Raw genomic sequence first — 576,716 nt, 5'->3', positions numbered from 1 at the left:
CTGCCATAGCCCTTTCAGAACTTAAACACATACCTTGCCTGGCTCACACCTTGAACCTGGTGGTGCAGTGTTTCCTCAAAAATTATCCGGAGTTACCAGCCCTGCTCCTGAAGGTGCGAAGACTTTGCTCACACATCCGCTGGTCGCCCATACACTCCAGGCGTATGCAGAACCATCAGCGATCGCTGAATCTTCCCCAGCACCGCCTAATAATCGACGTTGCAACAAGGTGGAACTCAACACTGCACATGCTTCAGAGACTGTGCGAACAGAGGCGAGCTGTAATTAATTTGTGGGAAGATACACATACACGGGCAGGCAGTTGGATGGTAGACATGGAGTTGTCTGGTGTGCAGTGGTCGAAGCTACAAGACCTCTGTCAAGTCCTTCAGTGTTTTGAGGAATACACACGGCTGGTCAGTGCAGACAACGCCATAATAAGCATGAGCATCCCACTAATGCGTCTGCTGATGCAAAGTTTGATGCACATCAAGGAGCAGGCGTCTGCAGCTGAGGAAGAGGAAAGCCTTGATGACAGTCAGCCATTGTCTGGTCAGGGAACTCTCCTGGACGAGGTGGCGGATGAAGAGGATGATGGAGATGAATATTTATGGGAGGAGGATGCTTCTCAGGGGTCAATAGAAACTGGTGGCATTGCAAGGTCAGGTACAGGGTTTTATGTGTGAGACAAGTGATGTTGATTTGCAAGAAAGTGCTCCTCAACCCAGCACAAGCAGTGAATTGACACCTGGAACATTGGCCCACATGGCTGAGTATGTCTTGCGTATCCTAAAAAGGGACCCCCGCATTATCAAAATGATGACCGATGACGATTACTGGTTGGCCTGCCTCCTGGATCCACGATATAAAGGAAGATTACAAAATATCATGCCACATGAGAACCTTGAGCAAATATTGGCTACCAAACAAGCAACTCTTGTAGACCATTTGGTTCAGGCATTCCCAGCACACAGCGGCGGTGATGGTTCTCACACGAGCTGCAGGGGGCAACATGGCAGAGGTGTTAGAAGTGCACAAATCAGAAGTGGCGTTGGACAGAGGGGTTTTATGACCAGGTTGTGGAGTGATTTCGCAATGACCGCAGACACGACAGGTTCTGCTGCATCGATTCAAAGTGACAGGAGACAGCATTTGTCCAGTATGGTTACAAACTACTTTTCTTCCCTTATCGATGTTCTCCCTCACAGGTTATTCCCATTTGATTACTGGGCATCTAAAATAGACACCTGGCCTGAATTGGCAGAATATGCATTACAGGAGCTCGCTTGCCCAGCAGCTAGTGTCCTATCAGAAAGAGTATTCAGTGCTGCTGGTTCAATAATGACCGAAAAAAAGGACTCGTCTGGCTACCCGAAATGTTGATGATCTAACCTTCATTACATAGTAACATATTAACATAGTTAGTAAGGCCGAAAAAAGACATTTGTCCATCCAGTTCAGCCTATATTCCATCATAATAAATCCCCAGATCTACGTCCTTCTACAGAACCTAATAATTGTATGATACAATATTGTTCTGCTCCAGGAAGACATCCAGGCCTCTCTTGAACCCCTCGACTGAGTTCTCCATCACCACCTCCTCAGGCAAGCAATTCCAGATTCTCACCGCCCTAACAGTAAACAATCCTCTTCTATGTTGGTGGAAAAACCTTCTCTCCTCCAGACGCAAAGAATGCCCCCTTGTGCCCGTCATCATCCTTGGTACAAACAGATCCTCAGCGAGATATTTGTATTGTCCCCTCATATACTTATACATGGTTATTAGATCGCCCCTCAGTCGTCTTTTTTCTAGACTAAATAATCCTAATTTCGCTAATCTATCTGGGTATTGTAGTTCGCCCATCCCCTTTATTAATTTGCGAACAACTGGCTAAGACGATGGTGCAGACAACAAGGATTCGGATTCCTGGACCACGGTGTGAATTACTTGTACGATGGACTCCTCGCCAGAGACGAACTACACCGCAACAAACCTGGGAAACACACATTCGCCAGAAGACTCGCTACACTCATCAGGAGGGCGTTAAACTAGAAGAAGAGGGGACGGGAAAGAAAAACATTAGACTCGAACAAAGAAGACCCAGGAAGACATACTCAGAAGGGAGGTAAGAACATTTCTAAAACAATCCACAGCAAGGAGATTGGAACAAAACAAAATCCTCTAAACTGCATGCTCGCAAACGCCAGAAGCCTGACAAACAAGATGGAAGAACTAGAAGCAGAAATATCTACAGGTAACTTTGACATAGTGGGAATAACCGAGACATGGTTAGATGAAAGCTATGACTGGGCAGTTAACTTACAGGGTTACAGTCTGTTTAGAAAGGATCGTAAAAATCGGAGAGGAGGAGGGGTTTGTCTCTATGTAAAGTCTTGTCTAAAGTCCACTTTAAGGGAGGATATTAGCGAAGGGAATGAGGATGTCGAGTCCATATGGGTCGAAATTCATGGAGGGAAAAATGGTAACAAAATTCTCATTGGGGTTTGTTACAAACCCCCAAATATAATAAAAACCATGGAAAGTCTACTTCTAAAGCAGATAGATGAAGCTGCAACCCATAATGAGGTCCTGGTTATGGGGGATTTTAACTACCCGGATATTAACTGGGAAACAGAGACCTGTGAAACCCATAAAGGCAACAGGTTTCTGCTAATAACCAAGAAAAATTATCTTTCACAATTGGTGCAGAATCCAACCAGAGGAGCAGCACTTTTAGACCTAATACTATCTAATAGACCTGACAGAATAACAAATCTGCAGGTGGTCGGGCATCTAGGAAATAGCGACCACAAAATTGTACAGTTTCACCTGTCTTTCACTAGGGGGACTTGTCAGGGAGTCACAAAAACACTGAACTTTAGGAAGGCAAAGTTTGACCAGCTTAGAGATGCCCTTAATCTGGTAGACTGGGACAATATCCTCAGAAATAAGAATACAGATAATAATTGGGAAATGTTTAAGAACATCCTAAATAGGCAGTGTAAGCGGTTTATACCTTGTGGGAATAAAAGGACTAGAAATAGGAAAAACCCAATGTGGCTAAACAAAGAAGTAAGACAGGCAATTAACAGTAAAAAGAAAGCATTTGCACTACTAAAGCAGGATGGCACCATTGAAGCTCTAAAAAACTATAGGGAGAAAAATACTTTATCTAAAAAACTAATTAAAGCTGCCAAAAAGGAAACAGAGAAGCACATTGCTAAGGAGAGTAAAACTAATCCCAAACTGTTCTTCAACTATATCAATAGTAAAAGAATAAAAACTGAAAATGTAGGCCCCTTAAAAAATAGTGAGGAAAGAATGGTTGTAGATGACGAGGAAAAAGCTAACATATTAAACACCTTCTTCTCCACGGTATTCACGGTGGAAAATGAAATGCTAGGTGAAATCCCAAGAAACAATGAAAACCCTATATTAAGGGTCACCAATCTAACCCAAGAAGAGGTGCGAAACCGGCTAAATAAGATCAAAATAGATAAATCTCCGGGGCCGGATGGCATACACCCACGAGTACTAAGAGAACTAAGTAATGTAATAGATAAACCATTATTTCTTATTTTTAGGGACTCTATAGCGACAGGGTCTGTTCCGCAGGATTGGCGCATAGCAAATGTGGTGCCAATATTCAAAAAGGGCTCTAAAAGTGAACCTGTAAATTATAGGCCAGTAAGTCTAACCTCTATTGTTGGTAAAATATTTGAAGGGTTTCTGAGGGATGTTATTCTGGATTATCTCAATGAGAATAACTGTTTAACTCCATATCAGCATGGGTTTATGAGAAATCGCTCCTGTCAAACCAATCTAATCAGTTTTTATGAAGAGGTAAGCTATAGGCTGGACCACGGTGAGTCATTGGACGTGGTATATCTCGATTTTTCCAAAGCGTTTGATACCGTGCCGCACAAGAGGTTGGTACACAAAATGAGAATGCTTGGTCTGGGGGAAAATGTGTGTAAATGGGTTAGTAACTGGCTTAGTGATAGAAAGCAGAGGGTGGTTATAAATGGTATAGTCTCTAACTGGGTCGCTGTGGCCAGTGGGGTACCGCAGGGGTCAGTATTGGGACCTGTTCTCTTCAACATATTCATTAATGATCTGGTAGAAGGTTTACACAGTAAAATATCGATATTTGCAGATGATACAAAACTATGTAAAGCAGTTAATACAAGAGAAGATAGTATTCTGCTACATATGGATCTGGAGAAGTTGGAAACTTGGGCTGAAAGGTGGCAGATGAGGTTTAACAATGATAAATGTAAGGTTATACACATGGGAAGAAGGAATCAATATCACCATTACACACTGAATGGGAAACCACTGGGTAAATCTGACAGGGAGAAGGACTTGGGGATCCTAGTTAATGATAAACTTACCTGGAGCAGCCAGTGCCAGGCAGCAGCTGCCAAGGCAAACAGGATCATGGGGTGCATTAAAAGAGGTCTGGTGCCCAAAACTGGGCACAGTACTCCATGTGCGGTCTAACTAGGGATTTGTACAGAGGCAGTATAATGCTCTCATCATGTGTATCCAGACCTCTTTTAATCATTGTTAAACCTCATCTGCCACCTTTCAGCCCAAGTTTCCAACCTATCCAGATCCATCTGTAGCAGAATACTATCTTCTCTTGTATTAACTGCTTTACATAGTTTTGTATCATCTGCAAATATCGATATTTTACTATGTAAACCTTCTACCAGATCATTAATGAATATGTTGAAGAGAACAGGTCCCAATACCGACCCCTGCGGTCCCCACTTGTCACAGCGACCCAGTTAGAGACTATACCATTTATAACCACCTTCTGCTTTCTATCACTAAGCCAGTTACTAACCCATTTACACACATTTTCCCCCCGACCAAGCATTCTCATATTGTGTACCAACCTCTTGTGCGGCACGGTATCAAACGCTTTGGAAAAATCGAGATATACCACGTCCAATGACTCACCGTGGTCCAGCCTATAGCTTACCTCTTCATAAAAACTGATTAGATTGGTTTGACAGGAGCGATTTCTCATAAACCCATGCTGATATGGAGTTAAACAGTTATTCTCATGGAGATAATCCAGAATAACATCCCTCAGAAACCCTTCACATATTTTACCAACAATAGAGGTTAGACTTACTGGCCTATAATTTCCAGGGTCACTTTTAGAGCCCATTTTGAATATTGGCACCACATTTGCTATGCGCCAGTCCTGCGGAACAGACCCCGTCGCTATAGAGTCCCTAAAAATAAGAAATAATGGTTTATCTATTACATTACTTAGTTCTCTTAGTACTCGTGGGTGTATGCCATCCGGACCCGGAGATTTATCTATTTTAATCTTATTTAGCCGGTTTCGCACCTCTTCTTGGGTTAGATTGGTGACCCTTAATATAGGGTTTTCATTGTTTCTTGGGATTTCACCTAGCATTTCATTTTCCACCGTGAATACCGTGGAGAAGAAGGTGTTTAATATGTTAGCTTTTTCCTTGTCATCTACAACCATTCTTTCCTCACTATTTTTTAAGGGGCCTACATTTTCAGTTTTTATTCTTTTACTATTGATATAGTTGAAGAACAGTTTGGGATTAGTTTTACTCTCCTTAGCAATGTGCTTCTCTGTTTCCTTTTTGGCAGCTTTAATTTGTTTTTTTAGATAAAGTATTTTTCTCCCTATAGTTTTTTAGAGCTTCAATGGTGCCATCCTGCTTTAGTAGTGCAAATGCTTTCTTTTTACTGTTAATTGCCTGTCTTACTTCTAATTATTTCTAATTATTTTGCCCCACCTTCCCCTGCTGACACGTAGCTTGCCTGAAAAATGTCTTGCTTTTGGCCTCCTCTTACTGACTTTTCCAATTCCTCCATTTGCAGCTGCTGAATGTCCACCATAGGCCATTTTTATACCTCCCTAAATGGGCTGACTCCCCCCACAGGGCCGTGGTCACCACCTGGTGCAAGCACCCGTGCAAGTGCCGTTTGCCTGGACAGGTGGGTGCAGGGCTGCCACTAGAAATTTCAGGGCCCCATACTGGCAAAATTTCCGGGGCCCCCTTGAGACTCCGCCCAGGTTCCACCCCAGCCCCGCCTCCACGCTCCACCCCTCAAACTATCCACAGTCCCACCACTTTTTCTTGGAAAAACTCCACTTCTCACCTAACACACATTAACAGTTCCCATCACCAGATCACACATATAGCCGGCAGCTTTTGTTTGGCCAAAAGATTTTTTAAGCCACCAAAATGACAAGGTAGACACTTTTGGCCAGGCCCTACTCTACTGTAACCTATTAAATATTTGTTAAAATATGCAATACAATTTAGGTATATTTTTATTTATTTTTCAGTTTTTAAAATGACCTATAATACCACATACAAGGAACAAATACCACAGCACCATGACCAGACACCATATCACCACAGTGACCTATAATACTATCTACAAGGCACAAGTACCGCCACACCATGACCAGATGACATATTACCACCACAGTGATCAAATAATATCAAATACAAGGAACAGATACCACAACATCATGACCAGACCACATATTACCACCACATAGTGACTGAATACTACAATACTGATCAATAATAAAAAAAAACCCACAATACTATCACCATCAGTGCCATTATACACAGGAGATCTGTACTTAGTATGCAGTGTCTGTGTACAGGTAATACAGTTATTACCAGTGACATTATACACAGGAGCTCTGTATATAGTGTATAGGTAATCCAGTGATCACTGGTGACATTATACACAGGACCTCTGTATATAGTATACAGTGTATAGTGTCAGTGTATAGGTAACACACTGACTCACCAGTGACGTCTCTAGGTGAAGTCCTTCATCTTCCATCCAGCACAGACCGCCATCACTTCATCCAGCCAGGACTCGTCTCTGCAGGAAATAACACAGTTATTTCGAGTTCCACTTGTAGAACACATTACTTAATTTTCCCAACTACATTACACCACATGAAGAAGGCGACATAGTATCACTCTACACAGTAATAGGACCGCCCCCCCCCATTTAGAACAGTATACTCAAAAAATAAAATAAATACATCACTGCAGTAATAATATCCCTTAATTAGCCCCTATGGGAATAATATTCACCATCCTGGCCCCCGTGTGTCTCATTCCTGGCGTCAGCCATATGTTCTCCCATCCTGCCCTAATGAGTATCCATCCTGCCCCATATGATCTCCCCATCCTGCCCCATCTGTCTCCATCGTATCCATCCTGCCCCATGATCCTGTCCCATCTGTCTCCAATCCTGCCTCCAGTGTCTCCAATCATGCCCGTATCACCATTCTGCCCCGTCTCCAATCATGCCCCCTGTGTCTCAATTCTGCCTCATCTGTCTCCAGTCATGCCCCAGTGTCTCCAGTCATGCCGCCATGTCTGTCATCCTGCCTCCTGTGTCTCCAATCATGCCCCGTTTCTCCATTCTGCCCCTGTGTCCAGCAATCTGCCCCTGTGTCCAGCAATCTGCCTCTGTGTCCAGCAATCTGCCTCTGTGTCCAGCAATCTGCCCCTGTGTCAAGCTTTCTGCCCCTGTGTCCAGCTTTCTGCCCCCCCCCCCCGTGTCCAGCTTTCTGCCCCCCCCGTGTCCAGCTTTCTGCTCCCCCCGTGTCCAGCTTTCTGCCCCCCCTGTATCCAGCTTTCTGCCCTCCCTGTGTCCAGCTGTCTGCCCTCCCTGTGTCCAGCTTTCTGCACCCGTGTCCAGCGTTCTGCCCCTGTGTCCAGCGTTCTGCCCCTGTGTCCAGCTTTCTGCCCTCCCTGTGTTATGAAAGGCAATTCAGTACTACAATGGACATAGCGGTCAGAGCACATACAGTGATCTGACAATAACCCAAAATCATAGAATGAGCTCTGAGACGTGGGAACTCTGCAGACCGCAATCCCTAATCCTCTCCAAACAACACTAGAGGCAGCCGTGGATTGCGCCTAACTCTGCCTATGCAACTTGGCACAGCCTGAGAAACTAACTAGCCTGAAGATAGAAAATAAGCCTACCTTGCCTCAGAGAAATACCCCAAAGGAAAAGGAAACCCCCCACATATAATGACTGTGAGTTAAGATGAAAAGACAAACGTAGAGATGAAATAGATTCAGCAAAGTGAGGCCCGACTTTCTTAACAGATCGAGGATAGAAAAGGTAACTTTGCGGTCTACACAAAACCCTAAAGAAAACCACGCAAAGGGGACAAAAAGACCCTCCGTACCGAACTAACGGCACGGAGGTACACCCTTTGCGTCCCAGAGCTTCCAGCAACAAATTAGACAAGCTAGACAGAAAAAATAGCAAACAAATAGCAAAGAAGAACTTAGCTATGCAGAGCAGCAGGCCACAGGAATGATCAAGGGAAAAGCAAGTCCAACACTGGAACATTGACAGGAAGCCAGGATCAAAGCATTAGGTGGAGTTAAGTAGAGAAGCACCTGACGACCTCACCAGATCACCTGAGGGAGGAAACTCAGAAGCCGCAGTACCACTTCCCTCCACCAACAGAAGCTCACAGAGAGAATCAGCCGAAGTACCACTTGTGACCACAGGAGGGAGCTCTGCCACAGAATTCACAACAGTACCCCCCCCTTGAGGAGGGGTCACCGAACCCTCACCAGAGCCCCCAGGCCGACCAGGATGAGCCACATGAAAGGCACGAACAAGATCGGGAGCATGGACATCAGAGGCAAAAACCCAGGAATTATCTTCCTGAGCATAACCCTTCCATTTAACCAGATACTGGAGTTTCCGTCTAGAAACACGAGAATCCAAAATCTTCTCCACAATATACTCCAATTCCCCCTCCACCAAAACCGGGGCAGGAGGATCAAGAGATGGAACCATAGGTGCCACGTATCTCCGCAACAATGACCTATGGAATACGTTATGTATGGAAAAAGAATCTGGAAGGGTCAGACGAAAAGACACAGGATTAAGAACCTCAGAAATCCTATACGGACCAATAAAACGAGGTTTAAACTTAGGAGAGGAAACCTTCATAGGAATATGACGAGAAGATAACCAAACCAGATCCCCAACACGAAGTCGGGGACCCACACGGCGTCTGCGATTAGCGAAACGTTGAGCCTTCTCCTGGGACAAGGTCAAATTGTCCACTACATGAGTCCAAATCTGCTGCAACCTGTCCACCACAGTATCCACACCAGGACAGTCCGAAGACTCAACCTGTCCTGAAGAGAAACGAGGATGGAACCCAGAATTGCAGAAAAATGGCGAGACCAAGGTAGCCGAGCTGGCCCGATTATTAAGGGCGAACTCAGCCAAAGGCAAAAAGGACACCCAGTCATCCTGATCGGCAGAAACAAAGCATCTCAGATATGTTTCCAAGGTCTGATTGGTTCGTTCGGTCTGGCCATTAGTCTGAGGATGGAAAGCCGAGGAAAAAGACAAGTCAATGCCCATCCTACCACAAAAAGCTCGCCAAAACCTTGAAACAAACTGGGAACCTCTGTCAGAAACGATATTCTCTGGAATGCCATGTAAACGAACCACATGCTGGAAGAACAATGGCACCAAATCAGAGGAGGAAGGCAATTTAGACAAGGGTACCAGATGGACCATCTTAGAAAAGCGATCACAGACCACCCAAATGACTGACATCTTTTGGGAAACGGGAAGATCAGAAATAAAATCCATAGAGATATGTGTCCAAGGCCTCTTCGGGACCGGCAAGGGCAAAAGCAACCCACTGGCACGAGAACAACAGGGCTTAGCCCGAGCACAAATCCCACAGGACTGCACAAAAACACGCACATCCCGCGACAGAGTCGGCCACCAAAAGATCTAGCCACCAACTCTCTGGTACCAAAGATTCCAGGATGACCAGCCAACACCGAACAATGAACCTCAGAGATAACTTTATTGGTCCACCTATCAGGGACAAACAGTCTCTCCGCTGGACAACGATCAGGTTTATTAGCCTGAAATTTTCGCAGCACCCGCCGCAAATCAGGGGAGATGGCAGACACAATTACTCCTTCCTTGAGGATACCCGCCGGCTCAGACAAACCCGGAGAGTCGGGCACAAAACTCCTAGACAGAGCATCCGCCTTCACATTTTTAGAGCCCGGAAGGTACGAAATCACAAAGTCAAAACGGGCAAAAAACAGCGACCAACGAGCCTGTCTAGGATTCAACCGCTTAGCAGACTCAAGATAAGTCAAGTTCTTATGATCAGTCAATACCACCACGCGATGCTTAGCTCCTTCAAGCCAATGACGCCACTCCTCGAATGCCCACTTCATGGCCAGCAACTCTCGGTTGCCCACATCATAATTTCGCTCAGCAGGCGAAAACTTCCTGGAAAAAAAGCGCATGGTTTCATCACTGAGCAATCAGAACCTCTCTGCGACAAAACAGCCCCTGCTCCAATCTCAGAAGCATCAACCTCGACCTGGAACGGAAGAGAAACATCTGGTTGACACAACACAGGGGCAGAAGAAAAACGACGCTTCAAGTCTTGAAAAGCTTCCACAGCAGCAGAAGACCAATTGACCAAATCAGCACCCTTCTTGGTCAAATCGGTCAATGGTTTGGCAATACTAGAAAAATTGCAGATGAAGCGACGATAAAAATTAGCAAAGCCCAGGAACTTTTGCAGACTTTTCAGAGATGTCGGCTGAGTCCAATCATGGATGGCTTGGACCTTAACAGGATCCATCTCGATAGTAGAAGGGGAAAAGATGAACCCCAAAAATGAAACCTTCTGCACACCAAAGAGACACTTTGATCCCTTCACAAACAAAGAATTAGCACGCAGGACCTGAAAAACCGTTCTGACCTGCTTCACATGAGACTCCCAATCATCCGAGAAGATCAAAATGTCATCCAAGTACACAATCAGGAATTTATCAAGGTACTCTCGGAAGATGTCATGCATAAAGGACTGAAACACTGATGGAGCATTGGCAAGTCCGAATGGCATCACTAGATAATCAAAATGACCCTCGGGCGTATTAAATGCAGTTTTCCATTCATCTCCTCACCTGATTCGCACCAGATTATACGCACCACGAAGATCTATCTTGGTGAACCAACTAGCCCCCTTAATCCGAGCAAACAAATCAGATAACAATGGCAAGGGGTACTGAAATTTAACCGTGATCTTATTTAGAAGGCAGTAATCTATACAAGGTCTCAGCGAACCATCCTTCTTGGCTACAAAAAAGAACCCTGCTCCTAATGGTGACGATGACGGGCGAATATGCCCCTTCTCCAGGGATTCCTTCACATAACTGCGCATAGCGGCGTGCTCAGGCACGGATAAATTAAACAGTCGACCTTTTGGGAATTTACTACCAGGAATCAAATTGATAGCACAATCACAATCCCTATGCGGAGGTAGGGCATCGGACTTGGGCTCATCAAATACATCCCGGTAATCAGACAAGAACTCTGGAACCTCAGAAGGGGTGGATAACGAAATTGACAGAAATGGAACATCACCATGTACCCCCTGACAACCCCAGCTGGACACCGACATGGATTTCCAATCTAATACTGGATTATGGGCTTGTAGCCATGGCAACCCCAACACGACCACATCATGCAGATTATGCAACACCAGAAAGCGAATAACCTCCTGATGTGCAGGAGCCATGCACATGGTCAGCTGGGTCCAGTTTTGAGGCTTATTCTTGGCCAAAGGCGTGGCATCAATTCCTCTCAATGGAATAGGACACTGCAAGGGCTCTAAGAGAAACCCACAACGCTTAGCATACTCCAAGTCCATCATATTCAGGGCAGCGCCTGAATCCACAAATGCCATGACAGAATACGATGACAAAGAGCAGATCAAGGTAACGGACAGAAGAAATTTTGACTGTACCGTACCAATGGTGGCAGACCTAGCGAACCGCTTAGTGCGCTTAGGACAATCAGAGATAGCATGAGTGGAATCACCACAGTAGAAACACAGCCCATTCAGACGTCTGTGTTCTTGCCGTTTAACTCTGGTCAAAGTCCTATTGCACTGCATAGGCTCAGGTTTAAGCTCAGGTAATACCGCAAAATGGTGCACAGATTTACGTTCACGCAAGCATCGACCGATCTGAATGGCCAAAGACATAGACTCATTCAAACCAGCAGGCATAGGAAATCCCACCATGACATCCTTAAGGGCTTCAGAGAGACCCTTTCTGAACATAGCTGCCAGCACAGATTCATTCCATTGAGTGAGCACGGACCACTTTCTAAATTTCTGACAATATACCTCTATCTCATCCTGACCCTGACAAAGAGCCAGCAAATTTTTCTCTGCCTGATCCACTGAATTAGGTTCATCGTACAGCAATCCGAGCGCCAGGAAAAATGCATCGATATTACTCAATGCAGGATCTCCTGGCGCAAGAGAAAATGCCCCGTCCTGAGGGTCGCCGCGCAAAAAAGAAATAACAATCAAAACCTGTTGAACTGGATCACCAGAGGAGCGAGGTTTCAAGGCCAGAAATAATTTACAATTATTTTTGAAACTCAGAAACTTAGTTCTATCTCCAAAAAACAAATCAGGAATAGGAATTCTTGGTTCCAACATAGCTTTCTGATCAATAGTGTCTTGAATCTTTTGTACTCTTGCCGAGAGCTGATCCACAAATGAAGACAGACTTCTAATGTCCATCGCTACACCTGTGTACTGAACCACCCAAATGTCTAGGGAAAAAAAAAGGCAAAACACAGTGCAAAGAAAAAAAAAATGGTCTCAGAACTTCTTTTTTCCCTCTATTGAGAATCATTAGTACTTTGGGCTTCCTGTACTGTTATGAAAGGCAATTCAGTACCACAATGGACATAGCGGTCAGAGCACATACAGTGATCTGACAATAACCCAAAATCATAGAACGAGCTCTGAGATGTGGGAACTCTGCAGACCGCAATCCCTAATCCTCTCCAAACAACACTAGAGGCAGCCGTGGATTGCGCCTAACTCTGCCTATGCAACTCGGCACAGCCTGAGAAACTAACTAGCCTGAAGATAGAAAATAAGCCTACCTTGCCTCAGAGAAATACCCCAAAGGAAAAGGCAGCCCCCCACATATAATGACTGTGAGTTAAGATGAAAAGACAAACGTAGGGATGAAATAGATTCAGCAAAGTGAGGCCCGACTTTCTTAACAGATCGAGGATAGAAAAGGTAACTTTGCGGTCAACACAAAACCCTAAAGAAAACCACGCAAAGGGGGCAAAAAGACCCTCCGTACCGAACTAACGGCACGGAGGTACACCCTTTGCGTCCCAGAGCTTCCAGCAACAAATTAGACAAGCTAGACAGAAAAAATAGCAAACAAATAGCAAAGAAGAACTTAGCTATGCAGAGCAGCAGGCCACAGGAATGATCCAGGGAAAAGCAAGTCCAACACTGGAACATTGACAGGAAGCCAGGATCAAAGCATTAGGTGGAGTTAAGTAGAGAAGCACCTAACGACCTCACCAGATCACCTGAGGGAGGAAACTCAGAAGCCGCAGTACCACTTCCCTCCACCAACAGAAGCTCACAGAGAGAATCAGCCGAAGTACCACTTGTGACCACAGGAGGGAGCTCTGCCACAGAATTCACAACATCCCTGTGTCCAGCTGTCTGCCCTCCCTGTGTCCAGCTTTCTGCCCTCGTGTCCAGTATTCTGCCCATGTCCAGCGTTCTGCCCCTGTGCACAGCTTTCTGCCCGTGTCCAGCTTTCTGCCCCCCTGTGTCCAGCTTTCTGCCCCCCCGTGTCCAGCTTTCTGCCCCCCGTGTCCAGCTTTCTGCCCCCCCGTGTCCTGCTTTCTGCCCCCCCGTGTCCAGCTTTCTGCCCCCCCCGTGTCCAGCTTTCTGCCCCCCCCCCGTATCTAGCTTTCTGCCCCCCCTGTGTCCAGCATTCTGCCCAACCTGTGTCCAGCTTTCTGCCCTCCCTGTGTCCAGCTTTCTGCCCTCCCTGTGTCCAGCTTTCTGCCCTCCCTGTGTCCAGCTTTCTGCCCTCCCTGTGTCCAGCTTTCTGCCCTCCCTGTGTCCAGCTTTACTCCCTACCCCCCCCCCCCCCCCCGGATCGCCGCTCTCAATGAAAAAAAAAACAAGTTCTCCTTACCTGCCGCCTCCTGCTCTCTCCACGCAGCTGCAGCGACAGACGCCGGCGACCTGCACGCTGCGGCTGACATCAGCTGCCAGCCTCAGATTGGCTGGCGGCTGTTAACTATTGACGTGTGGGCGCGGGCCCGCACGTCAATAGCGTTAAACAGCTGCAGCGCCGGCTGCCGCTAAGGGCCCGGTTCAGCCTGCGGCTGCCGGTAGGGGCCCGGTGAGCAGATAAGACGGGGCCCGATGCGGGCCCCCTCTGCCCACCGGGCCCCATACGCCAGTCACGGCTGTAATGCCCTGATGGTGGCCCTGGGTGGGTGCGCCCACTCTTGGGTGACGGCACTGGCACAGGGTCCTTCATAGTACAATGAAGTGTCTCTGACGGTGGTGGTGCACAACCAACATCAGACACACCGTCGTAATATGAGGGGCCCTGTGCCAGTACCGCCGCCCACGAGAGAATGTTCCCCCCAGCTCGAAGTGTGTGTGCTCTACCACTTGCAATACTTACCTCTCCCTGCTCCACCACTGTGTAGTCTGTGCTGTTAAATCCTTCAATGGCACTGCCAATACAAATTTGTTGAAATGATAGATGATAGTAAAAATATACAGGGGCCCTGGCCTCCATTTAGACCAGTTAATACTTTGCACCAACTACCACTGTCTGCTACTCAGCAGAGGAGCCCACCCCTGTACCTAGCTATGCCACCTGTTTATTTATGAACTATTTTTTGGCAGACATTTAGCCCACTTTATTATTTGGGCCTACTAACTGTGTCTGCCTCTCATTACAGTTGTCCTCCACTGAACAAAGCAATGCCCCCTGGTTAGTCCTGTGTTACCAATTTTGAACTGCATTTAGCCCACTTTATTATTTGGGCCTATATCTGTGTTTCCTCCTCATCCTGCCCATTGCCCAGCCAGTGATAGATGAGTCTGCTGGTACATTGACCCAGACCACTACATTCCCCTTGCACTCTACACAGCCAGAATCTGACCCTGCTGAAAGTCAGGTCCCCCTTCCCGCATACTATACCACCTTACACGGGGACAAAGAGGAAGGTGCAGATGAAAGTGCAGGTTCCTTCATCAGGTGGGGGGGGGGGCATGCTCGTTGGCAATGTCACTGGCACAGGGCCCCTCATAGTACGCAAAAGTGTCTCTGCCAGTGGGAGGCGCCACCCACCGTCAAACACACCGCCGTACTATGAGGGGCCCTGTGCCAGTGCCAACGAGTGCCCCCCCTGCTTGCTCAGGATCACAGCACTTGCAAAGTTGAAATACTTACCTCTCCCTGCTCCACCGCCATGACGTATTCCGCGTTTCCTTTTCCCATGAAAATCTTGAGCCAGCCCTACCCCCCCACAACTTTAGCCAAATGACCCCCAGCTTTCAATGCCTAACTATTATTATAAAGTAAATTAAGATTGACAAGCTTAAGTAATAAGAATTGATGTTTTTGGCATAAAATGGGCACTGTAGGTGTTTTCCTGGCCTCCACTCACTGCCGACTTTGATTCCCCATTGACTTGCATTGGGTTTCGTGCTTCAGTCGGCCCCCGACTTTTCGCAATAATCGGCCGATTTCACCCAACCCGACTTTTGACAAAGTCGGGTTTCGCGAAACCCGACTCGATCCGAAAAAAGTAAAAGTCGTTCAACTCTACGCTACCGTGGTGTCAGGAGTAAACTAAACTTAAAATAGATTTAGCGCACTTGGTGTGCTCAGCGTCGCTCTGGCGAACACCACTAACTGCTCTATCTAGGGACAGGTAAGCGCACTGGTTGCGCACGGTGCCGCACTGGCTAACGCTGCTGTTAGACGCTATAGATTGTGCCTGGTGCTGGATGGCACTAACTGGCACTAGACAGCTCCAACATTCGCGAGCATTCATCAACACTAGTGATGGGAATGATTCGGAGCTTTCACCAGAACAGGCATACATCCACACACAATAACTGATTTATACTAGCACATGGCCGTGCGGCCATGCGAACCTTTTATAGCTGTAGCTGTCCAGGACCTTCCTAGTGATCCAATAGCAGCTGCTACAGGTCCTGAGCATGTTACCCCCGACCGCCAATGAGAGGTCAACCCGTGGGCATGTAGGGGAAAAGCAGGACATAGTCTCTGGAACGTCTGGTTGCTACTGATCAGTGCTGGCTACAAGAGCTGAGCCTGGAAAGGCAGCAGTAACCAAGCGCACAGTTTCAGCTTGAGCCAGACGCTGGGACCGACATCTCTGCTGGGCAGGCTCCACTGCTCCTGGAGGAGAATGGGAAACCGCAGCGGACATGGTTCGAGATTCCCCCTGTGCAGCAGCGGGAACTCGACACCTAACACACACTGTACTAATTGTATTGATCTCACACATCTATTTACTGTATGTAAACCATGTCAGCTCCTGCATTGATTGTGCAGAAGCCGACAAATTAATTACCGGCTAATCTTCTAGCTATATCTCTATGCAATGTAAAGATATATACATACAGTATATATATGTGTGTCACATATACAGTGTCGGACTGGGGTGCATAGGGCCCACCAGTAACATTAACTTTGGGGGGGGGGACACTTTTCACCTGCATACAAATATTACACTACCCTCGTTCACACATTTACCTATATGTGTATAGAACAATAAATTAGGTAGTTTGGTTACTGAATGATGAGATGCTGCTATTTTCTGTACAGAGTTAATCGGGTGAATTATGCCAAGTACTGCCCATACAGTTGGGTTGGGGACCCACCGGAGGATTCCCCTGTTCCCCTATGGGCCAGTCCAAGCCTGTATATATACACCTATTCTATGTGTATATATGTATTCTTTCTATTCTACGCTAACCTGTCAGTGTGACTTTACTGTAGCTGCATATGAATTGCCAGCGGACAGCGCTCGCATGGTGTGAGTGCTGTGTGATTTTTTTTCTTGCACCTATTGACTTGCATTGGACTCGAGTATTAGGACCTACTCGATACGAGTATAGCGAGTCCAAATATTTCACTACTCGCTCACACCCTACAGATGATGCCTTCTTCTCCTTTGACACCACATATAATTTGTGCTTGTAGCTTCTGCCTGACACTGGCATAATCCAGGTAACGTAGGGCGTGGGCAAGTGCACGGTGTCCTGGAAACAGTCAATGTGTGGCAGCTTGCCATGCCTCACTGCTCCCTGCTTGTGGCGAGATCGTGCACATTGACTGGGGTCTACAGTAGCCCTGCATAGTCATGGCACCATTATAAAGGGCCAATGTCAGACCTGGGATTGGGGTACAGGCTCAGACTGAGGGTTCGAGAGCTCCTCACATCTACATTATCAAGTCACTTCTAGGGTAATTATCTGCTGCTTTCATGTTAATTATTCTCTGATTTTACCACGTTGATGACGTCTGTCAGGACGGATACGGCTGATTGCATCATGTTTAAAGGGTGTGAAGACTTATTAATAGCATGTTTATCTATAAATATATTTATCCACATGTGGGGGAGGGGACACAGCGAGCTCTGCACAGGGTGGATGTCCTCACGCCCATGTGTGTCCTGTCATCCCGGCCATTACACAATAGTGCACCCATTATTGTCACACAGCAGAGTCTAGGATCAAGAGTGTCCTTGAAGAAGTTGTTCGGCATTAGGGTGCCATCTTCGATTTACACATTTGTTTGATAAGAAACCCTATTGTCCGCAAAAAAAAAAAATAAAAAAAAGAATGGTCAGGACTAGAGATGAGCAAATTTGATTGGAAAACGAATGCCAAACATAAATTTGGCAAAATTTTATAAAATCGGTAAAAATCTGTAACATCTGTAACATTCGGAAAAAAGTGCGGGAAAATATTTGCGTTGCCACAGAAGTATTTTCAGCACTATAGCCATGATGATGGTGGTGTATCATGAGTAGGGTTTTGGCGAAGTCGAGTTTCATGAAACCCGATCCGACCCCTGTGCGTTGTCGGCCATGCGGTACGCGACTTTCGCGCCAAAGTCGCGTTTCAATGACGCGAAAAGCGCCATTTCTCAGCCAATGAAGGTGAACGCAGAGTGTGGGCAGCGTGATGATATAGGTCCTGGTCCCCACCATCTTAGAGAAGGGCATTGCAGTGATTGGCTTGCTGTCTGCGGCGTCACAGGGGCTATAAAGGGGCGTTCCCGCCGACCGCCATCTTACTGCTGCTGACCTGAGCTTAGGGAGAGGTTGCTGCCGCTTCGTCAGAAGCAGGGATAGCGTTAGGCAGGGTCCATTAACCACCAAACCGCTTGTGCTGTAGCGATTTCCACTGCCCAACACCACCTTCGGTGTGCAGGGACAGTGGAAGCTACATTTTTTTTTTTTTTCCTCAGCGCTGTAGCTCATTGGGCTGCCCTAGAAGGCTCCCTGATAGCTGCATTGCTGTGTGTACGCCGCTGTGCAAACCAACTGCTTTTTTCAAAGCACAAATCCTCTTGTTCCTTCCTTTCTGCACAGCTATCTTTTTGGTTTGTACACACTTTTTATTTCATTTGTGCATCAGTCCACTCCTTATTGCTGCCTGCCATACCTGGCTGAGATTACTGCAGGGAGATAGTAATTGAAGGACAGTCCCTGTTTGTTTTTTGTTTTTTTTGTGGGAGATTAAGATTGGCATTTCTGCTAGAGTGCCATCCCTGTCTGTGCCATCTCTGAGTCAGTGGGCCATAGAAAGCCTATTTATTTTTTTGCTTGATTTGGGTTCCAAAATCTACCTGAAAAAATCACTACATCAATCAGTGGGAGAAAAATATTGGCCTCTGGGCTTGTGTGCCACTCCTGACTCCTGTGTGTGCCATCTCTCACTCAGTGGGCCATAGAAAGCCTTTTTTTTATTTTTTTTTATTTGGTTTCTAAATTGTCATTGAAAAAATCATTTTATTTTATTTGGTTTCTAAATTATTCCTGAAAAAATCATTTTATTTTATTTTGTTTATAAAGTCTCCCTGAAAAATAAAAAAAAAGGTGGGAGATTAATATTGCCCTTTCTGCTTGTGTGCCAGTCTTGACTCCTGTGTGTGCCATCTCTCTCTCTCTCTCTCTCAAATTGTGGGCCATAGAAAGCCTATTAATTTTTTGGCTGTATTTGGGTTCCAAAATCTACCTGAAAAAATCACAACATCAATCAGTGGGAGAAAAATATTGGCCTCAGGGCTTGTGTGCCACTCCTGACTCCTGTGTGTGCCATCTCTCACTCAGTGGGGCATAGAAAGCCTTTTTTTTTTATTTTATTTTTTTGGTTTCTAAATTGTCATTGAAAAAATCATTTTATTTTATTTGGTTTCTAAATTATTCCTGAAAAAATCATTTTATTTTATTTTGTTTATAAAGTCTCCCTGAAAAAAAAAAAAAAAAAAAAACAGTGGGAGATTTATATTGACATTTGTGCTTGAGTGACAGTCCTGCGTGTGTGGCATCTCTGTGATTTGGTTCCACAGAAAACAGAGTGTGTAACATTGTGCCTGATTTTCCTTGTGGTCTCACCAACCTGTAGAGGGATATTGAAATCAAACAGAAGTTATAGCTCACCGTGTAAGTTGTTTGACAGCAACAAATACCGTTACTTTGGTTAAGTTTTTAAAACAATGAGGAAGTCTGGTGGAAGAGGTCGTGGCCGGGGGCGTTCATTGTCAGCTGGTAATGATGGTAGTGGTAGTGGAGCATCAGGTGGTCGTGGGAAAAAAAATATTCCACCTAAGTCTGGAGCTGTGGAGCCAGGTTCGTCATCTGGCTACACAAGGCCTCGAACGCTCTCTTTTCTGGGAGTAGGAAAACCGCTTTTAAAGCCGGAGCAGCAACAGCAAGTTTTGGCTTACCTTGCAGACTCAGCCTCTAGCTCTTTCGCCTCCTCTTCTGAAACTGGTAAATGTAAAAGCAGCGCGTCGTTTGTGGATGTTCACGGTCAGGGACAAGTCGCTTCCTTGTCCTCTTCAGCAAAAACAACAACAAGAGAGAAGGATGCAGCAGGCGACACAACGGGTTACTCCATGGAGCTCTTTACACATACCGTCCCTGGCTTAGAAAGTGAAACAGTTAACAGGCCATGCCCATTACAAGTAGATTCTGACATGGAGTGCACTGATGCACAGCCACAGCCAGACTACTATGCTGGTCCTTTGACTCAGACCACAACATTGCCCTCTCAGGGTACTGATCCACAATCAGACCCTGATGAGACTACAGTATGTTGCCCCATCACGAACGCTATACCACCGACCGACACAGTAACATAGTAACATAGTAACATAGTTAGTAAGGCCGAAAAAAGACATTTGTCCATCCAGTTCAGCCTATATTCCATCATAATAAATCCCCAGATCTACGTCCTTCTACAGAACCTGTTATGTTTGCTAATGACAGGTGTTATGAAGGCAATCCAGAAACACAGTGTGCTTAGCGATCAGAGCGCACACAGTGATCTGACAAATACCCAAAAATACAAGAACGAGCTCTGAGACGTGGAAACTCTGTAGACTGCACACCTGATCCTATCCTAAACACAACTAAAAGCGGCTGTGGATTGCGCCTAACAACTACCTAGGCAACTCGGCACAGCCTAAGAAACTAGCTAGCCTGAAGATAGAAAAATAGGCCTGACTTGCCCCAGAGAAATTCCCCAAAGGAAAAGGCAGCCCCCCACATATAATGACTGTGAGTAAGATGAAAAGACAAAACGTAGGGATGAAATAGATTCAGCAAAGTGGGGCCCGATATTCTAGGACAGAGCGAGGACAGTAAAGCGAACTTTGCCGTCTACAAAAAACCCTAAAGCAAAACCACGCAAAGGGGGCAAAAAAAACCCACCGTGCCGAACTAACGGCACGGCGGTACACCCTTTGCGTCTCAGAGCTTCCAGCAAAACAAAAGACAAGCTGGACAGAAAAAAAGCAACAAAAAAGCAAAAAGCACTTAGCTATACAGAGCAGCAGGTCACAGGAACAATCAGGAGAAGCTCAGATCCAACACTGAAACATTGACAAGGAGCAAGGATAGCAGCATCAGGCGGAGTTAAGTAATGAAGCAGTTAACGAGCTCACCAGAACACCTGAGGGAGGAAGCTCAGAAGCTGCAGTACCACTTGTGACCACAGGAGTGAATTCAGCCACAGAATTCACAACAAGAACCTAATTGTATGATACAATATTGTTCTGCTCCAGGAAGACATCCAGGCCTCTCTTGTACCCCTCGACTGAGTTCGCCATCACCACCTCCTCAGGCAAGCAATTCCAGATTCTCACTGCCCTAACAGTAAAGAATCCTCTTCTATGTTGGTGGAAAAACCTTCTCTCCTCCAGATGCAAAGAATGCCCCCTTGTGCCCGTCACCTTCCTTGGTATAAACAGATCCTCAGCGAGATATTTGTATTGTCCCCTTATATACTTATACATGGTTATTAGATCGCCCCTCAGTCGTCTTTTTTCTAGACTAAATAATCCTAATTTCGCTAATCTATCTGGGTATTGTAGTTCTCCCATCCCCTTTATTAATTTTGTTGCCCTCCTTTGTACTCTCTCTAGTTCCATTATATCCTTCCTGAGCACCGGTGCCCAAAACTGGACACAGTACTCCATGTGCGGTCTAACTAGGGATTTGTACAGAGGCAGTATAATGCTCTCATCATGTGTATCCAGACGAAGTTGCACACGAGGTAGAAGAGGAGGTAATAGATGACCCTGTTGTTGACCCCGATTGGCAGCCATTGGGGGAACAGGGTGCAGGCGGCAGTAGTTCTGAAGCGGAGGAGGAGGGGCCGCAGCAGGCATCAACATCGCAACAGGTTCCATCTGCCGGGCCCATATTTGGCCCAAAACGCGTGGCAAAGCAAAAAACTGTTGGAGGACAGCGTGTCCATCCGGTTAAAGCTCAGTCTGCAATTCCTGAAAAGGGATCCGATGCTAGGAAGAGTGCAGTCTGGCATTTTTTTTAAACAACATCCAATTGATCAGCGCAAAGTCATCTGTCAAAAATGTTCAACTAGCTTAAGCAGAGGTCAGAATCTGAAAAGTCTCAATACAAGTTGCATGCATAGACATTTAACCACCATGCATTTGCAAGCCTGGACTAACTACCAAACGTCCCTTAAGGTTGTAGCACCCACGGCCAATGAAGCTAGTCAGCAACGCAACATCCCTTCCGTCATTGTAAGGCCACCATTTTCCGCACCACCGGCAGTATCTGTGCAGGTTTCTTTGCCAGCCCAAAGCAGTCAGGGTCAGAGAATCACCAGTTTTGTAGGAGGAAATACTGCATCTAGGGCACCGGCGGAAACAATACCGTCTCCAACAGTCTCTCAGTCTGCCATGGCCACCGGCACACCCGCTAGTTCCACGATCTCCAGCTCTCCAGTCCAGCTCACCCTACATGAGACTCTCATTAGAAAAAGGAAGTACTCATCCTCGCATCCGCGTACACAGGGTTTGAACGCCCACATAGCTAGACTAATCTCGTTAGAGATGATGCCCTACCGGTTAGTTGAAAGCGAAGCTTTCAAAGCCCTGATGGAGTACGCTGAACCACGCTATGAGCTACCCAGTCGTATGCAAACCTATCAGCGGTCTTTGAACCTTCCCCAGCATCGCCTAATCATAGACGTTGCAACAAGGTGGAACTCAACACTGCACATGCTTCAGAGACTGTGCGAACAGAGGCGGGCTGTTATGTTTTTGTGGGAGGATACACATACACGGGCAGGCAGTAGGATGGCAGACATGGAGTTGTCGGGTGTGCAGTGGTCGAAGATACAAGACATGTGTCAAGTCCTTCAGTGTTTTGAGGAATGCACACGGCTGGTTAGTGCAGACAACGCCATAATAAGCATGAGCATCCCCCTAATGCGTCTGCTGATGCAAAGTTTGACGCATATAAAGGATCAGGCGTCTGCACCAGAGGAAGAGGAAAGCCTTGATGACAGTCAGCCATTGTCTGGCCAGGGCAGTGTACAGGATGAGGTAGCGGGCGAAGAGGAGGTGGAGGACGAGGAGGATGATGGGGATGAGTATATTTTTAATGATGAAGCTTTCCCGGGGGCACTGGAAATTGGTGGCGTGGCAAGACCGGGTTCTGGTTTTTTGAGGGACACAAGTGACGTAGATTTGCCTGCAACTGCACCTCAACCAAGCACAACCGCAGATTTGAGAACTGGAACTTTGGCCCACATGGCGGATTATGCCTTGCGTATCCTCAAAAGGGACACACGCATTACTAAAATGATGAACGATGACGATTACTGGTTGGCCTGCCTCCTTGATCCTCGCTATAAAGGCAAATTGCAAAATATTATGCCACATGAGAACTTGGAACAAATATTAACAACAAAACAAACAACTCTTGTTGACCGTTTGCTTCAGGCATTCCCAGCACACAGCGCCCGTGATCGTTCTCACACGAGCTCCAGGGGGCAGCAGACCAGGAGTGTTAGAGGTGCACACATCAGAAGTGGCGTTGGACAGAGGGGTTTTCTGACCAGGTTGTGGAGTGATTTTGCTATGACCGCAGACAGGACAGGTACTGCTGCATCAATTGAAAGTGACAGGAGACAGCATTTGTCCAGTATGGTTACAAACTATTTTTCATCCCTTATCGATGTTCTCCCTCAACCGTCATTCCCATTTGATTACTGGGCATCAAAATTAGACACCTGGCCAGAATTGGCTGAATATGCATTGCAGGAGCTTGCTTGCCCGGCAGCTAGTGTCCTATCAGAAAGAGTTTTCAGTGCTGCAGGTTCAATATTAACCGAAAAAAGGACTCGTCTGGCTACACAAAATGTTGATGATCTAACATTCATTAAAATGAACCACAACTGGATTTCGAATTCTTTTGCCCCACTTTGCCCGGGCGACACCTAGCTTTCCTATGAAAAGCTCTTGCGTGTGGACTACTGTGAATGACTTTTCAAATGTATTAATTTGCAGCAGCTGATTGTCCAGCATACGACATGTTTACACCTCCCTAAATGGCCAAACTCCCCACACGGGGCCGTGGTATCGCGACTTGGCGCAAGCACCCGTGAGAGTGCTGTTTGTCTGAAGAGGTGGGTGTGCCCGCTTTTGGTCGACAGCACTGCCACTGGGTCCCTCATAGTACAATAAACTGTCTCTGGCGGTGGTGGTGCGCACCCAACGTCAGACACACTGTTGTAACATGAGGGGCCCTGGGCCTGTACCGCCGTCCACAAGAGAGTTCACCCAACCCCAGGTCAAACATTGCTCTGCCACTTCCACAATTATCTCTCACACTTCCACCAATGTTTAGACTATGCGCTGACATCCTTCCATTCCTGCCACTGACAATACCATTGTGTTGACATGTATAATGGTATTTAACATAGTCAGGGGCAGTGTCCTCTATTTACCAAAGTAAAAACTTTGTGCCAAATTAGTAGGTCAGAAACAACGCAGAGGATCCCACCCCTGTACCTAAAAATTGCACCCTTTAGTGTTTTCGCTGGATTTTAATGTGAGACATTCACATTTAGGTATTGTTTTGGACTACTAACTGGCAGACACTCATTACAATCATCCTCCGCTGACCAGGCCACTGCTGGCCATGTTCACCTGGAACCAATTTAAAATTGCCTACAGCCATCTGTTATTATGTTAGGCCTTCGATGCCTGTCTGCGGTCACTCCTTCCACTAGGCCTCCACTGACCACACCACTGCTGCCCGTGTTCCCCTGGAACCAATTTAAAATTGCCTACAGCCAGCCCAATTTTTTTATGTTAGGCCTTCGAAGCCTGTCTGCGGTCCGTTCTTTCTACTACTACTACACTGACCAGGCCACTGCTGCCCGTGTTCCCCTGGAACCAATTTAAAATTGCCTACAGCCAGCCCAATTTTTTTATGTTAGGCCTTCGAAGCCTGTCTGCGGTCCGTTCTTTCTACTACTACTACACTGACCAGGCCACTGCTGCCCGTGTTCCCCTGGAACCAATTTAAAATTGCCTACAGCCATCTGTTATTATGTTAGGCCTTCGATGCCTGTCTGCGGTCACTCCTTCCACTAGGCCTCCACTGACCAGACCACTGCTGCCCGTGTACCCCTGGAACCAATTTAAAATTGCCTACAGCCAGCCCAATTTTTTTATGTTAGGCCTTCGAAGCCTGTCTGCGGTCCGTTCTTTCTACTACTACTACACTGACCAGGCCACTGCTGCCCGTGTTCCCCTGGAACCAATTATAAAGTGCCTACAGCCCAATTTCTTTATGTTAGGCCTTCGAAGCCTGTCTGCGGTCCTTCCTTCCAATAGTTCTCCACTGACCAGACCAATGCTGGCCGTGTACCCCTGGAACCCAGCTGAAAGTGCATGGAGCCTCCTTTTTTTCTTTGTTTTATAATTAGAAAGCCCAGATGAACTACGCTGTACCACGGTTCAAGCTACCCAGTCGACATTTCTTTTGCGAGAAAAGCCATCCCAGCCCTCCAGCGGCATGAAAAAGTCTGCATTGTCATAGCACTCAGGCAATCAAACAGTAGAAAGGTGCACCTGACAAGAGACGCATGGACCAGTAGGCATGTCCACAAAAAGTTACGTGTCCATTACGGCGCACTGGGTTAATGTGTTGGATGCATGGTCCACAGGGGACAGCCTACAAAGTCTGTCTGCATTCCCTAATTCAAATTTTCCTCCGCTGACCACACCACTGCTGCCCGTGTACCCCTGGAACCAATTTTAAAGTGTCTACAGCCTAATTTTGCCTGTCTGCGGTCCCTCCTTCCAATACTCGTCCACTGACCAGACCACTGCTGCCCGTGGACCCCTGGAACCTATTTTTAATTGCATAGAGCATCCTTATTTTAATAGTAGGCGTACAAAGTCTGTCTGCGGTCCACTATTGAAATTGTCCTCCACTGCCCAGAGCAATGCTGCCTGTGTACCCCTGTAACTTTTTTAAGCTGCAGTGAGCCACATTTTTGGTTTAAAGCCTACTACCTGTGCCTGTCTGCGCCACTCAATTCAGCTGTGTTCCTTTGAAAAAAGCTGAGCGTCAATAGTCTTGTTTTCAGCCTCTAGGAATTTTAAAACTGCATTGGGGGTACAACTTTGGTAGGGCCTACTAACGGTGTCTGCCGCCCCAAGGTGTGCCCTAGGTTTCGTCCACATTGCTTCGGTCTTCCGACTCTCGTTTAGTAGTTGTAGAAAACTACACTGCATTAGGCCTACAAATTGGGTATGGGGTGTAGAGAGATGGTGTGTTCCACTCCAAGGTGTTCCCCAGGTTTCCTCTCCATTGCTTCAATCTTCATGCTCTCGTTTAGTAGTTGTTGGAAACTACACTGCATTAGGCCTACGAATTGGGTATGGGGTGTAGAGAGATGGTGTGTTGCACTCCAAGGTGTTCCCCAGGTTTCCTCTCCATTGCTTCGATCTTCATGCTCTCGTTTAGTAGTTGTTGGAAACTACGCTGCATTAGGCCTACAAATTGGGTATGGGGTGTAGAGAGATGGTGTTTTACACTCCAAGGTGTTCCCCAGGTTTCGTCCACATTGCTTCGGTCTTCCGACTCTCGTTTAGTAGTTGTAGAAAACTACACTGCATTAGGCCTACAAATTGGGTATGGGGTGTAGAGAGATGGTGTGTTACACTCCAAGGTGTTCTCCAGGTTGCCTTTCCTGAGCTTCTATCTTCAGGCTCTCGTTTAGTAGTTGTTGGAAACTACGCTGCATTAGGCCTACAAATTGGGTATGGGGTGTAGAGAGATGGTGTGTTGCACTCCACGGTGTTCCCAAGGTTTCCTCTCCATTGCTTCGATCTTCATGCTCTCGTTTAGTAGTTGTTGGAAACTACGCTGCATTAGGCCTACAAATTGGGTATGGGGTGTAGAGAGATGGTGTGTTGCACTCCAAGGTGTTCCCCAGGTTTCCTCTCCATTGCTTCGATCTTCATGCTCTCGTTTAGTAGTTGTTGGAAACTACGCTGCATTAGGCCTACAAATTGGGTATGGGGTGTAGAGAGATGGTGTGTTGCACTCCAAGGTGTTCCCCAGGTTTCCTCTCCATTGCTTCGATCTACATGCTCTCGTTTAGTAGTTGTTGGAAACTACACTGCATTAGGCCTACAAAATGGGTATGGGGTGTAGAGAGATGGTGTGTTCCACTCCAAGGTGTTCCCAAGGTTTCCTCTCCATTGCTTCGATCTTCATGCTCTCGTTTAGTAGTTGTTGGAAACTACACTGCATTAGGCCTACAAAATGGGTATGGGTGCAGAGAGATGGTGTGTTCCACTCCAAGGTGTTCCCCAGGTTTCCTCTCCATTGCTTCGATCTTCATGCTCTCGTTTAGTAGTTGTTGGAAACTACGCTGCATTAGGCCTACAAATTGGGTATGGGGTGTAGAGAGATGGTGTGTTGCACTCCAAGGTGTTCCCCAGGTTTCCTCTCTATTGCTTCGATCTTCATGCTCTCGTTTAGTAGTTGTAGAAAACTACGCTGCATTAGGCCTACAAATTGGGTATGGGGTGTAGAGAGATGGTGTGTTGCACTCCAAGGTGTTCCCCAGGTTTCCTCTCCATTGCTTCGATCTTCATGCTCTCGTTTAGTAGTTGTTGGAAACTACACTGCATTAGGCCTACAAATTGGGTATGGGGTGTAGAGAGATGGTGTGTTGCACTCCAAGGTGTTCCCCAGGTTTCCTCTCCATTGCTTCGATCTTCATGCTCTCGTTTAGTAGTTGTTGGAAACTACACTGCATTAGGCCTTGTAGCATGGCTAAAGGGTGTGTAGTCGATGGGAGGTATGTGCCACATAAGTGCCTTGTTGCTGTAATGTAGCCCGGAATATTGCGTTGTTTTATATAACCATATGTTTGTGTTTCAGGACCTGTGGTGATGTCAGACCACATGGCTAATCATGTGATAGATTACTGGGTGTGGTTAGTCCTATATAAGACTGGCTAATCCTTTACACAAGAGATATGTGTGGAGGTGAAACCCTCCTGGGTGTGTTCGGCTTCAGGATTGAGCCAGATGAACTGGACACTTGTTTTCCTTTGCCTGAACCAAAGGCTATTTTGCTTTCTGTTGTTTTGCCACATGGTTTATGAAGCAATAAACCCAGTGAACTTTAAAGGAACACGTCTCCTGAGTGTCAGCCGTCGCAGCTGAGTGAGTGAAATCGCTACAATTGGTGGAGACCTGCGAGCAGCGTTCCCAGCGGAGACGTGAGTTTATTTTGAATGTCCTGGGTCAAGGCTGTTGCAAGCCAGCAAGCATTCCCGGAGAAAATGGAGGACCTGCTGAAACACTTGGTCCAGCAGGAGCAAAGGCAGCAAGAGACCAACAGGCTGTTGATGCAGCAGATACAACAGAGCCAGCAGCAGATACAACAGAGCCAGCAGGAGCAACGGCAGCAGTTACAACAGAGCCAGCAGCAGATGCAGCAAAGCCAGCAGGAGCAATGGCAGCAGTTACAACAGAGCCAGCAGGAGCATCAGCAGCAGATGCAGCTTCTGGCAACCGCCATCCAGGGCAAGGCGAGCGCCCCAACCCCAGGTTTGGCTGATGACACCCACGTCCGGAAGACGGTAAGACGTGCATTGCAGAAAATGACTCCCGGGGATGATGTTGAGGCCTTCCTGACGGTGTTTGAGAGGGTCGCTGAGAGGGAAAAACTTCCGCCAGAGCAGTGGGCAGAGGTACTTGCGCCATACCTGACGGGAGAACCCCAGAAGGCGTACTATGATTTGACCTTGCAGGATGCCAAAGAGTATCACAAATTGAAAGCCGAGATTCTCGCACGTCTGGGGGTGACACTGACTGTCAGGGCACAGCGAGTTCACTCCTGGGGCTATCACCGGGACAAACCACCTCGTTCCCAAATGTTTGATCTGTTGCACCTGGTCCAGAAATGGCTGCAGCCAGAATCCTCTGCGCCTACACAGATGGTAGAACGGGTGATGATGGATCGGTTTGTCCATTCCCTCCCGAGGCCTATACAGTCTTGGGTTGCCCAGGGTGATCCCCAGAATGCCGACGAGCTGATCGGACTGGTTGAGAGATACCAAGGGTTGGAAGGCTCCTTCGGGAGGCAGCCCATGCCGTACTGGGGGTCCCAGAGGGCAGCTGAGTCCCAAAAAGGGGTGGTGCGTCCAAGGTCACAAAGGGCGGGGGAGGTGGTGCCCAAGGTCCCCACGGGTGATGTTATTTGTTGGAGGTGCCACAAGCCAGGACATATAGCTGCCCGTTGTTCCCAAGCCACTGAGCAGATGGACTGCAGCATGGGACGCCGTTGTTCATACTATGCGTATCCAGTCTGTAGTGTGAACTCTCCATCCAACGAGGGACCTCAAGCGTGTCCCGTAAAGGTGAACGGTCGAGCAGTAACGGCACTGTTAGACTCGGGGAGCCTAGTGACCCTGGTGAGGGCCACTTTTCCTCTTCATCTGCTCCCAGGAAAGAAGGTCGGAGTGCGGTGCATACATGGTGATGCAAAGGACTACCCTATGGCCAGGGTGGACATTGAAACGGCATGTGGCACTGAATCCCACATAGTCGGCGTAGTTCAGGACTTGTTGTACCCTATAATTATTGGCCGGGATTTCTGTTTGTTTTGGGATTTGTGGGGAAAGGGTTCTGAGCTCCCTGGCAGGGAACCAGTGAACCCTGGAACGGTATCGCCACACCCAGAGGCAGACAGCTTTCCTTTTTGTGTTCTGGTTGGGGATGAGGAGGAAGTATCCCCTACATCTGACATTCTGGAGTTAGAGGTTACCGGTGAAAATTTTGGGACTGCCCAACATAGGGACCTGTTAAATATTAATTATTCTTATTTTTATTCTGTACTGAGCACATTGCTTCTTGCTGACACTATCAAAAGCTATTTCTGTGTATGTAGCTCAGAGTATAAGTTAACTCCATATACAGAAGACACGTGATCTGTAGAAACCATATATAAACGTCTCTTAGGAGGGGGTGGGGGGCTTTTTGTCACGTGGGACGGTCACCTCCCTTCCTTCACCATCATTCTCCATGGACATGGGACAAGACACGAGGAACAACAGCTGTTAGCTACTCCATGCCGTGATGACTTCAGACTTCACACAGACAGATGACTTTTCAGGACTTTGGGAAAGATGAGTATCAAGACGAGCGCTGATATTTACACATGGACACTCTGTTTGTAATTGTTTCATCTACCTTTTATGTTTTTGTTGCGATGGTGGATAACTCAATAAACCACTATACTTTCGTCAGAATATCATGACATTTTTCTTGTAAGAATAACGCACCTGGTTAAGTCTTGATTAGATATTTTTGCGCAATAACGATTTTTAACAGGACCCCACTCTGAGGGAAGCCTTTAATAATGTCACAGTTATTGACGGGGTGGTACAGGAGCCGGGGGCAGACACAAGATTTCCCCATTTTCTGTTGAGGGGGGAATTGTTGTACCGGGTCACGAAAATAAGGGAGGAGTTGGTAGAGCAGTTGATAGTGCCGGGTCCGTATAGACGGAAAGTGTTGGACATGGCCCATTCACACATCTTGGGTGGACACCTAGGGGTGGAAAAAACACAGGAACGGGTTGTGCAGAGGTTCTATTGGCCTGGGTGTCACCGGGAAATAGTGAACTATTGCAGGTCCTGCCCTACATGTCAGCTAACTGCTCCTACTCCTCATTTCCGGAACCCCCTTGTGCCACTGCCCATTATTGAGGTACCGTTCGAGAGAATTGCCATGGACTTGGTCGGTCCCTTAGTTAAATCAGCTCGGGGCCATCAGTATATATTAGTCATCCTGGACTATGCCACACGCTATCCTGAGGCAATTCCCTTGAAGAATTCTTCCTCAAAGAGCATAGCCCGCGAGTTGGTCCATGTCTTTTCCCGGACAGGTCTGCCAAAGGAGATCCTGACTGACCAGGGTACACCTTTCATGAGCAAGGTGATGAGGGAGTTATGCAAAGCCCTGAAGATCTCCCAGTTGAGGACCTCGGTGTACCATCCCCAGTCAGATGGTCTTGTTGAGAGGTTTAACAAGACTCTAAAGAGCATGCTGAGAAAAGCTATAGAGAAAGACGGTAGAGACTGGGATTGTCTCTTACCCTATCTGATGTTTTCCATTCGTGAAGTTCCACAGGCCTCCACAGGGTTCTCACCATTTGAGCTTCTATATGGCCGACATCCACGAGGACTCCTGGATATAGCCAAGGAAACCTGGGAAGCCGAAGTCACGCCCCACAGAAGCGTCATTGAGCATGTGGCCCTGATGCAGCAGAGGATTGCAAAGGTGATGCCTATCGTGAAAGAACACCTTCTCCAAGCACAAGAAGCTCAAGCCAGGGTCTACAACCGGTCTGCAAGAGTGAGGCAGTTCAATTCGGGAGACCGAGTTCTGGTGTTAGTTCCAACGGTGGAAAGCAAGTTCTTGGCCAAATGGCAAGGGCCATATGAGGTTGTCGAGAAACTTGGTGAGGTAAATTATAAAATTCACCAACCAGGAAGACGGAAACCATTCCAAGTTTACCATGTCAACCTCATCAAGCCATGGCAAGATAGAGAGCCGACAGTTACTCCGTCATTGTTAAGCAACCCAGAAGGTGAGGTTGGAGCGGTTACTATAGCAGAGACGCTATCGAAAACCCAGAAACAGCAGTGCCGGGAGTTACTCCAGAAAAACAGGGACCTGTTTTCAGAATTGCCAGGATACACGAAGGTCATAGAGCACGAGGTCCTAACAGAGCCCCATGTGCGGGTGAATGTGAAACCTTATCGTATTCCTGAGGCTCGTCGAGAAGTTATCTCCAAGGAAGTGGAGCGTATGTTGAGGCTTGGAGTCATTGAGGAATTCAAGAGCGGTTGGTCAAGCCCAATTGTCCTGGTCCCAAAACCTGATGGAGAGTGGAGGTTTTGCAACGACTATCGGAAGTTGAATGAGGTCTCCAAGTTCGACGCTTATCCCATGCCCCGTATTGATGAGCTCATCGAAAGGCTTGGGCACGCCAGATATATATCCACCTTGGATCTGACAAAGGGGTATTGGCAGATCCCCATGGCGCAGGAAGCCAAGGAGAAGACAGCCTTTTCGACACCTGATGGATGCTTCCAGTATGCCCGGATGCCGTTTGGCCTACAGGGAGCTCCGGCGACCTTCCAGAGGGCTATGGATAGAGTTCTTGCACCCCATAAGGCCTACGCTGCTGCGTACCTAGATGATATCGTCATCTTTAGCCCGGACTGGGAGAGTCATCTGGAGAAAGTCCAAGCGGTGTTGGATGCTATAAGAGAGGCCAGATTTACTATAAACCCAAAGAAGTGTGCCTTGGGTAAAGAAGAAGCTAAGTACCTTGGATACATAGTGGGTCACGGAGAAATAAAACCCCAAATCAGTAAAGTGGAGGCAATTCAAACGTGGCCAAAACCAGTTTCCAAGAAGCAAGTTAAAGCCTTCCTGGGAATCGTGGGATATTACAGGAGGTTCATCCCAAACTTCGCCACGATGGCTGCGCCTCTGACTGACCTGCTAAAAGGGACAAAACCAGTAATGGTTAAGTGGTCCGAAGAAACAGAGTCAGCCTTCCAAGAAATGAAAAACGCTTTGTGTAAGCAACCCGTTCTGATGGCCCCAAACTTCAAGAAAGAGTTTATTCTTCAGACAGATGCCTCAGATGTTGGGGTGGGAGCAGTCCTTTCCCAAGAACTACATGGGGAGGAGCATCCTGTTCTCTATCTGAGTAGGAAGCTGTCCTCATCTGAAAAGAACTACTCAGTCGTTGAGAAGGAGTGCTTGGCCATAAAATGGGCAGTGGACACATTACGGTACTATCTGCTGGGACGTAAATTTAGACTGATATCCGACCATGCCCCACTTAGGTGGATGAGGGAAACGAAGGGTAGAAATGCTAGGGTCACCCGTTGGTTCTTATCCCTGCAGGACTTCAGTTTCCATGTGGAACATCGGGCCGGAAAGCTGCACGGTAATGCGGATGCCCTATCAAGAATCCCTTGTTTAGTGGGAGAAAGTGCCAAGCCCCACGGCTTTAGGCAGAGGGGGGAGGTATGTAGCATGGCTAAAGGGTGTGTAGTCGATGGGAGGTATGTGCCACATAAGTGCCTTGTTGCTGTAATGTAGCCCGGAATATTGCGTTGTTTTATATAACCATATGTTTGTGTTTCAGGACCTGTGGTGATGTCAGACCACATGGCTAATCATGTGATAGATTACTGGGTGTGGTTAGTCCTATATAAGACTGGCTAATCCTTTACACAAGAGATATGTGTGGAGGTGAAACCTGTTATGGCTGGCAATCAGGCAACACAGCGTGCAGTAATCAGCGCACATACAGAGATCTGGCAATAACCAAAAACAATAGGACGAGCTCTGAGACGTGGAATCTCTGTAGACTGCAGTACCTGATCTATCCTCACACAACTATAAGCAGCAGTGGATTGCGCCTAACAACTACCTATGCAACTCGGCACTGCCTGAGGAGCTGACTAGCCTGAAGATAGAAATACAAGCCTGACTTACCTCAGAGAAATCCCCCAAAGGAATAGGCAGCCCCCCACATATAATGACTGTTAGCAAGATGAAAAGACAAACGTAGGAATGAAATAGATTCAGCAAAGTGAGGCCCGATATTCTAGACAGAGCGAGGATAGCAAAGAGGACTATGCAGTCTACAAAAAACCCTAAAACGAAAACCACACAAAGGGGCAAAAAGACCCACCGTGCCGAACTAACAGCACGGCGGTGCACCCCTTTGCTTCTCAGAGCTACCAGCAAAAGTTAATAGCAAGCTGGACAGAAAAAACAGAAAACAAACTAGAAGCACTTATCTAGCAGAGCAGCAGGCCCAAGGAAAGATGCAGTAGCTCAGATCCAACACTGGGACATTGACAAGGAGCAAGGAAGACAGACTCAGGTGGAGCTAAATAGCAAGGCAGCCAACGAGCTCACCAAAACACCTGAGGGAGGAAGCCCAGAGACTGCAATACCACTTGTGACCACAGAAGTGAACTCAGCCACAGAATTCACAACAGTACCCCCCCTTGAGGAGGGGTCACCGAACCCTCACCAGAACCCCCAGGCCGACCAGGATGAGCCACATGAAAGGCACGAACAAGATCTGGGGCATGGACATCAGAGGCAAAAACCCAGGAATTATCTTCCTGAGCATAACCCTTCCATTTGACCAGATACTGGAGTTTCCGTCTAGAGACACGAGAATCCAAAATCTTCTCCACAATATACTCCAATTCCCCCTCCACCAAAACAGGGGCAGGAGGCTCCACAGATGGAACCATAGGTGCCACGTATCTCCTCAACAACGACCTATGGAATACATTATGTATGGAAAAGGAGTCTGGGAGGGTCAGACGAAAAGACACCGGATTGAGAATCTCAGAAATCCTATACGGACCAATAAAACGAGGTTTAAATTTAGGAGAGGAAACCTTCATAGGAATATGACGAGAAGATAACCAAACCAGATCCCCAAAACGAAGTCGGGGTCCCACACGGCGTCTGCGATTAGCGAAAAGCTGAGCCTTCTCCTGGGACAAGGTCAAATTGTCCACCACCTGAGTCCAGATCTGCTGCAACCTGTCCACCACAGAATCCACACCAGGACAGTCCGAAGACTCAACCTGTCCTGAAGAGAAACGAGGATGGAACCCAGAATTGCAGAAAAATGGAGAGACCAAGGTAGCCGAGCTGGCGCGATTATTAAGGGCGAACTCAGCCAACGGCAAAAATGACACCCAATCATCCTGGTCAGCGGAAACAAAACATCTCAGATATGTTTCCAAGGTCTGATTGGTTCGTTCGGTCTGGCCATTAGTCTGAGGATGGAAGGCCGAGGAGAAAGATAGGTCAATGCCCATCCTACCACAAAAGGCTCGCCAGAACCTCGAGACAAACTGGGAACCTCTGTCAGAAACAATATTCTCAGGAATGCCATGTAAACGAACCACATGCTGGAAGAACAAAGGCACCAAATCAGAGGAGGAAGGCAATTTAACCAAGGGCACCAGATGGACCATTTTAGAAAAGCGATCACAGACCACCCAAATGACCGACATTTTTTGAGAAACGGGAAGGTCAGAAATGAAATCCATCGAAATATGTGTCCAAGGCCTCTTCGGGACCGGCAAGGGCAAAAGCAACCCACTGGCACGTGAACAGCAGGGCTTAGCCCTAGCACAAATTCCACAGGACTGCACAAAAGCACGCACATCCCGTGACAGAGATGGCCACCAGAAGGATCTAGCAACCAACTCCCTGGTACCAAAGATTCCTGGATGACCGGCCAGCACCGAACAATGAAGTTCAGAGATAACTTTACTAGTCCACCTATCAGGGACGAACAGTTTCTCGGCCGGACAACGATCAGGTTTATTAGCCTGAAATTTCTGCAACACTCTCCGCAAATCAGGGGAGATGGCAGACACAATGACTCCTTCCTTGAGGATACTCGCCGGCTCAGATAACCCCGGAGAGTCGGGCACAAAACTCCTAGACAGAGCATCCGCCTTCACATTTTTAGAGCCCGGAAGGTATGAAACCACAAAATCAAAACGAGCAAAAAATAACGACCAACGGGCCTGTCTAGGATTCAAGCGCTTGGCAGACTCAAGATAAGTAAGGTTCTTATGATCAGTCAAAACCACCACGCGATGCTTAGCACCCTCAAGCCAATGACGCCACTCCTCGAATGCCCACTTCATGGCCAGCAACTCTCGGTTGCCCACATCATAATTACGCTCAGCAGCAGAAAATTTCCTGGAAAAGAAAGCACATGGTTTGAACACTGAGCAACCAGAACCTCTCTGTGACAAAACCGCCCCTGCACCAATCTCAGAAGCATCAACCTCGACCTGGAACGGAAGAGAAACATCAGGTTGACACAACACAGGGGCACAGCAAAAACGACGCTTCAACTCCTGAAAAGCTTCCACGGCAGCAGAAGACCAATTAACCAAATCAGCACCCTTCTTGGTCAAATCGGTCAATGGTCTGGCAATGCTAGAAAAATTACAGATGAAGCGACGATAAAAATTAGCAAAGCCCAGGAATTTTTGCAGACTCTTTAGAGATGTCGGCTGAGTCCAATCCTGGATGGCCTGAACCTTAACCGGATCTATCTCGATAGTAGAAGGGGAAAAGATGAACCCCAAAAATGAAACTTTCTGCACACCGAAGAGACACTTTGATCCCTTCACGAACAAGGAATTAGCACGCAGTACCTGGAAAACCATTCTGACTTGCTTCACATGAGACTCCCAATCATCAGAGAAGATCAAAATGTCATCCAAGTAAACAATCAAGAATTTATCCAGATACTCACGGAAAATGTCATGCATAAAAGACTGAAAAACAGATGGAGCATTGGCAAGTCCAAACGGCATCACCAGATACTCAAAATGACCCTCGGGCGTATTAAATGCCGTTTTCCATTCATCTCCTTGCCTGATTCTCACCAGATTATACGCACCACGAAGATCTATCTTGGTGAACCAACTAGCCCCCTTAATCTGAGCAAACAAGTCAGAAATCAATGGCAAGGGATACTGAAACTTAACAGTGATCTTATTAAGAAGGCGGTAATCAATACACGGTCTTAGCGAACCATCCTTCTTGGCTACAAAAAAGAACCCTGCTCCCAATGGTGACGACGATGGGCGAATATGTCCCTTCTCCAGGGACTCCTTCACATAACTGCGCATAGCGGTGTGTTCAGGTACGGACAAATTAAATAAACGACCCTTAGGGAATTTACTACCAGGAATCAAATCGATAGCACAATCACAATTCCTATGCGGAGGTAGGGCATCAGACTTGGACTCTTCAAATACATCCTGAAAGTCCGACAAGAACTCTGGGATGTCAGAAGGAATGGATGACGAAATAGACAAAAATGGAACATCACCATGTACTCCCTGACAACCCCAGCTGGTTACCGACATAGAGTTCCAATCCAATACTGGATTATGGGTTTGTAGCCATGGCAACCCCAACACGACCACATCATGCAAATTATGCAGTACCAGAAAGCGAATAACTTCCTGATGTGCAGGAGCCATGCACATGGTCAGCTGGGCCCAGTACTGAGGCTTATTCTTGGCCAAAGGTGTAGCATCAATTCCTCTCAACGGAATAGGACACCGCAAAGGCTCCAAGAAAAATCCACAACGTTTAGCATAATCCAAATCCATCAGATTCAGGGCAGCGCCTGAATCCACAAACGCCATGACAGAATACGATGACAAAGAGCACATTAAGGTAATGGACAAAAGGAATTTGGACTGTACAGTACCAATAACGGCAGAGCTATCGAACCGCCTAGTGCGTTTAGGACAATTAGAAATAGCATGAGTAGAATCACCACAATAGAAACACAGTCTGTTCAGACGTCTGTATTCTTGCCGTTCTACTTTAGTCATAGTCCTGTCGCACTGCATAGGCTCAGGTTTACTCTCAGACAATACCGCCAGATGGTGCACAGATTTACGCTCGCGCAAGCGACGACCGATCTGAATGGCCAAGGACATGGACTCATTCAAACCAGCAGGCATAGGAAATCCCACCATTACATCCTTAAGAGCTTCAGAGAGACCCTTTCTGAACAAAGCCGCTAGTGCAGATTCATTCCACAGAGTGAGTACTGACCACTTTCTAAATTTCTGACAATATACTTCTATATCATCCTGACCCTGGCATAAAGCCAGCAGATTTTTCTCAGCCTGATCCACTGAATTAGGCTCATCGTAAAGCAATCCGAGCGCCAGGAAAAACGCATCAACATTACTCAATGCAGGGTCTCCTGGCGCAAGAGAAAACACCCAGTCCTGTGGGTCGCCGCGCAAAAAAGAAATAATAATCAAAACCTGTTGAATAGGATTACCAGAAGAATGAGGTTTCAAGGCCAAAAATAGCTTACAATTATTTCTGAAGCTCAGGAACTTAGTTCTGTCACCAAAAAACAAATCAGGAATCGGAATTCTTGGTTCTAGCATCGATTTCTGATCAATAGTATCTTGAATCTTTTGTACATTTACAACGAGGTTATCCATTGAGGAGCACAGAGCCTGAATATCCATGTCCACAGCTGTGTCCTGAAGCACTCTAATGTCTAGGGGAAAAAAATGACTGAAGACAGAGCTAAGAAAAAAAAATGATGTCAGGATTTCTTTTTTCCCTCTATTGGGAATCATTGGTGCGGCTCCTTGTACTGTTATGGCTGGCAATCAGGCAACACAGCGTGCAGTAATCAGCGCACATACAGTGATCTGGCAATAACCAAAAACAATAGGACGAGCTCTGAGACGTGGAATCTCTGTAGACTGCAGTACCTGATCTATCCTCACACAACTGGAAGCAGCAGTGGATTGCGCCTATCAACTACCTATGCAACTCGGCACTGCCTGAGGAGCTGACTAGCCTGAAGATAGAAATACAAGCCTGACTTACCTCAGAGAAATCCCCCAAAGGAATAGGCAGCCCCCCACATATAATGACTGTTAGCAAGATGAAAAGACAAACATAGGAATGAAATAGATTCAGCAAAGTGAGGCCCGATATTCTAGACAGAGCGAGGATAGCAAAGAGGACTATGCAGTCTACAAAAAACCCTAAAACGAAAACCACGCAAAGGGGCAAAAAGACCCACCGTGCCGAACTAACAGCACGGCGGTGCACCCCTTTGCTTCTCAGAGCTACCAGCAAAAGTTAATAGCAAGCTGGACAGAAAAAACAGAAAACAAACTAGAAGCACTTATCTAGCAGAGCAGCAGGCCCAAGGAAAGATGCAGTAGCTCAGATCCAACACTGGGACATTGACAAGGAGCAAGGAAGACAGACTCAGGTGGAGCTAAATAGCAAGGCAGCCAACGATTTCACCAAAACACCTGAGGGAGGAAGCCCAGAGACTGCAATACCACTTGTGACCACAGAAGTGAACTCAGCCACAGAATTCACAACAGAAACCCTCCTGGGTGTGTTCGGCTTCAGGACTGAGCCGGATGAACTGGACACTTGTTTTCCTTTGCCTGAACCAAAGGCTATTTTGCTTTCTGTTGTTTTGCCACATGGTTTATGAAGCAATAAACCCAGTGAACTTTAAAGGAACACGTCTCCTGAGTGTCAGCCGTCGCAGCTGAGTGAGTGAAATCGCTACAGCCTACAAAATGGGTATGGGGTGTAGAGAGATGGTGTGTTCCACTCCAAGGTGTTCCCAAGGTTTCCTCTCCATTGCTTCGATCTTCATGCTCTCGTTTAGTAGTTGTTGGAAACTACGCTGCATTAGGCCTACAAATTGGGTATGGGGTGTAGAGAGATGGTGTGTTGCACTCCAAGGTGTTCCTCAGGTTTCCTCGCCATTGCTTAGATCTTAATGCTCTCGTTTAGTAGTTGTTGGAAACTACACTGCATTAGGCCTACAAATTGGGTATGGGGTGTAGAGACGGTGTGTTCTACTCCAAGGTGTTCTCCAGGTTGCCTTTCCTGAGCTTCTATCTTCAGGCTCTCGTTTAGTAGTTGTTGGAAACTACACTGCATTAGGCCTCAAAATTGGGTATGGGGTGTAGAGATGGTGTGTTCCACTCCAAGGTGTTCTCCAGGTTGCCTTTCCTGAGCTTCTATCTTCAGGCTCTTGTTAAATAGTGGTTAAATGCAACAACTGCATTTGGCGTACTGGTTGGTTTGGGGCCTACTAACAGTGTCTGCCGCTTCTTGCTGTTCTCCTGGTTTCCTGTCCTGAAATTCCATTTTCAGGCTCTTGTTAAGTAGTTGTTAATGTTAGACTGCATTTGGCCTACTAGTTGGGTTGGGGCCTACTATCGGTGTCTGCCACTCCTTGCTGTTCTCCTACAGTGAACAAAGCTGTGCCGCCTGTTTACTACGGTTGCCAATTTTGAACTGCATTTCGACTACTTACTGATTTGTAAAAAAGAAAGTAAAAAGCACTGGCGCTCCCGATAGTCCCTAGTGGGGAAACAAAATTGCTGAATGTAGCGTGCTGCTGGTGATTGTGACAGGTTCTGTGTAGACCTGTAAAGTATATAAAATGAAAAAGAGTGGTATTCACCTGCGCTGTCTACAAAAACGAACAATAAAATGAAAAATAGATGAATAAATGAATAAGAGAGCACTTACTTAATGAGTAATCATTGGTTATGCAGTGGATGTTGCAATGGGTCCTTAAAGTACTACCAGAATCTTAGGGGAATGAGGAGAGAAAAAAAAAAAAAGGGGGTAAATGTTTGTATTGGTGAATATAGTGAGACTAAATAGATTTATAATATATACTCACTCAGATATTAAATGGAAATGTGCAATGAAGAGACGTGATCCCTGTGTATCTGCAATTGATGCGGGTATTGTGATGACCACGGTTGCTTAATCTTCAGAGGTTTATAGTAGATGCCCCTGCTTAGATAAATGTACAACCTTTATAGGTAATGGTGGTTTTAAATAAATGTGGTCTAGTTTTCCCAGTACACAATAAACTTACTGCTGGTGGGAGTAGCACAGGATTCCGTTAGGTTAAGGTAGTAAGATGACCATCAGATGCTGGCTGACAAGGATTACTGTGATTAGAATTGATTGCCCATATGTTGAGATGAGGAGAAATGCTCCCCTAGTATGTTGGAGCACTAATATGCCGGATGCAGCGCTGAGGTAGCGGGTTAACCCTGATGAAGAGGGCCTGAGCCCTTGAAATGCATTGGTTTGCTGACTAGCTATACTAGCACACCTGTCCTCTTTAGCCCCGTAGCGTGGTGACGTCACCAGCAGCTCTGCCCACCCTCTTCGACCGCTACCTCAGCGCTGCATCCGGCCGGGGCACGCAAGGTTTCGCGGTCGCACGGCTTCTGCCGCCACTCTCTCCTTAACCCACCGCTCTGTCATAGTGGTACACCTAGCGGTGGCTCAGACTTTCCGGAACCGCTTCCCTCCGCACTCAGCAACACAGTGAGTATAGCATATTTTATGTGCACATAGCAATTGTGGCATATTAGTGCTCCAACATACTAGGGGAGCATTTCTCCTCATCTCAACATATGGGCAATCAATTCTAATCACAGTAATCCTTGTCAGCCAGTATCTGACGGTCATCTTACTACCTTAACCTAACGGAATCCTGTGCTACTCCCACCAGCAGTAAGTTTATTGTGTACTGGGAAAACTAGACCACATTTATTTAAAACCACCATTACCTATAAAGGTTGTACATTTATCTAAGCAGGGGCATCTACTATAAACCTCTGGAGATTAAGCAACCGTGGTCATCACAATACCCGCATCAATTGCAGATACACAGGGATCACGTCTCTTCATTGCACATTTCCATTTAATATCTGAGTGAGTATATATTATAAATCTATTTAGTCTCACTATATTCACCAATACAAACATTTACCCCCTTTTTTTTTTTTTCTCTCCTCATTCCCCTAAGATTCTGGTAGTACTTTAAGGACCCATTGCAACATCCACTGCATAACCAATGATTACTCATTAAGTAAGTGCTCTCTTATTCATTTATTCATCTATTTTTCATTTTATTGTTCGTTTTTGTAGACAGCGCAGGTGAATACCACTCTTTTTTATTTTACTTACTGATTTGGGCCTACTCTCTGTGTCAGCCTCTCATTCCAGTTGTCCTCCACTGCAATGCCCTCTGGTTAGTCCTGTGTTACCAATTTTGAACTGCATTTAGCCCACTTTATTCTTTGGGCCTATATCTGTGTTTCCTCCTCATCCTGCCCATTGCCCAGCCAGTGATAGATGAGTCTGCTGGTACATTGACCCATAACGCAAAATTCCCCGTGCACGCTACACAGCAAGATTGTGACCCTGCTGAAAGTCAGGTTCCTCTTCCCGCATACCATACCACCTTACACGGGGACAAAGAGGAAGGTGCAGATGAAAGTGCAGGTTCCTTCATCAGGTGGGGGGAGGAATACTAGTTGGCGACGTCACTGGCACAGGGCCTCTCATAGTATGCAAAAGTGTTGCTGCCGGTGGGAGGCGCCCCCGCCGTGCAAACACACCGCTGTACTTTGAGGGGCCCTGTGCCAGTGCCAATGCCAACTAGTGGGCCCCCCCTGCTTGCTCAGGATCACAGCACTTGCAAAGTTTAAATACTTACCTCTCCCTGCTCCACTGCCGTGACGTGTTCCAGATTTCCTGGGCCCACTAATTACTTGAACCAGCCCTACCCCCCACAACTGGATGGATCTGGATAAGTTGGAAACTTGGGCTGAAAGGTGGCAGATGAGGTTTAACAATGATAAATGTAAGGTTATACACATGGGAAGAAGGAATCAATATCACCATTACACACTGAACGGGAAACCACTGGGTAAATCTGACAGGGAGAAGGACTTGGGGATCCTAGTTAATGATAAACTTACCTGGAGCAGCCAGTGCCAGGCAGCAGCTGCCAAGGCAAACAGGATCATGGGGTGCATTAAAAGAGGTCTGGATACACATGATGAGAGCATTATACTGCCTCTGTACAAATCCCTAGTAAGACCGCACATGGAGTACTGTGTCCAGTTTTGGGCACCGGTGCTCAGGAAGGATATAATGGAACTAGAGAGAGTACAAAGGAGGGCAACAAAATTAATAAAGGGGATGGGAGAACTACAATAGTAACATAGTAACATAGTAACATAGTTAGTAAGGCCGAAAAAAGACATTTGTCCATCCAGTTCAGCCTATATTCCATCATAATAAATACCCAGATCTACGTCCTTCTACAGAACCTAATAATTGTATGATACAATATTGTTCTGCTCCAGGAAGACATCCAGGCCTCTCTTGAACCCCTCGACTGAGTTCGCCATCACCACCTCCTCAGGCAAGCAATTCCAGATTCTCACTGCCCTAACAGTAAAGAATCCTCTTCTATGTTGGTGGAAAAACCTTCTCTCCTCCAGACGCAAAGAATGCCCCCTTGTGCCCGTCACCTTCCTTGGTATAAACAGATCCTCAGCGAGATATTTGTATTGTCCCCTTATATACTTATACATGGTTATTAGATCGCCCCTCAGTCGTCTTTTTTCTAGACTAAATAATCCTAATTTCGCTAATCTATCTGGGTATTGTAGTTCTCCCATCCCCTTTATTAATTTTGTTGCCCTCCTTTGTACTCTCTCTAGTTCCATTATATCCTTCCTGAGCACCGGTGCCCAAAACTGGACACAGTACTCCATGTGCGGTCTAACTAGGGATTTGTACAGAGGCAGTATAATGCTCTCATCATGTGTATCCAGACCTCTTTTAATGCACCCCATGATCCTGTTTGCCTTGGCAGCTGCTGCCTGGCACTGGCTGCTCCAGGTAAGTTTATCATTAACTAGGATCCCCAATTCATTATTTCTGACACCTGACTTGATGAGTGTAGATCTGCTTTGTATTATACCTCCATCATCTCTTCAGTCTACGTCCAATAGATACTGCAGAACAGAATCTGGACGTAATGACGTCAACTACCTTTCCACTGACAGCATAAGTGGTTTTTACAGGAAATGTATAGGAGAATCGGTCAAGATAGCAAAACACTAATTTTATTAACAAAAAATATTATTAAAATTTAAAACATAACTGGTACAGAAATTTTACACAATATTGTCTTGCCATGCCACACGTCCAATATCTGAATCAAAATAGGCAGCAAATTGGTTCCACATATGGCCAACTTCAACAGTAGACCGCAGCGGGTGATGGTGGTAATCTGGCAATGGGTTTGCAACTGGTTCATCCAGTTCAATGTTGGGTCGCTCCTTAGCCATTATGTAATTGTGGAGAACCACACAGGCTTTGACCACCTCATCGACTGTCTCCATTTTTAGTTTAATGGCTGTCGCAAGAATGCGCCATTTTGAGACTAGAATCCCAAAGGTACACTCCACTGTTCTTCGGGCCCTGGTCAGTCTGTACTTATAAATCCTTTTAGTGTGGTTCAAGTCCCGACTGGAATATGGCTTCAGTAGGTTTTCACACATCTGAAAGGCCTCATCCCCAACCATAACAAATGGCATCGGTGGACCTTGAGTGTTGGGGAGGGGTCATGGCCGTGGAAAATAAAATTTCTTCCATACACACATCGGCCCATATCCGAGTTATTATCTGTGAGTTATTCCCATAGCCAAAAGCTCCAATGTCCACGGTGATGAAGCGACAGTCAGCATCTGCTATTGCCATGAGCACAACTGAAAAATATTTTTTGTAGTTGAAGTACTCCGATTCCATAAAGGAAAATACAAATAATACATGGCAGACCAATAATAATTGACTGGCATTTGTTTAGAATTATTATGCACCTTAATGTAACCAGCAGACGTTCCTCTGGTGGAATCGCTCTACGGAGCAGGGTGTCCTGTCTCCGGATGCCTCCTTGGACATGACCAAGCAATTCCCGGAAAGAGTCTTGAGACATCCTGGTATATTCCTGGAATTTGTCCGGGTTGGCATTGAGCTCGCTATATAGCGTGTGATAGGCTCCACGGCTCTCCCGAAGTTCAATAATGGGGTGTCTCCAAAAACGCTGACACCGTGTCCTTCTCTGTCGTTGTCTATTTCTTTGTTGCTCCCAAGCAAACGCACAGGCAAGAAACAGCTTGATGCTTAAATCCAGGTTGAAATAAAATCTCTCCATGTGAAGATCCATCATGACACAGGATACAGGAGCAAACTGTGAAGATTTCAGCAGTCCTAGGGTCTATATATAGATATCCCATAATACACGCCCACTGTAGTCCCATTGGCGGTGTCTGGTTATCTAGATTTTGTTCCTGTTAAATTTTTCACCATGCGTACAGAAAACGCAAAGGCATGCAAAATGCATGGAAAAGCGTGAAAACGCCGTGGTTTTTAAACGCATGCGTTAACGTATGCATCTAAAAAACGCTGCGCTTGTACGCGTTTCAATGCGGTTTTTCCTGCATTTGCGGTTGCGGATTGAACGCTGCGGATTCTAACGCAAATGTGAAACTAGCCTTAGGCGTTTGTATATCAGTCAGATACGGTAGGTAGCTAGTGTCCAGTGTAGCTGTTAAATTTACCTTCCAGCGCATTTTTTTTTCTTTTTTTCGGCCATACTGAGGTGCACAAACAAATCCAGCAGGGCACGTGTTGTGCACTGCTTCTATTGTGATCGATGCACGAGTATAGCATTCTAATTCACATGTAGCTAGTGAAAAAATATCCCACCTTGTAATTTAGTGCTGTGGTGAAATAAAACTGTCTGCAGACCTAAGGTACATAAAAAAAAAAAAAAGTTATAATTTTTCAGTTGCAAAAAGTTAGACAAACGGCTGTATCACACATTGTCATTTGTTTGGGTTGAACTTAAGCTGTAGAGGCCTGATACATAGGCCACAAACAAATTCTACTGTTCTTAACATCATACATTATGGGACCTGACTGTAAAATTTGTAGCATCTAGTGTGTTATAGAGGCCTGATCCAGAGGCCACAAACAAATTCTTCTGTTCTTAACATCATACAGTAAGGGACCTGACTGTAAAATAGTTTGTAGCATCTAGTGTGTTATAGCGGCCTGATCCAGAGGCCACAAACAAATTCTTCTGTTATTAACATCATACAGTAAGGGACCTGACTGTAAAATAGTTTGTAGCATCTAGTGTGTTATAGAGGCCTGATCCAGAGGCCACAAACAAATTCTTCTGTTATTAACATCATACAGTAAGGGACCTGACTGTAAAATAGTTTGTAGCATCTAGTGTGTTATAGAGGCCTGATCCAGAGGCCACAAACAAATTCTGTTATTAGCATCATACAGTAAGGGACCTGACTGTAAAATAGTTTGTAGCATCTAGTGTGTTATAGCGGCCTGATCCAGAGGCCACAAACAAATTCTTCTGTTATTAACATCATACAGTAAGGGACCTGACTGTAAAATAGTTTGTAGCATCTAGTGTGTTATAGAGGCCTGATCCAGAGGCCACAAACAAATTCTGTTATTAGCATCATACAGTAAGGGACCTGACTGTAAAATAGTTTGTAGCATCTAGTGTGTTATAGCGGCCTGATCCAGAGGCCACAAACAAATTCTTCTGTTCTTAACATCATACAGTAAGGGACCTGACTGTAAAATAGTTTGTAGCATCTAGTGTGTTATAGAGGCCTGATCCAGAGGCCACAAACAAATTCTGTTATTAGCATCATACAGTAAGGGACCTGACTGTAAAATAGTTTGTAGCATCTAGTGTGTTATAGCGGCCTGATCCAGAGGCCACAAACAAATTCTTCTGTTATTAACATCATACAGTAAGGGACCTGACTGTAAAATAGTTTGTAGCATCTAGTGTGTTATAGAGGCCTGATCCAGAGGCCACAAACAAATTCTGTTATTAGCATCATACAGTAAGGGACCTGACTGTAAAATAGTTTGTAGCATCTAGTGTGTTATAGCGGCCTGATCCAGAGGCCACAAACAAATTCTTCTGTTCTTAACATCATACAGTAAGGGACCTGACTGTAAAATAGTTTGTAGCATCTAGTGTGTTATAGCGGCCTGATCCAGAGGCCACAAACAAATTCTTCTGTTATTAACATCATACAGTAAGGGACCTGACTGTAAAATAGTTTGTAGCATCTAGTGTGTTATAGAGGCCTGATCCAGAGGCCACAAACAAATTCTGTTATTAGCATCATACAGTAAGGGACCTGACTGTAAAATAGTTTGTAGCATCTAGTGTGTTATAGCGGCCTGATCCAGAGGCCACAAACAAATTCTTCTGTTGTTAACCCCTTAATCCCCGAGGGTGGTTTGCACGTTAATGACCGGGCCAATTTTTACAATTCTGACCACTGTCCCTTTATGAGGTTATAACTCTGGAACGCTTCAACGGATCTTGGCGATTCTGACAATGTTTTCTCGTGACATATTGTACTTCATTTTAGTGGTAACATTTATTCGATATAACTTGCGTTTATTTGTGAAAAAAATGGAAATTTGGCGAAAATTTAGAAAATTTCGCAATTTTCCAACTTTAAATTTTTATGCCCTTAAATGACAGAGATATGTCACGCAAAATACTTAATAAGTAACATTTCCCACATGTCTACTTTACATCAGCACAATTTTGGAACCAAAATTTTTTTTTGTTAGGGAGTTATAAGGGTGAAAAGTTGACCAGCAATTTCTCATTTTTACAACACCATTTTTTTTTAGGGACCACATCTCATTTGAAGTCATTTTGAGGGGTCTATATGATAGAAAATACCCAAGTGTGACCCCATTCTACAAACTGCACCCCTCAAGGTGCTCAAAACCACATTCAAGAAGTTTATTAACCCTTCAGGGGTTTCACAGGAATAAAAATGAATATTTAACTTTTTTTCACACAAAATTTATTTCAGCTCCAATTTGTTTTATTTTACCAAGGGTAATAGGATAAAATGGATGCCAAACTTTGTTGTACAATCTGTACTGAGTACGCTGATACCCCATATGTGGGGGTAAACCACTGTTTGGGCGCATGGCAGAGCTCGGAAGGAAAGGAGCGCCATTTGACTTTTCAATGCAAAATTGACAGGAATTGAGATGGGACGCCATGTTGCGTTTGGAGAGCCCCTCATGTGCCTAAACATTGAAACCCCCCACAAGTGACACCATTTTGGAAAGTAGACACCCTAAGGAACTTATCTAGATGTGTGGTGACCACTTTGACCCACCAATTGCTTCACAGAAGTTTATAATGCAGAGCCGTAAAAATAAAAAATCATATTTTTTCACAAAAATGATCTTTTCGCCCCCAATTTTTTATTTTCCCAAAAGTAAGAGAAGAAATTGGACCTCAAAAATTGTTGTCCAATTTGTCCTGAGTACGCTGATACCCCATATATGGGTGTAAACCATTGTTTGGGCGTATGGCAGAGCTCGGAAGGGAAGGAGCGCCATTTTACTTTTCAATGCAAAATTGACTGGAATTGAGATGAGATGCCATGTTGCGTTTGGAGAGCCCCTGATGTGCCTAAACATTGAAATCCCCACAAGTGACACCATTTTGGAAAGTAGACCCCTTAAGGAACTTATCTAGAGGTGTGGTGAGCACTTTGACCCAACAAGTGCTTCACAGAAGTTTATAATGCAGAGCCGTAAAAATAAAAAATCATATTTTTTCACAAAAATGATCTTTTCGCCACCAATTTTTTATTTTCCCAAGGGTAAGAGAAGAAATTAGACCACAAAAGTTGTTGTGCAATTTGTCCTGAGTACGCTGATACCCCATATGTGGGGTTAAACACTGTTTGGGCGCATGACAGAGCTCGGAAGGAAAGGAGCGCCATTTGACTTTTCAGTGCAAAATTGACTGGAATTGAGATGGGACACCATGTTGCGTTTGGAGAGCCCCTGATGTGCCTAAACATTGGAACCCCTCACAAGTGACACCATTTTGAAAAGTAGATCCCTTAAGGAACTTATCTAGAGGTGTGGTGAGCACTTTGACCCAACAAGTGCTTCACAGAAGTTTATAATGCAGAGCCGTAAAAATAAAAAATCATATTTTTTCACAAAAATGATCTTTTCGCCACCAATTTTTTATTTTCCCAAGGGTAAGAGAAGAAATTAGACCACAAAAGTTGTTGTGCAATTTGTCCTGAGTACGCTGATACCCCATATGTGGGGTTAAACACTGTTTGGGCGCATAGCAGAGCTCGGAAGGGAAGGAGCGCCATTTGACTTTTCAATGCAAAATTGACTGGAATTAAGATGGGACACCATGTTGGTTTGGAGAGCCCCTGATGTGCCTAAACATTAAAACCCCCCACAAGTGACACCATTTTGGAAACTAGACCCCCTAAGGAACTTATCTAGATGTGTTTTGAGAGCTTTGAACCTCCAAGTGTTTCACTACAGTTTATAATGCAGAGCCGTTAAAATAAAAAAAAATTTTTTCGCAAAAATTATTTTTTAGCCCCCAGTTTTGTATTTTCACAAGGGTAACAGAATAAATTGGACCCCAAAAGTTGTTGTCCAATTTGTCCTGAGTACGCTGATACCCAATATGTGGGGGGGAACCACTGTTTGGGCGCATGGCAGAGCTCGGAAGGGAAGGAGCGCCATTTGGAATGCAGACTTAGATGGATTGGTCTGCAGGAGTCACGTTGCATTTGCAGAGCCCCTGATGTACCCAAACAGTACAAACCCCCCACAAGTGACCCCATATTAGAAACTAGACCTCCCAAGGAACTTATCTAGATGTGTTGTGAGAACTTTGAACCCCTAAGTGTTTCACTACAGTTTATAACGCAGAGCCGTGAAAATAAAAATTCTTTTTTTTTTTTCACAAAAATGATTTTTTGGCCCCCAGCTTTGTATTTTTACAAGGGTAACAGAATAAATTGGACTCCAAAAGTTGTTGTCCAATTTGTCCTGAGTACGCTGATACCCAATATGTGGGGGGGAACCACTGTTTGGGCGCATGGCAGAGCTCGGAAGGGAAGGCGCGCCATTTGGAATGCAGACTTAGATGGAATGGTCTGCAGGAGTCACGTTGCATTTGCAGAGCCCCTGATGTACCCAAACAGTACAAACCCCCCACAAGTGACCTCATATTGGAAACTAGACCTCCCACGGAACTTATCTAGATGTGTTGTGAAAACTTTGAACCCCCTAGTGTTTCACTACAGTTTACAACGCAGAGCCGTGAAAATAAAAAATCCTTTTTTTTCCCACAAAAATGATTTTTAGCCCCCCAAATTTTTATTTTCCCAAGGATAACAAGAGAACTTGGACCCAAAAAGTTGTTGTCCAATTTGTCTCGAGTACGATGATACCCCATATGTTGGGGTAAACCCCTGTTTGGGCGCACGGGAGAGCTCGGAAGTGAAGGAGCACTGTTTTACTTTTTCAATGCAGAATTGGCTGGAATTGAGATCGGACACCATGTCGCGTTTGGAGAGCCCCTGATGTGCCGAAACAGTGGAAACCCCCCAATTATAAATGAAACCCTAATCCAAACGCACCCCTAACCCTAATCCCAACTGTAACCCTAACCACACCTCTAACCCAGACACACCGCTAACCCTAATCCCAACTGTAACCCTAACCACACACCTAACCCTGACACACCCCTAATTCTAATCCCAACCCTAATCCCAACCGTAAATGTAATCCAAACCCTAACCCTAGCCCTAACCCCAACCCTAGCCCTAACCCTAATGGGAAAATGGAAATAAATACATTTTTTTTAATTTTATTATTTTTCCCTAAGGCTAGGTTCACATTGCGTTAGGGAAATCCGTTTAGCGCTAGCGGATTGCGCTAACGCAATGTCTTTTTAGGTGTCGTGTTTAGTGGTCGCGTTAACGTCCCCGCTCTGGAAGATCGGGGATCGGACCTCGGGCGCGCCGCGGACGCTGCAAGCAGCGTCCGAGGCGCGCCACAAAAGAACGGCACCTTGCTAGCGCGAGCCGAAAATGGCACGCTCTAGCGATGCGCTACACCCGAAAATCACATTGCTGTCAATGGGTGTGCTAACGGACCCGTTGCACGGCGTTAATTGTGACATTTTCGCCATGCAACGCTGTCCGTTAGCGTTAACCCATTAACGCAATGTGAACCTAGCCTAACTAAGGGGGTGATGAAGGGGGGTTTGATTTACTTTTATAGCGTTTTTTATATCGGATTTTTATGATTGGCAGCCGTCACACACTAAAAGACGCTTTTTATAGCAAAAAAGTTTTTGCATCTCCACATTTTGAGACCTATAATTTTTCCATGTTTTGGTCCACAGAGTCATGTGAGGTCTTGTTTTTTGCGGGACGAGTTGACGTTTTTATCGGTTACATTTTCGGACACGTGACAGTTTTTGATCGCTTTTTATTCCGATTTTTTGTGAGGCAGAATGACCAAAAACCAGCTATTCATGAATTTCTTTTGGGGGAGGCGTTTATACCGTTCCGCGTTTGGTAAAATTGATGAAGCAGTTTTATTTTTCGGGTCAGTACGATTACAGCGATACCTCATTTATATATTTTTTTTAATGTTTTGGCGCTTTTATACGATAAAAGCTATTTTATAGAAAAAAAAATTATTTTGGCATCGCTTTATTCTGAGGACTATAACTTTTTTACTTTTTTGGTTATGATGCTATATTGTGGCTCATTTTTTGCGGGACAAGATGACGTTTTCAGAGATACCATGGTTATTTATATCCGTCTTTTTGATCGCGTGTTATTCCACTTTTTGTTCAGCGTTATGATAATAAAGCGTTGTTTTTTGGCTCGTTTTTTTTTTTTTTTTCTTACGGTGTTCACTGAAGGGGTTAACTAGTGGGCCAGTTTTATAGGTCGGGTCGTTACGGACGCGGCGATACTAAATATGTGTACTTTTATTGTTTTTTTGTTTTTTTTTTAGATAAAGAAATGTATTTATGGGAATAATATATATATTTTTTCTTCTTTATTTAGGATTTTTTTTTTTTTTTTTTTACACGTGTGAAAATTTTTTTTTTTACTTTTTCACTTTGTCCCAGGGGGGGGACATCACAGATCACCGATCTGACAGTGTGCACAGCACTCTATCAGATCGGTGATCTGACATACAGCCGGGCAGGATTAGAGCTGCAGCTGCAGCCTGATCCTGACCCGGAAGTGCTCCCTGCAGGACCCGGATGCAGCCCGGCGGCCATTTTGGATCCGGGGACTGCAGGGAGAAGACGTTCGGTACACGGTGAGCACATCACCGTGTACCGATCGTCTCAGGGAAGCCCGCAGGGAGCCCCCTCCCTGCGCGATGCTTCCCTGCACCGCCGGCACACCGCGATCATCTTTGATCGCGGTGTGCCGGGGGTTAATGTGCCGGGAGCGGTCCGTGACCGCTCCTGGCACATAGTGCCGGACGTCAGCTGCGATAGGCAGCTGACACCCGGCCGCGATCGGCCGCGCTCCCCCCGTGAGCGCGGCCGATCGCATATGACGTACTATCCCGTCACTGGGAATTAAGTCCCAGGTCACCTGGACGGGATAGTATGTCTTATGGGATTAAGGGGTTAACATCATACAGTAAGGGACCTGACTGTAAAATAGTTTGTAGCATCTAGTGTGTTATAGCGGCCTGATCCAGAGGCCACAAACAAATTCTTCTGTTATTAACATCATACAGTAAGGGACCTGACTGTAAAATAGTTTGTAGCATCTAGTGTGTTATAGCGGCCTGATCCAGAGGCCACAAACAAAATTCTTCTGTTATTAACATCATACAGTAAGGAACCTGACTGTAAAATAGTTTGTAGCATCTAGTGTGTTATAGCGGCCTGATCCAGAGGCCACAAACAAATTCTTCTGTTTTTAACATCATACAGTAAGGGACCTGACTGTAAAATAGTTTGTAGCATCTAGTGTGTTATAGCGGCCTGATCCAGAGGCCACAAACAAATTCTTCTGTTATTAACATCATACAGTAAGGGACCTGACTGTAAAATAGTTTGTAGCATCTAGTGTGTTATAGCGGCCTGATCCAGAGGCCACAAGCAAATTCTTCTGTTCTTAACATCATACAGTAAGGGACCTGACTGTAAAATAGTTTGTAGCATCTAGTGTGTTATAGCGGCCTGATCCAGAGGCCACAAACAAATTCTTCTGTTATTAACATCATACAGTAAAGGACCTAACTGTAAAATAGTTTGTAGCATCTAGTGTGTTATAGTGGCCTGATCCAGAGGCCACAAACAAATTCTTCTGTTTTTAACATCATACAGTAAGGGACCGGACTGTAAAATAGTTTGTAGCATCTAGTGTGTTATAGCAGCCTGATCCAGAGGCCACAAACAAATTCTTCTGTTATTAACATCATACAGTAAAGGACCTGACTGTAAAATAGTTTGTAGCATCTAGTGTGTTATAGCGGCCTGATCCAGAGGCCACAAACAAATTCTTCTGTTTTTAACATCATACAGTAAGGGACCGGACTGTAAAATAGTTTGTAGCATCTAGTGTGTTATAGCGGCCTGATCCAGAGGCCACAAACAAATTCTTCTGTTTTTAACATCATACAGTAAGGGACGGGACTGTAAAATAGTTTGTAGCATCTAGTGTGTTATAGCGGCCTGATCCAGAGGCCACAAACAAATTCTTCTGTTCTTAACATCATACAGTAAGGGACCGGACTGTAAAATAGTTTGTAGCATCTAGTTTGTTATAGCGGCCTGATCCAGAGGCCACAAACAAATTCTTCTGTTCTTAACATCATACAGTAAGGGACCTGACTGTAAAATAGATTGAGACATAAACCAGGCAACATGATGGTTTGACGGGAAGCATTAAATTGTGGAAACAGGACCCAAAACCAGAAAATATACCAACTCCATAATAAGAATGAAATACGGAGAAAAAGGCGTATATAGGTAAAAAGATACTTTATTAATAGGTATACAAAAGTAAATAATAGATATAGACAATAAAAAGACAAAGGGATGTAAATGATAAGTTGAGTTCTAATGTTTCTAGATGGCGTGGCCCTGGGGATAGGTCACACCCTAGATACAGGAATTTGTCCTATTCACAATCAAAATCTACATCTATGAGATCCAACACACCCTATGACATCTCTACCTCGCGGCAATCCAACAATCCCTCTGGAGAGTCTACAGCTTCTGCCTCCCCTGCCCAAAAGGTGGTCACATGACAAACTACTACACTGCTTGCAGAATTATTAGGCAAGTTGTATTTTAGAGGATTATTTTTATTATTGATAAACAACTATGTTCTCAATCGACCTGAAAGACTCATAAATATCAAAGCTTAATATTATTGGAAGTTGGAGTTTTTTTTTTTTTTAGATTTGGCTCTTAGGAGGATATCTGTTTGTGCAGGTAACTATTACTGTGCAGAATTATTAGGCAACTTAATAAAAACCAAATATATTCCCACCTCACTTGTTTATTTTCACCACGTAAACCAATATAACTGCACAAAGAAATAAACATTTCTGACATGCAAAAACAAAACCCCCAAAAATGAGTGACCAATATAGCCCCCTTTCTTTATGATGACACTCAACAGCCTCCATCCATTGATTGTCAGTTGCTTGATCTGTTTATTATTATTATTATTATTTATTTATTTCTATAGCACCATTAATTCCATGGTGCTGTACATGAGAAGGGGTTACATACAAAATATAAATCTCACTTACAGTAAACAAACTAACAATGATAGACTGGTACAGAGGGGCGAGGACCCTGCCCTTGCGGGCTTACATTCTACAGGATTATGGGGAAGGAGACAGGAGGTCGGGGGTTGCAGTAGCTCCGATGGTGTTGGGGTGGCCGTGTGGTCTTTACAGGCTGTAAGCTTCTTTGAAGAGACGGGTTTTCAGGTTTCTTTTTAAGGATCCAAAAGTAGTGGAACCAGATGTGTTGGGGCACTGAATTCCAGAGGATGGGGGATATTCGGGAGAAGTCTTGGAGGCGATTGAGTGAGGAGCGAATAAACGTGGAGGAGAGGAGGAGGTCTTGGGAGGACCGGAGATTACGTGAGGGAAGATATTGGGAGATTAGTTCAGAGATGTATGGAGGAGACAGGTTATGGATGGCTTTGTAGGTCAGTGTTAGTAATTTGAACTGGATACGCTGGGAAATTGGGAGCCAGTGAAGAGATCTGCAAAGAGGTGAAGCAGGAGTGTAGTGAGGAGAGAGATTAATTAGTCGGGCAGCAGAGTTAAGGACGGACTGGAGGGGTGCAAGAGTATTAGAAGGTAGGCCACAGAGGAGGATGTTGCAGTAGTCCAGGCGGGAGATGATGAGGGCATGCACGAGCATTTTGGTAGAGTGTGGGTTGAGGAAAGGATGGATTCTGGAAATATTTTTGAGCTGGAGGCGACAGGAGGTGGCGAGAGCTTGGATGTGCGGTTTAAAGGACAGGGCAGAGTCAAGGGTTACTCCGAGGCAGCGGATTTTGGGGACAGGGGAAAGTGTGATTTCATTTATTTTGATAGATAGATCAGGTAGGGAAGATATGCGTGATGGAGGAAAGATAATGAGTTCAGATTTGTCCACATTGAGTTTGAGGAAGCGAGAGGAGAAGGAGGAGGATATGGCTGATAGACACTCTGGGATTCTGGAGAGCAGAGAGGTGACATCTGGGCCAGAGAGGTAGATCTGAGTGTCATCGGCATATAGATGGTACTGGAAGCCATAAGTCCTTATGAGTTGTCCCAGGCCGAGTGTATAGATTGAGAAGAGTAAGGGTCCTAGGACAGAGCCTTGATGGACTCCAAGAGAGAAGGGGTGAGATGAAGAGGTGGTATGGGAGTAGGAAACGCTAAATGTGCGGTTGGCAAGGTATGAGGAGATCCAGGATAGGGCGAGGTCTTTGACCCCAAAGGAAGAGAGGATCTATAGTAGGAGGCAGTGGTCAACTGTGTCGAAGGCAGAGGACAGGTCTAGGAGGAGGAGTATAGAGAATTGTCTGTTAGCTTTGGCTGTAAGTAAGTCGTTAATAATTTTGGTCAGGGCAGTCTCAGTGGAATGGTGGGGATGGAAGCCAGATTGTAGGTTGTCAAAGAAAGAGTTAGATGCAAAGTGAGAGGAAAGTTCAGCATGGACATGCTGCTCAAAGAGTTTGGAAGCAAATGGGAGCAAAGATATGGGGCGATAGCTGGACATAGCGTTCGGGTCAAAGGATGGCTTTTTGAGGATAGGTGTGATTGTGGCATGTTTGAAGGCAGAGGGGAAGGTACCAGAAGTTAGTGAAAGGTTGAAGAGAGAGGTTAGGGATGGGATTAGTGTGGTGGTGAGGTTGGGGAGGAGGTGGGATGGGATGGGGTCAAGTGCACAAGTGGTGAGGTGTGATTTGGAGAGAAGATGAGCAAGCTCCCCTTCAGTGATTTTGGAGAGTGAAGTTATGGGATTTGGGCACTGGTCTCTCATACAAAGGGGTTGTGGTGGTTGGACAACAAAGATTTGCCTTGTTTGGTCTATCTTATTTTTGAAGTGCGCAGCAAAGTCCTCGGCAACTATTAGGGAACTCGGAGGGGGCAGTGGTGGGCGGAGGAGGGAGTTAAAAGTGTTGAACAACTGTTTGGGGTTGTGGGAAAAGGAAGATACGAGGGTTGTGAAGTAGGCCTGTTTAGCGGAGGTGAGAGCTGATTTGAATGCCAGTGTTGCTTGTTTGAGTGCAGGGAAATCATCTTGTGAATGTGTTTTCTTCCAACGCCATTCTGCAATTCTGGATACTTTCCAAAGCTTTTTAGTGATGTTATTGTGCCAGGGTTGTCTATTCTTTCGTCGCACTCTGCTATGCATGACAGGGGCGACTGTGTCAATAGCTGATGCAAGCGTGGCATTGTAGAAAGCAGTGTCTGTGTCATGGAGTGAGGATATAGAGGACAGTGGTAGGATAGAGTCAGAGAGTGTGTTGGTGTCTACGTGTGCGAGGTTCCTGCGTGGATGCGCATGGTGCTGGACATGGGTGACAGGTGAGGAGGACAGGGATGAGAAAGTGAGTAGATGGTGGTCAGAGGGAGAGGGGAGGTTGCAAAGTTAGATAGGGAGCATAAACGGGTGAAGACCAGGTCTAATGTGTGTCCGTCTGTGTGGGCGGCTGAGGAGGACCACTGAGTAAGTCCAAAGGATGAAGTAAGGGACAGGAGTTTGGAGGCTGCTGACTGGTGGGTTTATGATCAACATTGCGTGCAGCAGCCAAAACAGCCTCCAGACACTGTTCCGAGAGGTGGGCTGTTTTCCCTCCCTGTAGATCTCACATTTTATGATGGTTCAGATCAGGTGAACAAGGGGGCCATGTCATTATTTTTACTTCTTTGAGACCTTTACTGGCCAGCCACGCTGTGGAGTAGTTGGAGGCATGTGATGGAGCATTGTCCTGCATGAAAATCATGTTTTTCTTGAACGATACCGACTTCTTCCTGTACCACTGCTTGATGAAGTCTTCCAGAAACTGGCAGTAGGTCTGGGAGTTGAGCTTCACTCCATCCTCAACCCAAAAAGGTCCCACAAGTTCATCTTTGATGATCCCAGCCCATACCAGTCCCCACCTCCACCTTGCTGGTGTCAGTCGGAGTGGAGCTCTCTGCCCTTTACTGATCCAGGCTCTGGCCCATCTATCCGGCCCATCAAGAGTCACTTTCATTTCATCAGTCCATAAAACCTATGAAAAGTCAGTCTTCAGATATTTCTTGGCCCTGTCTTGACGTTTTATCTTATATTTCTTGTTCACAGGTGGTGGTTTTTCAGCCTTCCTTACCTTTGCCATGTTCCTGAGTATCGCACACCTTGTGCTTTTGTTACTCCAGTAACGTTGCAGCTCTGAAATATGGCGAAACTGGTGGCAAATGGCATCTTGGCAGCTTCACGCTTGATGTTCCTCAATTCATGGGCAGTTATTTTGAGCCTTTTTTGCCCAACACGCTTCTTGCGACCCTGTTGGCTATGTAAGGAGGTGGAACACAAGAAGAGTCCGGGGGCGGTTACCTTCTCTGCTCCATGTCTTGAACCATTGAGCTGTGCTACAGGTTCCCCGGGGGTTCAAAACACCCCATGAAAGAAAACATCACAGTAATTATAACATTGAGTCTAATATAGAAACACTGCGATGTTAATGGACATAACTGGAAATGTCGCAAAAACCGAAATATAACGAAGACCAAACAACGACAGAAAACTTCCAAAGTAGTTTACATAATAAACATTCAATTTTATTAGAAAGACCAGATACAGATGACAAAAGGAAGGAGAGGGGGATACATCCACTCGCACATGTCAAGAATAGGATGCCCATGCAAGATTGCCTTGCGCATGCGTGTACTACGGAGGACAGAGAATGAACTTCAATCCAATATTTCAGCCAGTGGCAATTAGAGGAGACGGCAGCTGTATTGTGGGAACAGCGGGAGCCAGTGTGGCGGGTGCATGTGCCCTATACTGTCCAATGTGGAAGGTCTGGCTGGGCAGGCACTTGTGCTGAGAAGCTGACACAAAGGAACGGAAGTGTCAGCAGAGGCACCTGGAGGGAGGGGGGCAGGGGAAGCCATGTAAACAGAGCAAGAGAATGGAAAAGGCCCTGGGGGGAAGGATAGTGTGTCAATGGAGAAGCTGTATAGACTAGATCAGTAGAAAATGAGACAAAAACCGAGAAAAAGTGGAAGGGATGAATATAGAAGGAAGAGTGTCTAAGAGTTGAAATAAAAATAGAATAAAAATGAAAATAAAAGCGAAGATGAAAAGTAATAATACTGGAAAAATAATGGGGGGAAAAAAAAGAAAGGAATAGGCATGAACTGAACTGTTCATGGATAGGGATGGATAGAAAAAAATTAGATAGATAAAACTAGTAACATAGTAACATAGTAACATAGTTAGTAAGGCCGAAAAAAGACATTTGTCCATCCAGTTCAGCCTATATTCCATCATAATAAATACCCAGATCTACGTCCTTCTACAGAACCTAATAATTGTATGATACAATATTGTTCTGCTCCAGGAAGACATCCAGGCCTCTCTTGAACCCCTCGACTGAGTTCGCCATCACCACCTCCTCAGGCAAGCAATTCCAGATTCTCACTGCCCTAACAGTAAAGAATCCTCTTCTATGTTGGTGGAAAAACCTTCTCTCCTCCAGACGCAAAGAATGCCCCCTTGTGCCCGTCACCTTCCTTGGTATAAACAGATCCTCAGCGAGATATTTGTATTGTCCCCTTATATACTTATACATGGTTATTAGATCGCCCCTCAGTCGTCTTTTTTCTAGACTAAATAATCCTAATTTCGCTAATCTATCTGGGTATTGTAGTTCTCCCATCCCCTTTATTAATTTTGTTGCCCTCCTTTGTACTCTCTCTAGTTCCATTATATCCTTCCTGAGCACCGGTGCCCAAAACTGGACACAGTACTCCATGTGCGGTCTAACTAGGGATTTGTACAGAGGCAGTATAATGCTCTCATCATGTGTATCCAGACCTCTTTTAATGCACCCCATGATCCTGTTTGCCTTGGCAGCTGCTGCCTGGCACTGGCTGCTCCAGGTAAGTTTATCATTAACTAGGATCCCCAAGTCCTTCTCCCTGTCAGATTTACCCAGTGGTTTCCCGTTCAGTGTGTAATGGTGATATTGATTCCCTCTTCCCATGTGTATAACCTTACATTTATCATTGTTAAACCTCATCTGCCACCTTTCAGCCCAAGTTTCCAACTTATCCAGATCCATCTGTAGCAGAATACTATCTTCTCTTGTAAAAAGAGGAATTGAAAAAATAGATGTTTGCAGTTCAAAAGATGTAAATCAATGAAGATAAAAAATAAGTAACAAATAAGAGATGAAAAATATTAAGAAAAACAAAGATCGGTGTAAAAATGAAATAAAAAATAAAGATAAGAAAATCAAAGATGAAAAATAAAATGAGGAAAATAAAAAATAAAAATAAAATAAAGAATAAAAATGAGAAAAATGGATACTTACTCCTGGAGGGTATAGTAGGTAATGCAAGTCAGAGTGCCTGCAAGTACAGAGACAAATTAGTACATGCAAGACAAAGAAGGTCAGAATGTTGTACACAAGTCCGCCAATATAAGAATATGTGCATCATAGATTACATAATAGGCAATGTATTGAATATTCCTGCAAATGAAGATATGTTAGCAAAAGCATGTAAAAAGAGGCAAATCACAGGGTAACAGGAGAACAGGAGATCCGGGTCCCCAGGAACCATCAGTGCAACACCAGGTCAAGTTCCCTGTTTAGGCCCTTAGGTGTAAGGGTCTGTAAAGTATAGATCCAAAATGATTCCCTTTCTTTTAGGCGATTGACAAAGTTCCCGCCATGTCTTGGTTTGTCAATCTGCTCAAGGACCTGGAATCGTAGTTGAGACATCGAATGGTTTGCAGATGCAAAATGATGAGGGAGAGGGAGCCAAGTTTTCTTACAACGTATCGTAGATTTGTGACTTGATATTCGGTCACGAATATGTTGAGTTGTTTTGCCAACATAAAGTAGGCCACAAGGGCATTTGATGACACAGATAACGTTATTTGAGTCACATGTTAAAAACCCTCTAATTGGATACTGTTTGCCAGAGTGTGGAAGGGTGATCACTAGTGTTGAGCATTCTGATACTGCAAATATCGGGTATCGGCCGATATTCGCGGTATCAGAATTCCGATACTGAGTTCCGATACTTTTGCAATATCGAATACCGGAATCGGAAGTTCCCATAATACTTTGAGCCAGTTTGATTTAATTCAGCCAATATGGAATCCTAAGAAGTGTGGGCACATCCTGTTCTGCATGGTAGGCATGTAACTACTGGCTGTTATGAAGGCAATCCAGTAACACAGTGTGCCAGTAATCAGAGCACATACAGTGATCTGACAAAAACCCAAAAACAATAGAACGAGCTCTGAGACGTGGAATCTCTGTAGACCGCAATACCTGAACCTATCCTAAACACAACTAAAGGCAGCTGTGGATTGCGCCTGACACTACCTATGCAACTCGGCACAGCCTGAGGAACTGACTAGCCTGAAGATAGAAATACAAGCCTGACTTGCCTCAGAGAAATACCCCAAAGGAAAAGGCAGCCCCCCACATATAATGACTGTTAGCAAGATGAAAAGACAAAACGTAGGGATGAAATAGATTCAGCAAAGTGAGGCCCGATATTCTAGATAGAGCGAGGATAGCAAAGAGAACTATGCAGTCTACAAAAAACCCTAAAGCAAAAAACCACGCAAAGGGGGCAAAAAGACCCACCGTGCCGAACTAACGGCACGGCGGTACACCCTTTGCGTCTCAGAGCTTCCAGCAAAAACGAATAGACAAGCTGGACAGAAAAAAACAGCAACAAAAGCAAAGAAGCACTTATCTAAGCAGAGCAGCAGGCCACAGGAAAGATCCAGAAGCTCAGATCCAACACTGGAACATTGACAAGGAGCAAGGAAGACAGAATCAGGTGGAGTTAAATAACAAGGCAGCCAACGAGCTCACCAGAACACCTGAGGGAGGAAGCCCAGAGACTGCAATACCACTTGTGACCACAGGAGTGAATTCAGCCACAGAATTCACAACAACTGGCATGGCTATGATTGGCTGCTGAAATGATGTCATGATGCACTATAAAAGCCGCCGCCGCCATTTTGGGTTCACTCTGCTGTGAATTCAGTTAGGGACAGGACGCTGTGTTCTGACTGAGGGCCAGTTTGAGATATCGATATGCTTCATTGTGCTTTACCCAGGCTACTGTAGCAACCGCTGTGTGAGAACCTTTTTTTTGCCTTGCAGCGCTGTTCACAGCTGTCCGCAAGGTCTCTCTGTGTGTGAGTGCAGCTCACTCTGTAATCTGTTCTGCAGCCACATCTGGTTGTAGTTCCCTCAGCATGCATCACTGCCTCATACTGTTACATAGTCCTTTTTTTGCATTTGTGCTGCTGCACATTTTTGCTGATTTCTCCTATTGTGTTTCCATCTGTATCCAGCTAGATTGCGTGCAAACACTATATAGGAGTAGATAGAGGAGCTTTTCTGCAGCCTTGCAGCGTCGTTCACGGCTGTCTGCAAGGTCTGTGTGTGTGAGTGCAGCTCTCGCTGCAGTGTGTTCTGCAGCCACATCTGGTTGTAGTCCGCTCAGCGTGCGTCACTGCCTCATACATTGTCCTTTTTTTCATTAGTGCAGCCCATTTTTCCTGATTTCTCCTGTTAGTGGTGTGTTTCCATCCGTATCCAGCTAGATTGCGTGCACTATATAGGAGTAGATGGAGGAGCCTTTCTGCAGCCTTGTGCCCTGCAGCCCCATCCAGATTAGTATTAGCCTATTTTTTGGAGCCTCATCTATTGCATTGTAGGTTACCTTCCTGCATTGTAATAGCTACAAAAAGTTTGTGATACTATCAGTTTTACATCTTTGGGCACATCCATTTTTTTGTCCAAAAATAAACCTAAATAAAGTTCTCCAAACACTCCACTTTACAGTTGTGTAGGCCACATTAGCTCATATTAAAGTCTAGTCCACACTTTATAAAATTAGTGTTTCTTATACCTGTTAGCAGCTGTTCAGGAATAAGCACACTAAGCCCTTAGTACTTTTCTGCCTATCTTTATCAGTCTACCAAGATGAAGAAGGCAGGGAGTAAGGCACATGGTCGTGGAGTTTCTGCAGGGAGAGGACGTGGGGATTCTGTGCCTGCTGCGGGCACCAGTGACTCAGCATCCCCCAGTTTTACCAGGGAACAGTCCTTTATGCGCAGCTTTGTAGGAGCTCGCCGTACCCCACTGCTGTGGGATGAACAAATTGAAGCCATTGTCAGACGGATGGCAGCTAACGCATCGAATTCAATTAGTGCCACATCCTCTCAGGTCAAGAGCACTGAAGAGCACCCATCTGTCTCTTCACCACCTGCCAAATTGCCCAGGCAGTCAGAGAGCCCTGGACAGGAGCCATCTCTACTTCTGTTCTCTGAATCTCTTGGCTTGGAAAGAGGGGGTCAGCCAAGCAGCATTCGAGAAATGGAAGAAGAGGCAGTATGCAGTGATGCGCAACTGGTTTGTCTCTCTGAATCTGAAGAGGCGGGTGGGCCAGTGCCTACAGTCAGCACACCTCAGTACACATCTGATGATGAGACTCAGGTGCCACTTTCTGGTGCGTACTGTGCTGCCGAGACTACCCAGGAGAAGTAGTTGTTGGAAGAGGGTAGTGTAGATGATGAGGTCCTTGACCCATCATGGCGTGAGGTACAGGAAGGTGGTGGGAGCCGCTCTGAGGAAGAGATTCCCCGAATGACCCAAAAAGGAAGGAGAGGGAGGGGGCAGACTGTGTGACCTGTAGCCTCCACTTCGGCACCCATTAGGAGTATGCCTCTTCCAAAACCCAAAATGGGCGCTTCCAAGACTTGCAGTGCCTGGTCCTTTTTTGACACAGTTGCAGATGACAGTGTGAGGATGACAGATGACACCACGTTCCCTGTCATCCTCACACTCCCAGCCCAGTCTACAGCCATTGGTAGCACAGGCATGGGAGAAAAGGCGGCCATTCTCGGCAAACCACCCACGAGCACAGGCTCTGAATGCTGGCATTGCAAAACTACTGTCCCTTAAAATGCTGTCATTCAGGCTGGTGGAGACTGACACTTTCCGTAACTTCATGGCATTGGCAGTCCCACAATACAACGGGCCCAACCACTTTTATTTCAGCAGGCAAGCCGTCCTTGCCCTGCAAAAGCATGTGGAGGGACACATAAAACACGCGCTACTGAATGCCGCCAGTAGAAAGGTCCACCTGACCAGCGATGCATGGACCAGTAACCATGGACAGGGACGATACCTTTCCCTCACTGCCCATTGGGTAAATGTTGTGGAGCCGGGTACAGATCTCGCAAGTAGTGCTGTACGTGTTCTGCCAACTCCAAGGATTGCAGGAATCCAGTCTGTACACATTGACTCCTCCTCATACTCCAGTTCCTCTGAATCAGCGCTGCAGGAGCCGTCACGGTCTACCTCCACATGGACACGTGAACGCTTACCTGTTACGACCGATATAAGCACAGCCGTGGCCAAACGTCAACAGGCCATATTGAAATTAATTTCTTTGGGGAATCAAAGCCACACAGAGCAGGAGCTCTGGAATGCCATCAAGCAGGAGAGCGACGTGTGGTTTGTGCCAGCGAATCTCCAGCCAGGCATGGTAGTGTTTGACAATGGCCGAAATCTGGTGGCAGCGTTCCAGCATGGCAAGTGTAATGGGGAAAACCGTGCTGGGGTGGACGCTGGCTGGAACTGCTTGGTTACATGGGCGCATGTAAAATCTCACGGCTTCTCCACGTATTTTCAGTCTGACAACACTTTATTCACAGGACACAGAATATATCACACAGATACAGAGGGCAGGCCAATAGAAAAGCAGCAGGCCAGACATACATTACAATAGCCGCAGGGGGTCAGAGCCTGCCGATATTTACTGTGGGAATTACAAAGGTGGGGGGAGGACAGAAGGGGGATATCTTGTCCCCTCTGCCCTGGGGCGCAGCCTCTGGGCTGATGCATCTCACATGGAACCTATTATATACTGTATACATATAACTCAACATATTCTGGGTGCTGTGGGGTTCCGTAACACGTAACACAGCTCCCATTTTCAGCGACGCGATCGGCATACACAGTCTGATCTGTTATGATCAGGTGGCCTTGGAGCAGCATGAAATGACCTTCGCTGGAGCAGTGGCAACTTTACTGACCGCAAACCCTGATCCTATCAACGCAACTAGAAGTAGCCGTGGGGTGTGCCTAACCAGACCTAGACACCTCGACACAGCCTAAGGACTAAATATCCCTAAAGATGGAAATAGGAAAAACTCTCTTGCCTCAGAGTAGACCCCCAAAGGTTAGGTAGCCCCCCACAAATAATGACTGTGAGTAGGAGAGGAAACGACACACGCAGACAGAAAACAGAGATAAGCAAAGGAGGCACTTCTACCTAGATAGGAAAGGATAGTACAGGATACTATGTGGTCAGCATAAAACACTACAAAATATCCACAGCAGAAAAATACAAAAACTCCACGACCTAACTAAAGGTGTGGAGAGTATATCTGCGACTCCAGCGAGTCCAACTAGACTGAGAAAAACATCAGGCACAGTTTAGCAGGAACAAAATAGAAACAAGATAAGCACAGAAAATAAACACACAGCAGTGTGTCTAAAAAAATGAAGAAAACACTTATCTTAGCTGAATTGGCAGCAAGCAGGAAGGGCCAGGCAGAGGACCAACACTTCCAAAGGAACATTGACTACTGGCAAGGACTAATGAGTCCTGCACAGCTAAATACCCCAGTCCGAATTGCAATTAGCAGAAACACCTGTCCAAGACTTCTGCTCAGGTATAACTGCATTACCATCAACAACCACCGGAGGGAGCCCAAGAGCAGAATTCACAACAGTACCCCCCCCCTTGAGGAGGGGTCACTGAACCCTCACCAGAGCCCCCAGGCCGGTCAGGACGAGCAAGATGAAAGGCACGAACCAAATCAGCGGCATGGACATCAGAGGCCGAAACCCAAGAATTATCCTCCTGGCCATAACCCTTCCATTTGACAAGGTACTGAAGCTTCCGCCTCGAAAAACGAGAATCCAAAATCTTCTCAACCACATATTCCAACTCCCCATCGACCAACACAGGGGCCGGAGGATCAACAAAGGGAACAACGGGCTCCACATATTTCCGCAACAAAGATCTATGGAAGACATTATGGATAGCAAAAGAAGCCAGAAGCGCCAGACGAAAAGACACCGGATTAATAATCTCAGAAATCCTATAAGGACCAATAAACCGAGGCTTAAACTTAGGAGAAGAAACCTTCATAGGAACATGACGGGAAGACAACCAGACCAGATCCCCAACCCGAAGCCGGGAACCAACACACCGACATTGGTTAGCAAAATGTTGAGCCTCCTCCTGAGACAACACCAAATTGTCCACCACCTGAGCCCAAATCTGCTGCAACCTGTCAAACACAGAATCCACACCAGGAAAGTCAGAAGACTCAACCTGCCCAGAAGAAAAACGAGGATGAAAACCAAAATTACAAAAAAAAAGTGAAACAAAAGTAGCCGAACTAGCCCGATTATTAAGGGCAAACTCGGCCAATGGCAAAAAAGCCACCCAATCATCCTGATCAGCAGACACAAAGCATCTCAAATAAGTCTCCAAAGTCTGATTAATACGCTCGGTCTGGCCATTTGTCTGAGGATGAAATGCAGAAGTAAAAAAGACAAATCAATGCCCAGCCTAGCACAAAAGGCCCCCCAAAACCTAGAAACAAACTGGGAACCTCTGTCGGACACAATATTCTCAGGAATACCATGCAAACGGACCACATGCTGAAAAAACAACGGAACCAAATCAGAAGAAGAAGGCAATTTAGGCAAAGGCACCAAATGAACCATCTTAGAGAATCGGTCACAAACAACCCAGATAACCGACATCCTCTGGGAAACAGGAAGATCGGAAATAAAATCCATAGAAATATGCGTCCAGGGCCTCTCAGGGACCGGCAATGGCAAAAGCAACCCACTAGCACGGGAGCAACAAGGCTTGGCCCGCGCACAAGTCCCACAGGACTGCACAAAAGACGGCACATCACGCGATAAAGAAGGCCACCAAAATGACCTACCAACCAAGTCTCTGGTACCAAAAATGCCAGGATGACCAGCCAACACAGAACAGTGAACCTCAGAAATCACTCTACTAGTCCATCTGTCAGGAACAAACAGCTTCCCCACAGGACAACGATCAGGTTTGTCAGCCTGAAATTTCTGAAGAACCCGTCGTAAATCAGGAGAAATGGCAGAATGGACCACCCCTTCCTGCGAAATACCGACTGGTTCCAAGACCTCAGGAGAATCAGGCAAAAAACTCCTAGAGAGGGCATCAGCCTTAATATTCTTAGAACCCGGAAGGTACGAGACCACGAAATCAAAACGAGAAAAAAACAAGGACCATCGAGCCTGTCTAGGATTCAACCGTTTGGCAGACTCGAGGTAAATCAGATTCTTATGATCGGTCAAGACCACAATACGGTGCTTAGCTCCCTCAAGCCAATGTCGCCACTCCTCAAACGCCCACTTCATAGCCAACAACTCCCGATTGCCGACATCATAATTGCGTTCAGCAGGCGAAAACTTACGGGAAAAGAAGGCACACGGTTTCATTAAGGAACCAACAGGATCCCTCTGAGACAAAACAGCCCCTGCCCCAATCTCAGAAGCGTCAACCTCAACCTGAAACGGAAGAGAAACATCCGCTTGACGCAACACAGGAGCAGAAGTAAAACGATGTTTAAGTTCCCGAAAGGCAGAGACAGCCGCAGGGGACCAATTCGCCACATCAGCGCCCTTCTTTGTCAAATCAGTCAAGGGTTTAACCACGCTGGAAAAATTAGCAATGAAACGGCGATAAAAATTAGCAAAACCCAAAAATTTCTGAAGGCTCTTCACGGATGTGGGCTGAATCCAATCATGAATGGCCTGAACCTTAACCGGATCCATCTCTATAGACGAGGGAGAAAAAATAAAGCCCAAAAAGGAAACCTTCTGCACCCCAAAAAGACACTTAGACCCTTTCACAAACAAGGCATTGTCACGAAGGATCTGAAATACCATCCTGACGTGTTCCACATGAGACTCCCAATCATCGGAAAAAATCAAAATATCGTCCAAATATACAATCAAGAACTTATCAATATAAGTCCGGAAAATATCATGCATGAAGGACTGAAAAACAGATGGAGCATTAGTGAGCCCGAATGGCATCACAAGGTATTCAAAATGGCCCTCGGGCGTGTTAAACGCAGTTTTCCATTCATCACCCTGCTTAATACGAACAAGATTATAAGCCCCCCGAATGTCAATCTTAGTAAACCAACTAGCTCCCTTAATCCTAGCAAACAAATCGGAAAGCAAAGGTAAAGGATATTGAAACTTGACCGTGATCTTATTCAAGAGTAGTGTTGAGCATTCCGATACCGCAAGTATCGGGTATCGGCCGATATTTGCGGTATCGGAATTCCGATACCGAATTCCGATACTACCCGCGTATCGGATACCGGAATCGGAAGTTCCCAGAATTCAAACAGAGCGCAGCAGCCAATGAGGAATGATTGGAAGTGTGGGCACATCCTGTTTAGCATGGTGGGCATGTAAGTACTGGCAAGGCTGTGATTGGCTGCTGAAATGATGTCACTCTGCACTATAAAAAACGCTGCCGCCATTTTGCGCTCACTCTGCTGTGATTTCAGTTAGGGACAGGACGCTGTGTTCTAACTGAGGGCCAGTTGAGCTAGCTAATTGCTTTATTTTCCTTTCCAAAGGCTAATTTAGCAAAACGCTGTGTGTTCTTCACTGTTCACCTTGCTCTTGCCTTGCAGTGCTGTTTTCACAGCGTTCTGCAAGGTCTCTGTGTGTGTGTGTGTGTGTGCAGCTCACTCTGTAGTCTGTGTGCAGCCATATACCCGGTTGTATTCAGCTCAGGGGGGGTTCACACTGCCTCACACAGTTGTCCTTTTTTGCTCATAGTGCAGCCTGCTGCACATTTTTTCTCAAATTTCCTATTAGTGTTTTTCCACCCGTCTCCAGCTAAATTGTGGAAAAACACTACATAGGATAACCTAGAGGGGGGTTTTTGGGCCTTGCAGCGCCGTTTACGGCTGTCTGCACGGTCTCCGTGTGAGCCCAGCTCGCCCTGTAGTCTGTGTGCAGCCATAGCTGGTTGGATTCAGCTCAGGGTTCGTTACTGGCTCATACCTTGAGAAAAATTTTCCTTTCTTTCAAATAGTGCAGCCTGTTTAAAAATTTAAAAAAAAATTCCCTATTAGTGTTTTTCCACCCGTCTCCAGCTAAATTGTGGAAAAACACTACATAGGATAACCTAGAGGGGGGTTTTTGGGCCTTGCAGCGCCGTTTACGGCTGTCTGCACGGTCTCCGTGTGAGCCCAGCTCGCCCTGTAGTCTGTGTGCAGCCATAGCCGGTTGGATTCAGCTCAGGGTTCGTTACTGGCTCATACCTTGAGAAAAAATTTCCTTTTTTTCAAATAGTGCAGCCTGTTTAAAAATTTTAAAAAAATTCCCTATTAGTGTTTTTCCACCCGTCTCCAGCTAAATTGTGGAAAAACACTATATAGGATAACCTAGAGGAGGGTTTTTTGGCCTTGCAGCGCCGTTTACGGCTGTCTGCACGGTCTCTGTGTGAGCGCAGCTCGCCCTGTAGTCTGTGTGCAGCTATAGCCGGTTGGATTCAGCTCGGGGTGCGTTACTGCCTCATACCTTGAAAAACAATTTCCTTTTTTTCAAATAGCGCAGCCTGTTTAAAATTTAAAAAAAAAAATTCCTATTAGTGTCTTTCCACCCGTCTCCAGCTAAATAGTGGAAAAACACTACATAGGATAACCTAGAGGAGGATTTTTTGGCCTTGCAGCGCCGTTTACGGCTGTCTGCACGGTCTCCGTGTGATTTAAACTAGCTCTGTAGCCCGATCTGCACAAAAAAAAAGTAAAAGTTCACCAAACACAACTTAACACTTGTGTAGGCCACATTTGAAAAATAATAAAGTTTAGTCCACACTTTACAACATTAGTGTTTCTTACACCTGTTAGGAGGAGCATTTCAGGAATAAGCACGCTAAGGCCTTAGTACTTTTCTGCTTATCTTTATCTGTCAACCAAGATGAAGAGGGCGTGGGCGCGGAGCAGGGAGAGGAGCAGGGAGAGGACGTGGTGATTCTGTGCCTGCTGCGGGCGCCGGTGACTCGTCGTCACTCAGTTTCAGCAGGGAACAGTCCTTCATGCGCAGCTTTGTCGGAGAGCGCCGTGCACCGCTGCTGCGTGAAGACCAAATTGAAGCCGTTGTCGGGTGGATGGCAGCTAACGCCTCGGCATCGACTTCAGTTAGTGCCACATCCTCTCAGGCACAGAGCACTGGAGAGCAGCCATCTGTCTCTTCACCACCTGCCAAATTGGCCAGGCAGTCAGAGAGCCCAGGACAGGAGTCGTCTCTACTTCTGTTCTCTGAATCTCTTGGCTTGGAAACAGGGGGCCAGCCAAGCAGCATTGGAGAAATGGAAGAAGAGGCAGTGTGCAGTGATGCCCAACAGCTTTGTCTCTCTGACTCTGAAGAGGCGGGTGGGCCAGTGCCTCCGGTGACCACAGCGCAGTACGCATCTGATGATGAAACTCAGGTGCCGCTTTCTGATGCGTACTGTCCTGCCGAGACTACCCAGGAGGAGCAGTTGGTGGCAGAGGGTAGTGGAGATGATGAGGTCCTTGACCCATCGTGGCGTGAGGAACAGGAAGGTGGTGGGAGCAGCTCTGAGGAAGAGCTTCCCCTTACGGGCCAAAGAGGGAGAGGGAGGGGGAAGACTGCGGAGCCTGTAGCCTCCACTTTGGCACCCGTTAGGAGCCTGTCTCTTTCCAAAGCCAAAAAGGGCGCTCCCAAGACTTGCAGTGCCTGGTCCTTTTTTGACACAGTTGCAGATGACATTTGTTTTGTCAAATGCAAGCTGTGTCATCAGAAAGTAAAAAGAGGTAAAAGTGTCAGCAACCTCAATACCACAAATATGTGGAAACATGTGCGGACCAGGCACGCGGTGGAGTTACAGAAACACAGTGAAGACGTAGGCCAACCAACAGCGGCAGCTACCACCTCTTCATCTCGTGTTGCCTCTTCCTCCACTGTTGTCCAGAGACCTAGTGTAATTCCACCCACAGCACCACCTTCCCAGTCATCCTCACACTCCCAGTCTACTCTACAGCCATCGGTAGTACAGGCATGGGAGAAAAGGCGGGCATTCTCGGCCAACCACCCCCGAGCACAGGCTCTGAATGCAGGCATTGCCAAACTGTTGTCCCTGGAAATGCTCTCGTTCAGGCTGGTGGAGACTGACAGCTTCCGTGACTTGATGGCATTGGCAGTCCCACAGTACAAGGTGCCCAGCCGCTTTTACTTCAGCAGGCAGGCTGTCCCTGCCCTGCACAGGCATGTTGAGGCAAGCATAAAACATGCGCTACTGAACGCCGTCAGTAGCAAGGTCCACCTCACCACCGATGCGTGGACCAGTCAGCATGGACAGGGGCGATATGTTTCCCTCACTGCCCATTGGGTTAATGTTGTTGAGCCAGGTACAGATCGTGCGAGTGGCGCAGGACGTGTCCTGCCCACTCCAAGGATTGCAGGAATCCAGTCTGTACGCATCGACTCCTCCTCTTACACCAGTTCCTCAGATTCCTCTCTGCAGGATCCGTCACAGTCCACCTCCACATGGACCCGTGAACGTTTACCTATGACCGACATGAGCACAGCCGTGGCCAAACGTCAGCAGGCCGTCTTGAAACTAGTTTCATTGGGGCATCGAAGCCACACAGCGCAGGAGCTCTGGAATGCCATCAAGCAGGAGAGCGATGTGTGGTTACTGCCAGCGAATCTCCAGCCAGGCATGGTAGTGTGTGACAATGGCCGAAATCTGGTGGCAGCTTTGGCCCTTGGCAACCTCACTCACATCCCATGTCTGGCACATGTGCTCAATTTGGTTGTGCAGAGTTTTCTGAGGGACTATCCGGATCTTGATGCCCTGCTGCACAAGGTCCGCCTAGAGTGTGCTCACTTGCGGCGTTCCAGCTTGGCCAGATCCCGCATTGCTGCTCTGCAGCGCCGATTCCGCCTTCCGGAACACCGCATCATATGTGACCTACCTACCCGGTGGAATTCCACGTTACATATGTTGGAGCGGTTGTGTGAGCAACAGCAAGCAGTTATGGAGTACCAGCTGCATCAGGCGCAAAGAAGTCGCAGTCAGCGCCGATCAGACTTCACAACCACAGAGTGGGCCACTATGAAGGACGTCTGCCAGGTTTTGCGTCCTTTTGATTATTCCACGCGGATGGCAAGTGCAGATGATGCACTAGTCAGCATGACTGTCCCCCTTATCTGCCTGCTTCAGCAAACTTTGCAAGGGTTAAGGGATGATGTTGTGGAAGAGGTGGAGGATGAGGAGTCACCTTTTCCATCAGCTTCTGGAGAGTCAGCGCCACGTGGTTCCTCACAAAGGGGTACGCAGGGGCCAATTTGTGAGGAGGATGAGGAGGAGTCAATGGAGGAGGAAGAGCTCCGTCCAGAGGAGGGAGCGAAACAATTGTCCAGTGGTCAGTGTGTACAGCGAGGGTGGGGTGATGACGAGCGGGCAGAGATCATGTCTCAAGCAGGGGACAGCGTTTCTGGGCCAGTTGGCACTCTGCAGCACATGGTGGATTTCATGCTGCAGTGCCTGAGAAACGACCGCCGCATCGACCACATTCTCAACATGCCTGATTATTGGGTGTTCACCCTCCTCGATCCTCGCTACCGGGACAACGTCCAAAACCTCATCCCTGCGTTGACCCGGGAGCGTAAATTGCGGGAGTACCACGACACACTGGTGAATTCCATCATCTTCTCCTGTCCAACTGAGAGGAGTGCTGCTAGTGCTTTACAAAGCAGCTCAGTGCGTCGAGGCAGTGGGGGAGGCTCTGCCCAAAGAGGGAGCAGAAGCAGTGCCTCTGCCCAAGGCAAGCCCAGTATGGCACAACTCTGGCACACTTTTGTGTGCCCGCCCCAAATGTCTACACCATCACCGGCGGCTCCAGTCAGCAGGAGGCAACGGTTCCGTCAGATGGTGACAGACTACATGGCTTGCCCTCTTACTGTACTCCCAGACGGCTCTTCCCCGTTCAAGTTTTGGGTCTCTAAGCTGGATACATGGCCAGAGCTAAGCCAGTATGCATTGGAGGTGCTGGCTTGCCCTGCGGCTAGTGTCTTATCGGAACGTGTCTTTAGTGTCGCAGGTGGTGTACTAACAGACCGTCGCATGCGACTATCCTCCGATAACGTTGACCGGCTTACTTTCCTGAAAATGAACCAGGCCTGGATCTCGCAGGAATTTGCCACTCCTCTGCCTGATTAAGTAATTGGGTGTCATCCAGGTCTCCTGCTGTGTTCATCTTTCTACCACCTGAACTGCTATTCCTGGGCTCCAACACCGCCAGTTGCGGCTCAGAAGTGCAGGCTGCACAGTAAAAACATACGACCCAGTGTTATTGGGTTTCAGTAACGTCAGCTGATCCCCAGCTGTGTAGCCGGCAATGTGTCCTGCGACCGCCACGCTGGCACAACAACCTAAATGTAAGGGAACCTGTTCCCCCCCCCCCCCCCGTCGTTTGTTACTGAAAGAGCCATCTTGTGCAGCAGTAATGCTGCACAAGGAAAAGGTAGCTCTTTTTTTTTAGCTCCTTGCACACGCAGAACTTAACACTTATAAAATGTGTTCACTGATACCGTTATACTGTCCCGGAGCTGGGACTTTCCTTCGCAATGTGACGCAGCACAGCCGTCATTCCTACCCCCTTGGTGCCATGCGCTGCCTCCTCAGCGTTGTTTTAAGCTGTCACGGAGCCTGCGCTGTTCTGTTATCCCTTGGGCATGCCCTATTTGCGCTGCCTGTCTTCTGACATAATTTGGTGTCAGGCTGGCTGCGCCTGTGCAGCCGCGCTGCCCGAGATCCCGCCTCGCTGTGTCTTCTGATTGAGTCACACTGCGGGCCTGGGATCCATGGGCATGCGCAGTGCATATCTTCCCCTCGGGCTCTCGCTCATTTCCCTCCGCCTTCTTTAGACTGTGCGCCGTCAGCTGATCCCTAATAGCATGCCACGGCCGTGACACCGCACAGTCTGAAGAATAGGGAAGGAGGGGAGTGAGAGTCGAGGATATGCACTGTGCATGTCCATGGTTCCAAGGCCCGCAGTGGGATTACGTTGGACGAGACTGCGAGGTGGGATCTGGAGCAGCGTGGACGCACAGGCAGTGACAGCCTGACACCAAATTATGTCAGAAGACAGGTAGCAATAATTGGGCATGGCCAAGGGCTAACAGAACAGCGCAGGCTCCGTGACAGCTTAAAACAACGCTGAGGAGGCAGCGCACGGCACCAAGGGGATAGGAATGACAGCTGTGCTGTGTCCCATTACGAAGGAAATTCGCACCTCCGGGACGGTTTAACGGTATAAGGGGACACATTTTTAGTGTTTACTTCGGTGTTTGCAAGGAGCATAATTAAAAGAACCACCTTTTCCTTTTGCATCGTTAGTGCTGCACAAGATGGCTCTTTCAGCTACAAATGTCTTGGGGGGGTTAAAGGTTCCCTTTCAACTTGCTCCAATCAGGCTTCGGCCTACACTCTGTTCCTCTGCTCCTCCTGCTGTCCCTGGGCTCTAACACCGCCAGTTGGTGCCTGGAAGTGCTGTGTGCACAGTCAACAGTCGCTCCTCTGTTATTGGGGTTCAGTAACGTCAGCTGATCCCCAGCTGTGTGTGCGGCAATACCTCCAATCTGCTCCTCCTGCTGTCCCTGGGCTCTAACACCGCCAGTTGGTGCCTGGAAGCACTGTGTGCACAGTCAACAGTCGCTCCTCTGTTATTGGGGTTCAGTAACGTCAGCTGATCCCCAGCTGTGTGTGCGGCAATACCTCCAATCTGCTCCTCCTGCTGTCCCTGGGCTCTAACACCGCCAGTTGGTGCCTGGAAGTGCTGTGTGCACAGTCAACAGTCGCTCCTCTGTTATTGGGGTTCAGTAACGTCAGCTGATCCCCAGCTGTGTGTGCGGCAATACCTCCAATCTGCTCCTCCTGCTGTCCCTGGGCTCTAACACCGCCAGTTGGTGCCTGGAAGTGCTGTGTGCACAGTCAACAGTCGCTCCTCTGTTATTGGGGTTCAGTAACGTCAGCTGATCCCCAGCTGTGTGTGCGGCAATACCTCCAATCTGCTCCTCCTGCTGTCCCTGGGCTCTAACACCGCCAGTTGGTGCCTGGAAGTGCTGTGTGCACAGTCAACAGTCGCTCCTCTGTTATTGGGGTTCAGTAACGTCAGCTGATCCCCAGCTGTGTATCCGGCAACGTGTCATGCGACCGCCACGCTGGCACAACTAAAATGCAAGGGGACCTGTCCCCCCCCCCCCCTAGGCGTTTGTTACTGAAAGAGCCACCATGTGCAGCACTAATACTGCACAAGGGAAAGGTCGCTCTTGAAATTATGCTCCTTGCAAACGCTGAACTACACACTCATGTAATGTGTCCCCTCACACCGTCCAACCGTCCCGGAGGTGGGACTTTCCTTTGTAATGTGACGCAGCACAGCCGTCATTGCTACCCCCTTGGCACCGTGCGCTGCCTCCTTAGCGTTGTTTGATTCCGTCATGGACCCTGCGCTGTTATGTTATCCCTTGGCCATGCACAGTTTGCGCTGCCCGTCCTCTGACATCATTTGTTGTCGTCCTGGCTGCGCCTGTGCGTCCACGCTGCCCGAAATCACACCTCGCAGTGTCGTCTAATGTGATCCCACAGTGGGCCTGGTATCCATGGCCATGCGCAGTGCATCTACTAGCCTCTCACTCCCCTTCTTCACGCTTCTTCAGACTAGGCGGCGTCAGCTGATCCCTAATAGCATGCCACGGCCGTGACGCCGCACAGTCTGAAGAAGCAGGAAGGAGGTGAGTGAGAGGCGATGATATGCACTGCGCATGCCCATGGATCCCTGGCCCGCAGTGGGACTACATTAGATGACACTGCAAGGTCGGATCTCGGGCAGCTTGGACGCACAGGCACTGCCAGCCTGACACCTACATGATGTCAGAAGACGGGCACCGCTAACTGTGCATGGCCAAGGGATAACATTACAGCGCGGGCTCCGTGACAGAACCAAACAACGTTGAGGAGGTGGCGCCCGGCACCAAGGGGGTTGGAATGACGGCTGTGCTGTGTCACATTACAAAGGAAAGTCCCACTTCCGGGATGGTTTGACGGTGTGAGGGGACACATTATATGAGTGTGTACTTCAGCGTTTGCAAGGAGCATAATTTTCGGAGCCACCATTTTCCATGTGCAGTATTACTGCTGTACAAGATGGCTCTTTCAGCAGCAAATGCCTGGGGGGGGGGGGGGGGGTTAAAGGTTCCCTTTCAACTTGCTCCACTGCAGGCTTCGGCCTACACTCTGCTCCTCTTTGATTCCCTGGGTTTCAACACTGTCAGTTGCCACCTGGAAGTGTTGTCTACACAGAAAAAACAGTAGGTGATGTGTCAGTGGGGTTCAGCACCGCCAGCTGTTCCCCTGCTGTGTAGTCGGCAACGTGTCCAGCACAAGCCACGCTGGCACAACAGAACAAAAGCTGCCACCAGTGCAGGCTTCGGCCTACACATTGCTCCTCTCCTCCTCCTGCTGACCCTGGGCTCAAACACCGCTAGTTTTTGCCCGGAAGTGCTAGCTGCACAGAGAAAAACACCAGCCAATGTGTTAGTGGGGATCAGCAACGCCAGCTGTTCCCCTGCTGTGTAGCCGGCAACGTGACCTGCAAACGCCACGCAGGCACATGAACTGAAATTAAAGGGAACCTGGCCCCACCCCCCCAGGTGTTTCTATGTATAACAGCCACCTAGTACAGCAGTACTGCTGCATTTGTACAAGGTGGCTGACTTTTTCTCCTTGCCCACGTGGAACTCAACACGTACAAAATGTGTCTCATTGAGACCATTCCACTGTCCCTGAGGTGTGACTTTCCTTTCTAATGATACGCAGCACCCCCCTTGGTAGCGTTTCCCGTCTTTTGTCATCATGGTTAGCTGGCTGCGCCTGTGCATCCGCCCTGCTAGAAACAACGCCCCTCGTTGTCATATTTATTTTGTCAGCGAGGGTGTGGTTTATGGGCACGAGCAGTGCATATGTTCGCCTGTCTTAACTCATCTCCTTCCGCCTTCTTCAGACTGTGCGGCCTCCTGGCCGTGGTAGGCGATAAGGGATCAGCTGAGGCCGCCCAGTCTGAAGCAGGTGTAAGGACATGTGTGAGCGGCAAACCTATTTACTGCACAAGGCCACGAATCCCAGCCACGCAGTGTGATTTTTTGAAAAAAAATACTGTTTGACAGTATAATGGGCTAAATAGTGTACGTGTTTTATTCAGCGTGTGCAAGGAGCAAACTAAATAGAGCAACCTTTTACTTGTGCAGCATTAATGCTGCACAAGGTGTGGCTCTTGTACCTTGCAACACCTGAGAGGGGGTTAAAGGTAACCTTTGAAATTGGTTCAACTAGGCTTCGGCCTACACTCTGCTCCTTTCCTGCTCCTGCTGACCCTGGGCTCTAACACCGCCAGTTTTTGCCCGGACATGCGATCTGCACAGAGAAAAACACCAGTCAATGTGTCAGTGGGGTTCAGCAACGCCAGCTGTTCCCCTGCTGTGTAGCTTGCATCGTGTCCAGCACAAGCCACGCTGGCACAACCGACCAAAAGCTGCCACCAGTGCAGGCTTTGGCCTACACATTGCTCCTCTCCTCCTCCTGCTGACCCTGGGCTCTAACACCGCCAGTTTTTGCCCGGACATGCGAGCTGCACAGAGAAAAACACCAGTCAATGTGTCAGTGGGGTTCAGCTGAGGCCGCCCAGTCTGAAGCTGGTGTAAGGACATGTGTGAGTGTCAAACATATTTACTGCACAAGGCCACGAATCCCAGCCACGCAGTGTGATTTTTTGAAAACACACTGTGGGTCTGGGATTCATGTCCATCGCTAACCGCAACGGCCGACATGAAATGAGGTCAGAAGACAGGAAGCGCTCACAGCGCATGACCAAGGGATCACAATAGCGCAGACTCCTGTACAGCAAATAACAACGCTCAGGAATCTGCGCCCAGCAGCTAGGTGTAAATTTTGACACCTGTGCTGCATCTCCTTAAAAAGACAAGTCACGCCTCCACTACTGTTTGACAGTATAGTGGGCTAAATAGTGTACGTGTTTTATTCAGCGTGTGCAAGGAGCAAATTAAATAGAGCAACCTTTTACTTGTGCAGCATTAATGCTGCACAAGGTGTGGCTCTTGTACCTTGCAACACCTGAGGGGGGGTTAAAGGTAACCTTTGAAATTGGTTCAACTAGGCTTCGGCCTACACTCTGCTCCTCTCCTCCTCCTGCTGACCCTGGGCTATAACACCGCCAGTTGTAGCCTGGAAGTGCTAGCTGCACAGAGAAAAACACCAGCCAATGTGTTAGTGGGGTTCAGCACCGCCAGCTGTTCCCCTGCTGTGTAGCCGGCATCGTGTCCAGCACAAGCCACGCTGGCACAACCGACCAAAAGCTGCCACCAGTGCAGGCTTCGGCCTACACTCTGCTCCTCTCCTCCTCCTGCTGACCCTGGGCTCAAACACCGCCAGTTTCTGCCCGGACATGCTAGCTGCACAGAGAAAAACACCCACCATTGTGTCAGTGGGGTTCAGCACCGCCAGCTGTTCCTCTGCTGTGTAGCCGGCATCGTGTCCAGCACAAGCCACGCTGGCACAACTGACCAAAAGCTGCCACCAGTGCAGGCTTCGGCCTACACTCTGCTCCTCTCCTCCTCCTGCTGACCCTGGGCTCAAACACCTCCAGTTTCTGCCCGGAAGTGCTAGCTGCACAGAGAAAAACACCAGCCAATGTGTTAGTGGGGTTCAGCACCGCCAGCTGTTCCCCTGCTGTGTAGCCGGCAACGTGAACTGCAAACGCCACGCAGGCACATGAACTGAAATTAAAGGGAACCTGGCCCCACCCCCCCAGGTGTTTCTATGTATAACAGCCACCTTGTACAGCAGTACTGCTGCATTTGTACAAGGTGGCAGACTTTTTCTCCTTGCCCACGTGGAACTCAACACGTACAAAATGTGTCTCATTAGAGACCATTCCACTGTCCCTGAGGTGTGACTTTCCTTTCTAATGACACGCAGCACCCCCATTGTTAGCGCTGCCCGTCTTCTGACATCATTGGTTGGCTGGCTGTGCCTGTGCGTCCGCCCTGCCCGACACAACGCCCCTCGTTGTCTCATATATTTTGACTGCGAGGGTGTGATTGATGGGCACGAGCAGTGCATATGTTCCCCTGTCTTCACTCCCCTCCTTCCGCCTTCTTCTGACTGTGCGGCCTCATGGCCGCGGCATGCGATAAGGGATCAGCTGAGGCCGCCCAGTCTGAAGCAGGTGTAAGGACATGTGTGAGCGGCGAACATATTTACTGCACAAGGCCACGAATCCCAGCACCGCAGTGTGACTTTAGGAACAGGCACTGTGGGTCTGGGATTTATGGCCATCGTTAACCGCACCGGCCAACATGAAATGAGGTCATGAGACGGCCTGCACTAACAGGGTATTGCCAAGGGATAACACAAGAGCGCAGTTTCCTGTACTGCAAATAACAACGGTAAGGAATCTGCGCCCAGCACCTAGGTGTAAATTTGTACACCTGTGCTGCGTCTCCTTAAAAAGACAAGTCACGCCTCCACTACTGTTTGACAGTATAATGGGCTAAATAGTGTACGTGTTTTATTCAGCGTGTGCAAGGAGCAAAATTAAGAGAGCAACCTTTGACTTGTGCATCATTAATGCAGTTCAAGGTGTGGCTCTTGTACCTTGCAACACCTGAGGGGGGGTTAAAGGTTACCTTTGAAATTGGTTCAACTAGGCTTCGGCCTACACTCTGCTCCTCTCCTCCTCCTGCTGACCCTGGGCTATAACACCACCAGTTGTAGCCTGGAAGTGCTAGCTGCACAGAGAAAAACACCAGCCAATGTGTTAGTGGGGTTCAGCACCGCCAGCTGTTCCCCTGCTGTGTAGCCGGCATCGTGTCCAGCACAAGCCACGCTGGCACAACCGACCAAAAGCTGCCACCAGTGCAGGCTTCGGCCTACACTCTGCTCCTCTCCTCCTCCTGCTGACCCTGGGCTCAAACACCGCCAGTTTCTGCCCGGACATGCTAGCTGCACAGAGAAAAACACCCACCATTGTGTCAGTGGGGTTCAGCACCGCCAGCTGTTCCCCCGCTGTGTAGCCGGCATCGTGTCCAGCACAAGCCACGCTGGCACAACTGACCAAAAGCTGCCACCAGTGCAGGCTTCGGCCTACACTCTGCTCCTCTCCTCCTCCTGCTGACTCTGGGCTCAAACACCTCCAGTTTCTGCCCGGAAGTGCTAGCTGCACAGAGAAAAACACCAGCCAATGTGTTAGTGGGGTTCAGCACCGCCAGCTGTTCCCCTGCTGTGTAGCCGGCAACGTGACCTGCAAACGCCACGCAGGCACATGAACTGAAATTAAAGGGAACCTGGCCCCACCCCCCCCAGGTGTTTCTATGTATAACAGCCACCTTGTACAGCAGTACTGCTGCATTTGTACAAGGTGGCTGACTTTTTCTCCTTGCCCACGTGGAACTCAACACGTACAAAATGTGTCTCATTAGAGACCATTCCACTGTCCCTGAGGTGTGACTTTCCTTTCTAATGACACGCAGCACCCCCATTGTTAGCGCTGCCCGTCTTCTGACATCATTGGTTGGCTTGTTGCGCCTGTGCGTCCGCCCTGCCTGAAACAATGCTCCTCGTTGTCTTACTTATTTTGACTGCGAGGGTGTGATTGATGGGCACGAGCAGTGCATATCTTCGCCTGTCTTAACTCATCTCTTCCGCCTTCTTCAGACTGTGCAGCCTCATGGCCGCGGCATGCGAGAAGGGATCAGCAGAGGCCGCCCAGTCTGAAGCAGGTGTAAGGACGTGTGTGAGCGGCCAAAATATTTACTGCTCAAGGCCACGAATCCCAGCACCGCAGTGTGACTTTATGAAAAGGCACTGTGGGTCTGGGATTTATGGCCATCGTTAACCGCACCGGCCAACATGAAATGAGGTCATAAGACGGGCAGCTCTAACAGGGCATTGCCAAGGGATAACACAAGAGTGCAGACTCCTGTACAGCAAATAACAACGCTCAGGAAGCTGCGCCAAGCACCAAGGCGTTATTTGGGACACCTGTGCTGCGTCTCCTTAAAAAGCCAAGTCACGCATCCACTACAGTTTGACTGTAGAATGGGCTAAATTGTGTACGTCTTTCATTCAGCGTGTGCAAGTAGACAAATTAATAGAGCAACCTTTCACTTGTGCAGCATTAATACTGCACAAGGTGTGTCTCTTGTACTTTGTAACACCTGAGGGGGGGTTAAAGGTTTCCTTTGAAATTGGTTCAACTAGGCTTCGGCCTACACTCTGCTCCTCTCCTCCTCCTCCTGCTTCACCACGGGCTCTAACATCGCTAGTTTTTGCCCGCAAGTGCTAGCTGCACAGAGAAAAACACCCGCCATTGTGTTAGTGGGGTTCAGCAACGCCAGCTGTTCCCACACTGTATAGCCGGCAAAGTGTCCTGCAAACGCAACGCTGACACAAAGCTGCCTCCAGTGCAGGCTTCGGCCTACACTCTGCTCCCCCTGCTTACCCTTTGCTCCAGCACCGCTAGTTGGGGCTCTAGGAAGACAATCTTTAATAGGCAACGCATCTGGGTTCCAGCACCGCCAGCTGGTTCTCGGCAGTGTTTTTGTCACTGGTACTCCCTCGTGCCAAACCTGGTTCCAGCACCGTCAGCTGTTTCCGGGTAGTGTCAAGCTCACTGAGACGCCTATGCTTGCCCCGTCGTGGTGCGGTCGGGTTAGCCAACTCCAGGGTGCCTCCAGTTTAGGAGCTTCCTATGTGGGCTGCGTGAACTGGTAGTCAAGGCTGGTTCTGTAGTGCCAGTAGGCCCAGCTCCCCCTGTAGGACTGTTGGGGTTCGGTAACTGCGGCTGCCTCGCGGCCTAGCTGTTCTCTCCTCTCCTGTGGGCCTTGGGGTCCACCACCTGGTTCCAGCACCGTCAGCTGGTTCCGGGCCGAGCCTTTGGCTTAGGTGCCTCCTCCTGGGTATCCGAGTTCCGCCAACGTCAGGCGGTCCTTGGTAGTGCTTTTAAGCGCGGGCACCTACAGCTTAGTAACCGGGTTCCAGCACCGCCAGCTGGTCCTCGGTCGTGCCATTGGCTCTTGCACACTGGGGCAACGCATCTGGGTTCCAGCACCGCCAGCTGGTTCTCGGCAGTGTTCTTGACACAGGTACTCCCTCGTGCCAAGCCTGGTTTCAGCACCGTCAGCTGTTTCCGGGTTGTGTCAAGCTCACTGAGACGCCTATGCTTGCCCCGTCGTGGTGCGGTCGGGTTAGCCAACTCCAGGGTGCCTCCAGTTTAGGAGCTTCCTATGTGGGCTGCGTGAATTGGTAGTCAAGGCTGGTTCTGTAGTGCCAGTAGGCCCAGCTCCCCCTGTAGGACTGTTGGGGTTCGGTAACTGCGGCTGCCTCGCGGCCTAGCTGTTCTCTCCTCTCCTGTGGGCCTTCGGGTCCACCACCTGGTTCCAGCACCGTCAGCTGGTTCCGTTCCGAGCCTTTGGCTTAGGTGCCTCCTCCTGGGTATCCGAGTTCCGCCAACGTCAGGCGGTCCTTGGTAGTGCTTTTAAGCGCGGGCACCTACAGCTTAGTAACCGGGTTCCAGCACCATCAGCTGGTCCTCGGTCATGCCATTGGCTCTTGCACACTGGGGCAACGCATCTGGGTTCCAGCACCGCCAGCTGGTTCTCGGCAGTGTTTTTGTCACAGGTACTCCCTCGTGCCAAACCTGGTTTCAGCACCGTCAGCTGTTTCCGGGTTGTGTCAAACTCGCTGAGACGCCTATGCTTGCCCCGTCGTGTTGCGGTCGGGTTAGCCAACTCCAGGGTGCCTCCAGTTTAGGAGCTTCCTATGTGGGCTGCGTGAACTGGTAGTCAAGGCTGGTTCTGTAGTGCCAGTAGGCCCAGCTCCCCCTGTAAGACTGTTGGGGTTCGGTAACTGCGGCTGCCTCGCGGCCTAGCTTTTCTCTCCTCTCCTGTGGACCTTCAGGTCCACCACCTGGTTCCAGCACCGTCAGCTGGTTCTCGGCAGTGTCTTTTGCTCTTGTACCTTCTGCTCCCCATCCTGGTTCCAGTACCGTCAGCTGGTTCCGGGCAGAGCCTTTGGCTTAGGTGCCTCCTTCTGGGTATCCAAGTTCCACCAACGTCAGGTGGTCCTTGGTAGTGCTTTCGGGCACGGGTACCTCCTGCTTAGTAACCGGGTTCCAGTAACGTCAGCTGGTCCTCGGTAGTTCCATTGGCTCTTGGACCTTCGGCTACCCATCCGGGTTCCAGTACCGTCAGCTGGTTCTCGGCAGTGTCTTTTGCTCTTGTACCTTCTGCTCCCCATCCTGGTTCCAGTACCGTCAGCTGGTTCCGGGCAGAGCCTTTGGCTTAGGTGCCTCCTTCTGGGTATCCGAGTTCTGCCAACGTCAGGCGGTCCTTGGTAGTGCTTTTTAGCACGGGTACCTCCTGCTTAGTAACCGGGTTCCAGTAACGTCAGCTGGTCCTCGGTAGTTCCATAGGCTCTTGAACCTTCGGGTAGCCATCCGAGTTCCAGTTCCATCAGCTGGTTCTTGGCATTTTCTCAGCCTTCTTGTACCTTCTGCTACATTTCCAAGTTGAAGACCCTAAAGTCGACGACCCGGAAGACCACCCCGATGACGACGACGACGACCCGGAAGACCACCCCGATGACGACGATGACGGCGGAGACGACGACGGCGGAGACGACGACGGCTGAGACGACGACGGCGGAGATGACGACACTGGAGACGACGACCCTGGAGACGACGACATGGAAGACCGAGAAGCAGAAGAACAAGAGGCTGCAGAACAAAGAGCAGAAGAACATTAAGCATAAGACTTAATATCAGAGCAAAAGATATTATCTAAATTATAAGCAGAAGAAGACTAAGCAGTGTATGGGGGTGAGTCCGTTCCTCCTCGTGGTGCCCCTGGATAAAGCCTGATGCTGCAGGCCAAACTGAACGCGGACAAATATAACTTTTGTGACTGGCAGAACTGAAAGAGCAGGCCGGAGCGAGCCGTCCCATTCCCCCGCAGACGGCGTACGTGCAGGCCGTCATGACAGGGGTTTGGGAGGGAGAATTAGGAGAGGAAGGGGTTAATTTGGGGAGGAGGGAGTATATGCATGAGGCAGGGGTTATAAGGAGGGGGTGGGGTGGGGCTTACCAGTTCCCGCTCTGGAGCAGCAAGAAGATAGCAGACTGCCATGTCCGGAATAGATGGGATCCTGCAGCAGCTGCGGGCGGCAGCGGAGAGCCAGCCTCCAGGCTGGTTAGAGGCCCAGGTCTCCGGTATACTGGGCGGCGGCAGCGGCGGTGGTAGCGGCAGCGGAGGAGCGCAGACGGCGGCCACCAGTGAGCGGCGCTCCCGGCGCGTGCGGCCCCCACAACGGCTGTCCCCGGATCCGATTAGGCCGCAGCGACGGCGAAGGAGCCCCTCCATCGACCCTCCGGACCGTGTGCCTGCCGGTAAGCGTCCCAGCAGGGCCCGGTCCGGGAGGTGTGCACAAGCGGCGAGGGGGCCTGCGGCGGTAGTGAGGCCCGCTTCATCAGCTCAGGGGGCGGGGCCTTCTCGCGCTAGAGCGCCGATTACCAGCGATGTCACGGGGGGGCGCTGCAGCGTGGCGGCGGCCGGGCGTCCTGCTCCTGCTGCTACAGTGAGTCGGCGAGGGAGAGCCGGTCATACAGCGGTCGGCAGCACCGCTTCGTCCCCGGTGCGGCCGGGCCCGTCCAGGACGCCAAGTACATCAGCCGGATCACAAGGGGGAGCCAGAGGGAGTACGGGCCGGGCGTCCCCGGGGCATGGATCGGGCGGTGGGCCAGTACCGGGCAGTCCTTCTTATCGGGCCGCATCGGGATCTTCAGCGTCGGGCCGAGACGGGGCCGCATCCTCTCGTTCATCATCTCGGGGTGAGACGCAGCCTCGCGGGCAGAGTGGACCAGGAGCCGAGGACAACAGGACACGGACGACGCCTGCGGCTGGGGGGACTGCAGTTCCTCTGCAGCCTGGTGAGCAAGATTCTATGTCTGTTTTGTCTCCAACACGATTATATTTCCCGGGGGTAGGGGCTAGTCAGACAAGTGGGGTAGGGGCTATGGGGGAGCAGGGGGGGACTCGGTCGGTTTCGGGGAACGAAGGGGTTGGCGAATTATTGTTGAGCGTTCGGGAGTTGCTCGCGAGGTTGGGTGAGGTTAGGTCGGTGCCGTCCCCGTTGGCCGCGTGGGTTGGTTCTACAGATGTGTGTGCCGGGGCATCTGGGGAGGGTGCATTGGCACCCAGCAGTTCAAGTGTCCCGGTGTCGGTGTCGGTACAAACTGAGAAGGAGAAGGAAGGCGGGATCCGTTTAGACGACAAAGCTCGGGGGGAGGTTTACGTCTGTTTTGAGGGGCCGCTGGGGGCCCATTTGAAGAAGGAAGTAAGGGAGAAGATATGGAAAGATGAGTATGTGGAAATTTTTTCGCTTCTTCCTTTGGAAAAGTTCAATTTAGATAAGAACAAAAAGGAGGACAGTAAGAAGGAGGACGAGGAAAAAAGGAGGTGGCGCCTTATCCCGCAGACGTTTGTGAACTGGTTGCAAGCGTTTGCAATTTTAGCGAGTGTAGTTGGTGAAAAGGCGCCAGAAAATTGTTCGGCGCTTTTTTGTTATATGGATTCGATAGGGGAGGCGCACAGAGCGTACGGGGGCCAGGCCTGGCTCCGGTACGATGAGCAATTTAGGCAGCGGAAGGCAGTTCGTCCGTCGATCCGGTGGGATCAGAAGGACATTGGTTTATGGTTGCGGGTGATGGCGCCCACAAAGTTTGGCCACTCCTTTCAGGGGGGGGCCGGAAATGCCGGCCAGACCGCAGCACAAGGTAGTGCGGGAACAGGTAGTCAGTCTGGCCAAGCGAGTCAGAAGCACGGCTTGTGCTGGCAGTTTAATGACGGCCAGTGCAAATTTGGGGCCACCTGTAAATTCAAGCACGTGTGCTCGCATTGCAGTGGATCCTCCCATGGGGCAGCAAAGTGCTTCAAAAAGAAGGTTAAGCCAGACGGTAATTCAAAAGGGGGCGACGCCAGTGAGGCTGGACGTGATGGCCCCCTTTCTAGATAGGTTTCCAGATAGGCCGAAAGCGGAGTTGTTGTTTTTGGGCTTTCGGGATGGTTTTCAAATACCTGCACCTACTTTTAGTATTCCGCAAGTTGTAAGGAATCTGAAGTCGGCAATGTTACACACGGCGGTCGTGTCGGAAAAGTTGAGCAAGGAAGTGGCGTTGGGCAGGATGTCTGGCCCTTTCCCCGCGCCACCCATTGAAGATTTGGTTATTTCTCCGTTGGGTGTGGTTCCTAAGAAGGAGCCTAACAAGTTTAGGCTAATTCATCATTTGTCTTACCCTAAAGGGTGGTCTGTGAATGATGGTATAGATCCGGAGCTTTGTTCTGTGGTTTATACGTCTTTTGATGAGGCTACTCGTTTGGTGCGCAGATGCGGCAGGGGTGCGTTATTGGCCAAGACAGATATCGAGTCGGCGTTTCGGTTACTGCCTGTCCATCCGGACAGTGTTAGACTGTTGGGTTGTTATTGGGACCAAGGGTTTTATGTTGACAGATGTTTGCCGATGGGTTGTTCGTTGTCTTGCGCATATTTTGAGGCTTTTAGTTCGTTTTTGGAGTGGGTCGTGCGGGATGTGTCTGGTTTGGATGACATCATCCACTATTTGGATGACTTTTTGTGCATCGGGCCGGCTCAGTCTGGTTGTTGTGAAATGGCGTTACGAACAATGATTTGGGTGGCCGGGCGGTTCGGTGTTCCGCTGGCGCCAGGTAAAACTGAGGGGCCCAGTACGTGTATTTCATTTCTGGGCATCGTCATTGATTCAGTCACATGGGAGTTTCGGTTACCCGAGGATAAGGTGCTCGGTTTGAGAAGCGAGGTGGCTCGAGCGCGTCGCTTGAAGAAGTTGCCGTTGCGGGAAGTTCAGTCTCTTCTTGGCAAGTTGAACTTTGCGTGCAGAATTATCCCAATGGGGAGAGTGTTTTCTCGGAGGCTGGCAGGTGCTACAGCAGGGGTGAAGTCCCCCCATCATTTTGTGCGCTTGTCTAGTGAGCACAAAGCTGATCTGGAGGTGTGGGACAGCTTTTTGTCGCGGTACAACGGCCGATCGCTTCTGATGGAGGAAGTGGTTGGTAACCATGACTTGGATTTGTTTACGGACGCGTCAGGTGGGATCGGTTTTGGCGCCTTTTTTGGAGGGCGGTGGTGTGCCTCAAGGTGGCCAGACGACTGGTTCGGTTCCGGGCTGGTAAAAAATGTGACCTTATTGGAGATTTTTCCTATTTTGGTGGCTGTTCATTTGTGGAAAGAAGATTTGCGCAATCGCAGGGTACGGTTCAATTGTGATAACATGGCAGTCGTTTGTGTGATCAACAGTTTGACGGCGTCGTCCCCCCCAGTCATTCGGGTGTTGCGTCAGTTAGTGTTGTTCTGCATGTCTATCAATGCGCATGTTTCGGCAATTCATGTGCCCGGTGTTGAGAACTCCATCGCTGACTCTTTGTCTCGGTTTCAGTGGGAGCGTTTCCGTGCTTTGGCTCCGGAGGCGGAGGAGACGGATCGGGACTGCCCTCAGGAACTCTGGAACGTGGTATCCGGGCTGCAGGACCTTTGATTCAGGCGTCTTTGGCACCCAGCACTTGGGCAGCATACCGGACGGTGTGGTGTGATTGGGAGACCTGGTTGGTGTCTTGTGGGGTGGATAACATGGGTGAGGATTATGTTGGGGCCCTGTTATTGTGGTTGAGACGGGGTGCTGATGACGGATGGTCGGCATCAAAAGTGGAGAGGATTCGGTCGGCATTGGCGTTTGGTTTTCAGCTTAGAGGTTTACGGGATATAACAAAGTTGTTTGTAGTGAGACAGGCGATGAAGGGCGTCAGAAGGAAGGTGGGAAAGGGCGATCTAAGGCGCCCGATTTCCTTTAGCTTGTTGGAACGAGTAGGTGCGAAACTCAGTGAGATTTGCACATCGGACTTTGAGGTGGCTCTGTTTCGTTTGGCATTTTCTTTGGCATTTTTTGGCGCGCTGCGGGTGAGCGAGATCGTGTCGCCTAGCACCTATGCGCAGGGGGGGCTTTGGGCCAGGGATGTGGTGCTTACCGAAAGGGGGTTACAATTTTGGTTGCGTAGATCGAAGACTGATCAGGAGGGTAGAGGAAAACGTGTGGTTTTGGGCGCTGTTGTGGGTTCGCTTATGTGTCCCGTTAGTTGTTGGGAGGCTTTTAGTTGTTTTCAGCCCCCAAAAGAGGGTCCTTTGTTGTGTCACGAAAATGGGTCCTTTTTGTCCAAGTTTCAGTTTGTGGCAGTGCTTAGACGAGCCCTGGGGGAGTTGGGTTTGGATGCTTCCCGTTTTGCCTCTCACTCCTTCCGAATTGGGGCTGCGACTGAGGCGGCGTTGGGTGGTTTAGCACCGGACGTGGTGCAACGGATTGGGAGATGGGAGTCGAAGCGTTACAGGAGTTACGTGAGACCTTAAGTAAGGATGAAAGGGAGGATTGGGGTGTTTTGTTATGTTGTTTGTTTTTGTAGTACGGTTGTGGATTTTAGTTGTTATGTATTTTCAGGTTCCAATCCCCTGTTGATCTGGATCGTCGGTCACTCGTACGTGTACTGGGGCGCGAGACGGGCGGACGTTCGGAGGGACGGTCGGCAGCTCGGGTTCTCCAAAGAGGTGGCCGTGGTCAGATGGCTGGGTTTTCGGGGATTGGGCTGGAACGCGGTTTTGAAGGAAGTGCATAACAATGCTCGTTTAGACAAATTCCCGGACATTCTGGTCTTGCACGTTGGAGGGAACGATTTGGGGATTCGCCCTTGTAGGGAACTGATCCGAGATATAAAGCATGACCTTCGCAGATTATGGGCGTCCTTTGGGAATGTGTTGGTTGTATGGTCGGACATTGTTCCGAGGAGGTGTTGGAGGCACGCCAGATCGGCGGACAAGGTCAACAAGGCCAGGATCAAGGTTAATCGGACGGTCGCCAAGTTTGTGGTGAAGAATGGAGGTCTGTTTGTCCGTCATCTGGAGCTGGAACAGGGTGGGGGGGATTTCCTCCTGGGTGATGGTGTTCACTTGAACGCTGTGGGCACTGACTTGTGGGCTTTGGGTCTACAGACCGGTATTGAAAGGGCAATAGCGGTGAAGTGTGGTGGGGTCTCGGGTATTTAAGGTTTTCAAATACCCTCGTTGTGGCGGTGGGAGGGGTCCTTGGAGTTGGTGATAAATTGGCCTGGGGGATCCGTCGGGGTACGGATCCTTCAGTGGGTGTAAACTTGGTTTTCGGGTCTGGTGGTTCGGGGGGGGGGATCTTGGCAACGGTGGGCCGGATCCCCAGGTTAAAAGTGGACATGGTTAACCCTTCGGGGTATTTTGGTGCTTCCGAGCCTGGATGGTTACGGCTGGGAGTAAATACATGGTTTGTTTCTGTCCACTCCCTGTTATGGTTGACCACCAGTTTGGAGCTTCAAGGACTCCTCCCTACGTTATTATTCTTGTTGTATGTTTATAATAAAGGCCACTGTGGCCATTTATAATCCAAGCTCAGAGTCTGTCGTTATTTGGGGGAGTTAGAATACCTAAAGTTAAGGTATAGAAAAGGGGTGTCATCCCTTCGAAGGATCGACCAATAGCAATGTCAAGAGCAGGCCGGAGCGAGCCGTCCCATCCCCCCACAGACGGCGTACGTGCAGGCCGTCATGACAGGGGTTTGGGAGGGAGAATTAGGAGAGGAAGGGGTTAATTTGGGGAGGAGGGAGTATATGCATGAGGCAGGGGTTATAAGGAGGGGGTGGGGTGGGGCTTACCAGTTCCCGCTCTGGAGCAGCAAGAAGATCCCGCCCGCCCGCTCTAATTTTTCGTGTTTTGCTTTGTTGCGTTTTTGGGTAATTGCTGGGTCGTGGTGGCCTGAGGCGGTGGGAGGGGTCCTTGGAGTTGGTGATAAATTGGCCTGGGGGATCCGTCGGGGTACGGATCCTTCAGTGGGTGTAAACTTGGTTTTCGGGTCTGGTGGTTCGGGGGGGGATCTTGGCAACGGTGGGCCGGATCCCCAGGTTAAAAGTGGACATGGTTAACCCTTCGGGGTATTTTGGTGCTTCCGAGCCTGGATGGTTACGGCTGGGAGTAAATACATGGTTTGTTTCTGTCCACTCCCTGTTATGGTTGACCACCAGTTTGGAGCTTCAAGGACTCCTCCCTACGTTATTATTCTTGTTGTATGTTTATAATAAAGGCCACTGTGGCCATTTATAATCCAAGCTCAGAGTCTGTCGTTATTTGGGGGAGTTAGAATACCTAAAGTTAAGGTATAGAAAAGGGGTGTCATCCCTTCGAAGGATCGACCAATAGCATTGTCAGGTGTAATCTTCCAACTTTTATAGATAACAACTACGGGAATGCCTGTCACAAATGAGAATATGATGAAGAAGTAGAATAGGAAGAATAATAACAGTGGAATAAAAAGAATATGTAGAATAGGAAGAATAATAATAGTTGAATAAAATGAATATGAAGAATGTAATAAAAAAAAAAAAAAGGTAAAGGATGAAGAAGAAGATGAATAAGGTGAAGAAGAAGTTGATGTCAAAGATGCTGATGATGATGAAGATGAAAGTGTGGGAAAAGAAAAAAAAAAAAGAAAAAAAAGAAGGGGAAGGGCGTGGAATAGTGAAACATCAATATCTGACAAAATAAAAAAAAAATTTACATAGTCAATATCTTTGTCACTCCGAACGTCTTAAAAAAAAACAAAAAACATGCTATTCTATTTGATTGGGATAAACCTCTATGACTTTAATGTCTCCGCCACCTCCCCAAATACATCCGGCATTATTCTTAGTTGTTTTCCTTCATGTAGAATGAACCTACAAGGCAAAAAAGGGTTTATTTTAATTCCGATATTTTGGTCCCATTGACTTGCATTGGGATCGGGTATCGGTATCGGCGATATCCGATATTTTTTGAATATCGGCCGATCCTATCCGATACCGATACTTTCCGATATCGGAAGGTATCGCTCAACACTATTCAAGAGGCGATAATCAATACAGGGTCTTAAGGAACCATCTTTTTTAGCAACAAAAAAGAACCCCGCTCCCAACGGTGAAGAAGAGGGCCGAATATGCCATTTTTCCAAAGACTCCTTAATATAGCTCCGCATGGCGGTATGTTGAGGCACAGACAGGTTGAAAAGTCGACCCTTAGGAAACTTACAGCCTGGAATCAAGTCAATAGCACAATCGCAGTCCCTGTGCTGTGGAAGGAAACTGGACTTGGGCTCATCGAATACATCCTGAAAATCAGACAAAAACCCTGGAATTTCAGAAGAGGAAGAAGTGGAGATTGACATCAAAGGAACATCATTATGAACCCCCTGACAACCCCAACTAGTCACAGACATGGACTTCCAATCCAACACAGGATTATGTACCTGCAACCACGGAAAACCCAGCACGACAACATCATGCAAATTATGCAACACCAGAAAAAGACAATCTTCCTGATGGGCTGGCGCCATGCGCATGGTCACCTGTGTCCAAAACTGGGGCTTATTTTTAGCCAAGAGTGTAGCATCAATGCCCCTTAAAGGAATAGGGTTCTGCAAAGGCTGCAAGGGAAAACCACAACGCCTGGCAAACTCAAAGTCCATTAAGTTCAAGGCGGCGCCTGAATCCACAAACGCCATGACATAAAATGATGACAATGAGCAGATCAAGGACACCGATAACAGAAATTTAGGTTGTACAGTACTGATGGTAAATGAACTGGCGATCCTCTTGGTCCGCTTAGGGCAGACAGAATTGACATGGGATGCGTCGCCACAATAATAACACAACCTACTCTGACGTCTGAAACCTTGTCATTCCGTTCTAGACAGAATTCTATCACATTGCATAGGCTCAGGAATTTGCTCTGAGGATAACGCCATAGCGCACACAGTTCTGCGCTCCCGCAAGCGCCGATCAATCTGAATGGCCAGAGACATAGAATCACTCAGATTGGAGGGTGTGGGAAATCCCACCATAACATCTTTAACGGATTCAGAAAGACCTTTTCTGAAAATTGACGCCAAAGCATCATTATTCCATTTAGTCAATACAGACCATTTTCTGAATTTCTGACAATACAATTCTGCCGCCTCTTGACCCTGAGAGAGGGCCAACAAGGTCTTCTCAGCTTGATCCACTGAATTAGGTTCATCATACAGTAATCCTAACGCCTGAAAGAAGGAGTCTACATTAAGCAAAGCAGGATCCCCAGATTCCAGGGAAAATGCCCAATCCTGTGGATCACCACGCAGCAGGGAAATGATTATTTTAACTTGTTGAATGGAATCACCGGATGATCGAGGTTTCAATGCAAAAAACAGTTTACAGTTGTTTTTAAAACTCAAAAATTTGGACCTGTCACCAAAAAAACAAATCAGGAGTAGGTATTTTCGGTTCTAAAGTAGGAGTCTGAACAATGTAATCAGAAATATCCTGTACTCTAGCAGCAAGCTGGTCAACACGAGAAGCCAATTCCTGAACACTCATGCTAGCACTAGGCTCTTCAGCCACCCAGAGATAAAGAGGGAGGATAAGACAAAACAGACTGAAGAAAAATAAATGGCTCAAGATCTTTCCTCCCTTCTTCTGAGATGCAATTAACTCATTGTTGGCCAGTAGTACTGTTATCAGGTGGCCTTGGAGCAGCATGAAATGACCTTCGCTGGAGCAGTGGCAACTTTACTGACCGCAAACCCTGATCCTATCACCGCAACTAGAAGTAGCCGTGGGGTGTGCCTAACCAGACCTAGACACCTCGACACAGCCTAAGGACTAAATATCCCTAAAGATAGAAATAGGAAAAACTCTCTTGCCTCAGAGTAGACCCCCAAAGGATAGGTAGCCCCCCACAAATAATGACTGTGAGTAGGAGAGGAAAAGACACACGCAGACAGAAAACAGGGATAAGCAAAGGAGGCAATTCTACCTAGATAGGAAAGGATAGTACAGGATACTATGCGGTCAGCATAAAACACTACAAAATATCCACAGCAGAAAAATACAAAAACTCCACCACCTAACTAAAGGTGTGGAGAGTATATCTACGACTCCAGTGAGTCCAACTAGACTGAGAAAAACATCAGGCACAGTCTAGCAGGAACAAAACAGAAACAAGATAAGCACAGAAAATAAACACACAGCAGTGTGTCTAAAAAAATGAAGAAAACACTTATCTTAGCTGAATTGGCAGCAGCAGGAGAGGCCAGGCAGAGGACCAACACTTCCAAAGGAACATTGACTACTGGCAAGGACTAATGAGTCCTGCACAGCTAAATACCCCAGTCCGAATTGCAATTAGCAGAAACACCTGTCCAAGACTGCTGCTCAGGAATAACTGCATTACCATCAACAACCACCGGAGGGAGCCCAAGAGCAGAATTCACAACACTGATCCTTAACGGATCGGTTTGGGGATGTCTGAAGTTTGTGGGGTTGGTACAAGTTCTGTTTGTTGACTTAGTCCATCGGCGTTATCGTTTTGTTTGCCGGGTCTGTAGTGGATGGTGAAGTCCAGAGGTTGTAGGGCTAAACTCCACCTCAGTAATCTGGCATTGTCTCCGGAGACCCGATTAAGCCAGACTAGGGGATTATGGTCCGTTAGGAGGGAAAACTGTCGTCCATACAAATATGGTTGCAACTTTTTGAGTGCCCATACTACCGCCAGGCACTCCTTCTCGATGGCCGCATAGCTTACTTCACGGGGCAGTAGTTTCCGACTCAGGTAAGCTACCAGGTGTTCTTGGCTGTCCGGCCCGACTTGGCTCAGTACTGCTCCCAATCCAAACATAGAAGCGTCGGTGTGAACAAGGAAACGTTTAGTTGGATCGGGTGTGGCCAATACAGGGGTATTGGTGAGGGCATCCTTTAGCTGGCGGAAGGTTTCCTCACACTCTAGGGTCCAGGTTACCTGGCGGGTTTGGTTTTCACGGGTCAGTTCAGTGCTTGGCTATGCTGCTGTAATTGGGAACGAATTTCCTGTAATACCCCGCTGTCCCTAGAAACGCCACGACCTGGGTTTTAGTGCGTGGGGTGGGCCATTTGGCTATGGCCTCAATCTTGGCTGGTTCTGGTCTGTTTCCCACTTCCCACCCAATGCCCTAAATACTGAACCTCTGCTTTGCCCACGTGACACTTGTTTGGGTCCAGGGTGATTACGGCCTTGTGGATCCTGTCCAATACTGTCTCTATGTGATTTAGATGCTCTTCCCATGTCACGCTGTAGATGGCGATGTCATCCAGGTAGGCACAAGCATAGTCCTGGAGACCATCCAGAAGCCGGTCAGCCGGGGCATTCTTCATCCCGAATGGCATAACTCGAAACTGGAATAAGCCGAACGGGGTGACAAATGCCGACTTGGGAATAGCGTCAGGACTAAGGGGAATCTGCCAGTAGCCTTTGCATAGATCGATGGTGGTCAAATACTTTGCCCCTGCCAGCCGGTCTAACAATTCATCCACACGTGGCATGGGATACGCATCCGTCACTGTTATCTCATTGAGCTTACGATAGTCTACACAAAACCGTGTAGTCCCATCCTTCTTGGGCACTAACACTACGGGGGATGCCCAGGGACTATCTGACTCTTCAATGACCCCTAAATGCAACATCTCTTGTATCTCTTGTCACATCCCGTCTCGTACAGACTCAGGGACGCGGAAGGGGGGTTGTCGCAGGGGGGTCTGATCCTGGGTCTCAACCTTGTGTTGTGCCAGGTGAGTGTACCCTGGTCTCCCCGAAAACATCCTCTGTAGCTGCCTCAACAACTCCTCCGCCTGCTGTCTCTCCGGGGGACCTAGGTCTTCACCCAAGTGTACCTGGTCCCATGTTTTAGACTGAGTCCTTTCCCCTAAGACATCAGGCAAGGGAAGTCCGGCTAAATCCTCTGCTTCAGGTGCACAGATGGCCACTACCTCTTCAGGGCGCTCCCGATAGGGCTTCAGCATATTCACGTGGAACATGCGGATAACCCTGGGGTCGTCACAATCGGCAACATTATAGGTGGTGTCAGCTATTTTCCCCACTACCTGGTAGGGCCCCTGCCATGCAGCTTGGAACTTGTTCTGCCTAGTGGGCTCTAACACCAGGACCTTCTGCCCTATTTCCAAGGTGCGCTCTCTGGCCCTCCTATCGTACCATACGCGCTGGCGCCGCTGGGCCACCTGCATGTTCCCACGTACAGCCTGGGTCAGCTCCTGTAGGCGGTCCCGGAATTCCAGCACGTAGGGTACAATAGGTACCCTTTCTATGATGCCCTCCCCTTCCCAGTGTTCTAGCACTAAGTCTAGGGGTCCCCTTTCCCGTCTACCGTATGCCAGTTCGAACGGGGAGAACCCCGTGGATTCTTGGGGCACCTCCCGATAGGCAAACAGGATGTGAGGCAAGAATTTCTCCCAGTCCCTGTAGGTCCTGGTAAAAGTCCCAATGAGTTGTTTTAACTTCCCGTTAAAGCGTTCACACAACCCATTGGTTTGCGGGTGGTACGGGGCACTTCTAATGGACTTTACGCCGCACAGCTTCCACAGTTGGTCACCTCTGCTGTAAACTGGGTACCCTGGTCCGAGATAATCTCCCAGGGAATTCCAACCCGTGAGAGAACCTGGAGCAGGGCAGCCGCCACCGTCTCTGCCAGTATGTTAGGTAACGCAACCGCCTCTGGATACCGTGTGGCATAATCTACCACTGTCAATATATACCTTTTCCCTGATGGGCTGGGTTTGGCTAACGGCCCTATCAGATCGACCGCTACTCGGCTAAATGGTTCCTCCACAATGGGGAGGGGGCGTAATTTGGCCGTGGATCGATCTCCCCTCTTGCCAATGCGCTGGCAACTGTCACAAGTCTGGCAGTAGAGACGAACATCATAGGTTACCCCCGGCCAAAAGAAGTTTTGTGTCAGACGATGCCTGGTGCGACTGACGCCGAAGTGCCAGGCCAAGGGTATGTCATGAGAGATTCGCAGTAACTCCTGCCTATACTTCTTGGGAACTACCAGCTGTCGTTTTATAGTGGGGCTCGTCTCTGTGTGGTGCTGCTCTGTGATCCGGTAGAGGAGTCCCTGCTTCCATATAAACTGTTCCCCTTCCAGTACCCCTCTCCCCTCCTGTGCCTTCCCACGATATCCCTCCAATGAAGGATCCTCAAGTAACTCCCTCTTAAATTCATCTGGGGTGGCCCAAGAAATGTGTCTGGCTATGGGAATACGTGTAGGGCTGGGATGTCTTACCTGGGACTCCTCTGAGTGTGATTCCGCCTCCGCAGCTCGAGCTTGTCTCCGGGTGGTCACAGGATATGTCTCAGCCAGAGGGGCAACCGAGAAGGCAAACAACATGGGCCCCAAGTCATTTCCCAGCAAAACGTCTGCAGGCAAATCCTCCATCAAGCCGACCTCAACAAGGCCATCCCCAACTCCCCAGTTCAGGTGAATCCTGGCAGTGGGCAGTCGATGTATGGCTCCCCCTAGAGTTGAGCGACCTTGACCTTTTTAGAGTCGAGCCGGGTTTTGCGAAACCCGACTATGTCCAAAGTCGGGTCGAGTGAAATCGGCCGATTATGACGTAAAGTCGGGATCGACCGAAACACGAAACCCAATGCAAGTCAATGGGGCAGCATAGTCGGCAGTGAGTGGGGGCCAGGAAAACACCTAGAGTGCCCATTTTAATGTCAAAACCATCCATTCTTCTTAATGAAGCTTGTCAAGCGTAATTTACCTTATAATAATTGGAAGGCATTTGAAATTGGGGGTCATTTGGCTAAAGTTGTGGGGGGTAGGGCTGGTTCAAGTAATTAGTGGGCCCAGGAAATCTGGACCACGTCACGGCAGTGGAGCAGGGAGAGGTAAGTATTTCAACTTTGCAAGTGCTGTGAACCTGAGCAAGCAGGGGGGGCCCACTCGTTGGCATTGGCACTGGCACAGGGCCCCTCAAAGTACAGCGGTGTGTTTGCACGGCGGGGGCGCCTCCCACCGGCAGCAACACTTTTGCGTACTATGAGAGGCCCTGTGCCAGTGACGTCGCCAACTAGTATTCCTCCCCCCACCTGATGAAGGAACCTGCACTTTCATCTGCACCTTCCTCTTTGTCCCCGTGTAAGGTGGTATGGTATGCGGGAAGAGCAACCTGACTTTCAGCAGGGTCACAATGTTGTTGTGTAGCGTGCACGGGGAATGTTGCGTTATGGGTCAATGTACCAGCAGACTCATCTATCACTGGCTGGGCAATGGGCACGATGAAGTGGAAACACAGATATAGGCCCAAAGAAGAAAGTGGGCTAAATGCAGTTCAAAATTGGTAACACAGGAATAACCAGGGGGCATTGCAGTGGAGGACAACTGGAATGAGAGGCTGACACAGAGAGTAGGGCCAAATCAGTAAGTAGTCGAAATGCAGTTCAAAATTGGCAACCGTAGTAAACAGGCGGCACAGCTTTGTTCAGTGGAGGAGAACAGCAAGGAGTGGCAGACACCGATAGTAGGCCCCAACCCAACTAGTAGGCCAAATGCAGTTTAACATTAACAACTACTTAACGAGAGGCTGAAAATGGAATTTCAGGACAGGAAACCAGGAGAACAGCAAGGAGCGGCAGACACCGATAGTAGGCCCCAAACCAACTAGTACGCCAAATGCAGTTGTTCCATTTAACCACAATTTAATGAGAGCCTGAAGATAGAAGCTCAGGAAAGGCAACCTGGTGAAAACCTTGGAGTGTAACACAACCTGTCTCTACACCCCATACCAAATTTGTAGGCCTAATGCAGCGTAATTTCCACCAACTACTAAACGAGAGCCGGAAGATCGAAGCTCATGAAAGGCAACCCGGGGAACACCTTGGAGTGTAACACAACCTCTCTCTACACCACGAAAGGGCTGATTCTTAGGAAGGAAGGCTGTTGTAAATAAGCATTGCGCGTCCGAGGGTGATTATATTCTTATTCGGTATCTACTCACCCTCGGACGCGCCATGCTTCTTGATTTGTAATTAATGTTTATTTGCAATGTGCTTTTGACTTACTCAATTATTTTTTTAATTATTGATTTTATTAAATTAATAGTTTAACATCTTATTGGAAATAATTTAAAGGAGACGCGACAGGACAACACTCGGTGGATGCCATATCTGTGTTAACAACTCCAAAAAACTTTCAGTTAACTTCTTGCAGGAGAAAGAAATTGTAGCTGTTGGACCTTTGTAGTACAGTTCCAGATATTTGTTGTGTGTTTGTTTTGATTGTTAAAATGTCTGCATTTGAGATCTCAACACGATCTTATTTTTTATAATCAAATTAATTTTTTTTATATTTAATGATGTTGGTTCAAGGGGTACACGGGCAGCAGTAGACAGGTCAGTGGAGGCCTAGTGGAAGGAGTGACGGCAGACAGGCATCAAAGGCCTAACATTGGGCTGGCTGTAGGCAAGTTAAAATTGGTTCCAGGGGAACACGGCCATCAGTGGCCTGGTCAGTGTAGTTGTAGTTGAAAGAACGGGACGCAGACAGGCTTCGAAGGCCTAACATAATAACATAGGGCTGGCTGTAGGCAAGTTAAAATTGGTTCCAGGGGAACACGGCCATCAGTGGCCTGGTCAGTGTAGTTGTAGTTGAAAGAACGGGACGCAGACAGGCTTCGAAGGCCTAACATAACAAACTTGGGCTGGCTGTAGGCACTTTTAAATTTGTTCCAGGGGTACATGGGCAGCAGTGTATGGTCAGTGGAAGTCTAGTGGAAGGAGTGACCGCAGACAGGCTTCCAAGGCCTAACATAACAAACTTGGGCTGGCTGTAGGCACTTTTAAATTGGTTCCAGGGGTACACGGGCAGCAGTGGTCTGGTCAGTGGAAGTCTAGTGGAAGGAGTGACCGCAGACAGGCTTCCAAGGCCTAACATAACAAACTTGGGTTGGCTGTAGGCACTTTTAAATTGGTTCCAGGGGTACACGGGCAGCAGTGGTCTGGTCTGTGGAAGTCTAGTGGAAGGAGTGACCGCAGACAGGCTTCGAAGGCCTAACATAACAAACTTGGGCTGGCTGTAGGCACTTTTAAATTGGTTCCAGGGGTACACGGGCAGCAGTGGTCTGGTCAGTGGAAGTCTAGTGGAAGGAGTGACCGCAGACAGGCTTCCAAGGCCTAACATAACAAACTTGGGCTGGCTGTAGGCACTTTTAAATTGGTTCCAGGGGTACACGGGCAGCAGTGGTCTGGTCAGTGGAAGTCTAGTGGAAGGAGTGACCGCAGACAGGCTTCCAAGGCCTAACATAACAAACTTGGGCTGGCTGTAGGCACTTTTAAATTGGTTCCAGGGGTACACGGGCAGCAGTGGTCTGGTCTGTGGAAGTCTAGTGGAAGGAGTGACCGCAGACAGGCTTCGAAGGCCTAACATAACAAACTTGGGCTGGCTGTAGGCACTTTTAAATTGGTTCCAGGGGTACACGGGCAGCAGTGGTCTGGTCAGTGGAAGTTTAGTGGAAGGAGTGACTGCAGACAGGCTTCCAAGGCCTAACATAACAAACTTGGGCTGGCTGTAGGCACTTTTAAATTGGTTCCAGGGGTACACGGGCAGCAGTGGTCTGGTCTGTGGAAGTCTAGTGGAAGGAGTGACCGCAGACAGGCTTCGAAGGCCTAACATAACAAACTTGGGCTGGCTGTAGGCACTTTTAAATTGGTTCCAGGGGTACACGGGCAGCAGTGGTCTGGTCAGTGGAAGTCTAGTGGAAGGAGTGACCGCAGACAGGTTTCGAAGGCCTAACATAACAAACTTGGGCTGGCTGTAGGCACTTTTAAATTGGTTGCAGGGGTACACGGGCAGCAGTGGTCTGGTCAGTGGAAGTCTAGTGGAAGGAGTGACCGCAGACAGGCTTCGAAGGCCTAACATAACAAAATTGGGCTGGCTGTAGGCACTTTTAAATTGGTTCCAGGGGTACATGGGCAGCAGTGTATGGTCAGTGGAAGTCTAGTGGAAGGAGTGACGGCAGACAGTCTTCGAAGGCCTAACATAACAAAATTGGGCTGACTGTAGGCACTTTTAAATTGGTTCCAGGGTAACACGGCCAGCAGTGGCCTGGTCAGTGTAGTAGTTGTAGAAAGAAGGGTCCGCAGACAGGCTTCGAAGGCCTAACATAACAAAAATGTCAAAACAATGGTATTGTCAGTGCCAGGCATTGAAGGATGTCAGCGCCTAGACTAAACATTGGTGGAGCTGTGAGAGATAATTTTGCTAGTGGTAGAGCACTGTTTGAGCTGGGGGGGAGAACTGTCTTGTGGCCGGCGGTACAGGCCCAGGGCCCCTCATATTACAACGGTGTGTCTGACGTTGGGTGCGCACCACCACCGCCAGAGACACTTTATTGTACTATGAGGGACCCAGTGGCAGTGCCGTCGACCAAAAGCGGCCACACCCACCTCTTCAGACAAACAGCACTCTCAAGGGTCCAAGCGCAAAGTGGCGATAGCACGGCCCCGTGTGGGGAGTTTGGCCATTTCGTGAGGTGGAAACATGTCGTATGCTGGACAATCAGGTGAAGAAAATTACGAGATTGGAAAAGTCATTCAGAATAGTCCACAGGCAAGACCTTTTCATAGGAAAGCTAGGTGTCAGCCGGGCAGGGTGGGGCAAAAGATTTTGAAATCCAGTTGTGGTTCATTTTAATGAAGGTTAGATCATCTACATTTTGGGTAGCCAGACGAGTCCTTTTTTCTGTTAGTATTGAACCTGCAGCACTGAATACTCTTTCTGATAGGACACTAGCTGCCGGGCAAGCAAGCTCCTGCAATGCATATTCTGCCAATTCTGGCCAGGTGTCTAATTTGGATGCCCAGTAATCAAATGGGAATGACGGTTGAGGGAGAACGTCGATAAGGGATGAAAAATAGTTTGTAACCATACTGGACAAATGTTGTCTCCTGTCACTTTGAATTGATGCTGCAGTACCTGTCCTGTCTGCGGTCATAGAAAAATCACTCCACAACCTGGTCAGAAAACCCCTCTGGCCAACGCCACTTCTGATTTCTGCCCCTCTAACACCTCTGGTCTGCTGGCCCCTGGAGCTCGTGTGAGAACGATCACGGGCGCTGTGTGCAGGGAATGCCAGAAGCAAACGGTCAACAAGAGTTGATTGTTTTGTTGCTAATATTAGTTCCAAGTTCTCATGTGGCATAATATTTTGCAATTTGCCTTTATAGCGAGGATCAAGGAGGCAGGCCAACCAGTAATCGTCATCGTTCATCATTTTTGTAATGCGTGTGTCCCTTTTGAGGATACGCAAGGCATAATCCGCCATGTGGGCCAAAGTTCCCGTTGTCAAATCTGCGGTTGTGCTTGGTTGAGGGGCAGTTGCAGGCAAATCTACGTCACTTGTGTCCCTCAAAAAACCAGAACCCGGCCTTGCCACGCCACCAATTTCCCGTGCCCCCGGGAAAGCTTCCTCATTAAAAATATACTCATCCCCATCATCCTCCTCATCCTCCACCTCCTCTTCGCCCGGTACCTCGTCATGTACACTGCCCTGACCAGACAATCGCTGACTGTCATCAAGGCTTTCCTCTTCCTCTGGTGCAGACGCCTGATCCTTTATGTGCGTCAAACTTTGCATCAGCAGACGCATTAGGGGGATGCTCATGCTTATTATGGCGTTGTCTGCACTAACCAGCCGTGTGCATTCCTCAAAACACTGAAGGACTTGACACATGTCTTGAATCTTCGACCACTGCACACCTGACAACTCCATGTCTGCCATCCTACTGCCTGCCCGTGTATGTGTATCCTCCCACAAAAACATAACAGCCCGCCTCTGTTCGCACAGTCTCTGAAGCATGTGCAGTGTTGAGTTCCACCTTGTTGCAACGTCTATGATTAGGCGATGCTGGGGAAGGTTCAAAGAACGCTGATAGGTCTGCATACGGCTGGAGTGTACAGGCGAACGGCGGATATGTGCGCAAAGTCCACGCACTTTGAGGAGCAGGTCGGATAACCCCGGATAACTTTTCAGGAAGCACTGCACCACCAGGTTTAAGGTGTGAGCCAGGCAAGGAATGTGTTTCAGTTGGGAAAGGGAGATGGCAGCCATGAAATTCCTTCCGTTATCACTCACTACCTTGCCTGCCTCAAGATCTACAGTGCCCAGCCACAACTGCGTTTCTTTCTGCAAGAACTCGGACAGAACTTCCGCGGTGTGTCTATTGTCGCCCAAACACTTCATAGCCAATACAGCCTGCTGACGTTTGCCAGTAGCTGCCCCATAATGGGAGACCTGGTGTGCAACAGTGGCAGGTGCGGATGGAGTGTTTGTGCGACTGCGGTCTGTGGACGAGCTCTTGCTTCTGCAGGAGGACGAGGAGGAGGAGGAGGAGGAGGGGGTGCGAACGGCTACAGACAACTGTTTACTAGACCGTGGGCTAGGCAGAACTGTCCCAAACTTGCTGTCCCCTGTGGACCCTGAATCCACCACATTTACCCAGTGTGCCGTGATGGACACGTAACGTCCCTGGCCATGCCTACTGGTCCATGCATCTGTTGTCAGGTGCACCTTTGTGCTCACAGATTGCCTGAGTGCATGGACGATGCGCTCTTTAACATGCTGGTGGAGGGCTGGGATGGCTTTTCTGGAAAAAAAGTGTCGACTGGGTAGCTCGTAGCGTGGTACAGCGTAGTCCATCAGGTCTTTGAAAGCTTCGCTTTCAACTAACCGGTAGGGCATCATCTCTAACGAGATTAGTCTAGCTATGTGGGCGTTCAAACCCTGTGTACGCGGATGCGAGGCTAAGTATTTCCTTTTTCTAACCATAGTCTCATGTAGGGAGAGCTGGACTGGAGAGCTGGAGATCGTGGAACTAGCGGGGGTGCCGGTGGACATGGCAGACTGAGAGACGGTGGGAGATGGTATTGTTGCCGCCGGTGCCCTAGATGCAGTGTTTCCTACTACGAAACTGGTGATTCCCTGACCCTGACTGCTTTGGCCTGGCAAAGATACCTGCACAGATACAGCAGGTGGTGCGCTAAATGGTGGTCCTACACTGCCGGAAGGGATGTTGCGTTGATGACTAGCTTCATTGGCCGAGGGTGCAACAACCTTAAGGGACGTTTGGTAGTTAGTCCAAGCTTTCAAATGCATGGTGGTTAAATGTCTATGCATGCAACTAGTATTGAGACTTTTCAGATTCTGACCTCTGCTTAAGGAAGTAGAACATTTTTGACAGATGACTTTGCGCTGATCAATTGGATGTTGTTTAAAAAAATGCCAGACTGCACTCTTTCTAGCATCGGATACCTTTTCAGGCATTGCAGACTGAGCTTTAACCGGATGGCCACGCTGTCCTCCACCAGGTTTTGGCTTTGCCACGCGTTTTGGGCAAGATACGGGCCCGGCAGATGGAACCTGTGGCGATGTTGATGCCTGCTGCGGCTCCTCCTCCTCCTCTGCTTCAGAACTGCTGCCGCCTGCACCCTGTTCCCCCAATGGCTGCCAATCGGGGTCAAGAACTGGGTCATCTAATAACTCTTCTTGTACCTCCTGCGCAACTTCGTCTGTGTCACCGTGTCGTTTGGTGGTATAGCGTTCGTGATGGGGCAACATAGTCTCATCAGGGTCTGATTCTTGATCAGCACCCTGCGAGGGCAATGTTGTGGTCTGAGTCAAAGGACCAGCATAGTAGTCTGGCTGTGGCTGTGCGTCAGTGCACTCCATGTCAGATTCAACTTGTAATGGGCATGGACTGTTAACTGCTTCACTTTCTAAGCCAGGGACGGTATGTGTAAAGAGCTCCATGGAGTAACCCGTTGTGTCGCCTGCTGCATTCTTCTCTGTTGTTGTTTTTGCTGAAGAGGACAAGGAAGTGACTTGTCCCTGACCGTGAACATCCACTAACGACGCGCTGCTTTTACTTTTACCAGTTTCACGAGAGGAGGCAAAAGAGCTAGAGGCTGAGTCAGCAAGATAAGCCAAAACTTGCTCTTGCTGCTCCGGCTTTAAAAGCGGTTTTCCTAATCCCAGAAAAGGGAGCGTTCGAGGCCTTGTGTAGCCGGACGACGAACCTGGCTCCACAGCTCCAGACTTAGGTGCAATATTTTTTTCCCCACGACCACCTGATGCTCCACCACTACCACTACCCTCATTACCAGCTGACAATGAACGCCCCCGGCCACGACCTCTTCCACTAGACTTCCTCATTGTTTTAAAAACGTAACCAAACTAACGTTATTTGTTGCAGTCACACAACTTACACGGTGAGCTATAACTTCAGTATGATTTAGCTACCCCTTTACAGGTTGGTGAGACCACAGCGAAAATCAGGCCCAATGTTACACACTCTGTTTTTGGTGGCTGCAAATTAGAGAGATGCCCCACACGCAGGACTGTCACTGAAGCACAAATGTTAATATTAATGTCACACTATTATTTTTTTTTTATTTTTATTTTTTTCAGGAACACTTTAGAAACCCCAAAAAAAAAAAAAAATAGATTTTTGCAGGGAGAATTTAGAAAACAAATGTAACAAACTATATGCTTTCTATGGGCCACTGAGTGAGAGATGACGCACACAGGAATCAGGAGTGGCACACAAGCCCAGAGGCCAATATTTTTCTACCAATGATTGATGGAGTTATTTTCTCTGGTAGATTTTGGAACCCAAATCAAGGAAAAAAAATATAGGCTTTCTATGGACCACAATTGGAGAGAGAGAGAGAGAGAGAGAGAGAGAGAGAGAGAGAGAGAGAGAGATGGCACACCCAGGAGTCAAGACTGGCACACAAGCAGAAAGGCCAATATTAATCTCCCATTTTTTGGGGGGGTTTGTTTTTTTTTTTTTTTTTTTTTTTCAGGGAGACTTTAGAAAAAAAAATAATAAAAAAAATATGATTTTATCAGGAAGAATTTAGAAACCAAATAAAATAAAATGATTTTTTCAGGGAGAATTTATAAAACAAATAAAAACAAAAATAGGCGTTCTATGGCCCACTGACTGAGAGATGACGCACACAGGAGTCAGGAGTGGCACACAAGCCCAGAGGCCAATATTTTTCTACCAATGATTGATGTAGTTATTTTCTCTGGTAGATTTTGGAACCCAAATCAAGGAAAAAAAATATAGGCTTTCTATGGACCACAATTGGAGAGAGAGAGAGAGAGAGAGATGGCACACCCAGGAGTCAAGACTGGCACACAAGCAGAAAGGCCAATATTAATCTCCCACTGTTTTTTTTGGTTGTTTTTTTTTTTTTTTTTCAGGGAGACTTTAGAAAAAAAAATAATAAAAAAAATATGATTTTATCAGGAAGAATTTAGAAACCAAATAAAATAAAATGATTTTTTCAGGAAGAATTTATAAAACAAATAAAACCAAAAATAGGCGTTCTATGGCCCACTGACTGAGAGATGACGCACACAGGAGTCAAGACTGGCACACAAGCAGAAAGGCCAATATTAATCTCCCACTGTTTTTTTTTTTTTTTTTCAGGGAGACTTTAGAAAAAAAAATAATAAAAAAAATATGATTTTATCAGGAAGAATTTAGAAACCAAATAAAATAAAATGATTTTTTCAGGGAGAATTTATAAAACTAATAAAACAAAAAATAGGCGTTCTATGGCCCACTGAGTGAGAGATGACGCACACAGGAGTCAAGACTGGCACACAAGCAGAAAGGCCAATATTAATCCCCCACTGTTTTTTTTGTTTGTTTTTTTTTTTGTTTTGTTTTTTTCAGGGAGACTTTAGAAAAAAAAATAATAAAAAAAATATGATTTTATCAGGAAGAATTTAGAAACCAAATAAAATAAAATGATTTTTTCAGGGAGAATTTAGAAAACAAATAAAACCAAAAATAGGCGTTCTATGGCCCACTGACTGAGAGAGAGAGAGAGAGAGAGAGATGGCACGCTTAGTACTGGCACACAAGCCCAAAGGGCAATATTAATCTCCCTTTTTTTTTCAGGGAGAATTTCTAAAACCCCAAAAAAAAAAAAAATAGGCTTTCTATGGCCCACTATTTGTGAGAGAGATGGGACGCTCAGGACTGGCACAGATGGCACGCTCAGGACTGGCACAGAAGCCCAGAGGCCAATATTAATCTCCCTTTTTTTCTGGGAGAATTTATAAAACCAAAAAAATATTTAAATAGGCTTTCTATGGCCCACTATTTGTGAGAGAGATGGCACGCTCAGGACTGGCACAGATGGCACGCTCACAACTGGCACACAAGCCCAGAGGCCAATATTAATCTCCCTTTTTTTCAGGGAGAATTTATAAAACCAAAAAAAAAATTAAATAGGCTTTCTATGGCCCACTATTTGTGAGAGAGATGGCACGCTCAGGACTGGCACAGATGGCACGCTCACAACTGGCACACAAGCCCAGAGGCCAATATTAATCTCCCTTTTTTCAGGGAAAATTTATAAAACCAAAAAAAAAATTAAATAGGCTTTCTATGGCCCACTATTTGTGAGAGAGATGGCACGCTCACAACTGGCACAGATGGCACGCTCACAACTGGCACACAAGCCCAGAGGCCAATATTAATCTCCCTTTTTTCAGGGAAAATTTATAAAACCAAAAAAAAAATTAAATAGGCTTTCTATGGCCCACTATTTGTGAGAGAGATGGCACGCTCAGGACTGGCACAGATGGCACGCTCACAACTGGCACACAACCCCAGAGGCCAATATTAATCTCCCTTTTTTTCAGGGAGAATTTATAAAACCAAAAAAAAAAATTAAATAGGCTTTCTATGGCCCACTATTTGTGAGAGAGATGGCACGCTCAGGGCTGGCACAGATGGCACGCTCACAACTGGCACACAAGCCCAGAGGCCAATATTAATCTCCCTTTTTTCAGGGAAAATTTATAAAACCAAAAAAAAAATTAAATAGGCTTTCTATGGCCCACTATTTGTGAGAGAGATGGCACGCTCAGGACTGGCACAGATGGCACGCTCACAACTGGCACACAAGCCCAGAGGCCAATATTAATCTCCCTTTTTTTCAGGGAGAATTTATAAAACCAAAAAAAAAATTAAATAGGCTTTCTATGGCCCACTATTTGTGAGAGAGATGGCACGCTCAGGGCTGGCACAGATGGCACGCTCACAACTGGCACACAAGCCCAGAGGCCAATATTAATCTCCCTTTTTTTCAGGGAGAATTTATAAAACCCAAAAAAAAATAAAATAGGCTTTCTATGGCCCACTATTTGTGAGAGAGATGGCACACTCAGGACTGGCACACAAGCCCAAAGGCTAATATTAATCTCCCACTGTATTTTTATCAGGGAGAATTTATACACCCCACAAAAAAAAATACAGAAAAATGAAAAGGCTTTCTATGGCCCACTATGTGAGAGAGATGGCACACACAGGGATGGCACTCTAGCAGAAATGCCAAATTGCCAATCTTAATCTCCCACCAAAAAAAAAAAAAAACAGGGAATGTCCTACAATTACTATCTCCCTGCCTGCAGTAATCTCAGCCAGGTATGGCAGGCAGCAATAAGGAGTGGACTGATGCACAAATCAAATAAAAAGTGTGGACAAACAAAAAAGATAGCTGTGCAGAAAGGAAGGAACAAGAGGATTTGTGCTTTGAAAAAAGCAGTTGGTTTGCACAGCGGCGTACACACAGCAATGCAGCTATCAGGGAGCCTTCTAGGGCAGCCCAATGAGCTACAGCGCTGAGGGGGAAAAAAAAAAAAAAAACTTCCACTGTCCCTGCACACCGAGGGTGGTGTTGGACAGTGCAAATCGCTGCAGCACAAGCGGTTTTGTGGTTAATGGACCCTGCCTAACGCTATCCCTGCTTCTGACAAAGCGGCAGCAACCTCTCCCTAAGCTCAGATCAGCAGCAGTAAGATGGCGGTCGGCGGGAACGCCTCTTTATAGCCCCTGTGACGTCGCAGACAGCAAGCCAATCACTGCAATGCCCTTCTCAAAGATGGTGGGGACCAGGACCTATGTCATCACGCTGCCCACACTCTGCGTTTACCTTCATTGGCTGAGAAATGGCGCTTTTCGCGTCATTGAAACGCGACTTTGGCGCGAAAGTCGCGTACCGCATGGCCGACCCCGCACAGGGGTCGGATCGGGTTTCATGAAACCCCGACTTAGCCAAAAGTCGGCGACTTTTGAAAATGTTCGACCCGTTTCGCTCAACCCTAGCTCCCCCTGCTACATGGACTGCCACTGTCCGGTCCGTCTTTTCTTGGTCCCAGACGAGATGAGGCTTCACAAGGGTCAAAGTTGCTCCGGAATCTCTTAGTCCCTGCATGCGTTTCCCATTAACCCACACGACCTGTCGATGCGGTTGTCGATTATGTGCCCGGGCTGCCTGCACGGGGTCTACTTCATGCAGCACTTCCTCCATGTCTTCCACCCCTTGGTTAATTGTAGCCCCAAATGCAGGGTCAGCTTCACCTTGGTATCAGTGTACAGCGGCCCGGCGGAAGGTAGCTGTTCCCGCCTTTGGCCACTGGGTATGCTGAGTCCGGTTGGGACATTGTCTTTCCAGGTGGCCCAGCTGACGGCAGGTGTGGCAACGTGCCCCAGGGGAACTGTGGTAGGCCGGGTTTCTAGCTGGTCCCCCTACAATCTTTGGTGGTTTGGGCCTCTCCAGGTCCATGAGCGGACCCCTTGTGACCATCTTTGATCCGGACAACTGAGGCCCTCCCAAAAATAAATTACAGCACGCCTCTGTTCGCACAGCCTCTGAAGCATGTGCAGTCTAGAGTTCCACCTTGTTGCAACGTCGATTATTAGGCGGTGGTGGGGAAGATTCAGCGATCGCTGATGGTTCAGCATACGGCTGGAGTGTACGGGCGACCGGCGGATGTGCGAGCAAAGTCTTTGCACCTTCAGGAGCAGGGCTGGTAACCCCGGATTTTTCAGGAAGCACTGCACCACCAGGTTCAAGGTGTGAGCCAGGCAAGGTATGTGTTTCAGTTCTGAAAGGGCTATGGCAGCCATAAAATTCCTTCCGTTATCACTGACTACCTTGCCTGCCTCAAGATGTACACTGCCCAGCCATGACTGAGTTTCTTGCTGCAAGTACTTGGCCAGTACTTCCGCAGTGTGTCTGTTGTTGCCCAAACACTTCATTTCCAACACAGCCTGCTGACGCTTCCCACTAGCTGTTCCATAATGGGACACCTTGTGTGCAACACTGGCAGCTGCGGATGGAGTGGTCGTGCGACTGCGGTCTGTGGACGACCTTTCGCTTCTGGATGAGGAGGGATGGCGAACGCCTACAGCCAACTGTTTCCTAGACCGTGGGCTAGGCAGAACTGTCCCACTATGGCTGTCCCCTGTGGACCCTGCATCCACCACATTAACCCAGTGTGCCGTGATGGACACGTAACATCCCTGGACATGCCTACTGGTCCATGCATCTGTTGTGAGGTGCACCATTCTACTGACTGATTGCCTCAGTGCATGGACAATGCGGTCTTTGATATGCTGGTGGAGGGCTGGGATGCCTTTTCTCGCAAAGAAGTGTCGACTGGGTAGGTCATAGCGTGGTACTGCGTAGGCCATCAGGGCTTTGAAAGCTTCGCTTTCAACCAACCGGTAGGGCATCATCTCTAACGAGATTAGTCTAGCAATGTGGGCGTTCAAACCCTGTGTACGCGGATGAGAGTATGAGTACTTTCTTTTCCTAACGAGAGTCTCTTGTAGGGTGAGCTGCACTGGAGAGCTGCATGTGGTGGAACTAGCGGGGGTGGTGGTGGACATGGTAGATTGAGAGAGGGTTGATGATTGTATTCTTAATGATGGCCTACATACAGTGTTTCCTACCAAGAACCTTGTGATTCTCTGACTGCTTTGGCCTTGCGACGATACCTCCACATTTGCTGCTGGTGGTGTCCTAACCAGTGGGCTTACTGTGAGGGAAGTAATGTAGCGTTGCTGACTACATTCTGAGCAGGTGCACCAACGGTACGGGACGTTTGGTAGTTAGTCCAGGCTTGCAAGTGCATGCTGGTTAAATGTCTAAGCATGTACGTTGTATTTAAATTTTGAAGATTCTTCCCTCTTCTAAAGGTCTTTGAGCATTTTTTACAGATAACTTTGCACTGATACATAGTAACATAGTAACATAGTTAGTAAGGCCGAAAAAAGACATTTGTCCATCCAGTTCAGCCTATATTCCATCATAATAAATCCCCAGATCTACGTCCTTCTACAGAACCTAATAATTGTATGATACAATATTGTTCTGCTCCAGGAAGACATCCAGGCCTCTCTTGAACCCCTCGACTGAGTTCGCCATCACCACCTCCTCAGGCAAGCAATTCCAGATTCTCACTGCCCTAACAGTAAAGAATCCTCTTCTATGTTGGTGGAAAAACCTTCTCTCCTCCAGACGCAAAGAATGCCCCCTTGTGCCCGTCACCTTCCTTGGTATAAACAGATCCTCAGCGAGATATTTGTATTGTCCCCTTATATACTTATACATGGTTATTAGATCGCCCCTCAGTCGTCTTTTTTCTAGACTAAATAATCCTAATTTCGCTAATCTATCTGGGTATTGTAGTTCTCCCATCCCCTTTATTAATTTTGTTGCCCTCCTTTGTACTCTCTCTAGTTCCATTATATCCTTCCTGAGCACCGGTGCCCAAAACTGGACACAGTACTCCATGTGCGGTCTAACTAGGGATTTGTACAGAGGCAGTATAATGCTCTCATCATGTGTATCCAGACCTCTTTTAATGCACCCCATGATCCTGTTTGCCTTGGCAGCTGCTGCCTGGCACTGGCTGCTCCAGGTAAGTTTATCATTAACTAGGATCCCCAAGTCCTTCTCCCTGTCAGATTTACCCAGTGGTTTCCCATTCAGTGTGTAATGGTGATATTGATTCCTTCTTCCCATGTGTATAACCTTACATTTATCATTGTTAAACCTCATCTGCCACCTTTCAGCCCAAGTTTCCAACTTATCCAGATCCATCTGTAGCAGAATACTATCTTCTCTTGTATTAACTGCTTTACATAGTTTTGTATCATCTGCAAATATCGATATTTTACTGTGTAAACCTTCTACCAGATCATTAATGAATATGTTGAAGAGAACAGGTCCCAATACTGACCCCTGCGGTACCCCACTGGTCACAGCGACCCAGTTAGAGACTATACCATTTATAACCACCCTCTGCTTTCTATCACTAAGCCAGTTACTAACCCATTTACACACATTTTCCCCCAGACCAAGCATTCTCATTTTGTGTACCAACCTCTTGTGCGGCACGGTATCAAACGCTTTGGAAAAATCGAGATATACCACGTCCAATGACTCACCGTGGTCCAGTCTATAGCTTACCTCTTCATAAAAACTGATTAGATTGGTTTGACAGGAGCGATTTCTCATAAACCCATGCTGATATGGAGTTAAACAGTTATTCTCATTGAGATAATCCAGAATAACATCCCTCAGAAACCCTTCAAATATTTTACCAACAATAGAGGTTAGACTTACTGGCCTATAATTTACAGGTTCACTTTTAGAGCCCTTTTTGAATATTGGCACCACATTTGCTATGCGCCAGTCCTGCGGAACAGACCCTGTCGCTATAGAGTCACTAAAAATAAGAAATAATGGTTTATCTATTACATTACTTAGTTCTCTTAGTACTCGTGGGTGTATGCCATCCGGACCCGGAGATTTATCTATTTTAATCTTATTTAGCCGGTTTCGCACCTCTTCTTGGGTTAGATTGGTGACCCTTAATATAGGGTTTTCATTGTTTCTTGGGATTTCACCTAGCATTTCATTTTCCACCGTGAATACCGTGGAGAAGAAGGTGTTTAATATGTTAGCTTTTTCCTCGTCATTTACAACCATTCTTTCCTCACTATTTTTTAAGGGGCCTACATTTTCAGTTTTTATTCTTTTACTATTGATATAGTTGAAGAACAGTTTGGGATTAGTTTTACTCTCCTTAGCAATGTGCTTCTCTGTTTCCTTTTTGGCAGCTTTAATTAGTTTTTTAGATAAAGTATTTTTCTCCCTATAGTTTTTTAGAGCTTCAATGGTGCCATCCTGCTTTAGTAGTGCAAATGCTTTCTTTTTACTGTTAATTGCCTGTCTTACTTCTTTGTTTAGCCACATTGGGTTTTTCCTATTTCTAGTCCTTTTATTCCCACAAGGTATAAACCGCTTACACTGCCTATTTAGGATGTTCTTAAACATTTCCCATTTATTATCTGTATTCTTATTTCTGAGGATATTGTCCCAGTCTACCAGATTAAGGGCATCTCTAAGCTGGCCAAACTTTGCCTTCCTAGGCAGATCATTCGGATCTTGGTTAAAAAATGTCCACACTGCACTCTTCCTACTATGGAATACCTTTTCAGGCATTGCACGCTGTGCTACTTTCACCGGATGGCCACGCTGTCCTAAAACTGTTTTTGTTTTTGACAAATGTTTTTGGCCTGATACGGGCCTGCCAGATGAAAGCTGTTGCGATGTAGATGGCTGCTGCGGATCATCCTCCTCCGCTTCTGAGCTACTGGCTGCGGCACCCTCTTCCCCCAGTGGCTGCCAATCTGGGTCATCTATCACCTCCTCTTCAATGTCATGTGCACCTTCCTCTGTGTCACCGTGTAAGGTGCTATAGCGTTCGTGATGGGGCACTATAGTCTCAGCAGGGTCAGATTCTGGCTCGGTACACTGTGAGGGCAATGTAGTGATCTGTGTCAATGGAACAGCATAATAATCTAGCTGTGGCTGTGCATCAGTGCACTCCATGTCCGATTCATCTTGTAATGGGCTGTTAACAATTTCCCTTTCTAACCCAGGCACGGTATGTGTAAAGAGCTCCATGGAGTAAACTGTAGTGTCGCCTGACGCATCCTTCACTTTTGGTTTGGGTGAAGGACACAAGGAAGCGACTTGTTCCTGACCGGGAGCAGCCACTAACGACGCGCTGCTTTTCTGGAACTTTCTGAAGAGGAGGCGAAAGAGCTAGAGGCTGAGTCAGCAAGGAAAGCCAAAACTTTTTCCTGCTGCTCTGGCTTTAAAAGCTGTTTTCCTACTCCCAGATAAGGGAGCCTTCAAGGCCTTGTGTAGCCAGACGATGACGCTGGCTCAACACCTCGAGCCTTTGGTGCTATTTTGCTTTTCCCACTGCCACCAGATGCTCCACCACCACCACCACCATCAGTACCAGCTGGCAACGACCACCTACAACCTCTTCCACCAGACTTCCTCATTTTTGGGAAAATCTAACCAAAACAACAACCGTTATATGAAACTGTGAAACAAGGTAGAAGGTGTATATTAACTTGTTGAGAATTTAAATCTCCCTTTTTTGGGGGGGGGGGGGGAGACTGAACCAAAACTCAGGCCCAGTGTATATAACAACACAATCTAAGTGGCAGAACGTGGCTGGAAGATATATGAAAAAATACAAGGACTATAGTACAATTTCAATCTCCCTACAATGATCTCAGGACAAGTATGGCAGCAATAAAAAGGACTGCTGCACACAAAAGTGTGGACAAATAAACAAGAGAACTGTGCAGAAAGGAGCAACAGGATTTTTGCTTTTAAAAAAGCAGTTGGTTTGCACAGCGGCGTACAAACAGCAATGCAGCTATCAGGGAGCCTTATAAGGCAGCCTAATAAGCTACAGAGCTGATGCACAAAAATATAAACTCCACTGTCCCTGCAAAGAAAAGGTGGTGTTGGACAGTGGAAATCGCTACAGCACAAGCGGTTTGGGGGTTAATCTTCCCTCCCTGTTGTGAATTCTGTGGCAGAGTTCACTCCTGTGGTCACAAGTGGTACTTCGGCTGATTCTCTCTGGGATCTTCCGTTTGTGGAGGAAAGTGGTACTGCAGCTTCTGAGTTTCCTCCCTCAGGTGATCTGGGGAGCTCGTTAGCTTCTTCTCTACTTAACTCCACCTGATGCTTTGATCTATGCTTCCTGTCAATGTTTCAGTTTGGGACTTGTTTTTTCCCTGGATCATTCCTGTGGCCTGCTGCTCTGCAAAGCTAAGTTTTGCTTATGTTATTTTGTTGCTATTTTTCTGTCCAGCTTGCTTTATTGGTTTTTCTCGCCTGCTGGAAGCTCTGAGACGCAGAGGGACCACCTCCGTACCGTTAGTCGGTGCGGAGGGTCTTTTTGTCCCCTCTGCGTGGTTTTTTATAGGTTTTTGTGCTGACCGCAAAGTTATCTTCCCTATCCTCGTTCTGTTCAGCTAGTCGGGCCTCACTTTGCTAAATCTGTTTCATCTCTATGTTTGTGTTTTCATCTTACTCACAGTCATTATATGTGGGGGGCTGCCTTTTCCTTTGGGGAATTTCTCTGAGGCAAGGTAGGCTTATTTTTCTATCTTCAGGATTAGCTAGTTTCTCAGGCTGTGACGAGGCGCCTAGGTTCTGGTCAGGAGCGCTCCACGGCTACCTTTAGTGTGGTTTGATAGGCTTAGGGATTGCGGTCTGCAGAGTTCCCACGTCTCAGAGCTCGTTCTATTATTTTGGGTTATTGTCAGTTCACTGTATGTGCTCTGACCTCCAAGTCCATTGTGATTCTGAATTGCCTTTCATAACAGTACAGGAAGCCAAAAGTGCTAATGATTCTCAATAGAGGGAAAAAAGAAGTTCTGAGACCATTTTTTTTTCTTTGCACTGTGTTTTGTCCTTTTTTTCCCCTAGACATTTGGGTGGTTCAGGACACAGGTGTAGCGATGGACATTAAAGGTCTGTCTTCATGTGTGGATCAGCTCACGGCAAGAGTTCAAAATATTCAAGATTTTGTGGTCCAGAATTCTTTGCTTGAACCGAGAATTCCTATTCCAGATTTGTTTTTTGGAGATAGAACTAAATTTCTGAGTTTCAAAAATAATTGTAAACTATTTCTGGCTTTGAAACCTCGCTCTTCTGGTGACCCAATTCAACAGGTTAGGATCGTCATTTCTTTTTTCCGCGGCGACCCTCAGGACTGGGCGTTTTCTCTTGCGTCAGGAGATCCTGCATTGAGTAATATCGATGCGTTTTTCCTGGCGCTTGGGTTGCTGTACGATGAGCCTAATTCAGTGGATAAGGAGAAAAAAATTTGCTGGCTCTTTGTCAGGCTCAGGATGAGATAGAGGTATATTGTCAGAAATTTAGAAAGTGGTCAGTGCTCACTCAATGGAGTGAATGCGCTGGCAGCAATATTCAGAAAGGGTCTCTCTGAAGCCCTTAAGGATGTCATGGTGGGATTTCCTATGCCTGCTGGTTTGAATGAGTCTATGTCTTTGGCCATTCAGATCGGTCGACGCTTGCGTGAGCGTAAATCTGTGCACCATTTGGCGGTATTACCTGAGCTTAAACCTGAGCCTATGCAGTGTGATAGGACCTTGACCAGAGTTGAACGGCAAGAACATAGACGTCTGAATGGTCTGTGTTTCTACTGTGGTGATTCCACTCATGCTATCTCTGATTGTCCTAAGCGCACTAAGCGGTTCGCTAGGTCTGCCACCATTGGTACTGTACAGTCAAAATTTCTTCTGTCCGTTACCTTGATCTGCTCTTTGTCATCATATTCTGTCATGGCATTTGTGGATTCAGGCGCTGCCCTGAATTTGATGGACTTGGAATATGCTAAGCGTTGACAGGGAGAAGGACTTGGGGATCCTAGTTAATGATAAACTTACCTGGAGCAGCCAGTGCCAGGCAGCAGCTGCCAAGGCAAACAGGATCATGGGGTGCATTAAAAGAGGTCTGGATACACGTGATGAGAGCATTATACTGCCTCTGTACAAATCCCTAGTTAGACCGCACATGGAGTACTGTGTCCAGTTTTGGGCACCGGTGCTCAGGAAGGATATAATGGAACTAGAGAGAGTACAAAGGAGGGCAACAAAATTAATAAAGGGGATGGGAGAACTACAATACCCAGATAGATTAGCGAAATTAGGATTATTTAGTCTAGAAAAAAGACGAATGAGGGGCGATCTAATAACCATGTATAAGTATATAAGGGGACAATACAAATATCTCGCTGAGGATCTGTTTATACCAAGGAAGGTGACGGGCACAAGGGGGCATTCTTTGCGTCTGGAGGAGAGAAGGTTTTTCCACCAACATAGAAGAGGATTCTTTACTGTTAGGGCAGTGAGAATCTGGAATTGCTTGCCTGAGGAGGTGGTGATGGCGAACTCAGTCGAGGGGTTCAAGAGAGGCCTGGATGTCTTCCTGGAGCAGAACAATATTGTATCATACAATTATTAGGTTCTGTAGAAGTACGTAGATCTGGGGATTTATTATGATGGAATATAGGCTGAACTGGATGGACAAATGTCTTTTTTCGGCCTTACTAACTATGTTACTATGTTACTATGTTACTATGTTGTGGGTTTTTCTTGGAGCCCTTGCAGTGTCCTATTCCATTGAGAGGAATTGATGCTACGCCTTTGGCCAAGAATAAGCCTCAATACTGGACCCAGCTGACCATGTGCATGGCTCCTGCACATCAGGAGGTTATTCGCTTTCTGGTGTTGCATAATCTGCATGATGTGGTCGTGTTGGGGTTGCAATGGCTACAAGTCCATAATCCAGTATTAGATTGGAAATCAATGTCTGTGTCCAGCTGGGGTTGTCAGGGGGTACATGGTGATGTTCCATTTCTGTCAATTTCGTCATCCACCCCTTCTGAGGTTCCAGAGTTCTTGTCTGATTACCGGGATGTATTTGATGAGCCCAAGTCCGATACCCTACCTCCGCATAGGGATTGTGATTGTGCTATCAATTTGATTCCTGGTAGTAGGTTCCCAAAAGGTCGATTGTTTAATTTGTCCGTGCCTGAGCACACCGCTATGCGCAGTTATGTGAAGGAATCCCTGGAGAAGGGGCATATTCGCCCGTCATCGTCGCCATTAGGAGCAGGGTTCTTTTTTGTAGCCAAGAAGGATGGTTCGCTGAGACCTTGTATAGATTACCGCCTTCTTAATAAGATCACGGTTAAATTTCAGTACCCCTTGCCATTGTTATCTGATCTGTTTGCTCGGATTAAGGGGGCTAGTTGGTTCACAAAGATAGATCTTCGTGGTGCGTATAATCTGGTGCGAATTAAGCAAGGCGATGAATGGAAAACTGCATTTAATACGCCCGAGGGTTATTTTGAGTATCTCGTGATGCCGTTCGGACTTGCCAATGCTCCATCAGTGTTTCAGTCCTTTATGCATGACATCTTCCGAGAGTACCTGGATAAATTCCTGATTGTGTACTTGGATGACATTTTGATCTTCTCGGATGATTGGGAGTCTCATGTGAAGCAGGTCAGAACGGTTTTTCAGGTCCTGCGTGCTAATTCTTTGTTTGTGAAGGGATCAAAGTGTCTCTTTGGTGTGCAGAAGGTTTCATTTTTGGGGTTCATCTTTTCCCCTTCTACTATCGAGATGGATCCTGTTAAGGTCAAAGCCATCCATGATTGGACTCAGCCGACATCTCTGAAAAGTCTGCAAAAGTTCCTGGGCTTTGCTAATTTTTATCGTCGCTTCATCTGCAATTTTTCTAGTATTGCTAAACCATTGACCGATTTGACCAAGAAGGGTGCTGATGTGGTCAATTGGTCTTCTGCTGCTGTGGAAGCTTTTCAAGAGTTGAAGCGTCGTTTTTCTTCTGCCCCTGTGTTGTGTCAGCCAGATGTTTCTCTTCCGTTCCAGGTCGAGGTTGATGCTTTTGAGATTGGAGCAGGGGCTGTTTTGTCGCAGAGAGGTTCTGGTTGCTCAGTGATGAAACCATGCGCTTTCTTTTCCAGGAAGTTTTCACCTGCTGAGCGTAATTATGATGTGGGCAACCCGAGAGTTGCTGGCCATGAAGTGGGCATTCGAGGAGTGGCGTCATTGGCTTGAAGGAGCTAAGCAGTGGTCTTGACTGATCACAAGAACTTGACTTATCTCGAGTCTGCCAAGCGCTTGAATCCTAGACAAGCTCGTTGGTCGTTGTTTTTTGCCCGTTTTGACTTTGTGATTTCGTACCTTCCGGGCTCTAAAAATGTGAAGGCGGATGCTCTGTCTAGGAGTTTTGTACCCAACTCTCCGGGTTTATCTGAGCCGGCGGGTATCCTCAAGGAAGGAGTAATTGTGTCTGCCATCTCCCCTGATTTGCGGTGGGTGCTGCAAAAATTTCAGGCTAATAAACCTGACCGTTGCCCAGCGGAGAAACTGTTTGTCCCTGATAGGTGGACGAATAGAGTTATCTCTGAACTTCATTGTTCGGTGTTGGCTGGTCATCCTGGAATCTTTGGTACCAGAGAGTTAGTGGCTAGATCCTTTTGGTGGCCCTCTCTGTCGCGGGATGTGCGTGCTTTTGTGCAGTCCTGTGGGATTTGTGCTCGGGCTAAGCCCTGCTGTTCTCGTGCCAGTGGGTTGCTTTTGCCCTTGCCGGTCCCGAAGAGGCCTTGGACACATATCTCTATGGATTTTATTTCTGACCTTCCCGTTTCTCAAAAGATGTCAGTCATTTGGGTGGTCTGTGATCGCTTTTCTAAGATGGTCCATCTGGTACCCTTGTCTAAATTGCCTTCCTCCTCTGATTTGGTGCCTTTGTTCTTCCAGCATGTGGTTCGTTTGCATGGCATTCCAGAGAATATTGTTTCTGACAAAGGTTCCCAGTTTGTTTCGAGGTTTTGGCGAGCCTTTTGTGGTAGGATGGGCATTGACTTGTCTTTTTCCTCGGCTTTCCATCCTCAGACTAATGGCCAGACCGAGCGAACCAATCAGACCTTGGAAACATATCTGAGGTGCTTTGTTTCTGCTGATCAGGATGACTGGGTGTCCTTTTTGCCTTTGGCTGAGTTCGCCCTTAATAATCGGGCCAGCTCGGCTACCTTGGTTTCACCATTTTTCTGCAATTCTGGGTTCCATCCTCGTTTCTCTTCTGGACAGGTTGAGTCTTCGGACTGTCCTGGTGTGGATACTGTGGTGGACAGGTTGCAGCAGATTTGGACTCAGGTAGTGGACAATTTGACCTTGTCCCAGGAGAAGGCTCAACTTTTCGCTAATCGCAGACGCCGTGTGGGTCCCCGACTTCGTGTTGGGGATCTGGTTTGGTTATCTTCTCGTCATATTCCTATGAAGGTTTCCTCTCCTAAATTTAAACCTCGTTTTATTGGTCCGTATAGGATTTCTGAGGTTCTTAATCCTGTGTCTTTTCGTCTGACCCTTCCAGATTCTTTTTCCATACATAACGTATTCCATATGTCATTGTTGCGGAGATACGTGGCACCTATGGTTCCATCTGTTGAGCCTCCTGCCCCGGTTTTGGTGGAGGGGGAATTGGAGTATATTGTGGAGAAGATTTTGGATTCTCGTGTTTCAAGACGGAAACTCCAGTATCTGGTTAAATGGAAGGGTTATGCTCAGGAGGATAATTCCTGGGTTTTTGCCTCTGATGTCCATGCTCCCGATCTTGTTCGTGCCTTTCATGTGGCTCATCCTGGTCGGCCTGGGGGCTCTGGTGAGGGTTCGGTGACCCCTCCTCAAGGGGGGGGTACTGTTGTGAATTCTGTGGCAGAGTTCACTCCTGTGGTCACAAGTGGTACTTCGGCTGATTCTCTCTGGGATCTTCCGTTTGTGGAGGAAAGTGGTACTGCAGCTTCTGAGTTTCCTCCCTCAGGTGATCTGGTGAGCTCGTTAGCTTCTTCTCTACTTAACTCCACCTGATGCTTTGATCTATGCTTCCTGTCAATGTTTCAGTTTGGGACTTGTTTTTTTCCCTGGATCATTCCTGTGGCCTGCTGCTCTGCAAAGCTAAGTTTTGCTTATGTTATTTTGTTGCTATTTTTCTGTCCAGCTTGCTTTATTGGTTTTTCTCGCCTGCTGGAAGCTCTGAGACGCAGAGGGACCACCTCCGTACCGTTAGTCGGTGCGGAGGGTCTTTTTGTCCCCTCTGCGTGGTTTTTTATAGGTTTTTGTGCTGACCGCAAAGTTATCTTCCCTATCCTCGTTCTGTTCAGCTAGTCGGGCCTCACTTTGCTAAATCTGTTTCATCTCTATGTTTGTGTTTTCATCTTACTCACAGTCATTATATGTGGGGGGCTGCCTTTTCCTTTGGGGAATTTCTCTGAAGCAAGGTAGGCTTATTTTTCTATCTTCAGGATTAGCTAGTTTCTCAGGCTGTGACGAGGCGCCTAGGTTCTGGTCAGGAGCGCTCCACGGCTACCTTTAGTGTGGTTTGATAGGCTTAGGGATTGCGGTCTGCAGAGTTCCCACGTCTCAGAGCTCGTTCTATTATTTTGGGTTATTGTCAGTTCACTGTATGTGCTCTGACCTCCATGTCCATTGTGATTCTGAATTGCCTTTCATAACACCTCCCTAACTATATCCCTTCTTCTGATGTAGCTGCAGCAACCTCTCCCTATGATAAGATCGGCAGAAGTAAGATGGCGGTCGGCGTGCACGCCCCTTCATAGCCCCTGTGACGCCGCAGAAAGCAAGCCAATCACTGTCATGCCCTTCTCAAAGATGGTGGGGACCGAGACCTATGTCATCACACTGCCCACACTCTGCGTCCTCCTTCATTGGATTAGAAATGGAGCTGAAAGCTTCATACGAAACGCGACTTTGGTGCGAAGATCGCCGACCTCATGGCCGATCCCACACTAGGATCGGGTCGGGTTTCATGAAACCCGACTTTGCAGAAAGTCGGCGATTTTTGAATTTGTCCGATCCGTTTCGCTCAACCCTAACTGCAGCAGCAGCATCAGGACCAATTCAGACAACAGCAGCAGATCGAGTTGCTTGCTGAGGCAGTTTGGGGAAGGCCAGAAACCCAGCCCAGAAGGGCAGGTGATGGCACGCACGTCCGGAAGGCGGTAAGATAAGGGATGCAGAAAATGACCCCGGTTGATGATGTAGAGGCATTTCTGCTGTTTTTAAGCTGCTGTCGGAGCGAAAGAGACTGCCGCCAGACCAGTGGGCGGAGGTGCTGATCCCATATCTAACCGGCGAGCCCCAGAAGGCTTATTATGACCTGGCCTTTCAAGATGCCCGGGAATATGTGAAACTGAAAACTGTGATACTCGCTCGCTCATTGGTGACTATATCTGTCTGGGCCCAAAGGGTTCATCATTGGGCGTTTTGCAGTGATAAGCCACCTCACTCTCAGATGTTCAACTTACTCCACCTGGTGCAGAAATTGTTACAGCCGGAGTCCTCCACCCCAGCCCAGATGTTGGAGCGGGTTGTAATGGACAGGTTTATCCATTTTCTTCCTAGGTCGGTACAGACATGGGTGGCCCAAAGGGATCCTCGGAGTGCGGATGACCTGGTCTGCCTAGTAGAAAGATACCAGGTGGTTGAGAGGTCCCTAAAAGAAGCTGGGGGGTGGTGCATCCCCATACTGGGGTACCCAGCAGGAGCCTGAGTCCCAAAAAAGGGGTAGAGCCACCACTGGGGGAGGTCTGAGGTTGCATAATCCTGTTGAAGGGGTGCATGAGACTGCTGGTAAGGACTTGATCTGTTGGCAGTGCCACGGTCCTGGACACATCGCTGACCCGTTGTCCTTTGTCTTCTGAGCAGATGGACTGCAGTCTAGGCCGGCGCTGCTCAGAATTTGCTTACCCCGCTTGCAGTGTGGACCATCAACACAGGGATGGGCCTCAGTCATGTCCTATGACCATAAACGGTGCGCTGGTATTAGGACTATTGGACTTGGGGAGTTTGGTGACTCTGTTAAGGTCTACACTTCCCCACCAGCTGATTCCAGGGAAGCACGTGGGCATTTACTGTATCCATGGCAATGCCAAGGACAACACCATTGCCAGCGTTTGTATAAAAACTAACTATGGAACTGAATCCCATGAGGTCGGGGTTGAGAAAAACCTGCTACACCCTGTGATAAAATGTCGGGACTTCAGTCTGTTTTGGGACTTGTGGGGGAAGGCTGCGATAAATGACTCAGACAGAGGCCAGTCCAACCCTGCTTAATCCCCATCACAGCCCGAGATAGAAGAGTTTGCAGCGCCCCAGGGTCCTGTTCATTGCAGTAATATCATTCTCCTCTAGGGGGAGTGATGTTACGTTTGGAGGCAAAGAAAGACAACTGAATCCAGGTATCACAAACATGCAACACATTTCACACTCCAGGCCACCAAGCGGAGCTATGCTCCTATTTATTAGGGCACTCTTCACACTTAGGTAAAAACTGGTTACCTGGAGAGGAAGTGAGTCAGTTGGTGGCTGAGCTTCGCTCAGGTAGTTGGTCCCTGACAGGGGTGGGATCCTGTCAAAGGCCGGGACAGAAGGACACGGAGCTGCGCCTGCCCTGAGTGCGGCAGCTTCCAAAAAGAGACATTGAAAGAGAACTGTATTGTAGAGAGGGTAAAGAAGTCGTAGCAAAGGAGTGGATATCAGAGGAGTTCTGCCCTGCACAGGCTGCCTCCTTCTGAGGCGCAAGATCCCGGTAGCCGGAACACCGAGGGAGCAACAGTCCTTTATGCCTTGCTCCAGAGACCAGCAGGACAGCTAATTTCACGTTACCTGCCAGCCCTATACCCAGTAGGCAAGGTGGCACCCACGAGAGGCCGGGGCATGATAGAGTCCCTGTAAAAAGCCTCAAGCCACTGGTCATACGGGTTTGTCCTATCCGGGGGACAGAGAGAGACATAACATCTGAACATCTTCAACAGTTGTGAGGACCTTATGAAGCTTAGAAGTAAGGTTCTACAACAAACGGCGCTAGAGGAAGGCTACTGATTTCTACCTGGACAAGGGGATTCTGGATTTGCCTCCAAACCGGCCGGACTCTGCCTGCCCTGTGGTCTGTGCTCTGGACTGTAGATGCTGAAGCCTTCAGTAAAGGTAAAGAGACTGCAACCTTGTGTCCTCATTCTTCACTGCGCCTCACACCATCCACCATCTAGACACTGGGAAGCCCTGGGGACATACTTCACCTGTATGAATAGCCTTCCCTTGCGCTGTAGTGGTGTAGTCCCTTACTGCATAAGCTTCAAATAAGGTCCTCACAGATGTGGTGTCTCTCTCTGTCCCCAGTTTAGCATAGGACAAAACCCATATGACTGGTGACTTGAGCCCGTTTATAGGATCTCTTAGATGACCCGGCTCTGTGGGGTATCACCATGCCTCCTGGGTATTAGTTCGGGCAGGGAACGTGGAATTCAGCTGTCCTGCGGTCTCTGAAATAAGGTGTAGAGGTCTTTACTCCCTCGGTTGTCCGGCTACCGGTTATCTGCGCCTGCTTGGGGCTGGTCCCCTTCTGGTATCCTCTCCCATGCTTTGCTTTCCTGCAGACTCACTGCAATGTATTCTGCTTTCTGAAATTTCTCTTTCTGGGAGCTGCAGCTCTTAGGGCATGCACAGCTCCGTGGACCCTCTGTCCTCCTCAGGCGGATGTCTGGAACTTTCTGAGCTGATGTTCTTTCCTTCTCAGTTTCGTCTTGCTGCCAGGAACTGCCGACTTCCACGTCTGCTCAGCTATTGTCCTATCGTACCAGCTCCGCCTCAGCTGATGTTCCACGACAAGCTCCCTTCTGGCAATCTCTCGCTCTAGCACATCTTTCTGTTTCCTTCCTCTCTGTTTCTCTGACAGGAACTGAACTGACTTTCCCTCCAAACTACCTTATACAGTGGGGCAAAAAAGTATTTAGTCAGTCAGCAATAGTGCAAGTTCCACCACTTAAAAAGATGAGAGGCGTCTGTAATTTACATCATAGGTAGACCTCAACTATGGGAGACAAACTGAGAAGAAAAAATCTAGAAAATCACATTGTCTGTTTTTTTAACAATTTATTTGCATATTATGGTGGAAAATAAGTATTTGGTCAGAAACAAAATTTCATCTCAATACTTTGTAATATATCCTTTGTTGGCAATGACAGAGGTCAAACGTTTTCTGTAAGTCTTCACAAGGTTGCCACACACTGTTGTTGGTATGTTGGCCCATTCCTCCATGCAGATCTCCTCTAGAGCAGTGATGTTTTTGGCTTTTCGCTTGGCAACACGGACTTTCAACTCCCTCCAAAGGTTTTCTATAGGGTTGAGATCTGGAGACTGGCTAGGCCACTCCAGGACCTTGAAATGCTTCTTACGAAGCCACTCCTTCGTTGCCCTGGCGGTGTGCTTTGGATCATTGTCATGTTGAAAGACTCAGCTACGTTTCATCTTCAATGCCCTTGCTGATGGAAGGAGGTTTGCACTCAAAATCTCACGATACATGGCCCCATTCATTCTTTCATGTACCCGGATCAGTCGTCCTGGCCCCTTTGCAGAGAAACAGCGCCAAAGCATGATGTTTCCACCACCATGCTTTACAGTAGGTATGGTGTTTGATGGATGCAACTCAGTATTCTTTTTCCTCCAAACACGACAAGTTGTGTTTCTACCAAACAGTTCCAGTTTGGTTTCATCAGACCATAGGACATTCTCCCAAAACTCCTCTGGATCATCCAAATGCTCTCTAGCAAACTTCAGATGGGCCCGGACATGTACTGGCTTAAGCAGTGGGACACGTCTGGCACTGCAGGATCTGAGTCCATGGTGGCGTAGTGTGTTACTTATGGTAGGCCTTGTTACATTGGTCCCAGCTCTCTGCAGTTCATTCACTAGGTCCCCCCGCGTGGTTCTGGGATTTTTTCTCACCGTTCTTGTGGTCATTCTGACCCCACGGGGTGGGATTTTGCGTGGAGCCCCAGATCGAGGGAGATTATCAGTGGTCTTGTATGTCTTCCATTTTCTAATTATTGCTCCCACTGTTGATTTCTTCACTCCAAGCTGGTTGGCTATTGCAGATTCAGTCTTCCCAGCTTGGTGCAGGGCTACAATTTTGTTTCTGGTGTCCTTTGACAGCTCTTTGGTCTTCACCATAGTGGAGTTTGGAGTCAGACTGTTTGAGGGTGTGCACAGGTGTCTTTTTATACTGATAACAAGTTTAACCCCTTAGCGACCGCCGATACGCCTTTTAACGGCGGCCGCTAAGGGTACTTAAACCACAGCGCCGTTAATTAACGGCGCTGTGGAAAAAGTCCATAGCGCCCCCCAGAGGCCGATTTTCTCCGGGGTCTCGGCTGCCGAGGGTAGCCGAGACCCCAGAGAACATGATTCGGGGGGTTTTTAACCCACCCCGCATTTGCGATCGCCGGTAATTAACCGTTTACCGGCGATCGCAAAAAAAAAAAACGCGATCTCTTTTTAATTTCTCTGTCCTCCGATGTGATCGCACATCGGAGGACAGAGAAAAGGGGTCCCAGGTGGCCCCCCAATACTCACCTAGCTCCCCCGATGCTCCTCGTGTCTCCCGGTGGGCGCCGCCATCTTCAAAATGGCGGGCGCATGCGCAGTGCGCCCGCCGGCCGGCACCGGGAGAATCTTTGGGGTCCCGGCTGCCGGGGGGTAGCCGAGACCCCAAAGAGCATGATCGGGGTCGGTATTACCGACCCCTGTTTTGCGATCGCCGGTAATTAACTGTTTACCGGCGACCGCAAAAAAAAAAAGTAAAGTGTAATTCTCTGTCCTCTGATGTGATCGCACATCAGAGGACAGAGAAATAGGGGGATTCGGGGACCCTAGCATACTCACCTAGGTCCCTGGATCCTCTTGCTGCTCCTCCTGGCCGCCGGCAGCAGAACATGGCGGACGCATGCCCAGTGCGCCCGCCATCTGTCTCCATCTGCCGGCCGGCAGGAGAACAGCAGTTGGGGCTAAAGTTAGGGTTAGGGTTAGGGGTAGGGTTAGGGGTAGGGTTAGGGGTAGGGGTAGGGGTAGGGTTAGGGTTAGGGGTAGGGTTAGGGTTAGGGGTAGGGTTAGGGGTAGGGTTAGGGCTAGGGTTGGGGCTAAATTTAGGGTTAGGGTTGGGGCTAAATTTAGGGTTAGGCTTCTTTCACACTTACGTCGGTACGGGGCCGTCGCAATGCGTCAGCCCGACATACCGACGCACGTTGTGAAAATTGTGCACAACGTGGGCAGCAGCTGTAGTTTTTCAACGCATCCGCTGCCCAATCTATGTCCTGGGGAGGAGGGGGCGGAGTTACGGCCACGCATGCGCGGTCAGAAATGGCGGATGCGACGTACAAAAAAACGTTTCATTGAACGTTTTTTTGTGCCGACGCTCCGCCAAAACACAACTGATCCAGTGCACGACAGACGCGACGTGTGGCCATCCGTCACGATCCGTCGGCAATACAAGTCTATGGGCAAAAAACGCATCCTGCGGGCACATTTGCAGGATCCGTTTCTTGTCCAAAACGACAGATTGCGACGGAATGCCAAACGACGCAAGTGTGAAAGTAGCCTTAGGGCTAGGGTTAGGGTTGGGGCTAAAGTTAGGGCTAGGGTTGGGGCTAAAGTTAGGGTTAGAGCTGGGATTAGGGTTAGGGTTTGGATTAGGGTTGGTATTAGGGTTAGGGTTGGCATTAGGGTTACGCTTGGGATTAGGGTTAGGTTTGGGATTAGGGTTGAGATTAGGATTAGGGGTGTGTTGGATTTAGGGTTTTGATTAGGGTTATGGTTAGGGTTGACATTAGGGTTGTTTTGGGGTAAGGGTTGTGATTATGGTTAGGGTTAGTGATTAGGATTATGGATCAGGTTGGGATTAGGGTTAGGGGTGTGTTGGGGTTATGGTTGGAGCTAGAATTGGGGGTTTTTCACTGTTTAGGTACATCAGGGGGTCTCCAAACACGACAGCCAATTTTGCGCTCAAAAAGTCAAATGGTGCTCCCTCCCTTCTGAGCTCTGCCGTGCGCCCAAACAGTGGGTTACCCCCACATATAGGGCATCAGCGTACTCGGGATAAATTGGACAACAACTTCTGGGGTCCAATTTCTCTTGTTACCCTTGTGAAAATAAAAACTTGGGGGCTACAAAATCTTTTTTGTGAAAAAAAAAATATTTTTTATTTTCACGACTCTGCATTCTAAACTTCTGTGAAGCACTTGGGCATTTAAAGTTCTCACCACACATCTAGATAAGTTCCTTGGGGGGTCTAGTTTCCAAAATGGGGTCACTTGTGGGGGGTTACTACAGTTTAGGTACATCAGGGGCTCTGCAATCGCAACATAATGCCCACAGACCATTCTATCAAAGTCTGCATTCCAAAAAGGCGCTCCTTCCCTTCCGAGCTCTGCCGTGCGCCCAAACAGTGGTTTACCCCCACATATGCCGCATCAGCGTACTCAGGATAAATTGGACAACAACTATTGCAGTCCAATTTCTCCTGTTACCCTTGTGAAAATAAAAACTTGGGGGCTACAATATCTTTTTTGTGGAAAAAAAAAATATTTTTTATTTTCACGACTCTGCATTCTAAACTTCTGTGAAGCACTTGGGCATTCAAAGTTCTCACCACACATCTAGATAAGTTCCTTGGGGGGTCTAGTTTCCAAAATGGGGTCACTTGTGGAGGTTTTCTACTGGTTAGGTACATCAGGGGCTCTGCAAACGCAACATAATACCCGCAGACCATTCTATCAAAGTCTGCATTCCAAAACGGCGCTCCTTCCTTCCGAGCTCTGCCGTGTGCCCAAACAGTGGTTTACCCCCACATAAGGGGTACCAGCATACTCAGGACAAATTGGACAACAACTTTTGGGGTGCAATTTCTCTTGTTACCCTTGTGAAAATAAAAACTTGGGGGCTAAAAAATCTTTTTTGTGGAAAAAAAAATATTTTTTATTTTCACGGCTCTGCATTATAAACTTCTGTGAAGCACTTGGGCATTCAAGGTTCTCACCACACATCTAGATAAGTTCCATGGGAGGTCTAGTTTCCAAAATGGGGTCACTTGTGGGGGATTTCTACTGTTTAGGCACATCAGGGGCTCTCCAAACGCGACATGGCGTCCGATCTCAATTCCAGCCAATTCTACATTGAAAAAGTAAAACGGCACTCTTTCTCTTCCAAGCTCTGCGGTGCGCCCAAACAGTGGTTTACCCCCACATATTGGGTATCGACGTACTCAGGAGAAACTGCACAACAACTTTAGTGGTCTAATTTCTCCTGTTACCCTTGTGAAAATAAAAATTTGGGGGCAAAAAGATCATTTTTGTAGAAAAAATGCAATTTTTTTTTTCACGGCTCTACGTTATAAACTTCTGTGAAGCACATGGGGGTTCAAAGTGCTCGCCACACATCTAGATAAGTTCCTTAAGGGGTCTAGTTTCCAAAATGGTGTCACTTGTGGGGGGTTTCCACTGTTTAGGCACATCAGGAGCTCTCCAAACGCGACATGGCGTCCAATCTCAATTCCAGCCAATTCTACATTGAAAAAGTAAAACGGCACTGCTTCTCTTCCAAGCTCTGCGGTGCGCCCTAACAGTTGTTTACCCCCACATATTGGGTATCAGCGTACTCAGGAGAAATTGCACAACAACTTTTGTGGTCTAATTTCTCCTGTTACCCTTGTGAAAATAAGAATTTGTGGGCGAAAAGATCATTTTTGTGTAAACAAAAGCGATTTTTTATTTTCACGGCTCTACGTTATAAACTTCTGTGAAGCACATGGGGGTTCAAAGTGCTCACCACACATCTAGATATGTTCCTTAAGGGGTCTAGTTTCCAATGTGGGGTCACTTGTGGGGGGTTTCTACTGTTTAGGCACATCAGGGGCTCTCCAAACGCGACATGGCGTCCAATCTCAATTCCAGCCAATTCAACATTGAAAAAGTAAAACGGCGCTCCTTCACTTCCAAGCTCTGCGGTGCGCCCAAACAGTGGTTTACCCTCACATATGGGGTATCGACGTATTCAGGAGAAATCGCACAACAACTTTTGTGGTCTAATTTCTCCTGTTACCCTTGTGAAAATAAGAATTTGTGGGCGAAAAGATCATTTTTGTGTAAACAAAAGCGATTTTTTATTTTCAGGGCTCTACGTTATAAACTTCTGTGAAGCACTTGGGGGTTCAAAGTGCTCACCACACATCTAGATAAGTTCCTTAAGGGGTCTAGTTTCCAAAATGGTGTCACTTGTGGGGAGTTTCCACTGTTTAGGCACATCAGGGGCTCTCCAAACGCGACATGGCGTCCAATCTCAATTCCAGCCAATTCTGCATTGAAAAAGTCAAACGGCGCTCCTTCACTTCTAAGTTCTGCGGTGCGCCCAAACAGTGGTTTACCCCCACATATGGGGTATTGGCGTATTCAGGAGAAATTGCATAACAAAATTTATGGTTACATTTCTGTTTTTACACTTGTGAAAATAAAAAAAATGGTTCTGAATTAAGATGTTTGCAAAAAAAAGTTAAATGTTCATTTTTTCCTTCCACATTGTTTCAGTTCCTGTGAAGCACGTAAAGGGTTAATAAACTTCTTGAATGTGGTTTTGAGAACCTTGAGGGGTGTAGTTTTTAGAATGGTGTCACACTTCATTATTTTCTATCATATAGACCCCTCAAAATGACTTTAAATGTGATGTGGTCCCTAAAAAAAAATGGTGTTGTAAAAATGAGAAATTGCTGGTCAACTTTTAACCCTTATAACTCCCTAACAAAAAAAATTTTGTTTCCAAAATTGTGCTGATGTAAAGTAGACATGTGGGAAATGTTATTTATTAACTATTTTTCGTGACATATCTCTCTGATTTAAGGGCATAAAAATACAAAGTTTGAAAATTGCAAAATTTTAAAAATTTTCGCCATATTTCTGTTTTTTTCATAAATAATCGCAAGTAATATCGAAGAAATGTTACCACTAACATGAAGTACAATATGTCACGAAAAAACAATCTCAGAATCAGCGGGATCCGTTGAAGCGTTCCAGAGTTATAACCTCATAAAGTGACAGTGGTCAGAATTGCAAAAATTGGCCCGGTCATTAAGTACCAAATTGGCTCTGTCACTAAGGGGTTAAACAGGTGCCATTACTACAGGTAATGAGTGGAGGAAAGAGGAGACTCTTAAAGAAGAAGTTACAGGTCTGTGAGAGCCAGAAATCTTGATTGTTTGTTTCTGACCAAATACTTATTTTCCATCATAAAATGCATAAAAAATGATAAAAAAACAGACAATGTGATTTTCTGGATTTTTTTTTCTCAGTTTGTCTCCCATAGTTGAGGTCTACCTATGATGTAAATTACAGACGCCTCTCATCTTTTTAAGTGGTGGAACTTGCACTATTGCTGACTGACTAAATACTTTTTTTGCCCCACTGTATATGGGGAGTCACCTAGTAAATAGGAGCAGAAGCTCCCCCTGGTGTCCTGGAGTGTGAAGTGTTTCATGCTTATGGTACCTGGATGCAGTTATCCTTCCTTGGACAAATTTATTTGTGAGGGCACCACAGCAGGTATAGAGGGATACACCCAGGATCAATAGAAAAATTACAGAAATTATACAAAGAGAAAGCTGCAGACCAAAAACTGGGGATCACCAAAAACAGGTACAAAGATAATAATTTTATTGAGTACAAAGCCAACACACATGATAAAAACATGCTCTTAAATATATCATCAGATATTGAAAAATAAACAGCAGCTGCGGTAATTACATCAAATCCTAAAGCTTGCTTAGAGCACACTTCCAGGACGCTGAGAGGAGGCGTGCTAAACTAGTCTCCAGCTACGTACGAAGTGCTTCCTGGGCCGAGTATGGAGGCCACCGCGCATGGTCACCCAGGTCAGAAAGGTGCATCTGCGCAGTGAAGCCCTGCCCTCACCATAGTAACGTGCATCGCTCCCAACCAAGTTGTGTCTGCGCACTGAGGCCCAGCACTCCCCAAGGAAGCACTGATAAAAACATGGAGGCAGTGAATTCTATGGCAGCGTACATAGCTAATGTAAGAGGGCCTTTAAAGATTTTATTATTATTATTATTATTTATTGTTATAGCGCCATTTATTCCATGGCGCTTTACATGTGAGGAGGGGTGTACATAATAAAAACAAGTACAATAATCTTAAACAATACAAGTCACAACTGGTACAGGAGGAGTGAGGACCCTGCCCGTGAGGGCTCACAATCTACAAGGGATGGGTGAGGATACAGGAGGAGAGAGGACTCTGCCCGCGAGGGCTCACAATCTACAAGGGATGTGTGAGGATACAGGAGGAGAGAGGACCCTGCCCGCGAAGGCTCACAATCTACAAGGGATGGGTGAGGATACAGGAGGAGAGAGGACCCTGCCCGCGAGGGCTCACAGTCTACAAGGGATGGGTGAGGATACAGGAGGAGAGAGGACCCTGCCCGCGAGGGCTCACAATCTACAAGGGATGGGTGAGGATACAGGAGGAGAGAGGACTCTGCCCGCGAGGGCTCACAATCTACAAGGGATGGGTGAGGATACAGGAGGAGAGAGGACCCTGCCAGCGAGGGCTCACAATCTACAAGGGATGGGTGAGGATACAGTAGGTGAGAGGACCCTGCCCGCGAGGGCTCACAGTCTACAAGGGATGGGTGAGGATACAGGAGGAGAGAGGACCCTGCCCGCGAGGGCTCACAGTCTACAAGGGATGGCTGAGGATACAGGAGGAGAGAGGACCCTGCCCGCGAGGGCTCACAATCTACAAGGGATGGGTGAGTATACAGGAGGAGAGAGGACCCTGCCCGCGAGGGCTCACAGTCTACAAGGGATGGGTGAGGATACAGTAGGTGAGAGGACCCTGCCCGCGAAGGCTCACAATCTACAAGGGATGGGTGAGGATACAGTAGGAGAGAGCACCCTGCCAGCGAGGGCTCACAGTCTACAAGGGATGGGTGAGGATACAGGAGGAGAGAGGACCCTGCCCGCGAGGGCTCACAATCTACAAGGGATGGGTGAGAATACAGTAGGTGAGAGGACCCTGCCTGTGAGGGCTCACAATCTACAAGGGATGGGTGAGGATACAGGAGGAGAGAGGACCCTGCCCACGAGGGCTCACAATCTACAAGGGATGGGTGAGTATACAGGAGGAGAGAGGACCCTGCCCACGAGGGCTCACAATCTACAAGGGATGGGTGAGGATACAGTAGGTGAGAGGACCCTGCCCGCGAAGGCTCACAGTCTACAAGGGATGGCTGAGGATACAGGAGGAGAGAGGACCCTGCCCCCGAGGGCTCACAGTCTACAAGGGATGGGTGAGGATACAGTAGGAGAGAGCACCCTGCCAGCGAGGGCTCACAGTCTACAAGGGATGGGTGAGGATACAGGAGGAGAGAGGACCCTGCCCGCGAGGGCTCACAATCTACAAGGGATGGGTGAGTATACAGGAGGAGAGAGGACCCTGCCCGCGAGGGCTCACAATCTACAAGGGATGGGTGAGAATACAGTAGGTGAGAGGACCCTGCCCGTGAGGGCTCACAGTCTACAAGGGATGGGTGAGGATACAGTAGGTGAGAGGACCCTGCCCGCGAGGGCTCACAATCTACAAGGGATGGGTGAGTATACAGGAGGAGAGAGGACCCTGCCCGCGAGGGCTCACAGTCTACAAGGGATGGGTGAGGATACAGTAGGTGAGAGGACCCTGCCCGCGAGGGCTCACAATATACAAGGGATGGGTGAGGATACAGTAGGTGAGAGGACCCTGCCCGCGAGGGCTCACAATCTACAAGGGATGGGTGAGAATACAGTAGGCGAGGATAGAGCTGGTCATGCAGCGGTTTGGTCATTATTTTACCAAATAAACAAGATTTCATGAATAAAAGCGTACATAAGCATACCCTCTTGAACCCCTCTAATTATTTTGCGGTACTAAAAGTCTAAGTGATGATATGCTGGCCATTCCAGTCTTAAAGACAATGCGGAAATTACGCACCAATAGTTACCGCGATAGATATAATGAGTAAGTAGTATTTTACAAGTAGTTTTTTTTATATACATACACTGACCCACATAAGGCCAATCAATAATGTTAACCAGGCCAACAGAGGTAAAGATTAGAAAGTTATTATACTCATAGACGAATCGAACAGACAAATGCATAATTGCTAAGTCCTTAACAGAGCATATGGCCCCAGTGCAAAATGTTCATGTCATGCCATTCTGTCTGTATCTGGTTTTTCGGCATGACAATGCATATGTTTGCTTTAACCCTTTACTCTTTTCCCCCTAATTTGAGCTGGGATACTGTTGGCTGTTACCTGGATGGAGCCTTCTCAGTTCCCTGCTCTGCTGCGCAGTCGTACATGGGTGTTTAGGTATTTGCCCTGCTGCATACCTTCCTCATGTGCGGTCCCTGGTTGCTACTCTGAAGCTGTCTGCGGGTTGTGAGGTCATTTGCAGCTGGTGCATGACTTTCCACGTGGGTCAGTTCATGCAGTTTCAGTCAGGTGCCCTGAGCCTCAGATCCTGCACTGTTTGTGCTTTAATGGTTTCTGTGTGTGCTTAGGGCGTGCGTGGCCACACCTTCCCTGCTTTTATCAGGGTTAGGGTGTGTACTTCAAATGCTGTCCCCAGCCAATTGCTGAGGGGCAGCTTATATATAAAGTTCCCCTGCCCTATGGGCAGGGCCTGAGCTACATTCACAAAGCTCCTGAACTTTGCTATGTGTGTTTGTGTTTCTGCACCTCTCCTGTTGTGAATTCTGCGGTCAAGCTCCCTCCTGTGGTCATGAGTGGTACTTCGGCTGGTTCGGTCTATGAGCTTCCTCTGGTGGATGTGAGTGGGGCTGCGGTTTCTGAGTTTCCTTCCTCAGGTGACGAGGTTAAGTCGTTAGGTGCTGCTCTATTTAACTCCACCTAGTTCTTTGTTCCTGGCCTCCAGTCAATGTTCCAGTATTGGTCTTGCTTTCTCCTGGATCGTTCTTGTGGCCTGTCTGCCCTGCATAAGCTAAGTTTTGCTTGTGTTACTTTTGTTTGCTATATTTTCTGTCCAGCTTGCTATATTGGTTTTTCTTGCTTGCTGGAAGCTCTGAGACGCAGAGGGAGCACCTCCGTACCGTTAGTCGGTGCGGAGGGTCTTTTTGCCCCACTGCGTGGTTGTTTGTAGGTTTTTGTGCTGACCGCAAAGCTATCTTTCCTATCCTCGGTCTATTCAGTAAGTCGGGCCTCACTTTGCTAAAATCTATTTCATCTCTGTGTTTGTATTTTCATCTTAACTCACAGTCATTATATGTGGGGGGCTGCCTTTTCCTTTGGGGAATTTCTCTGAGGCAAGGCAGGCTTATTTTTCTATCTTCAGGGCTAGTTAGTTTCTCAGGCTGTGCCGAGTTGCATAGGGAGCGTTAGGCGCAATCCACGGCTACCTCTAGTGTGGTATGATAGGATTAGGGATTGCGGTCAGCAGAGTTCCCACGTCTCAGAGCTCGTTCTATGTTAGTAACTATCAGGTCACTTTGTGTGCTCTTAACCACTAGGTCCATTGTGGTTCTGAATCACCTGTTCATAACACTCTCCTGTCTATGTTTTGGTATCAAAATCCTTGCCTTGATTCCTGTTTTGTCCTGTCCTGGAGGCGGTATATCCAGGCCCAAATCCTTGATCCTGTACCTGTCCTGTACCTGAACCTGTCTGAACTGTGTCTGCTGTGATTATGTTCCTGGAATCCCTCTGCATCTGGAGCCTCACTCCCAGAGACTTTGAGTCTCTTGAAACCAGTGTTTCTGCTAAGCATCTACTACTCTTGTGAAGGAACAAATTATGAAAGATTCTCCATTTTCTGCTTTGACTCCATTTTCTTGTTGGTTAAAGATAAATTCTGTTATTCCATGAAGTAACTCTGTCCTGTTTCTCACAAAGATAACATTTTGTTATTCAACTAGGCTATGGTTTATAATTGGTATAAAGACCTTGAGTGTTCTAACTCGAACCAGGGAGGGGACTCGGGAGTGTATCGCTAGATAAGACTTTGAGGCATCTGTTAATACATTTTTTATGCCAAAAAGACACGACCATATATGTAGTTTCCATTTTTTCTGTATTCTTATTGGTTAAGTTTTTCCTGCATTTTTATAGGTTAAGTGCTGAAAGTGTGTTTTTATACTATTGGTTGAAGTAGAATTTGCTAACATGATAAAAGCGCAACACAATAAACATAGGGTAGGAATCTCCTTTGATTCTCACAAACAGAGCTACGTCTCCGTCTGGTCATTCTCAGTTGCCGGCAACGCCGTTAATTAATTTGAAAATCACTAAGGTCAACCGTGAAGGGTCACTTTAGATCCTCCCTCAACACTCTGTGCTCTGACTACCATGCGGTGTTAACCCCATCTGGCTCATGTCCAGTATAGCGGTGCTTGCACCATCACGCTTGAGTTCCTTCCTAGGTCCGATGCCCGGAGCCTGACGGCCGCAGTCTGGAACCTGATGACCGCTGTCTGGAGCTTGGAGTAAATCCTACAGAAAAATTACGGAGTATCAAAAAACCCAAAAAGCGTAATAAGCTAAAAGGCGTAACTAATTTTATTAGATATATTCATATCATAAAAATAACAGACATAACATACAAGGGACACGTATAGTTCATGTACGGCAGACAACAGACACTGCAAGTAACACCTAGGACATAGAGAGGACAAGAGCCAATGGCTGTTAGGAGCATATCAGTCCATCATAAATATGATAGTAAAGTGCATAGTGCTTTTAGGGGACGTGCATGTACCCAGTACCGCCATATATGTTATTGCTAATCAGACCTAAAATAGGTGGAAATAATAATAAAGCTCTGCCAATCTTACCCAAAAACCATTGGTGCCAGTGTATGTCCGGCGGCCCCGACGCGCGTTTCGGGGGGTCGTCCGTAGTTTTTCTGTAAGATTTACTTAATAGTGGAGTTTTACCCTGTTATTTCTCATGTCCATTGTAGGGTGTATCCCTATGAGTAGTTTGCATTGATATGCATCAGTGGTATCTGTATTTGTCTGGAGCTTGGAGCCTGATGTCTCTGGTGGTGCCTGTAGGTTGTGTCGGATGTCCGGAACCGAACGACTCCTGTCTGATGTCTGCCGGTGACCCTGGGTCCAGATGTCCTGATGTCCTGTCTGTACCCTGATGTCCTGCCTGTGTCTTGATGACCTCATGGACCCTCATGTCCTGATATCCTGTCTGTTTCCTTATGTCCTGATGTCCTCCCTGTGTCTTATATCCTGATGTAACTGATGCCCTGGGCTGCCACGCCAGTGTCCCAGCCAACGACCTGGGCTGCCACGTCAGTGTCACAGATGTCTATCTGGTATTTCTGATGTCCTGATGTAACCTGATTACCTGGGCTGCCACGCCAATGTCCCAGCTGATGACCTGGGTTGCCACGCCAGTGTCCCAGATGTCAGTCCAGTATTCCTGTGTCCTGATGCCCTGCCTGTGTCCTGAGGTCTTTCCTGAGTCCAGATGTCCTGATGTCTTGCCTGCACCCTGATGTCCTCGTGTTCCCTAATGTCCTGCTTGGGCCCTGATGTCCTGCCTATGTGTGCCTCGGTGATCCATTGGTGCCTTGGGGTCCACTGGGTGGTACCCTTCTGAGGTGTGGAATCGGGAGCCTAACATCATCATGTTTTGTTTATGTACTGTGTGACTTTACTTTGGTAAACTTTACTTTCTCCATACCTGAAGTTGCGGTGTAATCAAGTCCTACGTGTCTCGTTCCTTGTCCATATGCTCAGCTGTCGCAGAACCCCGGTCTCTGCCCTTCCCTAGTTCAGGTAGGCCCGGGTCCCCCTCTGCGGTTTAAAGGGTCCGTATTGTGTCCCCGAGGGACGCGCGCCCCATGCCTTCTGAGGTTGGTTGGCTTGGGGGCATCTATGGGCTGGGCCGCATCTGTCGCCGCAGCTGACCGTGACAGTTCAATGCACATCTATAGATATACTCACACCATGAGCATCTGCATCAGTTATCCTTCCTTGCCTCCTGTTAGGGTTTGGTGGAACGCAACAAATATTTATTTATAAAGTAATAGGTGCGTTCACAACCCGGGGTCCACCGTGCAGGAGTAAAATCCGCTGCTAGTAAGTAACGGTACTATAGGTGGTATAAGTGAACTCTGTTACTTCACAGAGACACTTAAGACAAGAGAACGCTGTGCCCTGTTAACCTCTCAGAGAAACACAGCTACCAAATGGAGCGAACAGTGGTCATGCAGTCAGAATAGAACACGCAAAACTCCTCACCGGAGGTGCCGTATTCTAGGGGCTTATTTCAGCCGAACCCTGAAACCAAATACATTAGACCACACTGGCGCTGAACACACAACTTAGTTGATACTAGCGGATGGACATGCGGCCATGCGAACCTTTTATAGCTGCAGCAACTTCAGGACCTTCCTAGAGGACCAATGGGAGCTGCTGCAGTAACTGAGCATGTGACCCCTGACCTCCAATGAGAGGTCTTACCCTGGGCATGCTCAGAAGGGGAAAAGCAGGACTTAGTCCCAGAGACGTCTGCTCGCCCCTGAACCATACAGGGGGATTACACTCAAACCAGCCTCATGTCTTCCCAGTGTGGATTGGTAGGCAATGAGGAGGAGGAGGAAGAACAGGAGCTACTTTCATGCACTATAGACGGTACTACAAGCACAGCTGTCACACCGTCTGTTCAGCGGGCATGGACTGAGGACAGGGAGGAGGAGGATGAGGAGGACAGCATGGTCTGTTGTCCTGTTGGTGAGGACACGGAAGTCTTGCCTGTTAGCAGTCTGGCATGCATGGCTGACTTTATGTTGCGCTGCGTTTCACGTGACCCTCGCATTATAAACATTTTTGGTGATACTCATTACTGGTTTGTGACACTTCTAGACCCACGCTACAAGGAAAACTTTCAATCTCTTCTGCCAGAGGCAGGGAGGTGAAGTAAAATGTTGCAATACCAGAGGGCCCTTGTAGCGGAATTACTTAGATAATTCCCATGTGACAACACTGGCAGCAGACGTCAGCGTTTGTTGTACAACCAAGGAGTCCAAGCGAGAGAAACAGAAGTACAATCCAGCTCAGAGGGGAACAATGGCCAAGTTCTGGGACAGAACTCCCATCGTGCTGGCACAGAAGCAAGGGGTGCTGTCACAAGAAGTGCAATGTTTGGGAAGATGCTGAGGGAGTACCTTGCAGATCGTACAAACATCCTCCGGGATTCCTCTGTGCCTTTTAATTGTTGGGTATCCAAGCTGGACACGTGGCATGAACTGGCTCTCTACACCTTGGAGGTCCTGGCCTGCCCTGCTGCTAGCGTTCTGTCTGAGCAGGTTTTTAGTGCCGCTGATGGAATTATAACAGATAAGCACATCCGCCTGTCCACTGAAAATGCTGACAGGCTGACTCTTAGAAAAATGAACAAGGGCTGGATTGGGCAAGACTTCTGTACACCACCAAGTGAAAAAAGCGAAACATAACCTGTAATACATTCTGTTTTTTGGGGAGGTGTATTCTCATGCACCTCTTCACAACCACACATGGGTATACGCTTCCAGATTTGGTCGGTTTGGTGTTAGCCTCCTCCTTATCCTCATCCTCATCATCCACAACCAGTAGAACACCAGGGTAAATGGATTCCTTGATGCCTAAGTCAGATTTTTATTGTACAAGGGTGTTTTTATGATGCCTGTTAATAATTGGAAACCAAAACAAATGTTACTACCACAGGGGAAAAGTCATAAAAAAGAGATGTACATCTATTATTCCCATTTGTTCTTATATTTTCTATTTTACCTATCTCTGGACAGTCTTCTAATGAGGTAGTGTAATACCTCTAGAACAGAAAATTATTCAAAGACTTTTATATTATATTTTTACTCATAGCCCTATCTCTGAGCTGTTGCTAGGGACAAACAGATCTCGTTGGACACATTCTGGCTTCAAATATATGAACCTGTGTTCGCCCCTCCCTTTTGTTATTTACTTTTGTGGTGAAGTGTGTATGTGTATATATATATGTGTGTGTGTAGTGAACTATGTATGGGTTTATTGTGTGTTTAGTGATAATGTTGTTAGGTCTCGAGTTCCCGCTTCTGCACAGGGGGAATCTCGAGCCATCTCCGCTGCGGTCTCCCATTCTTATCCAGCCACAGTGGAGTCTGCTCAGCAGGGACGTCGGTCCCAGCGTCTTGCTCAGTCTCACGCTGTACAGAGAGTTACTGCTGCTTCTTCTGCTTCTGCCATTAAAGTCAGTGCTGGTCAGCAGCGAGCGGACTTCTCTGGGACTAAGTCCTTGTCTGCACACACTGAGCATGCCCAGGGCAGGATCTCCCGTTGGAGATCGAGGGTCATGTGCTCAGGCTCTGCAGCACATTCCATTGGTCCTCTTGGCAGGTCTTGGAAGGGCAAAGTTTCTGTGGCCACTTCCTGTGCTGCAACTATATAAACTGCGCATGACCGCACGGCCATGCGCTAGTGTACAATTGTTAATGTGTGTATGTTGTGAGTGCAAGTCGTCCTCGGATACCCCTACCCTATTGAATGTCTGTTCGCGGAAGGTGTATGGTTGCTATCTAGCGCCCGACTTAGCCTACAGCACAAATCACACATTACAGCGTCCAGTTGCTGTGACCGCCAGTACGGCGCCGTGCACTTCCTCTGTGCTTTCCTTACCCAAGCCTGGGTGGTTAGTGGCGTTCGTCAGTGCGGCACCGCATGCACTCTTGTGCCCTAATATTGTTATTTAGCTTCCTTACACACCCAGTTGCGGTGTTATGCCAGCAAGGGTCTAATCGGACTTCAATCCTAGTTGGGGTTGAGTTCGCTGACTACTTGCTCGCGCTCTATGTGCGGTACCGCGGTCCTGTGACGCAATAGGATCGCTTCCTTCACGTTGGGTGAAGTTTAACCCACGTGTGTATACTTATGAGTACCGCCATAAAGTCCGTCATTACTTGGCAGCAGGTTCCATCTCTGCACGGTGGACCCCGGGCTGCGAACGCACCATACTTTATCTGTCTTAATATTTGGTGCGTTCCGCTAGCCCTAACAAATGTAACATCTGTCCTGAAGGCAGGTCTCACCCAGGTGTTAATGTGTATTTTCCTGAGACAGCAGACTTCTGCCTCCAAATCTCACCAGGGGGGTTGTGCTGTGATCCAAGAAGATAGGGAACATTTGACACCCCCTAGCTCTTTGGAAGAAAGATGTCACTTACAGTCTGACACTATCTGTGGGAAGCTTTACAGGAAGAATCTCAGAGAAATAAGATATTCATTGGGGGTGCAGCCGTGGTCCAATCAAAAACAAGCAATTAGAATATCAACTTGAGGGTCTGGTCTAGAAATCTGACCTCCAGGTTGACTCTATAAATTTGGCTTGTATACATGCAAAAATTGTTCACATGTGAGGGCAGCCAAAGCTGATGTGTTCCACCAACTCCATATTCACCCCCTCAGGGAGCAGAAGCAGACTACAAGTTAGCTATTTCTGTAAGTTTTTCTCCTGTTGTTTTGTACTGTTTTGCATAGTTGTATGTGTTTTTATTACCATATTTGTATACCTTTTTCTTACTGTAAGCACTAAACCTCTTTGTATTAAAGCATCAAACTTTAACAAGTTGAACCATGTTCTAATAGAATCCATAGCTTTAAACTGTATGATCCGTATGAGTGGTAGACAGTATTAGTACTATTTCTGGGACTCATCGCCCGTGTATTCGGTGAGCGTGTATGAGCGGGTGTGTGGCCTGGGTCGGTGTGTGATTTATGCTCCCATTACAGCATAGGACAGAGGTTGAATGCTGGACTGAGAGAGGGGAGATAGATTAACCCTTGCAGGCACAACCCCAAGTCACGTGCTGAGAGCGGATACATGACAAATTAGTGACACTACGAAGAGGGATCCGTGACAACTTTCATCTGTGGATTCACATCCTTTATTTATTTTTTTATTTCATTATGATTTATCTTTGTCTCCTCATTCTCTACCACTAGATCACCAGGCTTAACGTCTTCTGTTCCGCTACAGGCAGTCCAAGTGTTTGCAAGGGTGTCCATGATGCTCATATTATATTTTTTAAAAATGTACCCCCATAGGGAAATGTTTGTTAGCCCATACACTTAGTGTTAGTGTATGGGCATTACAAGTCTAGGAGATCTGCTCCTTTAAATTGGGACTAGTTTTTAATGAGGCCTTCAAGAAATGTCTCCTCATTCTCCATCACTAGATCACCAGGCTTAACGCCAACTGTTTGCAAGGGTGTCCATGATACCCATATTATATTTTTTTTAAATGTACCCTGCATAGGGGAAATGTTTGTTTGCCCATGCACTTAGTATATGGGCATTACAAGTCTAGGAGACCTGCTCCTTTAAATTTGGACTAGTTTTTAGTGAGGCCTTCCTCCACCTCTCATCATTTTCCACCACTAGATCACCAGGGTTCATGTGTTCCGTGCTGCAACAGTCAATTTTTTGGCAAGGGTGTCTCTGATCCTCACAAAATATTTTTTAAAAATTTACCCCCCATTTGGGAATTGTTTGTCAGCTCATGCACTCCATTACAAGTCTCAGAGACCCACACCCCTACATTGGGCCTACTTTTTGACTTGCTTTCCTGTAATATCTCTTCCTCATCTCCGAGTACATGACCTGGGTGAATGTGTTCTTTACTGTTATAGGCCACTGAATTTGGGGTAAGGGGGCTGTGATGGGGTCACAGATCCTTTCTCCGTGGTGTCACTTATTCGTCACGTGCCTGCTCTCACGTGTGACCTGGGGTTGTGCCTGCAAGGGTTAATCTATCTCCCCACTCTCAGTCCAGCATTCAACCTCTGTCCTATGCTGTAATGGGAGCATAAATCACACACCGACCCAGGCCACACATCCGCTCATACATGCTGCTGCCACCACTCATCGAATACACGGGCGATGAGTCCCAGACTATTAATACTATTAATGTCTATCACTCATAAGGCTCACACACCTTAGGCTATGGATTCTTTTAGAACATTCAAGGTTCAACTTGTTAAAGTTTTACACTAGATCACCAGGGTTCATGTGTTCCGTGCTGCAACAGTCAATTTTTTGGCAAGGGTGTCTCTGATCCTCACAAAATATTTTTAAAAAATTTACCCCCCATTTGGGAATTGTTTGTCAGCTCATGCACTGCATTACAAGTCTCAGAGACCCACACCCCTACATTGGGCCTACTTTTTGATTTGCTTTCCTGTAATATCTCTTCCTCATCTCCGACTACATGACCTGGGTGAATGTGTTCTTTACTGTTATAGGCCACTGAATTTGGGGTAAGGGGGCTGTGATGGGGTCACAGATCCTTTCTCCGTGGTGTCACTTATTCGTCACGTGCCTGCTCTCACGTGTGACCTGGGGTTGTGCCTGCAAGGGTTAATCTATCTCCCCACTCTCAGTCCAGCATCCAACCTCTGTCCTATGCTGTAATGGGAGCATAAATCACACACCGACCCAGACCACACACCTGCTCATACATGCTGCTGCCACCACTCATCGAATACACGGGCGATGAGTCCCAGACTATTAATACTATTAATGTCTATCACTCATAAGGCTCACACACCTTAGGCTATGGATTCTTTTAGAACATTCAAGGTTCAACTTGTTAAAGTTTTATACTTTAATAACAAAAGGGTCAGTGCTTACAATAAGAAAAAGGTATAAAAATATGATAATAAAAAGACATACAACTTATGCAAAACAGTATAAAATAAAGAGGAGAAACTTACAGAAATTATCTAACTGGTATTTGCTTCTGCTCCCTGAGGGTAGGACGAATGTAGATTGGATCACACCAGCTTCTCAGGCTGCCCCCATCATGTGAACACAATTCTCTGTCTGCAGCCTACATTTATAACTGTGGTCAGGAGGTCAGGTTTCTAGACTGGCCCCCCAGGTTAATATCATAATTGCGGCCTGTTTGATTGGGCCACGGCCGCTCTACTAATGAATATATATTATTTTCCTCTGGAGATACTTGTGAGATGGTTCCCAGGAATAGCTAACCTCAGGCCACAATTAGTATCTCCCCTGCAAGCACTAGAAGGTGTCAAGTGTTCCTTTCTTCTTGGCCCTAGCCAGACCTCCTAGTGAGATATGGAGACACAATTTCTACTAGTCCCAAGGAAGTACCTATTAACACCTAGGTGCGACTTGCCTTCAGGGCACATATAACCCTAGACATATGTCACTACACACATATAGATACATATACACATATTTCACCACAGATGGCAATAGTATATTTTTAAAAAAAGGTACCCCCCATTGTTGAAACCACATCCTTGGTGGCAAATTTTTCATAACATTTGCATACCTTAAAGTGCTCACTTGAAAAGCTCCTTTTTGTGTTGCCTGGTTGCTCACAATGGACACACTACACTTCATATAAATGTGATAAAGCAATGCTGTTAGTTTGGCTCAGTAGTTCATTACAAATATTTTTGTCCACTATATTAGTTTCTCTCCTTGAGAGCCATAACTTTGGTTGCATCAAATGGTAAGAGTTCAATACAAAAATGAGATGGCTGAATGCTTGTAGATGCAGAGGACTTAATCAATTTTGGGTGAGATAACTTGTATGAGGGAGACTGCATTTTCCTTCTTTCTTTCTAGGATAATAAACAGGAATAATAATAAATGCTCTTTTTATCTGTAAAGTAATTATTTGAAATGATGTCAGATCATCTATTGTGTCTCCAATATTTATTACACAGCCGAATGGAACAGTTATGGAAAATTGAGCATGGTCACAGTTATGTTTTAGAACATCTTAACATTCTTGCAGTTCTCACTTTTATTTCCGGAATACATAGTAGCAGCTAGTTTTAACATTACTTACATATAGATACTGGTCAACAATAACTTATGAAAAGCATTGGTTAGATATAAAATGTAAATATTCAAATGAATTCAAAGAGTAACCAACCTAATAATATGGACCCAATACGGACAAATCGTCACTTAGACAAGCAAAACAAAATGAACAGAAACTCGCAATCAAAAAGTCTAGGATTTTGTAAAAGGATTATATATTTTATTATTGAATGCATAGTGAAGGGAATGTTACAACAACTGTGAACAACATACATAGAAAGTATTAAAAAACACTCAAGGGCAGGCAGAACCACAAAGGCCCTTTATATATACTGGTGCCTGCATGTTAGCATATGATCTGTGTGGGTCTGTTTCGGTCTTTAGATACAAATATTTATTATTTAATTGGATTTACCTGGAATATTGGCCCATTTTTGGTTCTGCCTGCCCTTGAGCGTTTTAGATAATGGTCAAGAAGATTGTCATGATTATCCAGAGTACTCAATGGGTTAAGCTTAAGTTTTTCTAGAAAGGCTGAATATAGATATTATTGCTGTTAATAGTGTAGTGTGCATATACAAATGGCGATTTGGAATCCAGATTGAAATATACCGAATGCATTCAGAAAATTACATAGCTGCATTTCTTGTAAAACATTTACAGATGTGACAGACAATGCTCATAGTGACACAATGTTTGTTTATTCACTTCACAAACAGTTCTAAGCCTCTATATGTTTGTTGTTTGTCATTGTAAAATATTAAGGTTTACTGAACCTCTGCCTGTGGTGGTTTTATCTAAATCCTTATGACTTTTATATTCTAGGGGTTTATGGCCCCTCGTCTGATGACTCCATGATATCTCAGTTTCATCTGACCTTGAAAGTTGGCCACTTGAAGGGATGGGTGAAACTAGAGTTAGTACATAGTGTAAATCAATGTATAAGACCAGAGAAACATGACTAAGACAGATGCAAAAACTGGGGTACCTGTACATGTACAGTGTGCTGATACCTACATAATTGGGGACACCCATGCAGTGTAGGTAATCTCCCAGGGGTTCTCTGTGTTGGTGTTGCTTCTCTGATATTCCAGACAGATGATGTTTAAAAGCCTATTGGTGATGATGTAAGTATACTGTATGTAGTTAATCTTTATATATACGTAATCATTATATGTATTTAATCCTTATATGTACTTAACCTTTGTATGTTAACATACAGTATGCAAAAGTGTACGCACCAACACTATTCAATCATACTAATCCTTGAATTCTGTACTTTGAAATAATATTGCGTTGTATTGCAAGTATTAGCCTTCTTTAAAGCCGTATCTGAAACTTAGTGTTAAAAATTTGGCAAATAAAATTGCCAAATTCTCCTGTTAATAATTCTGCAAAAAGGGAACCATCACACCATTAAAAAATGCAAAAAGTTGATCGTCCTTCAATGTAGTAGATCCTGCTCTCAACATATTGTCGGGATTCCATTACCATTTGAAAACTAAGAAAGGGTTTGACAGCTTGAGGTTTCATGGTACACTATTTATTTTTCTTTCAAACTAACAGTCTCCTGTCTCCAATCACGTCATTCAGACTGCATTGTTGGGGATTCTCAAAAGCTTAACTGAAAACAGACATCATTTTGTGTCACGTTAGTAAACTTCATAGTCTTGCAAGGATTTAAAGTAATCTGTTTCACCCACTTTTGGACTGATTGGTGATATTTTTATCAGCCACAACTCTGAATTGTTAGCAAGTTTTGGTGGAAGAGAAACAGATTCTTTCCTTTTTTTTCCCCTGCAGGCAGTTCTCCTTAACTCTGTGTGATTTTTATATGTGATTTTTTTTTATTATTTGAACTTACTTTTCTGACATTTGAAAATAATCTTTTGGGACCATGCCTTGTTTAACGCTCACCATCTTGCAATGTACGATCTTTGCCTACAATTTAACAGTTCACTGAATGCTTTTCTTTTCCATCAGAAGATGATTTCAGGGAAGCAGCATTATTTTCTCCATCTGATATAATAACAGTCAAAAAAAAAAAAGATCTTCAAGTGTTTCTGTGGAGAAAACGCACACTTTGCATGGAGGTGTAATTAATTTTTTTAGCGTGAAAATGCCATTTACTTTGATATGTTGGGAATCTTGCACTGAAGCCCCATTAATAATCACTTGGGTAGATTAACTTAGACCTTTTATGTCTATCATTGGCGACTTCTGGATGTACAAAATGCATATTGTGAAGTGGATTTTCCTGGGCCCATCCAGTATGTGGGTTCAAAGGCCTAATGGGGTGCATATGAATTGGTAGCAGGGCAGGCCTTGCATTCAATGCAACATTTTTTCAGGAGGCCCTCCTGGACATCTTATGACAGGGGTATTGAGGTGCGTCGTAATTCTTGGCAGCCCATCCACTCACTGCATAGGCTACAACAGCTTAGGAGACCCACTGATTAGTAATGGCCCTTTAAGAAGATTAATGCCGCCTGATGCACCAGTAAAAATAGGTTCTGTGACTATAAGGCTACTTTCACACATCAGGTTTTCTCATTCTGGCTGGTTATGGCTCTTCTGAGAAAAACCGTAACCGGCGAAAATAAAAACCGGAACCGTTTTTTTCCCGTTGACTTGTATTAGCGCCGGATTGCACCGCATGGCCCAGCGTTCCTTCCTGTTTTTTCCGGATCCGGCGAAAATTTAGATTCCGGCGTCTGGAAAAAACATCTGCAGTAACGTTGCTCGTCTGCGGTGAAAAAGCCAGAAGGGACGGATCCGGCTCTTACATCTTTTCAGTACAATGCATGTCTATGGACGCCGGAAAGCGCCGGATCCGGAAAAAGGTGGATCTGGCGGCCTGATCTGTTATTTTAATCTGAGCATGCTCAGAACCTATTGGCCTGCCCCCAGGACACATATACACACTGTGTGCCGAATTATTAGGCAAGTTGTATTTTGATCACATGTGTTATGATCTGGTGGCCTTGGAGCAGCATGAGACGTACTCTGGAGAAGGTGGTCCCTGTACTGACCGCAAACCCTGAACCTAGCAGCGCAACTAAAAGTAGCCGTGGGGGGTACCTAACTCTCCCTAGACCCCTCGGCACAGCCTAAGATCTAACTACCCCTAAAGACAGAAACAGGAAACCTATCTTGCCTCAGAGAAAATCCCCAAAGGATAGATAGCCCCCCACAAATATTGACTGTGAGAGGAGAGGGAAATAACATACGCAGATATGAAATCAGATTTTAGCATAGGAGGCCATACTAGCTAAAAAGAAAGGATAGAACAGAGTACTATGCGGTCAGTATAAAAACACTAGAAAATATCCACCGCAGAAAATACGGATCACCACATCTGACTAAAGACATGGGGGGTATATCTGCATCTCCAGAGAAATAGCTAGGCTGCAAAAAATCCTTCACAGACCAAGCTGGACAAGACAAAAACATGAAAATGCACAGAACTATAAGGTCCACTGCAGGTGGACAGCAAAAACAAAGCCAGGACTTATCTTTGTAGAAAAACACAGCAAACTGGAGAGACCAGCAGGGAAGTGAATCATTCAAGAACAATGGACAACTGGCACTGACCAAAGGATCCAGCAAAGCTATATACCCCAGTCAGTTTTGCAATTAGTAGATACACCTGTCCACTCCTGCAGTCCAGGCACAACTGCATTACCCTCTACAACCACCGGAGGGAGCCCAAAAGCTGAATTCACAACAGTACCCCCCCCTTGAGGAGGGGTCACCGAACCCTCACCAGAGCCCCCAGGCCGATCAGGATGAGCCCGATGAAAGGCACGAACCAAATCAACGGCATGGACATCAGAGGCAAAAACCCAAGAATTATCCTCCTGGCCATATCCCTTCCACTTGACAAGGTACTGAAGCTTCCGCCTCAAAAAACGGGAATCCAAAATCTTCTCAACAACATATTCCAACTCCCCATCGACCAATACAGGGGCTGGAGGATCAACAGAGGGAACAACGGGCTCCACATATTTACGCAACAAAGATGTATGGAAGACATTATGAATAGCAAAAGAGGCCGGAAGCGCCAGGCGAAAGGACACCGGATTAATAATCTCAGAAATCCTATAAGGACCAATAAATCGAGGCTTAAACTTCGGGGAAGAAACCTACATAGGAACATGACGGGAAGATAACCAAACCAGATCACCAACCCGAAGCCGGGAACCAACACACCGACGACGGTTAGCAAAACGCTGAGCCTCCTCCTGAGACAGCATCAAATTGTCCACCACATAAGCCCAAATCTGCTGCAACCTGTCGACCACAGAATCCACACCAGGAAGGTCAGAAGGCTCAACCTGCCCAGAAGAAAAACGAGGATGAAAACCAAAATTACAAAAAAAAGGCGAAACCAAAGTAGCCGAACTAGCCCGATTATTAAAGGCAAACTCGGCCAATGGCAAAAAAGCCACCCAATCATCCTGATCAGCAGACACAAAGCATCTCAAATAGGTCTCCAAGGTCTGATTAGTTCGCTCAGTCTGGCCATTTGTCTGAGGATGAAATGCAGAAGAAAAAGACAAATCAATGCCCAGCTTGGCACAAAAGGCCCGCCAAAACCTAGAAACAAACTGGGAACCTCTGTCGGACACAATATTCTCAGGAATACCATGCAAACGTACCACATGCTGAAAAAACAACGGAACCAAATCAGAAGAAGGCAATTTAGGCAAAGGCACCAAATGAACCATCTTAGAAAATCGGTCACAAACAACCCAGATAACCGACATTCTTTGGGAAACAGGAAGATCGGAAATTAAATCCATAGAAATATGCGTCCAGGGCCTCTCGGGGACCGGTAAAGGCAAAAGCAACCCACTAGCGTGGGAACAGCAAGGCTTAGGCCGCGCACAAATCCCACAGGACTGCACAAAAGAACGCACATCCCGTGACAAAGAAGGCCACCAAAAGGACCTACCAACCAAATCTCTGGTACCAAAAATCCCAGGATGGCCAGCCAACACAGAACAATGAACCTCAGAGATCACTTTACTAGACCATCTATCAGGAACAAAAAGTTTCCCCACAGGACAGCGATCAGGCTTATCAGCCTGAAATTCCTGAAGAACCCGTCGCAAATCAGGGGAGATGGCAGAAAGAATCACCCCTTCCTTCAAAATGCCGACCGGCTCAAGAACCCCAGGGGAATCAGGAAAAAAACTCCTAGAGAGGGCATCCGCCTTAACATTCTTAGTACCAGGAATGTACAAGACCACAAAATCAAAACGGGAGAAAAACAGGGACCATCGAGCCTGTTTAGGATTCAGCCGTTTGGCAGACTCGAGGTAAATCAGATTCTTATGATCGGTCAGGACCACAATACGGTGCTTGGCCCCCTCAAGCCAATGTCGCCACTCCTCAAATGCCCACTTCATAGCCAACAACTCCCAATTGCCGACATCATAATTGCGTTCCGCAGGCGAAAACTTCCGAGAAAAGAAGGCACACGGTTTCATCAAGGAACCATCAGAATTCCTCTGAGACAAAACGGCCCCTGCCCCAATCTCAGACGCGTCAACCTCAACCTGAAATGGAAGAGAAACATCCGGCTGACGCAACACAGGGGCAGAAGTAAATCGGCGTTTAAGCTCCTGAAAGGCAGAAACAGCCGCGGAGGACCAATTCGTCACATCAGCGCCTTTCCTGGTCAAATCGGTTAGAGGTTTAACCACACTGGAGAAGTTGGCAATGAAACGACGATAAAAATTAGCAAAGCCCAAGAATTTCTGAAGGCTCTTCACACATGTGGGCTGAATCCAATCATGAATGGCCTGAACCTTAACCGGATCCATTTCTATAGATGAGGGAGAAAAAATGAAACACAAAAAAGAAACCTTCTGCACTCCAAAGAGACACTTAGACCCTTTCACAAACAAAGCATTATTACGGAGGATCTGAAATACCATCCTGACCTGTTTCACATGAGACTCCCAATCATTGGAAAAAATCCAAATATACAACCATGAATTTATCAAGATAACTCCGAAAGATATCATGCATGAAGGATTGGAACACAGATGGGACATTAGAGAGTCTGAATGGCATCACAAGGTATTCAAAATGGCCTTCGGGTGTATTAAATGCAGTTTTCTATTCGTCACCCTGCTTGATACGAATAAGATTATATGCCCCTCGAAGGTCAATCTTAGTAAACCAGCTAGACCCCTTAATCCTAGCAAACAAATCAGTAAGCAAAGGCAAGGGGTATTGAAATTTAACCATGATCTTATTCAAGAGGCGATAATCAATACAGGGTCTCAAGGAGCCATCCTTCTTGGCAACAAAAAAGAACCCCGCTCCCAACGGTGAAGAAGAGGGCCGAATATGCCCTTTCTCCAAAGACTCCTTAATATAGCTCCGCATGGCGGTATGTTCAGACACAGACAGGTTGAAAAGTCGGCCCTTAGGGAACTTACAACCTGGAATAAAATCAATAGCACAATCACAGTCCCTATGCGGTGGAAGGGAACTGGGTTTGGGCTCATCGAATACATCCTGGAAGTCAGACAAAAACTCAGGAACTTCAGAAGAGGGGGAAGAGGAAATTGACATCAAAGGAACCTGATCATGAACCCCCTGACAACCCCAACTAGTCACAGACATGGATTTCCAATCTAACACCTGCAACCATGGAAAACCCAGCACAATATCATCATGCAAATTATGCAACACCAGAAAATGACAATCTTCCTGATGGGCTGGCGCCATGCGCATGGTCAGCTGTGTCCAAAACTGAGGTTTATTTTTAGCCAACGGTGTAGCATCAATGCCCCTCAAAGGAATAGGGCTCTGCAAAGGCTGCAAGGGAAAACCACAACGTCTGGCAAATTCTAAGTCCATTAAGTTCAGAGCGGCGCCTGAATCCACAAATGCCATGACAGAAAATGATGATAATGAGCAGATCAAGGTCACAGATAACAGAAATTTAGGTTGTATAGTACTGATGGCAACAGAACTAGCGATTCTCTTAGTACGCTTAGGGCAATCAGAAATAACATGAGCAGAATCGCCGCAGTAAAAACACAACCTATTCTGACGCCTGAATGTTTGACGTTCAGTTCTAGACAATATCCTATCACACTGCATAGGCTCAGGGCTCCGCTCAGAGGACAACGCCACAGTGTGCACAGTTCTGCGCTTGCGCAAGCGCCGATCAATCTGAATGGCCAGAGACATAGAATCACTCAGACCAGCAGGCGTGGGGAACCCCACCATAACATCTTTGACGGATTCAGGAAGACCCTTTCTGAAAATTGCCGCCAAGGCATCCTCATTCCATTTAGTCAGTACAGACCATTTTCTAAATTCCTGGCAATACAATTCTGCCGCTTCTTGACCTTGACACAGGGCTAACAAGATTTTCTCAGCCTGATCCACAGAATTAGGCTCATCCTACAACAACCCCAATGCCTGAAAGAACGAATCAACATTAAGCAAAGCAGGATTGCCAGATTCCAGGGAAAATGCCCAATCCTGTGGGTCACCACGCAGCAGAGATATGATGATTTTAACCTGCTGAATAGGATCACCAGAAGACCGGGGTCTTAATGCAAAAAACAGTTTACAGTTATTTTTGAAACTCAAAAATTTGGATCTGTCACCAAAGAATAAATCAGGAGTGGGAATCTTAGGTTCTAAGGCAGGAGTCTGAACAATATAATCTGAAATACCCTTTACCCTAGCAGCAAGCTGATCCACCCGAGAAACTAACTCCTGAACATTCATGTTAATACAAGACTCCGTAGCCACCCAGAGGTAAAGAGGGAGGAACAGACCAAACAGGCTAAGGAAAAAAAATGGCTCAAAATCTTTCCACCCTTCTTCTGAGATGCAATTAACTCATTGTTGGCCAGTTGTACTGTTATGATCTGGTGGCCTTGGAGCAGCATGAGACGTACTCTGGAGAAGGTGGTCCCTGTACTGACCGCAAACCCTGAACCTAGCAGCGCAACTAAAAGTAGCCGTGGGGGGTACCTAACTCTCCCTAGACCCCTCGGCACAGCCTAAGATCTAACTACCCCTAAAGACAGAAACAGGAAACCTATCTTGCCTCAGAGAAAATCCCCAAAGGATAGATAGCCCCCCACAAATATTGACGGTGAGAGGAGAGGGAAATAACGTACGCAGATATGAAATCAGATTTTAGCATAGGAGGCCATACTAGCTAAAAAGAAAGGATAGAACAGAGTACTATGCGGTCAGTATAAAAACACTAGAAAATATCCACCGCAGAAAGTACGGATCACCACATCTGACTAAAGACATGGGGGGTATATCTGCATCTCCAGAGAAATAGCTAGGCTGCAAAAAATCCTTCACAGACCAAGCTGGACAAGACAAAAACATGAAAATGCACAGAACTATAAGGTCCACTGCAGGTGGACAGCAAAAACAAAGCCAGGACTTATCTTTGTAGAAAAACACAGCAAACTGGAGAGACCAGCAGGGAAGTGAATCCTTCAAGAACAATGGACAACTGGCACTGACCAAAGGATCCAGCAAAGCTACTGTATATACCCCAGTCAGTTTTGCAATTAGTAGATACACCTGTCCACTCCTGCAGTCCAGACACAACTGCATTACCCTCTACAACCACCGGAGGGAGCCCAAAAGCTGAATTCACAACACACATGATACTTTTTATACATGTTGTCCTACTCCAAGCTATTCAGGCATGAGACCCAACTACCAGTTAAGTAAATCAGGTGATTTCATCTCTGTAATGAGGAGGGGAGTTGTCTAATGACATCAACACCCTATAAGGTGTGCTTAATTATTAGGCAACTTCCTTTCCTTTGGCAAAATGGGTCAGAAGAGAGCTGTGACGGCTCTGAAAAGTCCAAAATTGTGAGATGTCTTGCAGAGGTATGCAGCCGTCTTGAAATTGCCAAACTTTTGAAGCGTGATCACCGAACAATCAAGCTTTTATTGGCAAATAGCCAACAGGGTCGCAAGAAGCGTGTTGGGCAAAAAAAGGCGCAAAATAACTGCCCATGAATTGAGGAAAATCAAGCGTGAAGCTGCCAAGATGCCATTTGCCACCAGTTTTGCCATATTTCAGAGCTGCAACATTACTGGAGTAACAAAAAGCACAAGGTGTGCGATACTCAGGGACATGGCCAAGGTAAGGAAGGCTGAAAAACGACCACCTCTGAACAAGAAACATAAGATAAAACGTCAAGACTGGGCCAAGAAATATCTGAAGACTGACTTTTCAAAGGTTTTATGGACTGTTGAAATGAGTGACTCTTGATGGGCCAGATGGATGGACCAGAGGCCGGATCAGTAAAGGGCAGAGAGCTCCACTCCGACTCAGACGCCAGCAAGGTGGAGGTGGAGGACTGGTATGGGCTGGGATCACCAAATATGAACTAGTGGGACCTTTTCAGGTTGAGGATGGAGTGAAGCTCAACTCCCAGACCTACTGCCAGTTTCTTGAAGACAACTTCTTCAAGCAGTGGTCCAGGAAGAAGTCGGTATCTGTTATGAACTGGTGGTTTAGGAGCAACATGGGACGAGCTCTGAAGGAAGTGGTACCTGTACTGACCGCAGTCCCTAAGCTCAACACCACACTAGAAGTAGCCGTGGGATGCTCCTGTCACTCCCTAGGCACCTCGTCACAGCCTGAGAAATAACTACCCCTAAAGATAGAAACAGGAAAACTATCTTGCCTCAGAGAAAATCCCCAAAGGATAGATTAGCCCCCCACAAGTAATGACTGTGAGTGGAGAGGGAAAAGACATACACAGAATGAAACCAGGATGTAGCACAGGAGGCCAGTCTAGCTAGATAGATAGTGTCGGGGTCGTCACGACAATACCCTTCCTTCACCAGTCATTCCAAATCAGAATAAAAGCATGTTGGTACCGGATAAGAATGAGTCAGACACAATGCTGGTTCAAACTCATTGCATGCTCGTGTGTAACGTCACAGCAACAACTGAACTTTATTTCCTGATACACAATATTACATGATCTATTGGGGGAAGGTGTGCAGAGGGCGGGGATAGGCGGGGGTTAAGCAATGTATCTAGTATTCAGTCCTTCTGGTTGGCTCTGACGTCATCTGATGAATCTTCCTTTGTCCACATCTTGTCCACATCGCTTTAAGTATCATTTCAAGAGAAATGATACTTGTCCTTCTGGAATGTGTAACTTGTTCCTTCAGCCGAGTGAAAGTGGGGCAAAGGTGAATACTGGCAGCCATCTTAAATACAATTACATATGCATTAGCAAGCGAAGGGGAAAAACTTATTGTTTCACAGCATAAGAATACATAAAGTACAAAAGAGTATAAAGACATATATTTTTACCTTGACAATCCCCCCTAAACACTAAGTTTTTCCCTAAAAAGAAAGATCCTTCGAGACTGTCCATGTGATGGGGAAAGGGGAGGTGGATTTCTTCATCCAGACACCTCAGAAGCTCTCCCCTTGCGAGAGGCCACCAGGCAGCTGAACCCTTCACTAGGTTCACATGGAGTTCTCCTGCTGTCCCTAAACTAAATCTCTTAGCAACATCTGAAAATTGGGGGTTTTGTCTAACATCTTGAGGGGGACGTACTTGGGGATTTCCCCTGGATCAGTGCCATTGTACTCTAGTGGGTCTACTTCTTGGTTGAGGAAGGTGCCAGTCAGAGTTGCCTCAGTGATAACCTTTTTATACAGGGGAATAACACAACAGAGAATTATCGATCCAACTACAAGAAGGGCAATCAGTACTAGACAAGCTCGTTGAAAGAATCCTTTGAGCCCACCCAACCAACCGGAAAAGAAAGATGTGTCTACTCCAGCATTAGATTTTAATTCTGCTGCTAACCCATTTATCTTCTTAAGGGCTATCATGGTCTTTCCATTTACCCCAGAGTTCTGAGGGATATAGGTACAACATTCCTCTCCCACCATCCCACAGACTCCTCCTTTCTCAGCTAAGATCATATCAAGGGCTAGTCGGTTTTGGAGGGTCATTCTAGTGTTAGGGCTCAATTCCTCAACTATACCTTGGAAGGCATCACAGGTAAAATTGACAAACCTTTGTTCACTGTAATATATGTAATTGATCCAATCAACATTTTTATTAATCTGCACTTGTGGATTAAAGAAGCAAAGCTAGCATAGATCTGGTTCTGGGCTTTAAATTGGTCAGGCACCCCCCTTGGCACTCCAATGCCATCGACATATACCAATGGATCTTCTTCATAACTCATATGGAGCTGATCGAGACTTCTCCTCTTTCTGGTATATTCATCAGGTATCTCCGGATCCCAAGGTAAAATCTTGAACTGCACAGCTAGTTTAACAAGGGTACATTGACCTGTCCATGCATTAGGCAACCTAGGACGGAGCTTACCATCTCCACATAACCAATAAATGTCGTACATGTACTGTGTATGATTAGCTAGCAAATCAGTATCTAGGGAACTGTTCTCTTTGCAGAAACCTGTCTCGAAGACCCCTACTGGTGTACCTGTAGTGTCGTGGGAATTATAGCATGTATAATTATCAGCTAACACAGTTATCCCTCCTGGGACCTTTAGTTTAGGTGCTTCATGAATTAGTGGGACACAATCTGAGCAATCAGTGGGCTTTAGACCCTTCAACAGATTCATAACACAGGCAGTGGTATTGTCATCAGGAAAAAAACAATGCATGTGTGTATAGATATATATTCGCTGCAGCACAAGCAATACATCCTACAGAGATATTCTGGACTCTTACATTGTATCTTACCCATTCTAACCATAAATTTGTCCTTGGGGCTGTTTGTGTTTCTATGGAGAAGACTTCTTGCCAACTAAGACCTGGAATGGGGATTACTTTGTTAACTATATTTTGCAAACGTTCACCTGGGCCTGTTTTAGCTGTACTGGTAACGGGGGCCTTGGTTGGTCTGAGGCTAATATCCTGGAGCTGTATATGGCCTAAATTCCCATAGTATCCACTATTAAACACATTATGAAAATATCTTCTCAGTACAATTGTTATCTCTGGTAACACATATATAATACTGGATAATTCCCTCTACCACCCGCTGAGTCTCGGGGCACTTGACTACATCGCAGAAATCAAATCACCAGATATTTACCGGGGCCATTAGGTTTATCCAGAGAATAGTAGCACCGGAATTCTTATTTACAATAGGGGCCGAGGAGGTAGGGATGAGGATGACCCCTGGCCCTAGGACCAAAAACAACAACAACATTTTTCTTTAATCACTGCTGCGACTAGGCGCTGTTCCGGTCTCTTTTACAGTGTGAAGCGTGGATCCAGGTGCTCTTTCCTTCAAGTTTTACTGACATAGCTTTTCACGACCATAAGACCACCAGACTTCAAGTTGTGACCAATATCGGTTTCTACTGAATCTGGAAGGAAAGAAGAAACTAAAACATGGGTGTTAGCAACATTTCTACTAAACTGAATAACATTTTGAACAGCACGGTCAGTTTCCTCTATAACTACTGAGACTTGAAAATTTGCAACTGAGAACCTAGCACCAAACAATATCTCATATGGGGACAGGCCATGTTTTGCAATAGGGGTAGCACGAATATATATAAGAGCCCTGGCCATGGAGCCATAGTCTCCTGCATCATTTTGGTCAATTGTCCCTTCAGTGTGCCGTTCAGCCTCTTAACTTTCCTACTAGATTGTGGATGGTACGGAGTATGGAGGGCTACAGTGGATCCAAGCATTGTCAGAACCTCCTGATACACGAGAAGAAAAGGCCGGGCCTTGGTCACTTTCATCGACTTCTGGAACACCATATCTGCATATAACTTCCATCACCAGTTTCTTTGCTGTGGTCTTTGCAGTCACGTTGGTAACGGGGAATGCTTCTGGCCAACTGTAGAACATGTCGACAACCACCAGACAATATTCATACCTTCCAGACTTCGGCAACGTGATGAGGTCCACCTGGAGCCTTTGGAAAGGATAGTCGGGCTTAGCAAGATACTTCGGGGGTACACGTTGAAGTTGACCGGGATTGCAGATCTGACAGATACCTCGATATGTGGGCCCATGCGCCCACGTGGCAATAGCAGGGTACATCCGCTTAGGAAGACACACAAGTTGGTCCTTTTTCCAGCGACCATTGTCCATACGTGCTCCATCAGCTTTCCACTGCTTCACTTCTTCCTTTGGAGACATTCTCTGCATCGTCATTAAGCGGTCTTGCGGGGTCCGGCAGAAAACCTCAGTCTGTCGTAGATCATCAGGTTCCTGTAAAGTCAGTGTTTCTTGTAACTGTTTACGCAGAGAGCGTGTGGTAACCATAGCTGGTATGGTCAGTTCAACGGGTAGGAGAGCAGCAGCTTTTGCTTGCATATCCGCAAAGGTGTTACCAACAGTCTGTGGACTGTTCCATAGTACCATGCTCCTTAACTTTGATAATGGCCACCTGGGTAGGTAATTTGATTGAGTCCATAAGGGCTTTAACAGCTTCAACATTCTTCACTGAGTCCCGGCGGTAGTAACAAACCCTCGATTGGCCCATAGGGCTCCGAAATCATGAGCAATACCAAATGCATACTGTGAGTCCGTGTATATATTAGCCCGCCTGTCTTTGGCCAGAACACATGCAGTAGACAGATCCCGAAATTCTGCTTCTTGTGCTGACAGGGAGGGAGGGAGTGCAGCTGCGTGCACTACAGTATCTTCCGTAGTAACAGCGTATCCAGTGTGAAATCTGCCAAAATCATCAGCATATCTTGAACAGTCTTTCAGGGCTTTGTAGAGAGGTAGCATTATGCGGGATGCATCCGGTATCCACTAACAACAATAAGTACATAGTCCAAGGAAACGCTGGAGCTCAGTCTCATCCTTTATAGCTGACGGCTATTTTTCTTTCTTCTGTGAGGTGTCTGGCACCCTGAAGGAGATAGTGACCCAAAAATATCACTTGACCAAGGCAGAACCGAAGTTTCGAGGCCGAAACCTGACAGTTCAGATCTGCCAGATACTTGCGAAAACTAACAGTGGCAACAATGGCTTCCTGCTCTGTCTGTGCACACAACAAAAAACAAAAAATTACCCACATACTGAAGCAGCGTGACATAAGGATATTCTAACTGCCAGGGTTAGAGACACTATCCCCCCTATTTTTTTTTTTTTTTACAAACTGATTGGGAAAGGGCATGTAAGATACACATCTCATTATGTTCATCTGCATAGGGGTTATATAACATAAATACCATCTGACCATCATCTTGGCTCACCAACTCTCTAGGTCTGCTCAGGTGCACTTATACGTCCATCATATTGTCTTTGTCTGTAAAATGGGAAAGGTTTGTTCTCAGGGTCAGCCAATTATTTTAGCGTAGCTAGCTAGTCAGAGGGCTTCCAGGGATAATACTCCTGTATCTGTCTTACACTACCTGATATAGTTGGTTCTCTGGTGGTGGGGGTGACTAGATGACCGGTTGGGGGTGACATGACATGCTGGTCTACAGCTCCTTCCCAAAAGGATTACTGTCAGCTTACTCCCAAAAGTTAATGTCCCCACTAACCACAATCCTGTGTCAGCTTCTTATGTCACTACATGTGATCTTATCTGGACAGGAATCAGTGTAATTCACTTAGGTTGGGTTGCAGCACAGTTTATACAAGTATTTCTCCAGTCTGGGTTTGTCTGACCGCAATATTTACAAGTCCATCTATCTTGTCTTGGTCTGAGAATTAACATAGCGAGGGAGATTTCCAGACACAGGGTTAAAATGAATATTGGAATATGAGACTAGATTTGTGTAAGGGAGGGGGAGCTGGAGCTGAAGTCTTCTGCTTCTTGGGCCACTGATAAGGAAGCGAGCTGCGAGCTGTGTCCTTGAAGCTGCACGCTGCGGTGGTGGGGGCTGAGAGTAGTGGGGCTAGAGAGCGAGTGAGGATCGCTGCAGCTGCTGATACAGACTGGGTTAAGTTCTTCTGGAAACTTTGGCCCCCCTTTCTCTGGCCCGCAGCACAAAGAGGAAAAAATCACAAACAATTCGCGCAGGGTTCGTAGCCCTCCCATCAGCTACGAACACAGAAATAAGAATTTACAGCATTCCTCAACACAAAAGAAAACAATAACGCAGCGGTTTGACCCCTCCCATTGGGTGTCTCGGAAAACCACACAGAGCAACGAAATACAGCAGTTCTCAGACTTAATTAATTTCTACAAAACTTTCACACAATTCATATACCAAAACACCTTAGAAAAACCAATGATTGAGATATTTTATAACCAAACACGGGCTCTGCATCCTTTCATCTTTCCTCTCCATCAACCTTTTTCCATTCCTCGTTCTTTAAACCTCGCGCAACTCGCAGATGAGCTTGCGCTTGTTCTAACAGTCCTTTATCTTTCAACATTCTTGACTGCCTTCTTGCCCTCCCGTGACTCTACTATTGTCTTGACTTCCACAGCATCCTCACTTAACTCGTGGGGCACGGACTTCTTCTGCCATAAGAGACGCAACATGACTCACAGAATACTACGCCCTTCTGCAGTAGGCCGCTGACATCGATAACAACACTGGTTTCCCATCGAAAAAAAAACACGGAGCCTTGCGTTCGACGTGTTGTCCCTAACCCCATGAACACCAGTGATTATGTGATGTGCTGCTGCAGTGCAGTATAGAGCAATCTCCACCAGGGGGTGCTGGCTAAGGAAAAGAGGTTGCACACACAGCACAGCAACACTGAACAACAACACAGGTGTCACAGGTAATGAAAGGGACATGAAACAAGCCAAGGTCATACACGGAGATAGCAGCGCGGTACAGAAGGGGCGAGCAGAGAATCGTCGGGGACAAGCAAGATGTCAGAACCTACCGGGAACGTGGTAACCAAAACGTGAGACAGCGACGGAGTCGGGGTACAGGCCAAAGGTCAGAACAAGTCATAAACGGGTGTAGCAGGCAGAGGCAAACAGGAACACATTAACAGGGATCAGGTCAGGAGCTCAAACCTTGCAGCATGAACTATAGCTGACACTGGCCCAATGGCTACAGAGGACTTAAATAGTTCAGCCAGCTCCAGGGTGAGGCAGAGAGGATTAACTCCCACATGACCAGTCCAGAGACAAGAGCTGAACATAATCTCAGAACTGGATCATGACAGTACCCTCCTCTCAATGGGGGGCCACTGGACCCCCAGGCTTCTCTGGATAACGAGCATGAAAGGCCCGGACCAGCCGATCTGCATGGACCAAACGTGCTGGCACCCACGACCGCTCCTCAGGACCGTAACCCCTCCAATGGACCAAGTACTGTAGTGAACGGCGGAGCATACGAGAATCCACCACCCGTTCCACCTCATACTCGGTCTGGCCATCAACCACAACAGGCGGAGGGTGCGCTGGAGAATCACCTGAGGAAGGCACTGACGGTTTCAGAAGCGCCTTATGGAATACATTGGGGATCCGCAACGACGGAGGCAAGCATAGACGGAAGGACACAGGATTAACCACCTCCAAAATTTCATAAGGGCCAATAAACTTGGGACCCAGCTTAGCAGAGGGAATCCTCAATCTAATATTCTTAGTGGATAACCATACCTTATCCCCCAGCTGGTAAGTCGGCCCCACAGAACGTCGTTTATCGGCAAAAAATTTATACTTGCCCTGAGCCTCCCCAATGTTTCTCTGAACCTCCCTCCAGATCTCTCCTAACCGCAGAAAGGCTGAATCAGACCCTGGACACCCCGAATCCAGCCGGGAAAACTCACCAAAGTGAGGGTGAAACCCATAGTTGCAAAAGAACGGGGACGTACCAGTGGACTGATTGACACGATTATTAAAAGCAAATTCCGCCATGGGTAACGCAGAGCACCAATCATCCTGTCTGGACATAGCAAGACATCGCAATATCTGCTCCAAAGACTGATTGGTCCTCTCAGTCTGACCGTTGGTCTCGGGATGGTAGGCCGAAGAAAAGGACAGACTGATACCCAGCCTTTTACAAAAAGCCCTCCAAAATTTTGCCACAAATTGCACTCCTCTATCAGACACCACACTGACAGGCACACCATGCAATCGGACCACATGCTCCATGAATAGTTTTGATAGTGTCTCAGCATTAGGGAGACCCGCTAAAGGTACAAAATGTGCCTGCTTACTGAACCTATCAACAACTACCCAGATAACGGTTTTGCCATGAGAGTTGGGAAGATCAGTGATAAAATCCATGGACAGGTGAGTCCACGGTCTATCTGGAATTGGCAGTGGTACCAATTCCCCGGCTGGCCGGTTACGGGAGGTTTTAGCGCGAGCACAAGTTTCACAGGAAGACACAAACCCAATGACGTCAGAAGTCAACGAAGGCCACCAAAACAGCCTAGTGATGGCTTTACGTGTGGCCGAGATTCCAGGATGCCCACTAAGAGCCGAGTCATGGAACTCCCGAAGCACCCTTAACCGATACTGGACAGGTACAAAGAGCTTATCATTAGGTACGGACGAGGGAGCAAGAGATTGGGCTTCACGAATCTCTCGCTCCAATACTGATGACACCGCAGCCACCACCACTCCACGCTGGAGAATGGAGGAAGGAGGTTCAGGTGGTGAAACTGGGTCCAAACTACGAGATAAGGCATCAGCCTTCACATTCTTGGACCCTGGTCTGAAAGTAATAGAAAACTGAAATCGGGAAAAGAAAAGTGACCACCTAGCTTGTCTCGCGGTCAACCGTTTAGCAGATTCGATGTAAGACAGATTCTTGTGATCAGTAATGACAGTAATATGATGGGCAGCTCCCTCCAAAAAATGCATCCATTCTTCAAATGCTAATTTAATGGCCAACAGCTCCCGATTACCCACATCATAATTCCTCTCAGCAGAGGAAAATTTTCTCGAAAAGAAGGCACAAGGTCTTAAGTTAGTCAACGTGGTGGGCCCTTGGGATAACACAGCCCCTACTCCTACCTCCGAGGCGTCCACCTCTACGATAAATGGTTTAGACAAATCTGGTTGAACCAGTACAGGAGCAGTCATGAAACAATTCTTCAAAGAAGAAAATTCCCCCAAAGCTGCAGTTGACCAGTTTTTGAGATCTGCCCCCTTCCGAGTTAAATCTGTGAGGGGTTTGACCACCTGAGAAACCCCCTTGATGAATTTTCTATAATAATTAGCAAAACCCAGAAAACGCTGAAGACCCTTGAGATCTCTGGGTTGCACCCAATCCACAATAGCCTGTACCTTCCTAGGGTCCATACGAAACCCCTTAGCTGACAAAATGACCCCTAGAAAGGATAATTCCTGAGCAAAAAATGTACATTTCTCTGGTTTAGCAAATAGTGAGTTCTCCCTAAGCCTCAGAAGAACTGCACGGAGGTGGTCCATGTGACTCTGTTTGTCGGAAGAATATATGAGGATGTCATCCAAATAAATTACCATAAAACGCCCAATAAAATCTGAGAAAACATGATTCATGAAATTCTGAAACACAGCTGGTGCGTTAGTCAGGCCAAAGGGCATAACCAAATTTTCAAACAAACCTTCAGAGGTGAGAAAAGCAGTTTTCCATTCATCCCCCTCCCGCATACGGATGAGATTGTATGCCCCCCTGAGGTCCAACTTAGAGAACCACCTGGCCCCCGACAATTGGTTATACAAATCGGGGATAAGTGGGAGAGGATAAGTATTTCTTATGGTGATTTTATTAAGTTCTCGAAAATCGAGGCATGGGCGTAAACCACCATCCTTTTTCTTCACGAAAAAGAACCCTGCAGCCACAGGAGAGACAGACGGCCGAATGTGCCCTTTGCGGAGACTATCGGAGATATACTCCTTCATGGCAGCCCGCTCAGGGGCAGAGAGATTGTACAGACAGGCTTTGGGCAATTTGGCACCAGGAACAAGATCAACAGCACAATCGAATGGGCGGTGTGGTGGCAGAACCTCAGCCTCCTTTTCGGAGAACACATCCTCAAAGTCCTTCAGGTACTCCGGAATACCCTCCAGACTGACGGATGACACAGATACAGAAGCAAGACATTTCTTAGAACAATTGGGACCCCATTTAACAATGTCCCGGGATTCCCAGTTTATAACAGGATTATGTGATTGCAACCAGGGAAGCCCCAACACCAGTCCCGCAGGCAGATTGTCCATAACAAAACATGAAATACGTTCTTGGTGTATAGCACTCACTTTAAGGAGAAACTCTTCAGAAATCATTTTGATGACATTCATAGCCAGTGGTGTTTTGTCAATGGCAACAACATGAATAGGAGTCTCCAGTCTAACTGTCCCTAACTTACACCTGGATACCAAGTCAGAGTTAATAAAGTTCATGGACGACCCGCTATCCACGAAGGCAGAAGTGGACACGGAGCCACTCCCACAACAAAGTTCCACTTCCAACAAAATTTTTGAAAATGCCAAAAAAGGTACCTGAGAGTCGGGGTGACTACCACGACAATCACCCAGACTCAGCCGCTTGTAGGTTGGTGGACAGGAGGAGCAGTCTTTTTTCCAATGTCCAGGATCTCCACAGTAGAAACACAACTTTGCTTCAAACCGTCGTCTCCTCTCCTTCTCCTTGAGATTGGCAACTCCCACCTCCATAGGTTCAGATGGGGATGAAACAGGACCAGCAGGAAAAAACGGACCCTTTCGCTGTGCAATACCTCTCTCCCTCAACCTCCGATCCATGCGGATAGCCTGAGTCATGGTCTCCTCCAATGAGCTGGGAGGTGGATGAAAGGCCAGAGCGTCCTTCAGGTAATCCGCCAGTCCACTCCTGAACAGACCACTAAGCGCAGAGTCATCCCAGGACACCTCAGTGGACCATCGGCGGAACTCGGAGCTGTACCACTCAGCTGAGCGCTCCCCCTGAACAAGACCCATAATAGTGTCCTCTGCCAACCTGACACGGTCCGGTTCGTCATAGATAAGTCCTAGGGCCTCAAAGAACCTATCTACTGACATACGTTCAGGAGCAGTGAGGGGCAGTGAGAAAGCCCAAGATTGAGGACCCTGCCTAAGTAAGGAAATAATAACCCCTACCCGCTGAGTCTCATTCCCAGACGATAGAGGTCTAAGGGAAAACAATAACTTACAGCTTTCCCTGAACAGGTGAAATTTATCTTTTTCGCCAGAAAAAGTGTCAGGAAGCTGAACCAAGGGTTCGGCAGAATGCAAAGCAACCTCTACAGACTCACCAGGTTGACTAACAGCAAGGGGGGTGGTTCCCTGCATGGTCAGAACAGTCTCTGTCAGTTCTTTTTGTAAGAGAGCATGAGACGTGACAAGGGCCCGATGTTCCACCAAAAAATCCCGCACCATCTGTGTCAAACTGGACACTTGATCCACCAGGTTACAAAGCGGATCCATGACCAGAGAAAGAAAAAAAAAAAAATGACAAAATCCCCTTTAAATGTCTGGTCAGCTATAATGTGAAGTGCTGCTGCAGTGCAGTATGGAGCAATCTCCACCAGGGGGTGCTGGATAAGGAAAGGAGGCTGCACACACAGCGCAGCAACACTGAGCAACAACACAGGTGTCACAGGTAATAAAAGGGACATGAAACAAGCCAAGGTCATACACGGAGATAGCAGCGCGGTACAGAAGGGGCGAGCAGAGAATCGTCGGGGACAAGCAAGATGTCAGAACCTACCGGGAACGTGGTAACCAAAACGTGAGACAGCGACGGAGTCGGGGTACAGGCCAAAGGTCAGAACAAGTCATAAACGGGTGTAGGCAGGCAGAGGCAAACAGGAACACATTAACAGGGATCAGGTCAGGAGCTCAAACCTTGCAGCATGAACTATAGCTGACACTGGCCCAATGGCTACAGAGGACTTAAATAGTTCAGCCAGCTCCAGGGTGAGGCAACAGTGGTTTACCCCCACATATGGGGTATCGGCGTATTCAGGAGAAATTACATAACAAAATTTATGGTTACATTTCTGTTTTTACACTTGTGAAAATAAAAAAAATGGTTCTGAATTAAGATGTTTGCAAAAAAAAGTTAAATGTTCATTTTTTCCTTCCACATTGTTTCAGTTCCTGTGAAGCACGTAAAGGGTTAATAAACTTCTTGAATGTGGTTTTGAGAACCTTGAGGGGTGTAGTTTTTAGAATGGTGTCACACTTCGTTATTTTCTATCATGTAGACCCCTCAAAATGACTTCAAATGTGATGTGGTCCCTAAAAAAAATGGTGTTGTAAAAATGAGAAATTGCTGGTCAACTTTTAACCCTTATAACTCCCTAACAAAAAAAAATTTTGTTTCCAAAATTGTGCTGATGTAAAGTAGACATGTGGGAAATGTTATTTATTAACTATTTTTCGTGGCATATCTCTCTGATTTAAGGGCATAAAAATACAAAGTTTGAAAATTGCAAAATTTTAAAAATTTTCGCCATATTTCCGTTTTTTTCATAAATAATCGCAAGTAATATCAAAGAAATGTTACCACTAACATGACGTACAATATGTCGCGAAAAAACAATCTCAGAATCAGTGGGATCCGTTGAAGCGTTCCAGAGTTATAACCTCATAAAGTGACAGTGGTCAGAATTGCAAAAATTGGCTCGGTCATTAAGTACCAAATTGGCTCTGTCACTAAGGGGTTAAAGATATCAAAATGTACACAACACATAAAAAGGCAAACTACAAGCACATCATTTTTATGTTATTTTTCTTCTAGAGTTCGGATTCTGGTGCTCGATCCAGAGGTCCTCCGAGTGGCTCCCAGGGTGGTCAGCGTGAGAGTGCGGGCGGCCGTCTTCGTGTAAGCAGCTTTTTTTTTTTAATTATGCCGTTTTGAATCTAATTTTATTTTTCTGCCTTTTTTTTATAACAGGCTTCACAGCGTGCTCCTGATTCGGACGGTGAGGTCGGCCTCAATATTGACCTCCTCATCGATCTGATCCGAGACAGGGAGCCGCTGTGGAACATAGGTGACCACCGCCATGCTGATGTCATAGTGACCCGTCGACTCTGGGAGCAAGTCTGCCAACAGCTGGTAGACAACTGGGAGGACCTCGATGTTCGGGCCCAGAATCAAGCACGTAAGTATGAACAGTTCAGTTAAGTTGATGGATTCAAAGTAGGTTATCTTAACCAATTTGCGTTTCTCCTTTTTTAACAGGTGAGAGGATTGTCATGCGGTGGCGGTCTATCAGGGATCGCTTTAAGAAGGAGTTCAACAAAGAGATGCGGGCCCCGAGTGGTTCTAGAGGATGCAGGAGCAAATACAAATAAGCCCAAGCCCTGTTGTTCCTCAGGACAACGATGGTGACCCGAAGGTAAATATTACTCACTACATGTAATAACCAATGTTTTACATGTCTAACCCTCTTTTGCTGTTTCAGCAAGGGCCATGTAATATCAGTATATTAATTATTTATTTTTTCTCTTTGTTCCACAGCCCAGTCGGGAGCACTCGGGAGCCTGCAGCTGAGTTGAACCCTTCTGGGGCGATCCCTCAGGAGTCCGCCACCGAGGGACACTTCGACAGTCCCGGCCCCTCTGCATCTTCCCACTTTGCACCTTCCCAGCCTTCCCACACATCTGATCCCTCTGTCCCATCCACCAGCGCTGCAGCATCCTGGCCAGTTCCATTGCATGTAGCTGCTGGTGAGGATATAGCGTTTCCTGTACCCCACCCCTCTGCTGCTGCCACCTCTAGTGGCTTTGGGGCGGCAGCATCAGGGGGGTCAGGTACAGAGCTATGCGCCCGAGTTCTTGCACCTGAATGCATCCTTCCAGAACTGACTCAAAGTTTTGTCTGAACAAATGGCTGCAGGTTTTAATTTAATAACTAAAAGCATTCTCGAGTTGCATACACTTCTGCTACGGATGCATTCAGAGGCAAGTCAGTCACCGAACCACATTTTTTTCTGGTCGGTATTCGAGCTCATGGATAAGCTATCAACTGAGCAGCAGATGCAAGTACTGGAAGCCTGCCAGTCTACTCTAGCGCTCGCTGCTTCCCAAGCCACCACACCTGCCCCCCTTCCTGCACCTGCCCCCTTCAGCCACTGTCCCTCACTACAGCCACTACCATCCTACCAGCATCCTGCCCGTGCCCCGTCCCAGCAACCTCACCATTACCAACATGGTGCCCGTGCCCCGTCCCACCATCCAGACCACTACCAGCATTCCACCCGTACCCCGTCCCACCATCCAGACCACTACCAGCATTCCGCCCATACCCGTCCCACCATCCAGACCACTACCAGCATCGTGCCCGTGCCCCATTCCACCATCCAGACCACTACCTGCATTCCGCCCATACCCGTCCCACCATCCAGACCAGTATGAACATCCCACCCCATACCAGTTCCCAACAACATCTTCTGCGCCTCCTCTCCCTGCCCACTACCACCAGCCACCTTCACCCGCCATGTCACTATCCCAACCCTCTTCTCCACCTGTCACGATATGGTATGAAATATCATAAGTAGTTCTCTTGCTAGCCTGCGTGGGCTAAGCCCCCCTTCTTGGAGTGATGCTGCAACAGTTTGTAGCTTCAAATTCCTGACTTTCAACTCCCAAGCCCCCTTCCCTTTCATTCAGCCAAGAGCTGCTTTGCCAATGTACTGGGGGAGTTTTATGGCCGAAAGGTATTTACGACGGCATTTCCTGCCGTGTAAGCTCTTGTCCAGCTATACGTGAACTAGAAACTTCTAAAATACATGAAAGTCCTTTGTTTAGTTTTTGTACGATTTTATGCGGTTTGACGTTACGAATACGAAAATATATATTGTTAGAGTCCATCGGAGGTTCTATACATCGCTCGAAACACGGGCTTCTAACTCCATCTGGTAAAGAAGCAGGGTTTTCTCTGTAAATATGTATCCCAGATAGGACATATTTGATCTCATTAGAATGCTCACGTTAATCCGAGATGAATGATGGGTTTGTTATGACTATGACATGTTTTGTAGCGGAGTTATCGAAAGTAGATATAGATTAGGATAAAATTAGTTAACTGAAGAGGTAGGAGGGACGAGGTGATCCAACCCCTTTCTGGGATGTTACAGGCTGTGCTATAACTGTCTGCCCACATCCCCAGCTCATCCTTCTTGTCCTATTTTCCTGGAAGAGCTGAGCACATCCCATGAACTGGGACATATGGAAAACTGCACTAGCCTGGGTGCCTGCCATGCTTTGAACATGTGAGTGTTAGCTTTTCTCCTTTATTCCCTTTATGTTCTAATTACCGTGTACATATTTGCAATTGTCTCATTTGTAACATCTTTGCAAAATATTTTGATAAAACACTGCCTGAAACTTTTGATGGGGTATATTATTTAATACTAGTTCTTTCTCCTGTTCTAAACCGTACCCTAAGTCTCTTGAAGGGAAAATACGCTACTGTTGTGTTGGGTTAGCTTCGGACCCGTTTAATCGAAGCTGGTGGCAGCATACATTTTGTACTGGGTAGTTGGGTGGCGTTATAGCGACTGCGGCGTTGATAATTATTGATCCTGCCTAAGTGGGAGTAGTTTATCGCGTCGCTGCAGCGTGCCCAATAGCCAGTACATAGCAGGCAGCTTTTCGGGCGACCAATTACCCAGGGTGCAGTACCTAATCTGACCTGAGAGTAAGGGGGGCGCCAGAGAGCTGCAAGTGTTAAGTGGAACTGTAAGCGGGATATACATAAATCCCTGCAGTTTGTGGTATATTGAAAAGCAGTGGGATACCTAAAATAAGCCCCTGCTGTAAACTAAGAGGTCAATAGCCTTGTGTGTGGTTTTTCATCACATCGTGGAGTGGAGGGATAACTAAGATAAGCCCCCCTGCACATGTGATAGCCGTCTGTTGGCCTAAAGTCACCTCGATCCGTGACGTAGGGGTGACGGTCACGGTGGGAATCCTGACAAATTGGTGGCAGCGGTCAGGGGAATCCTGACACCACCGATCACCGCTTCTGCCTCCCAATCCATCAGCTACACCCCTCCATCATACCAAATTCCTAACCCAACTCCCAGTTTCCTGTCCACCCGTTCACTTGTTTTCTCCACCCCTTCACCGCTACCTACTGATCCTTCCCCACCACCACCACATTCCTCTCTCCACACTCCCACTGTCAAAGTGTCCCTATCGGATAGCCCCTCCAGCAATATCTCCACCCCAACTTATTCAAACTTATAAAAGTTTTTTTGTTCAGCCAAATACAAGTTTATTTTTGTTTTGTAAAAAAAAAATGTGTAATAAAACTGTTGTTTAAAGCAAATTTGTATTTTCTTTATAAGGTTAACACTTGGGTTAAACAAGGTTTATTGGTTAGAGGTAAAATACTTTGGGTACAACCCAAACAAGTACACAAATTGGGTAATTAAAGGTTTAATACTTTGGTGTGAACACAAACAGGTACACAACTTGAGTACAATATGGTAAAATACGGTTACAAGGTCCAAGACAAATTGTTCAGACTCTCTCATCCTGCCAGTGTATTCTTCCTTCAGGTGAAATAAAGTATTCTGCGAATTGGTCCCTCATTCGGGAAACTGCCGCAGAACTTCCATACATAATGTTGTTATAATCAGCCAAGGTGGTTTCTTCAGAGTGGTCTTGAATGGAAATCTGTTCCTTGCATATCACATAACTGTGCAGGACAACACACGTCTTCACCACCTCGTCAACAGTCTCAGTCTTCAAGTTTATAGCTGTCAGTAGAACTCTCCATTTGGCGGTCAAAATCCCAAAAGCGCACTCCACCATTCTCCGTGCGCGTGTGAGGCGGTAGTTAAAAATTCTTTCAGTTTTCGTTAATCCTCTGCTGGAGTATTGTTTCAACAGGTGTTCTGATAGTTGGATGGCTTCATCCTCAACACAAACAAAAGGCATTGGTGGCCCAGAGGTTTGAGGCAGTGGTGTGGGGGGGGGAATTGAAAGGTGTTTTCATACAGATGATGCCCCATTTCAGACAGTTTGAATACTTGGGAATCATTTGAGCGGCCATACGCCCCAATATCCACCGCTACAAATTTGTACTCTGCATCGGCGATGGCCATCAGCACAATGGAAAAGTATTTTCGGCGAGACACCAGAATTTCACCAGACACCAGAATTTCGGCATTGCGGCGAGACACCAGAATCGGCATGGCGCGAAAAACCTGATGTTTGAAAGTAGCCTAAGAGTCCCTCCTTCATAAATGAAACAAGATGGGTCTGCTTATGTGTCACACACCACATTGCCAGCTAGGGGGGTTACATGTTACAGTGACATTTCCCAGTGAATGCATTTGTAGTGGTTGAAAGCAATGTAAAAGTTGAAAAACGCTTCAAAAACGCTGCGTCTGAACTAAGCCTAATTGGGGAGGAACATTTCGGTCTGGGGTTAAATATTTGGCCTTACAAGCAAGTCATTAACCTGCAAAGGATGGACCTTACCTACATATTTCCCAGCAAAATCTGTTTTGGTTTTGTTTTAGGCTGTGTTCACACGTTGCGGTTTTTTCGCGTTTTTTTCGCGGTTTTTCCCGATAACGCTATAAAACCACAAAAAAAACGCATACAATAAGCATCCCATCATTTAGAATGAATTCCGCATGTTTTGTGCACATGATGCGTTTTTTTCCGCGAAAAAAAACGCATCGCGGCAAAAAACAGCATGTTCATTAATTTTCCGTTTTTTTTTTGCGGATTTCCCACTCCAAAATGCATTGGGAATTGTCCGGAAAAAACCGCGTCAAAACCGCGGCAAAAATGCGTCAAAACCGCGGCAAAATCACGGCAAAAACGCATGCGGTTTTCTTGCGGATTTCTTGCAGAAAATGTCCGGAATTCTCAGGAATTTTCTGCAAGAAATCCTGAACGTGTGCACATAGCCTTAGTGTGTTTGTGGCACCAGGAAAAATGGCATGAATCTCGGAAAAAAACGATTACAGCTGTGAACTAGGAGTCAGGAATGCTTCCAGGGGCGATCCCCATGATGTTCCTGTGTCATTTGAGCAGTGTTTCCATCATTTTCAGATGTTTTTAGACCTTAAAAGGACCCCCGGGGGGATCGCGGTAAAAATACTCGGGCCTCCCATAGACTTACATTGGGCTCAGGGCCGGACTGGCCATCGGGCACTTCTGGCAAATGCCAGAAGGGCCGGTACCAGTCGTGGGCCACTCGATCCGCCTCCCCCCGCCACCGCTGACTCACCCCCCTGCTGTCACATTCAACTATACCGGCGTCTATGACGCCGGTACAGTTGAATGCAATGATGGAGGAGAGAGCGTTTACAGACACTCCCTCTCCCATCATTCCCCGCTCTGCCTCTGACACTGCGGGTGCGCGATGATGTCATATCATCGCGCACCTGCTGTGTCCCGAGCAGACTACAGCTGCTGAGACAGGAGCAGGAAGCAACGCGGGGCACGAGGAAAGGTGAGGAGAATGTTTTTGTTTTTTTGCTGGACTGTGGGGACATTCTCGGGGGGAGGAGGAGAGATGTGGGCTGTGCTGGATATACCACTGTGCGGGCTGTGCTGGATATACCACTGTGCGGGCTGTGCTGGATATACCACTGTGCGGGCTGTGCTGGATATACCACTGTGCGGGCTGTGCTGGATATACCACTGTGCGGGCTGTGCTGGATATACCACTGTGCGGGATGTGCTGGATGTACCACTGTGCAGGCTGTGCTGGATATACCACTGTGTGGGCTGTGCTGCCTATACCACTGTGCGGGCTGTGCTGGATATACCACTGTGCGGGCTGTGCTGGATATACCACTGTGCGGGCTGTGCTGGATATACCACTGTGCGGGCTGTGCTGGATATACCACTGTGCGGGCTGTGCTGGATATACCACTGTGCGGGCTGTGCTGGATATACCACTGTGCGGGCTGTGCTGGATATACCACTGTGCGGGCTGTTATGACCTGGTGGTTAGGAGCACCCAGAATGACCTGATAGTTAAACCACATACAGGACGAACTCTGGGATGTGGGAACTCTGCTGACCGCAAGCCCTAATCCTATCACACACACTAGAAATAGCCGTGGAGCGCTCCTGACCAGACCTACGCGCCTCGTCACAGCCTAAGGGCTATCTAGCCCTAGAGAAGGAAAATAAAGCCTACCTTGCCTCAGAGAAATTCCCCAAAGGTAAAGGAAGCCCCCCACATATATTGACTGTGAGTAAAGATGAAAGTCACAAACGCAGAAATGAAACAGGTTTCAGCACAGGGAGGCCAGACTAACTAAATAGACAGAGGATAGGAAAGGTAACTTTGCGATCAGCACAAAAACCTACAAAAGACCACGCAGAGTGTGCAAAAAAAAACTCCGCACCGACTCACGATGCGGAAGGGGCCACTCTGCATCCCAGAGCTTCCAGCTAGCAAGACAAAATCATGATAACCAGCTGGACAAGAAAACAGTGAACAAATAAAGACTATCAGGAACTTAGCTTCTGCAGGAGAAGGCAGGTCACCAGAGAGATCCAGGAGCAAACTGAACAAATGCAAAAACATTGACAGCTGGCATGGAGTAACGATCTGAGAGGAGTTAAATAGAACAGCCAACCAAAGGATAAACCACGTCACCTGTGTAAGGAACCTCAGAAGCCGCAGCTTCACTCATAGCCACCAGAGGGAGCCCATAGACGGAACTCGCCGAAGTACCATTCACGACCACAGGAGGGAGCTTGACAACAGAATTCACAACAGTACCCCCCCTTGAGGAGGGGTCACCGAACCCTCACCAGAGCCCCCAGGCCGACCAGGATGAACCAAATGAAAGGCACGAACAAGATCGGCAGCATGAACATCAGAGGCAAAAACCCAGGAATTATCTTCCTGACCATAACCCTTCCACTTGACCAGGTACTGGAGTTTCGTCTCGAAACACGAGAATCCAAAATCTTCTCCACCACATACTCCAACTCCCCCTCGACCAACACCGGGGCAGGAGGATCAACGGAGGGAACCATAGGCGCCACGTATCTCCGCAACAACGACCTATGGAACACATTATGGATGGCAAAAGAAGCTGGAAGGTCCAAACGAAATGACACAGGATTAAGAACTTCAGAAATCTTATATGGCCCAATGAAACGAGGCTTAAACTTAGGAGAGGAAACCTTCATAGGAATATAACGAGACAACCAAACCAAATCCCCAACACGAAGTCGGGGACCAACACAACGCCGGCGGTTAGCGAAACGTTGAGCCTTCTCCTGGGACAATGTCAAATTGTCCACCACATGAGTCCAAATCTGCTGCAACCTGTCTACCACCGCATCCACACCAGGACAGTCCGAAGGCTCAACCTGCCCTGAAGAGAAACGAGGATGGAAACCAGAATTACAGAAAAAAGGAGAAACTAAAGTAGCCGAGCTGGCTCGATTATTAAGGGCGAACTCAGCCAAAGGCAAGAAGGACACCCAATCATCCTGATCAGCAGAAACAAAGCATCTCAGATATGTCTCCAAAGTCTGATTAGTTCGTTCGGTTTGGCCATTAGTCTGAGGATGGAAAGCCGAAGAAAAAGACAAATCAATGCCCATCTTAGCGCAAAAGGACCGCCAAAACCTCGAAACAAACTGGGAACCTCTGTCCGAGACGATGTTCTCTGGAATGCCATGCAAACGAACCACATGCTGGAAAAACAATGGCACCAAATCAGAGGAGGAAGGCAATTTAGGTAAGGGTACCAAATGGACTATCTTAGAGAAGCGATCACAAACCACCCAAATGACCGACATCCTTTGAGAAACAGGGAGATCAGAAATAAAATCCATGGAAATATGCGTCCAGGGCCTCTTCGGGATCGGCAAGGGTAAAAGCAACCCACTGGCACGAGAACAACAGGGCTTAGCCCGAGCACAAGTCCCACAGGACTGCAAAAAAGAACGCACATCCCGTGACAAAGAAGGCCACCAAAAGGATCTAGCCACCAAATCTCTGGTACCAAAGATTCCAGGATGACCAGCCAACACTGAACAATGAATCTCAGAGATAACTCTACTAGTCCATCTATCAGGGACAAACAGTTTCTCCGTAGGACAACGGTCAGGTCTATCAGCCTGAAACTTTTGCAGCACACGCCGCAAATCAGGGGAAATGGCAGACAAAATTACCCCTTCTTTAAGAATACCCGCCGGCTCCGGAACACCCGGAGAGTCAGGCACAAAACTCCTTGACAGGGCGTCAGCCTTCACATTCTTAGATCCCGGAAGGTATGAAACCACAAAATCAAAACGGGAGAAAAAGAGCGACCATCGAGCCTGTCTAGGATTCAACCGTTTGGCAGACTCGAGATAAGTTAAATTCTTGTGATCAGTCAAGACCACCACGCGATGTTTAGCTCCTTCACACCAATGTCGCCACTCCTCGAATGCCCACTTCATGGCCAACAACTCCCAATTGCCCACATCATAATTGCGCTCAGCAGGCGAGAATTTTCTAGAAAAGAAGGCACAGGGTTTCATCACCGAGCCATCAGAACTTCTTTGCGACAACACAGCCCCTGCTCCAATTTCAGAAGCATCAACCTCAACCTGAAAAGGGAGCGAAACATCTGGCTGGCACAACACAGGGGCAGAAGCAAAACATCGCTTCAACTCCTGAAAAGCCTCTACAGCCGCAGAGGACCAATTGACCACATCAGCACCTTTCTTGGTCAAATCAGTCAACGGTTTAGCAATACTGGAAAAATTAGCGATGAAGCGACGATAAAAATTAGCAAAGCCCAGAAACTTCTGCAAGCTCTTCACAGATGTCGGCTGAGTCCAATCGTAAATGGCCTGAACTTTAACAGGGTCCATCTCGATAGTAGAAGGGGAAAAAATGAAACCCAAAAATGAAATCTTCTGAACTCCAATGAGACACTTTGACCCCTTCACAAACAAGGAATTCGCACGAAGGACCTGGAACACCATTCTGACCTGCTTCACATGAGACTCCCAATCATCCGAAAAGACCAAAATGTCATCCAAATATACAATCATGAATCTATCCAGGTACTCTCGGAAGATGTCATGCATAAAGGACTGAAACACAGATGGAGCATTAGAAAGCCCGAATGGCATAACCAGGTACTCAAAATGGCCCTCGGGCGTATTAAATGCCGTTTTCCATTCATCACCCTGTTTAATTCGCACGAGATTATTTTTGAAATTCAAGAACCTAGATCTATCCCCAGAAAATAAGTCAGGAATAGGAATTCTAGGCTCTAACATAGGATTCTGAACCACAAAATCTTGAATGTTTTGTACTCTTGCAGTGAGATGATCCACACAAGAGGACAAACCTTGAATGTCCATAACTACACCTGTGTCCTGAACCACCCAAAGGTCTATGTGAAAATCAAGACAAAACACAGTGCAAGAAAAAAAATGGTCTCAGAAGTTCTCTTATCCCTCTATTGAGATGCATTAATACTTTGGGCCAGCTGTACTGTTATAACCTGGTGGTTAGTAGCACCCAGAATGACCTGATAGTTAAACCACATACAGGACGAACTCTGGGATGTGGGAACTCTGCTGACCGCAAGCCCTAATCCTATCACACACACTAGAAATAGCCGTGGAGCGCTCCTGACCAGACCTAGGCGCCTCGTCACAGCCTAAGGGCTATCTAGCCCTAGAGAAGGAAAATAAAGCCTACCTTGCCTCAGAGAAATTCCCCAAAGGTAAAGGAAGCCCCCCACATATATTGACTGTGAGTAAAGATGAAAGTCACAAACGCAGAAATGAAACAGGTTTCAGCACAGGGAGGCCAGACTAACTAAATAGACAGAGGATAGGAAAGGTAACTTTGCGATCAGCACAAAAACCTACAAAAGACCACGCAGAGTGTGCAAAAAAAAACTCCGCACCGACTCGCGGTGCGGAGGTGCCACTCTGCATCCCAAAGCTTCCAGCTAGCAAGACAAAATCATGATAACCAGCTGGACAAGAAAACAGTGAACAAATAAAGACTATCAGGAACTTAGCTTCTGCAGGAGAAGGCAGGTCACCAGAGAGATCCAGGAGCAAACTGAACAAATGCAAAAACATTGACAGCTGGCATGGAGTAATGATCTGAGAGGAGTTAAATAGAACAGCCAACCAAAGGATAAACCACGTCACCTGTGTAAGGAACCTCAGAAGCCGCAGCTTCACTCATAGCCACCAGAGGGAGCCCATAGACGGAACTCGCCGAAGTACCATTCACGACCACAGGAGGGAGCTTGACAACAGAATTCACAACAGCGGGCTGTGCTGGATATATCACTGTGCGGGCTGTGCTGGATATACCACTGTGCGGGATGTGCTGGATATACCACTGTGCGGGATGTGCTGGATATACCACTGTGCGGGATGTGCTGGATATACCACTGTGCGGGATGTGCTGGATATACCACTGTGCGGGATGTGCTGGATATACCACTGTGTGGGATGTGCTGGATATACCACTGTGCGGGCTGTGCTGGATATACCACTGTGCGGGATGTGCTGGATATACCACTGTGCGGGATGTGCTGGATATACCACTGTGTGGGATGTGCTGGATATACCACTGTGCGGGATGTGCTGGATATACCACTGTGCGGGATGTGCTGGATATACCACTGTGCGGGATGTGCTGGATATACCACTGTGCGGGCTGTGCTGGATATACTACTGTGTGGGATGTGCTGTATATACTACTGTTTGGGCTGTGCTGTATATACTACTGTGTGGGCTGTGCTGTATACTGCTGTGTGGGCTGTGTTATATACTATGGGGAGTATATTATCTTCTATGGGGAGGCCATGTTATGTACTATGTGGCTGTGGTATATACTGTTGTGGGGGTATATTATATTCTATGGGGGAGGTTGGGTTATATACTATATTATGGGGAGGTGGGCTGTATTATATTCTATGGGGTTACATTATACTCTGTGGGGTGGCTGCATTATACTCTGTGGGGTGGCTGCATTATACTCTGTGGGGTGGCTGCATTATACTCTGTGGGATGGCTGCAGTATACTCTGTGTGGTGGCTGCATTATATTCTGTAGGGTGGTGGCTGCATTATACTATATGTGGGCTGCATTATACTGTATCGAGGACTATGGGGAATACGTTATACTATAAGAAGAACTATGGTTTGCATTATACTATGGGAAGTGAATTGTACTACATGGATGACTATGGCGGTGCATTATACTATATGGAGCACTGTGAGGAGTGTAATATGCTATATGAAGCACTATGAGGAGTGTATTATACTATGTGGAGGACTGAGCAGTGTATTTTAATATATGGAGGACTATAGGGAGTGTATTATACTATATGGAGGACTGTGGTGCACATTATAATATATGGAGGACTATGGGGTGTATTTTACTAAACAAGTAAAATGCTGCATATTCAGATTGTTTTTGCCGGAACAAAAATCAGCAGCACATCGCCTGTGTAAACTGTAGATGTGCTGCTGATAACATGATACTGTATGGTGATCTGCTAGTGATCTGTTAGTGATGGTTCTGTCCCATCATTATTCCTCATCTGGTGGAAAGAGGCCGGGAAACAAGCGTCCAACAACTTCAGTATTGTCGATCAAACTCATTTAGCGGCCTGAGATCAGCGCTTGTAAATACAACCAAAATGCTTCTGTGTGATGTGCAGTATGTTAGCATTTTGGGCCCCATTTTAAACTTTGCCTAGGGCCCCACTTTGCCTAAAACCGGCCCTGCCTACAAGTGTACAAAGATTATACAGTCACCATGTGACAAGTGGGCCTGTGTAACTTCAAATGCCAGGGCTGAATTTTAGTCCCAGTCCGGCCCTGATTGGGCTCGTTGCATTTTAGTGCTCGCTCATCACTAATTGCCACCACAGTGACCAAATAATATCACATACAAGGGACAAATACCATCACACCATGTCCAGACATCTGTCCCATGATCCTGCCTCATCGTATCAATCCTGTCCCATGATTTTGTGCCCCCTGTGTCTCCATTCTTGCCCCCTGTGTCTCCATTCTTGCCCCATGTCTCTATTCTTCCCCCCGTGTCTCCATTCTTGCCCCGTGTCTCCCATCCTGCCCCCCATACCGCTTTCAATAAAAATAAAAAATAAAAACTTTCTCCTTACCTTGCTGTGCTCCTGCGGCAAAGTTTCGTCCTTGCATTTCCAGCGCGCACTCGCTGGCGAATGACAATGGGGTCATACGCCGGCGACGTGTGTAGACGACAGCTGCCAGCCTCCGATTGGCTGGCAGCTTTTAACTATTGCTGTGTGGGCCCGGTTTAACTGAACCTGCATCTCGGATGTAGGTTCAGTTACTGAAGTGTCATGTGTCATGATATGTACAGTTTGGGCCAGAAATATTTGGACAGTGACACAAGTTTTGTTATTTTAGCTGTTTACAAAAACATGTTCAGAAATACAATTATATATATAATATGGGCTGAAAGTGCACACTCCCAGCTGCAATATGATAGTTTCCACATCCAAATCGGAGAAAGGGTTTAGGAATCATAGCTCTGTAATGCATAGCGTCCTCTTTTTCAAGGGACCAAAAGTAATTGGACAATGGACTCTAAGGGCTGCAATTAACTCTGAAGGCGTCTCCCTCGTTAACCTGTAATCAATGAAGTAGTTAAAAGGTCAGGGGTGGATTCCAGGTGTGTGGTTTTGCATTTGGAAGCTGTTGCTGTGAGCAGACAACATGCGGTCAAAGGAACTCTCAATTGAGGTGAAGCAGAACATCCTGAGGCTGAAAAAAAAGAAAAAATCCATCAGAGAGATAGCAGACATGCTTGGAGTAGCAAAATCAACAGTTGGGTACATTCTGAGAAAAAAGGAATTGACTGGTGAGCTTGGGAACTCAAAAAGGCCTGGGCGTCCACGGATGACAACAGTGGTGGATGATCGCCGCATACTTAATTTGGTGAAGAAGAACCCGTTCACAACATCAACTGAAGTCCAGAACACTCTCAGTGAAGTAGGTGTATCTGTCTCTAAGTCAACAGGAAAGAGAAGACTCCATGACAGTAAATACAAAGGGTTCACATCTAGATGCAAACCATTCATCAATACCAAAAATAGACAGAAAAACACCTCAAGAAGCCAGCTCAGTTCTGGAAAAGTATTCTATGGACAGATGAGACAAAGATCAACCTGTACCAGAATGATGGGAAGAAGAAAGGGAACGGCACATGATCCAAGGCACACCACATCCTCTGTAAAACATGGTGGAGGCAACGTGATGGCATGGGCATGCATGGCTTTCAATGGCACTGGGTCACTTGTGTTTATTGATGACATAAGAGCAGACAAGAGTAGCCGGATGAATTCTGAAGTGTACCGGGATATACTTTCAGCCCAGATTCAGCCAAATGCTGCAAAGTTGATTGGACGGCGCTTCATAGTACAGATGGACAATGACCCCAAGCATACAGCCAAAGCTACCCAGGAGTTCATGAGTGCCAAAAAGTGGAACATTCTGCAATGGCCAAGTCAATCTCCAGATCTAAACCCAATTGAGCATGCATTTCACTTGCTCAAATCCAGACTTAAGACGGAAAGACCCACAAACAAGCAAGACCTGAAGGCTGCGGCTGTAAAGGCCTGGCAAAGCATTAAGAAGGAGGAAACCCAGCGTTTGGTGATGTCCATGGGTTCCAGACTTAAGGCAGTGATTGCCTCCAAAGGATTTGCAACAACTTTTGACCTCCTAAAATGTGGAGTGTTTGTAAAGAAATGTGTACAATTCCTACATTTTCTATCAGATATTTTTGTTCAACCCTTCAAATTAAACGTTACAATCTGCACTTGAATTCTGTTGTAGAGGTTTCATTTCAAATCCAATGTGGTGGCATGCAGAGCCCAAATCGCTAAAATTGTGTCACTGTCCAAATATTTCTGGCCCTAACTGTACTTTTGCCCTGTCCTGTATTTGAATAATATGCCATTTGATGTATGTAACTGTTCTCTGGTTTCTATTAGCTGTAATTTATGTATTTTCTTGTGCTGGGAGTTCACCTGTAACAATATGTTTCCTTCCCCCAATACTTGCAGCCCTAAGCTATAATGTAATTAAGCTTTGTCAACATCACTAGTGGAGGAATAGCCATTCTTCCTCACAGCAGGTGGCTAGTCAAATGTACATATTACATAGACTGCCTGGAGCCCACCAGTCTAGAATCTTCTGGTGGACCCAACCATTGAATAGAAGGTGTGACCCCTACCCCCCTTCATGGGCGGATCCCAGGAGCTCAGACAATCCATTCTTATTTTGAGATCAGATGTGAGTTGATCCTTGAAGGAGAAGGAGTGAGGATTCTTAGCTGAGGCAAGACCCCACGTCCAGCTGTGACTGCGAAAGCGAACGGGGCGAGACTTGAGCTGAGGACATATCTCGTTGTTCGTGAGATTGTTTTGGGATCCATTGGACTAATTGTGGACTATTGCTTTGTTACCTGGCACAAGGATTATCGGGAGGTGCCCCCGAACCTGTTCCGTTGGACTAATTGTGGACTCTGTAGATCTACCTGCATGTGTTGTTCCAGCGTTCTTGATAATAAATCTGTGGAATCATCCCTTGGCCTGTTGTCCCTTCTTGCTCTGCCGTACACCCCGTCACAAACTGGTGGCAGCAGTGGGATCAGAGCAGAAGGAATGGAGGACAAAGGCCCATCAACATCGGGAACCAGCACCGCAGAGTACAAGAACTGGACTTTGGGGAGCCTACAATCAAAGGCCCGTGAAGTAGGAGTCCGTTTTAAGGGACTCTCCAAGGAGCAGCTTATTGAGGCTTTGGAAGGAGTTCGCCTGCAAGATGACACTGAGGAAGGATCCTCACAGCAAATGGAGGAAAGACTGCAGCCGGAGGTAAATACTCAAAAAAGTCAGTGGGTTGTGTGGTACGAGGAGGAGTTGGCATTGCTGGGAGAAGAGGCCACCATAGACTATAAGAAAGAGGCCATTCACAGAGCTCAGGAGAGGGAGAGGGAGGCCATTCACAGAGCCGAGGAGAGGGAGAGGGAGGCCATTCACAGAGCCGAGGAGAGGGAGGCCATTCACAGAGCCGAGGACAGAGCTCAGGAGATGGCATTGCTGGAGAGGCAGATCGCTTTGGAAGCAGCTAGAAGCTCCAGGCAGACTCTAACCCCAGCACCCACCATGAGGGAACTCCCCAGAGTGGCCCCCAAAGACTTCAAGCCCTTTAATGAGGCTGCAGGCGACATTGAGGGCTTCTTCCAGGACTTTGAGCATCAGTGTCGATTAATGGAAGTCCCGGAAAGGGACCGAGTCCGACATCTGGTGGGGCTCTTAGAGGGTGGAGCTGCCGCAGCCTATAGAGCTATGGACCCTCAGGGGAACTGTGAGTATGCGGAGATTAAACGGACTATTCTAGAACATTATGCTGTTACCCCAGACACTTACAGGACTCAGTTCCGTACTTTAGCCTATGATGAGGAAGTGTCTTTCAAGATGTATGCCCACAGACTCAAACAAATATGTCATCGCTGGCTGGAGGCAGAGGAGGCCTTAACCTCCTCTTAAACAAAGAAGTAAGACAGGCAATTAACAGTAAAAAGAAAGCATTTGCACTACTAAAGCTGGATGGCACCATTGAAGCTCTAAAAAACTATAGGGAGAAAAATACTTTATCTAAAAAACTAATTAAAGCTGCCAAAAAGGAAACAGAGAAGCACATTGCTAAGGAGAGTAAAACTAATCCCAAACTGTTCTTCAACTATATCAATAGTAAAAGAATAAAAACTGAAAATGTAGGCCCCTTAAAAAATAGTGAGGAAAGAATGGTTGTAGATGACGAGGAAAAAGCTAACATATTAAACACCTTCTTCTCCACGGTATTCACGGTGGAAAATGAAATGCTAGGTGAAATCCCAAGAAACAATGAAAACCCTATATTAAGGGTCACCAATCTAACCCAAGAAGAGGTGCGAAATCGGCTAAATAAGATTAAAATAGATAAATCTCCGGGTCCGGATGGCATACACCCACGAGTACTAAGGGAACTAAGTAATGTAATAGATAAACCATTATTTCTTATTTTTAGGGACTCTATAGCGACAGGATCTGTTCCGCAGGACTGGCGCATAGCAAATGTGGTGCCAATATTCAAAAAGGGCTCTAAAAGTGAACCTGGAAATTATAGGCCAGTAAGTCTAACCTCTATTGTTGGTAAAATATTTGAAGGGTTTCTGAGGGATGTTATTCTGGATTATCTCAATGAGAATAACTGTTTAACTCCATATCAGCATGGGTTTATGAGAAATCGCTCCTGTCAAACCAATCTAATCAGTTTTTATGAAGAGGTAAGCTATAGGCTGGACCACGGTGAGTCATTGGACGTGGTATATCTCGATTTTTCCAAAGCGTTTGATACCGTGCCGCACAAGAGGTTGGTACACAAAATGAGAATGCTTGGTCTGGGGGAAAATGTGTGTAAATGGGTTAGTAACTGGCTTAGTGATAGAAAGCAGAGGGTGGTTATAAATGGTATAGTCTCTAACTGGGTCGCTGTGACCAGTGGGGTACCGCAGGGGTCAGTATTGGGACCTGTTCTCTTCAACATATTCATTAATGATCTGGTAGAAGGTTTACACAGTATAATATCGATATTTGCAGATGATACAAAACTATGTAAAGCAGTTAATACAAGAGAAGATAGTATTCTGCTACAGATGGATCTGGATAAGTTGGAAACTTGGGCTGAAAGGTGGCAGATGAGGTTTAACAATGATAAATGTAAGGTTATACACATGGGAAGAAGGAATCAATATCACCATTACACACTGAATGGGAAACCACTGGGTAAATCTGACAGGGAGAAGGACTTGGGGATCCTAGTTAATGATAAACTTACCTGGAGCAGCCAGTGCCAGGCAGCAGCTGCCAAGGCAAACAGGATCATGGGGTGCATTAAAAGAGGTCTGGATACACATGATGAGAGCATTATACTGCCTCTGTACAAATCCCTAGTTAGACCGCACATGGAGTACTGTGTCCAGTTTTGGGCACCGGTGCTCAGGAAGGATATAATGGAACTAGAGAGAGTACAAAGGAGGGCAACAAAATTAATAAAGGGGATGGGAGAACTACAATACCCAGATAGATTAGCGAAATTAGGATTATTTAGTCTAGAAAAAAGACGACTGAGGGGCGATCTAATAACCATGTATAAGTATATAAGGGGACAATACAAATATCTCGCTGAGGATCTGTTTATACCAAGGAAGGTGACGGGCACAAGGGGGCATTCTTTGCGTCTGGAGGAGAGAAGGTTTTTCCACCAACATAGAAGAGGATTCTTTACTGTTAGGGCAGTGAGAATCTGGAATTGCTTGCCTGAGGAGGTGGTGATGGCGAACTCAGTCGAGGGGTTCAAGAGAGGCCTGGATGTCTTCCTGGAGCAGAACAATATTGTATCATACAATTATTAGGTTCTGTAGAAGGACGTAGATCTGGGGATTTATTATGATGGAATATAGGCTGAACTGGATGGACAAATGTCTTTTTTCGGCCTTACTAACTATGTTACTATGTTACTATGTTACTATGTAACCTGGGAGACCTTCCTCCAGGTTATCCTAAAAGAGAAGTTTTACTTCAAGTGCCCTGCTGAGATCCGGGAATGGGTGCGTGAGAGGAGACCAGCCACTGTGGAGGAAGCTGCAGCTCTAGCTGATGAGGCTCTCACCATCAAGCCTCAGTGGAGGGTTCTGTTGGAGGATGGAGAGAGGCCTACCAGCTCCACAACACCGGTGGCCCCCTGTTCTTCTGTCCCTATTGTTCCCCGTTCCTCTAAGCCACCACCTCATGCTGATACCCATGTAAATGTGCCTCCAGTTGCTTCTACTGTGTTTTCTGGAATACGACCAGGAGAGGAAGTAGCAGAGCGCAGGTGTTATGGTTGCGGGCATCCGGGGCATCTGCAGGCCTCATGCCCAGCCAGCCCATGGAGGAGTCGTCCTCAAAACCCTACAGCACCTTCAGGTGGGGGCCGGCCTCCAGGTTCCCTTACCCCTCGCCCAAGAGGGTTAGGGTTAGGGTTGGATGGAGTGAGACCCAGCACAGATGCTATCGATGTGGACAGCCGGGGCATCTGCAAGCCTCCTGCCCAGCTGTTCAAATGAGGATTAATCCTGTACCCGGTCGTATTATTAATTATGTACAGCCAAGTGCCATGGAGGACGACGTGTCACCACTACATGAGGACTGGCCTTGTGCCTCACCCACCCATGTTGCACCACTAGGAGTTTATGGTGTGCGACCTGCAGCTATGACGACTTCTGCTCATCGAGGTAAGCACTTGCAGGAGGTCGTGCTGGATGGACAGAGACTTATTGGATTTTGTGACTCAGGGGCTTTCCTCACACTGGCTGATCCCCGAGTGGTTCGGCCTGAGGCAATCCATCGAGGACCTGGGATTGTCATTGAACTGGCTGGTGGACAATGGAGGACTATTCCCACAGCCACTGTGGATCTGAACTTTGGTTTTGGGGTCAGGCGATGTGTGGTTGGGGTGATGGGTGGTCTGCCTGCAGATGTTCTCCTGGGCAATGATGTGGGAGAGCTACGATGCCAATTCGTGGCTGCATGAAGCCACATGTAAGTTACGCTCTGCCTGTGTGTACTTAACCAGCGACCTGTAGAGGTCCCTGGTACGTACACAAATTGGGAGGGGAAGGGATTGTCATGATCTGTACTTTTATCCCTGTCCTGTATTTGAATAATACGCCATTTGATGTATGTAACTGTTCTCTGGTTTCTATTAGCTGTAATTTATGTATTTTCTTGGCTGGGAGTTCACCTGTAACAATATGTCTCCTTCCCCCAATACTTGCAGCCCTAAGCTCTAATGTAATTAAGCTTTGTCAACACCACTAGTGAAGAATAGCCATTCTTCCTCACAGCAGGTGGCTAGTCAAATGTACATACTACATAGATTAAGTGGAGCCCACCAGTCTAGAATCTTCTGGTGGACCCAACCATTGAATAGAAGGTGTGACCCCTACCCCCCTTCATGGGCGGATCCCAGGAGCTCAGACAATCCATTCTTATTTTGAGATCAGATGTGAGTTGATCCTGGAAGGAGAAGAAGTGGGGATTCTTAGCTGAGGCAAGACCCCACGTCCATCTGGGACTGCGGAAGCGAACGGGGCGAGACTTGAGCTGAGGACATATCTCGTTGTTCATGAGATTGTTTTGGGATCCATTGGACTAATTGTGGACTATTGCTTTGTTACCTGGCACAAGGATTATCGGGAGGTGCCCCCGAACCTGTTCCGTTGGACTAATTGTGGACTCTGTAGATCTACCTGCATGTGTTGTTCTTGATAATAAATCTGTGGAATCATCCATTGGCCTGTTGTCCCTTCTTCCTCTGCCGTACATCCCGTCACATCATGGTCCTACCGCTTGGGCCCGATGACCGGAAGAGAGGGGGCCCGATGCGGACCCCCTCTGGTCATCGGGCCCCATATGCCAGTCAGGGGAGTAATGCTAATGGTGGCCCTGCTGGTAGCCATCACACTGGTATCTGCTCCTTCTTGTACAATAATCTCTGGAGATGAAGTTGTCTTCTGGGCGGCGGCCCACCCATAGCCTGGTAGAAGTAATTTACATAAAGTGACAAAAGATCATTTCTCCACCACTAGTAATCTGATGAGTCAGACAGGTAGGACTCTCCTCCACAGTCTATAACATGTGTGCCCATAATTAATAGTTTAGCTAGGTCAAATGTGGTGAGTTTCCTTGGGACTACAGAACAAAAGAAGAACGGGGTATTCTGGTTTCAAGAAAGCTGAGCAGCAGCACTCAATGTCAAGCAGCAGCTGCAAATGTATTGTTACACCTCTACAAGTCACTTGTAAGACCGTATCAAGAATATTGGATCCAGATTTATCTTAGAAAAAAGGCATCTTAAAGGAGAGCTAACTTATATGTATAAATACATGGGTGGTGAATGCAAAGGACTGCACGCGACTTATTCCTTCCAAAGACCATACTAAGGACCAGGGGGCACTCATTACGGGTGGAGTAAAGGTGATTTCGGCAGCTAAATAGAAATATGTTCAGATTGTAGACTGCCGACCACAAGATGCAGTAATGGCTGACACTATATCAGTATTTATAGGAAGGTAAAGGTTTTTCTTACAACATATGGCATTGTGACTTATATATGAATATATATGTATCAGTCCGTCATTGTTAGTTTGTTTACTGTATGTGATATTTGTAACTTGTATGTAACCCTTTCTCATGTACAGCACCATGGAATCAATGGTGCTATATAAATAAATAATAATAATAATAATAATATAGAAGCTAGCAAAAGCTAACGTAGAACTGGAGGACAAAGGTTCAACTTGATGAACCGGAATCTATTTTTCAACCTATATAAATATTAGACAAAAAATAAAAGTGACTTAAAAGATAAACGTAAATGGTGAATTGGGGTCAGTGTTCACATTTGGAAAGTTTGAACACTGCGTTACATGCGCAAGGTATGAGAGCAGAAAGGACCAATATCAAGGGAAAGAGACCTGACAACCTATCTAGGTACAGAACATGGCTGGTCACCAACATGGATGAAGTGCTGACCTGATGCCAAAACTTAGACCTCACACTTCATACAAGGAAGTCTCTAAACCAGAAGGGGTTAAGGTACCGTCACACTAGACGATATCGCTAGTGATCCGTGACGTTGCAGCGTCCTCGCTAGCGATATCGTCCAGTGTGACAGGCAGCAGCGATCAGGCCCCTGCTGTGCTGTCGCTGGTCGGGGAAGAAAGTCCAGAACTTTATTTCGTCACTGGACTCCCGCTGACATCGCTGGATCGGCGTGTGTGACACCGATCCAGCGATGTCTTCACTGCTAACCAGGGTAAACATCGGGTAACTAAGCGCAGGGCCGCGCATAGTAACCCGATGTTTACCCTGGTTACCATCCTAAAAGTAAAAAAACAAACACTACATACTTACCTACAGCCGTCTGTCCTCCAGCGCTGTGCTCTGCACTCCTCCTGTACTGGCTGTGAGCGTCGGTCAGCCGGAAAGCAGAGCGGTGACGTCACCGCTCTGCTTTCCGGCCGCTGTGCTCACACAGACAGTACAGGAGGAGTGCAGAGCACAGCGCTGGAGGACAGACGGCTGTAGGTAAGTATGTAGTGTTTTTTTTTTTTTTACTTTTAGGATGGTAACCAGGGTAAACATCGGGTTACTAAGCGCGGCCCTGCGCTTAGTTACCCGATGTTTACCCTGGTTACCGGCATCGTTGGTCGCTGGAGGGCGGTCTGTGTGACAGCTCTCCAGCGACCAAACAGCGACGCTGCAGCGATCCGGATCGTTGTCGGTATCGCTGCAGCGTCGCTAAGTGTGACGGTACCTTTAATCCAAAGAACTAATACCACTGCAGAAGGTTATGAGATTACTCTGCAGGATTAAACTGGGATTAGTGTCACTGTCTGTCAGCACCAGCTGATTACCCTGAATTTATAGTGGAGAGGGGAGGGAGTAACAAATTAGAGGTCAAATCTGAACATGATTGAACAAGCAATGTTCCATAATAATACAGTGGAGCAAAACTGGAGCTGGACTCCCTCCATCCAGTGACAGGAGCTGGGGTTCATCCTGTACCTCCCTCCATCCAGTGACAGGAGCTGGGGTTCATCCTGTACCTCCCTCCATCCCGTGACAGGAGCTGGGGTTCATCCTGTACCTCCCTCCATCCAGTGACAGGAGCTGGGGTTCATCCTGTGCCTCTCTCCATCCAGTGACAGGAGCTGGGGTTCATCCTGTACCTCCCTCCATCCCGTGACAGGAGCTGGGGTTCATCCTGTACCTCCCTCCATCCAGTGACAGGAGCTGGGGTTCATCCTGTACCTCCCTCCATCCCGTGACAGGAGCTGGGGTTCATCCTGTACCTCCCTCCATCCAGTGACAGGAGCTGGGGTTCATCCTGTGCCTCTCTCCATCCAGTGACAGGAGCTGGGGTTCATCCTGTACCTCCCTCCATCCCGTGACAGGAGCTGGGGTTCATCCTGTACCTCTCTCCATCCAGTGACAGGAGCTGGGGTTCATCCTGTATCTTCCTGAATCCAGTGACAGGAGCTGGGGTTCATCCTGTGCCTCCCTCCATCCAGTGACAGGAGCTGGGGTTCATCCTGTACCTCTCTCCATCCAGTGACAGGAGCTGGGGTTCATCCTGTATCTTCCTGAATCCAGTGACAGGAGCTGGGGTTCATCCTGTGCCTCCCTCCATCCAGTGACAGGAGCTGGGGTTCATCCTGTACCTCCCTCCATCCAGTGACAGGAGCTGGGGTTCATCCTGTGCCTCCCTCCATCCAGTGACAGGAGCTGGGGTTCATCCTGTACCTCCCTCCATCCAGTGACAGGAGCTGGGGTTCATCCTGTACCTCTCTCCATCCAGTGACAGGAGCTGGGGTTCATCCTGTACCTCTCTCCATCCAGTGACAGGAGCTGGGGTTCATCCTGTATCTTCCTGAATCCAGTGACAGGAGCTGGGGTTCATCCTGTACCTCCCTCCATCCAGTGGCAGGAGCTGGGGTTCATCCTGTACCTCCCTCCATCCAGTGACAGGAGCTGGGGTTCATCCTGTACCTCCCTCCATCCAGTGACAGGAGCTGGGGTTCATCCCGTACCTCCCTCCATCCAGTGACAGGAGCTGGGGTTCATCCTGTACCTCCCTCCATCCAGTGACAGGAGCTGGGGTTCATCCTGTATCTTCATGAATCCAGTGACAGGAGCTGGGGTTCATCCTGTATCTTCCTGAATCCAGTGACAGGAGTTGGGGGTTCATCCTGTACCTCTCTCTATCCAGTGACAGGAGCTGGGGTTCATCCTGTATCTTCCTGAATCCAGTGACAGGAGCTGGGGTTCATCCTGTACCTCCCTCCATCCAGTGGCAGGAGCTGGGGTTCATCCTGTACCTCCCTCCATCCAGTGACAGGAGCTGGGGTTCATCCTGTATCTTCCTGAATCCAGTGACAGGAGCTGGGGTTCATCCTGTACCTCCCTCAATCCAGTGACAGGAGCTGGGGTCCATCCTGCACCTCCATCCAGTGACAGGAGCTGGGGTTCATCCTGTATCTTCCTGAATCCAGTGGCAGGAGCTGGGGTTCATCCTGTACCTCCCTCCATCCAGTGGCAGGAGCTGGGGTTCATCCTGTACCTCCCTCCATCCAGTGACAGGAGCTGAGGTTCATCCTGTACCTCCCTCCATCCAGTGACAGGAGCTGGGGTTCATCCCGTACCTCCCTCCATCCAGTGACAGGAGCTGGGGTTCATCCCGTACCTCCCTCCATCCAGTGACAGGAGCTGGGGTTCATCCTGTACCTCCCTCCATCCAGTGACAGGAGCTGGGGTTCATCCTGTACATCCCTCCATCCAGTGACAGGAGCTGGGGTTCATCCTGTACATCCCTCCATCCCGTGACAGGAGCTGGGGTCCATCCTGCACCTCCATCCAGTGACAGGAGCTGGGGTTCATCCTGTACCTCCCTCCATCCAGTAACAGGAGCTGGGGTTCATCCTGTACCTCCCTCCATCCAGTGACAGGAGCTGGGGTTCATTCTGTACCTCCCTCCATCCAGTGACAGGAGCTGGGGTTCATCCTGTACCTCCCTCCTTCCAGTGACAGGAGCTGGGGTTCATCCTGTACCTCCCTCCATCCAGTGACAGGAGCTGGGGTTCATCCTGTACCTCCTTCCATCCAGTGACAGGAGCTGGGATTCATCCTGTACCTCCCTCCATCCAGTGGCAGGAGCTGGGGTTCATCCTGTACCTCCCTCCATCCAGTGACAGGAGCTGGGGTTCATCCTGTACCTCCCTCCATCCAGTGACAGGAGCTGGGGTTCATCCTGTACCTCTCTCCATCCAGTGACAGGAGGTGGGGTTCATCCTGTACCTCCTTCCATCCAGTGACAGGAGCTGGGGTTCATCCTGTACCTTCCTCCATCCAGTGACAGCAGCTGGGCTTCATCCTGTACCTCCCTCCATCCAGTGACAGGAGCTGGGGTTTATCCTGTACCTCCCTCCATCCAGTGACAGGAGCTGGGGTTCATCCTGTACCTCCCTCCTTCCAGTGACAGGAGCTAGGATTCATCCTGTACCTCCCTCCATCCAGTGACAGGAGCTGGGGTTCATCCTGTACCTCCCTCCATCCAGTGGCAGGAGCTGGGGTTCATCCTGTACCTCCCTCCATCCAGTGACAGGAGCTGGGGTTCATCCTGTACCTCCCTCCATCCAGTGACAGGAGCTGGGGTTCATCCTGTACCTCCCTCCATCCAGTGACAGGAGCTGAAGTTCATCCTGTACCTCCCTCCATCCAGTGACAGGAGCTGGGGTTAATCCTGTACCTCCCTCCATCCAGTGACAGGAGCTGGGGTTCATCCTGTATCTCCCTCCATCCAGTGACAGGAGCTGGGGTTCATCCTGTACCTCCCTCCATCCCGTGACAGGAGCTGGGGTCCATCCTGCACCTCCATCCAGTGACAGGAGCTGGGGTTCATCCTGTGCCTCCCTCCATCCAATGAAAGGAGCTGGGGTTCATCCTGTATCTTCCTGAATCCAGTGACAGGAGCTGGGGTTCATCCTGTACCTTCCTCCATCCAGTGGCAGGAGCTGGGGTTCATCCTGTACCTCTCTCCATCCAGTGACAGGAGCTGGGGTTCATCCTGTATCTTCCTGAATCCAGTGACAGGAGCTGGGGTTCATCCTGTACCTTCCTCCATCCAGTGGCAGGAGCTGGGGTTCATCCTGTACCTCTCTCCATCCAGTGGCAGGCGCTGGGGTTCATCCTGTACCTCTCTCCATCCAGTGACAGGAGCTGGGGTTCATCCTGTACCTCCCTCGATCCAGTGACAGGAGCTGGGGTTCATCCTGTACCTCCCTTCATCCAGTGACAGGAGCTGGGGTTCATCCTGTACCTCCCTCCATCCAGTGGCAGGAGCTGGGGTTCATCCTGTACCTCTCTCCATCCAGTGACAGGAGCTGGGGTTCATCCTGTACCTCCCTCCATCCAGTGACAGGAGCTGGGGTCCATCCTGCACCTCCATCCAGTGACAGGAGCTGGGGTTCATCCTGTACCTCCCTCCATCCAGTGGCAGGAGCTAGGGTTCATCCTGTACCTCCCTCCATCCAGTGACAGGAGCTGGGGTCCATCCTGCACCTCCATCCAGTGACAGGAGCTGGAGTTCATCCTGTACCTCCCTCCTTCCAGTGACAGGAGCTGGGGTTCATCCTGTACCTCCCTCCATCCAGTGACAGGAGCTGGGATTCATCCTGTACCTCCCTCCATCCAGTGACAGGAGCTGGGGTTCATCCTGTACCTCCCTCCATCCAGTGACAGGAGCTGGGGTTGATCCTGTACCTCTCTCCATCCAGTGACAGGAGCTGGGGTTCATCCTGTACCTCCTTCCATCCAGTGACAGGAGCTGGGGTTCATCCTGTACCTCCCTCCATCCAGTGACAGGAGCTGGGGTTCATCCTGTACCTCCCTCCATCCAGTGACAGGAGCTGGGGTTTATCCTGTACCTCCCTCCATCCAGTGACAGGAGCTGGGGTTCATCCTGTACCTCCCTCCATCCAGTGACGGGAGCTGGGGTTCATCCTGTACCTCCCTCCATCCAGTGACAGGAGCTGAAGTTCATCCAGTACCTCCCTCCATCTAGTGACAGGAGCTGGGGTTCATCCTGTACCTCCCTCCATCCAGTGACAGGAGCTGGGGTTCATCCTGTATCTCCCTCCATCCAGTGACAGGAGCTGGGGTTCATCCTGTACCTCCCTCCATCCCGTGACAGGAGCTGGGCTCCATCCTGCACCTCCATCCAGTGACAGGAGCTGGGGTTCATCCTGTGCCTCCCTCCATCCAATGAAAGGAGCTGGGGCTCATCCTGTATCTTCCTGAATCCAGTGACAGGAGCTGGGGTTCATCCTGTACCTTCCTCCATCCAGTGGCAGGAGCTGGGGTTCATCCTGTACCTCTCTCCATCCAGTGACAGGAGCTGGGGTTCATCCTGTACCTCCCTCCATCCAGTGACAGGAGCTGGGGTTCATCCTGTACCTCCCTTCATCCAGTGACAGGAGCTGGGGTTCATCCTGTACCTCCCTCCATCCAGTGGCAGGAGCTGGGGTTCATCCTGTACCTCTCTCCATCCAGTGACAGGAGCTGGGGTTCATCCTGTACCTCCCTCCATCCCGTGACAGGAGCTGGGGTCCATCCTGCACCTCCATCCAGTGACAGGAGCTGGGGTTCATCCTGTACCTCCCTCCATCCAGTGGCAGGGGCTAGGGTTCATCCTGTACCTCCCTCCATCCAGTGACAGGAGCTGGGGTCCATCCTGCACCTCCATCCAGTGACAGGAGCTGGAGTTCATCCTGTACCTCCCTCCTTCCAGTGACAGGAGCTGGGGTTCATCCTGTACCTCCCTCCATCCAGTGACAGGAGCTGGGATTCATCCTGTACCTCCCTCCATCCAGTGACAGGAGCTGAGGTTCATCCTGTACCTCCCTCCATCCAGTGACAGGAGCTGGGGTTCATCCTGTACCTCTCTCCATCCAGTGACAGGAGCTGGGGTTCATCCTGTACCTCCTTCCATCCAGTGACAGGAGCTGGGGTTCATCCTGTACCTCCCTCCATCCAGTGACAGGAGCTGGGGTTCATCCTGTACCTCCCTCCATCCAGTGACAGGAGCTGGGATTCATCCTGTACCTCCCTCCATCCAGTGACAGGAGCTGGGGTTTATCCTGTACCTCCCTCCATCCAGTGACAGGAGCTGGGGTTCATCCTGTACCTCCCTCCATCCAGTGACAGGAGCTGGGGTTCATCCCGTACCTCCGTCCATCTAGTGACAGGAGCTGGGGTTCATCCCGTACCTCCTTCCATCCAGTGACAGGAGCTGGGGTTCATCCTGTACCTCCTTCCATCCAGTGACAGGAGCTGGGGTTCATCCTGTACCTCCTTCCATCCAGTGACAGGAGCTGGGGTTCATCCTGTACCTCCTTCCATCCAGTGACAGGAGCTGGGGTTCATCCTGTACCTCCTTCCATCCAGTGACAGGAGCTGGGGTTCATCCTGTACCTCCCTCCATCCAGTGACAGGAGCTGGGGTTCATCCTGTACCTCCTTCCATCCAGTGACAGGAGCTGGGGTTCATCCTGTACCTCCCTCCATCCAGTGACAGGAGCTGGGGTTTATCCTGTACCTCCCTCCATCCAGTGACAGGAGCTGGGGTTCATCCTGTACCTCCCTCCTTCCAGTGAAAGGAGCTAGGATTCATCCTGTACCTCCCTCCATCCAGTGACAGGAGCTGGGGTTCATCCTGTACCTCCCTCCATCCAGTGGCAGGAGCTGGGGTTCATCCTGTACCTCCCTCCATCCAGTGACAGGAGCTGGGGTTCATCCTGTACCTCCCTCCATCCAGTGACAGGAGCTGGGGTTCATCCTGTACCTCCCTCCATCCAGTGATAGGAGCTGGAGTTCATCCTGTACCTCCCTCCATTCAGTGACAGGAGCTGGGGTTCATCCTGTACCTCCCTCCATCCAGTGACAGGAGCTTGGGTTCATCCGGTATCTCCCTCCATCCAGTGACAGGAGCTGGGGTTCATCCTGTACCTCCCTCCATCCCGTGACAGGAGCTGGGGTTCATCCTGTGCCTCCCTCCATCCAATGAAAGGAGCTGGGGTTCATCCTGTATCTTCCTGAATCCAGTGACAGGAGCTGCGGTTCATCCTGTACCTCCCTCCATCCAGTGACAGGAGCTGGGGTTCATCCTGTACCTCTCTCCATCCAGTGACAGGAGCTGGGGTTCATCCTGTACCTCCCTCCATCCAGTGGCAGGAGCTGGGGCTCATCCTGTACCTCTCTCCATCCAGTGACAGGACCTGGGGTTCATCCTGTACCTCCCTCCATCCCGTGACAGGAGCTGGGGTCCATCCTGCACCTCCATCCAGTGACAGGAGCTGGGGTTCATCCTGTACCTCCCTCCATCCAGTGGCAGGAGCTAGGGTTTATCCTGTACCTCCCTCCATCCAGTGACAGGAGCTGGGGTCCATCCTGCACCTCCATCCAGTGACAGGAGCTGGGGTTCATCCTGTACCTCCCTCCATCCAGTGGCAGGAGCTGGGGTTCATCCTGTACCTCCCTCCATCCAGTGACAGGAGCTGGGGTTCATCCTGTACCTCCCTCCATCCAGTGGCAGGAGCTGGGGTTCATCCTGTACCTCCCTCCATCCAGTGACAGGAGCTGGGGTTCATCCTGTACCTCCCTCCATCCAGTGACAGGAGCTGGGGTTCATCCTGTACCTCCCTCCATCCAGTGACAGAAGCTCGAATTCATCCTGTACCTCCCTCCATCCAGTGACAGGAGCTGGAGTTCATCCTGTACCTCCCTCCATCCAGTGGCAAGAGCTGGGGTCCATCCTGCACCTCCATCCAGTGACAGGAGCTGGGGTTCATCCTGTACCACCCTCCATCCAGTGACAGGAGCTGGGGTTCATCCTGTACCTCCCTCCATCCAGTGACAGGAGCTGGGGTTAATCCTGTACCTCCCTCCATCCAGTGACAGGAGCTGGGGTTCATCCTGTACCTCACTCCATCCAGTGACAGGAGCTGGGGTTCATCCTGTACCTCCCTCCATCCAGTGACAGGAGCTGGGGTTCATCCTGTACCTCCCTCCATCCCGTGACAGGAGCTGGGGTCCATCCTGCACCTCCATCCAGTGACAGGAGCTGGGGTTCATCCTGTGCCTCCCTCCATCCAATGAAAGGAGCTGGGGTTCATCCTGTATCTTCCTGAATCCAGTGACAGGAGCTGGGGTTCATCCTGTACCTCCCTCCATCCAGTGGCAGGAGCTTGGGTTCATCCTTTACCTCTCTCCATCCAGTGACAGGAGCTGGGGTTCATCCTGTACCTCCCTCCATCCAGTGACAGGAGCTGGGGTTCATCCTGTACCTCCCTCCATCCAGTGACAGGAGCTGGGGTTCATCCTGTACCTCCCTCCATCCAGTGGCAGGAGCAGGGGTTCACCCTGTACCTCCCTCCATCCAGTGGCAGGAGCTGGGGTTCATCCTGTACCTCCCTCCATCCAGTGACAGGAGCTGGGGTTCATCCTGTACCTCCCTCCATCCCGTGACAGGAGCTGGGGTCCATCCTGCACCTCCATCCAGTGACAGGAGCTGGGTTTCATCCTGTACCTCCCTCCATCCCGTGAGAGGAGCTGGGGTCCATCTTGCACCTCCATCCAGTGACAGGAGCTGGGGTTCATCCTGTACCTCCCTCCATCCAGTGGCAGGAGCTGGGGTTCATCCTGTACCTCCCTCCATCCAGTGACAGGAGCTGGGGTCCATCCTGCACCTCCATCCAGTAACAGGAGCTGGGATTCATCCTGTACCTCCCTCCATCCAGTGACAGGAGCTGGGGTTCATCCTGTACCTCCCTCCATCCAGTGACAGGAGCTGGGGTTCATCCTGTACCTCCCTCCATCCAGTGGCAGGAGCTCGAATTCATCCTGTACCTCCCTCCATCCAGTGACAGGAGCTGGGGTCCATCCTGTACCTCCCTCCATCCAGTGACAGGAGCTGGGGTTCATCCTGTACCTCCCTCCATCCAGTGACAGGAGCTGGGGTTCATCCTGTACCTCCCTCCATCCAGTGACAGGAGCTGGGGTTCATCCTGTACCTCCCTCCATCCAGTGACAGGAGCTGGGGTTCATCCTGTACCTCCCTCCATCCAGTGACAGGAGCTGGGATTCATCCTGTACCTCCCTCCATCCAGTGACAGGAGCTCGAATTCATCCTGTACCTCCCTCCATCCAGTGACAGGAGCTGGGGTCCATCCTGCACCTCCATCCAGTGACAGGAGCTGGGGTTCATCCTGTACCTCCCTCCATCCAGTGACAGGAGCTGGGGTTCATCCTGTACCTCCCTCCATCCAGTGACAGGAGCTGGGGTTCATCCTGTACCTCCCTCCATCCAGTGGCAGGAGCTGGGGTTCATCCTGTACCTCCCTCCATCCAGTGACAGGAGCTGGGGTTCATCCTGTACCTCCCTCCATCCAGTGACAGGAGCTGGGGTTCATCCTGTACCTCCCTCCTTCCAGTGACAGGAGCTGGGGTTCATCCTGTACCTCCCTCCATCCAGTGACAGGAGCTGGGGTTCATCCTGGATCTACCCCCATCCAGTGACATAAGCTGGAGTATATCCTGTGCCTCCCTCCATCCAATGAAAGGAGCTGGGGTTCATCCTGTATCTTCCTGAATCCAGTGTCAGGAGCTGTGGTACATCTTGCAGCTTCCTCCATCCAGTGACAGGAGCTGGGGTTCATCCTGTATCTCCCACTGACATGATCCACAGGGAAGATGTATTTGTATATTCTACCGCTCTACCATTATGTCATGAATCGGGGGTGTTTGGTTGCCCCCAGTACTTCATCAGGGATTTATTTTTATCCCACTTCTCGGTTCGGAACCTGCAGCTCTCTAGCACCCCCATTACCCTCAGGTCAGTCAGGGAACTGCACCTAGGGTAATTAATCGCCAGAAAGTCTGCCTTGCTATGTACTGGCTATTGTGAACACTGCAGTGAGGGCAATATAACTACTTAGGGCAGCACGGTGGCGCAGTGGTTAGCACAGCAGCCTTGCAGCGCTGGAGTCCTGGGTTCAAGCCCCACTAAGGACAACATCTGCAAAGAGTTTGTATGTTCTCTCCGTGTTTGTGTGGGTTTCCTCCCACATTCCAAAGACATACTGACAGGGAATTTAGATTGTGAGCCCCAATGGGGACAGCAATGATAATGTGTGTAAAGCGCTGCGGAATATGTTAGCGCTATATAAAAGTAAAGATTATTATTATTATTACTCCAGCTTATGCGGGAAATATAATTATCAACGCCGTCTGTCGTTTCCTGTTTCCCCAAAAGCTCAGGACACTTCGCTGCCACCAGCTCCTATTACTATGACTAATAGCGGGTCAGGAGCCAACCCAATCAGTAGAGTAATTTACTTCAGAGGACGATGGAGGTAAGTTTTAGAGCAAGGAATACGAAACTAGTGAATATTATAACTTTTACTCCAAAAAGAAATAGGCAGTGTTTACAAGTCTAAAAAGATATTACAAAAATTAGACAAATACACTATGCACACAATGATTGCAAAATAAAAGGGATTAAACATGAAAAGCACTTACACTTCTCTCAGACAATGATAAGCTATGTGGTGGTGTGGGGGAGGGGCGCCTTCCCCAATGGACACTGGAACATCAGCACAGCCTCTTGTAGCTGACACCCTGGGCAGAAGACCCTTCCTAAAATGAGGTTCCATATTTTATACCCTCTGCTCGTGACATCACTGAGTGGGCTGTGTTATGAAATGCACTCTTCTCAGAGGGACTCAAACTCACTGAAAACTCATAACCGTCGTCGCTCTGGGATGGAACCTCATATAGCGATGACGGAACTACCATTCTTCCGAGCGTGAGCTGGGTGTTAATTTGATCCCAAACATGAAGTATCTGTATGACCCGGTTATGTAGTAATCCATTTCTCAGATTCTGCTGGTGCAGGAAATTAGAAAACGCACTGGTGTGTAGCTCTACTGATGCACATTCCAAAAATGTAATATTCCCCCTATCTCACTTAATCGATGTCAGTATAATAGAATTATGGAATGGTAGAGTTGGAAGGGACCTCCTGGGTCATCTGGTCCAACCCCCTGCTCAAAGCAGGATTCTCTAAATCATCCTAGACCAGGGGTGTCAAACTGCATTCCTCGAGGGCTGCAAACAGGTCATGTTTTCAGGATTTCCTTGCATTGCACAGGTGATAATTTAATCACCTGCAGAGAATGATTCCAGCACCTTGTGCAATGCTAAGGAAATCTCGAAAACATGCATGGTTTGAGGTCCTCGAGGAACGCAGTTTGACACCCCTGTGCTAGACAGATGTCTGTCAGCCTCTGTTTAAAGACTTCCATGGAAGGAGAACTCACCACCTCTCGTGGCAGCCTGTTCCACTCATTGATCACCCTATCAAAAAGTTTTTTTTCTAGTATCTAATCTGAGTCTCCTCCCATTCAGTTTCATCCCATTGCTTCTAGTCTTTCTTTGTGCAAATGAGAATAAAGATGATCCTTCTACAATGTGACAGCCCTTGAGATATTTGCAGACAGCTATTAAGTCTCCTCTCAGTCTTCTTTTTTGCAATCTAAACATTCCCAAATCCTGTAACCGTTAGGACATGGTTTGCAGACCGGTCACCATTCTAGTCGCTCTTCTCTGAACTGGCTAGAGTTTGTTGATGTCTTTTTTTAAATGTGGTGCCCAAAACTGGACACAGTATTCCAGATGAGGTCAGATCAAAGAGGAGTAGAGGGCAATAATGACTTCATGTGATCTAGACTCTATGCTTCTGTTAATACTTCCCAGAATTGCATTTGCCTTTTTTGCTGCTGCATCACACTGTTCAGTTTATGATCTATTAGTATACCCAAGTCTTTTTCACATGTGCTGTTGCTTAGCCCTATTCCTCCCATTCAGTATATGCTTTTTTCATTTTTATTGCCCAGATGTAGTACTTTGCATTTTTCCCTGTTAGAAACCATTCGGTTAGTTGCTGCCCACTGCTCCAGTTTATTTATATCCTTTTGAATCCTTTCTCTTCTCTAGTATTAGCTATCCCTCCTAGCTTTGTGTCATCAGCAAATTTAATCAACATACCCTCAATTCCTTCAAAAAAATCATTGATAAAGATGCTGAACAATACAGAGCCCAGGACGAAACCCTGTGGTACCCCACTTGAGAGATTCTTCCAACTAGATGTGCAGCCATTAACGATCACTCTTTGAGTCCGATCACTAAGCCAGCTATGAATCCACCTAACAGTTGCCTTGTATATTCCATACTTTTTTTCAATTTGGATGGTGTGAGATACTTTGTCAAATGCTTTGGCTGAAGTCAAGATGTACTATATCTACGGCATTTCCCTGATCCACCCAGTCAGTGATTCTGTCATAGAAGGAAATTAAGTTAGTCTGACATGACTTATTAGTTAGAAACCCATGCTGACTCTGGTTAATTGCTTCACTCCTATCCAGGTACTTACATACATGTTGTTTAATAATTTGTTCAAAGATCTTTCCTGGTATAGAAGTCAGACTCACCGGCCTATAGTTCCCTGGGTCCACCTTCTTCCCCTTTTTGAAGACAGGAACAACATTTACTCTTCTCCAATCTTCTGGGACTTCTCCTGTTCTCCAAGAATTTTCAAGATTATGAAGAGTGGTTAAAAAATTTCTTCTGCTATCTCCTTCTGTACTCTGGGGTGTAATTCATCTGGACCTGGAGACTTGAATTCATTTATGTTAGCTAAGTGTTTCCTCACTATCTTTCTGTTTATTGTGATGCAGCGAGGTCCTTGCTGTGCAGTGAGAAGGCAGTGACCCATATGAAGTTCAAAAATAAAGTCTTGTTTATTTTATAGCATACTCACAAACGAGAAAAATAAGCAAACAAGTCCTTCAGTATGCAGCCGGGAAAATAAAGATAGTCCACAATCCGTTGCTGTGAACATAAACACCCCCGTGTCCGGCTTTTTAGGCTCTGCCTGACCCGTGTTGCTCCACACGGAAAAGAGCTCCTCATAAGCCTCCTGCTAGGTCTGACTCCCAGACCAGACTGAGACAACCCAAACTCTCTTGCAGGGTTTTTTTTTTCTTTCCTCCGGATTCTCTGGCCATGGGCCACTTTAAGATCTGGGCTGGATGAAACGGACCGGCCCCACTACCTTCCTGCAGTCCGTTTCAAAATAAAAGCCCATACCGGGTTCTCCTGAATAATTTCTGGGACAAATAACTTGACCCAGTTCACACTCACTTTTATTCTTCCCTGTGTCTCACAGACAACCTGCTGTGAGCACAGGGCACTCCAGCGGATCTAATATGCTTCTAAGCACATCCTGGGGGATACATGGCGGCCGTAGTTTCTTCGGTGACCAAACATTCTCGGTCCTTCCAGGCCTTTAGCAGGTTTACATGGTACAGTTGCTCGGGCTTTCTTTTCCCGGGTTGGTACACTTTGTAATTCACTTCCCCCACCTTCCCCCGTATCTCATAAGGCCCTTGCCACTTGGTCATGAGTTTACTCTCTGGGGTGGGTACTAGTACCAACACCCGATCTCCTACTTTAAAGGTCCTGACCGTGGCCCTTTTATTATATAAGAAGCAGTCAAAAAACGTCCAATAATAAATAGTAGAAACAAACTTTATTAGATTAAAAACACAGGTGCACAGCATGGCGGGCAAACAAATCACCTACACAGGCCCGCATACCCATCTCACATAGAGGGACCAGGCTGTAGTGCAACAATGTTCACAATACAAGAGTCCATTAATAACATATGCGACCCTATGGACAATTGTCCAAAACATAGTACATGGTACATACCACAATGGTGAGTCACCGAACTCGGAACTTCCCCCCTGAGGAAGGCTACCCGCCGAAACGCGCGTCGGGGAGGACGGGGCTGTCGTGCACGAGTTCGGTGACTCACCATTGTGGTATGTACCATGTACTATGTTTTGGACAATTGTCCATAGGGTCGCATATGTTATTAATGGACTCTTGTATTGTGAACATTGTTGCACTACAGCCTGGTCCCTCTATGTGAGATGGGTATGCGGGCCTGTGTAGGTGATTTGTTTGCCCGCCATGCTGTGCACCTGTGTTTTTAATCTAATAAAGTTTGTTTCTACTATTTATTATGTGACGTTTTTTGACTGCTTCTTTGGTGCTTTTTGGTATTATCTATATATGTGCAGTTGTCCATGTATGGTCCTAGGCCTGTCTTGATTCACATGGTCAGCATTATTAATAAATGATATAATCAAGACAGACTATGTATGCCAGTAAATTGTGTCTTTTATTATATGTATGGCTCTGAGCGGCCTGGGCATCCAACAGATGCTCCTTTACTATAGGTTGCACGACCGCAATCCGATCCTGCATACTTGCCACATAGTAACATAGTAACATAGTAACATAGTTAGTAAGGCCGAAAAAAGACATTTGTCCATCCAGTTCAGCCTATATTCCATCATAATAAATACCCAGATCTACGTCCTTCTACAGAACCTAATAATTGTATGATACAATATTGTTCTGCTCCAGGAAGACATCCAGGCCTCTCTTGAACCCCTCGACTGAGTTCGCCATCACCACCTCCTGAGGCAAGCAATTCCAGATTCTCACTGCCCTAACAGTAAAGAATCCTCTTCTATGTTGGTGGAAAAACCTTCTCTCCTCCAGACGCAAAGAATGCCCCCTTGTGCCCGTCACCTTCCTTGGTATAAACAGATCCTCAGCGAGATATTTGTATTGTCCCCTTATATACTTATACATGGTTATTAGATCGCCCCTCATTCGTCTTTTTTCTAGACTAAATAATCCTAATTTCGCTAATCTATCTGGGTATTGTAGTTCTCCCATCCCCTTTATTAATTTTGTTGCCCTCCTTTGTACTCTCTCCAGTTCCATTATATCCTTCCTGAGCACCGGTGCCCAAAACTGGACACAGTACTCCATGTGCGGTCTAACTAGGGATTTGTACAGAGGCAGTATAATGCTCTCATCATGTGTATCCAGACCTCTTTTAATGCACCCCATGATCCTGTTTGCCTTGGCAGCTGCTGCCTGGCACTGGCTGCTCCAGGTAAGTTTATCATTAACTAGGATCCCCAAGTCCTTCTCCCTGTCAGATTTACCCAGTGGTTTCCCGTTCAGTGTGTAATGGTGATATTGATTCCCTCTTCCCATGTGTATAACCTTACATTTATCATTGTTAAACCTCATCTGCCACCTTTCAGCCCAAGTTTCCAACTTATCCAGATCCATCTGTAGCAGAATACTATCTTCTCTTGTATTAACTGCTTTACATAGTTTTGTATCATCTGCAAATATCGATATTTTACTGTGTAAACCTTCTACCAGATCATTAATGAATATGTTGAAGAGAACAGGTCCCAATACCGACCCCTGCGGTACCCCACTGGTCACAGCGACCCAGTTAGAGACTATACCATTTATAACCACCCTCTGCTTTCTATCACTAAGCCAGTTACTAACCCATTTACACACATTTTCCCCCAGACCAAGCATTCTCATTTTGTGTACCAACCTCTTGTGCGGCACGGTATCAAACGCTTTGGAAAAATCGAGATATACCACGTCCAATGACTCACCGTGGTCCAGCCTATAGCTTACCTCTTCATAAAAACTGATTAGATTGGTTTGACAGGAGCGATTTCTCATAAACCCATGCTGATATGGAGTTAAACAGTTATTCTCATTGAGATAATCCAGAATAACATCCCTCAGAAACCCTTCAAATATTTTACCAACAATAGAGGTTAGACTTACTGGCCTATAATTTCCAGGTTCACTTTTAGAGCCCTTTTTGAATATTGGCACCACATTTGCTATGCGCCAGTCCTGCGGAACAGACCCTGTCGCTATAGAGTCACTAAAAATAAGAAATAATGGTTTATCTATTACATTACTTAGTTCCCTTAGTACTCGTGGGTGTATGCCATCCGGACCCGGAGATTTATCTATTTTAATCTTATTAAATACTCGATAACACTCTTATGTGGAGTGGGCTCCTGTTCCCACGTCTCTTTGGCTACATCCAGCAGCCCCCTCGGGTGCCTGCCATACAATAACTCAACGCCTGCGGTACCTCGCGTATGGCGAACATTAGATATGGCAATAACATATCCCAATCCTTCCCATCCTTGGCGACCACCTTTTTGAGTATGGCCTTGAGGGTCTTATTAAACCTCTCGACCAACCCGTCGGTTTGTGGATGCAGGGGTGGATTAAGGGTAGCCAGGGCCCCGGGCTGTTCACACACTGTGGGCCCCCCCCGGTCATGTGACGGGGGTCATGTGACGGGGGTCATGTGACGGGGGTCATGTGACGGGGGTCATGTGACGGGGGTCATGTGACGGGGGTCATGATATACCCGAACCAGATTATACCAGAAAAATGGCCGGGCCCTACTCTACTGTAACCTATTAAATATTTGTTAAAATCTGCAATACAATTTAGGTATAGCTTGACCAATAATATCACATACAAGGAACAAATACAACCGCACCGTGACCAGACCACAAATTACAACCACAGTGATCAAATAATATCACATACAAGGAACAAATACCACCGCACCATGTCAAGACCACATATTACCACTTGGTGACCAAATAGCACATACAAGGGACAAATACCACAACACCATTTCCAGACCACATATTACCACCACATAGTGACTGAATACTACAATACTGATCAGTAATAAAAAAAACAACACAATACTATCACCATAAGTGCCAGTATTCACAGGAGATCTGTACTTAGTATGCAGTGTCTGTGTAGAGGTAATACTGAGATCACTGGTGACATTATACACAGGACCTCTATATAGTATACAGTGTATAGTGTCAGTGTATAGGTAACACTGACTCACCAGTGACGTCTCTAGGTGAAGTCCTTCATCTTTCATCCAGCACAGACCGCCATCATTCCTTCCAGCCAGGACTCGTTTCTGCAGGAAATAACAGTTATCTCGAGCTCCACTTGCAGAACACATTACTTAATTTTTCACAACTTCTACATTACACCACATGAAGAAGAAAAGGCGATATAGTGTCACTCTGCATAATAACAGGACCGCCCCCCCATTTAAAACAGTATACTCAAAAAATAAAATAAATACATCACTGCAGTAACAATATCCCTTAATTAGCCCCTATGGTAATAATATTCCCCACCCTGGCTCCGTTTATCTCATTCCTGGCTCCAGCCATATGTTCTCCCATCCTGCACTCATGAGTATCCATTCTACCCCATATGATCTCCACATCCTGCCCCATCTGTCTCCATCGTATCCATCCTGCCCCATGATCCAATCCTGCCCCATGTCTCCAATCATGCCCCGTGCCTACATTCTGCCCATGCCTCCAGTCCTGCCCCCAGTGTGTCCAGCATATTACCCCCAGTGTGTCCAGCAATCTGGCCCAGTGTCTCCAGCATTGCCCCAGTGTGTCCAGCAATCATCTGCCCCAGTGTATCCAGCATTGCCCCAGTGTGTCCAGCAATCATCTGCCCCAGTGTCTCCAGCAATCATCTGCCCCAGTGTCTCCAGCAATCATCTGCCCCAGTGTGTCCTCCAGCAATCTGCCCCCAGTGTGTCCTCCAGCAATCTGCCCCCAGTGTGTCCTCCAGCAATCTGCCCCCAGTGTGTCCTCCAGCAATCTGCCCCCAGTGTGTCCTCCAGCAATCTGCCCCACTGTCTCCAGCATTGCCCCACTGTCTCCAGCAATCTGCCCCCAGTGTGTCCTCCAGCAATCTGCCCCAATGTCTCCAGCATTGCCCCACTGTCTCCAGCAATCTGCCCCACTGTCTCCAGCAATCCGCCCCACTGTCTCCAGCAATCTGCCCCACTGTCTCCAGCAATCTGCCCCCAGTGTGTCCTCCAGCAATCTGCCCCCAGTGTCCGTCCTCCAGCCATCTGCCCCCAGTGTCCGTCCTCCAGCCATCTGCCCCCAGTGTCCGTCCTTCAGCCATCTGCCCCCAGTCTCCGTCCTTCAGCCATCTGCCCCCAGTGTCCGTCCTCCAGCCATCTGCCCCCAGTGTCCGTCCTCCAGCCATCTGCCCCCAGTGTGCGTCCTCCAGCCATCTGCCCCCAGTGTGCGTCCTCCAGCCATCTGCCCTCAGTGTCCGTCCTCCAGCCATCTGCCCTCAGTGTCCGTCCTCCAGCCATCTGCCCTCAGTGTCCGTCCTCCAGCCATCTGCCCCCAGTGTGCGTCCTCCAGCCATCTGCCCCCAGTGTGCGTCCTCCAGCCATCTGCCCTCAGTGTCCGTCCTCCAGCCATCTGCCCTCAGTGTCCGTCCTCCAGCCATCTGCCCTCAGTGTCCATCCTCCAGCCATCTGCCCTCAGTGTCCGTCCTCCAGCCATCTGCCCCCAGTGTCCGTCCTCCAGCCATCTGCCCTCAGTGTCCGTCCTCCAGCCATCTGCCCTCAGTGTCCGTCCTCCAGCCATCTGCCCTCAGTGTCCGTCCTCCAGCCATCTGCCCTCAGTGTCCGTCCTCCAGCCATCTGCCCTCAGTGTCCGTCCTCCAGCCATCTGCCCTCAGTGTCCGTCCTCCAGCCATCTGCCCTCAGTGTCCGTCCTCCAGCCATCTGCCCTCAGTGTCCGTCCTCCAGCCATCTGCCCTCAGTGTCCGTCCTCCAGCCATCTGCCCTCAGTGTCCGTCCTCCAGCCATCTGCCCCCAGTGTGCGTCCTCCAGCCATCTGCCCCCAGTGTGCGTCCTCCAGCCATCTGCCCTCAGTGTCCGTCCTCCAGCCATCTGCCCTCAGTGTCCGTCCTCCAGCCATCTGCCCTCAGTGTCCGTCCTCCAGCCATCTGCCCTCAGTGTCCGTCCTCCAGCCATCTGCCCTCAGTGTGTGTCCGCCGTTATAAAAAAAAAAAAAAAAACTCCTCACCTGTCCTCGCTCCAGCGCCGCGGTGAGCTCCCTCCAACAGAGCACACTCGCCGGCGACTGACAATGACGTCAGACGCCGGCGACGTGTGCGCGCGGCCGACATCAGCCGCCAGCCTCCAATTGGCTGGCGGCTGGTGTTAACTATTGACGTGCGGGCGCGCGCCCGCACGTCAATAGGAAACCGCCGCAGCGCCGGAAGGGGCCCGGTGAGCAGATGAGAAGGGGCCCGATGCGGGCCCCCTCTCTCTGCCCACCGGTTACGGCAGGAGCACATAAATGCCGGCGACGGCATTCACAGATGATTAGCAGAGGGTCGATCTCTGCGGTAGCCCAGGGCCCCCCCAGACCACAGGGCCCTGGGCTACCGCCCATATTGACCCTCTGATAATCCGCCCCTGTGTGGATGGTACACTGACGTACGTAATTGTTTAACTTGGAGCAATTTACATAGCTCCCTCGTCACTTTCGACATGAAAGGGGTTCCCTGATCTGTAAGAATCTCCTTGGGTAGCTCAAGGTGACAAAATATGGCAAACAGTTCACGGGCTATTAGTTTAGCCGAAGTGTGCCGGAGCGGTATCGCCTCTGGGTATCGGGTGGCGTAGTCTACGACTACTAATATGTGCTGGTGGCCCTGGGCAGATTTTACTATTGGTCCTACCAGATCCATCTCTATCTGCTCAAAAGGTACTTCTATGACAGGCAGAGGCACTAATGGACTCCGGTAGTTCGTGGTGGGTGAGGTTAGTTGACACTCAGGACATGTGTCACAGTACTTTTTAACCTCAGTGCAGACACCAGGCCAAAAAAACCTCTGTAATATGCGCTCCAGCGTATTTTTGGCCCCCAAGTGCCTCCCCAACATGTGAGTGTGAGCCATGTCGAGCACCGCCCGACTATAGGGTTGGGGCACTACCAGTTGTTCCACCACCTCATCCCAGATTTTATCAACCCTGTACAGTAAGTCCTGGTTGATCATCATCCGGGGAAACTCCTTTTCTGCACCAGGTTGTTGTGCCACCCCATTCACCTCGACTACTCTTTCCCTTGCCCGGGTCAGAGTGGGATCCTGGAGCTGGGCAGTCCCGAACTTACCAGGTGACACCTCAAGCTCAGGAATTGGTGGATTCTCCTCCACTTCTGCCAATACCTCTAGGGGAAACCTATCGGGATTACACACTGGTCCCTATGGCAGGTATCCCTGACTCGGGATCTTCAGGTTCTGCACCCGGAATGCTTTTTACCCAAAGAGGGTAAAGTCTCTACCCAACACAGTTCCATATGGAAGAGTCTTTACTACTCCCATCACATGTTTTACCTCTCCACATGGGGTGGAGAACATGACCTCCGCAGTCGGGTACTCTCGGAGGTCCCCATGTATGCCCACTATCCCCACCTTCTGTCCATTAGGACTGTTCCCAGCAACCAGGGACCCGTGTACTAGGGTCACCAAGCTCCCTGAATCCAAGAGAGCATCCGTCTGGTACCCGTTAACGAGTACTCTGCACAGCTGAGGTTCGGTATCGGCAGGGTCTGTAGTAGCAATGCAGACTGGCTGGGCATACATAGACATGCGGCGGGTATACCCGCAGTCCATGGGTTCTATTGTTAGGGGGCAATTAGCAACCACATGTCCAGGTTCTTGGCATCGCCAACACGTAATGACTGTGGCATGAGGTAACCTTGGGGTCAGTTTAGGGGACATAGGTCTGTGGTCACTCTCTTTTCGAGATATCCCCTCAGCACGGGCTCAGTCTGGTTTTGTCCCAGTGGAGGGCCATGGACTTTTCTCAGACTCCTGAGCTGGCGGAGCCTTACGTGACAGCCAAAGCGGAGCAGTGTCCAATATAAAGTCCTGGGTGGCCTTATATCGCTCTATCAGGCCTACAACCTGGTCTAGGGTACTCGGGTCCCCTTGACCCACCCAACGCTGTATGGCTGCTGGCAGAGCCCTCACCAGTCGGTCGACCACCACCCCCTCCACTATCTGACCTGTGGTTAAAGTCAGGTTGGAGCCACCGTTTCACAAGCTGCAGTAAGTAAAAAATCTGAGACCGGGCAGGCTGGGTTTCCACAAAAGTCCATGAAAACACCCGTTGGGCTCTCACATAAATATTAACCCCTAGTCGGGCAAGGATCTCACCTTTTAGCTTGGAATAGTCCTGGGCATCCTCCCGACTGAGGTCAAAGTAGGCCTTTAGAGCATCACCCCTCAAGAACAGAGCCAAAACTTCAGCCCACTGTGCTGCTGGCAGATTCTTTCGCTCTGCCGTGCGCTCATAGACGGTGAGGAAAGCTTCCACGTCATCTTCCGGACTCAATTTCCTCAAAGCCTTGTCTCGGGCATCGCGACGTTCCGGGGTCGGTGCTGGAGGTGCCTCACGCAGGGCTGTAATTTGCTGCAGCAAGAGGTTATTAGTTTGTTGCTGTTGTTGCTGTGTGAGGACCAGCTGCCTCAGGATCTCCTCCATTGTGTCTATAGGCCTCAGTTGCAATGTAGCAGGCTTAATAACAGACATGTGTTGGGGTATGCCTTAATTCACACTACTCCGCATTCTCCAACCATAAGTGATGCAGCGAGGTCCTTGATTTGCAGTGAGAAGGCAGTGACCCATATAAAGTTCAAAAATAAAGTCTTGTTTATTTTATAGCATACTCACAAATGGGAAAAATAAGCAAACAAGTCCTTTGGTATGCTGCCGGGAAAATAAATATAGTCCACAATCCGTTGCTGTGAACATAAACACCCCCGTGTACGCTGGGGTGTCCGGCTTTTTAGGCTCTGCCTGACCCGTGTTGCTCCACACGGAAGGAGCTCCTCATAAGCCTCCTGCTAGGTCTGACTCCCAGACCAACACTGACACACACTAACTCTCTTGCAGGGTTTTTTTTTCTTTCCTCCGGATTCTCTGGCCATGGGCCACTATAAGATCTGGGCTGGAGGAAACGGACTGGCCCCACTACCTTCCTGCAGTCCGTTTCAAAATAAAAGCCCATACCGGGTTTTCCTGAATAATTTCTGGGACAAATAACTTGACCCAGTTCACACTCACTTTTACTCTTCCCTGCTGTGAGCACAGGGCACTCCAGCAGATCTAATATGCTTCTACGCACATCCTGGGGGACACATAGCGACCCTCGCATATGACACCGGTCACTGCCTCACATTATAGATATCCTGGATTCTTCCAGGGCCGTATTTAGAGTTTCTGCTGCCCTAGGCACTTTTAGTGCTGCCTCCCCCATTGGTGAGTATGACACTATCGGCAGTGACTTTGCCATAAATCGCTGATGTGAAAGTCGCCTTTTGCAGCAGATCCGGCAGTTTTTCCGCATCTGCCGCGTAACGGATCACTTACGGCAACACTGCGTTCAGCCTCATTCATTTCCTATGGGACTTGCGGACATGTGCGGCACTTGCGGTTTTGCCACGATCCGGTAAATGCGGTACTTACAGCAATGGGAAAAAACACTGCTAGCAGTGTGTCTCACCGCAAGTGCAAAACCACAAGTGGCGCACATGTCCGCAAGTAGCCATCACTACCTGTCCCTGCACCTTCCTAGCTCATCCCTCCCTGATCTAAAACTACACTATAAAGCTTTAGGAAAACAATGTATTACCTGCCATATTCCTCTGATAATAAGGCTCCAGGCTACGGCGTACACTGGGACGGGCTGTCTCCGGGTCTCCATTGTCTCTGTGCACACCCTCAGTCCCGGCCTCACTGCCTGTGTACAGACCTCCCTCCACCGGACCCGGTAATCATCGCTCGCAGTAGCACACCGGCAGAGGTGTATGTCGGTTTTCTGGCGCCCGGGGCAAGAATTCATTTTGGCGCCCCCTCCCAGCACACATGCGATTTGCACACAGTCATGTACCCACGAGCTCCTCTCCCTAATGCTCTCAATGTTCAGTGAAAAACAGAAGCAGAAGAGAAGCTCGATGTCACAGGACCACAAGTATGAAAGTCGCAGGTGAGTGACGTGTCCATGTGACGACTACTGGAACCTGCAGAGCTGAATCCTGACATCGCAGCTTCTGAATTCTCACAACTGCACACTGTTAGGATTCTCTCTGGCCGGTGGACGGTCATGTCAGCACAAGTATGTGATTTGTATACTTCTGACCACATTCTGACTAGACGTGCCCGGCCTCGCTCAGTTCATTTTCATTGACGGAGGCCACACAAGATGGGGGCTGGAATGGGCGCAGCTCGATGGAAGCCCCCATGACTGCGTGGCCATGGGAGGGTTTTCCTATATTATTTTTAAAAAAGGCTGTGGATCCGATTGGCTGGAAGGGGGATGGGGGAGGAGTTTGGGAACTTGGGGACGGGTGACAAAAGGGGTGGAAAAGTGCAGGAAAGCCATTCGCACAGGAACCTTGCGTGGAAAGACCACCCACCCTCCCTCGTTTTCTGGGATGTGTGGTACAGATTTTCATGATATTTCCATTGTCACAGTGGCGAGTGGGGCGGGGTTCTTGGAGTTGGTGATGTTTATTGGAGGAAGGTCTATTTGATGGGGGTGGATCTGGCTTGTGGTTACAGGCTCTGGACGGGGATTGTCCTCGGGAGCTTTGGGGTTTTTTGGTCTGCCCTGAAAAGGGTTACATGGTGCCCTTGAGCTAGTGGTCACGGCTGAAGGTAAAAAAGTGTGGTTTTGAAATTTTGGGGGCATTTTTTGCCAATATACATGATGCCAGATTTTTAGCTCCAAGAACCCTCCCCCTCAGGTTCTTCAGATGGTTTTTGTTATAATTATTATGTTTTGTTTGTTAATAAAACTGGCTGCTGTGGCCAAAATTATCCAAAAGAATTTAACGTGTTATGTTTTTATTGCATAATTAGCGTTAAGTGGGGGAATTCTGGTTTGGTCACAAGTGGCGGGTTTGTGGGGTGGTGTTAGGAAAGGATCCCAAATGGGCTATACGCGGTCATGTCTAGTCAGCACGTGACCGCATTAATGTAAATCGCCAGCTTGAGAGAATCCTGACAGTGTGCAGTGCGCACCGTGAGAAGTCAGAAGTCTGCAGTCACAAAGAATGACTGCAGACTCATCACAAACCTGGACATCCCCTTTAATGCTCCTAACATAAATAAAACATGAGAGTTAGTCAGTATCACACATAACATTTACATCCAGGTACCTTATAGATGACGTCTTCTCTGGAGCCATTCTCCTTCTTTTCTTCATCTTGTCCAGATCCCATGATGAGTTTTCTCAGCCACAGCCGTCTCTGCAGACTTCCATCTTCTCCGCTCTTTTGCAGAAAATCTCCACATGATGCCCTTAAAGATACAAGTGTCATTATAATGCTCCTGAATAAAAAATTGCCCCTCACTATATTGTCTGCACAAAATATGACCCCTATATTGTCCCTCTTATGGTACATGCCCTTCACACTGACCTCTCCTTTCCATACCGACCCCCCTCTTCACATTGTCCTCTCACACTATGTCCCCCTATAGGACTCAGTATTTATACTATACTCTCTCATCACACTCGCCCTCCTTGGTATACTGTCCCCTCCTGGCTGTGCCCTTACACTGTCCCTCCATGCTACGCCCCCACTACTCAGATTCTATTCTGTGCCCACTCACTTTTCTGCCCCATACTGTCTCCTCACACTATTCCCTCCCTCCTCATCCTGTCTCCTCTCACATCCCCCCTGTTCACCATCCTGTCTCCTCATATATTTACCCCCTCACTTTCTATACTGCCTGCTCACCTGACTCCCCATACTGTGTCTGCACACATCCCATCACCCTCACTCCCCGTACTCTGTCCACATACATTTTTCACATGGCTACTCATACTGTGTTCACACACGTTCCCTCATTCGCTCTCCATACTGTCTGCACCCATCCCCCATATTGTTTTCTCATATATGCCCCCCATTCCCCAGTACTGTTTCCTCATACATGTCCCCCATTCTCCCATCCTGTATGCATGGCTCGGCTCAACCATCTTGTATGCATGGCTAGGCTCTCCCATCTTGTATGCATGGCACGGCTCCCCCATCCTCCCATGTTGTATGCATGGCTCAGCTCCTCCATCCTCACATCTTGTATGCATGGCTCAGCTCCCCCATCCTCCCATGTTGTATGCATGGCTCGGCTCCCCCATCCTCCCATCTTGTATGCATGGCTCGGCTCCCCCATCCTCCCATCTTGTATGCATGGCTTGGCTCTCCCATCCTCCCATCCTGTATGCATGATTCCCCCACCCTGTATGCATGGCTCCCTCATCCTACCTGTAATGTGCTGCTGCAGTGCAGTATAAAGCAACCTCCACCAGGGGGTGCTGGTTAAGGAAAGGAGGTTGTACACACAGTGCAGCAACACTGAACAACAACACAGGTGTCACAGGTAAAGAAAGAGACGTAAGACAAGCCAAGGTCATACACGGAGATAGCAGCGCGGTACAGAAGGGGCGAGCAGAGAATAGTCGGGGAAAAGCAAGACGTCAGAGCCTGCCGGGAACATGGTTACCAAAACATGAGACGAAAGATGAGTCGGGGTACAGGCCAAAGGTCAGAACAAGTCATAAACGGGTGCAGGCAGTCAGAGGCAAAGAGGAACACTAGTACAGGGATCCAGGTCAGGTGCTCAAACCGTGCAGCATGAGCTATAGCTGATACTGGCCCACAGGCTGCAGAGGACTTAAATAGCTCAGCCAGCTTCAAAGTGAGGCAGAGGGGATTAACTCCCACATGACCAGTCCAGAGAAAAAACAGCTGAACATAAACTCAGAACTGGATCATGACACTACCATCTTGTATGCATGGCTCGGCTCCTCCATCCTCCTATCCTGTATGCATGGCTCCCCCATCCTCCCATCCTGTATGCATGGCTCAGCTCCCCTATCCTCCCACCCTGTATGCATGGCTCCCCATTCTCCCATCCTGTATGCATGGCTCCCCACCCTATATGCATGGCTCGGCTCCCCCATCCTCCCACCCTGTGTGCACGGCTCCCCCATCCTCCCACCCTGTGTGCACGGCTCCCCCATCCTCCCACCCTGTGTTCACAGCTCTTCCATCCTCCCACCCTGTGTGCACGGCTCCTCCATCCTCCCACCCTGTGTGCACGGCTCCCCCATCCTCCCACCCTGTGTGCACGGCTCCCCCATCCTCCCACCCTGTGTTCACAGCTCCTCCATCCTCCCACCCTGTGTGCACAGCTCCTCCATCCTCACACCCTGTGTGCACGGCTCCCCCATCCTCCCACCCTATGTGCACGGCTCCCCCATCTTCCCACTCTGTGTGCACGGCTCCCCCATCCTCCCACCCTGTGTCACGATCCATGTTTGGATCTGTGGCAGATCTGGTTTCTCTCTGATTTAAACCTTTTTTCCTTTCTGGTCATTGGGGGTTAATGCAGTCCCACCCCCCCACCCCCACCCCCCCCGTGGCTACTGGTGTTATTGCATTGCTGCTGGGTCAGCTGATGTTTGTGACCACTCCCACACTCCCACCATCCTTTATAAGGTCACCTGGTGCATCAGCTGACTGTTGGTTATACAGTTCCTTTCAGGAGACCAACCTCGCAGTAGCAGCTCCCTGGTGTCAGCCAAGTCTGCTGTTTGGAACTCAGTTGCTCTTCTATCTGTGTTGTGGAGTCTGCAGCGGCGTGTTATTTTGTAGTTTGTGCATTCACCTTTTGGTATCGTGTTCCCCTCACTCTCATATTGTTTATTCCTGTTTATTTGCTTTGAGGTGCTGTTTACACTGTTCACCCCCTGGGGTGGGGGTTGGGGGTTTAGTTCAGGGTTTAACAGGAGACAGGGACAAGGGTACCCCCAAGTTAAGGAAAGACAGGGCTTCCCCTAGCCTGAGGGGCAGTTCAGGGGCCCAGATTCCTCATCTCGTGTTTTCCTATTTCTGCTCCTTGACATTATAACCAACCCTTCTGTTTTTTCTGGTGAGCCATGGCCCAGATGCAGGCCTTTGCCCAATTGCTACAGACTCTCACCGACGAGTGTAAGGTGCTGCGTGGTGAGGTGGTGCAGCAGCTGCAGCAATTGTTGGGGTTTTGGGCCTCGGCTCAGGTACAAGCTCAACCAGAACCCAAGATATCTCTCTGGAGGGAGAGATAAATTTTTGGTTTTTAAGGAAGCCTGCAAGTTGTACTTCAGGCTCCGCCCTCGTTCATCACGGAGTGAGGAACAACGGGTGGGAATCATCGTTTCCCTTCTTAAGGGTGATCCTCAATCCTGGGCCTTCTCCCTGCCGACCGGTTCACCATTCCTACGGTCAGTGGACGAGTTTTTTACAGCTCTAGTGCTGGTGTATGGTGATCCAGATGGCGTTTCCCTGGTGGAATCCCGACTCCGTAAGATCAAGCAGGGGTTCGGCCAGCGGAGGAGTACTGTTCAGAGTTCAGGAGGTGGGCCACTGACACACAGTGGAATGACCCGGCCCTTGGGAGCCATTTTGTGCAGGGTCTGTCCCCTAGGTTGCAAGATACTCTGGTGCAGTACGCAGCCCCCAGGTCGTTGGAGGCCGCCATGTCCCTTACCATCCGGGTGGATAGATGTTTGAGGGAGAGGCATACACCAAATGTGCCCCCTATAGTCCTTGCTAGGGAGGAGGACATACCTGGGCAGACGGACGAACCCATGCAGGTGGGAGGAGTTGGTTCCCAAACTGGGTTGCCTGTGGTTCGCCGTAGAAACCCTTAAGCGTCCAGGCCATTGACTCTGCTCCGCTCAGCCAGGGGAGCATTACCCAAGTCGTAGACAATATACATCTACGTATAGGGGCTTGTCTCGAAGAGTCTTTATCATGCTACGTCTTGGAGGGTATACCAACTCCCATGTTTTAGGACTCCCTTGGTTGAAAAGACATAACCCGGTCATAGACTGGCGGTCCAGGGAAGTAGTCAGCTGGGGTAAGCTGGGTATCAGTGTACTCAGGACAAATTGTACAACAACTTTTGGGGTCCAATTTCTTCTGTTACCCTTGGGAAAATAAAAAATTGGGGGCAAAAAGATAATTTTTGTGAAAAAATATGATTTTTTATTTTTACGGTTCTGCATTATAAACTTCTGTGAAGCACTTGGTGAATCAAAGTGGTCACCACACCTCTTGATAAGTTCCTTAGGGGGTCTACTTTCCAAAATGGTGTCACTTGTGGGGGGTTTCCACTGTTTAGGCACATCAGGGGCTCTCCAAACACAACATGGCGTCCAATCTTGATTCCAGTCAATTTTGCATTGAAAAGTCAAACGGCGCTCCTTCGCTTCCGAGCTCTCCCATGCGCCCAAACTACCCCCACATATGGGGTATCGGCGTACTCAGGACAAATTGTACAACTTTTGAAGTCCATTTTCTCCTGTTACCCTCGGGAAAATAAAACAAATTGGAGCTGAAGTAAATTTTTTGTGAAAAAAAGTTAAATGTTCATTTTTATTTAAACATTCCAAAAATTCCTGTGAAACACCTGAAGGGTTAATAAACTTCTTGAATGTGGTTTTGAGCACCTTGAGGGGTGCAGTTTGTAGAATGGGGTCACACTTGGGTATTTTCTATCATATAGACCCCTCAAAATGACTTCAAATGAGACGTGGTCCCTAAAAAAAATGGTGTTGTAAAAATGAGAAATTGCTGGTCAACTTTTAACCCTTATAACTCCCTAACAAAAAAAAATGTTGGTTCCAAAATTGTGCTGCTGTAAAGTAGAGATGTGGGAAATGTTACTTATTAAGTATTTTGTGTGACATATCTCTGTGATTTAAGGGCATAAAAATTCAAAGTTGGAAAATTGCGAAATTTTCTAAATTTTCGCCAAATTTCTGTTTGTTTCACAAATAAACGCAGGTAATATCGAAGAAATGTTACCACTATCATGAAGTACAATATGTCACGAGAAAACAGTGTAAGAATCACTGGGATCCGTTGAAGCGTTCCAGAGTTATAACCTCATAAAGGGACAGTGGTCAGAATTGTAAAAATTGGCCCGGTCATTAACGTGCAAACCACCCTTGGGGGTAAAGGGGTTAATAAAATGTTCACTCCAGTTGCCTACTCCTGGCCTAATGGATATTGATCAGGTGCGCACTAAAGAAATAAACATGACACACACAGTCAGATGTAAACTCTCCATGATCAATCTATGGCCCAGCTCCAAGGGGCTTTATTCAGTCAGGACACAGATTTATATATCCCCTGTAAGGGGGGCTCGGTTAGCTCTGAGATGGGAGTGATCGGATGTATTCCACTGGTTAGTGGGTTGGGCAATGAGCAAGTCCATGGGCGGATCCATGAGGTCATCAGGGTGGGCATCACTGTGGGTGGATCCATGAGGTCATCAGGGTGGGCACTATATTGGATATCAGCACATGGTCTGCTGATACAGGAAATGGCAGCCATCTTTAGGGTCTCACTTTGATCTGAGAAAGCTTAAGTAAGGTTAAACAATACACGTTATGGGTCACTTGTCTCAACCTCTTATGTCTTGAGGTTAATTAAGTATTTGCTCTTATGGCTCTCCTCAACAATATCCCCCCCCCTCCTGTATGCATGGCTCAGATCCCCCTCCTGTATGCATGGCTCATCTCCCTCCCATCCCATATGCATGGCTCATATCCCCCCCCCCTCCTGTATGCATGGCTCATCTCCCTCCCATCCCATCCCATATGCATGGCTCATATCCCCCCTCTCCTGTATGCATGGCTCATCTCCCTCCCATCCCATCCCATATGCATGGCTCATATCCCCCCTCTCCTGTATGCATGGCTCATCTCCCTCCCATCCCATATGCATGGCTCATATCCCCCCCCCTCCTGTATGCATGGCTCATCTCCCTCCCATCCCATATGAATGGCTCATATCCCCCCCCCTCCTGTATGCATGGCTCATCTCCCTCCCATCCCATCCCATATGCATGGCTCATATCCCCCCTCTCCTGTATGCATGGCTCATCTCCCTCCCATCCCATATGAATGGCTCATATCCCCCCCCTCCTGTATGCATGGCTCATCTCCCTCCCATCCCATCCCATATGCATGGCTCAGATCCCCCCCCCTCCTGTATGCATGGCTCATCTCCCTCCCATCCCATATGAATGGCTCATATCCCCCCCCCTCCTGTATGCATGGCTCATCTCCCTCCCATCCCATATGCATGGCTCATATCCCCCCCCCTCCTGTATGCATGGCTCATCTCCCTCCCATCCCATCCCATATGCATGGCTCAGATCCCCCCTCTCCTGTATGCATGGCTCATCTCCCTCCCATCCCATCCCATATGCATGGCTCATATCCCCCCTCCTGTATGCATGGCTCATCTCCCTCCCATCCCATATGAATGGCTCACATCCCCCCCCCCCTCCTGTATGTATGGCTCATCTCCCTCCCATCCCATATGCATGGCTCATATCCCCCCCCCCCTCCTGTATGCATGGCTCATCTCCCTCCCATCCCATCCCATATGCATGGCTCATATCCCCCCTCCTGTATGCATGGCTCATCTCCCTCCCATCCCATCCCATATGCATGGCTCAGATCCCCCCCCCCCCTCCTGTATGCATGGCTCATCTCCCTCCCATCCCATATGCATGGCTCATATCCCCCCTCTCCTGTATGCATGGCTCATCTCCCTCCCATCCCATATGAATGGCTCATATCCCCCCCCCCTCCTGTATGCATGGCTCATCTCCCTCCCATCCCATATGCATGGCTCAGATCCCCCCCCTCTCCTGTATGCATGGCTCATCTCCCTCCCATCCCATATGAATGGCTCATATCCCCCCCCTCTCCTGTATGCATGGCTCATCTCCCTCCCATCCCATATGCATGGCTCATATTCCCCCCTCCTATATGTATGGCTCATCTCCCTCCCATCCCATATGAATGGCTCATATCCCCCCCCCCTCCTGTATGTATGGCTCATCTCCCTCCCATCCCATATGCATGGCTCATATCCCCCCTCTCCTGTATGCATGGCTCATCTCCCTCCCATCCCATATGAATGGCTCATATCCCCCCCCCTCCTGTATGCATGGCTCATCTCCCTCCCATCCCATCCCATATGCATGGCTCATATCCCCCCTCCTGTATGCATGGCTCATCTCCCTCCCATCCCATATGAATGGCTCATATCCCCCCTCTCCTGTATGCATGGCTCATCTCCCTCCCATCCCATATGCATGGCTCATATCCCCCCCCCCTCCTGTATGCATGGCTCATCTCCCTCCCATCCCATATGCATGGCTCATATCCCCCCCCCCTCCTGTATGCATGGCTCATCTCCCTCCCATCCCATATGAATGGCTCATATCCCCCCCCCCTCCTGTATGCATGGCTCATCTCCCTCCCATCCCATATGCATGGCTCATATCCCCCCCCCCTCCTGTATGCATGGCTCATCTCCCTCCCATCCCATATGCATGGCTCATATCCCCCCCCCCTCCTGTATGCATGGCTCATCTCCCTCCCATCCCATATGAATGGCTCATATCCCCCCCCCCTCCTGTATGTATGGCTCATCTCCCTCCCATCCCATATGCATGGCTCATATCCCCCCCCCCTCCTGTATGCATGGCTCATCTCCCTCCCATCCCATATGAATGGCTCATATCCCCCCCCCCTCCTGTATGTATGGCTCATCTCCCTCCCATCCCATATGCATGGCTCATATCCCCCCTCTCCTGTATGCATGGCTCATCTCCCTCCCATCCCATATGCATGGCTCATATCCCCCCCCCCCTCCTGTATGCATGGCTCATCTCCCTCCCATCCCATCCCATATGCATGGCTCATATCCCCCCCCCCTCCTATATGTATGGCTCATCTCCCTCCCATCCCATATGCATGGCTCATATCCCCCCTCTCCTGTATGCATGGCTCATCTCCCTCCCATCCCATATGAATGGCTCATATCCCCCCCCCCCCTCCTGTATGCATGGCTCATCTCCCTCCCATCCCATCCCATATGCATGGCTCAGATCCCCCCCCCTCCTGTATGCATGGCTCATCTCCCTCCCATCCCATCCCATATGAATGGCTCATATCCCCCTCTCCTGTATGCATGGCTCATCTCCCTCCCATCCCATATGAATGGCTCATATCCCCCCTCCTGTATGCATGGCTCATCTCCCTCCCATCCCATATGCATGGCTCAGATCCCCCCCCCCTCCTGTATGCATGGCTCATCTCCCTCCCATCCCATATGCATGGCTCACATCCCCCCCTCCTGTATGCATGGCTCATCTCCCTCCCATCCCATATGCATGGCTCATATCCCCCCCCCTCCTGTATGCATGGCTCATCTCCCTCCCATCCCATCCCATATGAATGGCTCATATCCCCCCCCCCCTCCTGTATGCATGGCTCATCTCCCTCCCATCCCATATGAATGGCTCATCTCCCTCCCATCCCATATGAATGGCTCATATTCCCCCCCCCCCCTCCTGTATGTATGGCTCATCTCCCTCCCATCCCATCCCATATGCATGGCTCATATCCCCCCTCTCCTGTATGCATGGCTCATCTCCCTCCCATCCCATATGCATGGCTCATATCCCCCCTCTCCTGTATACATGGCTCATCTCCCTCCCATCCCATCCCATATGAATGGCTCATATCCCCCCTCTCCTGTATGCATGGCTCATCTCCCTCCCATCCCATATGCATGGCTCATATCCCCCCTCCTGTATGCATGGCTCATATTCCCCCCTCCTATATGTATGGCTCATCTCCCTCCCATCCCATATGAATGGCTCATCTCCCTCCCATCCCATATGAATGGCTCATATTCCCCCCCCTCCTGTATGCATGGCTCATCTCCCTCCCATCCCATATGCATGGCTCATATCCCCCCTCCTGTATGCATGGCTCATATTCCCCCCTCCTATATGTATGGCTCATCTCCCTCCCATCCCATATGAATGGCTCATCTCCCTCCCATCCCATATGAATGGCTCATATTCCCCCCCCTCCTGTATGTATGGCTCATCTCCCTCCCATCCCATATGCATGGCTCATATCCCCCCTCCTGTATGCATGGCTCATATTCCCCCCTCCTATATGTATGGCTCATCTCCCTCCCATCCCATATGAATGGCTCATCTCCCTCCCATCCCATATGAATGGCTCATATTCCCCCCCCTCCTGTATGTATGGCTCATCTCCCTCCCATCCCATATGCATGGCTCATATCCCCCCTCCTGTATGCATGGCTCATATTCCCCCCTCCTATATGTATGGCTCATCTCCCTCCCATCCCATATGAATGGCTCATCTCCCTCCCATCCCATATGAATGGCTCATATTCCCCCCCCTCCTGTATGTATGGCTCATCTCCCTCCCATCCCATCCCATATGCATGGCTCATATCCCCCCCTCCTGTATGCATGGCTCATCTCCCTCCCATCCCATATGCATGTGCAGTGCCCCAGAGATCTGGTCATTGCAGTAATGTCGCTCTGCCACTAAGGGAGTGATGGTACGTCTGATGGCACTAAAGGAGTTCTTCTGACCAGGTATCACCAGCACACATTACACTTCACACTCCGGCCACTAGGGGGAGAAAAAGGTTTTATTTACTGGGCCACACTGGTAAAATTAGGGGTTGGATAGGAAGTTAGATCAGAAGCTGACTGGGTTGGATTCAGGCAACATCCTGTGGCAGGGGGTGTTGCAGGGAGAAGATTCAAGGGGGTCCCTGTCAGGAGTGGGAACCTGACAGGTACCTAGCGACCAGAACAGAACGTTACGGAACCGCGCCTGCACTACCTTGCAGCGGTATCCTAAGAAAGAGACACGAAGCGAAGGGTATTGTGGAACAGTGAGAAACGAGATCAAGCACAAAGGAGAGCCAGTAGGATTCGTGCCCGGAGAACGGCAACATCCTACTGAGGCGCGTAGCCGGTGGCCAGAACACCGAGGAAGTAACTGACTCTATGCCTTACTTCAAACTCTGCAGGACAGTTAATTATAGGTTGGCTGTCTACCTTACATCACCTACGCAGACATAGGGGGCAAAGCGTGGAGAGGGGCATCTCTAGGGTCCCGGAAGAACTCCGAGCCTACCCGTCAAATGGGTGCATCCTAGCCATAACATACCTGGGGACAGAGAACTAGAAAGAACTGGAACGAATTAGAATGAACGAATGAGAATAGAAGTTGTGAGGACTATCCCGAATGCTCAGCAGGGAAGCACTACAACACACAGGCGCTAGTGGTAGGCAACGATTTCCACCTGCAAAGAGAACTCTGGATGTGCCATCGGACCAGCCGGTCTCAGACAGCCCTGTTGACTGTGCTCTGGATTGCGGATCCTGAAGTGTTCAGTAAAGAGGTAAAGAGACTGCAACCCTGTGTCCTCGTTATTGACTGCACCTCACACCATCACCATCCACCTTACTGGGAAGCCCTGGGGACACACTTCACCTGTGGGAAGGTTTACCATCTAGCTGCCATCACATCACCCCAGTGGACCCCAAGCAGCGTCAGTCACCCTGACCGAATACCACAGGTGGCGTCACTAAACCTTGACAGACTCATATCACCTTTCATTGGACGCCCCTTAGCAGGGTCACGGACCGGGTCCAGCCACCGTGACATCCCCAGAACTGAGCCAGCAGAGGACCGGTACCGAGTAACCCGCGGCCCTGTGTCTGGGGGCGCTCCACATGGCTCATATCCCCCCTCCTATATGCATGGCTCATATCCCTCCCTTCTGTATGCATTGCCCATCTCCCTCCCATCCCATATGCATGGCTCATATCCCCCCTCCTGTATGTGGATCGCCCCCAGGGTAAGAGCAATGGGGTACTCGGTACCGGACCCCTTTCTGCAGTCGATGCGGATGTCACGGTGGCTGGACCCGGTCCGTGGCCCTTTGAGGGGGGGCGTCCAATAAAAGGTTGACAGTGTTCGTAACGCCACCTGTGGTATTCGGTCAGGATGACCGACGCTGCTTAGGGGTCCGCTGGGGTGATGGAATGGCAGCTAGATGGTATACCTTCCCACAGGTGAAGTATATCCCCAGGGATTCCCAGAGTGTAGATGGTGGATGGTGCAAGGCGCAGTGAATAACGAGGACACAGCGGTGCAGTCTCTTTACCTTTTACTGAAGGCTTCAGCATCCACAGTCCAGGATAGGGACCACAGGGTAGACAGAGTCTGGCCGGTCTGAAGGCAAATCCAGAGTCCCCTTGTCCAGGAGGAATTCAATAGCCTTCCTCTAGCGCACAGTAATGCAGTAGGTCCCTACTTGCATAAGCTACCATAAGGTCCTCAGTGTTGTTACTCCTCTCTGTCCCCCAGATGGTATGGATAGGACTAAACCCGTATGACTGATGGCCTGAGGCTTGTTTATAGGGACCCTAGAGACGCCCCGACTGCCACAAGTTGCCACTGTGTCTTCATAGGTATAAAGGTCGGACAGCAAACTTGGAATTAACTGTCCTGCCAGTCTCTGAGGTAACGGCATAGAGCTCTTTACTCCCTCGGTATTCTGGCCACCGGATCTGCGCTCAGATGGAGGCAGCCTGCTTCTAGCTGGTCTCCCACCGATGTTTCACTCCTGTTGCTATGACTTCTTTTCTCACTCACTACAGCACAATTCCTTTCGTGTCCTTTCTTAGGATGCTGCCGCATGGGTTGCAGGCGCAGCTCCGTGTCCTTCTCCCTCCTCTGACTTCAGTCTGGATCTGACCAGAGATCACCCTAGCCAGCTCGACCGGGAGACCTTTCCTCGTCGGTCCCCAGCCAGGAACCCTCCTCAGACTTCTCGTCCTGATTCTGACTGACTAACTTCCTCACCAACTCCCCAGTTTTACCCTAATGTGAGGAGTGGCCGAATAGATAGAACCCTTAACTCCCCCTGGTGGACTGGCGTGTGAAGTGTGTGTGTGTGGCTGTGATACCTGAACAGAAGATCTCCTTCATTGTCTTCAGACGTAACATCACTCCCCATGGTGGAAGAATAACATTACTGCAACGAACCAGGACTCTGGGGCGCTGCACATGCATGGCTCATCTCCCTCCCATCCCATCTGCGTAGCTCACATCCCCCCCTCCTGTATGCATGGCTCATCTCCCTCCCATCCCATATGCATGGCTCATATTCCCCCTGTTGTGAATTCTGTGGCTGAATTCACTCCTGTGGTCACAAGAGGTACTGCAGCTTCTGAGCTTCCTCCCTCAGGTGTTCTGGTGAGCTTGTTAACTGCTTCATTACTTAACTCCGCCTGATGCTGCTATCCTTGCTCCTTGTCAATGTTTCAGTGTTGGATCTGAGCTTCTCCTGATTGTTCCTGTGACCTGCTGCTCTGTATAGCTAAGTGCTTTTTGCTTTTTTTGTTGCTTTTTTTTCTGTCCAGCTTGTCTTTTGTTTTGCTGGAAGCTCTGAGATGCAAAGGGTGTACCGCCGTGCCGTTAGTTCGGCACGGTGGGTTTTTTTTGCCCCCTTTGCGTGTTTTTGCTTTAGGGTTTTTTGTAGACTGCAAAGTTCGCTTTACTGTCCTCGCTCTGTCCTAGAATATCGGGCCCCACTTTGCTGAATCTATTTCATCCCTACGTTTTGTCTTTTCATCTTACTCACAGTCATTATATGTGGGGGGCTGCCTTTTCCTTTGGGGAATTTCTCTGGGGCAAGTCAGGCCTATTTTTCTATCTTCAGGCTAGCTAGTTTCTTAGGCTGTGCCGAGTTGCCTAGGTAGTTGTTAGGCGCAATCCACAGCCGCTTTTAGTTGTGTTTAGGATAGGATCAGGTGTGCAGTCTACAGAGTTTCCACGTCTCAGAGCTCGTTCTTGTATTTTTGGGTATTTGTCAGATCACTGTGTGCGCTCTGATCGCTAAGCACACTGTGTTTCTGGATTGCCTTCATAACACCTGTCATTAGCAAACATAACAGTACAAGGAGCCAAGCTAATGATTCTCAATAGAGGGAAAGAAAAAGTTCTGACATCATTTTTTTTTTTTTTCTGCTCTGTGTTCACTTTTTTTTTTTCTTCCCCTAGACATTTGGGTGATTCTGGACACAGGTGTGGACATGGATATTCAGGGTCTGTGATCTTCAATGGATAATCTCGTTATAAATGTACAAAAAATTCAAGATACTATTGATCAGAAATCTATGTTAGAACCAAGAATTCCTATTCCTGATTTGTTTTTTGGAGATAGAACTAAGTTTCTAAGTTTCAAAAATAATTGTAAGCTATTTCTGGCCTTGAAACCTCATTCTTCTGGTAATCCTATTCAACAGGTTTTGATTATTATTTCTTTTTTGCGCGGCGACCCTCAAGACTGGGCATTTTCTCTTGCGCCAGGAGACCCTGCATTGAGTAATGTTGATGCGTTTTTCCTGGCGCTCGGATTACTTTACGATGAGCCTAATTCAGTGGATCAGGCTGAGAAAAATTTGCTGGCTTTGTGCCAGGGTCAGGATGATATAGAAGTATATTGTCAGAAATTTAGGAAATGGTCAGTACTCACTCAGTGGAATGAATCTGCGCTGGCAGCTTTGTTCAGAAAGGGTCTCTCTGAGGCTCTTAAGGATGTCATGGTGGGATTTCCTATGCCTGCTGGTTTGAATGAGTCTTTTTCTTTGGCCATTCAGATCGGTCGACCTTGCGCGAGCGTAAATCTGTGCACCATTTGGCGGTACTGCCTGAGGTTAAACCTGAGCTTATGCAGTGCGATAGGACTATGACTAGAGTTGAACGGCAGGAATACAGACGTCTGAATGGTCTGTGTTTCTACTGTGGTGATTCCACTCATGCTATTTCTGATTGTCCTAAGCGCACTAAGCGGTCCGCTAGGTCTGCCGTCATTGGTACTGTACAGTCCAAATTCCTTCTGTCCATTACCTTGATATGCTCTTTGTCGTCGTTTTCTGTCATGGCGTTTGTGGATTCGGGCGCTGCCCTGAATCTGATGGATTTGGATTATGCTAAACGTTGTGGGTTTTTCTTGGAGCCTTTGCGGTGTCCTATTCCATTGAGAGGAATTGATGCTACACCTTTGGCCAAGAATAAACCTCAATACTGGGCCCAGCTGACCATGTGCATGGCTCCTGCACATCAGGAAGTTATTCGCTTTCTGGTGTTGCATAATCTGCATGATGTGGTCGTGTTGGGGTTGCCATGGCTACAAACCCATAATCCAGTATTGGATTGGAATTCCATGTCGGTATCCAGCTGGGGTTGTCAGGGGGTACATGGTGATGTTCCATTTTTGTCGATTTCGTCATCCACCCCTTCTGAGGTCCCAGAGTTCTTGTCTGATTATCAGGATGTATTTGAAGAGCCCAAGTCCGATGCTCTACCTCCGCATAGGGATTGTGATTGTGCTATCAATTTGATTCCTGGTAGTAAATTCCCTAAAGGTCGATTATTTAATTTATCCGTGCCCGAACACGCCGCTATGCGCAGTTATGTGAAGGAATCCCTGGAGAAGGGACATATTCGCCCATCGTCTTCACCACTGGGAGCAGGGTTCTTCTTTGTAGCCAAGAAGGATGGTTCGCTGAGACCGTGTATTGATTACCGCCTTCTTAATAAGATCACTGTTAAATTTCAGTATCCCTTGCCATTGTTATCTGACTTGTTTGCTCGGATTAAGGGGGCTAGTTGGTTCACTAAGATAGATCTTCGTGGTGCGTATAATCTGGTGAGAATCAGGCAAGGAGATGAATGGAAAACTGCATTCAATACGCCCGAGGGTCATTTTGAGTATCTAGTGATGCCGTTCGGACTTGCCAATGCTCCATCTGTGTTTCAGTCTTTTATGCATGACATCTTCCGTGAGTATCTGGATAAATTCCTGATTGTTTACTTGGATGACATTTTGATCTTCTCAGATGATTGGGAGTCTCATGTGAAGCAGGTCAGAATGGTTTTTCAGGTCCTGCGTGCTAACTCTTTGTTTGTGAAGGGATCAAAGTGTCTCTTCGGTGTGCAGAAAGTTTCATTTTTGGGGTTCATCTTTACCCCTTCTACTATCGAGATGGATCCAGTTAAGGTCCAAGCCATCCAGGATTGGATTCAGCCGACATCTCTGAAAAGTCTGCAAAAGTTCCTGGGCTTTGCTAATTTTTATCGTCGCTTCATCTGTAATTTTTCTAGCATTGCCAAACCATTGACCGATTTGACCAAGAAGGGTGCTGATGTGGTTAATTGGTCTTCTGCTGCTGTGGAAGCTTTTCAGGAGTTGAAGCGTCGTTTTTGTTCTGCCCCTGTGTTGTGTCAGCCAGATGTTTCTCTTCCGTTCCAGGTCGAGGTTGATGCTTCTGAGATTGGAGCAGGGGCGGTTTTGTCACAGAGAGGTTCTGATTGCTCAGTGATGAAACCATGTGCTTTCTTTTCCAGGAAGTTTTCGCCCGCTGAGCGTAATTATGATGTGGGCAATCGAGAGTTGCTGGCCATGAAGTGGGCATTCGAGGAGTGGCGTCATTGGCTTGAAGGAGCTAAGCATCGCGTGGTGGTATTGACTGATCAGAAGAACTTGACTTATCTCGAGTCTGCCAAGCGCTTGAATCCTAGACAGGCCCGTTGGTCGTTATTTTTTGCCCGCTTCGACTTTGTGATTTCGTACCTTCCGGGCTCTAAAAATGTGAAGGCGGATGCTCTGTCTAGGAGTTTTGTGGCCGACTCTCCGGGTTTATCTGAGCCAGCGGGGATCCTCAAGGAAGGAGTCATTGTGTCTGCCATCTCCCCTGATTTGCGGCGGGTGCTGCAAAAATTTCAGGCGAATAAACCTGATCGTTGTCCAGCAGAGAAACTGTTCGTCCCTGATAGGTGGACTAATAAACTTATCTCTGAACTTCATTGTTCGGTGTTGGCTGGTCGTCCTGGAATCTTTGGTACCAGAGAGTTAGTGGCTAGATCCTTCTGGTGGCCATCTCTGTCACGGGATGTACGTACTTTTGTGCAGTCCTGTGGGATTTGTGCTAGGGCTAAGCCCTGCTGTTCTCGTGCCAGTGGGTTGCTTTTGCCCTTGCCGGTCCCAAAGAGGCCTTGGACACATATTTCGATGGATTTCATTTCTGACCTTCCCGTTTCTCAAAAGATGTCAGTCATTTGGGTGGTCTGTGATCGCTTTTCTAAAATGGTCCATCTGGTGCCCTTGGCTAAATTGCCTTCCTCCTCTGATTTGGTACCTTTGTTCTTTCAGCATGTAGTTCGGTTGCATGGCATTCCTGAGAATATTGTTTCTGACAGAGGTTCCCAGTTTGTTTCAAGGTTTTGGCGAGCCTTTTGTGGTAGGATGGGCATTGACCTATCCTTTTCCTCGGCTTTGCATCCTCAGACTAATGGCCAGACCGAACGAACCAATCAGACCTTGGAAACATATCTGAGATGTTTTGTTTCTGCAGACCAGGATGATTGGGTGTCCTTTTTGCCGTTGGCTGAGTTCGCCCTTAATAATCGGGCCAGCTCGGCTACCTTGGTTTCTCCATTTTTTTGCAATTCTGGGTTCCATCCTCGTTTCTCTTCAGGACAGGTTGAGTCTTCGGACTGTCCTGGTGTGGATTCTGTGGTGGATAGGTTGCAGCAGATCTGGACTCAGGTAGTGGACAATTTGATCTTGTCCCAGGAGAAAGCTCAACTTTTCGCTAATCGCAGACGCCGTGTGGGTCCCCGACTTCGTGTTGGGGATCTGGTTTGGTTATCTTCTCGTCATATTCCTATGAAGGTTTCCTCTCCTAAATTTAAACCTCGTTTTATTGGTCCGTATAGGATTTCTGAGGTTCTCAATCCTGTGTCTTTTCGTTTGACCCTCCCAGACTCCTTTTCCATACATAATGTATTCCATAGGTCGTTGTTGCGGAGATACGTGGCACCTATGGTTCCATCTGTTGAGCCTCCTGCCCCGCTTTTTGTGGAGGGGGAATTGGAGTATATTGTGGAGAAGATTTTGGATTCTCGTGTTTCTAGACGGAAACTCCAGTATCTGGTTAAATGGAAGGGTTATGCTCAGGAAGATAATTCCTGGGTTTTTGCCTCTGATGTTCATGCTTCCGATCTTGTTCGTGCCTTTCATGCGGCTCATCCTGGTCGGCCTGGGGGCTCTGGTGAGGGTTCGGTGACCCCTCCTCAAGGGGGGGGGGGTACTGTTGTGAATTCTGTGGCTGAATTCACTCCTGTGGTCACAAGAGGTACTGCAGCTTCTGAGCTTCCTCCCTCAGGTGTTCTGGTGAGCTTGTTAACTGCTTCATTACTTAACTCCGCCTGATGCTGCTATCCTTGCTCCTTGTCAATGTTTCAGTGTTGGATCTGAGCTTCTCCTGATTGTTCCTGTGACCTGCTGCTCTGTATAGCTAAGTGCTTTTTGCTTTTTTTGTTGCTTTTTTTTCTGTCCAGCTTGTCTTTTGTTTTGCTGGAAGCTCTGAGACGCAAAGGGTGTACCGCCGTGCCGTTAGTTCGGCACGGTGGGTTTTTTTTGCCCCCTTTGCGTGGTTTTGCTTTAGGGTTTTTTGTAGACTGCAAAGTTCGCTTTACTGTCCTCGCTCTGTCCTAGAATATCGGGCCCCACTTTGCTGAATCTATTTCATCCCTACGTTTTGTCTTTTCATCTTACTCACAGTCATTATATGTGTGGGGCTGCCTTTTCCTTTGGGGAATTTCTCTGGGGCAAGTCAGGCCTATTTTTCTATCTTCAGGCTAGCTAGTTTCTTAGGTTGTGCCGAGTTGCCTAGGTAGTTGTTAGGCGCAATCCACAGCCGCTTTTAGTTGTGTTTAGGATAGGATCAGGTGTGCAGTCTACAGAGTTTCCACGTCTCAGAGCTCGTTCTTGTATTTTTGGGTATTTGTCAGATCACTGTGTGCGCTCTGATCGCTAAGCACACTGTGTTTCTGGATTGCCTTCATAACACCTGTCATTAGCAAACATAACATCCCCCCTCCCATATGCATGGCTCATCTCCCTCCCATCCCATATGCATGGCTCATATTCCCCCCTCCCACATGCATGGCTCATCTCCCTCCCATCCCATCTGCGTAGCTCACATCCCCCCCTCCTGTATGCATGGCTCATCTCCCTCCCATCCCATATGCATGGCTCATATTCCCCCCTCCCATATGCATGGCTCATATTCCCCCCCTCCTGTATGCATGGCTCATCTCTTAACCCCCCGCTCCTACTCCTGCGCTCACTCCCATCTTGCATGGCTCGGCTCCCTGTCCTCCTTCATCCCCCCGTCCCCTGTCCCCCGTCGCCCCATCCCTCATTCCTTTCCCACACCACGTGGCCGCGCCGAACATCCCTCTAGCTCTGTCCCGACTCCCGGCGCAGCACCTTCTTCCTGCGTGAGCGGTCATGTGGTACCGCTCATTAAAGTCATGAATATGCCTATATTCATGACCTTAATGAGCGGTACCACGTGACCGCTCACTCAGGACGAGCTGCAGGTGCTGAGACCAGGCATCGCTGGAGCAGGGTGAGTATGACGTCTTCAAGGAGGGTGGGAGGCAGGCAGGCGGGAATGCGGGCGGCCGGGGGGAGGGCTGGGTGTTGTGAGTTCTGTTTTTGGGCTCCCTCTGGTGGTTACTGATGGTACTGGGTGACTTGTGTTCTCTGCGGTCTCTGGTGTCCACCTGTTTCATCAGGTTATGGGAGTTTCCTATTTAACCTGGCTTTTTTGTCATTTCCTCGCCGGCTATCAATGTAATCAGCGTGTCTTTTTACCTCTGCTCCCTGCGTCTGTTATCTTCAGGACAATCTAAGTTTTGATTTTCCTGTTCCACGTTTTGTTTTATTTTTGTCTTAGTCCAGCTTGCAGATATGTGATTCCTTGCTGCTGGTTGCTCTAGTGGGCTGAAATTACTCCTCATGTTCCATGAGTTGGCACATGAGTTCAAGTAATTTCAGGATGGTTTTTTGAAGGGTTTTTCGCTGACCGCGCAGTTCACTTTTGTATCCTCTGCTATCTAGCTTTAGCGGGCCTCATTTTTGCTGATTCTATTTTCATAACTACGTGTGTGCTTTCCTCTCATTTCACCGTTATTACATGTGGGGGGCTGCTATTTCTGTGGGGTGTTTCTCTGGAGGCAAGTGAGGTCTGTGTTTCTTCTGATAGGGGAAGTTAATCCTTCGGCTGGCGCGAGACGTCTAGGAATCATCGTAGGCACGTTCCCCGGCTACTGCTAGTTGTGTGTTTAGGTTCAGGATCGCGGTCAGCTCAGGTTCCATCACCCTAGAGCTTGTTTTGTTTTTGTGCTTGTCCTTTTGCGATCCCCTGCCATTGGGATCATGACAGCTGGGGGGCGGTCGGTTGGGAGGAAACCCAGGACTTAAATAAAAAAAAACTTGTTCAGGTGCCGCGCCCCGCATCGTCCCGCCCTAGGCACGTGCCCTCAAGTGCCTAGTGGCAAATACGGCCCTGCCTCAAAGTCTCAGATTGGATAGTTGAGCTGTCAATCAACAGACTGACAACTCAGTATACTCCTGTACCAGATTGGATGGCCAAGCTGTCAAAGTACTGGCAGCTTTAGCACACCCCTATACCAGAATGGACATCTGAACTGTCAGTAACTGCATCCCAAATAATACAAAACCCGGCACTCAACTTTGTGGTGTGAAGAAACGAAAGATTTATTATCCCAAATCAGAAAACGTTTCGGTCCCACAGCTGGACCTTCATCAGTAACGTTTACTGGGACAATGTATAGATTCAAGTGGCTATATGGCCTGCCCGCTAATCAGCGGTGGATGCCGCGATGACAGCACCCATATAGGCTGTAACTAGTGTTGAGCGATACCGTCCGATACTTGAAAGTATCGGTATCGGATAGTATCGGCCGATACCCGAAAAGTATCGGATATCGCCGATACTGATACCCGATACCAATACAAGTCAATGGGACACCAAGTATCGGAAGGTATCCTGATGGTTCCCAGGGTCTGAAGGAGAGGAAACTCTCCTTCAGGCCCTGGGATCCATATTAATGTGTAAAATAAAGAATTAAAATAAAAAATATTGATATACTTACCTCTCCGGAGGCCCCTGGACATCACCGCTGGTAACCGGCAGCCTTCTTTGCTTAAAATGAGCGTGTTTAGGGCCTTCCATGACATCACGGCTTCTGATTGGTCGTGTGCCGCTCATGTGACCGCCACGCGACCAATCACAAGCCGTGACGTCATTCTCAGGTCCTAAATTCCTAGAATGAGGAGTTTAGGGCCTGAGAATGACGTCGCGGCTTGTGATTGGTCGCGTGGCGGTCACATGAGCGGCACGCGACCAATCAGAAACCGTGATGTCATGGAAGGCCCTAAACGCGCTCATTTTAAGCAAAGAAGGCTGCCGGTTACCAGCGGTGATGTCCAGGAGCCTCCGGAGAGGTAAGTATATCAATATTTTTTATTTTAATTCTTTATTTTACACATTAATATGGATCCGATACCGATTCCCGATACCACAAAAGTATCGGAACTCGGTATCGGAATTCCGATACCGCAAGTATCGGCCGATACCCGATACTTGCGGTATCGGAATGCTCAACACTAGCTGTAACTTTTCTCTCTGGATATCCAATACTATATTGGTAGCAACCTCCGGGCAGGCCATATAGCCACTTGAATCTATACATTGTCCCAGTAAACGTTACTGATGAAGGTCCAGCTGTGGGACCGAAACGTTTTCTGATTTGGGATAATAAATCTTTCATTTCTTCACACCACAAAGTTGAGTGCTGGGTTTTGTATTATTTGCTGATTACGGTTTGGGAACCTACCCGTGCACCTCATACGGTTGTGCACACGTGTTTCTAACTACAGTAACTGCATCCCAGACACCCTGAGGGGTGGAACCGTGATACTTCTCTACAGTAATCACCTCCCTCAGTCCAGGTGTCTTTCTACATTGTCTTCTCATCCTGTACAGTAATGACCTCCCCAGTTCCAGGTCACTATCTACACCATCTTCTCCTCTTCTACAGTAATGACCTCCCGGAGTCCCAGGTCACTATCTACACTATCTTCTCCTCTTCTACAGTAATTACCTCCCCCAGTCTCAGGTCACTATCTACACTATCTTCTCCTCTTCTACAGTAATTACCTCCCCCAGTCTCAGGTCACTATCTACACCATCTTCTCCTCCTATACAGTCATTATCTCCCCCAGTCTCAGGTCACTATCTACACCATCTTCTCCTCCTGTACAGTCATTACCTCCCCCAGTCCCAGGTCACTATCTTTTCCTCTTCTACAGTAATTACCTCCCCCAGTCTCAGGTCACTATCTACACTATCTTCTCCTCTATTACAGTAATTACCTCCCCCAGTCTCAGGTCACTATCTACACCATCTTCTCCTCCTGTACAGTCATTATCTCCCCCAGTCTCAGGTCACTATCTACACCATCTTCTCCTCCTGTACAGTCATTACCTCCCCCAGTCCCAGGTCACTATCTTCTCCTCTTCTACAGTAATTACCTCCCCCAGTCTCAGGTCACTATCTACACCATCTTCTCCTCCTGTACAGTCATTACGTCCCCCAGTCCCAGGTCACTATATACACTATCTTCTCCTCCTGTACAGTCATTACCTCCCCCAGTCCCAGGTCACTATCTACACCATCTTCTTCTCCTGTACAGTAATTACCTCCCCCAGTCCCAGGTCACTATCTACACTATCTCCTTCTCCTGTACAGTAATTACCTCCCCAGTCCCAGGTCACTATCTACACCATCTTCTCCTCTTCTACAGTAATTACCTCCCCCAGTCTCAGGTCACTATCTACACCATCTTCTCCTCTTCTACAGTAATTACCTCCCCAGTCTCAGGTCACTATCTACACCATCTTCTCCTCCTGTACAGTCATTATCTCCCCCAGTCTCAGGTCACTATCTACACCATCTTCTTCTCCTGTACAGTCATTACGTCCCCCAGTCCCAGGTCACTATCTACACTATCTTCTCCTCCTGTACAGTCATTACCTCCCCCAGTCTCAGGTCGCTATCTACACTATCTTCTCCTCCTGTACAGTCATTACCTCCCCCAGTCCCAGGTCACTATCTACACTATCTTCTTCTCCTGTACAGTAATTACCTCCCCCAGTCCCAGGTCACTATCTACACCATCTTCTCCTCTTCTACAGTAATTACCTCCCCCAGTCCCAGGTCACTATCTACACTATCTTCTTCTCCTGTACAGTAATTACCTCCCCCAGTTCCAGGTCACTATCTACACAATCCTCTCCTCTTCTACAGTAATTACCTCCCCCAGTCCCAGGTCACTATCTACACCATCTTCTCCTCCTGTACAGTAATTACTTCCCCCAGTCCCAGGTCACTATCTACACTATCTTCTCCTGTACAGTAATCACCTCTCCCAGTCCCAGGTCACTATCTACACCATCTTCTCCTCCTGTACAGTAATTACTTCCCCCAGTCCCAGGTCATTATCTACACTATATTCTTCTCCTGTACAGTAATTATCTCCCCCAGTCCCAGGTCACTATCTACACTATATTCTCCTCCTGTACAGTAATTACCTCCCCCAGTCCCAGGTCACTATCTACACTATCTTCTTCTCCTGTACAGTAATTACCTCCCCCAGTCCCAGGTCACTATCTACACCATCTTCTCCTCTTCTACAGTAATTACCTCCCCCAGTCCCAGGTCACTATCTACACTATCTTCTTCTCCTGTACAGTAATTACCTCCCCCAGTCCCAGGTCACTATCTACACCATCTTCTCCTCCTGTACAGTAATAACCTCCCCCAGTCCCAGGTCACTATCTACACCATCTTCTCCTGTACAGTAATTACCTCCCCCAGTCCCAGGTCACTATCTACACCATCTTCTCCTCCTGTACAGTAATTATCTCCCCCAGTCCCAGGTCACTATCTAAACTATCTTTTCCTCCTGTACAGTAATCACCTCCCCCAGTCCCAGGTCACTATCTACACTATCTTCTCATGTACAGTAATTATCTCCCCCAGTTCCAGGTCACTATCTACACCATCTTCTCCTCCTGTACAGTCATTACCCCCCTAGTCCCAGGTCACTATCTACACTATCTTCTCCTCCTGTACAGTAATTACCTCCCCCAGTCCCAGGTCACTATCTACACCATCTTCTCCTCCTGTACAGTCATTACGTCCCCCAGTCCCAGGTCACTATCTACACTATATTCTCCTCCTGTACAGTAATAATCTCCCCCAGTCCCAGGTTACTATCCAAACCATCTTCTCCTCCAGTTCAGTAATTACCTCCCCCAGTCCCAGGTCACTATCTACACTATCTTCTCTTCCTGTACAGTCATTACCTCCCCCAGTCCCAGGTCACTATCTACACCATCTTCTCCTCCTGTACAGTAATTACCTCCCCCAGTCCCAGTTCACTATCTACACTATCTTCTCCTCCTGTACAGTGATTATCTCCCCCAGTCCCAGGTCACTATCTACACCATCTTCTCCTCCTGTACAGTAATTACCTCCCCCAGTCCCAGTTCACTATCTACACTATCTTCTCCTCCTGTACAGTAATCACCTCCCCCAGTCCCAGGTCACTATCTACACCATCTTCTCCTCCTGTACAGTCATTACCTCCCCCAGTCCCAGGTCACTATCTACACCATCTTCTCCTCCTGTACAGTAATTACCTCCCCCAGTCCCAGGTCACTATCTACACCATCTTCTCCTCCTGTACAGTAATTACCTCTCCCAGTCCCAGGTCACTATCTACACCATCTTCTCCTCCTGTACAGTAATTACTTCCCCCAGTCCCAGGTCACTATCTACACCATCTTCTCCTCCTGTATAGTCATTAACTCCCCCAGTCCCAGGTCACTATCTACACCATCTTCTCCTCCTGTACAGTAATTATCTCCCCCAGTCCCAGTTCACTATCTACACTATCTTCTCCTCCTGTACAGTAATTATCTCCCCCAGTCCCAGGTCACTATCTACACCATCTTCTCCTGTACAGTAATTACCTCCCCCAGTCCCAGGTCACTATCTACACCATCTTCTCCTCCTGTACAGTAATTATCTCCCCCAGTCCCAGGTCACTATCTAAACTATCTTCTCCTCCTGTACAGTAATCACCTCCCCCAGTCCCAGGTCACTATCTACACTATCTTCTCCTGTACAGTAATTATCTCCCCCAGTTCCAGGTCACTATCTACACCATCTTCTCCTCCTGTACAGTCATTACCCCCCTAGTCCCAGGTCACTATCTACACTATCTTCTCCTCCTGTACAGTAATTACCTCCCCCAGTCCCAGGTCACTATCTACACCATCTTCTCCTCCTGTACAGTCATTACGTCCCCCAGTCCCAGGTCACTATCTACACTTTCTTCTCTTCCTGTACAGTCATTACCTCCCCCAGTCCCAGGTCACTATCTACACCATCTTCTCCTCCTGTACAGTAATTACCTCTCCCAGTCCCAGGTCACTATCTACACCATCTTCTCCTCCTGTACAGTAATTACCTCCCCCAGTCCCAGTTCACTATCTACACTATCTTCTCCTCCTGTACAGTAATTATCTCCCCCAGTCCCAGGTCACTATCTACACCATCTTCTCCTCCTGTACAGTAATTACCTCCCCCAGTCCCAGTTCACTATCTACACTATCTTCTCCTCCTGTACAGTAATCACCTCCCCCATTCCCAGGTCACTATCTACACCATCTTCTCCTCCTGTACAGTCATTATCTCCCCCAGTCCCAGGTCACTATCTACACCATCTTCTCCTCCTGTACAGTAATTACCTCCCCCAGTCCCAGGTCACTATCTACACCATCTTCTCCTCCTGTACAGTAATTACCTCTCCCAGTCCCAGGTCACTATCTACACCATCTTCTCCTCCTGTACAGTAATTACTTCCCCCAGTCCCAGGTCACTATCTACACCATCTTCTCCTCCTGTACAGTAATTATCTCCCCCAGTCCCAGGTCACTATCTACACCATCTTCTCCTCCTGTACAGTAATTATCTCCCCCAGTCCCAGTTCACTATCTACACTATCTTCTCCTCCTGTACAGTAATTATCTCCCCCAGTCCCAGGTCACTATCTACACCATCTTCTCCTCCTGTACAGTCATTATCTCCCGCAGTCTCAGGTCACTATCTACACTATCTTCTCCTCCTATACAGTCATTACCTCCCCCAGTCCCAGGTCACAATCTACACCATCTTCTCCTCCTGTACAGTAATTATCTCCCCCAGTCCCAGGTCACTATCTACACCATCTTCTCCTCCTGTACAGTAATTACCTCCCCCAGTCCCAGGTCACTATCTACACCATCTTCTCCTCCTGTACAGTCATTACCTCCCCCAGTCCCAGGTTACTATCTACACCATCTTCTCCTCCTGTACAGTAATCACCTTCCCCAGTCCCAGGTCACTATCTACACCATCTTCTCCTCCTGTACAGTCATTATCTCCCCCAGTCCCAGGTCACTATCTACACCATCTTCTCCTCCTGTACAGTAATTACCTCCCCCAGTCCCAGGTCACTATCTACACCATCTTCTCCTCCTGTACAGTCATTACCTCCCCCAGTCCCAGGTCACTATCTACACCATCTTCTCCTGTACAGTCATTACCTCCCCCAGTCCCAGGTCACTATCTACACCATCTTCCCTCCTGTACAGTAATTATCTCCCCCAGTCCCAGGTCACTATCTACACCATCTTCTCCTCCTGTACAGTCATTACGTCCACCAGTCCCAGGTCACTATCTACACTTTCTTCTCTTCCTGTACAGTCATTACCTCCCCCAGTCCCAGGTCACTATCTACACCATCTTCTCCTCCTGTACAGTAATTACCTCTCCCAGTCCCAGGTCACTATCTACACCATCTTCTCCTCCTGTACAGTAATTACCTCCCCCAGTCCCAGTTCACTATCTACACTATCTTCTCCTCCTGTACAGTAATTATCTCCCCCAGTCCCAGGTCACTATCTACACCATCTTCTCCTCCTGTACAGTAATTACCTCCCCCAGTCCCAGTTCACTATCTACACTATCTTCTCCTCCTGTACAGTAATCACCTCCCCCATTCCCAGGTCACTATCTACACCATCTTCTCCTCCTGTACAGTCATTATCTCCCCCAGTCCCAGGTCACTATCTACACCATCTTCTCCTCCTGTACAGTAATTACCTCCCCCAGTCCCAGGTCACTATCTACACCATCTTCTCCTCCTGTACAGTAATTACCTCTCCCAGTCCCAGGTCACTATCTACACCATCTTCTCCTCCTGTACAGTAATTACTTCCCCCAGTCCCAGGTCACTATCTACACCATCTTCTCCTCCTGTACAGTAATTATCTCCCCCAGTCCCAGGTCACTATCTACACCATCTTCTCCTCCTGTACAGTAATTATCTCCCCCAGTCCCAGGTCACTATCTACACCATCTTCTCCTCCTGTACAGTCATTATCTCCCGCAGTCTCAGGTCACTATCTACACTATCTTCTCCTCCTATACAGTCATTACCTCCCCCAGTCCCAGGTCACAATCTACACCATCTTCTCCTCCTGTACAGTAATTATCTCCCCCAGTCCCAGGTCACAATCTACACCATCTTCTCCTCCTGTACAGTAATTACCTCCCCCAGTCCCAGGTCACTATCTACACCATCTTCTCCTCCTGTACAGTCATTACCTCCCCCAGTCCCAGGTTACTATCTACACCATCTTCTCCTCCTGTACAGTAATCACCTTCCCCAGTCCCAGGTCACTATCTACACCATCTTCTCCTCCTGTACAGTCATTATCTCCCCCAGTCCCAGGTCACTATCTACACCATCTTCTCCTCCTGTACAGTAATTACCTCCCCCAGTCCCAGGTCACTATCTACACCATCTTCTCCTCCTGTACAGTCATTACCTCCCCCAGTCCCAGGTCACTATCTACACCATCTTCTCCTCCTGTACAGTAATTACCTCTCCCAGTCCCAGGTCACTATCTACACCATCTTCTCCTCCTGTACAGTAATTACTTCCCCCAGTCCCAGGTCACTATCTACACCATCTTCTCCTCCTGTACAGTAATTATCTCCCCCAGTCCCAGGTCACTATCTACACCATCTTCTCCTCCTGTACAGTAATTATCTCCCCCAGTCCCAGTTCACTATCTACACTATCTTCTCCTCCTGTACAGTAATTATCTCCCCCAGTCCCAGGTCACTATCTACACCATCTTCTCCTCCTGTACAGTCATTATCTCCCGCAGTCTCAGGTCACTATCTACACTATCTTCTCCTCCTATACAGTCATTACCTCCCCCAGTCCCAGGTCACAATCTACACCATCTTCTCCTCCTGTACAGTAATTATCTCCCCCAGTCCCAGGTCACTATCTACACCATCTTCTCCTCCTGTACAGTAATTACCTCCCCCAGTCCCAGGTCACTATCTACACCATCTTCTCCTCCTGTACAGTCATTACCTCCCCCAGTCCCAGGTTACTATCTACACCATCTTCTCCTCCTGTACAGTAATCACCTTCCCCAGTCCCAGGTCACTATCTACACCATCTTCTCCTCCTGTACAGTCATTATCTCCCCCAGTCCCAGGTCACTATCTACACCATCTTCTCCTCCTGTACAGTAATTACCTCCCCCAGTCCCAGGTCACTATCTACACCATCTTCTCCTCCTGTACAGTCATTACCTCCCCCAGTCCCAGGTCACTATCTACACCATCTTCTCCTGTACAGTCATTACCTCCCCCAGTCCCAGGTCACTATCTACACCATCTTCCCTCCTGTACAGTAATTATCTCCCCCAGTCCCAGGTCACTATCTACACCATCTTCTCCTCCTGTACAGTCATTACGTCCACCAGTCCCAGGTCACTATCTACACTATATTCTTCTCCTGTACAGTAATTACCTCCCCCAGTCCCAGGTCACTATCTACACCATCTTCCCTCCTGTACAGTAATTATCTCCCCCAGTCCCAGGTCACTATCTACACCATCTTCTATTCCTGTACAGTAATTACCTCCCCCAGTCCCAGGTCACTATCTACACCATCTTCTCCTCCTGTACAGTAATTATCTCCCCCAGTCCCAGGTCACTATCTACACCATCTTCTCCTCCTGTACAGTAATTACCTCTCCCAGTCCCAGGTCACTATCTACACCATCTTCTCCTCCTGTACAGTAATTACTTCCCCCAGTCCCAGGTCACTATCTACACCATCTTCTCCTCCTGTACAGTAATTATCTCCCCCAGTCCCAGGTCACTATCTACACCATCTTCTCCTCCTGTACAGTAATTATCTCCCCCAGTCCCAGTTCACTATCTACACTATCTTCTCCTCCTGTACAGTAATTATCTCCCCCAGTCCCAGGTCACTATCTACACCATCTTCTCCTCCTGTACAGTCATTATCTCCCGCAGTCTCAGGTCACTATCTACACTATCTTCTCCTCCTATACAGTCATTACCTCCCCCAGTCCCAGGTCACAATCTACACCATCTTCTCCTCCTGTACAGTAATTATCTCCCCCAGTCCCAGGTCACTATCTACACCATCTTCTCCTCCTGTACAGTAATTACCTCCCCCAGTCCCAGGTCACTATCTACACCATCTTCTCCTCCTGTACAGTCATTACCTCCCCCAGTCCCAGGTTACTATCTACACCATCTTCTCCTCCTGTACAGTAATCACCTTCCCCAGTCCCAGGTCACTATCTACACCATCTTCTCCTCCTGTACAGTCATTATCTCCCCCAGTCCCAGGTCACTATCTACACCATCTTCTCCTCCTGTACAGTAATTACCTCCCCCAGTCCCAGGTCACTATCTACACCATCTTCTCCTCCTGTACAGTCATTACCTCCCCCAGTCCCAGGTCACTATCTACACCATCTTCTCCTCCTGTACAGTAATTACCTCTCCCAGTCCCAGGTCACTATCTACACCATCTTCTCCTCCTGTACAGTAATTACTTCCCCCAGTCCCAGGTCACTATCTACACCATCTTCTCCTCCTGTACAGTAATTATCTCCCCCAGTCCCAGGTCACTATCTACACCATCTTCTCCTCCTGTACAGTAATTATCTCCCCCAGTCCCAGTTCACTATCTACACTATCTTCTCCTCCTGTACAGTAATTATCTCCCCCAGTCCCAGGTCACTATCTACACCATCTTCTCCTCCTGTACAGTCATTATCTCCCGCAGTCTCAGGTCACTATCTACACTATCTTCTCCTCCTATACAGTCATTACCTCCCCCAGTCCCAGGTCACAATCTACACCATCTTCTCCTCCTGTACAGTAATTATCTCCCCCAGTCCCAGGTCACTATCTACACCATCTTCTCCTCCTGTACAGTAATTACCTCCCCCAGTCCCAGGTCACTATCTACACCATCTTCTCCTCCTGTACAGTCATTACCTCCCCCAGTCCCAGGTTACTATCTACACCATCTTCTCCTCCTGTACAGTAATCACCTTCCCCAGTCCCAGGTCACTATCTACACCATCTTCTCCTCCTGTACAGTCATTATCTCCCCCAGTCCCAGGTCACTATCTACACCATCTTCTCCTCCTGTACAGTAATTACCTCCCCCAGTCCCAGGTCACTATCTACACCATCTTCTCCTCCTGTACAGTCATTACCTCCCCCAGTCCCAGGTCACTATCTACACCATCTTCTCCTGTACAGTCATTACCTCCCCCAGTCCCAGGTCACTATCTACACCATCTTCCCTCCTGTACAGTAATTATCTCCCCCAGTCCCAGGTCACTATCTACACCATCTTCTCCTCCTGTACAGTCATTACGTCCACCAGTCCCAGGTCACTATCTACACTATATTCTTCTCATGTACAGTAATTACCTCCCCCAGTCCCAGGTCACTATCTACACCATCTTCCCTCCTGTACAGTAATTATCTCCCCCAGTCCCAGGTCACTATCTACACCATCTTCTATTCCTGTACAGTAATTACCTCCCCCAGTCCCAGGTCACTATCTACACCATCTTCTCCTCCTGTACAGTAATTATCTCCCCCAGTCCCAGGTCACTATCTACACCATCTTCTCCTCCTGTACAGTCATTACTTCCCCCAGTCCCAGGTCACTATCTACACCATCTTCTCCTCCTGTACAGTAATTATCTCCCCCAGTCCCAGGTCACTATCTACACCATCTTCTCCTCCTGTACAGTAATTATCTCCCCCAGTCCCAGGTCACTATCTACACCATCTTCTCCTCCTGTACAGTAATTATCTCCCCCAGTCCCAGTTCACTATCTACACTATCTTCTCCTGTACAGTAATTACCTCCCCCAGTCCCAGGTCACTATCTACACCATCTTCTCCTCCTGTACAGTAATTACCTCCCCCAGTCCCAGGTCACTATCTACACCATCTTCTCCTCCTGTACAGTCATTACCTCCCCCAGTCCCAGGTCACTATCTACACCATCTTCTCCTGTACAGTCATTACCTCCCCCAGTCCCAGGTCACTATCTACACCATCTTCCCTCCTGTACAGTAATTATCTCCCCCAGTCCCAGGTCACTATCTACACCATCTTCTCCTCCTGTACAGTCATTACGTCCACCAGTCCCAGGTCACTATCTACACTATATTCTTCTCCTGTACAGTAATTACCTCCCCCAGTCCCAGGTCACTATCTACACCATCTTCCCTCCTGTACAGTAATTATCTCCCCCAGTCCCAGGTCACTATCTACACCATCTTCTATTCCTGTACAGTAATTACCTCCCCCAGTCCCAGGTCACTATCTACACCATCTTCTCCTCCTGTACAGTAATTATCTCCCCCAGTCCCAGGTCACTATCTACACCATCTTCTCCTCCTGTACAGTCATTACTTCCCCCAGTCCCAGGTCACTATCTACACCATCTTCTCCTCCTGTACAGTAATTATCTCCCCCAGTCCCAGGTCACTATCTACACCATCTTCTCCTCCTGTACAGTAATTATCTCCCCCAGTCCCAGTTCACTATCTACACTATCTTCTCCTCCTGTACAGTAATTATCTCCCCCAGTCCCAGGTCACTATCTACACCATCTTCTCCTCCTGTACAGTCATTATCTCCCGCAGTCTCAGGTCACTATCTACACTATCTTCTCCTCCTATACAGTCATTACCTCCCCCAGTCCCAGGTCACAATCTACACCATCTTCTCCTCCTGTACAGTAATTATCTCCCCCAGTCCCAGGTCACTATCTACACCATCTTCTCCTCCTGTACAGTCATTATCTCCCGCAGTCTCAGGTCACTATCTACACTATCTTCTCCTCCTATACAGTCATTACCTCCCCCAGTCCCAGGTCACAATCTACACCATCTTCTCCTCCTGTACAGTAATTATCTCCCCCAGTCCCAGGTCACTATCTACACCATCTTCTCCTCCTGTACAGTAATTACCTCTCCCAGTCCCAGGTCACTATCTACACCATCTTCTCCTCCTGTACAGTAATTACTTCCCCCAGTCCCAGGTCACTATCTACACCATCTTCTCCTCCTGTACAGTAATTATCTCCCCCAGTCCCAGGTCACTATCTACACCATCTTCTCCTCCTGTACAGTAATTATCTCCCCCAGTCCCAGTTCACTATCTACACTATCTTCTCCTCCTGTACAGTAATTATCTCCCCCAGTCCCAGGTCACTATCTACACCATCTTCTCCTCCTGTACAGTCATTATCTCCCGCAGTCTCAGGTCACTATCTACACTATCTTCTCCTCCTATACAGTCATTACCTCCCCCAGTCCCAGGTCACAATCTACACCATCTTCTCCTCCTGTACAGTAATTATCTCCCCCAGTCCCAGGTCACTATCTACACCATCTTCTCCTCCTGTACAGTAATTACCTCCCCCAGTCCCAGGTCACTATCTACACCATCTTCTCCTCCTGTACAGTCATTACCTCCCCCAGTCCCAGGTTACTATCTACACCATCTTCTCCTCCTGTACAGTAATCACCTTCCCCAGTCCCAGGTCACTATCTACACCATCTTCTCCTCCTGTACAGTCATTATCTCCCCCAGTCCCAGGTCACTATCTACACCATCTTCTCCTCCTGTACAGTAATTACCTCCCCCAGTCCCAGGTCACTATCTACACCATCTTCTCCTCCTGTACAGTCATTACCTCCCCCAGTCCCAGGTCACTATCTACACCATCTTCTCCTGTACAGTCATTACCTCCCCCAGTCCCAGGTCACTATCTACACCATCTTCCCTCCTGTACAGTAATTATCTCCCCCAGTCCCAGGTCACTATCTACACCATCTTCTCCTCCTGTACAGTCATTACGTCCACCAGTCCCAGGTCACTATCTACACTATATTCTTCTCCTGTACAGTAATTACCTCCCCCAGTCCCAGGTCACTATCTACACCATCTTCCCTCCTGTACAGTAATTATCTCCCCCAGTCCCAGGTCACTATCTACACCATCTTCTATTCCTGTACAGTAATTACCTCCCCCAGTCCCAGGTCACTATCTACACCATCTTCTCCTCCTGTACAGTAATTATCTCCCCCAGTCCCAGGTCACTATCTACACCATCTTCTCCTCCTGTACAGTCATTACTTCCCCCAGTCCCAGGTCACTATCTACACCATCTTCTCCTCCTGTACAGTAATTATCTCCCCCAGTCCCAGGTCACTATCTACACCATCTTCTCCTCCTGTACAGTAATTATCTCCCCCAGTCCCAGGTCACTATCTACACCATCTTCTCCTCCTGTACAGTAATTATCTCCCCCAGTCCCAGTTCACTATCTACACTATCTTCTCCTGTACAGTAATTACCTCCCCCAGTCCCAGGTCACTATCTACACCATCTTCTCCTCCTGTACAGTAATTACCTCCCCCAGTCCCAGGTCACTATCTACACCATCTTCTCCTCCTGTACAGTCATTACCTCCCCCAGTCCCAGGTCACTATCTACACCATCTTCTCCTGTACAGTCATTACCTCCCCCAGTCCCAGGTCACTATCTACACCATCTTCCCTCCTGTACAGTAATTATCTCCCCCAGTCCCAGGTCACTATCTACACCATCTTCTCCTCCTGTACAGTCATTACGTCCACCAGTCCCAGGTCACTATCTACACTATATTCTTCTCCTGTACAGTAATTACCTCCCCCAGTCCCAGGTCACTATCTACACCATCTTCCCTCCTGTACAGTAATTATCTCCCCCAGTCCCAGGTCACTATCTACACCATCTTCTATTCCTGTACAGTAATTACCTCCCCCAGTCCCAGGTCACTATCTACACCATCTTCTCCTCCTGTACAGTAATTATCTCCCCCAGTCCCAGGTCACTATCTACACCATCTTCTCCTCCTGTACAGTCATTACTTCCCCCAGTCCCAGGTCACTATCTACACCATCTTCTCCTCCTGTACAGTAATTATCTCCCCCAGTCCCAGGTCACTATCTACACCATCTTCTCCTCCTGTACAGTAATTATCTCCCCCAGTCCCAGTTCACTATCTACACTATCTTCTCCTCCTGTACAGTAATTATCTCCCCCAGTCCCAGGTCACTATCTACACCATCTTCTCCTCCTGTACAGTCATTATCTCCCGCAGTCTCAGGTCACTATCTACACTATCTTCTCCTCCTATACAGTCATTACCTCCCCCAGTCCCAGGTCACAATCTACACCATCTTCTCCTCCTGTACAGTAATTATCTCCCCCAGTCCCAGGTCACTATCTACACCATCTTCTCCTCCTGTACAGTAATTACCTCCCCCAGTCCCAGGTCACTATCTACACCATCTTCTCCTCCTGTACAGTCATTACCTCCCCCAGTCCCAGGTCACTATCTACACCATCTTCTCCTCCTGTACAGTAATCACCTTCCCCAGTCCCAGGTCACTATCTACACCATCTTCTCCTCCTGTACAGTCATTACCTCCCCCAGTCCCAGGTCACTATCTACACCATCTTCTCCTCCTGTACAGTAATTACCTCCCCCAGTCCCAGGTCACTATCTACACCATCTTCTCCTCCTGTACAGTCATTACCTCCCCCAGTCCCAGGTCACTATCTACACCATCTTCTCCTGTACAGTCATTACCTCCCCCAGTCCCAGGTCACTATCTACACCATCTTCCCTCCTGTACAGTAATTATCTCCCCCAGTCCCAGGTCACTATCTACACCATCTTCTCCTCCTGTACAGTCATTACGTCCACCAGTCCCAGGTCACTATCTACACTATATTCTTCTCCTGTACAGTAATTACCTCCCCCAGTCCCAGGTCACTATCTACACCATCTTCCCTCCTGTACAGTAATTATCTCCCCCAGTCCCAGGTCACTATCTACACCATCTTCTATTCCTGTACAGTAATTACCTCCCCCAGTCCCAGGTCACTATCTACACTATCTTCTCCTCCTGTACAGTAATTACCTCCCCCAGTCCCAGGTCACTATCTACACTATCTTCTCCTCCTGTACATTAATTACCTCCCCCAGTCCCAGGTCACTAACTACACTATCTTCTCCTCCTGTACAGTAATTACTTCCCCCAGTCCCAGGTCACTATCTACACTATCTTCTCCTCCTGTACAGTCATTATCTCCCCCAGTCCCAGGTCACTATCTACACTATCTTCTCCTCCTGTACAGTAATTACCTCCCCCAGTCCCAGGTCACTATCTACACTATCTTCTCCTCCTGTACATTAATTACCTCCCCCAGTCCCAGGTCACTAACTACACTATCTTCTCCTCCTGTACAGTAATTACTTCCCCCAGTCCCAGGTCACTATCTACACTATCTTCTACTCCTGTACAGTCATTATCTCCCCCAGTCCCAGGTCACTATCTACACTATTTTCTCCTCCTGTACAGTAATTACCTCCCCCAGTCCCAGGTCACTATCTACACTATCTTCTCCTCTTCTACAGTAATTACCTCCCCCAGTCCCAGGTCACTATCTACACTATCTTCTTCTCCTGTACAGTAATTACCTCCCGCAGTCCCAGGTCACTATCTACACCATCTTCTCCTCCTGTACAGTAATTACCTCCCCCAGTCCCAGGTCACTATCTACACCATTTTCTCCTCCTGTACAGTAATTATCTCCCCCAGTCCCAGGTCACTATCTACACCATCTTCTCCTCCTGTACAGTAATTACCTCCCCCAGTCCCAGGTCACTATCTACACCATCTTCTCTTCCTGTACAGTAATCACCTCCCGCAGTCCCAGGTCACTATCTACACCATCTTCTCCTCCTGTACAGTAATTACCTCCCCCAGTCCCAGGTCACTATCTACACTATCTTCTCCTCCTGTACAGTAATTACCTCCCCCAGTCCCAGGTCACTATCTACACTATCTTCTCCTCCTGTACAGTAATTACTTCCCCCAGTCCCAGGTCAGTATCTACACCATCTTCTCCTCCTGTACAGTAATTACCTCCCCCAGTCCCAGGTCACTATCTACACTATATTCTTCTCCTCTTCTACAGTAATTACCTCCACCAGTCCCAGGTCACTATCTACACCATCTTCTCCTCCTGTACATAGTAACATAGTAACATAGTAACATAGTTAGTAAGGCCGAAAAAAGACATTTGTCCATCCAGTTCAGCCTATATTCCATCATAATAAATCCCCAGATCTACGTCCTTCTACAGAACCTAATAATTGTATGATACAATATTGTTCTGCTCCAGGAAGACATCCAGGCCTCTCTTGAACCCCTCGACTGAGTTCGCCATCACCACCTCCTCAGGCAAGCAATTCCAGATTCTCACTGCCCTAACAGTAAACAATCCTCTTCTATGTTGGTGGAAAAACCTTCTCTCCTCCAGACGCAAAGAATGCCCCCTTGTGCCCGTCACCTTCCTTGGTATAAACAGATCCTCAGCGAGATATTTGTATTGTCCCCTTATATACTTATACATGGTTATTAGATCGCCCCTCAGTCGTCTTTTTTCTAGACTAAATAATCCTAATTTCGCTAATCTATCTGGGTATTGTAGTTCTCCCATCCCCTTTATTAATTTTGTTGCCCTCCTTTGTACTCTCTCTAGTTCCATTATATCCTTCCTGAGCACCGGTGCCCAAAACTGGACACAGTACTCCATGTGCGGTCTAACTAGGGATTTGTACAGAGGCAGTATAATGCTCTCATCATGTGTATCCAGACCTCTTTTAATGAACCCCATGATCCTGTTTGCCTTGGCAGCTGCTGCCTGGCACTGGCTGCTCCAGGTAAGTTTATCATTAACTAGGATCCCCAAGTCCTTCTCCCTGTCAGATTTACCCAGTGGTTTCCCGTTCAGTGTGTAATGATGATATTGATTCCTTCTTCCCATGTGTATAACCTTACATTTATCATTGTTAAACCTCATCTGCCACCTTTCAGCCCAAGTTTCCAACTTATCCAACTACAGTACAGTACAGTACTTACCTCCCCCAGTCCCAGGTCACTATCTACACCATCTTCTCCTCTTCTACAGTAATTACCTCCCCCAGTCCCAGGTCACTATCTACACCATCTTCTCCTCCTGTACAGTAATTACCTCCCCCAGTCCCAGTTCACTATCTACACTATCTTCTCCTCCTGTACAGTAATCACCTCCCCCATTCCCAGGTCACTATCTACACCATCTTCTCCTCCTGTACAGTCATTATCTCCCCCAGTCCCAGGTCACTATCTACACCATCTTCTCCTCCTGTACAGTAATTACCTCCCCCAGTCCCAGGTCACTATCTACACCATCTTCTCCTCCTGTACAGTAATTACCTCTCCCAGTCCCAGGTCACTATCTACACCATCTTCTCCTCCTGTACAGTAATTACTTCCCCCAGTCCCAGGTCACTATCTACACCATCTTCTCCTCCTGTACAGTAATTATCTCCCCCAGTCCCAGGTCACTATCTACACCATCTTCTCCTCCTGTACAGTAATTATCTCCCCCAGTCCCAGTTCACTATCTACACTATCTTCTCCTCCTGTACAGTAATTATCTCCCCCAGTCCCAGGTCACTATCTACACCATCTTCTCCTCCTGTACAGTCATTATCTCCCGCAGTCTCAGGTCACTATCTACACTATCTTCTCCTCCTATACAGTCATTACCTCCCCCAGTCCCAGGTCACAATCTACACCATCTTCTCCTCCTGTACAGTAATTATCTCCCCCAGTCCCAGGTCACTATCTACACCATCTTCTCCTCCTGTACAGTAATTACCTCCCCCAGTCCCAGGTCACTATCTACACCATCTTCTCCTCCTGTACAGTCATTACCTCCCCCAGTCCCAGGTTACTATCTACACCATCTTCTCCTCCTGTACAGTAATCACCTTCCCCAGTCCCAGGTCACTATCTACACCATCTTCTCCTCCTGTACAGTCATTATCTCCCCCAGTCCCAGGTCACTATCTACACCATCTTCTCCTCCTGTACAGTAATTACCTCCCCCAGTCCCAGGTCACTATCTACACCATCTTCTCCTCCTGTACAGTCATTACCTCCCCCAGTCCCAGGTCACTATCTACACCATCTTCTCCTGTACAGTCATTACCTCCCCCAGTCCCAGGTCACTATCTACACCATCTTCCCTCCTGTACAGTAATTATCTCCCCCAGTCCCAGGTCACTATCTACACCATCTTCTCCTCCTGTACAGTCATTACGTCCACCAGTCCCAGGTCACTATCTACACTATATTCTTCTCCTGTACAGTAATTACCTCCCCCAGTCCCAGGTCACTATCTACACCATCTTCCCTCCTGTACAGTAATTATCTCCCCCAGTCCCAGGTCACTATCTACACCATCTTCTATTCCTGTACAGTAATTACCTCCCCCAGTCCCAGGTCACTATCTACACCATCTTCTCCTCCTGTACAGTAATTATCTCCCCCAGTCCCAGGTCACTATCTACACCATCTTCTCCTCCTGTACAGTCATTACTTCCCCCAGTCCCAGGTCACTATCTACACCATCTTCTCCTCCTGTACAGTAATTATCTCCCCCAGTCCCAGGTCACTATCTACACCATCTTCTCCTCCTGTACAGTAATTATCTCCCCCAGTCCCAGTTCACTATCTACACTATCTTCTCCTGTACAGTAATTACCTCCCCCAGTCCCAGGTCACTATCTACACCATCTTCTCCTCCTGTACAGTAATTACCTCCCCCAGTCCCAGGTCACTATCTACACCATCTTCTCCTCCTGTACAGTCATTACCTCCCCCAGTCCCAGGTCACTATCTACACCATCTTCTCCTGTACAGTCATTACCTCCCCCAGTCCCAGGTCACTATCTACACCATCTTCCCTCCTGTACAGTAATTATCTCCCCCAGTCCCAGGTCACTATCTACACCATCTTCTATTCCTGTACAGTAATTACCTCCCCCAGTCCCAGGTCACTATCTACACCATCTTCTCCTCCTGTACAGTAATTATCTCCCCCAGTCCCAGGTCACTATCTACACCATCTTCTCCTCCTGTACAGTCATTACTTCCCCCAGTCCCAGGTCACTATCTACACCATCTTCTCCTCCTGTACAGTAATTATCTCCCCCAGTCCCAGGTCACTATCTACACCATCTTCTCCTCCTGTACAGTAATTATCTCCCCCAGTCCCAGTTCACTATCTACACTATCTTCTCCTCCTGTACAGTAATTATCTCCCCCAGTCCCAGGTCACTATCTACACCATCTTCTCCTCCTGTACAGTCATTATCTCCCGCAGTCTCAGGTCACTATCTACACTATCTTCTCCTCCTATACAGTCATTACCTCCCCCAGTCCCAGGTCACAATCTACACCATCTTCTCCTCCTGTACAGTAATTATCTCCCCCAGTCCCAGGTCACTATCTACACCATCTTCTCCTCCTGTACAGTAATCACCTTCCCCAGTCCCAGGTCACTATCTACACCATCTTCTCCTCCTGTACAGTCATTACCTCCCCCAGTCCCAGGTCACTATCTACACCATCTTCTCCTCCTGTACAGTAATTACCTCCCCCAGTCCCAGGTCACTATCTACACCATCTTCTCCTCCTGTACAGTCATTACCTCCCCCAGTCCCAGGTCACTATCTACACCATCTTCTCCTGTACAGTCATTACCTCCCCCAGTCCCAGGTCACTATCTACACCATCTTCCCTCCTGTACAGTAATTATCTCCCCCAGTCCCAGGTCACTATCTACACCATCTTCTCCTCCTGTACAGTCATTACGTCCACCAGTCCCAGGTCACTATCTACACTATATTCTTCTCCTGTACAGTAATTACCTCCCCCAGTCCCAGGTCACTATCTACACCATCTTCCCTCCTGTACAGTAATTATCTCCCCCAGTCCCAGGTCACTATCTACACCATCTTCTATTCCTGTACAGTAATTACCTCCCCCAGTCCCAGGTCACTATCTACACTATCTTCTCCTCCTGTACAGTAATTACCTCCCCCAGTCCCAGGTCACTATCTACACTATCTTCTCCTCCTGTACATTAATTACCTCCCCCAGTCCCAGGTCACTAACTACACTATCTTCTCCTCCTGTACAGTAATTACTTCCCCCAGTCCCAGGTCACTATCTACACTATCTTCTCCTCCTGTACAGTCATTATCTCCCCCAGTCCCAGGTCACTATCTACACTATTTTCTCCTCCTGTACAGTAATTACCTCCCCCAGTCCCAGGTCACTATCTACACTATCTTCTCCTCTTCTACAGTAATTACCTCCCCCAGTCCCAGGTCACTATCTACACTATCTTCTTCTCCTGTACAGTAATTACCTCCCGCAGTCCCAGGTCACTATCTACACCATCTTCTCCTCCTGTACAGTAATTACCTCCCCCAGTCCCAGGTCACTATCTACACCATTTTCTCCTCCTGTACAGTAATTATCTCCCCCAGTCCCAGGTCACTATCTACACCATCTTCTCCTCCTGTACAGTAATTACCTCCCCCAGTCCCAGGTCACTATCTACACCATCTTCTCTTCCTGTACAGTAATCACCTCCCGCAGTCCCAGGTCACTATCTACACCATCTTCTCCTCCTGTACAGTAATTACCTCCCCCAGTCCCAGGTCACTATCTACACTATCTTCTCCTCCTGTACAGTAATTACCTCCCCCAGTCCCAGGTCACTATCTACACTATCTTCTCCTCCTGTACAGTAATTACTTCCCCCAGTCCCAGGTCACTATCTACACCATCTTCTCCTCCTGTACAGTAATTACCTCCCCCAGTCCCAGGTCACTATCTACACTATATTCTTCTCCTCTTCTACAGTAATTACCTCCACCAGTCCCAGGTCACTATCTACACCATCTTCTCCTCCTGTACATAGTAACATAGTAACATAGTAACATAGTTAGTAAGGCCGAAAAAAGACATTTGTCCATCCAGTTCAGCCTATATTCCATCATAATAAATCCCCAGATCTACGTCCTTCTACAGAACCTAATAATTGTATGATACAATATTGTTCTGCTCCAGGAAGACATCCAGGCCTCTCTTGAACCCCTCGACTGAGTTCGCCATCACCACCTCCTCAGGCAAGCAATTCCAGATTCTCACTGCCCTAACAGTAAACAATCCTCTTCTATGTTGGTGGAAAAACCTTCTCTCCTCCAGACGCAAAGAATGCCCCCTTGTGCCCGTCACCTTCCTTGGTATAAACAGATCCTCAGCGAGATATTTGTATTGTCCCCTTATATACTTATACATGGTTATTAGATCGCCCCTCAGTCGTCTTTTTTCTAGACTAAATAATCCTAATTTCGCTAATCTATCTGGGTATTGTAGTTCTCCCATCCCCTTTATTAATTTTGTTGCCCTCCTTTGTACTCTCTCTAGTTCCATTATATCCTTCCTGAGCACCGGTGCCCAAAACTGGACACAGTACTCCATGTGCGGTCTAACTAGGGATTTGTACAGAGGCAGTATAATGCTCTCATCATGTGTATCCAGACCTCTTTTAATGAACCCCATGATCCTGTTTGCCTTGGCAGCTGCTGCCTGGCACTGGCTGCTCCAGGTAAGTTTATCATTAACTAGGATCCCCAAGTCCTTCTCCCTGTCAGATTTACCCAGTGGTTTCCCGTTCAGTGTGTAATGATGATATTGATTCCTTCTTCCCATGTGTATAACCTTACATTTATCATTGTTAAACCTCATCTGCCACCTTTCAGCCCAAGTTTCCAACTTATCCAACTACAGTACAGTACAGTACTTACCTCCCCCAGTCCCAGGTCACTATCTACACCATCTTCTCCTCTTCTACAGTAATTACCTCCCCCAGTCCCAGGTCACTATCTACACCATCTTCTCCTCCTGTACAGTAATTACCTCCCCCAGTCCCAGGTCACTATCTACACTATCTTCTTCTTCTGTACAGTAATTACCTCCCGCAGTCCCAGGTCACTATCTACACCATCTTCTCCTCCTGTACAGTAATTACCTCCCCCAGTCCCAGGTCACTATCTACACCATCTTCTCCTCCTGTACAGTCATTACCTCCCCCAGTCCCAGGTCACTATCTACACCATCTTCTCCTGTACAGTCATTACCTCCCCCAGTCCCAGGTCACTATCTACACCATCTTCCCTCCTGTACAGTAATTATCTCCCCCAGTCCCAGGTCACTATCTACACCATCTTCTCCTCCTGTACAGTCATTACGTCCACCAGTCCCAGGTCACTATCTACACTATATTCTTCTCCTGTACAGTAATTACCTCCCCCAGTCCCAGGTCACTATCTACACCATCTTCCCTCCTGTACAGTAATTATCTCCCCCAGTCCCAGGTCACTATCTACACCATCTTCTATTCCTGTACAGTAATTACCTCCCCCAGTCCCAGGTCACTATCTACACCATCTTCTCCTCCTGTACAGTAATTATCTCCCCCAGTCCCAGGTCACTATCTACACCATCTTCTCCTCCTGTACAGTCATTACTTCCCCCAGTCCCAGGTCACTATCTACACCATCTTCTCCTCCTGTACAGTAATTATCTCCCCCAGTCCCAGGTCACTATCTACACCATCTTCTCCTCCTGTACAGTAATTATCTCCCCCAGTCCCAGTTCACTATCTACACTATCTTCTCCTGTACAGTAATTACCTCCCCCAGTCCCAGGTCACTATCTACACCATCTTCTCCTCCTGTACAGTAATTACCTCCCCCAGTCCCAGGTCACTATCTACACCATCTTCTCCTCCTGTACAGTCATTACCTCCCCCAGTCCCAGGTCACTATCTACACCATCTTCTCCTGTACAGTCATTACCTCCCCCAGTCCCAGGTCACTATCTACACCATCTTCCCTCCTGTACAGTAATTATCTCCCCCAGTCCCAGGTCACTATCTACACCATCTTCTCCTCCTGTACAGTCATTACGTCCACCAGTCCCAGGTCACTATCTACACTATATTCTTCTCCTGTACAGTAATTACCTCCCCCAGTCCCAGGTCACTATCTACACCATCTTCTCCTCCTGTACAGTAATTATCTCCCCCAGTCCCAGGTCACTATCTACACCATCTTCTATTCCTGTACAGTAATTACCTCCCCCAGTCCCAGGTCACTATCTACACCATCTTCTCCTCCTGTACAGTAATTATCTCCCCCAGTCCCAGGTCACTATCTACACCATCTTCTCCTCCTGTACAGTAATTACTTCCCCCAGTCCCAGGTCACTATCTACACCATCTTCTCCTCCTGTACAGTAATTATCTCCCCCAGTCCCAGGTCACTATCTACACCATCTTCTCCTCCTGTACAGTAATTATCTCCCCCAGTCCCAGTTCACTATCTACACTATCTTCTCCTCCTGTACAGTAATTATCTCCCCCAGTCCCAGGTCACTATCTACACCATCTTCTCCTCCTGTACAGTCATTATCTCCCGCAGTCTCAGGTCACTATCTACACTATCTTCTCCTCCTATACAGTCATTACCTCCCCCAGTCCCAGGTCACAATCTACACCATCTTCTCCTCCTGTACAGTAATTATCTCCCCCAGTCCCAGGTCACTATCTACACCATCTTCTCCTCCTGTACAGTAATTACCTCCCCCAGTCCCAGGTCACTATCTACACCATCTTCTCCTCCTGTACAGTCATTACCTCCCCCAGTCCCAGGTCACTATCTACACCATTTTCTCCTCCTGTACAGTAATCACCTTCCCCAGTCCCAGGTCACTATCTACACCATCTTCTCCTCCTGTACAGTCATTACCTCCCCCAGTCCCAGGTCACTATCTACACCATCTTCTCCTCCTGTACAGTAATTACCTCCCCCAGTCCCAGGTCACTATCTACACCATCTTCTCCTCCTGTACAGTCATTACCTCCCCCAGTCCCAGGTCACTATCTACACCATCTTCTCCTGTACAGTCATTACCTCCCCCAGTCCCAGGTCACTATCTACACCATCTTCCCTCCTGTACAGTAATTACCTCCCCCAGTCCCAGGTCACTATCTACACCATCTTCTCCTCCTGTACAGTAATTATCTCCCCCAGTCCCAGGTCACTATCTACACCATCTTCTCCTCCTGTACAGTCATTACGTCCACCAGTCCCAGGTCACTATCTACACTATATTCTCCTCCTGTACAGTAATTACCTCCCCCAGTCCCAGGTCACTATCTACACCATCTTCCCTCCTGTACAGTAATTATCTCCCCCAGTCCCAGGTCACTATCTACACCATCTTCTATTCCTGTACAGTAATTACCTCCCCCAGTCCCAGGTCACTATCTACACTATCTTCTCCTCCTGTACAGTAATTACCTCCCCCAGTCCCAGGTCACTATCTACACTATCTTCTCCTCCTGTACAGTAATTACCTCCCCCAGTCCCAGGTCACTAACTACACTATCTTCTCCTCCTGTACAGTAATTACTTCCCCCAGTCCCAGGTCACTATCTACACTATCTTCTCCTCCTGTACAGTCATTATCTCCCCCAGTCCCAGGTCACTATCTACACTATCTTCTCCTCCTGTACAGTAATTACCTCCCCCAGTCCCAGGTCACTATCTACACTATCTTCTCCTCTTCTACAGTAATTACCTCCCCCAGTCCCAGGTCACTATCTACACTATCTTCTTCTCCTGTACAGTAATTACCTCCCGCAGTCCCAGGTCACTATCTACACCATCTTCTCCTCCTGTACAGTAATTACCTCCCCCAGTCCCAGGTCACTATCTACACCATTTTCTCCTCCTGTACAGTAATTATCTCCCCCAGTCCCAGGTCACTATCTACACCATCTTCTCCTCCTGTACAGTAATTACCTCCCCCAGTCCCAGGTCACTATCTACACCATCTTCTCTTCCTGTACAGTAATCACCTCCCGCAGTCCCAGGTCACTATCTACACCATCTTCTCCTCCTGTACAGTAATTACCTCCCCCAGTCCCAGGTCACTATCTACACTATCTTCTCCTCCTGTACAGTAATTACCTCCCCCAGTCCCAGGTCACTATCTACACTATCTTCTCCTCCTGTACAGTAATTACTTCCCCCAGTCCCAGGTCACTATCTACACCATCTTCTCCTCCTGTACAGTAATTACCTCCCCCAGTCCCAGGTCACTATCTACACTATATTCTTCTCCTCTTCTACAGTAATTACCTCCACCAGTCCCAGGTCACTATCTACACCATCTTCTCCTCCTGTACATAGTAACATAGTAACATAGTAACATAGTAACATAGTTAGTAAGGCCGAAAAAAGACATTTGTCCATCCAGTTCAGCCTATATTCCATCATAATAAATCCCCAGATCTACGTCCTTCTACAGAACCTAATAATTGTATGATACAATATTGTTCTGCTCCAGGAAGACATCCAGGCCTCTCTTGAACCCCTCGACTGAGTTCGCCATCACCACCTCCTCAGGCAAGCAATTCCAGATTCTCACTGCCCTAACAGTAAACAATCCTCTTCTATGTTGGTGGAAAAACCTTCTCTCCTCCAGACGCAAAGAATGCCCCCTTGTGCCCGTCACCTTCCTTGGTATAAACAGATCCTCAGCGAGATATTTGTATTGTCCCCTTATATACTTATACATGGTTATTAGATCGCCCCTCAGTCGTCTTTTTTCTAGACTAAATAATCCTAATTTCGCTAATCTATCTGGGTATTGTAGTTCTCCCATCCCCTTTATTAGTTTTGTTGCCCTCCTTTGTACTCTCTCTAGTTCCATTATATCCTTCCTGAGCACCGGTGCCCAAAACTGGACACAGTACTCCATGTGCGGTCTAACTAGGGATTTGTACAGAGGCAGTATAATGCTCTCATCATGTGTATCCAGACCTCTTTTAATGAACCCCATGATCCTGTTTGCCTTGGCAGCTGCTGCCTGGCACTGGCTGCTCCAGGTAAGTTTATCATTAACTAGGATCCCCAAGTCCTTCTCCCTGTCAGATTTACCCAGTGGTTTCCCGTTCAGTGTGTAATGATGATATTGATTCCTTCTTCCCATGTGTATAACCTTACATTTATCATTGTTAAACCTCATCTGCCACCTTTCAGCCCAAGTTTCCAACTTATCCAACTACAATACAGTACAGTACTTACCTCCCCCAGTCCCAGGTCACTATCTACACCATCTTCTCCTCTTCTACAGTAATTACCTCCCCCAGTCCCAGGTCACTATCTACACCATCTTCTCCTCCTGTACAGTAATTACCTCCCCCAGTCCCAGGTCACTATCTACACTATCTTCTTCTTCTGTACAGTAATTACCTCTCCCAGTCCCAGGTCACTATCTACACCATCTTCTCCTCCTGTACAGTAATTACTTCCCCCAGTCCCAGGTCACTATCTACACCATCTTCTCCTCTTCTACAGTAATTACCTCCCCCAGTCCCAGGTCACTATCTACACTATCTTCTTCTCCTGTACAGGAATTACCTCCCGCAGTCCCAGGTCACTATCTACACTATCTTCTTCTCCTGTACAGTAATTACCTCCCGCAGTCCCAGGTCACTATCTACACCATCTTCTCCTCCTGTAAAGTCATTACCTCCCCCAGTCCCAGGTCACTATCTACACTATCTTCTCCTCCTGTACAGTAATTACCTCCCCCAGTCCCAGGTCACTATCTACACCATCTTCTCCTCCTGTACAGTAATTACTGGCCCCAGTCCCAGGTCACTATCTACACCATCTTCTCCTCCTGTACAGTAATTACTTCCCCCAGTCCCAGGTCACTATCTACACTATCTTCTTCTCCTGTACAGTAATTACTTCCCCCAGTCCCAGGTCACTATCTACACCATCTTCTCCTCTTCTACAGTAATTACCTCCCCCAGTCCCAGGTCACTATCTACACTATCTTCTTCTCCTGTACAGTAATTACCTCCCGCAGTCCCAGGTCACTATCTACACTATCTTCTTCTCCTGTACAGTAATTACCTCCCCCAGTCCCAGGTCACTATCTACACTATCTTCTTCTCCTGTACAGTAATTACCTCCCGCAGTCCAAGGTCACTATCTACACTATCTTCTTCTCCTGTACAGTAATTACCTCCCGCAGTCCCAGGTCACTATCTACACCATCTTCTCCTCCTGTACAGTAATTATCTCCCCCCGTCCCAGGTCACTATCTACACCATCTTCTCCTCCTGTACAGTAATTACCTCCCCCAGTCCCAGGTCACTATCTACACCATCTTCTCCTCCTGTACAGAAATTATCTCCCCCAGTCCCAGGTCACTATCTACACCATCTTCTCCTCCTGTACAGTAATCACCTCCCGCAGTCCCAGGTCACTATCTACACCATCTTCTCCTCCTGTACAGTAATTACCTCCCCCAGTCCCAGGTCACTATCTACACCATCTTCTCCTCCTGTACAGTAATTACCTCCCGCAGTCCCAGGTCACTACCTACACCATCTTCTCCTCCTGTACAGTAATTACCTCCCGCAGTCCCAGGTCACTATCTACACCATCTTCTCCTCCTGTACAGTCATTACCTCCCCCAGTCCCAGGTCACTATCTACACTATCTTCTCCTCCTGTACATTAATCACCTCCCCCAGTCCCAGGTCACTATCTACACCATCTTCTCCTCCTGTACAGTAATTACTGGCCCCAGTCCCAGGTCACTATCTACACCATCTTCTCCTCCTGTACAGTAATTACTTCCCCCAGTCCCAGGTCACTATCTACACTATCTTCTTCTCCTGTACAGTAATTACTTCCCCCAGTCCCAGGTCACTATCTACACTATCTTCTCCTCCTGTACAGTGTCACGATATGGTATGAAATATCATATAAGTTTAGTTGCTCGTCAGCTCATGAGGTGGGCCAAACCCCCCCTTCACTAGCTGACTTTACTTGTTTCTCTCTGGGCTACGGACTGTATGCTAGAAGGGGGTTTTATTGCCCTGGGGTCGTAAATTCCAGGCTCAGAGGAAAGTCCCTCACCCCTCCCACCTTCACTAGTCAGAACTGGTAAAGTGGCTCCAAAATTCATGAAAGATCCTTTGTTTGGTTTTGGTACGATATTATGCACCATGTTTACGGTAAGAACACGAAAATATATATTCGTATTCCCACTCGGTGTAGGTACCCATCCCTTTAAACTCGGGCTTCTAACTCCGTCTGGTAAAGAAGTAGGGTTTTCTCTGTAAATATGTATCCCAGATAGGACATATTTGATCTCATTAGAATGCTCACTTTAACCCGAGATGATTGATGGGTTTGTTAGAACTATGACGTGTTTTGTAGTGAAGTTATAGAAATTAGAGAGAATAGTTTAAAGTTTAGGCAGAATGTAGAGAGAGGAGGGTCTGGATAAGCCAGCCTTTCTGTGATGTCACAGCCTTAATGTTTTAAGTGTCTGGCAGGCTCTGAGGAGTCACTTGCTGCTTGATTTCTTGTCTTGTCCTGGAAGAGCCCTGCTTACGTCCAAATGAGCTGGGACGTATGGGAAAAACTGCCCTAGCCTGGTTGCCTGTCATGCTTTGAACATGTAAGTGTTGCTTTTTCTCATTTATTCCCTTTATGTTATAATTACCCTTGTACATATTTGCAATTGTCTCATTTGTAACTTCTTTATAAAATATTTTTGATAAAGCACTGCCTAATTAATTTCAATGGAATATACTATTATATATTAGTTCGTTCATCCATGCTCTAAACTTACCCTGTCTTCTGAAGGGAAATACGCTACTGTTACTGTTGTGTTGGGTTAGCTTCGGACCCGTTTAATCGAAGCTGGTGGCAGCGAAAGTGCGCTGACTGTTGGATTATGCTGAAGCAACTGCGGCGTTAATAATTATTGTTCCTGCCTGAGTGGGAGTAGTTATCGCGTCGCTACAGCATGCCCAATAGCCAGTACATAGCAGGCAGTCTGTCTGGCGACTAATTACCCAGGGTGCAGTACCTAATCTGACCTGAGAATAAGGGGGGCGCCAGAGAGCTGCGAGTGTTAAGGAGAACTGTAAGCGGGATATACATAAATCCCTGCAGTTCGTGGTATATAGAAAAGCAGTGGGATACCTAGAATAAGCCCCTGCTGTAAACTAAGAGGTCAATAGCCTTGTGTGTGGTTTTTCATCACATTGTGGAGTGGTGGGATAACTAAGATAAGCCCCCCTGCACATGTGATAGCCGTCTGTTGGCCTAAAGTCACCTCAATCCGTGACGTAGGGGTGATGGTCACGGTGTGAATCCTGACCCATTGGTGACAGCGGTCAGGGGAATCGTGACATACAGTCATTATCTCCCCCAGTCCCAGGTCACTATCTACACCATCTTCTCCTCCTGTACAGTAATTATCTCCCCCAGTCCCAGGTCACTATCTACACTATATTCTTCTCCTGTACAGTAATTACCTCCCCCAGTCCCAGGTCACTATCTACACTATCTTCTCCTCCTGTACAGTAATTACCTCCCCCAGTCCCAGGTCACTATCTACACCATCTTCTCCTCCTGTACAGTAATTACCTCTCCCAGTCCCAGGTCACTATCTACACCATCTTCTCCTCCTGTACAGTAATTACTTCCCCCAGTCCCAGGTCACTATCTACACCATCTTCCCTCCTGTACAGTAATTATCTCCCCCAGTCCCAGGTCACTATCTACACTAGATAGCTAGAGAGAGAGTACAAAGGAGGGCAACAAAATTAATAAAGGGGATGGGAGAACTACAATACCCAGATAGATTAGCGAAATTAGGATTATTTAGTCTAGAAAAAAGACGACTGAGGGGCGATCTAATAACCATGTATAAGTATATAAGGGGACAATACAAATATCTCGCTGAGGATCTGTTTATACCAAGGAAGGTGACGGGCACAAGGGGGCATTCTTTGCGTCTGGAGGAGAGAAGGTTTTTCCACCAACATAGAAGAGGATTCTTTACTGTTAGGGCAGTGAGAATCTGGAATTGCTTGCCTGAGGAGGTGGTGATGGCGAACTCAGTCGAGGGGTTCAAGAGAGGCCTGGATGTCTTCCTGGAGCAGAACAATATTGTATCATACAATTATTAGGTTCTGTAGAAGGACGTAGATCTGGGTATTTATTATGATGGAACATAGGCTGAACTGGATGGACAAATGTCTTTTTTCGGCCTTACTAACTATGTTACTATGTTACTATGTTACTATGTTACACCATCTTCTCCTCCTGTACAGTAATCACCTCCCGCAGTCCCAGGTCACTATCTACACCATCTTCTCCTCCTGTACAGTAATTACCTCCCCCAGTACCAGGTCACTATCTACACCATCTTCTCCTCCTGTACAGTAATTACCTCCCGCAGTCCCAGGTCACTATCTACACCATCTTCTCCTCCTGTACAGTCATTATCTCCCCCAGTCCCAGGTCACTATCTACACCATCTTCTTCTCCTGTACAGTCATTATCTCCCCCAGTCCCAGGTCACTATCTACACCATCTACTTCTCCTGTACAGTCATTACCTCCCCCAGTCCCAGGTCACTATCTACACCATCTTATCCTCCTGTACAGTCATTACCTCCCCCAGTCCCAGGTCACTATCTACACTATCTTCTCCTGTACAGTAATTACTTCCCCCAGTCCCAGGTCACTATCTACACCATCTTCTCCTCCTGTACAGTCATTACTTCCCCCAGTCCCAGGTCACTATCTACACCATCTTCTCCACCTGTATAGTCATTACCTCCCCCAGTCCCAGGTCACTATCTACACTATCTTCTCCTCCTGTACAGTAATAATCTCCCCCAGTCCCAGGTCACTATCTACACTATCTTCTCCTGTACAGTAATTATCTCCCCCAGTCCCAGGTCACTATCTACACTATCTTCCCCTTTACAGTAATTATCTTCCCCAGTCCCAGGTCACTATCTACACTATCTTCTCCTGTACAGTAATTATCTCCCCCAGTCCCAGGTCACTATCTACACTATCTTCCCCTTTACAGTAATTATCTTCCCCAGTCCCAGGTCACTATCTACACTATCTTCTCCTGTACAGTAATTATCTCCCCCAGTCCCAGGTCACTATCTACACTATCTTCTCCTGTACCGTCATTACCTCCCCCAGTCCCAGGTCACTATCTACACTATCTTCTTCTCCTGTACAGTCATTACCTCCCCCAGTCCCAGGTCACTATCTACACCATCTTCTCCTCCTGTACAGTCATTATCTCCCCCAGTCCCAGGTCACTATCTACACCATCTTCTCCTCCTGTACATTAATCACCTCCCGCAGTCCCAGGTCACTATCTACACCATCTTCTCCTCCTGTACAGTAATTACCTCCCCCAGTCCCAGGTCACTATCTACACCATCTTCTCCTCCTGTACAGTAATTACCTCCCGCAGTCCCAGGTCACTATCTACACCATCTTCTCCTCCTGTACAGTCATTATCTCCCCCAGTCCCAGGTCACTATCTACACCATCTTCTTCTCCTGTACAGTCATTATCTCCCCCAGTCCCAGGTCACTATCTACACCATCTTCTCCTCCTGTACAGTCATTACCTACCCCAGTCCCAGGTCACTATCTACACCATCTTATCCTCCTGTACAGTCATTACCTCCCCCAGTCCCAGGTCACTATCTACACTATCTTCTCCTGTACAGTAATTACTTCCCCCAGTCCCAGGTCACTATCTACACCATCTTCTCCACCTGTATAGTCATTACCTCCCCCAGTCCCAGGTCACTATCTACACTATCTTCCCCTTTACAGTAATTATCTTCCCCAGTCCCAGGTCACTATCTACACTATCTTCTCCTGTACAGTAATTATCTCCCCCAGTCCCAGGTCACTATCTACATAATCTTCTCCTGTACCGTCATTACCTCCCCCAGTCCCAGGTCACTATCTACACTATCTTCTTCTCCTGTACAGTCATTACCTCCCCCAGTCCCAGGTCACTATCTACACTATCTTCTTCTCCTGTACAGTAATTACTTCCCCCAGTCCCAGGTCACTATCTACACCATCTTCTCCTCTTCTACAGTAATTACCTCCCCCAGTCCCAGGTCACTATCTACACTATCTTCTTCTCCTGTACAGTAATTACCTCCCGCAGTCCCAGGTCACTATCTACACTATCTTCTTCTCCTGTACAGTAATTACCTCCCGCAGTCCCAGGTCACTATCTACACCATCTTCTCCTCCTGTACAGTAATTACCTCCCGCAGTCCCAGGTCACTATCTACACCATCTTCTCCTCCTGTACAGTAATTACCTCCCGCAGTCCCAGGTCACTATCTACACCATCTTCTCCTCCTGTACAGTCATTACCTCCCCCAGTCCCAGGTCACTATCAACACTATCTTCTCCTCCTGTACAGTAATTACCTCCCCCAGTCCCAGGTCACTATCTACACCATCTTCTCCTCCTGTACAGTAATTACTGGCCCCAGTCCCAGGTCACTATCTACACCATCTTCTCCTCCTGTACAGTAATTACTTTCCCCAGTCCCAGGTCACTAGCTACACTATCTTCTTCTCCTGTACAGTAATTACTTCCCCCAGTCCCAGGTCACTATCTACACTATCTTCTCCTCCTGTACAGTGTCACGATATGGTATGAAATATCATATAAGTTTAGTTGCTCGTCAGCTCATGAGGTGGGCTAAACCCCCCCTTCACTATCTGACTCTACTTGTTTCTCTCTGGGCTACGGACTGTATGCTAGAAGGGGGATTTATTGCCCTGGGGTCGTAAATTCCAGGCTCAGAGGAAAGTCCCTCACCCCTCCCACCTTCACTAGTCAGATCTGGTAAAGTGGCTCCAAAATTCATGAAAGATCCTTTGTTTGGTTTTGGTACGATATTATGCACCATGTTTACGGTAAGAACACGAAAATATATATTCGTATTCCCACTCGGTGTAGGTACCCATCCCTTTAAACTCGGGCTTCTAACTCCGTCTGGTAAAGAAGTAGGGTTTTCTCTGTAAATATGTATCCCAGATAGGACATATTTGATCTCATTAGAATGCTCACGTTAACCCGAGATGATTGATGGGTTTGTTAGAACTATGACGTGTTTTGTAGTGAAGTTATAGAAATTAGAGAGAATAGTTTAAAGTTTAGGCAGAATGTAGAGAGAGGAGGGTCTGGATAAGCCAGCCTTTCTGTGATGTCACAGCCTTAATGTTTTAAGTGTCTGGCAGGCTCTGAGGAGTCACTTGCTGCTTGATTTCTTGTCTTGTCCTGGAAGAGCCCTGCTTACGTCCAAATGAGCTGGGACGTATGGGAAAAACTGCCCTAGCCTGGTTGCCTGTCATGCTTTGAACATGTAAGTGTTGCTTTTTCTCATTTATTCCCTTTATGTTATAATTACCCTTGTACATATTTGCAATTGTCTCATTTGTAACTTCTTTATAAAATATTTTTGATAAAGCACTGCCTAATTAATTTCAATGGAATATACTATTATATATTAGTTCGTTCATCCATGCTCTAAACTTACCCTGTCTTCTGAAGGGAAATACGCTACTGTTACTGTTGTGTTGGGTTAGCTTCGGACCCGTTTAATCGAAGCTGGTGGCAGCGAAAGTGCGCTGACTGTTGGATTATGCTGAAGCAACTGCGGCGTTAATAATTATTGTTCCTGCCTGAGTGGGAGTAGTTATCGCGTCGCTACAGCATGCCCAATAGCCAGTACATAGCAGGCAGTCTGTCTGGCGACTAATTACCCAGGGTGCAGTACCTAATCTGACCTGAGAGTAAGGGGGGCGCCAGAGAGCTGCGAGTGTTAAGGGGAACTGTAAGCGGGATATACATAAATCCCTGCAGTTCGTGGTATATAGAAAAGCAGTGGGATACCTAGAATAAGCCCCTGCTGTAAACTAAGAGGTCAATAGCCTTGTGTGTGGTTTTTCATCACATCGTGGAGTGGTGGGATAACTAAGATAAGCCCCCCTGCACATGTGATAGCCGTCTGTTGGCCTAAAGTCACCTCAATCCGTGACGTAGGGGTGACGGTCACGGTGTGAATCCTGACCCATTGGTGACAGCGGTCAGGGGAATCGTGACATACAGTCATTATCTCCCCCAGTCCCAGGTCACTATCTACACCATCTTCTCCTCCTGTACAGTAATTACCTCCCCCAGTCCCAGGTCACTATCTACACTATATTCTCCTCCTGTACAGTAATTACCTCCCCCAGTCCCAGGTCACTATCTACACTATCTTCTCCTCCTGTACAGTAATTACCTCCCCCAGTCCCAGGTCACTATCTACACCATCTTCTCCTCCTGTACAGTAATCACCTCCCGCAGTCCCAGGTCACTATCTACACCAACTTCTCCTCCTGTACAGTAATTACTTCCCCCAGTCCCAGGTCACTATCTACACCATCTTCCCTCCTGTACAGTAATTATCTCCCCCAGTCCCAGGTCACTATCTACACCATCTTCTCTTCCTGTACAGTAATTACTTCCCCCAGTCCCAGGTCACTATCTACACCATCTTCTCCTCCTGTACAGTCATTATCTCCCCCAGTCCCAGGTCACTATCTACACCATCTTCTCCTCCTGTACAGTAATCACCTCCCGCAGTCCCAGGTCACTATCTACACCAACTTCTCCTCCTGTACAGTAATTACCTCCCCCAGTCCCAGGTCACTATCTACTCCATCTTCTCCTCCTGTACAGTAATTACCTCCCGTAGTCCCAGGTCACTATCTACACCATCTTCTCTTCCTGTACAGTCATTATCTCCCCCAGTCCCAGGTCACTATCTACACCATCTTCTTCTCCTGTACAGTCATTACCTCCCCCAGTCCCAGGTCACTATCTACACCATCTTTTCCTTCTGTACAGTCATTACCTCCCCCAGTCCCAGGTCACTATCTACACTATCTTCTCCTGTACAGTAATTACTTCCCCCAGTCCCAGGTCACTATCTACACCATCTTCTCCACCTGTATAGTCATTACCTCCCCCAGTCCCAGGTCACTATCTACACTATCTTCCCCTTTACAGTAATTATCTTCCCCAGTCCCAGGTCACTATCTACACCATCTTCTCCTCCTGTACAGTCATTATCTCCCCCAGTCCCAGGTCACTATCTACACTATCTTCTCCTGTACGGTAATTATCTTCCCCAGTCCCAGGTCACTATCTACACTATCTTCTCCTGTACAGTAATTATCTCCCCCAGTCCCAGGTCACTATCTACACTATCTTCTCCTGTACCGTCATTACCTCCCCCAGTCCCAGGTCACTATCTACACTATCTTCTTCTCCTGTACAGTCATTACCTCCCCCAGTCCCAGGTCACTATCTACACCATCTTCTTCTCCTGTACAGTCATTATCTCCCCCAGTCCCAGGTCACTATCTACACTATCTTCTCCTGTACAGTAATTATCTCCCCCAGTCCTAATCTACACTTTCTTCTCCTTTTGTACAGTAATTACCAAACAACTTTGATGCAATCGTAATAATAACCTGTACTATAAAATGCCTTTATTACATACTTTTTCACTTTGTTTAATCTCATCTTGCCAAAATGTCATAAAAATGCATCAAAATGTAATTATGGACGCATGCCGTTCCAATGAAAAGTATAACTTGTTGAGAAAAAAAAAGTTGTCAGAATTCTATTTTTGCGCTAACTGAAATGTAAAAGTAGCAAATAAAAACACCTACATTAGCCGCTGGTAGGTATGTCAGAGTTTTCTGGTAGCTTCTAATTTCTTTCTCTGGGGTCAGTGTGAATGTGTATGTGAGAGATTGGAGAGATACAAATGGGTGGAACAAGGATGAGGCTGACTAGAGTGTAAAGGGCCCTTGTAGCCTAATGGGAGGTGTGATTACGCTCCATGCTTAGTCCCGATCACATGACCCCTGGTTTCAGCGGCCACATACATTGGCTGAGGTCACGTCAACATCCGTACTACTGTAACGGGGAGGCAGGTCCACTCAGTTGCACCCTCTCCTCCTTCCATATCACCCTTGTGCCTCTTGTGCGTTAACTGCCTTGATTGTAATATGTTTCCCTTTATCTGCTGCAATCTGCTCTGCTCTTATGTAAGGAGAAAGACCGGGCTGTGGGTGCCTGCGTCATGCTGGGTCTGGAACTGCTGAAGCTGTGGCCCATGTTGCCAGGGGGAAATAACGGGGGACGGGACAGGTCCCATGACCTGGGAAGAGGGGGTGTTACTGTAGGAGGGTGGTGCTGTTATGGACAGTAAGGAACACGCTGTTACTTTAAGAGACTGCACCCCCTTGTCTGGCAGGATGGAATTTTCTGCTTCTCCCCTGCAATAGACTGTGTGAATGAACTGGACTGTGCAGATGGCAGAAGTGGAGCCTGAACAGTGTGTGTGAGCTGAGGCTGCTGCAGAGAGAACTTTGTGCTAATAGCTGCAAGAGAGGAGAACTGTGTCCTGATATAGCTGCAAGAGAGGACCCCCAGCCTGTAACAGAGTGGACTTGTGAGATTTGACAGACTTTTCCCGATGCAGCGAGGGTGGCTGTCCTTTGTTAGTTCGAGGAGCCACAAAGATACTGAGAAAGGGATTTACAGTTTCCAGGAGCACCTCCAGTACCCAGAAGCAAGGGGAAGACCACGTTTCACGGAGCTGATAGAAAGCCGTGCGCACCACCGTACTAGACTGTTGGGGGTCCCCCGAGACTGGATCTGAGTCCCCAACATCACCGTGACTTTGTTCCTGTATTGTGCACATGTCAGGGCCTAGTGTAGGCTTCAATAGTCAGAACACGGCAGCCATGAGGCCTGCTTAGTAAAGGCCAGGGAGGTTATACGTAGAGTAGCATTATTCTTTGTTTATTGTTTGCATTTATTTGTGTGACATATATTGAGTCTGTAATAGTTGGAGCACCGTGCTGTTTTACGGACAAGCTAAAGAATATAACTCTAGTAAATTATCTTTTGCCATTGCATACCCCTGTTTGCATCTTTCTCATCCACTTCATTCCTTGCCTTCTAATAAATCAACCCTTTGTTGTTTGCACCTCATCTTGTGTACAGTAGTCTTCCTGCACCGTGGTGGTCCCCCGGCTATCGCTTCATTACTAAGCCAGGCAGTGAGGAGAAATCGCATGAAGAGAGGGTTTCCCACCGGCAGCGCGAGCAGAAGCAGGCGTGCGGCGCACTCCGCAGGGTGACAGACAGTGCGGAGACGTACTATGGCCGAGTTCTCCTGAGCGCTCGAGCGGGACAGAGTGAGGATCTGCGCCACGAGCAGTGACAGGCCGCGCAGCATAGATAAGGACCACAGAGCAGAGATCCAGGACGGCTGCATGAAAGATTTACTGCGTGAAAGACTTTCTGGGATCGGGGGTCACACAGAGCAGCACGTGCCGGGCAGTTTGGTGCAAATCAGCAGCAGCTCGCAGCCGAGTGAGCAGCGTGCTCCGTCCTCTGAGCCTCGGCACTGCGACGGGCTGCATTGTTTGGTCCCCGCCGCCTCCAGTGGGACTGCTGCAGAGCGAAGTTCCGTGACTGTGAGTACCGTGCAGAGGAGAGAAGGTTGAGTTCCGGACAGACTTTTGGGGCCTAACTTGCTACTTGCTTCCCACCCGTTTACGTTTGACTCTGAGAGTGCCGCACCCTTGTTTGTTTGGGCTGCGCCAACTTATGGATTAGGGGCTCAGCGGAAGGTACCGGAGACCGACTGCTGCCGCCAGAAGATGGACCGCTGTTTGCAGGACCCCAGTGAAACAGCACCGTGCTGGCCGCTGTTGGCGCCGCCGCCCTCCAAGCTTTAGCAGAAGACTCGGAAGCCTTTGACACGATAAGTGATTGAAGGAACTGCCGTTATCTTGTTTATTGCTCATTAACTCAACCTTTTACCTACCCTCATTTAACTGTTTATCTCCCTGTGTGGAGTATCCCCTGTCAAATGAAAACTGTTGGCCCTTGCTCTGTCTCTCTTGGGTCACTGCATCCCGCAACCTGCTTACAGTTATTCACTGTGGTAGGTCAGGGACAGCAAGAGTTAAGAGTGTGGGCTGTGCTTGCAGCTGCCCGGATCGGATCGTTGAACAGGGCACTGCCAGGCCTCCGGACAGGATTGTGAAGGACTACAAAATAAGGACTAAAGGACTGCATCACGAGTCTTCAGGATTTCAGGAGGGTCCCACGCTGAAGGGGTCTCAGGATGTGGATTTTTGTGATCTCCGTCTTCTGCAGCCGTTGTGGGTACGGATGTAGCCGGCATCAGGGAGGGATCAGGAATCCAGTGATGTATTTTTGTTGCTTTATTCTTTATATCCTGTCACATTAAATAAGTTGTGTTCCCCGTTGGACAATGGTTGCCTTTTCTGCCTCTCTTTTGCCCGGACTGGAGCAAGAACAAGGCACGTCGTGAGGAAGGTTGTGTTGGCCCCAACTGTCTATGTGGAAGGTGCCAAGGGAGAGATCGCTGACAGTCTGCTCAGTGGACTCTATTCAAGTACTGTGCCTTTAAGAACCTGGCTCTGACTACAAACTTCCCCCGTTCGCTCTTGTTGCACTACCTTCCCAGTCACATGCACTCTCCCGAATTCACTGGGCTGTGTGCGGCGTTAGCCCGATATCCAGCTCGCGCTTGCGGCCAATGAAAGCAGAGGAGTGAGGGAACGCGTCCGCTGAATAATGGGCGGTGGCATGTGGTGAAACACCGCCCACATTCCAGTCAGGGGGAGTGTGTGTGACACGACATCGGTGGCGGCTGCAGCCGGGGGTCATGTGAGCGGGACTGAGCGAGCAGCGATAGCGCCGCTCACAGGCGAATATTGGAGCATAAGTGATTTACAAAAATACCTTCAATTGGATGGGCGCACTATACAATTTAGTGGTCCACCTCTCTAACATGAAGCCCTGAATGCCGCAAGGCGGTTTCTACAAATGTTATTTCCGCTCTCTCGTAGGTCAGGTAGATAACAGCCACACCAGCTGGAGCCACGCAGTGCGGGCGACCTCCACTGCACAGAACACCCACATCATATGAAGGTTTCACTTTATAAACTTTATTTCTATAGTTTCATGGTTTATGATCTCTGAGGAGTCCAGACGTCATCACGAAGAAGCCGGACTGTGCATTTCCACTCAACGTAGAGGTAACGGTGGCCAAACTCAGGAGGACATGGACCAGTCATCATTCTGAAAGTGAAACAGATCATCATCCAACATCCCCCTCCTCATCAACCTCATCCACCACTTCTCCTCATCCTTACCCTCCAGCACTCTGCCTCTCTTCTTCATCCTCACCCACCACCCCCCTCCTCACCCACCACCCCCTCTCCTCATCATCCTTACCCTCCAGCACCCTGCCTCTCTTCTTCATCCTATCCCACCACCCCCCTCCTCACCCACCACCCCCTCTCCTCATCATTCTTACCCTCCAGCACCCTGCCTCTCTTCTTCATCCTCACGCACCACCCCCCTCCTCACTCACCATCCCCTCTCCTCATCATCCTCATCCACCACCCACCACCCTTCTCCTCACCCACCACCCCCTCCCTTCATCAACCTAATCCGCCGCCACCACCATACTCCCCTCCTCTTCATCGTTACCCACCAGCACCCTGCCTCTTCTTCATCCTCACCCACTACCCCCTCTCCTCATCAACCTCATCCACCATTACCACATCCTCCTCATCATCCTCACACACCACCCCCTCTTCATCCACCACCCCCTCCTCAATCTCACTCACCACCACCACACTCCTCCTCAACCTCACCCACCACACCCCCTCATCCTCATCATCCATACCCACCAGCACCTTTCCTCTCTTCTTCATCCTCACCCACCCCCCCCTCATCCACCACCCACCTCCTCATCAAACTCACCACCATGCTCCTGCTCCTCAACCTTATCCACCACAGCCCTTCCTCATTCTTACCTACCAACACCCTGCCTCTCTCCTTCATCCTCACCCCCCACCCCCACCTCATCAACCTCATCCTTACCTAACAGCACCCTGCCTGTCTTCTTCATCCTCACCCACCACCCTGCTCCTCATCCACCCCCTCTCATTAACCTCACCCACCACCCCCACCTCATCAACCTCATCCTTACCCTCCAACACCCTGCTTGTCTTCTTCATCCTCACCCACCACGCCCCTCCTCATCATCCTCTGCCACCACCATCATGCCCCCTCCTCATAATCCTCACCCACCATATCTTCACGAACCACCATCATGCTCCTCCATGTCCTCTTCACCTACCACCATACCACTCCTACACATCATGACTAACAACCTCATCATCTGCACTCACTACCATCATACTCCCTCACCACCCATAAACAATAACTTACTATCTCATGCTGATGATGACAGTATGCGCTGTGTGATCAGATATGAGATGTACATGTACAGTTATGGATGAAAGTATTGGTACCCTGGAAATTATTTCAGAAATTTTAGTATTTCTACCAGCATATTATTGCAATTATACATGGTTTGTAATAAACATGTTCATTTTTTTGTGTGTATTAGAACAACAACAAAAAAACATAGAAAAAAAGGCTAATTTGACATAATTTCACACTAATCTCCCAGAATGGGCCTGACAAAATTGTTGGCATCTTTCAACAAATATCGCTTAACAACTTTGTTTCAAGCATGTGAAGCTTGTTCGGACTTGTGGGTGGCAAGTAACAGGTGGTTGGCAATATGAAAATCACACCTGAAACCAGGGGAGAAGTTGACTCAGTGTTTGCATTGTGTGTCTGTGTGTGCCACACTAAGCATGGAGAACAGAAAGAGGTGAAGAGAATTGTCTGAGGACATGAAAACCAAAATTGTTAAACAATATCAGCAATTTCAAGGTTACAAGTCCAGATATATTGATGTTGCTTTGTTCACGGTGCACAAATCAAGAACTTCAAAACTCATGGCACTGTAGCTAACCTTCCCCCTGGCAGAAAAAAAAATTGATGAAAGGTTGCAACACAGCATAGTCTGGATGGTGGATAAGCAGCCCCAATCAAGTGCCAAAGAATTTCAAGCTGTCCTACAGGCTCAGGGTGCATCAGTGTTCCTGCAAACTATCTGTCGACATTTCAATGAAATTAAAAGCCATGACAAGAGAGACCCAGGAGAACCCCACTGCTGACACAGACATAAAAGCTAGACTGCAGTTTGACAAAATGTAGGTGAGTAGCTCATTATCCTTCTGGGAAAGCATCATGTGGACAGATGAGACCAAGAGCTTTTTGGTAAAGCCCATCATTCTACTGTTCACCAAAACAGAATGAGGCCTACAAAGAAGAGAACACAGTACCTATAGTCAAATATGGTGGAGGTTCAAAGATGTTTTGGGGTTGTTTTGCTGCCTCTGGCACTGGCTGAATTGACTGTGTGCAAGGCATTATGGCATCTGAAGATTACCAAAGGATTTTGGAATGCAATGTAGTGTTCAAGATCAGAAAGCTGGGTTTGCATCCTAGGTCATGTGTTTCCAGTAAAACCATGGCTTTAAACATACAAACATACTCAAGAAGCACCTATAACTGGATGGAAACAAAGTGCTGGAGAGTTCTTATGTGGCAGCTATGAGTCCAGATCTAAATCCCTTTGATCGCCTTCAAGTATGCGAGACCTGGAGTAATCAACTAATCCACCTGTCCCCCCGCTATTCCCCGGCCTCTCCCCTCTGTAAATCCCTTCACTGGCTCCCCATTACCCAAAGACTCCAGTACAAAACCCTAACCATGACATACAAAGCCATCCAGAACCTGTCTCCTCCATACATCTGTGACCTCGTCTCCCGGTACTTACCTACACGCAACCTCCGATCCTCACAAGATCTCCTTCTCTACTCCCCTCTTATCTCCTCTTCCCACAATCGCATACAAGATTTCTCCCGTGCATCCCCCCTACTCTGGAACCCTCTACCACAACACATCAGACTCTCGCCTACCATCGAAACCTTCAAAAAGAACCTGAAGACCCACCTCTTCCGACAAGCCTACAACCTGCAGTAACCACCGATCGACCAAACCACTGCACGACCAGCTCTATCCTCACCTACTGTATCCTCACCCATCTCTTGTAGATTGTGAGCCTTCGCAGGCAGGGTCTTCTCTCCTCCTGTATCCTCACCCATCCCTTGTAGATTGTGAGCCTTCGCGGGCAGGGTCCTCTCTCCTCCTGTATCCTCACCCATCCCTTGTAGATTGTGAGCCATCGCGGGCAGGATCCTCTCTCCTCCTGTATCCTCACCCATCCCTTGTAGATTGTGAGCCTTCGCGGGTAGGGTCTTCTCTCCTCCTGTATTCTCACCCATCCCTTGTAGATTGTGAGCCTTCGCGGGCAGGGTCCTCTCTCCTCCTGTATGCTCACCCATCCCTTGTAGATTGTGAGCCCTCGCGGGCAGGATCCTCTCTCCTCCTGTATTCTCACCCATCTCTTGTAGATTGTGAGCCTTCGCGAGCAGGGTCCTCTCTCCTCCTGTATCCTCACCCATCCCTTGTAGATTGTGAGCCCTCGCGGGCAGGATCCTCTCTCCTCCTGTATCCTCACCCATCTCTTGTAGATTGTGAGCCTTCGCGGGCAGGGTCTTCTCTCCTCCTGTATCCTCACCCATCCCTTGTAGATTGTGAGCCTTTGCGGGCAGGGTCCTCTCTCCTCCTGTATCCTCACCCATCCCTTGTAGATTGTGAGCCCTCGCGGGCAGGATCCTCTCTCCTCCTGTATCCTCACCCATCCCTTGTAGATTGTGAGCCTTCGCGGGTAGGGTCTTCTCTCCTCCTGTATTCTCACCCATCCCTTGTAGATTGTGAGCCTTCGCGGGCAGGGTCCTCTCTCCTCCTGTATCCTCACCCATCCCTTGTAGATTGTGAGCCCTCGCGGGCAGGATCCTCTCTCCTCCTGTATTCTCACCCATCCCTTGTAGATTGTGAGCCCTCACGGGCAGGGTCTTCTCTCCTCCTGTATCCTCACCCATCCCTTGTAGATTGTGAGCCTTCGCGGGCAGGGTCCTCTCTCCTACTGTATCCTCACCCATCCCTTGTAGATTGTGAGCCCTCGCGGGCAGGATCCTCTCTCCTACTGTATCCTCACCCATCCCTTGTAGATTGTGAGCCCTCGCGGGCAGTGTCCTCTCTCCTCCTGTATCCTCACCCATCCCTTGTAGATTGTGAGCCCTCGCGGGCAGGGTCCTCTCTCCTCCTGTATCCTCACCCATCCCTTGTAGATTGTGAGCCTTCGCGGGCAGTGTCCTCTCTCCTCCTGTATGCTCACCCATCCCTTGTAGATTGTGAGCCCTCGCGGGCAGGGTCCTCTCTCCTCCTGTATCCTCACCCATCCCTTGTAGATTGTGAGCCCTCGTGGGCAGAGTCCTCTCTCCTACTGTATCCTCACCCATCCCTTGTAGATTGTGAGCCCTCGTGGGCAGGGTCCTCTCTCCTCCTGTATCCTCACCCATCCCTTGTAGATTGTGAGCCCTCGCAGGCAGGGTCCTCTCTCCTCCTGTATGCTCACCCATCCCTTGTAGATTGTGAGCCCTCGCGGGCAGGGTCCTCTCTCCTCCTGTATCCTCACCCATCCCTTGTAGATTGTGAGCCCTCGCAGGCAGGGTCCTCTCTCCTCCTGTATTCTCACCCATCCCTTGTAGACTGTGAGCCCTCGCAGGCAGGGTCCTCTCTCCTCCTGTATCCTCACCCATCCCTTGTAGATTGTGAGCCCTCGCAGGCACTGTCCTCTCTCCTCCTGTATGCTCACCCATCCCTTGTAGATTGTGAGCCCTCGCGGGCAGGGTCCTCTCTCCTCCTGTATCCTCACCCATCCCTTGTAGACTGTGAGCCCTCGCGGGCAGGGTCCTCTCTCCTCCTGTATCCTCACCCATCCCTTGTAGATTGTGAGCCCTCGTGGGCAGGGTCCTCACTCCTCCTGTATCCTCACCCATCCCTTGTAGATTGTGAGCCCTCGCGGGCAGGGTCCTCTCTCCTCCTGTATTCTCACCCATCCCTTGTAGATTGTGAGCCCTCGCGGGCAGGGTCCTCTCTCCTCCTGTATTCTCACCCATCCCTTGTAGATTGTGAGCCCTCGCGGGCAGGGTCCTCTCTCCTGTATCCTCACCCATCCCTTGTAGATTGTGAGCCCTCGCGGGCAGGGTCCTCTCTCCTCCTGTATCCTCACCCATCCCTTGTAGATTGTGAGCCCTCACGGGCAGGGTCTTCTCTCCTCCTGTATCCTCACCCATCCCTTGTAGATTGTGAGCCCTCGCGGGCAGGGTCCTCTCTCCTCCTGTATCCTCACCCATCCCTTTTAGATTGTGAGCCCTCGCGGGCAGGGTCCTCTCTCCTCCTATATCCTCACCCATCCCTTGTAGATTGTGAGCCCTCGCGGGCAGGATCCTCTCTCCTCCTATATCCTCACCCATCCCTTGTAGATTGTGAGCCCTCGCGGGCAGGATCCTCTCTCCTCCTGTATCCTCACCCATCCCTTGTAGATTGTGAGCCCTCGCGGGCAGGGTCCTCTCTCCTCCTGTATCCTCACCCATCCCTTGTAGATTGTGAGCCCTCGCGGGCAGGGTCCTCTCTCCTCCTGTATCCTCACCCATCCCTTGTAGATTGTGAGCCCTCGCGGGCAGGGTCCTCTCTCCTCCTGTATCCTCACCCATCCCTTGTAGATTGTGAGCCCTCGCGGGCAGGATCCTCTCTCGTACTGTATCCTCACCCATCCCTTGTAGATTGTGAGCCCTCGCGGGCAGGGTCCTCTCTCCTCCTGTATCCTCACCCATCCCCTGTAGATTGTGAGCCCTCGCGGGCAGGGTCATCTCTCCTCCTGTATCCTTACCCATCCCTTGTAGATTGTGAGCCCTCGCGGGCAGGGTCCTCTCTCGTACTGTATCCTCACCCATCCCTTGTAGCTTGTGAGCGCTCGCGGGCAGGGTCCTCTCTCCTCCTGTATTCTCACCCATCCCTTGTAGATTGTGAGCCCTCGCGGGCAGGGTCCTCTCTCGTACTGTATCCTCACCCATCCCTTGTAGATTGTGAGCCCTCGCGGGCAGTGTCCTCTCTCCTCCTGTATCCTCACCCATCCCTTGTAGATTGTGAGCCCTCGCGGGCAGGGTCCTCTCTCCTCCTGTATCCTCACCCATCCCTTGTAGCTTGTGAGCCCTCGTGGGCAGGGTCCTCTCTCGTACTGTATCCTCACCCATCCCTTGTAGATTGTGAGCCCTCGCGGGCAGGGTCCTCTCTCCTCCTGTATTCTCACCTATCCCTTGTAGATTGTGAGCCCTCGCGGGCAGGGTCCTCTCTCCTCCTGTACCAGTTGTGACTTGTATTGTTTAAGATTATTGTACTTGTTTTTATTATGTATACCCCTCCTCACATGTAATGCGCCATGGAATAAATGGCGCTATAAGGGTACTGTATGTGCACACGCTGCGGATTTTGCTGCGGATCCACAGCGGATTGGCAGCTGCAGATTCGCAGCAGTTTTCCATTTGTTTACATTAACATATAAACCTATGGAAAACAAAATCCGCAGTGCACATGTTGCCGAAAAAAAATGTGCGGAAAAGTAGCATAATTTAATCCGTAGCATGTCAATTCTTTGTCCGGAATCCGCAGCGGTTTACACCTGCTCCATAATAGGAATCCGCAGGTGTAAAACCGCAGGTGGAATCCGCGCAAAAAACGCATAAAATCCGCAGTAAATCCGCAGGTAAAATGCAGTGCATTTCACCTGCGGATTTGTCAAAACAGGTTCCATCTATGTGTGCACATACCCTAATAATAAATAATAATAATTTGCAAAAGAAGAGTCGTCCAAAACTCCGGCTGAGAGGTGTAAGACGCTTGTGATGGTTATAGGAAGCGATTGATTGCAGTTATTTATTCCAAAGGGGGTGACCAAATATTTAGTTGATTGTGCCAACAATTTTTTCCAGTCAATTGTAGGGGTTTTGTGTGAAATTATGTCCAAATTGCCATTTTTTTCTGTTTTTTTTATTTTTTGCATTGTTCCAATACACACATAGGAAACAGACGTGTATAACAAAACATGTGGAACTGCAATCATTTTCTGGAGCAACATCAAGGGTGCCAACACTTTTCAGCCATGACTGTATTTACAGGTGCATGGCCATACGTTCGGTTTCTACGTGCATGTACTCACCTCCATAGCACATGAAGGGTAGGGTCTCCCCACAGCACGCAGAGCTCCAGGTGAAGTTTTTACTGGGGTCTCCTGAGATGAGTCCGCATGGTTTAGATATTGGGTCGCTGGGTTCGGATTCTCCCCAGTCGGCATATTGTCCCCATGTCTGGCCACCGCTCCAGCGCCAATCTCCCCAAAAACGATTCCTTTTTAACCCAAACCAAAATCCTTTGCTGGGAATGTAGTTAGACAAGAGGGCGGCAATACCGGATTGCTCCTCAGTGGAAGTTATGGAGGCCAGGTCTGTGTAGTGGGTCCGGCAGAAGGTCCGAGATTTTCCCCAAGTCATGGGTGTCTGCACCAAGTGTAGGATGCCTGAAGGGAGAAGTCACAATAAGTGCCCTTTACTAATTACTGCTCTGAGCTAACCCCCTCACAGTCACACTGCAGAAAGACCACCATGCCATGTGATGAAAGGAAGATAAGCTGAAATTATAGTAGTGTTACTGCTCTGATCTAACCCCCTCATAGTCACACTGCAGAAAGACCACCATGCCATGTGATGAATGGAAGATAAGCTGAAATTATAGTAGTGTTACTGGTCTGATCTAACCCCCTCATAGTCACACTGCAGAAAGACCACCATGCCATGCGATGAAAGGAAGATAAGCTGAAATTATAGTAGTGTTACTGGTCTGATCTAACCCCCTCACAGTCACACTGCAGAAAGACCACCATGCCATGTGATGAAAGGAAGATAAGCTGAAAATATAGTAGTGTTACTGGTCTGAGCTAACCCCCTCATAGTCACACTGCAGAAAGACCACCATGCCATGTGATGAAAGGAAGATAAGCTGAAAATATAGTAGTGTTACTGCTCTGAGCTAACCCCCTCATAGTCACACTGCAGAAAGACCACCATGCCATGCGATGAATGGAAGATAAGCTGAAATTATAGTAGTGTTACTGCTCTGAGCTAACCCCCTCACAGTCACACTGCAGAAAGACCACCATGCCATGTGATGAAAGGAAGATAAGCTGAAAATATAGTAGTGTTACTGCTCTGAGCTAACCCCCTCACAGTCACACTGCAGAAAGACCACCATGCCATGTGATGAAAGGAAGATAAGCTGAAAATATAGTAGTGTTACTGGTCTGATCTAACCCCCTCACAGTCACACTGCAGAAAGACCACCATGCCATGTGATGAAAGGAAGATAAGCTGAAATTATAGTAGTGTTACTGGTCTGAGCTAACCCCCTCACAGTCACACTGCAGAAAGACCACCATGCCATGTGATGAAAGGAAGATAAGCTGAAAATATAGTAGTGTTACTGCTCTGAGCTAACCCCCTCACAGTCACACTGCAGAAAGACCACCATGCCATGCGATGAATGGAAGATAAGCTGAAAATATAGTAGTGTTACTGGTCTGAGCTAACCCCCTCACAGTCACACTGCAGAAAGACCACCATGTCATGTGATGAATGGAAGATAAGCTGAAAATATAGTAGTGTTACTGCTCTGATCTAACCCCCTCATAGTCACACTGCAGAAAGACCACCATGCCATGCGATGAATGGAAGATAAGCTGAAATTATAGTAGTGTTACTGCTCTGATCTAACCCCCTCACAGTCACACTGCAGAAAGACCACCATGCCATGTGATGAATGGAAGATAAGCTGAAATTATAGTAGTGTTACTGCTCTGATCTAACCCCCTCATAGTCACACTGCAGAAAGACCACCATGCCATGTGATGAATGGAAGATAAGCTGAAAATATAGTAGTGTTACTAGTCTGAGCTAACCCCCTCACAGTCACACTGCAGAAAGACCACCATGCCATGTGATGAAAGGAAGATAAGCTGAAAATATAGTAGTGTTACTGGTCTGAGCTAACCCCCTCATAGTCACACTGCAGAAAGACCACCATGCCATGTGATGAATGGAAGATAAGCTGAAAATATAGTAGTGTTACTGGTCTGAGCTAACCCCCTCATAGTCACACTGCAGAAAGACCACCATGCCATGCGATGAAAGGAAGATAAGCTGAAATTATAGTAGTGTTACTGGTCTGAGCTAACCCCCTCATAGTCACACTGCAGAAAGACCACCATGCCATGTGATGAATGGAAGATAAGCTGAAATTATAGTAGTGTTACTGCTCTGATCTAACCCCCTCATAGTCACACTGCAGAAAGACCACCATGCCATGTGATGAAAGGAAGATAAGCTGAAATTATAGTAGTGTTACTGCTCTGATCTAACCCCCTCATAGTCATACTGCAGAAAGACCACCATGCCATGTGATGAATGGAAGATAAGCTGAAAATATAGTAGTGTTACTGGTCTGAGCTAACCCCCTCATAGTCACACTGCAGAAAGACCACCATGCCATGTGATGAATGGAAGATAAGCTGAAATTATAGTAGTGTTACTGCTCTGATCTAACCCCCTCATAGTCACACTGCAGAAAGACCACCATGCCATGTGATGAAAGGAAGATAAGCTGAAATTATAGTAGTGTTACTGCTCTGAGCTAACCCCCTCATAGTCACACTGCAGAAAGACCACCATGCCATGTGATGAAAGGAAGATAAGCTGAAAATATAGTAGTGTTACTGCTCTGATCTAACCCCCTCACAGTCACACTGCAGAAAGACCACCATGCCATGTGATGAATGGAAGATAAGCTGAAAATATAGTAGTGTTACTGGTCTGAGCTAACCCCCTCATAGTCATACTGCAGAAAGACCACCATGCCATGTGATGAAAGGAAGATAAGCTGAAAATATAGTAGTGTTACTGGTCTGATCTAACCCCCTCATAGTCACACTGCAGAAAGACCACCATGCCATGCGATGAATGGAAGATAAGCTGAAATTATAGTAGTGTTACTGCTCTGAGCTAACCCCCTCATAGTCACACTGCAGAAAGACCACCATGCCATGTGATGAAAGGAAGATAAGCTGAAAATATAGTAGTGTTACTGGTCTGATCTAACCCCCTCATAGTCACACTGCAGAAAGACCACCATGCCATGCGATGAATGGAAGATAAGCTGAAATTATAGTAGTGTTACTGCTCTGAGCTAACCCCCTCATAGTCACACTGCAGAAAGACCACCATGCCATGTGATGAATGGAAGATAAGCTGAAATTATAGTAGTGTTACTGCTCTGAGCTAACCCCCTCATAGTCATACTGCAGAAAGACCACCATGCCATGTGATGAAAGGAAGATAAGCTGAAATTATAGTAGTGTTACTGGTCTGAGCTAACCCCCTCACAGTCACACTGCAGAAAGACCACCATGCCATGTGATGAAAGGAAGATAAGCTGAAATTATAGTAGTGTTACTGGTCTGAGCTAACCCCCTCATAGTCATACTGCAGAAAGACCACCATGCCATGTGATGAAAGGAAGATAAGCTGAAATTATAGTAGTGTTACTGGTCTGAGCTAACCCCCTCATAGTCATACTGCAGAAAGACCACCATGCCATGTGATGAAAGGAAGATAAGCTGAAATTATAGTAGTGTTACTGCTCTGAGCTAACCCCCTCATAGTCACACTGCAGAAAGACCACCATGCCATGTGATGAAAGGAAGATAAGCTGAAATTAAAGTAGTGTTACTGGTCTGAGCTAACCCCCTCATAGTCATACTGCAGAAAGACCACCATGCCATGTGATGAAAGGAAGATAAGCTGAAATTATAGTAGTGTTACTGCTCTGAGCTAACCCCCTCATAGTCATACTGCAGAAAGACCACCATGCCATGTGATGAATGGAAGATAAGCTGAAAATATAGTAGTGTTACTGGTCTGAGCTAACCCCCTCACAGTCACACTGCAGAAAGACCACCATGCCATGTGATGAATGGAAGATAAGCTGAAAATATAGTAGTGTTACTGGTCTGAGCTAACCCCCTCACAGTCACACTGCAGAAAGACCACCATGCCATGTGATGAAAGGAAGATAAGCTGAAATTAAAGTAGTGTTACTGGTCTGAGCTAACCCCCTCATAGTCATACTGCAGAAAGACCACCATGCCATGTGATGAATGGAAGATAAGCTGAAATTATAGTAGTGTTACTGCTCTGATCTAACCCCCTCATAGTCACACTGCAGAAAGACCACCATGCCATGTGATGAAAGGAAGATAAGCTGAAATTATAGTAGTGTTACTGGTCTGAGCTAACCCCCTCATAGTCACACTGCAGAAAGACCACCATGCCATGTGATGAAAGGAAGATAAGCTGAAAATATAGTAGTGTTACTGCTCTGATCTAACCCCCTCATAGTCATACTGCAGAAAGACCACCATGCCATGTGATGAATGGAAGATAAGCTGAAAATATAGTAGTGTTACTGGTCTGAGCTAACCCCCTCACAGTCACACTGCAGAAAGACCACCATGCCATGTGATGAATGGAAGATAAGCTGAAATTAAAGTAGTGTTACTGGTCTGAGCTAACCCCCTCATAGTCATACTGCAGAAAGACCACCATGCCATGTGATGAATGGAAGATAAGCTGAAATTATAGTAGTGTTACTGCTCTGATCTAACCCCCTCATAGTCACACTGCAGAAAGACCACCATGCCATGTGATGAAAGGAAGATAAGCTGAAATTATAGTAGTGTTACTGGTCTGAGCTAACCCCCTCATAGTCACACTGCAGAAAGACCACCATGCCATGTGATGAAAGGAAGATAAGCTGAAAATATAGTAGTGTTACTGCTCTGATCTAACCCCCTCACAGTCACACTGCAGAAAGACCACCATGTCATGTGATGAATGGAAGATAAGCTGAAAATATAGTAGTGTTACTAGTCTGAGCTAACCCCCTCATAGTCATACTGCAGAAAGACCACCATGCCATGTGATGAAAGGAAGATAAGCTGAAATTATAGTAGTGTTACTGCTCTGAGCTAACCCCCTCATAGTCATACTGCAGAAAGACCACCATGCCATGTGATGAATGGAAGATAAGCTGAAATTATAGTAGTGTTACTGGTCTGATCTAACCCCCTCATAGTCACACTGCAGAAAGACCACCATGCCATGTGATGAAAGGAAGATAAGCTGAAATTATAGTAGTGTTACTGGTCTGAGCTAACCCCCTCATAGTCACACTGCAGAAAGACCACCATGCCATGTGATGAAAGGAAGATAAGCTGAAAATATAGTAGTGTTACTGGTCTGAGCTAACCCCCTCACAGTCACACTGCAGAAAGACCACCATGCCATGCGATGAATGGAAGATAAGCTGAAATTATAGTAGTGTTACTGGTCTGATCTAACCCCCTCATAGTCATACTGCAGAAAGACCACCATGCCATGTGATGAATGGAAGATAAGCTGAAAATATAGTAGTGTTACTGGTCTGAGCTAACCCCCTCATAGTCACACTGCAGAAAGACCACCATGCCATGTGATGAAAGGAAGATAAGCTGAAAATATAGTAGTGTTACTGGTCTGAGCTAACCCCCTCACAGTCACACTGCAGAAAGACCACCATGCCATGCGATGAATGGAAGATAAGCTGAAATTATAGTAGTGTTACTGGTCTGATCTAACCCCCTCATAGTCACACTGCAGAAAGACCACCATGCCATGTGATGAAAGGAAGATAAGCTGAAATTATAGTAGTGTTACTGGTCTGAGCTAACCCCCTCATAGTCACACTGCAGAAAGACCACCATGCCATGTGATGAAAGGAAGATAAGCTGAAAATATAGTAGTGTTACTGGTCTGAGCTAACCCCCTCACAGTCACACTGCAGAAAGACCACCATGCCATGCGATGAATGGAAGATAAGCTGAAATTATAGTAGTGTTACTGGTCTGAGCTAACCCCCTCATAGTCACACTGCAGAAAGACCACCATGCCATGTGATGAATGGAAGATAAGCTGAAAATATAGTAGTGTTACTGGTCTGAGCTAACCCCCTCATAGTCATACTGCAGAAAGACCACCATGCCATGTGATGAATGGAAGATAAGCTGAAATTATAGTAGTGTTACTGGTCTGAGCTAACCCCCTCATAGTCATACTGCAGAAAGACCACCATGTCATGTGATGAATGGAAGATAAGCTGAAAATATAGTAGTGTTACTGCTCTGAGGTAACCCCCTCATAGTCACACTGCAGAAAGACCACCATGCCATGTGATGAATGGAAGATAAGCTGAAATTATAGTAGTGTTACTGCTCTGATCTAACCCCCTCACAGTCACACTGCAGAAAGACCACCATGCCATGTGATGAATGGAAGATAAGCTGAAATTATAGTAGTGTTACTGCTCTGAGCTAACCCCCTCATAGTCATACTGCAGAAAGACCACCATGCCATGTGATGAAAGGAAGATAAGCTGAAATTATAGTAGTGTTACTGGTCTGAGCTAACCCCCTCATAGTCACACTGCAGAAAGACCACCATGCCATGTGATGAATGGAAGATAAGCTGAAATTATAGTAGTGTTACTGCTCTGAGCTAACCCCCTCATAGTCACTGCAGAAAGACCACCATGCCATGTGATGAAAGGAAGATAAGCTGAAATTATAGTAGTGTTACTGCTCTGAGCTAACCCCCTCATAGTCATACTGCAGAAAGACCACCATGCCATGTGATGAAAGGAAGATAAGCTGAAATTATAGTAGTGTTACTGCTCTGAGCTAACCCCCTCATAGTCATACTGCAGAAAGACCACCATGCCATGCGATGAATGGAAGATAAGCTGAAACTATAGTAGTGTTACTGGTCTGAGCTAACCCCCTCATAGTCATACTGCAGAAAGACCACCATGCCATGCGATGAATGGAAGATAAGCTGAAATTATAGTAGTGTTACTGCTCTGAGCTAACCCCCTCATAGTCACACTGCAGAAAGACCACCATGCCATGCGATGAATGGAAGATAAGCTGAAATTATAGTAGTGTTACTGCTCTGAGCTAACCCCCTCATAGTCATACTGCAGAAAGACCACCATGCCATGTGATGAAAGGAAGATAAGCTGAAATTATAGTAGTGTTACTGGTCTGAGCTAACCCCCTCATAGTCACACTGCAGAAAGACCACCATGCCATGCGATGAATGGAAGATAAGCTGAAACTATAGTAGTGTTACTGGTCTGAGCTAACCCCCTCATAGTCATACTGCAGAAAGACCACCATGCCATGCGATGAATGGAAGATAAGCTGAAATTATAGTAGTGTTACTGCTCTGAGCTAACCCCCTCATAGTCACACTGCAGAAAGACCACCATGCCATGTGATGAAAGGAAGATAAGCTGAAATTATAGTAGTGTTACTGCTCTGATCTAACCCCCTCACAGTCACACTGCAGAAAGACCACCATGTCATGCGATGAATGGAAGATAAGCTAAAATTATAGTAGTGTTACTGGTCTGAGCTAACCCCCTCATTGTCATACTGCAGAAAGACCACCATGCCATGTGATGAATGGAAGATAAGCTGAAAATATAGTAGTGTTACTGGTCTGAGCTAACCCCCTCATAGTCACACTGCAGAAAGACCACCATGCCATGTGATGAATGGAAGATAAGCTGAAATTATAGTAGTGTTACTGCTCTGATCTAACCCCCTCACAGTCATACTGCAGAAAGACCACCATGCCATGTGATGAATGGAAGATAAGCTGAAATTATAGTAGTGTTAATGGTCTGAGCTAACCCCCTCATAGTCACACTGCAGAAAGACCACCATGCCATGCGATGAATGGAAGATAAGCTGAAAATATAGTAGTGTTACTGGTCTGAGCTAACCCCCTCATAGTCACACTGCAGAAAGACCACCATGCCATGCGATGAAAGGAAGATAAGCTGAAATTATAGTAGTGTTACTGCTCTGAGCTAACCCCCTCACAGTCATACTGCAGAAAGACCACCATGTCATGTGATGAATGGAAGATAAGCTGAAAATATAGTAGTGTTACTGGTCTGAGCTAACCCCCTCATAGTCATACTGCAGAAAGACCACCATGCCATGTGATGAAAGGAAGATAAGCTGAAATTATAGTAGTGTTACTGGTCTGAGCTAACCCCCTCATAGTCACTGCAGAAAGACCACCATGCCATGTGATGAAAGGAAGATAAGCTGAAAATATAGTAGTGTTACTGGTCTGATCTAACCCCCTCATAGTCACACTGCAGAAAGACCACCATGCCATGCGATGAATGGAAGATAAGCTGAAATTATAGTAGTGTTACTGCTCTGAGCTAACCCCCTCACAGTCACACTGCAGAAAGACCACCATGCCATGTGATGAATGGAAGATAAGCTGAAATTATAGTAGTGTTACTGCTCTGAGCTAACCCCCTCATAGTCACTGCAGAAAGACCACCATGCCATGTGATGAATGGAAGATAAGCTGAAATTATAGTAGTGTTACTGGTCTGAGCTAACCCCCTCATAGTCACACTGCAGAAAGACCACCATGCCATGTGATGAAAGGAAGATAAGCTGAAATTATAGTAGTGTTACTGGTCTGAGCTAACCCCCTCATAGTCACTGCAGAAAGACCACCATGCCATGTGATGAAAGGAAGATAAGCTGAAATTATAGTAGTGTTACTGGTCTGAGCTAACCCCCTCATAGTCACACTGCAGAAAGACCACCATGCCATGCGATGAATGGAAGATAAGCTGAAACTATAGTAGTGTTACTGGTCTGATCTAACCCCCTCATAGTCACACTGCAGAAAGACCACCATGCCATGTGATGAAAGGAAGATAAGCTGAAATTATAGTAGTGTTACTGCTCTGATCTAACCCCCTCACAGTCACACTGCAGAAAGACCACCATGCCATGTGATGAATGGAAGATAAGCTGAAATTATAGTAGTGTTACTGGTCTGAGCTAACCCCCTCATAGTCACACTGCAGAAAGACCACCATGCCATGCGATGAAAGGAAGATAAGCTGAAATTATAGTAGTGTTACTGGTCTGAGCTAACCCCCTCATAGTCATACTGCAGAAAGACCACCATGCCATGTGATGAAAGGAAGATAAGCTGAAATTATAGTAGTGTTACTGGTCTGAGCTAACCCCCTCATAGTCACTGCAGAAAGACCACCATGCCATGTGATGAAAGGAAGATAAGCTGAAAATATAGTAGTGTTACTGGTCTGATCTAACCCCCTCATAGTCACACTGCAGAAAGACCACCATGCCATGCGATGAATGGAAGATAAGCTGAAATTATAGTAGTGTTACTGCTCTGAGCTAACCCCCTCATAGTCACACTGCAGAAAGACCACCATGCCATGTGATGAAAGGAAGATAAGCTGAAATTATAGTAGTGTTACTGGTCTGAGCTAACCCCCTCATAGTCACTGCAGAAAGACCACCATGCCATGTGATGAAAGGAAGATAAGCTGAAATTATAGTAGTGTTACTGGTCTGAGCTAACCCCCTCATAGTCACACTGCAGAAAGACCACCATGCCATGCGATGAATGGAAGATAAGCTGAAACTATAGTAGTGTTACTGGTCTGAGCTAACCCCCTCATAGTCATACTGCAGAAAGACCACCATGCCATGCGATGAATGGAAGATAAGCTGAAATTATAGTAGTGTTACTGCTCTGAGCTAACCCCCTCATAGTCACACTGCAGAAAGACCACCATGCCATGTGATGAATGGAAGATAAGCTGAAAATATAGTAGTGTTACTGGTCTGAGCTAACCCCCTCACAGTCACACTGCAGAAAGACCACCATGCCATGTGATGAATGGAAGATAAGCTGAAATTATAGTAGTGTTACTGGTCTGAGCTAACCCCCTCACAGTCACACTGCAGAAAGACCACCATGCCATGTGATGAAAGGAAGATAAGCTGAAATTATAGTAGTGTTACTGGTCTGAGCTAACCCCCTCATAGTCACACTGCAGAAAGACCACCATGCCATGCGATGAATGGAAGATAAGCTGAAACTATAGTAGTGTTACTGGTCTGAGCTAACCCCCTCATAGTCATACTGCAGAAAGACCACCATGCCATGCGATGAATGGAAGATAAGCTGAAATTATAGTAGTGTTACTGCTCTGAGCTAACCCCCTCACAGTCACACTGCAGAAAGACCACCATGCCATGTGATGAAAGGAAGATAAGCTGAAATTATAGTAGTGTTACTGCTCTGATCTAACCCCCTCACAGTCACACTGCAGAAAGACCACCATGCCATGTGATGAATGGAAGATAAGCTGAAATTATAGTAGTGTTACTGGTCTGAGCTAACCCCCTCATAGTCACACTGCAGAAAGACCACCATGCCATGTGATGAAAGGAAGATAAGCTGAAATTATAGTAGTGTTACTGGTCTGAGCTAACCCCCTCATAGTCACACTGCAGAAAGACCACCATGCCATGTGATGAATGGAAGATAAGCTGAAATTATAGTAGTGTTACTGGTCTGAGCTAACCCCCTCACAGTCACACTGCAGAAAGACCACCATGCCATGTGATGAAAGGAAGATAAGCTGAAATTATAGTAGTGTTACTGGTCTGAGCTAACCCCCTCATAGTCACACTGCAGAAAGACCACCATGCCATGTGATGAAAGGAAGATAAGCTGAAATTATAGTAGTGTTACTGGTCTGAGCTAACCCCCTCACAGTCACACTGCAGAAAGACCACCATGCCATGTGATGAAAGGAAGATAAGCTGAAATTATAGTAGTGTTACTGGTCTGAGCTAACCCCCTCACAGTCACACTGCAGAAAGACCACCATGCCATGCGATGAAAGGAAGATAAGCTGAAATTATAGTAGTGTTACTGGTCTGAGCTAACCCCCTCACAGTCACACTGCAGAAAGACCACCATGCCATGTGATGAAAGGAAGATAAGCTGAAAATATAGTAGTGTTACTGGTCTGAGCTAACCCCCTCATAGTCATACTGCAGAAAGACCACCATGTCATGTGATGAAAGGAAGATAAGCTGAAAATATAGTAGTGTTACTGGTCTGAGCTAACCCCCTCATAGTCATACTGCAGAAAGACCACCATGTCATGTGATGAAAGGAAGATAAGCTGAAAATATAGTAGTGTTACTGGTCTGAGCTAACCCCCTCATAGTCATACTGCAGAAAGACCACCATGTCATGTGATGAAAGGAAGATAAGCTGAAAATATAGTAGTGTTACTGGTCTGAGCTAACCCCCTCATAGTCATACTGCAGAAAGACCACCATGCCATGTGATGAAAGGAAGATAAGCTGAAAATATAGTAGTGTTACTGGTCTGAGCTAACCCCCTCATAGTCACACTGCAGAAAGACCACCATGCCATGTGATGAAAGGAAGATAAGCTGAAAATATAGTAGTGTTACTGGTCTGAGCTAACCCCCTCATAGTCACACTGCAGAAAGACCACCATGCCATGTGATGAATGGAAGATAAGCTGAAATTATAGTAGTGTTACTGCTCTGAGCTAACCCCCTCATAGTCACACTGCAGAAAGACCACCATGCCATGCGATGAAAGGAAGATAAGCTGAAATTATAGTAGTGTTACTGGTCTGAGCTAACCCCCTCACAGTCACACTGCAGAAAGACCACCATGCCATGTGATGAAAGGAAGATAAGCTGAAAATATAGTAGTGTTACTGCTCTGAGCTAACCCCCTCACAGTCATACTGCAGAAAGACCACCATGCCATGTGATGAAAGGAAGATAAGCTGAAAATATAGTAGTGTTACTGCTCTGAGCTAACCCCCTCACAGTCACACTGCAGAAAGACCACCATGCCATGTGATGAAAGGAAGATAAGCTGAAAATATAGTAGTGTTACTGGTCTGATCTAACCCCCTCACAGTCACACTGCAGAAAGACCACCATGCCATGTGATGAAAGGAAGATAAGCTGAAATTATAGTAGTGTTACTGGTCTGAGCTAACCCCCTCACAGTCACACTGCAGAAAGACCACCATGGCATGTGATGAAAGGAAGATAAGCTGAAAATATAGTAGTGTTACTGCTCTGAGCTAACCCCCTCACAGTCACACTGCAGAAAGACCACCATGCCATGCGATGAATGGAAGATAAGCTGAAAATATAGTAGTGTTACTGGTCTGAGCTAACCCCCTCACAGTCACACTGCAGAAAGACCACCATGCCATGTGATGAAAGGAAGATAAGCTGAAAATATAGTAGTGTTACTGCTCTGATCTAACCCCCTCATAGTCACACTGCAGAAAGACCACCATGCCATGTGATGAATGGAAGATAAGCTGAAATTATAGTAGTGTTACTGCTCTGAGCTAACCCCCTCATAGTCACACTGCAGAAAGACCACCATGCCATGCGATGAATGGAAGATAAGCTGAAATTATAGTAGTGTTACTGCTCTGATCTAACCCCCTCACAGTCACACTGCAGAAAGACCACCATGTCATGTGATGAATGGAAGATAAGCTGAAATTATAGTAGTGTTACTGGTCTGAGCTAACCCCCTCATAGTCACACTGCAGAAAGACCACCATGCCATGTGATGAATGGAAGATAAGCTGAAATTATAGTAGTGTTACTAGTCTGAGCTAACCCCCTCATAGTCATACTGCAGAAAGACCACCATGCCATGTGATGAATGGAAGATAAGCTGAAAATATAGTAGTGTTACTAGTCTGAGCTAACCCCCTCATAGTCATACTGCAGAAAGACCACCATGCCATGCGATGAATGGAAGATAAGCTGAAAATATAGTAGTGTTACTGGTCTGAGCTAACCCCCTCACAGTCACACTGCAGAAAGACCACCATGCCATGTGATGAAAGGAAGATAAGCTGAAAATATAGTAGTGTTACTGGTCTGAGCTAACCCCCTCATAGTCACACTGCAGAAAGACCACCATGCCATGCGATGAAAGGAAGATAAGCTGAAATTATAGTAGTGTTACTGGTCTGAGCTAACCCCCTCATAGTCACACTGCAGAAAGACCACCATGCCATGTGATGAATGGAAGATAAGCTGAAATTATAGTAGTGTTACTGCTCTGATCTAACCCCCTCATAGTCACACTGCAGAAAGACCACCATGCCATGTGATGAAAGGAAGATAAGCTGAAATTATAGTAGTGTTACTGCTCTGATCTAACCCCCTCATAGTCATACTGCAGAAAGACCACCATGCCATGTGATGAATGGAAGATAAGCTGAAAATATAGTAGTGTTACTGGTCTGAGCTAACCCCCTCATAGTCACACTGCAGAAAGACCACCATGCCATGCGATGAAAGGAAGATAAGCTGAAATTATAGTAGTGTTACTGGTCTGAGCTAACCCCCTCATAGTCACACTGCAGAAAGACCACCATGCCATGTGATGAATGGAAGATAAGCTGAAATTATAGTAGTGTTACTGCTCTGATCTAACCCCCTCATAGTCACACTGCAGAAAGACCACCATGCCATGTGATGAAAGGAAGATAAGCTGAAATTATAGTAGTGTTACTGCTCTGAGCTAACCCCCTCATAGTCACACTGCAGAAAGACCACCATGCCATGTGATGAAAGGAAGATAAGCTGAAAATATAGTAGTGTTACTGGTCTGAGCTAACCCCCTCATAGTCATACTGCAGAAAGACCACCATGCCATGTGATGAAAGGAAGATAAGCTGAAAATATAGTAGTGTTACTGCTCTGATCTAACCCCCTCATAGTCACACTGCAGAAAGACCACCATGCCATGTGATGAAAGGAAGATAAGCTGAAAATATAGTAGTGTTACTGGTCTGAGCTAACCCCCTCATAGTCATACTGCAGAAAGACCACCATGCCATGTGATGAATGGAAGATAAGCTGAAAATATAGTAGTGTTACTGGTCTGAGCTAACCCCCTCATAGTCACACTGCAGAAAGACCACCATGCCATGTGATGAATGGAAGATAAGCTGAAAATATAGTAGTGTTACTGCTCTGATCTAACCCCCTCACAGTCACACTGCAGAAAGACCACCATGCCATGTGATGAATGGAAGATAAGCTGAAAATATAGTAGTGTTACTGGTCTGAGCTAACCCCCTCATAGTCACACTGCAGAAAGACCACCATGCCATGTGATGAAAGGAAGATAAGCTGAAATTATAGTAGTGTTACTGCTCTGAGCTAACCCCCTCACAGTCATACTGCAGAAAGACCACCATGCCATGCGATGAATGGAAGATAAGCTGAAATTATAGTAGTGTTACTGCTCTGATCTAACCCCCTCATAGTCATACTGCAGAAAGACCACCATGTCATGTGATGAATGGAAGATAAGCTGAAATTATAGTAGTGTTACTGGTCTGAGCTAACCCCCTCATAGTCATACTGCAGAAAGACCACCATGCCATGTGATGAATGGAAGATAAGCTGAAAATATAGTAGTGTTACTGGTCTGAGCTAACCCCCTCATAGTCACACTGCAGAAAGACCACCATGTCATGTGATGAAAGGAAGATAAGCTGAAATTATAGTAGTGTTACTGGTCTGAGCTAACCCCCTCATAGTCACACTGCAGAAAGACCACCATGCCATGTGATGAAAGGAAGATAAGCTGAAATTATAGTAGTGTTACTGCTCTGAGCTAACCCCCTCATAGTCATACTGCAGAAAGACCACCATGCCATGTGATGAATGGAAGATAAGCTGAAATTATAGTAGTGTTACTGCTCTGAGCTAACCCCCTCACAGTCATACTGCAGAAAGACCACCATGCCATGTGATGAAAGGAAGATAAGCTGAAATTATAGTAGTGTTACTGCTCTGATCTAACCCCCTCATAGTCATACTGCAGAAAGACCACCATGTCATGTGATGAATGGAAGATAAGCTGAAATTATAGTAGTGTTACTGGTCTGAGCTAACCCCCTCATAGTCACACTGCAGAAAGACCACCATGCCATGTGATGAATGGAAGATAAGCTGAAATTATAGTAGTGTTACTGGTCTGAGCTAACCCCCTCATAGTCACACTGCAGAAAGACCACCATGTCATGTGATGAAAGGAAGATAAGCTGAAATTATAGTAGTGTTACTGGTCTGAGCTAACCCCCTCATAGTCACACTGCAGAAAGACCACCATGCCATGTGATGAATGGAAGATAAGCTGAAATTATAGTAGTGTTACTGGTCTGAGCTAACCCCCTCATAGTCATACTGCAGAAAGACCACCATGTCATGTGATGAATGGAAGATAAGCTGAAAATATAGTAGTGTTACTGCTCTGAGGTAACCCCCTCATAGTCACACTGCAGAAAGACCACCATGCCATGTGATGAATGGAAGATAAGCTGAAATTATAGTAGTGTTACTGGTCTGAGCTAACCCCCTCATAGTCACACTGCAGAAAGACCACCATGCCATGTGATGAATGGAAGATAAGCTGAAAATATAGTAGTGTTACTGCTCTGAGCTAACCCCCTCATAGTCATACTGCAGAAAGACCACCATGCCATGTGATGAATGGAAGATAAGCTGAAATTATAGTAGTGTTACTGGTCTGAGCTAACCCCCTCATAGTCATACTGCAGAAAGACCACCATGCCATGCGATGAAAGGAAGATAAGCTGAAAATATAGTAGTGTTACTGGTCTGAGCTAACCCCCTCACAGTCACACTGCAGAAAGACCACCATGTCATGCGATGAATGGAAGATAAGCTGAAATTATAGTAGTGTTACTGGTCTGATCTAACCCCCTCATAGTCATACTGCAGAAAGACCACCATGCCATGTGATGAAAGGAAGATAAGCTGAAATTATAGTAGTGTTACTGGTCTGAGCTAACCCCCTCATAGTCACACTGCAGAAAGACCACCATGTCATGTGATGAATGGAAGATAAGCTGAAATTATAGTAGTGTTACTGGTCTGAGCTAACCCCCTCACAGTCACACTGCAGAAAGACCACCATGTCATGCGATGAATGGAAGATAAGCTAAAATTATAGTAGTGTTACTGGTCTGAGCTAACCCCCTCATAGTCACACTGCAGAAAGACCACCATGCCATGTGATGAATGGAAGATAAGCTGAAATTATAGTAGTGTTACTGGTCTGAGCTAACCCCCTCATAGTCACACTGCAGAAAGACCACCATGCCATGTGATGAATGGAAGATAAGCTGAAATTATAGTAGTGTTACTGGTCTGAGCTAACCCCCTCATAGTCATACTGCAGAAAGACCACCATGCCATGTGATGAATGGAAGATAAGCTGAAATTATAGTAGTGTTACTGGTCTGAGCTAACCCCCTCATAGTCATACTGCAGAAAGACCACCATGCCATGCGATGAAAGGAAGATAAGCTGAAAATATAGTAGTGTTACTGGTCTGAGCTAACCCCCTCACAGTCACACTGCAGAAAGACCACCATGTCATGCGATGAATGGAAGATAAGCTGAAATTATAGTAGTGTTACTGGTCTGATCTAACCCCCTCATAGTCATACTGCAGAAAGACCACCATGCCATGTGATGAAAGGAAGATAAGCTGAAATTATAGTAGTGTTACTGCTCTGAGCTAACCCCCTCATAGTCACACTGCAGAAAGACCACCATGTCATGTGATGAATGGAAGATAAGCTGAAATTATAGTAGTGTTACTGGTCTGAGCTAACCCCCTCACAGTCACACTGCAGAAAGACCACCATGCCATGTGATGAATGGAAGATAAGCTGAAATTATAGTAGTGTTACTGGTCTGAGCTAACCCCCTCATAGTCACACTGCAGAAAGACCACCATGCCATGTGATGAATGGAAGATAAGCTGAAATTATAGTAGTGTTACTGCTCTGAGCTAACCCCCTCATAGTCACACTGCAGAAAGACCACCATGCCATGTGATGAATGGAAGATAAGCTGAAAATATAGTAGTGTTACTGGTCTGAGCTAACCCCCTCACAGTCACACTGCAGAAAGACCACCATGCCATGTGATGAATGGAAGATAAGCTGAAATTATAGTAGTGTTACTGCTCTGATCTAACCCCCTCACAGTCATACTGCAGAAAGACCACCATGCCATGTGATGAATGGAAGATAAGCTGAAATTATAGTAGTGTTAATGGTCTGAGCTAACCCCCTCATAGTCACACTGCAGAAAGACCACCATGCCATGCGATGAAAGGAAGATAAGCTGAAATTATAGTAGTGTTACTGGTCTGAGCTAACCCCCTCATAGTCACTGCAGAAAGACCACCATGCCATGTGATGAAAGGAAGATAAGCTGAAAATATAGTAGTGTTACTGGTCTGATCTAACCCCCTCATAGTCACACTGCAGAAAGACCACCATGCCATGCGATGAATGGAAGATAAGCTGAAATTATAGTAGTGTTACTGGTCTGAGCTAACCCCCTCATAGTCACACTGCAGAAAGACCACCATGCCATGTGATGAATGGAAGATAAGCTGAAATTATAGTAGTGTTACTGCTCTGAGCTAACCCCCTCATAGTCATACTGCAGAAAGACCACCATGTCATGTGATGAAAGGAAGATAAGCTGAAATTATAGTAGTGTTACTGGTCTGAGCTAACCCCCTCACAGTCACACTGCAGAAAGACCACCATGCCATGTGATGAAAGGAAGATAAGCTGAAATTATAGTAGTGTTACTGGTCTGAGCTAACCCCCTCATAGTCATACTGCAGAAAGACCACCATGCCATGTGATGAAAGGAAGATAAGCTGAAATTATAGTAGTGTTACTGGTCTGAGCTAACCCCCTCATAGTCATACTGCAGAAAGACCACCATGCCATGTGATGAAAGGAAGATAAGCTGAAATTATAGTAGTGTTACTGGTCTGAGCTAACCCCCTCATAGTCACACTGCAGAAAGACCACCATGCCATGTGATGAAAGGAAGATAAGCTGAAATTATAGTAGTGTTACTGCTCTGAGCTAACCCCCTCATAGTCACACTGCAGAAAGACCACCATGCCATGTGATGAAAGGAAGATAAGCTGAAATTAAAGTAGTGTTACTGGTCTGAGCTAACCCCCTCATAGTCATACTGCAGAAAGACCACCATGCCATGTGATGAAAGGAAGATAAGCTGAAATTATAGTAGTGTTACTGGTCTGAGCTAACCCCCTCACAGTCACACTGCAGAAAGACCACCATGCCATGTGATGAAAGGAAGATAAGCTGAAATTAAAGTAGTGTTACTGGTCTGAGCTAACCCCCTCATAGTCATACTGCAGAAAGACCACCATGCCATGTGATGAATGGAAGATAAGCTGAAATTATAGTAGTGTTACTGGTCTGAGCTAACCCCCTCACAGTCACACTGCAGAAAGACCACCATGTCATGTGATGAATGGAAGATAAGCTGAAAATATAGTAGTGTTACTAGTCTGAGCTAACCCCCTCATAGTCATACTGCAGAAAGACCACCATGCCATGCGATGAATGGAAGATAAGCTGAAAATATAGTAGTGTTACTAGTCTGAGCTAACCCCCTCATAGTCATACTGCAGAAAGACCACCATGCCATGCGATGAATGGAAGATAAGCTGAAATTATAGTAGTGTTACTGCTCTGAGCTAACCCCCTCATAGTCATACTGCAGAAAGACCACCATGCCATGTGATGAAAGGAAGATAAGCTGAAATTATAGTAGTGTTACTGCTCTGAGCTAACCCCCTCACAGTCATACTGCAGAAAGACCACCATGCCATGCGATGAATGGAAGATAAGCTGAAATTATAGTAGTGTTACTGCTCTGATCTAACCCCCTCATAGTCATACTGCAGAAAGACCACCATGTCATGTGATGAATGGAAGATAAGCTGAAATTATAGTAGTGTTACTGCTCTGAGCTAACCCCCTCATAGTCATACTGCAGAAAGACCACCATGCCATGTGATGAAAGGAAGATAAGCTGAAATTATAGTAGTGTTACTGGTCTGAGCTAACCCCCTCATAGTCATACTGCAGAAAGACCACCATGTCATGTGATGAATGGAAGATAAGCTGAAATTATAGTAGTGTTACTGCTCTGAGCTAACCCCCTCATAGTCATACTGCAGAAAGACCACCATGCCATGTGATGAATGGAAGATAAGCTGAAATTATAGTAGTGTTACTGGTCTGAGCTAACCCCCTCATAGTCACACTGCAGAAAGACCACCATGCCATGCGATGAATGGAAAATAAGCTGAAATTATAGTAGTGTTACTGCTCTGAGCTAACCCCCTCATAGTCATACTGCAGAAAGACCACCATGCCATGTGATGAAAGGAAGATAAGCTGAAATTATAGTAGTGTTACTGCTCTGATCTAACCCCCTCACAGTCACACTGCAGAAAGACCACCATGCCATGTGATGAATGGAAGATAAGCTGAAATTATAGTAGTGTTACTGCTCTGAGCTAACCCCCTCATAGTCATACTGCAGAAAGACCACCATGCCATGTGATGAAAGGAAGATAAGCTGAAATTATAGTAGTGTTACTGGTCTGAGCTAACCCCCTCATAGTCACACTGCAGAAAGACCACCATGCCATGCGATGAATGGAAGATAAGCTGAAATTATAGTAGTGTTACTGCTCTGATCTAACCCCCTCATAGTCATACTGCAGAAAGACCACCATGTCATGTGATGAATGGAAGATAAGCTGAAATTATAGTAGTGTTACTGCTCTGAGCTAACCCCCTCATAGTCATACTGCAGAAAGACCACCATGCCATGTGATGAAAGGAAGATAAGCTGAAATTATAGTAGTGTTACTGGTCTGAGCTAACCCCCTCATAGTCACACTGCAGAAAGACCACCATGCCATGCGATGAATGGAAAATAAGCTGAAATTATAGTAGTGTTACTGCTCTGAGCTAACCCCCTCATAGTCATACTGCAGAAAGACCACCATGCCATGTGATGAAAGGAAGATAAGCTGAAATTATAGTAGTGTTACTGCTCTGATCTAACCCCCTCACAGTCACACTGCAGAAAGACCACCATGCCATGTGATGAATGGAAGATAAGCTGAAATTATAGTAGTGTTACTGCTCTGAGCTAACCCCCTCATAGTCATACTGCAGAAAGACCACCATGCCATGTGATGAAAGGAAGATAAGCTGAAATTATAGTAGTGTTACTGGTCTGAGCTAACCCCCTCATAGTCATACTGCAGAAAGACCACCATGCCATGTGATGAATGGAAGATAAGCTGAAATTATAGTAGTGTTACTGCTCTGAGCTAACCCCCTCACAGTCATACTGCAGAAAGACCACCATGCCATGTGATGAATGGAAGATAAGCTGAAATTATAGTAGTGTTACTGGTCTGAGCTAACCCCCTCATAGTCACACTGCAGAAAGACCACCATGCCATGTGATGAATGGAAGATAAGCTGAAATTATAGTAGTGTTACTGGTCTGAGCTAACCCCCTCATAGTCATACTGCAGAAAGACCACCATGCCATGTGATGAATGGAAGATAAGCTGAAATTATAGTAGTGTTACTGGTCTGAGCTAACCCCCTCATAGTCATACTGCAGAAAGACCACCATGCCATGCGATGAAAGGAAGATAAGCTGAAAATATAGTAGTGTTACTGGTCTGAGCTAACCCCCTCACAGTCACACTGCAGAAAGACCACCATGCCATGTGATGAAAGGAAGATAAGCTGAAATTATAGTAGTGTTACTGGTCTGAGCTAACCCCCTCATAGTCACACTGCAGAAAGACCACCATGCCATGTGATGAAAGGAAGATAAGCTGAAATTATAGTAGTGTTACTGGTCTGAGCTAACCCCCTCATAGTCATACTGCAGAAAGACCACCATGCCATGCGATGAAAGGAAGATAAGCTGAAAATATAGTAGTGTTACTGGTCTGATCTAACCCCCTCATAGTCATACTGCAGAAAGACCACCATGCCATGTGATGAAAGGAAGATAAGCTGAAATTATAGTAGTGTTACTGGTCTGAGCTAACCCCCTCATAGTCACACTGCAGAAAGACCACCATGTCATGTGATGAATGGAAGATAAGCTGAAATTATAGTAGTGTTACTGGTCTGAGCTAACCCCCTCACAGTCACACTGCAGAAAGACCACCATGTCATGCGATGAATGGAAGATAAGCTAAAATTATAGTAGTGTTACTGGTCTGAGCTAACCCCCTCATAGTCACACTGCAGAAAGACCACCATGCCATGTGATGAATGGAAGATAAGCTGAAATTATAGTAGTGTTACTGCTCTGAGCTAACCCCCTCATAGTCACACTGCAGAAAGACCACCATGCCATGTGATGAATGGAAGATAAGCTGAAAATATAGTAGTGTTACTGCTCTGAGCTAACCCCCTCATAGTCACACTGCAGAAAGACCACCATGCCATGTGATGAATGGAAGATAAGCTGAAAATATAGTAGTGTTACTGGTCTGAGCTAACCCCCTCACAGTCACACTGCAGAAAGACCACCATGCCATGTGATGAATGGAAGATAAGCTGAAATTATAGTAGTGTTACTGCTCTGATCTAACCCCCTCACAGTCATACTGCAGAAAGACCACCATGCCATGTGATGAATGGAAGATAAGCTGAAATTATAGTAGTGTTAATGGTCTGAGCTAACCCCCTCATAGTCACACTGCAGAAAGACCACCATGCCATGCGATGAATGGAAGATAAGCTGAAAATATAGTAGTGTTACTGGTCTGAGCTAACCCCCTCATAGTCACACTGCAGAAAGACCACCATGCCATGCGATGAAAGGAAGATAAGCTGAAAATATAGTAGTGTTACTGGTCTGAGCTAACCCCCTCATAGTCACACTGCAGAAAGACCACCATGCCATGTGATGAATGGAAGATAAGCTGAAATTATAGTAGTGTTACTGGTCTGAGCTAACCCCCTCATAGTCACACTGCAGAAAGACCACCATGCCATGTGATGAATGGAAGATAAGCTGAAATTATAGTAGTGTTACTGGTCTGAGCTAACCCCCTCATAGTCATACTGCAGAAAGACCACCATGTCATGTGATGAATGGAAGATAAGCTGAAAATATAGTAGTGTTACTGGTCTGAGCTAACCCCCTCATAGTCACACTGCAGAAAGACCACCATGCCATGCGATGAAAGGAAGATAAGCTGAAATTATAGTAGTGTTACTGGTCTGAGCTAACCCCCTCATAGTCACTGCAGAAAGACCACCATGCCATGCGATGAATGGAAGATAAGCTGAAATTATAGTAGTGTTACTGCTCTGAGCTAACCCCCTCATAGTCACACTGCAGAAAGACCACCATGCCATGTGATGAAAGGAAGATAAGATGAAATTATAGTAGTGTTACTGGTCTGAGCTAACCCCCTCATAGTCACTGCAGAAAGACCACCATGTCATGTGATGAAAGGAAGATAAGCTGAAAATATAGTAGTGTTACTGGTCTGATCTAACCCCCTCATAGTCACACTGCAGAAAGACCACCATGCCATGCGATGAATGGAAGATAAGCTGAAATTATAGTAGTGTTACTGCTCTGAGCTAACCCCCTCATAGTCACACTGCAGAAAGACCACCATGCCATGTGATGAAAGGAAGATAAGCTGAAAATATAGTAGTGTTACTGGTCTGATCTAACCCCCTCATAGTCACACTGCAGAAAGACCACCATGCCATGCGATGAATGGAAGATAAGCTGAAATTATAGTAGTGTTACTGCTCTGAGCTAACCCCCTCATAGTCACACTGCAGAAAGACCACCATGCCATGTGATGAATGGAAGATAAGCTGAAATTATAGTAGTGTTACTGCTCTGAGCTAACCCCCTCATAGTCATACTGCAGAAAGACCACCATGCCATGTGATGAAAGGAAGATAAGCTGAAATTATAGTAGTGTTACTGGTCTGAGCTAACCCCCTCACAGTCACACTGCAGAAAGACCACCATGCCATGTGATGAAAGGAAGATAAGCTGAAATTATAGTAGTGTTACTGGTCTGAGCTAACCCCCTCATAGTCATACTGCAGAAAGACCACCATGCCATGTGATGAAAGGAAGATAAGCTGAAATTATAGTAGTGTTACTGGTCTGAGCTAACCCCCTCATAGTCATACTGCAGAAAGACCACCATGCCATGTGATGAAAGGAAGATAAGCTGAAATTATAGTAGTGTTACTGGTCTGAGCTAACCCCCTCACAGTCACACTGCAGAAAGACCACCATGTCATGTGATGAAAGGAAGATAAGCTGAAATTATAGTAGTGTTACTGCTCTGAGCTAACCCCCTCATAGTCATACTGCAGAAAGACCACCATGCCATGTGATGAATGGAAGATAAGCTGAAAATATAGTAGTGTTACTGGTCTGAGCTAACCCCCTCACAGTCACACTGCAGAAAGACCACCATGCCATGTGATGAATGGAAGATAAGCTGAAAATATAGTAGTGTTACTGGTCTGAGCTAACCCCCTCACAGTCACACTGCAGAAAGACCACCATGCCATGTGATGAAAGGAAGATAAGCTGAAATTAAAGTAGTGTTACTGGTCTGAGCTAACCCCCTCATAGTCATACTGCAGAAAGACCACCATGCCATGTGATGAATGGAAGATAAGCTGAAATTATAGTAGTGTTACTGCTCTGATCTAACCCCCTCATAGTCACACTGCAGAAAGACCACCATGCCATGTGATGAAAGGAAGATAAGCTGAAATTATAGTAGTGTTACTGGTCTGAGCTAACCCCCTCATAGTCACACTGCAGAAAGACCACCATGCCATGTGATGAAAGGAAGATAAGCTGAAAATATAGTAGTGTTACTGCTCTGATCTAACCCCCTCATAGTCATACTGCAGAAAGACCACCATGCCATGTGATGAATGGAAGATAAGCTGAAAATATAGTAGTGTTACTGGTCTGAGCTAACCCCCTCACAGTCACACTGCAGAAAGACCACCATGCCATGTGATGAATGGAAGATAAGCTGAAATTAAAGTAGTGTTACTGGTCTGAGCTAACCCCCTCATAGTCACACTGCAGAAAGACCACCATGCCATGTGATGAAAGGAAGATAAGCTGAAATTATAGTAGTGTTACTGGTCTGAGCTAACCCCCTCATAGTCACACTGCAGAAAGACCACCATGCCATGTGATGAAAGGAAGATAAGCTGAAAATATAGTAGTGTTACTGCTCTGATCTAACCCCCTCACAGTCACACTGCAGAAAGACCACCATGTCATGTGATGAATGGAAGATAAGCTGAAAATATAGTAGTGTTACTAGTCTGAGCTAACCCCCTCATAGTCATACTGCAGAAAGACCACCATGCCATGTGATGAAAGGAAGATAAGCTGAAATTATAGTAGTGTTACTGCTCTGAGCTAACCCCCTCATAGTCATACTGCAGAAAGACCACCATGCCATGTGATGAAAGGAAGATAAGCTGAAAATATAGTAGTGTTACTGGTCTGAGCTAACCCCCTCACAGTCACACTGCAGAAAGACCACCATGCCATGCGATGAATGGAAGATAAGCTGAAATTATAGTAGTGTTACTGCTCTGATCTAACCCCCTCATAGTCATACTGCAGAAAGACCACCATGTCATGTGATGAATGGAAGATAAGCTGAAATTATAGTAGTGTTACTGGTCTGAGCTAACCCCCTCATAGTCACACTGCAGAAAGACCACCATGCCATGTGATGAATGGAAGATAAGCTGAAAATATAGTAGTGTTACTGGTCTGAGCTAACCCCCTCATAGTCATACTGCAGAAAGACCACCATGCCATGTGATGAATGGAAGATAAGCTGAAATTATAGTAGTGTTACTGGTCTGAGCTAACCCCCTCATAGTCATACTGCAGAAAGACCACCATGTCATGTGATGAATGGAAGATAAGCTGAAAATATAGTAGTGTTACTGCTCTGAGGTAACCCCCTCATAGTCACACTGCAGAAAGACCACCATGCCATGTGATGAATGGAAGATAAGCTGAAATTATAGTAGTGTTACTGCTCTGATCTAACCCCCTCACAGTCACACTGCAGAAAGACCACCATGCCATGTGATGAATGGAAGATAAGCTGAAATTATAGTAGTGTTACTGCTCTGAGCTAACCCCCTCATAGTCATACTGCAGAAAGACCACCATGCCATGTGATGAAAGGAAGATAAGCTGAAATTATAGTAGTGTTACTGGTCTGAGCTAACCCCCTCATAGTCACACTGCAGAAAGACCACCATGCCATGTGATGAATGGAAGATAAGCTGAAATTATAGTAGTGTTACTGCTCTGAGCTAACCCCCTCATAGTCACTGCAGAAAGACCACCATGCCATGTGATGAAAGGAAGATAAGCTGAAATTATAGTAGTGTTACTGCTCTGAGCTAACCCCCTCATAGTCATACTGCAGAAAGACCACCATGCCATGTGATGAAAGGAAGATAAGCTGAAATTATAGTAGTGTTACTGCTCTGAGCTAACCCCCTCATAGTCATACTGCAGAAAGACCACCATGCCATGCGATGAATGGAAGATAAGCTGAAACTATAGTAGTGTTACTGGTCTGAGCTAACCCCCTCATAGTCACACTGCAGAAAGACCACCATGCCATGTGATGAAAGGAAGATAAGCTGAAATTATAGTAGTGTTACTGGTCTGAGCTAACCCCCTCATAGTCACACTGCAGAAAGACCACCATGCCATGCGATGAATGGAAGATAAGCTGAAATTATAGTAGTGTTACTGCTCTGAGCTAACCCCCTCATAGTCACACTGCAGAAAGACCACCATGCCATGTGATGAATGGAAGATAAGCTGAAATTATAGTAGTGTTACTGGTCTGAGCTAACCCCCTCATTGTCATACTGCAGAAAGACCACCATGCCATGTGATGAATGGAAGATAAGCTGAAAATATAGTAGTGTTACTGGTCTGAGCTAACCCCCTCATAGTCACACTGCAGAAAGACCACCATGCCATGTGATGAATGGAAGATAAGCTGAAATTATAGTAGTGTTACTGCTCTGAGCTAACCCCCTCATTGTCATACTGCAGAAAGACCACCATGCCATGTGATGAATGGAAGATAAGCTGAAAATATAGTAGTGTTACTGGTCTGAGCTAACCCCCTCATAGTCACACTGCAGAAAGACCACCATGCCATGTGATGAATGGAAGATAAGCTGAAATTATAGTAGTGTTACTGCTCTGATCTAACCCCCTCACAGTCATACTGCAGAAAGACCACCATGCCATGTGATGAATGGAAGATAAGCTGAAATTATAGTAGTGTTAATGGTCTGAGCTAACCCCCTCATAGTCACACTGCAGAAAGACCACCATGCCATGCGATGAATGGAAGATAAGCTGAAATTATAGTAGTGTTACTGGTCTGAGCTAACCCCCTCACAGTCACACTGCAGAAAGACCACCATGCCATGCGATGAATGGAAGATAAGCTGAAATTATAGTAGTGTTACTGCTCTGAGCTAACCCCCTCACAGTCATACTGCAGAAAGACCACCATGTCATGCGATGAAAGGAAGATAAGCTGAAATTATAGTAGTGTTACTGCTCTGAGCTAACCCCCTCACAGTCATACTGCAGAAAGACCACCATGTCATGTGATGAATGGAAGATAAGCTGAAATTATAGTAGTGTTACTGGTCTGAGCTAACCCCCTCATAGTCACACTGCAGAAAGACCACCATGTCATGTGATGAATGGAAGATAAGCTGAAAATATAGTAGTGTTACTGGTCTGAGCTAACCCCCTCATAGTCACACTGCAGAAAGACCACCATGCCATGCGATGAAAGGAAGATAAGCTGAAATTATAGTAGTGTTACTGCTCTGAGCTAACCCCCTCATAGTCACACTGCAGAAAGACCACCATGCCATGTGATGAATGGAAGATAAGCTGAAAATATAGTAGTGTTACTGGTCTGAGCTAACCCCCTCATAGTCACACTGCAGAAAGACCACCATGCCATGTGATGAATGGAAGATAAGCTGAAATTATAGTAGTGTTACTGCTCTGAGCTAACCCCCTCATAGTCACACTGCAGAAAGACCACCATGCCATGCGATGAATGGAAGATAAGCTGAAATTATAGTAGTGTTACTGGTCTGAGCTAACCCCCTCATAGTCACACTGCAGAAAGACCACCATGCCATGTGATGAATGGAAGATAAGCTGAAAATATAGTAGTGTTACTGGTCTGAGCTAACCCCCTCACAGTCATACTGCAGAAAGACCACCATGTCATGTGATGAATGGAAGATAAGCTGAAAATATAGTAGTGTTACTGGTCTGAGCTAACCCCCTCATAGTCATACTGCAGAAAGACCACCATGCCATGTGATGAAAGGAAGATAAGCTGAAATTATAGTAGTGTTACTGGTCTGAGCTAACCCCCTCATAGTCACTGCAGAAAGACCACCATGCCATGTGATGAAAGGAAGATAAGCTGAAAATATAGTAGTGTTACTGGTCTGATCTAACCCCCTCATAGTCACACTGCAGAAAGACCACCATGCCATGCGATGAATGGAAGATAAGCTGAAATTATAGTAGTGTTACTGCTCTGAGCTAACCCCCTCATAGTCACACTGCAGAAAGACCACCATGCCATGTGATGAAAGGAAGATAAGCTGAAATTATAGTAGTGTTACTGGTCTGAGCTAACCCCCTCATAGTCACTGCAGAAAGACCACCATGCCATGTGATGAAAGGAAGATAAGCTGAAATTATAGTAGTGTTACTGGTCTGAGCTAACCCCCTCATAGTCACACTGCAGAAAGACCACCATGCCATGCGATGAATGGAAGATAAGCTGAAACTATAGTAGTGTTACTGCTCTGAGCTAACCCCCTCATAGTCACACTGCAGAAAGACCACCATGCCATGTGATGAAAGGAAGATAAGCTGAAATTATAGTAGTGTTACTGCTCTGATCTAACCCCCTCACAGTCATACTGCAGAAAGACCACCATGTCATGTGATGAATGGAAGATAAGCTGAAATTATAGTAGTGTTACTGCTCTGATCTAACCCCCTCATAGTCACACTGCAGAAAGACCACCATGCCATGTGATGAATGGAAGATAAGCTGAAAATATAGTAGTGTTACTGCTCTGAGCTAACCCCCTCATAGTCACACTGCAGAAAGACCACCATGCCATGTGATGAAAGGAAGATAAGCTGAAATTATAGTAGTGTTACTGCTCTGATCTAACCCCCTCACAGTCATACTGCAGAAAGACCACCATGCCATGTGATGAATGGAAGATAAGCTGAAATTATAGTAGTGTTACTGGTCTGAGCTAACCCCCTCATAGTCACACTGCAGAAAGACCACCATGCCATGCGATGAAAGGAAGATAAGCTGAAATTATAGTAGTGTTACTGCTCTGAGCTAACCCCCTCACAGTCATACTGCAGAAAGACCACCATGTCATGTGATGAATGGAAGATAAGCTGAAAATATAGTAGTGTTACTGGTCTGAGCTAACCCCCTCATAGTCATACTGCAGAAAGACCACCATGCCATGTGATGAAAGGAAGATAAGCTGAAATTATAGTAGTGTTACTGGTCTGAGCTAACCCCCTCATAGTCACTGCAGAAAGACCACCATGCCATGTGATGAATGGAAGATAAGCTGAAAATATAGTAGTGTTACTGGTCTGATCTAACCCCCTCATAGTCACACTGCAGAAAGACCACCATGCCATGTGATGAATGGAAGATAAGCTGAAAATATAGTAGTGTTACTGGTCTGAGCTAACCCCCTCATAGTCATACTGCAGAAAGACCACCATGCCATGTGATGAAAGGAAGATAAGCTGAAATTATAGTAGTGTTACTGGTCTGAGCTAACCCCCTCATAGTCACTGCAGAAAGACCACCATGTCATGTGATGAATGGAAGATAAGCTGAAAATATAGTAGTGTTACTGGTCTGATCTAACCCCCTCATAGTCACACTGCAGAAAGACCACCATGCCATGCGATGAATGGAAGATAAGCTGAAATTATAGTAGTGTTACTGCTCTGAGCTAACCCCCTCATAGTCACACTGCAGAAAGACCACCATGCCATGTGATGAAAGGAAGATAAGCTGAAATTATAGTAGTGTTACTGGTCTGAGCTAACCCCCTCATAGTCACTGCAGAAAGACCACCATGCCATGTGATGAAAGGAAGATAAGCTGAAATTATAGTAGTGTTACTGGTCTGAGCTAACCCCCTCATAGTCACACTGCAGAAAGACCACCATGCCATGCGATGAATGGAAGATAAGCTGAAACTATAGTAGTGTTACTGGTCTGAGCTAACCCCCTCATAGTCATACTGCAGAAAGACCACCATGCCATGCGATGAATGGAAGATAAGCTGAAATTATAGTAGTGTTACTGCTCTGAGCTAACCCCCTCATAGTCACACTGCAGAAAGACCACCATGTCATGTGATGAATGGAAGATAAGCTGAAATTATAGTAGTGTTACTGGTCTGAGCTAACCCCCTCACAGTCACACTGCAGAAAGACCACCATGCCATGTGATGAATGGAAGATAAGCTGAAATTATAGTAGTGTTACTAGTCTGAGCTAACCCCCTCACAGTCACACTGCAGAAAGACCACCATGCCATGTGATGAATGGAAGATAAGCTGAAAATATAGTAGTGTTACTGATCTGAGCTAACCCCCTCATAGTCACACTGCAGAAAGACCACCATGTCATGTGATGAATGGAAGATAAGCTGAAATTATAGTAGTGTTACTGGTCTGAGCTAACCCCCTCACAGTCACACTGCAGAAAGACCACCATGCCATGTGATGAAAGGAAGATAAGCTGAAATTATAGTAGTGTTACTAGTCTGAGCTAACCCCCTCACAGTCACACTGCAGAAAGACCACCATGCCATGTGATGAATGGAAGATAAGCTGAAAATATAGTAGTGTTACTGGTCTGAGCTAACCCCCTCACAGTCACACTGCAGAAAGACCACCATGCCATGTGATGAATGGAAGATAAGCTGAAAATATAGTAGTGTTACTGATCTGAGCTAACCCCCTCACAGTCACACTGCAGAAAGACCACCATGCCATGCGATGAATGGAAGATAAGCTGAAAATATAGTAGTGTTACTGGTCTGAGCTAACCCCCTCACAGTCACACTGCAGAAAGACCACCATGCCATGTGATGAAAGGAAGATAAGCTGAAATTATAGTAGTGTTACTAGTCTGAGCTAACCCCCTCACAGTCACACTGCAGAAAGACCACCATGCCATGTGATGAATGGAAGATAAGCTGAAAATATAGTAGTGTTACTGATCTGAGCTAACCCCCTCATAGTCACACTGCAGAAAGACCACCATGTCATGTGATGAATGGAAGATAAGCTGAAATTATAGTAGTGTTACTGGTCTGAGCTAACCCCCTCACAGTCACACTGCAGAAAGACCACCATGCCATGTGATGAAAGGAAGATAAGCTGAAATTATAGTAGTGTTACTAGTCTGAGCTAACCCCCTCACAGTCACACTGCAGAAAGACCACCATGCCATGTGATGAATGGAAGATAAGCTGAAAATATAGTAGTGTTACTGGTCTGAGCTAACCCCCTCACAGTCACACTGCAGAAAGACCACCATGCCATGTGATGAATGGAAGATAAGCTGAAAATATAGTAGTGTTACTGATCTGAGCTAACCCCCTCACAGTCACACTGCAGAAAGACCACCATGCCATGCGATGAATGGAAGATAAGCTGAAAATATAGTAGTGTTACTGGTCTGAGCTAACCCCCTCACAGTCACACTGCAGAAAGACCACCATGCCATGTGATGAATGGAAGATAAGCTGAAATTATAGTAGTGTTACTGGTCTGAGCTAACCCCCTCATAGTCACACTGCAGAAAGACCACCATGCCATGCGATGAATGGAAGATAAGCTGAAAATATAGTAGTGTTACTGGTCTGAGCTAACCCCCTCACAGTCACACTGCAGAAAGACCACCATGCCATGTGATGAAAGGAAGATAAGCTGAAAATATAGTAGTGTTACTGGTCTGAGCTAACCCCCTCATAGTCACACTGCAGAAAGACCACCATGCCATGTGATGAATGGAAGATAAGCTGAAAATATAGTAGTGTTACTGGTCTGAGCTAACCCCCTCATAGTCACACTGCAGAAAGACCACCATGCCATGTGATGAAAGGAAGATAAGCTGAAATTATAGTAGTGTTACTGGTCTGAGCTAACCCCCTCATAGTCACACTGCAGAAAGACCACCATGCCATGTGATGAAAGGAAGATAAGCTGAAATTATAGTAGTGTTACTGGTCTGAGCTAACCCCCTCACAGTCACACTGCAGAAAGACCACCATGCCATGTGATGAATGGAAGATAAGCTGAAAATATAGTAGTGTTACTGCTCTGAGCTAACCCCCTCATAGTCACACTGCAGAAAGACCACCATGCCATGTGATGAATGGAAGATAAGCTGAAAATATAGTAGTGTTACTGCTCTGAGCTAACCCCCTCATAGTCACACTGCAGAAAGACCACCATGCCATGCGATGAAAGGAAGATAAGCTGAAAATATAGTAGTGTTACTGATCTGAGCTAACCCCCTCACAGTCACACTGCAGAAAGACCACCATGCCATGTGATGAAAGGAAGATAAGCTGAAATTATAGTAGTGTTACTGGTCTGAGCTAACCCCCTCACAGTCACACTGCAGAAAGACCACCATGCCATGTGATGAAAGGAAGATAAGCTGAAATTATAGTAGTGTTACTGGTCTGAGCTAACCCCCTCACAGTCACACTGCAGAAAGACCACCATGCCATGTGATGAAAGGAAGATAAGCTGAAAATATAGTAGTGTTACTGGTCTGAGCTAACCCCCTCATAGTCACACTGCAGAAAGACCACCATGCCATGTGATGAATGGAAGATAAGCTGAAAATATAGTAGTGTTACTGGTCTGAGCTAACCCCCTCATAGTCACACTGCAGAAAGACCACCATGCCATGCGATGAATGGAAGATAAGCTGAAAATATAGTAGTGTTACTGGTCTGAGCTAACCCCCTCATAGTCACACTGCAGAAAGACCACCATGCCATGTGATGAATGGAAGATAAGCTGAAAATATAGTAGTGTTACTGGTCTGAGCTAACCCCCTCATAGTCACACTGCAGAAAGACCACCATGCCATGTGATGAAAGGAAGATAAGCTGAAATTATAGTAGTGTTACTGGTCTGAGCTAACCCCCTCACAGTCACACTGCAGAAAGACCACCATGTCATGTGATGAAAGGAAGATAAGCTGAAAATATAGTAGTGTTACTGGTCTGAGCTAACCCCCTCATAGTCACACTGCAGAAAGACCACCATGCCATGTGATGAAAGGAAGATAAGCTGAAAATATAGTAGTGTTACTGGTCTGAGCTAACCCCCTCATAGTCACTGCAGAAAGACCACCATGCCATGTGATGAATGGAAGATAAGCTGAAATTATAGTAGTGTTACTGGTCTGATCTAACCCCCTCATAGTCATACCGCAGAAAGACCACCATGCCATGTGATGAAAGGAAGATAAGCTGAAATTATAGTAGTGTTACTGCTCTGAGCTAACCCCCTCATAGTCACACTGCAGAAAGACCACCATGTCATGTGATGAAAGGAAGATAAGCTGAAATTATAGTAGTGTTACTGGTCTGAGCTAACCCCCTCACAGTCACACTGCAGAAAGACCACCATGCCATGTGATGAATGGAAGATAAGCTGAAATTATAGTAGTGTTACTGGTCTGATCTAACCCCCTCATAGTCACACTGCAGAAAGACCACCATGTCATGTGATGAAAGGAAGATAAGCTGAAATTATAGTAGTGTTACTGGTCTGAGCTAACCCCCTCACAGTCATACTGCAGAAAGACCACCATGCCATGTGATGAATGGAAGATAAGCTGAAATTATAGTAGTGTTACTGGTCTGAGCTAACCCCCTCACAGTCATACTGCAGAAAGACCACCATGCCATGTGATGAATGGAAGATAAGCTGAAATTATAGTAGTGTTACTGGTCTGAGCTAACCCCCTCATAGTCATACTGCAGAAAGACCACCATGCCATGTGATGAATGGAAGATAAGCTGAAATTATAGTAGTGTTACTGGTCTGAGCTAACCCCCTCATAGTCACACTGCAGAAAGACCACCATGCCATGTGATGAATGGAAGATAAGCTGAAATTATAGTAGTGTTACTGGTCTGAGCTAACCCCCTCATAGTCATACTGCAGAAAGACCACCATGCCATGTGATGAATGGAAGATAAGCTGAAATTATAGTAGTGTTACTGCTCTGATCTAACCCCCTCATAGTCATACTGCAGAAAGACCACCATGCCATGTGATGAATGGAAGATAAGCTGAAAATATAGTAGTGTTACTGGTCTGAGCTAACCCCCTCACAGTCATACTGCAGAAAGACCACCATGCCATGTGATGAAAGGAAGATAAGCTGAAATTATAGTAGTGTTACTGGTCTGAGCTAACCCCCTCACAGTCATACTGCAGAAAGACCACCATGCCATGTGATGAATGGAAGATAAGCTGAAATTATAGTAGTGTTACTGGTCTGAGCTAACCCCCTCATAGTCATACTGCAGAAAGACCACCATGCCATGTGATGAATGGAAGATAAGCTGAAATTATAGTAGTGTTACTGGTCTGAGCTAACCCCCTCATAGTCACACTGCAGAAAGACCACCATGCCATGTGATGAATGGAAGATAAGCTGAAATTATAGTAGTGTTACTGCTCTGAGCTAACCCCCTCACAGTCACACTGCAGAAAGACCACCATGTCATGTGATGAATGGAAGATAAGCTGAAAATATAGTAGTGTTACTGGTCTGAGCTAACCCCCTCATAGTCATACTGCAGAAAGACCACCATGCCATGTGATGAATGGAAGATAAGCTGAAATTATAGTAGTGTTACTGCTCTGATCTAACCCCCTCATAGTCATACTGCAGAAAGACCACCATGCCATGTGATGAATGGAAGATAAGCTGAAAATATAGTAGTGTTACTGGTCTGAGCTAACCCCCTCACAGTCACACTGCAGAAAGACCACCATGCCATGTGATGAATGGAAGATAAGCTGAAATTATAGTAGTGTTACTGGTCTGAGCTAACCCCCTCACAGTCATACTGCAGAAAGACCACCATGCCATGTGATGAAAGGAAGATAAGCTGAAATTATAGTAGTGTTACTGCTCTGAGCTAACCCCCTCATAGTCACACTGCAGAAAGACCACCATGCCATGTGATGAATGGAAGATAAGCTGAAATTATAGTAGTGTTACTGGTCTGAGCTAACCCCCTCACAGTCACACTGCAGAAAGACCACCATGCCATGTGATGAAAGGAAGATAAGCTGAAATTATAGTAGTGTTACTGCTCTGATCTAACCCCCTCATAGTCATACTGCAGAAAGACCACCATGCCATGTGATGAAAGGAAGATAAGCTGAAAATATAGTAGTGTTACTGATCTGAGCTAACCCCCTCATAGTCACACTGCAGAAAGACCACCATGCCATGTGATGAAAGGAAGATAAGCTGAAAATATAGTAGTGTTACTGATCTGAGCTAACCCCCTCATAGTCACACTGCAGAAAGACCACCATGTCATGTGATGAATGGAAGATAAGCTGAAATTATAGTAGTGTTACTGCTCTGATCTAACCCCCTCATAGTCATACTGCAGAAAGACCACCATGCCATGTGATGAAAGGAAGATAAGCTGAAATTATAGTAGTGTTACTGGTCTGAGCTAACCCCCTCATAGTCATACTGCAGAAAGACCACCATGCCATGTGATGAATGGAAGATAAGCTGAAAATATAGTAGTGTTACTGGTCTGAGCTAACCCCCTCACAGTCACACTGCAGAAAGACCACCATGCCATGTGATGAATGGAAGATAAGCTGAAATTATAGTAGTGTTACTGGTCTGAGCTAACCCCCTCACAGTCACACTGCAGAAAGACCACCATGCCATGTGATGAAAGGAAGATAAGCTGAAATTATAGTAGTGTTACTGGTCTGAGCTAACCCCCTCATAGTCATACTGCAGAAAGACCACCATGCCATGTGATGAAAGGAAGATAAGCTGAAAATATAGTAGTGTTACTGGTCTGAGCTAACCCCCTCATAGTCATACTGCAGAAAGACCACCATGCCATGTGATGAAAGGAAGATAAGCTGAAATTATAGTAGTGTTACTGGTCTGAGCTAACCCCCTCATAGTCATACTGCAGAAAGACCACCATGCCATGTGATGAAAGGAAGATAAGCTGAAATTATAGTAGTGTTACTGCTCTGAGCTAACCCCCTCACAGTCATACTGCAGAAAGACCACCATGCCATGTGATGAATGGAAGATAAGCTGAAAATATAGTAGTGTTACTGATCTGAGCTAACCCCCTCACAGTCATACTGCAGAAAGACCACCATGCCATGTGATGAATGGAAGATAAGCTGAAAATATAGTAGTGTTACTGGTCTGAGCTAACCCCCTCACAGTCACACTGCAGAAAGACCACCATGCCATGTGATGAAAGGAAGATAAGCTGAAAATATAGTAGTGTTACTGATCTGAGCTAACCCCCTCACAGTCATACTGCAGAAAGACCACCATGCCATGCGATGAAAGGAAGATAAGCTGAAAATATAGTAGTGTTACTGATCTGAGCTAACCCCCTCATAGTCACACTGCAGAAAGACCACCATGCCATGTGATGAAAGGAAGATAAGCTGAAAATATAGTAGTGTTACTGATCTGAGCTAACCCCCTCATAGTCACACTGCAGAAAGACCACCATGTCATGTGATGAATGGAAGATAAGCTGAAATTATAGTAGTGTAACTGGTCTGAGCTAACCCCCTCATAGTCATACTGCAGAAAGACCACCATGCCATGTGATGAAAGGAAGATAAGCTGAAATTATAGTAGTGTTACTGCTCTGAGCTAACCCCCTCACAGTCACACTGCAGAAAGACCACCATGCCATGTGATGAAAGGAAGATAAGCTGAAAATATAGTAGTGTTACTGGTCTGATCTAACCCCCTCACAGTCACACTGCAGAAAGACCACCATGTCATGTGATGAAAGGAAGATAAGCTGAAATTATAGTAGTGTTACTGGTCTGAGCTAACCCCCTCACAGTCACACTGCAGAAAGACCACCATGCCATGTGATGAATGGAAGATAAGCTGAAATTATAGTAGTGTTACTGCTCTGAGCTAACCCCCTCACAGTCACACTGCAGAAAGACCACCATGTCATGTGATGAATGGAAGATAAGCTGAAATTATAGTAGTGTTACTGCTCTGATCTAACCCCCTCATAGTCACACTGCAGAAAGACCACCATGCCATGTGATGAAAGGAAGATAAGCTGAAATTATAGTAGTGTTACTGCTCTGATCTAACCCCCTCACAGTCACACTGCAGAAAGACCACCATGCCATGTGATGAAAGGAAGATAAGCTGAAATTATAGTAGTGTTACTGGTCTGAGCTAACCCCCTCACAGTCACACTGCAGAAAGACCACCATGCCATGTGATGAAAGGAAGATAAGCTGAAATTATAGTAGTGCTACTGGTCTGAGCTAACCCCCTCATAGTCATACTGCAGAAAGACCACCATGCCATGCAATGAATGGAAGATAAGCTGAAATTATAGTAGTGTTACTGGTCTGAGCTAACCCCCTCATAGTCATACTGCAGAAAGACCACCATGCCATGTGATGAAAGGAAGATAAGCTGAAATTATAGTAGTGCTACTGGTCTGAGCTAACCCCCTCATAGTCATACTGCAGAAAGACCACCATGCCATGCAATGAATGGAAGATAAGCTGAAATTATAGTAGTGTTACTGGTCTGAGCTAACCCCCTCACAGTCACACTGCAGAAAGACCACCATGCCATGTGATGAATGGAAGATAAGCTGAAATTATAGTAGTGTTACTGGTCTGAGCTAACCCCCTCACAGTCATACTGCAGAAAGACCACCATGCCATGTGATGAATGGAAGATAAGCTGAAATTATAGTAGTGTTACTGGTCTGAGCTAACCCCCTCACAGTCACACTGCAGAAAGACCACCATGTCATGCGATGAAAGGAAGATAAGCTGAAATTATAGTAGTGTTACTGGTCTGAGCTAACCCCCTCATAGTCACACTGCAGAAAGACCACCATGCCATGTGATGAAAGGAAGATAAGCTGAAAATATAGTAGTGTTACTGCTCTGAGCTAACCCCCTCATAGTCACACTGCAGAAAGACCACCATGTCATGCGATGAAAGGAAGATAAGCTGAAATTATAGTAGTGTTACTGGTCTGAGCTAACCCCCTCACAGTCACACTGCAGAAAGACCACCATGCCATGTGATGAATGGAAGATAAGCTGAAATTATAGTAGTGTTACTGCTCTGAGCTAACCCCCTCACAGTCACACTGCAGAAAGACCACCATGTCATGTGATGAATGGAAGATAAGCTGAAATTATAGTAGTGTTACTGCTCTGATCTAACCCCCTCATAGTCACACTGCAGAAAGACCACCATGCCATGTGATGAAAGGAAGATAAGCTGAAATTATAGTAGTGTTACTGCTCTGATCTAACCCCCTCACAGTCACACTGCAGAAAGACCACCATGCCATGTGATGAAAGGAAGATAAGCTGAAATTATAGTAGTGTTACTGGTCTGAGCTAACCCCCTCACAGTCACACTGCAGAAAGACCACCATGTCATGTGATGAATGGAAGATAAGCTGAAATTATAGTAGTGTTACTGCTCTGATCTAACCCCCTCATAGTCACACTGCAGAAAGACCACCATGTCATGTGATGAATGGAAGATAAGCTGAAATTATAGTAGTGTTACTGGTCTGAGCTAACCCCCTCACAGTCACACTGCAGAAAGACCACCATGTCATGTGATGAATGGAAGATAAGCTGAAATTATAGTAGTGCTACTGGTCTGAGCTAACCCCCTCATAGTCATACTGCAGAAAGACCACCATGCCATGCGATGAAAGGAAGATAAGCTGAAATTATAGTAGTGCTACTGGTCTGAGCTAACCCCCTCATAGTCATACTGCAGAAAGACCACCATGCCATGCAATGAATGGAAGATAAGCTGAAATTATAGTAGTGTTACTGGTCTGAGCTAACCCCCTCACAGTCACACTGCAGAAAGACCACCATGCCATGCGATGAAAGGAAGATAAGCTGAAATTATAGTAGTGCTACTGGTCTGAGCTAACCCCCTCACAGTCATACTGCAGAAAGACCACCATGCCATGTGATGAATGGAAGATAAGCTGAAATTATAGTAGTGTTACTGGTCTGAGCTAACCCCCTCACAGTCACACTGCAGAAAGACCACCATGTCATGCGATGAAAGGAAGATAAGCTGAAATTATAGTAGTGTTACTGGTCTGAGCTAACCCCCTCATAGTCACACTGCAGAAAGACCACCATGCCATGTGATGAAAGGAAGATAAGCTGAAAATATAGTAGTGTTACTGCTCTGAGCTAACCCCCTCATAGTCACACTGCAGAAAGACCACCATGTCATGCGATGAAAGGAAGATAAGCTGAAATTATAGTAGTGTTACTGGTCTGAGCTAACCCCCTCACAGTCACACTGCAGAAAGACCACCATGCCATGTGATGAAAGGAAGATAAGCTGAAATTATAGTAGTGTTACTGGTCTGAGCTAACCCCCTCACAGTCACACTGCAGAAAGACCACCATGCCATGTGATGAAAGGAAGATAAGCTGAAATTATAGTAGTGTTACTGGTCTGAGCTAACCCCCTCACAGTCACACTGCAGAAAGACCACCATGCCATGTGATGAAAGGAAGATAAGCTGAAAATATAGTAGTGTTACTGCTCTGAGCTAACCCCCTCACAGTCACACTGCAGAAAGACCACCATGTCATGTGATGAATGGAAGATAAGCTGAAATTATAGTAGTGTTACTGCTCTGATCTAACCCCCTCATAGTCACACTGCAGAAAGACCACCATGTCATGTGATGAATGGAAGATAAGCTGAAATTATAGTAGTGTTACTGGTCTGAGCTAACCCCCTCACAGTCACACTGCAGAAAGACCACCATGCCATGCAATGAATGGAAGATAAGCTGAAATTATAGTAGTGTTACTGGTCTGAGCTAACCCCCTCATAGTCATACTGCAGAAAGACCACCATGCCATGCGATGAAAGGAAGATAAGCTGAAATTATAGTAGTGCTACTGGTCTGAGCTAACCCCCTCATAGTCATACTGCAGAAAGACCACCATGCCATGCGATGAAAGGAAGATAAGCTGAAATTATAGTAGTGCTACTGATCTGAGCTAACCCCCTCACAGTCACACTGCAGAAAGACCACCATGCCATGCGATGAAAGGAAGATAAGCTGAAATTATAGTAGTGCTACTGGTCTGAGCTAACCCCCTCACAGTCATACTGCAGAAAGACCACCATGCCATGTGATGAATGGAAGATAAGCTGAAAATATAGTAGTGTTACTGCTCTGAGCTAACCCCCTCATAGTCATACTGCAGAAAGACCACCATGCCATGTGATGAAAGGAAGATAAGCTGAAATTATAGTAGTGTTACTGCTCTGATCTAACCCCCTCATAGTCACACTGCAGAAAGACCACCATGCCATGTGATGAATGGAAGATAAGCTGAAAATATAGTAGTGTTACTGCTCTGATCTAACCCCCTCACAGTCATACTGCAGAAAGACCACCATGTCATGTGATGAAAGGAAGATAAGCTGAAAATATAGTAGTGTTACTGGTCTGAGCTAACCCCCTCATAGTCATACTGCAGAAAGACCACCATGCCATGTGATGAATGGAAGATAAGCTGAAAATATAGTAGTGTTACTGGTCTGAGCTAACCCCCTCATAGTCATACTGCAGAAAGACCACCATGCCATGTGATGAATGGAAGATAAGCTGAAATTATAGTAGTGTTACTGGTCTGAGCTAACCCCCTCATAGTCACACTGCAGAAAGACCACCATGCCATGTGATGAATGGAAGATAAGCTGAAATTATAGTAGTGTTACTGGTCTGAGCTAACCCCCTCATAGTCATACTGCAGAAAGACCACCATGCCATGCGATGAATGGAAGATAAGCTGAAAATATAGTAGTGTTACTGATCTGAGCTAACCCCCTCACAGTCACACTGCAGAAAGACCACCATGCCATGTGATGAAAGGAAGATAAGCTGAAATTATAGTAGTGTTACTGGTCTGAGCTAACCCCCTCACAGTCATACTGCAGAAAGACCACCATGCCATGTGATGAATGGAAGATAAGCTGAAAATATAGTAGTGTTACTGGTCTGAGCTAACCCCCTCATAGTCACACTGCAGAAAGACCACCATGCCATGTGATGAATGGAAGATAAGCTGAAATTATAGTAGTGTTACTGGTCTGAGCTAACCCCCTCACAGTCACACTGCAGAAAGACCACCATGCCATGTGATGAATGGAAGATAAGCTGAAAATATAGTAGTGTTACTGGTCTGAGCTAACCCCCTCACAGTCATACTGCAGAAAGACCACCATGCCATGTGATGAATGGAAGATAAGCTGAAAATATAGTAGTGTTACTGGTCTGAGCTAACCCCCTCATAGTCACACTGCAGAAAGACCACCATGCCATGTGATGAAAGGAAGATAAGCTGAAATTATAGTAGTGTTACTGGTCTGAGCTAACCCCCTCACAGTCATACTGCAGAAAGACCACCATGCCATGTGATGAATGGAAGATAAGCTGAAAATATAGTAGTGTTACTGGTCTGAGCTAACCCCCTCATAGTCACACTGCAGAAAGACCACCATGCCATGTGATGAATGGAAGATAAGCTGAAATTATAGTAGTGTTACTGGTCTGAGCTAACCCCCTCACAGTCACACTGCAGAAAGACCACCATGCCATGTGATGAATGGAAGATAAGCTGAAAATATAGTAGTGTTACTGGTCTGAGCTAACCCCCTCACAGTCATACTGCAGAAAGACCACCATGCCATGTGATGAATGGAAGATAAGCTGAAAATATAGTAGTGTTACTGGTCTGAGCTAACCCCCTCATAGTCACACTGCAGAAAGACCACCATGTCATGTGATGAATGGAAGATAAGCTGAAATTATAGTAGTGTTACTGGTCTGAGCTAACCCCCTCATAGTCATACTGCAGAAAGACCACCATGCCATGTGATGAATGGAAGATAAGCTGAAAATATAGTAGTGTTACTGGTCTGAGCTAACCCCCTCACAGTCATACTGCAGAAAGACCACCATGCCATGTGATGAATGGAAGATAAGCTGAAAATATAGTAGTGTTACTGGTCTGAGCTAACCCCCTCATAGTCACACTGCAGAAAGACCACCATGTCATGTGATGAATGGAAGATAAGCTGAAATTATAGTAGTGTTACTGGTCTGAGCTAACCCCCTCACAGTCACACTGCAGAAAGACCACCATGCCATGTGATGAATGGAAGATAAGCTGAAAATATAGTAGTGTTACTGGTCTGAGCTAACCCCCTCATAGTCACACTGCAGAAAGACCACCATGTCATGTGATGAATGGAAGATAAGCTGAAATTATAGTAGTGTTACTGATCTGAGCTAACCCCCTCATAGTCACACTGCAGAAAGACCACCATGCCATGTGATGAAAGGAAGATAAGCTGAAATTATAGTAGTGTTACTGGTCTGAGCTAACCCCCTCACAGTCACACTGCAGAAAGACCACCATGCCATGTGATGAAAGGAAGATAAGCTGAAATTATAGTAGTGTTACTGGTCTGAGCTAACCCCCTCATAGTCACACTGCAGAAAGACCACCATGCCATGTGATGAAAGGAAGATAAGCTGAAATTATAGTAGTGTTACTGATCTGAGCTAACCCCCTCATAGTCATACTGCAGAAAGACCACCATGCCATGTGATGAATGGAAGATAAGCTGAAATTATAGTAGTGTTACTGGTCTGAGCTAACCCCCTCACAGTCATACTGCAGAAAGACCACCATGTCATGTGATGAATGGAAGATAAGCTGAAAATATAGTAGTGTTACTGATCTGAGCTAACCCCCTCATAGTCATACTGCAGAAAGACCACCATGCCATGTGATGAATGGAAGATAAGCTGAAAATATAGTAGTGTTACTGCTCTGAGCTAACCCCCTCATAGTCACACTGCAGAAAGACCACCATGCCATGTGATGAAAGGAAGATAAGCTGAAATTATAGTAGTGTTACTGGTCTGAGCTAACCCCCTCACAGTCACACTGCAGAAAGACCACCATGCCATGTGATGAAAGGAAGATAAGCTGAAATTATAGTAGTGTTACTGGTCTGAGCTAACCCCCTCACAGTCACACTGCAGAAAGACCACCATGCCATGTGATGAATGGAAGATAAGCTGAAATTATAGTAGTGTTACTGCTCTGAGCTAACCCCCTCACAGTCACACTGCAGAAAGACCACCATGCCATGTGATGAAAGGAAGATAAGCTGAAATTATAGTAGTGTTACTGGTCTGAGCTAACCCCCTCACAGTCACACTGCAGAAAGACCACCATGCCATGTGATGAAAGGAAGATAAGCTGAAATTATAGTAGTGTTACTGATCTGAGCTAACCCCCTCATAGTCATACTGCAGAAAGACCACCATGCCATGTGATGAATGGAAGATAAGCTGAAATTATAGTAGTGTTACTGGTCTGAGCTAACCCCCTCACAGTCATACTGCAGAAAGACCACCATGTCATGTGATGAATGGAAGATAAGCTGAAAATATAGTAGTGTTACTGATCTGAGCTAACCCCCTCATAGTCATACTGCAGAAAGACCACCATGCCATGTGATGAATGGAAGATAAGCTGAAAATATAGTAGTGTTACTGGTCTGAGCTAACCCCCTCACAGTCATACTGCAGAAAGACCACCATGCCATGCGATGAATGGAAGATAAGCTGAAAATATAGTAGTGTTACTGCTCTGAGCTAACCCCCTCACAGTCACACTGCAGAAAGACCACCATGTCATGTGATGAAAGGAAGATAAGCTGAAATTATAGTAGTGTTACTGGTCTGAGCTAACCCCCTCACAGTCATACTGCAGAAAGACCACCATGCCATGTGATGAATGGAAGATAAGCTGAAATTATAGTAGTGTTACTGGTCTGAGCTAACCCCCTCATAGTCACACTGCAGAAAGACCACCATGCCATGTGATGAATGGAAGATAAGCTGAAATTATAGTAGTGTTACTGGTCTGAGCTAACCCCCTCATAGTCATACTGCAGAAAGACCACCATGCCATGTGATGAATGGAAGATAAGCTGAAATTATAGTAGTGTTACTGCTCTGAGCTAACCCCCTCATAGTCACACTGCAGAAAGACCACCATGCCATGTGATGAATGGAAGATAAGCTGAAATTATAGTAGTGTTACTGGTCTGAGCTAACCCCCTCATAGTCATACTGCAGAAAGACCACCATGCCATGTGATGAATGGAAGATAAGCTGAAATTATAGTAGTGTTACTGATCTGAGCTAACCCCCTCATAGTCATACTGCAGAAAGACCACCATGCCATGTGATGAATGGAAGATAAGCTGAAATTATAGTAGTGTTACTGGTCTGAGCTAACCCCCTCACAGTCAAACTGCAGAAAGACCACCATGCCATGTGATGAATGGAAGATAAGCTGAAATTATAGTAGTGTTACTGCTCTGAGCTAACCCCCTCATAGTCACACTGCAGAAAGACCACCATGCCATGTGATGAATGGAAGATAAGCTGAAATTATAGTAGTGTTACTGGTCTGAGCTAACCCCCTCACAGTCAAACTGCAGAAAGACCACCATGCCATGTGATGAATGGAAGATAAGCTGAAATTATAGTAGTGTTACTGCTCTGAGCTAACCCCCTCATAGTCACACTGCAGAAAGACCACCATGCCATGTGATGAATGGAAGATAAGCTGAAAATATAGTAGTGTTACTGCTCTGAGCTAACCCCCTCATAGTCACACTGCAGAAAGACCACCATGTCATGTGATGAATGGAAGATAAGCTGAAATTATAGTAGTGTTACTGGTCTGAGCTAACCCCCTCATAGTCACACTGCAGAAAGACCACCATGTCATGTGATGAATGGAAGATAAGCTGAAATTATAGTAGTGTTACTGCTCTGAGCTAACCCCCTCATAGTCACACTGCAGAAAGACCACCATGCCATGTGATGAATGGAAGATAAGCTGAAATTATAGTAGTGTTACTGGTCTGAGCTAACCCCCTCACAGTCAAACTGCAGAAAGACCACCATGCCATGTGATGAATGGAAGATAAGCTGAAATTATAGTAGTGTTACTGCTCTGAGCTAACCCCCTCATAGTCACACTGCAGAAAGACCACCATGCCATGTGATGAAAGGAAGATAAGCTGAAATTATAGTAGTGTTACTGGTCTGAGCTAACCCCCTCACAGTCACACTGCAGAAAGACCACCATGTCATGTGATGAATGGAAGATAAGCTGAAATTATAGTAGTGTTACTGGTCTGAGCTAACCCCCTCATAGTCATACTGCAGAAAGACCACCATGCCATGCGATGAATGGAAGATAAGCTGAAATTATAGTAGTGTTACTGGTCTGAGCTAACCCCCTCATAGTCACACTGCAGAAAGACCACCATGTCATGTGATAAATGGAAGATAAGCTGAAATTATAGTAGTGTTACTGGTCTGAGCTAACCCCCTCATAGTCATACTGCAGAAAGACCACCATGCCATGTGATGAATGGAAGATAAGCTGAAATTATAGTAGTGTTACTGCTCTGAGCTAACCCCCTCATAGTCATACTGCAGAAAGACCACCATGCCATGTGATGAATGGAAGATAAGCTGAAATTATAGTAGTGTTACTGGTCTGAGCTAACCCCCTCACAGTCACACTGCAGAAAGACCACCATGCCATGTGATGAATGGAAGATAAGCTGAAATTATAGTAGTGTTACTGCTCTGAGCTAACCCCCTCATAGTCACACTGCAGAAAGACCACCATGTCATGTGATGAATGGAAGATAAGCTGAAATTATAGTAGTGTTACTGGTCTGAGCTAACCCCCTCACAGTCATACTGCAGAAAGACCACCATGCCATGTGATGAAAGGAAGATAAGCTGAAATTATAGTAGTGTTACTGCTCTGAGCTAACCCCCTCATAGTCACACTGCAGAAAGACCACCATGCCATGTGATGAATGGAAGATAAGCTGAAATTATAGTAGTGTTACTGGTCTGATCTAACCCCCTCACAGTCACACTGCAGAAAGACCACCATGCCATGTGATGAATGGAAGATAAGCTGAAATTATAGTAGTGTTACTGGTCTGAGCTAACCCCCTCATAGTCACACTGCAGAAAGACCACCATGCCATGTGATGAAAGGAAGATAAGCTGAAAATATAGTAGTGTTACTGGTCTGAGCTAACCCCCTCATAGTCACACTGCAGAAAGACCACCATGCCATGTGATGAATGGAAGATAAGCTGAAATTATAGTAGTGTTACTGGTCTGAGCTAACCCCCTCATAGTCACACTGCAGAAAGACCACCATGCCATGTGATGAAAGGAAGATAAGCTGAAAATATAGTAGTGTTACTGATCTGAGCTAACCCCCTCATAGTCACACTGCAGAAAGACCACCATGTCATGTGATGAATGGAAGATAAGCTGAAATTATAGTAGTGTTACTGCTCTGAGCTAACCCCCTCATAGTCACACTGCAGAAAGACCACCATGCCATGTGATGAATGGAAGATAAGCTGAAATTATAGTAGTGTTACTGGTCTGAGCTAACCCCCTCATAGTCACACTGCAGAAAGACCACCATGCCATGTGATGAAAGGAAGATAAGCTGAAATTATAGTAGTGTTACTGGTCTGAGCTAACCCCCTCATAGTCATACTGCAGAAAGACCACCATGTCATGTGATGAAAGGAAGATAAGCTGAAATTATAGTAGTGTTACTGGTCTGAGCTAACCCCCTCATAGTCACACTGCAGAAAGACCACCATGCCATGTGATGAATGGAAGATAAGCTGAAATTATAGTAGTGTTACTGGTCTGAGCTAACCCCCTCACAGTCATACTGCAGAAAGACCACCATGCCATGTGATGAATGGAAGATAAGCTGAAATTATAGTAGTGTTACTGGTCTGAGCTAACCCCCTCATAGTCACACTGCAGAAAGACCACCATGTCATGTGATGAAAGGAAGATAAGCTGAAATTATAGTAGTGTTACTGGTCTGAGCTAACCCCCTCACAGTCATACTGCAGAAAGACCACCATGTCATGTGATGAATGGAAGATAAGCTGAAATTATAGTAGTGTTAGTGGTCTGAGCTAACCCCCTCACAGTCATACTGCAGAAAGACCACCATGCCATGTGATGAATGGAAGATAAGCTGAAATTATAGTAGTGTTACTGATCTGAGCTAACCCCCTCACAGTCACACTGCAGAAAGACCACCATGTCATGTGATGAATGGAAGATAAGCTGAAATTATAGTAGTGTTACTGATCTGAGCTAACCCCCTCACAGTCACACTGCAGAAAGACCACCATGTCATGTGATGAATGGAAGATAAGCTGAAATTATAGTAGTGTTACTGGTCTGAGCTAACCCCCTCACAGTCACACTGCAGAAAGACCACCATGCCATGTGATGAAAGGAAGATAAGCTGAAAATATAGTAGTGTTACTGATCTGAGCTAACCCCCTCACAGTCACACTGCAGAAAGACCACCATGCCATGTGATGAATGGAAGATAAGCTGAAATTATAGTAGTGTTACTGGTCTGAGCTAACCCCCTCACAGTCACACTGCAGAAAGACCACCATGCCATGTGATGAAAGGAAGATAAGCTGAAAATATAGTAGTGTTACTGCTCTGAGCTAACCCCCTCATAGTCATACTGCAGAAAGACCACCATGCCATGTGATGAATGGAAGATAAGCTGAAATTATAGTAGTGTTACTGGTCTGAGCTAACCCCCTCATAGTCACACTGCAGAAAGACCACCATGCCATGTGATGAAAGGAAGATAAGCTGAAAATATAGTAGTGTTACTGCTCTGAGCTAACCCCCTCATAGTCATACTGCAGAAAGACCACCATGCCATGTGATGAATGGAAGATAAGCTGAAATTATAGTAGTGTTACTGGTCTGAGCTAACCCCCTCATAGTCATACTGCAGAAAGACCACCATGCCATGTGATGAATGGAAGATAAGCTGAAAATATAGTAGTGTTACTGGTCTGAGCTAACCCCCTCACAGTCACACTGCAGAAAGACCACCATGCCATGTGATGAAAGGAAGATAAGCTGAAATTATAGTAGTGTTACTGCTCTGATCTAACCCCCTCATAGTCACACTGCAGAAAGACCACCATGCCATGTGATGAAAGGAAGATAAGCTGAAAATATAGTAGTGTTACTGATCTGAGCTAACCCCCTCATAGTCACACTGCAGAAAGACCACCATGCCATGTGATGAAAGGAAGATAAGCTGAAATTATAGTAGTGTTACTGGTCTGAGCTAACCCCCTCATAGTCACACTGCAGAAAGACCACCATGTCATGTGATGAATGGAAGATAAGCTGAAATTATAGTAGTGTTACTGGTCTGAGCTAACCCCCTCATAGTCACACTGCAGAAAGACCACCATGTCATGTGATGAAAGGAAGATAAGCTGAAATTATAGTAGTGTTACTGGTCTGAGCTAACCCCCTCATAGTCATACTGCAGAAAGACCACCATGCCATGCGATGAAAGGAAGATAAGCTGAAATTATAGTAGTGTTACTGGTCTGAGCTAACCCCCTCACAGTCATACTGCAGAAAGACCACCATGCCATGTGATGAAAGGAAGATAAGCTGAAATTATAGTAGTGTTACTGGTCTGATCTAACCCCCTCACAGTCATACTGCAGAAAGACCACCATGCCATGTGATGAATGGAAGATAAGCTGAAATTATAGTAGTGTTACTGCTCTGAGCTAACCCCCTCATAGTCACACTGCAGAAAGACCACCATGTCATGTGATGAATGGAAGATAAGCTGAAATTATAGTAGTGTTACTGGTCTGAGCTAACCCCCTCATAGTCACACTGCAGAAAGACCACCATGCCATGTGATGAAAGGAAGATAAGCTGAAAATATAGTAGTGTTACTGGTCTGAGCTAACCCCCTCATAGTCACACTGCAGAAAGACCACCATGTCATGTGATGAATGGAAGATAAGCTGAAATTATAGTAGTGTTACTGGTCTGAGCTAACCCCCTCATAGTCATACTGCAGAAAGACCACCATGTCATGTGATGAATGGAAGATAAGCTGAAATTATAGTAGTGTTACTGCTCTGATCTAACCCCCTCATAGTCACACTGCAGAAAGACCACCATGCCATGTGATGAATGGAAGATAAGCTGAAAATATAGTAGTGTTACTGCTCTGATCTAACCCCCTCATAGTCATACTGCAGAAAGACCACCATGCCATGTGATGAATGGAAGATAAGCTGAAATTATAGTAGTGTTACTGATCTGAGCTAACCCCCTCATAGTCATACTGCAGAAAGACCACCATGTCATGTGATGAATGGAAGATAAGCTGAAATTATAGTAGTGTTACTGGTCTGAGCTAACCCCCTCATAGTCACACTGCAGAAAGACCACCATGCCATGTGATGAATGGAAGATAAGCTGAAATTATAGTAGTGTTACTGGTCTGAGCTAACCCCCTCACAGTCACACTGCAGAAAGACCACCATGCCATGTGATGAATGGAAGATAAGCTGAAATTATAGTAGTGTTACTGGTCTGAGCTAACCCCCTCACAGTCATACTGCAGAAAGACCACCATGTCATGTGATGAATGGAAGATAAGCTGAAATTATAGTAGTGTTACTGGTCTGAGCTAACCCCCTCATAGTCACACTGCAGAAAGACCACCATGCCATGTGATGAATGGAAGATAAGCTGAAATTATAGTAGTGTTACTGGTCTGAGCTAACCCCCTCATAGTCATACTGCAGAAAGACCACCATGTCATGTGATGAATGGAAGATAAGCTGAAATTATAGTAGTGTTACTGGTCTGAGCTAACCCCCTCATAGTCATACTGCAGAAAGACCACCATGCCATGTGATGAAAGGAAGATAAGCTGAAATTATAGTAGTGTTACTGGTCTGAGCTAACCCCCTCACAGTCACACTGTAGAAAGACCACCATGCCATGTGATGAAAGGAAGATAAGCTGAAATTATAGTAGTGTTACTGGTCTGAGCTAACCCCCTCATAGTCATACTGCAGAAAGACCACCATGCCATGTGATGAATGGAAGATAAGCTGAAATTATAGTAGTGTTACTGGTCTGAGCTAACCCCCTCATAGTCACACTGCAGAAAGACCACCATGCCATGTGATGAAAGGAAGATAAGCTGAAATTATAGTAGTGTTACTGGTCTGAGCTAACCCCCTCATAGTCATACTGCAGAAAGACCACCATGCCATGTGATGAATGGAAGATAAGCTGAAATTATAGTAGTGTTACTGATCTGAGCTAACCCCCTCATAGTCATACTGCAGAAAGACCACCATGTCATGTGATGAATGGAAGATAAGCTGAACATATAGTAGTGTTACTGGTCTGAGCTAACCCCCTCATAGTCACACTGCAGAAAGACCACCATGCCATGTGATGAATGGAAGATAAGCTGAAATTATAGTAGTGTTACTGGTCTGAGCTAACCCCCTCATAGTCACACTGCAGAAAGACCACCATGCCATGTGATGAATGGAAGATAAGCTGAAATTATAGTAGTGTTACTGGTCTGAGCTAACCCCCTCATAGTCACACTGCAGAAAGACCACCATGTCATGTGATGAATGGAAGATAAGCTGAAAATATAGTAGTGTTACTGGTCTGAGCTAACCCCCTCATAGTCACACTGCAGAAAGACCACCATGCCATGTGATGAATGGAAGATAAGCTGAAATTATAGTAGTGTTACTGGTCTGAGCTAACCCCCTCATAGTCATACTGCAGAAAGACCACCATGCCATGTGATGAATGGAAGATAAGCTGAAATTATAGTAGTGTTACTGGTCTGAGCTAACCCCCTCATAGTCACACTGCAGAAAGACCACCATGCCATGTGATGAATGGAAGATAAGCTGAAATTATAGTAGTGTTACTGGTCTGAGCTAACCCCCTCATAGTCATACTGCAGAAAGACCACCATGTCATGTGATGAATGGAAGATAAGCTGAAATTATAGTAGTGTTACTGGTCTGAGCTAACCCCCTCATAGTCATACTGCAGAAAGACCACCATGCCATGTGATGAAAGGAAGATAAGCTGAAATTATAGTAGTGTTACTGGTCTGAGCTAACCCCCTCATAGTCACACTGCAGAAAGACCACCATGCCATGTGATGAATGGAAGATAAGCTGAAATTATAGTAGTGTTACTGGTCTGAGCTAACCCCCTCATAGTCACACTGCAGAAAGACCACCATGCCATGTGATGAATGGAAGATAAGCTGAAATTATAGTAGTGTTACTGGTCTGAGCTAACCCCCTCATAGTCACACTGCAGAAAGACCACCATGCCATGTGATGAAAGGAAGATAAGCTGAAATTATAGTAGTGTTACTGGTCTGAGCTAACCCCCTCATAGCCATACTGCAGAAAGACCACCATGCCATGTGATGAATGGAAGATAAGCTGAAATTATAGTAGTGTTACTGGTCTGAGCTAACCCCCTCATAGTCATACTGCAGAAAGACCACCATGCCATGTGATGAAAGGAAGATAAGCTGAAAATATAGTAGTGTTACTGGTCTGAGCTAACCCCCTCATAGTCACACTGCAGAAAGACCACCATGCCATGTGATGAATGGAAGATAAGCTGAAATTATAGTAGTGTTACTGGTCTGAGCTAACCCCCTCATAGTCATACTGCAGAAAGACCACCATGTCATGTGATGAATGGAAGATAAGCTGAAATTATAGTAGTGTTACTGGTCTGAGCTAACCCCCTCATAGTCATACTGCAGAAAGACCACCATGCCATGTGATGAATGGAAGATAAGCTGAAATTATAGTAGTGTTACTGGTCTGAGCTAACCCCCTCATAGTCACACTGCAGAAAGACCACCATGTCATGTGATGAATGGAAGATAAGCTGAAATTATAGTAGTGTTACTGGTCTGAGCTAACCCCCTCATAGTCACACTGCAGAAAGACCACCATGCCATGTGATGAATGGAAGATAAGCTGAAATTATAGTAGTGTTACTGGTCTGAGCTAACCCCCTCATAGTCACACTGCAGAAAGACCACCATGCCATGTGATGAAAGGAAGATAAGCTGAAATTATAGTAGTGTTACTGGTCTGAGCTAACCCCCTCACAGTCACACTGCAGAAAGACCACCATGCCATGTGATGAAAGGAAGATAAGCTGAAAATATAGTAGTGTTACTGATCTGAGCTAACCCCCTCATAGTCACACTGCAGAAAGACCACCATGCCATGTGATGAATGGAAGATAAGCTGAAATTATAGTAGTGTTACTGGTCTGAGCTAACCCCCTCATAGTCACACTGCAGAAAGACCACCATGCCATGTGATGAAAGGAAGATAAGCTGAAAATATAGTAGTGTTACTGGTCTGAGCTAACCCCCTCATAGTCATACTGCAGAAAGACCACCATGCCATGTGATGAATGGAAGATAAGCTGAAAATATAGTAGTGTTACTGGTCTGAGCTAACCCCCTCATAGTCATACTGCAGAAAGACCACCATGCCATGTGATGAATGGAAGATAAGCTGAAATTATAGTAGTGTTACTGCTCTGAGCTAACCCCCTCATAGTCATACTGCAGAAAGACCACCATGCCATGTGATGAATGGAAGATAAGCTGAAAATATAGTAGTGTTACTGGTCTGAGCTAACCCCCTCATAGTCATACTGCAGAAAGACCACCATGCCATGTGATGAATGGAAGATAAGCTGAAAATATAGTAGTGTTACTGATCTGAGCTAACCCCCTCACAGTCATACTGCAGAAAGACCACCATGTCATGTGATGAATGGAAGATAAGCTGAAAATATAGTAGTGTTACTGATCTGAGCTAACCCCCTCATAGTCATACTGCAGAAAGACCACCATGTCATGTGATGAATGGAAGATAAGCTGAAATTATAGTAGTGTTACTGGTCTGAGCTAACCCCCTCATAGTCACTGCAGAAAGACCACCATGCCATGCGATGAAAGGAAGATAAGCTGAAATTATAGTAGTGTTACTGGTCTGAGCTAACCCCCTCACAGTCACACTGCAGAAAGACCACCATGTCATGTGATGAATGGAAGATAAGCTGAAATTATAGTAGTGTTACTGGTCTGAGCTAACCCCCTCATAGTCATACTGCAGAAAGACCACCATGTCATGTGATGAAAGGAAGATAAGCTGAAATTATAGTAGTGTTACTGCTCTGAGCTAACCCCCTCATAGTCATACTGCAGAAAGACCACCATGTCATGTGATGAAAGGAAGATAAGCTGAAATTATAGTAGTGTTACTGGTCTGAGCTAACCCCCTCATAGTCACACTGCAGAAAGACCACCATGCCATGCGATGAAAGGAAGATAAGCTGAAAATATAGTAGTGTTACTGGTCTGAGCTAACCCCCTCATAGTCACACTGCAGAAAGACCACCATGCCATGCGATGAAAGGAAGATAAGCTGAAAATATAGTAGTGTTACTGCTCTGATCTAACCCCCTCATAGTCATACTGCAGAAAGACCACCATGCCATGCGATGAATGGAAGATAAGCTGAAAATATAGTAGTGTTACTGGTCTGAGCTAACCCCCTCATAGTCATACTGCAGAAAGACCACCATGCCATGCGATGAATGGAAGATAAGCTGAAATTATAGTAGTGTTACTGGTCTGAGGTAACCCCCTCATAGTCACACTGCAGAAAGACCACCATGCCATGTGATGAAAGGAAGATAAGCTGAAAATATAGTAGTGTTACTGGTCTGAGCTAACCCCCTCATAGTCACACTGCAGAAAGACCACCATGCCATGCGATGAAAGGAAGATAAGCTGAAAATATAGTAGTGTTACTGGTCTGAGCTAACCCCCTCATAGTCACACTGCAGAAAGACCACCATCCCATGCGATGAATGGAAGATAAGCTGAAAATATAGTAGTGTTACTGGTCTGAGCTAACCCCCTCATAGTCACACTGCAGAAAGACCACCATGCCATGCGATGAATGGAAGATAAGCTGAAATTATAGTAGTGTTACTGGTCTGAGCTAACCCCCTCATAGTCATACTGCAGAAAGACCACCATGCCATGTGATGAATGGAAGATAAGCTGAAAATATAGTAGTGTTACTGGTCTGAGCTAACCCCCTCACAGTCAAACTGCAGAAAGACCACCATGCCATGCGATGAATGGAAGATAAGCTGAAAATATAGTAGTGTTACTGGTCTGAGCTAACCCCCTCATAGTCACACTGCAGAAAGACCACCATGTCATGTGATGAATGGAAGATAAGCTGAAAATATAGTAGTGTTACTGGTCTGAGCTAACCCCCTCATAGTCACACTGCAGAAAGACCACCATGCCATGCGATGAATGGAAGATAAGCTGAAAATATAGTAGTGTTACTGGTCTGAGCTAACCCCCTCATAGTCACACTGCAGAAAGACCACCATGTCATGTGATGAATGGAAGATAAGCTGAAAATATAGTAGTGTTACTGGTCTGAGCTAACCCCCTCATAGTCACACTGCAGAAAGACCACCATGTCATGTGATGAATGGAAGATAAGCTGAAAATATAGTAGTGTTACTGGTCTGAGCTAACCCCCTCATAGTCACACTGCAGAAAGACCACCATGTCATGTGATGAATGGAAGATAAGCTGAAAATATAGTAGTGTTACTGGTCTGAGCTAACCCCCTCATAGTCACACTGCAGAAAGACCACCATGCCATGTGATGAAAGGAAGATAAGCTGAAAATATAGTAGTGTTACTGGTCTGAGCTAACCCCCTCATAGTCACACTGCAGAAAGACCACCATGTCATGTGATGAATGGAAGATAAGCTGAAAATATAGTAGTGTTACTGGTCTGAGCTAACCCCCTCATAGTCACACTGCAGAAAGACCACCATGCCATGTGATGAATGGAAGATAAGCTGAAAATATAGTAGTGTTACTGGTCTGAGCTAACCCCCTCATAGTCACACTGCAGAAAGACCACCATGCCATGTGATGAAAGGAAGATAAGCTGAAAATATAGTAGTGTTACTGGTCTGAGCTAACCCCCTCATAGTCACACTGCAGAAAGACCACCATGCCATGTGATGAATGGAAGATAAGCTGAAAATATAGTAGTGTTACTGGTCTGAGCTAACCCCCTCATAGTCATACTGCAGAAAGACCACCATGCCATGTGATGAATGGAAGATAAGCTGAAAATATAGTAGTGTTACTGGTCTGAGCTAACCCCCTCATAGTCACACTGCAGAAAGACCACCATGCCATGTGATGAAAGGAAGATAAGCTGAAAATATAGTAGTGTTACTGGTCTGAGCTAACCCCCTCATAGTCACACTGCAGAAAGACCACCATGCCATGTGATGAATGGAAGATAAGCTGAAAATATAGTAGTGTTACTGGTCTGAGCTAACCCCCTCATAGTCATACTGCAGAAAGACCACCATGCCATGTGATGAATGGAAGATAAGCTGAAAATATAGTAGTGTTACTGGTCTGAGCTAACCCCCTCATAGTCACACTGCAGAAAGACCACCATGCCATGTGATGAATGGAAGATAAGCTGAAAATATAGTAGTGTTACTGGTCTGAGCTAACCCCCTCATAGTCACACTGCAGAAAGACCACCATGCCATGTGATGAATGGAAGATAAGCTGAAAATATAGTAGTGTTACTGGTCTGAGCTAACCCCCTCATAGTCACACTGCAGAAAGACCACCATGCCATGTGATGAAAGGAAGATAAGCTGAAATTATAGTAGTGTTACTGGTCTGAGCTAACCCCCTCATAGTCACACTGCAGAAAGACCACCATGTCATGTGATGAATGGAAGATAAGCTGAAATTATAGTAGTGTTACTGGTCTGAGCTAACCCCCTCATAGTCACACTGCAGAAAGACCACCATGCCATGTGATGAAAGGAAGATAAGCTGAAATTATAGTAGTGTTACTGGTCTGAGCTAACCCCCTCACAGTCACACTGCAGAAAGACCACCATGCCATGTGATGAATGGAAGATAAGCTGAAAATATAGTAGTGTTACTGGTCTGAGCTAACCCCCTCATAGTCACACTGCAGAAAGACCACCATGTCATGTGATGAATGGAAGATAAGCTGAAATTATAGTAGTGTTACTGGTCTGAGCTAACCCCCTCATAGTCACACTGCAGAAAGACCACCATGCCATGTGATGAAAGGAAGATAAGCTGAAATTATAGTAGTGTTACTGGTCTGAGCTAACCCCCTCACAGTCACACTGCAGAAAGACCACCATGCCATGTGATGAAAGGAAGATAAGCTGAAATTATAGTAGTGTTACTGGTCTGAGCTAACCCCCTCACAGTCACACTGCAGAAAGACCACCATGCCATGTGATGAATGGAAGATAAGCTGAAAATATAGTAGTGTTACTGGTCTGAGCTAACCCCCTCATAGTCACACTGCAGAAAGACCACCATGCCATGTGATGAATGGAAGATAAGCTGAAATTATAGTAGTGTTACTGGTCTGAGCTAACCCCCTCATAGTCACACTGCAGAAAGACCACCATGCCATGTGATGAAAGGAAGATAAGCTGAAATTATAGTAGTGTTACTGGTCTGAGCTAACCCCCTCACAGTCACACTGCAGAAAGACCACCATGTCATGTGATGAATGGAAGATAAGCTGAAATTATAGTAGTGTTACTGGTCTGAGCTAACCCCCTCATAGTCACACTGCAGAAAGACCACCATGCCATGTGATGAAAGGAAGATAAGCTGAAATTATAGTAGTGTTACTGGTCTGAGCTAACCCCCTCACAGTCACACTGCAGAAAGACCACCATGCCATGTGATGAATGGAAGATAAGCTGAAATTATAGTAGTGTTACTGGTCTGAGCTAACCCCCTCATAGTCACACTGCAGAAAGACCACCATGCCATGTGATGAAAGGAAGATAAGCTGAAATTATAGTAGTGTTACTGGTCTGAGCTAACCCCCTCACAGTCACACTGCAGAAAGACCACCATGCCATGTGATGAATGGAAGATAAGCTGAAAATATAGTAGTGTTACTGGTCTGAGCTAACCCCCTCATAGTCACACTGCAGAAAGACCACCATGCCATGTGATGAAAGGAAGATAAGCTGAAATTATAGTAGTGTTACTGGTCTGAGCTAACCCCCTCACAGTCACACTGCAGAAAGACCACCATGCCATGTGATGAAAGGAAGATAAGCTGAAATTATAGTAGTGTTACTGGTCTGAGCTAACCCCCTCATAGTCACACTGCAGAAAGACCACCATGCCATGTGATGAATGGAAGATAAGCTGAAATTATAGTAGTGTTACTGGTCTGAGCTAACCCCCTCATAGTCACACTGCAGAAAGACCACCATGCCATGTGATGAAAGGAAGATAAGCTGAAATTATAGTAGTGTTACTGGTCTGAGCTAACCCCCTCACAGTCACACTGCAGAAAGACCACCATGCCATGTGATGAATGGAAGATAAGCTGAAAATATAGTAGTGTTACTGGTCTGAGCTAACCCCCTCATAGTCACACTGCAGAAAGACCACCATGTCATGTGATGAATGGAAGATAAGCTGAAATTATAGTAGTGTTACTGCTCTGAGCTAACCCCCTCATAGTCACACTGCAGAAAGACCACCATGCCATGTGATGAAAGGAAGATAAGCTGAAATTATAGTAGTGTTACTGGTCTGAGCTAACCCCCTCACAGTCACACTGCAGAAAGACCACCATGCCATGTGATGAATGGAAGATAAGCTGAAAATATAGTAGTGTTACTGGTCTGAGCTAACCCCCTCATAGTCACACTGCAGAAAGACCACCATGCCATGTGATGAATGGAAGATAAGCTGAAAATATAGTAGTGTTACTGGTCTGAGCTAACCCCCTCATAGTCACACTGCAGAAAGACCACCATGTCATGTGATGAATGGAAGATAAGCTGAAATTATAGTAGTGTTACTGGTCTGAGCTAACCCCCTCATAGTCATACTGCAGAAAGACCACCATGCCATGTGATGAATGGAAGATAAGCTGAAATTATAGTAGTGTTACTGGTCTGAGCTAACCCCCTCACAGTCACACTGCAGAAAGACCACCATGCCATGTGATGAATGGAAGATAAGCTGAAAATATAGTAGTGTTACTGGTCTGAGCTAACCCCCTCATAGTCACACTGCAGAAAGACCACCATGTCATGTGATGAATGGAAGATAAGCTGAAAATATAGTAGTGTTACTGGTCTGAGCTAACCCCCTCATAGTCACACTGCAGAAAGACCACCATGCCATGCGATGAAAGGAAGATAAGCTGAAATTATAGTAGTGTTACTGGTCTGAGCTAACCCCCTCATAGTCATACTGCAGAAAGACCACCATGCCATGTGATGAATGGAAGATAAGCTGAAATTATAGTAGTGTTACTGGTCTGAGCTAACCCCCTCACAGTCATACTGCAGAAAGACCACCATGCCATGTGATGAAAGGAAGATAAGCTGAAAATATAGTAGTGTTACTGGTCTGAGCTAACCCCCTCACAGTCACACTGCAGAAAGACCACCATGTCATGTGATGAATGGAAGATAAGCTGAAAATATAGTAGTGTTACTGGTCTGAGCTAACCCCCTCATAGTCACACTGCAGAAAGACCACCATGCCATGCGATGAAAGGAAGATAAGCTGAAATTATAGTAGTGTTACTGGTCTGAGCTAACCCCCTCATAGTCATACTGCAGAAAGACCACCATGCCATGTGATGAATGGAAGATAAGCTGAAATTATAGTAGTGTTACTGGTCTGAGCTAACCCCCTCACAGTCATACTGCAGAAAGACCACCATGCCATGTGATGAAAGGAAGATAAGCTGAAAATATAGTAGTGTTACTGGTCTGAGCTAACCCCCTCACAGTCACACTGCAGAAAGACCACCATGTCATGTGATGAATGGAAGATAATCTGAAAATATAGTAGTGTTACTGCTCTGAGCTAACCCCCTCACAGTCATACTGCAGAAAGACCACCATGCCATGTGATGAATGGAAGATAAGCTGAAAATATAGTAGTGTTACTGCTCTGAGCTAACCCCCTCACAGTCACACTGCAGAAAGACCACCATGTCATGTGATGAATGGAAGATAAGCTGAAAATATAGTAGTGTTACTGCTCTGAGCTAACCCCCTCATAGTCACACTGCAGAAAGACCACCATGTCATGTGATGAAAGGAAGATAAACTGAAAATATAGTAGTGTTACTGGTCTGAGCTAACCCCCTCATAGTCACACTGCAGAAAGACCACCATGCCATGTGATGAATGGAAGATAAGCTGAAATTATAGTAGTGTTACTGCTCTGAGCTAACCCCCTCATAGTCATACTGCAGAAAGACCACCATGCCATGCGATGAATGGAAGATAAGCTGAAATTATAGTAGTGTTACTGGTCTGAGCTAACCCCCTCATAGTCATACTGCAGAAAGACCACCATGTCATGTGATGAAAGGAAGATAAGCTGAAAATATAGTAGTGTTACTGGTCTGAGCTAACCCCCTCATAGTCATACTGCAGAAAGACCACCATGCCATGTGATGAAAGGAAGATAAGCTGAAAATATAGTAGTGTTACTGGTCTGAGCTAACCCCCTCACAGTCACACTGCAGAAAGACCACCATGCCATGTGATGAAAGGAAGATAAGCTGAAATTATAGTAGTGTTACTGGTCTGAGCTAACCCCCTCATAGTCATACTGCAGAAAGACCACCATGCCATGCGATGAAAGGAAGATAAGCTGAAATTATAGTAGTGTTACTGGTCTGAGCTAACCCCCTCATAGTCACACTGCAGAAAGACCACCATGCCATGTGATGAATGGAAGATAAGCTGAAATTATAGTAGTGTTACTGGTCTGAGCTAACCCCCTCATAGTCACACTGCAGAAAGACCACCATGCCATGTGATGAAAGGAAGATAAGCTGAAATTATAGTAGTGTTACTGCTCTGAGCTAACCCCCTCATAGTCACACTGCAGAAAGACCACCATGTCATGTGATGAAAGGAAGATAAGCTGAAATTATAGTAGTGTTACTGGTCTGAGCTAACCCCCTCATAGTCACACTGCAGAAAGACCACCATGTCATGTGATGAATGGAAGATAAGCTGAAATTATAGTAGTGTTACTGGTCTGAGCTAACCCCCTCATAGTCATACTGCAGAAAGAGCACCATGCCATGTGATGAAAGGAAGATAAGCTGAAAATATAGTAGTGTTACTGGTCTGAGCTAACCCCCTCATAGTCACACTGCAGAAAGACCACCATGCCATGTGATGAAAGGAAGATAAGCTGAAAATATAGTAGTGTTACTGGTCTGAGCTAACCCCCTCATAGTCATACTGCAGAAAGACCACCATGCCATGTGATGAATGGAAGATAAGCTGAAAATATAGTAGTGTTACTGGTCTGAGCTAACCCCCTCATAGTCACTGCAGAAAGACCACCATGCCATGCGATGAATGGAAGATAAGCTGAAATTATAGTAGTGTTACTGGTCTGAGCTAACCCCCTCATAGTCACACTGCAGAAAGACCACCATGCCATGTGATGAAAGGAAGATAAGCTGAAATTATAGTAGTGTTACTGGTCTGAGCTAACCCCCTCATAGTCACACTGCAGAAAGACCACCATGCCATGTGATGAATGGAAGATAAGCTGAAATTATAGTAGTGTTACTGGTCTGAGCTAACCCCCTCATAGTCACACTGCAGAAAGACCACCATGCCATGTGATGAAAGGAAGATAAGCTGAAATTATAGTAGTGTTACTGCTCTGAGCTAACCCCCTCATAGTCACACTGCAGAAAGACCACCATGTCATGTGATGAAAGGAAGATAAGCTGAAATTATAGTAGTGTTACTGGTCTGAGCTAACCCCCTCATAGTCACACTGCAGAAAGACCACCATGTCATGTGATGAATGGAAGATAAGCTGAAATTATAGTAGTGTTACTGGTCTGAGCTAACCCCCTCATAGTCATACTGCAGAAAGAGCACCATGCCATGTGATGAAAGGAAGATAAGCTGAAAATATAGTAGTGTTACTAGTCTGAGCTAACCCCCTCACAGTCACACTGCAGAAAGACCACCATGTCATGTGATGAAAGGAAGATAAGCTGAAATTATAGTAGTGTTACTGGTCTGAGCTAACCCCCTCATAGTCACACTGCAGAAAGACCACCATGTCATGTGATGAATGGAAGATAAGCTGAAATTATAGTAGTGTTACTGGTCTGAGCTAACCCCCTCATAGTCACACTGCAGAAAGACCACCATGCCATGTGATGAAAGGAAGATAAGCTGAAAATATAGTAGTGTTACTGGTCTGAGCTAACCCCCTCATAGTCACACTGCAGAAAGACCACCATGCCATGTGATGAAAGGAAGATAAGCTGAAATTATAGTAGTGTTACTGGTCTGAGCTAACCCCCTCATAGTCACACTGCAGAAAGACCACCATGCCATGTGATGAATGGAAGATAAGCTGAAATTATAGTAGTGTTACTGGTCTGAGCTAACCCCCTCATAGTCATACTGCAGAAAGACCACCATGCCATGTGATGAATGGAAGATAAGCTGAAATTATAGTAGTGTTACTGCTCTGATCTAACCCCCTCACAGTCACTGCAGAAAGACCACCATGTCATGTGATGAAAGGAAGATAAGCTGAAATTATAGTAGTGTTACTGGTCTGAGCTAACCCCCTCATAGTCATACTGCAGAAAGACCACCATGCCATGTGATGAATGGAAGATAAGCTGAAATTATAGTAGTGTTACTGGTCTGAGCTAACCCCCTCATAGTCACACTGCAGAAAGACCACCATGCCATGTGATGAAAGGAAGATAAGCTGAAATTATAGTAGTGTTACTGGTCTGAGCTAACCCCCTCATAGTCATACTGCAGAAAGACCACCATGCCATGTGATGAATGGAAGATAAGCTGAAATTATAGTAGTGTTACTGCTCTGAGCTAACCCCCTCATAGTCACACTGCAGAAAGACCACCATGCCATGCGATGAAAGGAAGATAAGCTGAAATTATAGTAGTGTTACTGGTCTGATCTAACCCCCTCATAGTCACTGCAGAAAGACCACCATGCCATGTGATGAAAGGAAGATAAGCTGAAATTATAGTAGTGTTACTGATCTGATCTAACCCCCTCACAGTCACACTGCAGAAAGACCACCATGCCATGTGATGAATGGAAGATAAGCTGAAATTATAGTAGTGTTACTGCTCTGAGCTAACCCCCTCATAGTCACACTGCAGAAAGACCACCATGCCATGCGATGAAAGGAAGATAAGCTGAAATTATAGTAGTGTTACTGGTCTGATCTAACCCCCTCATAGTCACTGCAGAAAGACCACCATGCCATGTGATGAATGGAAGATAAGCTGAAAATATAGTAGTGTTACTGGTCTGATCTAACCCCCTCATAGTCATACTGCAGAAAGACCACCATGCCATGTGATGAATGGAAGATAAGCTGAAAATATAGTAGTGTTACTGGTCTGAGCTAACCCCCTCACAGTCACACTGCAGAAAGACCACCATGCCATGTGATGAAAGGAAGATAAGCTGAAAATATAGTAGTGTTACTGATCTGAGCTAACCCCCTCATAGTCACACTGCAGAAAGACCACCATGCCATGTGATGAAAGGAAGATAAGCTGAAAATATAGTAGTGTTACTGATCTGAGCTACCCCCTCATAGTCACACTGCAGAAAGACCACCATGCCATGTGATGAAAGGAAGATAAGCTGAAATTATAGTAGTGTTACTGGTCTGAGCTAACCCCCTCATAGTCACACTGCAGAAAGACCACCATGCCATGTGATGAAAGGAAGATAAGCTGAAATTATAGTAGTGTTACTGGTCTGATCTAACCCCCTCACAGTCATACTGCAGAAAGACCACCATGCCATGTGATGAAAGGAAGATAAGCTGAAAATATAGTAGTGTTACTGGTCTGATCTAACCCCCTCACAGTCATACTGCAGAAAGACCACCATGCCATGTGATGAATGGAAGATAAGCTGAAAATATAGTAGTGTTACTGGTCTGATCTAACCCCCTCACAGTCATACTGCAGAAAGACCACCATGCCATGTGATGAATGGAAGATAAGCTGAAATTATAGTAGTGTTACTGGTCTGAACTAACCCCCTCATAGTCACACTGCAGAAAGACCACCATGCCATGTGATGAATGGAAGATAAGCTGAAAATATAGTAGTGTTACTGCTCTGAGCTAACCCCCTCATAGTCACTGCAGAAAGACCACCATGTCATGTGATGAATGGAAGATAAGCTGAAAATATAGTAGTGTTACTGCTCTGAGCTAACCCCCTCACAGTCATACTGCAGAAAGACCACCATGCCATGTGATGAAAGGAAGATAAGCTGAAATATAGTAGTGTTACTGCTCTGAGCTAACCCCCTCATAGTCACTGCAGAAAGACCACCATGTCATGTGATGAATGGAAGATAAGCTGAAATTATAGTAGTGTTACTGCTCTGAGCTAACCCCCTCACAGTCACACTGCAGAAAGACCACCATGCCATGTGATGAATGGAAGATAAGCTGAAATTATAGTAGTGTTACTGGTCTGAGCTAACCCCCTCATAGTCACACTGCAGAAAGACCACCATGCCATGCGATGAAAGGAAGATAAGCTGAAAATATAGTAGTGTTACTGCTCTGAGCTAACCCCCTCACAGTCACACTGCAGAAAGACCACCATGCCATGTGATGAATGGAAGATAAGCTGAAATTATAGTAGTGTTACTGGTCTGAGCTAACCCCCTCATAGTCATACTGCAGAAAGACCACCATGCCATGTGATGAAAGGAAGATAAGCTGAAATTATAGTAGTGTTACTGGTCTGAGCTAACCCCCTCATAGTCACACTGCAGAAAGACCACCATGCCATGTGATGAATGGAAGATAAGCTGAAAATATAGTAGTGTTATTGCTCTGATCTAACCCCCTCATAGTCATACTGCAGAAAGACCACCATGCCATGCGATGAATGGAAGATAAGCTGAAATTATAGTAGTGTTACTGATCTGAGCTAACCCCCTCATAGTCATACTGCAGAAAGACCACCATGCCATGTGATGAATGGAAGATAAGCTGAAATTATAGTAGTGTTACTGGTCTGAGCTAACCCCCTCATAGTCATACTGCAGAAAGACCACCATGTCATGTGATGAATGGAAGATAAGCTGAAATTATAGTAGTGTTACTGGTCTGAGCTAACCCCCTCATAGTCATACTGCAGAAAGACCACCATGCCATGTGATGAAAGGAAGATAAGCTGAAATTATAGTAGTGTTACTGGTCTGAGCTAACCCCCTCATAGTCATACTGCAGAAAGACCACCATGCCATGCGATGAAAGGAAGATAAGCTGAAAATATAGTAGTGTTACTGCTCTGAGCTAACCCCCTCACAGTCACACTGCAGAAAGACCACCATGCCATGTGATGAATGGAAGATAAGCTGAAATTATAGTAGTGTTACTGGTCTGAGCTAACCCCCTCATAGTCATACTGCAGAAAGACCACCATGCCATGTGATGAAAGGAAGATAAGCTGAAATTATAGTAGTGTTACTGGTCTGAGCTAACCCCCTCATAGTCACACTGCAGAAAGACCACCATGCCATGTGATGAATGGAAGATAAGCTGAAAATATAGTAGTGTTATTGCTCTGATCTAACCCCCTCATAGTCATACTGCAGAAAGACCACCATGCCATGCGATGAATGGAAGATAAGCTGAAATTATAGTAGTGTTACTGATCTGAGCTAACCCCCTCATAGTCATACTGCAGAAAGACCACCATGCCATGTGATGAATGGAAGATAAGCTGAAATTATAGTAGTGTTACTGGTCTGAGCTAACCCCCTCATAGTCATACTGCAGAAAGACCACCATGTCATGTGATGAATGGAAGATAAGCTGAAATTATAGTAGTGTTACTGGTCTGAGCTAACCCCCTCATAGTCATACTGCAGAAAGACCACCATGCCATGTGATGAATGGAAGATAAGCTGAAATTATAGTAGTGTTACTGGTCTGAGCTAACCCCCTCATAGTCATACTGCAGAAAGACCACCATGTCATGTGATGAATGGAAGATAAGCTGAAATTATAGTAGTGTTACTGGTCTGAGCTAACCCCCTCATAGTCATACTGCAGAAAGACCACCATGTCATGTGATGAATGGAAGATAAGCTGAAAATATAGTAGTGTTACTGGTCTGAGCTAACCCCCTCATAGTCACACTGCAGAAAGACCACCATGCCATGTGATGAATGGAAGATAAGCTGAAAATATAGTAGTGTTACTGATCTGAGCTAACCCCCTCATAGTCATACTGCAGAAAGACCACCATGCCATGCGATGAATGGAAGATAAGCTGAAATTATAGTAGTGTTACTGGTCTGAGCTAACCCCCTCACAGTCATACTGCAGAAAGACCACCATGCCATGTGATGAATGGAAGATAAGCTGAAATTATAGTAGTGTTACTGGTCTGAGCTAACCCCCTCATAGTCATACTGCAGAAAGACCACCATGTCATGTGATGAATGGAAGATAAGCTGAAAATATAGTAGTGTTACTGATCTGAGCTAACCCCCTCATAGTCATACTGCAGAAAGACCACCATGTCATGTGATGAAAGGAAGATAAGCTGAAATTATAGTAGTGTTACTGGTCTGAGCTAACCCCCTCATAGTCACACTGCAGAAAGACCACCATGCCATGTGATGAATGGAAGATAAGCTGAAATTATAGTAGTGTTACTGGTCTGAGCTAACCCCCTCATAGTCACACTGCAGAAAGACCACCATGTCATGTGATGAATGGAAGATAAGCTGAAATTATAGTAGTGTTACTGGTCTGAGCTAACCCCCTCATAGTCACACTGCAGAAAGACCACCATGCCATGTGATGAAAGGAAGATAAGCTGAAATTATAGTAGTGTTACTGGTCTGAGCTAACCCCCTCATAGTCACACTGCAGAAAGACCACCATGCCATGTGATGAATGGAAGATAAGCTGAAATTATAGTAGTGTTACTGGTCTGAGCTAACCCCCTCATAGTCACACTGCAGAAAGACCACCATGCCATGTGATGAATGGAAGATAAGCTGAAATTATAGTAGTGTTACTGATCTGAGCTAACCCCCTCATAGTCATACTGCAGAAAGACCACCATGTCATGTGATGAATGGAAGATAAGCTGAAATTATAGTAGTGTTACTGATCTGAGCTAACCCCCTCATAGTCATACTGCAGAAAGACCACCATGTCATGTGATGAATGGAAGATAAGCTGAAATTATAGTAGTGTTACTGATCTGAGCTAACCCCCTCATAGTCATACTGCAGAAAGACCACCATGTTATGTGATGAATGGAAGATAAGCTGAAAATATAGTAGTGTTACTGGTCTGAGCTAACCCCCTCATAGTCACACTGCAGAAAGACCACCATGCCATGTGATGAATGGAAGATAAGCTGAAATTATAGTAGTGTTACTGGTCTGAGCTAACCCCCTCATAGTCATACTGCAGAAAGACCACCATGTCATGTGATGAATGGAAGATAAGCTGAAATTATAGTAGTGTTACTGGTCTGAGCTAACCCCCTCATAGTCACACTGCAGAAAGACCACCATGTCATGTGATGAATGGAAGATAAGCTGAAAATATAGTAGTGTTACTGGTCTGAGCTAACCCCCTCATAGTCACACTGCAGAAAGACCACCATGCCATGTGATGAATGGAAGATAAGCTGAAAATATAGTAGTGTTACTGGTCTGAGCTAACCCCCTCATAGTCACACTGCAGAAAGACCACCATGCCATGTGATGAAAGGAAGATAAGCTGAAATTATAGTAGTGTTACTGGTCTGAGCTAACCCCCTCATAGTCACACTGCAGAAAGACCACCATGCCATGTGATGAAAGGAAGATAAGCTGAAAATATAGTAGTGTTACTGATCTGAGCTAACCCCCTCACAGTCACACTGCAGAAAGACCACCATGTCATGTGATGAATGGAAGATAAGCTGAAAATATAGTAGTGTTACTGATCTGAGCTAACCCCCTCACAGTCATACTGCAGAAAGACCACCATGTCATGTGATGAATGGAAGATAAGCTGAAAATATAGTAGTGTTACTGATCTGAGCTAACCCCCTCATAGTCATACTGCAGAAAGACCACCATGCCATGTGATGAAAGGAAGATAAGCTGAAATTATAGTAGTGTTACTGGTCTGAGCTAACCCCCTCATAGTCACTGCAGAAAGACCACCATGCCATGTGATGAATGGAAGATAAGCTGAAATTATAGTAGTGTTACTGGTCTGAGCTAACCCCCTCATAGTCACTGCAGAAAGACCACCATGCCATGCGATGAAAGGAAGATAAGCTGAAATTATAGTAGTGTTACTGGTCTGAGCTAACCCCCTCACAGTCACACTGCAGAAAGACCACCATGCCATGCGATGAAAGGAAGATAAGCTGAAAATATAGTAGTGTTACTGGTCTGAGCTAACCCCCTCATAGTCACTGCAGAAAGACCACCATGCCATGTGATGAAAGGAAGATAAGCTGAAAATATAGTAGTGTTACTGGTCTGAGCTAACCCCCTCATAGTCACACTGCAGAAAGACCACCATGTCATGTGATGAATGGAAGATAAGCTGAAAATATAGTAGTGTTACTGGTCTGAGCTAACCCCCTCATAGTCATACTGCAGAAAGACCACCATGCCATGCGATGAAAGGAAGATAAGCTGAAAATATAGTAGTGTTACTGGTCTGAGCTAACCCCCTCATAGTCACTGCAGAAAGACCACCATGCCATGTGATGAAAGGAAGATAAGCTGAAAATATAGTAGTGTTACTGGTCTGAGCTAACCCCCTCATAGTCACTGCAGAAAGACCACCATGCCATGCGATGAATGGAAGATAAGCTGAAATTATAGTAGTGTTACTGCTCTGAGCTAACCCCCTCATAGTCACACTGCAGAAAGACCACCATGCCATGCGATGAAAGGAAGATAAGCTGAAAATATAGTAGTGTTACTGGTCTGAGCTAACCCCCTCATAGTCACTGCAGAAAGACCACCATGCCATGTGATGAATGGAAGATAAGCTGAAAATATAGTAGTGTTACTGGTCTGAGGTAACCCCCTCATAGTCACACTGCAGAAAGACCACCATGCCATGTGATGAATGGAAGATAAGCTGAAAATATAGTAGTGTTACTGGTCTGAGCTAACCCCCTCATAGTCACACTGCAGAAAGACCACCATGCCATGCGATGAAAGGAAGATAAGCTGAAAATATAGTAGTGTTACTGGTCTGAGCTAACCCCCTCATAGTCACTGCAGAAAGACCACCATGCCATGTGATGAAAGGAAGATAAGCTGAAAATATAGTAGTGTTACTGGTCTGAGCTAACCCCCTCATAGTCACTGCAGAAAGACCACCATGCCATGTGATGAATGGAAGATAAGCTGAAAATATAGTAGTGTTACTGGTCTGAGCTAACCCCCTCACAGTCACACTGCAGAAAGACCACCATGCCATGCGATGAAAGGAAGATAAGCTGAAAATATAGTAGTGTTACTGGTCTGAGCTAACCCCCTCATAGTCACACTGCAGAAAGACCACCATGCCATGTGATGAAAGGAAGATAAGCTGAAAATATAGTAGTGTTACTGGTCTGAGCTAACCCCCTCATAGTCACTGCAGAAAGACCACCATGCCATGTGATGAATGGAAGATAAGCTGAAAATATAGTAGTGTTACTGGTCTGAGCTAACCCCCTCACAGTCACACTGCAGAAAGACCACCATGCCATGTGATGAATGGAAGATAAGCTGAAAATATAGTAGTGTTACTGGTCTGAGCTAACCCCCTCATAGTCACACTGCAGAAAGACCACCATGCCATGCGATGAATGGAAGATAAGCTGAAAATATAGTAGTGTTACTGATCTGAGCTAACCCCCTCATAGTCATACTGCAGAAAGACCACCATGTCATGTGATGAATGGAAGATAAGCTGAAAATATAGTAGTGTTACTGGTCTGAGCTAACCCCCTCATAGTCATACTGCAGAAAGACCACCATGCCATGTGATGAATGGAAGATAAGCTGAAAATATAGTAGTGTTACTGGTCTGAGCTAACCCCCTCATAGTCACTGCAGAAAGACCACCATGCCATGCGATGAATGGAAGATAAGCTGAAATTATAGTAGTGTTACTGGTCTGAGCTAACCCCCTCACAGTCATACTGCAGAAAGACCACCATGCCATGCGATGAATGGAAGATAAGCTGAAAATATAGTAGTGTTACTGGTCTGAGCTAACCCCCTCATAGTCACACTGCAGAAAGACCACCATGCCATGTGATGAAAGGAAGATAAGCTGAAAATATAGTAGTGTTACTGGTCTGAGCTAACCCCCTCACAGTCATACTGCAGAAAGACCACCATGCCATGCGATGAATGGAAGATAAGCTGAAAATATAGTAGTGTTACTGCTCTGAGCTAACCCCCTCACAGTCAAACTGCAGAAAGACCACCATGCCATGTGATGAAAGGAAGATAAGCTGAAAATATAGTAGTGTTACTGGTCTGAGCTAACCCCCTCACAGTCATACTGCAGAAAGACCACCATGCCATGCGATGAATGGAAGATAAGCTGAAAATATAGTAGTGTTACTGCTCTGAGCTAACCCCCTCACAGTCAAACTGCAGAAAGACCACCATGCCATGTGATGAAAGGAAGATAAGCTGAAAATATAGTAGTGTTACTGGTCTGAGCTAACCCCCTCATAGTCATACTGCAGAAAGACCACCATGCCATGTGATGAATGGAAGATAAGCTGAAAATATAGTAGTGTTACTGGTCTGAGCTAACCCCCTCATAGTCACTGCAGAAAGACCACCATGCCATGCGATGAATGGAAGATAAGCTGAAATTATAGTAGTGTTACTGGTCTGAGCTAACCCCCTCACAGTCATACTGCAGAAAGACCACCATGCCATGCGATGAATGGAAGATAAGCTGAAAATATAGTAGTGTTACTGGTCTGAGCTAACCCCCTCATAGTCACACTGCAGAAAGACCACCATGCCATGTGATGAAAGGAAGATAAGCTGAAAATATAGTAGTGTTACTGGTCTGAGCTAACCCCCTCACAGTCATACTGCAGAAAGACCACCATGCCATGCGATGAATGGAAGATAAGCTGAAAATATAGTAGTGTTACTGCTCTGAGCTAACCCCCTCACAGTCAAACTGCAGAAAGACCACCATGCCATGTGATGAAAGGAAGATAAGCTGAAAATATAGTAGTGTTACTGGTCTGAGCTAACCCCCTCACAGTCATACTGCAGAAAGACCACCATGTCATGTGATGAATGGAAGATAAGCTGAAATTATAGTAGTGTTACTGGTCTGAGCTAACCCCCTCACAGTCATACTGCAGAAAGACCACCATGCCATGCGATGAATGGAAGATAAGCTGAAAATATAGTAGTGTTACTGGTCTGAGCTAACCCCCTCACAGTCACACTGCAGAAAGACCACCATGCCATGTGATGAAAGGAAGATAAGCTGAAAATATAGTAGTGTTACTGGTCTGAGCTAACCCCCTCACAGTCATACTGCAGAAAGACCACCATGTCATGTGATGAAAGGAAGATAAGCTGAAAATATAGTAGTGTTACTGCTCTGAGCTAACCCCCTCACAGTCAAACTGCAGAAAGACCACCATGCCATGTGATGAAAGGAAGATAAGCTGAAAATATAGTAGTGTTACTGGTCTGAGCTAACCCCCTCACAGTCATACTGCAGAAAGACCACCATGCCATGTGATGAATGGAAGATAAGCTGAAAATATAGTAGTGTTACTGGTCTGAGCTAACCCCCTCACAGTCAAACTGCAGAAAGACCACCATGCCATGTGATGAATGGAAGATAAGCTGAAAATATAGTAGTGTTACTGATCTGATCTAACCCCCTCACAGTCACACTGCAGAAAGACCACCATGCCATGTGATGAATGGAAGATAAGCTGAAATTATAGTAGTGTTACTGGTCTGAGCTAACCCCCTCATAGTCACACTGCAGAAAGACCACCATGCCATGTGATGAAAGGAAGATAAGCTGAAAATATAGTAGTGTTACTGCTCTGATCTAACCCCCTCATAGTCACACTGCAGAAAGACCACCATGTCATGTGATGAATGGAAGATAAGCTGAAAATATAGTAGTGTTACTGGTCTGAGCTAACCCCCTCACAGTCACACTGCAGAAAGACCACCATGCCATGCGATGAATGGAAGATAAGCTGAAAATATAGTAGTGTTACTGGTCTGAGCTAACCCCCTCATAGTCACACTGCAGAAAGACCACCATGCCATGTGATGAATGGAAGATAAGCTGAAAATATAGTAGTGTTACTGGTCTGAGCTAACCCCCTCACAGTCACACTGCAGAAAGACCACCATGTCATGTGATGAATGGAAGATAAGCTGAAAATATAGTAGTGTTACTGGTCTGAGCTAACCCCCTCACAGTCACACTGCAGAAAGACCACCATGTCATGTGATGAATGGAAGATAAGCTGAAAATATAGTAGTGTTACTGGTCTGAGCTAACCCCCTCATAGTCATACTGCAGAAAGACCACCATGCCATGTGATGAATGGAAGATAAGCTGAAAATATAGTAGTGTTACTGGTCTGAGCTAACCCCCTCATAGTCACACTGCAGAAAGACCACCATGCCATGCGATGAAAGGAAGATAAGCTGAAATTATAGTAGTGTTACTGCTCTGAGCTAACCCCCTCACAGTCACACTGCAGAAAGACCACCATGCCATGTGATGAATGGAAGATAAGCTGAAAATATAGTAGTGTTACTGGTCTGAGCTAACCCCCTCATAGTCATACTGCAGAAAGACCACCATGTCATGTGATGAAAGGAAGATAAGCTGAAATTATAGTAGTGTTACTGGTCTGAGCTAACCCCCTCATAGTCATACTGCAGAAAGACCACCATGTCATGTGATGAAAGGAAGATAAGCTGAAAATATAGTAGTGTTACTGGTCTGAGCTAACCCCCTCATAGTCATACTGCAGAAAGACCACCATGCCATGTGATGAAAGGAAGATAAGCTGAAAATATAGTAGTGTTACTGGTCTGAGCTAACCCCCTCATAGTCATACTGCAGAAAGACCACCATGCCATGTGATGAAAGGAAGATAAGCTGAAATTATAGTAGTGTTACTGATCTGAGCTAACCCCCTCATAGTCATACTGCAGAAAGACCACCATGCCATGTGATGAAAGGAAGATAAGCTGAAATTATAGTAGTGTTACTGGTCTGAGCTAACCCCCTCACAGTCACTGCAGAAAGACCACCATGCCATGTGATGAATGGAAGATAAGCTGAAATTATAGTAGTGTTACTGGTCTGAGCTAACCCCCTCACAGTCATACTGCAGAAAGACCACCATGCCATGTGATGAATGGAAGATAAGCTGAAAATATAGTAGTGTTACTGGTCTGAGCTAACCCCCTCATAGTCACACTGCAGAAAGACCACCATGCCATGCGATGAATGGAAGATAAGCTGAAATTATAGTAGTGTTACTGGTCTGATCTAACCCCCTCATAGTCACTGCAGAAAGACCACCATGCCATGCAATGAATGGAAGATAAGCTGAAAATATAGTAGTGTTACTGGTCTGAGCTAACCCCCTCATAGTCATACTGCAGAAAGACCACCATGCCATGTGATGAATGGAAGATAAGCTGAAAATATAGTAGTGTTACTGGTCTGAGCTAACCCCCTCATAGTCATACTGCAGAAAGACCACCATGCCATGTGATGAATGGAAGATAAGCTGAAATTATAGTAGTGTTACTGGTCTGAGCTAACCCCCTCACAGTCACACTGCAGAAAGACCACCATGCCATGTGATGAATGGAAGATAAGCTGAAATTATAGTAGTGTTACTGGTCTGAGCTAACCCCCTCATAGTCACACTGCAGAAAGACCACCATGCCATGTGATGAAAGGAAGATAAGCTGAAAATATAGTAGTGTTACTGGTCTGAGCTAACCCCCTCATAGTCACACTGCAGAAAGACCACCATGCCATGTGATGAATGGAAGATAAGCTGAAATTATAGTAGTGTTACTGCTCTGAGCTAACCCCCTCATAGTCACACTGCAGAAAGACCACCATGTCATGTGATGAAAGGAAGATAAGCTGAAATTATAGTAGTGTTACTGGTCTGAGCTAACCCCCTCATAGTCACACTGCAGAAAGACCACCATGCCATGTGATGAAAGGAAGATAAGCTGAAAATATAGTAGTGTTACTGGTCTGAGCTAACCCCCTCACAGTCACACTGCAGAAAGACCACCATGTCATGTGATGAAAGGAAGATAAGCTGAAATTATAGTAGTGTTACTGCTCTGAGCTAACCCCCTCATAGTCATACTGCAGAAAGACCACCATGCCATGTGATGAAAGGAAGATAAGCTGAAATTATAGTAGTGTTACTGGTCTGAGCTAACCCCCTCACAGTCACACTGCAGAAAGACCACCATGCCATGTGATGAATGGAAGATAAGCTGAAATTATAGTAGTGTTACTGCTCTGAGCTAACCCCCTCATAGTCACACTGCAGAAAGACCACCATGCCATGTGATGAATGGAAGATAAGCTGAAATTATAGTAGTGTTACTGCTCTGAGCTAACCCCCTCATAGTCATACTGCAGAAAGACCACCATGCCATGTGATGAAAGGAAGATAAGCTGAAATTATAGTAGTGTTACTGCTCTGAGCTAACCCCCTCATAGTCATACTGCAGAAAGACCACCATGCCATGTGATGAATGGAAGATAAGCTGAAATTATAGTAGTGTTACTGCTCTGATCTAACCCCCTCACAGTCACTGCAGAAAGACCACCATGTCATGTGATGAAAGGAAGATAAGCTGAAATTATAGTAGTGTTACTGGTCTGAGCTAACCCCCTCATAGTCACACTGCAGAAAGACCACCATGCCATGTGATGAAAGGAAGATAAGCTGAAATTATAGTAGTGTTACTGGTCTGAGCTAACCCCCTCATAGTCACACTGCAGAAAGACCACCATGCCATGTGATGAATGGAAGATAAGCTGAAATTATAGTAGTGTTACTGGTCTGATCTAACCCCCTCACAGTCACTGCAGAAAGACCACCATGTCATGTGATGAATGGAAGATAAGCTGAAATTATAGTAGTGTTACTGGTCTGATCTAACCCCCTCACAGTCACTGCAGAAAGACCACCATGCCATGTGATGAATGGAAGATAAGCTGAAATTATAGTAGTGTTACTGCTCTGAGCTAACCCCCTCATAGTCATACTGCAGAAAGACCACCATGCCATGTGATGAAAGGAAGATAAGCTGAAATTATAGTAGTGTTACTGGTCTGAGCTAACCCCCTCATAGTCATACTGCAGAAAGACCACCATGCCATGTGATGAAAGGAAGATAAGCTGAAATTATAGTAGTGTTACTGCTCTGAGCTAACCCCCTCATAGTCATACTGCAGAAAGACCACCATGCCATGTGATGAATGGAAGATAAGCTGAAATTATAGTAGTGTTACTGCTCTGATCTAACCCCCTCACAGTCACTGCAGAAAGACCACCATGTCATGTGATGAAAGGAAGATAAGCTGAAATTATAGTAGTGTTACTGGTCTGAGCTAACCCCCTCATAGTCACACTGCAGAAAGACCACCATGCCATGTGATGAAAGGAAGATAAGCTGAAATTATAGTAGTGTTACTGGTCTGAGCTAACCCCCTCATAGTCACACTGCAGAAAGACCACCATGCCATGCGATGAAAGGAAGATAAGCTGAAAATATAGTAGTGTTACTGCTCTGAGCTAACCCCCTCATAGTCACACTGCAGAAAGACCACCATGCCATGTGATGAAAGGAAGATAAGCTGAAATTATAGTAGTGTTACTGCTCTGAGCTAACCCCCTCATAGTCACACTGCAGAAAGACCACCATGCCATGTGATGAAAGGAAGATAAGCTGAAATTATAGTAGTGTTACTGCTCTGATCTAACCCCCTCACAGTCACACTGCAGAAAGACCACCATGCCATGTGATGAATGGAAGATAAGCTGAAAATATAGTAGTGTTACTGGTCTGATCTAACCCCCTCATAGTCACACTGCAGAAAGACCACCATGCCATGTGATGAATGGAAGATAAGCTGAAAATATAGTAGTGTTACTGGTCTGATCTAACCCCCTCATAGTCATACTGCAGAAAGACCACCATGCCATGTGATGAAAGGAAGATAAGCTGAAATTATAGTAGTGTTACTGCTCTGAGCTAACCCCCTCATAGTCACACTGCAGAAAGACCACCATGCCATGTGATGAAAGGAAGATAAGCTGAAATTATAGTAGTGTTACTGGTCTGAGCTAACCCCCTCATAGTCACACTGCAGAAAGACCACCATGCCATGTGATGAAAGGAAGATAAGCTGAAATTATAGTAGTGTTACTGGTCTGAGCTAACCCCCTCATAGTCACACTGCAGAAAGACCACCATGCCATGTGATGAAAGGAAGATAAGCTGAAATTATAGTAGTGTTACTGCTCTGAGCTAACCCCCTCATAGTCATACTGCAGAAAGACCACCACGCCATGTGATGAAAGGAAGATAAGCTGAAATTATAGTAGTGTTACTGCTCTGAGCTAACCCCCTCATAGTCATACTGCAGAAAGACCACCATGTCATGTGATGAATGGAAGATAAGCTGAAATTATAGTAGTGTTACTGGTCTGAGCTAACCCCCTCATAGTCACACTGCAGAAAGACCACCATGTCATGTGATGAAAGGAAGATAAGCTGAAAATATAGTAGTGTTACTGATCTGAGCTAACCCCCTCATAGTCACACTGCAGAAAGACCACCATGCCATGTGATGAAAGGAAGATAAGCTGAAATTATAGTAGTGTTACTGATCTGATCTAACCCCCTCACAGTCATACTGCAGAAAGACCACCATGTCATGTGATGAATGGAAGATAAGCTGAAATTATAGTAGTGTTACTGGTCTGATCTAACCCCCTCACAGTCATACTGCAGAAAGACCACCATGCCATGTGATGAATGGAAGATAAGCTGAAAATATAGTAGTGTTACTGGTCTGATCTAACCCCCTCACAGTCATACTGCAGAAAGACCACCATGCCATGTGATGAATGGAAGATAAGCTGAAAATATAGTAGTGTTACTGCTCTGAGCTAACCCCCTCATAGTCACACTGCAGAAAGACCACCATGCCATGTGATGAAAGGAAGATAAGCTGAAATTATAGTAGTGTTACTGGTCTGATCTAACCCCCTCACAGTCATACTGCAGAAAGACCACCATGCCATGTGATGAATGGAAGATAAGCTGAAATTATAGTAGTGTTACTGGTCTGAGCTAACCCCCTCATAGTCACACTGCAGAAAGACCACCATGCCATGTGATGAATGGAAGATAAGCTGAAATTATAGTAGTGTTACTGGTCTGAGCTAACCCCCTCATAGTCACACTGCAGAAAGACCACCATGTCATGTGATGAATGGAAGATAAGCTGAAATTATAGTAGTGTTACTGGTCTGAGCTAACCCCCTCATAGTCATACTGCAGAAAGACCACCATGTCATGTGATGAAAGGAAGATAAGCTGAAATTATAGTAGTGTTACTGGTCTGAGCTAACCCCCTCATAGTCACACTGCAGAAAGACCACCATGCCATGTGATGAAAGGAAGATAAGCTGAAATTATAGTAGTGTTACTGGTCTGAGCTAACCCCCTCATAGTCATACTGCAGAAAGACCACCATGCCATGTGATGAAAGGAAGATAAGCTGAAATTATAGTAGTGTTACTGGTCTGAGCTAACCCCCTCACAGTCACACTGCAGAAAGACCACCATGCCATGTGATGAAAGGAAGATAAGCTGAAATTATAGTAGTGTTACTGGTCTGAGCTAACCCCCTCATAGTCACACTGCAGAAAGACCACCATGCCATGTGATGAAAGGAAGATAAGCTGAAATTATAGTAGTGTTACTGGTCTGAGCTAACCCCCTCATAGTCACTGCAGAAAGACCACCATGCCATGCGATGAATGGAAGATAAGCTGAAATTATAGTAGTGTTACTGGTCTGAGCTAACCCCCTCATAGTCACTGCAGAAAAACCACCATGCCATGTGATGAAAGGAAGATAAGCTGAAATTATAGTAGTGTTACTGGTCTGAGCTAACCCCCTCATAGTCACTGCAGAAAGACCACCATGCCATGTGATGAATGGAAGATAAGCTGAAATTATAGTAGTGTTACTGGTCTGAGCTAACCCCCTCATAGTCATACTGCAGAAAGACCACCATGCCATGTGATGAATGGAAGATAAGCTGAAAATATAGTAGTGTTACTGGTCTGAGCTAACCCCCTCACAGTCACACTGCAGAAAGACCACCATGTCATGTGATGAATGGAAGATAAGCTGAAAATATAGTAGTGTTACTGGTCTGAGCTAACCCCCTCATAGTCACACTGCAGAAAGACCACCATGTCATGTGATGAATGGAAGATAAGCTGAAATTATAGTAGTGTTACTGGTCTGAGCTAACCCCTCATAGTCACTGCAGAAAAACCACCATGCCATGTGATGAAAGGAAGATAAGCTGAAATTATAGTAGTGTTACTGGTCTGAGCTAACCCCCTCATAGTCATACTGCAGAAAGACCACCATGCCATGTGATGAATGGAAGATAAGCTGAAAATATAGTAGTGTTACTGGTCTGAGCTAACCCCCTCATAGTCACTGCAGAAAGACCACCATGCCATGTGATGAATGGAAGATAAGCTGAAATTATAGTAGTGTTACTGGTCTGAGCTAACCCCCTCATAGTCACACTGCAGAAAGACCACCATGTCATGTGATGAAAGGAAGATAAGCTGAAATTATAGTAGTGTTACTGGTCTGAGCTAACCCCCTCACAGTCACACTGCAGAAAGACCACCATGCCATGTGATGAAAGGAAGATAAGCTGAAAATATAGTAGTGTTACTGGTCTGAGCTAACCCCCTCATAGTCACACTGCAGAAAGACCACCATGCCATGTGATGAATGGAAGATAAGCTGAAATTATAGTAGTGTTACTGGTCTGAGCTAACCCCCTCATAGTCACACTGCAGAAAGACCACCATGTCATGTGATGAAAGGAAGATAAGCTGAAATTATAGTAGTGTTACTGCTCTGAGCTAACCCCCTCATAGTCATACTGCAGAAAGACCACCATGTCATGTGATGAATGGAAGATAAGCTGAAAATATAGTAGTGTTACTGGTCTGAGCTAACCCCCTCATAGTCACACTGCAGAAAGACCACCATGCCATGTGATGAATGGAAGATAAGCTGAAATTATAGTAGTGTTACTGGTCTGAGCTAACCCCCTCATAGTCACACTGCAGAAAGACCACCATGTCATGTGATGAAAGGAAGATAAGCTGAAAATATAGTAGTGTTACTGGTCTGAGCTAACCCCCTCATAGTCACACTGCAGAAAGACCACCATGCCATGTGATGAATGGAAGATAAGCTGAAATTATAGTAGTGTTACTGGTCTGAGCTAACCCCCTCATAGTCACACTGCAGAAAGACCACCATGTCATGTGATGAAAGGAAGATAAGCTGAAATTATAGTAGTGTTACTGCTCTGAGCTAACCCCCTCACAGTCACACTGCAGAAAGACCACCATGCCATGTGATGAATGGAAGATAAGCTGAAATTATAGTAGTGTTACTGGTCTGAGCTAACCCCCTCACAGTCACACTGCAGAAAGACCACCATGCCATGCAATGAATGGAAGATAAGCTGAAAATATAGTAGTGTTACTGGTCTGAACTAACCCCCTCATAGTCACACTGCAGAAAGACCACCATGCCATGCGATGAAAGGAAGATAAGCTGAAATTATAGTAGTGTTACTGCTCTGATCTAACCCCCTCATAGTCACTGCAGAAAGACCACCATGCCATGTGATGAAAGGAAGATAAGCTGAAATTATAGTAGTGTTATTGCTCTGATCTAACCCCCTCATAGTCATACTGCAGAAAGACCACCATGCCATGTGATGAATGGAAGATAAGCTGAAATTATAGTAGTGTTACTGGTCTGAGCTAACCCCCTCACAGTCACACTGCAGAAAGACCACCATGCCATGCGATGAAAGGAAGATAAGCTGAAATTATAGTAGTGTTACTGGTCTGATCTAACCCCCTCATAGTCACTGCAGAAAGACCACCATGCCATGTGATGAATGGAAGATAAGCTGAAATTATAGTAGTGTTACTGGTCTGAGCTAACCCCCTCATAGTCACACTGCAGAAAGACCACCATGCCATGTGATGAAAGGAAGATAAGCTGAAATTATAGTAGTGTTACTGCTCTGAGCTAACCCCCTCATAGTCACACTGCAGAAAGACCACCATGCCATGTGATGAATGGAAGATAAGCTGAAATTATAGTAGTGTTACTGGTCTGAGCTAACCCCCTCACAGTCACACTGCAGAAAGACCACCATGCCATGCGATGAAAGGAAGATAAGCTGAAATTATAGTAGTGTTACTGGTCTGATCTAACCCCCTCATAGTCACTGCAGAAAGACCACCATGCCATGTGATGAATGGAAGATAAGCTGAAATTATAGTAGTGTTACTGGTCTGATCTAACCCCCTCATAGTCACTGCAGAAAGACCACCATGCCATGTGATGAATGGAAGATAAGCTGAAAATATAGTAGTGTTACTGGTCTGAGCTAACCCCCTCATAGTCACACTGCAGAAAGACCACCATGCCATGTGATGAAAGGAAGATAAGCTGAAAATATAGTAGTGTTACTGGTCTGAGCTAACCCCCTCACAGTCACACTGCAGAAAGACCACCATGCCATGTGATGAAAGGAAGATAAGCTGAAATTATAGTAGTGTTACTGGTCTGAGCTAACCCCCTCATAGTCACTGCAGAAAGACCACCATGCCATGTGATGAAAGGAAGATAAGCTGAAATTATAGTAGTGTTACTGCTCTGAGCTAACCCCCTCATAGTCACACTGCAGAAAGACCACCATGTCATGTGATGAATGGAAGATAAGCTGAAATTATAGTAGTGTTACTGGTCTGATCTAACCCCCTCACAGTCACACTGCAGAAAGACCACCATGCCATGTGATGAATGGAAGATAAGCTGAAATTATAGTAGTGTTACTGGTCTGAGCTAACCCCCTCACAGTCACACTGCAGAAACACCACCATGCCATGTGATGAATGGAAGATAAGCTGAAATTATAGTAGTGTTACTGCTCTGAGCTAACCCCCTCATAGTCATACTGCAGAAAGACCACCATGCCATGTGATGAAAGGAAGATAAGCTGAAATTATAGTAGTGTTACTGCTCTGAGCTAACCCCCTCATAGTCATACTGCAGAAAGACCACCATGCCATGTGATGAATGGAAGATAAGCTGAAATTATAGTAGTGTTACTGGTCTGAGATAACCCCCTCATAGTCACACTGCAGAAAGACCACCATGCCATGCGATGAATGGAAGATAAGCTGAAATTATAGTAGTGTTACTGGTCTGAGCTAACCCCCTCATAGTCACTGCAGAAAGACCACCATGCCATGCGATGAATGGAAGATAAGCTGAAATTATAGTAGTGTTACTGGTCTGAGCTAACCCCCTCATAGTCACTGCAGAAAGACCACCATGCCATGTGATGAAAGGAAGATAAGCTGAAATTATAGTAGTGTTACTGGTCTGAGCTAACCCCCTCATAGTCACACTGCAGAAAGACCACCATGCCATGTGATGAAAGGAAGATAAGCTGAAATTATAGTAGTGTTACTGGTCTGATCTAACCCCCTCATAGTCATACTGCAGAAAGACCACCATGCCATGTGATGAATGGAAGATAAGCTGAAATTATAGTAGTGTTACTGGTGTGATCTAACCCCCTCATAGTCATACTGCAGAAAGACCACCATGCCATGTGATGAATGGAAGATAAGCTGAAATTATAGTAGTGTTACTAGTCTGATCTAACCCCCTCACAGTCACACTGCAGAAAGACCACCATGCCATGTGATGAATGGAAGATAAGCTGAAATTATAGTAGTGTTACTGGTCTGAACTAACCCCCTCACAGTCACACTGCAGAAAGACCACCATGCCATGTGATGAATGGAAGATAAGCTGAAATTATAGTAGTGTTACTGGTCTGAACTAACCCCCTCACAGTCACACTGCAGAAAGACCACCATGCCATGTGATGAAAGGAAGATAAGCTGAAATTATAGTAGTGTTACTGGTCTGAGCTAACCCCCTCATAGTCACACTGCAGAAAGACCACCATGCCATGTGATGAATGGAAGATAAGCTGAAATTATAGTAGTGTTACTGGTCTGAGCTAACCCCCTCACAGTCATACTGCAGAAAGACCACCATGTCATGTGATGAATGGAAGATAAGCTGAAATTATAGTAGTGTTACTAGTCTGATCTAACCCCCTCACAGTCACACTGCAGAAAGACCACCATGCCATGTGATGAAAGGAAGATAAGCTGAAATTATAGTAGTGTTACTGGTCTGAGCTAACCCCCTCATAGTCACACTGCAGAAAGACCACCATGTCATGTGATGAATGGAAGATAAGCTGAAATTATAGTAGTGTTACTGGTCTGAGCTAACCCCCTCACAGTCACACTGCAGAAAGACCACCATGCCATGTGATGAAAGGAAGATAAGCTGAAATTATAGTAGTGTTACTGGTCTGAGCTAACCCCCTCACAGTCACTGCAGAAAGACCACCATGCCATGTGATGAAAGGAAGATAAGCTGAAATTATAGTAGTGTTACTAGTCTGATCTAACCCCCTCACAGTCACACTGCAGAAAGACCACCATGCCATGTGATGAAAGGAAGATAAGCTGAAATTATAGTAGTGTTACTAGTCTGATCTAACCCCCTCACAGTCACACTGCAGAAAGACCACCATGCCATGTGATGAAAGGAAGATAAGCTGAAATTATAGTAGTGTTACTGGTCTGAGCTAACCCCCTCATAGTCACACTGCAGAAAGACCACCATGCCATGTGATGAAAGGAAGATAAGCTGAAATTATAGTAGTGTTACTGGTCTGATCTAACCCCCTCACAGTCATACTGCAGAAAGACCACCATGTCATGTGATGAATGGAAGATAAGCTGAAATTATAGTAGTGTTACTGGTCTGAGCTAACCCCCTCACAGTCATACTGCAGAAAGACCACCATGCCATGTGATGAAAGGAAGATAAGCTGAAATTATAGTAGTGTTACTGGTCTGATCTAACCCCCTCACAGTCATACTGCAGAAAGACCACCATGTCATGTGATGAATGGAAGATAAGCTGAAATTATAGTAGTGTTACTAGTCTGATCTAACCCCCTCATAGTCATACTGCAGAAAGACCACCATGCCATGTGATGAAAGGAAGATAAGCTGAAATTATAGTAGTGTTACTGCTCTGAGCTAACCCCCTCATAGTCACACTGCAGAAAGACCACCATGCCATGCGATGAATGGAAGATAAGCTGAAATTATAGTAGTGTTACTGGTCTGAGCTAACCCCCTCACAGTCATACTGCAGAAAGACCACCATGCCATGTGATGAAAGGAAGATAAGCTGAAATTATAGTAGTGTTACTGGTCTGATCTAACCCCCTCACAGTCATACTGCAGAAAGACCACCATGTCATGTGATGAATGGAAGATAAGCTGAAATTATAGTAGTGTTACTAGTCTGATCTAACCCCCTCATAGTCATACTGCAGAAAGACCACCATGCCATGTGATGAAAGGAAGATAAGCTGAAATTATAGTAGTGTTACTGCTCTGAGCTAACCCCCTCATAGTCATACTGCAGAAAGACCACCATGTCATGTGATGAATGGAAGATAAGCTGAAACTATAGTAGTGTTACTGGTCTGAGCTAACCCCCTCATAGTCATACTGCAGAAAGACCACCATGCCATGCGATGAATGGAAGATAAGCTGAAATTATAGTAGTGTTACTGGTCTGAGCTAACCCCCTCATAGTCATACTGCAGAAAGACCACCATGCCATGCGATGAATGGAAGATAAGCTGAAATTATAGTAGTGTTACTGCTCTGAGCTAACCCCCTCATAGTCATACTGCAGAAAGACCACCATGCCATGCGATGAATGGAAGATAAGCTGAAATTATAGTAGTGTTACTGGTCTGAGCTAACCCCCTCATAGTCATACTGCAGAAAGACCACCATGCCATGCGATGAATGGAAGATAAGCTGAAATTATAGTAGTGTTACTGGTCTGAGCTAACCCCCTCACAGTCATACTGCAGAAAGACCACCATGCCATGTGATGAAAGGAAGATAAGCTGAAATTATAGTAGTGTTACTGGTCTGAGCTAACCCCCTCATAGTCACACTGCAGAAAGACCACCATGCCATGTGATGAATGGAAGATAAGCTGAAATTATAGTAGTGTTACTGGTCTGAGCTAACCCCCTCATAGTCACACTGCAGAAAGACCACCATGCCATGTGATGAATGGAAGATAAGCTGAAAATATAGTAGTGTTACTGGTCTGAGCTAACCCCCTCATAGTCATACTGCAGAAAGACCACCATGCCATGCGATGAATGGAAGATAAGCTGAAATTATAGTAGTGTTACTGGTCTGATCTAACCCCCTCATAGTCATACTGCAGAAAGACCACCATGTCATGTGATGAATGGAAGATAAGCTGAAATTATAGTAGTGTTACTGCTCTGATCTAACCCCCTCATAGTCACACTGCAGAAAGACCACCATGCCATGTGATGAATGGAAGATAAGCTGAAATTATAGTAGTGTTACTGGTCTGAGCTACCCCCTCATAGTCATACTGCAGAAAGACCACCATGCCATGTGATGAATGGAAGATAAGCTGAAATTATAGTAGTGTTACTGGTCTGAGCTAACCCCCTCACAGTCATACTGCAGAAAGACCACCATGCCATGCGATGAATGGAAGATAAGCTGAAATTATAGTAGTGTTACTGGTCTGAGCTAACCCCCTCATAGTCATACTGCAGAAAGACCACCATGCCATGCGATGAATGGAAGATAAGCTGAAAATATAGTAGTGTTACTGGTCTGAGCTAACCCCCTCATAGTCACACTGCAGAAAGACCACCATGCCATGTGATGAATGGAAGATAAGCTGAAATTATAGTAGTGTTACTGGTCTGAGCTACCCCCTCATAGTCATACTGCAGAAAGACCACCATGCCATGTGATGAATGGAAGATAAGCTGAAATTATAGTAGTGTTACTGGTCTGAGCTAACCCCCTCACAGTCATACTGCAGAAAGACCACCATGCCATGCGATGAATGGAAGATAAGCTGAAATTATAGTAGTGTTACTGGTCTGAGCTAACCCCCTCATAGTCATACTGCAGAAAGACCACCATGCCATGTGATGAATGGAAGATAAGCTGAAATTATAGTAGTGTTACTGGTCTGAGCTAACCCCCTCATAGTCACACTGCAGAAAGACCACCATGCCATGCGATGAAAGGAAGATAAGCTGAAATTATAGTAGTGTTACTGGTCTGAGCTAACCCCCTCATAGTCACACTGCAGAAAGACCACCATGCCATGTGATGAATGGAAGATAAGCTGAAATTATAGTAGTGTTACTGGTCTGAGCTAACCCCCTCATAGTCACACTGCAGAAAGACCACCATGCCATGTGATGAAAGGAAGATAAGCTGAAATTATAGTAGTGTTACTGCTCTGAGCTAACCCCCTCACAGTCACACTGCAGAAAGACCACCATGCCATGTGATGAATGGAAGATAAGCTGAAATTATAGTAGTGTTACTGGTCTGAGCTAACCCCCTCACAGTCATACTGCAGAAAGACCACCATGCCATGTGATGAATGGAAGATAAGCTGAAAATATAGTAGTGTTACTGGTCTGAGCTAACCCCCTCATAGTCACACTGCAGAAAGACCACCATGCCATGTGATGAAAGGAAGATAAGCTGAAAATATAGTAGTGTTACTGGTCTGAGCTAACCCCCTCACAGTCATACTGCAGAAAGACCACCATGTCATGTGATGAATGGAAGATAAGCTGAAATTATAGTAGTGTTACTGGTCTGAGCTAACCCCCTCATAGTCATACTGCAGAAAGACCACCATGCCATGTGATGAATGGAAGATAAGCTGAAAATATAGTAGTGTTACTGGTCTGAGCTAACCCCCTCACAGTCATACTGCAGAAAGACCACCATGCCATGTGATGAAAGGAAGATAAGCTGAAATTATAGTAGTGTTACTGGTCTGAGCTAACCCCCTCATAGTCATACTGCAGAAAGACCACCATGCCATGTGATGAAAGGAAGATAAGCTGAAATTATAGTAGTGTTACTGGTCTGAGCTAACCCCCTCACAGTCACACTGCAGAAAGACCACCATGCCATGTGATGAAAGGAAGATAAGCTGAAATTATAGTAGTGTTACTGCTCTGAGCTAACCCCCTCATAGTCATACTGCAGAAAGACCACCATGCCATGTGATGAATGGAAGATAAGCTGAAAATATAGTAGTGTTACTGGTCTGAGCTAACCCCCTCATAGTCACACTGCAGAAAGACCACCATGCCATGCGATGAATGGAAGATAAGTTGAAATTATAGTAGTGTTACTGGTCTGAGCTAACCCCCTCATAGTCACACTGCAGAAAGACCACCATGCCATGTGATGAAAGGAAGATAAGCTGAAATTATAGTAGTGTTACTGGTCTGAGCTAACCCCCTCATAGTCACACTGCAGAAAGACCACCATGCCATGTGATGAAAGGAAGATAAGCTGAAATTATAGTAGTGTTACTGGTCTGAGCTAACCCCCTCATAGTCACACTGCAGAAAGACCACCATGTCATGTGATGAAAGGAAGATAAGCTGAAATTATAGTAGTGTTACTGGTCTGAGCTAACCCCCTCATAGTCATACTGCAGAAAGACCACCATGCCATGCGATGAATGGAAGATAAGCTGAAATTATAGTAGTGTTACTGGTCTGAGCTAACCCCCTCATAGTCACACTGCAGAAAGACCACCATGCCATGCGATGAATGGAAGATAAGTTGAAATTATAGTAGTGTTACTGGTCTGAGCTAACCCCCTCATAGTCATACTGCAGAAAGACCACCATGCCATGCGATGAATGGAAGATAAGCTGAAATTATAGTAGTGTTACTGCTCTGAGCTAACCCCCTCATAGTCATACTGCAGAAAGACCACCATGTCATGTGATGAATGGAAGATAAGCTGAAATTATAGTAGTGTTACTAGTCTGATCTAACCCCCTCATAGTCATACTGCAGAAAGACCACCATGCCATGTGATGAATGGAAGATAAGCTGAAATTATAGTAGTGTTACTGCTCTGATCTAACCCCCTCATAGTCACACTGCAGAAAGACCACCATGTCATGCGATGAATGGAAGATAAGCTGAAATTATAGTAGTGTTACTGGTCTGAGCTAACCCCCTCACAGTCACACTGCAGAAAGACCACCATGCCATGTGATGAATGGAAGATAAGCTGAAATTATAGTAGTGTTACTGGTCTGAGCTAACCCCCTCATAGTCACACTGCAGAAAGACCACCATGCCATGCGATGAAAGGAAGATAAGCTGAAAATATAGTAGTGTTACTAGTCTGATCTAACCCCCTCATAGTCATACTGCAGAAAGACCACCATGCCATGCGATGAATGGAAGATAAGCTGAAATTATAGTAGTGTTACTGGTCTGAGCTAACCCCCTCACAGTCACACTGCAGAAAGACCACCATGTCATGTGATGAATGGAAGATAAGCTGAAATTATAGTAGTGTTACTGCTCTGAGCTAACCCCCTCACAGTCACACTGCAGAAAGACCACCATGCCATGCGATGAATGGAAGATAAGCTGAAATTATAGTAGTGTTACTGGTCTGAGCTAACCCCCTCATAGTCACACTGCAGAAAGACCACCATGCCATGTGATGAAAGGAAGATAAGCTGAAATTATAGTAGTGTTACTGGTCTGAGCTAACCCCCTCACAGTCACACTGCAGAAAGACCACCATGTCATGTGATGAATGGAAGATAAGCTGAAAATATAGTAGTGTTACTGGTCTGAGCTAACCCCCTCATAGTCACACTGCAGAAAGACCACCATGTCATGTGATGAATGGAAGATAAGCTGAAATTATAGTAGTGTTACTGGTCTGATCTAACCCCCTCACAGTCACACTGCAGAAAGACCACCATGCCATGTGATGAATGGAAGATAAGCTGAAATTATAGTAGTGTTACTGCTCTGATCTAACCCCTTCATAGTCACACTGCAGAAAGACCACCATGCCATGTGATGAAAGGAAGATAAGCTGAAATTATAGTAGTGTTACTGCTCTGATCTAACCCCCTCACAGTCACACTGCAGAAAGACCACCATGCCATGTGATGAAAGGAAGATAAGCTGAAATTATAGTAGTGTTACTGCTCTGAGCTAACCCCCTCACAGTCACACTGCAGAAAGACCACCATGCCATGTGATGAAAGGAAGATAAGCTGAAATTATAGTAGTGTTACTGCTCTGAGCTAACCCCCTCATAGTCATACTGCAGAAAGACCACCATGCCATGTGATGAATGGAAGATAAGCTGAAATTATAGTAGTGTTACTGGTCTGAGCTAACCCCCTCATAGTCATACTGCAGAAAGACCACCATGCCATGCGATGAATGGAAGATAAGCTGAAATTATAGTAGTGTTACTGGTCTGATCTAACCCCCTCATAGTCACACTGCAGAAAGACCACCATGCCATGTGATGAATGGAAGATAAGCTGAAATTATAGTAGTGTTACTGGTCTGAGCTAACCCCCTCATAGTCACACTGCAGAAAGACCACCATGCCATGTGATGAAAGGAAGATAAGCTGAAATTATAGTAGTGTTACTGCTCTGAGCTAACCCCCTCACAGTCACACTGCAGAAAGACCACCATGCCATGTGATGAAAGGAAGATAAGCTGAAATTATAGTAGTGTTACTGCTCTGAGCTAACCCCCTCATAGTCATACTGCAGAAAGACCACCATGCCATGTGATGAATGGAAGATAAGCTGAAATTATAGTAGTGTTACTGGTCTGAGCTAACCCCCTCATAGTCATACTGCAGAAAGACCACCATGCCATGCGATGAATGGAAGATAAGCTGAAATTATAGTAGTGTTACTGGTCTGATCTAACCCCCTCATAGTCACACTGCAGAAAGACCACCATGCCATGTGATGAATGGAAGATAAGCTGAAATTATAGTAGTGTTACTGGTCTGAGCTAACCCCCTCATAGTCACACTGCAGAAAGACCACCATGCCATGCGATGAATGGAAGATAAGCTGAAATTATAGTAGTGTTACTGGTCTGAGCTAACCCCCTCATAGTCACACTGCAGAAAGACCACCATGCCATGCGATGAAAGGAAGATAAGCTGAAATTATAGTAGTGTTACTGGTCTGAGCTAACCCCCTCATAGTCATACTGCAGAAAGACCACCATGCCATGTGATGAATGGAAGATAAGCTGAAATTATAGTAGTGTTACTGGTCTGAGCTAACCCCCTCATAGTCATACTGCAGAAAGACCACCATGCCATGTGATGAATGGAAGATAAGCTGAAATTATAGTAGTGTTACTGCTCTGAGCTAACCCCCTCATAGTCACACTGCAGAAAGACCACCATGCCATGCGATGAATGGAAGATAAGCTGAAATTATAGTAGTGTTACTGGTCTGAGCTAACCCCCTCACAGTCATACTGCAGAAAGACCACCATGCCATGTGATGAATGGAAGATAAGCTGAAATTATAGTAGTGTTACTGGTCTGAGCTAACCCCCTCACAGTCATACTGCAGAAAGACCACCATGTCATGTGATGAAAGGAAGATAAGCTGAAATTATAGTAGTGTTACTGCTCTGAGCTAACCCCCTCATAGTCATACTGCAGAAAGACCACCATGCCATGTGATGAAAGGAAGATAAGCTGAAATTATAGTAGTGTTACTGGTCTGAGCTAACCCCCTCACAGTCATACTGCAGAAAGACCACCATGCCATGTGATGAATGGAAGATAAGCTGAAATTATAGTAGTGTTACTGCTCTGAGCTAACCCCCTCACAGTCACACTGCAGAAAGACCACCATGCCATGTGATGAAAGGAAGATAAGCTGAAATTATAGTAGTGTTACTGGTCTGAGCTAACCCCCTCACAGTCATACTGCAGAAAGACCACCATGCCATGTGATGAATGGAAGATAAGCTGAAATTATAGTAGTGTTACTGCTCTGAGCTAACCCCCTCACAGTCACACTGCAGAAAGACCACCATGCCATGCGATGAATGGAAGATAAGCTGAAATTATAGTAGTGTTACTGGTCTGAGCTAACCCCCTCACAGTCATACTGCAGAAAGACCACCATGCCATGTGATGAATGGAAGATAAGCTGAAATTATAGTAGTGTTACTGCTCTGAGCTAACCCCCTCACAGTCACACTGCAGAAAGACCACCATGCCATGCGATGAATGGAAGATAAGCTGAAATTATAGTAGTGTTACTGCTCTGAGCTAACCCCCTCATAGTCATACTGCAGAAAGACCACCATGCCATGTGATGAATGGAAGATAAGCTGAAATTATAGTAGTGTTACTAGTCTGAGCTAACCCCCTCACAGTCACACTGCAGAAAGACCACCATGCCATGTGATGAATGGAAGATAAGCTGAAAATATAGTAGTGTTACTGGTGTGAGCTAACCCCCTCACAGTCACACTGCAGAAAGACCACCATGCCATGTGATGAATGGAAGATAAGCTGAAATTATAGTAGTGTTACTGCTCTGAGCTAACCCCCTCACAGTCACACTGCAGAAAGACCACCATGTCATGTGATGAATGGAAGATAAGCTGAAATTATAGTAGTGTTACTGGTCTGAGCTAACCCCCTCACAGTCATACTGCAGAAAGACCACCATGCCATGTGATGAATGGAAGATAAGCTGAAATTATAGTAGTGTTACTGCTCTGAGCTAACCCCCTCACAGTCACACTGCAGAAAGACCACCATGCCATGCGATGAATGGAAGATAAGCTGAAATTATAGTAGTGTTACTGGTCTGAGCTAACCCCCTCATAGTCACTGCAGAAAGACCACCATGTCATGTGATGAATGGAAGATAAGCTGAAATTATAGTAGTGTTACTGGTCTGAGCTAACCCCCTCATAGTCATACTGCAGAAAGACCACCATGCCATGTGATGAAAGGAAGATAAGCTGAAATTATAGTAGTGTTACTGCTCTGAGCTAACCCCCTCATAGTCACACTGCAGAAAGACCACCATGCCATGCGATGAATGGAAGATAAGCTGAAATTATAGTAGTGTTACTGCTCTGAGCTAACCCCCTCATAGTCATACTGCAGAAAGACCACCATGCCATGCGATGAATGGAAGATAAGCTGAAATTATAGTAGTGTTACTGCTCTGAGCTAACCCCCTCACAGTCACACTGCAGAAAGACCACCATGCCATGTGATGAATGGAAGATAAGCTGAAAATATAGTAGTGTTACTGGTCTGAGCTAACCCCCTCATAGTCACTGCAGAAAGACCACCATGTCATGTGATGAATGGAAGATAAGCTGAAATTATAGTAGTGTTACTGGTCTGAGCTAACCCCCTCATAGTCATACTGCAGAAAGACCACCATGCCATGTGATGAAAGGAAGATAAGCTGAAATTATAGTAGTGTTACTGGTCTGAGCTAACCCCCTCATAGTCACACTGCAGAAAGACCACCATGTCATGTGATGAATGGAAGATAAGCTGAAAATATAGTAGTGTTACTGGTCTGAGCTAACCCCCTCATAGTCACACTGCAGAAAGACCACCATGTCATGTGATGAATGGAAGATAAGCTGAAATTATAGTAGTGTTACTGGTCTGAGCTAACCCCCTCATAGTCACACTGCAGAAAGACCACCATGCCATGTGATGAAAGGAAGATAAGCTGAAATTATAGTAGTGTTACTGGTCTGAGCTAACCCCCTCATAGTCACACTGCAGAAAGACCACCATGCCATGTGATGAAAGGAAGATAAGCTGAAAATATAGTAGTGTTACTGCTCTGAGCTAACCCCCTCATAGTCACACTGCAGAAAGACCACCATGCCATGCGATGAAAGGAAGATAAGCTGAAAATATAGTAGTGTTACTGGTCTGAGCTAACCCCCTCATAGTCACACTGCAGAAAGACCACCATGCCATGTGATGAAAGGAAGATAAGCTGAAAATATAGTAGTGTTACTGGTCTGATCTAACCCCCTCACAGTCACACTGCAGAAAGACCACCATGCCATGTGATGAATGGAAGATAAGCTGAAATTATAGTAGTGTTACTGCTCTGATCTAACCCCCTCATAGTCATACTGCAGAAAGACCACCATGCCATGTGATGAAAGGAAGATAAGCTGAAATTATAGTAGTGTTACTGGTCTGAGCTAACCCCCTCATAGTCACACTGCAGAAAGACCACCATGCCATGTGATGAAAGGAAGATAAGCTGAAATTATAGTAGTGTTACTGCTCTGAGCTAACCCCCTCACAGTCACACTGCAGAAAGACCACCATGCCATGTGATGAATGGAAGATAAGCTGAAAATATAGTAGTGTTACTGGTCTGAGCTAACCCCCTCATAGTCACTGCAGAAAGACCACCATGTCATGTGATGAATGGAAGATAAGCTGAAATTATAGTAGTGTTACTGGTCTGAGCTAACCCCCTCATAGTCATACTGCAGAAAGACCACCATGCCATGTGATGAATGGAAGATAAGCTGAAATTATAGTAGTGTTACTGGTCTGAGCTAACCCCCTCATAGTCACACTGCAGAAAGACCACCATGTCATGTGATGAAAGGAAGATAAGCTGAAAATATAGTAGTGTTACTGGTCTGATCTAACCCCCTCATAGTCACACTGCAGAAAGACCACCATGCCATGCGATGAAAGGAAGATAAGCTGAAAATATAGTAGTGTTACTGCTCTGAGCTAACCCCCTCATAGTCACACTGCAGAAAGACCACCATGTCATGTGATGAATGGAAGATAAGCTGAAAATATAGTAGTGTTACTGGTCTGAGCTAACCCCCTCATAGTCACACTGCAGAAAGACCACCATGCCATGTGATGAAAGGAAGATAAGCTGAAAATATAGTAGTGTTACTGGTCTGATCTAACCCCCTCACAGTCACACTGCAGAAAGACCACCATGCCATGTGATGAATGGAAGATAAGCTGAAATTATAGTAGTGTTACTGCTCTGATCTAACCCCCTCATAGTCATACTGCAGAAAGACCACCATGCCATGTGATGAAAGGAAGATAAGCTGAAATTATAGTAGTGTTACTGGTCTGAGCTAACCCCCTCACAGTCATACTGCAGAAAGACCACCATGCCATGCGATGAAAGGAAGATAAGCTGAAAATATAGTAGTGTTACTGGTCTGAGCTAACCCCCTCATAGTCACACTGCAGAAAGACCACCATGCCATGCGATGAATGGAAGATAAGCTGAAATTATAGTAGTGTTACTGCTCTGATCTAACCCCCTCACAGTCATACTGCAGAAAGACCACCATGCCATGTGATGAAAGGAAGATAAGCTGAAATTATAGTAGTGTTACTGGTCTGAGCTAACCCCCTCATAGTCATACTGCAGAAAGACCACCATGCCATGTGATGAATGGAAGATAAGCTGAAAATATAGTAGTGTTACTGGTCTGAGCTAACCCCCTCATAGTCACACTGCAGAAAGACCACCATGCCATGTGATGAATGGAAGATAAGCTGAAATTATAGTAGTGTTACTGGTCTGAGCTAACCCCCTCATAGTCACACTGCAGAAAGACCACCATGCCATGTGATGAATGGAAGATAAGCTGAAATTATAGTAGTGTTACTGGTCTGAGCTAACCCCCTCATAGTCATACTGCAGAAAGACCACCATGCCATGCGATGAATGGAAGATAAGCTGAAATTATAGTAGTGTTACTGGTCTGATCTAACCCCCTCATAGTCACACTGCAGAAAGACCACCATGCCATGCGATGAAAGGAAGATAAGCTGAAATTATAGTAGTGTTACTGGTCTGAGCTAACCCCCTCACAGTCACACTGCAGAAAGACCACCATGCCATGCGATGAAAGGAAGATAAGCTGAAATTATAGTAGTGTTACTGGTCTGAGCTAACCCCCTCATAGTCACACTGCAGAAAGACCACCATGCCATGTGATGAATGGAAGATAAGCTGAAATTATAGTAGTGTTACTGGTCTGAGCTAACCCCCTCATAGTCACACTGCAGAAAGACCACCATGTCATGTGATGAAAGGAAGATAAGCTGAAATTATAGTAGTGTTACTGGTCTGAGCTAACCCCCTCATAGTCACACTGCAGAAAGACCACCATGCCATGTGATGAATGGAAGATAAGCTGAAATTATAGTAGTGTTACTGCTCTGAGCTAACCCCCTCATAGTCACACTGCAGAAAGACCACCATGCCATGTGATGAATGGAAGATAAGCTGAAATTATAGTAGTGTTACTGGTCTGAGCTAACCCCCTCATAGTCATACTGCAGAAAGACCACCATGCCATGTGATGAAAGGAAGATAAGCTGAAATTATAGTAGTGTTACTGGTCTGAGCTAACCCCCTCATAGTCACACTGCAGAAAGACCACCATGCCATGTGATGAATGGAAGATAAGCTGAAATTATAGTAGTGTTACTGGTCTGAGCTAACCCCCTCATAGTCACACTGCAGAAAGACCACCATGCCATGTGATGAATGGAAGATAAGCTGAAATTATAGTAGTGTTACTGGTCTGAGCTAACCCCCTCATAGTCATACTGCAGAAAGACCACCATGCCATGTGATGAATGGAAGATAAGCTGAAAATATAGTAGTGTTACTGGTCTGAGCTAACCCCCTCATAGTCACACTGCAGAAAGACCACCATGCCATGTGATGAATGGAAGATAAGCTGAAATTATAGTAGTGTTACTGGTCTGAGCTAACCCCCTCATAGTCACACTGCAGAAAGACCACCATGCCATGTGATGAATGGAAGATAAGCTGAAATTATAGTAGTGTTACTGGTCTGAGCTAACCCCCTCATAGTCATACTGCAGAAAGACCACCATGCCATGCGATGAATGGAAGATAAGCTGAAATTATAGTAGTGTTACTGGTCTGATCTAACCCCCTCATAGTCACACTGCAGAAAGACCACCATGCCATGCGATGAAAGGAAGATAAGCTGAAATTATAGTAGTGTTACTGGTCTGAGCTAACCCCCTCATAGTCATACTGCAGAAAGACCACCATGCCATGTGATGAAAGGAAGATAAGCTGAAATTATAGTAGTGTTACTGGTCTGAGCTAACCCCCTCACAGTCACACTGCAGAAAGACCACCATGCCATGTGATGAAAGGAAGATAAGCTGAAATTATAGTAGTGTTACTGGTCTGAGCTAAGCCCCTCATAGTCATACTGCAGAAAGACCACCATGCCATGTGATGAATGGAAGATAAGCTGAAATTATAGTAGTGTTACTGGTGTGAGCTAACCCCCTCACAGTCATACTGCAGAAAGACCACCATGCCATGTGATGAAAGGAAGATAAGCTGAAATTATAGTAGTGTTACTGGTCTGAGCTAACCCCCTCATAGTCATACTGCAGAAAGACCACCATGCCATGTGATGAAAGGAAGATAAGCTGAAATTATAGTAGTGTTACTGGTCTGAGCTAACCCCCTCACAGTCACACTGCAGAAAGACCACCATGCCATGTGATGAAAGGAAGATAAGCTGAAATTATAGTAGTGTTACTGGTCTGAGCTAAGCCCCTCATAGTCATACTGCAGAAAGACCACCATGCCATGTGATGAATGGAAGATAAGCTGAAATTATAGTAGTGTTACTGGTGTGAGCTAACCCCCTCACAGTTATACTGCAGAAAGACCACCATGCCATGTGATGAAAGGAAGATAAGCTGAAATTATAGTAGTGTTACTGGTCTGAGCTAACCCCCTCACAGTCACACTGCAGAAAGACCACCATGCCATGTGATGAATGGAAGATAAGCTGAAAATATAGTAGTGTTACTGCTCTGATCTAACCCCCTCATAGTCATACTGCAGAAAGACCACCATGCCATGTGATGAATGGAAGATAAGCTGAAAATATAGTAGTGTTACTGCTCTGATCTAACCCCCTCATAGTCATACTGCAGAAAGACCACCATGCCATGTGATGAATGGAAGATAAGCTGAAATTATAGTAGTGTTACTGGTGTGAGCTAACCCCCTCATAGTCACACTGCAGAAAGACCACCATGCCATGTGATGAATGGAAGATAAGCTGAAATTATAGTAGTGTTACTGGTGTGAGCTAACCCCCTCATAGTCACACTGCAGAAAGACCACCATGTCATGTGATGAATGGAAGATAAGCTGAAAATATAGTAGTGTTACTGCTCTGATCTAACCCCCTCATAGTCATACTGCAGAAAGACCACCATGCCATGTGATGAATGGAAGATAAGCTGAAATTATAGTAGTGTTACTGCTCTGAGCTAACCCCCTCACAGTCACACTGCAGAAAGACCACCATGCCATGTGATGAATGGAAGATAAGCTGAAAATATAGTAGTGTTACTGGTCTGAGCTAACCCCCTCACAGTCACACTGCAGAAAGACCACCATGTCATGCGATGAATGGAAGATAAGCTGAAATTATAGTAGTGTTACTGGTCTGAGCTAACCCCCTCATAGTCACACTGCAGAAAGACCACCATGCCATGTGATGAAAGGAAGATAAGCTGAAATTATAGTAGTGTTACTGGTCTGAGCTAACCCCCTCATAGTCACACTGCAGAAAGACCACCATGCCATGTGATGAAAGGAAGATAAGCTGAAATTATAGTAGTGTTACTGGTGTGAGCTAACCCCCTCATAGTCACACTGCAGAAAGACCACCATGTCATGTGATGAATGGAAGATAAGCTGAAAATATAGTAGTGTTACTGGTCTGAGCTAACCCCCTCACAGTCACACTGCAGAAAGACCACCATGTCATGCGATGAATGGAAGATAAGCTGAAATTATAGTAGTGTTACTGGTCTGAGCTAACCCCCTCATAGTCACACTGCAGAAAGACCACCATGCCATGTGATGAAAGGAAGATAAGCTGAAATTATAGTAGTGTTACTGGTCTGAGCTAACCCCCTCATAGTCACACTGCAGAAAGACCACCATGCCATGCGATGAATGGAAGATAAGCTGAAAATATAGTAGTGTTACTGGTCTGAGCTAACCCCCTCATAGTCATACTGCAGAAAGACCACCATGTCATGTGATGAATGGAAGATAAGCTGAAATTATAGTAGTGTTACTAGTCTGAGCTAACCCCCTCACAGTCATACTGCAGAAAGACCACCATGCCATGCGATGAATGGAAGATAAGCTGAAATTATAGTAGTGTTACTGGTCTGAGCTAACCCCCTCATAGTCACACTGCAGAAAGACCACCATGCCATGCGATGAATGGAAGATAAGCTGAAAATATAGTAGTGTTACTGGTCTGAGCTAACCCCCTCATAGTCATACTGCAGAAAGACCACCATGTCATGTGATGAATGGAAGATAAGCTGAAATTATAGTAGTGTTACTGGTCTGAGCTAACCCCCTCACAGTCATACTGCAGAAAGACCACCATGCCATGCGATGAAAGGAAGATAAGCTGAAATTATAGTAGTGTTACTGGTCTGAGCTAACCCCCTCACAGTCATACTGCAGAAAGACCACCATGCCATGCGATGAATGGAAGATAAGCTGAAATTATAGTAGTGTTACTGGTCTGAGCTAAGCCCCTCATAGTCACACTGCAGAAAGACCACCATGCCATGTGATGAAAGGAAGATAAGCTGAAATTATAGTAGTGTTACTGGTCTGAGCTAACCCCCTCACAGTCATACTGCAGAAAGACCACCATGCCATGCGATGAATGGAAGATAAGCTGAAAATATAGTAGTGTTACTGGTCTGAGCTAACCCCCTCATAGTCATACTGCAGAAAGACCACCATGCCATGCGATGAATGGAAGATAAGCTGAAAATATAGTAGTGTTACTGGTCTGAGCTAACCCCCTCACAGTCATACTGCAGAAAGACCACCATGCCATGCGATGAATGGAAGATAAGCTGAAAATATAGTAGTGTTACTGGTCTGAGCTAACCCCCTCACAGTCATACTGCAGAAAGACCACCATGCCATGCGATGAATGGAAGATAAGCTGAAATTATAGTAGTGTTACTGCTCTGAGCTAACCCCCTCATAGTCATACTGCAGAAAGACCACCATGCCATGTGATGAAAGGAAGATAAGCTGAAATTATAGTAGTGTTACTGGTCTGAGCTAAGCCCCTCATAGTCACACTGCAGAAAGACCACCATGCCATGTGATGAAAGGAAGATAAGCTGAAATTATAGTAGTGTTACTGGTCTGAGCTAACCCCCTCATAGTCACACTGCAGAAAGACCACCATGCCATGTGATGAAAGGAAGATAAGCTGAAATTATAGTAGTGTTACTGGTCTGAGCTAACCCCCTCATAGTCACTGCAGAAAGACCACCATGCCATGCGATGAATGGAAGATAAGCTGAAAATATAGTAGTGTTACTGGTCTGAGCTAACCCCCTCACAGTCACACTGCAGAAAGACCACCATGCCATGCGATGAATGGAAGATAAGCTGAAATTATAGTAGTGTTACTGGTCTGAGCTAACCCCCTCACAGTCATACTGCAGAAAGACCACCATGCCATGTGATGAATGGAAGATAAGCTGAAAATATAGTAGTGTTACTGGTCTGAGCTACCCCCTCACAGTCATACTGCAGAAAGACCACCATGCCATGCGATGAATGGAAGATAAGCTGAAATTATAGTAGTGTTACTGGTCTGAGCTAACCCCCTCATAGTCACACTGCAGAAAGACCACCATGCCATGTGATGAATGGAAGATAAGCTGAAATTATAGTAGTGTTACTGGTCTGATCTAACCCCCTCATAGTCATACTGCAGAAAGACCACCATGCCATGTGATGAATGGAAGATAAGCTGAAATTATAGTAGTGTTACTGCTCTGATCTAACCCCCTCACAGTCACACTGCAGAAAGACCACCATGCCATGTGATGAATGGAAGATAAGCTGAAAATATAGTAGTGTTACTGCTCTGATCTAACCCCCTCACAGTCACACTGCAGAAAGACCACCATGCCATGTGATGAAAGGAAGATAAGCTGAAATTATAGTAGTGTTACTGGTCTGAGCTAAGCCCCTCATAGTCACACTGCAGAAAGACCACCATGCCATGTGATGAAAGGAAGATAAGCTGAAATTATAGTAGTGTTACTGGTCTGAGCTAACCCCCTCATAGTCACACTGCAGAAAGACCACCATGCCATGTGATGAAAGGAAGATAAGCTGAAATTATAGTAGTGTTACTGGTCTGAGCTAACCCCCTCATAGTCACTGCAGAAAGACCACCATGCCATGCGATGAATGGAAGATAAGCTGAAAATATAGTAGTGTTACTGGTCTGAGCTAACCCCCTCACAGTCACACTGCAGAAAGACCACCATGCCATGCGATGAATGGAAGATAAGCTGAAATTATAGTAGTGTTACTGGTCTGAGCTAACCCCCTCACAGTCATACTGCAGAAAGACCACCATGCCATGTGATGAATGGAAGATAAGCTGAAAATATAGTAGTGTTACTGGTCTGAGCTACCCCCTCACAGTCATACTGCAGAAAGACCACCATGCCATGCGATGAATGGAAGATAAGCTGAAATTATAGTAGTGTTACTGGTCTGAGCTAACCCCCTCATAGTCACACTGCAGAAAGACCACCATGCCATGTGATGAATGGAAGATAAGCTGAAATTATAGTAGTGTTACTGGTCTGATCTAACCCCCTCATAGTCATACTGCAGAAAGACCACCATGCCATGTGATGAAAGGAAGATAAGCTGAAATTATAGTAGTGTTACTGGTCTGAGCTAACCCCCTCACAGTCATACTGCAGAAAGACCACCATGCCATGTGATGAAAGGAAGATAAGCTGAAAATATAGTAGTGTTACTGGTCTGAGCTAACCCCCTCACAGTCATACTGCAGAAAGACCACCATGCCATGTGATGAAAGGAAGATAAGCTGAAATTATAGTAGTGTTACTGGTCTGATCTAACCCCCTCATAGTCATACTGCAGAAAGACCACCATGCCATGTGATGAATGGAAGATAAGCTGAAATTATAGTAGTGTTACTGCTCTGATCTAACCCCCTCACAGTCACACTGCAGAAAGACCACCATGCCATGTGATGAATGGAAGATAAGCTGAAAATATAGTAGTGTTACTGGTCTGAGCTAACCCCCTCACAGTCATACTGCAGAAAGACCACCATGCCATGTGATGAAAGGAAGATAAGCTGAAATTATAGTAGTGTTACTGGTCTGAGCTAACCCCCTCACAGTCATACTGCAGAAAGACCACCATGTCATGTGATGAAAGGAAGATAAGCTGAAATTATAGTAGTGTTACTGGTCTGAGCTAACCCCCTCACAGTCACACTGCAGAAAGACCACCATGCCATGTGATGAAAGGAAGATAAGCTGAAATTATAGTAGTGTTACTGGTCTGAGCTAACCCCCTCATAGTCACACTGCAGAAAGACCACCATGCCATGTGATGAATGGAAGATAAGCTGAAATTATAGTAGTGTTACTGGTCTGAGCTAACCCCCTCATAGTCACACTGCAGAAAGACCACCATGCCATGTGATGAAAGGAAGATAAGCTGAAATTATAGTAGTGTTACTGGTCTGAGCTAACCCCCTCATAGTCACACTGCAGAAAGACCACCATGCCATGTGATGAAAGGAAGATAAGCTGAAATTATAGTAGTGTTACTGGTCTGAGCTAACCCCCTCATAGTCACACTGCAGAAAGACCACCATGCCATGTGATGAAAGGAAGATAAGCTGAAATTATAGTAGTGTTACTGGTCTGAGCTAACCCCCTCACAGTCACACTGCAGAAAGACCACCATGCCATGTGATGAAAGGAAGATAAGCTGAAATTATAGTAGTGTTACTGGTCTGAGCTAACCCCCTCATAGTCACACTGCAGAAAGACCACCATGCCATGTGATGAAAGGAAGATAAGCTGAAATTATAGTAGTGTTACTGGTCTGAGCTAACCCCCTCATAGTCATACTGCAGAAAGACCACCATGCCATGTGATGAATGGAAGATAAGCTGAAAATATAGTAGTGTTACTGGTCTGAGCTAACCCCCTCATAGTCACACTGCAGAAAGACCACCATGCCATGCGATGAATGGAAGATAAGCTGAAAATATAGTAGTGTTACTGGTCTGAGCTAACCCCCTCACAGTCACACTGCAGAAAGACCACCATGCCATGTGATGAATGGAAGATAAGCTAAAATTATAGTAGTGTTACTGGTCTGAGCTAACCCCCTCATAGTCACACTGCAGAAAGACCACCATGCCATGTGATGAATGGAAGATAAGCTGAAATTATAGTAGTGTTACTGGTCTGAGCTAACCCCCTCACAGTCACACTGCAGAAAGACCACCATGCCATGCGATGAAAGGAAGATAAGCTGAAAATATAGTAGTGTTACTGGTCTGAGCTAACCCCCTCATAGTCATACTGCAGAAAGACCACCATGCCATGTGATGAATGGAAGATAAGCTGAAATTATAGTAGTGTTACTGGTCTGAGCTAACCCCCTCATAGTCACACTGCAGAAAGACCACCATGCCATGTGATGAATGGAAGATAAGCTGAAATTATAGTAGTGTTACTGGTCTGAGCTAACCCCCTCACAGTCATACTGCAGAAAGACCACCATGCCATGTGATGAATGGAAGATAAGCTGAAATTATAGTAGTGTTACTGGTCTGAGCTAACCCCCTCATAGTCATACTGCAGAAAGACCACCATGCCATGCGATGAATGGAAGATAAGCTGAAATTATAGTAGTGTTACTGCTCTGATCTAACCCCCTCATAGTCATACTGCAGAAAGACCACCATGCCATGTGATGAAAGGAAGATAAGCTGAAATTATAGTAGTGTTACTGGTCTGAGCTAACCCCCTCACAGTCACACTGCAGAAAGACCACCATGCCATGTGATGAAAGGAAGATAAGCTGAAAATATAGTAGTGTTACTGGTCTGAGCTAACCCCCTCACAGTCACACTGCAGAAAGACCACCATGCCATGTGATGAATGGAAGATAAGCTGAAATTATAGTAGTGTTACTGGTCTGAGCTAACCCCCTCACAGTCATACTGCAGAAAGACCACCATGCCATGTGATGAATGGAAGATAAGCTGAAATTATAGTAGTGTTACTGGTCTGAGCTAACCCCCTCATAGTCATACTGCAGAAAGACCACCATGCCATGTGATGAATGGAAGATAAGCTGAAATTATAGTAGTGTTACTGGTCTGAGCTAACCCCCTCATAGTCATACTGCAGAAAGACCACCATGCCATGCGATGAATGGAAGATAAGCTGAAATTATAGTAGTGTTACTGGTCTGAGCTAACCCCCTCACAGTCATACTGCAGAAAGACCACCATGCCATGTGATGAATGGAAGATAAGCTGAAATTATAGTAGTGTTACTGGTCTGAGCTAACCCCCTCATAGTCACACTGCAGAAAGACCACCATGCCATGTGATGAATGGAAGATAAGCTGAAATTATAGTAGTGTTACTGGTCTGAGCTAACCCCCTCATAGTCACACTGCAGAAAGACCACCATGCCATGCGATGAATGGAAGATAAGCTGAAAATATAGTAGTGTTACTGGTCTGATCTAACCCCCTCACAGTCATACTGCAGAAAGACCACCATGCCATGTGATGAATGGAAGATAAGCTGAAATTATAGTAGTGTTACTGGTCTGAGCTAACCCCCTCATAGTCACACTGCAGAAAGACCACCATGCCATGTGATGAAAGGAAGATAAGCTGAAAATATAGTAGTGTTACTGGTCTGATCTAACCCCCTCACAGTCATACTGCAGAAAGACCACCATGCCATGTGATGAATGGAAGATAAGCTGAAATTATAGTAGTGTTACTGGTCTGAGCTAACCCCCTCATAGTCACACTGCAGAAAGACCACCATGCCATGTGATGAATGGAAGATAAGCTGAAATTATAGTAGTGTTACTGCTCTGAGCTAACCCCCTCATAGTCACACTGCAGAAAGACCACCATGCCATGCGATGAATGGAAGATAAGCTGAAAATATAGTAGTGTTACTGCTCTGAGCTAACCCCCTCATAGTCACACTGCAGAAAGACCACCATGTCATGTGATGAATGGAAGATAAGCTGAAAATATAGTAGTGTTACTGGTCTGAGCTAACCCCCTCACAGTCACACTGCAGAAAGACCACCATGCCATGCGATGAATGGAAGATAAGCTGAAAATATAGTAGTGTTACTGCTCTGAGCTAACCCCCTCATAGTCACACTGCAGAAAGACCACCATGCCATGCGATGAATGGAAGATAAGCTGAAAATATAGTAGTGTTACTGGTCTGAGCTAACCCCCTCACAGTCACACTGCAGAAAGACCACCATGCCATGCGATGAAAGGAAGATAAGCTGAAATTATAGTAGTGTTACTGGTCTGAGCTAACCCCCTCACAGTCACACTGCAGAAAGACCACCATGCCATGTGATGAATGGAAGATAAGCTGAAATTATAGTAGTGTTACTGGTCTGAGCTAACCCCCTCATAGTCACACTGCAGAAAGACCACCATGCCATGTGATGAAAGGAAGATAAGCTGAAAATATAGTAGTGTTACTGGTCTGATCTAACCCCCTCACAGTCATACTGCAGAAAGACCACCATGCCATGTGATGAATGGAAGATAAGCTGAAATTATAGTAGTGTTACTGGTCTGAGCTAACCCCCTCATAGTCACACTGCAGAAAGACCACCATGCCATGTGATGAATGGAAGATAAGCTGAAATTATAGTAGTGTTACTGCTCTGAGCTAACCCCCTCACAGTCACACTGCAGAAAGACCACCATGCCATGTGATGAATGGAAGATAAGCTGAAATTATAGTAGTGTTACTGCTCTGAGCTAACCCCCTCATAGTCACACTGCAGAAAGACCACCATGCCATGCGATGAATGGAAGATAAGCTGAAAATATAGTAGTGTTACTGCTCTGAGCTAACCCCCTCATAGTCACACTGCAGAAAGACCACCATGTCATGTGATGAATGGAAGATAAGCTGAAAATATAGTAGTGTTACTGGTCTGAGCTAACCCCCTCACAGTCACACTGCAGAAAGACCACCATGCCATGCGATGAATGGAAGATAAGCTGAAAATATAGTAGTGTTACTGCTCTGAGCTAACCCCCTCATAGTCACACTGCAGAAAGACCACCATGCCATGCGATGAATGGAAGATAAGCTGAAAATATAGTAGTGTTACTGGTCTGAGCTAACCCCCTCACAGTCACACTGCAGAAAGACCACCATGCCATGCGATGAATGGAAGATAAGCTGAAAATATAGTAGTGTTACTGCTCTGAGCTAACCCCCTCATAGTCACACTGCAGAAAGACCACCATGCCATGCGATGAATGGAAGATAAGCTGAAAATATAGTAGTGTTACTGGTCTGAGCTAACCCCCTCACAGTCACACTGCAGAAAGACCACCATGCCATGCGATGAAAGGAAGATAAGCTGAAATTATAGTAGTGTTACTGGTCTGAGCTAACCCCCTCACAGTCACACTGCAGAAAGACCACCATGCCATGTGATGAATGGAAGATAAGCTGAAATTATAGTAGTGTTACTGGTCTGATCTAACCCCCTCACAGTCACACTGCAGAAAGACCACCATGCCATGTGATGAATGGAAGATAAGCTGAAATTATAGTAGTGTTACTGGTCTGAGCTAACCCCCTCATAGTCACACTGCAGAAAGACCACCATGCCATGTGATGAAAGGAAGATAAGCTGAAAATATAGTAGTGTTACTGGTCTGAGCTAACCCCCTCATAGTCATACTGCAGAAAGACCACCATGCCATGTGATGAATGGAAGATAAGCTGAAAATATAGTAGTGTTACTGGTCTGAGCTAACCCCCTCATAGTCATACTGCAGAAAGACCACCATGCCATGTGATGAAAGGAAGATAAGCTGAAATTATAGTAGTGTTACTGGTCTGAGCTAACCCCCTCACAGTCACACTGCAGAAAGACCACCATGTCATGTGATGAATGGAAGATAAGATGAAATTATAGTAGTGTTACTGGTCTGATCTAACCCCCTCACAGTCACACTGCAGAAAGACCACCATGCCATGTGATGAAAGGAAGATAAGCTGAAATTATAGTAGTGTTACTGGTCTGAGCTAACCCCCTCATAGTCACACTGCAGAAAGACCACCATGCCATGTGATGAAAGGAAGATAAGCTGAAAATATAGTAGTGTTACTGGTCTGAGCTAACCCCCTCATAGTCACACTGCAGAAAGACCACCATGCCATGTGATGAATGGAAGATAAGCTGAAAATATAGTAGTGTTACTGGTCTGAGCTAACCCCCTCACAGTCACACTGCAGAAAGACCACCATGCCATGTGATGAATGGAAGATAAGATGAAATTATAGTAGTGTTACTGGTCTGAGCTAACCCCCTCATAGTCACACTGCAGAAAGACCACCATGCCATGTGATGAATGGAAGATAAGATGAAATTATAGTAGTGTTACTGGTCTGAGCTAACCCCCTCATAGTCACACTGCAGAAAGACCACCATGCCATGTGATGAATGGAAGATAAGCTGAAATTATAGTAGTGTTACTGGTCTGAGCTAACCCCCTCATAGTCATACTGCAGAAAGACCACCATGCCATGTGATGAAAGGAAGATAAGCTGAAATTATAGTAGTGTTACTGCTCTGAGCTAACCCCCTCATAGTCACACTGCAGAAAGACCACCATGCCATGCGATGAATGGAAGATAAGCTGAAAATATAGTAGTGTTACTGCTCTGAGCTAACCCCCTCATAGTCACACTGCAGAAAGACCACCATGCCATGTGATGAAAGGAAGATAAGCTGAAATTATAGTAGTGTTACTGGTCTGAGCTAACCCCCTCACAGTCACACTGCAGAAAGACCACCATGCCATGTGATGAAAGGAAGATAAGCTGAAATTATAGTAGTGTTACTGGTCTGAGCTAACCCCCTCATAGTCACACTGCAGAAAGACCACCATGCCATGTGATGAAAGGAAGATAAGCTGAAATTATAGTAGTGTTACTGCTCTGAGCTAACCCCCTCATAGTCACACTGCAGAAAGACCACCATGCCATGCGATGAATGGAAGATAAGCTGAAATTATAGTAGTGTTACTGCTCTGAGCTAACCCCCTCATAGTCACACTGCAGAAAGACCACCATGCCATGTGATGAAAGGAAGATAAGCTGAAATTATAGTAGTGTTACTGCTCTGAGCTAACCCCCTCATAGTCACACTGCAGAAAGACCACCATGCCATGCGATGAATGGAAGATAAGCTGAAAATATAGTAGTGTTACTGCTCTGAGCTAACCCCCTCATAGTCACACTGCAGAAAGACCACCATGCCATGCGATGAAAGGAAGATAAGCTGAAATTATAGTAGTGTTACTGGTCTGAGCTAACCCCCTCACAGTCACACTGTAGAAAGACCACCATGCCATGTGATGAATGGAAGATAAGCTGAAAATATAGTAGTGTTACTGGTCTGAGCTAACCCCCTCATAGTCACACTGCAGAAAGACCACCATGCCATGTGATGAATGGAAGATAAGCTGAAAATATAGTAGTGTTACTGGTCTGAGCTAACCCCCTCATAGTCATACTGCAGAAAGACCACCATGCCATGTGATGAATGGAAGATAAGCTGAAAATATAGTAGTGTTACTGGTCTGAGCTAACCCCCTCATAGTCATACTGCAGAAAGACCACCATGCCATGTGATGAAAGGAAGATAAGCTGAAATTATAGTAGTGTTACTGGTCTGAGCTAACCCCCTCATAGTCACACTGCAGAAAGACCACCATGCCATGTGATGAATGGAAGATAAGATGAAATTATAGTAGTGTTACTGGTCTGAGCTAACCCCCTCATAGTCACACTGCAGAAAGACCACCATGCCATGTGATGAATGGAAGATAAGCTGAAATTATAGTAGTGTTACTGGTCTGAGCTAACCCCCTCACAGTCACACTGCAGAAAGACCACCATGCCATGCGATGAATGGAAGATAAGCTGAAAATATAGTAGTGTTACTGGTCTGAGCTAACCCCCTCATAGTCACACTGCAGAAAGACCACCATGCCATGTGATGAAAGGAAGATAAGCTGAAATTATAGTAGTGTTACTGGTCTGAGCTAACCCCCTCATAGTCACACTGCAGAAAGACCACCATGCCATGTGATGAATGGAAGATAAGATGAAATTATAGTAGTGTTACTGGTCTGAGCTAACCCCCTCATAGTCACACTGCAGAAAGACCACCATGCCATGTGATGAATGGAAGATAAGCTGAAATTATAGTAGTGTTACTGGTCTGAGCTAACCCCCTCACAGTCACACTGCAGAAAGACCACCATGCCATGCGATGAATGGAAGATAAGCTGAAAATATAGTAGTGTTACTGGTCTGATCTAACCCCCTCATAGTCACACTGCAGAAAGACCACCATGCCATGTGATGAATGGAAGATAAGCTGAAATTATAGTAGTGTTACTGGTCTGAGCTAACCCCCTCATAGTCATACTGCAGAAAGACCACCATGCCATGTGATGAATGGAAGATAAGCTGAAAATATAGTAGTGTTACTGGTCTGAGCTAACCCCCTCACAGTCACACTGCAGAAAGACCACCATGCCATGCGATGAATGGAAGATAAGCTGAAAATATAGTAGTGTTACTGGTCTGATCTAACCCCCTCATAGTCACACTGCAGAAAGACCACCATGCCATGTGATGAATGGAAGATAAGCTGAAATTATAGTAGTGTTACTGGTCTGAGCTAACCCCCTCATAGTCACACTGCAGAAAGACCACCATGCCATGTGATGAAAGGAAGATAAGCTGAAAATATAGTAGTGTTACTGGTCTGAGCTAACCCCCTCATAGTCATACTGCAGAAAGACCACCATGTCATGTGATGAATGGAAGATAAGCTGAAAATATAGTAGTGTTACTGGTCTGAGCTAACCCCCTCATAGTCACACTGCAGAAAGACCACCATGCCATGTGATGAAAGGAAGATAAGCTGAAATTATAGTAGTGTTACTGGTCTGAGCTAACCCCCTCACAGTCATACTGCAGAAAGACCACCATGCCATGCGATGAAAGGAAGATAAGCTGAAAATATAGTAGTGTTACTGGTCTGAGCTAACCCCCTCATAGTCATACTGCAGAAAGACCACCATGTCATGTGATGAAAGGAAGATAAGCTGAAATTATAGTAGTGTTACTGGTCTGAGCTAACCCCCTCACAGTCACACTGCAGAAAGACCACCATGCCATGTGATGAAAGGAAGATAAGCTGAAAATATAGTAGTGTTACTGGTCTGAGCTAACCCCCTCATAGTCACACTGCAGAAAGACCACCATGCCATGTGATGAATGGAAGATAAGCTGAAATTATAGTAGTGTTACTGGTCTGAGCTAACCCCCTCACAGTCACACTGCAGAAAGACCACCATGCCATGCGATGAATGGAAGATAAGCTGAAAATATAGTAGTGTTACTGGTCTGATCTAACCCCCTCATAGTCACACTGCAGAAAGACCACCATGCCATGTGATGAATGGAAGATAAGCTGAAATTATAGTAGTGTTACTGGTCTGAGCTAACCCCCTCATAGTCACACTGCAGAAAGACCACCATGCCATGTGATGAAAGGAAGATAAGCTGAAAATATAGTAGTGTTACTGGTCTGAGCTAACCCCCTCATAGTCACACTGCAGAAAGACCACCATGCCATGTGATGAATGGAAGATAAGCTGAAAATATAGTAGTGTTACTGGTCTGAGCTAACCCCCTCATAGTCATACTGCAGAAAGACCACCATGCCATGTGATGAATGGAAGATAAGCTGAAAATATAGTAGTGTTACTGGTCTGAGCTAACCCCCTCATAGTCACACTGCAGAAAGACCACCATGCCATGTGATGAATGGAAGATAAGCTGAAAATATAGTAGTGTTACTGGTCTGAGCTAACCCCCTCATAGTCACACTGCAGAAAGACCACCATGCCATGTGATGAAAGGAAGATAAGCTGAAATTATAGTAGTGTTACTGGTCTGAGCTAACCCCCTCATAGTCACACTGCAGAAAGACCACCATGCCATGTGATGAATGGAAGATAAGCTGAAATTATAGTAGTGTTACTGGTCTGAGCTAACCCCCTCACAGTCACACTGCAGAAAGACCACCATGCCATGTGATGAATGGAAGATAAGCTGAAATTATAGTAGTGTTACTGGTCTGAGCTAACCCCCTCACAGTCACACTGCAGAAAGACCACCATGCCATGTGATGAAAGGAAGATAAGCTGAAATTATAGTAGTGTTACTGGTCTGAGCTAACCCCCTCATAGTCACACTGCAGAAAGACCACCATGCCATGTGATGAATGGAAGATAAGCTGAAATTATAGTAGTGTTACTGGTCTGAGCTAACCCCCTCATAGTCACACTGCAGAAAGACCACCATGTCATGCGATGAAAGGAAGATAAGCTGAAAATTATAGTAGTGTTACTGGTCTGATCTAACCCCCTCACAGTCACACTGCAGAAAGACCACCATGCCATGTGATGAAAGGAAGATAAGCTGAAATTATAGTAGTGTTACTGGTCTGAGCTAACCCCCTCATAGTCATACTGCAGAAAGACCACCATGCCATGCGATGAAAGGAAGATAAGCTGAAATTATAGTAGTGTTACTGGTCTGAGCTAACCCCCTCATAGTCACACTGCAGAAAGACCACCATGCCATGTGATGAAAGGAAGATAAGCTGAAATTATAGTAGTGTTACTAGTCTGAGCTAACCCCCTCATAGTCACACTGCAGAAAGACCACCATGTCATGTGATGAAAGGAAGATAAGCTGAAATTATAGTAGTGTTACTGGTCTGAGCTAACCCCCTCATAGTCATACTGCAGAAAGACCACCATGTCATGTGATGAATGGAAGATAAGCTGAAATTATAGTAGTGTTACTGGTCTGAGCTAACCCCCTCATAGTCACACTGCAGAAAGACCACCATGCCATGTGATGAATGGAAGATAAGCTGAAAATATAGTAGTGTTACTGATTTGAGCTAACCCCCTCATAGTCACACTGCAGAAAGACCACCATGCCATGTGATGAAAGGAAGATAAGCTGAAATTATAGTAGTGTTACTGGTCTGAGCTAACCCCCTCATAGTCATACTGCAGAAAGACCACCATGCCATGTGATGAAAGGAAGATAAGCTGAAAATATAGTAGTGTTACTGATCTGAGCTAACCCCCTCATAGTCACACTGCAGAAAGACCACCATGCCATGTGATGAATGGAAGATAAGCTGAAATTATAGTAGTGTTACTGGTCTGAGCTAACCCCCTCATAGTCACACTGCAGAAAGACCACCATGCCATGCGATGAAAGGAAGATAAGCTGAAATTATAGTAGTGTTACTGCTCTGATCTAACCCCCTCATAGTCACACTGCAGAAAGACCACCATGCCATGTGATGAAAGGAAGATAAGCTGAAATTATAGTAGTGTTACTGGTCTGATCTAACCCCCTCATAGTCACACTGCAGAAAGACCACCATGCCATGTGATGAAAGGAAGATAAGCTGAAAATATAGTAGTGTTACTGGTCTGAGCTAACCCCCTCATAGTCACACTGCAGAAAGACCACCATGCCATGTGATGAATGGAAGATAAGCTGAAATTATAGTAGTGTTACTGGTCTGAGCTAACCCCCTCATAGTCACACTGCAGAAAGACCACCATGCCATGCGATGAAAGGAAGATAAGCTGAAATTATAGTAGTGTTACTGGTCTGATCTAACCCCCTCATAGTCACACTGCAGAAAGACCACCATGCCATGTGATGAATGGAAGATAAGCTGAAATTATAGTAGTGTTACTGGTCTGAGCTAACCCCCTCATAGTCACACTGCAGAAAGACCACCATGCCATGTGATGAAAGGAAGATAAGCTGAAAATATAGTAGTGTTACTGGTCTGAGCTAACCCCCTCATAGTCACACTGCAGAAAGACCACCATGCCATGTGATGAAAGGAAGATAAGCTGAAATTATAGTAGTGTTACTGGTCTGATCTAACCCCCTCATAGTCACACTGCAGAAAGACCACCATGCCATGTGATGAATGGAAGATAAGCTGAAAATAAAGTAGTGTTACTGGTCTGAGCTAACCCCCTCATAGTCACACTGCAGAAAGACCACCATGCCATGTGATGAAAGGAAGATAAGCTGAAATTATAGTAGTGTTACTGGTCTGAGCTAACCCCCTCACAGTCACTGCAGAAAGACCACCATGTCATGTGATGAATGGAAGATAAGCTGAAATTATAGTAGTGTTACTGGTCTGAGCTAACCCCCTCATAGTCACACTGCAGAAAGACCACCATGCCATGTGATGAATGGAAGATAAGCTGAAAATATAGTAGTGTTACTGATTTGAGCTAACCCCCTCATAGTCACACTGCAGAAAGACCACCATGCCATGTGATGAAAGGAAGATAAGCTGAAATTATAGTAGTGTTACTGGTCTGAGCTAACCCCCTCATAGTCATACTGCAGAAAGACCACCATGCCATGTGATGAAAGGAAGATAAGCTGAAAATATAGTAGTGTTACTGATCTGAGCTAACCCCCTCATAGTCACACTGCAGAAAGACCACCATGCCATGTGATGAATGGAAGATAAGCTGAAATTATAGTAGTGTTACTGGTCTGAGCTAACCCCCTCATAGTCACACTGCAGAAAGACCACCATGCCATGCGATGAAAGGAAGATAAGCTGAAATTATAGTAGTGTTACTGCTCTGATCTAACCCCCTCATAGTCACACTGCAGAAAGACCACCATGCCATGTGATGAAAGGAAGATAAGCTGAAATTATAGTAGTGTTACTGGTCTGATCTAACCCCCTCATAGTCACACTGCAGAAAGACCACCATGCCATGTGATGAAAGGAAGATAAGCTGAAAATATAGTAGTGTTACTGGTCTGAGCTAACCCCCTCATAGTCACACTGCAGAAAGACCACCATGCCATGTGATGAATGGAAGATAAGCTGAAATTATAGTAGTGTTACTGGTCTGAGCTAACCCCCTCATAGTCACACTGCAGAAAGACCACCATGCCATGCGATGAAAGGAAGATAAGCTGAAATTATAGTAGTGTTACTGGTCTGATCTAACCCCCTCATAGTCACACTGCAGAAAGACCACCATGCCATGTGATGAATGGAAGATAAGCTGAAATTATAGTAGTGTTACTGGTCTGAGCTAACCCCCTCATAGTCACACTGCAGAAAGACCACCATGCCATGTGATGAAAGGAAGATAAGCTGAAAATATAGTAGTGTTACTGGTCTGAGCTAACCCCCTCATAGTCACACTGCAGAAAGACCACCATGCCATGTGATGAAAGGAAGATAAGCTGAAATTATAGTAGTGTTACTGGTCTGATCTAACCCCCTCATAGTCACACTGCAGAAAGACCACCATGCCATGTGATGAATGGAAGATAAGCTGAAAATAAAGTAGTGTTACTGGTCTGAGCTAACCCCCTCATAGTCACACTGCAGAAAGACCACCATGCCATGTGATGAAAGGAAGATAAGCTGAAATTATAGTAGTGTTACTGGTCTGAGCTAACCCCCTCACAGTCACTGCAGAAAGACCACCATGTCATGTGATGAATGGAAGATAAGCTGAAATTATAGTAGTGTTACTGGTCTGAGCTAACCCCCTCATAGTCACACTGCAGAAAGACCACCATGTCATGTGATGAATGGAAGATAAGCTGAAATTATAGTAGTGTTACTGGTCTGAGCTAACCCCCTCACAGTCACTGCAGAAAGACCACCATGTCATGCGATGAATGGAAGATAAGCTGAAATTATAGTAGTGTTACTGGTCTGAGCTAACCCCCTCATAGTCACACTGCAGAAAGACCACCATGTCATGTGATGAATGGAAGATAAGCTGAAATTATAGTAGTGTTACTGGTCTGAGCTAACCCCCTCATAGTCACACTGCAGAAAGACCACCATGCCATGTGATGAAAGGAAGATAAGCTGAAATTATAGTAGTGTTACTGATCTGAGCTAACCCCCTCACAGTCACACTGCAGAAAGACCACCATGCCATGTGATGAATGGAAGATAAGCTGAAATTATAGTAGTGTTACTGCTCTGATCTAACCCCCTCATAGTCACACTGCAGAAAGACCACCATGCCATGTGATGAAAGGAAGATAAGCTGAAAATATAGTAGTGTTACTGATCTGAGCTAACCCCCTCACAGTCACACTGCAGAAAGACCACCATGCCATGTGATGAATGGAAGATAAGCTGAAATTATAGTAGTGTTACTGGTCTGAGCTAACCCCCTCACAGTCACACTGCAGAAAGACCACCATGCCATGTGATGAATGGAAGATAAGCTGAAATTATAGTAGTGTTACTGGTCTGAGCTAACCCCCTCACAGTCATACTGCAGAAAGACCACCATGCCATGTGATGAATGGAAGATAAGCTGAAATTATAGTAGTGTTACTGGTCTGAGCTAACCCCCTCACAGTCATACTGCAGAAAGACCACCATGCCATGTGATGAAAGGAAGATAAGCTGAAATTATAGTAGTGTTACTGGTCTGATCTAACCCCCTCATAGTCATACTGCAGAAAGACCACCATGCCATGCGATGAAAGGAAGATAAGCTGAAATTATAGTAGTGTTACTGGTCTGAGCTAACCCCCTCATAGTCACACTGCAGAAAGACCACCATGCCATGTGATGAATGGAAGATAAGCTGAAATTATAGTAGTGTTACTGGTCTGAGCTAACCCCCTCACAGTCATACTGCAGAAAGACCACCATGCCATGTGATGAAAGGAAGATAAGCTGAAATTATAGTAGTGTTACTGGTCTGATCTAACCCCCTCATAGTCATACTGCAGAAAGACCACCATGCCATGCGATGAAAGGAAGATAAGCTGAAATTATAGTAGTGTTACTGCTCTGATCTAACCCCCTCATAGTCACACTGCAGAAAGACCACCATGCCATGTGATGAAAGGAAGATAAGCTGAAATTATAGTAGTGTTACTGGTCTGATCTAACCCCCTCATAGTCATACTGCAGAAAGACCACCATGCCATGCGATGAAAGGAAGATAAGCTGAAATTATAGTAGTGTTACTGCTCTGATCTAACCCCCTCATAGTCACACTGCAGAAAGACCACCATGCCATGTGATGAATGGAAGATAAGCTGAAATTATAGTAGTGTTACTGGTCTGAGCTAACCCCCTCACAGTCATACTGCAGAAAGACCACCATGCCATGTGATGAAAGGAAGATAAGCTGAAATTATAGTAGTGTTACTGGTCTGATCTAACCCCCTCATAGTCATACTGCAGAAAGACCACCATGCCATGTGATGAAAGGAAGATAAGCTGAAATTATAGTAGTGTTACTGCTCTGAGCTAACCCCCTCATAGTCATACTGCAGAAAGACCACCATGCCATGTGATGAAAGGAAGATAAGCTGAAATTATAGTAGTGTTACTGGTCTGAGCTAACCCCCTCATAGTCACACTGCAGAAAGACCACCATGCCATGTGATGAAAGGAAGATAAGCTGAAATTATAGTAGTGTTACTGGTCTGATCTAACCCCCTCACAGTCATACTGCAGAAAGACCACCATGCCATGTGATGAAAGGAAGATAAGCTGAAATTATAGTAGTGTTACTGGTCTGAGCTAACCCCCTCACAGTCATACTGCAGAAAGACCACCATGCCATGTGATGAAAGGAAGATAAGCTGAAATTATAGTAGTGTTACTGGTCTGATCTAACCCCCTCATAGTCATACTGCAGAAAGACCACCATGCCATGTGATGAAAGGAAGATAAGCTGAAATTATAGTAGTGTTACTGCTCTGAGCTAACCCCCTCATAGTCATACTGCAGAAAGACCACCATGCCATGTGATGAAAGGAAGATAAGCTGAAATTATAGTAGTGTTACTGGTCTGAGCTAACCCCCTCATAGTCACACTGCAGAAAGACCACCATGCCATGTGATGAAAGGAAGATAAGCTGAAATTATAGTAGTGTTACTGGTCTGAGCTAACCCCCTCACAGTCATACTGCAGAAAGACCACCATGCCATGCGATGAAAGGGAGATAAGCTGAAATTATAGTAGTGTTACTGGTCTGAGCTAACCCCCTCACAGTCATACTGCAGAAAGACCACCATGCCATGTGATGAAAGGAAGATAAGCTGAAATTATAGTAGTGTTACTGGTCTGAGCTAACCCCCTCACAGTCATACTGCAGAAAGACCACCATGCCATGCGATGAAAGGGAGATAAGCTGAAATTATAGTAGTGTTACTGGTCTGAGCTAACCCCCTCATAGTCACACTGCAGAAAGACCACCATGTCATGTGATGAAAGGAAGATAAGCTGAAAATATAGTAGTGTTACTGGTCTGAGCTAACCCCCTCATAGTCACACTGCAGAAAGACCACCATGCCATGTGATGAATGGAAGATAAGCTGAAATTATAGTAGTGTTACTGCTCTGAGCTAACCCCCTCACAGTCACACTGCAGAAAGACCACCATGCCATGTGATGAATGGAAGATAAGCTGAAATTATAGTAGTGTTACTGCTCTGAGCTAACCCCCTCATAGTCACACTGCAGAAAGACCACCATGCCATGTGATGAATGGAAGATAAGCTGAAAATATAGTAGTGTTACTGGTCTGAGCTAACCCCCTCACAGTCATACTGCAGAAAGACCACCATGCCATGTGATGAAAGGAAGATAAGCTGAAATTATAGTAGTGTTACTGGTCTGATCTAACCCCCTCATAGTCATACTGCAGAAAGACCACCATGCCATGTGATGAAAGGAAGATAAGCTGAAATTATAGTAGTGTTACTGGTCTGAGCTAACCCCCTCATAGTCACACTGCAGAAAGACCACCATGCCATGTGATGAAAGGAAGATAAGCTGAAATTATAGTAGTGTTACTGGTCTGAGCTAACCCCCTCACAGTCATACTGCAGAAAGACCACCATGCCATGCGATGAAAGGGAGATAAGCTGAAATTATAGTAGTGTTACTGGTCTGAGCTAACCCCCTCACAGTCATACTGCAGAAAGACCACCATGCCATGCGATGAAAGGGAGATAAGCTGAAATTATAGTAGTGTTACTGGTCTGAGCTAACCCCCTCATAGTCACACTGCAGAAAGACCACCATGCCATGTGATGAATGGAAGATAAGCTGAAATTATAGTAGTGTTACTGGTCTGAGCTAACCCCCTCACAGTCATACTGCAGAAAGACCACCATGCCATGCGATGAAAGGAAGATAAGCTGAAAATATAGTAGTGTTACTGGTCTGAGCTAACCCCCTCACAGTCATACTGCAGAAAGACCACCATGCCATGCGATGAAAGGGAGATAAGCTGAAATTATAGTAGTGTTACTGGTCTGAGCTAACCCCCTCATAGTCACACTGCAGAAAGACCACCATGTCATGTGATGAAAGGAAGATAAGCTGAAAATATAGTAGTGTTACTGGTCTGATCTAACCCCCTCATAGTCACACTGCAGAAAGACCACCATGCCATGTGATGAATGGAAGATAAGCTGAAATTATAGTAGTGTTACTGCTCTGAGCTAACCCCCTCATAGTCACACTGCAGAAAGACCACCATGCCATGTGATGAATGGAAGATAAGCTGAAATTATAGTAGTGTTACTAGTCTGAGCTAACCCCCTCATAGTCACACTGCAGAAAGACCACCATGCCATGTGATGAATGGAAGATAAGCTGAAATTATAGTAGTGTTACTGCTCTGAGCTAACCCCCTCATAGTCACACTGCAGAAAGACCACCATGCCATGTGATGAAAGGAAGATAAGCTGAAATTATAGTAGTGTTACTGGTCTGAGCTAACCCCCTCACAGTCACACTGCAGAAAGACCACCATGTCATGTGATGAATGGAAGATAAGCTGAAATTATAGTAGTGTTACTAGTCTGAGCTAACCCCCTCATAGTCATACTGCAGAAAGACCACCATGTCATGTGATGAAAGGAAGATAAGCTGAAATTATAGTAGTGTTACTGGTCTGAGCTAACCCCCTCACAGTCACACTGCAGAAAGACCACCATGCCATGTGATGAATGGAAGATAAGCTGAAAATATAGTAGTGTTACTGGTCTGATCTAACCCCCTCATAGTCACACTGCAGAAAGACCACCATGTCATGTGATGAAAGGAAGATAAGCTGAAATTATAGTAGTGTTACTGGTCTGAGCTAACCCCCTCACAGTCATACTGCAGAAAGACCACCATGCCATGTGATGAATGGAAGATAAGCTGAAAATATAGTAGTGTTACTGCTCTGAGCTAACCCCCTCATAGTCATACTGCAGAAAGACCACCATGCCATGTGATGAAAGGAAGATAAGCTGAAATTATAGTAGTGTTACTGGTCTGAGCTAACCCCCTCACAGTCACACTGCAGAAAGACCACCATGCCATGCGATGAATGGAAGATAAGCTGAAAATATAGTAGTGTTACTGGTCTGATCTAACCCCCTCATAGTCACACTGCAGAAAGACCACCATGCCATGTGATGAATGGAAGATAAGCTGAAATTATAGTAGTGTTACTGGTCTGATCTAACCCCCTCATAGTCACACTGCAGAAAGACCACCATGTCATGTGATGAATGGAAGATAAGCTGAAAATATAGTAGTGTTACTGGTCTGAGCTAACCCCCTCATAGTCACACTGCAGAAAGACCACCATGCCATGTGATGAATGGAAGATAAGCTGAAATTATAGTAGTGTTACTGGTCTGAGCTAACCCCCTCATAGTCACACTGCAGAAAGACCACCATGCCATGTGATGAATGGAAGATAAGCTGAAATTATAGTAGTGTTACTGGTCTGAGCTAACCCCCTCATAGTCACACTGCAGAAAGACCACCATGCCATGTGATGAAAGGAAGATAAGCTGAAATTATAGTAGTGTTACTGGTCTGAGCTAACCCCCTCATAGTCATACTGCAGAAAGACCACCATGCCATGCGATGAATGGAAGATAAGCTGAAATTATAGTAGTGTTACTGCTCTGATCTAACCCCCTCACAGTCACACTGCAGAAAGACCACCATGCCATGTGATGAAAGGAAGATAAGCTGAAATTATAGTAGTGTTACTGGTCTGAGCTAACCCCCTCATAGTCACACTGCAGAAAGACCACCATGCCATGTGATGAATGGAAGATAAGCTGAAATTATAGTAGTGTTACTGGTCTGAGCTAACCCCCTCACAGTCACACTGCAGAAAGACCACCATGCCATGTGATGAAAGGAAGATAAGCTGAAATTATAGTAGTGTTACTGGTCTGATCTAACCCCCTCACAGTCATACTGCAGAAAGACCACCATGTCATGTGATGAAAGGAAGATAAGCTGAAAATATAGTAGTGTTACTGGTCTGAGCTAACCCCCTCACAGTCATACTGCAGAAAGACCACCATGTCATGTGATGAAAGGAAGATAAGCTGAAATTATAGTAGTGTTACTGGTCTGAGCTAACCCCCTCACAGTCACACTGCAGAAAGACCACCATGCCATGTGATGAAAGGAAGATAAGCTGAAATTATAGTAGTGTTACTGGTCTGATCTAACCCCCTCACAGTCATACTGCAGAAAGACCACCATGCCATGTGATGAAAGGAAGATAAGCTGAAATTATAGTAGTGTTACTGGTCTGAGCTAACCCCCTCACAGTCACACTGCAGAAAGACCACCATGCCATGTGATGAAAGGAAGATAAGCTGAAATTATAGTAGTGTTACTGGTCTGAGCTAACCCCCTCATAGTCACACTGCAGAAAGACCACCATGCCATGTGATGAAAGGAAGATAAGCTGAAATTATAGTAGTGTTACTGGTCTGAGCTAACCCCCTCACAGTCACACTGCAGAAAGACCACCATGCCATGTGATGAAAGGAAGATAAGCTGAAATTATAGTAGTGTTACTGGTCTGATCTAACCCCCTCACAGTCATACTGCAGAAAGACCACCATGTCATGTGATGAAAGGAAGATAAGCTGAAATTATAGTAGTGTTATTGCTCTGATCTAACCCCCTCATAGTCACACTGCAGAAAGACCACCATGCCATGTGATGAATGGAAGATAAGCTGAAATTATAGTAGTGTTACTGGTCTGAGCTAACCCCCTCATAGTCACACTGCAGAAAGACCACCATGCCATGTGATGAAAGGAAGATAAGCTGAAATTATAGTAGTGTTACTGGTCTGAGCTAACCCCCTCATAGTCACACTGCAGAAAGACCACCATGCCATGTGATGAATGGAAGATAAGCTGAAATTATAGTAGTGTTACTGGTCTGAGCTAACCCCCTCACAGTCACACTGCAGAAAGACCACCATGTCATGTGATGAAAGGAAGATAAGCTGAAATTATAGTAGTGTTATTGCTCTGATCTAACCCCCTCATAGTCATACTGCAGAAAGACCACCATGCCATGTGATGAATGGAAGATAAGCTGAAATTATAGTAGTGTTACTGGTCTGAGCTAACCCCCTCATAGTCATACTGCAGAAAGACCACCATGCCATGTGATGAATGGAAGATAAGCTGAAATTATAGTAGTGTTACTGGTCTGAGCTAACCCCCTCATAGTCACACTGCAGAAAGACCACCATGCCATGTGATGAATGGAAGATAAGCTGAAATTATAGTAGTGTTACTGGTCTGAGCTAACCCCCTCACAGTCACACTGCAGAAAGACCACCATGTCATGTGATGAAAGGAAGATAAGCTGAAATTATAGTAGTGTTATTGCTCTGATCTAACCCCCTCATAGTCATACTGCAGAAAGACCACCATGCCATGTGATGAATGGAAGATAAGCTGAAATTATAGTAGTGTTACTGGTCTGAGCTAACCCCCTCATAGTCACACTGCAGAAAGACCACCATGCCATGTGATGAAAGGAAGATAAGCTGAAATTATAGTAGTGTTACTGGTCTGAGCTAACCCCCTCACAGTCACACTGCAGAAAGACCACCATGCCATGTGATGAAAGGAAGATAAGCTGAAATTATAGTAGTGTTACTGCTCTGAGCTAACCCCCTCATAGTCACACTGCAGAAAGACCACCATGCCATGTGATGAAAGGAAGATAAGCTGAAATTATAGTAGTGTTACTGGTCTGAGCTAACCCCCTCACAGTCACACTGCAGAAAGACCACCATGCCATGTGATGAAAGGAAGATAAGCTGAAAATATAGTAGTGTTACTGGTCTGAGCTAACCCCCTCACAGTCACACTGCAGAAAGACCACCATGCCATGCGATGAAAGGAAGATAAGCTGAAATTATAGTAGTGTTACTGGTCTGAGCTAACCCCCTCACAGTCACACTGCAGAAAGACCACCATGCCATGTGATGAATGGAAGATAAGCTGAAATTATAGTAGTGTTACTGGTCTGAGCTAACCCCCTCATAGTCACACTGCAGAAAGACCACCATGCCATGTGATGAATGGAAGATAAGCTGAAATTATAGTAGTGTTACTGGTCTGAGCTAACCCCCTCACAGTCACACTGCAGAAAGACCACCATGCCATGTGATGAATGGAAGATAAGCTGAAATTATAGTAGTGTTACTGGTCTGAGCTAACCCCCTCACAGTCACACTGCAGAAAGACCACCATGCCATGTGATGAATGGAAGATAAGCTGAAATTATAGTAGTGTTACTGGTCTGAGCTAACCCCCTCATAGTCATACTGCAGAAAGACCACCATGTCATGTGATGAAAGGAAGATAAGCTGAAAATATAGTAGTGTTACTGATCTGAGCTAACCCCCTCACAGTCACACTGCAGAAAGACCACCATGTCATGTGATGAATGGAAGATAAGCTGAAAATATAGTAGTGTTACTGATCTGAGCTAACCCCCTCATAGTCATACTGCAGAAAGACCACCATGTCATGTGATGAAAGGAAGATAAGCTGAAATTATAGTAGTGTTACTGGTCTGAGCTAACCCCCTCACAGTCACACTGCAGAAAGACCACCATGTCATGTGATGAATGGAAGATAAGCTGAAAATATAGTAGTGTTACTGATCTGAGCTAACCCCCTCATAGTCATACTGCAGAAAGACCACCATGTCATGTGATGAAAGGAAGATAAGCTGAAATTATAGTAGTGTTACTGGTCTGAGCTAACCCCCTCACAGTCACACTGCAGAAAGACCACCATGCCATGTGATGAAAGGAAGATAAGCTGAAAATATAGTAGTGTTACTGGTCTGAGCTAACCCCCTCACAGTCACACTGCAGAAAGACCACCATGCCATGTGATGAATGGAAGATAAGCTGAAATTATAGTAGTGTTACTGGTCTGATCTAACCCCCTCATAGTCACACTGCAGAAAGACCACCATGCCATGTGATGAATGGAAGATAAGCTGAAAATATAGTAGTGTTACTGGTCTGATCTAACCCCCTCACAGTCACTGCAGAAAGACCACCATGCCATGTGATGAATGGAAGATAAGCTGAAAATATAGTAGTGTTACTGGTCTGAGCTAACCCCCTCATAGTCATACTGCAGAAAGACCACCATGCCATGCGATGAAAGGAAGATAAGCTGAAATTATAGTAGTGTTACTGGTCTGAGCTAACCCCCTCATAGTCATACTGCAGAAAGACCACCATGCCATGTGATGAAAGGAAGATAAGCTGAAAATATAGTAGTGTTACTGGTCTGAGCTAACCCCCTCATAGTCATACTGCAGAAAGACCACCATGTCATGCGATGAATGGAAGATAAGCTGAAATTATAGTAGTGTTACTGGTCTGAGCTAACCCCCTCACAGTCACTGCAGAAAAACCACCATGCCATGTGATGAAAGGAAGATAAGCTGAAATTATAGTAGTGTTACTGGTCTGAGCTAACCCCCTCATAGTCATACTGCAGAAAGACCACCATGTCATGTGATGAAAGGAAGATAAGCTGAAAATATAGTAGTGTTACTGGTCTGAGCTAACCCCCTCACAGTCATACTGCAGAAAGACCACCATGCCATGTGATGAATGGAAGATAAGCTGAAATTATAGTAGTGTTACTGGTCTGAGCTAACCCCCTCATAGTCACACTGCAGAAAGACCACCATGTCATGTGATGAATGGAAGATAAGCTGAAATTATAGTAGTGTTACTGGTCTGAGCTAACCCCCTCACAGTCATACTGCAGAAAGACCACCATGCCATGTGATGAAAGGAAGATAAGCTGAAAATATAGTAGTGTTACTGGTCTGAGCTAACCCCCTCATAGTCACACTGCAGAAAGACCACCATGTCATGTGATGAAAGGAAGATAAGCTGAAATTATAGTAGTGTTACTGGTCTGATCTAACCCCCTCATAGTCACACTGCAGAAAGACCACCATGCCATGTGATGAATGGAAGATAAGCTGAAATTATAGTAGTGTTACTGGTCTGATCTAACCCCCTCATAGTCACACTGCAGAAAGACCACCATGCCATGTGATGAATGGAAGATAAGCTGAAAATATAGTAGTGTTACTGGTCTGATCTAACCCCCTCACAGTCATACTGCAGAAAGACCACCATGCCATGTGATGAATGGAAGATAAGCTGAAAATATAGTAGTGTTACTGGTCTGAGCTAACCCCCTCATAGTCATACTGCAGAAAGACCACCATGCCATGTGATGAATGGAAGATAAGCTGAAAATATAGTAGTGTTACTGGTCTGAGCTAACCCCCTCATAGTCATACTGCAGAAAGACCACCATGCCATGCGATGAAAGGAAGATAAGCTGAAATTATAGTAGTGTTACTGGTCTGAGCTAACCCCCTCATAGTCATACTGCAGAAAGACCACCATGCCATGTGATGAAAGGAAGATAAGCTGAAAATATAGTAGTGTTACTGGTCTGAGCTAACCCCCTCATAGTCATACTGCAGAAAGACCACCATGCCATGTGATGAATGGAAGATAAGCTGAAAATATAGTAGTGTTACTGGTCTGAGCTAACCCCCTCATAGTCATACTGCAGAAAGACCACCATGCCATGTGATGAATGGAAGATAAGCTGAAATTATAGTAGTGTTACTGGTCTGAGCTAACCCCCTCACAGTCACTGCAGAAAAACCACCATGCCATGTGATGAAAGGAAGATAAGCTGAAATTATAGTAGTGTTACTGGTCTGAGCTAACCCCCTCATAGTCATACTGCAGAAAGACCACCATGTCATGTGATGAAAGGAAGATAAGCTGAAAATATAGTAGTGTTACTGGTCTGAGCTAACCCCCTCACAGTCATACTGCAGAAAGACCACCATGCCATGTGATGAATGGAAGATAAGCTGAAAATATAGTAGTGTTACTGGTCTGAGCTAACCCCCTCATAGTCATACTGCAGAAAGACCACCATGCCATGTGATGAATGGAAGATAAGCTGAAATTATAGTAGTGTTACTGGTCTGAGCTAACCCCCTCATAGTCATACTGCAGAAAGACCACCATGCCATGTGATGAAAGGAAGATAAGCTGAAATTATAGTAGTGTTACTGGTCTGAGCTAACCCCCTCATAGTCATACTGCAGAAAGACCACCATGTCATGTGATGAATGGAAGATAAGCTGAAATTATAGTAGTGTTACTGCTCTGAGCTAACCCCCTCACAGTCACACTGCAGAAAGACCACCATGCCATGTGATGAATGGAAGATAAGCTGAAATTATAGTAGTGTTACTGGTCTGAGCTAACCCCCTCACAGTCACACTGCAGAAAGACCACCATGCCATGTGATGAATGGAAGATAAGCTGAAATTATAGTAGTGTTACTGGTCTGATCTAACCCCCTCATAGTCACACTGCAGAAAGACCACCATGCCATGTGATGAATGGAAGATAAGCTGAAATTATAGTAGTGTTACTGGTCTGAGCTAACCCCCTCATAGTCACACTGCAGAAAGACCACCATGCCATGTGATGAAAGGAAGATAAGCTGAAATTATAGTAGTGTTACTGGTCTGAGCTAACCCCCTCATAGTCACACTGCAGAAAGACCACCATGTCATGTGATGAAAGGAAGATAAGCTGAAAATATAGTAGTGTTACTGCTCTGAGCTAACCCCCTCACAGTCACACTGCAGAAAGACCACCATGCCATGCGATGAATGGAAGATAAGCTGAAAATATAGTAGTGTTACTGGTCTGAGCTAACCCCCTCACAGTCACACTGCAGAAAGACCACCATGCCATGTGATGAATGGAAGATAAGCTGAAATTATAGTAGTGTTACTGGTCTGAGCTAACCCCCTCATAGTCATACTGCAGAAAGACCACCATGCCATGCGATGAATGGAAGATAAGCTGAAAATATAGTAGTGTTACTGGTCTGAGCTAACCCCCTCATAGTCACACTGCAGAAAGACCACCATGTCATGTGATGAAAGGAAGATAAGCTGAAATTATAGTAGTGTTACTGGTCTGAGCTAACCCCCTCATAGTCACACTGCAGAAAGACCACCATGCCATGCGATGAAAGGAAGATAAGCTGAAATTATAGTAGTGTTACTGCTCTGAGCTAACCCCCTCACAGTCACACTGCAGAAAGACCACCATGCCATGTGATGAATGGAAGATAAGCTGAAATTATAGTAGTGTTACTGGTCTGAGCTAACCCCCTCATAGTCACACTGCAGAAAGACCACCATGTCATGTGATGAAAGGAAGATAAGCTGAAATTATAGTAGTGTTACTGGTCTGAGCTAACCCCCTCATAGTCACACTGTAGAAAGACCACCATGCCATGTGATGAATGGAAGATAAGCTGAAAATATAGTAGTGTTACTGGTCTGAGCTAACCCCCTCATAGTCACACTGCAGAAAGACCACCATGCCATGTGATGAAAGGAAGATAAGCTGAAATTATAGTAGTGTTACTGCTCTGAGCTAACCCCCTCACAGTCATACTGCAGAAAGACCACCATGCCATGCGATGAAAGGAAGATAAGCTGAAATTATAGTAGTGTTACTGCTCTGAGCTAACCCCCTCACAGTCACACTGCAGAAAGACCACCATGCCATGCGATGAATGGAAGATAAGCTGAAAATATAGTAGTGTTACTGGTCTGAGCTAACCCCCTCATAGTCATACTGCAGAAAGACCACCATGCCATGTGATGAATGGAAGATAAGCTGAAATTATAGTAGTGTTACTGGTCTGAGCTAACCCCCTCATAGTCATACTGCAGAAAGACCACCATGCCATGTGATGAATGGAAGATAAGCTGAAATTATAGTAGTGTTACTGGTCTGAGCTAACCCCCTCATAGTCATACTGCAGAAAGACCACCATGCCATGTGATGAATGGAAGATAAGCTGAAATTATAGTAGTGTTACTGGTCTGAGCTAACCCCCTCATAGTCATACTGCAGAAAGACCACCATGCCATGTGATGAATGGAAGATAAGCTGAAATTATAGTAGTGTTACTGGTCTGAGCTAACCCCCTCATAGTCACACTGCAGAAAGACCACCATGTCATGTGATGAAAGGAAGATAAGCTGAAATTATAGTAGTGTTACTGGTCTGAGCTAACCCCCTCATAGTCACACTGCAGAAAGACCACCATGTCATGCGATGAATGGAAGATAAGCTGAAATTATAGTAGTGTTACTGGTCTGAGCTAACCCCCTCATAGTCACACTGCAGAAAGACCACCATGCCATGTGATGAATGGAAGATAAGCTGAAATTATAGTAGTGTTACTGCTCTGAGCTAACCCCCTCACAGTCATACTGCAGAAAGACCACCATGCCATGTGATGAATGGAAGATAAGCTGAAAATATAGTAGTGTTACTGCTCTGAGCTAACCCCCTCATAGTCACACTGCAGAAAGACCACCATGCCATGTGATGAATGGAAGATAAGCTGAAATTATAGTAGTGTTACTGCTCTGAGCTAACCCCCTCACAGTCATACTGCAGAAAGACCACCATGCCATGCGATGAAAGGAAGATAAGCTGAAATTATAGTAGTGTTACTGCTCTGAGCTAACCCCCTCACAGTCACACTGCAGAAAGACCACCATGCCATGCGATGAATGGAAGATAAGCTGAAAATATAGTAGTGTTACTGGTCTGAGCTAACCCCCTCATAGTCATACTGCAGAAAGACCACCATGCCATGTGATGAATGGAAGATAAGCTGAAATTATAGTAGTGTTACTGGTCTGAGCTAACCCCCTCATAGTCACACTGCAGAAAGACCACCATGCCATGTGATGAATGGAAGATAAGCTGAAATTATAGTAGTGTTACTGGTCTGAGCTAACCCCCTCATAGTCACACTGCAGAAAGACCACCATGTCATGCGATGAATGGAAGATAAGCTGAAATTATAGTAGTGTTACTGGTCTGAGCTAACCCCCTCACAGTCACACTGTAGAAAGACCACCATGCCATGTGATGAATGGAAGATAAGCTGAAAATATAGTAGTGTTACTGGTCTGAGCTAACCCCCTCATAGTCACACTGCAGAAAGACCACCATGCCATGTGATGAATGGAAGATAAGCTGAAATTATAGTAGTGTTACTGGTCTGAGCTAACCTCCTCACAGTCACACTGCAGAAAGACCACCATGCCATGTGATGAATGGAAGATAAGCTGAAATTATAGTAGTGTTACTGGTCTGAGCTAACCCCCTCATAGTCATACTGCAGAAAGACCACCATGTCATGCGATGAATGGAAGATAAGCTGAAAATATAGTAGTGTTACTGGTCTGAGCTAACCCCCTCACAGTCACACTGTAGAAAGACCACCATGCCATGTGATGAATGGAAGATAAGCTGAAAATATAGTAGTGTTACTGCTCTGAGCTAACCCCCTCATAGTCACACTGCAGAAAGACCACCATGCCATGTGATGAAAGGAAGATAAGCTGAAATTATAGTAGTGTTACTGCTCTGAGCTAACCCCCTCATAGTCACACTGCAGAAAGACCACCATGCCATGTGATGAAAGGAAGATAAGCTGAAATTATAGTAGTGTTACTGGTCTGAGCTAACCCCCTCATAGTCACACTGCAGAAAGACCACCATGCCATGTGATGAATGGAAGATAAGCTGAAATTATAGTAGTGTTACTGGTCTGAGCTAACCTCCTCACAGTCACACTGCAGAAAGACCACCATGCCATGTGATGAATGGAAGATAAGCTGAAATTATAGTAGTGTTACTGGTCTGAGCTAACCCCCTCATAGTCATACTGCAGAAAGACCACCATGTCATGCGATGAATGGAAGATAAGCTGAAAATATAGTAGTGTTACTGGTCTGAGCTAACCCCCTCACAGTCACACTGTAGAAAGACCACCATGCCATGTGATGAATGGAAGATAAGCTGAAAATATAGTAGTGTTACTGGTCTGAGCTAACCCCCTCATAGTCACACTGCAGAAAGACCACCATGTCATGTGATGAAAGGAAGATAAGCTGAAATTATAGTAGTGTTACTGCTCTGAGCTAACCCCCTCATAGTCACACTGCAGAAAGACCACCATGCCATGTGATGAATGGAAGATAAGCTGAAAATATAGTAGTGTTACTGGTCTGAGCTAACCCCCTCACAGTCACACTGTAGAAAGACCACCATGCCATGTGATGAATGGAAGATAAGCTGAAAATATAGTAGTGTTACTGCTCTGAGCTAACCCCCTCATAGTCACACTGCAGAAAGACCACCATGTCATGTGATGAAAGGAAGATAAGCTGAAATTATAGTAGTGTTACTGCTCTGAGCTAACCCCCTCATAGTCACACTGCAGAAAGACCACCATGCCATGTGATGAAAGGAAGATAAGCTGAAATTATAGTAGTGTTACTGCTCTGAGCTAACCCCCTCATAGTCACACTGCAGAAAGACCACCATGCCATGTGATGAATGGAAGATAAGCTGAAAATATAGTAGTGTTACTGGTCTGAGCTAACCCCCTCACAGTCACACTGTAGAAAGACCACCATGCCATGTGATGAATGGAAGATAAGCTGAAAATATAGTAGTGTTACTGCTCTGAGCTAACCCCCTCATAGTCACACTGCAGAAAGACCACCATGCCATGTGATGAAAGGAAGATAAGCTGAAATTATAGTAGTGTTACTGCTCTGAGCTAACCCCCTCATAGTCATACTGCAGAAAGACCACCATGCCATGTGATGAATGGAAGATAAGCTGAAATTATAGTAGTGTTACTGGTCTGAGCTAACCCCCTCATAGTCACACTGCAGAAAGACCACCATGCCATGTGATGAAAGGAAGATAAGCTGAAATTATAGTAGTGTTACTAGTCTGATCTAACCCCCTCATAGTCATACTGCAGAAAGACCACCATGTCATGTGATGAAAGGAAGATAAGCTGAAATTATAGTAGTGTTACTGGTCTGAGCTAACCCCCTCATAGTCACACTGCAGAAAGACCACCATGCCATGTGATGAATGGAAGATAAGCTGAAATTATAGTAGTGTTACTGGTCTGAGCTAACCCCCTCACAGTCACACTGCAGAAAGACCACCATGCCATGTGATGAATGGAAGATAAGCTGAAATTATAGTAGTGTTACTGGTCTGAGCTAACCCCCTCATAGTCACTGCAGAAAGACCACCATGCCATGTGATGAAAGGAAGATAAGCTGAAATTATAGTAGTGTTACTGGTCTGAGCTAACCCCCTCATAGTCACACTGCAGAAAGACCACCATGCCATGTGATGAAAGGAAGATAAGCTGAAATTATAGTAGTGTTACTGGTCTGAGCTAACCCCCTCATAGTCACACTGCAGAAAGACCACCATGCCATGTGATGAATGGAAGATAAGCTGAAATTATAGTAGTGTTACTGATCTGAGCTAACCCCCTCATAGTCACACTGCAGAAAGACCACCATGCCATGTGATGAAAGGAAGATAAGCTGAAATTATAGTAGTGTTACTGGTCTGAGCTAACCCCCTCACAGTCATACTGCAGAAAGACCACCATGCCATGCGATGAATGGAAGATAAGCTGAAATTATAGTAGTGTTACTGGTCTGATCTAACCCCCTCACAGTCACACTGCAGAAAGACCACCATGCCATGTGATGAATGGAAGATAAGCTGAAAATATAGTAGTGTTACTGGTCTGAGCTAACCCCCTCACAGTCATACTGCAGAAAGACCACCATGCCATGTGATGAAAGGAAGATAAGCTGAAAATATAGTAGTGTTACTGGTCTGATCTAACCCCCTCACAGTCACACTGCAGAAAGACCACCATGCCATGTGATGAATGGAAGATAAGCTGAAATTATAGTAGTGTTACTGGTCTGAGCTAACCCCCTCATAGTCACTGCAGAAAGACCACCATGCCATGTGATGAAAGGAAGATAAGCTGAAATTATAGTAGTGTTACTGGTCTGAGCTAACCCCCTCATAGTCACACTGCAGAAAGACCACCATGCCATGCGATGAATGGAAGATAAGCTGAAATTATAGTAGTGTTACTGGTCTGAGCTAACCCCCTCATAGTCACACTGCAGAAAGACCACCATGCCATGTGATGAATGGAAGATAAGCTGAAATTATAGTAGTGTTACTGGTCTGAGCTAACCCCCTCATAGTCACACTGCAGAAAGACCACCATGCCATGTGATGAAAGGAAGATAAGCTGAAAATATAGTAGTGTTACTGGTCTGAGCTAACCCCCTCACAGTCATACTGCAGAAAGACCACCATGCCATGCGATGAATGGAAGATAAGCTGAAATTATAGTAGTGTTACTGGTCTGAGCTAACCCCCTCATAGTCACACTGCAGAAAGACCACCATGCCATGTGATGAAAGGAAGATAAGCTGAAAATATAGTAGTGTTACTGGTCTGAGCTAACCCCCTCACAGTCATACTGCAGAAAGACCACCATGCCATGTGATGAATGGAAGATAAGCTGAAATTATAGTAGTGTTACTGGTCTGAGCTAACCCCCTCATAGTCACACTGCAGAAAGACCACCATGTCATGTGATGAAAGGAAGATAAGCTGAAATTATAGTAGTGTTACTGGTCTGAGCTAACCCCCTCATAGTCACACTGCAGAAAGACCACCATGCCATGTGATGAATGGAAGATAAGCTGAAATTATAGTAGTGTTACTGGTCTGAGCTAACCCCCTCATAGTCACACTGCAGAAAGACCACCATGCCATGTGATGAATGGAAGATAAGCTGAAATTATAGTAGTGTTACTGGTCTGAGCTAACCCCCTCATAGTCACACTGCAGAAAGACCACCATGCCATGTGATGAATGGAAGATAAGCTGAAATTATAGTAGTGTTACTGGTCTGAGCTAACCCCCTCATAGTCACACTGCAGAAAGACCACCATGTCATGTGATGAAAGGAAGATAAGCTGAAATTATAGTAGTGTTACTGGTCTGAGCTAACCCCCTCATAGTCACACTGCAGAAAGACCACCATGCCATGTGATGAATGGAAGATAAGCTGAAATTATAGTAGTGTTACTGGTCTGAGCTAACCCCCTCATAGTCACACTGCAGAAAGACCACCATGCCATGTGATGAATGGAAGATAAGCTGAAATTATAGTAGTGTTACTGGTCTGAGCTAACCCCCTCATAGTCACACTGCAGAAAGACCACCATGCCATGTGATGAATGGAAGATAAGCTGAAATTATAGTAGTGTTACTGCTCTGAGCTAACCCCCTCATAGTCACACTGCAGAAAGACCACCATGCCATGCGATGAATGGAAGATAAGCTGAAATTATAGTAGTGTTACTGCTCTGAGCTAACCCCCTCATAGTCACACTGCAGAAAGACCACCATGCCATGCGATGAAAGGAAGATAAGCTGAAAATATAGTAGTGTTACTGGTCTGATCTAACCCCCTCATAGTCACACTGCAGAAAGACCACCATGCCATGCGATGAATGGAAGATAAGCTGAAATTATAGTAGTGTTACTGGTCTGAGCTAACCCCCTCATAGTCATACTGCAGAAAGACCACCATGCCATGCGATGAATGGAAGATAAGCTGAAATTATAGTAGTGTTACTGGTCTGAGCTAACCCCCTCATAGTCACACTGCAGAAAGACCACCATGCCATGTGATGAATGGAAGATAAGCTGAAAATATAGTAGTGTTACTGGTCTGAGCTAACCCCCTCACAGTCATACTGCAGAAAGACCACCATGCCATGTGATGAAAGGAAGATAAGCTGAAATTATAGTAGTGTTACTGGTCTGAGCTAACCCCCTCATAGTCACACTGCAGAAAGACCACCATGCCATGTGATGAAAGGAAGATAAGCTGAAATTATAGTAGTGTTACTGCTCTGAGCTAACCCCCTCATAGTCACACTGCAGAAAGACCACCATGCCATGTGATGAATGGAAGATAAGCTGAAATTATAGTAGTGTTACTGCTCTGATCTAACCCCCTCATAGTCACACTGCAGAAAGACCACCATGTCATGTGATGAATGGAAGATAAGCTGAAATTATAGTAGTGTTACTGGTCTGAGCTAACCCCCTCACAGTCATACTGCAGAAAGACCACCATGCCATGTGATGAATGGAAGATAAGCTGAAATTATAGTAGTGTTACTGGTCTGAGCTAACCCCCTCACAGTCACACTGCAGAAAGACCACCATGTCATGTGATGAATGGAAGATAAGCTGAAATTATAGTAGTGTTACTGGTCTGAGGTAACCCCCTCATAGTCATACTGCAGAAAGACCACCATGTCATGTGATGAAAGGAAGATAAGCTGAAATTATAGTAGTGTTACTGGTCTGAGGTAACCCCCTCATAGTCATACTGCAGAAAGACCACCATGCCATGTGATGAATGGGAGATAAGCTGAAAATATAGTAGTGTTACTGGTCTGATCTAACCCCCTCATAGTCACACTGCAGAAAGACCACCATGCCATGTGATGAAAGGAAGATAAGCTGAAATTATAGTAGTGTTACTGGTCTGAGCTAACCCCCTCATAGTCACACTGCAGAAAGACCACCATGCCATGTGATGAAAGGAAGATAAGCTGAAATTATAGTAGTGTTACTGGTCTGAGCTAACCCCCTCATAGTCACACTGCAGAAAGACCACCATGCCATGTGATGAAAGGAAGATAAGCTGAAAATATAGTAGTGTTACTGCTCTGAGCTAACCCCCTCACAGTCACACTGCAGAAAGACCACCATGCCATGTGATGAATGGAAGATAAGCTGAAATTATAGTAGTGTTACTGGTCTGAGCTAACCCCCTCATAGTCACACTGCAGAAAGACCACCATGCCATGTGATGAAAGGAAGATAAGCTGAAATTATAGTAGTGTTACTGGTCTGAGCTAACCCCCTCACAGTCACACTGCAGAAAGACCACCATGTCATGTGATGAAAGGAAGATAAGCTGAAAATATAGTAGTGTTACTGATCTGAGCTAACCCCCTCATAGTCATACTGCAGAAAGACCACCATGCCATGTGATGAAAGGAAGATAAGCTGAAATTATAGTAGTGTTACTGGTCTGAGCTAACCCCCTCATAGTCACACTGCAGAAAGACCACCATGCCATGTGATGAAAGGAAGATAAGCTGAAATTATAGTAGTGTTACTGGTCTGAGCTAACCCCCTCATAGTCACACTGCAGAAAGACCACCATGCCATGTGATGAATGGAAGATAAGCTGAAAATATAGTAGTGTTACTGCTCTGAGCTAACCCCCTCATAGTCACACTGCAGAAAGACCACCATGTCATGTGATGAAAGGAAGATAAGCTGAAAATATAGTAGTGTTACTGCTCTGAGCTAACCCCCTCATAGTCACACTGCAGAAAGACCACCATGCCATGTGATGAAAGGAAGATAAGCTGAAAATATAGTAGTGTTACTGGTCTGAGCTAACCCCCTCATAGTCATACTGCAGAAAGACCACCATGCCATGTGATGAATGGAAGATAAGCTGAAATTATAGTAGTGTTACTGGTCTGAGCTAACCCCCTCATAGTCACACTGCAGAAAGACCACCATGCCATGTGATGAATGGAAGATAAGCTGAAATTATAGTAGTGTTACTGGTCTGAGCTAACCCCCTCATAGTCACACTGCAGAAAGACCACCATGCCATGTGATGAATGGAAGATAAGCTGAAATTATAGTAGTGTTACTGCTCTGAGCTAACCCCCTCATAGTCACTGCAGAAAGACCACCATGCCATGTGATGAATGGAAGATAAGCTGAAATTATAGTAGTGTTACTGGTCTGAGCTAACCCCCTCATAGTCATACTGCAGAAAGACCACCATGCCATGCGATGAAAGGAAGATAAGCTGAAATTATAGTAGTGTTACTGCTCTGAGCTAACCCCCTCATAGTCACACTGCAGAAAGACCACCATGCCATGTGATGAATGGAAGATAAGCTGAAATTATAGTAGTGTTACTGGTCTGAGCTAACCCCCTCATAGTCATACTGCAGAAAGACCACCATGCCATGCGATGAAAGGAAGATAAGCTGAAATTATAGTAGTGTTACTGGTCTGAGCTAACCCCCTCACAGTCACACTGCAGAAAGACCACCATGCCATGTGATGAATGGAAGATAAGCTGAAATTATAGTAGTGTTACTGGTCTGAGCTAACCCCCTCATAGTCACACTGCAGAAAGACCACCATGCCATGTGATGAATGGAAGATAAGCTGAAATTATAGTAGTGTTACTGGTCTGAGCTAACCCCCTCATAGTCACACTGCAGAAAGACCACCATGCCATGTGATGAATGGAAGATAAGCTGAGATTATAGTAGTGTTACTGCTCTGAGCTAACCCCCTCACAGTCATACTGCAGAAAGACCACCATGCCATGTGATGAATGGAAGATAAGCTGAAATTATAGTAGTGTTACTGCTCTGAGCTAACCCCCTCATAGTCACACTGCAGAAAGACCACCATGCCATGCGATGAATGGAAGATAAGCTGAAAATATAGTAGTGTTACTGGTCTGAGCTAACCCCCTCACAGTCACACTGCAGAAAGACCACCATGCCATGTGATGAATGGAAGATAAGCTGAAATTATAGTAGTGTTACTGGTCTGAGCTAACCCCCTCACAGTCACACTGCAGAAAGACCACCATGTCATGTGATGAAAGGAAGATAAGCTGAAATTATAGTAGTGTTACTGCTCTGAGCTAACCCCCTCATAGTCACACTGCAGAAAGACCACCATGTCATGTGATGAAAGGAAGATAAGCTGAAATTATAGTAGTGTTACTGGTCTGAGCTAACCCCCTCACAGTCACACTGCAGAAAGACCACCATGCCATGTGATGAAAGGAAGATAAGCTGAAATTATAGTAGTGTTACTGGTCTGAGCTAACCCCCTCACAGTCACACTGCAGAAAGACCACCATGTCATGTGATGAAAGGAAGATAAGCTGAAAATATAGTAGTGTTACTGCTCTGACCTAACCCCCTCATAGTCATACTGCAGAAAGACCACCATGCCATGTGATGAAAGGAAGATAAGCTGAAATTATAGTAGTGTTACTGGTCTGAGCTAACCCCCTCACAGTCACACTGTAGAAAGACCACCATGCCATGTGATGAATGGAAGATAAGCTGAAAATATAGTAGTGTTACTGGTCTGAGCTAACCCCCTCATAGTCACACTGCAGAAAGACCACCATGCCATGTGATGAATGGAAGATAAGCTGAAATTATAGTAGTGTTACTGGTCTGATCTAACCCCCTCACAGTCACACTGCAGAAAGACCACCATGCCATGTGATGAATGGAAGATAAGCTGAAATTATAGTAGTGTTACTGGTCTGAGCTAACCCCCTCATAGTCACACTGCAGAAAGACCACCATGCCATGTGATGAATGGAAGATAAGCTGAAAATATAGTAGTGTTACTGGTCTGAGCTAACCCCCTCATAGTCATACTGCAGAAAGACCACCATGCCATGTGATGAATGGAAGATAAGCTGAAAATATAGTAGTGTTACTGGTCTGAGCTAACCCCCTCATAGTCATACTGCAGAAAGACCACCATGCCATGTGATGAAAGGAAGATAAGCTGAAATTATAGTAGTGTTACTGGTCTGAGCTAACCCCCTCATAGTCACACTGCAGAAAGACCACCATGCCATGTGATGAATGGAAGATAAGCTGAAATTATAGTAGTGTTACTGGTCTGAGCTAACCCCCTCATAGTCACACTGCAGAAAGACCACCATGCCATGTGATGAAAGGAAGATAAGCTGAAAATATAGTAGTGTTACTGGTCTGAGCTAACCCCCTCATAGTCATACTGCAGAAAGACCACCATGCCATGTGATGAATGGAAGATAAGCTGAAAATATAGTAGTGTTACTGGTCTGAGCTAACCCCCTCATAGTCATACTGCAGAAAGACCACCATGCCATGTGATGAAAGGAAGATAAGCTGAAATTATAGTAGTGTTACTGGTCTGAGCTAACCCCCTCATAGTCACACTGCAGAAAGACCACCATGCCATGTGATGAATGGAAGATAAGATGAAATTATAGTAGTGTTACTGGTCTGAGCTAACCCCCTCACAGTCACACTGCAGAAAGACCACCATGCCATGTGATGAAAGGAAGATAAGCTGAAATTATAGTAGTGTTACTGGTCTGAGCTAACCCCCTCATAGTCACACTGCAGAAAGACCACCATGCCATGTGATGAAAGGAAGATAAGCTGAAATTATAGTAGTGTTACTGGTCTGAGCTAACCCCCTCATAGTCACACTGCAGAAAGACCACCATGCCATGTGATGAATGGAAGATAAGATGAAATTATAGTAGTGTTACTGGTCTGAGCTAACCCCCTCATAGTCACACTGCAGAAAGACCACCATGCCATGTGATGAATGGAAGATAAGCTGAAATTATAGTAGTGTTACTGGTCTGAGCTAACCCCCTCATAGTCACACTGCAGAAAGACCACCATGCCATGTGATGAATGGAAGATAAGCTGAAATTATAGTAGTGTTACTGGTCTGAGCTAACCCCCTCACAGTCACACTGCAGAAAGACCACCATGCCATGCGATGAATGGAAGATAAGCTGAAAATATAGTAGTGTTACTGGTCTGATCTAACCCCCTCATAGTCACACTGCAGAAAGACCACCATGCCATGTGATGAATGGAAGATAAGCTGAAATTATAGTAGTGTTACTGGTCTGAGCTAACCCCCTCATAGTCATACTGCAGAAAGACCACCATGCCATGTGATGAATGGAAGATAAGCTGAAAATATAGTAGTGTTACTGGTCTGAGCTAACCCCCTCATAGTCACACTGCAGAAAGACCACCATGCCATGTGATGAATGGAAGATAAGCTGAAATTATAGTAGTGTTACTGCTCTGAGCTAACCCCCTCACAGTCACACTGCAGAAAGACCACCATGCCATGTGATGAAAGGAAGATAAGCTGAAATTATAGTAGTGTTACTGGTCTGAGCTAACCCCCTCATAGTCACACTGCAGAAAGACCACCATGTCATGTGATGAATGGAAGATAAGCTGAAAATATAGTAGTGTTACTGGTCTGAGCTAACCCCCTCATAGTCATACTGCAGAAAGACCACCATGCCATGTGATGAAAGGAAGATAAGCTGAAATTATAGTAGTGTTACTGGTCTGAGCTAACCCCCTCACAGTCACACTGCAGAAAGACCACCATGCCATGTGATGAAAGGAAGATAAGCTGAAATTATAGTAGTGTTACTGGTCTGAGCTAACCCCCTCATAGTCACACTGCAGAAAGACCACCATGCCATGTGATGAAAGGAAGATAAGCTGAAATTATAGTAGTGTTACTGGTCTGAGCTAACCCCCTCACAGTCACACTGCAGAAAGACCACCATGCCATGTGATGAAAGGAAGATAAGCTGAAATTATAGTAGTGTTACTGGTCTGAGCTAACCCCCTCATAGTCATACTGCAGAAAGACCACCATGCCATGTGATGAATGGAAGATAAGCTGAAAATATAGTAGTGTTACTGGTCTGAGCTAACCCCCTCACAGTCACACTGCAGAAAGTCCACCATGCCATGTGATGAAAGGAAGATAAGCTGAAATTATAGTAGTGTTACTGGTCTGAGCTAACCCCCTCATAGTCATACTGCAGAAAGACCACCATGCCATGTGATGAATGGAAGATAAGCTGAAAATATAGTAGTGTTACTGGTCTGATCTAACCCCCTCATAGTCACACTGCAGAAAGACCACCATGCCATGTGATGAATGGAAGATAAGCTGAAATTATAGTAGTGTTACTGGTCTGAGCTAACCCCCTCATAGTCATACCGCAGAAAGACCACCATGCCATGTGATGAAAGGAAGATAAGCTGAAAATATAGTAGTGTTACTGGTCTGATCTAACCCCCTCATAGTCACACTGCAGAAAGACCACCATGCCATGTGATGAATGGAAGATAAGCTGAAATTATAGTAGTGTTACTGGTCTGAGCTAACCCCCTCATAGTCATACTGCAGAAAGACCACCATGCCATGTGATGAATGGAAGATAAGCTGAAAATATAGTAGTGTTACTGGTCTGAGCTAACCCCCTCACAGTCACACTGCAGAAAGACCACCATGCCATGCGATGAATGGAAGATAAGCTGAAAATATAGTAGTGTTACTGGTCTGAGCTAACCCCCTCATAGTCACACTGCAGAAAGACCACCATGCCATGTGATGAAAGGAAGATAAGCTGAAAATATAGTAGTGTTACTGGTCTGATCTAACCCCCTCATAGTCACACTGCAGAAAGACCACCATGCCATGTGATGAATGGAAGATAAGCTGAAATTATAGTAGTGTTACTGGTCTGAGCTAACCCCCTCATAGTCATACTGCAGAAAGACCACCATGCCATGTGATGAATGGAAGATAAGCTGAAAATATAGTAGTGTTACTGGTCTGAGCTAACCCCCTCACAGTCACACTGCAGAAAGACCACCATGCCATGCGATGAATGGAAGATAAGCTGAAAATATAGTAGTGTTACTGGTCTGAGCTAACCCCCTCATAGTCACACTGCAGAAAGACCACCATGCCATGTGATGAATGGAAGATAAGCTGAAATTATAGTAGTGTTACTGGTCTGAGCTAACCCCCTCATAGTCATACTGCAGAAAGACCACCATGCCATGTGATGAATGGAAGATAAGCTGAAAATATAGTAGTGTTACTGGTCTGAGCTAACCCCCTCATAGTCACACTGCAGAAAGACCACCATGCCATGTGATGAAAGGAAGATAAGCTGAAATTATAGTAGTGTTACTGGTCTGAGCTAACCCCCTCATAGTCATACTGCAGAAAGACCACCATGCCATGTGATGAATGGAAGATAAGCTGAAAATATAGTAGTGTTACTGGTCTGAGCTAACCCCCTCATAGTCACACTGCAGAAAGACCACCATGCCATGTGATGAAAGGAAGATAAGCTGAAATTATAGTAGTGTTACTGGTCTGAGCTAACCCCCTCACAGTCACACTGCAGAAAGACCACCATGCCATGTGATGAAAGGAAGATAAGCTGAAAATATAGTAGTGTTACTGGTCTGAGCTAACCCCCTCATAGTCACACTGCAGAAAGACCACCATGCCATGTGATGAATGGAAGATAAGCTGAAATTATAGTAGTGTTACTGGTCTGAGCTAACCCCCTCACAGTCACACTGCAGAAAGACCACCATGCCATGCGATGAATGGAAGATAAGCTGAAAATATAGTAGTGTTACTGGTCTGATCTAACCCCCTCATAGTCACACTGCAGAAAGACCACCATGCCATGTGATGAATGGAAGATAAGCTGAAATTATAGTAGTGTTACTGGTCTGAGCTAACCCCCTCATAGTCATACTGCAGAAAGACCACCATGCCATGTGATGAATGGAAGATAAGCTGAAATTATAGTAGTGTTACTGGTCTGAGCTAACCCCCTCATAGTCACACTGCAGAAAGACCACCATGCCATGTGATGAATGGAAGATAAGCTGAAAATATAGTAGTGTTACTGGTCTGAGCTAACCCCCTCATAGTCACACTGCAGAAAGACCACCATGCCATGTGATGAAAGGAAGATAAGCTGAAATTATAGTAGTGTTACTGGTCTGAGCTAACCCCCTCACAGTCACACTGCAGAAAGACCACCATGCCATGTGATGAATGGAAGATAAGCTGAAATTATAGTAGTGTTACTGCTCTGAGCTAACCCCCTCACAGTCACACTGCAGAAAGACCACCATGCCATGTGATGAAAGGAAGATAAGCTGAAATTATAGTAGTGTTACTGGTCTGAGCTAACCCCCTCATAGTCACACTGCAGAAAGACCACCATGTCATGTGATGAATGGAAGATAAGCTGAAAATATAGTAGTGTTACTGATCTGAGCTAACCCCCTCACAGTCACACTGCAGAAAGACCACCATGTCATGTGATGAAAGGAAGATAAGCTGAAAATATAGTAGTGTTACTGGTCTGATCTAACCCCCTCATAGTCACACTGCAGAAAGACCACCATGCCATGTGATGAATGGAAGATAAGCTGAAATTATAGTAGTGTTACTGCTCTGAGCTAACCCCCTCACAGTCACACTGCAGAAAGACCACCATGCCATGCGATGAATGGAAGATAAGCTGAAAATATAGTAGTGTTACTGGTCTGATCTAACCCCCTCATAGTCACACTGCAGAAAGACCACCATGCCATGTGATGAATGGAAGATAAGCTGAAATTATAGTAGTGTTACTGGTCTGAGCTAACCCCCTCACAGTCACACTGCAGAAAGACCACCATGCCATGTGATGAATGGAAGATAAGCTGAAATTATAGTAGTGTTACTGCTCTGAGCTAACCCCCTCACAGTCACACTGCAGAAAGACCACCATGTCATGTGATGAAAGGAAGATAAGCTGAAAATATAGTAGTGTTACTGGTCTGATCTAACCCCCTCATAGTCACACTGCAGAAAGACCACCATGCCATGTGATGAATGGAAGATAAGCTGAAATTATAGTAGTGTTACTGCTCTGAGCTAACCCCCTCACAGTCACACTGCAGAAAGACCACCATGCCATGCGATGAATGGAAGATAAGCTGAAAATATAGTAGTGTTACTGGTCTGAGCTAACCCCCTCATAGTCATACTGCAGAAAGACCACCATGCCATGTGATGAATGGAAGATAAGCTGAAAATATAGTAGTGTTACTGGTCTGAGCTAACCCCCTCATAGTCATACTGCAGAAAGACCACCATGCCATGTGATGAATGGAAGATAAGCTGAAAATATAGTAGTGTTACTGGTCTGAGCTAACCCCCTCATAGTCACACTGCAGAAAGACCACCATGCCATGTGATGAAAGGAAGATAAGCTGAAATTATAGTAGTGTTACTGGTCTGAGCTAACCCCCTCATAGTCACACTGCAGAAAGACCACCATGCCATGTGATGAATGGAAGATAAGCTGAAATTATAGTAGTGTTACTGGTCTGAGCTAACCCCCTCATAGTCATACTGCAGAAAGACCACCATGTCATGTGATGAATGGAAGATAAGCTGAAATTATAGTAGTGTTACTGGTCTGAGCTAACCTCCTCACAGTCACACTGCAGAAAGACCACCATGCCATGTGATGAATGGAAGATAAGCTGAAATTATAGTAGTGTTACTGGTCTGAGCTAACCCCCTCATAGTCACACTGCAGAAAGACCACCATGCCATGTGATGAATGGAAGATAAGCTGAAATTATAGTAGTGTTACTGCTCTGAGCTAACCCCCTCACAGTCACACTGCAGAAAGACCACCATGCCATGCGATGAATGGAAGATAAGCTGAAAATATAGTAGTGTTACTGGTCTGATCTAACCCCCTCATAGTCACACTGCAGAAAGACCACCATGCCATGTGATGAAAGGAAGATAAGCTGAAAATATAGTAGTGTTACTGGTCTGAGCTAACCCCCTCATAGTCATACTGCAGAAAGACCACCATGCCATGTGATGAATGGAAGATAAGCTGAAAATATAGTAGTGTTACTGGTCTGAGCTAACCCCCTCATAGTCATACTGCAGAAAGACCACCATGTCATGTGATGAAAGGAAGATAAGCTGAAAATATAGTAGTGTTACTGGTCTGAGCTAACCCCCTCATAGTCATACTGCAGAAAGACCACCATGCCATGTGATGAAAGGAAGATAAGCTGAAAATATAGTAGTGTTACTGGTCTGAGCTAACCCCCTCATAGTCATACTGCAGAAAGACCACCATGTCATGTGATGAAAGGAAGATAAGCTGAAAATATAGTAGTGTTACTGGTCTGAGCTAACCCCCTCATAGTCATACTGCAGAAAGACCACCATGCCATGTGATGAATGGAAGATAAGCTGAAAATATAGTAGTGTTACTGGTCTGAGCTAACCCCCTCATAGTCACACTGCAGAAAGACCACCATGCCATGTGATGAAAGGAAGATAAGCTGAAAATATAGTAGTGTTACTGGTCTGAGCTAACCCCCTCATAGTCATACTGCAGAAAGACCACCATGCCATGTGATGAAAGGAAGATAAGCTGAAAATATAGTAGTGTTACTGGTCTGAGCTAACCCCCTCATAGTCATACTGCAGAAAGACCACCATGCCATGTGATGAATGGAAGATAAGCTGAAATTATAGTAGTGTTACTGCTCTGAGCTAACCCCCTCATAGTCACACTGCAGAAAGACCACCATGCCATGTGATGAATGGAAGATAAGCTGAAATTATAGTAGTGTTACTGCTCTGAGCTAACCCCCTCATAGTCACACTGCAGAAAGACCACCATGCCATGTGATGAATGGAAGATAAGATGAAATTATAGTAGTGTTACTGGTCTGAGCTAACCCCCTCACAGTCACACTGCAGAAAGACCACCATGCCATGTGATGAATGGAAGATAAGCTGAAATTATAGTAGTGTTACTGGTCTGAGCTAACCCCCTCATAGTCACACTGCAGAAAGACCACCATGCCATGTGATGAATGGAAGATAAGCTGAAATTATAGTAGTGTTACTGCTCTGAGCTAACCCCCTCATAGTCACACTGCAGAAAGACCACCATGCCATGTGATGAATGGAAGATAAGATGAAATTATAGTAGTGTTACTGCTCTGAGCTAACCCCCTCATAGTCACACTGCAGAAAGACCACCATGCCATGTGATGAATGGAAGATAAGATGAAATTATAGTAGTGTTACTGGTCTGAGCTAACCCCCTCACAGTCACACTGCAGAAAGACCACCATGCCATGTGATGAATGGAAGATAAGCTGAAATTATAGTAGTGTTACTGGTCTGAGCTAACCCCCTCATAGTCACACTGCAGAAAGACCACCATGCCATGTGATGAATGGAAGATAAGCTGAAAATATAGTAGTGTTACTGGTCTGAGCTAACCCCCTCATAGTCACACTGCAGAAAGACCACCATGCCATGTGATGAATGGAAGATAAGCTGAAAATATAGTAGTGTTACTGGTCTGAGCTAACCCCCTCATAGTCACACTGCAGAAAGACCACCATGTCATGTGATGAATGGAAGATAAGCTGAAAATATAGTAGTGTTACTGGTCTGAGCTAACCCCCTCATAGTCACACTGCAGAAAGACCACCATGCCATGTGATGAATGGAAGATAAGCTGAAATTATAGTAGTGTTACTGGTCTGAGCTAACCCCCTCACAGTCACACTGCAGAAAGACCACCATGCCATGTGATGAATGGAAGATAAGATGAAATTATAGTAGTGTTACTGGTCTGAGCTAACCCCCTCACAGTCACACTGCAGAAAGACCACCATGCCATGTGATGAATGGAAGATAAGCTGAAATTATAGTAGTGTTACTGGTCTGAGCTAACCCCCTCACAGTCACACTGCAGAAAGACCACCATGCCATGTGATGAATGGAAGATAAGCTGAAAATATAGTAGTGTTACTGGTCTGAGCTAACCCCCTCATAGTCACACTGCAGAAAGACCACCATGCCATGTGATGAAAGGAAGATAAGCTGAAATTATAGTAGTGTTACTGGTCTGAGCTAACCCCCTCACAGTCACACTGCAGAAAGACCACCATGCCATGTGATGAATGGAAGATAAGCTGAAATTATAGTAGTGTTACTGGTCTGAGCTAACCCCCTCATAGTCATACTGCAGAAAGACCACCATGCCATGTGATGAAAGGAAGATAAGCTGAAATTATAGTAGTGTTACTGGTCTGAGCTAACCCCCTCATAGTCACACTGCAGAAAGACCACCATGCCATGTGATGAATGGAAGATAAGCTGAAATTATAGTAGTGTTACTGGTCTGAGCTAACCCCCTCATAGTCACACTGCAGAAAGACCACCATGCCATGTGATGAAAGGAAGATAAGCTGAAATTATAGTAGTGTTACTGGTCTGAGCTAACCCCCTCATAGTCATACTGCAGAAAGACCACCATGCCATGTGATGAATGGAAGATAAGCTGAAAATATAGTAGTGTTACTGGTCTGAGCTAACCCCCTCATAGTCACACTGCAGAAAGACCACCATGCCATGTGATGAATGGAAGATAAGCTGAAAATATAGTAGTGTTACTGGTCTGAGCTAACCCCCTCATAGTCACACTGCAGAAAGACCACCATGCCATGTGATGAAAGGAAGATAAGCTGAAAATATAGTAGTGTTACTGGTCTGAGCTAACCCCCTCATAGTCATACTGCAGAAAGACCACCATGCCATGTGATGAATGGAAGATAAGCTGAAAATATAGTAGTGTTACTGGTCTGAGCTAACCCCCTCATAGTCATACTGCAGAAAGACCACCATGCCATGTGATGAATGGAAGATAAGCTGAAAATATAGTAGTGTTACTGGTCTGAGCTAACCCCCTCATAGTCACACTGCAGAAAGACCACCATGCCATGTGATGAAAGGAAGATAAGCTGAAATTATAGTAGTGTTACTGCTCTGAGCTAACCCCCTCATAGTCACACTGCAGAAAGACCACCATGTCATGCGATGAAAGGAAGATAAGCTGAAAATTATAGTAGTGTTACTGGTCTGATCTAACCCCCTCACAGTCACACTGCAGAAAGACCACCATGCCATGTGATGAAAGGAAGATAAGCTGAAATTATAGTAGTGTTACTGGTCTGAGCTAACCCCCTCATAGTCACACTGCAGAAAGACCACCATGCCATGTGATGAATGGAAGATAAGCTGAAATTATAGTAGTGTTACTGGTCTGAGCTAACCCCCTCATAGTCACACTGCAGAAAGACCACCATGTCATGCGATGAAAGGAAGATAAGCTGAAAATTATAGTAGTGTTACTGGTCTGATCTAACCCCCTCATAGTCACACTGCAGAAAGACCACCATGCCATGTGATGAAAGGAAGATAAGCTGAAATTATAGTAGTGTTACTGGTCTGAGCTAACCCCCTCATAGTCACACTGCAGAAAGACCACCATGCCATGTGATGAATGGAAGATAAGCTGAAATTATAGTAGTGTTACTGCTCTGAGCTAACCCCCTCATAGTCACACTGCAGAAAGACCACCATGCCATGCGATGAATGGAAGATAAGCTGAAATTATAGTAGTGTTACTGGTCTGAGCTAACCCCCTCATAGTCACACTGCAGAAAGACCACCATGCCATGTGATGAATGGAAGATAAGCTGAAAATATAGTAGTGTTACTGGTCTGAGCTAACCCCCTCACAGTCATACTGCAGAAAGACCACCATGCCATGTGATGAAAGGAAGATAAGCTGAAATTATAGTAGTGTTACTGGTCTGAGCTAACCCCCTCACAGTCATACTGCAGAAAGACCACCATGCCATGTGATGAATGGAAGATAAGCTGAAAATATAGTAGTGTTACTGCTCTGAGCTAACCCCCTCATAGTCACACTGCAGAAAGACCACCATGCCATGTGATGAATGGAAGATAAGCTGAAATTATAGTAGTGTTACTGCTCTGAGCTAACCCCCTCATAGTCACACTGCAGAAAGACCACCATGCCATGTGATGAATGGAAGATAAGCTGAAATTATAGTAGTGTTACTGCTCTGAGCTAACCCCCTCATAGTCACACTGCAGAAAGACCACCATGCCATGTGATGAATGGAAGATAAGCTGAAAATATAGTAGTGTTACTGCTCTGAGCTAACCCCCTCATAGTCACACTGCAGAAAGACCACCATGCCATGTGATGAAAGGAAGATAAGCTGAAAATATAGTAGTGTTACTGGTCTGAGCTAACCCCCTCACAGTCACTGCAGAAAGACCACCATGCCATGTGATGAAAGGAAGATAAGCTGAAATTATAGTAGTGTTACTGGTCTGAGCTAACCCCCTCACAGTCAAACTGCAGAAAGACCACCATGCCATGTGATGAAAGGAAGATAAGCTGAAAATATAGTAGTGTTACTGCTCTGAGCTAACCCCCTCATAGTCACACTGCAGAAAGACCACCATGCCATGTGATGAAAGGAAGATAAGCTGAAATTATAGTAGTGTTACTGGTCTGAGCTAACCCCCTCATAGTCACACTGCAGAAAGACCACCATGCCATGTGATGAAAGGAAGATAAGCTGAAAATATAGTAGTGTTACTGCTCTGAGCTAACCCCCTCATAGTCACACTGCAGAAAGACCACCATGCCATGTGATGAAAGGAAGATAAGCTGAAATTATAGTAGTGTTACTGGTCTGAGCTAACCCCCTCATAGTCACACTGCAGAAAGACCACCATGCCATGTGATGAAAGGAAGATAAGCTGAAATTATAGTAGTGTTACTGGTCTGAGCTAACCCCCTCATAGTCACACTGCAGAAAGACCACCATGCCATGTGATGAATGGAAGATAAGCTGAAATTATAGTAGTGTTACTGCTCTGAGCTAACCCCCTCACAGTCATACTGCAGAAAGACCACCATGCCATGTGATGAAAGGAAGATAAGCTGAAATTATAGTAGTGTTACTGGTCTGAGCTAACCCCCTCATAGTCACACTGCAGAAAGACCACCATGCCATGTGATGAAAGGAAGATAAGCTGAAAATATAGTAGTGTTACTGGTCTGAGCTAACCCCCTCACAGTCACACTGCAGAAAGACCACCATGCCATGTGATGAAAGGAAGATAAGCTGAAATTATAGTAGTGTTACTGGTCTGAGCTAACCCCCTCATAGTCACACTGCAGAAAGACCACCATGCCATGTGATGAATGGAAGATAAGCTGAAAATATAGTAGTGTTACTGCTCTGAGCTAACCCCCTCATAGTCACACTGCAGAAAGACCACCATGCCATGCGATGAATGGAAGATAAGCTGAAATTATAGTAGTGTTACTGCTCTGAGCTAACCCCCTCACAGTCACACTGCAGAAAGACCACCATGCCATGTGATGAAAGGAAGATAAGCTGAAATTATAGTAGTGTTACTGCTCTGAGCTAACCCCCTCACAGTCACACTGCAGAAAGACCACCATGCCATGTGATGAAAGGAAGATAAGCTGAAATTATAGTAGTGTTACTGGTCTGATCTAACCCCCTCATAGTCATACTGCAGAAAGACCACCATGCCATGTGATGAAAGGAAGATAAGCTGAAAATATAGTAGTGTTACTGGTCTGAGCTAACCCCCTCATAGTCATACTGCAGAAAGACCACCATGTCATGTGATGAAAGGAAGAACAGCTGAAATTATAGTAGTGTTACTGGTCTGAGCTAACCCCCTCATAGTCATACTGCAGAAAGACCACCATGCCATGTGATGAATGGAAGATAAGCTGAAAATATAGTAGTGTTACTGGTCTGAGCTAACCCCCTCATAGTCACACTGCAGAAAGACCACCATGCCATGTGATGAAAGGAAGATAAGCTGAAAATATAGTAGTGTTACTGGTCTGAGCTAACCCCCTCATAGTCACACTGCAGAAAGACCACCATGCCATGTGATGAAAGGAAGATAAGCTGAAATTATAGTAGTGTTACTGGTCTGATCTAACCCCCTCATAGTCACACTGCAGAAAGACCACCATGCCATGTGATGAATGGAAGATAAGCTGAAATTATAGTAGTGTTACTGGTCTGAGCTAACCCCCTCACAGTCACTGCAGAAAGACCACCATGCCATGTGATGAATGGAAGATAAGCTGAAATTATAGTAGTGTTACTGGTCTGAGCTAACCCCCTCACAGTCACTGCAGAAAGACCACCATGTCATGTGATGAATGGAAGATAAGCTGAAAATATAGTAGTGTTACTGGTCTGAGCTAACCCCCTCACAGTCACTGCAGAAAGACCACCATGCCATGTGATGAATGGAAGATAAGCTGAAATTATAGTAGTGTTACTGGTCTGAGCTAACCCCCTCATAGTCACACTGCAGAAAGACCACCATGTCATGTGATGAATGGAAGATAAGCTGAAAATATAGTAGTGTTACTGGTCTGAGCTAACCCCCTCATAGTCATACTGCAGAAAGACCACCATGCCATGCAATGAAAGGAAGATAAGCTGAAAATATAGTAGTGTTACTGGTCTGAGCTAACCCCCTCACAGTCACACTGCAGAAAGACCACCATGCCATGTGATGAAAGGAAGATAAGCTGAAATTATAGTAGTGTTACTGGTCTGAGCTAACCCCCTCACAGTCACACTGCAGAAAGACCACCATGCCATGCGATGAAAGGAAGATAAGCTGAAATTATAGTAGTGTTACTGCTCTGAGCTAACCCCCTCATAGTCATACTGCAGAAAGACCACCATGCCATGTGATGAAAGGAAGATAAGCTGAAAATATAGTAGTGTTACTGATCTGAGCTAACCCCCTCACAGTCACACTGCAGAAAGACCACCATGCCATGTGATGAATGGAAGATAAGCTGAAATTATAGTAGTGTTACTGGTCTGAGCTAACCCCCTCATAGTCATACTGCAGAAAGACCACCATGCCATGTGATGAATGGAAGATAAGCTGAAAATATAGTAGTGTTACTGGTCTGAGCTAACCCCCTCACAGTCACACTGCAGAAAGACCACCATGCCATGCGATGAATGGAAGATAAGCTGAAATTATAGTAGTGTTACTGCTCTGAGCTAACCCCCTCACAGTCATACTGCAGAAAGACCACCATGCCATGCGATGAATGGAAGATAAGCTGAAATTATAGTAGTGTTACTGCTCTGAGCTAACCCCCTCACAGTCACACTGCAGAAAGACCACCATGTCATGTGATGAAAGGAAGATAAGCTGAAATTATAGTAGTGTTACTGCTCTGAGCTAACCCCCTCACAGTCACACTGCAGAAAGACCACCATGCCATGTGATGAAAGGAAGATAAGCTGAAAATATAGTAGTGTTACTGATCTGAGCTAACCCCCTCACAGTCACACTGCAGAAAGACCACCATGCCATGCGATGAATGGAAGATAAGCTGAAATTATAGTAGTGTTACTGGTCTGAGCTAACCCCCTCATAGTCATACTGCAGAAAGACCACCATGCCATGTGATGAAAGGAAGATAAGCTGAAATTATAGTAGTGTTACTGGTCTGAGCTAACCCCCTCATAGTCACACTGCAGAAAGACCACCATGCCATGCGATGAAAGGAAGATAAGCTGAAATTATAGTAGTGTTACTGGTCTGAGCTAACCCCCTCATAGTCATACTGCAGAAAGACCACCATGCCATGTGATGAATGGAAGATAAGCTGAAATTATAGTAGTGTTACTGCTCTGAGCTAACCCCCTCATAGTCACACTGTAGAAAGACCACCATGCCATGTGATGAATGGAAGATAAGCTGAAATTATAGTAGTGTTACTGCTCTGAGCTAACCCCCTCATAGTCACACTGCAGAAAGACCACCATGCCATGTGATGAATGGAAGATAAGCTGAAATTATAGTAGTGTTACTGCTCTGAGCTAACCCCCTCATAGTCATACTGCAGAAAGACCACCATGCCATGCGATGAATGGAAGATAAGCTGAAATTATAGTAGTGTTACTGCTCTGAGCTAACCCCCTCACAGTCACACTGCAGAAAGACCACCATGTCATGTGATGAATGGAAGATAAGCTGAAATTATAGTAGTGTTACTGATCTGAGCTAACCCCCTCATAGTCACACTGCAGAAAGACCACCATGCCATGTGATGAATGGAAGATAAGCTGAAATTATAGTAGTGTTACTGCTCTGAGCTAACCCCCTCATAGTCACACTGTAGAAAGACCACCATGCCATGTGATGAAAGGAAGATAAGCTGAAATTATAGTAGTGTTACTGCTCTGAGCTAACCCCCTCATAGTCATACTGCAGAAAGACCACCATGCCATGCGATGAATGGAAGATAAGCTGAAATTATAGTAGTGTTACTGCTCTGAGCTAACCCCCTCATAGTCATACTGCAGAAAGACCACCATGCCATGTGATGAATGGAAGATAAGCTGAAATTATAGTAGTGTTACTGCTCTGAGCTAACCCCCTCATAGTCACACTGCAGAAAGACCACCATGCCATGTGATGAATGGAAGATAAGCTGAAATTATAGTAGTGTTACTGCTCTGAGCTAACCCCCTCATAGTCATACTGCAGAAAGACCACCATGCCATGCGATGAATGGAAGATAAGCTGAAATTATAGTAGTGTTACTGCTCTGAGCTAACCCCCTCACAGTCACACTGCAGAAAGACCACCATGCCATGTGATGAAAGGAAGATAAGCTGAAATTATAGTAGTGTTACTGATCTGAGCTAACCCCCTCACAGTCATACTGCAGAAAGACCACCATGTCATGTGATGAAAGAAAGATAAGCTGAAATTATAGTAGTGTTACTGGTCTGAGCTAACCCCCTCACAGTCACACTGCAGAAAGACCACCATGCCATGTGATGAATGGAAGATAAGCTGAAATTATAGTAGTGTTACTGATCTGAGCTAACCCCCTCACAGTCATACTGCAGAAAGACCACCATGTCATGTGATGAAAGAAAGATAAGCTGAAATTATAGTAGTGTTACTGGTCTGAGCTAACCCCCTCACAGTCATACTGCAGAAAGACCACCATGCCATGTGATGAAAGAAAGATAAGCTGAAATTATAGTAGTGTTACTGGTCTGAGCTAACCCCCTCACAGTCATACTGCAGAAAGACCACCATGCCATGCGATGAATGGAAGATAAGCTGAAATTATAGTAGTGTTACTGCTCTGAGCTAACCCCCTCATAGTCATACTGCAGAAAGACCACCATGCCATGCGATGAATGGAAGATAAGCTGAAATTATAGTAGTGTTACTGATCTGAGCTAACCCCCTCACAGTCATACTGCAGAAAGACCACCATGCCATGTGATGAAAGAAAGATAAGCTGAAATTATAGTAGTGTTACTGGTCTGAGCTAACCCCCTCACAGTCACACTGCAGAAAGACCACCATGCCATGTGATGAATGGAAGATAAGCTGAAATTATAGTAGTGTTACTGATCTGAGCTAACCCCCTCACAGTCATACTGCAGAAAGACCACCATGCCATGTGATGAAAGAAAGATAAGCTGAAATTATAGTAGTGTTACTGGTCTGAGCTAACCCCCTCACAGTCACACTGCAGAAAGACCACCATGCCATGCGATGAATGGAAGATACGCTGAAAATATAGTAGTGTTACTGCTAATGCTAATACTGGGGTCTCCTCTAGTGTGTGGTATGTAATACTGGGGTCTCCTCCAGTGTGTGGCATGTAATACTGGGGTCTCCTCTAGTGTGTGGTATGTAATACTGGGGTCTCCTCTAGTGTGTGGTATGTAATACTGGGGTCTCCTCCAGTGTGTGGCATGTAATACTGGGGTCTCCTCCAGTGTGTGGCATGTAATACTGGGGTCTCCTCTAGTGTGTGGCATGTAATACTGGGGTCTCCTCCAGTGTGTGGTATGTAATACTGGGGTCTCCTCCAGTGTGTGGTATGTAATACTGGGGTCTCCTCCAGTGTGTGGTATGTAATACTGGGGTCTCCTCCAGTGTGTGGTATGTAATACTGGGGTCTCCTCTAGTGTGTGGTATGTAATACTGGGGTCTCCTCTAGTGTGTGGCATGTAATACTGGGGTCTCCTCCAGTGTGTGGCATGTAATACTGGGGTCTCCTCTAGTGTGTGGCATGTAATACTGGGGTCTCCTCCAGTGTGTGGTATGTAATACTGGGGTCTCCTCCAGTGTGTGGTATGTAATACTGGGGTCTCCTCCAGTGTGTGGTATGTAATACTGGGGTCTCCTCTAGTGTGTGGCATGTAATACTGGGGTCTCCTCCAGTGTGTGGTATGTAATACTGGGGTCTCCTCTAGTGTGTGGTATGTAATACTGGGGTCTCCTCCAGTGTGTGGCATGTAATACTGGGGTCTCCTCTAGTGTGTGGTATGTAATACTGGGGTCTCCTCCAGTGTGTGGCATGTAATACTGGGGTCTCCTCTAGTGTGTGGTATGTAATACTGGGGTCTCCTCCAGTGTGTGGTATGTAATACTGGGGTCTCCTCCAGTGTGTGGTATGTAATACTGGGGTCTCCTCCAGTGTGTGGCATGTAATACTGGGGTCTCCTCCAGTGTGTGGTATGTAATACTGGGGTCTCCTCCAGTGTGTGGTATGTAATACTGGGGTCTCCTCCAGTGTGTGGTATGTAATACTGGGGTCTCCTCTAGTGTGTGGCATGTAATACTGGGGTCTCCTCCAGTGTGTGGTATGTAATACTGGGGTCTCCTCTAGTGTGTGGTATGTAATACTGGGGTCTCCTCCAGTGTGTGGTATGTAATACTGGGGTCTCCTCCAGTGTGTGGTATGTAATACTGGGGTCTCCTCCAGTGTGTGGTATGTAATACTGGGGTCTCCTCCAGTGTGTGGTATGTAATACTGGGGTCTCCTCCAGTGTGTGGTATGTAATACTGGGGTCTCCTCCAGTGTGTGGTATGTAATACTGGGGTCTCCTCTAGTGTGTGGTATGTAATACTGGGGTCTCCTCTAGTGTGTGGTATGTAATACTGGGGTGTCCTCTAGTGTGTGGTATGTAATACTGGGGTCTCCTCCAGTGTGTGGTATGTAATACTGGGGTCTCCTCCAGTGTGTGGTATGTAATACTGAGGTCTCCTCCAGTGTGTGGTATGTAATACTGGGGTCTCCTCCAGTGTGTGGTATGTAATACTGGGGTCTCCTCTAGTGTGTGGTATGTAATACTGGGGTCTCCTCCAGTGTGTGGCATGTAATACTGGGGTCTCCTCTAGTGTGTGGCATGTAATACTGGGGTCTCCTCCAGTGTGTGGTATGTAATACTGGGGTCTCCTCCAGTGTGTGGTATGTAATACTGGGGTCTCCTCCAGTGTGTGGTATGTAATACTGGGGTCTCCTCCAGTGTGTGGCATGTAATACTGGGGTCTCCTCCAGTGTGTGGTATGTAATACTGGGGTCTCCTCCAGTGTGTGGCATGTAATACTGGGGTCTCCTCCAGTGTGTGGTATGTAATACTGGGGTCTCCTCCAGTGTGTGGTATGTAATACTGGGGTCTCCTCCAGTGTGTGGTATGTAATACTGGGGTCTCCTCCAGTGTGTGGTATGTAATACTGGGGTCTCCTCCAGTGTGTGGTATGTAATACTGGGGTCTCCTCCAGTGTGTGGTATGTAATACTGGGGTCTCCTCTAGTGTGTGGTATGTAATACTGGGGTCTCCTCCAGTGTGTGGTATGTAATACTGGGGTCTCCTCTAGTGTGTGGTATGTAATACTGGGGTGTCCTCTAGTGTGTGGTATGTAATACTGGGGTCTCCTCCAGTGTGTGGTATGTAATACTGGGGTCTCCTCCAGTGTGTGGTATGTAATACTGAGGTCTCCTCCAGTGTGTGGTATGTAATACTGGGGTCTCCTCCAGTGTGTGGTATGTAATACTGGGGTCTCCTCCAGTGTGTGGCATGTAATACTGGGGTCTCCTCCAGTGTGTGGTATGTAATACTGGGGTCTCCTCTAGTGTGTGGTATGTAATACTGGGGTCTCCTCCAGTGTGTGGTATGTAATACTGGGGTCTCCTCCAGTGTGTGGTATGTAATACTGGGGTCTCCTCTAGTGTGTGGTATGTAATACTGGGGTCTCCTCCAGTGTGTGGTATGTAATACTGGGGTCTCCTCCAATGTGTGGCATGTACTACTGGGGTCTCCTCCAGTGTGTGGCATGTAATACTGGGGTCTCCTCCAGTGTGTGGTATGTAATACTGGGGTCTCCTCCAGTGTGTGGTATGTAATACTGGGGTCTCCTCCAATGTGTGGCATGTACTACTGGGGTCTCCTCCAGTGTGTGGCATGTAATACTGGGGTCTCCTCCAGTGTGTGGTATGTAATACTGGGGTCTCCTCCAGTGTGTGGTATGTAATACTGGGGTCTCCTCCAGTGTGTGGTATGTAATACTGGGGTCTCCTCCAGTGTGTGGTATGTAATACTGGGGTCTCCTCCAGTGTGTGGTATGTAATACTGGGGTCTCCTCCAGTGTGTGGTATGTAATACTGGGGTCTCCTCTAGTGTGTGGTATGTAATACTGGGGTCTCCTCTAGTGTGTGGTATGTAATACTGGGGTGTCCTCCAGTGTGTGGTATGTAATACTGGGGTCTCCTCCAGTGTGTGGTATGTAATACTGGGGTCTCCTCTAGTGTGTGGCATGTAATACTGGGGTCTGAAAGAGAAGGAGATCCAGCTCAACGAAATAGTGAAAAATCCATAATTTATTTCACTCAAAATACAGTGAAAGGACAAAACATCAGCATACAGAAAAAATTATAAAAACAAGGTCAACGCGTTTCCGGTGACTAAGCACCTTCATCATGATACCTGGTACAAGACATGTCTATACTTTTATACTAGTATCCGGTTATCACTCCAGTGTTGCAATTGGTAGAATTGTCTAATCAAGCAAAAATAGGCACACATGGTAATGAAAGCAAGACAAGCTTGATGGAAAGACAAAAACAAATGTTTTGGCTAAACATAAATGCAGAAAAAACAGAAATAACACAAAATACAGGAACTATAAAAAAAAACAAAATGACATTACAATAATCATTAAACAAATCCAAGAATATGATAGAAAAATAATATAATAGTATGTACAGTGTCCTATGTCATGAACCCACATAACAATATAGAAAAAAAACCGCACCTACAGAAATCGCATGCGGAGACAGGTCACCTTTAGTTCGTCTGATCTGGACACTTCAACTGGAGTCACAGAAGACTCAGATTCTGAACCTGCACAGAGTGCAAAAAACTCCTATTTCAAGAAAAGCAAACCTCCATTTATCAACAGAAGAAGGTCTATCGAAGAAAAGGAAGGAAACACCGAAGTAAACAGAAATCCTTCGAGATATTATCTCAGACGCCAACGTTAGGACATTTTAATGTTGTGAACATGTCTTCCTTTTCCCTTACAGATGACCAACTAGAACTCTTATCACATGGTCTTAACTTTGTACCAAGTTGCAATTTTGATCTTTTTTCTACAATTTGTGATGTGAACAGATTCATTAGAAATATTGCTCTCAAATTGCATTTCAAGGATGATTCAACAGAGAAAAAAGGTAACATCAACCCCCAAAGTAATGATTTTAGGTCTCTCGATTTTTCAGACCAACTGTCACTCATGTGTCTATCAGATTTACAGGAAGAAAGTTTAGAGGCTAATGTAGATTCATTCATTCCCAAAAATATAATTAAAGTGCCTAATCCTAACTATTATCCTGTTCAGGCACGTAAACCTGCCATGGACAGATTCCAAAATGTGATAGAGTCTCAGTTGAGGAGCCTTTCTGAAAGTGTGCGGAATAAACGCTTGCACAGTAGTAATCTTAAACCTAGGTTACAGAAGGCACGACAGGAACTACAAAATAATGATGACCTTGTCATTAAAAAGTCTGACAAGGGTGGGTCAGTTGTTGTAATGGATAAGGCTAATTACATCACCTGGGTCAATGATATCCTTACAGATCTGACTGTGTACAAGCGCCTGTCTACTAACCCCACTGCACTAATACAGAACAGAATTTTCAATCTTATAGATGAAGGGTTCAGTTTGGGTTTTTTTAACAAAAAAGAAAGTGACTATGTCAGGGTAGCTAATCCAGTAACTCCAATTCTGTATGCCTTACCTAAGACCCACAAAAACTTGTACCCACCACCCATGAGGCCGATCGTGTCGGGTATTGGGTCTCTGGGTGAGAGGCTGGGAGAGTGGTTAGATCTGCTCCTCCAGCCTCTCGTCCAGAGAACACCCGGGCACCTTAGGGATAGTACTGATGTCCTGAATTTCATGGAGGGGTTTATATGGCAGTCTAATTTCTCTTGGATCACTTCAGATGTCACCTCGTTATATACCTCTATACCACATGAAGTGGCGATATTTGCTCTTAAATTTCACATGCAGAAGTATAGTGATTTTTCCGTAGATTTACAGTCTTATGTCATAGACGTCACTTCTTTTCTCATGACTACAAATCTTTTCTGCTTTAACCAAGTTTATTTCATGCAAACCAGTGGTGTCTCAATGGGTGCCAAATATTCACCCTCCATTGCTAATCTGGTTATGAGTTGGTGGGAAGAATCTTACATATATAATGATGAGAATCCATTTAAAGACTGTATACGATGGTACGGTAGATACATTGATGACCTGATATTTATCTGGAGTTCTGATGTATCTACCGTACAGGATTTAACAAACTATTTAAATTACAATCCATTCAATCTCAAATTTATTTCACGCCAAGACCACACGTGTATAGAGTTTCTAGATTTAAAATTAAAGGGGATACCTAATACCCCGATTGTTACCTCCACTTTCCGGAAAACCACAGCAGGGAATACAATATTGCGTGCAAATAGTCACCATCCCAAACATACTATCAAAAGTATTCCTATAGGGGAGATGGTAAGAGCTAAACGTAATTGTAGCACATTGGAAGATTACTCCCAAGAGATCGAGGGCATAAAGGACAGACTTGTGCAGAGAGGCTACAGTGACTGGCATCTAAAAAGAGCAGAAAAAATTGTCGCTCGACGACCTCGTTTTCATAGTAAACAAAACCAAAGTTTATCTCCTCAAAATCCAATCACTGTGGTCTTCCAGTACAGTAATCAATTTAATGCAATCAGGAAAATATTGACTAATAATTTGACTATTCTTAAGGAAGATGCTGATATAGCTCAAATTTTGAGTAATGGCTACAGAATTGTGTCTAGAAGAGCCCCCTCTTTAGGCTCGAGTTTATCTCCGAGTTCTCTTCATGCCCACCCTGCACAACCTTCTCATTGGCTCAGCACAAATGTGGTGCGATGGCTTGTAAAACTTGCAAATTTTCGAGCAAATGCTACAATTTCACTGATGCCAGTAATCAAAATGTTTATCCCATCAAGACTTTCATGAACTGTAACACCAAAAATGTGGTATACATCATGGAGTGCGTGGCATGCCATCTTAAATACGTGGGGAGCACCATACGGTCTTTAAAAACACGTATTCGTGAACATATTTACGATGTTGGAAATATTAGTGCTAATAGGAATACTTCACAAGCTTCACAACATTTTATTAATTATCATCAATCTAACCTTGAGTCACTCAAAATTTATGCGATTGAAAAAATTCATAAACCATTTAGAGGAGGAGACATCGAGGTGACCCTGAGAAACAGGGAATCATGGTGGATCTTTAAACTCGGAACAAGAATTCCACATGGTTTAAACAAAAGGAAAGATCTCATGCTCTTCTATTAGTATTCTGAGGGTTTACAAACAATGAAGCTGCTTTTCTGACATCTAGTAACTAAATTTGTAGTTCATATTTCCCGTATAATTAATGACTCTTTTGTGAGGCTAATAGCTATCAATTTGTCCTTCTGTTTCCCCTTGTTTCCCCTTGCTTGCTGGCCGCTGTCACATTGTCACGGCGTCTGCAGCTGTGCGTTCACTTACTTGCTCCAACCTATTTTGGCTGTTACAGCTCCCTGATTGGGAGATTCCTGCTAATATTAGTTTTTTTTCTATATTGTTATGTGGGTTCATGACATAGGACACTGTACATACTATTATATTATTTTTCTATCATGTTCTTGGATTTATTTAATGATTATTGTAATGTCATTTTGTTTTTTTATATAGTTCCTGTATTTTGTGTTATTTCTGTTTTTTCTGCATTTATGTTTAGCCAAAACATTTGTTTTTGTCTTTCCATCAAGCTTGTCTTGCTTTCATTACCATGTGTGCCTATTTTTGCTTGATTAGACAATTCTACCAATTGCAACACTGGAGTGATAACCGGATACTAGTATAAAAGTATAGACATGTCTTGTACCAGGTATCATGATTAAGGTGCTTAGTCACCGGAAACGCGTTGACCTTGTTTTTATAATTTTTTCTGTATGCTGATGTTTTGTCCTTTCATTGTATTTTGAGTGAAATAAATTATGGATTTTTCACTATTTCATTGAGCTGGATCTCCTTCTCTTTCCTGTTCGTCCACGCCCTGACACAGCGGTTCCGTGCTCCGAGCTCCTGGGAATGTCGGTATGGTGAGCTGGATTTTGTTTTTCCTGTATTCCTTCGTGTCTCCGTGCTCGCCTGGACTCCCTATACATATATAATTTTGGCAAAAGGATTTTTTTCAATCTAAACATCAGCATAACTGATTTTGATGTCATAAAATGGACATGTCAAAAAGACAAAACAAAGCAGAGAAACTGTTTGCATCGCTGGCTACGGAGGAAACTCCAACGACCAGTAATAAGGATGGACTACTTGATAATTTGTTATCTTCAATGCTCAAAGAAAATCGCCTTTGGTGGGATCTCAGCTCTTTGAAAAACTATAAAGAGAAAAATGTCATCCCAAGAGGGCTGAGAGTGAAGAAAATTCCTAACACTGTGTTTTCCAATACCTTTGTTCAAGAATGGAACACAATTCTATCTGACTGTTCGTTGAAATTAATTGCCCTGATAGTGCAATATGAGGAAATTTCTCTGATCCAACTGCAACAAGATATTGAAACTATGACCAAGGAGGCAAAGGAGAAAATGACATCGGCACAATTTGATGAGTTTATCAACACCAGTAACTCTAAAATTTCCAAAGCAGAAGAAACCATCATGGATATGAAGAAACGCAAGCTGGATCGGGACCTTTATGACTATGCCAATGATCAGGTTTATGAGTGGGGGAGGTGGGACAAAATGAATCAACCGCATAAATCTATCTTAAAACCCCACAGAAACTGCACCTACAGAAATCGCATGCGGAGACAGGTCACCTTCAGTTCGTCTGATCTGGACACTTCAACTGGAGTCACAGAAGACTCAGATTCTGAACCTGCACAGAGTGCAAAAAACTCCTATTTCAAGAAAAGCAAACCTCCATTTATCAACAGAAGAAGGTCTATAGAAGAAAAGGAAGGAAACACCGAAGTAAACAGAAATCCTTCAAGATATTATCTCAGACGCCAACGTTAGGACATTTTAATGTTGTTAACATGTCTTCCTTTTCCCTTACAGATGACCAGAAGAGGGGACGGGAAGAAAAACATTAGACTCGAACAAAGACGACCCAGGAAAACATACTCAGAAGGGAGGTAAGAACATTTCTAAAACAATCCACAGTGAGGAGATTGGAACAAAACAAAATCCTCTAAACTGCATGCTCGCAAACGCCAGAAGCCTGACAAACAAGATGGAAGAACTAGAAGCAGAAATATCTACAGGTAACTTTGACATAGTGGGAATAACCGAGACATGGTTAGATGAAAGCTATGACTGGGCAGTTAACTTACAGGGTTACAGTCTGTTTAGAAAGGATCGTAAAAATCAGAGAGGAGGAGGGGTTTGTCTCTATGTAAAGTCTTGTCTAAAGTCCACTGTAAGGGAGGATATTAGCGAAGGGAATGAGGATGTCGAGTCCATATGGGTCGAAATTCATGGAGGGAAAAATGGTAACAAAATTCTCATTGAGGTCTGTTACAAACCCCCAAATATAACAGAAACCATGGAAAGTCTACTTCTAAAGCAGATAGATGAAGCTGCAACCCATAATGAGGTCCTGGTTATGGGGGACTTTAACTACCCGGATATTAACTGGGAAACAGAAACCTGTGAAACCCATAAAGGCAACAGGTTTCTGCTAATAACCAAGAAAAATTATCTTTCACAATTGGTGCAGAATCCAACCAGAGGAGCAGCACTTTTAGACCTAATACTATCTAATAGACCTGACAGAATAACAAATCTGCAGGTGGTTGGGCATTTAGGAAATAGCGACCACAATATTGTGCAGTTTCACCTGTCTTTCACTAGGGGGACTTGTCAGGGAGTCACAAAAACATTGAACTTTAGGAAGGCAAAGTTTGAACAGCTTAGAGATGCCCTTAATCTGGTAGACTGGGACAATATCCTCAGAAATAAGAATACAGATAATAAATGGGAAATGTTTAAGAACATCCTAAATAGGCAGTGTAAGCGGTTTATACCTTGTGGGAATAAAAGGACTAGAAATAGGAAAAACCCAATGTGGCTAAACAAAGAAGTAAGACAGGCAATTAACAGTAAAAAGAAAGCATTTGCACTACTAAAGCAGGATGGCACCATTGAAGCTCTAAAAAACTATAGGGAGAAAAATACTTCATCTAAAAAATTAATTAAAGCTGCTAAAAAGGAAACAGAGAAGCACATTGCCAGGGGTGGATTAAGGGTAGCCAGGGCCCCGGGCTGTTCAGACACTGTGGGCCCCCCGGGTCATGTGACAGGGGTCATGTGACGGGGGTCATGTGACGGGGGTCATGTGACATACCCGAGCCAGATTATTCCAGAAAAATGGCCGGGCCCTACTCTACTGTAACCTATTAAATATTTGTTAAAATCTGCAATACAATTTAGGTATATTTTGACCAATAATATCACATACAAGGAACCAATACCACCGCACCATGACCAGACCACAAATTACAACCCCAGTGATCGAATAACATCACATATAAGGAACAAATAGCACCGCACCATGACCAGACACCATATTACAACCACAGTGATCAAATTATATCACACACAAGGAACAAATGCCAGACCACATATTACCACCAGTGACCGAATAATATCACATACAAGGAACAAATACAACCGCACCGTGACCAGACCACAAATTACAATCACAGTGATCAAATAATATCACATACAAGGAACAAATACCACCGCACCATGTCAAGAGCACATATTACCACCACTTGGTGACCAAATAGCACACACAAGGGACAAATACCACAACACCATTTCCAGACCACATATTACCACCACATAGTGACTGAATACTACAATCCTGACAGTAATAAATAAATAAAAAAACAAAATACTGTCACCATAACTGCCAGTATTCACAGGAGATCTGTAATTGGTATGCAGTGTCTGTGTAGAGGTTATACAGCGATCACTGGCGACATTATACACAGGAGCTCTGTATATGGTTTACAGCAGGGGTGTCAAACTGCATTCCTCGAGGGCCGCAAACAGGTCATGTTTTCAGGATTTCCTTGTATTGCACAGGTGATAATTTAATCACCTGCACAGAATGATCCCAGCGCCTTGTGTAACGCAAAGGAAATCTTGAAAACACGCACGGTCTGAGCTGAGGCCCTCGACGAATGCAGTTTGACACCCCTGGTTTACAGTGTATAGTGTCAGTGTATAGATAACACTGACTCACCAGTGACGTCTCTAGCGGTGAAGTCCTTCATCTGTCATGAAGCACAGACCGCCATCATTTCTTCCAGCCAGGGCTTGTTTGTTGTTTCTGCAGGAAATAACACAGTTATCTCGAGCTCCGCTTGCAGAACATTACTTAAATTTTCACAATTTCAACATTACACCACATGAAGAAAAAAAGGCAATATAGTGTCACTCTGCACAGTAACAGGACCGCCCCCCCATTTAAAAAAAGTATACGCAAAAAATAAAATAAATACATCACTGCAGTAATAATATCCCTTAATTAGCCCCTACGGAAATAATATTCCCCACCCTGGCCCCGTTTATCTCATTCCTGGCTCCTGCAATATGTTCTCGCATCCTGCACTCATGAGTATCCATCCTGCCCCATATGATTTACCCATCCTGCCCCATCTGTCTCCATCCTGTCCCATGACAGTATGTTCAACAATCTGCCCCAGTGTGGCCAGCATATTACCCCCAGTGTGTCCAGCATATTACCTCCACACAGTGTATCCAGCAATCTGCCCCAGTATGTCCAGCATTGCCCCCAGTGTGTCCTGTCCAGCAATATGCCCCAGTATGTCCAGCAATCATCTGCCCCAGCCAGACTGTGTCCTCAGGCTCCAGCATTGCCCCAGTCAGTGTCTCCAGCAATCATCTGCCCCAGACTGTGTCCTCCTCCAGCATTGCCCCAGTATGTCCAGCAATCATCTGCCCAGCCAGTCCCCAGACTGTGTCCTCCAGCATTTCCCCCCCAGTGTCTCCTGCATTGCCCCCCCCCAGTGTCCAGCAATAGCAATGCAATCATTTGAGGCCCCCAGTCCCGACTGTGTCCTCCTCCTCCAGCATCATTGCACCAGTATGTCCAGCAATCATCTGCCCAGCCAGTCCCCAGACTGTGTCCTCCAGCATTTCCCCCCCAGTGTCTCCTGCATTGCCCCCCCCCAGTGTGTCCAGCAATAGCAATGCAATCATTAGAGGCCCCAGTCCCGACTGTGTCCTCCTCCTCCAGCATCATTGCACCGTGACCAGTATGTCCAGCAATCATCTGCCCACAGCCCAGCCAGTTCCTAGACTGTGTCCTCCAGCATTCCCCCCCAGTGTCTCCTGCATTGCCCCCCACCAGGCCCCAGTGTCCAGAAATAGCAATCATTTGAGGCCCCCCCAAGTCCCGACTGCGTCCCCTCCTCCTCCAGCATCATTGCCCCCCCAGACCCAGTGTGTCCAGATATCAGACTGCCCCAGTCCCAGACTGTGTCCTCCTGCTCCCAGCATTCTGCACCTGCCACCCCCCCTCCCCCCAATCACACACCCCCATCACCCCCACTCCCGACTTCTCCACCGTTATATTTATTATATCTCCACTCAGATTATTAAAAAAAAAAAAAATTCTCCAGTCCTCACCTTACCAACGATCCAGGCGGTGAGCTCCCTCCCCTCCAGTAGCGCGCACTCGCCAGCGACTGACAATGACGTCAGACGCCGGCGACGTGTGCGCTGCGCCTGCGGCCGACGTTAACTATTGCCGTGCGGGCGCGCCCGCACGGCAATAGGAAACTAACCGACGCAGGCAGCGCCGCTAGGGGCCCGGTGAGCAGATGAGACGGGGCCCGATGCGGGCCCCCTCTCTCTGCCCACCGGGTCCGGGGGGGCTCCCGGCACGGCATGGGCAGTGTCCTCAGTGATCGAGAGTGACGGCACGGCAGGGGCACGGCGGCCGGCCGCACGGGCCCGGCACTCGCGCCGGCGGCGGCAACACATACAAACAAACCAGTCTTCTGACAGGGGCAGCAGGCGGGCGGCTGGGTGGGTGGGTCACGGCCGGGGGTGCCACTGCACTGTGTCAGTGAGACAGTGACTCACTGTGTGCACTGTGCTGAGTCACTGTCATATGATGATGAGACTTGCTGCGAGTGCCCTGATGATGGCGGCGGCCAGCGGGCAATCTGTGTGCGGTAGCCCAGGGCCCCCCCACACCACTGGGCCCTGGGCTACCGCCCAGATTGACCCTCTTATAATCCGCCCCTGCACATTGCTAAGGAGAGTAAAACTAATCCCAAACTGTTCTTCAACTATATCAATAGTAAAAGAATAAAAACTGAAAATGTAGGCCCCTTAAAAAATAGTGAGGAAAGAATGGTTGTAGATGACGAGGAAAAAGCTAACATATTAAACACCTTCTTCTCCACGGTATTCACGGTGGAAAATGAAATGCTAGGTGAAATCCCAAGAAACAATGAAAACCCTATATTAAGGGTCACCAATCTAACCCAAGAAGAGGTGCGAAACCGGCTAAATAAGATTAAAATAGATAAATCTCCGGGTCCGGATGGCATACACCCACGAGTACTAAGAGAACTAAGTAATGTAATAGATAAACCATTATTTCTTATTTTTAGGGACTCTATAGCGACGGGGTCTGTTCCGCAGGACTGGCGCATAGCAAATGTGGTGCCAATATTCAAAAAGGGCTCTAAAAGTGAACCTGGAAATTATAGGCCAGTAAGTCTAACCTCTATTGTTGGTAAAATATTTGAAGGGTTTCTGAGGGATGTTATTCTGGATTATCTCAATGAGAATAACTGTTTAACTCCATATCAGCATGGGTTTATGAGAAATCGCTCCTGTCAAACCAATCTAATCAGTTTTTATGAAGAGGTAAGCTATAGACTGGACCACGGTGAGTCATTGGACGTGGTATATCTCGATTTTTCCAAAGCGTTTGATACCGTGCCGCACAAGAGGTTGGTACACAAAATGAGAATGCTTGGTCTGGGGGAAAATGTGTGTAAATGGGTTAGTAACTGGCTTAGTGATAGAAAGCAGAGGGTGGTTATAAATGGTATAGTCTCTAACTGGGTCGCTGTGACCAGTGGGGTACCGCAGGGGTCAGTATTGGGACCTGTTCTCTTCAACATATTCATTAATGATCTGGTAGAAGGTTTACACAGTAAAATATCGATATTTGCAGATGATACAAAACTATGTAAAGCAGTTAATACAAGAGAAGATAGTATTCTGCTACAGATGGATCTGGATAAGTTGGAAACTTGGGCTGAAAGGTGGCAGATGAGGTTTAACAATGATAAATGTAAGGTTATACACATGGGAAGAGGGAATCAATATCACCATTACACACTGAACGGGAAACCACTGGGTAAATCTGACAGGGAGAAGGACTTGGGGATCCTAGTTAATGATAAACTTACCTGGAGCAGCCAGTGCCAGGCAGCAGCTGCCAAGGCAAACAGGATCATGGGGTGCATTAAAAGAGGTCTGGATACACATGATGAGAGCATTATACTGCCTCTGTACAAATCCCTAGTTAGACCGCACATGGAGTACTGTGTCCAGTTTTGGGCACCGGTGCTCAGGAAGGATATAATGGAACTAGAGAGAGTACAAAGGAGGGCAACAAAATTAATAAAGGGGATGGGAGAACTACAATACCCAGATAGATTAGCGAAATTAGGATTATTAAGTCTAGAAAAAAGACGACTGAGGGGCGATCTAATAACCATGTATAAGTATATAAGGGGACAATACAAATATCTCGCTGAGGATCTGTTTATACCAAGGAAGGTGACGGGCACAAGGGGGCATTCTTTGCGTCTGGAGGAGAGAAGGTTTTTCCACCAACATAGAAGAGGATTCTTTACTGTTAGGGCAGTGAGAATCTGGAATTGCTTGCCTGAGGAGGTGGTGATAGCGAACTCAGTCGAGGGGTTCAAGAGAGGCCTGGATGTCTTCCTGGAGCAGAACAATATTGTATCATACAATTATTAGGTTCTGTAGAAGGACGTAGATCTGGGGATTTATTATGATGGAATATAGGCTGAACTGGATGGACAAATGTCTTTTTTCGGCCTTACTAACTATGTTACTATGTTACTATGTTACCAACTAGAACTCTTATCACATGGTCTTAACTTTGTACCAAGTTGCAATTTTGATCTTTTTTCTACAATTTGTGATGTGAACAGATTCATTAGAAATATTGCTCTCAAATTGCATTTCAAGGATGATTCAACAGAGAAAAAAGGTAACATCAACCCCCAAAGTAATGATTTTAGGTCTCTCGATTTTTCAGACCAACTGTCACTCATGTGTCTATCAGATTTACAGGAAGAAAGTTTAGAGGCTAATGTAGATTCATTCATTCCCAAAAATATAATTAAAGTGCCTAATCCTAACTATTATCCTGTTCAGGCACGTAAACCTGCCATGGACAGATTCCAAAATGTGATAGAGTCTCAGTTGAGGAGCCTTTCTGAAAGTGTGCGGAATAAACGCTTGCACAGTAGTAATCTTAAACCTAGGTTACAGAAGGCACTACAGGAACTACAAAATAATGATGACCTTGTCATTAAAAAGTCTGACAAGGGTGGGTCAGTTGTTGTAATGGATAAGGCTAATTACATCACCTGGGTCAATGATATGCTTACAGATCTGACTGTGTACAAGCGCCTGTCTACTAACCCCACTGCACTAATACAGAACAGAATTTTCAATCTTATAGATGAAGGGTTCAGTTTGGGTTTTTTTAACAAAAAAGAAAGTGACTATCTCAGGGTAGCTAATCCAGTAACTCCAATTCTGTATGCCTTACCTAAGACCCACAAAAACTTATACCCACCACCCATGAGGCCGATCGTGTCGGGCATTGGGTCTCTGGGTGAGAGGCTGGGAGAGTGGTTAGATCTGCTCCTCCAGCCTCTCGTCCAGAGAACACCTGGGCACCTTAGGGATAGTACTGATGTCCTGAATTTCATGGAGGGGTTTATATGGCAGTCTAATTTCTCTTGGATCACTTCAGATGTCACCTCGTTATATACCTCTATACCACATGAAGTGGCGATATTTGCTCTTAAATTTCACATGCAGAAGTATAGTGATTTTTCCGTAGATTTACAGTCTTATGTCATAGAGGTCACTTCTTTTCTCATGACTACAAATTTTTTCTGCTTCAACCAAGTTTATTTCATGCAAACCAGTGGTGTCTCAATGGGTGCCAAATATTCACCCTCCATTGCTAATCTGGTTATGAGTTGGTGGGAAGAATCTTACATATATAATGATGAGAATCCATTTAAAGACTGTATACGATGGTACGGTAGATACATTGATGACCTGATATTTATCTGGAGTTCTGATGTATCTACCGTACAGGATTTAACAAACTATTTAAATTACAATCCATTCAATCTCAAATTTATTTCACGCCAAGACCACACGTGTATAGAGTTTCTAGATTTAAAATTAAAGGGGATACCTAATACCCCGATTGTTACCTCCACTTTCCGGAAAACCACAGCAGGGAATACAATATTGCGTGCAAATAGTCACCATCCCAAACATACTATCAAAAGTATTCCTATAGGGGAGATGGTAAGAGCAAAACGTAATTGTAGCACATTGGAAGATTACTCCCAAGAGATTGAGGGCATAAAGGACAGACTTGTGCAGAGAGGCTACAGTGACTGGCATCTAAAAAGAGCAGAAAAAATTGTCGCTCGACGACCTCGTTTTCATAGTAAACAAAACCAAAGTTTATCTCCTCAAAATCCAATCACTGTGGTCTTCCAGTACAGTAATCAATTTAATGCAATCAGGAAAATATTGACTAATAATTTGACTATTCTTAAGGAAGATGCTGATATAGCTCAAATTTTGAGTAATGGCTACAGAATTGTGTCTAGAAGAGCCCCCTCTTTAGGCTCGAGTTTATCTCCGAGTTCTCTTCATGCCCACCCTGCACAACCTTCTCATTGGCTCAGCACAAATGTGGTGCGATGGCTTGTAAAACTTGCAAATTTTCGAGCAAATGCTACAATTTCACTGATGCCAGTAATCAAAATGTTTATCCCATCAAGACTTTCATGAACTGTAACACCAAAAATGTGGTATACATCATGGAGTGCGTGGCATGCCATCTTAAATACGTGGGGAGCACCATACGGTCTTTAAAAACACGTATTCGTGAACATATTTACGATGTTGGAAATATTAGTGCTAATAGGAATACTTCACAAGCTTCACAACATTTTATTAATTATCATCAATCTAACCTTGAGTCACTCAAAATTTATGCGATTGAAAAAATTCATAAACCATTTAGAGGAGGAGACATCGAGGTGACCCTGAGAAACAGGGAATCATGGTGGATCTTTAAACTCGGAACAAGAATTCCACATGGTTTAAACAAAAGGAAAGATCTCATGCTCTTCTATTAGTATTCTGAGGGTTTACAAACAATGAAGCTGCTTTTCTGACATCTAGTAACTAAATTTGTAGTTCATATTTCTCGTATAATTAATTTTTGTGAGGCTAATAGCTATCAATTTGTCCTTCTGTTTCCCCTTGTTTCCCCTTGCTTGCTGGCCGCTGTCACATTGTCACGGCATCTGCAGCTGTGCGTTCACTTACTTGCTCCAACCTATTTTGGCTGTTACAGCTCCCTGATTGGGAGATTCCTGCCATTGATTTTTTTGTTTTTCCATCCATGGTTGTCTGTGAGCTCACTATTTTTTTAGGTACCAGGGAATTTTGTAGTTTTATTTATTATAAGATTCACATGTATGTCTCATTTTTTCCAGAACTCATATGAGTTTGTGTCTACTTAAGGATAGCCTTTTTTTTTTTTTTTTTCCCTTGCTTGCTGGCCGCTGTCACATTGTCACGGCGTCTGCAGCTGTGCTTTCACCTATTTGCTCCAACCTATTTTGGCTGTTACAGCTCCCTGTTTGGGAGATTCCTGCTAATATTAGTTTTTTTTCTATATTGTTATGTGGGTTCATGACATAGGACACTGTACATACTATTATATTATTTTTCTATCATGTTCTTGGATTTATTTAATGATTATTGTAATGTCATTTTGTTTTTTTATATAGTTCCTGTATTTTGTGTTATTTCTGTTTTTTCTGCATTTATGTTTAGCCAAAACATTTGTTTTTGTCTTTCCATCAAGCTTGTCTTGCTTTCATTACCATGTGTGCCTATTTTTGCTTGATTAGACAATTCTACCAATTGCAACACTGGAGTGATAACCGGATACTAGTATAAAAGTATAGACATGTCTTGTACCAGGTATCATGATTAAGGTGCTTAGTCACCGGAAACGCGTTGACCTTGTTTTTATAATTTTTTCTGTATACTGATGTTTTGTCCTTTCACTGTATTTTGAGTGAAATAAATTATGGATTTTTCACTATTTCATTGAGCTGGATCTCCTTCTCTTTCCTGTTCGTCCACGCCCTGACACAGCGGTTCCGTGCTCCGAGCTCCTGGGAATGTCGGTATGGTGAGCTGGATTTTGTTTTTCCAATACTGGGGTCTCCTCCAGTGTGCGGCATGTAATACTGGGGTCTCCTCTAGTGTGTGGCATGTAATACTGGGGTCTCCTCTAGTGTGTGGTATGTAATACTGGGGTCTCCTCCAATGTGTGGCATGTAATACTGGGGTCTCCTCCAGTGTGTGGCATGTAATACTGGGGTCTCCTCCAGTGTGTGGTATGTAATACTGGGGTCTCCTCCAGTGTGTGGTATGTAATACTGGGGTCTCCTCCAGTGTGTGGTATGTAATACTGGGGTCTCCTCCAGTGTGTGGCATGTAATACTGGGGTCTCCTCCAGTGTGTGGTATGTAATACTGGGGTCTCCTCCAGTGTGTGGTATGTAATACTGGGGTCTCCTCCAGTGTGTGGCATGTAATACTGGGGTCTCCTCCAGTGTGTGGTATGTAATACTGGGGTCTCCTCCAGTGTGTGGTATGTAATACTGGGGTCTCCTCCAGTGTGCGGCATGTAATACTGGGGTCTCCTCCAGTGTGTGGTATGTAATACTGGGGTCTCCTCCAGTGTGTGGTATGTAATACTGGGGTCTCCTCCAGTGTGCGGCATGTAATACTGGGGTCTCCTCCAGTGTGTGGCATGTAATACTGGGGTCTCCTCCAGTGTGTGGCATGTAATACTGGGGTCTCCTCCAGTGTGTGGCATGTAATACTGGGGTCTCCTCCAGTGTGTGGTATGTAATACTGGGGTCTCCTCCAATGTGTGGTATGTAATACTGGGGTCTCCTCCAGTGTGTGGTATGTAATACTGGGGTCTCCTCCAATGTGTGGTATGTAATACTGGGGTCTCCTCCAGTGTGTGGTATGTAATACTGGGGTCTCCTCCAGTGTGTGGTATGTAATACTGGGGTCTCCTCCAGTGTGTGGTATGTAATACTGGGGTCTCCTCCAGTGTGTGGTATGTAATACTGGGGTGTCCTCTAGTGTGTGGTATGTAATACTGGGGTCTCCTCCAATGTGTGGTATGTAATACTGGGGTCTCCTCCAGTGTGTGGTATGTAATACTGGGGTCTCCTCCAATGTGTGGTATGTAATACTGGGGTCTCCTCCAGTGTGTGGTATGTAATACTGGGGTCTCCTCCAGTGTGTGGTATGTAATACTGGGGTCTCCTCCAGTGTGTACTGTGTTACAGCTGGGGTCTCCTCCAATGTGTGGTATGTAATACTGGGGTCTCCTCCAGTGTGTGGTATGTAATACTGGGGTCTCCTCCAATGTGTGGTATGTAATACTGGGGTCTCCTCCAGTGTGTGGTATGTAATACTGGGGTCTCCTCCAATGTGTGGTATGTAATACTGGGGTCTCCTCCAGTGTGTGGCATGTAATACTGGGGTCTCCTCCAGTGTGTGGTATGTACTACTGGGGTCTCCTCCAGTGTGTGGTATGTAATACTGGGGTCTCCTCCAGTGTGTGGTATGTAATACTGGGGTCTCCTCCAGTGTGTGGTATGTAATACTGGGGTCTCCTCCAGTGTGTGGTATGTAATACTGGGGTCTCCTCCAGTGTGTGGCATGTACTACTGGGGTCTCCTCTAGTGTGTGGTATGTAATACTGGGGTCTCCTCCAGTGTGTGGTATGTAATACTGGGGTCTCCTCCAGTGTGTGGTATGTAATACTGGGGTCTCCTCCAGTGTGTGGTATGTAATACTGGGGTCTCCTCCAGTGTGTGGCATGTACTACTGGGGTCTCCTCCAGTGTGTGGCATGTAATACTGGGGTCTCCTCCAGTGTGTGGTATGTAATACTGGGGTCTCCTCCAGTGTGTGGTATGTAATACTGGGGTCTCCTCCAGTGTGTGGTATGTAATACTGGGGTCTCCTCCAGTGTGTGGTATGTAATACTGGGGTCTCCTCCAGTGTGTGGCATGTACTACTGGGGTCTCCTCCAGTGTGTGGCATGTACTACTGGGGTCTCCTCCAGTGTGTGGCATGTAATACTGGGGTCTCCTCCAGTGTGTGGTATGTAATACTGGGGTCTCCTCCAGTGTGTGGTATGTAATACTGGGGTCTCCTCCAGTGTGTGGTATGTACTACTGGGGTCTCCTCCAGTGTGTGGTATGTAATACTGGGGTCTCCTCCAGTGTGTGGTATGTAATACTGGGGTCTCCTCCAGTGTGTGGCATGTAATACTGGGGTCTCCTCCAGTGTGTGGCATGTAATACTGGGGTCTCCTCCAGTGTGTGGTATGTAATACTGGGGTCTCCTCCAGTGTGTGGCATGTACTACTGGGGTCTCCTCCAGTGTGTGGTATGTAATACTGGGGTCTCCTCTAGTGTGTGGTATGTAATACTGGGGTCTCCTCCAGTGTGTGGTATGTAATACTGGGGTCTCCTCCAGTGTGTGGTATGTAATACTGGGGTCTCCTCCAATGTGTGGTATGTAATACTGGGGTCTCCTCCAGTGTGTGGTATGTAATACTGGGGTCTCCTCCAGTGTGTGGCATGTAATACTGGGGTCTCCTCCAGTGTGTGGCATGTAATACTGGGGTCTCCTCCAGTGTGTGGTATGTAATACTGGGGTCTCCTCCAGTGTGTGATGTTAAACTTGAGGTCTCCTCCAGTGTGTGGCATGCACTGCTGGGGTCTCCTCCAGTGTGCGGCATGTACCGCGGGGGTCCCTTTATTATTGTGTGTTGGGGTATAATTACTGTTGGGGTCTCTTCCTTTGGATAATAGCACTTAGGAAATTACATGGGTCACCCAGAAGTCTTCAGTGTATGGGGGTTCATAGTAGAAAACATGGTGGAGTGACTCAGACATCACATAAGGAGAGAAGATGTGGAGGCACCGGACTGGAACATCAGTGATCACCAACAATCTGCTGTAGAGAGTAGAGATGAGGACATTTGATGGGGTCAGGGCTCATTTGGCAATTAGCTGCATCGGGAACCCGGATACCTGGATCATTCCTACTGATCGGTTGTCCGGTCCGCAGCTGCATGTATCGCGCGGTGTCACTGTCACAATACATGCATGGAGAGACTATGTTGAGACCGATCAGCTGTCCTGATCCAGGAAGCCAAGTTCCCTCTGCAGCTTATTCGGTAAGCGCTATAACTTGCCGAATAAGCCCTGACCCCATCAAATTTGCTCATCTCTACTAGAGAGGAGCAAGGGCAACAAAAAATATAAAGAAGAAACTTTCATCTAACTTACCAACCACTGTCCCACCGCTCGCTCCTGCGGACCCCTGTAATGTAGTAGATCTGATTGTACCTGTAAAACAGAAGACCCCTCCTTATAGATCTTTCAGGACATGTCTGGATGTCTTACAATTTGGAAGAACCTATTACCTCCAGATGCGGTCAAGCTGAGTACTGTAGCTGTAGTTGGAGCAGAAGTGAAGCGCTGAACCATTGGGGAAGAGTTCATTCCTGGACCAGGACCAGGACCAGGAGCAGACCCCATGCCTTGTCGTGAGATACCCTGGGAGTCGGTCATGTTCCAGTATGTAATAGGTTCTGGAGATGTTGTAGGCATGTATTGTAAAGTGGCGGGGCTTAGCGGCCACTGACAGTCCGAGGGGAGCTCAGGAACCGTGGTATTGGCAACTGTAAGGTCAAATTGTGTGAAATTTAGCGAGAAAACATCAATAACAATTCTGCATCATTACTATATGTAAAAGGAGAAACAGAACCCAATCCCTACCTCATAAAAGGTGCGCCAAATCCATAACCTGCCCATGTAGGGGGAAAGCTGAACAATATTCCTGCCCCCATAAAGGGTATACCTGACTGCTTAGACCAAACCCTGTCCCTGCAGAGGGGAAAGCCAAGGGCAACTCCAGCCCCATAAAGGGTGCGCCAAACCCATAACCTGCCCATGTAGGGGGGGAAAGCAGAACACAATCCCTGCCCCCATAAAGGGTGCGCCAAACCCATAACCTGCCCATGTAGGGGGGGAAAGCAGAACACAATCCCTGCCCCCATAAAGGGTGCGCCAAACCCATAACCTGCCCATGTAGGGGGGGAAAGCAGAACACAATCCCTGCCCCCATAAAGGGTGCGCCAAACCCATAACCTGCCCATGTAGGGGGAAAGCAGAACACAATCCCTGCCCCCATAAAGGGTGCGCCAAACCCATAACCTGCCCATGTAGGGGGAAAGCAGAACACAATCCCTGCCCCCATAAAGGGTGCGCCAAACCCATAACCTGCCCATGTAGGGGGGGAAGCAGAACACAATCCCTGCCCCCATAAAGGGTGCGCCAAACCCATAACCTGCCCATGTAGGGGGAAAGCAGAACACAATCCCTGCCCCCATAAAGGGTGCGCCAAACCCATAACCTGCCCATGTAGGGGGGGAAGCAGAACACAATCCCTGCCCCCATAAAGGGTGCGCCAAACCCATAACCTGCCCATGTAGGGGGGGAAAGCAGAACACAATCCCTGCCCCCATAAAGGGTGCGCCAAACCCATAACCTGCCCATGTAGGGGGGGAAAGCAGAACCCAATCCCTGCCCCCATAAAGGGTGCGCCAAACCCATAACCTGCCCATGTAGGGGGAAAGCCGAACAATATTCCTGCCCCCATAAAGGGTGCGCCAAACCCATAACCTGCCCATGTAGGGGGGGAAGCAGAACAATATTCCTGCCCCCATAAAGGGTGCGCCAAACCCATAACCTGCCCATGTAGGGGGAAAGCAGAACACAATCCCTGCCCCGCATTTGTCTTACCCCCCTCCCGCCTGTTCATCTTTTTGATACCTGCCAATACCTATACACACAAGGTTACCTGGCTGAACATTTTCTGCACTTATGTGCTTTTGTCATTCACTAGAGGTATCTTGTGAATGTGGGGCAGTATATTTTACAATTTATTATGACTGTCCTCACTATTAGTCTATATTGGTATCACCCATAGGTGATGTTTCACCTGACAGGCTACATCATTTAATACCATTATAGTTTCGTCTGTTTTGGGGTGACATTATTTGTTGTTGTTTTTGAGTATTTTTATCTCGGAGCTAATTGCCTCCACCCTCCAGTGAGTAGAAATCAGATGTTTAGCAGCTGCAACTAGAATGGGAAGCAGCCCATGTTTCGCTGGTTTAAAAGTAGTGGAAGGGAGGGAAAGCAAGACGTCCTGGGGGCTCAGATCCTGCGACATTAGGCCCATACTTTGTAGAGATTTATTTATATCGGTCCAGAATTGTGTTAGGCCCGGGCAGAGCCAGAAGATGTGGAATAAAGTCCCTATAGACTGGGAGCATCTCCAACACAGCGGGGAGTCCGTTAGCCCTAAGTGAAATAGTCGCTCTGGGGTTTTGTACCACCTGGAAAGAATTTTAAATGCATTCTCTTGTAATAAGATACATCTGGAGAACCCATGAGAGTTAGCAAGTACCTGTTGAGTTTCCCGGGGGGATAGTGTGATCCTCAACTCTGCCTCCCAAGAAGAGAGATATAGAGGTTTGAATTGGTTTGGAGTCTTGAAGAGATTTGCATATAACTTAGAGACCAATCTGGTAATTGGCGATTTCAAATTAACCAGAAATTCAAGCCATAACCAGTCAGGGGTTGTCTCTCAATTCATTTGAGTTTCGACATGATGTGACGAATATGGATTTTCTGAAGGAGATTGGAGGGTTGTTTTGTCGCATTAGATGGCCAATTGTCAGTGCAGGGAACTTGTTTGGACAAGAATTGGGAGATCGTGACTTCAGGGATGGAGTCCCAGAGGCCGAAGGTGTCTTGATAATTGGGGTCTGTTAGCCAGGGAGTAACTTTGAGTGGGTTTTATTAAGTTTATCCATCTAGCGAGGTGAATTGCTTTGTGATAGGTGCGAAAGTCAGGCAGGCCTAGACCACCCTCGCCCCTGGGTAAAGAGAGAATTTTTAGAGGAAGTCTAGCTTTTTTATATTTCCACACAAACTGGGAGACCAATTGGTTAATCGAAAGGAAGAAAGAGTTAGGAAGCGTTATAGGAACCATATTCATGATGTAGAAGATTTTTGGAAAGATATAGGATTTTATGACATTTATCCTACCCATCCAAGATAGATATGGCAGGTCATACTTTTTTAAATCTAGGTGTAGCTTAGCTAAAAGGGGGGTGTAGTTATATTTATAAAGGGAGGAAGGGTCGGCCCATAAATAGATTCCGAGGTATTTTAATTTATCTGGAGGCCAGTTGAAGGGGGTGTCCTTTTTTAATATAGAGATATCTGATATATTTGCTGAGACATTTAAAGCTTCTGACTTATTCATATTTATTTTAAAGTTGGAATTCTCACCAAATTCTGCGAATAATGACATAAGTCTGGGAAAAGATGATCTTGGGTTAGTGGTTAAAAGTAGACGATCATCAGCGAAGGCAGCCACCTTAACCTCTGTCCCACCCACCTTTAGGCCTTTGATCTCAGTGTCTTGTCTTATCTTTTCCATTAGGGTCTCCATTACCACGATAAAGAGGGCAGGGGAAAGAGGACAGCCCTGTCTGGTGCCATTCCGTATTTTAAAGGGCTCCGAGAAGATCCCGTTTACCCCAACTCTAGCAGATGGGTCCACATAAAGGGACATGATAGCATCTATGAAAGGGGGCGGGAAGTCAAATTTTTGTAATGTACAGACCATGTATCTCCAACTGATCCTGTCGAACGCTTTTTCGGCGTCCGTTGACAGGACGACTAGCGGCGTTCTGGTTATCTTTGCGTAGGAAATAGCGTGAAGGACCTTTACCGAGTTGTCTTTGCCCTCCCGGCCTCTCACAAAACCCACTTGATCAGGGCGAATAATCCCACCTAATACTTTAATAATTCTTGAGGCCAATATCTTAGCCCACAGTTTGAGATCGGTGTTGAGTAACGAAATGGGACGGTAATTACTGCAAAGGCTGTCATCTTTCCCCTCTTTAGGTATAATGGCAATGTAGGCTTCCAGCGCCTGATGAGTGGGGTCAACCCTCCAAAGAAGGAATTGAAGAGATTTACTAGATGGGGAAGGAAGATGTCAGAGAATTTTTTATAGTATCCTACCGGGAACCGGTCTGGACCAGGAGATTTACCATTGGGGGTAGCCTTTAAGGTATCTTCCACCTCTTTTAGTGTGACTTCAGCAAGGAGTGTGTTGCAGTCCTCGGGGGAAATTGTTGGAAGGGGGAGAGGGGCTGTCAGGAATCCCCTGACCGCTGCCACCAATTTGTCACAATTCACACCGTGACCGTCACCCCTACGTCACGGGTCGGGGTGACTTTGGGCCAACAGACGGCTATCACATGTGCAGGGGGGCTTATCTTAGTTATCCCTCCACTGCTAACAATGTGATGAGAAAACACACACAAGGCTATTGACCTCTTAGTTTACAGCAGGGGCTTATTCTAGGTATCCCACTGCTTTCAATATGCCACAAACTGCAGGGATTTATGTATATCCCGCTTACAGTTCCACTTAACACTTGCAGCTCTCTGGCGCCCCCCTTACTCTCAGGTCAGATTAGGTACTGCACCCTGGGTAATTAGTCGCCAGAAAGGCTGCCTGCTATGTACTGGCTATTGGGCACGCTGCAGCGACGCGATAAACTACTCCCACTCAGGCAGGAACAATAATTTTCAACGCCGCAGTCGCTTCAGCATAACCCAAAAGTCAGCACACTCTCGCTGCCACCAGCTTCGATTAAACGGGTCCGAAGCTAACCAAACACGACAGTAGCGTATTTCCCTTCAAGAGACTTAGGGTACGGTTTTTTAGAGCATGGAGAATGAACTAACATATAATAGTATATCCCATAAAAAATTAGGCAGTGCTTTATCAAAAATATTTTATAAAGATGTTACAAATGAGACAATTGCAAATATGTACAAGGGTAATTATGAAATAAACAGGGATTAAATGAGAAAATGTAACACTCACATGTTCAAAGCATGGCAGGCACCCAGGCTAGTGCGGTTTTCCATACGTCCCAGTTCATGGGATGCGCTCAGCTCTTCCAGGGAAAAAAAGGACAAGAAGGAAGCTGGGGATGTGTGCAGACAGTTATAGCCAAGCCTGTAACATCCCAGAAAGGGGTTGGATCACCTCGTCCCTCCTACCTCTTCAGTTAACTCATTTTATTCTAATCTATATCTAATTTCGATAACTCCGCTACAAAACATGTCATAGTCCTAACAAACCCATCATTCATCTCGGATTAACGTGAGCATTCTAACGAGATCAAATATATCCTATCTGGGATACATATTTACAGAGAAAACCCTACTTCTTTACCAGACGGAGTTAGAAGCCCGTGTTTCGGGGGATGGGTAGATACACCGAGTGGGAATACAAATATATATTTTCGTGTTCTTAACGTAAACATTGTGCATAATATCGTACAAAAACCAAACAAAGAATCTTTCATGAATTTTGGAGCCATTTTTCCAGTTCCAGCTGGAGGAAGATTCTAACCTGGTCGTAAATACCTTTCGGCCATAAAACTCCCCCCAGTACATTGGCAAAGCAGCTCTTGGCTGAGTGAAAGGGAAGGGGGGCTTGGGAGTTGAAAGTCAGGAATTTGAAGCTACAAACTGTTGCAGCATCACTCCAAGAAGGGGGGCTTAGCCCACGCAGGCTAGCAAGAGAACTACTTACGATATTTCATACCATATCGTGACAGGGGCCAAGAATTTTTGAATTTTGGGTAAGGCCGTTGAGCAGTCTTTCATATTATCAGTGGGGGGTAAATTATAAAGGGATTCGTAATATTGGCGGAAGGTCTCAGCAATTTCCTTAGAGTCCACAACTCTCTTGTTTGTCTTGGTGAAAACATATTTAATAACTTTCTTTTCTTTTTGCTTTTTAAGCAACTGTGTTGTAAGTTTGCTGCTTCTGTTCCCATGCATGTAGAAGCGATGTCTACAGTACATGAACAGTTTTGCTGATTTCACGTTTAACAAATCTTTGAGTTTGTTACGGAGGGAAGTAAGTTCTTGAAGGGAATCACTTGATCTAGTGTATTTATGGGTACGCTCTGATATATTAATTTGATGAAGCAGAGACTGAATCTCTTTATCTCTCTGTTTTTTGATATATGAGCCTAAAGAGATAAATTCCCCTCTGAGGACGGCCTTATGTGCTTCCCAGATGATGGGAGAGATTTGCCCGGAGTTAATATTTTCATCGAAAAATCGGGAAATGGTGGTTTTTAGATTGTTCACATGTTTTGGGTTGTCAAGCAATGATTCATTTAGTCGCCAGGTCATGGTGGCTCTAGGTAAGGTGGAGATTATTATTTCCAGGAAGATAGGTGCATGATCTGAATTGTGATTTCCCCGATTCGGGATGATTTGATTAAGTGTAGAGTGCACAAGTAAGTAGTCTATACGGTGGTATGAGTTATGTGGAGGAGAAAAGAAGGTATAGTCTTTTGTGGTGGGGAAGAAATTGCGCCAGGGGTCAACTAACTGTAGAGAACTTAATTTGTTTAAGAATTTTTGTCTCAGTTTCTGAGAAATGGGGGAGGAACCACTGGAAGCATCTAGATTGGGTTGTAGCGTTAAATTTAAGTCACCTCCCACAATAAGCAACCCTTCCTGAAAAAGGTGGAGAGTATCTAGAGTTTTAATGAGCCATTGAGTTTGATTGGAGTTGGGTGCATATAAGTTAGCTAGGGTAATTTTCGTATTTGCCAGTAGGCCTTTTAAAAAAATTATATATGCCCTCCGAATCTGCCAAACTGTACAAGGAAAATACCTTTATCATCCCCACCACTCACACCAATTGGTCACCAACCGGGGTTGTTTGGTTGCCCCTGGTTCCTTCTGAAGGAGATTTATCTATATCCCACTTCCGGTTTGGAACTCTCTCTGGCACCCCCCTTACCCTCAGGTCAGTTAGGGTACTGCACCTAGGGTAATTAGTCGCCAGAAAGGCTGCCTGCTATGTACTGGCTATTGGGAACACTGCAGCGAGGGCGATATAACTACTCCCACTCAGGTGGGAACAATAATTATCAATGCCGCCAGTCGCTACAAAGACTCCCAACCGCACAGTACAAATTCTGCTGCCACCAGCTCCGATTTTCCAAGTATTAACGGGTCCGAACCAACCCAAATCAGTAGCGTAATGCACTTCAGAGGACGCAACAGTTCATTATAGAGCATGGAGAGACAAGCTAGTGATTTTATATTTTACCCCAAAAAAAGGTAGGCAGTGTTTACAATGTATAAAAAGATATTACAAAGGAGACAATTAGCGTATGTACAATACACTTACAAATAAAATGGGATTAAAGTTTAAAAAGCACTTACATATAGAGTTGAGCGACCTTGACCTTTTTAGAGTCGAGCCAGGTTTCGCGAAACCCGACTATCTCAAAAGTCGGGTCGAGTGAAATCGGCCGATTATGACGTAAAGTCGGGATCGACCGAAACACGAAACCCAATGCAAGTCAATGGGGCAGCATAGTCGGCAGTGAGTGGGGGCCAGGAAAACACCTAGAGTGCCCATTTTAATGTCAAAACCATCCATTCTTCTTAATGAAGCTTGTCAAGCGTAATTTACCTTATAATAATTGGAAGGCATTTGAAATTGGGGGTCATTTGGCTAAAGTTGTGGTGGGTAGGGCTGGTTCAAGTAATTAGTGGGCCCAGGAAATCTGGACCACGTCACGGCAGTGGAGCAGGGAGAGGTAAGTATTTCAACTTTGCAAGTGCTGTGAACCTGAGCAAGCAGGGGGGGCCCACTCGTTGGCATTGGCACTGGCACAGGGCCCCTCAAAGTACAGCGGTGTGTTTGCACGGCGGGGGCGCCTCCCACCGGCAGCAACACTTTTGCGTACCATGAGAGGCCCTGTGCCAGTGACGTCGCCAACTAGTATTCCTCCCCCCACCTGATGAAGGAACCTGCACTTTCATCTGCACCTTCCTGTTTGTCCCCGTGTAAGGTGGTATGGTATGCGGGAAGGGGGACCTGACTTTCAGCAGGGTCACAATCTTGCAGTGTAGCGTGCACGGGAAATGTTGCGTTATGGGTCAATGTACCAGCAGACTCATCTATCACTGGCTGGGCAATGGGCAGGATGAGGAGGAAACACAGATATAGGCCCAAAGAATAAAGTGGGCTAAATGCAGTTCAAAATTGGTAACACAGGACTAATCAGGGGGCATTGCAGTGGAGGACAACTGGAATGAGAGGCTGACACAGAGAGTAGGCCCAAATCAGTAAGTAGTCGAAATGCAGTTCAAAATTGGCAACAGTAGTAAACAGGCGGCACAGCTTTGTTCAGTGGAGGAGAACAGCAAGGAGTGGCAGAAACCGATAGTAGGCCCCAACCCAACTAGTAGGCCAAATGCAGTCTAACATTAACAACTACTTAACGAGCGCCTGAAAACGGAATTTCAGGACAGGAAACCAGGAGAACAGCAAGGAGCGGCAGACACCGATAGTAGGCCCCAAACCAACTAGTACGCCAAATGCAGTTGTTCCGTTTAACCACAATTTAATGAGAGCCTGAAGATAGAAGTTCAGGAAAGGCAACCTGGAGAACACCTTGGAGTGGAACACACCATCTCTCTACACCCCATACCCAATTTGTAGGTCTAATGCAGCGTAGTTTCCAACAACTACTAAACGAGAGCATGATGATCGAAGCATTGGCGAGGAAACCTGGGGAACACCTTGGAGTGGAACACACCATCACTCTACAGTGGAACACACCATCTCTCTACACCCCATACCCAATTTGTAGGCCTAATGCAGCGTAGTTTCCAACAACTACTAAACGAGAGCCGGAAGATCGAAGCAATGGAGAGGAAACCTGGGGAACACCTTGGAGTGTAACACACCATCTCTCTACACCCCATACCCAATTTGTAGGCCTAATGCAGCGTAGTTTCCAACAACTACTAAACGAGAGCCGGAAGATCGAAGCAATGGAGAGGAAACCTGGGGAACACCTTGGAGTGTAACACACCCTCTCTCTACACCACGGAAGGGCTGATTCTTAGGAAGGAAGGCTGTCGGAAAGAAGCAGGGCGCGTCCGAGGGTGATTATATTCTTATTAGGTATATACTCACCCTCGGACGCGCCCTGCTTCTTTATTTGTAATGAATGTTTATTTGCAATGTGGTTTTGACTTACTCTATTTTTTTGGTAAATAATGATTTTATTATTTTCATTGTTTTGCATCTTCTTGGCAATAATATAAAGAAGACGCGACAGGACAACACTCGGTGGATGCCATATCTGTGTTTAAAATTGAAAAAACCTTTCAGTTAACTACTTGCAGGAGAAAGTTATTGTAGCTGGTGGCCATTTTTAGTACTGTACCAGATTTTTGTTGTATGTGTTTGTTTTTAATGTTAAAATGTCTGCATTTGATATCTCTCCAGTATTTTCTTTTTTATAAGCAAAATACTTATTTTTAGATTTTCTGATGTTGGTTCCAGGGGTACACGGGCAGCAGTGGTGTGGTCAGTGGAGGCCTAGTGGAAGGAGTCACCGCAGACAGGCATCGAAGGCCTAAAATAATAACACATGGCTGTAGGCAATTTTAAATTGGTTACAGGGGTACACGGGCAGCAGTGGTGTGGTCAGTGGAGGCCTAGTGGAAGGAGTCACCGCAGACAGGCATCGAAGGCCTAAAATAATAACACATGGCTGTAGGCAATTTTAAATTGGTTACAGGGGTACACGGGCAGCAGTGGTGTGGTCAGTGGAGGCCTAGTGGAAGGAGTGACCGCAGACAGGCATCGAAGGCCTAAAATAATAACACATGGCTGTAGGCAATTTTAAATTGGTTACAGGGGTACACGGGCAGCAGTGGTGTGGTCAGTGGAGGCCTAGTGGAAGGAGTGACCGCAGACAGGCATCGAAGGCCTAAAATAATAACACATGGCTGTAGGCAATTTTAAATTGGTTACAGGGGTACACGGGCAGCAGTGGTGTGGTCAGTGGAGGCCTAGTGGAAGGAGTCACCGCAGACAGGCATCGAAGGCCTAAAATAATAACACATGGCTGTAGGCAACTTTAAATTGGTTACAGGGGTACACGGGCAGCAGTGGTGTGGTCAGTGGAGGCCTAGTGGAAGGAGTCACCGCAGACAGGCATCGAAGGCCTAAAATAATAACACATGGCTGTAGGCAATTTTAAATTGGTTACAGGGGTACACGGGCAGCAGTGGTGTGGTCAGTGGAGGCCTAGTGGAAGGAGTGACCACAGACAGGCATCGAAGGCCTAACATAACAAAAATGTCAATACAATGGTATTGTCAGTGGCAGGCATTGAAGGATGTCAGCGCATAGACTAAACATTGGTGGAGCTGTGAGATAATTTTGCAAGTGGTAGAGCACTGTTTGAGCTGGGGTGGGGGGAAACTGTCTTGTGGCCGGCGGTACAGGCCCAGGGCCCCTCATATTACAACGGTGTGTCTGACGTTGGGTGCGCACCACCACCGCCAGAGACACTTTATTGTACTAGGAGGGACCCAGTGGCAGTGCCGTCGACCAAAAGCGGGCTCACCCACCTCTTCAGACAAACTGCACTCTCACGGGTGCTGTCGCCAAGTGTCGATACCACGGCCCCGTGTGGGGAGTTTGGCCATTTAGTGAGGTGTAAACATGTCGTATGCTGGACAATCAGGTGCAGAAAATTACGAGATTGGAAAAGTCATTCAGAATAGTCCACAGGCAATACCTTTTCATAGGAAAGCTAGGTGTCAGCCGGGCAAGGTGGGGCAAAAGATTTTGAAATCCAGTTGTGGTTCATTTTAATGAAGGTTAGATCATCTACATTTTGGGTAGCCAGACGAGTCCTTTTTTCTGTTAGTATTGAACCTGCAGCACTGAATACTCTTTCTGATAGGACACTAGCTGCCAGGCAAGCAAGCTCCTGCAATGCATATTCTGCCAATTCTGGCCAGGTGTCTAATTTTGATGCCCAGTAATCAAATGGGAATGACGGTTGAGGGAGAACATCGATAAGGGATGAAAAATAGTTTGTAACCATACTGGACAAATGTTGTCTCCTGTCACTTTGAATTGATGCTGCAGTACCTGTCCTGTCTGCGGTCATAGCAAAATCACTCCACAACCTGGTCAGAAAACCCCTCTGTCCAACGCCACTTCTGATTTCTGCCCCTCTAACTCCTCTGGTCTGCTGGCCCCTGCAGCTCGTGTGAGAACGATCACGGGCGCTGTGTGCAGGGAATGCCAGAAGCAAACGGTCAACAAGAGTTGATTGTTTGGTTGCTAATATTAGTTCCAAGTTCTCATGTGGCATTATATTTTGCAATTTGCCTTTATAGCGAGGATCAAGGAGGCAGGCCAACCAGTAATCGTCATCATTCATCATTTTAGTTATGCGTGTGTCCCTTTTGAGGATACGTAAGGCATAATCCGCCATGTGGGCCAAAGTTCCAGTTCTCAAATCTGTGGTTGTGCTTGGTTGAGGGGCAGTTTCAGGCAAATCCACGTCACTTGTGTCCCTCAAAAAACCAGAACCCGGCCTTGCCGCGCCACCAATTTCCAGTGGCCCCGGAAAAGCTTCCTCATTAAAAATATAATCATCCCCATCATCCTCCTCGTCCTCCACCTCCTCTTCGCCCACTACCTCGTTCTGTACACTGCCCTGACCAGACAATGGCTGACTGTCATCAAGGCTTTCCTCTTCCTCAGCTGCAGACGCCTGATCCTTTATGTGCGTCAAACTTTGCATCAGCAGACGCATTAGGGGGATGCTCATGCTTATTATGGCGTTGTCTGCACTAACCAGCCGTGTGCATTCCTCAAAACACTGAAGGACTTGGCACATGTCTTGAATCTTCGACCACTGCACACCTGACAACTCCATGTCTGCCATCCTACTGCCTGCCCGTGTATGTGTATCCTCCCACAAAAACATAACAGCCCGCCTCTGTTCACACAGTCTCTGAAGCATGTGCAGTGTTGAGTTCCACCTTGTTGCAACGTCTATGATTAGGCGATGCTGGGGAAGGTTCAAAGAACGCTGATAGGTCTGCATACGGCTGGAGTGTACGGGCGCACGGCGGATATGTGAGCAAAGTCCACGCACTTTGAGGAGCAGGTCGGATAACCCCGGATAACTTTTCAGGAAGCACTGCACCACCAGGTTTAAGGTGTGAGCCAGGCAAGGAATGTGTTTCAGTTGGGAAAGGGAGATGGCAGCCATGAAATTCCTTCCGTTATCACTCACTACCTTGCCTGCCTCAAGATCTACAGTGCCCAGCCACGACTGCGTTTCTTTCTGCAAGAACTCGGACAGAACTTCCGCGGTGTGTCTGTTGTCGCCCAAACACTTCATAGCCAATACAGCCTGCAGACGTTTGCCAGTAGCTGCCCCATAATGGGAGACCTGGTGTGCAACAGTGGCAGCTGCGGATGGAGTGGTTGTGTGACTGCGGTCTGTGGACGAGCTCTCGCTTCTGCAGGAGGACGAAGAGGAGGAGGAGGGGGTGCGAATGGCTACAGCCAATTGTTTCCTAGACCGTGGGCTAGGCAGAACTGTCCCAAACTTGCTGTCCCCTGTGGACACTGCATCCACCACATTTACCCAGTGTGCCGTGAAGGACACGTAACGTCCCTGGCCATGCCTACTGGTCCATGCATCTGTTGTCAGGTGCACCTTTGTGCTCACAGATTGCCTGAGTGCATGGACGACGCTCTTTAACATGCTGGTGGAGGGCTGGGATGGCTTTTCTGGAAAAAAAGTGTTGACTGGGTAGCTCGTAGCGTGGTACAGCGTAGTCCATCAGGGCTTTGAAAGCTTCGCTTTCAACTAACCGGTAGGGCATCATCTCTAACGAGATTAGTCTAGCTATGTGGGCGTTCAAACCCTGTGTACGCGGATGCGAGGCTAAGTACTTCCTTTTTCTAACCATAGTCTCATGTAGGGTGAGCTGGACTGGAGAGCTGGAGATCGTGGAACTAGCGGGGGTGCCGGTGGACATGGCAGACTGAGAGACGGTGGGAGATGGTATTGTTGCCGCCGGTGCCCTAGATGCAGTGTTTCCTACTACGAAACTGGTGATTCCCTGACCCTGACTGCTTTGGCCTGGCAAAGAAACCTGCACAGATACTGCAGGTGGTGCGGAAAATGGTGGCCCTACACTGCCGGAAGGGATGTTGCGTTGCTGACTAGCTTCATTGGCCGAGGGTGCTACAACCTTAAGGGACGTTTGGTAGTTAGTCCAGGCTTGCAAATGCATGGTGGTTAAATGTCTATGCATGCAACTTGTATTGAGACTTTTCAGATTCTGTCCTCTGCTTAAGGTAGTTGAACATTTTTGACAGATGACTTTGCGCTGATCAATTGGATGTTGTTTAAAAATATGCCAGACTGCACTCTTTCTAGCATCGGATACCTTTTCAGGCATTGCAGACTGAGCTTTAACCGGATGGCCACGCTGTCCTCCAACAGGTTTTGGCTTTGCCACGCGTTTTGGGCAAGATACGGGCCCGGCAGATGGAACCTGTTGCGATGTTGATGCCTGCTGCGGCCCCTCCTCCTCCGCTTCAGAACTGCTGCCGCCTGCACCCTGTTCCCCCAATGGCTGCCAATCGGGGTCAAGAACTGGGTCATCTATTACCTCTTCGTGTAGCTCGTGTGCAACTTCGTCTGTGTCACCGTGTCGGTCGGTGGTATAGCGTTCGTGATGGGGCAACATAGTCTCATCAGGGTCTGATTCTTGATCAGCACCCTGCGAGGGCAATGTTGTGGTCTGAGTGAAAGGACCAGCATAGTAGTCTGGCTGTGGCTGTGCATCAGTGCACTCCATGTCAGATTCAACTTGTAATGGGCATGGCCTGTTAACTGCTTCACTTTCTAAGCCAGGGACAGTATGTGTAAAGAGCTCCATGGAGTAACCCGTTGTGTCGCCTGCTGCATTCTTCTCTGTTGTTGTTTTTGCTGAAGAGGACAAGGAAGCGACTTGTCCCTGACCGTGAACATCCACTAACGACGCGCTGCTTTGACATTTACCAGTTTCACGAGAGGAGGCAAAAGAGCTAGAGGCTGAGTCAGCAAGATAAGCCAAAACTTGCTCTTGCTGCTCCGGCTTTAAAAGCGGTTTTCCTACTCCCAGAAAAGGGAGCGTTCGAGGCCTTGTGTAGCCAGACGACGAACCTGGCTCCACAGCTCCAGACTTAGGTGCAATTTTTTTTTTTCCCACGACCAGCTGATGCTCCACCACTACCACTACCCTCATTACCAGCTGACAATGAACGCCCCCGGCCACGACCTCTTCCACCATACTTCCTCATTGTTTTAAAAACGTAAACAAACTAACGGTATTTGTTGCTGTCACACAAATTACACGGTGAGCTATAACTTCAGTATGATTTAGCTACCCCTTTACAGGTGAGTGAGACCACAACGAAAATCAGGCACAATGTTACACACTCTGTTGTTGGTGGCAACAAATGAGAGAGATGCCACACACGCAGGACTGTCACTGAAGCACAAATGTAAATATTAATCTCCCACTGATTTGATTTTTTTTTTTTTTTTAAGGGAGACTGTAGGAAAAAAAAATAATAGAATAAAATGATTTTTTCAGGAAGAATTTAGAAACCAAATAAAATAAAATGATTTTTTCAGGGAGAATTTAGAAAACAAATAAAACAAAAAAAGGCTTTCTATGGCCCACTGAGTGAGAGATGACGCACACAGGAGTCAGGAGTGGCACACAAGCCCAGAGGCCAATATTTATCTCCCACTGATTGATGTAGTGATTTTTTCAGGTAGATTTTGGAACCCAAATCAAGCTAAAAAAATAATAGGCTTTCTATGGCCCACAATTGGAGAGAGAGAGAGAGAGATGGCACACCCAGGAGTCAAGACTGGCACACAAGCAGAAAGGGCAATATTAATCTCCCACTGATTTGTTTTTTTTTGTTTTTGTTTTTTTTCAGGGAGACATTAGGAAAAAAAAAAAAATAGAATAAAATGATTTTTTCAGGAAGAATTTAGAAACCAAATAAAATAAAATGATTTTTTTCAGGGAGAATTTAGAAAACAAATAAAACAAAAAAAGGCTTTCTATGGCCCACTGAGTGAGAGATGACGCACACAGGAGTCAGGAGTGGCACACAAGCCCAGAGGCCAATATTTATCTCCCACTTTTTTTTTTTTGTTCCAGGGAAAATTTATAAACCCAATAAAAAAAATAATAAATAGGCTTTCTATGGCCCACTATCTGAGAGACAGAGAGAGATGGCACGCTTAGGACTGGCACACAAGCCCAAAGGCCAATATTAATCTCCCTTTTTTTTAAGGGAGAATTTATAAAACCAAAAAAAAATAAATAAATAGGCTTTCTATGGCCCACTATTTGTGAGAGAGATGACACGCTCAGGACTGGCACACAAGCCCAGAGGCCAATATTAATCTCCCACTTTTTTTTTTTTTTTCCAGGGAAAATTTATAAACCCATTAAAAAAATAAATAAATAAATAGGCTTTCTATGGCCCACTATCTGAGAGAGAGAGATTGGACGCTTAGGACTGGCACACAAGCCCAAAGGCCAATATTAATCTCCCACTGATTGATTTATTGATTTTTTTCAGGTAGAATTTAGAACCCAAATAAAGCAAAAAAAAATGGGCTTTCTATGGCCCACTGAGTGAGTGATGATGCACACAGGAGTCAGGAGTGGCACACAAGCCCTGACGCCAATATTTTTCTCCCACTGATTGATGTAGTGATTTTTTCAGGTAGATTTTAGAACCAAAATCAAGCAAAAAAATAAATAGGCTTTCTATGGCCCACTGAGTGAGAGATGGCACAGACAGGGATGGCACTCTAGCAGAAATGTCAATCTTAATCTCCCACAAAAAAAAAAAAAAAAAAAACAGGGACTGTCCTTCAATTACTATCTCCCTGCAGTAATCTCAGCCAGGTATGGCAGGCAGCAATAACAAGGAGTGGACTGCTGCACAAAAAAAGTCAAAAGTGTGGACAAACAAACAAGAAAGCTGTGCAGAAAGGAAGGAACAAGAGGATTTGTGCTTTGAAAAAAGCAGTTGGTTTGCACAGCGGCGTACACACAGCAATGCAGCTATCAGGGAGCCATCTAGGGCAGCCCAATGAGCTACAGCGCTGAGGAAAAAAAAAAATGTAGCTTCCACTGTCCCTGCACACCGAAGGTGGTGTTGGGCAGTGGAAATCGCTACAGCACAAGCGGTTTGGTGGTTAATGGACCCTGCCTAACGCTATCCCTGCTTCTGACGAAGCGGCAGCAACCTCTCCCTAAGCTCAGATCAGCAGCAGTAACATGGCGGTCGGCGGGAACTCCCCTTTATAGCCCCTGTGACGCCGCAGACAGCAAGCCAATCACTGCAATGCCCTTCTCTAAGATGGTGGGGACCAGGACCTATGTCATCACGCTGCCCACACTCTGCGTTTACCTTCATTGGCTGAGAAATGGCGCTTTTCGCGTCATTGAAACGCGACTTTGGCGCGAAAGTCGTGTACCACATGGCCGACCCCGCACAGGGGTCGGATCGGGTTTCATGAAACCCGACTTTGCCAAAAGTCGGCGACTTTTGAAAATGAACGACCCGTTTCGCTCAACCCTACTTACATAGCATTCAGATCATTTCATCTCCTGGTTGCCCATGTGCTCAGGAGACACATCAAGATGCATATAACATCTGTATAACAGCTGGACCCCGGACAAAATACACACATAACTCAGCAGGGTTAAGTTAAGCCCTCTCGTCGTGACATCACTGAGTGGACTGAATTAGGAAATGCACTCCTCTTTTCTACTCTTTATGTTTTTGCTTCAAAGAACAAACAAAGACATTCCTGGGGAGGGGGGAAACGAGTGGCTTGAATTCCATTGTGCTACAGGCAGAGAAAAGAAGGCGGGTCGAATCTGCAGCATGTGTGTCTGTGCCATGGAGTCTGTGCCAGATGCATCAAACCCATAACCTGCCCTTGTAGGGGGAAAGCCGAACACAATCCCTGCCCCCATAAAGGGTGTGCCAAACCCATAGCCTGGTCATGTAGGGGGGAAAGCTGAACACAATCTCTGCCCCCATAAAGGGTATGCCTGGAAGCTTAGACCTAACTCTCACCCTGCAAAGGGGAAAGCCAAGGCCAACTCCTGCCCCATAAAAGATGCGCCAAACCCAAACTCTGCCTGCACAGAAAGGAAGGCTGAACCAAGTCCCTGCCCCTGTAAGGGTTAATCAATGAGGGAGATTTGTGATGTAATTTAATATGTTCTGGCCAGTAGAGGGCAGCATCAAGAGGCCGGAGTTGGAAAAAGAAATGCAATAATGATGGCATAAACCATAAAACATACACACTATTACACAAATATCATAAAAGCATCTAAAAACAACAGCACAACCTGATGAACATGCCCACACCATGCATGTAGCAACCAACATGAGTAGATCACAGCTTCCAGAAGATCTCCTGAGGATTGATTTGGATCAGACAATGTGGACACAGGTAATACATATTCTATCCACTCAGTGGGGCAGAAAGTTCTACGTGCGGTATAGAGAAGACAGATAATACAGTGTATCCACAACCTAAAAACATAAATGGCAGTGCCAAGTCTTCTCGCCGTATCAGGAACTACATGTTGTAAGACATCAACCTGTAAGAGATGGGACCACAGCAAGGTAGAAGAAACACCCAGATGCAATGTCAGTCCGTATCACCCATTGAGAGTCGTCAGGTTTGGGATCCCAAACTGCCAATGTGTATCCCTGTGAGACACGGCTTCATCAGGGACGAAGAGAGGCTGGAGTTGGAGCGCGGGGGGTTTTTGGTGGTCGAGAGGGGTTGAAGGAGAGTTCAGAGTGGAAGTGAAGCTGCAGATCCTTGGAGAAAGTCTGGATAGGACAGTGTGACTCTGGATCTGTTGTCAGCGACTCTGGGACGCATTGTTCAGCTAGACATGAGCCGACTTGATGTGGATGCAGCGCCCCAGAGTCCTGGTCATTGCAGTAATGTCGCTCTGCCACTAAGGGGAGTGATGTTACGTCTGATTGCACTAAAGGAGTTCACCAGACCAGGTATCACAGTCGCACATTACACTTCACACACCGGCCACCAGGGGGAGCAAAAGGCACTATGTATTAGGCCCCTCCTCACACTCTGGTAAAACTGGGGGTTGGATAGGAAGTTAGGACAGAACGCAGCCTGGGAGAGCTCCAGGGAGGACCTGTCAGGGGTGGGTTCCTGGCAGGTACCTAGCAGAAAGAACAGAACGTGACGGAGCCGCGCCTGCACTACCTTGCGGCGGCATCCTAAGAAAGGACACGAAGGATATTGTGGAGAAGTGAGAAACGAGAAGTGAGAAACGAGATCACAGCACAAAGGAGAGCCAGTAGGAGTCGTGCCCCGAGAACGGCAACATCCTACTGAGGCGCGTAGCCGGTGGCCGGAACACCAAGGAAGTAACTGACTTCAAGCATTACTTCAAACAGCGGCAGGACAGTTGATTATAGGTTGGCTGTCTACCATACATCACCTAAGAAGACATAGGGGGCAAACGTGGAGAGGGGCGTCTCTAGGGTCCCAGAATAGCTCAGAGCCTTCCCGTCATACGGGTGCGTCCTAGCCAGATAAACTTGGGGGACGGAGAAGAGAAAGAACTGATACGAGAGTTGTGAGGACTATCCCGTGGTGCTCAGCAGGGAAGGACTACAACACACAGGCGCTAGTTGGTAGGCAACGATTTCCACCTGCAAAGGGAACTCTGGATGTGCCTTCGGACCGGCCGGTCTCAGTCAGCTCTGTTAACAGTTCTCTGGATTGTGGATCCTGAAGTCTTCAGTAAAAAGGTAAAGAGACTGCAACCCTGTGTCCTCGTTATTAACCGTGCCTCACATCATCGCCACCTACACTACTGGAAAGCCCTGGGGAAGCACTTCACCTGTGGGAAGGTATTCTATCTAGCTGCCATAACACCACCCCAGTGGATCCCCAAGCAGCGTCGGTCACCCTGACCAAATACCACAGGTGGCGTCACGAAACCTTGACAAACTTGCCTCACCCTTTCATTGGACTCCCCTTAGCAGGGTCACGGACCGGGTCCAGCCACTGTGACAACCCTAGAACCGAGACAGAGAGGACCGGTACCGAGTACCCCGCGGCCCTGTGTCTGGGGGCGCTCCAACTTGGTGTCACGAACAGGATCGTACTTAAGCCTGAGGAATAAGGTCATGTGTGCCTTGGAACTGTGTTGGAATTGTGCCTGAACTGTGACTTATTGCAAAGACTGTGCATTGCTAACTGCCGCAAAGATTCCCGCCAAAACTGCCGCCATTATAGCGCCACGAGGAGCGCAGGAGAAGAAGAAGGGCGTGGAGTTGTGGGTGTAAACGACCTAAGAAGCGCGAAAAGTAATGGCCGCCCAGTCTAAATATTTCTGTACCTTGAGGACGTGTCTGTCAGCGGCCGAGATCCGCCTCCTGATCCTCAATGGTGGGCGGAGACCAAGGAAACGAAACCGCCCACGAAGAGGAGAGCGGGAAAAGGACGAAGAGGACAGCAGCCACGTGGAGGACGCCATGACCAGTCACCCGGAGCCGGAGTGTAGGGTCGAAGACAGAGACTCCCCCAGCTACCCGGCGGAGCACTGTGACGGAGCCTTCACTGCTGATACTGGCTCCCTGCAGTTTGGAATGGAGGAACTGATCGACCAACTCCTGCAGCTGCAGGTGGAGACCAAGTCCTCGCACCAGGTGGAGCCTGCGGAAGATCCATCGACGCTGATGCCATCCCTTGTGCTGCGACCGAAACTCCTGCCAACCCCGCCAACGGAGCCGGCTGACCCCCAAGGCGCCGTGGTGGCAGGTAAGGATGCCGACCCTGCCCCGGTGACTGAGGACCTGTTGGTGGGCCCGGTCGCAGCGCCACCTCCCACGGTACTCACCGCCTCCAGCACCTTGACCCCTGGGACCAGGCCACGGGTATGGAGCGGTTCCTCAAGGCCCCGATTGAGCCCACTACCCTGTCGGGTGAAGTCTATGTCGAGCGGACCGTGTACCGCTGGGTAAACCCTGGGTCAGACTTCATGGGGTTCCCCGGGGCCGAAAAGCAGGAGGGAGAGAAAGTGGAGGTCCTCAGCTGGGAAAGGTACCAGGCCCAACTTGCCCGGAAGTGGGAAGAGAAGGAGGCTGAATACCAGGCCCAGCGTCATGCCTACAACCGGAGAGACCTGGCGGTCAAGGCCAAGGCCCGCAAGGACCGCAGCACGCACCCGGCCCTGTGGAAGCAGGGCCAAGTCGTAGCCTTCGGGCTCCGTGGGGGATGGGGCTTCATTAAGGAGGCCGGGCTATACGCGGAGGTGTTCGTTAACCGCCGGGATGTAGAGGCGCATCTTCTGGAGGGACACCCAGACCGAGACCTTTACCCAGGGGACATCGTCACGCAGCGTCGGACTGGAGTACCTTGGGCCCACCAGAGAAAAATCATTCTTGGGGCCCACCATGCCGTAATATAGAAATAATACCAATTATGTTGCAAAATGATATAATATCAAAAGTAGTGTTTATTAACCTCTATACACTACACCACACGGGACACATCCTCTATATACTGCACAGCACAGGACACATCCTCCATATACTGCACAGCACAGGAGGTCCTCTATATCCCACTGGCCATATTCCACTGCGTATTCCGTCTGTGTGTGTATACAGTATATATATACACACAGCCCTCCAGACTCAGGCTTATAACTCTCCTTGATTCCAATTACCAGTACAGAACCCAACACCGTGGAATGGAATGTCATTTTACAGCACTGGCTCCAGTACGGATATGGAAATAAAGAAGACAGAGCAGGACACAAGACTAATGCAGAGTTAGGCCTCATTCACACTTTCTTATTTTGGTCACCATTCAGCACTGGGATTTGTAAGACAAAACTCAGAGCTGAACCCACACAGAATATAATAGAAAGATTCACATTTATTCTTCAAATTACTGACGAAAACATGTCAGTGCAGATGAGGCCTAATAACCATCATGACATTAGGCTTCCTATACAGGGCGGACCATTTCTATGGACACACATAAATAAAATGGGAATGGTTGGTGAGATCGTGGCACATTAGTGTATGGGAGGGGGCAAACTTTTCTCCCACTCTTCACACACTGATAGCAACAGCGCAGAGGAAATGCCAGCACAGGCTTCCAGTATCCGTTGTTTCAGATGCTGCACATCTCGTACCTTCACAGCATAGACAATTGCCTTTAGATGACCCCAAAGATAAAAGTCTAATGAGGCCAGGTCTGGAGTCCTTGGTGGCCATTCAACTGGCCCATGACAACCAATCCACTTTCCAGGACACTGTTCATGTAGGAATGCTCGGACCTGACACCCATAATGGGGTGGTGCACCATCTTGCTGGAAAACCGCAGGGAACGTGCCATCTAAAGTGCACAACGAGGGCAACATATCATCATGTAGCAATTTCAGATATCCAGTGACATTTAGGTTTCCATTGATGAAGAATGGCCCCACTATCTTTGTTGTACCATCTCATATATCACCCCATACAAAGATAGTGGGGCCATTCTTCATCCTCTTCTATGTTGGTGGAAAAACCTTCTCTCCTCCAGACGCAAAGAATGCCCCCTTGTGCCCGTCACCTTCCTTGGTATAAACAGATCCTCAGCGAGATATTTGTATTGTCCCCTTATATACTTATACATGGTTATTAGATCGCCCCTCAGTCATCTTTTTTCTAGACTAAATAATCCTAATTTCGCTAATCTATCTGGGTATTGTAGTTCTCCCATCCCCTTTATTAATTTTGTTAAACCTTTCACGATGGGGAAATTTTCCAGCTTTGAGCTCTAGTTTTGTGCTTCCTTTTTTTTTCCAAGAGCCATCATTTTTATTTTTATGTCCATATAGACCAGGGGTGGGCAATTAATTTTCCCAAGGGGCCACATGAGACCGTGGCTGCTGCGGAGGGCCGAACCAATAGGCCAAAATTAACTCTGCTCAATTGTAATCTCAATATATTATAATTATTATACTATTGATCATTTTATTAATATTAATTGTATCACCTAATATTGAGCAGAATTAAGTATGTTGACATCCCCCTATATATCATTTGAACCTGAACACAGCCCCTTCTGTATATCATGAGCCTACCATAGCCTCCCCATATACACTGAATGTCGCCCCCATATCCTCCCCATCCCCATGTGCAGCATGTCGCCCCCATAACCTCCCCATGTGCAGCATGTCACCCCCTTATGCAGCACCATGTTACACCCCCATAGCCTCCCCATGCCCACCCAAATAGCCCATACACATGAGAAAAAAAAAATGAACACAACATACTCACCTCGGTCCCGCTGCCTGGCGCTCTGCTTCTCTCCCTGCCTCCAGTGCGCTGACTCTTCGAGGAACACAGCTGACGCAATGAAGTGACGTCGTCGCATCAGCTGTTTCACACGCTGATTGTTGGAGGAATTGGCAGGAGGCTCCTCATCCACCAAAGGACTCAGCGGCGCAGCACAGAGCCACAGATGGAGAGACAACGAGCGGGCGGGCACTGTGAGGGCCATGGACCTCTGATTTCCAGCCCCACGGCTATCTTGGTCCGTGGAACGGACTGAGACAGCCAGAGGGCCACATGTGGCCCGCACTTTGCCCAGGTCTGATATTAGACATATGAGGGCTTGTTTGTTGCAGGGCGAGTTGGACTTTTGAATGACACCATTGATTTTTACACATAGTGTACTTGAAAAAGGGAAACATGTTCCAAGTTCAGTGAAATTATGGGGAAAAAAAAGGATTTTTTGTTTTTTGAGCATTTTGTGATAAAAATTACCTTGCAATATCATTCGGCTCATCAGTATGATTACGGCAAACGTCCATTTTTTTTATTATTTGAGTAGTGAAAAAAAGCATAGAACATTGAGAAAAGAAAAATTTGTGTCACCTTTATAAAACCAGTTACATTTTTATTTTTCGGATGATGGAGCTTTGTGATAGCTTATTTTTTGCAGGGCTAGATAACGTTTTTATTAGTACTACTAGATGGTGGCCCGATTCTAACGCATCGGGTATTCTAGAATATGCATGTCCACGTAGTATATTGCCCAGCCACGTAGTATATTGCCCAGCCACGTAGTATATTGCCCAGCCACGTAGTATATTGCCCAGCCACGTAGTATATTGCCTAGTCACGTAGTATATTGTCCAACCACGTAGTATATTGCCCAGTCACGTAGTATATTGCCCAGTCACGTAGTATATTGCCCAGTCACGTAGTATATTGCCCAGCCACGTAGTATATTGCCCAGCCACGTAGTATATTGCCCATCCACGTAGTATATTGCCTAGTCACGTAGTATATTGTCCAACCACGTAGTATATTGCACAGCCCACGTAGTATATTGCCCAGTCACGTAGTATATTGCCCAGTCACGTAGTATATTGCCCAGTCACATAGTATATTGCACAGCCACGTAGTATATTGCCCATCCACGTAGTATATTGCCTAGTCACGTAGTATATTGTCCAACCACGTAGTATATTGCACAGCCCACGTAGTATATTGCCCAGTCACGTAGTATATTGCCCAGTCACGTAGTATATTGCCCAGCCACGTAGTATATTGCACAGCCACGTAGTATATTGCACAGCCACGTAGTATATTGCACAGCCCACGTAGTATATTGCACAGCCCACGTAGTATATTGCCCAGCCACGCAGTATATTGCCCAGCCACGTAGTATATTGCACAGCCACGTAGTATATTGCCCAGCCACGTAGTATATTGCACAGCCACGTAGTATATTGCACAGCCATGTAGTATATTGCCCAGTCACGTAGTATATTGCCCAGCCACGTAGTATATTGCACAGCCACGTAGTATATTGCACAGCCATGTAGTATATTGCACAGCCACGTAGTATATTGCACAGCCATGTAGTATATTGCCCAGCCACGTAGTATATTGCACAGCCACGTAGTATATTGCCCAGCCACGTAGTATATTGCACAGCCACGTAGTATATTGCACAGCCATGTAGTATATTGCCCAGTCACGTAGTATATTGCCCAGCCACGTAGTATATTGCCCAGCCACGTAGTATATTGCCCAGCCACATAGTATATTGCACAGCCACGTAGTATATTGCCCAGCCACGTAGTATATTGCACAGCCACGTAGTATATTGCACAGCCATGTAGTATATTGCCCAGTCACGTAGTATATTGCCCAGCCACGTAGTATATTGCCCAGCCACGTAGTATATTGCACAGCCACGTAGTATATTGCACAGCCACGTAGTATATTGCCCAGCTATGTAGTATATTGTCCAGCCACGTAGTATATTGCCCAGTGCCATAGTATATTGCCCAGTGACGTAGTATATTGCCCAGTCACGTAGTATATTGCCCAGATACATAGTATATTGCCCAGTGACGTAGGATATTGCACAGCCACGTAGTATATTGCCCAGTGACATAGTATATTGCCCAGTCACGTAGTATATTGCCCAGCCACGTAGTATATTGTTATGTAGGCAATCCAGTGACACAGTGTGCCAGCAATCAGAGCACATACAGTGATCTGACAATAACCCAAAAACAATAGAACGAGCTCTGAGACGTGGAATCTCTGTAGACCGCAATACCTGAACCTATCCTAAACACAACTAAAGGCAGCTGTGGATTGCGCCTGACACTACCTATGCAACTCGGCACAGCCTGAGGAGCTGACTAGCCTGAAGATAGAAAAACAAGCCTGACTTGCCTCAGAGAAATACCCCAAAGGAAAAGGCAGCCCCCCACATATAATGACTGTTAGCAAGATAAAAAGACAAAACGTAGGAATGAAATAGATTCAGCAAAGTGAGGCCCGATATTCTAGATAGAGCGAGGATAGCAAAGAGAACTTTGCAGTCTACAAAAAACTATAAAGCAAAAAACCACGCAAAGGGGGCAAAAAGACCCACCGTGCCGAACTAACGGCACGGCGGTACACCCTTTGCGTCTCAGAGCTACCAGCAAAACGAATTGACAAGCTGGACAGAAAAAGTAGCAACAAAAGCAAAGAAGCACTTATCTAAGCAGAGCAGCAGGCCACAGGAAAGATCCAGAAGCTCAGATCCAACACTGGAACATTGACAAGGAGCAAGGAAGACAGAATCAGGTGGAGTTAAATAACAAAGCAGCCAACGAGCTCACCAGAACACCTGAGGGAGGAAGCTCAGAAGCTGCAGTACCACTTGTGACCACAGGAGTGAATTCAGCCACAGAATTCACAACAGTATATTGCCCAGTGACGTAGTATATTGCACAGCTACGTAGTATATTGCCCAGTGACATAGTATATTGCACAGCTACGTAGTATATTGCCCAGTGACGTAGTATATTGCTCAGCCACGTAGTATATTGCCCAGTGACGTACTATATTGCCCAGCCACGTAGTATATTGCCCAGCCACGTAGTATATTGCCCAGTCACGTAGTATATTGCCCAGTCACGTAGTATATTGCCCAGCCACGTAGTATATTGCCCAGTGACGTAGTATATTACCCAGTGACATAGGATATTGCACAGCCACGTAGTATATTGCCCAGTGACATAGTATATTGCCCAGCTATGTAGTATATTGCACAGCGACGTAGTATACAGCACAGTCACGTAGTATATTGCCCAGTCACGTAGTATATTGCCCAGCCCCGTAGTATATTGCCCAGTCACGTAGTATATTGCACAGTGACGTAGTATACAGCACAGCGACGTAGTATACAGCACAGAGCCCCGTAGTATATTGCCCAGCCACTTAGAAAATTGCCCAGTGACGTAGTTTATTGCCCAGTAAGTAGTATATTGCCCAGCCATGTAGTATATTGCCCAGTCACGTAGTATATTGCCCAGCCACTTAGTATATTGCCCAGTGACGTAGTATACTGCAGCCACGTAGTATATTGCCCAGTCACGTAGCATATTGTCCAGCCATTTAGTATATTGCCCAGTGACGTAGTATACTGCAGCCACGTAGTATATTGCCCAGTGACATAGTATATTGCCCTGTCACGTAGTATATTGCCCAGCTACGTAGTATATTGCCCAGCCACGTAGTATATTGCCCAGCCACGTAGTATATTGCCCAGCCACGTAGTATATTGCCCAGCCACGTAGTATATTGCCCAGCCACGTAGTATATTGCCCAGATACATACTATATTGCCCAGCTACGTAGTATATTGCCCAGCCATTTAGTATATTGCCCAGTGACGTAGTATATTGCCCAGTGACGTAGTATATTGCCCAGCCACATAGTATATTGCCCAGCCACGTAGTATATTGCCCAGTGACATAGTATATTGCCCAGCCACATAGTATATTGCCCAGTGTCGTAGTATATTGCCCAGCCACATAGTATATTGCCCAGTGACATAGTATATTGCCCAGCCACATAGTATATTATCCAGCCACGTAGTATATTGCCCAGTGACATAGTATATTGCCCAGCTACGTAGTATATTGCCCAGCTACGTAGTATATTGCCCAGCTACCTAGTATATTGCCCAGTGACATAGTATATTGCCCAGCCACGTAGTATATTGCCCAGTGACATAGTATATTGCCCAGCCACATAGTATATTGCCCAGCCACATAGTATATTGCCCAGTGACGTAGTATATTGCCCAGCCACGTAGTATATTGCCCAGCCACGTAGTATATTGCCCAGTGACATAGTATATTGCTCAGCTACGTAGTACATTGCCCAGCTACATAGTATATTGCCCAGCCACATAGTATATTGCCCAGCCACGTAGTATATTGCCCAGTGACGTAGTATATTGCCCAGCCACATAGTATATTGCCCAGTGACATAGTATATTGCCCACTGCCCAGCCACATAGTATATTGCCCAGCCACGTAGTATATTGCCCAGTCACGTAGTATATTACCCAGTGACATAGTATATTGCCCAGCCACATAGTATATTGCCCAGTGTCGTAGTATATTGCCCAGCCACATAGTATATTGCCCAGTGTCGTAGTATATTGCCCAGCCACATAGTATATTGCCCAGTGACATAGAATATTATCCAGCAACGTAGTATATTGCCCAGTGACATAGTATATTGCCCAGCTACGTAGTATATTGCCCAGCTACGTAGTATATTGCTCAGCTACCTAGTATATTGCCCAGTGACATAGTATATTGCCCAGCTACGTAGTATATTGCCCAGTGACATAGTATATTGCCCAGCCACATAGTATATTGCCCAGCCACGTAGTATATTGCCCAGTGACATAGTATATTGCCCAGCCACATAGTATATTGCCCAGCCACGTAGTATATTGCCCAGTGACGTAGTATATTGCCCAGCCACGTAGTATATTGCCCAGCCACGTAGTATATTGCCCAGTGACGTAGTATATTGCCCAGCCACGTAGTATATTGCCCAGCCACGTAGTATATTGCCCAGTGACATAGTATATTGCTCAGCTACGTAGTACATTGCCCAGCTACATAGTATATTGCCCAGCCACGTAGTATATTGCCCAGTGACGTAGTATATTGCCCAGTCACGTAGTATATTGCTCAGCTACGTAGTATATTGCCCAGCCACATAGTATATTGCCCAGCCACATAGTATATTGCCCAGCTACGTAGTATATTGCCCAGCCATTTAGTATATTGCCCAGTGACGTAGTGTATTGCCCAGTGATGTAGTATATTGCCCAGTGACATAGTATATTGCCCAGCTACGTAGTATATTGCCCAGCCACGTAGTATATTGCACAGCTACGTAGTATATTGCCCAGTCATTCAGTATATTGCCCAGTGACGTAGTATATTGCCTAGTGACGTAGTATATTGCCCAGTGACGTAGTATATTGCCCAGCTACGTAGTATATTGCCCAGCTACGTAGTATATTGCACAGCTACGTAGTATATTGCCCAGCCACATAGTATATTGCCCAGCCACGAAGTATATTGCCCAGTGACGTAGTATATTGCCCAGTGACGTAGTATATTGCCCAGCTACGTAGTATATTGCCCAGCTACGTAGTATATTGCCCAGCTACGTAGTATATTGCACAGCGACGTAGTATACAGCACAGAGCCCCGTAGTATATTGCCCAGTCACACAGTATATTGCCCAGCCACGTAGTATATTGCCCAGTGACATAGAATATTGCCCAGCCACATCGTATATTGCCCAGTGACATAGTATATTGCCCAGCCACATAGTATATTGCCCAGTGACATAGTATATTGCCCAGCTACGCAGTATATTGCCCAGCCATGTCGTATATTGCCCAGCCACATAATATATTGCCCAGTGACATAGTATATTGCCCAGCCACATAGTATATTGCCCAGCCACGTAGTATATTGCCAGTGACATAGTATATTGCCCAGCTACGTAGTATATTGCCCAGTGACGTAGTATATTGCCCAGCCACGTAGTATATTGCCCAGCCATGTAGTATATTGCCCAGCCACGTAGTATATTGCCCAGCTACGTAGTATATTGCCCAGCCACGTAGTATATTGCCCAGCCACGTAGTATATTGCCCAGCCACGTAGTATATTGCCCAGCCACGTAGTATATTGCCCAGCTATGTAGTATATTGCCCAGCCACGTAGTATATTGCCCAGCTACGTAGTATATTGCCCAGCCACGTAGTATATTGCCCAGCCACGTAGTATATTGCCCAGTGACATAGTATATTGCCCAGCCACATAGTATATTGCCCAGTGACGTAGTATATTGCCCAGCTACATAGTATATTGCCCAGCCACATAGTATATTGCCCAGCCACGTAGTATATTGCCCAGTGACATAGTATATTGCCCAGCCACATAGTATATTGCCCAGTGACGTAGTATATTGCCCAGCCACATACTATATATTGCCCAGTGACATAGTATATTGCCCAGTCACGTAGTATATTGCCCAGTGACGTAGTATATTGCCCAGCTACGTAGTATATTGCCCAGCCACGTAGTATATTGCACAGCTATGTAGTATATTGCCCAGTCATTCAGTATATTGCCCAGTGACGTAGTATATTGCCTAGTGACGTAGTATATTGCCCAGTGACGTAGTATATTGCCCAGCTACGTAGTATATTGCCCAGCTACGTAGTATATTGCACAGCTACGTAGTATATTGCCCAGCCACATAGTATATTGCCCAGCCACGAAGTATATTGCCCAGTGACGTAGTATATTGCCCAGTGACGTAGTATATTGCCCAGCTACGTAGTATATTGCCCAGCTACGTAGTATATTGCACAGCGATGTAGTATACAGCACAGAGCCCCGTAGTATATTGCCCAGTCACACAGTATATTGCCCAGCCACGTAGTATATTGCCCAGTGACATAGAATATTGCCCAGCCACATCGTATATTGCCCAGTGACATAGTATATTGCCCAGCCACATAGTATATTGCCCAGTGACATAGTATATTGCCCAGCTACGCAGTATATTGCCCAGCCATGTCGTATATTGCCCAGCCATGTAATATATTGCCCAGTGACATAGTATATTGCCCAGCCACATAGTATATTGCCCAGCCACGTAGTATATTGCCAGTGACATAGTATATTGCCCAGCTACGTAGTATATTGCCCAGTGACGTAGTATATTGCCCAGCCACGTAGTATATTGCCCAGCCATGTAGTATATTGCCCAGCCACGTAGTATATTGCCCAGCTACGTAGTATATTGCCCAGCCACGTAGTATATTGCCCAGCCACGTAGTATATTGCCCAGCCACGTAGTATATTGCCCAGCCACGTAGTATATTGCCCAGCTACGTAGTATATTGCCCAGCCACGTAGTATATTGCCCAGCTACGTAGTATATTGCCCAGCCACGTAGTATATTGCCCAGCCACGTAGTATATTGCCCAGTGACATAGTATATTGCCCAGCCACATAGTATATTGCCCAGTGACGTAGTATATTGCCCAGCTACATAGTATATTGCCCAGCCACATAGTATATTGCCCAGCCACGTAGTATATTGCCCAGTGACATAGTATATTGCCCAGCCACATAGTATATTGCCCAGTCACGTAGTATATTGCCCAGTGACATAGTATATTGCCCAGCCACATAGTATATTGCCCAGTGACATAGTATATTGCCCAGCTACGCAGTATATTGCCCAGCCATGTCGTATATTGCCCAGCCACGTAATATATTGCCCAGTGACATAGTATATTGCCCAGCCACATAGTATATTGCCCAGCCACGTAGTATATTGCCAGTGACATAGTATATTGCCCAGCTACGTAGTATATTGCCCAGTGACGTAGTATATTGCCCAGCCATGTAGTATATTGCCCAGCCACGTAGTATATTGCCCAGCCACGTAGTATATTGCCCAGCCACGTAGTATATTGCCCAGCCACGTAGTATATTGCCCAGCCACGTAGTATATTGCCCAGCCACGTAGTATATTGCCCAGCCACGTAGTATATTGCCCAGCCACGTAGTATATTGCCCAGCCACGTAGTATATTGCCCAGCCACGTAGTATATTGCCCAGCCACGTAGTATATTGCCCAGCCACGTAGTATATTGCCCAGTGACATAGTATATTGCCCAGCCACATAGTATATTGCCCAGTGACGTAGTATATTGCCCAGCTACATAGTATATTGCCCAGCCACATAGTATATTGCCCAGCCACGTAGTATATTGCCCAGTGACATAGTATATTGCCCAGCCACATAGTATATTGCCCAGTGACGTAGTATATTGCCCAGCCACATACTATATATTGCCCAGTGACATAGTATATTGCCCAGTCACGTAGTATATTGCCCAGTGACGTAGTATATTGCCCAGCTACGTAGTATATTGCCCAGCCACGTAGTATATTGCACAGCTACGTAGTATATTGCCCAGTCATTCAGTATATTGCCCAGTGACGTAGTATATTGCCTAGTGACGTAGTATATTGCCCAGTGACGTAGTATATTGCCCAGCTACGTAGTATATTGCCCAGCTACGTAGTATATTGCACAGCTACGTAGTATATTGCCCAGCCACATAGTATATTGCCCAGCCACGAAGTATATTGCCCAGTGACGTAGTATATTGCCCAGTGACGTAGTATATTGCCCAGCTACGTAGTATATTGCCCAGCTACGTAGTATATTGCACAGCGATGTAGTATACAGCACAGAGCCCCGTAGTATATTGCCCAGTCACACAGTATATTGCCCAGCCACGTAGTATATTGCCCAGTGACATAGAATATTGCCCAGCCACATCGTATATTGCCCAGTGACATAGTATATTGCCCAGCCACATAGTATATTGCCCAGTGACATAGTATATTGCCCAGCTACGCAGTATATTGCCCAGCCATGTCGTATATTGCCCAGCCACGTAATATATTGCCCAGTGACATAGTATATTGCCCAGCCACATAGTATATTGCCCAGCCACGTAGTATATTGCCAGTGACATAGTATATTGCCCAGCTACGTAGTATATTGCCCAGTGACGTAGTATATTGCCCAGCCACGTAGTATATTGCCCAGCCATGTAGTATATTGCCCAGCCACGTAGTATATTGCCCAGCTACGTAGTATATTGCCCAGCCACGTAGTATATTGTCCAGCCACGTAGTATATTGCCCAGCCACGTAGTATATTGCCCAGCCACGTAGTATATTGCCCAGCTACGTAGTATATTGCCCAGCCACGTAGTATATTGCCCAGCTACGTAGTATATTGCCCAGCCACGTAGTATATTGCCCAGCCACGTAGTATATTGCCCAGTGACATAGTATATTGCCCAGCCACATAGTATATTGCCCAGTGACGTAGTATATTGCCCAGCTACATAGTATATTGCCCAGCCACATAGTATATTGCCCAGCCACGTAGTATATTGCCCAGTGACATAGTATATTGCCCAGCCACATAGTATATTGCCCAGTCACGTAGTATATTGCCCAGTGACATAGTATATTGCCCAGCCACATAGTATATTGCCCAGTCACGTAGTATATTGCCCAGTGACATAGTATATTGCCCAGCCACATAGTATATTGCCCAGTGACATAGTATATTGCCCAGCCACATAGTATATTGCCCAGTGACGTAGTATATTGCCCAGTCACGTAGTATATTGCCCAGTGACGTAGTATATTGCCCAGCTACGTAGTATATTGCCCAGCTACGTAGTATATTGCCCAGTGACGTAGTATATTGTCCAATATAGAAATAAAACCTGGTGCACAGCCAAAGAACAAGAGGTGCTCAGGTAGGTTCCAACACCATACCAAATGTAAACAAAAACCTGGCACTCAACTTTATATGTCTGAGGAGATTTTATTGTTCAGCAACAAAAACGTTTCGGTCCTTTACAAGTTGGACCTTCATCAGTTACTGCAAATTTAAACAATATACAAAAACAAGGAACACAAAATCAAAAACAGAAAAAAAAGACCAAATAATATAATAATGAAAACCAAAGTATGTACATGAGAAGACATATCAATAGATGGCAAATACCTATGAATCTAATAGCCAAACAACAATTTGGAACCATCCGCTAGTGGCACAATGCTACTGAGGAAAAAATGATAGGATGAGAAGGTGATAACATACCGTGCTATTGAGCATGTAGTTGTGGGCAGTGTACTTCTATGAGTGCGCATTAATCTGTAATAGGAGATTAACCATGAGGGTAGTGGATAGAGAAGTAAAGTCAATATAAGGAGAACTGATACCTACAGGGATGGCTGTCAGAACGCTGACAATATAAGTGCAAAGGCTCAATCCTGTGGGGATAGAATACATCTGTGAACAGGGTTGCAGGTCAGCGCTAATGAGGCCCCATGTGAGTGAGCGTGAAGAGATCTCTTACCAGATGCTGTAGTCGGAGTAGACGCGGTGTCCACCGCTGGTCCTAACGCTCGTGCCGGGAAGACGCCAAAGATAGACTCCGGTCTCAGCGGTAAAATACACCGCCGACCAGAAGTGGGCGTGTCAATCGCATCCTAACCCGCGGCCAACTACGTCATAGCTATGGCGGTGCGCTGAAAGCCATGCGCGTCCAGCCATGGGAGGGTCCAGGCTATGGGGGAGTGTCGGTCACATATTGACATGCGGCCATTCACGTCACCGCTATGGCGGTGCTGAGGCGCCTAATGCGTGTCAAGCCATGGGAGGATCCGGCTAAGGGGGAGTGTCTATCCTGTCGTAGTAAAAGGGCATAATAGCGGCGTGAAAAAAGGGGGAATCCAATAGGTAATGAACTGGATAGATACCAGGGTGGTAAATACTACAGGAAAAACTGTGCAAGCCATGCGAGCCTATGGTTATGATAAGCACCTATCTGAATAAATGGTATAGGGACATCCTAAATATTAAAGAAAGGCTGATATGAAATAAGAGGTGTTAGAACTATGGATTATGCAGACATGAGAGCCAGGGCAAGGTTAGTTACACATATATAGAGACAGTGAGTGCAGCATAGTATATGGGAGATCATGCCAGGAGGCGCCGTGGCGTAAGATAGCGGTGCCAGTGAAATAATGAGTGAGTCGTCAGGCTATGGTGAGTGCCACGTAGCAGGGTTCTCGATCCCCGAGTCAGTACAGGCGGTTCTAGAATGAATAAACAAAAGGTACAATTAGCATAATGATGTGACAAGTAAATAAAACCTACACTTGAGACTAATGCATCAGTTTACATAAAAGCCAGTAAATCGTAATCTCTATTCAGCCCTTTTGGTGTGAGGGTATTCAACGTGTGAATCCAGAATGCCTCATGTTTTTTCAAGAGTGCTACACGGTCCCCCCCTCGACGTTGTAGTGGAATAGAATCGATGACTTGATATTTTAATTGGGAGATAGTATGGCCCTGTGATGAGTAGTGATGGGGAACCGGTAGTAACAGATTATTGCAACGTATAGTCGATTTGTGTTTTGATATCCTATCACGTACCGGTTGGGTTGTTTCCGCGATGTATAGCAAGCCGCAAGGGCACTTTATGAGATACACTACAAACGAGGATTGACACGTGTAGTAATCTTTAATCTTAAAACTCTTTCCCGTATGTGGATGTTGAAAGGTGTCACCTTTTTGGACATTCCCACACTGGGCGCAGTGTAGGCAAGGGAAGGTACCCATCTTTGGATGGGAAAGGAATCTGGACCTCGTCTTGTGTGAGGGCCCAAAGTCAGCTCTCACTAGTGTGTCCCTGATGTTATTGGGTCTCTTATAACATGGCAGAAAGGGTAACTTGAATTCGGGTACGGTAGGATATGCTGTTGATAATAAAGGCCAATGCTTCCTAATTTGTTTGTGGAGGATGGAGGTGACAGGATGATAAGTGTGCACGAATGGGACCCTTTTACCTTGATCGTTTGTCCGTGTTCGAGGGGGTGGATTTTTCTGTTCCTCAAGTATGTGTTTCGGATATCCACGCTGATGAAATCTGGTGGACATGTCTTGTAGACGTTGTTCGCATTTGTCATGGTCTGACACTATGCGACGTACGTGTTGAAATTGGGATCTGGGAATGCTACGTTTGACTGATGGAGGATGGAAACTATCAAAGTGAAGAACACTATTGCGATCGGTGGGTTTGGTGTGTAGATCAGTGGTTAGGTGGCCCTCCTGATCTTTAAGGACAGTGGTGTCCAGGAAACTTACAGAGTTGAAATCATGGGTAATGGTGAATCTTATACCGAGCCAGGCTTCGTTCAAGAATGTAAAGAAAGTTTCCAGGGATTCCAACGTGCCCCCCCATAGGCAAAAAATGTCATCGATATAACGTGTCCAATAGAGGACGTTGGAAATAAACAGCTGATGTCGATAAATGATAGACTCTTCGAAGTGAGCCATGTAGGCATTAGCGTATGGGGGCGCTACGTTGGAACCCATGGCAGTACCACGTACCTGGAGATAGAACTGATCCTGGAAGAGAAAGTGGTTATTGTATAATATCAGGGTGAGAAGATCAACACACAAATTTATTTGTTCTGAGTCTAGGCCTGCCGATGTTAATAGGTGATGAACTGAGTTGATGCCCTCTATGTGAGGAATAGAGGTATATAAGTCCTTCACATCCAAGGTGACCAGAATCGTTTGTGGGGGTATGGTATCTATACTACGTATCTTGTTGAGGAAAGCCCCGGTATCCAAAAGAAATGATGGGGTATTGCTGATCAAGGGCGTGAGGATCTTTTCCAGAAAAATGGATAAAGGAGACAGTACTGATTCTGTCGATGCCACAATCGGCCTACCCGGAGGGTTTTGCATACTTTTTTGAACCTTTGGTAGGATGTAGAAGACTGGTATTACTGGATTGCTTTTTGTCAAGAATTCTATTGTTTTGGAATCAAGGATTCCTTGAATGGAGTATTTTTGCAAGATGATGCCTATCTTGGTTTGGATGTTACTAGTTGGATCTCTATCAAGTTTGGTATACACCGACTTGTCCTGTAATTGTCGTTTGACTTCCGAAAGATACTGGGATTTGTCCATAACAACAAGGGCGCCCCCTTTATCTGCCGGTTTGATGATTAAATTATCATCCTCTCTAAGAGACCTAAGGGCATGCCTTTCGATGGGGGATAGATTGGGGGGGAAGAACAGTCTCCCTTTCTCTATATCATCCCGCATATCTACAAAGGATTTCTGTATGAAACCAATAAAAGTTTCTACGGCATGAGAGGCGTGCGGTGGGCGGAAGTGACTTTTGTTCCTGAGTCCTAGTTGTGTAACAGACAATGGGTTATCAGGAATGCCCACATCAGGAGGGGAAATCGGTGTGGTGGAGAAGTAAGCTTTGAGCCTAAGAAGGCGAAAAAAACGCTGTAGATCCATATCTAGCTGAAAAGTCTGGCATCTATATGAGGGACAGAAAGAGAGCCCCTTTTGGAGGACACTAAGTTCTGCGATACCCAAGGACCTGGAAGAAATATTAATTACCAGTGATTCCCTACCATGGAGCGGGTGACTCGTATTCTGTCCGTGTCGTCGTTTCTGGTGTTGCCCCCGCCTCGTTTTCTTTGAGGGAACCGGCGCCTTGGTCCTAAAAAAAGGAGCCTGACTGGTCGAAGGAGTGTCTCGTTCCGCATCGGATCCGGACGTAGAGAAATCTGTTGAGGATCGTGGGTTGCGTGGTGATGGACGTCTTGTAGATGAGTTGTTGTGCCATCGATACACCTGGTTCTGTTCGTAATCGATGGTGTCTCTGGTGAATTTGCTCCGCTTGCGGTTTTCAGTATCTTTCTTGTGCTGGTCCACCCGTGTCTGAATCTGTACCTTAAGCGCGTTGAGTTCCTCCGATGTTCCCGCTGAAGACAGTTGAGTTTCAATGTTGCGGATTTCAGCTGCGTTTGCTTCAATTTTCTTGTGGAGAAACTCCACCGTGAGGGTCATCAGGTCAAAAGAACATTTGTTTAGAATTTGTGTATACTTAGCACAGTAATCAGAATTATCGTGAAACAGTGTAGGCCGCAAGGCTACCCTCAGACCCCTGGGAATGCGTTTAACCCTAAGGTACTCAGATAAGGTGGCGCAGTGGAGCTCGACGCTCACCTGGTGTCGAAGTGCTTTCTCTAGGTCGCGACCACGTGTTTCATGCGGTGGACATTTAAGGAAATCACATGGAAGGGTAGATTGTGCCATCCAAAGATGGGTACCTTCCCTTGCCTACACTGCGCCCAGTGTGGGAATGTCCAAAAAGGTGACACCTTTCAACATCCACATACGGGAAAGAGTTTTAAGATTAAAGATTACTACACGTGTCAATCCTCGTTTGTAGTGTATCTCATAAAGTGCCCTTGCGGCTTGCTATACATCGCGGAAACAACCCAACCGGTACGTGATAGGATATCAAAACACAAATCGACTATACGTTGCAATAATCTGTTACTACCGGTTCCCCATCACTACTCATCACAGGGCCATACTATCTCCCAATTAAAATATCAAGTCATCGATTCTATTCCACTACAACGTCGAGGGGGGGACCGTGTAGCACTCTTGAAAAAACGTGAGGCATTCTGGATTCACACGTTGAATACCCTCACACCAAAAGGGCTGAATAGAGATTACGATTTACTGGCTTTTATGTAAACTGATGCATTAGTCTCAAGTGTAGGTTTTATTTACTTGTCACATCATTATGCTAATTGTACCTTTTGTTTATTCATTCTAGAACCGCCTGTACTGACTCGGGGATCGAGAACCCTGCTACGTGGCACTCACCATAGCCTGACGACTCACTCATTATTTCACTGGCACCGCTATCTTACGCCACGGCGCCTCCTGGCATGATCTCCCATATACTATGCTGCACTCACTGTCTCTATATATGTGTAACTAACCTTGCCCTGGCTCTCATGTCTGCATAATCCATAGTTCTAACACCTCTTATTTCATATCAGCCTTTCTTTAATATTTAGGATGTCCCTATACCATTTATTCAGATAGGTGCTTATCATAACCATAGGCTCGCATGGCTTGCACAGTTTTTCCTGTAGTATTTACCACCCTGGTATCTATCCAGTTCATTACCTATTGGATTCCCCCTTTTTTCACGCCGCTATTATGCCCTTTTACTACGACAGGATAGACACTCCCCCTTAGCCGGGATCCTCCCATGGCTTGACACGCATTAGGCGCCTCAGCACCGCCATAGCGGTGACGTGAATGGCCGCATGTCAATATGTGACCGACACTCCCCCATAGCCTGGACCCTCCCATGGCTGGACGCGCATGGCTTTCAGTGCACCGCCATAGCTATGACGTAGTTGGCCGCGGGTTAGGATGCGATTGACACGCCCACTTCTGGTCGGCGGTGTATTTTACCGCTGAGACCGGAGTCTATCTTTGGCGTCTTCCCGGCACGAGCGTTAGGACCAGCGGTGGACACCGCGTCTACTCCGACTACAGCATCTGGTAAGAGATCTCTTCACGCTCACTCACATGGGGCCTCATTAGCGCTGACCTGCAACCCTGTTCACAGATGTATTCTATCCCCACAGGATTGAGCCTTTGCACTTATATTGTCAGCGTTCTGACAGCCATCCCTGTAGGTATCAGTTCTCCTTATATTGACTTTATTTCTCTATCCACTACCCTCATGGTTAATCTCCTATTACAGATTAATGCGCACTCATAGAAGTACACTGCCCACAACTACATGCTCAATAGCACGGTATGTTATCACCTTCTCATCCTATCATTTTTTCCTCAGTAGCATTGTGCCACTAGCGGATGGTTCCAAATTGTTGTTTGGCTATTAGATTCATAGGTATTTGCCATCTATTGATATGTCTTCTCATGTACATACTTTGGTTTTCATTATTATATTATTTGGTCTTTTTTTTCTGTTTTTGATTTTGTGTTCCTTGTTTTTGTATATTGTTTAAATTTGCAGTAACTGATGAAGGTCCAACTTGTAAAGGACCGAAACGTTTTTGTTGCTGAACAATAAAATCTCCTCAGACATATAAAGTTGAGTGCCAGGTTTTTGTAGTATATTGCCCAGTCACGTAGTATATTGCCCAGTGACATAGTATATTGCACAGCCACGTAGTATATTGCCCAGTGACGTAGTATATTGTCCAGTCACGTAGTATATTGCCCAGTCACGTAGTATATTGCCCAGTGACACAGTATATTGCCCAGTGACGTAGTATATTGCCCAGCTACGTAGTATATTGCCCAGCTACATAGTATATTGCCCAGCTACGTAGTATATTGCCCAGCTACATAGTATATTGCCCAGCCACGTAGTATATTGCCCAGCTACATAGTATATTGCCCAGCTACGTAGTATATTGCCCAGCTACATAGTATATTGCCCAGCCACGTAGTATATTGCCCAGTGACGTAGTATGTTGCCCAGCCACGTAGTATATTGCCCAGCTACATAGTATATTGCCCAGCTACGTAGTATATTGCCCAGCTACATAGTATATTGCCCAGCCACATAGTATATTGCCCAGCTACGTAGTATATTGCCCAGCCATTTAGTATATTGCCCAATGACGTTGTATATTGCCCAGTGACGTAGTATATTGCCCAGCCACGTAGTATATTGCCCAGCCATGTAGTATATTGCCCAGTGACATAGTATATTGCCCAGCCACATAGTATATTGCCCAGCCATGTAGTATATTGCCCAGTGACGTAGTATATTGCCCAGCTACATAGTATATTGCCCAGCTACGTAGTATATTGCCCAGCCATTTAGTATATTGCCCAGTGACGTAGTATATTGCCAAGCTACGTAGTATATTGCCCAGCCACGTAGTATATTGCACAGTCACGTAGTATATTGCCCAGCTACGTAGTATATTGCCCAGCCACGTAGTATATTGCCCAGCCACGTAGTATATTGCCCAGCCACGTAGTATATTGCACAGCGACGTAGTATACAGCACAGAGCCCCGTAGTATATTGCCCAGCCATTTAGTGTATTGCCCAGTGACGTAGTATATTGCCCAGCCACGTAGTATATTGCCCAGTGACGTAGTATATTGCCCAGCCACATAGTATATTGCCCAGCCACATAGTATATTGCCCAGCCACATAGTATATTGCCCAGTGACATATTATATTGCCCAGCCACATAGTATATTGCCCAGTGACGTAGTATATTGCCCAGCCACATAGTATATTGCCCAGTGACGTAGTATATTGCCCAGCCACATAGTATATTGCCCAGCCACATAGTATATTGTCCAGCCACGTAGTATATTGCCCAGTGACATAGTATATTGCCCAGTCACGTAGTATATTACCCAGCAAAGTAGTATATTGCCCAGCCTACGTAGTATATTGCCCAGCCACGTAGTATATTGCCCAGCCACATAGTATATTGCCCAGTGACGTAGTATATTGCCCAGTGACGTAGTATATTGCCCAGCCACGTAGTATATTGCCCAGTGACGTAGTATATTGCCCAGCCACATAGTATATTGCCCAGTCACGTAGTATATTGCCCAGCCCCGTAGTATATTGCCCAGTGACGTAGTATATTGCCCAGTGACGTAGTATATTGCCCAGTCACGTAGTATATTGCCCAGTGACGTAGTATATTGCCCAGTGACGGAGTATATTGCCCAGTGACGTAGTATATTGCCCAGCCACATAGTATATTGCCCAGTGACGTAGTATATTGCCCAGCCACATAGTATATTGCCCAGCCACGTAGTATATTGCCCAGTGACGTAGTATATTGCCCAGCCACATAGCATATTGCCCAGTCACGTAGTATATTGCCCAGCCCCGTAGTATATTGCCCAGTGACGTAGTATATTGCCCAGTGACGTAGTATATTGCCCAGCCACGTAGTATATTGCCCAGTGACGTAGTATATTGCCCAGTGACGGAGTATATTGCCCAGTGACTTAGTATATTGCCCAGCCACATAGTATATTGCCCAGTGACGGAGTATATTGCCCAGTCACGTAGTATATTGCCCAGTCACGTAGTATATTGCCCAGTGACATAGTATATTGCCCAGTGACGGAGTATATTGCCCAGTGACGTAGTATATTGCCCAGCCACATAGTATATTGCCCAGTGACGTAGTATATTGCCCAGTGACTGAGTATATTGCCCAGTCACGTAGTATATTGCCCAGCTACGTAGTATATTGCCCAGTGACGTAGTATATTGCCCAGTGTCGTAGTATATTGCCCAGTGACATAGTATATTGCCCAGCTATGTAGTATATTGCCCAGCTACATAGTATATTGCACAGCAACGTAGTATATTGCCCAGTGACGTAGTATATTGCCCAGTGACGTAGTATATTGCCCAGTGACGTAGTATATTGCCCAGTGACGTAGTATATTGCCCAGCCACGTAGTATATTGCCCAGTCGCGTAGTATATTGCCCAGTGACGTAGTATATTGCCCAGCCATGTAGTATATTGCCCAGCCACGTAGTATATTGCCCAGTGACATAGTATATTGCCCAGCCACGTAGTATATTGCACAGCTACGTAGTATATTGCCCAGCCATTTAGTATATTGCCCAGTGATGTAGTATATTGCCCAGTGACGTAGTATATTGCCCAGTGACGTAGTATATTGCCCAGCTACGTAGTATATTGCCCAGCTACGTAGTATATTGCCCAGCTATGTAGTATATTGCACAGCGACGTAGTATACAGCACAGAGCCCCGTAGTATATTGCCCAGCCATTTAGTATATTGCCCAGTGATGTAGTATATTGGCCAGCTACGTAGTATATTGCCCAACCACATAGTATATTGCCCAGTGACGTAGTGTATTGCCCAGCCACATAGTATATTGCCCAGTGACATAGTATATTGCCCAGCCACATAGTATATTGCCCAGCCACGTAGTATATTGCCCAGTGACATAGTATATTGCCCAGCTATGTAGTATATTGCCCAGCCACATAGTATATTGCCCAGCCACCTAGTATATTGCCCAGTGACATAGTATATTGCCCAGCCATTTAGTATATTGCCCAGTGACGTAGTATATTGCCCAGCTACGTAGTATATTGCCCAGCCACATAGTATATTGCCCAGCCATGTAGTATATTGCCCAGTGACATAGTATATTGCCCAGCCACATAGTATATTGCCCAGTGACGTAGCATATTGCCCAGCCACATAGTATATTGCCCAGTGACATAGTATATTGCCCAGCCACATTGTATATTGCCCAGCCACGTAGTATATTGCCCAGTGACATAGTATGTTGCCCAGCTATGTAGTATATTGCCCAGCCACGTAGTATATTGCCCAGCCACGTAGTATATTGCCCAGTGACATAGTATATTGCCCAGCCACGTAGTATATTGCCCAGCCACGTAGTATATTGCCCAGCCACATAGTATATTGCCCAGTGACATAGTGTATTGCCCAGCTACGTAGTATATTGCCCAGCTACAGTAACTCCATCGTTGGTAAGCAACCCAGAAGGTGAGGTTGGAGCGGTTACTATAGCAGAGACGCTATCGAAGACCCAGAAACAGCAGTGCCGGGAGTTACTCCAGAAAAACACGGACCTGTTTTCAGAGTTGCCAGGACACATGAAGGTCATAGAGCCACATGTGCGGGTGAACGTGAAGCCCTATCGTATTCCTGAGGCTCGTCGAGAAGTTATCTCCAAAGAGGTGGAGCGTATTTTGAAGCTTGGAGTCATTGAGGAATCCAAGAGCGGTTGGTCGAGTCCAATTGTCCTGGGCCCCAAATCAAGAAAGTGGAGGCAATCCAAACATGGCCGAAACCACTCTCCAAAAAGCAAGTTAAAGCCTTTCTGGAAATCGTGGGATATTACAGGAGGTTCATCCCGAACTTCGCCACAGTGGCTGCGCCTCTGACTGATCTGCTAAAGGGGACAAAATCGGTGATGGTTAAATGGCCCGAAGAGACAGAGTCAGCCTTCCAAGAGTTGAAAGGGGCTCTATGTAAGCAGCCCGTTCTGATGGCCCCAGACTTCAAGAAAGAATTTATTCTTCAGACAGATGCCTCAGATGTTGGGGTAGGAGCAGTCCTTTCCCAAGAGCTACATGGGGAGGAGCATCCTGTTCTCTATCTGAGTAGAAAGCTGTCCTCATCTGAGAGGAACTACTCAGTCGTAGAAAAAGAGTGTTTGGCCATAAAGTGGGCGGTGGACACGTTACGGTACTATCTGCTGGGTCGTAAATTCAGACTAATATCTGACTATGCCCCACTTAGATGGATGAGGGAATCAAAGGGTAGAAATGCTAGGGTCACCCGTTGGTTCTTAGCCCTGCAGGACTTCAGTTTCCATGTGGAACATAGGGCCGGAAAGCTGCACGGTAATGCGGATGCCCTATCAAGAATCCCTTGTTTAGTGGGTGAAAGTGCCAAGCCCCACGGCTTTAGGCAGAGGGGGGAGGTATGTAGCATGGCTAAAGGGTGTGTAGTCGATGGGAGGTATGTGTCACATAAGTGCCTTGTTGCTGTAATGTAGCCCGGAGTATTTCTTTGTTGTACATAACCATGTATATATATGTGTTTCAGGACCTGTGGTGATCGTTACTCCATGCCAGCTGTCAATGTTCCTACATTGGTTCAGTTCGCTCTTGGATCTTTCTGGTGACCTGTCTTCTCCAGCAGAAGCTAAGTTCCTGATAATTATTATTTGTTCTTTGTTTCCTTGTCCAGCTGGTTATCATGATTTTGTCTTGCTAGCTGGAAGCTCTGGGATGCAGAGTGGCACCTCCGCACCGTGAGTCGGTGCGGAGGTCTTTTTGCACACTCTGCGTGGTCTTTTGTAGTTTTTGTGCTGACCGCAAAGATACCTTTCCTATCCTCTGTCTGTTTAGTAAGTCTGGCTTCCCTTTGCTGAAACCTGTTTCATTTCTGCGTTTGTGACTTTCATCTTTACTCACAGTCAATATATGTGGGGGGCTGCCTTTTCCTTTGGGGAATTTCTCTGAGGCAAGGTAGGCTATATTTTCTATCTCTAGGGCTAGCTAGCTCTTAGGCTGTGAAGAGGCATCTAGGGAGTGTCAGGAGCGCTCCACGGCTATTTCTAGTTGTTGTGATAGGATTAGGGCTTGCGGTCAGCAGAGCTCCCACTTCCCAGAGCTTGTCCTGTGTGAGTTTAACTATCAGGTCGTGCCGGGTGCTCCTAACCACCAGGTCCATAACAAACATCCCTTAGAAACCCTTCAAATATTTTACCAACAATAGAGGTTAGACTTACTGGCCTATAATTCCAGGTTCACTTTTAGAGCCCTTTTTGAATATTGGCACCACATTTGCTATGCGCCAGTCCTGTGGAACAGACCCTGTCGCTATAGAGTCCCTAAAAATAAGAAATAATGGTTTATCTATTACAGTACTTAGTTCTCTTAGTACTCGTGGGTGTATGCCATCCGGACCCGGAGATTTATCTATTTTAATCTTATTTAGCCGGTTTCGCACCTCTTCTTGGGTTAGATTTGTGACCCTTAATATAGGGTTTTCATTGTTTCTTGGGATTTCACCTAGCATTTCATTTTCCACCGTGAATACCGTGGAGAAGAAGGTGTTTAATATGTTAACTTTTTCCTCGTCATCTACAACCATTCTTTCCTCACTATTTTTTAAGGGGCCTACATTTTCAGTTTTTATTCTTTTACTATTGATATAGTTGAAGAACAGTTTGGGATTAGTTTTACTCTCCTTAGCAATGTGCTTCTCTGTTTCCTTTTTGGCAGCTTTAATTAGTTTTTTAGATAAAGTATTTTTCTCCCTATAGTTTTTTAGAGCTTCAATGGTGCCATCCTGCTTTAGTAGTGCAAATGCTTTCTTTTTACTGTTAATTGCCTGTCTTACTTCTTTGTTTAGCCACATTGGGTTTTTCCTATTTCTAGTCCTTTTATTCCCACAAGGTATAAACCGCTTACACTGCCTATTTAGGATGTTCTTAAACATTTCCCATTTATTATCTGTATTCTTATTTCTGAGGATATTGTCCCAGTCTACCAGATTAAGGGCATCTCTAAGCTGGTCAAACTTTGCCTTCCTAAAGTTCAGTGTTTTTGTGACTCCCTGACAAGTCCCCCTAGTGAAAGACAGGTGAAACTGCACAATATTGTGGTCGCTATTTCCTAGATGCCCAACCACCTGCAGATTTGTTATTCTGTCAGGTCTATTAGATAGTATTAGGTCTAAAAGTGCTGCTCCTCTGGTTGGATTCTGCACCAATTGTGAAAGATAATTTTTCTTGGTTATTAGCAGAAACCTGTTGCCTTTATGGGTTTCACAGGTTTCTGTTTCCCAGTTAATATCCGGGTAGTTAAAGTCCCCCATAACCAGGACTTCATTATGGGTTGCAGCTTCATCTATCTGCTTTAGAAGTAGACTTTCCATGGTTTCTGTTATATTTGGGGGATTGTAACAGCCCCCAATGAGAATTTTGTTACCATTTTTCCCTCCATGAATTTCGACCCATATGGACTCGACATCCTCATTCCCTTCGCTAATATCCTCCCTTAAAGTGGACTTTAGACAAGACTTTACATAGAGACAAACCCCTCCTCCTCTCCGATTTTTACGATCCTTTCTAAACAGACTGTAACCCTGTAAGTTAACTGCCCAGTCATAGCTTTCATCTAACCATGTCTCGGTTATTCCCACTATGTCAAAGTTACCTGTAGATATTTCTGCTTCTAGTTCTTCCATCTTGTTTGTCAGGCTTCTGGCGTTTGTGAGCATGCAGTTTAGAGTATTTTGTTTTGTTCCAATCTCCTTGCTGTGGATTGTTTTAGAAATGTTCTTACCTCCCTTCTGAGTATGTTTTCCTGGGTCTTCTTTGTTCGAGTCTAATGTTTTTCTTCCCGTCCCCTCTTCTTCTAGTTTAACGCCCTCCTGATGAGTGTAGCGAGTCTTCTGGCGAATGTGTGTTTCTTCTGGTAGTTGTCTTCCATTCATTCCTTTCCTCCTGTAGAAGGGGTATCAGATCCCGCTGTCTGCCACCAGTGTAACGGGGTCTAACAAGCTGGGGTACCTCTTTCAGTACCACCCCGTGTTTCAGGAGGTCCACTCTGCTTTTGCTGGATTCTGTATGAAGGACGCTGGCTGGAATTCCTTGGTTACGTGATAGCATATAAAAGCTGACTGCTACCCCACGTATTTCCAGTCTAAAAGAACTCACTTTATTTACAGCACACAGAATATATAACACAGATACACAGGGCAGGCCAATAGAAAAAACAGCCCAGACATACATTACAATAGCCGCAGGGGGCCGGAGCCTGCTGATGTTTACTGGGGGAATTACAAAGGTGGGGGAGGACAGAAGGGGGATATCTTGTCCTCTCTGCCCAGGGGCGCAGCCTGTGGACTAATGCATTTCACATGGAACCTATTATACATTATATATACTGCATAACATATTCTTGGTGCTGGGGGTTCTGTACCACTTATATTAGATATTATGTATTCAGTCTTTACGTGCAGTAGGAGTTGCTCATTGTTTTCACCTGTTAAGTAAAAGTTACTTTGCATCTGTATCTCTGTCATCAACGTTTTAACATAAGATTTTCAATAAAGATGGATTTTTTTTTAATAATATTTGGCGTCAACTTCCAATATTTGAAGGTCATTTTTGAGATTTAGGAAGTGCCAAAGTTTAGGCCTGCTTTTTTTTTTTTTTTTTTTTAAGTGCAGACTTGATCAAATTATTTTACCAGGTCAGATTTAGAAAAACCTGACATGGGCTTTTATTTTTGGAGAGACCCATAGAATTGGTAGTGGAATAGATCTCTCCTTCCACTCTGGGCCTTGGGAGTCCCCGCTCTTGGCTCCGCCTCCAGCGTCCCCGCTCTTGGCTCCGCCTCCAGTGTCCCCGCTCTTGGCTCCGCCTCCAGCATCTCCGCTCTTGGCTCCGCCTCCAGCGTCTCCGCTCTTGGCTCCGCCTCCTGCGGCTCCGTCTTTGGCTCTGCCTTCTCCTTCTCTACTCTCTGCTCTGCCTTCTCCTTCTCTGCTCATAGCTCCACCTTCTACTCGTACTCCGCCTCCTGCTATTCAGCTTTTCTTCCACTCTTGCTCTATCTTAATTCTGCAACTTTCCCTACAGGTCTCTACCTGTTCCTTTATATTCTCCAGTCTGAACAGGTTCTTACCTGTTTCCACACATCCATCTGAATACCAGTTCCTACCAGAGTATCAGTCCTGTCTGCCAGTGCCAGCCGTGCCCGCCTGTCTGCCTGAGTGCCAGCCGCGCCCGTCTGCCTGCCTGTATCTCCGTCAAGCCAGTCCGCCCGTCAGGGCCTCTGCCATACCCATCTGTCAGCCACTGTCACAGCCGTGCCTGCCTGCCCGTGTCTTGTCCCCGGTGGGATCAGCATCCACAGTCCGACTCCACCCTGGAGTGGTACCTGGTAGCTTCCTATTGCACAAGTCTGACCTCACCATCAGAGGCTCCAGCGAACACCTAGGAAGCTACTTAGTTACACCCCTTCCAGGGAAGTTCGGTCTGTGGTCCAGTGGGGCCACACCCCCAGGTGCCCGCGCCAACCAGTCTCGGCGCGAGCGTTACACCTGTTCAACAAGTAAAGATCAATATTTCTTTGTTACGTGGCGACCCTCAAGACTGGGCATTTTCCCTTGCGCTAGGAGATCCGGCATTGCGTGATGTTGATGCGTTTTTCCTGGCGCTTGGATTGCTTTATGATGAACCTAATTCAGTGGATCAGGCAGAGAAAATCTTGCTGGCTCTGTGTCAGGGTCAGGATGAAGCGGAGATATATTGTCAGAAGTTTAGGAAGTGGTCTGTGCTCACTCAGTGGAATGAATGTGCCCTGGCAGCAATCTTCAGAAAGGGTCTCTCTGAAGCCCTTAAGGATGTCATGGAGGGATTTCCCATGCCTGCTGGTCTGAATGAGTCTATCTCCTTGGCCATTCAGATCGATCGACGCTTGCGTGAGCGTAAAGCTGTGCACCATTTGGCGGTACTATCTGAGCATGGGCCTGAGCCTATGCAATGTGATAGGACTTTGACCAGAGCTGAACGGCAAGAACACAGACGTCGGAATGGGCTATGTTTTTACTGTGGTGATTCCACTCATGCTATCTCCGATTGTCCTTAGCGCACTAAGCGGTTCGCTAGGTCTGCCACCATTGGTACGGTACAGTCTAAATTTCTATTGTCTGTTACTCTGATTTGCTCTTTGTCATCCTATTCTGTTATGGCATTTATGGATTCAGGTGCTGCCCTGAATTTGATGGACTTGGAGTATGCTAGGCGCTGTGGTTTTTTCTTGGAGCCCTTGCAGTATCCTATTCCATTGAGAGGAATTGATGCTACGCCTTTGGCCAAGAATAAGCCTCAGTACTGGACCCAATTGACCATGTGCATGGCTCCTGCACATCAGGAGGATATCCGCTTTCTGGTGTTGCATAATCTGCATGATGTGGTCGTTTTGGGGTTGCCATGGCTACAGGTTCATAATCCAGTATTGGACTGGAAATCTATGTCTGTGTCCAGCTGGGGTTGCCAGGGGGTACATGGTGATGTTCAATTTTTGTCTATTTCGTCTTCCACTCCTTCTGAAGTTCCAGAGTTTTTGTCGGATTATCGGGATGTATTTGATGAGCCCAAAGCCAGTGCCCTACCTCCTCATAGGGATTGCGATTGTGCAATTAATTTGATTCCTGGTAGTAAGTTTCCTAAGGGCCGATTGTTCAATTTATCTGTGCCAGAGCACGCCGCTATGCGGAGTTATATAAAGGAATCCTTGGAGAAGGGTCATATTCGCCCGTCGTCATCACCGTTAGGAGCAGGGTTCTTTTTTGTGGCCAAGAAGGATGGTTCTTTGAGACCTTGTATTGATTACCACCTTCTTAATAAAATTACAGTCAAATTTCAGTATCCTTTGCCGTTGCTGTCTGATTTGTTTGCTCGTATTAAAGGGGCTAGTTGGTTCACCAAGATAGATCTTCGAGGGGCGTATAATCTTGTGCGTATTAAACGGGGCGATGAATGGAAAACAGCATTTAATACGCCCGAGGGCCATTTTGAGTACCTGGTTATGCCATTCGGGCTTTCCAATGCTCCATCAGTATTTCAGTCCTTTATGCATGACATCTTCCGAGAGTACCTGGATAAATTCCTGATTGTGTATTTGGATGATATTTTGGTCTTTTTGGATGATTGGGAGTCTCATGTGAAGCAGGTCAGAATGGTGTTCCAGGTCCTTCGTGCGAATTCCTTGTTTGTGAAGGGGTCAAAGTGTCTCTTTGGAGTTCAGAAGGTTTCATTTTTGGGTTTCATTTTTTCCCCTTCTACTATCGAGATGGACCCTGTTAAAGTCCAGGCCATTTACGATTGGACTCAGCCGACATCTGTGAAGAGCCTACAAAAGATCCTGGGCTTTGCTAATTTTTATCGGCGCTTCATCGCTAATTTTTCTACTGTTGATAAACCGTTGACTGATTTGACCAAGAAGGGTGCTGATGTGGTCAATTGGTCTTCTGCAGCTGTAGAGGCTTTTCAGGAGTTGAAGCGTCATTTTTCTTCTGCCCCTGTGTTGTGCCAGCCAGATGTTTCGCTCCCGTTTCAGGTTGAGATTGATGCTTCTGAGATTGGAGCAGGGGCTGTTTTGTCGCAGAGAAGTTCTGATGGCTCGGTGATGAAGCCATGTGCTTTCTTTTCTAGAAAGTTTTCGCCTGCTGAGCGCAATTATGATGTTGGTAATCGAGAGTTGTTGGCCATGAAGTGGGCATTCGAGGAGTGGTGTCATTGGCTTGAAGGAGCCAAGCATCGCGTGGTGGTCTTGACAGATCACAAGAATTTGACTTATCTTGAGTCTGCCAAACGGTTGAATCCGAGACAGGCTCGATGGTCATTATTTTTCTCCCGTTTTGATTTTGTGGTTTCGTACCTTCCGGGCTCTAAGAATGTGAAGGCTGATGCCCTGTCAAGGAGTTTTGTGCCTGACTCTCCGGGTGTTCCTGAGCCGGCGGGTATTCTCAAAGAGGGGGTAATTTTGTCTGCCATCTCCCCTGATTTGCGGCGGGTGCTGCAAAAATTTCAGGCTGATAGACCTGACCGTTGCCCAGCGGAGAAACTGTTTGTCCCTGATAGATGGACTAGTAGAGTTATCTCTGAGATTAATTGTTCAGTGTTGGCTGGGCATCCTGGAATCTTTGGTACCAGAGATTTGGTGGCTAGATCCTTTTGGTGGCCGTCTTTGTCACGGGATGTGCGTTCTTTTGTGCAGTCCTGTGGGACTTGTGCTCGGGCTAAGCCCTGCTGTTCTCGTGCCAGTGGGTTGCTTTTGCCCTTGCCGGTCCCGAAGAGGCCCTGGACGCATATTTCTATGGATTTTATTTCGGATCTCCCCGTCTCTCAAAAGATGTCGGTCATTTGGGTGGTTTGTGATCGCTTTTCTAAGATGGTCCATTTGGTACCTTTGTCTAAATTGCCTTCCTCCTCTGATTTGGTGCCATTGTTTTTCCAGCATGTGGTTCGTTTACATGGTATCCCGGAGAACATCGTTTCTGACAGAGGTTCCCAGTTTGTTTCGAGGTTTTGGCGATCCTTTTGTGCTAGGATGGGCATTGATTTGTCTTTTTCCTCGGCTTTCCATCCTCAGACAAATGGCCAAACCGAACGAACTAATCAAACTTTGGAAACATATCTGAGATGCTTTGTTTCTGCTGATCAGGATGATTGGGTGTCCTTTTTGCCGTTGGCTGAGTTCGCCCTTAATAATCGGGCCAGCTCGGCTACTTTGGTTTCGCCGTTTTTCTGCAATTCTGGTTTCCATCCTCGTTTCTCTTCAGGGCAGGTTGAGTCTTCGGACTGTCCTGGTGTAGATACTGTGGTGGATAGGTTGCAGCAGATTTGGACTCATGTGGTGGACAATTTGACATTGTCCCAGGAGAAGGCTCAACGTTTCGCTAACCGCTGGCGCTGTGTGGGTCCCCGACTTCGTGTTGGGGATTTGGTTTGGTTGTCGTCTCGTTATGTTCCTATGAAGGTTTCCTCTCCTAAGTTTAAGCCTCGTTTAAACTTAGAAACCAGGGATTCAAGCTTCAGGAGGCTAATTTGCATATTCCAGGTGCCTTCTGGGAGAAGCGAAGTCTCCCTAAGCTAGAAGATCGTTGGGTACAGCCGGGACCAGCTGCTTCGAAAGCATCACCAAACCAGGGATTCAAGCTTCAGGAGGCTAATTTGCATATTCCAGGTGCCTTCTGGGAGAAGCGAAGTCTCCCTAAGCTAGAAGATCGTTGGGTACAGCCGGGACCAGCTGCTTCGAAAGCATCACCAAATTTTTGCCTGTAGGACATTATTGCAAGAGAGCTTGGCTGAGTAGATTACACAAGAAGGAAAACACACAGCAAGTCAGCAGGATCTAGGAGCAACATGGCAGATGTGACAACCTACATGGTGAGCTGCAGCATGTGCTACATGTTCACAGATCGACCAGAAGAAGAATCCAATTTCACCTGTCAGAAGTGTAGACTAGTGGCCCTTTTAGAAGAAAAGGTGCGGGGTCTGGAAGAAAGAATAGCAACTTTGAAACTCATCAAAGAGAATGAAGACTTTCTAGACAGAACAGAAGCATCTCTACTGGTCACAGAAGGTGCAAAAAGTGTCAGAGAACCTCCAAAAGCAGATGAGTGGAAGCATGTGACCAAAAGAAGCAAGAAGACCATGGAGAAATCACCAACCACACAACTGAAGAACCGATATCAAATCTTTGTAGAGGATGAAGATGGCACACCTAAGAATGAAGCAATACCAGCAAGCAAAAAAGAAAAGGGCACACAGCAACAAGTGACAGCAAAAAGTACAGCCAAGAAGCAACGAAGAGTGGTGGTGGTGGGAGACTCACTACTGAGAGGCACCGAAGCAGCCATCTGCAGACCGGACATAACTGCAAGAGAAGTATGCTGCCTTCCAGGTGCGATGATCAAGGATGTGACCGATAGGATACCAAAGCTCTTCAGCTCCAAGGACGTCCACCCATTTCTTCTGATACATGTTGGCACCAATGACACGGCAAGGAAGGACCTACCGACAATCTGCAAGGACTTTGAAGAGTTGGGGAAGAAAGTAAAGGAATTGGATGCACAGGTAGTTTTTTCTTCTATCCTTCCAGTAGACGGGCATGGCACCAGGAGATGGAACAGGATCCTTGATGCAAACAACTGGCTAAGACGATGGTGCAGACAACAAGGATTTGGATTCCTGGACCACGGTGTGAATTACTGGTATGATGGACTCCTCGCCAGAGACGGACTACACCTCAACAAACCTGGGAAACACACATTCGCCAGAAGACTCGCTACACTCATCAGGAGGGCGTTAAACTAGAAGAAGAGGGGACGGGAAGAAAAACATTAGACTCAAACAAAGACGACCCAGGAAAACATACTCAGAAGGGAGGTAAGAACATTTCTAAAACAATCCACAGTGAGGAGATTGGAACAAAACAAAATCCTCTAAACTGCATGCTCGCAAACGCCAGAAGCCTGACAAACAAGATGGAAGAACTAGAAGCAGAAATATCTACAGGTAACTTTGACATAGTGGGAATAACCGAGACATGGTTAGATGAAAGCTATGACTGGGCAGTTAACTTACAGGGTTACAGTCTGTTTAGAAAGGATCGTAAAAATCGGAGAGGAGGAGGGGTTTGTCTCTATGTAAAGTCTTGTCTAAAGTCCACTTTAAGGGAGGATATTAGCGAAGGGAATGAGGATGTCGAGTCCATATGGGTTGAAATTCATGGAGGGAAAAATGGTAACAAAATTCTCATTGGGGTCTGTTACAAACCCCCAAATATAACAGAAAGCATGGAAAGTCTACTTCTAAAGCAGATAGATGAAGCTGCAACCCATAATGAGGTCCTGGTTATGGGGGACTTTAACTACCCGGATATTAACTGGGAAACAGAAACCTGTGAAACGCATAAAGGCAACAGGTTTCTGCTAATAACCAAGAAAAATTATCTTTCACAATTGGTGCAGAATCCAACCAGAGGAGCAGCACTTTTAGACCTAATACTATCTAATAGACCTGACAGAATAACAAATCTGCAGGTGGTTGGGCATTTAGGAAATAGCGACCACAATATTGTGCAGTTTCACCTGTCTTTCACTAGGGGGACTTGTCAGGGAGTCACAAAAACATTGAACTTTAGGAAGGCAAAGTTTGAACAGCTTAGAGATGCCCTTAATCTGGTAGACTGGGACAATATCCTCAGAAATGAGAATACAGATAATAAATGGGAAATGTTTAAGAACATCCTAAATAGGCAGTGTAAGCGGTTTATACCTTGTGGGAATAAAAGGACTAGAAATAGGAAAAACCCAATGTGGCTAAACAAAGAAGTAAGACAGGCAATTAACAGTAAAAAGAAAGCATTTGCACTACTAAAGCAGGATGGCACCATTGAAGCTCTAAAAAACTATAGGGAGAAAAATACTTTATCTAAAAAACTAATTAAAGCTGCCAAAAAGGAAACAGAGAAGCACATTGCTAAGGAGAGTAAAACTAATCCCAAACTGTTCTTCAACTATATCAATAGTAAAAGAATAAAAACTGAAAATGTAGGCCCCTTAAAAAATAGTGAGGAAAGAATGGTTGTAGATGACGAGGAAAAAGCTAACATATTAAACACCTTCTTCTCCACGGTATTCACGGTGGAAAATGAAATGCTAGGTGAAATCCCAAGAAACAATGAAAACCCTATATTAAGGGTCACCAATCTAACCCAAGAAGAGGTGCGAAACCGGCTAAATAAGATTAAAATAGATAAATCTCCGGGTCCGGATGGCATACACCCACGAGTACTAAGAGAACTAAGTAATGTTATAGATAAACCATTATTTCTTATTTTTAGTGACTCTATAGCGACAGGGTCTGTTCCGCAGGATTGGCGTATAGCAAATGTGGTGCCAATATTCAAAAAGGGCTCTAAAAGTGAACCTGGAAATTATAGGCCAGTAAGTCTAACCTCTATTGTTGGTAAAATATTTGAAGGGTTTCTGAGGGATGTTATTCTGGATTATCTCAATGAGAATAACTGTTTAACTCCATATCAGCATGGGTTTATGAGAAATCGCTCCTGTCAAACCAATCTAATCAGTTTTTATGAAGAGGTAAGCTATAGACTGGACCACGGTGAGTCATTGGACGTGGTATATCTCGATTTTTCCAAAGCGTTTGATACCGTGCCGCACAAGAGGTTGGTACACAAAATGAGAATGCTTGGTCTGGGGGAAAATGTGTGTAAATGGGTTAGTAACTGGCTTAGTGATAGAAAGCAGAGGGTGGTTATAAATGGTATAGTCTCTAACTGGGTCGCTGTGACCAGTGGGGTACCGCAGGGGTCAGTATTGGGACCTGTTCTCTTCAACATATTCATTAATGATCTGGTAGAAGGTTTACACAGTAAAATATCGATATTTGCAGATGATACAAAACTATGTAAAGCAGTTAATACAAGAGAAGATAGTATTCTGCTACAGATGGATCTGGATAAGTTGGAAACTTGGGCTGAAAGGTGGCAGATGAGGTTTAACAATGATAAATGTAAGGTTATACACATGGGAAGAGGGAATCAATATCACCATTACACACTGAACGGGAAACCACTGGGTAAATCTGACAGGGAGAAGGACTTGGGGATCCTAGTTAATGATAAACTTACCTGGAGCAGCCAGTGCCAGGCAGCAGCTGCCAAGGCAAACAGGATCATGGGGTGCATTAAAAGAGGTCTGGATACACATGATGAGAGCATTATACTGCCTCTGTACAAATCCCTAGTTAGACCGCACATGGAGTACTGTGTCCAGTTTTGGGCACCGGTGCTCAGGAAGGATATAATGGAACTAGAGAGAGTACAAAGGAGGGCAACAAAATTAATAAAGGGGATGGGAGAACTACAATACCCAGATAGATTAGCGAAATTAGGATTATTTAGTCTAGAAAAAAGACGACTGAGGGGCGATCTAATAACCATGTATAAGTATATAAGGGGACAATACAAATATCTCGCTGAGGATCTGTTTATACCAAGGAAGGTGACGGGCACAAGGGGGCATTCTTTGCGTCTGGAGGAGAGAAGGTTTTTCCACCAACATAGAAGAGGATTCTTTACTGTTAGGGCAGTGAGAATCTGGAATTGCTTGCCTGAGGAGGTGGTGATGGCGAACTCAGTCGAGGGGTTCAAGAGAGGCCTGGATGTCTTCCTGGAGCAGAACAGTGTTGTATCGTGCAATTATTGGGTTCTGTAGAAGGACGTAGATCTGGGTATTTATTATGATGGAATATAGGCTGAACTGGATGGACAAATGTCTTTTTTCGGCCTTACTAACTATGTTACTATGTTACTATGTTACTATGTTTCATTGGTCCATATAAGATTTCTGAGGTTATCAATCCTGTGTCATTTCGTTTGGCCCTTCCAGCTTCTTTTGCCATCCATAATGTGTTCCATAGGTCGTTATTGCGGAGATACGTGGCGCCTGTGGTTCCATCCGTTGATCTTCCTGCCCCGGTGTTGGTTGAGGGGGAGTTGGAGTATGTGGTGGAGAAGATTTTGGATTCTCGTATTTCGAGACGGAAACGCCAGTACCTGGTCAAGTGGAAGGGTTATGGTCAGGAAGATAATTCCTGGGTTTTTGCCTCTGATGTTCATGCTGCCGATCTGGTTCGTGCCTTTCATTTGGCTCATCCTGGTCGGCCAGGGGGCTCTGGTGAGGGTTCGGTGACCCCTCCTCAAGGGGGGGGGGGTACTGTTGTGAATTCTGTTGTCGGGCTCCCTCCTGTGGTCATGAATGGTACTTCGGCTGGTTCTGTCCATGGACTTCCTCTGGTGGGTGTTTCTGAGTTTCCTTCCACAGGTGACGAGGTTAATTCTTAGCTTGCTGCTCTATTTAACTCCATTTAGATCTTTGCTCCATGCCACCTGTCAATGTTCCAGTATTGGTCTAGTTCACTCCTGGATCGTTCTTGTGACCGGTCTTCACAGCAGAAGCTAAGTTCCTGCTTGTATTTTCTTTGGTTTGCTATTTTTCTGTCCAGCTTGCTATTTTTATTGTTGTCTTGCTTGCTGGAAGCTCTGGGAAGCAGAGGGAGCGCCTCCGCACCGTGAGTCGGTGCGGAGGGTCTTTTTGCGCCCTCTGCGTGGTCTTTTTGTAGGTTTTTATGCTGACCGCAAAGTAACCTTTCCTATCCTCAGTCTGTTCAGTAAGTCGGGCCTCACTTTGCTAAATCTATTTCATCTCTGTGTTTTGTATTTTCTTCTTTACTCACAGTCATTATATGTGGGGGGCTGCCTTTTCCTTTGGGGAATTTCTCCAAGGCAAGGTAGGCTTTATTTTTCTATCTTCAGGGCTTGCTAGTTCCTTAGGCTGTGCCGAGTTGCATAGGGAGCGTTAGGAGCAATCCACGGCTATTTCTAGTGTGCGTGATAGGATTAGGGATTGCGGTCAGCAGAGTTCCCACGTCCCAGAGCTCGTCCTTTATTATCAGTAACTATCAGGTCATTCCGTGTGCTCTTAACCACCAGGTCCATTATTGTCCTGACCACCAGGTCATAACACAGGTCCAAGAGGGTTCCCGTGGGGAAGGGACCCTGAAATCGCTTCTGGCTTCCCCTAGCCAGGAGTTTCAGGCCGCTCTGCGCACATATGCGAGCCTAGAGAGTTTGAGACAACTCGCCGAGATGCCCACCTCCGTGACTGAGAAGGAGTGGGTGTTCTGGGAATGAGGAAGGTTGTACCCGGAGACAGTACCCGGAAAATCGCAAAAGGAGTGGTTGAGGGAAAGACAGCTGGTCGTCACGCAGCAATTCCGGGGTGAGTTGTTACGGATTGCCCATGAGATCCCGCTATCTGGACACTTGGGGATCAGCAAAACTAAGGCCCGGCTGTCTCAACACTTCTATTGGCCTAAGATGGGGACAGATGTGTCAAACTACTGCCGCTTCTGTATTACTTGTCAAAGAGTGGGGAAGACGGGGCCTGCTCTTAAGGCTCCCCTGATCCCTTTACCAGTGATAGAGGAGCCTTTCCAGAGGATTGCGGTGGACATTGTGGGCCCGCTGGCCGTCCCCAGCAGCTCTGGAAAGCAATACATCCTTACTGTGGTAGACTACGCTACCCGGTACCCAGAGGCAGTAGCTCTGTCGTCAACTAGGGCAGATAAGGTGGTGGATGCCCTGTTGGCAATCTTTTCACGTGTAGGATTTCCCAGAGAGATGCTTACTGATCAAGGGACCCAAGTTATGTCTCGGCTAATGGAGGCTCTCTGTAAGAGAATGAAGGTGAAGCACCTGGTATAGAGTGCGTATCATCCACAGACCAATGGCTTGTGTGAACGCTTCAATGGTACCCTCAAACAGATGCTACGCATGCTGGTTGAGACCCAAGGGCGCGACTGGGAGCGGTACCCCCCACACCTGCTATTCGCTTACCGAGAGGTTCCGCAGGCATCAACGGGGTTCTTCCCCTTCGAGCTCCTGTACGGCAGGCGAGTTTGGGGACCCCTTGGGTTGGTAAGGGAATCCTGGTAAGAGGAGCCATACCCTTCTGTAGTGTCCATAATGGAGTATGTCATGCGCTTCCGTGACAAGATGCAGACCTTGACGCAGTTGGTGCATGACAACATGACGCAGGCTCAGGCTGACCAGAAGCACTGGTACGACCAGAACTCCTGGGAGTGGACCTACCACATGGGTCAAATGTGTGGGTGCTGGTCCCCGTACCAAAGGATAAGCTTCAGGCAGCCTGGAAGGGCCCGTACATCGTCCACCAACAGCTCAACCCGGTCACCTACGTGGTCACGCTTGACCACGCTCGGGATAGGCGAAAGGCCTTTCACGTCAACATGATGAAGGCTCATCACGACCGTTAACCTTTCGTCCTACCGATCTGCAGCTTACCCGAAGACGGGGAGGAAGACACCCTCCTGGACATGCTGGCCCAAGCCAAGGCCGGTGGGTCCATTGAATACGTGGTGGTAAGTGCCTCGTTAACTGAACCCCAGCGGTTGCAGTTGCAAACCACACTGCAACCCTTCCGGGTCGTGTTCTCCAACCGACCTGGGAGGACTGAGTTAGCAGTCCACGAGGTGGACACCGGGAATCACGCCGTACTATGGCGAGCACCCTATCGAATCTCCGACCAGGTGCAACAGGTTATGCGCCAGGAGATCGATGAGATGCTACAGCTGGGGGTGATTCGACAGTCTAAGAGCGCGTGGGCCTCACCTGTAGTTCTTGTGCCAAAGAAAGACCGGACCACCCGGTTCTGCGTGGACTACAGGGGGCTCAACGCCATCACAGCCTCTGACGCGCACCCAATGCCGCGCATCGAGGAGCTGCTTGATAGGTTAGCTGGCGCAGAGTACCTGACCATAATGGATCTGAGTCGAGGATACTAGCAGATTCCCCTGATCCCCGAGGCGTAGGAGAAGTCCGCCTTTATCACACCCTTCGGACTGTACAAGTCCACAGTCATGCCCTTCTGCATGAAGAATGCCCCTGCCACTTTCCAGCGGATGGTCAACCTGCTTCAGGGACTGGAGGAGTACGCCACCGCCGCGTACTTGGATGACATTGCCATCTTCAGTTCCTCCTCGGATGAACACCTGCAGCATCTCGAGGAGGGGCTCAGGCGAATTCACCGAGCTGTACTGACTATCAAGCTGGGAAATTGCCAGATGGGCATGAGTGAGGTCCACTACCTGGGGCACCGGGTAGGCGGAGGCACCCAAAAGCCAGAGCCTGAGAAAGTGGAAGTGATCGTGAACTGGCCCACTCCCAGGACCAAGAAACAGGTGATGTCCTTCCTGGGCACTGCAGGATACTATAGGCGCTTCGTACAGCACTATAGTAGCATGGCAAAACCCTTGACGGACCTCACCAGGAAGAAGCTACCCCACATTGTCAACTGGATCGATGGCTGTGAGGGGGCCTTCCAGGGGTTGAAAACAGCACTGTGCAATGCCCCTGTGTTGAAAGCAGTCGACAGCAGTCGACCGTTCTTGGTGCAGACCGACGCCAGCGATTTTGGCCTTGGTGCTGTGCTCAGCCAGGTTGACTCGGAGGACCAAGAGCACCCCGTGTTATACCTGAGCCGGAAACTTTTGCCGAGGGAAGTGGCCTACTCCACCATCGAGAAGGAGTGCCTGGCCATAATCTGGGCCCTGCAGCACTTGCAGCCCTACTTGTATGGCCGCATCTTCACTGTGGTGACCGACCACCACCCTCTGCGCTGGCTAAACGCCATGTGTGGAACCAACGGCAGGTTTCTACACTGGAGCCTTGCCCTTCAGCAGTTTGACTTCACCATTGAACACAAGATGGGCAGGGAGCATGGAAATGCAGATGGACTGTCCCGCCAGGGTGAACCTACTGAGACCAAAAGGGGGAGGTGTGAGGAAAATGTATAATAAAAGTAGTAGTTTCTCTGCCTCTTAGCACCATAGCTGAGGGAGTTTTGCACTTCTAACCATGGTGCTGAAAAGCACATGGTAGCTGTAAACCCCCTCCCTCTCTTTCCCCTACCTGAATACAACCAACCAGCCCTAGGGCAGACACTTGGTAACCCGAAGCTTGTATGTGAGCAGGGTGTGGCTTTAACCTGCAGGTGACCAATCCTGCAAAGCCACCCTTCTCAGTCAGGAATGCCTTTGTCTCTAGAGTCTCAAAACGTAAATATCTCGGAGACCTCAGTGAATATCATTAGTGATGTCCCAAGGCTGGAGTATATAAGCGCCCACACTTAACCCAGCCGGCAGTCAGAGTTTTTGTTTCCTGAGGACTGGATCTGTACTATGCATTGGGACATCTGGTGTTGTGAATTCTGTTGTCGGGCTCCCTCCTGTGGTCATGAATGGTACTTCGGCTGGTTCTGTCCATGGACTTCCTCTGGTGGGTGTTTCTGAGTTTCCTTCCACAGGTGACGAGGTTAATTCGTTAGCTGGCTGCTCTATTTAACTCCACTTAGATCTTTGCTCCATGCCACCTGTCAATGTTCCAGTATTGGTCTAGTTCACTCCTGGATCGTTCTTGTGACCTGTCTTCCCAGCAAAAGCTAAGTTCCTGCTTGTATTTTCTTTGGTTTGCTATTTTTCTGTCCAGCTTGCTATATTTATTGTTGTCTTGCTTGCTGGAAGCTGTGGGACGCAGAGGGAGCGCCTCCGCAACGTGAGTCGGTGCGGAGGGTCTTTTTGCGCCCTCTGCGTGGTCTTTTTGTAGGTTTTTGTGCTGACTGCAAAGCAACCTTTCATATCCTCAGTCTGTTCAGTAAGTCGGGCCTCACTTTGCTAAATCTATTTCATCTCTGTGTTTGTATTTTCATCTTTACTCACAGTCATTATATGTGGGGGGGCTGCCTATTCCTTTGGGGAATTTCTCTGAGGCAAGGTAGGCTTTATTTTTCTATCTTCAGGGCTAGCTAGTTCCTTAGGCTGTGCCGAGTTGCATAGGGAGCGTTAGGAGCAATCCACGGCTATTTCTAGTGTGCGTGATAGGATTAGGGATTGCGGTCAGCAGAGTTCCCACGTCCCAGAGCTCGTCCTTAATTATCAGTAACTATCAGGTCATTCCGTGTGCTCTTAACCACCAGGTCCATTATTGTCCTGACCACCAGGTCATAACAGTACAGGTGGCCCAAAGTACTAATGCATCTCAATAGAGGGATAAGAGAAGTTCTGAGACCATTTTTTTTTCTTTGCAGTGTCTTTTGTCTCTCTTTTCCCCTTTACCTCTGGGTGGTTCAGGACACAGGTGTAAACATGGACATTCAAGGTCTGTCCTCTTGGATGGATAATCTCACTACAAGGATACAAAACATTCAAGATTTTGTGGTTCAGAATCCGATGTCAGAGCCTAGGATTCCAATTCCTGATTTGTTTTTTGGTGATAGATCTAAGTTCTTGAATTTCAAAAATAATTGTAAATTGTTTCTTGCCTTGAAACCTCGCTCCTCAGGTGACCCTGTTCAACAAGTAAAGATCATTATTTCTTTGTTACGTGGTGACCCTCAAGACTGGGCATTTTCCCTTGCGCCAGGAGATCCGGCATTGCGTGATGTTGATGCGTTTTTCCTGGCGCTTGGATTGCTTTATGACGAACCTAATTCAGTGGATCAGGCAGAGAAAATCTTGCTGGCTCTGTGTCAGGGTCAGGATGAAGCGGAGATATATTGTCAGAAGTTTAGAAAGTGGTCTGTACTCACTCAGTGGAATGAATGTGCCCTGGCAGCAATCTTCAGAAAGGGTCTCTCTGAAGCTCTTAAGGATGTCATGGTGGGATTTCCCATGCCTGCTGGTCTGAATGAGTCTATGTCTTTGGCCATTCAGATCGATCGACGCTTGCGTGAGCGTAAAGCTGTGCACCATTTGGCGGTACTATCTGAGCATGGGCCTGAGCCTATGCAATGTGATAGGACTTTGACCAGAGTTGAACGGCAAGAACACAGACGTCGAAATGGGCTATGTTTTTACTGTGGTGATTCCACTCATGTTATCTCCGATTGTCCTAAGTGCACTAAGCGGTTCGCTAGGTCTGCCACCATTGGTACGGTACAGTCTAAATTTCTATTGTCCGTTACTCTGATTTGCTCTTTGTCATCCTATTCTGTCATGTCATTTGTGGATTCAGGCGCTGCCCTGAATTTGATGGACTTGGAGTTTGCCAGGCGCTGTGGTTTTCTCTTGGAACCCTTGCAGTATCCTATTCCAATGAGAGGAATTGATGCTACGCCTTTGGCCAAGAATAAGCCTCAGTACTGGACCCAATTGACCATGTGCATGGCTCCTGCACATCAGGAGGATATCCGCTTTCTGGTGTTGCATAATCTGCATGATGTGGTCGTTTTGGGGTTGCCATGGCTACAGGTTCATAATCCAGTATTGGACTGGAAATCTATGTCTGTGTCCAGCTGGGGTTGCCAGGGGGTACATGGTGATGTTCCATTTTTGTCTATTTCATCTTCCACTCCTTCTGAAGTTCTAGAGTTTTTGTCGGATTATCGGGATGTATTTGATGAGCCCAAATCCAGTGCCCTACCTCCTCATAGGGATTGCGATTGTGCAATTAATTTGAGTCCTGGTAGTAAGTTTCCTAAGGGCCGATTGTTCAATTTATCTGTGCCAGAACACGCCGCTATGCGGAGTTATATAAAGGAATCCTTGGAGAAAGGCCATATTCGCCCGTCGTCATCACCGTTAGGAGCAGGGTTCTTTTTTGTGGCCAAGAAGGATGGTTCTTTGAGACCTTGAATTGATTACCGCCTTCTTAATAAAATTACAGTCAAATTTCAGTATCCTTTGCCGTTGCTGTCTGATTTGTTTGCTCGTATTAAAGGGGCTAGTTGGTTCACCAAGATAGATCTTCGAGGGGCGTATAATCTTGTGCGTATTAAACAAGGCGATGAATGGAAAACAGCATTTAATACGCCCGAGGGCCATTTTGAGTACCTGGTTATGCCATTCGGGCTTTCCAATGCTCCATCAGTATTTCAGTCCTTTATGCATGACATCTTCCGAGAGTACCTGGATAAATTCCTGATTGTGTATTTGGATGATATCTTGGTCTTTTCGGATGATTGGGAGTCTCATGTGAAGCAGGTCAGAATGGTGTTCCAGGTCCTTCGTGCGAATTCCTTGTTTGTGAAGGGGTCAAAGTGTCTCTCTGGAGTTCAGAAGGTTTCATTTTTGGGGTTCATTTTTTCCCCTTCTACTATCGAGATGGACCCTGTTAAAGTCCAGGCCATTTACGATTGGACTCAGCCGACATCTGTGAAGAGCCTGCAAAAGTTCCTGGGCTTTGCTAATTTTTATCGGCGCTTCATCGCTAATTTTTCTAGTGTTGCTAAACCGTTGACTGATTTGACCAAGAAGGGTGCTGATGTGGTCAATTGGTCTTCCGCAGCTGTAGAGGCTTTTCAGTTGTTGAAGCGTGGTTTTTCTTCTGCCCCTGTGTTGTGCCAGCCAGATGTTTCGCTCCCGTTTCAGGTTGAGGTTGATGCTTCTGAGATTGGAGCAGGGGCTGTTTTGTCACAAAGAAGTTCTGATGGCTCGGTGATGAAGCCATGTGCTTTCTTTTCTAGAAAGTTTTCACCTGCTGAGCGTAATTATGATGTTGGTAATCGAGAGTTGTTGGCCATGAAGTGGGCATTCGAGGAGTGGCGTCATTGGCTTGAAGGAGCTAAGCATCGCGTGGTGGTCTTGACAGATCACAAGAATTTGACTTATCTTGAGTCTGCCAAACGGTTGAATCCGAGACAGGCTCGATGGTCATTATTTTTCTCTCGTTTTGATTTTGTGGTTTCGTACCTTCCGGGCTCTAAGAATGTGAAGGCTGATGCCCTGTCAAGGAGTTTTGTGCCTGACTCTCCGGGTGTTCCTGAGCCGGCGGGTATTCTCAAAGAGGGGGTAATTTTGTCTGCCATCTCCCCTGATTTGCGGCGGGTGCTGCAGAAATTTCAGGCTGATAGACCTGACCGTTGCCCAGCGGAGAAACTGTTTGTCCCTGATAGATGGACTAGTAGAGTTATCTCTGAGATTCATTGTTCAGTGTTGGCTGGGCATCCTGGAATCTTTGGTACCGGAGATTTGGTGGCTAGATCCTTTTGGTGGCCGTCTTTGTCACGGGATGTGCGTTCTTTTGTGCAGTCCTGTGCGACTTGTGCTCGGGCTAAGCCCTGCTGTTCTCGTGCCAGTGGGTTGCTTTTGCCCTTGCCGGTCCCGAAGAGGCCCTGGACGCATATTTCTATGGATTTTATTTCGGATCTCCCCGTCTCTCAAAAGATGTCGGTCATTTGGGTGGTTTGTGATCTCTTTTCTAAGATGGTCCATTTGGTACCTTTGTCTAAATTGCCTTCCTCCTCTGATTTGGTGCCATTATTTTTCCAGCATGTGGTTCGTTTACATGGTATCCCGGAGAACATCGTTTCTGACAGAGGTTCCCAGTTTGTTTCAAGGTTTTGGCGATCCTTTTGTGCTAGGATGGGCATTGATTTGTCTTTTTCCTCGGCTTTCCATCCTCAGACAAATGGCCAAACCGAACGAACTAATCAAACTTTGGAAACATATCTGAGATGCTTTGTTTCTGCTGATCAGGATGATTGGGTGTCCTTTTTGCCGTTGGCTGAGTTCGCCCTTAATAATCGGGCCAGCTCGGCTACTTTGGTTTCGCCGTTTTTCTGCAATTCTGGTTTCCATCCTCGTTTCTCTTCAGGGCAGGTTGAGTCTTCGGACTGTCCTGGTGTAGATACTGTGGTGGATAGGTTGCAGCAGATTTGGACTCAGGTGGTGGACAATTTGACATTGTCCCAGGAGAAGGCTCAACGTTTCGCTAACCGCCGGCGCTGTGTGGGTCCCCGACTTCGTGTTGGGGATTTGGTTTGGTTGTCATCTCGTTATGTTCCTATGAAGGTTTCCTCTCCTAAGTTTAAGCCTCGTTTCATTGGTCCGTATAAGATTTCTGAGGTTATCAATCCTGTGTCATTTCGTTTGGCCCTTCCTGCTTCTTTTGCCATCCATAATGTGTTCCATAGGTCGTTATTGCGGAGATAGGTGGCGCCTGTGGTTCCATCCATTGATCCTCCTGCCCGGTGTTGGTTGAGGGGGAGTTGGAGTATGTGGTGGAGAAGATTTTGGATTCTCGTATTTCGAGACGGAAACGCCAGTACCTGGTCAAGTGGAAGGGTTATGGTCAGGAAGATAATTCCTGGGTTTTTGCCTCTGATGTTCATGCTGCCGATTTGGTTCGTGCCTTTCATTTGGCTCATCCTGGTCGGCCTGGGGGCTCTGGTGAGGGTTCGGTGACCCCTCCTCAAGGGGAAGGTACTGTTGTGAATTCTGTTGTCAGGCTCCCTCCTGTGGTCATGAATGGTACTTCGGCTGGTTCTGTCCATGGACTTCCTCTGGTGGGTGTTTCTGAGTTTCCTTCCACAGGTGACGAGGTTAATTCGTTAGCTGGCTGCTCTATTTAACTCCACTTAGATCTTTGCTCCATGCCACCTGTCAATGTTCCAGTATTGGTCTAGTTCGCTCTCGGATCGTTCTTGTGACCTGTCTTCCCAGCAGAAGCTAAGTTCCTGCTTGTATTTTCTTTGGTTTGCTATTTTTCTGTCCAGCTTGCTATATTTATTGTTGTCTTGCTTGCTGGAAGCTCTGGGACACAGAGGGAGCGCCTCCGCACCGTGAGTCGGTGCGGAGGGTCTTTTTGCGCCCTCTGCGTGGTCTTTTTGTAGGTTTTTGTGCTGACCGCAAAGCAACCTTTCATATCCTCAGTCTGTTCAGTAAGTCGGGCCTCACTTTGCTAAATCTATTTCATCTCTGTGTTTGTATTTTCATCTTTACTCACAGTCATTATATGTGGGGGGCTGCCTATTCCTTTGGGGAATTTCTCTGAGGCAAGGTAGGCATTATTTTTCTATCTTCAGGGCTAGCTAGTTCCTTAGGCTGTGCCGAGTTGCATAGGGAGCGTTAGGAGCAATCCACGGCTATTTCTAGTGTGCGTGATAGGATTAGGGATTACGGTCAGCAGAGTTCCCACGTCCCAGAGCTCGTCCTTTATTATCAGTAACTATCAGGTCATTCCGTGTGCTCTTAACCACCAGGTCCATTATTGTCCTGACCACCAGGTCATAACAATCTGGGCTCTGCTTGCAGCATGGTTTTGCCTGATATGAACTGAGATCATGTGAGTTTTACCTTTCTTCTTTATTCCCTTTTAATTTATAATTTCCTTGTACATATTTCAATTGTACTCATATTGTAACATCTTTATATAACTGTTTATAAACACTGCCTGAAACCTTTGACGGAGTATAATATTTAATACTAGATTAGTTCTTCCTGTTCTAAAACGTACCCCAAGTCTTCTGAAGGGAATTACGCTACTGTTTTGGTTTAGCTTCGGACCCGTTTAATCGAAGCTGGTGGCAGCATACATTTGTACAGTGCCTTTGGGTGTCGTTGTAGCGACTGCGCCGTTGATAATTATTGTTCCTGCCTGAGTGGGAGTAGTTAATCGCGTCGCTGCAGCGTGCCCAATAGCCAGTACATAGCAGGCAGCCTTTCGGGCGACTGATTACCCTAGGTGCAGTACCTAATCTGACCTGAGAGTAAGGGGGGCGCCAGAGAGCTGCAATTTTCAAGTGGAACTGTAAGTGGGATATACATAAATCCCTGCAGTTCGTGGTACATTGAAGAGCAGTGGGATACCTAGAATAAGCCCCTGCTGTAAACTAAGAGGTCAATAGACTTGTGTGAGTTTTTTTATCACATTGTGGAGTGGAGGGATAACGAAGATAAGCCTGTTATGAACTGGTGATTTAGAACCACAATGGACCTTGTGGTTAAGAGCACACAAAATGACCTGAAAGTTACTAATAATATAGAACGAGCTCTGAGACGTGGGAACTCTGCTGATCGCAATCCCTAATCCTATCACACCACACTAGAAGTAGCTGTGGAGCGCTCCTGACCAGACCTAGGCGCCTCGGCACAGCCTGAGAAACTAGCTAGCCCTGAAGATAGAAAAATAAGCCTACCTTGCCTCAGAGAAACTCCCCAAAGGAAAAGGCAGCCCCCCACATATAATGACTGTGAGTAAAGATGAAAATACAAACACAGAGATGAAATAGATTTTAGCAAAGTGAGGCCCGACTTACTGAATAGACCGAGGATAGGAAAGATAGCTTTGCGGTCAGCACAAAAACCTACAAACAACCACGCAGAGGGCGCAAAAAGACCCTCCGCACCGACTAACGGTACGAAGGTGCTCCCTCTGCGTCCCAGAGCTTCCAGCAAGCAAGACAAACCAATATAGCAAGCTGGACAGAAAAAATAGCAAACAAAAGTAACACAAGCAGAACTTAGCTTATACAGGGAAGACAGGCCACAAGAACGATCCAGGAGAGAGCAAGACCAATATTGGAACATTGACTGGAGGCCAGGAACAAAGAACTAGGTGGAGTTAAATAGAGCAGCACCTAACGACTTAACCTCGTCACCTGAGGAAGGAAACTCAGAAGCCGCAGCCCCACTCACATCCACCAGAGGAAGCTCATGGAAAGAACCAGCCGAAGTACGACTCATGACCACAGGAGGGAGCTTGACCACAGAATTCACAACAGTACCCCCCCTTGAGGAGGGGTCACCGAACCCTCACCAGAGCCCCCAGGCCGACCAGGATGAGCCAAATGAAAGGCACGAACCAGATCGGCAGCATGAACATCAGAGGCAAAGACCCAGGAATTATCTTCCTGACCATAACCCTTCCACTTAACCAGGTACTGGAGTTTCCGTCTCGAAATATGAGAATCCAAAATCTTCTCCACTATATACTCCAACTCCCCCTCAACCAAAACCGGGGCAGGAGGATCAACGGATGGAACCACAGGTGCCACGTATCTCCGCATAAATGACCTATGGAATACATTATGGATGGAAAAAGAAGCTGGAAGGGTCAAACGAAAAGACACAGGATTAAGAACCTCAGAAATCCTATATGGACCAATGAAACGAGGCTTAAACTTAGGAGAGGAAACTTTCATAGGAATATAACGAGACGACAACCAAACCAAATCCCCAACACGTAGTCGGGGACCCACACAGCGCCTGCGGTTAGCGAAACGTTGAGCCTTCTCCTGGGAAAATGTCAAATTGTCCACTACATGAGTCCAAATCTTCTGCAACCTATCCACCACAGTATCCACACCAGAACAGTCCGAAGACTCAACCTGCCCTGAAGAGAAACGAGGATGGAAACCAGAATTGCAGAAAAACGGTGAAACCAAAGTAGCCGAGCTGGCCCGATTATTAAGGGCGAACTCAGCCAAAGGCAAAAAGGACACCCAATCATCCTGATCAGCAGAAACAAAACATCTCAGATATGTTTCCAAGGTCTGATTGGTTCGTTCAGTTTGGCCATTTGTCTGAGGATGGAAAGCCGAGGAAAAAGACAAATCAATGCCCATCCTAGCACAAAAGGCTCGCCAAAACCTCGAAACAAACTGGGAACCTCTGTCAGAAACGATGTTCTCCGGAATACCATGTAAACGAACCACATGCTGGAAAAACAATGGCACCAAATCAGAGGAGGAAGGCAATTTAGACAAGGGTACCAAATGGACCATCTTAGAGAAGCGATCACAAACCACCCAAATGACCGACATCTTTTGAGAGACGGGGAGATCCGAAATAAAATCCATAGAGATATGTGTCCAGGGACTCTTCGGGACCGGCAAGGGCAAAAGCAACCCACTGGCACGAGAACAGCAGGGCTTAGCCCGAGCACAAATCCCACAGGACTGCACAAACGAACGCACATCCCGCGACAGAGACGGCCACCAAAAGGATCTAGCCACCAGATCTCTGGTACCAAAGATTCCAGGATGACCAGCCAACTCCGAACAATGAACCTCAGAGATAACTCTGCTCGTCCATTTATCAGGGACAAACAGTTTCTCCGCTGGGCAACGGTCAGGTCTATTAGCCTGAAATTTTTGCAGCACCCGCCGCAAATCAGGGGAGATGGCAGACAAAATTACCCCCTCTTTGAGAATACCCGCCGGCTCAGGCAAACCCGGAGAGTCGGGCACAAAACTCCTTGACAGGGCATCCGCCTTCACATTCTTAGAGCCCGGAAGGTACGAAACCACAAAGTCAAAACGGGAGAAAAACAGCGACCAACGAGCCTGTCTAGGATTCAACCATTTGGCAGACTCGAGATAAGTCAAGTTCTTGTGATCAGTCAAGACCACCACGCGATGCTTAGCTCCTTCAAGCCAATGACGCCACTCCTCGAATGCCCACTTCATGGCCAGCAACTCTCGATTGCCAACATCATAATTACGCTCAGCAGGCGAAAGCTTCCTGGAAAACAAGGCACATGGTTTCATCACCGAGCCATCAGAACTTCTTTGCGACAAAACAGCCCCTGCTCCAATCTCAGAAGCATCAACCTCGACCTGGAACGGGAGCGAAACATCTGGCTGGCACAACACAGGGGCAGAAGAAAAACGACGCTTCAACTCCCAAAAAGCTTCCACAGCAGCAGAAGACCAATTGACCACATCAGCACCCTTCTTGGTTAAATCAGTCAACGGTTTTAGCAATACTAGAAAAATTATTGATGAAGCGACGATAAAAATTAGCAAAGCCCAGGAACTTTTGCAGACTCTTCAGAGATGTCGGCTGAGTCCAATCATAAATGGCCTGAACTTTAACAGGGTCCATCTCGATGGTAGAAGGGGAAAAAATGAAACCCAAAAATGAAACCTTCTGAACACCAAAGAGACACTTTGACCCCTTCACAAACAAAGAATTCGCACGCAGGACCTGGAACACCATTCTATCCTGCTTCACGTAAGACTCCCAATCATCCGAGAAGACCAAAATATCATCCAAGTATACAATCAGGAATTTATCCAGGTACTCTCGGAAGATGTCATGCATAAAGGACTGAAATACTGATGGAGCATTGGAAAGCCCGAATGGCATAACCAGGTACTCAAAATGGCCCTCGGGCGTATTAAATGCTGTTTTCCATTCATCTCCCTGTTTAATACGCACAAGATTATACGCACCACGAAGATCTATCTTGGTGAACCAACTAGCCCCCTTAATCTGAGCAAACGAATCAGATAGCAGCGGCAAGGGGTACTGAAATTTGACTGTGATTTTATTTAGAAGGCGGTAATCAATACAAGGTCTCAACGAACCATCCTTCTTGGCCACAAAAAAGAACTCTGCTCCCAATGGCGACGACGACGGGCGAATATGACCCTTCTCCAAGGATTCCTTTACGTAACTCCGCATAGCGGCGTGCTCAGGCACAGACATATTAAACAGTCGTCCTTTAGGAAACTTACTACCAGGAATCAAATCGATAGCACAATCGCAATCCCTATGCGGAGGTAGGGCACTGGACTTGGGCTCATCAAATACATCCCGGTAATCCGACAAGAACTCTGGGACCTCAGAAGGGGTGGATGATGAAATAGACAGAAATGTAACATCACCATGTACCCCTTGACAACCCCAGCTGGACACAGACATAGATTTCCAATCCAATACTGGGTTATGGACTTGTAGCCATGGCAACCCCAACACGACCACATCATGCAGATTATGCAACACCAAAAAGCGAATATCCTCCTGATGCGCAGGAGCCATGCACATGGTCAGTTGGGTCCAGTACTGAGGCTTATTCTTGGCCAAAGGCGTAGCATCAATTCCTCTCAATGGAATAGGATACTGCAAGGGCTCCAAGAAAAACCCACAGCGCCTAGCAAACTCCAAGTCCATCAAATTCAGGGCAGCGCCTGAATCCACAAATGCCATGACAGAATAGGATGACAAAGAGCAGATCAAAGTAACGGACAAAAGAAATTTAGACTGTACCGTACCAATGGTGGCAGACCTAGCGAACCGCTTAGTGCGCTTAGGACAATCGGAGATAGCATGAGTGGAATCACCACAGTAAAAACACAGCCCATTCCGACGTCTGTGTTCTTGCCGTTCAGCTCTGGTCAAAGTCCTATCACATTGCATAGGCTCAGGTTTATGCTCAGATAATACCGCCAAATGGTGCACAGTCTTACGCTCACGTAAGCGTCGATCGATCTGAATGGCCAAAGACATAGACTTATTCAGACCAGCAGGCATGGGAAATCCCACCATGACATCCTTAAGGGCTTCAGAGAGACCCTTTCTGAAAATTGCTGCCAGCGCACATTCATTCCATTGAGTGAGCACAGACCACTTCCTAAACTTCTGACAATATATCTCTACCTCATCCTGACCCTGACACAGAGCCAGCAAATTTTTCTCTGCCTGATCCACTGAATTAGGTTCATCATAAAGCAATCCGAGCGCCAGAAAAAACGCATCAATATCACATAATGCAGGATCTCCTGGCGCAAGGGAAAATGCCCAGTCTTGAGGGTCGCCACGTAATAAAGAAATAATGATCTTAACTTGTTGAACTGGGTCACCAGAGGAGCGGGGTTTCAAAGCCAGAAATAGTTTACAATTATTTTTAAAACTCAGAAACTTAGCTCTGTCTCCAGAAAACAAATCAGGAATAGGAATTTTAGGTTCTAACATAGGATTCTGAACCACTACATCTTGAATCTTTTGTACTCTTGCAGTGAGATGATCCACACAAGAAGACAGACCTTTAATGTCCATCACTACACCTGTGTCCTGAACCACCCAAATGTCTAGGGGAAAAGAAAGACAAAACACAGTGCAGAGAAAAAAAAATGGTCTCAGAACTTCTCTTTTCCCTCTATTGAGAAGCATTAGTACTTTGGGCCTCCAGTACTGTTATGAACTGGTGATTTAGAACCACAATGGACCTGGTGGTTAAGAGCACACAAAATGACCTGAAAGTTACTAATAATATAGAATGAGCTCTGAGACGTGGGAACTCTGCTGACCGCAATCCCTAATCCTATCACACCACACTAGAAGTAGCCGTGGAGCGCTCCTGACCAGACCTAGGCGCCTCGGCACAGCCTGAGAAACTAGCTAGCCCTGAAGATAGAAAAATAAGCCTACCTTGCCTCAGAGAAATTCCCCAGAGGAAAAGGCAGCCCCCCACATATAATGACTGTGAGTAAAGATGAAAATACAAACACAGAGATGAAATAGATTTTAGCAAAGTGAGGCCCGACTTACTGAATAGACCGAGGATAGGAAAGATAGCTTTGCGGTCAGCACAAAAACCTACAAACAACCACGCAGAGGGCGCAAAAAGACCCTCCGTACGACTAACGGTACGGAGGTGCTTCCTCTGCGTCCCAGAGCTTCCAGCAAGCAAGAAAAACCAATATAGCAAGCTGGACAGAAAAAATAGCAAACAAAGAAACACAAGCAGAACTTAGCTTATGCAGGCCACAAGGACGATCCAGGAGAGAGCAAGACCAATACTGGAACATTGACTGGAGGCCAGGAACAAAGAACTAGGTGGAGTTAAATAGAGCAGCACCTAACGACTTAACCTCGTCACCTGAGGAAGGAAACTCAGAAGCCGCAGCCCCACTCACATCCACCAGAGGAAGCTCATGGACAGAACCAGCCGAAGTACCACTCATGACCACAGGAGGGAGCTTGACCACAGAATTCACAACATAAGCCCCCTGCACATGTGATAGCCGTCTGTTGGCCTAAAGTCACACCAATCTATGATGTGGGGGTGACTGTCACGGTGTGAATCTGTGACAGGAGCTGCTGTCATTGTATCTGTTACTGTCCTCCGTATACTGTAGTGGGTGTTATAGAGAGGAGCTGCTGTCATTGTATCACATACACACTGTTTACCATTCTTTCCTTTGTACATATTGACACAATAGTATCTATACTTTATGTGGCTGCTGTTTCCCTCGTCTTGTGGTCGACCCTCGTCTTGTGGTCAACCCTCGTCCACGTTTCACCCCCATACAGATATTCTGACCCAAATCCTTGACTGCATAGAGTGCCGAGCCCGGTCTCTGCACGCATAAAGGGGACATCGAGCCTGAAGTTACCCCTGTGTGTGCGGAGAGAGGTCTCTGATTGCTTAGATTGCAGTGCGGCCATCCCGTGTCTCTGGAATGGAAACGCCATGCCCAATTCCTAAAGCTCATGCAGAGCCGCCACCATATAAGTGTAGCCCGTGAAGAGCCCAAGCTGCCTCCACAGAATGCCCCGCACCCCATTACTATCAGCGCCGTCTGTCCAATGTCCCACAGCCTTTTCATCCAGATCTCTCTGTCCTCGGCTCTTCTCTGATACTTACGCTTGTAGCACACGAAGTAGTACCGTGCTGCACAGTCGCTATCACTCCACTTGCCGGAGCTCATCCTCACACAGGAGTTTACACTCTGGCTTGGCTCTCCCGAATTCCACTTGGTGTAGGTTCCAGTTGCCCCATTACTCCAGCGCCACACACCCGGAGAACAGAGGTAGAGCCCGATCCAGACCTCGGTCCATCCTGCTATAGCAGCGACTGCTAGAACCTCCACATCTGATAGGGTGCTGACCAGGTCTGTGTACTGAGACTTACAGTAAGAGACTGCTTCCAGCCATGTGAGAGACTGCTTCACCAGGTAGTACTGAGGATATGCCGCAAAGGCCACTGAAACTGGAGGAGAGAGTCAAAGGTCAGGAGTCAGAGGTCACAAACTGCAGAGGAGAGAGGCAGAGGTCACAGACTGCAGAGGAGTCAGAGGTCAGGAGGCAAAAAGCACAAAACCAGAGGCACAACTAAGTGTCCTGAGGCACTATGATGGACCATGAAGCACAGAGGCACTATGAAGCACAGAGGCATTATGAAAAACAGAGGCACCATGAGGCACTAAGAAGCACAGAGGAGCTATGAAGCACAGACAGGGCCCCCATTAGGGCATTACTGCCCTGACTGGCATATGGGGCCCGATGAACAGAGGAGGCCTGCATCGGGCCCCCTCTCTTCCACTCAATGGGCTCAAGCAACAGGCTTCTGCCGGTGGAGTAACTGAACCTGTGTCCGAGTCGCAGATTCAGTTAAACTCTATTGCCGTGCTGGCAGCTGACATCATCGCTCTCGTCGCTGGCTTATAACGTCATTGTCATTTTCTGGCGAGTCCGCGCTTGAAATGCCTGGAGGGAACATTGCCACAGGAGCGCAGCCAGGTAAGGAGAATGATTTTGTTTTTTGTTTATTGAAAGCTGCCCAGGGCAGAATGGAGACACGGGGGCAGGATGGGAGACACAGGGGCAGGATGGGAGATACAGGGCAGAATGGAGACACAGGGGGCTTGATAGAGACACAGGGAGCTTGATGGAGACAGAGGGGGCAGGAATGGAAACACAGGGGGCAGGAATGGAAACACAGGGGCCATGTCAGGATTCACACCGTGCTGCCAACAACATGTCACGGATCACGAGGGAAAACACTTTTATCATCCCCACCAATCACACCAATTTGTCACAAACCGGGGTTGTTTGGTTACCCCTGGTTCCTTCTGAAGGGGATTTATCTATATCCCACTTTCCAGTTCCGGTTTGGAACTTGCAGCTCTTTGGCGCCCCCCTTACCCTCTGGTCAGTCGGGGTACTGCACCTAGGGTAATTAGTCCCCAGAAAGGCTGCCTGCTATATAATGTCTACTGGGTATGTTACAGCGAGGGCGATATAACTACTCCCACACAGGGGAACAATAATTCTCAACGCTGCCCGTCGCTGCAAAGATCCCCGATTGCACAGGACAAGGTATGCTGCCACCAGTTCCGATTAACGGGTCCAGAGCCAACCCAAATCAGTAGCATAATTCACCTCAGAGGATGCACAGTTTGTCATAGAGCAGAGAGAAACAAGCTAGTAATTTGATATTTTACTCCAATAAAAGGTAGGTAGTGTTTACAAAGTATAAAAAGATATTATAAAGAAGACAAATCATGTGTACAATACAAATTACAAATAAAATGGGATTAAAATTGAAAAGAACACTTACAGGTCATTATGTTATGGTATCATCTTGACTGGCCGTGTGCGGGGGGGGAAGGGTGAGCAAATATCCAGGTGCATGGCACCCCTCTGTACAGCTGCAGGACCCTCGGACCAAAGACACTGAAGCCTCCTGCTTCACATAGATATTTCCTAGCCTAAGGCCAAAGCACTCCCCTTGTGGTGACATCACTTAGGGGATGAAACCTCCCCTTTACTTAGAGCTATGTTAACTATTTTCATGCATAACTTGCTATGTGAGCCTAACATAAGTACGACACCATGCTCATGATGTTTCCCATGTCAGGGGCGTTCTTTTAAGTGTGAACTGTTGTGAATTCTGTTATCGAACTCCCTCCTGTGGTCATGAATGGTACTTCGGCGAGTTCTGTCCATGGACTCCCTCTGGTGGCTGTGAGTGGAGCTGCTGGTTCTGAGGTTCCTTCCACAGGTGACCTAGTTTATTCTTTGGCGGGCTGCTCTATTTAACTCCACTCAGATCGTTACTCCATGCCAGCTGTCAATGTTCTGGTACTGGTTCAGATCGCTCTTGGATCTTTCTGGTGACCTGTCTACTCCAGCAGAAGCTAAGTCCCTGCTAGTTTATTTGTTGTTCTTTGTTTTCTTGTCCAGCTTGCTATCATGATTTTGCCATGCTAGCTGGAAGCTCTGGGATGCAGAGTGGCACCTCCGCAGGGGGTCTTTTTGCACACTCTGCGTGGTCTTTTTGTAGTTTTTTGTGCTGACCGCAAAGTTACCTTTTCTATCCTCAGTCTGTTTAGTAAGTCTGGCCTCCCTTTGCTGAAACTTGTTTCATTCCTGTGTTTGTGACTTTCATCTTATCTCACAGTCAATATTTGTGGGGGGCTGCCTTTTTCTTTGGGGAATTTCTCTGAGGCAAGGTAGGCTTTATTTCCTATCTCTAGGGGTAGTTAGCTGTTAGGCTGTGAAGAGGCGTCTAGGCAGAGTTAGGTACGCTCCACAGCTATTTCTAGTGTGTGTGATAGGATTAGGGGTTGCGGTCAGCAGAGCTCCCACTTCCCAGAGCTCGTCCTGTGTTAGTTTAACCATCAGGTCGTTCCGGGTGCTCCTAACCACCAGGTCCTTAACAGTACAGCTGGCCCAAAGTGTTAATGCATCTTAATAGAGGGATAAGAGAAGTTCTGAGACCATTTTTTTTTCTCTGCAGTGTGTTTTGTCTTTCTTTTCCCCTTAACCTCTGGGTGGTTCAGGACACAGGTGTAGATATGGACATTCAAGGTCTGTCCTCTTCTGTGGATCATCTCACTGCAAGGGTACAAAGCATTCAAGATTTTGTAGTTCAGAATCCGATGTTAGAGCCTAGAATTCCAATTCCTGATTTGTTTTCTGGGGATAGATCTAAATTCCTGAATTTCAAAAATAATTGTAAACTGTTTCTTGCTTTGAAACCTGTTGTGAATTCTGTGGCCAAGCTCCCTCCTGTGGTCGTGAGTGGTACTGCGGCTGGTTCTGTCTATGAGCTTCCTTTGGTGGATGAGAGTGGTACTGCGGCTTCTGAGTTTCCTTCCTCAGGTGATGAGGTTAAGTCGTTAGGTGCTGCTCTATTTAACTCCACCTGGTGCTTTGATCCTGGCCTCCAGTCAATGTTCTAGTATTGGTCTTGCTTCCTCCTGGATCGTTCCTGTGGCCTGTCTCTCCTGCATAAGCTAAGTTCTGCTTGTGTTATTTTTTGTTTGCTATTTTTTCTGTCCAGCTTGCTTTATTGGTTTTTCTTGCTTGCTGGAAGCTCTGAGACGCAGAGGGAGCACCTCCGTACCGTTAGTCGGTGCGGAGGGTCTTTTTGCCCCTCTGCGTGGTTGTTTGTAGGTTTTTGTGTTGACCGCAAAGCTACCTTTCCTATCCTCGGTCTATTCAGTAAGTCGGGCCTCACTTTGCTATATCTATTTCATCTCTGTGTTTGTATTTTCATCTTAACTCACAGTCATTATATGTGGGGGGCTGCCTTTTCCTTTGGGGAATTTCTCTGAGGCAAGGTAGGCTTATTTTTCTATCTTCAGGGCTAGTTAGTTTCTCAGGCTGTGCCGAGTTGCATAGGGAGCGTTAGGCGCAATCCACGGCTACCTCTAGTGTGGTGTGATAGGATTAGGGATTGCGGTCAGCAGAGTTTCCACGTCTCAGAGCTCGTCCTATGTTTTTGGTAAATGTCAGGTCACTTTGTGTGCTCTGAACTTCAATGTCCATTGTGGTTCTGAATTACCTGTTCATAACAGAAACCCCGCTCCTCTGGTGACCCCGTTCGGCAAGTAAAAATCATTATTTCTTTGTTGCGTGGCGACCCTCAAGACTGGGCATTTTCCCTTGCGCCAGGAGATCCTGCATTGCGTGATATAGATGCGTTTTTTCTGGCGCTTGGATTGCTTTATGATGAATCAAATTCAGTGGATCAGGCAGAGAAAATCTTGCTGGCTTTGTGTCAGGGTCAGGATGAAGCGGAGGTATATTGTCAGAAGTTTAGAAAGTGGTCTGTGCTTACTCAGTGGAATGAGTGTGCCCTGGCGGCAATTTTCAGAAAGGGTCTTTCTGAAGCCCTTAAGGATGTCATGGTGGGATTTCCCACGCCTGCTGGTCTGAATGAGTCTATGTCCTTGGCCATTCAGATCGATCGGCGCTTGCGTGAGCGCAAAGCTGTGCACCATTTGGCAGTATTCTCTGAGCAGAGGCCTGAGCCTATGCAATGTGATAGGACTTTGACCAGAGCTAAACGGCAAGAACACAGACGTCAGAATGGGCTGTGTTTTTACTGTGGTGACTCCACTCATGCTATCTCCGATTATCCTAAGCGCACTAAGCGGTTCGCTAGGTCTGCCACCATTGGTACGGTACAGTCTAAATTTCTATTGTCTGTTACTCTGATTTGCTCTTTGTCGTCCTATTCTGTTATGGCATTTGTGGATTCAGGCGCTGCCCTGAATTTGATGGACTTAGAGTTTGCCAGGCGCTGTGGTTTTTTCTTGGAACCCTTGCAGTATCATATTCCATTGAGAGGAATTGATGCTACGCCTTTGGCCAAGAATAAGCCTCAGTACTGGACTCAATTGACCATGTGCATGGCTCCTGCACATCAGGAGGATATTCGCTTTTTGGTGTTGCATAATCTGCATGATGTGGTCGTTTTGGGGTTGCCATGGCTACAGGTCCATAATCCAGTATTGGATTGGAAATCTATGTCTGTGTCCGGCTGGGGTTGTCAGGGGGTACATGGTGATGTTCCATTGCTGTCAATTTCACCTTCCACTCCTTCTGAAGTCCCTGAGTTTTTGTCGGATTACCGGGATGTATTTGATGAGCCCAAATCCAGTGCCCTACCTCCTCATAGGGATTGCGATTGTGCTATTAATTTGATTCCTGGTAGTAAGTTTCCTAAGGGCCGACTGTTCAATTTATCTGTGCCAGAACACGCCGCTATGCGGAGTTATATAAAGGAGTCCTTGGAGAAAGAGCATATTCGCCCGTCGTCATCACCGTTGGGAGCAGGGTTCTTTTTTGTGGCCAAGAAGGATGGTTCGTTGAGACCTTGTATTGATTACCGCCTTCTTAATAAGATCACGGTCAAATTTCAGTACCCTTTGCCGCTGCTGTCTGATTTTTTTGCTAGGATTAAGGGGGCTAGTTGGTTCACCAAGATAGATCTTCGAGGGGCGTATAATCTTGTGCGTATTAAACAGGGCGATGAATGGAAAACTGCATTTAATACGCCCGAGGGCCATTTTGAGTACCTGGTGATGCCATTCGGGCTTTCAAATGCTCCATCTGTGTTTCAGTCCTTTATGCATGACATCTTCCGAAAGTACCTGGATGGATTTATGATTGTATATTTGGATGATATTTTGGTCTTTTCGGATGATTGGGAGTCTCATGTGAGGCAGGTCAGAATGGTGTTCCAGGTCCTTCGTGCGAATTCTTTGTTTGTGAAGGGGTCAAAGTGTCTCTTTGGAGTTCAGAAGGTTTCATTTTTGGGTTTCATTTTTTCCCTTTCTACTATCGAGATGGACCCTGTTAAAGTCCAGGCCATTTACGATTGGACTCAGCCGACATCTGTGAAGAGCCTGCATAAGTTCCTGGGCTTTGCTAATTTTTACCGTCGCTTCATCGCTAATTTTTCTAGTGTTGTTAAACCGTTGACTGATTTGACCAAGAAAGGTGCTGATGTGGTCAATTGGTCCTCTGCGGCCGTTGAGGCTTTTCAGGAGTTGAAGCATCGTTTTTCTTCTGCCCCTGTGTTGTGCCAGCCAGATGTTTCGCTCCCGTTTCAGGTCAAGGTTGATGCTTCTGAGATTGGAGCAGGGGCTGTTTTGTCTCAAAGAAGTTCTGATGGCTTGGTGATGAAACCATGTGCTTTCTTTTCTAGAAAGTTCTCGCCTGCTGAGCGCAATTATGATGTTGGCAATCGAGAGTTGTTGGCTATGAAGTGGGCATTCGAGGAGTGGCGACATTGGCTTGAAGGAGCCAAGCATCGCGTGGTGGTCTTGACGGATCACAAGAATTTGACTTATCTCGAGTCTGCCAAACGGTTGAATCCTAGACAGGCTCGATGGTCGCTGTTTTTCTCCCGTTTCGATTTTTTGGTTTCATACCTTCCGGGCTCTAAGAATGTGAAGGCTGATGCCCTTTCAAGGAGTTTTGTGCCTGACTCTCCGGGTGTTCCTGAGCCGGCTGGTATTCTCAAAGAGGGGGTAATTTTGTCTGCCATCTCCCCTGATTTGCGGCGGGTGCTGCAGAAATTTCAGGCTGATAGACCTGACCGTTGTCCAGCGGAGTAACTGTTTGTCCCTGATAGATGGACTAGTAGAGTTATCTCTGAGGTTCATTGTTCGGTGTTAGCTGGTCATCCTGGAATCTTTGGTACCAGAGATTTGGTGGCTAGATCCTTTTGGTGGCCTTCCTTGTCACGGGATGTGCGTTCTTTTGTGCAGTCCTGTGGGACTTGTGCTCAGGCTAAGCCCTGATGTTCTTGTGCCAGTGGGTTGCTTTTGGCCTTGCCGGTCCCGAAGAGGCCCTGGACGCATATTTCCATGGATTTTATTTCAGATCTCCCCGTCTCTCAAAAGATGTCGGTCATTTGGGTGGTTTGTGATCGCTTCTCTAAGATGGTCCATTTGGTACCCTTGTCTAAATTGCCTTCCTCCTCTGATTTGGTGCCATTGTTTTTCCAGCATGTGGTTCGTTTGCATGGCATTCCGGAGAACATCGTCTCGGACAGAGGTTCCCAGTTTGTTTCGAGGTTTTGGCGGTCCTTTTGTGCTAAGATGGGCATTGATTTGTCTTTTTCTTCGGCTTTCCATCCTCAGACAAATGGCCAAACCAAACGAACCAATCAGACTTTGGAGACATATCTGAGATGCTTTGTTTCTGCTGATCAGGATGATTGGGTGTCCTTCTTGCCTTTGGCTGAGTTCGCCCTTAATAATCGGGCCAGCTCGGCTACTTTGGTTTCGCCTTTTTTCTGTAATTCTGGTTTCCATCCTCGTTTTTCTTCAGGGCAGGTTGAGCCTTCGGACTGTCCTGGTGTGGATTCTGTGGTGGACAGATTGCAGCAAATTTGGACTCACGTAGTGGACAATTTGACATTGTCCCAGGAGAAGGCTCAACGTTTCGCTAACCGCCGTCGCTGTGTTGGTCCCCGACTTCGTGTTGGGGATTTGGTTTGGTTGTCATCTCGTTATGTTCCTATGAAGGTTTCCTCTCCTAAGTTTAAGCCTCGTTTCATTGGTCCTTATAAGATTTCTGAAGTTCTCAATCCTGTGTCATTTCGTTTGGCCCTTCCAGCTTCTTTTGCCATCCATAATGTGCTCCATAGGTCGTTATTGCGGATATACGTGGCGCCTATGGTTCCCTCCGTTGACACTCCTGCCCCGGTGTTGGTCGAGGGGGAGTTGGAGTATGTGGTGGAGAAGAGTTTAGATTCTCGTATTTCGAGACGGAAACTCCAGTACCTGGTCAAGTGGAAGGGTTATGGTCAGGAAGAAAATTCCTGGGTTGTTGCCTCTGATGTTCATGCTGCCGATCTGGTTCGTGCCTTTCATTTGGCTCGTCCTGATCGGCCTGGGGGCTCTGGTGAGGGTTCGGTGACCCCTCCTCAAGGGGGGGTACTGTTGTGAATTCTGTTATCGAACTCCCTCCTGTGGTCATGAATGGTACTTCGGCGAGTTCTGTCCATGGACTCCCTCTGGTGGCTGTGAGTGGAGCTGCTGGTTCTGAGGTTCCAGGTGACCTAGTTTATTCTTTGGCTGGCTGCTCTATTTAACTCCACTCAGATCGTTACTCCATGCCAGCTGTCAATGTTCTAGTACTGGTTCAGTTGGATCTTTCTGGTGACCTGTCTACTCCAGCAGAAGCTAAGTCCCTGCTAGTAACATAGTAACATAGTTAGTAAGGCCGAAAAAAGACATTTGTCCATCCAGTTCAGCCTATATTCCATCATAATAAATACCCAGATCTACGTCCTTCTACAGAACCTAATAATTGTATGATACAATATTGTTCTGCTCCAGGAAGACATCCAGGCCTCTCTTGAACCCCTCGACTGAGTTCGCCATCACCACCTCCTCAGGCAAGCAATTCCAGATTCTCACTGCCCTAACAGTAAAGAATCCTCTTCTATGTTGGTGGAAAAACCTTCTCTCCTCCAGACGCAAAGAATGCCCCCTTGTGCCCGTCACCTTCCTTGGTATAAACAGATCCTCAGCGAGATATTTGTATTGTCCCCTTATATACTTATACATGGTTATTAGATCGCCCCTCAGTCGTCTTTTTTCTAGACTAAATAATCCTAATTTCGCTAATCTATCTGGGTATTGTAGTTCTCCCATCCCCTTTATTAATTTTGTTGCCCTCCTTTGTACTCTCTCTAGTTCCATTATATCCTTCCTGAGCACCGGTGCCCAAAACTGGACACAGTACTCCATGTGCGGTCTAACTAGGGATTTGTACAGAGGCAGTATAATGCTCTCATCATGTGTATCCAGACCTCTTTTAATGCACCCCATGATCCTGTTTGCCTTGGCAGCTGCTGCCTGGCACTGGCTGCTCCAGGTAAGTTTATCATTAACTAGGATCCCCAAGTCCTTCTCCCTGTCAGATTTACCCAGTGGTTTCCCGTTCAGTGTGTAATGGTGATATTGATTCCCTCTTCCCATGTGTATAACCTTACATTTATCATTGTTAAACCTCATCTGCCACCTTTCAGCCCAAGTTTCCAACTTATCCAGATCCATCTGTAGCAGAATACTATCTTCTCTTGTATTAACTGCTTTACATAGTTTTGTATCATCTGCAAATATCGATATTTTACTGTGTAAACCTTCTACCAGATCATTAATAAATATGTTGAAGAGAACAGGTCCCAATACTGACCCCTGCGGTACCCCACTGGTCACAGCGACCCAGTTAGAGACTATACCATTTATAACCACCCTCTGCTTTCTATCACTAAGCCAGTTACTAACCCATTTACACACATTTTCCCCCAGACCAAGCATTCTCATTTTGTGTACCAACCTCTTGTGCGGCACGGTATCAAACGCTTTGGAAAAATCGAGATATACCACGTCCAATGACTCACCGTGGTCCAGTCTATAGCTTACCTCTTCATAAAAACTGATTAGATTGGTTTGACAGGAGCGATTTCTCATAAACCCATGCTGATATGGAGTTAAACAGTTATTCTCATTGAGATAATCCAGAATAACATCCCTCAGAAACCCTTCAAATATTTTACCAACAATAGAGGTTAGACTTACTGGCCTATAATTTCCAGGTTCACTTTTAGAGCCCTTTTTGAATATTGGCACCACATTTGCTATGCGCCAGTCCTGCGGAACAGACCCTGTCGCTATAGAGTCACTAAAAATAAGAAATAATGGTTTATCTATTACATTACTTAGTTCTCTTAGTACTCGTGGGTGTATGCCATCCGGACCCGGAGATTTATCTATTTTAATCTTATTTAGCCGGTTTCGCACCTCTTCTTGGGTTAGATTGGTGACCCGTAATATAGGGTTTTCATTGTTTCTTGGGATTTCACCTAGCATTTCATTTTCCACCGTGAATACCGTGGAGAAGAAGGTGTTTAATATGTTAGCTTTTTCCTCGTCATCTACAACCATTCTTTCCTCACTATTTTTTAAGGGGCCTACATTTTCAGTTTTTATTCTTTTACTATTGATATAGTTGAAGAACAGTTTGGGATTAGTTTTACTCTCCTTAGCAATGTGCTTCTCTGTTTCCTTTTTGGCAGCTTTAATTAGTTTTTTAGATAAAGTATTTTTCTCCCTATAGTTTTTTAGAGCTTCAATGGTGCCATCCTGCTTTAGTAGTGCAAATGCTTTCTTTTTACTGTTAATTGCCTGTCTTACTTCTTTGTTTAGCCACATTGGGTTTTTCCTATTTCTAGTCCTTTTATTCCCACAAGGTATAAACCGCTTACACTGCCTATTTAGGATGTTCTTAAACATTTCCCATTTATTATCTGTATTCTCATTTCTGAGGATATTGTCCCAGTCTACCAGATTAAGGGCATCTCTAAGCTGTTCAAACTTTGCCTTCCTAAAGTTCAATGTTTTTGTGACTCCCTGACAAGTCCCCCTAGTGAAAGACAGGTGAAACTGCACAATATTGTGGTCGCTATTTCCTAGATGCCCAACCACCTGCAGATTTGTTATTCTGTCAGGTCTATTAGATAGTATTAGGTCTAAAAGTGCTGCTCCTCTGGTTGGATTCTGCACCAATTGTGAAAGATAATTTTTCTTGGTTATTAGCAGAAACCTGTTGCCTTTATGGGTTTCACAGGTTTCTGTTTCCCAGTTAATATCCGGGTAGTTAAAGTCCCCCATAACCAGGACCTCATTATGGGTTGCAGCTTCATCTATCTGCTTTAGAAGTAGACTTTCCATGGTTTCTGTTATATTTGGGGGTTTGTAACAGACCCCAATGAGAATTTTGTTACCATTTTTCCCTCCATGAATTTCAACCCATATGGACTCGACATCCTCATTCCCTTCGCTAATATCCTCCCTTAAAGTGGACTTTAGACAAGACTTTACATAGAGACAAACCCCTCCTCCTCTCCGATTTTTACGATCCTTTCTAAACAGACTGTAACCCTGTAAGTTAACTGCCCAGTCATAGCTTTCATCTAACCATGTCTCGGTTATTCCCACTATGTCAAAGTTACCTGTAGATATTTCTGCTTCTAGTTCTTCCATCTTGTTTGTCAGGCTTCTGGCGTTTGCGAGCATGCAGTTTAGAGGATTTTGTTTTGTTCCAATCTCCTCACTGTGGATTGTTTTAGAAATGTTCTTACCTCCCTTCTGAGTATGTTTTCCTGGGTCGTCTTTGTTCGAGTCTAATGTTTTTCTTCCCGTCCCCTCTTCTTCTAGTTTAACGCCCTCCTGATGAGTGCTAGTTTATTTGTTGTTCTTTGTTTTCTTGTCCAGCTTGCTATCATGATTTTGCCTTGCTAGCTGGAAGCTCTGGGATGCAGAGTGGCACCTCCGCACCGTGAGTCGGTGCGGGGGTCTTTTTGCACACTCTGCGTGGTCTTTTTGTAGTTTTTTGTGCTGACCGCAAAGTTACCTTTTCTATCCTCAGTCTGTTTAGTAAGTCTGGCCTCCCTTTGCTGAAACTTGTTTCATTCCTGTGCTTGTGACTTTTATCTTATCTCACAGTCAATATATGTGGGGGGCTGCCTTTTTCTTTGGGGAATTTCTCTGAGGCAAGGTAGGCTTTATTTCCTATCTCTAGGGGTAGTTAGCTCTTAGGCTGTGAAGAGGTGTCTAGGCAGAGTTAGGTACGCTCCACGGCTATTTCTAGTGTGTGTGATAGGATTAGGGGTTGCGGTCAGCAGAGCTCCCACTTCCCAGAGCTTGTCCTGTGTTAGTTTGACCATCAGGTCATTCCGGGTGCTCCTAACCACCAGGTCCATAATAGTGAACACAGAGTAATTACATGAACCTCTTACTGAGAAATCTGCCCTTTGCATTTGTTGCAATTAGCTACTAACGCTTTCAGTTAGGGAATTGACTTACACATATACAACCAGTAGGCACAGAGAGAAGAGGGGGGGTCAGAATGGCCTGCAGCGTGTGTTTTGTAAAGTTAGGTAGATACTCAAACATGGCATATTCATATTATCGTGACACCTCCCCTTTTTTGAATGCACTATGGTGGCAGAACCTCTCGGTACCCCTCCATGCGCTCCTCAGCATGTTCACCCTGGCGGGACAACCCCTCTGCATTGCCATTCTCCCTGCCCATTTTGTGTTTGATAGTAAAGTGGTTACTGTTGGAGGACAAGGCTCCAGCGTAGCAACCTTCCATTGGTTCCACACATGACTTGTAACCAGCATAGAGGGTTGTGGTCCATCACCACAGTGAAAGTGCGACCGTATAGGTAGGGCTGCAAACGTTGCAGGGCCCAGACTATGGCCAGGCACTCCTTCTTGATGGTGGAATAGGCCACTTCCCTCGGAAAAAGCTTCAGGCTCAGGTACAACACGGGGTGCTCTTGGTTCCCTGAGTCAACCTGTGAAATGTTTAGTACAAAGTCTATTTAGATTCTTGTGCTTGGGTGCGAGGACGACACAGGAGACACAGGTTTAGTAAGGACTTGCTTGTATTACTTCATAAAAGTATGCCACAGAGAAACAGGTTTTACATAATTGCAGGTACAGAGGCAGGAGACACAGCGGGCGACACAGCAGACCAGAGTAAACCTTAAGTTCAGCATTAAGCAGGTTCAGAGTCTCTCGGTTACTTCCCTGGTAAATGTTGTTTAGCATGCAGCAGAGTTCCAGTGTCCATAAGTGTCCCAGAGATCCACAGTAGGAGATGGCTGGATTACCAAGTCCAAGACTTCCATGAGCAGGTCACAGGCTGACTGCAGGCATTATTCAGAAGCAGTGATTCAACAGCTGAGGCTGCTTAAAAAGGCAAGAGGCGGAGAACAGGGCGAAAACAGAAGCTAGAAACTCCATACTGACTCTGGGTAAGGTAGCTGCAGCAGGACAAAGCAAAATGGCCGACGGAAAAACCAGGTTACAATAACAGAAAATCACAGCAGATATAGCAAAGAGACTGAGAACCTTACAACCTGGCTGAGCATAGCACCAAGGCCAAACTCACTGAGGTCGGTCTGCACCAAGAACGGTCAACTGCTGTTCACTGCTTTCAATCCAGGAGCATTGCACAGGGCTGTTTTCAACACCTGGAAGGCCCCTCACAGCCATCAGCCCAGTTGACTATGAGGTTTAGCTTCTTCCTGGTGAAGTCCATCAAGGGTTTAGCCAGGCTACTATAGTTCTGTACAAAGCACCTATGGTACCCTGTAGTAGGGTTGAGCGAAACGGATCGGACAAATTCAAAAATTGCCGACTTTCAGCAAAGTTGAGTTTCGTGAAACCCGACCTGGTCCTAATGAGGGATCGGCCATGAGGTTGGCGATCTTCGCGCCAAAGTCGCATTTCGCATGACGTTTGCAGCGCCATTTCTCATCCAATGAAGGTGCACGCAGAGTGTGGGCAGCGTGATGACATAGGTCTCGGTCCCCACCATCTTAGAGAAGGGCATGACAGTGATTGGCTTGCTTTCTGCGGCGTCACAGGGGCTATAAAGGGGCGTGCACACCAACCGCCATCTTACTGCTGCTGATCTGAGCATAGGGAGAGGTTGCTGCCGCTTCGTCAGAAGCAGGGATATAGTTAGGGAGGGAAGATTAACCCCCAAACCGCCTGTGCTGTAGCGATTTCCACTGTCCAACACCACCTTTTCTTTGCAGGGACAGTGGAGGTTTTTTTGGTGCATCAGCTCTGTAGCTTATTAGGCTGCCCTAGAAGGCTCCCTGATAGCTGCATTGCTGTATGTACGCTGCTGTGCAAACCAACTGCTTTTTTAAAAGCAAAAATCCTGTTGCTCCTTTCTGCACAGTTCTCTTGTTTATTTGTCCACACTTTTGTGTGCAGCAGTCCTTTTTATTGCTGCCATTTTTTCCTGAGATCATTGTAGGGAGATTGAAATTGTACTACAGCCCTTGTATTTTTTGATATATCTTCCAGCCACATTCTGCCACTTACATTGTGTAGTGTAATACACTGGGCCTGAGATTTGGTGCAGTTCCCCCCCCCCCCCAAAAAAAAAGGGAGATTTAAATTGGCACTAAGTGGATCCACGTCACAGTTAGTGTTAGTTTGTCGTATATCTTCCAGCCACATTCTGCCACTTACATTGTGTAGTGTAATACACAGGGCCTGAATTTTGTTGCAGTTCCCCCCCCCCCCCAAAAAAAAGGGAGATTTCAATTCTCAACACGTTTATATACACCTTCTACCTTGTTTTACAGTACCATATAACGGTTGTTATTTTAGTTATTTTTTGAATGCACTATGGAGGCAGAACCTCTCGGTACCCCTCCATGCGCTCCTCAGCATGTTCACCCTGGCGGGACAACCCCTCTGCATTGCCATTCTCCCTGCCCATTTTGTGTTTGATAGTAAAGTGGTTACTGTTGGAGGACAAGGCTCCAGCGTAGCAACCTTCCATTGGTTCCACACATGACTTGTAACCAGCATAGAGGGTTGTGGTCCATCACCACAGTGAAAGTGCGACCGTATAGGTAGGGCTGCAAACGTTGCAGGGCCCAGACTATGGCCAGGCACTCCTTCTTGATGGTGGAATAGGCCACTTCCCTCGGAAAAAGCTTCAGGCTCAGGTACAACACGGGGTGCTCTTGGTTCCCTTGGTTTATATACACCTTCTACCTTGTTTTACAGTACCATATAACGGTTGTTATTTTAGTTAGATTTTTCCAAAAATGAGGAAGTCTGGTGGAAGAGGCCGTGGGCGGTCGTTGCCAGCTGGTACTGATGGTGGTGGTGATGGTGGAGCATCTGGTGGCAGTGGCAAAAGCACAATAGCACCTAAGGCTGGAGGTGTTGAGCCAGCGTCATCGTCTGGCTACACAAGGCCTCGAAGGCTCCCTTATCTGGGAGTAGAGAAACAGGTTTTAAAGCTGGAGCAGCAGGAAAAAGTTTTGGCTTTCCTTGCTGACTCAGCCTCTAGCTCTTTCGCCTCCTCTTCAGAAGGTTCTAAAATCTAAAAGCAGCAAGTCGTCAATGGATGCTCCCGGTCAGGAACAAGTAGCTTCCTTGTGTCCTTCACCCAAAACAAAAGTTTTGTTTGTGAAGGATGCGTCAGGCGACACTACAGGTTACTCCATGGAGCTCTTTACACATACGGTGCCTGGGTTAGAGAGGGAAATTGTTAACTGCCCATTACAAGATGAATCGGACATGGAGTGCACTGATGCACAGCCACAGCTAGATTATTATGCTGTTCCATTGACTCAGATCACTACATTGCCCTCGCAGTGTACTGAGCCAGAATCTGACCCTGATGAGACTATGGTGCCCCGTCCCGAACGCTATAGCACCTTACACGGTGACACAGGAAGGCACACATGACATTGAAGAGGAGGTGATAGATGACCAGTTGTTGACCAAGATTGGCAGCCATTGGGGGAAGAGGGTGCCGCTGGCAGTAGTGTAGCAGCGGAGGAGGATGATCCGCAGCAGCCATCTACATCACAACAGCTGTCATCTGGCAGGCCCGTATCTGGCCAAAAACGTTTGTCAAAAACAAAAACAGTTTTAGGACAGCGTGGCCATATGGTGAAAGTAGCACAGCATGCAATGCCTGAAAAGGTATTTGATAGTAAGAAGAGTGCAGTGTGGCAATTTTTTAACCAAGATCCTAATGATCAGTGCAAAGTTATCTGTAAGAAATGCTCAAAGACCTTTAACAGAGGGAAGAATCTCCTAAATTTAAATACAACGTGCATGCAAAGACATTTAACCAGCATGCACTTGCAAGCCTGGACTAACTACCAAACGTCCCGTACCGTTGGTGCACCTGCTCAGAATGAAGGTAGTCAGCAACGCTACATTGCTTCCCTCACTGTAAGCCCACCGCTTAGGACACCACCTGCAGCAAATGTGGAGGTATCGTCGCAAGGCCAAAACAGTCAAGGAATCACAAGCTTCTTGGTAGGAAACACTGTATGTAGGCCAACATCAAGAATACCATCACCAACCCTCTCTCAATCCGCCATGTCCACCACCACCACCGCTAGTTCCACCATATGCAGCTCTCCAGTCCAGCTCACCCTACAAGAGACTCTCGTTAGGAAAAGAAAGTACTCATCCTCTCATCTGCGTACACAGGGTTTGAACGCCCACATTGCTAGACTAATCTTGTTAGAGATGATGCCCTACCGGTTAGTTGAAAGCGAAGCTTTCAAAGCCCTGATGGCCTACGCAGTACCACGCTATGACCTACCCAGTCGACACTTCTTTGCGAGAAAAGCCATCCCAGCCCTCCACCAACATGTCAAAGACCACATTGTCCATGCACTCAGGCAATCAGTCAGTAGAATGGTGCACCTCACAACAGATGCATAGACCAGTAGGCATGGCCAGGGACATTATGTGTCCATCACGGCTCACTGGGTTAATGTGGTGGATGCAGGGTCCACAGTGGACAGCCATAGTGGGACAGTTCTGCCTAGCCCATGGTCTAGAAAAGTTTGCTGTAGGAGTTCGCCACTCCTCCTCCAGAAGTGAAAGCTCGTCCACAGACCGCAGTCACACGACCACTCCATCCGCAGCTGCCAGTGTTGCACACGAGGTGTCCTATTATGGAACAGCTAGTGGTAAGCGTCAGCAGGCTGTGCTACAAATGAAGTGTTTGGGCGACAACAGACACACCGCAGAAGTACTGGCGGAGTACTTGCAGCAAGAAACTCAGTCATGGCTGGGCAGTGTACATCTTGAGGCAGGCAAGGTAGTCAATGATAATGGAAGGAATTTTATGGCTGCCATAGCCCTTTCAGAACTGAAACACATTCCTTGCCTGGCTCACACTTTGAACCTGGTGGTGCAGTGCTTCCTGAAAAATTATCCGGAGTTACCAGCCCTGCTCCTGAAGGTGCGAAAACTTTGCTCGCACATCCGCTGGTCGCCCGTACACTCCAGCCGTATGCTGAACCATCAGCGATCGCTGAATCTTCCCCAGCACCGCCTAATAATCGACGCTGCAACAAGGTGGAACTCCACACTGCACATGCTTCAGAGAATGTGCGAACAGAGGCGTGCTGTTATGTATTTGTGGGAGGATACACATACACGGGCAGGCAGTTGGATGGCAGACATTGAGTTGTCTGGTCTGCAGTGGACAAAGCTCCAAGACCTCTGTCAAGTCCTTTAGTGTTTTGAGGAATGCACACGGCTGGTTAGTGCAGCCGACACCATCATAAGCATGAGCATTCCACTAATGCGTCTGCTGATGCAAAGTTTGATGCACATCAAGGAGCAGGCGTCTGCAGCAGAGGAAGAGGAAAGCCTTGATGACAGTCAGCCATTGTCTGCTCAGGGAAGTCTCCAGGACGAGGTGGCGGACGAAGAGGAGGAGGAGGATAATGGGGATGAATATTTATGGGAGGAGGATGCTTCTCAGGGGGCAATAGAAACTGGTGGCGTTGCAAGTTCAGGTACAGGGTTTTTGCGGGCCACAAGTGATGTTGATTTGCAAGAAAGTGCTCCTCAACCCAGCACAAGCAGTGAATTGACACCTGGAACATTGGCCCACATGGCAGAGTATGCCTTGCGAATTCTAAAATGGGACCCCATTATAAAAATGATGACCGATGACGATTACTGGTTGGCCTGCCTCCTGGATCCACGATACAAAGGAAAATTACAAAATATCATGCCACATGAGAACCTTGAGCAAATATTGGCTACCAAACAAGCAACTCTTGTAGACCGTTTGGTTCAGGCATTCCCAGCACACAGCGGCGGTGATGGTTCTCACACGAGCTGTAGGGGGCAACATGGCAGAGGTGTTAGAGGTGCACAAATTCAAAGTGGCATTGGATAGAGGGGTTTTATGACCAGGTTGTGGAGTGATTTCGCAATGACCACAGACACGACAGGTACTGCTGCATCGATTCAAAGTGACAGGAGACAGCATTTGTCCAATATGGTTACAAACTACTTTTCTTCCCTTATCGATGTTCTCCCTCACAGGTCATTCCCATTTGATTACTGGGCATCTAAAATAGACACCTGGCCTGAATTGGCAGAATATGCATTACAGGAGCTTGCTTGCCCAGCAGCTAGTGTCCTATCAGAAAGAGTATTCAGTGCTGCTGGTTCAATACTGACCGAAAAAAGGACTCGTCTGGCTACCCGAAATATTGATGACCTAACCTTCATTAAAATGAACCAATCATGGATTTCTAATTATTTTGCCCCACCTTCCCCTGCTGACACGTAGCTTGCCTGAAAAATGTCTTGCTTTTGGCCTCCTCTTACTGACTGCTTTCATTCCTCCATTTGCAGCTGCTGAATGTCCACCATAGGCCATTTTTATACCTCCCTAAATGGGCTGACTCCCCCCACAGGGCCGTGGTCACCACTTGGCGCAAGCACCTGTGCGAGTGCCGTTTGCCTGGACAGGTGGGTGCGCCCACTCTTGGGCGACGGTACTGGCACAGGGTCCCTCATAGTACAATGAAGTGTCTCTGATGGTGGTGGTGCACAACCTACGTCAGACACCGTCGCAATATGAGGGGCCCTGTACCAGTACCGCCGCCCACGAGAGAGTGTTCCCCCCAGCTCAAACAGTGCTCTACCACTTGCAATACTTACCGCTCCCTGCCCCACCACTGTGTAGTCTGTGCTGTTAAATCCTTCAATGGCACTGCCAATACAAATTTGTTGAAACAATAGATGATAGTTAAAATATACAGGGGCCCTGGCCTCCATTTAGACCTGTTAATACTTTGCACCAACTACCACTGTCTGCTACTCAGCAGAGGAACCCACCCCTGTACCTAGCTATGCCACCTGTTTATTTATGAACAATTTTCTTGGCTGACATTTAGCCCACTTTGTTATATTAGGCCTACTAACTGTGTCTGCCACTCCTTACAGTTGTCCTCCACTGAACAAAGCAATGCCGCCTGTGTATTCCTGTTACCTATTTTGAAGTGCATTTAGCCTACTTACTTATTTGGGCCTAGTAACTGTGTCAGCCTCTCATTACAGTTGTCCTCCACTGAACAAAGCAATGCCGCCTGTGTACTCCTCTTACCAATTTTGAACTGCATTTAACCTACTATCTTACTTGGGCCTAGTAACTGTGTGAGCCTCTCATTACAGATGTCCTCCTCCGCTGAACAAAGCTATGCCGCCTGTGTACTCTTGTTACCAATTTTGAACTGCATTTAGCCTACTTTTTTATTTTAGGCCTACTAAGTCTGTCTGCGCCACTCATTAGTTGTCCTCCTCCACTGAACAAAGCAAATGCCGCCTGTGTACTCCTCTTACTAATTTTGAACTACATTTAGCCTACTTACTTGGGCCTAGTATCTGTGTCAGCCTCTCATTACAGTTGTCCTGCTCCGCTGGACAAAGCTATGCCGCCTGTGTACTCCTCTTACCAATTTTGAACTGCATTTAGCCTACTATCTTACTTGGGCCTAGTAACTGTGTCAGCCTCTCATTACAGTTGTCCTCCGCTGAACAAAGTTATGCCGCCTGTGTACTCCTCTTACCAATTTTGAACTGCATTTAGCCTACTTACTTTCTTGGGCCTAGTAACTGTGTGAGCCTCTCATTACAGTTGTCCTCCTCCGCTGGACAAACTTATGCCACCTGTGTACTCCTCTTACCAATTTTGAAATGCATTTAGCCTACTTACTTGTTGTGAGTTCTGTTGTCGGGCTCCCTCCTGTGGTCATGAATGGTACTTCGGCTGGTTCTGTCCATGGACTTTCTCTGGTGGGTGTTTCTGAGTTTCCTTCCTCAGGTGACGAGGTTAATTCGTTAGCTGGCTGCTCTATTTAACTCCACTTAGATCTTTGCTCCAGGCCACCTGTCAATGTTCCAGTATTGGTCTAGTTCACTCCTGGATCGTTCTTGTGACCTGTCTTCCCAGCGAAGCTAAGTGACTGCTTGTTTTTCTCTGGTTTGCTATTTTTCTGTCCAGCTTGCTACTTCGATTGTTTTTGCTTGCTGGAAGCTCTGGGACGCAGAGGGAGCGCCTCCGCACCGTGAGTTGGTGCGGAGGGTCTTTTTGCGCCCTCTGCGTGGTCTTTTTGTAGGTTTTTGTGCTGACCACAAAGTAACCTTTCCTATCCTCGGTCTGTCCAGTAAGTCGGGCCTCACTTTGCTAAATCTATTTAATCTCTGTGTTTGTATTTTCATCTTTACTCACAGTCATTATATGTGGGGGGCTGCCTTTTCCTTTGGGGAATTTCTCTGAGGCAAAGTAGGCTTTATTTTTCTATCTTCAGGGCTAGCTAGTTCCTTAGGCTGTGCCGAGTTGCATAGGGAGCGTTAGGCGCAATCCACGGCTTTTTCTAGTGTGTGTGATAGGATTAGGGATTGCGGTCAGCAGAGTTCCCACGTCCCAGAGCTCGTCCTATATTATCAGTAACTATCAGGTCATTCCGTGTGCTCTTATCCACCAGGTCCATTATTGTCCTGACCACCAGGTCACAACAGTACAGGTGGCCCAAAGTACTAATGCATCTCAATAGAGGGATAAGAGAAGTTCTGAGACCATTTTTTTTTCTTTGCACTGTGTTTTGTCTCTCTTTTCCCCTTTACATCTGGGTGGTTCAGAACACAGGTGTAGACATGGACATTCAAGGTCTGTCTTCTTTGATGGATAATCTCACTATAAGTGTACAAAACATTCAAGATTTTGTGGTTCAGAATCCGATGTCAGAGCCTAGGATTCCAATTCCTGATTTGTTTTTTGGTGATAGATCTAAGTTCTTGAATTTCAAAAATAATTGTAAATTGTTTCTTGCCTTGAAACCTCGCTCCTCAGGTGACCCTGTTCAACAAGTAAAGATCATTATTTCTTTGTTACGCGGTGACCCTCAAGACTGGGCATTTTCCCTTGCGCCAGGACATCCGGCATTGCGTGATGTTGATGCGTTTTTCCTGGCGCTTGGATTGCTTTATGACTAACCTAATTCAGTGGATCAGGCAGAGAAAATCTTGCTGGCTCCGTGTCAGGGTCAGGATGAAGCGGAGATATATTGTCAGAAGTTTAGAAAGTGGTCTGTGCTCACTCAGTGGAATGAATGTGCCCTGGCAGCAATCTTCAGAAAGGGTCTCTCTGAAGCCCTTAAGGATGTCATGGTGGGGTTTCCCATGCCTGCTGGTCTGAATGAGTCTATGTCCTTGGCCATTCAGATCGATCGACGCTTGCGTGAGCGTAAAGCTGTGCACCATTTGGCGGTACTATCTGAGCATAAACCTGAGCCTATGCAATGCGATAGGACTTTGACCAGAGCTGAACGGCAAGAACACAGACGTCGGAATGGGCTATGTCTTCACTGTGGTGATTCCACTCATGCTATCTCCGATTGTCCTAAGCGCACTAAGCGGTTCGCTAGGTCTGACACCATTGGTACTGTACAGTCTAAATTTCTATTGTCTGTTACTCTGATTTGTTCTTTGTCATCCTATTCTGTTATGGCATTTGTGGATTCAGGTGCTGCCCTGAATTTGATGGACTTGGAGTATGCTAGGCGTTGTGGGTTTTTCTTGGAGCCCTTGCAGTATCCTATTCCATTGAGAGGAATTGATGCTACGCCTTTGGCCAAGAATAAGCCTCAGTACTGGACCCAATTGACCATGTGCATGGCTCCTGCACATCAGGAGGATATCCGCTTTCTGGTGTTGCATAATCTGCATGATGTGGTCGTTTTGGGGTTGCCATGGCTACAGGTTCATAATCCAGTATTGGACTGGAAATCTATGTCTGTGTCCAGCTGGGGTTGCCAGGGGGTACATGGTGATGTTCCATTTTTGTCTATTTCGTCTTCCACTCCTTCTGAAGTTCCAGAGTTTTTGTCGGATTATCGGGATGTATTTGATGAGCCCAAAGCCAGTGCCCTACCTCCTCATAGGGATTGCGATTGTGCAATTAATTTGATTCCTGGTAGTAAGTTTCCTAAGGGCCGATTGTTCAATTTATCTGTGCCAAAACACGCCGCTATGCGGAGTTATATAAAGGAATCCTTGGAGAAGGGTCATATTCGCCCGTCGTCGTCACCATTGGGAGCAGGGTTCTTTTTTGTGGCCAAGAAGGATGGTTCTTTGAGACCTTGTATTGATTACCGCCTTCTTAATAAAATTACAGTCAAATTTCAGTATCCTTTGCCGTTGCTGTCTGATTTGTTTGCTCGTATTAAAGGGGCTAGTTGGTTCACCAAGATAGATCTTCGAGGGGCGTATAATCTTGTGCGTATTAAACAAGGCGATGAATGGAAAACAGTATTTAATATGCCCGAGGGCCATTTTGAGTACCTGGTTATGCCATTCGGGCTTTCCAATGCTCCATCAGTATTTCAGTCCTTTATGCATGACATCTTCCGAGAGTACCTGGATAAATTCCTGATTGTGTATTTGGATGATATTTTGGTCTTTTCGGATGATTGGGAGTCTCATGTGAAGCAGGTCAGAATGGTGTTCCAGGTCCTTCGTGCGAATTCCTTGTTTGTGAAGGGGTCAAAGTGTCTCTTTGGAGTTCAGAAGGTTTCATTTTTGGGGTTCATTTTTTCCCCTTCTACTATCGAGATGGACCCTGTTAATGTCCAAGCCATTTACGATTGGACTCAGCCGACATCTGTGAAGAGCCTGCATAAGTTCCTGGGCTTTGCTAATTTTTATCGGCGCTTCATTGCTAATTTTTCTAGTGTTGCTAAACCGTTGACTGATTTGACCAAGAAGGGTGCTGATGTGGTCAATTGGTCTTCTGCAGCTGTAGAGGCTTTTCAGGAGTTGAAGCGTCGTTTTTCTTCTGCCCCTGTGCTGTGCCAGCCAGATGTTTCGCTCCCGTTTCAGGTTGAGGTTGATGCTTCTGAGATTGGAGCTGGGGCTGTTTTGTCGCAAAGAAGTTCTGATGGCTCGGTGATGAAGCCATGTGCTTTCTTTTCTAGAAAGTTTTCGCCTGCTGAGCGCAATTATGATGTTGGCAATCGAGAGTTGTTGGCCATGAAGTGGGCATTCGAGGAGTGGCGTCATTGGCTTGAAGGAGCCAAGCATCGCGTGGTGGTCTTGACAGATCACAAGAATTTGACTTATCTTGAATCTGCCAAACGGTTGAATCCGAGACAGGCTCGATGGTCGTTATTTTTCTCCCGTTTTGATTTTGTGGTTTCGTACCTTCCGGGCTCTAAAAATGTGAAGGCTGATGCCCTGTCAAGGAGTTTTGTGCCTGACTCTCCGGGTGTTCCTGAGCCGGCGGGTATTCTCAAAGAGGGGGTAATTTTGTCTGCCATCTCCCCTGATTTGCGGCGGATGCTGCAAAAATTTCAGGCTGATAGACCTGACCTTTGCCCAGCGGAGAAACTGTTTGTCCCTGATAGATGGACTAGTAGAGTTATCTCTGAGATTCATTGTTCAGTGTTGGCTGGGCATCCTGGAATCTTTGGTACCAGAGATTTGGTGGCTAGATCCTTTTGGTGGCCGTCTTTGTCACGGGATGTGCGTTCTTTTGTGCAGTCCTGTGGGACTTGTGCTCGGGCTAAGCCCTGCTGTTCTCGTGCCAGTGGGTTGCTTTTGCCCTTGCCGGTCCCGAAGAGGCACTGGACGCATATTTCTATGGATTTTATTTCGGATATCCCCGTCTCTCAAAAGATGTCGGTCATTTGGGTGGTTTGTGATCGCTTTTCTAAGATGGTCCATTTGGTACCCTTGTCTAAATTGCCTTCCTCCTCTGATTTGGTGCCACTATTTTCCCAGCATGTGGTTCGTTTACATGGTATCCCGGAGAACATCGTTTCTGACAGAAGTTCCCAGTTTGTTTCGAGGTTTTGGCGATCTTTTTGTGCTAGGATGGGCATTGATTTGTCTTTTTCCTCGGCTTTCCATCCTCAGACAAATGGCCAAACCGAACGAACTAATCAGACTTTGGAAACATATCTGAGATGCTTTGTTTCTGCTGATCAGGATGATTGGGTGTCCTTTTTGCCGCTGGCTGAGTTCGCCCTTAATAATCGGGCCAGCTCGGATACTTTGGTTTCGCCGTTTTTCTGCAATTCTGGTTTCCATCCGCGTTTCTCTTCAGGTCAGGTTGAGTCTTCGGACTGTCCTGGTGTAGATACTGTGGTGGATAGGTTGCAGCAGATTTGGACTCATGTGGTGGACAATTTGACATTGTCCCAGGAGAAGGCTCAACGTTTCGCTAACCGCCGGCGTTGTGTGGGTCCCCGACTTTGTGTTGGGGATTTGGTTTGGTTGTCGTCTCGTTATGTTCCTATGAAGGTTTCCTCTCCTAAGTTTAAGCCTCGTTTCATTGGTCCGTATAAGATTTCTGAGGTTATCAATCCTGTGTCATTTCGTTTGGCCCTTCCTGCTTCTTTTGCCATCCATAATGTGTTCCATAGGTCATTGTTGCGGAGATACGTGGCGCCTGTGGTTCCATCCGCTGATCCTCCTGCCCCGGTGTTGGTTGAGAGGGAGTTGGAGTATGTGGTGGAGAAGATTTTGGATTCTCGTATTTCGAGACGGAAACTCCAGTACCTGGTCAAGTGGAAGGGTTATGGTCAGGAAGATAATTCCTGGGTTTTTGCCTCTGATGTTCATGCTGCCGATCTGGTTCGTGCCTTTCATTTGGCTCGTCCTGGTCGGCCTGGGGGCTCTGGTGAGGGTTCGGTGACCCCTCCTCAAGGGGGGGGGACTGTTGTGAGTTCTGTTGTCGGGCTCCCTCCTGTGGTCATGAATGGTACTTCGGCTGGTTCTGTCCATGGACTTTCTCTGGTGGCTGTGGGTGTTTCTGAGTTTCCTTCCTCAGGTGACGAGGTTAATTCGTTAGCTGGCTGCTCTATTTAACTCCACTTAGATCTTTGCTCCAGGCCACCTGTCAATGTTCCAGTATTGGTCTAGTTCACTCCTGGATCGTTCTTGTGACCTGTCTTCCCAGCGAAGCTAAGTGACTGCTTGTTTTTCTCTGGTTTGCTATTTTTCTGTCCAGCTTGCTATTTCGATTGTTTTTGCTTGCTGGAAGCTCTGGGACGCAGAGGGAGCGCCTCTGCACCGTGAGTCGGTGCGGAGGGTCTTTTTGCGCCCTCTGCGTTGTCTTTTTGTAGGTTTTTGTGCTGACCGCAAAGTAACCTTTCCTATCCTCGGTCTGTCCAGTAAGTCGGGCCTCACTTTGCTAAATCTATTTCATCTCTGTGTTTGTATTTTCATCTTTACTCACAGTCATTATATGTGGGGGGCTGCCTTTTCCTTTGGGGAATTTCTCTGAGGCAAAGTAGGCTTTATTTTTCTATCTTCAGGGCTAGCTAGTTTCTTAGGCTGTGCCGAGTTGCATAGGGAGCGTTAGGCGCAATCCACGGCTTTTTCTAGTGTGGTTGATAGGATTAGGGATTGCGGTCAGCAGAGTTCCCACGTCCCAGAGCTCGTCCTATATTATCAGTAACTATCAGGTCATTCCGTGTGCTCTTATCCACCAGGTCCATTATTGTCCTGACCACCAGGTCACAACACTTACTTACCTGGGCCTAGTAACTGTGTGAGCCTCTCATTACAGTTGTCCTCCGCTGAACAAAGCAATGCCGCCTGTGTACTCCTCTTACCAATTTTGAACTGCATTTAGCCTACTTTTTTAATTTAGGCCTACTAAGTCTGTCTGCGCCACTCATTAGTTGTCCTCCTCCACTGAACAAAGCAATACCGCCTGTGTACTCCTGTTACCAATTTTCAACTGCATTTAGCCTACTTACTTATTTGGGCCTAGTAACTGTGTCAGCCTCTCATTACAGTTGTCCTCCGCTGACTAAAGCAATGCCGCCTGTGTACTCCTCTTACTAATTTTGAACTGCATTTAGCCTACTTTTTTATTTTAGGTCTACTAAGTCTGTGTGAGCCTCTCATTACAGTTGTCCTCCGCTGAACAAAGCTATGCCACCTGTGTACTCCTGTTACCAATTTTGAACTGCATTTAGCCTACTTACTTACCTGGGCCTAGTAACTGTGTGAGCCTCTCATTACAGTTGTCCTCCTCCGCTGGACAAAGCTATGCCGCCTGTGTACTCCTCTTACCAATTTTGAACTGCATTTAGCCTACTATCTTACTTGGGCCTAGTAACTGTGTCAGCCTCTCATTAGTTGTCCTCCGCTGGACAAAGCTATGCCGCCTGTGTACTCCTCTTACCAATTTTGAACTGCACTTAGCCTACTTACTTACTTGGGCCTAGTAACTGTGTGAGCCTCTTATTACAGTTGTCCTCCTCCACTGGACAAAGCAATGCCGCCTGTGTACTCCTGTTATCAATTTTGAACTGCATTTAGGCTACTTACTTATTTGGGCCTAGTAACTGTGTCAGCCTCTCATTACAGTTTTCCTTCACTGATCAAAGCAATGCCGCCGGTGTACTCCTCTTACCAATTTTGAACTGCATTTAGCCTACTTTTTTATTTTAGGCCTACTAAGTCTGTGTGAGCCTCTCATTACAGTTGTCCTCCTCCACTGAACAAAGCAATGCCGCCTGTGTACTCATGTTACCAATTTTGAACTGTATTTAGCCTACTTACTTATTTGGGCCTAGTAACTGTGTCAGCCTCTCATTACAGTTATCCTCCCACGCTGAACAAAGCAATGCCGCCTGTTTACTCCTCTTACCAATTTTGAACTGCATTTAGCCTACTTTTTTATTTTAGGCCTGCTAAGTCTGTCTGAACCACTGGTTACAATTGTCCTCCACTGAACAAAGCAATGCTGCCTGTTTAGTCCTGTTACCAATTTTGAACTGCTTTAGCCTACTTTTTCATTTTGGGCCTATATCTGTTTCCTCCTCATCCTGCCCATTGCTCAGCCACTGCTAGATGAGTCTGCTGGTACATTGACCCAGACCAATACATTCCCCTTGCACTCTACACAGCCAGAATCTGACCCTGCTGAAAGTCAGCTTCCCCTTCCCGCATACTATACCACCTTACACGGGGACAAAGAGGAAGGTGCAGATGAAAGTGCAGGTTCCTTCATCAGGTGGAGGGGGGGAATACTCGTTGGCACTGGCACAGGGCCCCTCATAGTACGCAAAAGTGTCTGGCAGTGGGAGGTGCCGCCCGCCGTCAAACACACCGCCGTACTATGAGGGGCCCTGTGCCAGTGCCAACGAGTGGGCCCCCCTTGCTTGCTCAGGATTGCAGCACTTGCAAAGTTGAAATACCTCTCCCTGCTCCACCGCCATGACGTATTCCACGTTTCCTGGGCCCACGAAAATCTTGAGCCAGCCCTACCCCACCACAACTTTAGCCAAATGAGCCCCTGTTTTCAATGCCTAACTATTATTATAAAGTACATTAAGATTGACAAGCTTCAGTAATACGAATTGATGTTTTTGCCATTAAAATGGGCACTGTAGGTGTTTTCCTGTCCTCCACTCACTGCCGACTTTGATTCCCCATTGACTTGCATTGGGTTTCGTGTTTCGGTCGACCCCCGACTTTTTGCAATAATCGGTCGATTTCACCCGACCTGACTTTTGAGAAAGTCGGGTTTCGTGAAACCCGACTCGATCCTAAAAAAGTAAAAGTCGCTCAACTCTACCCTGTAGTGCCCAGAAAGGACATCACCTGTTTCTTGGTCCTGGGGGTGGGCCAGGACACAATCGTGTCCACTTTCCCAGGTTCTGGCTTCATGGACTTCCCACCTACCCGGTGCCCCAGGTAGTGGAACTCTCTCATGCCCATCTGGCACTTTCCCGGCTTGATGGTCAGACTGGCTTGTTGAATTTGCCTGAGCACCTCCTGGAGATGCTGCAGGTGTTCATCCCAGGAGGAACTGAAGATGGCAATGTCATCCAAATACGCCACAGTGTACTTCTCCAGTCCCTGAAGCAGGTGGTTGACCATCCGCTGGAAAGTGGCCAAGGTATTCTTCATGCCGAAGGGACTGGTACAGTCCGAAGGGTGTGATAAAGGCGGACTTCTCCTGCACCTTGGGGCTTAGGGGAATCTGCCAGTATCCTCGACTCAGATCCATTATGGCCAGATATTTTGCACCAGCTAACCGCTTAAGCAGCTCCTCAATGCACGGCATTGGGTGCCCGTCAGAGGCTTTGTGTTACGGATCTGCAACAAAGGACTAAGGTAGAAGGGGGAAAACTGACCCTGCACTATGACTAGGCTGAAACCCTACGAAGGAGTGGGCGACCCATTCGTTGTGAATAGACCCACCGACGATCCTAGGTTAATCTCAAATGAAGACCTATAGTTAAGGGGAAGGGGCACCCTAAAAGAACTAAGGACTGGGTACAAAAACGAGTCACCTCCTAGTGGAAAACACCGAGAAGGCTGCAGAAACCAATAGAAAACATAAACTAAGGCTACCAGAACCAGAGGTACCAGCACTGCAGAAATAACACACACAGAAGACAAAGCAAAGTACCAAGCTAGAGCTCAAGCAGATAAACACTATTGTCCAGCAAGGACTGGGAGGCAGGTGCTGGTTAATAAAGAGTGAAACAAACACCTGACCAGGGCCATATTTGCCACTAGGCACTCGATGGCACGTGCCTAGGGCGGGGCAATGCAGGGGGGGGCGGCACCTGAGCAGGTTTTTTTTTTTTTTCTTTTTTTTAATTATTATTATAAAGTCCGGTTTGGCCCCGCCCCCTTATCCCCCCCCGGCGCCACCGCTGATGCCTCCTTGCTGGCCCAGCCCCCCCCCCCCCTTGAAGGCATGCGGACAGTATTGTTGACTATGACATACTCACCTCACCTGCTCCAGCGGTGCCGGCTGGTCTGCTCTCAGCGACTGCAACTCGCCCTGAGTGAGCTGCGGTCACATGGTACCGCCTGATTAAGGTGATGAATATGCATGCATATTCATCACCTTAATCAGGCGGCACCATGATCCATCTGACCGCGGCGCTCACAGGGTGAGTTGCAGTCGCTGAGAGCAGACCAGCCGGCACCGCTGGAGCAGGTGAGGTGAGTATGTCATAGTCAACAATACTGTACGCATGTCTTCAAGGGGGGGGGCTGGGCCAGCAAGGAGGCATCAGCGGTGGCGCCGGGGGGGATAAGGGGGCGGGGCAAAATAGGGACATTGCTGCGCAGGGAGTGGGACAGAGCACAGAGGTGGTGGAGCCTGGATTCCATTCTTCTGCGCGGCCGCGGTCCGCGGTGTACAGTGAGGTAACTTAATGATGACAGCGCCAGGGAGGACGGGGGGTGCCGGGGAGGATGAAGGAGGACCGTGGTGGACAGGGAGCCAACGAGCCATACAAGATGGGAGCGTCGTGTCGGGGAGCCGATGATGGAGCCACCCCCACGCGGCCAGGCCCAGGGCAGGGGCCAGGGGGGGTGATGACGAGCCAGCCAAGCATACGGCGGGGCCCGGGGCCGGCCCGGGGGGGGTTGGGATGGGAGATGAGCCAGTGCACGCATAGGGGTTTGATGAGCCAGTGCTGAGCCACCCATGCGCCACCCATGCTGCATACATACAGCAGGGAGGGGGAGATGAGCTACGCATGGGGAGGGGGAGATGAGCCACGCATGGGGGGGGATGAGCCAGTGCTGAGCCACCCATGCATACAGGGAGGGGGAGATGAGCCACGCATACAAGGGGGGGGGATGGGAGATGAGCCAGTGCCTGAGCCACCCATGCATACAGGGAGGGGGAGATGAGCCACCTATGCATACAGGGAGGGGGAGATGAGCCATGCATACATGATGGGAGGGGGGGGGTTGGCCATTATACAGTATGCATGGAGCATCATATGTGGTCATTATACAGTATTGAGCATCATATGTGGCCATTATACAGTATTGAGCATCATGTGTGGCTGGCTATTATACAGTATGGAGCATCATGTGTGGTCATTATACAGTATGGAGCATCATGTGCGGCCATTATACAGTATGGAGCATCATGTGCGGTCATTGTACAGTATGGAGCATCATGTGCGGTCATTGTACAGTATGGAGCATCATGTGAGGTCATTATACAGTATGAAGCATCATGTATGGCCATTATACAGTATGGAGCATCATGTGTGGCCATTATACAGTATGGAGCATCATGTGCGGTCATTGTACAGTATGGAGCATCATGTGCGGTCATTATACAGTATGAAGCATCATGTGCGGCCATTATACAGTATGGAGCATCATGTGTGGCTATTATACAGTATGGATCATCATGTGCGGTCATTATACAGTATGGAGCATCATGTAGGGCCATTATACAGTATTGAGCATCATGTGAGGTCATTATACAGTATGGAGCATCATGTGCGGTCATTATACAGTATTGAGCATCATGTGCGGTCATTATACAGTATGGAGCATCATGTAGGGCCATTATACAGTATGGAGCATCATGTGCGGCCATTATACAGTATGGAGCATCATGTGCGGTCATTGTACAGTATGGAGCATCATGTGCGGTTATTATACAGTATGAAGCATCATGTGCGGCCATTATACAGTATGGAGCATCATGTGTGGCTATTATACAGTATGGATCATCATGTGCGGTCATTATACAGTATGGAGCATCATGTGTGGCTATTATACAGTATGGATCATCATGTGTGGCCATTATACAGTATTGAGCATCATGTGAGGTCATTATACAGTATGGAGCATCATGTGCGGTCATTATACAGTATTGAGCATCATGTGCGGTCATTATACAGTATGGAGCATCATGTATGGCCATTATACAGTATGGAGCATCATGTGCGGCCATTATACAGTATGGAGCATCATGTGCGGTCATTATACAGTATGGATCATCATGTGCAGCCATTATACAGTATTGAGCATCATGTAACATAGTAACATAGTAACATAGTTAGTAAGGCCGAAAAAAGACATTTGTCCATCCAGTTCAGCCTATATTATTCATAGTAACATAGTTAGTAAGGCCGAAAAAAGACATTTGTCCATCCAGTTCAGCCTATATTCCATCATAATAAATACCCAGATCTACGTCCTTCTACAGAACCTAATAATTGTATGATACAATATTGTTCTGCTCCAGGAAGACATCCAGGCCTCTCTTGAACCCCTCGACTGAGTTCGCCATCACCACCTCCTCAGGCAAGCAATTCCAGATTCTCACTGCCCTAACAGTAAAGAATCCTCTTCTATGTTGGTGGAAAAACCTTCTCTCCTCCAGACGCAAAGAATGCCCCCTTGTGCCCGTCACCTTCCTTGGTATAAACAGATCCTCAGCGAGATATTTGTATTGTCCCCTTATATACTTATACATGGTTATTAGATCGCCCCTCAGTCGTCTTTTTTCTAGACTAAATAATCCTAATTTCGCTAATCTATCTGGGTATTGTAGTTCTCCCATCCCCTTTATTAATTTTGTTGCCCTCCTTTGTACTCTCTCTAGTTCCATTATATCCTTCCTGAGCACCGGTGCCCAAAACTGGACACAGTACTCCATGTGCGGTCTAACTAGGGATTTGTACAGAGGCAGTATAATGCTCTCATCATGTGTATCCAGACCTCTTTTAATGCACCCCATGATCCTGTTTGCCTTGGCAGCTGCTGCCTGGCACTGGCTGCTCCAGGTAAGTTTATCATTAACTAGGATCCCCAAGTCCTTCTCCCTGTCAGATTTACCCAGTGGTTTCCCGTTCAGTGTGTAATGGTGATATTGATTCCCTCTTCCCATGTGTATAACCTTACATTTATCATTGTTAAACCTCATCTGCCACCTTTCAGCCCAAGTTTCCAACTTATCCAGATCCATCTGTAGCAGAATACTATCTTCTCTTGTATTAACTGCTTTACATAGTTTTGTATCATCTGCAAATATCGATATTTTACTGTGTAAACCTTCTACCAGATCATTAATGAATATGTTGAAGAGAACAGGTCCCAATACTGACCCCTGCGGTACCCCACTGGTCACAGCGACCCAGTTAGAGACTATACCATTTATAACCACCCTCTGCTTTCTATCACTAAGCCAGTTACTAACCCATTTACACACATTTTCCCCCAGACCAAGCATTCTCATTTTGTGTACCAACCTCTTGTGCGGCACGGTATCAAACGCTTTGGAAAAATCGAGATATACCACGTCCAATGACTCACCGTGGTCCAGTCTATAGCTTACCTCTTCATAAAAACTGATTAGATTGGTTTGACAGGAGCGATTTCTCATAAACCCATGCTGATATGGAGTTAAACAGTTATTCTCATTGAGATAATCCAGAATAACATCCCTGAGAAACCCTTCAAATATTTTACCAACAATAGAGGTTAGACTTACTGGCCTATAATTTCCAGGTTCACTTTTAGAGCCCTTTTTGAATATTGGCACCACATTTGCTATGCGCCAGTCCTGCGGAACAGACCCTGTCGCTATAGAGTCACTAAAAATAAGAAATAATGGTTTATCTATTACATTACTTAGTTCTCTTAGTACTCGTGGGTGTATGCCATCCGGACCCGGAGATTTATCTATTTTAATCTTATTTAGCCGGTTTCGCACCTCTTCTTGGGTTAGATTGGTGACTCTTAATATAGGGTTTTCATTGTTTCTTGGGATTTCACCTAGCATTTCATTTTCCACCGTGAATACCGTGGAGAAGAAGGTGTTTAATATGTTAGCTTTTTCCTCGTCATCTACAACCATTCTTTCCTCACTATTTTTTAAGGGGCCTACATTTTCAGTTTTTATTCTTTTACTATTGATATAGTTGAAGAACAGTTTGGGATTAGTTTTACTCTCCTTAGCAATGTGCTTCTCTGTTTCCTTTTTGGCAGCTTTAATTAGTTTTTTAGATAAAGTATTTTTCTCCCTATAGTTTTTTAGAGCTTCAATGGTGCCATCCTGCTTTAGTAGTGCAAATGCTTTCTTTTTACTGTTAATTGCCTGTCTTACTTCTTTGTTTAGCCACATTGGGTTTTTCCTATTTCTAGTCCTTTTATTCCCACAAGGTATAAACCGCTTACAGTGCCTATTTAGGATGTTCTTAAACATTTCCCATTTATTATCTGTATTCTCATTTCTGAGGATATTGTCCCAGTCTACCAGATTAAGGGCATCTCTAAGCTGTTCAAACTTTGCCTTCCTAAAGTTCAATGTTTTTGTGACTCCCTGACAAGTCCCCCTAGTGAAAGACAGGTGAAACTGCACAATATTGTGGTCGCTAGTTCCTAAATGCCCAACCACCTGCAGATTTGTTATTCTGTCAGGTCTATTAGATAGTATTAGGTCTAAAAGTGCTGCTCCTCTGGTTGGATTCTGCACCAATTGTGAAAGATAATTTTTCTTGGTTATTAGCAGAAACCTGTTGCCTTTATGGGTTTCACAGGTTTCTGTTTCCCAGTTAATATCCGGGTAGTTAAAGTCCCCCATAACCAGGACCTCATTATGGGTTGCAGCTTCATCTATGTGCTTTAGAAGTAGACTTTCCATGTTTTCTGTTATATTTGGGGGTTTGTAACAGACCCCAATGAGAATTTTGTTACCATTTTTCCCTCCATGAATTTCAACCCATATGGACTCGACATCCTCATTCCCTTCGCTAATATCCTCCCTTAAAGTGGACTTTAGACAAGACTTTACATAGAGACTAACCCCTCCTCCTCTCCGATTTTTACGATCCTTTCTAAACAGACTGTAACCCTGTAAGTTAACTGCCCAGTCATAGCTTTCATCTAACCATGTCTCGGTTATTCCCACTATGTCAAAGTTACCTGTAGATATTTCTGCTTCTAGTTCTTCCATCTTGTTTGTCAGGCTTCTGGCGTTTGCGAGCATGCAGTTTAGAGGATTTTGTTTTGTTCCAATCTCCTCACTGTGGATTGTTTTAGAAATGTTCTTACCTCCCTTCTGAGTATGTTTTCCTGGGTCGTCTTTGTTCGAGTCTAATGTTTTTCTTCCCGTCCCCTCTTCTTCTAGTTTAACGCCCTCCTGATGAGTGTAGCGAGTCTTCTGGCGAATGTGTGTTTCCCAGGTTTGTTGAGGTGTAGTCCGTCTCTGGCGAGGAGTCCATCATACCAGTAATTCACACCGTGGTCCAGGAATCCAAATCCTTGTTGTCTGCACCATCGTCTTAGCCAGTTGTTTGCATCAAGGATCCTGTTCCATCTCCTGGTGCCATGCCCATCTACTGGAAGGATAGAAGAAAAAACTACCTGTGCATCCAGTTCCTTTACTTTCTTCCCCAACTCTTCAAAGTCCTTGCAGATTGTCGGTAGGTCCTTCCTTGCCGTGTCATTGGTGCCAACATGTATCAGAAGAAATGGGTGGACGTCCTTGGAGCTGAAGAGCTTTGGTATCCTATCGGTCACATCCTTGATCATCGCACCTGGAAGGCAGCATACTTCTCTTGCAGTTATGTCCGGTCTGCAGATGGCTGCTTCTGTGCCTCTCAGTAGTGAGTCTCCCACCACCACCACTCTTCGTTGCTTCTTGGCTGTACTTTTTGCTGTCACTTGTTGCTGTGTGCCCTTTTCTTTTTTGCTTGCTGGTATTGCTTCATTCTTAGGTGTGCCATCTTCATCCTCTACAAAGATTTGATATCGGTTCTTCAGTTGTGTGGTTGGTGATTTCTCCATGGTCTTCTTGCTTCTTTTGGTCACATGCTTCCACTCATCTGCTTTTGGAGGTTCTCTGACACTTTTTGCACCTTCTGTGACCAGTAGAGATGCTTCTGTTCTGTCTAGAAAGTCTTCATTCTCTTTGATGAGTTTCAAAGTTGCTATTCTTTCTTCCAGACCCCGCACCTTTTCTTCTAAAAGGGCCACTAGTCTACACTTCTGACAGGTGAAATTGGATTCTTCTTCTGGATTCTGTATAATGTGCGGTCATTATACAGTATGAAGCATCATGTATGGCCATTATACAGTATGGAGCATCATGTGCGGTCATTATACAGTATGAAGCATCATGTATGGCCATTATACAGTATGGAGCATCATGTGTGGCCATTATACAGTATGGAGCATCATGTGTGGCTATTATACAGTATGGATCATCATGTGCGGTCATTATACAGTATGGAGCATCATGTGCGGCCATTATACAGTATGGAGCATCATGTGCGGTCATTATACAGTATGGATCATCATGTAGGGCCATTATACAGTATTGAGCATCATGTGCGGCCATTATACAGTATGGAGCATCATGTGTGGCTATTATACAGTATGGAGCATCATGTGCGGCCATTATACAGTATGGAGCATCATGTGCGGTCATTATACAGTATGGATCATCATGTAGGGCCATTATACAGTATTGAGCATCATGTGCGGCCATTATACAGTATGGAGCATCATGTGTGGCTATTATACAGTATGGAGCATCATGTGCGGCCATTATACAGTATTGAGCATCATGTGAGGTCATTATACAGTATGGATCATCATGTAGGGCCATTATACAGTATGGAGCATCATGTGCGGCCATTATACAGTATGGAGCATCATGTGCGGCTATTATACAGTATTGAGCATCATGTGGAGCCATTATACAGTATTGAGCATCATGTAGGGTCATTATACAGTATTGAGCATCATGTGCGGCCATTATACAGTATTGAGCATCATGTGAGGTCATTATACAGTATGGAGCATCATGTAGGGCCATTATACAGTATGGAGCATCATGTGCGGCCATTATACAGTATTGAGCATCATGTGAGGTCATTATACAGTATTGAGCATCATGTGCGGCCATTATACAGTATTGAGCATCATGTGAGGTCATTATACAGTATTGAGCATCATGTGCGGCCATTATACAGTATTGAGCATCATGTGAGGTCATTATACAGTATGGAGCATCATGTAGGGCCATTATACAGTATGGAGCATCATGTGCGGCCATTATACAGTATTGAGCATCATGTGCGGCCATTATACAGTATTGAGCATCATGTGAGGTCATTATACAGTATGGAGCATCATGTAGGGCCATTATACAGTATGTGGAGCACTGCGTAGCCATTATACAGTATGGAGCACTGCGTGGCCATATTTTTTTGTTTTAATTATTGTATATGAAACAGTGTGATCAGCAGTGCTGAATGGGTGTGGTTGGGACTTGGATATGGGTGTGATTAGTTGTGAAATGGGTGTGGTCAGAGGCGTGGCCCAAAATTTGCCGCGGCGCACGTAGTGCGCCACAACCTTTACACCTTTTTCCCTTCTTCAAAAGTTGGGAGGTATGGTACCGCATTTCCCAGATCACAGCAAGTACCGCAAATCCCATAGGGAATGAATGAAACCAAACGCAGTGTTGCCGTAAGTGATCCGTTACGCGGCAGATGCAGAAAAACTGCCCGATCTGCTGCAAAAGGCGACTTTCACATCAGCGATTCTTGCCAAAGTCACTGCGGATAGTGTCATAGTCACCAATGGGGGAGGCAGCACTAAAAGTGCCTAGGGCAGCAGAAACTCTAAATACGGCCCTGCACCTGACCCAAGACAAACCCAGCACCAGAGGAAAAAGACCAGCAGCCAGAACTCCACAAGAAAATGGCGGATAGTCACAAACTAAACAGATTCTGACAGTACCCCCCCCCCTTTAACGAGGATCCCCCAGATCCTCTAGGCTGGGCCTTATTCGGAAATCTGCTGTGAAAAGCCTTAATAATAATAATAATAATAATCTTTATGTATATAGCACCAACATATTCCGCAGCGCTTTACAGTTTAACAGTTTCAAGCACAACAGTCATAAGTAACAATGTTAACAATACAATAATTAATAATACAATAATGAGCCGCCCCTGCTGGTGAGAGCTTACAGTCTACAATGAGGTGGGGAGATACAAAGTACAGGTGTGTATTCACATTGATGTATTTACACTGAGGGTCCGGCCAGACTGATCGACCTTCTTGTTCCGGCAATCCCTGGATGGCCAAACAAGACTCATGACATTCCGTAAACAAAGTTCTCCTCAGGGCTTTAGGCACAAATAATTTCCCATACGGAGTGTTAGTTGGTGCCGCATCCTGGGTTTTAAGAATGCTATTTTCCAACTCCGAACCTGATGCTGCCACGACCCCTCTCTGCAGAATAGATTCTTCCTTTTCAGTATTAACTGCTGGGGAGAAACCTCGAGACAAAGCATCAGCTTTAACATTTTTTGTCCCAGGGATATAAGTTACAGAGAAATGGAACCCAGCAAAAAACAATGCCCACCTAGCTTGACGGGCATTCAAATCCAGGTAGATCAGGTTCTTATGATCAGAAAAGACAGTATAGGATGTCTAGCGTCCTCCAAAAAAAGTCGCCAATGCTCAAACACAAGCTTAATAGCCAGCAATTCTCGGATCCCAACATCGTAGTTGAGCTCCGCCTCTGAAATTTTTTTTAGAAAAGAAGGCACAGGGATGCACCCCATCCTCTCCCTCCTGGGACAGAACAGCCCCCACTCCTACTGATGAGGCGTCCACCTCTACCAGAAAGGGCTTAGTCTCATCTGTCTGGATCAAAACAGGAGCAGAGCTCAATCTCTCCTTGAGATGCTCAAAAGCTTTACCAGCCTCAGGGGACCACTGGACAGTATTGGAACCCTTCTTAGTAAGATCAGTAAGGGGTTTTGCGATAACAGAAAAATTCTTTATGAATTTTCTATAATAATTAGCAAACCCCAACAATCTCTGAATCGTCTTCAAGCATTCAGGTCTAGGCCACTCCAATACCGCCTGAACCTTCACCGGATCCATCTCAAAACCATCACTGGAAACAAAGTACCTAAAAAAACTCATTTTCTGTACCGCAAACTCGTATTTCTCCAGTTTAGCAAAGAGTGAGTTTTCTCTCAGAATCTGCAGAACTTCACAGACTCTCCGCCAATGCGACTCCAGATCGGACGAATAGATCAAAATATCCAAATAAGCAATCACACTCCTACCGATCAACGGCCTCAGGATGTCGTTAATGAAATTTTGAAAGAACGGAGCATTTGTAAGGCCGAAAGGCATAACTAGACATCAGGTACAGACTGGGACTGAAATTCAGCCCTGGCATTTGAAATCACACAGGCCCATGCTGTCCCCGCTCCCAAGTACCAGATGGGATATATTACCCTGGATGGAGGAAAGGAAGATGTACTACAAGACCAAAATTTCTAATGATAGCCATGGCCTGCTGGGGTAAGTGACAGTCAGTGACTTTGTGCTCCGTCACAACTCTTAACAGTATGGGAGTCTTGAGAACACTGATTCTGCTAACATAGCAGACAAGGCAGCCCACGACCAGACAGGCCCTTCTGGCATTTGCCAGAATTGCCAGATGGCCAGTCCGGCCCTGCTATACACTCAAAATGACCTTCCGGGGTATTAAAGACTGTCTTTTATTCATCGCCTTCTTTAACCCGCAGCAAATTATATGCCCACGGAGATCGATTTTAGAGAACCACTTGGCTCCAACTAATTGATTAAACAAATCCGGAATTAGCGGCAAGGGGAATGGATTGCGCACAGTGATCTTATTAATCTCCCTGAAATCCAGACATGGCCTAAGACCCCCATCTTTTTTTTTTTTTACAAAAAAGAACCCCACTGCCACAGGGGACTAAGAGGGTCTTATATGACCTGCAGCAAGACTAATCTGCAGGCATTCCTTTAAGGCCTCCCTCTCGGGAATCGTCAGATTAAATAAACGACTCTTAGGGAGAGTATAACCTGGGACAAACTCAATAGCGCAATCGTAATTGCTATGGGGTGGTAAAGCTTGTGACTCCACGTCTGAAAAGACTTTCCAGAATTCCTGAATGGCTTCAGGTAACTCTTTTTTCACAACAGCAGCAATTTGTACATCACAACATTTCCCATAACACACCTGACCCAGGATCTTATCGTACTTGACAACCAGTCCAGTACAGGATTGTGCATCTTTAACCAGGGTAACCCCAGGACAACTGGAAAAGGCAATGTATCAATTACAAACAAATCTAAAGATTCCTGGGGTTCCACATTCACAGTGAGTGGAAACCCGGTGACCTTCCGAGAAACGCACCCATGCTCTAGAGGAGTGTTATCAATCGCCACTACAGGAAAAGGGCATGAAAAAGGTACAGAATCAATCTTATACTTGTCTAGAAATTCTTGATCAAATTATGTGCAGAACCACAGTCCACGATCACTTGAAAATCAATCGACTGACCACGGCAGGTAGAACTACCAGAAAAAGAAACTCCTGCCGACCGTAAAAATGCAATGCGAAAGGCAGGGTTATACTGAATGACTTTTTCTTTTCTATTTTCCTTGTCTATGCGTCCTTCACATTGCTTAATAAAAGGGTCAGCCTTACCAAAATAAAGACATAGCCCCTCAGAGAAACTTCTCTGCTTTTCCTGGGAACGAGAGGACATCACCCCAAGTTGCATCAGCTCCCCACAGTCAATGGGGCTCTCCAGCAAAATTGAAACCTTCTCCTCATTCTGTCTACCTCTCGATCTTCTATCCACCTGGATAGCTAATTGCATAGCAGCCTCAAGCGTAGCAGGTGCAGGATATGCAAATCTTTAACCCTGTCATTCAAACCTGCTAAAAACTGACTCTTGAGTGCTGGATTATTCCAGCTGACCTCTGCAGACCATCATCTGAACTGGGTACAATATCTCTCAGCGTCGCCAGAACCCTGTTTCAGCCGCCTGAGTTCTGTCTCGGCTGTAGTGACCCGATCAGGATCATCATATAACACCCCCATAGCAAAAAAACCCCGCTTCTACAGACATCAAACAAGGGTCATCTGGACGCAATTGTAACAACCCTGCTGGCATCACTGCATGGCCCCCCATCCCCCACCTGCTTTTCCCACAAACTCACTTCTCCGGTCCATGCTCTGAGTTCTCTCTGCTGCCAGCTCCATGCTGTATGCCTTATGTTTCCTGCTTGTGCATGTCTTCTGTCTGTGTGCATAGGGGGGCGGCAGTTCCTTTGTCTTATTGAGACTGTGTGCACCTTGTTATGGTGTCCCCGGCCAATCACCATGAGGCTTCTTGTATTTAAGACTTTTCCACCCGGTGGTCTGGGCCTGTGCAACTTACTCCCTCAGTCAGTTCTTAGCTGCTGTGGTGCCAGGCCCTGTCTCTGTGACTTTTGTGTCCGCCACCCAGTGGAGCATTGTACACTGGTCTGTGTCCTTGTGTAGCCACCCAGTGGGGCTTCATACCCTGGCCTGACTCTGTCTTAGTCTAGTCCTGTTCCTGTGTCTGTTTATGTCCCTGTCTTGGTTTGCTTTCTCTGCCGTGCGTACTCTGTGTCTTGCTTTGCTCTGCACTCGGCTCTGCACTCCTTGACTTGTTTTGCTCTCAGCTCTGCACTCTGTATCTTGCTTTGCTCCTTGCTCTGCATTCTGTGACCTCGATCTGTACTCTGTGGTTTTGCTCTTGGCTCTGCACTCTGTAGCTTTGCTCACGGCTCTGCACTCTGACTTTGCTCAGCTCTCTGCTCTGCACTTGGTGTCTTGCTTTGCTCTTCTCTCAGCTCTGCATTCGGTGTCTTGCTTTTCGCAACTCTCGGCTCTGCACTTTGTGGTCCTTCTGTGGTCTTTCTCTGCTCTGCGGCTCCGCTCAGCTCTTGCTCTGCAGCTCCGCTCCTTGCGGTTCTACCTGGCTCCGCTCCCTGCGGTTCTACCTTGCTCCGCTCCTGCGTCTCTGCTCTTGGCTCCACCTCCTGCTCTTGGCTCCACCTCCTGCTCTTGGCTCTGCCTCCTGCTCTTCTGTTCTTGGCTCCGCCTCCCGCGTTTCTGTTCTTGGCCCCGCCTCCTGTTCTTGGCTCCGCCTCCTGCGTTTCTACTTTGCTCTGCTCCTTGCCGTCTTTCTCTACCTGTTTCTCATATACCCTCCTGTCTGAACAGGTTCTTACCGGTTTTACATACCTGCCTGCAGACCGGTCTCTACCGGTTCTTCCAGTGTACCAGCCTTGCCCGCCTGTCCTACCTGAGAGCCAGCCGTGCCCGCCTGTGTGCCAGAGTGCCCGCTTGCCTGTCTATGTTCCGTTTCCGGTAGGATCAGCATCCACAGCCAGACTCCACCCTGGAGTGGCACCTGGTAGCTTCATATTGCACAAGTCTGACCTCACTATCAGAGGCTCCAGCGAACACCTAGGAAGCTACTTAGTTACGCCCCTTCCAGGGTAGTCTCGTCTGTGGCACAGTGGGGCCACACCCCCGCATGCCCGCGCCAACCAGTCTGGGTGCAAGCGTTACAGCAATGAAAATGCCCAAACTTGCGGCTCACCTCGCAATAACGACATAATAATCCCCACACGCTGTAATTCAGCCCCTGAAGACCTGGATCTAAGCCGAAAATAAAGTAAACATGCATGTTTAAGCGCAAAAAAATTCCTGCCGTTTACCAGAAAAACATTCAGGCAAACCCACCTTAGGTCCTTCAGAGCGGATTCCAGGGCAATTACTCACGTGCTGCTGTAAGCTGGCAACTTCCAACGTTAACCCTTGCAGACGCTGAGCAAGATCTTGAACACTGTTCATGTTGCATAAATCCGGGAGGGTTTTTTTTTTTTTAATACTTCTTTCTGGCTGGACAAACTGTTACGGATTGGCAACAAAGGACTAAGGTAGAAGGGGGAAAACTGACCCTGCACTATGACTAGGTTGAAACCCTACGATAGAGTGGGCGACCCATTCCTTGCGAATAGACCCACCGACGATCCTAGGTTAATTTCAAATGAAGACCTATAGATAAGGGGAAGGGGTTCCCTAAAAGAACTAAGGACTGGGTACAAAAACGGGTCACCTCCTAGTGCAAAACACAGAGAAGGCTGCAGAAACCAATAGAAAACAGAAACTAAGGCTAGCAGAACCAGAGGTACCAGTACTGCACAAAAACACACACAACACTAAGCAAAGCACCAAGCCAGAACTCAAGGAGATTAACATTGTTGTCCACACAGAACCAGGTGGTCCGATCCTATTTTGGCATGAGAACTACAGGTGAGGCCCAAGCACTCTCTGACCATTGAATCACGCCCAGCTGTAATATCTCATCGATCTCCTGGCGGATAACCTGCTGCACCTCGTCGGAGATCCGATAGTGTTCATCGTAGTGGGGCATGATTCCCGGTGTACACCTCATGGACTCCTAACTCAGTCCTTCCAGGTCGGTTGGAGAACACGACCCGAAAGGGTTCCCATGTGGCCCGCAACTGCGACCACTGTGGTTCAGTTAAAGGGAACCTGTCACCTGAATTTGGCGGGACTGGTTTTGGGTCATATGGGCGGAGTTTTCGGGTGTTTGATTCACCCTTTCCTTACCCGCTGGCTGCATGCTGGCTGCAATATTGGATTGAAGTTCATTCTCTGTCCTCTATAGTACACGCCTGCACAAGGCAAGATTGCTTTGCGCAGGCGTGTACTATGGAGAACAGAGAATGAACTTCAATCCAATATTGCAGCCAGCATGCAGCCAGCGGGTAAGGAAAGGGTGAATCAAACACCCGAAAACTCCACCCATATGACCCAAAACCAGTCCCGCCAAATTCAGGTGACAGAGTCCCTTTAACAAGGCGCTTACCTTGGGCCAGCATGTCAAGGAGGGCGTCTTCCTCCCCGTCTTTGCGCAGGCTGCAGACCAGTAGGACGTAAGATTCATGTTCGTGATGAGCCTTCATCATGTTGACATGAAAGACCTTTCGCCTACGCCGAGCGTGGTCAAGCATGACCACGTAGAAGACCGGGTTGAGCTGTTTGTGGACGACGTATGGGCCTTCCCAGGCTGCCTGTAGCTTTTCCTTTGATACGGGGACCAGCACCCACACCTTTTGACCCACGTGGTAGGTCCGCTCCCGAGCATTCTGGTCGTACCAGTGCTTCTGATCAGCCTGAGTCTGTGTCATGTTGTCATGCACCAACCACGTCAAGGTCTGCTTTTTGTCACGGAAGTGCATGACATACTCCACTATGGACACTTCAGAAGGGTTTGGCTCCTCTTCCCAGGATTCCCTTACCAACCCAAGGGGTCCCCGGACTCGCCTGCCATACAGGAGCTCAAAGGGGGAGAACTCTGTTGAGGCCTGCGGAACTTCTCGGTAAGCGAACAGCAGGTGTAGGAGGTACCGCTCCCAGTCGCGTCTTTGGGTCTCAACCAGCATGCGTAACATCTGTTTGAGGGTACCATTGAAGCGCTCACACAAGCCATTGGTCTGTGGGTGATACGCACTCAATACCAGATGCTTCACCTGCATTCTCATACAGAGAGCCTCCATTAGGCAAAACATGAATTGGGTCCCTTGATCAGTAAGCCTCTCCCTGGGAAATCCTACCCGTAAAAAAATTGCCAACAGTGCATCTGCCACCTTATCCGCCCTAGTTGAGAACAGAGCCACTGCCTCTGGGTACCGGGTAGCGTAGTCTACCACAGTGAGAACGTATTGCTTCCCAGAATTGCTGGGGACGGCCAGCAGGCCCACAATGTCCACTGTGGAAAAGCTCCTCTATCACTGGTAAAGGGATGAGGGGAGCCTTAAGAGCAGGCTCCTCCTTCCCCACTCTTTGACAGGTGATACAGGAGCGGCAGTAGTTTGTCACATCTGTCCTCATCTTGGGCCAATAGAAGCGTTGAGACAGCCGGACCTTGGTTTTTCTGATCCCCAAGTGTCCAGCGAGCGGGATCTCATGGGCAATCCACAACTCACTCCTGAATTGGTGCGGGATGACCAGCTGTCTTTCCCTCAACCACTCCTTTTGCGATTTTCTTGGTACTGTCTCCCAGTACAACCTCCCTCGTTCCCAGAACACCCTCTCTTTATCAGTCACGGAGGTGGGCATCTCAGCGAGGTGTCTCAAATTCTCCAGGCTCGCATCTGTGTGCAGAGCGGCCTGAAACTCCTGGCTAGGGGAAGCAAGAAGCGACGTCAGGGTCCCTTCCCCACGGGAACCCTCTGGGACCTGCTCTGGGTCCATCTCTGGTTCAGTCACGCCTGTGACTGAGGAGGGTCCAAAAGGCAGAACGTTTTCTGTGTTCCAGGCACAGCCGGGGAGCAACTACGTAGGCTGTCTCCCCGGGAAATTCCACAGACCCATTAGCCGGCGCTGCTATGGTTACTACCTTGCCATCCACCCCAACATCCAAGGAGCAGTGCTACTTATGGGGCAGTTACCTTCCTCTGTGGCACTGGTCAGTTGCACGGCATCACCTTCCTCACGGTTCCCATGCATCTCCCCATTTCCCCTAGCACTATCGCTTGCTCCTGCACCTGTGAACACATCATCCTTAGGACACAAGTGGTTAGCAGGTAACACATGCACATTTTCATCATGAGCATTATCGGTATTACCCTCAGCATTTTCAGAAAAATGATTATCAGGTACATCATTAAATCATAGTAACATAGTAACATAGTTAGTAAGGCCGAAAAAAGACATTTGTCCATCCAGTTCAGCCTATATTCCATCATAATAAATACCCAGATCTACGTCCTTCTACAGAACCTAATAATTGTATGATACAATATTGTTCTGCTCCAGGAAGACATCCAGGCCTCTCTTGAACCCCTCGACTGAGTTCGCCATCACCACCTCCTCAGGCAAGCAATTCCAGATTCTCACTGCCCTAACAGTAAAGAATCCTCTTCTATGTTGGTGGAAAAACCTTCTCTCCTCCAGACGCAAAGAATGCCCCCTTGTGCCCGTCACCTTCCTTGGTATAAACAGATCCTCAGCGAGATATTTGTATTGTCCCCTTATATACTTATACATGGTTATTAGATCGCCCCTCAGTCGTCTTTTTTCTAGACTAAATAATCCTAATTTCGCTAATCTATCTGGGTATTGTAGTTCTCCCATCCCCTTTATTAATTTTGTTGCCCTCCTTTGTACTCTCTCTAGTTCCATTATATCCTTCCTGAGCACCGGTGCCCAAAACTGGACACAGTACTCCATGTGCGGTCTAACTAGGGATTTGTACAGAGGCAGTATAATGCTCTCATCATGTGTATCCAGACCTCTTTTAATGCACCCCATGATCCTGTTTGCCTTGGCAGCTGCTGCCTGGCACTGGCTGCTCCAGGTAAGTTTATCATTAACTAGGATCCCCAAGTCCTTCTCCCTGTCAGATTTACCCAGTGGTTTCCCGTTCAGTGTGTAATGGTGATATTGATTCCCTCTTCCCATGTGTATAACCTTACATTTATCATTGTTAAACTTCATCTGCCACCTTTCAGCCCAAGTTTCCAACTTATCCAGATCCATCTGTAGCAGAATACTATCTTCTCTTGTATTAACTGCTTTACATAGTTTTGTATCATCTGCAAATATCGATATTTTACTGTGTAAACCTTCTACCAGATCATTAATGAATATGTTGAAGAGAACAGGTCCCAATACTGACCCCTGCGGTACCCCACTGGTCACAGCGACCCAGTTAGAGACTATACCATTTATAACCACCCTCTGCTTTCTATCACTAAGCCAGTTACTAACCCATTTACACACATTTTCCCCCAGACCAAGCATTCTCATTTTGTGTACCAACCTCTTGTGCGGCACGGTATCAAACGCTTTGGAAAAATCGAGATATACCACGTCCAATGACTCACCGTGGTCCAGTCTATAGCTTACCTCTTCATAAAAACTGATTAGATTGGTTTGACAGGAGCGATTTCTCATAAACCCATGCTGATATGGAGTTAAACAGTTATTCTCATTGAGATAATCCAGAATAACATCCCTCAGAAACCCTTCAAATATTTTACCAACAATAGAGGTTAGACTTACTGGCCTATAATTTCCAGGTTCACTTTTAGAGCCCTTTTTGAATATTGGCACCACATTTGCTATGCGCCAGTCCTGCGGAACAGACCCTGTCGCTATAGAGTCACTAAAAATAAGAAATAATGGTTTATCTATTACATTACTTAGTTCTCTTAGTACTCGTGGGTGTATGCCATCTGGACCCGGAGATTTATCTATTTTAATCTTATTTAGCCGGTTTCGCACCTCTTCTTGGGTTAGATTGGTGACCCTTAATATAGGGTTTTCATTGTTTCTTGGGATTTCACCTAGCATTTAATTTTCCACCGTGAATACCGTGGAGAAGAAGGTGTTTAATATGTTAGCTTTTTCCTCGTCATCTACAACCATTCTTTCCTCACTATTTTTTAAGGGGCCTACATTTTCAGTTTTTATTCTTTTACTATTGATATAGTTGAAGAACAGTTTGGGATTAGTTTTACTCTCCTTAGCAATGTGCTTCTCTGTTTCCTTTTTGGCAGCTTTAATTAGTTTTTTAGATAAAGTATTTTTCTCCCTATAGTTTTTTAGAGCTTCAATGGTGCCATCCTGCTTTAGTAGTGCAAATGCTTTCTTTTTACTGTTAATTGCCTGTCTTACTTCTTTGTTTAGCCACATTGGGTTTTTCCTATTTCTAGTCCTTTTATTCCCACAAGGTATAAACCGCTTACACTGCCTATTTAGGATGTTCTTAAACATTTCCCATTTATTATCTGTATTCTCATTTCTGAGGATATTGTCCCAGTCTACCAGATTAAGGGCATCTCTAAGCTGTTCAAACTTTGCCTTCCTAAAGTTCAATGTTTTTGTGACTCCCTGACAAGTCCCCCTAGTGAAAGACAGGTGAAACTGTACAATATTGTGGTCGCTATTTCCTAAATGCCCAACCACCTGCAGATTTGTTATTCTGTCAGGTCTATTAGATAGTATTAGGTCTAAAAGTGCTGCTCCTCTGGTTGGATTCTGCACCAATTGTGAAAGATAATTTTTCTTGGTTATTAGCAGAAACCTGTTGCCTTTATGGGTTTCACAGGTTTCTGTTTCCCAGTTAATATCCGGGTAGTTAAAGTCCCCCATAACCAGGACCTCATTATGGGTTGCAGCTTCATCTATGTGCTTTAGAAGTAGACTTTCCATGTTTTCTGTTATATTTGGGGGTTTGTAACAGACCCCAATGAGAATTTTGTTACCATTTTTCCCTCCATGAATTTCAACCCATATGGACTCGACATCCTCATTCCCTTCGCTAATATCCTCCCTTAAAGTGGACTTTAGACAAGACTTTACATAGAGACAAACCCCTCCTCCTCTCCGATTTTTACGATCCTTTCTAAACAGACTGTAACCCTGTAAGTTAACTGCCCAGTCATAGCTTTCATCTAAATCGGTAACGCATTGTCAGGTAAGACATGCAATTTCCCATTCCTATCATCAGCATTCGACCGGGGAGGGGAGTCAGAGACATAGTATGCAACCATCCGCCCCAAATCAGTCCCCAATAAAACATCAGTGGGCAAATTATCAGACAGCTCCACTTCCTTCACCCCACTCCCGGCACCCCAATCAATATAAACCCGGGCCATTGGTAAGGGACAGCTGATGCCCCCAATCCCAGTGACAGTTAGGGTTTTCCCCAGAATGATTTCTTCAGGGGCCGCCAGTTCGGGTCGGATGAGGGTTTGTTCAGTCCCGGTGTCCTTGAGGCCTGTAGTGACATGGCCCCCCACGATGACTTGCTGCACGTTGTCAAACAACCTCCAAACTGCTCCACCTACCAAATGAACTGCTGCATTAGGCCTTGGGGCCTTGGCTGTGGAATTCTTCTGCTTCCCTGGCCAGTGGGTGCTGATAGGACCAGTCCGCTTGCAGAAAAAACACTGGCAAGGGTCGGTGGTAGGTCTGAAGCTGTTGGCAATGGGGACAGGGCCTCTGGTGTGTTGGCTGGCAGGGGCACTGACATTGGTAGCAGGCTTTCCCCCTCTCCAGCTGGCGATGACTGGCTTCCGCACTTCCGATCTACGGTTGGCCTCATAGGCATCGGCAATCTGCGCTGCTTTCGTCACGTTTTTGGGTTCTCTGTCCATCACGAACTGTTGCACCTGAGCTGGGCAAGGATGTAAGAACTGGTCTTTGATCATCAGGTCCCGCAGCTGTGCAAAGGTGGTCACCGACAGTTCTTTGGTCCACTGGTCAAAGTAGATCCCAAGTCCATGCACCACATTGCCGTAGCTGTCGTGTGGGCCACGTTGGAGGTTCCGGAACTTTCTACAGTAAACCTCAGGTGTAAGCTGGTACTTGGTTATCAGAGCCTGCTTGATGGCCTCATAGTCATCATCTTGGTCTGGTGGGAGAGCAGCAAATGCCTCCAGAGCTTTGCCTCTTAGCCCTGGGGTCAGGTATCGGGCCCATTGATCCCCAGGCAGCCGATACTGTCTGCAGGCTTTCTCAAAGGCCTACAGAAAAGTGTTCAAGTCCCTGTCCTTTTCCATCACAGGAAAGTGCTCTGGTCCAGGATTAGGGGTCTGAGCACTGTTGGGCTGGCCGCTGGACTGGGACGACCTCGGCACCTGTAGTCGGGCTAATTCCACCTAGTGCTGCTGGTCCGCTTGCCGCTCAGCTCTCTCCGCCTCTGCTCGGTGCTCGGCTCTCTCAGCCGCTTTCCCTCTTTTCTCTTTTCTTTTCTCTCTTTCCGCTTTCCCTTGGCATTGCTGGAGCAGCTGCAGCCGTCAATCATGGTCATCGGCGGGGAATTCTTGCAAAGCCACTAGCAAGTGGGGTCCAATTCACCCCGGTTGCTAGTAGGGCCGGCATTCAGTGGTTGGACCTCTGCTGCAGCACCATTTTCTCTTGTGCTGGCTTCTGCGCCCACTGGGCTCTGAGAGGGTTCTGGAGCAGCTTCCCATTGCACCAGATCCGCAACAGTTGGTCTTTCTTTTTGCCCGCAAATTCAATCTGCTGTGACATGCACAAGGCAATAAGAGTGTCCTTGGTCTGCTTCTTATTAAAGGTTTCTCCCAGCATAACCATGGTTGCCAAATAAAAGATAGGATAGAAAAGCAAAGAGAAGGGGAAGGGATAATTACCAGTACACACAATTGTCTCAGGACTAGTAAACACTGAGCTTGTTCTCCAAACTTATTTGCGCCAAGTCCTCGCAAGAAATGTGCAAGTTTTTAGTGAGATAAATGATTGCTCAAACCTGATCACTAATGCTCTATTATCTCACCGCTCTGACACCAATATGTCACGGATCCCACCGTGCTACCCACAAGATGTCATGGACCCCACCGGGATCCGACCAATCTATCACGGTTCACAGGGAAAATACCTTTAGCATCCCCGCCACTCACACCAATTTGTCACGAACTGGGGTTGTTTGGTCACCCTGGTTCCTTCTGAAGGGGATTTATCTATATCCCAGTTCTGGTTTGGAACTTGTAGCTCTCTGGTACCCCCATTACCCTCAGGTCACTCAGGCTACAAAGCCTCCCAAACGCAGACTAATAAACATTGAGCTTGTTCTCCAAAGTTATTTGCGCCAAGTCCTTGCAAGAACTGTGCAAGTTTTTAGCGAGAGGAATGATTGCTCAACTCCGATCACTAATGCTCTATAATCCCACTGACAATATGTCACGGATCATGGGGAAAACACCTTTATCATACCCACCCCTCACACCAATTTGTAATGAACCATGGTTGTTTGGTTACCCCTGGTTCCTTCTGTAAAGGATTTATCTATATCCCACTTCCCAGTTCCGGTTTGGAACATGCAGCTCTCTGGCACCCCTTACCCTCAGGTCAGTAGGGGTACTGCACCAAGGGTAATTAGTTGCCAGAAAGGCTGCCTGCTATGTACTGTCTATTGGGCACGCTACAGTGAGAGCGATATAACTACTCCCACACAGGCGGGAACAATAATTATCAACATCGCCGGTAGCTGCAAAGATGCCCGATTGCACAGGACAAGGTATGCTGCCACCAGCTCCAATTAACGGGTCCGGAGCCAACCCAAATCAGTAGCGTAATTCACCTCAGAGGATTCACAGTTTGTTATAGAGCAGAGAGAGACAAGCTAGTAATTTGATATTTTACTCCAAAAAAAGGTAAGCAGTGTTTACAAAGTATAAAAAGATATTATAAAGAAGACAAATTATGTGTACTATACAAATAAAATAGGATTAAAATTGAAAAGAACACTTACAGGTCATTATGTCATGGTATCATCTTATCCAGGTGAATGGCACCTCTCTGTAACGCAGCAGGACCCACGGACCAAAGATACTGAAGCCAACTGCTTCACACAGATATTTCCTAGCCTAAGACCAAAGTCTCGAGAGAGGAAAGAAGAAAGAAAACTCCAGACTCAACCATGACAGTACCCCCTCTCAATGGGGGGGCCACAGGACCCCCCAGGCTTTCCTGAATAACGAGAGTGAAAGGCCTGGACCAACCGATCAGCATGGACCGAACGCACCGGTATCCTTGACCGGTCCTCAGGACCGTAGCCTTTTCAATGGACCAAGTACTGAAGTGAACGGCGGAGCATACGAGAATCCACCACCTGTTCCACCTTGTACTCGGTCTGGCCTGTTGTGAGTTCTGTTTTTGGGCTCCCTCTGGTGGTTACTGATGGTACTGGGTGACTTGTCTTTCCTGGGTTTCTGGGTTCCACCTGTTCCATCAGCATATGGGAGTTTCCTATTTAACCTGGCTTTGCTGGCATTTCCTCGCCGGTTATCAATGTATCCAGTGTGTCTTGTTACCTCTGCTCCCTGCTCCTAGAACCTTCTGGTCAAGCTAAGTTTGGATTTTCCTGTTTTGGTGTTTTGCTTTATTTGGTTTTTAGTCCAGCCTGCAGATATGTGATTCTTGCTGCTGGTTGCTCTAGTGGGCTGAAATTGCTCCTCATGTACCATGAGTTGGCACATGAGTTCAAGTAATTTCAGGATGGTTTTTTGAAGGGTTTTTCGCTGACCGCGCAGTTCACTTTTGTATCCTCTGCTATCTAGCTTTAGCGGGCCTCATTTTGCTGAAACTGTTTTCATACTGCGTATGTGCTTTCCTCTCATTTCACCGTCATTATATGTGGGGGGCTGCTATTTCTGTGGGGGATTTCTCTGGAGGCAAGAGAGGTCTGTGTTTCTTCTAATAGGGGAAGTTAGATCTTCGGCTGGAGCGAGACGTCTAGGATCATCGTAGGCACGTTCCCCGGCTACTTTTATTTGTGTGTTAGGTTCAGGGTCGCGGTCAGCTCAGGTTCCATCGCCCTAGAGCTTGTTTGTATCTGTGCTTGTCCTTTAGTGATCCCCTGCCATTGGGATCATGACAGTATAACCGGCCCACAAAGTGTTAATTGTATTGGCTGAAGTAGGAGGATAAGTAGTCTGAGGAAGTTTTTTTTTTTTTTTCACTTTCCCTCAGAGTTTGCTGCCTAGCCTTATTGCAGCCTGGCTACTTCCTCCTCCTCTTAATCTTTGAATGGCTCTGATCCCAGCTGTTTATCATGGACGTCCAGAGTTTGGCTTCCTGCCTGAATAATCTTGCCACTAAGGTTCAAAATATACAGGATTTTGTTGTACATGCTCCTATGTCTGAACCTAGAATTCCTGTCCCAGAGTTTTTTTCTGGAGATAGATCTCGTTTTCTGAATTTTAGGAACAATTGCAAGTTGTTTCTTTCTTTGAAATCTCGCTCCTCTGGAGACACTGCTCAGCAAGTCAAGATAATTATATCTTTCCTGCGGGGTGACCCTCAGGATTGGGCATTTGCATTGGCACCAGGGGACCCTGCGTTGCTTAATGCAGATGCGTTTTTTCTGGCATTGGGTTTGCTCTATGAGGAACCTAACCAAGAGATTCAGGCTGAAAAAGCTTTGTTGGCCCTCTCTCAGGGGCAAGATGAAGCAGAAATTTATTGTCAAAAATTTCGGAAGTGGTCGGTACTTACTCAGTGGAATGAGTGCGCTCTGGCTGCAAAGTTTAGAGATGGCCTTTCTGAGGCCATTAAAGATGTTATGGTGGGGTTCCCTGCGCCTGCTGGTCTGAATGAGTCTATGACTATGGCTGTTCAGATTGATCGGCGTTTACGGGAGCGCAAACCTGTGCATCATTTGGCGGTGTCGTCTGAACCGTCACCTGAGATAATGCAATGTGATAGAATTCAGTCCAGAAGTGAACGGCAAAAGTATAGGCGGAAAAAAGGGTTGTGCTTTTATTGTGGTGATTCAGCTCATGTTATATCAGCATGCTCTAAACGCACAAAAAAGGTTGATAAGTCTGTTGCCATTAGTACTTTACAGTCTAAGTTCATTCTGTCTGTGACTCTGATTTGTTCATTATCATCCATTTCCGTCGATGCCTATGTGGATTCAGGCGCTGCCCTGAGTCTTATGGATTGGTCATTTGCCAATCGCTGTGGGTTTAGTCTGGAGCCTCTGGAAGTCCCTATTCCTTTGAAGGGAATTGACTCTACACCTTTGGCTATGAATAAACCTCAGTACTGGACACAAGTGACCATGCGTATGACTCCCGTTCATCAGGAGGTGATTCGCTTCCTGGTACTGTATAATTTGCATGATGTTCTAGTACTTGGTCTGCCATGGTTACAAACTCATAATCCAGTCCTTGACTGGAAATCAGTGTCTGTGTTAAGCTGGGGTTGTCAGGGGGTTCATGATGATGCACCTCCGATTTCTATCGCTTCATCTACTCCTTCTGAGATTCCTGTGTTTTTGTCTGACTATCGGGATGTTTTTGAGGAGCCTAAGCTCAGTTCGCTTCCTCCTCACAGGGATTGCGATTGTGCTATAAATTTAATTCCGGGCAGTAAATTTCCTAAAGGTCGTTTGTTCAATCTGTCAGTGCCAGAGCATACTGCTATGCGGGATTATGTTAAGGAGTCCTTGGAAAAGGGACATATCCGTCCATCTTTGTCCCCTTTGGGAGCAGGTTTTTTTTTCGTGGCCAAGAAAGATGGTTCCTTGAGGCCTTGTATAGATTATCGTCTTTTGAATAAGATTACCGTAAAATATCAGTATCCTTTGCCATTGTTGACTGATTTGTTTGCTCGCATTAAGGGGGCTAAATGGTTCACTAAGATTGATCTTCGGGGTGCGTATAATCTTATACGAATAAAGCAAGGTGATGAGTGGAAAACCGCATTTAATACGCCTGAGGGCCATTTTGAGTATTTGGTAATGCCTTTTGGACTTTCTAATGCTCCTTCAGTCTTCCAGTCCTTTATGCACGATATTTTCCGTGAATATCTGGATAAATTTATGATTGTGTATTTGGATGATATTTTGGTTTTTTCTGATGACTGGGAGTCTCATGTTCAGCAGGTCAGGAAGGTGTTTCAGGTCCTGCGGGCCAATTCCTTGTTTGTAAAAGGCTCAAAGTGTCTCTTTGGAGTCCAGAAGATTTCTTTCTTGGGGTATATTTTTTCCCCTTCTACTATTGAGATGGATCCCGTCAAGGTTCAGGCTATTTGTGACTGGACGCAGCCTACATCTCTTAAGAGTCTACAGAAGTTCTTGGGCTTTGCTAATTTCTATCGTCGTTTTATAACTAATTTTTCTAGTGTTGTTAAGCCTTTGACGGATTTGACTAAGAAGGGTGCTGATGTTGCTAATTGGTCTCCTGCGGCTGTGGAGGCCTTTCAGGAACTTAAGCGCCGGTTTTCTTCTGCTCCTGTGTTGCGTCAGCCAGATGTTTCGCTCCCTTTTCAGGTTGAGGTTGATGCTTCCGAGATTGGAGCGGGGGCGGTTTTGTCACAGAGAAGCTCCGATGGCTCAGTGATGAAGCCATGCGCGTTTTTTTCTAGAAAGTTTTCGCTGGCTGAGCGGAATTATGATGTTGGTAATCGGGAACTTTTGGCCATGAAGTGGGCATTTGAGGAGTGGCGTCATTGGCTAGAGGGTGCTAGACATCGTGTGGTGGTCTTGACTGATCACAAAAATTTGATTTACATTTAGTCTGCCAGGCGTCTGAATCCTAGACAGGCTCGTTGGTCACTGTTTTTCTCTCGTCTCAATTTTGTGGTTTCATACCTGCCAGGTTCAAAGAATGTGAAGGCGGATGCTCTTTCTAGGAGTTTTGTGCCTGACTCCCTTGGAAATTCTGAGCCCTCTGGTATCCTTAGGGATGGGGTGATTTTGTCTGCTGTCTCCCCAGACTTGCGACGTGCTTTGCAGGAGTTTCAGGTGGCTAAACCTGATCGTTGTCCGCCTGAGAGACTGTTTGTTCCGGATAATTGGACCAGTAGAGTCATCTCCGAGGTCCATTCTTCTGCGTTGGCAGGTCATCCTGGAATATTTGGTACTAGAGACTTGGTGGCCAGGTCTTTTTGGTGGCCTTCCTTGTCGAGGGATGTGCGTTCTTTTGTGCAGTCTTGTGGGGTTTGTGCTCGGGCTAAGCCTTGCTGTTCTCGGGCCAGTGGATTGTTGTCACCTTTGCCTATCCCGAAGAGGCCTTGGACGCACATTTCCATGGACTTTATTTTGGATCTCCCTGTCTCTCAAAAAATGTCCGTCATCTGGGTTGTGTGTGATCGCTTTTCTAAAATGGTTCATCTGGTACCCTTGCCTAAGTTGCCTTCCTCCTCTGAGTTGGTCCCTCTGTTTTTTCAGAATGTGGTTCGTTTGCATGGGATTCCTGAGAACATCGTTTCTGACAGGGGATCCCAGTTTGTGTCTAGATTTTGGCGGACTTTCTCTGCTAAGATGGGCATTGATTTGTCCTTTTCGTCTGCATTCCATCCTCAGACGAATGGCCAGACTGAACGAACTAATCAGACCTTGGAAACTTATTTAAGGTGTTTTGTTTCTGCTGATCAGGATGACTGGGTTACCTTTTTGCCGCTGGCCGAGTTTGCGCTTAATAATCGGGCTAGTTCTGCTACCTTGGTTTCTCCTTTCTTTTGTAATTCGGGGTTTCATCCTCGTTTTTCCTCTGGTCAGGTGGAACCTTCTGATTGTCCTGGAGTGGACATGGTGGTGGATAGGTTGCATCGGATTTGGAGTCATGTGGTGGACAATTTGAAGTTGTCCCAGGAGAAGGCTCAGCAGTTTGCTAATCGCCGTCGCCGCGTGGGTCCTCGACTTCTTGTTGGTGACTTGGTGTGGTTGTCTTCTCGTTTTGTTCCTATGAAGGTCTCTTCTCCTAAGTTCAAGCCTCGGTTCATCGGTCCCTATAGGATCTTGGAAATTCTTAACCCTGTGTCGTTTCGTTTGGATCTCCCGGCATCGTTTGCTATTCATAATGTGTTTCATCGGTCGTTGTTGCGGAAGTATGAGGTACCTGTTGTTCCTTCTCTTGAGCCTCCTGCTCCAGTGCTGGTGGAGGGAGAATTGGAGTATGTTGTGGAGAAGATCTTGGATTCTCGTGTTTCCAGACGGAAACTCCAGTATTTGGTCAAGTGGAAGGGTTATGGTCAGGAGGATAATTCTTGGGTGGTTGCCTCGGATGTTCATGCTGATGATTTGGTTCGCGCTTTTCATAGGGCTCATCCTGGTCGCCCTGGTGGTTCTCGTGAGGGTTCGGTGACCCCTCCTCAAGGGGGGGGTACTGTTGTGAGTTCTGTTTTTGGGCTCCCTCTGGTGGTTACTGATGGTACTGGGTGACTTGTCTTTCCTGGGTTTCTGGGTTCCACCTGTTCCATCAGCATATGGGAGTTTCCTATTTAACCTGGCTTTGCTGGCATTTCCTCGCCGGTTATCAATGTATCCAGTGTGTCTTGTTACCTCTGCTCCCTGCTCCTAGAACCTTCTGGACAAGCTAAGTTTGGATTTTCCTGTTTTGTGTTTTGCTTAATTTGGTTTTTAGTCCAGCCTGCAGATATGTGATTCTCTGCTGCTGGTTGCTCTAGTGGGCTGAAATTGCTTTTCATGTACCATGAGTTGGCACATGAGTTCAAGTAATTTCAGGATGGTTTTTTGAAGGGTTTTTCGCTGACCGCGCAGTTCACTTTTGTATCCTCTGCTATCTAGCTTTAGCGGGCCTCATTTTGCTGAAACTGTTTTCATACTACGTATGTGCTTTCCTCTCATTTCACCGTCATTATATGTGGGGGGCTGCTATTTGCTGTGGGGTATTTCTCTGGAGGCAAGAGAGGTCTGTGTTTCTTCTGATAGGGGAAGTTAGATCTTCGGCTGGAGCGAGACGTCTAGGATCATCGTAGGCACGTTCCCCGGCTACTTTTATTTGTGTGTTAGGTTCAGGGTCGCGGTCAGCTCAGGTTCCATCGCCCTAGAGCTTGTTTGTATCTGTGCTTGTCCTTTTTGTGATCCCCTGCCATTGGGATCATGACACTGGCCATCTACCACAACAGGCGGCGGGTGTGAGGGAGACTCACCAGAGGAAGGCACCAACGGCTTCAGAAGTGCCTTATGGAACACATTGGGGATCCACAACGACGGAGGCAAATGCAAGCGAAAGGCCACAGGATTAATCACCTCTAAAATTTCATACGGACCAATAAACTTGGGACCCAACTTAGCAGAGGGAAGAATGTAAACTCCAGACTGGACCATGACAGCAGCCCTCTGTACCGCAGCAGGACCCCCGGACCAAAGACACTGAAGCCAACTGCTTCACACATATATTTCCTAGCCTAAGACCAAAGCACTCCCCCTCTGGTGACATCACTTAGGGGCTGAAGCCTCCCCTTTACTTAAAGCTATGGGTAAGCAGTGTTTACAAAGTATAAAAAGGTATTATAAAGAAGACAAATTATGTGTACAATACAAATTACAAATAAAATGGGATTAAAATTGAAAGGAACACTTACAGTTCATTATGTCATGGTATCATCTTGACTGGCCGTGTGCTGGGGGGAAGGGTGAGCATATATCCAGGTGAATGGCACCCCTCTGTACCGCAGCAGGACCCCCGGACCAGTGACACTGAAGCCAACTGCTTCACACAGGGGAAAACTAAAGCACTCCCCTTCTGGTGACATCACTTAGGGGCTGAAGCCTCCCCTTTACTTAGAGCTATGTTAACGATTTTCATGCATAACTTGCTGTGTGAACCTCGCATAAGTACAAGACCATGCTCCTGATGTTCACCATGTCAGGGGCGTTCTTTTACGTGTCTTCATGGAGTAATTACATGAACCGCTTACTGAGAAATCTGCACTTTGCACTCCTTGCATTTAGCTGCTAGCGCTTTCAGTGAGGGATTTGAATTACACACATACAAGCCGTAGGCAGAGAGAGAAGAGAGGGGGGTCGGAAGGCCCGCAGCGTGTGTTTTTAGATAGATAATCAAACATGGCATATTCACATTATCGTGACAGGGCAGGATGGAGATACAAGGGGCAGGAATATGGAGCAGGATGGAGACTCAGGGGCCAAGAAGATAGGACAGGATGGAGACACAGGGGGCAGGAATATGGGGCAGGATTGAGACAGATGGGGCAGGATGGAGACACATGGTGCAGAATCATGGAGCAGGATGGATACGATGGAGACAGATGGGGCAGCATCATGGGACAGATGGGGCAGGATGGATACTCATGAGGGCAGGATGGGAGAACATATGGCTGGAGCCAGGATTGAGTCACATGGGGGCAAGGATGGGGGATATTATTACCATAGGGGCTAATTAAGGGATATTATTACTGCAGTAATGTATTTATTCTAATTTTTGAGGATACTTGTCACGGATCCCACTGTGGTCCAACCAATCTGTTACGGTTCACGGGGAAGATACCTTTATCAGCCCCACCACTTATACCAATTTGTCACAAACATGCGGTTGTTTGTTTACCCCTGGTTCTTTCTGAAGGGGATTTATCTATATCCCGCTTCCCAGTTCCGGTTTGGAACTTGCAGCTCCCTGGTTCCCCCCCCCTTACCCCCAGCTCAGTTGGGGTACTGCACCTAGGGTGATTAGTCGCCAGAAAGGCTGCCTGCTATGTACTGGCTATTGGGTATGCTACAGAGAGGGCAATATAACTACTCCCACAAAGGCGGGAACAATAATTATCAACACCGCCGGTCGCTGCAAAGATGCCCGATTGCACAGGACAAAGTATGCTGCCACCAGCTCCGAATAACGGGTCCGGAGCCAACGCAAATCAGTAGCATAATTCACCCCAGAGGATGCACAGCTTGCTATAGAGCAGAGAGAGACAAGCAAGTAATTTGATATTTTACTCCCAAAAAAGGTAAGCAGTGTTTACAAAATATAAAAAGATATTATAAAGACAAATTATGTGTACAAAACAAATTACAAATAAAATGGGTTTAAAATTGAAAAGTACACTTACACGTCATTATGTCATGGTATCATCTTGACTGGCCGTGTGCTGGGGGGAAGGGTGAGCATATATCCAGGTGCATGGTAACTGTAATGTGCTGCTGCAGTGCAGTATAGTGCAACTTCCACCAGGGGGTGCTAGTGAGGGAAGAGAGGTTGTACACACAGCGTAGCAACACTGAATAGCAGCACAGGTAACAAAAGAGTAGTTAGACAAGCCAAGGTCATATAAGAGGTCAGCACAGTACACAGGAGAGTCAGAAGAATAGTCAGAAACAAGCAAGAAGTCAGAGCCTACCGGGAATGTGGTAACCAAAACGTGAGACGTAAGATGAAGTCGGGGTACAAATCAGAGTCGAAGCCAGTTGGGGAGCGTGGCATCAGAAACGGAAAACCAGGGGCAAAGTCCAGAGAACAGATCGAGTCATACACGGGTACAGGCAGGAAGAGGCACACGGATCACTAATACAGGTCAGGGGCTCAAGCAAGGAAGCAAGAACTATCACTAATACTCGTCAGCAGGCTGTCACAGACTGAAATAGCCCAGCTAGCTCCAGAACGAGGCTGAGAAGATTAACCCCTGCATGGCCAGTCTCGAGAGAGGAAACAAGAAAGTAAACTCCGGACTGGACCATGACAGTACCCCCTCTCAATGGGGGGCCACAGGACCCCCAGGCTTCCCTGGATAACGAGCATAAAAGGCCTGGACCAACCGATCAGCATGGACCGAACGCATCGGCACCCATGACCGGTCCTCAGGACCGTACCCTTTCCAATGGACCAAGTACTGAAGTGAACGGCGGAGCATACGAGAATCCACCACCTTTTCCACCTCGTACTCGGTCTGGCCATCTACCACAACAGGTGGCGGGTATGAGGGAGACTCACCAGAGGAAGGCACCGACGGCTTCAGAAGTGCCTTATGGAACACATTGGGGATCCGCAACGACGGAGGCAAACGCAAGCAAAAGTCACAGGATTAATCACCTCTAAAATTTCATACGGACCAATGAACTTGGGACCCAACTTAGCAGAGGGAAGAATGTAAACTCCGGACTGGACCATGACAGCACCCCTCTGTACCACAGCAGGACCCCCGGACCAAAGACACTGAAGCCAACTGCTTCACACAGATATTTCCTAGCCTAAGACCAAAGCACTCCCCCTCTGGTGACATCACTTAGGGGCTGAAGCCTCCCCTTTACTTAGAGCTATGGGTAAGCTATGTTAACTATTTTCATGCATAACTTGCTGTGTGAACCTCGCATTAGTACGACACCATGCTCCTGATGTTCCCCACATCAGGGGCGTTCTTTTAAGCGTGTTCATGGAGTAATTACATGAACCGCTTACTGAGAAATCTGCACTTTGCACTCGTTGCGTTTAGCTGCCAGCGCTTTCAGTGAGTGGTTTGAATTACATACATA

The 576,716-nt window shown here is 46.3% G+C and overlaps 1 protein-coding gene and 1 long non-coding RNA gene across 2 annotated transcripts; one reads left to right on the top strand and one right to left on the bottom strand.

The window, feature by feature from the left end:
- The first annotated feature begins 164,021 nt into the window (after positions 1–164,021).
- Positions 164,022–168,049, top strand: LOC138674407 (uncharacterized). Its single transcript, XR_011320612.1, has 3 exons — positions 164,022–164,942; positions 165,023–165,179; positions 165,302–168,049. It is a non-coding gene; the product is annotated as an uncharacterized lncRNA (long non-coding RNA).
- Positions 168,050–267,698: 99,649 nt separating this feature from the next.
- LOC138674910 (macrophage mannose receptor 1-like) lies at positions 267,699–560,136 on the bottom strand. The gene is made up of 8 exons (XM_069762733.1): positions 559,815–560,136; positions 556,292–556,322; positions 555,958–556,193; positions 517,527–517,871; positions 445,652–445,909; positions 445,515–445,574; positions 274,807–275,163; positions 267,699–267,833 (listed from the first exon to the last, which is right to left on the bottom strand). Exons 1-8 carry the CDS (start codon positions 560,134–560,136, stop codon positions 267,829–267,831), a joined length of 1,614 nt encoding a protein of 537 aa, XP_069618834.1. The 3' UTR covers positions 267,699–267,828.
- Between the last annotated feature and the right edge of the window lie 16,580 nt (positions 560,137–576,716).

This window comes from Ranitomeya imitator, chromosome 4 (genome assembly GCF_032444005.1).
Source record: "Ranitomeya imitator isolate aRanImi1 chromosome 4, aRanImi1.pri, whole genome shotgun sequence".
Lineage (NCBI taxonomy): Eukaryota > Metazoa > Chordata > Amphibia > Anura > Dendrobatidae > Ranitomeya > Ranitomeya imitator.
The sequence above is the reverse complement of the archived record's forward strand: the minus strand, read 5'-3'. Positions and strand labels throughout refer to the sequence as shown.

Bases quoted from the DNA above. Each gene is read 5' to 3' on its own strand.
- LOC138674910 (XM_069762733.1), bottom strand. From the start codon at position 560,136: ATGACACAGACTCAGGCTGATCAGAAGCACTGGTACGACCAGAATGCT. The intron at 556,323-559,814 runs GTAAGCGCCTTG...CTTTTCCTGTAG, and splicing joins CCTTGACATGCTGGCCCAAG to TGGCGATTGATAACACTCCT. The intron at 517,872-555,957 runs GTTATACTCTCC...TCTCTCCTCCAG, and splicing joins CGCTATTGAGTTTGTCCCAG to TTTCAGTGGCCTTTGCGGCA.